Source organism: Gopherus evgoodei, chromosome 9 (genome assembly GCF_007399415.2).
Source record: "Gopherus evgoodei ecotype Sinaloan lineage chromosome 9, rGopEvg1_v1.p, whole genome shotgun sequence".
NCBI lineage: Eukaryota > Metazoa > Chordata > Testudines > Testudinidae > Gopherus > Gopherus evgoodei.
In genome coordinates, this window is record NC_044330.1 from 59,968,430 (window position 1) to 60,489,041 (window position 520,612).

General features: G+C 49.9%; 4 protein-coding genes, 2 long non-coding RNA genes and 1 other non-coding gene across 20 annotated transcripts; 5 read left to right on the plus strand and 2 right to left on the minus strand.

Moving 5' to 3' along the window:
* Positions 1-424: 424 nt before the first annotated feature.
* On the minus strand, positions 425-18,083 carry CLIC2 (chloride intracellular channel 2). Of its 2 annotated transcripts, XM_030575526.1 has the most exons (6): positions 17,765-18,083; positions 9,962-10,071; positions 8,629-8,754; positions 5,866-5,972; positions 4,673-4,854; positions 425-2,747 (listed from the first exon to the last, which is right to left on the minus strand). In XM_030575526.1, exons 1-6 carry the CDS (start codon positions 17,819-17,821, stop codon positions 2,586-2,588), a joined length of 744 nt encoding a protein of 247 aa, XP_030431386.1. In that variant the 5' UTR covers positions 17,822-18,083; the 3' UTR covers positions 425-2,585. The 2 variants fall into 2 exon arrangements, with proteins under 2 accessions (XP_030431386.1, XP_030431387.1); XM_030575527.1 differs by lacking the exon at positions 8,629-8,754.
* Positions 18,084-26,125: 8,042 nt separating this feature from the next.
* Positions 26,126-84,376, plus strand: LOC115657541 (protein eva-1 homolog C-like). The gene is made up of 8 exons (XM_030575525.1): positions 26,126-26,403; positions 45,788-45,987; positions 74,485-74,608; positions 75,272-75,424; positions 76,257-76,400; positions 78,505-78,576; positions 81,055-81,144; positions 83,389-84,376. The coding sequence occupies exons 1-8, from the start codon at positions 26,154-26,156 to the stop codon at positions 83,775-83,777; spliced, it is 1,422 nt and encodes a 473-aa protein (XP_030431385.1). The 5' UTR covers positions 26,126-26,153; the 3' UTR covers positions 83,778-84,376.
* A 52,555-nt stretch (positions 84,377-136,931) lies between these two features.
* Positions 136,932-141,765, plus strand: LOC115657393. The gene is made up of 4 exons (XR_004001966.1): positions 136,932-137,065; positions 137,163-137,211; positions 140,179-140,259; positions 141,678-141,765. It is a non-coding gene; the product is annotated as an uncharacterized LOC115657393 (long non-coding RNA).
* A 75,292-nt stretch (positions 141,766-217,057) lies between these two features.
* On the plus strand, positions 217,058-235,189 carry CCNB3 (cyclin B3). Of its 2 annotated transcripts, none has more exons than XM_030575379.1 (12): positions 217,058-217,338; positions 223,589-223,697; positions 224,282-224,365; positions 225,160-225,278; positions 226,611-226,704; positions 227,370-227,468; positions 228,588-228,680; positions 229,439-229,576; positions 231,364-231,519; positions 232,559-232,708; positions 233,665-233,795; positions 234,750-235,189. In XM_030575379.1, exons 1-12 carry the CDS (start codon positions 217,148-217,150, stop codon positions 234,817-234,819), a joined length of 1,434 nt encoding a protein of 477 aa, XP_030431239.1. In that variant the 5' UTR covers positions 217,058-217,147; the 3' UTR covers positions 234,820-235,189. The 2 variants fall into 2 exon arrangements, with proteins under 2 accessions (XP_030431239.1, XP_030431240.1); XM_030575380.1 differs by lacking the exon at positions 217,058-217,338 and adding an exon at positions 218,021-218,098.
* Positions 235,190-241,083: 5,894 nt separating this feature from the next.
* On the minus strand, positions 241,084-455,006 carry DGKK (diacylglycerol kinase kappa). 12 transcript variants are annotated; one of them, XM_030574330.1, is made up of 30 exons: positions 454,970-455,006; positions 453,036-453,311; positions 327,939-328,049; positions 324,223-324,303; positions 318,174-318,278; positions 313,765-313,915; positions 313,052-313,158; positions 311,061-311,186; positions 310,202-310,304; positions 286,357-286,519; positions 284,261-284,369; positions 283,589-283,728; positions 282,932-283,013; positions 281,499-281,590; positions 280,692-280,791; positions 280,086-280,332; positions 269,498-269,599; positions 268,192-268,291; positions 266,461-266,568; positions 264,317-264,413; positions 263,275-263,382; positions 262,009-262,122; positions 260,452-260,586; positions 259,660-259,826; positions 259,289-259,406; positions 256,164-256,250; positions 253,334-253,453; positions 251,388-251,499; positions 248,835-248,965; positions 241,084-245,172 (listed from the first exon to the last, which is right to left on the minus strand). In XM_030574330.1, the coding sequence occupies exons 2-30, from the start codon at positions 453,231-453,233 to the stop codon at positions 245,098-245,100; spliced, it is 3,489 nt and encodes a 1,162-aa protein (XP_030430190.1). In that variant the 5' UTR covers positions 453,234-453,311; positions 454,970-455,006; the 3' UTR covers positions 241,084-245,097. The 12 variants fall into 12 exon arrangements, with proteins under 12 accessions (XP_030430190.1, XP_030430191.1, XP_030430189.1 ...); XM_030574331.1 differs by lacking the exon at positions 454,970-455,006 and adding an exon at positions 454,132-454,268 and having other exon boundaries at positions 253,334-253,450; XM_030574329.1 differs by lacking the exon at positions 454,970-455,006 and adding an exon at positions 454,132-454,268.
* LOC115657076 lies at positions 251,090-274,534 on the plus strand. Its single transcript, XR_004001872.1, has 3 exons — positions 251,090-251,103; positions 251,202-251,205; positions 274,460-274,534. It is a non-coding gene; the product is annotated as an uncharacterized LOC115657076 (long non-coding RNA).
* Positions 391,046-391,230, plus strand: LOC115658131. The gene has a single exon (XR_004002167.1). It is a non-coding gene; the product is annotated as a U2 spliceosomal RNA (small nuclear RNA).
* Positions 455,007-520,612: the final 65,606 nt, after the last annotated feature.

Consider the following 520,612-nt stretch of genomic DNA (forward strand, 5'->3'; position numbering starts at 1 on the left):
AGTGCCCTATATACTCTGCACCCCTCACGGGTGGCATGGGCACTTCAGATGCCAATAGGGGACTAATATCAGCACAGCAAAGGGACAAGCCAAAACTGAGGGGCCTGGGAGCCTTATGGAGGGCCATGACCACAACCAACGTGTGGTCAGCAGCCCCGTCCTTTGCAGTGTTCCTACTGCCAGTGAGTGACGTCGTCAATAATGCCACAGCTGTTGCTATGCTGCTGTGGCTTCTCACTTTCTGAGGGGAGTACAGTGACCATGGAATTCCTGTTCATGTGAAGCTGCTCTAGAGAGCTCGGGATGCAGAGCAGATGCAGTGTGCCACCCCAGATCGGGCTGCCTTCCAGGTGGTGTCTATAGCTCTCTAGTCTGTACAGCATATTACGATCCTTCAGCACAAGGGACTGCACAGAAAATGGAGGTCATTATTACTGTTTATTTTAGAAATGCAATTAATATTCACTTCCTCATGTTCCCAGCACAACCACACACCTTTTCATGCTCTACTGCCTTCTCTAGCTCTCAGCATCTCCTGGACAGCAGTCTGGGGCTGCTTTGTGAAAGTTGTATATAAAATAAAGTTTATTATCACTTGAATGAATATGAAACTAACAAATATATCAAAAGCAGAATTGTGAGCACACACTTTTTAGTGCAAAAGTACAAGTAAGAGAGAAGCTTAGTGAGTTTTCTAGGGGGCTTTTACCATCTCAGAGCGCAGTGCAGATCTGTAATGCTCAGTACATTATCGGCAGAATATTTACGTTGCCACTGGTTTCTGTACTATTTTGGCAGAGGAGGCAGATTCCTGAGTATAGATTTTGGCAGAAGGCCCCAGCAGCACAAATCTAATGGAGGAGAGGAGACTGTGGCCATGCAAAATGTCCCCAACATCCCGTGGGCCCCCGTAGGTAGCCAGTTCACACCAAAGAGTGGATGATGCTGGGTGGGAAGGGGCAGGGCTGCCATGAGCCCTGGGCCAGCCCCTCCCAGCAAACCTCTGTCAGTTGCCTCCTGGACTATGCCAGAACGAGCAGCAATCCCCTGCAGCGGTAGAAAAGTGCCTCAAGGGTTGTACTTTTTGAGCCAGCATCAGTCACGCCGTGCTTATGTGGGCCAGATCCTTAGCTGGTCTTGCCCTTCAGTGGAACTGTGCTAGGCTCACCCAGCTATGGAAGTGGGCCTGGGTGCTCTGTGTACATGCACACACGGTTTGACCTTGATACACTGCACATCAGTTATAAAAACCCTTTTGTTTTAGAAAGCAAATGAATTTTTGTCCACCCTGGATGGCTGGGCAGGTGGGTACCAGGGGAAAGTTCACAGTCTGTAACCCAATCATGGAAAACTCCCGCACTGCCTGTATGTGAAAGGGCAACATCTCCTGATCAAGCTGCGTTGCTGCGTGGGGTCATGGAGATCTGGAGATGGAGCACCTGAATCTTTGCAGTGCACATTCCAGCAATAAGACTGGGGCAGATCTCTTGCAAGAGTTTCCAAGCTGATCACTGACACTTACCAAGTGAACTTTGTATAAGAAATGGCTCTTTGCTGCTGGTGCTCTGTATTGAGATTGTGATATGTGTGAGCCTGATACACCTCGAACCTACACCTACATGCCTCAGGAGGAGCTCCACTGAAGTCAGTGGAGACAGAGCAATGGAAACCTGGTATCAGAGGAGAGGAAGGCACTGTAGTTCAGTGTCTGTTGTTGGTATATTTGTTACTTGCAGAGCCTCCCATGCTGGAGCCTTCACACAGCTCTGCCAGGGCACCTCATTCCTCACCTAGAGCAGCCCCCGCTGCTGGAGCCCTGTGCACATCCTGAGAATACTATCTTTCCACAGCAATTAGATGGAGCGTCTCCAAATTCTAATTAGAAATCAGGCCCTGCCTTTTTACCAGTGAGGGTGATTAACCATGGGCACAAACTCTCCAGGGAAGTGGTGGATTCTCTATCTCTTGATGTCTTCAAATGCCTTTCCAGAAAATATACTTTAGCCAAACACAAGTGATTGGGCTCAAAGCAGGGGTAAGTGGGTGAAATGTAATGCCCTGTGTTATACTGGGTAGGTAAGTCTAGACGATCTGATGGTGTCTTCTTGCCTAAACTCTATGCACATGTGAAAACCCATTTTGCTGGGATCTAAGACATCATTTGTACCCCGTCCTCCAGATTCAAAACAGGGATACTTAAACCGCACTATGCCGCATGGTCACCAGTTCTGTGCAGTTTTGCACAATAAATGTTGGTGATCCCACAGAAAGGTTGGGAATCCTAGCCTCTAAGGAATGACAAAGCAGTTACCTCGGCAGCTGGGTGGTGCCATTTCACTACATGCAATGATTATAGCTGTAAAATCAGGGTTCAGTCAGCTGCATCAGCTGGAAGCACAGGGTTATTTTCTGAAAGGCTGTCACTAATTACATCATAATGATTCCTTCAGTTCCTAAATCCCCAAATGTTTGCAGGTAACAAGACTGGGCTGTTCTACTGGCATGGTCATTCAGAAGAAGGGAGCTTTCACAGCAGTGTTTCCAATGGAAAGAAGGGTTTCAAAAACCAGCTCCTTTGGCTTCCCCTAGGTCATCTTCTTGGCAACACTGGCATAGGTGCGTTCTATCTCCTCATTGGCTGGGCATGTGTGGCTGAACTCATCACGGGAGTAGGCATTGTGGAGGTAGCGCCAGACGCCTGTCATTTCCGCCGGGATCTCAAAGTTACGGTATTTCTTGGCAGCAATCTAGGGGGTGAAGGGTGAGAAAATGCAGGTGATTATTAGACTTCTGGGTATCCAGATAAGTTCTGGCCCCACTGACCTGGAGGCCCGCAGGCTTTGTTGTTAAGGCACTGGCCTGGTATGCAGAAACTCAGACTTCACTTCCCAGCTCCATCATTGGTTCTTTGGGCACCTCACCTAATCTCTCTGTGCCTCAATTCACATCTGTAAAATGGGGACAATAATCCCACCTTGGGCAGTGTCCAGCACAATGGGGCCCCAGTCTCAGATGGGGCCTCTAGGTGCTACAGTAGAACCTCAGAGTTACGAACTGATCAGTCAACCACACATCTCATTTGGAACTGGAATTATGCAATCAGGCAGCAGCAGACCAAAAAAAAAAAAAAAAAAAAAAAAAAAAAAAGACAGTACAGTGCTGTGTTAAATGTAAAAAAAAATAAAAATAAAGGGAAAGTTTAAAAATAATTTCTGACCAGGTAAAGAAACTGTTTCTGTGCTTGTTTCATTTAAATTAAGATGGTTAAAAGCAGAATTTTTTTTCTGCAGAGTAAAGTTTCAAAGCTGTTACGTCACTGTTCAGTTGCAAGCTTTGAAAGACCCAGAACATTTTGTTCAGAGTTACGAACAACCATTCCTGAGGCATTTGTAACTCTGAGCTTCCACTGTAGCATCTTGGACCAAACAGGACTCCATGTCCAAGGGCAACCAAGAGTGAATCTTGACTTGGAACTCCCAGGTTGCCCCCTAAAGGTTGGCCAAGGCAATCCATATAAGAGAAGGCATGAAAATCATGAAGTGGATGAAACAGTGAAGTCCACTGAGTTCCCACAAATCCCTCCCATCCCTTTTGGATCAATACCCTCATTCAGAGGAAGAAGATGGCCAGCTTTGCTGGAGAGAGATTGATAGACTTGTCAGCTCAGAATCTCAGCTTTCTTGGCTCATCCATCCAGCATGTCAGGGATGGCTATTACACACTGTGCTCTGTTCAAGCATCAGTGCTCTCCCTGATTTCACACTTATTCTTCATCATGGATGAGATGGATGGGTTCAAGGTTGTTAAGTCCAAAAGCAGAGGAGGGTTGCAGGTAGGAGGGGAGCTGTCCACCCAGTCTGGCTTTGAACCAGAGACATAAAGGTGTCCCAGTGCTTCCAAAAGTACTGGCTGTGAAAGCCATACCCCTGAAAATAACATCAGGGCTTCACACGGTGCAGAAGTGGTGATACTGTGAAGGCTTTACTTGGGACATCACCTTTGAGAGCTAGCCAGGAGCTTCCCAGACTTCGGTTACCAGCACTGTGGTTGGGTGTGGCTAGTGCTGTCGGTCCCTCACAGAAGAGCAAGGGCTGGAGTGGAGTTGCCCCTACAAGTTTCTCTCGGTGCTTTTCCTGTTGAGCTTTAGCTCCCTCAAGTGATGGAGCTTCCTTCACTATCCTTGGGATGAAATTCACCCATGTTTAATGATCAGACCTGGCTCACCTCGCCAGCCCACTGCTCAGTTAAATGCCCTACTGAAGGGACAAGCGAGACACAGAGCAGGGGATAGTGCCAAAGGAAATGAGTAGAGACAGGTTTGAGTCAAGATATTCTGAGCTGGAATTGGACAGCGCCTCAGCTCCCCAAAGCTTCACAAGATCAGATGTGGTGAGCTGGCGCTAATTGGGAGTGTAAAGGGACCTGTACTGCTTTGGGAGGTGATTCTTACAAGCGCCTAAGGCCCAGATCCTCAAAGGTACTCATATGCCTCACTGGCATTGATCTCAGTGAGGTGGTAGGCCTAAGTGACTTAGGAGCACAAGTCCTGCTAACTGTCACAGGACCTTGCACTCCCTGGGCATGAAGGTACTTTTGAAAATTCTGTACTTCATGTGCTGGCCTGCCCTTTGACTCAGAGATTGTGGCCTCTATAGCTAGTGGGTGGATTTACTTTGATGATGTGCAGCTTGGGCAGCAGATTGCAGTCAGCTAATGTTAGCCTGTTCCCATCCAGGAACTTTCTCTTGGAGACCAGGACTTCTTCAGTACTGTCCTGGTCGATTTCTTCAGGGAGCGGGTTGTTCAGGTACGTATCCAGGCGTTTGAACTCCCTCAGCAAAGCCTTCTCAAAATCTGCACCCAAGGAGAAACCACAGTGTTAGTGTGAAAGACCTTGAGCAGATTCTGCTCTCACACCCACCAGTTTCACTGTAACTCCACTGATTTCAGTAGAGTTACTCTTGATCTACACCAGCCCAACTGAGATCAGAGTCCGGGTCCCTGGTGTCAGATAATGAACCTGCCCCCATCAAAAAAAAAAAATAAACCCACCCTCACAGACAAATCCCTGACACTTGTACCGTTGAGCTGGGCCATACATGAAGAGGGGTTTCCACCTGGGACCACTGCTGCAATTTCGGTGGAGAAACCTCGGAATATATCCTTTTGGCATCTTCCAAAGAGCTCTAGGATCTGAACGTGCCCCTAATACGTATTGCCACCTTTCTCTGAGAGGGAGTGGTTAGAGGGGGTTGGCCAAACCAGTGGTAGACCACCTCCCCAAGCCCAGAACTACCAAACACAGTGCGATGTCCCACTGCCCCCAGTAGGCTGTGCCAGAACTGCTCAGAGTGTGTACAGAACAGAGCTCTGTGCAGGTGGAGTTACCAGAGCTGCTCCTTTAGCAGCCACCTATCCTGATGCTGTGCTGCTTCCAGGCATTTACAGCACAAGCTACGGATCATGATCCTCAAATGGTGCTGGGTGAAAGGCAGAGTTGCTTCTGTCCTTCCAATTCATTGCTTTACTTGGGCGGGTGGAGTGTGGGAGACAGCGGGGACTCCAGCCCAGCCATAGGATGCCATCTCAAACAGCAGGAATCTTGCACATAGGAATTATCACCAATATTCAGCACCTCTAGATCCCTGCCACTGCTGCTGAGAGGCATTCCCCCCACACCTCTCCTGGAGGTTCTGTAGCTCCCATTCTGTGCACCGACATCCCCACTGTCACGGATTGTGAACAGCTGAGACACCCTCTGGATCCCCCTGGCTGAGTGAGCTATTTTTCTAATAGGTTTTGCTTCAGGATCCAGGGAAATGAAGGACTCAGAATAATAAATAAAAATACCCCAGGGTTCCTTACTCTCATTCGCTTCCTTGTGGGGATTCTTGATGTATGCAGAGAACTTGGCAAAAATGTTGCTGCCCACATCAAAGGACTCCTTGTATTTGGGGCTTAGGTGTGGGTACCTTAAACAGATAATTGCATAGAGTCATATATGGAGAATTCATTGCCATTAGAAGGCTACTCAGCTGCGTTCTCCTCTGGTGACTATACAACCCACGAGCACTGAGATGGGTTCAAAAGCATAAAGCCCTGCAATGATCAGCCTCATCTAGCTTCTTGCCCAAGGGATAGAGGGAAGCTCTGAGCTCTGCTGCCACTTCCAGGATGCTGGCCTCAGACAGGAGTGCATGGATTGGCACAAGGGGGATATGAAACTCATGCAGCTCCCATGGGGAAATGCCTTTTGTTGTCGATTTATCCCATTATACCCCGCATGCCAACATCATCCCAGCTGTTGTGTTAGGCCCAGCTCTGCACTGGCCCTAAGGTGGGCTCTGCAGGACTCAGGGTCTGTCCACGCTGCAGTCAGAGCGGGGACTGCAGCCCGTGTAGACAGGCCCAAGCCAGCCCCCGCGCACAGGCTAGCAGCTCCAGTACCTACCCAGTGGCCTGGGGTGAGGAATGAGTGAAGAAGGCTGAAGGGTGCCCCAAAATAACACTGCTGCAGGTACCAAAACCTCTCCTGGCAGGGGGTGCTGTTCTGTAACTAAACCTGACCATCTGAGCAGGTAATATGCTTTTTCCCATTAGTCTGTTTGTCACAGGGTGGCTGGCCCCTTTAAGGAGAGCAGCCCCATCTCAGCTGACCTGTAGGTCATTAATGCCATGCTCAGGTGGCTGGTTGGCAGCTAACGAGTGCCTGGATGTGAGGAAAGGTAGCTCAGGTGGTGGCAGGTGCACCTAGAGGAGACTCCCCAGGAGATAAGCACTACTGCTGGTTGAGCTTTCCCAGGGCAGGGCAGGGCTGGAAGGACTGACCAGTGAGCCCCAGGAAGGGGTCTGGGGGACTCTCAAATGCAAGGGACGTAAGCCTGCCTGAATTATTACTCAGGCCATGGAGGAGGCTGTGGGACTCCTGAGCTTATAGGAAGAGGCCTGAATTAGTTCCCAGAAGAAGGGGAAGACTTGAGCGGCTAAAAAGCTTTGTACTCTGTACATGAGTTAATCCATAAGCCATTGGTCTAAGTGCCCTTGTCTGGGAGAGGAAAGGGCCGGACTGCACCATGCCATTGCACTGAGCTGAAACTCATTTCTGCCCCATCTCTGTGCTGTGCCTGCTGGGCTGAAAGCTGTTAAGTGAGCAAGGATGGAGAGCAAAGCCTCCGTGTTTCATGTGCTCAGCAGTCACCCGGTGAAAACTTGAGCCTTGAGTGTTGGTGTGTCCCATGGTCGCTAAGGGCGCACTCCTCCAGAGGCATTTCTGCCCCTAACTCACAGGAATCAGGCCTCTCAGACCCGGGCTCTCAGAGGAGCTCAGCCCCTGCCACTGCAGACAGATTTGCAAGAGATCCCAGCACCCAACTTGCGCCCAATTTGCTGAGCTGGTTTGCAGCTCTGGCCCTAGGACCTAGCGGGTACCTTGGATTCCTCTAGCATGAGCTCTTAGAGTGTCCCCTTGCCAGCTTGCTTGGGACGTGGCTGCAACCTGGAAAGGGTCATGCAGCAATGACCTCTAGCTAGGTATATCCCAAAGTTTGGCTGGGCACAGAGGGGAGTTTTCAGGGCAATACAGAGCTGAAGGAGGAAACCCAGGCTAGGATTCTGCTCCCTGCTATCCAAATAGTGTTGCTTTGGGTTCCATCCAAACAGCCATGCAGCCACCAACAGCTGGTAACTCATCAGGGAAGTGAGAGGGGGAGACTTGGGCGAGCCACACAGCTTTCTACAGCTCAGGATCTGGCCTAAAGCCCCAGCTGTGAACTGTTCCGGCCCTTTAAGGTGTCTCCTGTTTACCACTGCAGCGAACAGTCAGGAAGAGAGAGCCAAGAGTGAGTGCATAATAACCGCTGGGCTGGGAGCTGGCTGCATTCCTAACCCCTGGGCTGGAGTGTTCACCTTGACTTGGCTACATGCACCTGCCCCTTTCAAAAACAAGCAGTCAAAAGGTTTTCAGATCCCTTCCCCTCCCCTGCTGCAAAAATAACGGCATCTGCTTCTTGGGTCTCTACATCGATCCACCTGCATATTCTCACCACATCCCCTACCCCTGTGGCTCGCCTGTCCAGTCCCTTTCCCTCTTTGCCTGCATCCAGAGATCACACAGTGAATTTCCTCCCATTGTGTTATCTCACAGGCCAAACTGTTTCCTTGCTGCTTAGCTAGTCATAGAGGAAGGGGGAGGTGGGTCACAACCTTAAACCAACCGTTTCATACTAGGCAAAAGCCTATCTCTGCTTCTTCCCAGGGACACACAGCAGTACCTTGGCCTCAGCAATACCCTCATGGAGAAAGCAATATATTGCTCAGAGCAAGGGACTAGGGACAAGGGACATTCTACTCACTGCCACTGGCTCACTGTCCCGCTCTGTGCCTCTGTCCGCCCCCGCCCCCTGCTCCACAAGATGAGTACCATTGCTGAAATGATCAATGTTCGCAAAGTGCAAGGGGTGAGAGGGGGGGAAGCCCAGAATTGGGTAAATGCAATGGCCACTACTGCACTCAGGCCATTCGAGCTTTGCCATGGCCACAGATCTAGGCTCAGTGTTGTGATCTGGTGGCAGTTCACATCTTCTGACTGGAAGGTTGCAAAGAAGTGCATAAGACTATGATAATAAATACTTAGGAGGCGCCAGCGTCTGCTCCAGGAACTCCTCTATCTTAATGAAGTCTGTTTTCAGCTCCTTGTTGAACAATAAGAATGGAGGGTTAGTCCCTGGAGCCAGAGATTTCAGCTCTTCAGGTTTCCTGAAATGAAATTTTTTTTTAAAAAAAAGAAGGATTCACTGCTGACGTGAAGGCCTCACTGCACATGCAGTGTCACAATCTCATCTTACCACCATGCACAACCACCAAGAAGAACATGGAATGGTAGGACAGGAAGGGACCCTCAGAGGTCATCTAGTTCAGGCCCCTGCACTGAGGCAGGACCACGTAAACCTAGGACATCCCTGACCAGTGTTTGTCCAACCTGCTCTTAAAGACCACATGGTGAAGGCATCAAATAGTGAGAGACACAGATTAGTACATGGAGGAGACACAGTGATGAGAAGGAATCGTGGGCCCTGTGTTTTGAAGCCAGAGCCATGCTGTTCAGGAGAGGGAGCTCCCTGGATAAAGGCTGAAATTGTACCTTGAGTTCACAGCTCCCATTGACTTCACTGGCCATTGGGACATCCATCTTTGGCAGCCCATGGGATATGTGTAGTCATTTCAATTTGCCGAGAGGGCTCACTGCCATCTTTTCATGGCCCTGTCACTTCAGGATATCTTGTATGAATCTCCATGGACAAACTTTTGTTGTTCACATTGTGTCCCCAATTCCTTAAGATACAATGGCCTGAACTGTTGATTTTAGGACCAGATTTCCTGCTGGCTTATCCCCTGTGTAATTCCCGGGAGGCCAGTGGCAGGGGGCAAATAGAGCATAAGTGAGGTGAGAATTTGGTCACAGCTAGACTGCTAGCAGGGACACTGCCTTGTAATGATGCCAGTCAGCTCCATCTATGCCAGTGACATGGCAGATGTAAGGAAAGGGGACGTGATGCTGACAGCAGGAGAGATCTGAAGTGTAGAGTGAAGAGCAATTGAGCCATATGACACTAAGATTTTGTCGGTGCACACCAGGGGTAGGCAACCTGTGGCATGCGTGCCAAAGGTGGCACGCAAGCTGATTTTCAGTGGCGTTCACACTGCCCAGGTCCTGGCTGGTCTGGGGGGCTCTGTATTTTAATTTAATTTTAAATGAAGTATTTTAAAAACCTTATTTACTTTACATACAATAGTTTAGTTATATATGATAGACTTATACAAAGAGACCTTCTAAATGAAGACTCAGCACACCACTTCTGAAAGGTTGCTGACCCCTGGTGCACACAATCCAAGGGGCAGCCCTGAGCTTCCCTGCTGTGTACTCTGGATGTCTCACTGGCAAGAATTACCTCCATTCCCTTACCTTGTCATGTCCACTGTGGTCACATTGAATTTGACTCCTTTGAGCCACAGAACCATGAAGAGACGCTGGCAGAAGGGACAATTCCCAATGTTCTCGCCATCCAGGCCAGCCTGCAGAAGGAGCAAAATAGACCAATGCTGCTCACTGGGCATATGATATCTCCCACAGCCGGGCCTCTGCAAGTAGCTTTGAGCAAGGAGCTGCTAGCACAGCTCTGGGCTTGGTGAATAGGCAGTGGCAGCATAACAGGTGATTCACTGGTTTCATTGGGAGTTAGGCCAGATTGTCAAAGGCACCTTTCTCTCCATTTTTTTTTTTAAAAAAGGAGATTCAATGCAATGTTATGGTTGAGATAGGAGATCATAGATTATCAGGGTTGAAAGGGACCTCAGGAGGTCATCTAGCCCAAACCACCTGCTCAAAGCAGGGCCCATTGCCAACTTTTTTTTTTTTTAACCCTGTATCCTTAAATGGCCCCCTCAAGGACTGAGATTACAACCCTAGGATTAGCAGGCCAATACTCAAACCACTGAGCTATCCCTCCCCCCTAATGCTCAGCTAGTTCCTGTAGCAACTATAATCAAAGTCACATGGCACATTTATAAGCTGTCTAGATATAAGCCCAACCTGCAAAGTTTGCATCTGTGTTTAGGTTTTTTTAAGGGATATGTTAAGATTCAGGGGTCCAGTCCATCCCGTTACACAGAGAGACACCTAAGCATCAAATTCAGATCGAGGCTTGGGTCTGTATTTTGAAAATCCCTTCCCAGAAGTCTGGGGTTGGTTAGAGGTTGGGGGTCCATTACAGAGACAGGGCACCAGGCTGATTGAAATTACATGGGGAAGATGGAGGGGAGAGGCGGGGGAAGCTCAGTGCATAGCCAGCCCAGTACTGGAGAAGTGCAGTGGCCACTACTGCACCCATGCCATTCTAAGCTTTGCCACAGCCATGGATCTAGGCCTAGCGTTCTGATCTGGTGGCAGTTCACAGCTTCTTTGCACAGTTGTGAATGATCACACATGATGCAAAGCAGGGGGTAATTAGCCCCTACTACATTAACTTATACCCAGGCTTGGTGAGCTACATCAGAGGAGTCATGTAAGGGGAGGAGGTATATGTTACAGGTGGCAGGTGGATTCACTAGCCCAGATAGCCTGCATTGCACCCCTGCAGTGCATACAAAAGCAAACATAACATTATCAAGTCACACTCCAGCATCCAGGCATCCCAGCTGAGCTAGGGAAGCTTTAGAATCCCATCCAAACTGGCAGCCAAACTCTAGTGAACGTGGCAGCAACCCCCTGAATTTAATCTAGCTATTTATACCGTCCTTGTCACTATGGTATCTGAGTGCCTGAAATGTACCAAAACTGATCATCATCAGAGCAGGTGGGCCGTGCCCCTAATGGGGCTGCTGGGTTCATGAACCAGCACCACTCGCGGTGATTGTTTTATAAGCTAGTGTGGTATAGTTTCTGTTTCCTTGGGTGGGAGCTGGGTCAGAGGGGAGGACAATATGAAAGCTCTCTGTGGCCCTTGCTGCCATATTTTGGAAAGCCTGTCTCTAAAAGCTGGATTGTCAGGGGCTCTTCAGACAGGAAGCAAGAAAGGGAGGGGGAAGCCAGTACATTCAGCACTGGTGGTAGCGGTGGGGGAGAGAGGCACAAAAGGAGGATGGAGTTTGATAATGGATTCAACAGGAAGGGAGGCTCCTCGCTGGCAGGAGGAAAAACTCAAGAGGGAGGGTGTGGGAGAAAATGCACTAACGTTTTCCAGGAAAACAGTAGTTTGTTTTCTTTTCACTGTTCACTTGCTGATTTAAAGAGACAAGGCATATATTCCTAAAGGCTCAGAGTTTCCATGAACCAGACAAACAATTCCCTTTTTAAAAACGAAAGTCAGTCTTCAGTCAGTGCAACAGAAATGAAGAACGCTGCAAGCCTACTGGGCAAATCCTGAGACTACCTTGTCAGACACGGATAACAGCCCTCATTCTCTGTAGAAGTCCTAATCAACAAATACATCTCGATAGGCACTTCCAGGAGTCTTGCATGTGTTTGGAAGGCTCTGAGGTCAGTATAGGAGAGGTGGGATCATTCAATACAAGGCAATAATAACTCTGAAACTGTGGGCTCCGTCTCCAAGTGGGGTTCTACTACGAAAAGTGACTATAACAATACCACCTGGGGTGTTCCACATTTATAAACCCACAATCTGGGCTCCTGCCTTCTTGTGCATCAGTGCCAGCACAGCAGAGTCTGCAGGCTGTGCACTGTGCTCTTGAGGTGACATTTTCAGAAACACCTAAGAGTAGATTTTAAAAGGTCGTTAGGCCCCCTAACTTGCACAGAATTGGCAAGCCCCAATGTCTACACAGCAGTCTTGCAGCCCCACAGCCCAAGCCCCATGAATTAGGTGGCCCCAGGAGTGGCACCAGGGTTTTTGGCACCCTAGGCGGGGGTCCTTCCACGCTCCTGGTTGTTGGCGGCAATTCTGTGGTGGTGGGGTCCTTCCGCACTCCCGGTCTTTGGGGCACTTTGGCGACGGGTCCTGGAGCAAGTGAAGGACCCGCCGCAGAACTGCCGCCGCCAACCCAGAGCGTGGAAGTACCCCCCTCCGCCGAATTGCCACTGAGGGCAGCAAAATGCCGCCCTCCCAAATCCTAGTGCCCTAGGCGACTGCTTAGGTTGCCTAAATGGAAGCGCCGGCCCTGGGTGGCCCGGGCCAGCCACTGGGGTTTTATTTCAGTGTGGACATACCCTTAGGCACTGGGGGTCCTGTGGCGCCTTATAGACTAACAGACATATTGGAGCATGCTCCAATAATTCTGTTGGTCTATAAGGTGCCACAGGACTCTTTGCTGCTTTTACAGATCCAGACTAACGCGACTACCCCTCTGATATTAGGCACTGGGGGCGTCTCAGTCCCACTGAAAGTCAAGGGCCAGACTTTAGAGGTGCTCAGGTGCCTATAGATACAGATAGATGCCTAAGAGGTACTTTAACAAATCCCACACAAGTTAGGCACCCAGCCCCCAAAGGCTTTCAGTGTGAGTGAGGCATCCAGCCTGCTTAGGGCTTTCAGAAATGCCACTAGGTATCTGTTTGCAGCGTTAGGTTCCGCTCCTACATAACTTGGAAAATCAGGCCCCTGCTCACATAGGCATCTTTGGAAATTTTACCCTGATCCATCAGACTCTTGTAAAGACAACTAGAGCATCGGAATCAAACCAAGGAAAGCTGATGGTTTAAATAAACAAAATGACAATTTAAAAATGTTCTCCTCTTACCTTTACTATGCTAAAAAGAAACTATTCAAATGAATATTCTCCCAAGAGTATTTTCTGTTACCGTTTCTGATCAAACAGCTGTGTAATTGATAATTTCCATCTCAAGAGTCATACGAACAGGAATAAGCCACTAGTAACTATAAGGCCTCGGCACTGCAAATGCATACATGCCTAATTTTAAGCCCCAGAGTATTTCCACCCAAGTCAGTAGGACTATTCAGAGACTGAAAGCCAAGCCCACGTGTTTGTAGGACTGTGCCCTCTTGCTGCTGAAGCAAATACCATTTACAGAACAGGGGGTGATCAGAATAAAAGAATTAAGAGAAATGGAGCAACTTAGGTCCAGATCCTCAAAAGTATTTGGGTGCCTAACTCCCATGGGTTAGACAAATAACAAAATTATAGGAACAAAGGTAGGACAAATGGGATGAACTGATTTAATATGAACAAATGAATTAATATAACTTATAAAAATCAATTTGTATATCTACCAGCACTCAAACAATCTTCTGCCTCACCTCCACTTCATGCCCTTATCTGCTGTGTTTGTCACTCCCTCTTTTAATAGGTGTGTAAGAAAATAATTTGGACTGCCCACAAAATTCTACTTGTTGATTTTAAAAAAGGTAATAACTAAAATCTTTTCAAATAGTCATATTTACAAACGAGGAAAATCTTCTGAGTGCTGAAAGCTTAGAGGGCTTTATTACCTTTCTTGGAGACCTTTACTACTGCAGAGAATTGAAAAAATACCAAACCCATAAACCTAAGATAAAGATTGACTACCCTATAGCCACCGATAACGGGAAGCTGAGCTTTTTGGTGCTAGATGGCTGATTCGGATTTAGGATAGGCCACAGACAGCTGGAAGTCATTACCTGCTGATTTATGGAGACCTATTTGCAAGGAGCTAATGTTCTCCTAATTCCACAGCTACAATACAAGTGTTACTGAAGACTGGTGTGTGTGTTGACACTGTTATCACAGAAGTCAAGGGCTGAATGAACTATGGTGGCAGCCCTAAATGCGATCTCCCTAGATTAACGTTCAGATGCCCTGGGAGCATATCAACAGGGCAGGGAGATTCCTCTGCTATCTCTACTAAACTGGCCCATTAGACACAGAAGATTTTGCTCCCCAGGGTTGTCCTCCTCCCATGTTCGCATGCAATCACCTAGCAATCAGATTGTAGTAGGAGAGTGGCTAGTGGAATTTGACAAATGGCCCCTTACAATACACTCCTGAGCTGGAAGGAGCTTTCCCTGCCATTGCAATGGAGGCAGCCATATCATCCAGGCTTGAGAGTTCAGTGACAGCTAGTGATCAACCACTGGGGAAGGAGAGCGACAGACATAGAAAGACTGTTGGTTGTGTGACCTAAAGAGAGGGCCAATATTGCAGATCAAGGGGGAATGAAGGGATAGAAATTGAAAGGAGCAAAGTGCCAGAGTGAGGGCACAGGAAAGATCTATGGTATATTTTTTTTATTCTTTTAAAATTAATCCGAAGCTGGGTAATGTTAGACAGAGCTGAATTTTAAAAACAGAATGATGATTATAGAAAAAAGCGAGTCCAGTGCCAGACAGACAGCTCCGTAACTCATATAAATGGGTGTAGCTCCACCAACTTCAGTGGCGCTGCACTGATCCATAGCAGCTGAGGATTTGGCCCTTAGTTTAACAGTTAAGGTGGTGGCCAGTCCATCACCAGTTCTGACACAAACTTCCTGCGTGACCTTGGGCAAGTCACTTTGAGTCAGATTTTTAAAGGTATTCAGGCACAAACCCCCCTGGAAATCAAGGGAAATTAGGTGCCTTTAAAATACATCCCTTAATGTCTTTGTGCCTCTCTTCCCCATCTATAAAACGGAGATAATCATTTCTTTCTCTCACCCTTTGTCTGTTTTGTCTTCACCGCAAAGTTGATTCAAGTTATAACTCGAGTCCTGTCCAGACACAAAACCCCTTGACTCTAGTGCGGTGGTGCTTTTACTTCCTGTAGATGAGCCCAAGTGTGGGTATAGGGTAAAGTTTAAGTTAATACAGCTTGTCAGCTGCTGGTATGACCACTCTGCAGTGTGGGTGCAGGCTAGCGTCATTCGAGTGCTGATAGTTCTCTGATGCCTTCCCACAATTCCCCGTGTGCCCAGAAAGGAGAGGCAAGTTTCCCCACAACTCACTGATAAAGAGATCATAGAGTTGCTCAGCCTACAACAATGCAAGGAACCATGGGATGGCCCTCAGTAGCTGTAGTGCCACACATGAGTGAATGCAATGCATGCTGGTGTGGACACAGCAGCTCAAGTGTTAGTTCTCCGTGTGGCTGCTCTCACCCACGCAAGGCTAACTCCAGAGGGGTAAACTGAGTGTGGCTAACTCAAGTGAACTGCAATGAAGACATGCCCAGAGGCCATGCCAGGGACTGTCTCTTCCTATGTGATTGTACAGTACCTGTCACAACAGCGTATGCCTCAGGAATAGAAATAATGATCACAAATAATAGCTTTTACCATCTGAAGATGCATGATTTACAAGGAAGAAAAATCAAGACCAAGAAGTTCTCAATAGAGCTTCAGGAACTGCCACTCTGGGAACAAAAGCAGAGGCAGGTAAAAGGGCAGCGGCATCACACCCTCCATGTCCAGTGGGTCAATATCTCTGCCAGGAGACTACACCAGTCCTGTGAGGTGCTTGTTACTAGGTGTTCAGCACCTTGTGGGAAGCACTCAGCATCTCATGGGATTCTTTTCCCCCAAAAAACAGGGTTGGGGTTTAGGGCCAGATTCTCTCCCACCAACACTGGTGTGAATGGGGTGTAATTCTAAAGTTACTCCAGTGTTAACTGGGGAGCAGGATCTGGCTCCTGATCTTAAGAGGTGCTGAGTGCCTACAACTGCCATTGAGATCGGTGATTGCTCAGCACCCCTTTAGATCAGACCCTGTTTCATTAAAGACTGCCTGCCACAGATGGTTAAAACACAGAAACTGTTATGGTAGGGGACTGTTAGTTTACCACCATACTACTTGTTGCAACTGGTTTTTTTTGCTGCTAAATTAAGTAAGTTTTAGGGGAAGTACAGACTAAGTTTGTTTTCTGTTTCCCTTCTCTAATAAAAAGCCCCTTGATTCTGATGCAGTTTTGAAATAATCTTGTGTATCATTTTCCTGCCTCTCCCTAAGATAGTTAGGGACTATCCAGGTAACAGTGATAAAACAGGGAACCACAGAAGCGTTGAATTCACCAGCAAAATACCCAGGGCCAAGTTTGGTTTTAACAATTGAAGGACAGTGAACAGGAGATGATCTTAATGAAGTATCTATGTTCAGCAACTTAGCCTAGGCTTTGAGAGGTTAAGGACAGATAATATCTTTTATCTGACCCCAGAATAGTTTTACTTTGGACAGTCCTGTACATCAACAGCAAGAGTGGAGTCTGAGTCCCTAGATTTCTAACATAGACCGAGGTAGCCTTCTGTTATTTGCTGTGGGAAGGATTCGTTGTAATAGTTGGGGAATAAAACCTCCTATCTCATTTAAATGACACTTTTAGAACATTAAACATTGATTTTTAAAAGACTCAGAATCTCAACATTATTTGTAGCCTGAAATCTTGAGCATCTGCTGTTTGCATCAAAATGCCCTAGACAAAGTCACTTGCTGTTCTGTTACTGTGATGGTGTAATCAATGGCCAGCCAACTAACAAGCACAGGGCCAGGGAATTTAAAGTTATGGAAGTTGTTTGGGCTCATGTCTCACTCTCAGACACTCATTTGGAAATTCAGGCTCTCTAATTTATGTATTGCTCTCGCCACTTTTGCTAAGAATATTTTGAAGAGAGGAGTTGAAATGTTCCAAAGGAAATTGTCCCCAAAGCACTTAACTGAAGGGAAAACATTTCTACAGCAAAAAAGCCTTCAGCTGAATAATCGACACATACAGAGTAAAAGAGAGACAGAGCAGTTCAGAGAGTCTGTCTTGCAACCACAACTTGGTGAGAAGCTGAAATTGAGTGTATGTGTTTGTGTTATTATCTGTTATCTCTTCTGGACAGGCTCACGTCTTATCTGTCTCTGTAAGGCACATGCCATATTGACACAGCTGTATATATGATTTATATCAGCATAACAACAATTAATAAGACAACATCACACCAAATGAACTTGATCCCCTTGATAACTTTATAACCTTCCACTTCCTTTGGCACTATGTAGTAGAACGCATAGCTCCCTGCAGAGTCCAGACTGGGAATTACCCCTGTCTGGGCATGCTTGGCACCCTTTTCTGCCAGCCACTGTGCTCACATATGTGTAGTCATGGGTCTATCTGCCTATATGTACAGTTGACAATTGCAAATGGGACAATACCCCCCAGTCTGAAATGATAAAGCACTTGTAAAAAAATCTGCTGGTAACTTCATCAAAAGTAACTGGCGAGGTTAGTGAGTCATTGTCCTTCCTGCCTGGAGTAAATTCAGCATGCAGAATTCATAAGCGTACATGTCTCTGAAACTCACCTTCACGAAAAGCTCTATCTCAGGCTCCTTCCGAGGGCTGTGCCACTGGCTTGCCATCCTCTCTGCTTGTTCAAACTGCTAACCACTCTCCACTGCAGCAAGTTGCTCTGTTCTTTGCTACTATTGAACCTCCGAGTGGAAGCGGGTGGCGATCCAGTGGGAGAGCCGCTGGTGTATGCTGAAGGACCTCGCTAATGAAGATACACCAAGCCCTGTTGCCAGCTTCACTCACCAATGGGCAGTTCTATCGCGGTTCTTTTCCTTCCTCCTCCTGAATTCTGAACTGAGGGGGAGTGACAGTGTTTGCAGCAACTGCTGGAGGGGCAAGGGTATTTCCACAAGGGCCTCCCAGTTGTGACTCAGCATCCTAATCTATCAGAGAGCATGCATGAGGTCCCCCTGTCAGCTATCAAGCAGACCAGATGCTGCCCTGGGCTCTTTCTCAGCCGTGGGCTTATGTTCCAGAAAAGGTCCTTCCACTTCTATTACTGTAAACTCCCACCCATGAGAGCTTTTATGACAGGAAATGGGCTGGAAGTGTCTTGTGCTTCATCAGTTGGAGAGATCACTTATCTAATTATCCTGTCCAGGAGACAAAAAGTCCACAGCTCCAGAGCACATCTCTCCCCCCACAACACTCACTAAGAGAAAGCAAGCGTTGTTGAGAGAGACCCTAGATTCACCGATAAAAGAGGCAAACTTCCCTCTACTAGGCACAACTAGTATCTGCCTTAAACAACAACATCTGAGCAGGGCCCACACTGGTAGCTCAAATCTGAATCCCTCTCCACCCTTTGGGGAAAGCCCCTGCGATCCAGGGAAGGGTCTGAATTTCATACCTCTGGCCTCTCACTTTTGTGGGATGATTTAGAACCCCAGATGTGAACAGCCCCCAAATCGGCAGGAGTTTCAATTCCAATCCTGATCTGAACCCTGTGGCTCCTGCTCATCTCCTCTAGATCCAGTTCACTTTCCACATGTTATTCTCCCATTTCCCTGGAGAGTTTCATGGATTTGTCACAGATATTTGTGGGTATCATCAAGAGCTGTGTGACAGGGGAGAGGGGGGGAGCTGCTTGGTCCATAGTAAACAAGGGAATATCTCCAGATGTCCTCTGCCCTTGCACAGGTCGCCCAGGAGAGGGAATGCTTGGTGAGACAGAGTGGGAAGAATGGCTTGGGGCAGGTCAGCCCCCCCACCCAGGAATTTAAGAGAAACTGGAGAAGTTTACTGTCTGCCCTCCGCATTCTGTCCTTTGCTGATTGGGAGCTGCTGGGACAAAAAGTTTGGTTTGGCCCAATGAAAGTCCATCGCAAATAGATCAGCTCTTCAGACAAAAACACAGAGATTGAGGATGGGTCCTTCTCTTTGGCCCAGAGACTCCCAGGGGCCAATGGGAGGTGCTGCTGCTTTCCTGGCAGCAAGGGCGTGGGGGAAGTGACTGCCCTATCTATGCCTTAGCAGGGAATCTTTCAATCAGACTCAGCGTAAGAGCCTAGTACTGGAGATGAAGTCATTTCATTAGAAAACATGACCAACTTGCTTTTCCCTCAGAAGGGAAGGGTCATGAATGTGTTGTTACTAGCTGGCTGCCCTTCTCCCCCACCCACCACTCCCTTGCCCTGGGATTCCTGATTAGAGCTAGAGCACCCACTAGAAAAACAAACGCAAGGCCTCTCCATTACAGCAGGGGGCAGTTTATTGGATTAAACTTTTCTTCAATGAAGCCAGGGCGACCAAACCATGTCATGAATTCAGGTCAAATTAGGATGACCAGACAAGAAGAAAATAGGGGGAGAGCAAAAAAAAAAAAAAAAGCTGAATGCTGCCAGCAGAGCGAAATATTGGGACAAATTGCGTCCTGACCAAAGATCTGTCGGGACACGGGACAAAAACACCTAAATATCGGGACAGTCCTGAGTTTATCGGGACGTCTGGTCACCCTAGGTCAAATTCACTGAATTGTTTTGGTTAAAAAAAAAACTTGGAAAGAAGCCAAAAAAATTCCATTTGGGCTTTGAACTGACTTCTTTGTTTCAAATTTCACTTCACATTGACTTTAAAAAAAGTTAAAAAATACCCCTGCTCAAAACCAAGCCATTTCCTTCCATCTGAAACTAAACTTCATTGACTTTTCCCATATGGCCAGTGAACCAAAAACTCAGTTATTTTCACAGATTTCCTGCCAGCCCTCATAGTTCAGGACACAGGCTGAGCCCCAGTGAGGGTTGGAGAAAGATACCTCTTCCTGGGACAGCATTGCACACTTCAGTATTGTAGCAGCAGGACCCACTGTCGGCCACAGTGCAAAATGCTAGTTGATTCTGCTCTGGCTGCATGTATGGGCCAGTGGCACAAGCTCCAGCCTTGGAATCAGGGGAGTTGTCCTCTGTAATGATACCTGCTTGCAGTTCTGCTATTCAGCAACTAGGAGCTATACTGAAAATTTCAGAAAGAGTGTGGTCTGTGGGACTAAGCAAAAATGGAGGCTTCATAGATTTCAAGGCCAGAAGAGACCATGTAGGTTACATCTATGCTAGGAGCTTGGGGTGCAGGGCTGACTGCAGGCACCAGTGTAGGAAACAGATGCTTAGGGCAGCCAATTCAAAGGGTGGCACTCCATCCAGTACTGGGGGAGCACGTCTGGGTCTTTGACAGCAATTCGGCTGCGGGTCCCTTATTCCCTCTCTTCCTCTTTGAGCTGCCGCCAAATTGCAGCTGAAGAGGAAGAGAGGGAGGACCCGTCGCCTAACTGCTGCAGAAGAAGCGGCGCAAATGAGCTGCCACTTGGGGTGGCAGAAAAGCTGGAGCCAGCCTTGTTTGGGTGTGATTCCCCTGCTCGTGTACACAAAATCAAATGGTATAAATAGTAGCGTAGCTGCAGTAGTATAGGTAGCAGCAGTGGGGACACGATTAGTTGTGTACCCACCTGTTTCAAGTAGGTTTGTCCTAGGCATGGAAAATCAGTGCCTCTGCTGTTGCTACTATGGCTATGCTACTATTCATGCTCACTGAGAGCTAGCATGTGTGTGTATGAGGGGTGAATCACACCCCAAGTTCCATTACCCTGGTCTAACTGCCTGTACTACACAGACAATAAAACTTCCCCCAAATAATTCCCGTTTGAACTAGAGCACATCTTTTAGAAAAACATCCAATCTTGATTTAAGGATGAAGCTGGAAACTCCGATGGAAGGCAGCTTGTTTGTTTTGCTGCTGTTTCCCCCAATAAGTGCCTGTTGTTTACCCAGATGGTGAATTCATCCATTCTGACACTGACACTGAATGTGATCTTGGGCTAGTCCCTTCGCTTCTGCATGCCTCAGTTTCCCTATCTGTAAGATGGAGGCAAAAATCCCTTTCTAAAGAGTTCTGAGATAATAAGTGTCACAAAAGTGTTAAGTACACTGAGGATTAGCACACAGCCCCTGGTTCCTATCTTGAATGAGTCACCCCAGAGGCACAGAGAGAGTTCAGAGATTTCTGAAAACGAGCATGCCCCTGGTCAGAAAAAAGCTATTGCAAGGACATTTTGGTGACCAATGTTGTCTGCTGCAGCAGAGCACATGGGAAGCATTTCTGCTGGGAGCTCCTGCTTTTATAGCATGGAGCCATAAGACACAGTCACTGGTGAGGAGCATATCATCACCTGCCTGGTGATACCCTGCAGCTCTGAAGTTCTCCTCTGCTGTTCACCTCCTGCACAAGGACAGGAAGAAAGAGACACTCTTTGAGGTATCTCACCAACCCACCTCCTGGGGCTGGTCTTGCAAAAGTCTAGACACAGGAGATGCTCTTATTGTATAACAGGAGTATTACTTAAACCAACTGTATTCCTGCCCACTCCAAAAGGAAGCCTGTGCGTAGGGCACTGAGTTTGTTTCCTTTAGAGCTGACAGCGTAAAGGAAACAAACACAGCCTGCCTGCAGTGGAGCTGGGATAGCAATGAACTCAGGTAAAACAGATGCAGGACATCATCTGTATCCCGAGGTATGATGGCTATGGGAGACATGCGTTCGCTGGTGTGTAATTTTAACAAGTACACTGACAGGCCCCAAGCAACATTTCATTGGGCAAACTCCTAACACAGGCCCTAACTCCTAACACAGGCCCCCATCCCATCCCACACAGACACATTAGTTAATGAAAGAAAAATTACTCTTTGATTTCCGAAATGGCAGAGATAGGCCTCATCACTTTATAACTTGCCTTTTCTGGCCTTTTTTGTGGCAAAATCACGAACGACCTCACTGAGGTCAAGTTTTCTTGCAAGTTCACACTCAATAGACAAAACAGCAAGGTGATCTAAGCCTTCCTGAGTCCTAGTAGATTGGCTGCGGTTTCTGATGTGTGCTGGCTTGCTGAAACGTCTTTCAGCTTCTGCCACAGTCACTGGCAATGTGCAAAAAATTCATAGGGCTATGCACACCTCACTGAAAATTAGTTGTTGTTTTGTGCTGTCAATCTCATTAAGTAAGATATATGGTGACAGCTCAAGTTCTTTTCCAAAAGTAGACTTGAAACCAGTCTATTCTCTGTTGTAGGAAGTCCTGCATTTGAGAAGAAATTCAAAGAAAACTACGTCCATCAGTATCTTTTGGTATTGACTTTACTAGCTTCCACATTTCTCTGAAATGAGGTGCACGAGACAGAAAAGGCTTTTGATGAACAGAATCTTTAATGTATTTAGGCCACAATCCTGGAGCTTTTAAAAAACATGAAACAGTATGGACTGGGACCCTATTCTCTCCTGTTTCTTGAAAACTTTCCTCTGAGACTGGTGGTGCTGGTGGCAATATTACTTGACTATCTTTGGAAGTCATTAGATTGGAATCACATGATTCATCTGGCTGCTTGTCTTCATCACTTTCCACAGTCTCTATATTGAAATCCATCTCACCTTGCTGGTTCTTTCATCCTGTTCCCCGGTTTGTGCAATGCTCAAGCTAAACTGTTCACAGGTCTTGTTTGTCTGGAAAAACTGGAGGCTTGAGTGGAGACCTCTCGCTTCTCCCCCTACCCCACTCCCCTTTCTTTATGCTCCTGACATTCCTGGCTTTCTGATTTGTATTGATAGCCAGACATGGCAGTATGGTACATACATTAATGTATGTATGGCCAATGACAAATGCTCTTTAGGCACCCTGGAGGTACTGTTCCCTGTCCCTGGGATCTTGTCTCAGCCCTTCTAGGCACCCTGGAGGACCAGCTCCCTATCTGGAATATTACTTCTGTTAAGTAGCTCTGGTAAATCTCAGCAGATCTTGCTATATCTGGACACCGCATGGAAACAAACAGACTCACCGGGATATAAATAACATATAAATAACATTTAGTCATTTCATAACATATAAACATATTTACTAACATACAAATAACATTTAGTCAAATGCAATTTAGCCTGAATTTTTTTTCTCGTGGAGATAGGTTTTTGGCCCTCTAGCCAGGCCCCTTGTTGGACCAGGCCTTGGTAGAGTACTCATTTTCCTGCCTTTTCTTGGGCCTGCCCACAGAGGTATAACAAAGAGGGGAGCACAATACATTTGGGGTAAACTAGAAATCAGTACATTGAGAGACAGTCTGGACAGGAACTCTCATAAACTAACACAGAATAGCAGCAGGGTCTCACAATGTGATGGAGGAATGGGTGTGCTGTGGGCAACAGTACACAGCGGTCTGAAGTAGGAGTGGTGAGGACTGGCTGTCTAGTAGAAAAGGGAAGTGCACTAATCCTGGGCTGTTTATCTGGAACTTGAGTCATGGGAAGATGACCACCCATCCAGAATTGGGTGTGACAATCCTGAAATGCAGAGTTCAAGTCCCGGGCTGAATGACTCTGGGACAACATTTGTGGTGGATTCCCTGTGGCACTTCTGCGTGCCTGCCTGAGGCACAGGGGTGGCACCAGCCTCTTTCCATTATGGTGAGGGGCTGAAGTGGGCCTTAATCCCCCTTCACCATGAGGCCCTGCTCCTCCTCTTCCTCCTGATGTCCTGCTCCCTGGCCAGGCCAGAAGCCAGAGCTGGGCTATAGTAAGAGCTGCCCAGGGAACATGGGCTGCTGTGCGGAGCCACAGACTCTCCACATACTTGTAGGGTTCAGGGCTTCCCATGGAGGCCTAAGCTCCCAGGCAGTTCTTACCATGGCCTACTTCTGGCCTGGCCAAGGGGTGGGATGTCAGGGAAAGAGGAGGGGCAGATGGTAGGGGGGCAGAGCTCCAGCTTTTGCCCTTTTAAATAGCGGTCACTCTAGCCACAGGGGTGGAAATAGCCAATTAATATTTGTAAAGTGCTATAGCTTCCAAGGCGAAATGCATTAGAGAAGGCAAAGCATTATTATTCAATGACATTGATGTTCACAGGACAGGGCAAGATGGGAAAGAGCAGCCAGCGACCATTGATCTTAAGGCTGTTAAATTAATACTGGTGGATTTTCAAAGAGCAATATTAAAACATAAACCAACCTTTAATTAATGTGAGTTAGGAAGAAACTTTCCCTATGGACAGGCTATAAATAAATGCCTTTTGAAGGGATGTTTTCACCTTCCTCTGAAGCATCTGGGACAGAAACAGGATTCTGGGCTAGATGGACCAATGGTCTGAAGTAGTCTGGTAATTCTTTAAAAAAAGGCAAAGAACTGTCTCCTTCATCCAAGACCACTGGAGGAAGGGAAGGAGAAACATTTAGCATGAAGGGCAACTCCTTGTACAGCTGTTAAATAAATACCATAGCTAGAGATAGGGCAGTGCTGCAGATATTTGAATTTGGAAACAAATATTCACCTTGTGCTTGTGCCCCTTTTGTGGGTGCATTTTGAAAATATTCCAGCCAACAAATTCACTGACAGGAATATTCCCTGAAACAGATAATGCTACACAAACACTACAGAATGTTCCCATTTGGTATCTGTAATCAGGGTATCCACAGGGGGAAAACCCAATTTTAAGAGTTATACTCATCCAGTAGGGGAACAGAAACAAAACGATGTGACTAATCAAAAGAGCACAGCTATTGAATACTCCAACAAACTGCTCCAAAGGAGGTGCTGACCCAAATTATTTGACAAACAATTTAGAATCATAAACAAATCTAAGGACATTGCAGTCAGTTCTTGAGTAGTCCAAGAACAAGAAAAGGCAATTTTATGTAATGTATAGTGGGCATTAACATGAGAAGGCTCCTGATTTCTAAAACTAACCTGGCTCTTTCTTAAGAGACTTATTTACAGAGATGCTGCAGCTGCAGTTAGCATGCCAGCCATGTGCACACAAACTGACTTCCTTCTCCAAACTCTTCCCTCCTGCCCCCTATGCTCCCCTCTTCAGGTTCCTTCCAGGTTGCTGCAAGTGACATTTTCCAGGTAAATTGTTTGATACCATGGAGTCACAGAGTTTTAACAACCCTTTGAGAGCCCTTTAAAGAGTTGTGCCAGTGCCCTTGTCCTTGGCACTATTGTCTTGTCTTTCTGGTGCTGACCTCAGATTCTAAACAGCTGGGTCTCTGGACTTTGGAGGAGGGAATCATTTGCTTTCGGCTTATCAAAATTCTGAAGTAACTTTGATAAGTTATGTTGAACCCTCTCAGACTGCCAGGCACAACAACGTGTTGAAGATTTTCCCCAACTTGTGAAAGTGCTGTGTGTCCTGATTGCTCCAAAAAAGTCAGTTCAATGCCTCAGCCAAATTACTGATTTCTCAGCAGGGGAGGATGAGGAAAGCAACTGTGGATGGATAGAGGCAGCTAGAATTGCATATGGAGTGGTAGAAGCTATGGGGCTTTACCGCTGTCAGGGAGAACCAGCCCACTTGCTCTCCCTGATTGAATTTTCATGCAAGGGATCACTTCATTAGCCTTTGTGAGGCCGGTGCAGGGTGCACATTTCCTCTGGAAAATGCCTCTTTGTGTGGCAGGCAGCTGCCTGGCACCATTCCATTCAATGCAAAATCAAGACTAACCAAACATTTGCTGAGATGGAGATTATATATATTTAATATCTTTATTCATGGTTTAGACAGGGAAAATGGCTTTTCGTCTTTTTGAGAAACTAGAAGTGTAAGCCAGAAATCTGGCAAATACATGAAACCCTGATTTGTGGAGAGATGTTGTCTGTGTTTGGTTTGTTTTCGCCAGTTTCACTGGCAGTGAAAACTCTATGCACCCTGCTCCATGGTACAATTCCCCACCAGGTCTTGCTGCAGAATTCCAGTGAACCTTTGTTGTGGCTTATTCCTCCTTTTAAAGTGTGTGTGGTGGAGGGGAAAAGATATCCCAGCTCTGGGAATGAGACTTTACTGGTTAATTAATGAGTAATTTTCTCATTGAAGGGACACACACACACACACACACACACACACACACACACACACGAGTTCCTAGTAATTCTGGCAATGCAAAGAACCAACCCATTGTTAATGGACAATAGGAGCCTCAGAGCTACAGCACCAGCAGCAATGAAAGATGAGATCCCACCCAGACTGGAGTCACGGTGGCTCTGGGACCCAGGCAACGGGGAATCTGGGACAAGCTACATGATGACTGTGTATCAGCGGCTGCTTGGGGCTCGGGTCTCATGTTTGGGGGCAGTGTTGGGCTTCCTTTGCTTCTCAACGGTGCTGAAGGCAGCCCCTGAGTTCTCAGGTGAGTTTGTGAGATGGCATAGTGGAGAGTGAGGGTCAGTTGGAGGGAGGAGAATCTTCTTAAGTCTTAGCCCTGTTATCACTACCACTTCTTAGCAGACAGTGAATGAGGATGGGGTGGGGTGGAGATGGGAGGATAATTTCCTCTAACTGTACACCCAAGAGATCAGATTCTCAGACCTATCCAGGGAGAGGTTCCCACCAATGAAGATGCAGGGGTAGGGCAGGATTATATTTGTCAGAGGTGTCGGGGTGGCACAGTCTGTATTTAGTTCTGTGAGTCAGGGAATGAGTGACACAAACAAATACATCCTGCTTGAGTTCAAGCCAGCTGTGATTCACCAGCAAGACTATTCTCCATCTGACCCAGATCAGACCCCAAAGAAAACAATGCCTTCCTTGACCTGTGGCCATTCTGTGTTTGCTACGAATGGTCTAGGAGCAGGGTCTTGCCTGCCACTGATGCTGCAGGCCAAGTTAGAATGGTGAAGTCACAAAGCAGAAAATGAATTCTAGGAAGGTCCCTTATGTGAGATGAGAATCAATGAGGTTTTAACCCCGGTGATATTTCTTCCCTGCCCCGTGGAGGTTTGGGCATAGAACGAGTGAGCTGTGAGGCACAGAGACAAAGCCCAGCAACCTTTAGAACCCATGTGTCATAGTGTGACAGGGACCTTGAAAAGGGAGTTGAGTCCAATGCACCTGTGACTGGCCAGTTGCCTCCCATTTGGGCTTAAGGGAAGGCACCTAAGGCTGTGGGGGAGGAAGACAGGAAGAGGCAGGAGAGAGCTTCCTCAGAACACAGACAGAAGGAGCAGAGACTAGCCCCAGAGAGAGAGTTGTAGGAAGCCTAGATGAGGGCAGTAACTATGGCTACTGGGGTGAGTTCTGTGGAAAGCCATGGAGAGGACTTACTAGATCTGGAGAACCCTGCCAAGTTGTGGGAAAGTTACTGCAGAGGCCCCTGAGAATGAGGGGAAGAATCAGCTTGGTCAATGTGTGCTGGGCATAGGGGTTCTGGAGGGAGGTTCCCCTGAGCAAAGTGGGGCACACAGGTGAGGAGCCCTGGGGCCTTGGAACCCTGAGGAGGGCCCTCTCACAGGACATCTGACTAGGGGCTACAGGAGAAGTCTGAGTCCCAAGTCTTCAAAGGACAGAGCAAGGCTTCATGGCTTCAAGGCTCATGGGAGAGCAGCAAGTCTGGGAACTCTCAGGTGGAGAAGCGTGAGGCCCTGGGGCAAGGGAATGGAACTGGGACTGAGTGGTTAATGACTCGGGTGAGCGATCTGGGAACAGAGATCTTTGTATGGGATTGAAGAGCTGGTGCATGGTGAGTGGATTTTACTTTGGGGTTTTGTTTTACCATGAAGGATCCGCAGACTGTTGCCCTATCTATGACTAAAAGGGTTTGCATTTGCCGCAGAGGGACATAATATTCCTTTGTGTGGGTGACACTCTGGGGAAACTGAGGCAGGCACAGCCTGACCCTGGAGGGCACCCCAATGGGGGCAACCCAGTGATGCCATATGTATTTAGGACCCTCATCTGAGCAGTGTTTTGCTTCTGTGAAATGAACAGGATGAAATGAGTGGTCAGGTAGAGCATAGCCACAAATGGAATCTCTGGCTGGGATGAGAGAGCTGGAATTTTTCATTGTGCAGGGGTTCAGATGGGCAGTGATTTGAAGTCTACTGCCTGGATCTGAACCAGCACCCTTGCATTGCAGGTAGTCCTTGGGGGTTGTTTACACCTGCTTCAAGGTCCTTTCATGATGCTGGAGTAGCAGATAGGGGTTTCTTAGAGCAATTAAATGTCTGGCCCTAGAATTTATGAGCCCAGCTAAATGTACCACCTCTGGGCCCAATGGTGCTGAGCACCCAAACTCCTGTGACTTCAGTGGAGCCACATCTGTTTATGCAAGTAGAGAAACTGGCCCTACTATGTGACCATTACAGCATGTGACATTTCTCCAACTAAGCTCAATCAAACCCCAGCTCAGCCTCTAGAGATTTGTGCCTAGCCAGAAAGAGCAAAATGTTTCCCCCCACCTTTGTCTGAAGATTGCTGGACCAAAAAGGGTTTGAGTGAAACCCAGCCACTTCCCATTTTGTGGTAAAATGAAACCTGCTGTGTCTTTTTGGGTTTCACAATAAACAGCCCTGAGCTGATAGCATAATAAAGTGAACCCCCGCCTTTCATTAAACCTAAGCATCTTGTAGAAGCACTAATGCAAATCAGGATGTTACTTAGAATAACAGATGGGGCTGCAGTAAGATCAGAGGAAATGACTTCATGAGGCAGGGTTATGGTAAATTCATAACCACGAGAAGAGGGACTGAGTCACTGGAACCTTGAGGCAGGAACAATTCCCTGCAAGCCCTGTTCCTTAAAACAAATGTATGGACTGAAGTCTGTTTAATTCTAACACTCCTAAAACAATGTACCCCAATCCGCCCACATCTCTGGAAGCAAAGGCTGGATTCTGGTATTATGCAACATATCATGTACCCACGTTCCACCAGTGCCCTCACCAGCTTTGGTCTCATTTCAGATTTCATTTTAAAATAAAAGTTTTTAGTCATAATGGTTGTAAAGAAAATTGCTGAACTGTCAGGACAATCATTGCTGGGAGGTGCCAGCTACAAGAGAGAGTGAGAGCTGGGAGCACACTGCGGTATTGGATTATTTTTGAATGCTTGGGGTCTGGTACCTGAAACTCCTAAAATCAGCTTAAAAATCATGAGACTAAAGAAAATCCCAATACATTTTTATATATATGTGGATTATTAGATGCCTATTGAGTTTTCAGCATTTAGGGTACCCTCAGGTCATATTTTCAAGCTTTTCTCCATGACCATCAGGGCTAGAAACTTACTTAAAAAAAAAAAGCTGAGAGTTTCATATAGTTACTTGACTCCAGGAATTGGAGCTTTAAGAAAGCCGTCAAAATTCATGAAGCTCATGATAAAATCATGAGAGTTGGCAACAATTAAGTTGTCATTGTAAGCTCTGTTGGCCATTCAATATACATAGCAGTTTAAAGAACAGGTCAGGACCTTGTATAGCAGGCTATCAAGCAATGAAATCTCTTTTGTTTGGGCCACATTTGGAGGTGATGTGGGCTGCCAGAAGTATGACATGCCCCCCGCCCTGGATCTGTGAGACCATTTGAACTACAGTTCCCAGAATGCTCCTGTTCTAAGGAACCTAGGAATTCCAAACTGGATCAAATATGTAGTTCATCTAGTCCAGTGTCCTCTCCAACAATGGCTAGTGCCAAATGCTTCAGAGCAGAGTAGATAAAAATCAATGATTTAAAAAAAAATTTTAAAATGGATTTTTTTGATAAAATGCTTTTTGAGGGAAAAAACCTATCTAAAGATAGTTTTAATTAAGCTAGATGCAGGGGATGATAGCTCAGTGGCTTGAGCATTAGCCTGCTAAACCCAGGGTTGTGAGTTCAATCCTTGAGGGGGCCACCTAGGGATCTGGGGCAAAAATTGGTCCTGCTAGCAAAGGCAGGGGGCTGGACTCAATGACCTATTAAGGTCCCTTCCAGTTCTAGGAGATTGGTAATCTCCAATTATAAATCATGGAACAGGGATTATTAATTCTATAGTATGAGAGAATATGTTAATGTAATGTATAAGAGAAGTTTGTAAATGAGTTCCAATAGTTCATGGATTAGGGACCCAATTTTATGGGGTTCCAGGGGCTTCTGTGCAGATTATTTAGGTTTATCTTTCTGTCTAACCAATGGGACTCTGCTCAGTCTAGAAGATACCATCAGAGATGCTTAGTTTTGCAGTTCTCAAACTGTGGATTTGTGTCTCCAGAGATAACATGCTTGTTAACAGCAAAAAATGTTTTAAAATAAATAAATAATATATAGAGGTGAGAAATAACAGACCTCAACACTATTGTCCCTCTGCAAATTTGTGTACACAGAAACAATCTCTTACCTCTCTCTAAAAGTGAAAAGTTTCAAAAAGTTCAATGAATAGAAGATTGTTGAGGCAGAATAGATCTGGACAAGGAGAAGAAGTTTGGAGAGAAATGTGAGAAGGGAGGGACAGCCAGTAAAAACAAAAGTGAAACTGTTTGAGCAGCATATTCCAGAAGTCTTGAGGTCTTTGAGTGTAGCCTTCATTGATTTGAGATCTACCATACCATTCTCTCACTAGAAGGGAAAACCTATCATGGCTGCGGGCCGTAAAAGTTTGGGAATAAGAACCTGTGACGGAGTAGGGAGTGGGGCAGATTGACCTGGGAATGTTGTGTGGGAGTTTTATTGGGACTGTCTGCATTTGTGATGGGATACCAGGGTGTGACCTCACTTGAGGAATACCAGAGCATGTAACCTGAGCCCAGGAGGGGATTGGAGCCAGGTGACACCTTTTGCCAGGGAAACTGGACAAAAGCTGGAGGAGGAGCCAGAGGGAGGCAGGGTGAGACTGCTAGAGGGGGGTTTTCAGTCTGGAGCTGGCTGGGAAAATGGAAAGAGCCCCAAAGCTGGGGTCTAAGCTCCCTGCCCCCCACCCTTGGGACTTGATTGAAGGGTCCAGGTTGTACCTACAAGCTCTATTTGGGACTGTTCTTGTCGTCCAATAAACCTTCTGTTTAACTGGCTGACTGAGAGTCATGGTCAATCACAGGAATTGGGGGTGCAGGGCCCTGACTCCCCCCACACTCCATGACAGAACCATTCAAGAAATATGTTTGCTGATGATGTTTTAAAGAAAGTCACACCAGTGAACTGGTGGAAGTCACTTAAGCACTTGGATTTAGAGACTGTTGAAGTGCTAATCTCACTTTTAACAGCAGCAGCTTAGTCTGCCGGTGAAGAAAGAATATTTTCTTCCTTTGGACTAATTCATGCCAAACTGAGAAATCGTTTGGGACCTGGAAAAGCAGGAAAGCTTGTTTTTCTTTTCCAGGTTATAAACAAACAGGAAAATGAAGGTGAAGACAACTGAGTTAGCTGCAGAAGTCAATATTTTAAGTTTCTCATATTTCCTGGCTGACATAGTTGATTTAATTTTTGTTTTGTTTTTTTAAATATTTCATTTAAGTATTTTAGTTAAAAACAATTTTAACAAAAACAAACCTGATTTTAAAAAACTTGAATGTTTAACTAAATTCAAAAATTCATATGCTTGCTTTGTTAAAATATTATGTTTGCTGTTGAAGAAAAAAATCCAGAATACTTAACGTTGTTTTAGTTAAATAAAACAATTTAAATGTCTGTCTGGTGATGTTCTCCTCCTAATACAGCATAGCAAGAAAATTCTCCAAATATTAGTGATTAACCTGCTGAACTGGGGATAGTTCACCTCCCAGTTACTTCATAAATATCTGCTTCAATTACCTTTGGTAAATGAAATAACCAAACAATCATTCATTTTCTGATATAGCTGTAAAACTAATCTAAAAGTTTTCAAAATAAATCACTTAAAATGCATAGTGTACCTTCTAAAAATGAAACCTATATCTATTCTGAGTTGTGAAGAATATGTATTAAGGTTATAACAACCAACAAGAATGCACTTTTATGTAGAAATCCATGATTAAATCAAGTCTTCCTGACTAGTGATTTAAATCACAATTTAAATCAAATCCACCCTGCTTCAGAGGATGGTGCAAGAAACTCTGCAGTAGGGGGTTGGGTGATAATCTGTCCCCCACGGAGATCTCTTCCTGATCCCTAATAGTTAGTTAGAGATTGTCTTAAATCCTGAAGCAGAAAGTTTTATATTCCTTCCAATATTCTAGTTCTTATCATTAATTCTGATGTTTGCATAGTCTTGTTATATGTATAAATGTCCAATCCCTCTTTGAATCTTGCTGTTTAAGGGTTTTTTAAAAATAACTTATGGTTCTAGTTCCTGAATAACTTATTATAGCAAATATAATAATAATATGTGCTCACTGGGCCAAATCTTCCTAATGTAAGCCCTCCAACGGCTGGAGATGGGACACTAGATGGGGAGTTACTACAGATAATTTTTTCCCAGGTGTCTGATTGATGGGTCTTGTTGGCAGAAATCCACCTCCCTCCTCCCTCTCAGTTCCCAGACACAGTTTGCTGGAAAATAACAGTCCAGAGTCCAGTCTGCAGGCAATTCGATGGGTTTATTGGGACCAAGAAAGCAAGCATACTCTGAAGCCCTTCACACCAGTCGGGATATCTCTGTACACCAAGAGTTTTTTCCTCTTCCTCTCCCCCAACTACAGTTCTATATGCTGATAGAACCCCCTTCTTCTCCTAACCCCTAGCTTTGCACACCAACAGAGCTCCCTCTCCCCCTCTCCCCTCCACCTTCTTAGCAAAATTAATTACATTTGTAGTGCCCCTCCCTTGGTACCACTCCTTTCAATATATGGTTGTGTTCCGTTCTGGATGGTATTGAGTCAAGGGGCAATGAGACTATCTCTTTTGTACCTGATGGGAGGGTGTCATAAATAGAAAGGAAAGGGTAACAACCTTTATGTATGCAGTAATATAAAATACCTCTTGGCCAGAATCACTTACCTGTAAGGGGTTAATCAGTTCAATTAACCTAGTTGACACCTGATCAGAAGGACCAATGGGGAAAGAAGATACTTTCAAATGTGGGGGGAAGGCTTTGTTTTTTCTCTTGGGTGTGTATTAGCTCTGGAGACAGAGAGAGGGACCAGGGCAGAAAAAAACATCTCCTAAAAAGATCCTGAAATGATACATATAAAATCACAAAAATTGTAAGTAATAGCAAGAAAATGCATTAGATTACCTTTTATTTTAGCTTGTGAATTTTCCCTATACTAAAAGGTAATTTTATTCCTGTTTTATAACTGGGAAGCAGAATCAGAAGGGAATCCTCTGGGTTTTAAATCTTTTTATTTACTCTGTAAAGTTATCTTCCATACTGAGTTTGCAGGTGTGATTTTTTTCACTTTTTTTTTTAAAAAAAAATTCTTCTTTTAAAAACCTGATTGATTTTCAGTGTCCTAAAAACCAGGGATTTGGTATGTGCTCACTTTATTAATCTATTGGTTGGTATATTATTCTCAAGCCTCCCCAGGAAAGGCAGTGAAGGGGCTTGTGGGGATATTTAGGGGGATATGCGGCTCCAAATGGCCCCTCTCTGAATGTTTGTTTAAATCACTTGGTGATGGCAGCAATACCATCCAAGGACAAGGAAAGGTATTTGTGCCTTGGGAAAGTTTTTAACCTAAGCTGGTGGAATATAAGCTTAGGGTGTCTTTTATGCGGGTCCCCACATCTGTACCCCAGAGTTCAGAATGGGGAGAAAACCCTGACAGAGGAGTATGAAGCAGGGGTTTTTTTGGCCATGGTCATTTTCTTGCAGACTTTGTGTCTCCTCCTTATACCCTCCCGCTGCTCAATTAGCCTCTTATCATCTCTTGTTATTGAAAGTCAACGCTACCCGCTTGGGGTGGGAGTGGGGGTGCAGTCTTGTGCTTTCACTTACATTCTCTTGCTTGCTTATTCAGCCTGTTTAAACTAAAAGCAAAGCCAGAAGCAAGATTATTCTTGTTTAGTCTCTACCCTATTTATTTCACATTCTCCTAACAGGTCTCATCTACATGCCCAGGGTCTAACAGGTTGCTGTATTTGGGGTCAGGAAGGAATTTTCACCAGGGTCAAATTGGGAGAGATCATAGTGGGTTTTTGCTTCCTCTGCAGCATGCAGTCCAGGTCACTTGCTGGTTTGAACCAAAGTAAATGGTGGATTCTCTGTAAATTGAAGTTTTTAAACCAAGATTTGGTCACCACAAAGTTGCATTTTTTTTGGTGAATTTACTATTCGACCAAAAAATGTTGCCCAGTTCTAGTGCAGCCACACTGAAGTCAATGGTCCCAAAGGGCCAAATTCTGTGTTCATTTACACCAGTGTAAATCCCTAGTAACCTGTTGGCTTCAGGATTTGGCTCATAGGCCAAGTACATTGGTGCATTCTTACACCTGGGCTGAATTTGGCCTGGTATGTTTAAAGTGCCCCAAAATTATTGCGCTTGATAAGGTTAACTTACATAGTTGGGAAGAATAAGTCCATCCACTACAGGAATCAGTGGATGAATGTCTATGACCAGGATTATGCAGGAGGCCCTGGTTCATTGATTCCAAGGTCCAAAGGACCATTATGATCATCTAGTCTAACCTCCTGTATAACGCAGGTCAGAGACCTGAGCCAAAATAATTCCTAGAGCAGATCTGTCATAAACAGATGGTTAAGGGTTAATGCCTCTTTTACCTGTAAAGGGTTAAAAAGTTCACCGAGCCTAGCTAACACCTGACCAGAGGAACCAATGGGGGAACAAAAAGTTTCAAAAGGAAGGAGGGAAGTTTTTCCTTTGTTTTTGAGTTTCAGTTTCAGCCTGAGTCAAAAAGATCAAGGAACCAGCCTCTTATCAGAGTAGTAAGTTTTAGAAAGGAATAAATAGGTTTATGTTTATTTCTTTGTAACCTGTCTTATGCAATTAGAGGTAGAATCAAATTGAGTATTTGAGTATTTTTTTGTGTAACTAAATGTGTGCCCAGGGGAACATCCTCTGTGTTTTGAATCTATTGTCTGTGAGAGTAGCTGGTATGCTAATCTCTCCCAGAGGGTTTTCTTTTACCTTTCTTTTCTTTAATTAAAAGCCTTTTTCTTAATACCTGATTGATTTTTCCTTGTTTTTAGATCCAAGGGGATTGGATCTGGACTCACCAGGGATTGGTGGGGGAAAGGAGGGGGGATGGTTAATTTCTCCTTGTTTTAAGATCCAAGGTGTTTGGATCTGTGTTCACCAGGGAATTGATGAAGTCCCTCAAAACTACCCAGGAAAAAAAAGTAGTGGTTGGGGGATGGTGGCAGCAATACCCGATCTAAGCTAGTAATTAAGCTTAGAAGTGTCCATGCAGGTCTCCACATCTGTACCCTAAAGTTCAGAGTGGGGAAGGAACCTTGACAAGATCTCTTAGAAAAAAACATCCAACCTTGATTTGAAAAGGGTCAGTGATGCAGAATCCACAATGACATTTGATAAATTACTCCAAGGATTAATTACTCTCATTGTTAAAATTTACACCTTATTTCCAGTCTGAATTTGTCTAGCTTAAATTTCTAGCCATTGAATTGTGTTAGACCAGGGATCGGCAACCTTTGACATGTGGCTTACCAAGGTAAGCACCCTGGCAGACCAGGCTGGTTTGTTTACCTGCCATGTCCACAGGTCCAGACAATCGCAGATCCTACTGGCTGCGGTTCGCCACTCCAGACCAATCAGGGCTGCAGGAAGCGGTGCGGGCAGAGGGATGTGCTGGCTGCCGCTTCCCACCACCCCCATTGGCGCGGCCAGTGGGAGCTGCGATTGCCTGAACCTGTGGACATGGCAGGTAAACAAATCGTCCTGGCCCACCAGGGCGCTTACCCTGCCGGGCCACGTGCCAAAGGCTGACGATCCCTGTGTTAGACCTTTCTCTCTGAAGAGCCCATTATTAAATATCTGTATCCCAGGTAGGTACTTGTAGACTGTGATCCAGTCACCCCTTCACCTTTCCTTTGTCAAACTAAAAAGACTGAGCTCTTTGAGTCTATCACTATGAGGCAGGTTTTCTGATCCTTTAATTGTTCTCATGGCTCTTCTCTGAACCCTCTGCATTTTATCAACATCCTTCTTTAATTGTGGGCTCCAGAACTGGACACAGGACTCCAGCAGTGGTTGTACCAATGCCAAATAGAGAGGTAAAATAACCTCTCTAGTCCTACTCTAGATTCCCCTGTTTATGTGTTCCAGGATTACATTAGCTCTTTTGGCCACAGCATCACATTGAGTGCTCCTGTTCAGCTGATTATCCACCACAGTCCCCAAATCTTTTTCAGAGTCACTGATTCCCAGGATACAGTCCCAGAGCCTGTAAGTGTGGCCTGCATTCTTTGTTCCTAGATGTATACATCTACATTTAGCTGTGTTAAAATGCACATTGTTTGCTCGCATCTAGTTTACCTAGTGATCCCGCTCTTTCTGAATCAGTGACCTGTCCTTGTCGTTGTTTATTGCTCTCCCAATTTTTGTCTCATCTGCAAACTTTATCAGTGATGATTTTGTTTTCTTTCAAGGAGGGCTATCGAGTGATTTTAAAAAAATGAATTGCGCGTTAAAAACATTAATGGCGTGATTAATTGTGCTGTTAAACAATAACAGAATACTATTTCAATATTTTTGATGTTTTCTACATTTTCAAATATATTGATTTCCATTACAACACAGGATACAAAGGGTATAGTGCTCACTTTTTATTTATTTTTGATTACAAACTTTTGCAATGTAAAAATGATAAAATAAATAGTATTTTTTCAATTCTCGCATCACAAGTACTGTAGCGTAACCTCTATATCATGAAAGTTGAACTTACAAATGAAGAATTATGTATAAAAATAATGACTTTGTGTTTTAATGCAATGTAAAACTGTAGAGCCTACAAGTCCACTCAGTCCTATTTCTTGTTCAGTCAATCGCTCAGACAAAGAAGTTTGTTCACATTTGTGGGAGATAATGCTGCCCGCTTCTTGTTTACAATGTCATCTGAAAGTCAGAACAGGCATTCGCCTGGCACAGTTGTAGCCGGCATCTCAAGATATTTATGTGCCAGATATGCAACATTATCTCCCATAAATGTAAACAAACGTGTTTGTCTTAGCAATTGGCTGACCAAGAACTAGGACTGAGTGGGCTTGTATATGCTAAAGTTTTATATTGTTTTGTTTTTGAGTGCAGTTATGTAACAAAAAAAATCTACATTTGTAAGTTGTATTTTCATGATAAAGAGAACGCACTACAGTACTTGTACTTGTATGAGGTAAATTGAAAAATACTATTTCTTCTATCATTTTTACAATGCAAGTATTTTTAATAAAAATAATATAAAATGAGCACTGTACACTTTGTATTCTGTGTTGTAATTGAAATCAATATAATTGAATATGTAGAAGAATATCCAAAATATTTATTTAATAAATTTCAATTGGTATTCTATTGTTTAATAGTGTGATTAAAGCTGCGATTAATTCTTGTTAAATAGTGATTAAATTTTTGTAATTAATTGCGTTAGTTAACTGCGATTAATTGACAGCCCTACTTCCAAGTCATTGATAAAAATGTATCTTCTGATTTTAAAATCTATTAATGTAACGGTAGTTCTAATCCTAGTACTTTTTAGCATCAGCAATGCTGTTTGGACTATACTACCTAGAATCTGCAACAAGAAGTAATAATTATTAACATTATTTATAACCTATATAGAATCATAGATGTGCTTGGCACTTTACAATATAGATAAAGATTGAGTCTCTGTCCCGAAGACCTTACAATCTAAGCTGGTCATCCTGAAAAATCATACGCTCATATGTAGTCCTAATGGCTTCAATGGACTGCTCATGTGCATTAAGTGAAGCAGATTCATACATTTTTGTACAATTGGACCTTTGTGCAGATGAGACAACAGTGAGAAGGTGAATTAAGAGGAAGGAAGCGTGCGAGAGGAGACCGTGTGATTATGAGTATATGTGCTTATCTAGAAGGGAATATGACATGCTTACCACTGTGACTACACATCAAGATGATGAATTTTTCTAAAAATAAGTGATATTTTGGGTTTGTCTCTGTGCTCAGTGGAGTTTTAGCTGTGCAGCCACAGTTAGTGTGTTTCCTTACAAAAATTAAAGCCCATGGAGCGTGGTGTTTTGTACATATCTTTCTTGTTATAGAATTCCAAGCACCCTGCATGTTACAGAGAAATGCCAACGCTTCTTTGCATGCTGAATCCTGAGGTTTTGGCAGCTTTGGACTTTTAGATTCACTTATCACAGTGCATTTTCCCCCTTGGTGTATCAATGACACTCCTCTGCTAGGAATTATCACTGTTGCTGGTTAAGCACCTTAGCAGTAAGTTCTAACTTGGGTGGGCTATTGTTTTGTATCTCACATCAGAACCCTTCTCCACCAACTTGATCCCTTGGTTCTGTCATTTGCTTGCCACCTACACTTAAGGTGTATTTGCTGAAGTGCCTCAGAGGCACACTCTGACTTGTGATTCACTGGTGGATGGACACCTGTATTCTGCTGGCTATTAATGCATTGCTTGTGACATGAACTCGTGCACTGTGTCTAGCTTTTGATGGAGAGATGCCCACATTAATTTACAGTAATTGGGCTTTTGCAGGCAGTGGCATAGGGAGACCAACTGACTGAATGGGCTACAAAGAGTGGCCCCAATGGGGGAAATTGGCACTGCCATCGTCTGAGCCAGCCCTGTCCTTTGGCTCAGTGGAACACTTCGATCTTTGGGGCTGTCAGTCTGTCTTGTTTCACAGTACTAAATTAAATGTTAAAGCATAAGGCACCAGGCTGGGAATTAGGAACCCTGGGTTCATTTTCTGGCTTTGCCACCACCACCTTGCATGGCTTTCGGCAAGTCACTCTATCTCTCTTTGCCTCAATTTCCCTATCTGTACAATGGGAATAACTACACTTGGTTTCCCTCACCCTTTGTCTCATCTCTTCAGATCATAAGTTCTTTGGAGCAGGGGTTGTCTCTTAGAAGGTATGTGCAGTGCGTAGAACAAATCAGACCTGATCCTAACTGGGCCCTCTAGGCAACCATATTCTACACTTGAACCACTGTACTCTGTGGGGACTCTTGAAGAGCAGCACTTTTCCAGGGTATGAATGTTGCTCTGTGGCCGTGTTGATCCTGTCCACCTGTCTCTGTGAACACCAGTGCCCCAAGAGCTTCCCTCTTTTGCCCTTGTTGGGTCAGCGCTGTTCTTTCCTGGAAACAGCACCCATTCCAAGGAATGCCATTTCTTCCCCTCAGGGGGAGGTGGGTTTTGCAGGGATCCCACCAAAGCTGTTGATCTGCTGCCCTCTTGGCTGCATTTCTGTCCTCCTCCCTTCCTTTCTTGTTTTCTTCTTTGTAGTTACATTAAGATGAATGAACCAGTTGTGAAACCCGGAGGCCCTTCAGGGACAGATTTCAGATGTTTATTTTTCTCTCACCAATGAAAACAGAAGGAAAGAAAATGATCAAAATATCTGCTGCTGTGTCCAAGTGTATGATTAACCCTGTGGGGCCTGGAATGAGTCTGCATGCAGAAAACCCTGTACTATCAGGAGCTCTGACTCCAGATGTCAAAGGGTTAGTGTCAGCGCTGAGTACTGGGAAGGTAAAAGAGGCCATTGTACAGCAGAGCCTGGTACCAGGGTTTCTGGATGGATTTAGAGAGCATGTTTGGATACACTCAGTGTGGATGGCAGCTCCTTCCCCAGATAGCTGGATGTACACAGCCCTGCCACCTGGCTCTCCAGATTCTTCACCAGCTATGAATTCAGAGCTTCTCAGACCAGTGATTGAAAAATAATCTGGTCAATTGACTCCTTTACTCAGAGTCATAAACTAGGCCAAGTGTTTCTGAGATTTTAACTCTTTCTTGTAAATAGAGCTGGCTCCAGGCACCAGCTAAGGAAGCAGGTGCTTGGGGTGGCCAATACAAATGGGCGGCATGTCCAGGTTTTCGGTGGGAATTCGGCAGCGGGTCCCTCAGTCCCTCTCTTCCTCTTTGAGCTGCCGTCGAAGTGCTGCTGAAGAGGAAGAGAGGGAGTGACAGACCTGTCACCGAACTGCCACCAAAGAATGGAGTGGCCCGATTGAGCTGCCGCCTATTGACTTTTTTTTTTTCCTCTGCTTGGAGTGGCAGAAAACCTGGAGCCAGCCCTGCCTGTAAAACTGCAGTGCTGCCTGTTTGTGGCTCTCTAAGGCCTTGTCTACAAATGTCTAGTGTAGCCAGTCTGGTGAGATCTGAACTGGAGTAAATAGTGCAGACTCCTGTAGACACAGATGCAGCTACATCAGGGGTTGAAATTCCAGTGTAGACAAGGCCTAAAACCTAGAAGGGATGCTGGCATTAGATTGACCAATTCACTGCCCACCCTGGCTATTAAACCCCAAGCTCAGGCATGTGCTGTCAGTATGTAAAGGATCTCTCAGGGATGAAGCATAATCCTCCACCATCCTTCCCTGGGGCAGCACAGTACTGCCAGGGGAGGATTTCAGGGAGCTGGTGTGAGATCAATATTCAAAGAAGGAGATAAGGGTGTGGTGGGGTCTGATACGTCAGGAGTTTCATACAACCTCAGCAATTAATGGCCCGTGCTGGTATTGGAGGGCGTGGTTCCTTCCCTCAGCAAGCATCAGAGATGGGGAAGCTCCCTGCTAATCACAAGCAATGGGGGAAGGCAACTCACAGCCAGATTTCCTCCCCCTCAACCTGGCTATGAATTTTGATGGGGGCAATATGATCAAATCTAGTCAAAAGCCAAGTACGATGTACCTTGGGCGGGTAGAGGGCAAGTCACTCATGGTCAGAGCGCTATGTATTCCATGATTCTTCAGCTGCAGCACTGGTCAGAGCCTTGCCAGAGAAATGTACTAAAGATTGTAACTTTCATTATAAATAACCAAACCCACCCTAAAGGGTTTCAAAGAAAACCTGCCAGGATAAAATTGAGTGTAAGTGGATACAGTCTTGCCTTAGACAGTCTGACAGTCCTAAACAAGAGAGCTGAGCTGCAGTGTTAACTCTGAAACCCACTGAAGACCCCTTAAATAGGTTGCTATTTCACTGCTGACCCTTTTAAGCACAGACAGCCAACTAATGTGCTCATCTCACAATCCCACTCCGTCTCCATCATCTTCCATGCAGCCAAAAGCCCCAGTTGCCTCTTCCTCAGCTGCCACACCTCCATCTTCTCCACTGCTGAAGTCTACATGGCAGTATCTACCACACACTGAGAACTGATCTTCAGGGGCTGAGTGAAATTAATGGTACGAAATAACCTGGTGCCCAGACTGGATTATATTCATTGTCATGTTTAATGACATAAGGAGCTCCTGTTTTTGTAATTCACCTTCAGCTGTTGTGGAGTTTTCAGTCTGACTCCCCAGGTTGTCATAGAAACCAAGAGACTTTTATACTGGATGTAGGCCCAATGCCTACACAGTATACCAGGCCTTGCCCACGATGGCTACAAAAAGCATAGTGTCGAGGGGCATTGGAGCACCATTGAACGTGGGACAGTGCTGACTCTTGGAATGGAGCATATAGGTGTCTGTCTAAATACATAAAAGCAACAGAGAGTCCTGTGGCACCTTATGGACTAACAGACATATTGGAGCATGAACTTTCATGGGTGAATATCCACTTCGTCAGATGCATATAGTGGAAATTTCCAAGGGCAAGTATATATATGCAAGCAAGAAGCACGCTAGAGATAAAGAGGTAAGTTCAATCAGGGAGGATGAAGCCCTCTTCTAGCAGTTGAGGTGTGAAAACTAAGGGAAGAGAAACTGCTTTTGTAGTTGGCAACCATTCACAGTCTTTGTTTAATCCTGAGCTGATGGTGTCAAATTTGCAGATGAACTGAAGCTCAGCAGTTTCTCTTTGAAGTCTGGTCCTGAGGGGTTTTTTGCTGCAGGATGGCTACTTCTAAATCTGCTATTGTGTGACCAGGGAGATTGAACTGTTCTCCTACAGCTTTTTGTATATTGCCATTCCTAATATCTGATTTGTGTCCATTTATCCTTTTCTGTAGGGATTGTCCAGTTTGGCCGATGTACATAGCAGAGGGGCATTGTTGGCATAGGATGGCGTATATTACATTGGTGGATGTGCAGGTGAATGAAATGGTGATCGTGTGGCTGATCTGGTTAGGTCCTGTGATGGTGTCACTGGCGTAGATATGTGGGCAGAGTTGGCATCGAGGTTTGTTGCATGGATTGGTCCTGAGTTAGAATTACTATGGTGCAGTGTGCAGTTACTGGTGAGAATATGCTTCAGGTTGGCAGGTTGTCTGTGGGCAAGGACTGGCCACCCAAGGCCTGTGAAAGTGAGAGATCATTGTCCAGAATGGGTTGTAGATCCCTGATGATGCATTGGAGGGGTTTTAGCTGGGGACTGTATGTGATGGCCAGTGGAGTTCTGTTGGTTTCTTTCTTGGGTTTGTCTTGCAGTAGTAGGCTTCTGGGTACACGTCTGGCTCTGTTGCTCTGTTTCCTTATTTCCTCGTGCGGGTATTGTAGTTTTGAGAATGCTTGGTGAAGATTTTGCAGGTGTTGGTCTCTGTCTGAGGGGTTGGAGCAGATGTAGTTGTACCTCAGTGCTTGGCTGTAGACAATGGATCGTGTGGTGTGCCCGGGATGGAAGCTGGAGGCATGAAGGTAGGCATAGTGGTCGGTAGATTTTCTGTATAGGGTGGTGTTAACGTCACCATCACTTATTTGCACCGTGGTGTCTAGGAAGTGGACCTCCCATGTAGATTGGTCCAGGCTGCGGTTGATTGTGGGGTGGAAGCTGTTGAAATCGTGCTGGAATTTTTCCAGAGTCTCCTTCCCATAGGTCCAGATGTTGAAGAGGTCATCAGTGTAGTGTAGGTAGAGAAGGGGAGTGAGTGGACGAGAGCTGAGGAAGCGTTGTTCCAGGTCAGCCATAATAAAAATATTGTCATATTGTGGGGCCATGCGGGTGCCCATAGCGGTGCCACTGATCTGGAGGTATAAATTGTTATCAAATTTGAAATAGTTGTGTGTGAGGATAAAGGCACAGAGCTCAGCAACCAGTTGTGCTGTGGCATCATCACGGATACTGTTCCTGACAGCTTGCATTTCATCTGTGTGTGGGATGTTTGTATAGAAAGCCTCTACATCCATGGTGGCTAGGATGGTGTTTTCTGGGAGGTCACCAATGCATTGTAGTTTTCTCAGGAAATCAGTGGTGTCACGGAGATAGCTGGGAGTGCTGGTGGCATAGGGTCTGAGTAGAGAGTCCACATATCCAGACAGCCCTTCAGTGAGAGTGTCAATGCCTGAGATGATGGGGCGTCCAGGATTTCCGGGTTTGTGGATCTTGGGTAGTAGATAGAATAACCCTGGTCGAGGCTCTAAGGGTATGTTGATTTGTTCCAGTGTTAGTGTAGGGAGTATCCTGAGTAGATGGTACAGTTTCTTAGTGTATTCCTCAGTGGGATCTGAGGGAAGTGGCCTGTAGAATTTGGTATTGGAGAGTTGTCTAAATACAGGGTCATGAGACATGAAGTAGGGAGTTTCCCTAGGGGCCTTTTCTTCAGCCTGAATCTGGCCATACTTGTGAGTGCCAGGATATACTAAGGCTGAAGTATGCATGGTAAGGGGAATTGAAAGTGGCCCTCAATGCTGTGCTGCGGCCTTGGCTGGCTTTAAGTCCTGTAGCTCTTGCTACTTTGGTGCCCTCTGAAGGTCAGATCCTGTTCCTGTATAGCTCACTGCCAATGATCCCCTTGACTTCAGTGGCACAGGATCACATTAACGAGGTCAGGGATCTGCATGGGGAGATCTACATGGGGGAACCTCTCCACATGGTCCTTCACTTGGTAGATCTATGTCATTAAATTAATCATTGCAAATGGCACGGACAACTGGAAGGAAGGTAATTGTAACTTACTCTGGTTTTATTTCCCTGTGTAGCTGAGTGGGGCCCAATGAGGGAGATATAGTATGAGTAGTGGAACTGAAAGGAGAAGATCAGGGTGAGGAACGACCCGTGTGAGACCTGAAAATCTCAATAACTAGAACCAAGTTTTCATAGTTTCTGAACTTTGCCTCCTTGCTGCTTCTCTTGTTCCCAAAGAAACCACCGCCGCTCTGTTGGCTGGTAAGGAAAAGCTCCCTGACACAAGCCATGTACTTCAGACACAGGGCTGGAGCTTCAGTCATAGGGAAATTCTTCTGTAGAAGCTTTTGTGTCAGACTGAGTACATGTCATTCCCTGCTATAAAGAGCTGAATAACAGGATGAGGGGAAGGGGAAGAACCTAAAAATGAAGGGCTTAATTCTCCCCTTACACTACTGTATAATTCTGTGAACTTTGGTGGAGTTTTTCCTGATTTACTCCTGTGTAAATGAGGCCAGAACCAGGCCCAAAGTCTTCATGGACATAGCCATTTCCTGTGATAGTCTCCTCAGAATAAGGCCTGGCTTACATTTTTTTAATGTAGAAGTGACCTTGGAGAGGTCTTAATGCAGATCCTTCCAGAGCAAACTTGATGTCTCTACAGTGCCCCAAGCCCTCTGCTCAGCTGGGGAGCCTGAGAACAATGTGAGGAACTGGCTGTGGAAGAGCTGGTGATCTGAACTCTGATTCCCCGAGTGCCAGTGCATTGTGTCTCTAAAAGCAACTAAATATTGGTCTATAAGTACTTGCACATAATATATCTGATACTACAGGGCACTTTAATCTGGCAGGCAAAGGTATAACAAGATCCAATGGCTGGAAGTTCAAGTTAGAAAAATTGAAGTGGAAATAAGGTGTAACTTATGAACGGTGAAAATAATTAATCATCACAACAGCTCACCAAGGGATGTGGGGCATTTTCCTTCACTTGGCATCATTAAATCAAGACTGGATGTCTTTCTTAAAAATAAGCACTAGTTTAAGCACAAGTGATTGGGCTTGAGGCAGGTGCTGCTGGTGAATTTCTGTGGTCTGTTATGAAAAATATTAGATTATGGCCTTAGAAGCAATGAATCTATGAACCATCTTGGTCTGTTTCTACAGTAAGTTTGTTATGACACCAAAAACCTAGAAACCCCCCAATTGGTTCTTTTAGCTTAAAGATGGGTTAAAAAAATCCAAATTTGGTCTCCAACTCTTGCTTATTCTTTCCAAGTGGCTGAGCTGGTTTTTGTTACTTTTATCCCACTTTGGACAACCCTTAGTGTAGACTAGGGGCTCTCAAACTTCACTTCACTGCAACCCCCTTCTGACAACAAAAATTACTACACAATCCCAAGAGTGGGGACCGAAGCCTGAGCCTGCCCAAGGTGGGGAGGATCAAAGCCAAAGCCCAAGGGCTTCAGCCGCAGGCCCCTGCCACCCAGAGTGGAAACCCTCAGGCTTTGGCCCTGGGTGATGGGGCTCAGGCTTTGGCTATGGGCCCCAGCAAGTTTAATGCCAGCCCTGGCAACCCCACTATGGGGTCTTGACCCATAGTTTGAGAACTGCTGGTGTAGACCTTGGTACAATATTCCCCTTCCCCTGCCTGTCAGAAAAGTGCATTCTCCTCCCTGCCACAGCATCTCCCTCCCTCCTTGAGTTTGCATTTGCCTGGGATACTGCTCCAGTTCAGGGCCATCCCCTTCTTCCCCCTCCACCCTCCTCCCCCACATGCCAGGACTCTGGAGGCAGTGTTCTCATTCCCTGAGGCTCCAGCACTTCCCAGCTCTAATGACTCCCTGTTTTATAGAGACAAGGTGGGACTAGCATGGCTACAACAACACTGCATACAACATCTGTGTGTTTTACTCCCCTCAGGTTACCTTCAAAAGGTGCTGAAGAACCACACAGCCCACGCCTGTGATGGGGAGCAACTGGGAGTCATTTGTCCCCACAAGACCTCCATTAGCATCCTATCTGCATTTTATGGGCGTCGAGTGCCCAGCCAGAACCTCTGCCCGAGCACTGGCAATATCTCTGGTGAGAGCACCACGTGTGTGTCTGCCACAGCGCGCCAGGTAAAAGCAAAAACATCCTTGAAATTCACAAGTAACAACATTCTAAGGGACTGCAGGAAACCAGGGCAGTACCATGCATGGAGGTGTTCAGGATGACATGGGATGCTTTTGGGTTCAGGCAAGGGAGATTAGATTGTCTGATCGGGAGCCCCCAAAGTGCCCCCACATCTGCCAGCTGGCCCTCAAACATTGTAGCCTCAGGTCTTATCCAAAAAAATGGTGGGTGGTTTTGGACCTTGTAGTGAACTCCCACCCCTTACCTATACACTCACAAGGAATTTAGGATGCTATTTTACCAGTGGAGTGATGAAAGGTACAGACGCAATGGGACCTTCTGTGATGGATTGGGTGGGATTCACCTCCTAGAACTGCATTTGAGGATATAAACCTAGGAAGAGGCATTACTGATTAATTTTAACCAAGATGAATCTTGGAATAGGCATACAAAAAATTAATTGTGAGAAATTTGTCCATGTTAGGGCTTAACCCAGAGATGAAGGATGGTCCAGTTGCTGGATTGAGATCTTGGGATGCCACTATAATACTCTACCCCCATTAAACTGTCCTTCCTGAGATATAAGTTTCCAGGGTTGTTAAGGAAACGCTAAAGGACACAGATATAACCTTCAGACAAAGAAATTGGCAAAGGCAGTATTGTTTTCCAAAACAAAATAACTAAAATCCCTAATACACTGTATTCTAAAAATTCTAAACAAAACACAAAATCCCCAAGATACAAGTCCCTTGTTTCAAGTTTAAAGAGCATTTAAACCACAATAGTATATAGTTTATGATTCTAAGCAAAGTGCTTTGTTACAAGTGGCTAGTTTGTAACAAATCGCTGACAATAGTTCTTTAAATCAGTGATTCTCAACCTTTCTAGACTACTGTACCCTTTTTAGGTGTCTGATTTGTCTTCTGTACACCAAGTTTCATCTCACTTAAAAATTACTTGCTTACAAAATCAGACATAAAAATGCTGAAGTGTCACAGCACACTTACTGAAAAATTGCTGACTCTCATTTTTACCATATAATTATAAAATAAATCAATTGAATTATAAATATTGTACTTACATTTTAGTGTGACACTTGAGCCTGTTTTTCACTTGTGAGCCTTGTCTGAAGCCCAGCCTTTCTGTCCAGGGCTGAAGCCCTGCTTGCCACCTGCTGATTTTGGCTCTGCACTTGCAATCCCGTCCCATGACCCCCCTGGAGGTTTCAAAACCCAGGTTGAGAAACTTTGATCTAGATGAGTTGAGTAGCCCCTGGAAGACCTTTGAGTACCCCCAGGGGTACACGTGCCCCTGGTTGAGAACCACTGCTTTAAATTTCACATAAGTAAAATAGAATTAAAAGACACGCTTTAGCATACACGTTAAATACTACACTAAAAAATATATTAAAACTGGCAAGCTTACTTTATAAATCCATTGGTATCCCTTTATATTACTACTGCTGCTGTGATAAATCTTTTAGTAATCTTCTTTAATCGCTGTTCAGCTCCTGGTCAGTCAGCTCTGCTCTGCTCCAGTTTTCTTTTCTATGTCTCAGCTTTTCTTACTTCTTTCCTTTGGCATCTCTTGCTGGTTTCCAGTTCTTCCGTCTGCTCCCGACTGAATTCCCCTCTCTCTGACTCGGACTCCAAAACTACCTGCTGGCAGCTGGCCTTTTATGGTGCACTGTGGCTCTCTCCTAATATGTCTTTCTATTCTTAGAAGCAGTTACCTCACTTGCACATGCCCAATATCAACCATTAGTTTAGGAAATGTAAATTTCAGAGATTTAAATACAGAAAGATCATGATTTTTAATTTACTGGGGCTAATATAGAACCAAAGGAAATCATTGTTTTCCTTTGACTCTGGGTACTGAAGCCATGTATGGTGGGGGTGAATGCCAAAGTCATTATTCTTTTCACCCAAGAGATTCTTTAAAAGGTGCTTTTATTGTGTAGAGTCCAATGGCAAAATAATTTTTAAACCTGGTTAAATACTTCCTTAACATTGCACTTTGCTGGGAAGAGATCTGCCTTCATTTGGGCTTATGAAGGAAAGAGATTGTGTGCCAAAGAGTCAGAAAGCCAGATAGAGGCACAGGTTCTTTGACATTAGCAGCAGCTAACTTTTCGTTCTGGGTGTTGCCAATTTAAAGAGGGATGTCTGGATAAGAAACTAGGAGACATGTTGGGCTTTTAAAGCAACTGAACCTTCCCCGTCTCACTAGGTTCTGACAATTACTGTGAAAATTGTTTGAGGTGGGTAGCATCTCTGATCGTCTGGAACAGACAGTGACTTTTCTGACACCAGTTAGATCCTCATCACAATCACAGTGGAACATTATTATTTAGTGACAGGCCATTTATCACCATTTAGTGCAAACTGATCTTCATCCTCTTCTTTTAGTAGAAAGATTCTTGGCTGTCCCAGCTGACATATCAGGGAGTCAAAATGGGGCCATGAGCCTAGACTGATCCTGGGTCTCTGATCTCATGAGTCAGGGGACTTGTGAAATTTTATTGCCTCCTGTTGGCTTATCTTGGGGATAGAATGCAGCTGGATTTTCCTATTGAATTGAGAGCTATGACTTGTTTTGTAGCTGAGCCTACAGTAACACCACTAAACTCCTTTTTACTCACAAGCACCTCCTTGTTCTAGATTCACCAGGACAGTGGAAATCCTTGTCCGTGTGCCTTTGGCTGCCAAGGACAGCTGGACTTGAAGAGAATATTAGAGCAAGAGGTGTGCAGAGCAGCGCAGGAGAACTAAGAGCTGATCGGAACCTTCCTTATAACTTCAGACTGAACCTTTTATAGTACATGTCTCACTAATAAGAGCAACCCTCCATAGGCAGTTAGGAGTGCCCTGGATGTCATGTTCCCTGAGTCATGAATAGAATAAGGAATGAGGCAGACTGGAGATAGCAGTTTTACCATAGCTCAGAGTTATCATAGTTATCCATCCAGAGTTATTCATCACCACTCTTAACATGGGTGACCGTTGGAACAATCCCCTCACCCCTCAGAATCAACTAACTTTCCTGACTGTCTGGAAACCAACCTGATTTCAATGAAAATAATGGTGCTGATAATGAGCATAAATCACACAACTCTTTCAAAGATTCCCCAGCCCAGCAGCTCTAGTTCTTTCTCTGCCATTTCACTTTTGACTTAATAAACACACCAAAGGCTTTTCACCCACGGGTTGGGCTTTCCATTTGCAACTTTTGTTCCCCATCAAACGTCTCACATCAGCCTGAGCTGCCCTTGTGTTGTGCCTCTCTTTAGTTACAATACCCTGGCCCATCAACCCAGCTAGAGGAGAGTATGGGTAATTCCCTGGTTCGCCCCAGGGACTGGATCTCCCTGGCCAGTCCAAGTATGTAAACTAGGAAATATCATCTGGTCCAGCTGCTGATCATTTTAATCATGGATAAGCCTGTGATTCTGTCACAGAGGTCATGGAAGTCATGGATTCCATGACTTTCTGTGACCTCTGGGACTTCCAGAACAGCTGGTATGGCTGACTCCAGGGCCACTTGAACAGATGGTCCCAGGGCCAGCTGCTCCAGTGCCCCATGGCCAGCCACTGGAATGGCCCTGGAGCCAGCTGCTCAGGCTGTCCCCAGGGCCAACTGCATTGGCCATTGCTTGGGTGTCTCCAGGCAGCTGGCTCCAGGGAGCACCCATATACTGGGTGGTGTAGCAGGGAGCACCGAGCCCGAGCCCGAGCCCGAGCCCGAGCCCGAGCCCGAGCCCGAGCCCCCGCCAAATCAGAGAGTCAGTCATGAGTATTTATAGTAAAAGTCATGGACAGTTCACAGACTGTGAATTTTTATTTCTTGTCCGTGACCTGTCCATGACTTTTACCAAAAATACCTGTGACTAAATCTTAGCCTTAATCATGGATCGAAAGGCATAGTATTCACCAACTGACTCCTGCATGGGAACTGAAATGGCTCAGTTGTCTGTTCAGCAAAGTTTACTGGCTTATTTTAGTTGGTCTTTCTGAAACCCCACCCCCATGCTCTGCATAGCCTATGGGGACAGGTAAGGTGATCAGATGTCCTGACTTTATAGGGAGAGTCCCAATATTTGGGGCTTTGTCTTATGTAGGTGCCTATTACCCCCAACTCCCTGTCCCAATTTTTCACACTTGCTGTCTGGTCACCCTAGGAACAGGATCCCTGTGCTTATCCACTCCTGGGTATTTTTTTTCTATGAACACTGAGGATGAGCTGTGACACTAGCTGTGCATATTGCATTATATGTATTATGCTTATTGATTGCAGTGTCCATTGACTTAAGGTACTGAGACTTAAGAGTGAAATGGATCAAAGTTGTTTTCCATTTGTGTCATTACAGATACAGTGTAGAGGGAACCAGTCACCAGGTTTGGAGGCTTATTGAGTTATTTGTCTTTAAGTAGCTATCAGTCCCCTATTCCTGCCACTTGTGGGGCCCACTGACTTTCCCTTACTCACCACAACCAGCATGTAGGGCATTTCTTAGGGAGCTTTCTAAACCAAGTGCTCTGGGGTATGGGCCCTTTTTCTCCATCTCTCATGAGGTCAGAAGGCTGCTGGCCCTTTAAGGGAAGTTCCTATGCTAGACCCATGAAATCATTCAAGCTTCCAGTGATCTCATTGTACACAAAGATGCTAGGATTAGAACCAAAGAAATGGTATGTAAATAAGAGCTCTGGTGTGACACTCCTCCAAGGATCAGCCTAGGGCTAAGTACAATGAATAAGAGACACCTCATAATTTTAGAGAACATTTTCTCACCCGCCCACCTGGGCCCTCAGAGCTATCAGAGACACCACTCTGTGGATTTCATCTCAGCCTAGCACACATATACATTCCAGGTTCCTATCTGCCCCACCACTGGAATCAGTAATGCACTTATCCCAGCAGCCCTCTGTGAGGCAGGGCAGGACTATGGGTACGTCTACACTACAGGATTAGTCTGATTTTACATAAACCGGTTTTATAAAACAGATTGTATAAAGTCGAGTGCACGCGGCCACACTAAGCACATTAATTCGGCGGTGTGTGTCCATGGTCCGAGGCTAGCATTGATTTCCGGAGCGTTGCACTGTGGGTAGCTATTCCATAGCTATCCCATAGTTCCCGCAGTCTCCCCCGCCCCTTAGAATTCTGGGTTGAGAGACCAGTGGCTGATGGGGCAAAAATCATTGTTGCGGGTGGTTCTGGGTAAATGTTGTCAATCATTCCTTCCTCCGGGAAAGCAATGGCAGACAATCATTTCGTGCCCTTTTTCCCTGGATTGCCCTGGCAGGCGTCATAGCATGGCAACCATGGAGCCTGTTCAGCTTTTTTTTTTACAGTCACTGTATGTGTACTGGATGCCGTGGACAGAGGCGATACTCCAGTGCTACACAGCAGCATTCATTTGCTTTTGCATGATAGCAGAGATGATTACCAGTTGTTCTGTACTATTTGCTGATAGTGTAATTTGGCAATGAGATGACAGTTATCTGTTCTTCTGTGCTGTCTGCTGCTGTCATGGGTGCCCCTGTCTGAGATTGGCTGAGGGTGCAAAAGCTAAAACTGGAATGAGTCCCCAAGTCAATCCCTCCTTTAAAAAATAGAGTCAGTCCTGCCTAGAATATGGGGCAAATGTACTAGAGAAGCAGTGTATCAGAGAGTACAGCTGCTCTGTGTCAGATCCTGCAGAAATGATGAGCTACATGCTATTCACAGGGGGTGCCCCTGCAACAACCCCACCCATTACTTCTCTCCTCCCCCAACCTTCCTGGGCTACTGTGGCAATGTCCCCCCCATTTGTGTCATAAAATAATAAAGAATGCAGGAATAAGAAACACTGAGTTTTTAGTGAGATAAAATGAGGGAGAGGCAGCCTCCCGGTGCTATGATAGTCCAGGCAGGACATTAAGCAGTGTGGGGGAGAGGAGCCCAGCATCCCACTGCTATGATAGTCCAGGCAGTACAAAATCTTTTCTTTTCACATGAAAGGGAGAGGGCTGATTGAAGCTCAGCCCCCAGTTGCTATGATGAAGACAGTTACCAGCTGTTTTGTACCATCTACTAGGAATGACCAGGAGTCATTCCTATTTTCACCCAGGTGCCCCCAGCCAGCCTCACCTGAAGACAGCCAGGAGCACTCATAGGTTGATAAGAAGGACAGTTACCAATCCTACTGCACTGTTTGCCACCGGGGAGGGGAGAGGAGCAGATACTTCTCTTCACTGCTGCAGCATCGCATCTACCAGCAGCATTCAGTAAACATAGGGTGACATTGAAAGAAGTCAAGAAATGATTTATTTCCCTTTTCGTTCATGTGGGCGGGGGGGGGGGGGAGTAAATTGACGAGCTATTCCCTGAACCACGCCGGACAATGTGTTTGAACCTACAGGCATTGGGAGCTCATCCAAGAATGCAAATACTTTTCGGAGACTGCTGGGGACTGTGGCATAGCTGGAGTCCTCAGTACCCCCTCCCTCCCTCCCTCCATGAGCATCCATTTGAGTCTCTGGCTTCTCGTTACGCTTGTCAGGCAGCACTGTTTAGCCTGGAGATTTTTTTTTCAAATGCTTTGGCATTTTGTCTTCTGTAACGGAGCTTTGATAGAACAGATTTGTCTCCCCATACAGCAATCAGATTCAGTATCTCCCGTACAGTCCATGCTGGAGCTCTTTTTGGATTTGGGACTGCATTGCCACCCATGCTGATCAGAGCTCCACGCTGGGCAAACAGGAAATGAAAAGTAAAATTTCACAGGGCTTTTCCTGTTTACCTGGCCACTGCATCCGAGTTCAGATTGCTGTCCAGAGCGGTCACAGTGGCACACTGTGGGATACTGCGTGGAGGCCAATACTGTCGATTTGCGGCCACACTAAACCTAATCCGATATGGTAATACCGATTTTAGCGCTACTCCTCTTGTCGGGGAGGAGTACAGAAACAGATTTAAAGAGCCCTTTATATCAATATAAAGGGCCTTGTAGTGTGGACGGGTACAGCGTTAAATTGGTTTAAACACGTAGTGTAGACCAGGCCTATATATCTCAGTTTACAAGGTGAGGAATTAAGGCTCAGAGAGATTAAGGAGTTTGTCCACAGTAACAGATGAGGGAATCAAACCCAGGTCTCCCCCAGCCCAGACAAATGCTCTAATCACCAAACCATCCTTCTTCTCTGCTGCATGCCTGGCTTGTCTGCTGGGGTCTAGCCCTGAACTGATCCAAGATTGTCTCCAGGGCAGGGCCTGCTTTAGCCAGCGCGGCGCCCGATTCTTGGGGCATGTACTCTCCGGGGCAGCCGCACTTGCCACTCTCGGGTCGGGGGACCAGGGCTGCGGGGTTGCAGGGCTCCGGTCGAAGGAGTGGGGATGCGGGGTTGCAGGGCTCCAGCTGGGGTAGTGGGGTCGCGGGACTTGCAGCACTCCGGCAGGGGGAGCGGGACCGCAGGGTTGCGGGGCTCCAGCCGGGACACCGGGGCTGTGGGGTTGCGGGGCTCTGGCCGGGGTAGCGAGGCCGTGGGACTTACTGTGCTCAACCTGGGAAGCGGGACTGCAGGGTTGCGGGGCTCTGGCTGGGTAGCGGAGCCACAGGGTTGCAGATCTCTGACCGGGAGAGCGGGGCTGGGGGGTTGCGGGGCTCCAGCTGAGGTAGTGGGACAGCGGGACTTTCCGCACTCAGCCGGGGGAGCGGGACCTCGGGTTTGTGGGGTTCTGGCCTGGAGAGCTGGACTGCGGGGTTCCGGGGCTATGGCCAGCAGGGCCGGCTTTAGCCTATTCCACCAATTCCCCCGAATTGGGCCCCACGCCTAAGAGGACCCCGGCCCTAGTGAGAATCCCTTCCGGGCTAGAGGTGCCTTTTTAATTTTTACTCACCAGGCGGTGCTCTGGGTCTTCAGTGGCGGGTTCTTCACTCGCTATGGGTCTTCGACGGCACTTCGGCGGTGGGTCCTTCCTTTGCTCTGGGTCTTTGGTGGCAGGTCCTTCAGTGCTGTCAAGGACCTGGAGCGAGTGAAGAACCCATTGCCAAAGTGCCGCCAAAGACTCGGAGCACTATCCAGTGAGTACAAGCCCCACATGTTGTTTTACATGTGTTTTTTTTTTCAGTCATCCCTGTCGAGGCCCGTCAAAATTGTTCAAAATGGGCCCCGCGCTTCCTAAAGCAGGCCCCGGCTGCAGGGAATACATCACATCTCTCTATGTGAGACAGAGGCATGTATATCTATCATTCTCTATAGAGATAGAAAGATAGTCATGTACCTTTATTTGCTATTTTTCTCACTGTCTCTGATACTATGGGATAGTATTAAAATGGAAAAAAAGTCAATGATGGTTATGAAGGAGATTAGAGAGATACAAAGGCAGATAGTAAACAGTCAGGATGAAAGTTTTAGAGTTCACTTAAATAGCTGAAAGCTAAGAAATAAAAATGGTGACATAAGATGACCAACGCCAGGTTTAATTTTTAAAACAAATTTTACTTAACATTTTCTACTGATGCCCAGGCAAATTTCTGTCTATGCAGAGCCCTTCCCTTCTATGGTGACACTGAATACACAATGTCAAGTAACACACAGACTGAAACAATGTTAATGTCAGCTTTTGCCTTTTGGCCCGGCTCCCAAACCCCGCTCCCCAGGCAGGAGCCCCGTAGCCCCGCTCTCCAGGTTGGAGCCCCGCAACCCCGTATCCCCGCTCTTCCAGCCAGCACCCGGCAACCCCACTATCCCACTCCCCCAGCTGCAGCTCGGTAAGTCCCATGGCCCCGCTACCTCGGCCAGAGCCCCGTAACCCCGCAGCCCCCCTCTCCGGCCAGAGCACCACAACCCTGCAGCACCGCTACCCTGCCAGAGACCCCCAACCCCGCGGTCCCGCTACCCAGGCCGGAGGACAGCAAGTCCCGCTACATCGGCCAGAGCCCAGCAACTCCGTGGTCCCACTCCCCCAGCCACAGCATGGCAAGTCCCACGGCCCTGCTCTCCCGGCCGGAGCCCCGTGACCTCGCGGTCCGGCTCCCCTGGCAGAGCATGGCAAGTCCCATGGCCCCGCTACCATGGCCAGAGTCCCGAAACCCCGCGGTCCCGTTCCCCTGGCCGGAGCCTCGCAACCTTGCGGTGCAACCAGGTTTCTGCCAATCTCCCTGCTACAGTCTCTTATCTATTCAGAATTGTGAGAAAGAAAAAAGGCGGTTATAGTCTTTTAATTTGTTTTTCTTATTTGCATATGTGTACCTGCTGGAAGTAGCTTAAATTGTGTTTCTGCTGGAGAAAGCTTCTTTCTATTGTCTATAAGCTAGAAAAACCCTGTATATTTACCATCTTGATTACAGAGACAGTTTTTATGTTTTTCCTTCTTTGTTAAAGTTTTCCTCTTTTTTTTTTAGAATCTAATTGATTTATTTTGGTTATCTTTTGTAAGACTCCAGGGAAGGGAGTCTGTACTCACCAGGGAATTGGTGGGAGAAAGGAAAGGGAGGAGGGAAGAAAAACCTGCTCTCGGCGTTTATCTGTGTATCTCTCTCTGGGAAAGAAGGGAGTGGGGAGTGGTGATTCAAGGATTTGAATCACGGTGGTCTCCTAGTGTAACCAGGGAGGAAGAAAGGAGGGGGGAAGGGAAATGGCTTATTCCCCTTTGTTGTGAGACTCAAGGAATCTGGGTCTTGGGGTCCCCAGGGAAGGTTTTGGGGGGACCAGAGGGTATCAGGCCCTAGAAATTCCTGATTGGTAGCAGCGCTACAGAATCTAAGCTGATAATTAAGCTTAGAGGACTTTATGCTAGTACCCATATCCTGGACACTAAGGTCCAGATTTGGGAATTATACTATGACATGGTGGCAGCGTGTGGGAAAGATAAGAATCCAAAAGCCAGTAAGATTATAAAATTTCTTTTTCTCTGCCTGCTGCTTGTAGCAGAGAGAGGGTTTTCAAAACTACAGCCAGAGATTTTTTTTTCCTTGCTCCGTTCTGGCTGTGCATAGATATGGCCTCAGGCAAAGGCCATTAAGTTTAACAGGGGTCTTTTGTTAGACAATAGAACTCCAGCTGTGAGTCAACTACACCAGCAGAACACACATGCAAATGAAGGTTTTTCTTTTGTTTTAATTTTATTCGGAAGGCTTGTTAGAAAGACTCTGTTGCTAGCACCAGAGAAGGCAGCAGAGGAACAGCAGTTCAAGCAATAAACACCAGAGGGCACCCCAACTCAAGAAAGCAGGAACCATGACTACCAAGGATGCCCTGAAACAGGAGCAAGCGAGATTGGAGGCAGAGGAACAAATCAAAGACCCAGAGCACAAGCAAGATATGGAAAAAAAATACAAGAACTAGAAATAAAACAAAAGGAGATGGAGCTAAGAGAAAGAGAAAGAGAGGCGGCCCACAAAAGAGAAGAAGAAGACAGAGAGGCTGCCCACAGGAGGGAGCTGGAACTCCAAAGGGAAGCCCACCAGCAGGCCCTGGAATTAGGAAAGGCTAAGCAACAGAACCCAGCCAATTCTAACAACACTTCTCCAATTATGGTTCCACATCCCAAGAAATTTCCCACCTATAAGGCAGGTGACGACACTGAGGCCTTCTAGAAAATTTTGAAAGAGCCTGCCTTGGGTACAGCATCCCTGAAGACCAGTACATGATAGAGCTGAGACCACAGCTCGGTGGACCTTTAGCAGAGGTGGCGGCTGAAATGCCTAAGGAGAAAATGAACGACTATAAACTTTTTCAAACCAAGGCTAGATACCGAATGGGGATAACACCTGAACATGCCCGTCGGTGGTTCAGAGCCCTAAAATGGAAACCAGAGGTGTCATTCCCTCGACATGCCTACCCACATTGCAAAGAATTATGAAGCCTGGATATCAGGAACAAAGGTTAACAATCTGGATGAGCTGCACCTCCTGATACAAATGGAGTAGTTCTTAGATGGTGTTCCTGAGTACATCCTAGATCGGAAACCCAAAACGGTAATCGAGGCGGGGGAGATTGGAGCCAAATGGATGGAAGTGGAAGAAAAGAAACAAGCTACTGTCAAGGGGAGCGAATACCCCAGGGGGCACACCGACAATAAACCCTATAACCGAGGGCAGCACAAGACCCCACCGACAACCCAAGGAAAGCCACGAACGCCCTATTCTTCCACCTCACCAGTCTCCAGTAACCCACCTCGGCCCAGTGACCAGTCAGCTGGGCGATGCTTTAAATGTAATGAACTGGGACATATCAAGACCAACTGCCCAAAGAACCCCAACCGAGTGCAGTTCATTACACCACCATCACACCAAAGATCCCCAGGCCCAGATGCCTCTCAAATACCCTTGGAGCGAAGGGAAAATTTGAGAGTGGGCGGAAAGAAGGTTACTGCGTGGAGAGACATGGGGGCACAAGTGTCAGCTATCCACCAATCCTTCGTAGACTCCAAATTCATCAACCCAGAGGCCCAAATGACAATTTACCCCTTCATGTCACAAGCTGTAGACTTGCCTGCAGCTGAACTGCCTGTCCAGTACAAAGGCTGGTCAGGAATGTGGACTTTTGCAGTCTATGACAATTATTCCATCCCAATGCTACTGGGGGAAGATTTGGCCAACCAAGTAAAGCGGGCCAAGAGAGTGGGAATGGTTACACGTAGGCAAACCAGGCAAGCTTCCAGACCCATTCCTGTTCCTGAGCCGTCCACAAGGGCCCCGTCTGTGTTACAAGAGACCCAGTCAGAGGTAGTGGACCTAGATCCCATGCCAACTACGGAAACAGCCACAGTGCTTCCCATCCCAGACCAGGAACTGGAAAAGCAGCTAGCACCAGAACCGTTGTCAGCACTGACGACAGTGATTGCAAACCCATCTTCAACCACAAAGCCAGAAGGCGCCAGCAAGCTTGAACTGATCAAAGCAGCAGACAACCACACCCAAGAGGCTCAGCCAGAGCCTGAAATACCACCTGGTGCACCAGCGGAAAGCGGTTCACCAGCAACGGAAACAACCCCATCACCTACATCACTTCCAGAGGGACCAAGCCTAAGTCCACAGTCTAAGGAAGAACTGGTGTCTCCAGCTTCAAGGAAACAGTTCCAGACTGAGCAGGAAGCAGATGACAGCCTTCAGAAAGCTTGGACAGTGGCACGGAGCACCCCACCGCCTCTCAGCTCTTCTAATCAATCCCAGTTTGTTGTAGAACAAGGACTCTTATACAAGGAGACTCTTTCTGGTGGACACCAGGAAGACTGGTATCAGCAAAAACAGTTGGTGGTTCCAGCTAAGTACCGGGAAAAGCTCTTAAGCTTAGCCCATGATCATCCTAGTGGCCATGCTGGGGTGAACAGAACCAAAGACCGGTTGGGGAAGTCCTTCCACTGGGAGGGGATGGGCAAGGACGTTGCCAAGTATGTCCGGTCTTGTGAGGTGTGCCAAAGAGTGGGAAAACCCCAAGACCAGGTCAAGGCCCCTCTCCAGCAACTTCCCATAATTGAGGTCCCATTTCAGCGAGTAGCTGTGGATATTCTGGGTCCTTTCCCAAAATAGACACCCAGAGGAAAGCAGTACATACTGACTTTCATGGACTTTGCTACCCGATGGCCGGAAGCAGTAGCTCTAGGCAATACCAGGGCTAACGCTGTGTGCCAGGCCCTAACAGACATTTTTGCCAGGGTAGGTTGGCCCTCCGACTTCCTTACAGATTCAGGATCTAATTTCCTGGCAGGGACCATGAAAAAACTATGGGAAACTCATGGGGTGAACCACTTGGTTGCCACCCTGTACCACCATCAAACCAATGGCCTGGTGGAAAGGTTTAATGGAACTTTGGGGGCCATGATAAGTAAATTCGTCAATGAACACTCCAATGACTGGGATCTAGTGTTGCAGCAGTTACTTTTTGCCTACAGAGCTGTACCACATCCCAGTTCAGGGTTTTCACTGTTTGAACTTGTGTATGGTCACGAGGTTAAGGGGCCATTACAGTTGGTGAAGCAGCAATGGGAGGGGCTTACGCCTTCTCCAGGGACCAATATTCTGGACTTTGTAAGCAACCTACAAAACACCCTCCGACACTCTTTAGCCCTTGCTAAAGAAAACCTAAAGGATGCTCAGGAAGAGCAAAATGCCTGGTATGACAGACATACCAGAGAGCATTCCATCAAGGTAGGAGACCAGGTTATGGTCTTGAAGGCACAACAGACCCATAAGATGGAAGCATCATGGGAAGGGCCATGCACGGTCCAAGAGCTCCTGGGAGCTGTTAACTACCTCATAGCATTTCCCAATTCCTCCCTAAAGCCCAGAGTGTATCATGTTAATTCTCTCAAGCCCCTTTATTCCAGAGACTTACAGGTTTGCCAGTTTACAATCCAGGGAGGAGAGGACACTGAGTGGACTGACGGTGTCTACTATGAAGGGAAAAAAGACGGTGGCGTGGAAGAGGTGAACCTCTCAACCACCCTGGACCATCTACAGCGGCAACAAATCAAGGAGCTGTGCACTAGCTTCGCCCCATTGTTCTCAGCCACCCCAGGACAGACTGAACGGGCATACCACTCCATTGACACAGGTAATGCTCACCCAATTAGAACCCCACCCTACCGGGTGTCCCCTCATGCCCAAGCTGCTATAGAATGGGAGATCCAGAACATGCTACAGATGGGTATAATATGCTCATCTACCAGTGCATGGGCATCTCCAGTGGTTCTGGTACCCAAACCAGATGGGGAAATACATTTTTGCATGGACTACCGTAAGCTAAATGCGGTAACTTGTCCAGACAACTATCCAATGCCACGCACTGATGAGCTATTGGAGAAGTTGGGACGTGCCCAATTCATATCTACAATAGACTTAACCAAGGGGTACTGGCAAGTACCGCTAGATGAACCTGCCAAGGAAAGGTCAGCATTCATCACCCATGTGGGGGTGTATGAATTTAATGTACTTCCTTTCGGGCTGCAAAATGCACCTGCCACGTTCCAGAGGCTGGTTGATTTTCTACTAGCAGGACTGGGCAAATATGCAGTTGCCTACCTCGATGATGTGGCTATCTTTTCTGACTCCTGGCCCGAACACCTAGAACACCTGGAAAAGGTCTTTGAGCCCATCAGGCAGGCCGGACTAACTGTTAAGGCCAAAAAGTGTCAAATAGGCCAAAACAGAGTGACTTACCTGGGACACCAGGTGGGTCGAGGAACCATAAACCCCATACAGGCCAAGGTGGATGCTATCCAAAAGTGGCCTGTCGCAAAGTCAAAGAAACAGGTCCAATCCTTCTTAGGCTTGGCCGGGTATTACAGGCGATTTGTGCCACACTACAGCCAAATCGCTGCCCCACTGACCGACCTGACCAAAAAGACCCAGCCGAATGCAATCAAGTGGACCCATGAGTGTCAAAAGGCCTTTACCCAGATTAAGGCGATGCTCATGTCTGACCCTGTGCTAAGGGCCCCGGACTTTGACAAACCATTCCTAGTAACCACAGATGCATCTGAGCATGGTATAGGAGCAGTTCTCATGCAGGAAGGACCGGATCACAACTTCCATCCTGTCGTGTTTCTCAGCAAGAAACTGTCTGAGAGGGAAAGTCACTAGTCAGTCAGTGAAAAAGAATGCTACGCCATTGTGTACGCCCTGGAAAAGCTACACCCATATGTTTGGGGACGGCGGTTCCAGCTACAAACCGACCATGCTGCACTAAAGTGGCTTCATACTGCCAAGGGGAACAACAAAAAACTGCTTCGATGGAGTTTATAGATTCATAGATTCTAGGGTCAGAAGGGACCAATGTGATCATCTAGTCCGACCCCCTGCACAAAGCAGGCCACAGAACCCTACCCATCCACTTCTGTAACAAACCCCTAACCTATGCCTGAGTTACTGAAGTCTTCAAATTGTGGTCTGAAGACCTCAAGCTGCAGAGAATCCACCAGCAAGTGACCCATGCTGCAGGAGAAGGTGAAAAACCTCCAGGGCCTCTGCCAATCTGCCCCGGAGGAAAATTCCTTCCCGACCCCAAATATGGCGATCAGCTAAACCCTGAGCATGTGGGCAAGACTCACCAGCCAGCACTCAGGAAAGAATTCTCTGCAGTAACTCAGATCCCATCCCATCCAACATCCCATCACCAACCACTGGGCATACTTATCTGGCGATAATCAAAGATCAATTGCCAAAATTAGGTTCTCCCATCATACCATCCCTTCCATAAACTTATCAAGCTTAATCTTGAACCCAGATATGTCTTTTGCCCCAACTACTCCCCTTGGAAGGCTGTTCCAGAACTTCACTCCTCTAATGGTTAGAAACCTTCGTCTAATTTCAAGTCTAAACTTCCTAGTGTCCAGTTTATACCCATTCGTTATGTGTCTGCATTCGTACTAAGCTTAAATAATTCCTCTCCCTCCCTAATATTAATCCCTCTGATATATTTATAAAGAGCAAGCATATCCCCACTCAGCCTTCTTTTGGCTAGACTAAACAAGCCAAGCTCTTTGGGTCTCCTTTCATATGACAGGTTTTCCATTCCTCGGATCATCCTAGTAGCCCGTCTCTGAACCTGTTCCAGTTTGAATTCATCCTTCTTAAACATGGGAGACAAGAACTACACACAGTATTCCAGGTGGGATCTCACCAGCGCCTTATATAACGGTACTAACACCTCCTTATCTTTGCTGGAAATACCTCGCCTAGTGCATCCTAAAACCGCATTAGGTTTTTTAATGGCCATATCACATTGGCGGATCATAGTCATCCTGTGATCTACCAATACCCCAAGGTCCTTTTCCTCCTCTGTTGCTTCCAACTGATGTGTCCCCAATCTATATCTAAAGTTCTTATTATTAATCCCTAAGTGCATGACCTTGCACTTTTCACTATTAAATTTCATCCTATTACTATTACTCCAGTTTACAAGGTCGTCCAGATCTTCCTGTGTAATATCCCAGTCCTTCTCCATGTTAGCAATACCCCCCAGCTTTGTGTCATCCATGAATTTTATTAGCACATTCCCGCTTTTTGTGCCAAGATCGGTAATAAAAAGGTTAAAAGTTTAGCTTTCCAAGATTTTGATTTTGAAATTCAACACATTTCAGGAGCTTCTAACAAAGTAGCTGATGCACTCTCTCATGAAAGTTTCCCAGAATCCACTAGTTGAAATTTGTCCTTGTAGAATGTAGAAAGTCTTGTAGTTTACTTACTTAGTAGTATATGTAAAGGTGTATGTGTTGTATTAATCTGTTTATTCTAAAGTTATAGGAAGAAATCACCGCCAGTGAGGTTCCCCACTGTCTGCGATTTGGGGGGCGTGTCATAAACAGATAGCTAAGGGTTAATATCTCTTTCACCTGTAAAGGGTTAACAAACAGTGACCTGCAACACCTGACCAGAGGACCAATCAGGAGACAAGATATTTTCAAATCTCGTGTGGAGGAAAGCCTTTGTTTGTGGGTTTTGGGTTTGGCTTTGTTCTCTCTGGCTCCTGGACGGGACTAGAGGTGCAACCAGGTTTCTGCCAATCTCCCTGCTACAGTCTCTTATCTATTCGGAATTGTGAATAAGAAAAAAGGCGGTTATAGTCTTTTAATTTGTTTTTCTTATTTGCATATGTGTACTTGCTGGAAGTAGCTTAAATTGTGTTTCTGCTGGAGAAAGCTTCTTTCTATTGTCTATAAGCTAGAAAAACCCTGTATATTTACCATCTTGATTACAGAGACAGTTTTTATGTTTTTCCTTCTTTATTAAAATTTCTCTCTTTTTTTTAGAATCTAATTGATTTTTTTTGGTTATCTTTTGTAAGACTCCAGGGAAGGGAGTCTGTACTCACCAGGGAATTGGTGGGAGAAAGGAAAGGGAGGAGGGAAGAAAAACCTGCTCTCGGCGTTTATCTGTGTATCTCTCTCCGGGGAAGAAGGGAGGGGAAGTGGTGATTCAAGGATTTGAATCACGGTGGTCTCCTAGTGTAACCAGGGATGAAGAAAGGAGGGGGGAAGGGAAATGGCTTATTCCCCTTTGTTGTGAGACTCAAGAAATCTGGGTCTTGGGGTCCTCAGGGAAGGTTTTGGGGGGACCAGAGGGTATCAGGCCCTAGAAATTCCTGATTGGTAGCAGCGCTACAGAATCTAAGCTGGTAATTAAGCATAGAGGACTTTATGCTAGTACCCATATCCTGGACGCTAAGGTCCAGATTTGGGAATTATACTATGACAGGCCCCGCACTGGCTAAACTGGCCCTGGAAGAGCTGTTGTAGAAATTCTGTGGCTGCTTAACTGACATGCACCAAGCCCAAGCAGACTGTCTTTCCCACGGCAAAGAAGAAACCATGATGGTAATTGGGAGACCATTATAATGATCTTTCAGTTCTCTTTCTATGAGAAGGACAAGTACAGGAATTTAGAGACTGGCAGACTGGATCAGATATGAGGCCCTCGCAGGGCTGGCTTTAGCCAGGGTGGAGCCCGATTCGTGGAGCATGTACTCTCCGGGCGGTACTTCGGACTTCTGCGCTCCGGTGGTGGTAGCGGGGCCGCAGGAGCGGTGCAGCCGCACTTGCCACTCTCGGGCCGGAGTCTAGGGCCGCGGGGTTGTGGGGCTCCAGCCAAAGGAGGGAGGTGCGGGGCTCTGCCCGGGGTAGCGGGGCCACGGGACTTGCCACGCTCAACCTGGGGAGCGAGACCGCGGGATTGCAGGGATCCGATTGAGAGAGGGGGCCGCTGGGTTGTGGAGCTCTGGCCTGGGGAGCAGGACTGCGGAACTTGCCACACTCGGCCGGAGGAGCGCGACCGCGGGGTTGCGGGAATCCGTCCGGGAAAGCAAGGCTACAGGGTTGCGGGACTTGCCACCCTTGGCCTGGGGAGCGGGGCTGCGGGGCTCCGGCCGGGAGAGCGGAGCCAAAAGGCAAAAGCTGCCATTAACATTGTTTCAGTCTGTGTGTTACTTGACATCGTGTATTCAGTGTCACCATAGAAGGGAAGGGCTCTGCATAGACAGAAATTTGCCTGGGCATCAGTAGAAAATGTTAAGTAAAATTTGTTTTAAAAATTAAACCTGGCGCTTTGTCATCTTATGTCACCATTTTTATTTCTTAGCTTTCAGCTATTTAAGTGAACTCTAAAACTTTCATCCTGACTGTTTACTATCTGCCTTTGTATCTCTCTAATCTCCTTCATAACCATCATTGACTTTTTTCCATTTTAATACTATCCCATAGTATCAGAGACAGTGAGAAAAATAGCAAATAAAGGTACATGACTATCTTTCTATCTCTATAGAGAATGATAGATATACATGCCTCTGTCTCACATAAAGAGATGTGATGTATTCCCTGCAGGCAGGGCAGTAGCTAACCACTCTCATTTCCTAGTCTACCTTTGCGTCTCATCACCTCTACTAAGCATCCTGGATTTCACAGGCTGCCTGCTTTTTGGGCTAGTCATAAAGACCAGGCTTTGGCAAATGCCTTGTCTTGGTGTGTGGGGTCACACTGAAACAAGTGGAGTCTGCTTTGAAAGATGCAGGGCAAATATAACACCAGATCAGAATGACCTGATTGGAAACCCAGCCCTCAGACAGTGGAGTCCTGTCAGAGGCCTTGTATTTCATGTTGCACTTTTCTACTGTCATATATAGTGTAGACTCTTGCCAGCACTGGTTTTAGAAACAATGGACACTTGAAAGAGTCTGCATGGGCACTGCAGTAGAGGAGACACAGAGAGTCAGATATGGCCCAGAAGTGAAACAGCAACTCTTATAAATTTTGGAGTGTCTGGAACTCTAAGGCCTCTTTTCCTGCACATGTGCCTTTCGGCTGTGGTTTCATGACTAAGTTCAGTACTAACCCCTCATTGTACATGAGGATCTGTAAGTGTTAATACAGAATTCTTGAAGTGAACACTATGCTACCACCCATGCTGTGAGCCTTAAGCTGTAATTGATACAATGTAAACAAACGCTATAAGATGTTAAGTGACTTTCACTTCATTGTAACAGCAATGGCTCCTAGGAACAGACCCCAACCCTCTGTGATTAAAGGGCTGGGAGTCTCAAATGAATTAGCACACACTCCGAAAGTGGTGGAGACAGTAAATTAAAATATGGTTAAGATATGGAGTGTATGTTGTTGAATGCTTGATGTACATGAACGGTTGGGGAGGTGCCAGCCTAGAAAGGGAGTATCCATTGGCCGACGAAAGTGTCAAGTGGACCACCAGGCAACCTCCGGAGAGTAAACTGGGATCCACCCCAACACCTGGAAGGATGAGAAACACAAACTTTGGAGAGTGTGGAGCCACCAGGAATGTGCCATCTGCTGATTGAGTCAGCAACAGCAGGATGAAACAGCTCCCATAGGCTAACATAGGAATTAATTCCTATAAGAATGGACTCTAAAGACTGAGGACTTGAGTCTCTGGTTCTGCTGCCAACCTCCAGGAGCATCAGGTGCATCTGACACAGACTCGGCTCCATCCTCATGACCAAGATACCTGGCCAGTAACTTGGCATGAGCAACTTCTAGGCTGGTAACTATAACACTTATACAGAACTTGAATGAATGAATTGTGACAAAGTTCCTCCTTTATCTTGGTGGGTCCTGCACTTATTGGCGGATTTGTTCACCTCAGAGATCTTCCTCTCTGGTGGAACCCACAGTCTGGGTCAACTCCTCCTGTGTCTGATCAGGAGTTGGGAGGTTTGGGGGGAACCCGGGCCTGTCCTCTTCTCCGGGTTCCAGCCCAAGGCCCTGTGGATTGCAGTTGTCTATAGTGCCTCCTGTAACAGCTGCATAACAGCTACAACTCCCTAGGCTACTTCCCCATGGACTCCTCCAAACACCTTCTTTATCCTCACCACAGGAACTTCCTCTTGGTGTCTGATAATGCTTGATTGTCTGATAATTCCACAATCCTTCAGTAGCACAGCCTCTCAATCTCAGCTCCTTGCGCCTCTTGCTCCCAGCTCCTCACAAGCACTTGGTCTCCTCTGGCTGACTGGAGTGAGCTCCTTTTTAAACCCAGTTGCCATGATTAGCCTGCTTTGATTGGCTGCAGGTGTTCTAATCAATGTAGCTATCTCCATTGCCTTCTAGAAAGATCTTAATTGGCCCCAGGTGCCTTGATTAACCTGGAGCAACTGCCATTTGGTTACCATGGTCCTAGGGATTTCTTTAGCCTGGGGCTAACATACCTGTTCCTCAGTACTTTACTGTAGCCATCTGGCCTTGCCCCATCACATATACCCTCCCCTCTGCTCAACACTAGGGTTGGGCAACTTGGGACGCTAGGCAGTGTGCTCGTGAAAGACCATCAGCATTGCCTTGGTGGCATCCAGCCCTGTGCCGTATGCGGAACTGGAATGATTGGAGGGATAAGAGCCACCTGGTGACCCTTGCATTCTTTTCCTTATTTCTCTGCATCCACTGGAGGGGTGCATGGTCTGTCACAAGAGTAAAATGCCGGCCTAAGAGGTAATAACGTAGTGTCTCCATGGCCCATTTGACAGCAAGGCATTCTCTCTCGACTACTGCATTCTTCTCTTGGGAGCAGCTTTCTGCTTAGGTAGAGGATGGGGTGTTCTTCTTCTCCAATCATTTGTGACAGAACCGCCCCCAACCCCACCTCAGAAGCATCTATCTGTAAAATAAATTCCTTGGTGAAGTCCGGGGCTATGAGTATGGGGTCATTACAGAGGGCTGTCCGATGATCTAAAAATGTCCCCTTTGCTGCGTCGGTCCACTTCACCACATCTGGACCTCGGGCCTTCACCAAGTCCGTTAGAGGACTTGCCATACTGGAGAAGTGGGGAATAAAACGTCGGTAGTAGCCTACCATGCCTAGGAATGCATGGACCTGCTTCTTTCAGGTCGGCTGGGCCAGTTTTGAATCGCCTCTAGCTTATTAGTTTGGGGCTTCACTATACCCCTTCCTACAATATATCCCAGGTACCTAGCCTCTGCTAGTCCTATGGCACATTTAGCAGGATTAGCGGTGAGGCCAGCTCTCCTTAAGGTGCGTAGCACTGCCTCAATTTTCTCCAAGTGCGTTCCTCAGTCTGGAGTATGGATGATGACATCATCTAGGTATGCAGCTGCATAACTAGTATAGGGGCGCAGCAGCTTATCCTTGAGGCGTTGGAATGTGGCTGGGGCCCCATGTAACCCAAAAGGGAGGACAGTGTACTGGAATAGCCCGTCTGGTGTGGAGAACGCTGTCTTTTCTTTAGCTTCTTTGATCAGGGGAATCTGCCAATACCCTTTTCTCAGATCCAGTGTAGTCAAGAATCGGGCACTACCCAGTCGGTCAACCAGTTCGTTGATGCTTGGTATGGGGTATGCATCAATTTGGGATACTTCATTCAGTCGGCGAAAGTCATTACAGAATCTCGTGGTACCATCAGGTTTGGGCACTGGAATAATTGGACTGCACCACTGACTGTAGGATTCTTCAATAATGCCTAATTCTAACATTTTCTTTACTTCAGCCTTGATTTCTTCTCTTTTGGCTGCTGGGATTCGGTAGGGTCTCAGTGTTACCTTGGCACCAGGGATCGTGCGGATATGGTGATAGGTCTCAGTCGTCCTCCCCGGTTTTGTAGAGAACACATCTCGGTTGCGATTAATCATGTCGGCGGCCTCAATTTTTTGGATTGGCGTCAAGTCGGGTGATATCTTCACTTGCTCATGTAAGTTATCCTCCTGGAGAAGGGTCTCCTGGGTGACTAAGCATGCCTCTCGATCATGCCAAGGTTTTAGAAGACTGATGTGGTAAATTTGCTCTGGTTTCCTGCGGCCTGGCAGCCACACCTTATAGTTTACCTCTCCCATGACTTCAATCACTTCATAGGGTCCCTGCTACTGGGCCAACAGCTTGCTTTCTGCTGTGGGCACCAGGACCATTACTCGATCCCCTACTTGGAACTGTCGAAGCTTTGCTTGGTGGTTATAATGGGTCCGTTAAGTCTCCTGTGCTTTCTCCAAGTATTCCTGTACAATGGGTGTAACTTGGGCTATCCCATCCCTCATCTGTAGTACATGATTGACTATGTTTTTTCTGGGATTTGGCTCCTCTTCCCAGGCTTCTCTGGCTATATCCAATATGCCTCGGGGGTGGCGCCCATATAGTAGTTCGAATGGAGAGAAACCTGTGGAGGCTTGTGGAACTTCCCAAATGGCGAACATGAGGTAAGGCAATAGGGTATCCCAGTCTTTCCCATCCTGGCTCACCACTTTCCTGATCATGGCCTTGAGGGTCCTATTGAACCTTTCTACAAGACCATCTGTTTGTGGGTGGTATATAGAGGTCCGTAGGGCTTGTACATGGAGCAATGAACAGAGATTTTTCATCAACTTGGATACGAAAGGAGTCCCTTGATCAGTCAGTATCTCCTTGGGTAGCCCAACCCGGGAAAAGATCTGTACTAGCTCCTTAGCTATTGTCTTGGAAGCTGTGTTGCGTAGGGGGATGGCTTCTGGGTATCGGGTTGCATAGTCTAATACAACCAGCACATGTTGGTGGCCCTGAGCTGTCTTCTTTAGAGGCCCAATCAGATTCATGGCCATGCATTCAAATGGTACCTCTATTATTGGAAGAGGTATCAAAGGGGCCCGTAAGTGTAGGTGAGGGCTATGTAGCTGACACTCTGGACAAGAGGTGCAGTATCGCCTGACATCTTCATGTACTCCTAGCCAGAAGAACCTCCACAGGATCCTGGCCTGGGTTTTCTCTACCCCTAAGTGTCCTCCAAACAGGTGACTGTGGGCGAGGTTCAATATGGCTTTTTGATGTTTTCGTGGCACCAGAAGTTGATGTATCTCCTGGTCCTGCATTTGCACCACACGGTACAGGAGATCTTTCTTCATTATAAAGTAGGGTCCTGGACCCCGGACCTTCCCCTCCACTGGTATCCAATCTATCTCAGCCACCTCTTTCCTGACGTTATCATATCTAGGGTCCTCTGCCTGGTCCTGTCCGAAAGTCTCTCTCCCAGGACTAACCTGCCTAAGCTCCCACGGGCCGGCTTCTGCTTCTTCCAACGGCTCGTCGCCATCACGGCTGGGGCCAGCCTCCAGCTCACCTTCCATGTTGGTAGTTTCTCTGATGGCTGCTCATGTCCATCTGCCTACTAGCACGGTCTTCTGGCCTTGGGTCAGAATCCGGGTTCCCAAAGCCTTCGCAGCCTTCCTTTCTTTTTTTTGTCTTCCAGGCCTTTTGGGGAGCTGAGAATAGATCCTGAGAAAACTCAGAAAACTTTGGGGGTTGACATTCCCCCAGTGATGAGTCACTGCCAACAGGGTCTCCACCTCCCTCCAGCCTCTCCAGGGGGAGTAACTTATCAAACCCTGGATAGTCCCTCCCAATAACTACAGGATATGGGAGTTTAGGAACTACGCCCACTGTCACCTTAATGGGGTTCCCCTGAACCTCTGTCTCCATTGGGATGGTGGGGTAATGGCTCATGGCCCCATGCACACACGTCACTGCTACATGTTTGGCTTGCAGCAGCTAGCTACTTTTTACCAGCTTACCCAATATAAGGGTGATAGCACTCCCCGAGTCCACAAGTGCTGTAGTCTCTGCTCCATTTATCTTTGCCGGCCTGGTGTAGTTATGCAGGGCTAATGCGATGCCCGCAAGATGGATAAGGGTGCATGGGACCTCCCAGTCCCCCAAGTTGCATTGCATAGGCTCCTTGGTGCTGGGACACTGTGCTGCTATGTGTCCCCACTCCTCACATGCATAACATCTATAATTGTTTCTAATTATTCTCCTATCATGTGGGCTAGGGGGTTTAGTCCCAGGGTTCCCCCTGCTCAGGCCAATCCCTTCCTTCTGGAGTCTCTGCTGGTTTTCAGCCCGCCTCTTCCTCCACCTAGGACTCCCCAGGGGTTTGGCTGTCCCACCTTCCATGGCTGGGGTTGGGTGTTTGCTACAAAAGGGGCTTTCCTTGAGTAGTTGGGTCAATTCGCTGGCTGTCATGCGTCTTTCTACCAGTGTGATCATCTCATCATAGGTGGACGGATCGTTCTGGCCTACCCATTTGCGGAGATCTGGTGGCAGTGCCCTCATGTACCGGTCATGACCAGAACCTCTAGTATCTCTTCCGGATTCCGGGACTCTGTTTGCAACCACTTTTGTGCGAGATGGATGAGGTCATACAATTGGGACCGTGGGGTTTTGTCTTCCTGGTACCTCCACTCATGATACCGCTGGGCCCTCACTGCGGTCATTACTCCAGATCTGGCCAGGATCTCTGTCTTCAGCTGGGAGTAGTCTTCTGCAGCCTCATCAGGCAGATCATGGTAGGACTTCTGGGCCTCCCCACACAGGAATGGGGCAAGGATGCCAGATCACTGATCTCAAGGCCAGGCCTCTCGTAGGGCTGTCCTCTCAAAGGCCAGAAAGTATGCCTCTACATCATCCTCCCACGTCATTTTCTGCAGCCAATGGCTAGCCCGTATGAGCTGCGTCCCATCATGGCCACGGTTCAGTTCTGTAAGGGTCTTTACCTGGTTTACCAGTTCCTCCAACATAGCTCGATCTTGAGCAGCTTGGTCCATCAGCAGGTGATTAGTTTCTTGCTGCAGCCGCACTGCTTCTTGCTGGGAGGCTGCCTGGACACGGGTAGCCTCCTGCTGGGCCACCGTGGCTGGTATCAGTGCCCGAACTATGTCATCCATTGTGGTGACAAAAAAAAAAATTAAACCTCTTTTTTTTTTTAAATCACTCTCCTTCTTCCGCCGTGCTGTGCACACAAAAAATCCCACTGCTGACAGCAGTTGTGACAAAGTTTCTCCTTTACCTTGGTGGGTCCTGCGCTTATTAGCGGATTTGCTCACCTCAGTGATCTTCCCCTCTGGTGGAACCCACAGTCTGGGTCAACTCCTCCTGTGTCTGATCAGGAGTTGGGAGGTTTGGGGGGAACCCGGGCCTGCCCTCTACTCCGGGTTCCAGCCCAGGGCCCTGTGGATTGCAGCTGTCTATAGTGCCTCCTGTAACAGCTGCATGGCAGCTACAACTCCCTGGGCTACTTCCCCATGGCCTCCTCCAAACACCTTCTTTATCCTCACCACAGGACCTTCCTCCTGGTGTCTGATAATGCTTGATTGTCTGATAATCCCTCAATCCTTCAGTAGCACAGCCTCTCAGACTCAGCTCCTTGCGCCTCTTGCTCCCAGCTCCTCACATGCGCTTCCTCTCCTCTGGCTGACTGGAGTGAGCTCCTTTTTAAACCCAGGTGCCATGATTAGCCTGCTTTGATTGGCTGCAGGTGTTCTAATCAATGTAGCTATCTCCATTGCCTTCTAGAAAGATCTTAATTGGCCCCAGGTGCCTTGATTAACCTGGAGCAACTGCCATTTGGTTACCATGTTCCTAGGGATTTCTTTAGCCTGGGTCTAACATAACTGTTCCTCAGTACTTTACTGTAGCCATCTGGCCTTGCCCCATCACAGAATATATATGTGTGTGTATAAGGAATAAGTAGTAATAGGAATAAGTAGTCAAATAACATTGTTTACTTTTATCTTTTGCTTTATTATTATATTTACAATGAATGTGGCATCTTTGCCTTATCCCTCTTAATAAGATCCTGCTGGTTTTTATTCTATTGGTATAACATTTTGGTGGAGAATTGCAAAAGGGGGAATAAGGTAAAGAAGCCTCAGGTATTGTAAACATTGCTGTGCACACAGCTGGCTCTATAGAGAGCAGTTCTACTTTTGTTTAACCAAAGCCTAATGACCTCTGGAGGGTAGAGGCTATTGGTATAACACTGTGATTGTGAGGGCAGAGAAATAGTCCGAAAGGACTGGATCAATGAAGCAGGACTGGAAGGGAGCTCCTGGGTCCCTTGCTGTTGCTGGTAACTCCTACCATGTAATCCAGCCATAAATTTATCAAAAACCTTCTTAATCCCAGTTTGGTTGTTGCCCCCACTGCTTCTGTTGGGAGGCTCTTCCAGAACCTCCCTCCTGTGATGGTTAGAAGCCTTCTTCCAATTTCCAACCTAGATTTATTCATGGATAGTTTATTCCTGTCAAGGTTCCTCCCCTACTCTGAACTTTAGGGTACAGATGTGGGGACCTGCATAAACACTTCTTACTTAACTACCAGCTTCGATCTGGGTTCACTGCCACCATCCAGATTCCTCAGTGTCTGGAACACCCTCTTTCCCCCCAAAACTTTCCCCTCCCTGGGTAGCCTTGAGAGGATTTTTCACCAAGTTCCTGGTGAACACCAATCCAACCCTTGGATCTTAGCACAAGGAGAATTTAACCATCCCTCCTCCTTTCCCCGACCAATTCCTGGTGAGTCCAGATCCAATCCCCTTGGATCTTAAAACAAGGAAAAACCAATCAGGTTCTTAAAAATAAAGCTTTTAATTAAAGAAAGAAAGATAAAAAACATCTCTGTAAAATCAGGATGGAAAATACTTTACAGAGTAATCAGATTCATATAGCCCAGAGGAACCCCCTCTAGACTTAGGTTCAAAGTTACAGCAAACAGGTAAAATCCTCCCAGCAAAAAGGAACATTTACAAGTTGAGAAAACAAAATTAAGACTAACACACCTTGCCTGGCTGTTATGAGAGACTGGTTCAGAAAGATTTGGAGAGCCTGGATTGATGTCTGGTCCCTCTTAGTCCCAAGAGCGAACAACCCCCAAAACAAAGAGCACAAACAAAAGACTTCCCCCCACCAAGATTTGAAAGTATCTTGTCCCCTTATTGGTCCTTTGGGTCAGGTGTTAGACAGGTTTCCTGAGCTTCTTAACCCTTTACAGGTAAAAGGATTTTGGTGTCTCTGGCCATGAGGGATTTTATAGTATTATACACAGGAGAGCTGTTCCCTTCATAGTAATGACAATTCCCATTTGTCCTTGGCCCACCATTGTCCTTTTGCTTCTATAGCTTTCCTCCCTTGCTGGTGTTTTGCTTGTGATGGGTTTAACAGAGCACAGCTAGCTCCCCATGTTGGTTTAGTACAGCTCTTCCTGCCTCCTTGCATGAAATCAGCCCTTCCTTCCCCTGATCATCCTTGTAGTCCTTCTCAGCACTGGTTCTAGTTTGAAGGCATCTTTCCTGAATCATAGAGTATCAGAGTTAGAAGGGACTTTGGGCAGCCATCTAGTCCAACCCCCAATAGACTTTTACCCCCAATCCTTAAATGGCCCCCTCAAGGGCTGAGTTCACAACCCTGGGTTTAGCAGGCCAATACTCAAACCACTGAGCTATCCCTCTAGGGGTGACTAGAGGTGTATGCAGTATTCCAGGTGAGACCTTGTCCAGTGGTTTTACTATATGGGCAGAAAATAACCACATTAGATTAAATTTGGAATAATCCAGGCCCGTATCTCTGTGGAAAGATGATCTGAAGGGTAGATACTCAATGGGAGAGTGAAGTCAGTAATCCTAAAAGAGATCTAGGGGTGATAGTCTAGTCCACTTTACAGATAGGAGTTGCAGCTGTCTGCTCCTACCCCATGGCCAAAGCCATACTATCAGGTGGTGGTGTGAAGAGGAAGGGTATCCTTAGATAGGGATCACCGGGAGAATAGATGCACCGTGGAGGGAGAGGCCCAGCAAGAGAGCAGCCAAGGAGGTCACCTGGAGTTAAGTACATTAAAAATAGTTTCCTGTCTCTTTACATCTTCTTCCTGCTGTGAGAGTGGCTGGGCTGGCCCTTCCTGGATCAATGACAGGCTCAGAATTTAGCAGGGAGCAGCAGTGTGGGGGAGAGGAGCTCTGTGCTCAGTAGAGGGCCCTGAAACCAGACTGGGCCTGCAGGATTTCTTAGAAGTGACCTTGTCAGTCAGGACCACACCACTCTTTACCCCTGTGTGCATTGGGTGTCATGTGTGTCTCCCTTGGTTTAGCTTTATGCCAAGATCTGTGGTCACACTGCCCATCACAGGGCAGTATGGCCAACCCTGAGCATCACAAATCATAGTAATGCCGAAGAAGGGGCAGGGAGAGAAGTGAAAGGGGATTTGAGGAAAGGTTCAAAGAGCTAAACTAAGGAGGAGGGCTAATGATACAAATATGGGAAGGTTGTAAACACCATGATTTGTGTCATTCCCAGGAGATGTGGCTGTACATCCTGAGATGAAGTGAAGACAGAGAGAAGTCAGGCTGGCCTATTTCAAATGTGGCAGCCACCAGGACAATATATTAAACCGCCCCAAAATGGAGGGGAGTCAGTGGGAACATTTGAACTAGAATGATATTTCAGCGTAGGGTTTTCTCTTTAAGAGATTCAAGAGGAGATTGCTGGCTTGGCCGTTTTTAAAATGGTTTGAAAGGTTCTTATGGAGGAAATGGTCAGCTACTGAAGTCAGCACTTGCATGGTTGTTGCAGTCTGATGCTTTGCTAGCAACCTAGAGCTTGGGAGTAGCAGCAGCAGGTCACTGTTAACAGGGCTACCTGCAGTTTGCCTGGCTCTGTTATTATAGAGGTGTTTGAGGGGATGCCAATGTGACCTCAGGATTTCTAATGTTAAATTCATATCTGTTTCCCCTTCTGCCCCCACCCCTCCACAGAAACTTCTGGATGAGTGCCAGGACCAGCGCTGGTGCCAGTTCTCTGTGCATAGCCCAGTGTTCGGGCCGGACCCGTGTCCCGGGACACACAAGTACCTGATAGTTTCATACAAGTGCAGACCAGGTGAGCTCTGCGAATGGCTTTAAAGTGCAAAGGAGGGTGTTAAGCATCCTTTCTGTTTTTTCCATAGACTATTTGTGCAGTCAACACTATAAATGTACCAGAGGCAAAAAGGGGATTCATTCTCTTCGTCAATCCATTGTCAATTAACCCCACCTGTGTCCTGAACAGATCATCCTTCTCCTGGAGAGAGAGGGAGATCATAATTTTTTTGCTTGTTGTGCAGTAGCATTCCAAGGCCTCAGTCCAGATCAGGCCCTATTGGACAATGTGCTGTGCAATCACACAGGAAGACAATGGTCTCTATTAAGGAGCCTAAACTATGCCATGTGATTTAGGTGACACAGATAAATAGTCAAAGCAAACAGTTTCCAGAATCCCATAGGATGAAAAATATCTGCCAAATCGTTTAAACAAATGCTAACAAATAGCTAGTGCATTCACCAGCTGGTTGCAGAGAGAACTGTGAAGGGAATTGCTCAGTCTCTTGGTTTCTTCTTGTTAGGTGTTTTATGCACTGATTGGGAAGGGATGCTTTTAGGCCAAATGGGAGGAGCTCAGAGCTGCCACTTCAGAGAGGGCTGCATCAAATGTGCTTTCTGACTTTCGAAATGGTAAAGGCCTAGCTTATAATGATGCAACAGAATACTGTGTAATGTTTCCCAGCTAACCACCGCATTAAGACCGTGTGTGAGAATGACAACCTGAGGCTGCAGTGCAGGGCTAAATCTGTCCTAGCAATTTACTCCGCAAGCTACGGCAGATCCATGCGTGGCAAACCAGAGTGTGACTCTGCGACCAGGACTGGACTTAATGCAGGTATGTTGGCAAGCTGTGAACTAGAAATATGGCGGGGCCCCTTTCACATTGAAGAATCTGGAACTCATTGCCAGGGTATGTTGTGGAGGCCAAAAGTGTAATTGGGTAAAAAAAGAGCTAGATAAGTTCCTGGAGGATAGGTCCATCAATGGCTATTAGCCAAGATGGGCAGGGATGCAGCTCCATGTTTTGGGTATCCCTAGGCTTTGTTTGGAAGCTAGGCATGGACAGGGGATGGATCACTTGCTAACTGCCCTGTTCTGTTCATTCCCTATGAAGCACATGGCATTGTCCACTGTTGGAAGACAGGATACTGGGCTAGACTAACCATTGGTCTGACCTAGTATGGCCGTTCTTATGTTCTTAATAAGTCATTACGCTGTCAGAGACGTTACATTGGGCACAGCCATATCACTGCTGTGTGGGCATCAAGACATACACGCTCCCAGTCAAGACCCCATATTGCTGGGGATAGGTGACTGCCACCCAGGCACAGAACTGTACTCACACACAGCCAGCTGATTGCTGCATGGAGACTGGGGTATGCAGTCTCTCAGCCAGCTCGCTGCCATATGGGCTGAGGGAGTATGCACATGGACACAATACATACACCCTTCCTTCACAGCCAGCTCCCTGCGCAGTGGGCAGGGAGACATGCGATCCTGATTAGGTCACTGCTATGGGCTCATTCATATACACTCCTATGTGTGCATTTGAATGGGACATTACAAACCAAGTATGGCTTTGAGCTACATGGTTTCTAGAAGCTTTTCTCCCTGCTACTGAGAATGCAGGGGCCACAGCCTGATGACCACCTGGTCTATGTTTCCAGAGTGCTTAGCTCCTGATGCCTTGAGGAGAGTCTCTCGGAAGTGTCACAGGAAGGAGAACTGCACCGTCTTGGCTAACAAGGCCACCTTTGGTGACCCCTGCTTCCCTGGCGTGAAGAAACAGCTGAGGGTCTCCTATACATGTGGTAAGAGTCCCCAGTCACCCTGACACTGCACTGGGGAGGGGCTGGAAGGACTCCAGCAAGTGCTTTACCATGTACAACATGGATCCTGGAGAGCGGGGGCATTTTGAGGACTAAGAGCACCTGTCGGCCTAGCAAGCCAATAGCATAGCTGTTGAGGCTGCCAGGAAGGGTCAGTTTAGATGAGAGTGGTGCCATGTGTCTCCTTGAGAGATGCTTGTACATTCCGTCAGCAGCAGGCTGAGAATTATAGAAACAGCTACAAAGCTGAGGCCCTGAGAAACAGGACAGATGCTGAGCAGCTGTTGCTGTGTCCTCCTCTTGTGGCAAGGAGCTTTAACCACATGCATGTGGGTGGGGAGTGGGGAGATGAGAAGCTTCAGGATGCACAGATACTAGCAGAAGGTGAATCCTCAAAGCTCCCCATTAGATGAAATATTTTTGTCTTTCTCTGTAAGTAGCAAATCGTAAGGATCTTAGGGTACATGAGAGCAAGATTAACATCCATCCAGCCAGGGTATGGGTAGGTACTATGCAAGCTGCCTCTCCCCCCATGGCTCCAGGGCCAGTGCAACCACTAGGCAAACTAGGCAGTCGCCTAGGGTGCCAAGATTTGGGAGCTCCAAAAAGTGGTACCCCCCCAATTTTTTACAGCATTTCAGCCTTCTGCCCCCTCCCCTGCATTTCCCCTGAGTGTCCCCCGGCACCCAGAAGCATCCCTGCCTCTCTCCTGCAGCTCCACGCTGCCTCGGTTCTGCTCTGCTCCCAGCATCAACTGCTGACACAGGGTCCTAGTGCCCCTCAATTACTAGTGGCAGCGCAGGCTGCCCTTACCTTGCCCTTCCCCCTCAAACCCTTCCCTTTTCCGGTGGGACCCTCCACCAGCACAGCCTCCCCACTTCTCCTCCTGCAGTCACTGCTCCTGCCCCACACTGGGCAAGGGTCACCCTCAGTGAGGCTACAGTAAGGGGCAGCAGCACAGGAGGAGGCACACATGTGATGGCAGCCCCCCTGCAGCACCCACCACCAGGGAGGCAAGGGAGCTACTTGGAACTAAGAGGGGTGCTAGGAGCACGTGCAGTGACAGTGGTGAAGGTGAGTGTGCTACCGGGGTTGGGGGGGAAAGTGAGGGGCCCCTCCCCCAGAACTCACTGCTGCTAGCAAAGAGAGGGCTGGGGGGAAGTCTTCATCCCCCCGCACCCTAGTCCTCTGCCCAGCCCTGAGCCTCCTCCCACACCTGAAACCCCTCATCCCCACCCCACCCCACAGTCTCCCCAGGGACCCACCACTGACTCCTGGGAGTGGCATGGGATCCAAACTCACTATTGTGCAAATATGCATGTGTAGGTTGTTGAAATTTGTCATATTGATATTGTCAGTTGCTGTTGTATGACGGAGTATCCACCATTCTAATTTTATACATTTTATTAATAATAATTGGATATTCTAAAGGTAGAATAAAATGTAGTAGATTCTGATATAAAAGAATGAAGGAAGGAAATATATGTGACTAAAAAGGGTGTATTTTTGAAAGTATTTTGAATGTTTATAATACACGATGGTCCGGGGGGAGGGGAGGGAGAAGGGAAGAGCAAGGTGGAAGTTGGTGCTAAATATCCTTGCATGGCCCTGCATGACTCTACTACATACTGGCCTCCTGACTTGCAGCACCCTCTGGGACCTTTGTACAACTCTACCAATGAGCCTCCACCCTGCCAGTAGCCCCCCTCCCTGCTGTTCCAGCCCGGGGTTTGCTCTCTGCCCACTACAGACAAGGATGACACATGACTCACTGAACTCATGTCTTTAGTAATCAAGGCCAAGGACATTATTTACCCAGCCTGGCCCCTCCTTCCTTGACCCACAGAATTCCCCTGGACAGACTGAGGCTGGCACCTGTGCTGTCTCCTCACCCACTGCTTTGACATAGGGAAATATTTTGAATGTAAATTTCTGGCAGGGATGGGTTAGTCCTGCTCTGTCCATACACTCCTCACCTGAGGTACATGAGCAGCCTTCATGTCTCCTCACCATTCCTGGCTGCTACCTCCATCCCAGGGGTTCTTCATGAGCTGCCCTTTCAGTGCTGTCTCCTTTCTCATTTCAGTGCCAAGGCAGCTGTTTGAGGAGGTGGGCCAGGATTCCCCAGACCCCTTCTCGCTCTCCGACTACACACATGGTAAACACTTGCTGTTCCCTTGGGGTTGTGCTGTGCGGGCTAAGGAAGGCTCTTGTTTGAGTGTCAGGTTGGGGTTTCCTGGCTGGCTGGGGACCGCATGTGTGCGATGTGCCAGGCTGTCTCCTCTCACTCAGGCTGTGCGCTGGAAGGCTTGCCCAAAATCTGGCTCCTGCATCTCACTGAAGAGGGGAAGTCCCTGAGCCAGGCACTTCTACCCTCCATGAGGAATGCAGTCCAAGTCCAGAGAAAGGGAAGCAGAAATCTAAATCAGGGCCTTTTACCTCCATGGACCAGGCTGATGGTCATAGGGCTCACAGAGATCCAGTTCATGTGCTGGATGAAGGAGGGCACATTCTAGATGTGCTGACAGAAGGAGGGCTCTATTCCCTTATTTACACACACAGCCTCTGTGTCTCCTGTGTGTGGGAAATTACTTTGAGCTCCCGGCCTGGTTATGCAGGCAGTTCAGTGCAGTGCTGTTCACTAGTATGGCTCATTCAGTCTTTGATTTCTTAATGCTGCTCCATCAATGCTCTCACTAGACCCCAGCTTTGCCCTGTAGCGGCTCCTCTCCACTGGAAATTCATTCACCATGTTTGTTCTCTTCCGGGTGTCACACACTCTCCCAATGGACACCAGCTCTTCCTGGGGACTCCACCTTCTTGACTAAGGGCAGGTTTCAGTCCCCATAGTTATCTGGGTGTGGGCTAGGATCCCAGCCCAATGCTGCAGGATACATTTTGCCAGTGGCGAAAGGGAAGTGGAGTTGCTCTGCAGTCAGGGCCAGCTCTAAGTTTTTTGCCGCCCCAAGCAAAAAAATTTTGGCTGCCCCCAACCCAGCCCTGGGCTTTGCCCCGCACCCTGCTGCTGCCCCAGCCCTGGGATCTCCCCCCCACCTGCACCCCCTGCAACCCCAGCTCTGGGCCTCCCCCCAACCCACACACCCCTGCCGTCCCAGCCCTGGGCACTTCCCCCACACACACCCTATGCTGCCCCAGCTCTGGGCTCCCCCCTTCCCCCCACCAGTGACCCCCAACCCACACACCCTCTGCCTCCCCAGCCATGGGATCTGCCCCCTCCACCCACACCCCCTGCTGCCCCAGCCCTGGGCTTCCCCCCGCAACCTCTGCTGCCCCAGCCCTGGGCTCCCCCACCCACCTGCACCCCCTGCAACCCCAGCTCTGGACCTCCCACCAACCCGTCCTGGGCTCTCCTCCCACACACACCCCATGCTGCCCCAGCTCTGGGCTCCCCTCTTGCCCTGCACCAGTGACCCCCACCTCCTGCTGCCCCAGCCCTGGGGTCTTCCTCCCCCCGCCACCTGCACCCTCCTTCCGGCCCAGCCCTGGGTCACTGGTAACTTGCTCCCAGGGTGGGTCATTCAGCAGGAATTTTGGATGTGCACAGAACACAAACAGGATTGTTCCCATATGGTTACAGAACTGCAGTAAAGTGGAACAATTTTCAGCTTGTGTGATTGGAGGATATCTGGATGCATATTATAAGACTATCCTCCATAAATGAGGAAAAGTTGAAGTGCCTTTATTATTCTTTTATTCCACTCTTTGTGGACTACAGCTCCCAGGGCCCCCTGTTGGTTCTCAGCTGGACCCCTGCCAGCTGGATCCCTGCCGGCTGCCGACCCTGCAGATGGGCTGCCCCAAGCACCTGCTTACTTTGCTGGTGCCTAGAGCCACCCCTGTCTGTGAGGCCTGTCTCTTTGGTGGATTTATAGCACTCTGTGTGGTAGCAGTGGCAGTGAGGTTGCAGTTGGAGTTTGTGCCATGGCAGATGAATTAGAGAAAAGGTAGCAGATGGAAGGCTAGCAAGAACTGGGAAGAGATCTCCTCCCCACCACTGCCTCCACACACACTTAGCTTTGTAACATTTTTTTCATGAGGAAAACTAAGGTTGCAAAACCAGGATTGAGATCTAGAGAATGTGGCCAAATGGTCTGGCAATATGAGGTTCTCTAGAGGGGAGATGACAGATGGGCACAGACGAGCCAGGGAAGTGAGCAGAGTGACAGATAGGAGAAGCACTGAGGCCCGCAGAGGAGGGGTGCCTCAGAACATAGCAAAGGGGAGTGGAGTATGGAAGAGTTAAGGGAAGAACAGATTCGAGGGGGAGAGAAGTGGTCAGGAGCAACAGAAGACTAGGAGAAGCTAGAGGAGAAGGTTTGGAACATGGCATGGAGGAGAGAGAGATAGTAGGGAGAGAGCAAAGAGTGGGAGCGCAGACAATGGGAGGAGCTGAGAGTGGATGGGAAGAACTTAGGGATGGGATGGTGAGGATCACAGAAGAGAAACATGTCGAGTGCCTGGGAGGAGCAGAGCCCAGGAGGGAGGGATGGGAGTGAAAATTGGCAGATGTGTGGTAGTAGGTGAAGGTTCTAGTCCACAGAATGGATGAGGGCGTTGAGAAGCACCTCGTCCCTGTACCCTAGCCAGTAAGATCATGTCCCCTTGTTCACTGCAGGTGGCTGGTACCGTGGGCCAACACTGTCCAGGCTCCATGAAGATCTGATGATTTTTACTAGCTCTCTGAAAACGTTTGCCCACCTCTGGGGTACGTGAATTCTCTAAGCGCGTGCACAGTGCTCTCTGGAGAGGGTGCAGGCAGAGAGTCACATTCCACTATGTCTCTCTTGCTTTAGCATGCTGGGAGACACGGGCATGTTAGGGGGCACTTGGCGAAGAGCCCACAGCACCGTGCACTCCCTTTATGCCCATCAATCCCCCTCTGGTGCAGACTGGTCATTGAAGGGGTGGAGCAATGTCATGGAGACTCAAGGACTGAATGATCCCAGGACTGAATTCTCTCTCCCTCAGGCAAGAGACAGTACTAAGTCTAGCTGAGAGAGGACATTAATGAATGTGATGCCTGCTAAATTCCTCACTCACTCTAGGGAGAAGCAAAGATGCCAGTCTGGTTGGCCACTTGTTGGAACTCCAGGGCCATGCCTTTCCTGCCCCCCTTCTTTTAGCCTGTGTGAACACTGCAATCAGGGACGCAGCTGCAGCACATGTAGACAGACCCAAGCTGATTTTGTTCTAGCTCAGGGGTAGCCAAAGGCGGCACACAAGCTGTTTTCAGTGGCACTCACACTGCCCAGGTCCTAGCCATCAGTCTGGGAGGCTCTGCATTTTAATTTAATTTTAAATGAAGCTTCTTAAACATTTTAAAAACCTTATTTACTTTACATACAACAATAGTTGCCTTGCCCCCACCCTACTAGGAGTCAAACCCATCTTTGATTGTGCTAATCAGAGAAACACAGAATTTATCCTGCTGGAATAAAGCAATATCTCCCAGCCCAGCACCCTGTCTCCTACTGGGACCAGTGACAGATGCTTCTGAGGAAGGTGTAACACCCTATACTGTCTGTGATGGGATCCTTGGGGTGCAGCCTGAGACCATAGGACTGCTTAACTCTCTCCCAGCCTGGGCTGTTTCTCACAATGCCTTGCTAGGGACAAGCAGCAAATTCCTCTAGGTGTTATTATCACTTGGAATAACTGCATGTGGAGCCCCACACCCAGCTATATTACATGAATGCTCCTAGAGCTACTCATGAATCACACAGGGAAAGCACCAGCCCAATCCCCCCAGCTCCCAGACTCGCACTTCAGGAAATATATAATCTTGCTCTGCTCAAGATGAGCAATGCAGATTTAATAATTGATTCACCACCTCATCAATGGAAAGTGGATATACACCAGCCTTTGCAAAACCTGAGCAGATTTGCCATACACTTCATATAAACTAACTGGCAAAGATAAACAGTAAAACAAATTTGTTGATTACAAAAGATAGATTTTAAGTGATATTAAGTGATAGACAAAAAGTCAGAGTTAGTTACCAAAATAAAATAAAATAAAATAAAATAAAATATAACCATGCAATCTAAACTTTCAACTCTATTAGACTGGGCAACATCTAGATTAAGCAGTTTTTCTCACCCCACTGGATATTGCAGTCCTTAATATACAGATTTGTCCCTTAAATCTGGGCCAGTCTCCTCTATTGGACTAGTCAGTCTTCTTGTCAGTGTCTTTGTTGCTTGCAGCATAGGTTGGGGCAGAGAGAGGCCCAGCAGCATGGGCCTGCTATGTTTTGTTTTATGCCCTTAGTCTCATGTGCTTGAGGAACACACAAGTCCAGACATGTCTGGGGGCATTGCTGAGTCTCCAGGCAAGGTTGAGCAATTCCCCTGGTGTGGCCTCATGCAGGTAAGTCACTGAATTGTAGTTCCCTTGCTGGACAATGGCTGTTGATGGGTTGTTTTACATGCTGCCTGGGTGTTGTTTACTTTCCTTGCTGTTGCCTCTGGGGAGCTAATATCTGTCTGATTCCCCAACTTATAGCATAACTTAGTGACAACCATACCACACAATTCTCATAACTTCATATGTATTAATGATACACATATATGGATAGAGAAATGACTTTCAGCAAATCATACCCTTTCCCCTGATACCTTACAAGGCAGGCTTTATATGTAAGATTATGATTATATAAAAATGAGGAATATGGGTGTTACAAGACACTTCCCCAAGGTATAGAGTGTCACACTGTCCTAATTCCATGATATGCTATCATGGGAGACCAGGGCAGTTCCTTCCTGACCCTTATACTGTGAAGAATGAGGATTGAGGGTCCTTGTTCTTTTACATCCCTTCTTTCCACTTGCTCTCTTGCCTGTTCAGTAGCGCTATGATACTGGTAGCTCACTGCAAGGGGAAATGACTCCTGTTGCTCTTTAGGAGTAATTCATATTCTCTTCTGAAGTGTTTGCACTTCTCTCCTTAGGTGTCCCCGAGAAGGTAGGCCTCTATTTTCTGTGTGGGGTCTCCGGAGGCCTGGTGTTCCTGCTTTGTATCTTCAGCCCCAAAATGGCTTTCATACAGGACATGAAGGAGGTCTTAAAAGCCTCAAAACTGGGGCACAGCTCAGAGCTGAGCCGGGCCAAGTTACGGAATGACCATGATGAGGACAACCACAACGATGACAGCTCCTCAGACTCCTCATTCCGCCGCCTCACCCGCACCTACCGTGCATCCAACAACATCTTCAGCCCAGAGCTGACCGCAGCCCTGGAGGGTGCTGCTGAGCACAGGGCCCAAGATGGAGAGGAAATCTGGATGCTCAAAGATTCCAGCCCCTATGCTATTCACAAACTCAAATCTGCTACCAAATGAAGATGAGGAGCAGGGGTCACCGGCAGGGCAATGAGCCAACTCCACAGCTTCACATCAGCAAGCAGCTCTTCCTAGTTACAGATCCAAATAATGGAGTGGGGACATAGTGGGAAGGGAGACAATTTTAATCTCTGGGGACCCTAATTCATAACAGGCTTAGGTCACTTGCAACGAGTATGTTGATAACAGTCTGATCCCTGATAGACATTTGTCATGACTCAGACAAAGCTAGTCAAACTAATATATATTCTGTGAACACCATGTTATAACTTTCCTGCTATAGAAACCATAGATTCCATAATCAGTATTTATATCACACACAACAAAAGCACATTTGTTACAATTGGCAGTCTCCATTCAAGAGACGAGCTGATTGGAGAAATGTAGACATAACCATATTCCATCAGAATATACAGTTCTGTTGAAAGCAAAATGTTTAGCAAACTTGGGTTGAATTCTGCCTGAACTTTGTTTAGGAAGAAATGCATGGAGGAAAAGGGATTCCAACAATGTTGAAATGACCCATATCAACATTTTCAGAATGAAACTTTTTTGATTTTTTTTGTTTTGAAACAACTTTTAGTTTCAATTTTTTTTTCATTTTGTAGTAAAATATATTTATAATACAAAATGAAAAAAGTCAAAATTGAAACAATATGTTTTGGATGACCCCAAACAAAATATTTTTTGGAACATTCCTTTGCAGAAAACTTTGAGATCTTCAGTTTAGGAAAAACACAAATTTTGAAATCTCAAAATCCTTCTGTCTTCCCTGAGATCCTGGTCTAAAACAGCAGGGAGTGCTGCAGGGCAGGAGTGAATGGGATTGTCTGTCATTTCAACTGAAAGTTCTGACTGGGAGTTACACTGGTTTGGTTACCAAGGAGAATTCAGAAGTGGAAACCTTGCATTGTCATTACAGTTGAGTGTTTGTAGGGTCAGTGAACCAACCACTTATGAAACGTTATCTCAACAATATCAAGCAAGGAATCAGACTGGTACATTATGTAGTGTTTTGTCTGATTTCTTGGGGTACGTCTATACTGAGGGTAGTGTTTGATGTATCAGGGATCGATTTTTTGTGGCTCATCTAGACACAATAAATCAATCCCTGAATCGATTCCTGTACTCCACCTCGGCAGGAGGAGTAAGCGGAGTTGATGGGGGAACCATGGCCGTCGACTCACTGCCATGAGGATGGCCAGGTAAGCCATGAGGACGGCCAGCGAATAGCGTAGCTGAAGTCGAAGTATCTTAATCTGAACCCCCCTCCTCCCCAAGTGTAGCCCAGGCCTTAGTGTCATGGCTAATTTTAGCCAATTAATGATGCAGTTTATACTCAATGCTCTGCTTACACATGGTTGTGTTACACTCAATTGCTAATACTCAATTACTGTTAATTTCTTGTCTATAAGCCTATTTATAAGGCCCCATTATCCTCCTTTTCACTGATTCCTAACTGTCTTCTGTTTTTTATTACAGTTATGTCAATTTACATTACAATTCATGGTCAATGTTCCTTAATGATATGTGATAACATTGTGTGGATAGAAAGCCAAGGAGATCAGAGTCTGGTTTTTGGTGTGTATGGGAAAATCAATACAGATGCATATGCCAAGTAAAAACGAGGGGGGGAGGGCGGGAATGAATGAGTAAGACAGACCGAGTTGTGTGAGGCACTGGACTAGAACAGAGATGGGTGCAGGAGGTCAGAGCTGTGCAAGATCCAGTGCTTGAATTAGCAATGCTCCAGGCAAGGTTGAGCACATTAGGAACAAACCGGGGTCAGCACAACCATGTTGCGCGAAAGACACTTGACAAAATTACCGGACTTAGTGACTGACATTGGTGGGGGGGTTATGTCATTCAGTCATTCGGCCTGTAAAATAGCGCACATAATTTTCCACACTGAAAAAAATCAGTAATCTAGTATGGGAATGGGTTTTGAAGCAGCAGTGTAACGTTACTGGCCTTTGTTCTAATCTTCAGGGGCTTGATCCAGAACCGCCTACAAGGCCTGAGAGTGGGAACTAGGCAGTGCAATGGGGGCTTCCCTTGGTTTGGGGGATGTGAGTACCTAAAGGGACAATGCCTCCAGCTGATTGCCTTAATTCACAGCAATTCACATGCAGATAAACTAGAGCAGCCCAGTTCTCATTTCAAAGTGCTTCTTTAAAGGGGCAGCCAGCCCCTCGCTACTCCCTAGGGAAGTGGAGATTGACACAGTCTCAACACCTTTGAAAACTGCCTGAAATATTTAGCCAGGGCCTGCTCCAGACCACAGCGTGCCAAGCGCGTGCTTGGGGCGGCACGCCACAGGGGGTGCTCTGCTGGTTGCTGAGAGGGCTGCAGGCGGCTCAGGTGTGCCTGCGGAGGGTCCGCTGGCCCCGCGGCTCTGGACGTACCGCCATGCTTGGGGCGGCGAAATTGCTAGAGCCGGCCCTGTATTTAGCTGGTGCTATTTAAATGCAGAGGGGGATGTTAATGCAAATGGCCTGGCCCAGTATAAGGAGAGACCTCTCTGTGAGATCAGCTCCAGGCACTGCTGTGAGATCCCAGGCCAGCCCGCAGGAGTGTGGCCCCCAAGGGAGAGCATCGGAGAAGGCTATCTCTAGGCACAGCCAAGAGGCTCCCTCCCCTCCCCATGTTCCCAACATCCTGATGCGCCAGGAAAGGGCAGGGCTCTGCAGGGTGGTGCTAGGCACAGGCACTGCTGCTGCCCCCAGTTCTCGCTGACTCTGGGTAGCTACAGGGCATGCACCTAAAACCCCTGCAACTTGCCTGGGCAATTTAAAAGAGCCTGGGGCTCACAGCTGCCACCAGTGCAGCTACTGTCAGTAGGCTGGGAGCCAGGAGCGGTGCCAGGGGTTTTGGCGCCCTAGGTGGGGGTCCTTCCACGCTCCAGATTATTGGCGGCAATTCTGCAGCGGGGGGGACCTTCCATGGCTCCCGGTCTTCGGGGCACTTTCTTGGTGGTCCCGGAGCAAGTGAAAGACCCGCCGCAGAATTGCCGCCGAAGACCCGGAGTGCGGAAGGACCCCCCGTCGCCAAATTGCTGCCGAGGGTGGCAGAATGCCACCCCCTTAAATCCTAGCACCCTAGGCGACCGCCTAAGTTGCCTAAATGGAAGCGCCAGTCCTGCTGGCAGGGCCAGCTCCAGGCCACAGCACGCCAAGCGTGTGCTTGGGGCAGCATGCCACAGGGGGTGCTCTGCCAGTTGCTGGGAGGGTGGCAGGCAGCTCTGGTGGACCTCCAGAGCTGCGGACGGTCCGCTGGTCCCGCAGCTCCGGTGGACCTCCCACAGACACGCCTGCGGCAGCTCCACCAGACCCACAGCACCATCGGACCCTCCGCAGGAACCCCTGCGGAAGGTGCACTGGAGCCCCGGGACTGGCGAGCGGCAGAACACCCCCCATGGTGTGCCACCGTGCTTGGGACGGCGAAATTGCTAGAGCCAGCTCTGCCTGCTGGGGGCCACAGAGTCAGCACTCAGGGAGCGAGGACAGAGGCAGCCTGCAGACCCACCTGACCATGCCTCCACCAGCAACAGCATGGATGGGGAGCTACTTGTGAGGAGCCTCCCGAGGTGAGCGCCCCCAACGGATCTCAACATTTTTACCGTGGACACTTGTGTACAGCCATGTTAGGTAATAAAGCAAGTCCTCACTCACCTCTCCAACACCCAAGTTCGTGCGGAGTTGGAATTTGGGCACACAATTCTGTCAGAGACCAGACACCAATGCGTTGATCAACGGGCTCACACTACCCCAAAAGCTTTAGAATAAGTGTGGCGCCTTTATTAGGGGTGAGCATCAATATTTATACACAGAAGTAAACAAAGTGATTAATAAAAGATAATGGTCATGCATAATCAATCAAGATTTTACAGGAAAAGCAAGTTTAACAAGTAAATGCATAGAGATAAAGGCTAATGGCTACTTGAGAAAGGGGGTGTCATGAGTAGTTTGCAGGTCAGTGCTTTGTTCAAAAAGGGTTCAGAAAGGATTATGCAGAGACGGCCAGTCTGGGTGTGTTTTGGCTCCAAAGTTCACCAAAAGTTTAGACCCAACATTCCTCCATTTGTAGCTTTGAGATAACTATTAATCAAAAAGCTACACCCTATTTCAAGATCTCAAGGGCCGCTTGGCAATTTCAGCCTGGGCCAATTCGAAGAGAGTAAGGCTTTTAGCTGAAGTGGGAGAAGAATAAACTGACTTACATGAGTTTATGAGGGAGGGGACACACTGAATACAGCAACACAATATTATAAGGACTACCATGGCCCCAACAACACCCACCAAGAGGTTTTTAACCCACCCAAATCCGGGCAGCCAATTCCATAAGGCTCCCCACCAATCATAAGGTGGCTGGCCAGAGGAGTAGTTTTTAGCCATTTCCCTTAGGTGTTTGGTACGTTGAAAAGTGTCAGAGTAGGTGTCATTTACAAAAACACAGCATTCTTCATTTATGAGGGCGCAAGTTCCTCCCTGGGCTGCTAACATCATATCTAAAGCCATTCTGTTTTGCAAAGCCAACTGGCGCAGCTGGGACACTTCCCCGGCCTGATTCTCAAATAGGGTTGCAGTTTCATTGGTCAAAGATTCTAATAGTCCCTGTAGACGGATGATGGCACCCTTCAAGCTAGTGTGACCAGCCCACCGCTGCCAGGACAAACCATCACGGAGATTAATATCTCTGTCAGTTTCACGGATGTTACGAACGTGGGGAAAATGAGGGGGAGTGAGGGAGATCCGAGAAGGCGGTGCTAGCCATGCCAAATAACATGACCCTGCCCAATCAGGGGAGAGAAAATAATAAGCCTTGGGCCCGCACACCCAGTATGTTCCATATAATGCGTTTTGGGTATTCCATTTCTCAAAGTAGGAGGTAACCCACCACCCGTTGTACCACTGTTCCCCTGGTAACGCAGAGGGGTCGTTGTGTGAACTGCAGAGGCACAATTTGGTAGTGTTGTCCTCAAAGGGCAGTGTAGTACTGCTTGAGCAGTTGTAGAAGGCAATTGTGTATCCTTTAACAATTAGTTGGACACCCTCGAGATCTGAGCAGGGCTTTTTAAAAACTGACTCTGAAAACCTGCCCCTCCATGAAAAAGTTGAAAACGTTGGATCGGGGTGAGGGATCCACATATGGGATAAGTGGGATGCGCAAGGCTTGAAGCCAAGATTTTTACTAAAGGCAGTGCCATTAAAATATATGTTGCATTTACTTGTTCCCACAAAAGTTGACCCTTTTTCTTTAACAAAACACAGTGATCCTGTTTGATTGGTTACCCTGAGATATTTGTTAATTGGCACTTCTGTTTTGTCCCATGTAAGATTGGGTTGGACTGGATCTTTTATTCTAGTCGGTGGCATCCAAGTCATATTAGCAGTGGTTAGGGGAATGGGTGTGAAGGGGAGTCCCTGTGCTGCATTTACTGGAAATTGAGTACATACCCAGCAATCACTTCTATTTCCTAAAATACGAGTTTTAACCTCGTGGGAATATCTAATAAAAGCATTATCTTCATAAGCAGAAAATAAACTAAAAAAGCATAAAAAACATACAGTTGTCAGAATAAAGGGTCCTCTCATTTTTTTCGAGTTAATTTAAGTCTAATGTCTGAGAGAGGTAAGCTGGTCCACTGGTCGAAGGCAGTGTCCTCAGTGGTGACAAGAGCTGCTGGTCCGTCACTGTGGTCCACTATGGCTGGCTTGACGTGGGAGTGGTGGATCCAAGATTTGCGTCCTTCCAGGAACACTGCAGTCTGGGTTGTCAAAAGAACCTGGTGGGGTCCAGTAAACCTTGGCTGGAGGGTGTCGTCACGAACGAACTTTTTGGCCCAGACGAAGTCCCCTGGTTGGAACGGGTGGATTTGTTCCTCCAGTGGCACGGTCTGGGAAAACTGCGAGGCTTTCCAAAGGGTATGGAGGCGAGCCTCTAGGGAGAGAAACTGACACGCAGTCATATGATCCCCTCCCAATAGTGAAACATCAGCACGTGGTAGCGCCCCGCCTTTGAAAGGGGGGTGTCCAAAGAGCAGTTCAAAGGGGGATAATCCCAATACGCGGGTTGGGCGAGTACGAAGGTGAAACAGGACCAAGGGAAGTACCTGAGGCCACTTTAATCCTGTTTCCTGACAGTATTTAGCCAATGTAAACTTAAGTTCCCTATTCATACGCTCAACTTTCCCGCTAGACTGGGGGTGGTAGGGTGTATGAAAGGAGTGTGAAATGCCCAGTCCTTGTTCTAAATGGCCAAGGACATGACCAGTAAAGTGAGGTCCGCGATCTGAGTCGAGCACAAGAGGGATGCCAAAACGGGGTACAATATCTCTAAGGAGAATCTTCGCCACTGTGGCAGCAGTACAATTAGCAGTAGGAAAAGCTTCGACCCAGGAAGTCAGAGGGCAAACCAAAACAAGGAGGTGCTTTTTCCCAAAAGCCTTTGGCATATCTGCAAAATCAATTTGAAGATGTTGAAATGGAGCAGCAGGCGGAGGTCTTCCACCCTTAATTTTGTTAAGAGGCGGAGCAGGTCCATTACGCTGACATGTGCTGCATGCTTTCACTATTGATAGGCAATAGGGTTGAATGCCTGGAGCATACCAAAAGCGAGCGATAGTGTCCACGAGGGCGTGCGTGCCATAGTGACCCCCTTTATCATGGTGCCAGCGAACTGCCACGGGGTACGTGGAGCGAGGGAGGCAGGCTCGGCCATCTGGCATAAGCCAGGTCCCTTTGACCAGAGTGGCCCCGAGGCTTTCCCATGATTTTAGTTCAGCAGCGGGTACTGGTACGGGGTGCGGTGGAGTAAAGGAGGAGGTTGCAATAGCCAATGTGGGCATGGCTAAAGGTAAGGTGGCAGCCTTCTTGGCGGAGGCGTCAGCCAGGGCATTCCCACGGGTAACGGGGCTGCTATCTTTAGTATGGGCCCGGCAGTGAACTACAGCCAGGACAGAGGGTTTTTGGAGGGCGTCCAAAAGCTTGTGGATGAGGGGGAGGTGCTGAATGGGTTTACCGGCAGCTGTCTGGAAACCTCGAAACTTCCAGAGGTGGATATGACAATGCACAACTCCAAAAGCATATTTGCTATCAGTAAAAATGGTAACGGTCTTACCAGCGGCCAACTGGCAAGCTCGGGCCAGGGCATAGAGTTCAGCGGCTTGGGCTCCCCAGTTGCCTGGCAGTGAGGCGGCCTCTTGAATGTCCCATTCAGAGGTGACAGCATAACCAGTGAAATGCTTGCCATCAACATAGAAGGAGCTTCCGTCCGAGAAGAGGATGCAATCGGGGTTGTCCAGTGGCACGTCAAACAGGTTGTCTCTTATCTGTAAGATGCTGTAAACTACTTCCACACAGTCGTGCTGGTCCTGGGGGACTGGCAGGTCAGGAAGCAAGGTAGCTGGATTAAGGGGTCCACACCTTTCAAAAATTAGGTTAGTGTCTTCTAAGAGTTCGGCCTCTAGCTGTTGCTGACGATGGGCCGAAAAGACTTGGGTTGTGCCCCTACGCAGAAGGGCTGACAAGGCATGAGAGGTCCAAACCGTGGTAAAATGACCCAGGGTTAGGCTCTTTGCCTTTGTGATCAGCAGGGCAGCTGCTGCCAGAGTCCGGGTGCAGGATGGGGTTCCCTGAGCGACAGGGTCGATTTGCTGAGAGTAAAAAGCAAGCGGGAAATGGTGGGGCCCGCTCAGCTGGGTAAGGACACCACTAGCAATTCCGCCCCTCTCGTGGACAAAAAGGTGAAAGGGTTTGCTGTAATTGGGGGGGCGGAGAGACATGGAGGAGGCCACACTGTCCTTGAGTAATTGAAAGGCTTGAATAGTGTCCGGGGACCACTGCAAAGGGTCAGGAGCAAGGTTAGCAGTGAGTCGGTGGAGCGGTTTGCTTAACTCCCCGCAGGACGGCAACCAGGGGCGACAGAAGCCAATTAATCCTAAGAAACCTCGAAGTTGTTTCTTGGTGTTCGGTAGAGGGCAGTTTTGAATAGTCTTTATGCGGGCTGGGTCCATCTGTCTTCCCTCTGGGGTTAACAGGAAGCCCAGATATCGGACCTTCTGTGAGACCCACTGAATCTTTTTAGGGTCTACCTTGTGGCCTCTGGTGTGTAGGTATAATAAAAGTGCCTTACCATCGATGCGGAGGGCAGCTTCTTCGCGATTACCTAATAGGATGTCATCTACGTATAGGACCAATGTGGATCCCTGCGGACTGGTGAAACCTTCCAAGTCGTGGCGGAGGCACTGGCTGAAAATCGTGGGGCTGTCTCTGTAGCCTTGAGGAAGTCGTTGCCAGACATAACTTTGTCCCTCCCAGGTGAAACCAAAGAGATACTGAGAGTCTGGGTGCACAGGAATGCTGAAAAAAGCTGATTTTAAGTCAATAACAGTGAACCACTCAGCATCCCAGGGGATTTGGCTGATGATAGTAGCTGGGTCAGGAACTACTGCATGAAGAGAGACCACATACTGATTAACAACTCGTAGATCCTGTACAAAGCGCCAACGAACAGGGTCTCCGTCCTTTTTAGGAGGCTTTTTGACAGGCAGTATAGGGGTGTTACAGGGAGTGCGCTGAGGGCGGACTAGCTTTTGTGCAATGAATCCCTCGATAATGGGGCGGATGCCCTCCCGGGCTTCCAGCGACAGGGGGTATTGAGGGACTGACGGGGGGGTTAAGGAAGGCTTTACCTGAATCCTTACGGGCTCTGCCGAAAGGAGCAGGCCAACATCAGTGTCAGAAATTCCCCAGAGGGTTGAAGGCAAGTCAGTGAGGTCAGGGGAGAGAGAGGGGGGTGTTTCCCAATTACCCTGAGTAGGGGCCGAATCTCCTAACACTGTCATCAATAATCCTACCCCTTCAGGAGTGCAGGTTAAAGTAGCCTCAAGCTTACAGAGTAAATCCCGGCCCATCAAAGGGATCGGACAAGCTGGGGAAAAAAGAAAACGGTGAGAAAAACATTTATCAGCATAAATAACATTCAAAGGCAAAGTGAGTCCCAGAGACTGTGGGTTGCCCTCCACCCCAGTCGCAGTTTTAACCTCAGAGGATAGCCAGGGAGAGGGGGCATGATTTAAAAGAGAGAAAGTAGCCCCAGTATCAATGAGGAAAGAGACAGGCAGTCCCTGGACTGAAAGGGTTAAACGAGGCTCTTTGCTGGGAGGGGAGAAAGTGAGAAAGGAGCCGGCTAAAGACATTAAGGAAATAAGACCATCACATTGTTTGCCTTCGCCCCCAGGGTACCATCATTGAGGAGGCTGAGTTTGCTGCGGCTGCTGCTGTTTCCCGTAGTTGATCCAGGCCTGGGGAATTGGCTGAGCTGGTGGTGCAGGGGTGTATTCCTCACTTGTGTAAGCATCTGCGGATGCAACCAGACCCTCTGGGCGTCCCCAGGGGCATTCACGTTTAAAGTGACCAGGCTGTCCGCACTGAAAACAATTTCCTGATGGCTGGGGTCGCCAGGACCCTTTTCCCCGAGCACCCTGGAATCCCCTGCCACGGCCACGGCCTTTGCCTCGAACACCACCGTGAAAAGCTAAAGCCATCAGCTTATATTCTTCCTTTTTCTCTTTCTTTTTACTACTTTCCCTTTCTTTCTCCCAGGCAAAATCAGCTATGTCCAACACTGAAGTGACTGACTCACCTCCCCAACCAGGGCGAAACTTTAAGAAGTAATCCCTTACAGGGGGCACCGACTGATTCACAAAAAATGAAATAAGAGTAGGGTGGTCTGCTTCTCTCTCAGGATCCATCTGAGTGAACATTCGGGCCCCCTCCAATAGCCTCGACCAGAACTTTCTGGGCGGCTCATCAGATTCCTGCCGAATCTGCATGAACTTAGCCTGATTAGGCGAGCGGCGAGCCATTTCCTTGAGTCTCTCTAACAATCGCTCTCTATCTGTTCGCAGCTGAGTCAGCCTTAGCTGAGTCCAGTCTAGGGGATTCCAGCCAGCGGCCAGATCCCGCCTATCCATCCAAGTAAGATTAGCTGCATTGCTATCTCCCCATGTCCTTTCTGCCATCCACAATCTACTACGTTCTTCTCCGGTCAAAACTCTACTTAACAACTGATCCACATCCGTATAAGTAGGATTATAACTTAAAAACAATCTTTCTAGAAGTTCTATGATCTTTCGGGGATTTTCCCCAAAAGACCCTGACAACCGTCCCCACTCTTTCAAATCCCATTCTAGCCATCCTTTATATTCCACAATACTAGCATGTTGCAATCGTCCATCATTGCCCATATAAGGTTGATCGTGCACCTGTAAAGGCATCTCTCTAACTATACTTTTATTATTCGCAAGAGATTTGACGGAGACATCCTCTGGGCTATCCTCAGGGGGGGGGCATGCACCCTGCTGTACCTGCCTGGACCTAAGCCTAGTAACTACTCCTCCCGAGGTTTGCCCCTCCAATTCCTCCTCATCCTTCTGCACAAATTCCAATCTGGGATCCTGCAGATTCCCCTCTGCTACAAGGAGAGAGTCCTCCTGCGGAGGAATAGGGGCAGGTGCAGAGGGGACCAGCTGACGAGTCAAAACACGCCGTGGTCTACACCCTTCATCGAAATAACCTGGAGGGGGTTCACTCTCGGGAGAGTACCTGACTGCCATAATTTTTAAAGATTTCCACAGCTCTGCTGCTGTGTCCCAACAAAACCAGTAACATAACTGTCCCGGATGGTCTTTTTCGATCTGGCTCTTTACTCCTCTTAAGGCAGCCTGCTCGAAAGAGCCATACGAAGGCCACCTCATCTCCGAGTCGGCCAATACCGCGGTATACCCAGTCCAATTCCTTACACATAGTGTGTACAACTTCTTCCTAGACATTCCTGTCTGTACTGGGAGTTTCCCTTCGTTCCATAACTTATTTACAATCCCCAACGGACTCTCAAGAGGCACGCTAGTCCCTTGACCCATGGTGTCTGACAGGAGCCCTCCAACTGGCGTTTACCCTGCTGTCCAATACACGACCCCTCAATATTGAATTGGCTGGGAGAAATCTCCTGTGGCGCCTTGCCAATTCATATATGAGTGGTCTGACCACTGGACAGAGGTACCGCACCAGAAGGAATCCCGGACGAGCCCCCAAATTGTTAGGTAATAAAGCAAGTCCTCACTCACCTCTCCAACACCCAAGTTTGTGCGGAGTTGGAATTTGGGCACACAATTCTGTCAGAGACCAGACACCAATGCGTTGATCAACGGGCTCACACTACCCCAAAAGCTTTAGAATAAGTTTGGCGCCTTTATTAGGGGTGAGCATCAATATTTATACACAGAAGTAAACAAAGTGATTAATAAAAGATAATGGTCATGCATAATCAATCAAGATTTTACAGGAAAAGCAAGTTTAACAAGTAAATGCATAGAGATAAAGGCTAATGGCTACTTGAGAAAGGGGGTGTCATGAGTAGTTTGCAGGTCAGTGCTTTGTTCAAAAAGGGTTCAGAAAGGATTATGCAGAGACGGCCAGTCTGGGTGTGTTTTGGCTCCAAAGTTCACCAAAAGTTTAGACCCAACAGCCACATTACCAACCCCTAGGAACACACTAGCAGCTCAAGTTTTGCCTTCTTCAGTCTGCAGTTGTTCCTCAATTTCAGGAAGATCAGCTATTGCCCTGAAAGAAAAATCACTCCCCAAAATATCAATAATGTGCTATGCACTTGTAATGTGTCAAACAGGTTTTCTTTTCATAGCTCGAGGTAAATGAATTATCATGGTGCTTGCATAACTGCTCCAAAGGTAAGGAGTCACTTAACTCTCACTAAAAGCTTTGTGAAATTCTTTTGCCTACATTTCAGCTTTAACACCTCCCTAAGTCCTTTATCACTGTTAGCTATTCTAGCTTGGCTAGCACCACTCAGTTTCTAGGTAACAGGCTAACTGGTGTGGTCCTTTTTCAGCAAATAAACAAATACTAAACATTTCATTAAACTTGGGCTGCTGCCAATCACACGGGCATGTGGAGAGCCTTATTTCACTGAAAACTGCAGCTTCAGATTGTTTGAAACATCAGGCAAATTTAGGTCTAATTTGCTGAATTGTTTTGATGAGAAAAAATATTCTGAAAACATCTAAACTTTTCAATATTTCAGTTCAAAATGACTTTTTCCTTCAAATCTTATTTCAATTTTGTTTTTAAAAGGTTTAAAACTCTCAAAACCAAAACAAAATGCTTCATTTTGCATCAAACAGTATGTTTTGTTCTCCACAAACCAATTTTTTTAAAAAACTTTTTCAGTTTGAGAAAATTTTAAAAAAGGAATTTTGAGTCGACCCCAAATGATTTTTTCTACCTGATTTTTAGTTCACCCATCAAACCAACAAATCAGTTGTTGGCCTGGACATGTTCACATCATACATTGATGTTACTGTTGGAAACACACACTTGTGTCAAATGTGTGCTGTTCTTTCAGCAGTGGGCTGCCATATCACTGTGAGCTGGGAGAGCAGCCCTGTCCTTTGACGAGGGGAGGGCTGGAACTGGGGGTGCCAATGTGTTTCGTGTCCTGGTTACGTTCCGTGTGTGAAGGGTCACTTGTCTGTAGCGAATCACTTGTATCTAGAGCAAATATCCTATACTGATTTGCCTTCCTTAGCTCCGTAGAATCTGAGGAGACATAGATGTAGCACAGCCATCCTGGCTTGGTGGAGCACTCACTGGTGTCAGCTACAGCCTTCTCTGGGGGCAGGCTCAGCAGGGAGACAAGGAATGACTTGTTCCCTCTTAGCAATGCACCCTGAGGCCTGGCAGTGAGGCCCTTTGGCAGGGCAGCATGGGGCAAAGCTGCTGCTGCCTGCCTGGGGATAGACAGAGGGTTTCTGTTTCCTCTTAATGCATCTGATGCCAACACATGCCTCCTACCTGCAGACCATATGGTGTATTAGATAGGCATGCATGCCATTTGTGTCATAAACTGTTACATGTGTGTATGTAACACCAGAGCCACACACTTGGTTTTAGAATTTTCCGTGTCTCATGACCCCCTCTCTTGCTGCTCCCCCTCCTCCTGTCTTGTCTTTTGTGACCCCCTCAGGGGCAGGACCCTCCAGCTGAAGAACACTGAACTAAGGGATAAAAAATTTTTGGTTTACTGATAACAAGGGCTGTTGCCCTTATAGATTCATAGATTCATAGACTCTAGGACTGGAAGGGACCTCGAGAGGTCATCGAGTCCAGTCCCCTGCCCTCATGGCAGGACCAAATACTGTCTAGACCATCCCTGATAGATATTTATCTAACCTACTGTTAAATATCTCCAGAGATGGAGATTCCACAACCTCCCTAGGCAATTTATTCCAGTGTTTAACTACCCTGACAGTTAGGAACTTTTTCCTAATGTCCAACCTAAATCTCCCTTGCTGCAGTTTAAGCCCATTGCTTCACCAGGCTAAGGTGAACAAGTTTTCTCCCTCCTCCTGATGACACCCTTTTAGATACCTGAAAACTGCTATCATGACCCCTCTCAGTCTTCTTTTTTCCAAACTAAACAAACCCAGTTCTTTCAGCCTTCCTTCATAGGTCATGTTCTCAAGACCTTTAATCATTCTTGTTGCTCTTCTCTGGACCCTCTCCAATTTCTCCACATCTTTCTTGAAATGCGGTGCCCAGAACTGGAAACAATACTCCAGTTGAGGCCTAACAAGCGTAGAGCAGAGCAGAAGAATGACTTCTCGTGTCTTGTTTACAACACACCTGTTAATGCATCCCAGAATCACGTTTGCTTTTTTTGCAACAGTATCACACTGTTGACTCATATTTAGCTCGTGGTCCACTATGACCCCTTGATCTTTTTCTGCCATACTCCTTCCTAGACAGTCTCTTCCCATTCTGTATGTGTGAAACTGATTGTTCCTTCCTAAGTGGAGCACTTTGCATTTGTCTTTATTGAACTTCATCCTGTTTACCTCAGACCATTTCTCCAATTTGTTCAGATCATTTTGAATTTTGACCTAGTCCTCCAAAGCAGTTGCAATCCCTCCCAGTTTGGTATCGTCTGCAAACTTAATAAGCGTACTTTCTATGCCAGCATCTAAGTCGTTGATGAAGATATTGAACAGAGCTGGTCCCAGAACAGACCCCTGAACCCCACTTGTTATAACCTTCCCAGCAGGATTGGGAGCCATTAATAACTACTCTCTGAGTACGGTTATCCAGCCAGTTATGCACCCACCTTATAGTAGCCCCATCTAAATTGTATTTGTCTAGTTTATCAATAAGGATATCGTGCCAGACTGTATCAAATGCCTTACTAAAGTCTAGGTATACCACATCCACCGCTTCTCCCTTATCCACAAGACTCCTTATCCTATCAAAGAAAGCTATCAGATTGGTTTGACATGATTTGTTCTTTACAAATCCATGCTGGCTATTCCCTGTCACCTTACCACCTTCCAAGTGTTTGCAGATGATTTCTTTAATTACTTGCTCCATTATCTTCCCTGGCACACAAGTTAAACTAACTGGTCTGTAGTTTCCTGGGTTGTTTTTATTTCCCTTTTTATAGATGGGCACTATATTTGTCCTTTTCTAGTCTTCTGGAATCTCTCCCATCTCCCATGACTTTCCAAAGATAATAGCTAGAGGCTCAGATACCGCCTCTATTAACTCCTTGAGTATTCTAGGATGCATTTCATCAGGCCCTGGTGACTTGCAGGCATCTAACTTTTCTAAGTGATTTTTAACTTGCTCTTTTTTTATTTTATCTTCTAAACCTACCCCCTTCCCATAAGCATTCATTATGTTAGACATTCCTTCAGACTTCTCAGTGAAGACTGAATCAAAGACGTCATTAAGCATCTCTGCCATTTCCAAGTTTCCTGTTACTGTTTCTCCCTCCTCACTGAGCAGTGGGCCTACCCTGTCCTTGGTCTTCCTCTTGCTTCTAATGTATTGATAAAAAGTCTTCTTGTTTCCCTTTATTCTCATAGCTAGTTTGAGCTCATTTTGTGCCTTTGCCTTTCTAATCTTGCCCCTGCATTCCTGTGTTATTTGCCTATATTCATCCTTTGTAATGACCTAGTTTCCATTTTTTATATGACTCCTTTTTATTTTGTAAGTCATGCAAGATCTTGTGGTTAAGCCAAGGTGGTCTTTTGCCACATTTCCTATCTTTCCTACCCATCGGAATAGCTTGCTTTTGGGCCCTTAATAGTGTCCCTTTGAAAAACTGCCAACTCTCCTCAGTTGTTTTTCCCCTCAGTCTTGATTCCCATGGGACCTTACCTATCAGCTCTCTGAGCTTACCAAAATCCGCCTTCCTGAAATCCATTGTATCTATTTTGCTGTACTCCCTTCTACCCTTCCTTAGAATTGCAAACTCTATGATTTCATGATCATGATTATGATCACTTTATGATTTCATGATCACTTTCACCCAAGCTTCCTTCTACTTTAAATTCTCAATGAGTTCCTCCCTATTTGTTAAAATCAAGTCTAGAACTGCTAGGCGGCTGCAGAGGTGACCAGATAGTGCACTTGCATATCCAGAATGAAAACTAATAAACCAAGTCTGACAGCTTGCTGCTGCTGGGGTTCCATGACAGGGGATGCAGAGATTTTATCTACCTGCTGCTGAGGCCAGATGTTTGCATCTGCAACTGGGCAACAAGGGCAAGGGCTGGTCACATCCCAGTTACTGACCAAGGAGAAATTAAATGAGAACAATGAAGTTTCCTGGAACATGTCTCTGCCAGGCTGAGTTTCTGACACTGCGGAGCTGGGATCTGGTACTGACGAGAGAGCTCTGAAAGCAGGAATCTCCGCATTGGCTGTTGGCCTGAGCTCTGTTTGGGGAAGGGGATTGTACATTAGGATGGCCCCTGTCACCATAATAACTGAGCATCAGGATATTGACAAGCACGCTCTGTCTGGCCTTGCCACTCAACCTGGGCCTTGCAGAGGATGACTTAGAAGAGCTCTGGCTGAGCCTTCCATCCCCCAGAGCTCCCAGCTGACTCCACAGTTTTGGATGGCCTTTCATCACCCTTCTACTGCTCCACTCCCTGGGGGATGGGCGGGATAGGAATCTTTGACTGATTCAAAAAGTCTCTGGTGAACTTTCCTAGCCGCTTTGGCACTTTTGAAGACAATGTGGCCTAGTGAATACAGTCCGGGGACTTGGAAGACCTGGGATCTAGTCTTGGGCCCTGCCACTGGCCTGTTGGGTGCCTTTGTGCTGTGCAGGTCACTTGCCCACTTTGTGACTCAGTTGCCCCAGCTGTAAAGTGGAGCTAATGCTACTGACCTGCTTTGTAAAGCACTTGGAAATCCACTGATGACAGGTCTTTATAAGCGCTATGTGGGATTAGCCTCTTGAAAAATCCGTTATTTGCTCCTCTCTGCTACCCCATCTTGTGTGTCTGGCAGAGAACAGAGGTTCCCAGATTGCAGCCTGCAGACACTTGCCAGTTACTTGCAGAGAGCTGGCTGCTCATATGACCTGGCTTCTTCTCTGTCCTAGCTGCTATGCAGCGTTAAAAGGAGCTACAATTACACTTTGGGTATAAATGGTTTTTAGCATGTTTCGAGTGCTGTGCTTTTGAATTGATTCAGTGTAATTTCAGGGATAGAGGTAGAGGCCAGAAAAGCATTTCTGAAAAGGGAAAAAAACTATTTGTTTGGTCAGTGAAAATGTAGAAAGTAAGGCCTGCTTCTGTCTTGCATCGAGGCAGCACAAAGGGGTTGTAATGCTGCAGAAAATAATGCCCCTGGGGAATGCCCTCTGCATAAAGGAGTTCCTCAGCCAGTGCAGAGGTGCCAGGGTCACAGAGGTCCCTTCTAGATTTATAATCTATGAAGCGATTTGGTCTGCCTTCTCACTGCCATTTTTAAGAAGCCAGTGTCTCATCCCTCCTCCACTGCAGGAGGAGAATCTAATGGGCATCAGAGAGTATGCTTTTACATACCAGTTTTACAGTCAATTGACTATACACATTTGTAATACTAGATGCCAGTTTTTGTCCCCACTCTGCCCTGGGGTATTCTCATGGAAGTACTGTCATTTCATGCTCTGGGATGTGTGTACGTGGAGAAATGGTGGCTTCTCAATCCCTAATAACATCTGGATAACTGGCTGGCACATGGAGCCACAGTGCTCGAGCATAGGCAATGAAAATAGCTGGTACATGTGTAGAAGTGAGTGTGTCACAAACAGCTGGCGATCAGATGAAATAGCCACAATTCATTGTTGTTATCACCACAATATTTACCAAGGGATGAGGCGCCAGTTATTCTTTTAACAGTGCTGCTAGCAGATGCGATTGAGTGGTGCACTTGCATTCTGGGGGCCTTATCTTAACAGGAGACAAAGTCGCAGGATCAGATCCTAAGCCCTGATTCTCAACCATACAAAACAGGCTCAAAGAATAACCACTGGGCTCAAATCTCTGACACTTGCTCTCACATGGGGAATTATTAGTTAAATTAGAAAAGATGGGGATCAATATGAAAATTGAAAGGTGGATAAGGAACCAGTTAAAGGGGAGACTACAATGAGTCGTACTGAAGGGTGAACTGTCAGGCTGGAAGGAGGTTATTAGTGGAGTTCCTCAAGGATCAGTTTTGGGACCAATCTTATTTAACCTTTTTATTACTGACCTTGGCACAAAAAGTGGGAATGTGCTAATAAAATTTGCAAATGACACAAAGCTGGGAGGTATTGCTAACACAGAGAAGGACCGGGATATCATATAGGAAGATCTCGATGACCTTTTAAACTGGAGTAATAGTAATAGGATGAAATTTAATAGTGAAAAGTGCAAGGTCATGCATTTAGGGATTAATAATAAGAATTTTAGTTACAAATTGGGGACACATCAGTTGGAAGCAACAGAGGAGGAGAAGAACCTTGGAGTATTGGTTGATCACAGGATGACTATGAGCCGCCAATGTGATATGGCCATTCAAAAAGCTAATGCAGTTTTAGGATGCATCAGGCGAGGTATTTCCAGCAAAGATAAGGAGGTGTTAGTACCATTATATAAGGCACTGATGAGATCCCACCTGGAATACTGTGTGCAGTTCTGGTCTCCCATGTTTAAGAAGGATGAATTCAAACTGGAACAGGTTCAGAGACAGGCTACTAGGATGATCCAAGGAATGGAAAACCTGTCTTATGAAAGGAGACTCAAAGAGCTTGGCTTATTTAGCCTAACCAAAAGAAGGTTGAGGGGCGATATGCTTGCTCTTTATAAATATATCAGAGGGATTAATATTAGGGAGGGAGAGGAATTATTTAAGCTTAGTACTAATGTAGACACAAGAACGAATGGTTATAAACTGGACACTAGGAAATTTAGACTTGAAATTAGACGAAGGTTTCTAACCATTAGAGGAGTGAAGTTCTGGAACAGCCTTCCAAGGGGAGTAGTGGGGGAAAAAGACATATCTGGCTTTAAGACTAAGCTTGATAAGTTTATGGAAGGGATGGTACGATGGGATAGCTTAATTCTGGCAATTGATCTTTGATTATCAGCAGGTAAGTATGCCCAGTGGTCTGTGATGGGATGTTAGATGAGATGGGATCTGAGTTACTGCAGAGAATTCTTTCCTGAGTGCTGGCTGGTGAGTCTTGCCCACATGCTCAGGGTTTAGCTGATCGCCATATTTGGGGTCGGGAGGGAATTTTCCTCCAGGGCAGATTGGCAGAGGCCCTGGAGGTTTTTCATCTTCCTCTGCAGCATGGGGCATGGGTCACTTGCTGGTGGATTCTCTGCAGCCTGAGGTCTTCAAACCACAATTTGAAGACTTCAGTAACTCAGACATAGGTTAGGGGTTTGTTATAGAAGTGGATGGGTAGGATTCTGTGGCCTGCTTTGTGCAGGAGGTCAGACTAGATGATCATATTGGTCCCTTCTGACCCTAAAGTCTGTGAGTCTATGAGTCTATGAGCCCAAAAGCAGATTTTGTTAATGGGGAGAGGGAAAGGGATGTACAAACATGTGCTTTCCTTTTCGATCTATGGCACATATGTGCCCCCATCACCGAAGTATCTGAGCACCTTACAATCTTTAATGTATTGGCCCTCCTGCACCCTATGAGGTGAGGTGGTGCTGTCATTCCCATTATACAGATGGGAAATGAGACAGAGACTAAGGGTACATCCATTCTGCAAAAGAGACCCTGTAGCAGTAAGTCTCAGAACCCTGGTCAACTGGCTCTGGCTCTTGGGGCTTGCGCTCTAAGGCTAAAGATAGCAGGTAGGCATTCAGGCTCAGGCTGGAGCCCTAGCTCTGAAACCCAGCCAGGGGAGCGGGAGCCTGAGTGGGAACATCTACACTGCTAATTTTATCCCTGTAACGCAAGCCGAAGTCAGTTGATCCAGGCTCTGTGACTCACTGTTGTGAGGGCTGTAAAGATGCACCTAGAGTGACTTGCTCAAGGTCACATAGGAAGTCTGTGGCAGAATAGAGAACTGAACCTCAGTTTGCCAAGCCCTAACCACTGGATCAGCCTTCCTTCTGATGTAGCCAAGAGTGCAAATATGCTCTTGCCATGTCTCTGAATACATATCAATTTTAAACCCTGCAAATTCATTGATTGTCCTAGCAGCATGTGGAGTGACTAAGGGTGAGGAGAATTATATGGCTAGCACACTGGAAATTTATGTACTTAGGGCAGCATCTGGAAACTCTACTCAGTCACCCAGCCTGTTCAGCACTCTTTACCTTCAGTCTTCAACCTCTCACTTCCCTTTGTCTGTGGTTGTCCACAGGACCGCCCAGAGTGGAGGGCAAGTGGGGCAATTTGCCCCAGATCCTGGGCCCCGCAGGGGCCACCACGAGAATATAGTATTCTATAGTATTGCAACTTTTTTTATGGAAGGGGCCCCTGAAATAGTTTTGTCCCAGGCCCCTTGAATCATCTGGGTGGCCCTGGGTGTCCATGTTACTCAGCTGATGTGACGAAGGTGTTATATGCATTGCGCTGTCATCGCAGGATATAAAGCTTATAAACAGGAAATGTTATGCTGAAAATTAAGGGCCTGATTCAAAGTCAGTTGAAGTCAATGGAAAGACTCCCACTGAGGCAAATAGGCTTTAGATTGGTGCCTTTGTCCTTGCAATAGTAAAGATTTAGAAACCAATTTTCCTCTCGCACTGGGGTGGCTATATTAACTTTACTGGAGTTATGTCTGGTTTACACTGAAATAAGTGAGAGGATAATGAGGTGCTCTGATTTTAATTTCTCTCATGTCAGGTGATTTGGAATAATGGGACAGATCATAAATGAGTGCAAATGAGCATAGCTCCATCGATTGCACTCACTGGGGCTGTGCCATGTAGACCAGCTGAAAATCTGGTCCAATGAGCCCCCCTGGAACTTATGTATTACAATAGGGTCTGTCGTTTAAAAAATGACACAACATTCAACAATGTGACAAACCATTTGCCAATTACAATGACACAAAGGAGCTGTTCCTTTTTACATAGCTGTTACCTTTTCTGTTATCTCCACTGGGTTGTGCAAATCCTTGGTGATACATGTTCAGGGGGGAGGGGGAGGCAGACAAACACCCTGGATTCCATGGTTTTCCATGTTTTCACTTTGGTGCTTTTCAATGTAGCCAAAACCAAAACTCCCATTGATTACAATGGGAACATGACGAGGCTTCTAATAATGCTATAATAATAATAATTAATAATAATGCTGTGAATTCAGATGTACAAATTGCATTAATGTAGGTTTTTGCTATGCTTTTACTATGTTTCTTATCTAAGGTTCTAAACATGGTTCAGAAATGTTTTTCTTGTCTTGCACAAGAACTGAATGTGTGTATGAGACCTTGAACTTTGCTACTTGCTGAGATGCTAAAAGCCAACACTGCAGGCTAGTTTGGGACTGGTTTCACTTTCTTGTTGATAAAGAAGGAGGAATCTTTGATCTGTTTATTCAGGCTCAGCTGAGAGGAGGAATTTTTACACAACATATTTATAGCAGCCACTTAGATATGATTTCCATGTTAAGGAGAGGGAGTGGGCTAGAGAATGTTATGTCTTATTTACTTTTAAAAAGAACCTGATAAAACACATTATCATACAAGTGGCATTTCTGGGGCACATAGCAGGAAATGCCAAATCACATCATTCTTGGCCAATAAGTCCCCTCACACTGAGCACAATTCTACATGCCCAGGTGGTGGGTGAAGCTTCCCCTGCGGGAGACTTGCTCTCTGTCCCACCTCTTCTGCCAGTGGCCCCACTCACATTCCATCCAAGCCCCACTCTCTCCTCTCCTTGGCCCCCTCCCCACTCGGCCCCCTCAGTACCGCTCAACCACTCACCATGTCCCTCCTCTCCTCCCCCCACCCCTATGGGGCCCCCACCACCTGCTGCATCCCTCCTCTCCTCCACCCCCTCCCTCATGAGGCCCCCACTACTAGCACTTTCTGCATCCCTCCTCTCCTCCATTCCCCTCCCCACAGGGATGGGGCCATGAGGAGGGATGTAGTGGGATGGTGTGGGGTCTCACAGGGGATGGTGGTGGAGGAGAGGAGGAATACAAGGGTGTCTCGCAGGGAAGAGGTGTGGAATGGAGGAGAGGAGTGAGGAGGGATTCAACAGGCAGTGGCAGGTGGTGGGGCCTCAGGGAAGGGGTGAAGCAGAGAGGTGAAGAAGTGGAGCGCAGTCATGGCCACCACGGCCCAGGTGTCTGGTGGTGGGGCAGCAGTGATGTATGGAGAGACTTAGCCTCTCTTGGCCTATTATACCCGCTGCCCATGTCCACCTGTCTGAAGTAGTTTTGTGTTATTTATACCCCTTAACTACCATGTAAGCAGATTGGGTACACCTTCAGTGCTCAGCATAGCAAAGAACCCAGGCCGCATTGGATAGCTGCCCTGCATAGATTGCTCTTCCCTTGTGCTGCTACCTTCCTATACAGACAGTGAGTGCAGCAGAGCCGCCTGGGCGGGGGGGCAAGTGAGGCAATTGCCCCACAAGAGTTTTTCGGGGGCCCTGAAGCAGGGTCCTTCAGTCGCTCCAGGGGCCCTGGAAAACTGTCATCGGGCCTGGGCCCCCAGAGCTTCTTCCGCTCTGGGTCTTTGGCAGCAATTCGGCGGTGCGGGGTCCTTCCGCTCTGGGACCTGCTGCTGAAGTGCCAGGTCTTCGGCAGCAATTTAGCAGTGGGAGACCCCTGCTACTGAAGACCCCAGGCCCCCTGAATCCTCTGGGCGGTCCTGGAGTGCAGGGGAGGGAGAGCCCATCCTACACCTACACCTTGACTTCAGTGGGATGTGCAGCACAGGATTACCATTCTTGAATCAAGCCTGTGTGCTGGAGAGGTGTTAGGAGGAACAGCAGAAGAAACCTGGCTGCCATAGCTGACTGCGAGATATCTGCACGTGTTCTTGTAATGTCAGCTGTTTCAAACCTCAACTGGAAATGCAAAGCCCTTTAAATCAACAATAGACTTTGTTTCTTAAGTGAGTTAACCTTCGTCATTCTGAATTTATGGTTCTGAAGTTTCTATATAGCAGAGAGAATATTACTTTATTACATTAAATCCACAAAACAACGTACTCTGTCCTAGATGTGGCCTTCTTTACAATATCCTCAACTTCACTATGGCTTATCAAGGACCCAAGCAAATTACAGGTGTTGATGAAAGTCCAGAGTTCAATCTGATTGACTGCCATGAGTTATTTTTATGGTCCTATGCCCCAGCTGTGCTGAATGAGTTGGGATTGTTGGCCATGTGATTAATGTTGTCTGCACCAAGTCTATGTGAATGATTGCTTTTTGCCCTAAAATCTATGAACCTATAACACTGCTAGGCACTGACTTGCTATCTGCATCTGGGCCTCACATGCTAGGGCTGCTCTTTGGACCCCAGGAAGGTGGGGATCTGGCTATCTGGGGGACACTTCTTGCTTTGTACATCATGAAGGCAGCAGAGATCAGCTGAGCTGGTTTTGCTGATAGTTCCTAGGGTGAAATGCTCCAAGCCCAGCAGCAAGGGGCTTTGGTCTCACAATTTAGTTTGTCCAGCAGTTGGTGGATTATTTCTGTTTCATTTGGCTTTGGTCCCTGACTGTTCTATGTCTTGTTTTGGTAGCCCATGAATCCAGTAAGTTCCAATAGCCTGTTCTCAGGCCCTGCATTGGCAAAGGGATGGGTTGGGCAACCAGATGGCTAACCTGAAGCTTCTCAGACCTCGCCCACTTTCTCAGTCCCATCTGTCACTACATTCTCTGCCTGCAGAGCCCTTTCATGATGTCATCTCCCACTCAGGTTTTATGGATTTCTCATGGGAGAAAGGGCAGGATTCTCACACTTACTAGTTCCAGGAATGTTTTTGAAGTCCTTTCTTACCTACTAGGGCCCTTCCCCTACTGCACCTCCGTCACAGCTGATGCTTGTAAAAGCAGGGCTGTGTGCCAGAGTCCAAGGCTCTGCGCTGCACTCAGAGCTCTGGGTTTTGCATACAAACAGTTGTAAATCTCTTCTGGTTCTGGGGACAGGCGGCTCTTAGCCTCTTTTCACTGATGCTGTCTCAGGCGGGTTTCTCTTTCCCCGTGAAAGGGGAATGTCAGAAATGACTGTCACTGTAAGAAGAACAGGAGCACTTGTGGCACCTTAGAGACTAAAAAATTTATTTCAGCATGAGCTTTCATGAGCTACAGTTCACTTCTTTGGATGCATAGAATGGAACACACAGACAGGAGATATTTATACATACAGAGAACAAGTAAAGGGGGAAGTATGCATACCAACAGGAAGAGTCTAATCAATTGAGATGAGCTATCATCAACAGGAGAAAAAAAACTTTTGAAGTGATAATTCAGGCCTTGGCTACACTGGCGCTTTACAGCACTGCAACTTTCTCGCTCAGGGGTGTGAAAAAAACACCTTCCTGAGCGCTGCAAGATACAGCACTGTAAAGCGCCAGTGTAAACAGTGCCACAGCACTGGGATTGTGGCTTCCTATGCTGCAAGCTAATCCCCATGAGGAGGTGGAGTACGTGCAGCGCTGGGAGAGCTCTCTCCCAGCGCTGGCGCTGCGACCACACTCACACTTCAAAGCGCTGCCGCGGCAGCGCTCCTGCAGCAGCACTTTGAAGTTTCGAGTGTAGCCAAGCCCTAAGATGACCCATAGAAGGTGAGTATGCATCCTGTTGGTATGCATACTTACACCTTTTCATGTTCTCTGTATGTATAAATATCTCCTGTCTGTGTGTTCCATTCTATGCATCCGAAGAAGTGAGCTGTAGCTCATGAAATCTCATGCTGAAATAAATTTGTTAGTCTTTAAGGTGCCACAAGTACTGCTGTTCTTTTTGCGGATACAGACTAACACGGCTGCTGCTCTGAAACCTGTTACTGTAGGATTATTTTTAATCTGTAAATGATTTCATGGCCACATGGGAGGTTAAACCTCTGCAGAGATCAAAGCTCTGCTTTGCCCATTTGCTGCACGGATGTTCCAGTAGACCAGCAATACATTGTGGACTATTAGCCATGGCTGCAGGCCCCAAACCCAGCCCCTTTGGTTCTAAGGAGTGCTCAGACCATGACCATCACCCAGTATCTGAGTCGCTGGAGAAGGGGTCCAGTAATGCTCCAACTCACAAAGGGCCCTGCCCACACAGCTCCTGACTGGGGGAGACGTCCAGTCCCACTGATTGGCTGGGATGCACTACTTAAACTGCAAAAAGGCACAGGGCATTGTCTGAACAGTTAATCCCTTGATGGCTGCTACTATGTAAGGACTGTGCCCACTTGCCTGATGCTTGCCTATTCCTGTCCTCCTTATCCCAGGCTCCTGCCGGTTCCTGGTTCCTGCCTTGCTCCAGGTCCCTGCTCCTATGCCCTACCCCTGGTGCTGACACTGGTTCCAGCCTCCTGATGCCATCCATTAGGCCTGATTGCCCATGCCCTGCTCCCCATAAGGAGGTGTGATCAGTGATGAGCTGCCAGAATGTTCACAACCGGTTCCTTACCAGGTCTTCGGCAGCACTTTGGTGGCTTGTCCTCATTCGCTCTGAGTTTTTGGGGGAATTTCAGCAGCGGGTCCTTCAATGACGCCGAAGACCCGGAGCGAATGAACTTCAGAAGTGCCATCGCCACCCCAATAGGGAACTGGTTATTAAGCGCTGCCCAATGAGTACAAGCCCAAGACCTCCCCTCTAACTGCCTCCCAGAGCCCCACCCCCTACCCAACTCACCCTGCTCCCTGTCCCCTGACTACCCCGATCCCAGGGGTGAAAGTATAAATAGGGACTTACTGGTACGGGGCTGGTTTGGAGCCAGTCTGGCCCCCGGAAGGGGCAGAGCCTTGGGCAGAAGGGGTGGGGATGTGGGGGTCAGAGCCAGCCTTGGCCTGCCCTGTACTGGTAAGTGCCCTCCCCCTCCCTCTCTGGGGTAGGAGCAGCAGCAGGGGGCTCTGGCAGCGGTTTAAAGGGCCCCAGGCCCTTTAAACCGCTGCTGGAGCCCCCAGCTGCCACTGCTACTCCGGGGCTCCAGCGGCTATTTAAAGGGCCCGGGGCCATAGAGGCAAGGGGAGCCCTGGGCCCTTTAAATAGCCCTTGGAGCCCCACCGCTACTTCAGGGCTCCTGGAGCTATTTAAAGGGCCCGGGACTCCCCTGCTTCTACCACTCCAGCCCTTTAAATAGCCCCCGGAGCCCTACAGTAGCAGCTGCGGGGCTCCAGCAGCTATTTAAAGGGCCCAGGGCAGTAGAGGCAGTGGGAGCCCTGGCCCTTTAAATAGCCCCTGGAGCTCCGCTACTGCTACCTCTCCTCCCAGCCCTGGCCCGGCCCCCCTTACCATGCTGCTCAGGGCAGCGTGTATGGATCCCGTGCGGCCCACTGAAGCTCACACCCCCTTACCATGCCACTCAAAATGGCAGGAGCTGCAGAGCTGCCCAGGAGCAGTCCAGAGCGCTGGCGCCAGGCTCTGCAAGAGGGGGGAAGACAGGGGAGAGGCAGGGAACCTCCCCAACCAGGAGCTCAGACGGGCCGGACAGGGCAGTCCCATGGGCCAGAGTTTGTCCAGTCTTTAACAACCAGTTCTAAATCGGCTTCTAAATTTAACAACCAGTTCCCACGAACTGGTGCGAACCAGCTCAGCACTGGGTGTGATGGGAAGTATTCCCCATCTTAACTCTGAAAGAGTTAATCCAAGCTGGAGAGCTCAATTAGGGCACTTGGTTGCACCTTGCAGGTGGGCCAGGCCCAATTATAGAGGATTCCCAGATGTGCAGGGAGCTAGTATAAGGAGAGGAAGGGAAGAAGCTGTGCTGTCCCTCTCTTTGCAAGTGAGACCAGGAGGGGTGAAGAGGCAGCCTGCCGGGAGAGTTGGCCCAAAGAGCCTCTCCTCAGTAGAGAGGCTTGGGGAGACAGACACAGAGCTGAGCTGAGTTGCCTGTTGCTGCTGCACAATGTGGATTTGAAAACTGCAGACTGCGATTGACCAGTCAGCAGCTAATCAGCAAGCCAGGCTGATTACGGTTGCTAAAGGCGGCGCACAGCATTTTTAAAATCAGCTCCCTCAGCCAATGGGAGAAATGGCTTCCCAGCGGGTGGGCAGGCCAAGGAACGCAGGGGTCATGGTCTCCCTATCCACCATTTTCATTGGCTAGGAACTCACATGGGGCGTGGTGTCCCCATTCCTCATTTTCAGTGGCTGAGAAGTCACCGAGCCTCATATCTTGGTTAAAATTTACCTTAGGGCCAGACAACAGGGAAAGTGTTAGCAGCTGCCAGAGCAGGGACTAGGGAAGGGATTGCTTCAGCCAGGACTTGTTCCACTCCAGAGCCTGTCTCTATCCCCCCTCCCCCAAATCATGCCTCACCTATCTATTAGAATTCTTTGAGGGGATCAACAAATGTGGATAAGAGTGATATAATGGATATAGTGTACTGGGACTTTCAGAAAAATTTTGACATGGTCCCTCACCAAAGGCTCCTAAGCAGCCATGGGATAAGAGGGAAGGTTCTCTCATGGATCAGTAACTGGTTAAAAGACTGGAAACAAAGGGTAGGAATAAATGGTCAGTTTTCAGAATGGAGAGAGGTAAATAGTGGTGTCTCCCAGGGGTCTGTACTGAGACCGGTCCTATTCAACATATTCATGAATGATCTGGAAAAAGGAGTAAACGATGAGGTAGCAAAGTTTGCAGATGATACAAAATTACTCGAGATAGGTAAGTCCAAAGCAGACTGTGTTGAGTGACCATATTTTCCCAACGGGAAAATGGGACACCCCATGGGCTGGCCCGAGCTCCCCCACCACCACACACACACACACACACACACACACACCATGGGGCCTCTCTGAGGTCCTCCCACACCCAAGTGCAGGGCAGCCTGAGGTCTCCCTCCCACCCCAGCATGCTGAGCCAGCCTGAGCCCTGCCCACCCCCACCCCACTTCCTGCACATGCACAGGATCGCCCATGACAAACACCTCCTGCATGCAGGGCCAGCCCAAGCCCTCTCTGCCTCCCACCCATGTGGGGCCGCTCGAGGTCCCCCTCACCCTCCTGCACATAGGGCTGGCCCAAGCCCCCCTGCTGCCCACCCACAGGGGGGGCCAGCTGGCCCGAAATGATCTCCTTAGACCTCCCTCCAACTTGGGGTTGTTGTTGCTGTTTGTGCACACACACACCCCCCCACACATACGTTGCTCCATGCCATGCTAGGGGTTGCACCCAATTTTTTGGCAAAACTCTGCATTTGTCCAGTTTGTTCTTAAAAATGTTCAGTTTTGCCAAAAAAGTTAGGAAGGCTGGGACAGGGCCTAAAAAAGGGACTGCCTCAGCCAAAACGGGATGTATGGTCATCCTAAAACTGTGAAAAGTTACAAAGGGATCTCACGAAACTGGGAGACTGGCTGATGAAAACAAAATGGTAGATGAAATTAAGTGATGATAAATGCAAAGTAATGCACATTGGAAAACATAATCCCAACTATACAGACAAAATGATGGCGGCTAAATTAACTGTTACTACTCAAGAAAGATATCTTGGAGTCATTGTGGACAGTTTTCTGAAAACATCCACTCAATGTGCAACAGCAGTCAAAAAAGCGAACAGAACGCTGGGACTGTTAGGAAAGGAATAGATAATATAATATTGCCTCTATATAACTCCATGGTATGCCCACACCTTGAATGCTGCATGCAGTTCTGGTTGCCCCATCTCAAAAATAATTATTAGAAATGGAAAAGGTACAGAGAAGGGCAACAGAAATGAGTAAAATGTGGAACATCTTCCATATGAGGAGAGATTAAAAAGACTAGGATTGTTCAGATTGGAAAAGAGACGACTAAGGGGGGATATGATAGAGGTCTATAAAATCAGGACTGGTGTGGAGAAAGTGAAGAAAGAAGTGTTATTTACTCCTTCATATAACTCAAGAACCAGGGTTCACCCAATGAAATTAATAGGCAGCAGGTTTAAAACAAACAAAAGGAAGTATTTCTTCACACAATGCACAGTCAACCTTTGGAACTCATTGCCTGGGGATGTTGTGAAGACCAAAAGTATAACTAGATAAAAAAAACATAGATAAGTTCCTGGGTGATGCTAGTCTCTGACTGCCAGAAGCTGGGACTGGATGACAGGGGATGGATCACTTGATTTCCTGTTCTGTTCATTCCGTCTGAGGCACCTGGCACTGGCCATTGTCAGAAGACAGGATACTGGGTAGATGGGCCATTGGTCTGAGCAAGTATGGGCATTCTTATGTAAGACTGAGGGGAGATTTGATAACAGTCTTGGGACCAGATCCTCATCTGGTTCAAATCAGCATAAGTCATTGAAATCAATGCTGATTTACACCCGCTGTCCTATGATTTCTCATTTCCCAAGCCAGCAGGAACTGGAAGTGAAAAAAAAGGAGGCGCCATGCAGCCTGATAGGGAAGGAAGGGGAGTATTCCATGTCACTGAACAGTGACCATGCCAGCAGTTAATGGGAATTGTTGTTGGGCTCCGGGATGATATGCCTTCCTTGAGAAGAAGCCTCATGGCCAAAAGGTTGGTGTCTCTGAGGTGCAGCAGTGAGTGTGGATACAGAGAGAGGAATTTCCAGGAGAAAGGTGCAATGCTGTAGTTTGTTTAACTGGAGAACAGGAAATGACTGACTAGGTAAAGGCACACAGAGTACTTCCTGATACAGTCTGCCTTGAGGAAAAGGAAGCAATCACTTATCTGATTCTACAGTTTAAGAAACTTTAACTGCTTTGAGCAGGGGGTTGGACTAAATAACCTTCTGAGGTCTCTTCCAACCCTAATCTTCTATGATTCTATGAAACTCTCAGTAAGTCCTGGAGATGTGGCAGAATATGCATTTGACAGCACTCATGGTGGTGCACTGCACCTCTGGGTCAGCTGACAACTGTGCGCTGCTGACATATGCCACAGGCTAGATCTGTGAGAGCCGCCAAGGCAGTGCCTGTGTAGGATAGATTGTGTGGTGACACATTTAAATAATGTAGATGCAGTGTGAGGTAGGGTCAGGTTAAAGTGTGAGGTATCTCTAGGAACCCACCCTCCACCACAATACTGGAAATATTACTGTAGAGACACATTTCCTCACATTAACAGAAAAGATAAAAGACAGTTCGGCACAAAGCTATGTGGAAAACCTGGGAGAAGAAAGAGAGAGACAGCAGAGATGGCATTGCACAAGACGGCTCAGGAATGGCCAGAGTGCCACATGGACTCCAGGGTAAAACCCCACCACACTGTGAAGCCTGGCTTGATTGGATTTGTCGCTGACCCAGACTTGAGGGGGTGGTTGTGTATCTTTGATCTTTGGCAGCACTTGTGTAGCTTGACTAGGAAGTGAGCAGTGATTGAACTGAAATCCAAACAAAAACAGACTTCAACAGACTTTTTTGCCCTTTCATTCCATTGGAGTTTAGGCTTCTTAGAGGCTGCAGTTTGTGCAGGTAAACAGACCCCCGCTGTCTCAAAGTACTGGTGAGAGGGATTATTTATGATCTGTTAAGCACTGTTAAGGCTGTCAAGGTTAAGCATGTTGTCTCTATAGGTACGTCTATACTGCAAACTCCTTATGTGGGTGTGTAGAGTAGGTACATTGTGTACCTCCTAGCACAGGAATAAATAGTAGTGCAGATGGGGAGGCACAGCTTCTGTGAATAGAGTAAAGATGCACCTGAATCCTGTGGGTATGTACCCAGGTATATACCGTACAGGGCTCCCCTGATGCCCAAGCAGTGCCTCCCCCATCTACATTGATATTTTGAACAGTATAGGGTCCTGCTGCCTACCCACTGCCACAGCCTTTCCCCACAGCAGGGACCTGCTAGAGTCTTTTCCTGCAGAGGAAAGACTTGTGGTGATTGGGAGGAGGTCCCAGACAATTGGAAAAAGGCAAATATAGTGGCCATCTGTCAAGGCTGATTCTCCTCTCTAGCACTTCGAGTGCAGAAAGTGGAGGCCCACAAGGATTCTAAAAATTAATAGTGGCCACTCCAGGCTTGTAATAAACTCCCAAGTTTACAGCTTCTCTCTGGCCTTGGATGGGTAGATGCTGCCACCACCCAAATGCAAAACCCCTTGGAACTCAGGAAGGTGCACTGGGAAATTCCTTAATGTGGAGTACCCTCAAGTCCTTTAACCCTCCCTCCAGGGAAGAGCTGAGAAAGGAAATTAGCTGTTGCCCCCTGCTAATTAAAGAACATGCACAAACCTCTTAGGGTATATCTACACTACCCGCCAGATCAACAGGTAGTGATTGATCTATCGGGGATAGATTTATCGTGTCTAGTTTCCTAAAGCACTCTGCCATCGACTCCAGAACTCCACCACAGTGAGAGGCAGAAGTGGAGTCAATGGGGGAGCTGCAGAGGTTGACACGCTGCTCTCCTCATGACCAGGTAAATTGACCTAAGATATGCCAACTTCAGCTACACTATTCACATAGCTGAAGTTGTGTATCTTAGGTCAACCCCCCATGTAGACCTAGCCTAAGGATACCAGAATTATAGAATATCAGGGTTGGAAGGGACCTCAGGAGGCCATCTAGTCCAACCCCCTGTTCAAAGCAGGACTAAACCCTAGCTAAATCCCCAAATAGCCCCCTCAAGGATTGAACTCACAACCCTGGATTTAGCAGGCCAATGCTCAAACCACTGAGCTATCCATAGGTTGTAGGAGTCCAACCCTGTTCTTAAAAAAAGGTAAATTTATTAAAAACAAAAAGAGAAAATACATCTGGAACCTAGGCTTTTGTTAGATTTAAAAAACCCACTTACAAAAATTAAACGTCAAGAATAACCTTCTTGAGGTCCAGCTTAAAGGTTACAATCAAAACAAAAAGCATTTGGGGTTAGCACAGAGGAATCCACAAGCCAATAAGAAATAAATGAAATAAATCTAATCATGGCTTTCTAAACATTCCTGATCTACTTACATGTCTAGTTGTTAAATTAGTTCTAGATATGATCTGATGATTTTCATATCTGGTCTTCAGCTTCTCACAGCATAACTGCTCCCTGTTCCCCTCTTTCTTGGAGAACAACAGCAGCACACAAAGGGAAAGCTTTTTTCCCAATTTTAAAAAGTTCTAGCCTTCCCATTGGCTCTTTTGGTGCCCACTCCCTTACTTTTACCTGGACTTTTTTAACCCTTTACAGGTAAAGCAAGTAGAAAACAGCCAGTAAGAGGGATTGTGTAGGTAACTGGCTGGCTGGGTGTCCATAAAAGGGAGCTGCACCCCTCCCCTTCATTTATCACACCGTCTTTAAAAAAAGGAAGAAAGAGAACCTGGGGAACTACAGACCGATCTGTCTCACCTTGGTCCCTGGAAAAATCATGGAGCAGGTCCTCAAAGAAACCATTTTGAAGCACTTGGAGGAAAGGAAGTGATCAGGAACAGTCAACATAGATTCACCAAGGGCAAGTCATGCCTGAGCAACCTGATTGCCTTCTATGATGAGATAACGGGCTCTGTGGATGTGGGGAAAGTGGTGGACGTGATATATCTTGACTTTAGCGAAGTTTTTGATATGATCTCCCACATATTCTTGCCAGCAAGTTAAAAAAGTACGGATTAGTTAGATTGTTGGGCTCAACGGATAGTGATCAATGGCTTGATGTCTAGTTGGGTACAGATGTGGGGACCCACATGAAAGACTCCCTAAGTTTATATTCTATCAGTTTAGGTTAAAAATTCCCCAAGGCACAAATTCCTTTCCTTGTCCTTGGATGGTATTGCTACCACCACCAAGTGATTTATACAAAAATTCAGGGAAGGGTCACTTGGAATCACTTTATTTATAAAGAAAAAATAAAAGAATCACACCTGCAAAATCAGGATGGAAGGTAACTTTACAGGGTAATAAAAAGATTTAAAACACAGAGGATTCCCCCTTGGGCTCAGCTTCACAGTACAAAAATAGGAATAAAACTACCTCTGTAGCATAGAAAAATTCACAAGCCAAAACAAAAAATAACCTAAAGCATTTCCTTGCCCTACTTACAATTTCTGTGGTTTTAGATGGATTATTCCAGGTATATTTTTAGGAGATGTTGTACCTGCTTGGACTCTCCCTCCATCTGGAGAGGGAACAACAAAGTTAAAGCACGAACAAAACCTTCCCCCACCCAGATTTGAAAGTATCTTCTTTCCTCATTGGTCCTTCTGGTCAGGTGCCAACTAGGTTATTTGAACTACTTAACCCCTTACAGGTAAGGCCATTTAGTATATTTAGTACAGCTACCCTTCTCTCTATTTTTATGACACAGCCAGTATCAAGTGGAGTGCCCCAGGGGTTGGTCCTCGGGCTGGTTTTGTTCAACATGTTTATTAATGATCTGGATGATGGGATAGATTGCAGCCTCAGCAAGTTTGCGGATGACACTAACCTGGGGGAGAGGTAGTTATGCTGGAGGGTAGGGATAGGGTCCAGAGTGAGCTAGATAAATTGGAGGATTGGGCCAAAAGAAATCTGATGATGTTTAACAAGGACAAGTGCAGAGTCCTGAACTCAAGATGGAAGAATCCCATGCACTGCTACAGGCTGGGAACCAACTGGCTAAGCAGCAATTCTGCAGAAAAAGACCTGGGGATTACAGTGTATGAGAAGCTGCATATGCATCAGCAGTGTGCCCTTGTTGCCAAGAAGGCTAATGGCATATTGGGCTGCATTAGTAGGAGCATTGCCAGCAGATCTAGGGAAGTTTATTCAGCACTGGTGAGGCCACCTCTGGAGTATTGTGTCCAGTTTTGGGCCCCCCACAACAGAAAGGATGTGGACAAATTGGAGATAGTCCAGTGGAGGGCAATAAAAATGAAAATGACTGGGGCACATGACTTATGTGGAAAGGCTGAGGGAACTGAGCTTGTTTAGTCTGCAGAAGAGAAGAGTGAGGGGGGATTTGATAGCAGCCTTCAACTACCTGAAGGGGGGTTCCAAAGAGGATGGAGCTCAGCTATTCTAAGTGGTGGCAGATGACAGAACAAGAAGCAATGGTCTCAAGTTGCAGTGCAGGAGGTCTAGGCTGGATATTAGGACACACTATTTCACTAGGAGGGTGGTGAAGCACTGGAATGAGTTACCTAGGGATGTGGTGGAATCTCCATCCTTAGAGGTTTTTAACAAAGCCCTGGCTGGGATGATTTAGTTGGTGTTGGTCCTGCTTTGAGCAGGGGGTTGGACTAGATGACTTCCTGAGGTCTCTTCCAACTCTAATCTTCTATGATTCTATATTAAACAACACTGGACACAGAACAGATCCTTGTGGAACCCCACTTGAGACCTCTCTCCAGTCTGACATCATTCCATTGATAGTTACTCTTTAGGGTTGTTTAACCAATTATGTATCCACTTAATGGTAGTTCTGTCGAGCACACATTTCTCCAGCTTACTTAGGAGAATGTAAAGTGAGACTGTGTCAAAAGCCTTGCTGAAGTCCAGGTATATTATGTCCACCGCATTACCCATAGCCACCAAACCAGTTATCCTGTCAAAGAAGGAAATCAAGCTGGTTTGGCAGGATTTGTTTTTGATAAATCCATGCTAGTTGCTAGCGATCACCCCTTCATCCTCCACGTATTCTCATACTGAATGTTTATTGTTCTAGTAGCTTCCCAGGTATCAAAGTCAGGCTGACTGCTCTATAGTGCCTCAGCCCCTCCTTTTCCCCCTTTTTAAAGATGGGCCCTATGTTAGCTCTTCTCCAGTCTTCCGGGACATCTCCTGTGATCCATGAGTTTGCAAATACTACTGGTAGTGTCACCAAGATTTCATCCTTAATGCCTTCCCATCCTGCGTGGTGCGGACACCCCATTACAATCCCTCATTGGCTGATGAAAAAAATTGCCAACATTTACAACAAATATTCTCAAGCAATTATCTACCAAGATCTATCAGACACCCAAGTGTCCAAATCCTGAAAACCCATTCACACTTTTTTAACTTTAAACACATGAGTATAGCCACTGAAGTCATTGGGAGCATGCACTTGCTTAAAATTAAGCAGGTGTGAAAGTGTTTGCAGAATCTGGGACCAAAGCTAAGCTCTGCATAGGCATAACATAGTGGCAAAGTTTCTTCCCTTATTGAAATTTTTCCTTTTCTAGCATTTCAAGAAAAATACAAAAACGAACAAAGCCCATTGCAACAAATGAGACATTTAAGGCCATTTTTCAGCAATTCAAGAAGGTGCATAACTAATTAGTATAGGAGTAGTTCCGTTGACATCAACAAAAGTACTCATACACTTAAATAGTAACTCAAATGACCAACAAGCTCAGAAAATAGGAATACAAACGTACGCATCTCTTGATTTATGCTTTTGGTGCTTGTTTTTAGTTGAGCATATGGTTTTTTACACACAGGAAAGACCCAGCACAGGATCATAGGTAAAGCTGGACAGAATTCTTTAAAACTTTGATAAAAAAGACAGGAGGCAGCTGACAAACTGTTTCAATGGAAAAACAGAGTTGGGCTTTCATGATCTGCCAGCACCAAAATGAGCAATGCAAGTGCAGGAGGACATCACTACTCAAGATTAATGCTACTGTCCTGTCTGGTACAGGAGCTGAGTGTGCCAGGTGGTGAGGAACAGGACCAAGAGCAGGTGAGGTGACTTTTCAGCTATGGTTCCAGCCATGCTGCCAGTGAGTTGGAGGGGGCCAGGAAAAGCCTGGAAGGAGTACGGCGGAATAGGGCCTCCATGGGGGCATTTGAAGCATCTGGTGACCCCACTGAGGATTGAGTCTGGTATTAAATGGCAAAGACAGGCCATTGGGACTGGAACCCAAGTGAAAGCTCCTGAGGCACTTTAGTTAGATTGCTATTCCTCACTGAGGGCCTGAGTCTGCCAACTTCACCAGGAGGACCTCACTGCACAAGTAATTTAAGTGATTTCAACCATGAAAATAAAATTAAAGAAAGTCCAAGATAATGATAATCCCTAGTTGTTATCAGCAGATCTCCAAGTGTTTTACAAAGCAGGTCAGTAGCATTATCCCCATTTTACAGATGGTGAAACTGAGGCACAGAATAGCAATGTGACCTGCCAAAGGTCACTCAGTAGGTCAGAGGCAGAACCAGGAACAGATCCCAGGTCTCTCAAAGTCAGAGGGTTTTAAGATTATCCAGAGAAGAGGACTCTGTTGCTTACAAGGGGAAAACAAACCACCTTCTCCTGGGATGTCTGAGCCACTCCAAGAAGAATGATGCAGGTTATTACATAAGAAGGAGTTAGGCTATGTCTACACTACAAAGATAAGTTGACCTGCCAAATCCATGGTTATAATCAAGTCAAATCCTTCACTGCTCTAGAAACAGTGACTTTCCTGTATCTTTCGGAGCATCAAGATGGATCCCTGAGCCCAGCAGATTTCTGCTACAGAGAGATCCCAGGACAGACAAGCAGAGCTGGACTCTCAGACTGTGGTTGCATATTTTACTGTAATCAATGGGACTAACTGCATAGTATGGCACTTAGGGCAGCAAAGGTGGCAGAATCAGGCCCAAAATGAGCAAATGAAATGAGGGCAGAGGCAGCTATGGCGAGAGTTTAGGAAGGCATCCAGACTCGAGTCCCAAAAAACCTGCAGGTCCTTGCTCCTTCTCTGATTTCTAGTTGGAATTTTGAAGGAAGGGAGGGGAAGTTTGCTAGGAAGGTGTAGCGTATAAGAATTGGGTCGGATCCCTTTAAAAAGTTTGTGAGTCTTCTAGTGGCCCTCATGGGCTAGGTTTCAGAAGCCACTGGGACCCTGCCAGAGCAGCAAGGTATATAAGTAGCTAGGCCTGGCATGTTTTGTATGTTTAGTGCATGGGGTGATTTGCACTTCATTATGCCCAAGTGGCTCCTTCATACAATGTATGTTAAGCAAAGAGCAAAAGACAACAGGAGGAAAGCATAGACTCTCTGTCAGAAGGGGTTAAATCAGAGCAGAAACCTAAGGGCTTGGCTACATTGGAGAGTTGCAGCGCTGGTGATGGGGTTACAGTGCTGCAACTCACTCTGTGTCCACACTTGCAAAGCACAGCCAGTGCTGCAACTCCCTGGCTGCAGCGTTGGCTGTACACCTGGTCTGCTTGAGGTGTAGCGATTCCAGTGCTGGTGAGGCAGTGCTGGTCATCAAGTGTGGCCACCAAAAGCGCTTTTATTGGCCTCCTGAATATTAGGAGGTATCTCAGCATACCTTTTCAGCCACTCTGCTCATCATTTCACACTGCCCTGGGCTCAGGTGACCCGCCCTTTAAATGCCCCGAGAATTTTAAAAATCCCCTTCTTGTTTGTTCAGCCAGGTGTGGAGTGCAATCAATCAATCAATCAATCACTGACCATGCCTCCACGCCCCAAATGAGCCCCAGCATGGAACACTTCCGAGCTGCAGGACCTCATCAGTGTTTGGGGTGAGGAAGCTGTGCAGTCACAGCTGCGCTCCAGCCGTAGAAATTATGATACCTATGGGCAGATATCAAAGTCCTTGCTGCAAAGTGGCCATGAATGAGATGCGTTGCAGTGCAGGGTTAAAATAAAGGATGTCATAAACAGATAGCTAAGGGTTAATGTTCTTTTACCTGTAAAGGGTTAACACAGGGAACCAAACACCTGACCAGAGGACCAATCAGGAAACAAGACTTTTTCAAATCTGGGTGGAGGGAAGTTTTGGGTGTGAGTTCTTTGTTCTTTGTCTTGGGTCTGTGCCCTCTTGGCTCTGAGAGTGATTTTTCTATCTCCAGGTTTTCTAATCTTCTGTTTCCAAGTTGTAAGTACAAGGATAGTAAGACAATAGGTTTTTGGTTTTTTTTTTGTATTTACATGTGTGTAGTTGCTGGAATGTGTTAAATTGTATTCTTTTTGGATAAGGCTGTTTATTCATTTTTTTCCTTTAAGCAATTGACCCTGTATATTGTCACCTTAATACAGAGATCATTTTATGTCCTTTTTCTTTCTTCTTATATAAAGCTTTCTTTTTAAGACCTGTTGGAGTTTTTCTTTAGTGGGGACTCCAGGGAATTGAGTCTGCAGCTCACCAGGGAACTGGTGGGAGGAAAAAGTCAGGGGGAAAATCTCTTTGTGTTAGATTTACTAAGCCTGACTTTGCATACCCTCTGGGTGAGGGGGGAGAGAGGTTAGATCTCTCAGTGCTTGTGTTTCAAGGACTTGAAGCAGGGAGGGTGGAATCCCTTTGTTTAGATTCACGGAGCTTGCTTCTGTATATCTCTCCAGGAACGGAACACCTGGAGGGGAGGAGGAGGAAGGGAAATGGTTTATTCCCCTTTGTTGTGAGACTCAAGGAATCTGAGTCTTGGGGTCCCCCAGGGAAGGTTTTGGGGAGACCACAGTGAGCTAGGCACTGTATAATTCCTGGCTGGTAGCAGCAATTACCAGGTCCAAGCTGGTAACTAAGCTTGGAGGTTTTCATGCTAACACCCATATTTTGGACGCTAAGGTCCAGATCTGGGAAGAAATGTTATGACAGGAGTGGCTACTGCAAGCCCATGAGGGAAAGCGCTGCTCAGGAGCTGCCCCCACGACCTGCTGTTTTTACAAGGAGCTGGATGCCATATTTGGGTGTGACCCCACTGCCAATCCGAGGACCACGCTGGAGAGTTCAGAGCAGGGAGAAGTTGGAGAGGGTGTAGAGGAAGCCGAGAGTGAGGCTACTGGGGTGGAGGGAGACACCCTAGAGTCCCAGGAGGCATGCAGCCAGGAGCTCTTCTCAAGCCAGGAGGAGGCTAGCCAGTCACAGCACCTGGAACTTGTGGTGAAGAAGAAGCAGAGGAGCGGGTTCCTGGTAAGCAACTTTTATTTTAAGGATGGAAATGTTTTGGGAGAGGAGTGGGGGGGGGGTTATGGCTGCATGCATGCATGCATGCCTAGATGTGGAATAGCCCATTGATTTGGTTTATCACATCTCTGTAATTGGCCTCGGTAATCTCTTCAAAAGTTTCAGCCAGAGCGTGGGCAATGCGCTTGCGCAAGTTTATAGGGAGAGCCACCGTGGTCCTTGTCCCAGTCAGGCTAACGCATCCACACCACTGTGCCGTGAGGGGTGGGGGGACCGTTGCTGCACACAGGCAAGCTGCATAGGGGCCAGGGCGGAATCCACATTGCTGTAGAAGACCCTCCCTCTCTTCCCAGGTAACACGCAGCAGTGGAATATATATATATATATATATATATATATATATATATATATATATATATATATATATATATATATATATATATATATATATATATATATATATATAAAAAAAAATCTGGCAGTAGAAAATCCTGTTGAAAATGTAGGGATAGTGTTCAGTGCAGGTCCCCGCCAGCTGCTCTCTGCTTTCCCCAATGCACAGAAACCGCAGTGAGCCCTGACTCAAGCAGCTCCCCTTCCCAGAGGAGTAACTGCTGTGGCAATTATGGGGGTGGTGTTCAGTGCAAGTCCTGCCCCCAGCTGCTCTCTGCTTTCCCCAATGCACAGAAACCCCAGTGAGCCCTGACTCAAGCAGCTCCCCTTCCCAGGTGAGTTGCGGCAGAAACACTCACCCCATTACTCCACTATGTCTTCGCTGCTGTGGCCTCTCTGTGCTATGTTTGCTATGTGTAAATGATGCTACAAATAGTCTACAAACTCCTTCACTGTGATAATAAACAATGCAGCCTCTGTATTAAATGTTTCTATTTCTGTTTTTTTTAAGTGTCCTTGAATCCTCTGGCCCTATCACAGCCTGCTGAAAGACTACAGAACTTGAGGCATAAACCAAGGAAAATCAAGGAAGATTTGGTGAAAGCAGTTATGAATCAGTATGCCAGAGAGAATAAGAGGCTGCAGGACTGGAGAGAGAGAATGCATCAGTGGAGGGAAACACAAAGCAGGAGAAAAGAATTGGCTACCAAGAAAAGCACAAAGCAGCTGATAAGCCTCCTGGCATGCCAAACGGACTGTATGCAGTCTCATGTAGCCATGCAGGCAGATCAATACCGTGCTAAACCCCCCCCCCCCCCCGCATCCCCAAAGCTCTCTCCCTTGTGCCCCAGTGTTTGCTCAAAACCCCTTTCTCCAGCAGCCTGGTTCTTACCACCACCAGCTGCCCCCAACAGCTGTACATTCACCTACCAGCCCTGAGAACTACTACCCTTACCCTATGCACTCAACCCCCATCACCATGCAGCATATTAATCCTGAAGTGCAGCAGGCATTGCACAGCAATCCAGGCAGGACATATTCAGACCTCTGAATGTACAGTCCACCACCCTACTCCTCTGCCTTTTTATGTACTGTATTTTGAATAAATGATTTCAAACATTTTTTATTGCAGAAAGTGAAAAATACTGTACCCCAAGGGAAAAACAGGCACTGCAAATCATTGTAACCATTGCACTTCACACCCGTGCAAGGCACCAAACATTACTGTTGGCTTTCAGCCTCAAATTGCTCCCTTAAGGCATCTCTAATCCTGGAAGCCCTGTGCTGGGCCTCTCTAGTAGCCCTGCTCTCTGGCTATGCAAATTCAGCCTCTAGGCGTTGAACCTCAGAGGTCCATTCCTCACTGAATGTTTCACCCTTCCCTTCACAAATATTATGGAGGGTACAGCACGCAGATATAACAGCGGGGACGCTGCTTTCCCCCAAGTCTAGCTTCCCATAAAGACACCTTCAGTGTCCCTTTAAATGGCCGAAAGCACACTCCACAGTCATTCTGCACCAGCTCAGCCTGTAGTTGAACCGGTCCTTGCTCCTGTCAAGCTTCCCTGTATACGGTTTCATGAGCCATGGCATTAAGGAGTAAGCGGGGTCTCCAAGGATCACAATAGGCATTTCGACATCCCCTACTGTGATCTTGCAGTCTGGGAAAAAAGTCCCGGCCTGCAGCTTCCTGAACAGGGCACTGTTCTGAAAAATGTGTGCATCATGCACCTTTCCAGGCCATCCTGTGTAAATGTCAGTGAAACGCCCACGGTGATCCACAAGCACTTGGAGAACCACAGAGAAATACCCCTTCCAATTAATGTACTCGGATGCCAGGTGGGGTGGTGCCAGAATAGGAATATGCGTCCCATCTATTGCCCCTGCACAGTTAGGGAAACTCATTTGTGCAAAGCCATCCACAATGTCCTGCACGTTCCCCAGAGTCATGGTTCTTCTTAGCAGGATGCGATTAATGGCCCTGCAAACTTGCATCAACACTATTCCAGCGGTCGACTTTCCCACTCCAAACTGGTTTGCGACCGATCGGTAGCTGTCTGGAGTTGCCATCTTCCAGATTGCAATAGCCACCCGCTTCTCCACTGGCAGAGCAGCTCTCAATCTTGTGTCCTTGCGCTGCAGGATGGGAGCGAGCTCCTCACACAGTCCCATAAAAATGGCTTTTCTCATCCGAAAGTTTTGCAGCCACTGCTCGTCATCCCAGGCTTGCAGGACGATGTGATCCCACCATTCAGTGCTTGTTTCCCGAGCCCAAAGGCGGCATTCCACGGTGCTGAGCACGTCCGTTACTGCCACAAGCAATTTAGTGTCTTGCACGTCAGGCAAATCAATATCATTGTCTGACTCCTCACTGTCACTTTGGAGCTGAAGGAATAGCTCAACTGCCAAACGTGATGTGCTGGCAACATTCATCAGCAAGGTCCTCAGCAGCTCGGGCTCCATTTCTAACAGAAATCGCGCTGCAGACTCACAATGGCGCCAAACTGCTGGGATGTGTAGCGATGCACCACGGGGCGTTGGGACAGGAAGCGGAATGACCCGCACCCTTCCATCCCCTTCCCACAACGCCAAAATGGGACGAGGTGCTCTGTGGGATAGCTGCCCACAATGCACCACTCCCAACAGCGCTGCAAATGCTACAAATGTGGCCACCCTGCAGCGCTGGTAGCTGCCAGTGTGGCCACATTGCAGTGCTGTCCCTACACAGCTGTACGAACACAGCTGTAACTCCCAGCGCTGCACAAATGTAAGTGTAGCCATACCCTGAGTGTCTCTCTCCAGCTGCCCAGTGTCCTGCCTTTCTGCACACCCACTGCAAATACTCCTTGTGATTCAGGGCTTCAAGCAGCCTAATCTGGATATCAAGAGGTGGGGGAGAAAGGCTGAGAGAACCCCTGAGAACAATCACTCTGGTACTCTGCAGTAATTGCCCTTAATGCTGCATTATCACCTCTGTAAGCATCAGCAGTTTGGACTCAGACAGACCAGGTCTTATTTCTATAAGGGGTGTAAGGAAGGAACAAAACAAATAAAACAAGTAGCACAACACCTTCCCTGTGTAATGACTTTTCTTTCTTTCTTTCTTTCTTTGCAGGCTAACAATAAGGAGGAGGATTCGTAGGATGTCCCTGTAACTGTGACCTTGTAGGTACTGCCTGAGGAGAGAAAATATCAACAATTCTGGAGGACTAAACAATGGGAAACAAAACAAGCAGAAATTGTAAAGCAACGAAAAAAATGCTTCCCATAGGATGCTGGCAGGGCACAGACCTAACCTGCACTCCTCACCTGCCATGGCAGACAGAGGAACTAGCCAGCCAGTCCATATGCACCTCGGGAAGCTTGAGAGAGCCTTGGACCCAGGTTAACAAATTGGAGGGTCCCATGAACAACAGAAAGGATTGGGTGTTACAAAGAGACTCAGCTACAAGCCAGCTTTTGGGTTTGGTGCAGAGCCCTATCAGGTAACAGAGAGGAAGGCTGAGCTTGTGGCTAAGGCAAAAGAGCTGGATTAAGTTCTCAACTCTGAGACAGACTCTGTGTGACCTTGGACAAATCGCTTAATGTCTGTACCTCAGGTCCCCATCTATAACATGAGACCATTCCAGTACCAGCCTTTTGTCTTTCTGATTGTAAGCTGTTTGGGGCAAGGACTGCCCTTAATATGGGTATATGGACTGTAAGAACATAAGAACGGCCTTACCGGGTCAGACCAAAGGTCCATCTAGCCCAGTGTCTGTCTACTGACAGTGGCCAATGCCAGGTGCCCCAGAGGGAGTGAACCTAACAGGCAATGATCAAGTGATCTCTCTCCTGGCATCCATGTCCATCCTCTGACGAACAGAGGCTAGGGACACCATTCTTTACCTGGCTAATAGCCATTTATGGTTAGCCACCATGAATTTATCCAGTTCCCTTTTAAACATTGTTATAGTCCCAGCCTTCACAACCTCCTCAGGTAAGGAGTTCCACAAGTTGACTGTGCGCTGTGTGAAGAACTTCCTTTTATTTGTTTTAAACATGCTACCTATTAATTTCATTTGGTGACCCCTAGTTCTTGTATTATGGGAATAAGTAAATAACTTTTCTTTATTCACTTCCTTCACACCAGTTATGATTTTATATACCTCTATCATATCCTCCCTTAGTCTCCTCTTTTCCAAGCTCAAGAGGCCTAGCCTCTTTAATCTTTCCTCTTATGGGACCTTCTCCAAACCCCTAATCATTTTAGTTGCCCTTTTCTGAACCTTTTCTAGTGCTAGAATATCTTTTTTGAAGTGAGGAGACCACATCTGCACACAGTATTTGAGGTATGGGTGTACCATGGATTTATATAAGGGCAATAATATATTCTCAATCTTATTCTCTATCCCCTTTTTAATGATTCCTAACATCCTTTTTACTTTTTTGACCGCCTCTGCACACTGCGTGGACATCTTCAGAGAACTATCCACGATGACTCCAAGATCTTTTTCCTGACTTGTTGTAGCTAAATTAGCCTCCATCATAATGTATGTATAGTTGGGGTTATTTTTTCCAGTGCGCATTACTTTACATTTATCCACATTAAATTTCATTTGCCATTTTATTGCCCAATCACTTAGTTAGTTTTCTGAGATCTCTTTGAAGTTCTTCACAATCTGCTTTGGTCTTAACTATCTTGAGTAGTTTAGTATCATCTGCAAACTTTGCCACCTCACCGTTTCCCCTTTCTCCAGATCATTTATGAATAAATTGAATAGGATTGGTCCGAGGACTGACCCTTGGGGAACACCACTAGTTACCCCTTTCCATTCTGAGAATTTACCATTAGTTCCTACCCTTTGTTCCCTGTCTTTTAACAAGTTCTCAATCCATGAAAGGATCTTCCCTTTTATCCCATGACAGCTTAATTTACGTAAGAGCCTTTGGTGAGGGACCTTGTCAAAGGCTTTCTGGAAATCTAAGTACACTATGTCGACTGGATCCCTCTTGTCCACATTTTTGTTGACCCCTTCAAAGAATTGTAATAGATTAGTAAGACATGATTTCTCTTTACAGAAACCATGTTGACTATTGCTCAACAGTTTATGTTTTTCTATGTGTCTGACCATTTTATTTTTAACTATTGTTTGGACTAATTTGCCCAGTACCAATGTTAGACTTACCGGTCTGTAATTGCCGGGATCACCTCTAGAGCCCTTTTTAAATATTGGCGTTACATAAGCTAACTTCCAGTCATTGGGTACTGAAGCCAATTTAAAGGACAGGTTACAAACCTTAGTTAATAGTTCCACAACTTCACATTTGAGTTCTTTCAGAACTCTTGGGTGAATGCCATTGGGTCCTGGTGACTTGTTAATGTTGAGTTTATCAATTAATTCCAAAACCTCCTCTAGTGACACTTCAGTCTGTGACAGTTCCTCAGATTTGTCACCTACAAAAGCCAACTCAGGTTTGGGAATCTCCCTAACATCCTTAGCCATGAAGACTGAAGCAAAGAATCCATTTAGTTTCTCCACAATGACTTTATCATCTTTAAGCGCTCCTTTTGTATTTTGATTGTCAAGGGGCCCCACTGGTGGTTTAGCAGGCTTCCTGCTTCTGATGTACTTAAAAAACATTTTGTTATTACTTTTGGACTGTTAACCATGGTAGTACCCCAATCTCAGCTGGTGCCTGTAGGAGCTACCCAAATAAATATTCCTGTATTTTCATTAAGTTCCTTTTTAGTTGGATGTACTTAGAGAGCTGTGTTTGTTTTTCTGATTCTAACTTTAGTCCTCCCTGTCTATATCCATAGTTTCATTGCATGCTTAACACCCATGGTAAATACTATTTATAGAATGACAATGCAGTTTATTTGGTTACACTTTCCTAACCGCTGAGCAGTGACGTGGTATGAATAGTTCTCATGACCACATGTAAATTCCCTCACTGTATATATATACGCCCTGCTGCTTCCTTGCAGGGTGCACAAGCAAGCCATGACGTCTGCAGCACACCAGAAACATCTGAAGCCTGTTTAGCAACACTAACTGGTTCACTCTTCATAGCAGTTGCTGACGTTAGCTTGAGGCTGCAGTAGCTTTGGAGACAGTCGCTATGCTCTAGAAAAATCCAAACAAAACCTTCACCTTGAAAGCAACCCATTGCAGCTGTTCCTGGTGAAGGGGCCTTTCTGTTGATTCCTTTCCGCATACAGATTGTATCGGGTTAAACTGAGGGCTGGTCTACACTATGGAGGGAAATCGATCTTAGATACGCAACTTCAGCTACGTGAATAACGTAGCTGAAGTCGAATATCTAAGATCGGATTACTCACCCATCCTCACCGCCCGGGATCGATGTCCGCGGCTCCCCCTGTCAATTCCGCTACTCCGTTGGGGTTGGTGGAGTTCCGGAATCGATATAAGTGCACTCGGGGATCGATATATAGCGTCTAGATGAGACACGATATATCGATCCCCAAGCAATCGATTTTAACTCGCCAATACGGCAGGTAGTCTAGACGTAGCCTGAGCCTTCAGGCACAGCCCTGAGTATCGTGTGGAATGTGAATTGCACCAACCCAGGACAAGCTGCGACAGATGGCAGGTGAGGCATAATTTCCTCCCTGCCTCCTCCTTGTTCAAGGGTGTGGGCAGTAATTTGCTCTTTTCCTGTGCCCTCAGCTAATGATAGGTACATCTACACTTGGTACTGGAGAGTGTAATTTCCAGCTTAAGGAGCAGTACCCAGGCTAGCTCTGATCAAGCCAGCGCACTTAAAATGGAGTGCAGCTGCAATGGTGTAAGAGGGGCTATGCCCCAGGTATTATCCCCTGTTGGGGAAATCAAACCATGCTTCGTGTTTAGATCAGACAGTCTGAGGCTCCTTTATTGATTAATCAATAATCATGCATGTATGGGGGAGTCAGCCAAAGCAGCCGGACCCCCCTTGATAGATAAAATATGAGAGCTTATATAGGATAAAACTGCAAGAGTTTCATATACTTCCTTAAAATCTGACATCCATGTAAGGGATAAAACAAAGCAAACATTTCCTGTTTTTCTTAGTTTTACCCTTTGCAGTTTCTTGCTCTGCCACCAGACAGCTATTAATTGCAAGCTGTTACCAATTATTAGTTCTGTTTCTATAATTGTTTCTACCCTTCTCCTACCTTCCCACTCCCTCCTGCCTCCAAGCCATACATACACTTTACTTGACCAAAGTTTTAGGCCCTGGACCTTTTTCCCCCACACCCTTCAGAGACTCTAGACACCTATTTGGGGCAGCTACATAGCTGTTGTTGGCACACTAGCTCTATCAGAGCTGGGATGTCTCCTTGAGCTTGAATTAATACCTTCCAGCTCTAGAGCAGATGGGTGGGGGAGGGATAGCTCAGTGGTTTGAGCACTGACCTGCTTAAACTCAAGGTTGTGAGTTCACTCCTTGAGGAGGCTATTTAGGGATCTGGGGCAAAAATCTGTCTGGGGATTGGTCTTGCTTTAAGCAGGGGATTGGACTAGATGATCTTCTGAGGTCCCTTCCAGCCCTTGTATTCTATGATTCTGGTCTAGGCCTAGGACATCACTTACTGGAGGAATGAGTGAAGAATCCATGTAGCCCCTATCCACCTCAATTAAGTTTTAATCTAAGACAGTGAAGAGGGTTGGAAGGAGAGAGGGGGAAGAAATTCCTGCTATTAGTCAAACCATTTAAGTAAGAAAGAACCATGCATCAATGTAAAAAGAAAAGAGATACTCAATCCATAATGGGCAGCTGATAAACCTTCTTTGGGGAACAGAGCCCAAGTTGAGTGAATTGGCCCTCAAAGATAATGTTTCCATCTGATAAAAGCAAAAAACAAAAGCCAATCCCATTCTCTGGACAAACAATTGCACAGCTGAGAGCTGTAGGGAGATGTAACACAGGAGAATGCAGTATATTATGGTTTAATGTTCTGGACAAGATACTCTCCTATAAGTGATTTTAAATTTTGGGAGAAGGGGTTTGAATTTTTCATTCTCCATCCTAGAAACTCCTGACAGCAGCTAGCTGTCCCTCTGCAGCTGTTCAAATATTTGTTATGACATCCAGCAATAGACAAGCATTGATTTTTTGTTCAATAGTTAGCAATCCGTTGATCTTTATATCTTCATCATTCCTTTTCAGTGTTAACACCCCATGACAATGAACGGGAAGAGTTCACGCTTGCATGTCAACTATTTTGTCTGGCTGTATGTCTACAGATTCAGGCAGATGTCACTGAATTGGTTTACAACCAGTTTACATTTTGAAGGTGATGTTTGCAACCAAAATGGCAGGAGACTTTTAAAAAAAAATCAAAGGTTAAACTGTAGAGTATAATTATGTAACAACTTTTAAAACTACGTAATATGGTGATTTGCCCAATCATACAACTGCCTTACATGCTTGGCCTTGTCAATAGTAAATAATGGCAAAAACTCCTGAGCTGGCTATTTTTTAATTTCCAGTATTGTTATTACCAGTGGTGTATTCTGGGTCTCATTCTGCTGGTATAAACACATCTCTATAGAATACAAACATACCCTACATGCAAAGACTATGAGACACACAGCACATCTTCCTTACAACAACTAGGGCAGCAGCATCCGTATACACATCTCTTGAAAAATTAACTGCTCCTGTTGATGGACGTAAGAAACAGCAATTATTCCATGCCACAGCAATCTAAGCCACTTTGCTACCAGCCACCACGGACAGCTACAGTTTTTAAAATTCTTACAGTAAAATAAATTGAATGCTTTGTAAATGTTTTCTTTACGTTATAAATGAGCACTAAAGGATGATCAGGAAACAAAAACATTGCTGGACCCATGTTCTTGGTATTGCTGCTCTTGACACAAATCAGTCTCAATCTTCTTTTTGCAGTGAAAGTTAGTAAGAAGATTTTGGTAGCATGGGGCTGGCCCTACTTAACATCCTCAGCTGCTTATGATCTTATTTCAAGCCTGGCTGTGATGCAGACACATTGCTGGCCACACTGACTGGAGGATACCTTGGGGCAAACACTAAGTGCTTCATTCACACTGGCCATACAGCTGCAGAATTATTTCTGATTTACATGGAGGTGAAATTCACAAGTTACCTATTTTGTCCTCAAGACTGGATTACTGCAATGGTATCCAAATGTGGTCGCTCTAGGATCACACTTGGAAAGTTTGGTTAGTGAGGAATGTGCTTACTTGCTTACCTAGCAGTATTTCCTGCCTAGAACAGGCAGGGCCGGCCTTAGGATTTATGGTGCCCTAGGCGAGATTATTAAACTGGTGCCCCTGTGCCTGATCTGCTCTTAGCAACACAAACATAAGCTTACAGTATTGGAAAACTTGCCACATTCACGTTATTAAAATCAGTTTAACTTAATTAAGCACACTGTAATGCTGATGGACTAGCACTAAAGAAGCAGCACTATAGAAAAAATTCTGATATGACAGAATGATGCAAATTTTTTTTTAATTTATCAAAATTTTATTGGAAATTTATATGAAGAGGTATTGAACAAAGATTCGTTTTTAATTAAAAGCAATCTTTCTGGCTTTTTTGGCTGCAAAATCAGTAATAATGTCATCGTATGACAAAGACAAAGTCGTGTCTTGTTTGATTGCAAGAATAGCAAGACCAGTTAAGCGTTCCTGACTCATTGTAGAACGGAGATAGTTTTTAATGAGCTTTAGTTTTGAGAAACTCCGTTCTCCTGATGCTACTGTTAAAGGAATTGTCAGTAGAATACGAGTGGCAATGTACACGTTAGGATATATGTCAACAAGTTTGCAGGTATGAATAAACTGTACAATGTCCATCACCGATTTTGCATGTGGCAACATTGATGACAGTGTACTCAATTCTTCGTACAGTTCAAGTCCATTTAAATCAAAACTATCACCGTGCTTCAGGAGGCTCTCTAGGTTCTTGCACTTTGTAATTAGTTGCTCTTGTTTTCCTATTTCATTGAATTTAGTTATGTCATACAAAAATCCAAACTGTTCATGGTGTACTTGCAAGGTATTAAACCTTTCATCAACAGCAGATACTGCTTTATCCATCACAACATTAAAAAATTCAACCTCAAATTTCTTTTCTGGATCATCTATGGGCATGATCTCCTGTACAGATTCTTCATAAAGAAGTGTTCCTAGCCTTTTTAACTCATATTAACTATGTATTTACTTTATAAAAGTTGGAGAAAACATTGTGAAAACGTAAAACATTGGCTGCCCAACTTCTGGGCTGGCAAAAGTTATACTGACTCACAGGGAAAAAAAAAAAGCAGGAGAATCTTAATACAACATATGGTCACTCTATACCAGGGGTCGGGTCGGCAACCTTTCAGAAGTGGTGTGCCAAGTTCACTGTAATTTAAGGTTTCTCGTGCCAGTAATACATTTTAATGTTTGTAGAAGGTTTCTCTCTATGTCTATATTATATAAATAAACTATTGTTATTATCTGAGGTCTTGGCCACCGGTCCTGCTCAGGCCACTGCCAGCTGAGTAAATGAAACCACAAACCGGCAGCGGGCTGGTGGCTGGAACCCTAGACAAGGACCCCAGGCCCTGCTCAGCCCGCTGCTGGTCTGGGGTTCTGACCACCAACTCCTGCCAGCCAGGATCCCAGCCGCCAACCCCCACTCAGCCCACTACCAGCCTGGGATTCTGCTCACCCAGGCTGGCAGGAGGCAGAGTGGGGCTGGCGGCTGAGCTCCTGACTGGCAAGGGGCCGGCAGCCGTAACCCTGGAGTAGCAGTAGGCTGAGTGCTGCTGGCACCCCAGACTGGCAGCAGACTGAGCCACTCAACCCCCCATCGGCCCTGCTCAGCCCGCCACCAGCCCACTCAGCCCGCTGCCGGCTGAGTGAATGGAACCCCAGGCTGACAGCAGGTTGAGTGGTTCAGCTGGCCTGCTCAGCCCACTGCCAGCCTGGGGTTCCTTGGGGGTCCCCAGGCCAGCGGCAGGTGCTGAGTGGGGCCGATGGCTGGTATCCCAGCTGGCAATAGGGCAGCAGCCGGAACGCCAGAGCAGTGATGGGCTGAGCCACTCAGACTGCTGCTGCATACCATCAAAAATCAGCTCACCTGCCACCTTTGACACATGTGCCGTAGGTTGCCGACCCTTATACACTAGTAAGGAGATGAGCATATTACAGTTGTTGGAGGGCTCTTATCAGGAGTAACAGGCTATAGGAAAGTCAGTCAACATTTTTTGTTTCTCTGATGAAAACTGGCCCACTCCCTGCCTCAAACCAAACCTGTCACTAATAATTGTCAACAACTTAATTTTCTGTTTTTGGCTAAGATATTGATTTTTAAAAAAAAAAATATTGAAATTAGATTCAGGATTGTTAGCAAGAATTTTTGGCAAACAAAGTTGTTAAATGACAATCTAAATGGCAACACAGTACTGCTTTCATGCTTGGCTCACCCCCCAGCCCGCTGGTCCAACAGCTGCAGTAGAGGAGGAGATAGGTGGAAAACTGCAGGACCCCAAAATCCACCTCTTGGGGTGCAGAGTGGCAACAGCAGCAGCAAACCCTCAGGTCCAATCACACGCCAATGGGCACCACCACCAGCCTTATGGACCATGGTGAAGTTAGCACAGCATCTGATCTCAGGGACAGGGCACCCATGGAGCCACAGCAGCTCATCCTGCCCTGTGCAGCTCCCCCCGGATGAGATGGATCGCTGGCAGCTGCCAGCCTGGGGGAGAGGCAGTCCCCAGCTAGGGTGGCCAGATCCAGATGTCCTGATTTTATAGGGCCAGTCCCGATATTTGGGGCTTTGTCTTATATAGGCACCAATTACCCCCACCTAGAGTGACCAGACAGAAAGTGTGTAAAATCAGGACAGGGATGGGTGAGGGTAGGGGGGGTAAAAGGAGCCTATATAAGAAAAAGACCCCAAAATTGGGACTGTCTCCAAAATAGGGATATCTGCTCACCCTACCACAATCCTGACTTTTCACACATCTGGCTAACCCCAGCCAAACCCCGTGTGACATTCCAATTCTGGCTGCCTGCCCAGGAAGTGAGTTACTTTCACTTTCATTTCTCAGCAAGCAGCCAGCCAGCCTCTCTTCCCCTCCCAGCACCTCACCCAACCCAGCCCTGACGGAGGGGAGGGAGGAGAGAGAGAGGGGTGCTCCTGGGGAGGAGGGAGAAAGGAGGGGGTGCTCTGTGGGGCAGGGGGGAGAAGAATGGATGTTATGGGAGACAACAAAGGATACTGGTTCCAGAGCCACAGAGACTGCCTCACCTCACCTCAGCCGGGGGGAAAGAGTCACGCTCACACGTGAGCTCCTTTCCCAACCCCTACCCCCGCCCCTTCCCAGAGACCCCAGCAGCCAATCCCATTCCTCAGACTGTGCTGCATTCGGCTCTCTCTAGGACCCAGCAGCCCTGCTTCTACACTGTCTGGGCTGCCTGGAGAGTGGTGCCCCCAGGCAGTGTGAGGCCCTACGCGGCTGCCTATTCTGCCTACGCCTAAGGACGGCCCTGAGAACAGGCTACTCTGGCAAGCACTGTAGATCACACGCTCTCTCAGGTGGTTTTTGGTAGAGTTCAAGTAGTTGGTCTTTAGCTAGAAAGCCCTTTGTGTGTGATGCCCAGTGCAGCCTAGAAATAGCCTCTGCCTTCCACCCAGCAGGGATGCTGAGGCTGGCACTCCCTAAGTAGATCTTAAATGGAGGCAGGGCACTCTGCTGAGACCCAGCCTAGCTAACATACTTGTGTGATGCCAGGAACATCCAGGGCTGGTGCAAGGATGTTTTGCGCCCTAGGTGAAACTTCCACCTTGCACCCTCCTCCGTCCCCGAAGCCCTGCCCTGAGGCACCCCCCCACCACAGCAGCTTCCCCCCTCTGCCCTGAGGTGCCCCCCCATGGCAGCTCCCCACTCCCCACCCTCCACCTTGAGGCACTCCCCACACCCCAGCTCACCCCTGCTCCGCCTCCACCCCGAGCACACCATCGCTGCTTCACTTCTCCCGCCTCCCAGGCTTGCGGTGCCAATCAGCTTAGGCGCCGCAAGGCTGGGAGGCAGAAGAAGTGAAGCAGCCACAGCATGCTCGGGGAGGAGGCGGGGCAGGGGTGAGCTGGGGTGGGGAGTTCCCCTGTATGATGCTCCCCCCCCCCTTACTTGCTGCAGGTGGCCCTCCCCACGCTCCCCTGCCCCAGCTCCCTCCGCCTAAATGCCGGTCGCCACAGTCGCTACCGAAGAAAATGCCGCCCCTCCAGTCACCTAAATGGTTGCACCGGCCCTGGGAACATCATATCTGACCTTATGGCTGTCAACTCTTCACACATGCCTGAGAGGTGGGGACATGCTGTGTCTCACTTTCCAGGTGGGGCAGTGAGGTACAGTGGGAGGAAGGCCTAGATTCACAAAGGGACTCAGGTGGCCAATTTTGGTGCTTAAGTCCTGGTTTTAGGCTCCTCTATAGTTCACAAAACTCTCTCAGTGCCTCAATTTCTGCCTCTGAACACACCTGCTACTGCCTCCCTCTGGGCATCCTAATGCCTATCTCCTGTCTATGCCTGAGAGCAATGCACACATTGGGGGAAGATCAGTTTTGTTAGGGCTTGGGCCAGTGGGTGTGCCCCAAGGCTGCCTGCTGGATTGGGTCCCATTCAAAGTCTGGCTGGGCGGAGGTTGCTACTGCACCTACCCTTATAACTGTTAGTCTCATGGGTAGCGCACTCACCAGGGATGTGGGAGACTGGGATTCAAGTCCACTCCCTCTGCCAGAGGGGAAGAAAGGAGGGAGACACCTGTTCATATCCTCTCAGGAGAGTGCTCTAACCATTGGGTGATGGGAGACTCTGGTGTGGGACCCTATCAATCTCTCCTGCTGCGTCTAAATAATTAGTCAGTGGAGCAGAGGGTTGGACTCTGGGTCCCCCCACCTCCCAGTGGGTGCCCTAACCACTAGGCAACAGAGTCATTCTTTCTGTCTGGCCCAATGACTCATTATTTATATTGTTTATAAAGAACCCAAAAATCCAAGACTCTATGGAAGTCCAGGGGCCAGATTACTCCCCCAAGATGTGAGCACAGCGGCCCCAGAGTGTTTCTACAAAAGCCATGACAAGGGGTGGGGGACCCTGACCTGGAAGGGCTCCTCTCTCACCTTACTTCTTTACTCTGTGAAGTTCTTCTTCTCACGCCATACACATTCCCCACGTAAGCTGCTAGTTCAGTGTCATCTTAGACCAGCACCCAGGGGACAGCGCCCCGGGGCTAAGGGACTGAACCAGAAGCTGCTGTGGGAAGGCAGAATAGGAACTGGCTGTGGGAAGAGAGGGTTGGGTTACGGCATTTTGGAGGGATGGGATGCAGGAAGGCTAGTGGGTGTGGTGGGGGAAGGGCAGCACGATTGGTGGGGTATATGGGGGAAGAGAAAGAAGAAGTGAAAATCAGTGAATTTGCCTTCATTTCCCTAGTGCAGTTCACTGAGAAGGAGCACACCCGTCCAGTGCTGACAGCTCCTTTGCAACCTGAGGAAAGTTAGAGGAGGAACTATGAAACCCAAGGGGGAGGTGCTAGCAAGGCTGTCTTCAGCTTCTGAGCCATAAAACATTCCACTAGAGATTCAGAGTTCAGACTACAGCAAAGACACTTCCATAATGTCAAGTCATGTGACAGGTAACGCAGCTGTTCCTTGCTGTCTAATGAATCCAGCTCTGTTACATGGCAAGAAAATAAAATCTAACTTCTCAATGGTGATTGTTTTCACAAATAGATGGCCGTGGATCAGACTCCTGCAGCAAGCTAGACAGATTCACAGAATGGTATGTAATGCTGGGGACAGCCCCTTTTTATATGTGTGTGTGTGTGTGTGTGTGTGTGTGTTTTGAAGAGTTGGAATCAGGGCTGTCCTTATGATTTATGGGGCCCTACGCAGTATTATTAAACTGGTGCCCCTATGCCGGATGGCAGCCCAAGCTCACAGCCTGGTGGGGGAGGGGGAGGAGGGACTTGACAGCAAAGGATAATGAGATGCCCAACCTGCCTCATGGTGGCGGAGAGTCACAGTTCCCCGCAGAGACTTCCATGCACTCTCCCTCAGGCAGAATGGACATGAAGAAAGTACCTAATTAAAAGCACTAAAATTTGGGAATAAAAAATGTCAGTCACAGGTTTTTTGATATGCCCTGAAGTTTGTCAGAGATTTATTTGCAAAAACTTTATAGTAAGGGTGAGTCAGCTGTCCTGCTGAATACAACATTACATATAATGGAATACATGATGCAGCTCTTCTCTGTTTTACATTTTCTTCATCAGTATTTCTAAGTTGAATTTATATTTTAAATGTACTCAAATCTTAAGCCAGCATTCCAGATTACTACATATTTAACTCACTGAAGCAAAGACATTCTTTTAAATTAATCATACAGGTTTAGTGTGTTCATAACAATGTTCATTGCTTTTAGAAAAAGGGAACAGTAATTTACTTTGTGTGATCTCCATAACAAGAGACATGGTTATGAAATTTCACCAACTTTAAAAAATATGTTTCCAAAAATTTAGGTATAACAAGGATTTTGTCTTACTAAGGTACTGATTTTGCTGGAGGGTTCTTTTAAAACTAGTTTGTCGGATAGTCAGAAGTAAAGAAAGGGAACTCTTTGTCCAGCTATCTGGAAGAGAAGGACTGTTGTCCCTTTAAGGGCTCTCTTCAGTGGGGAGTGGGGGGAGAGATGGTGAAGGGATGGACAGAAAGGACAGGAAGACTTGGAAGCACTTTTTTTTTAACTATAGTAATTAAAATGTGTATTTTAGATAAAGGAGGTCTTTTGAAGGATTTATTTAAAAAGCTATGTCTGAAGATCCACACATTTAAGGCTAAAGATGATTGTGCATCTAAAACTCTATGCAAGCATTTTTTAGAATGTGATTTATAATCTTCACCAGCTCACTAATGAAATATTTTTAAAGCAAATTTTAAACTAAGGTCCTGTAGACTGACATGTTCTGTGTAAATATTACATTAATGCACAACTGTTTTTGTCAGTAAAGTCAGAAACTGACAGTATAAAAATTTATTTGGGCATAAGCTTTCATGGACATCTGATGAAAAGGGTTCTAGTCCACAAAAGCTTATGCCCAAATAATTTGTTAGTCTTTGAGGTGACACAAGGACTCATCCTTGTTTTTGCTGATACAGACTAACAGGACTACCGCTCTGAAACCTGTCAGTATATACCTTGGAGTTGGCAAATGCCTGTTAAATGGCTTTATTACCCCTTGAATGTCTCTTTAACAGTTTCAATGTTGTGCTAATAGGTCTGGGAGGCTGGAGGTTTTTTCACTTTTAACTTCTAGATTCCCTCCCAAGGAAGACTCACCAGGCTAGAGCAGCCATCTGTGGGAGCCTGCAGGAAGGGTCAGAACAGGGATAGGAAAACGAGGGTGGACACTAAGACCCAGTGGTGCCCCAAATTTTCAGGTGCCCTACGCAGCTGCCTATGTTGCCTATGCCTAAGGACTGCCCTGGTTGGAATTACTCTAATTTGTGGCTGTTTCATTTTATCTAGGTAGTTGCTATGGAAAAAATCATCATCCCAGACCTGTTGCATGTACCTTTCTTTCTTTTTTCCTTTCTGTGTGCATTCTGTAACTGTCAGTCACTCCTAACCTAGGTGTTCGCTGTTAGCAGACCAGATTTAAATTTCTCTTTACAAAGGATGCTAGGTTGCTCTGGGGAGCTTTGTTAATAATCAGTCAATAATTAATGATCACTAATAATATTTTCATAAATGTATATAGTGCTTTAAACCATAGAATAAAATACTTTCCCTGCTCTGTATTCGGCATTACTTTCTAGTGTCCAAGATATTATTGTGCAATAGTACCCAGATAAAATCACAAATTTTCATATTAACCATGTCAGTGCTGTTTAGCATGCCAGGTACACAGGGGAAATCCACTACATGGGCTGCTCCCTGTACCTGCTTGGTCCTTGCTTATGGCACTGCCAGCGTTGCACTGCCAATTACTGAAAGTTAGGGGCTGGCAAGGAAGGTACTATTCCGAGCTGGATTTGGTTTAGGCTACCACTCAGGTTCATGTTGTGGTGTATCCTCCGGGCTAGCCTTTGAGGTTTGATATGAGGCTGCACCAGTGCCAGGGTTCGGGGTCAAGCCTCCATCAGATGTAAAGTTCTTGTCTTGATTTTATGAACATCATCAGGCTGGCCTCCTCCCAGCTTCCCCCTCATGGCTGGAGGTTGCTATGTAGGTGGCTTGCCTTGCCTTAGTTTCCCCCTTCAAGGGATTTCCTCAATAATTCACAAACTCTTTGTCCCGCCCCATCCCTTCTAAGCTTCTGTGTTATTAAATTAACAAACCTTTAAAATAAAGTTTTCAAGTCCCTCTATTCTCTGCTGGAGCATACCCACTGCAAATTCCCTCACTCTGCAGCTCCCTGCTGCTTTTCTAAGGGAATTGAGTGACCCCTGCTTAAGTGTGCCTCCGCAGTAATCAGGGCTGCCTGGCCTCTCACCCTCCCTGTTAAAATAACACTGAAATCTCACAAGTGTTAGGGTGGAAATGTTTGTGAGATCAGCTTCTCTGCTAAGATTCTGGCCACATCTGAACCAGAAATCAAGCACCTTTTAACTGAAACCATCCAAGTGGATTTGGGATTCAGGGACTTGAATCTGACCTGTCCCGTTTGGCAGACATCAAAAGGGACAGGGACATGAATCATCAGACTGTATCGCTAACAGCCCATGTAACAACACCTGTTAATTGCAGGCTGATGCAGAAGCTCAGTTACATCAGCGTGACAACTGGCCATGACGAGTACATGAAGGAGATGGGAGAGAGGAAGCAGAGGTGAGAGCCAGGAGGTATTGAATCAGGGAATGACAAGGGTGGGCTATTTCCCCTCTAAATCAATAAATTAGTTAGGAAGGTGGGGGAGGGGCTTCCCACTGGCTAGAGCCAGGCACAGAGTGGTACAGGGCACTGACAGGGCTCAGCTTCTGCTGCAGGCCTTTGTGGCTTCTGGGTAGTGGCAGCATGCAGCAGCAGCCTGCTTTACCAGCCAGGTGTGCTAGGAACAACACCAAACTCAACTCATGTAGTACCTGCTCCTGCCAGGACCTCAGCACCTCAGTGCTCTGTGCTAGGGATGTGGAACAGAGCAGTAACAGACTCTGCAGAACCCAGCTTGTGTGACAATGGGACAGAGCAAGGGCGATTCTAGTTCCTTTCCAACAGAGAGTGTTGCTGTGATGTGTTCCGGAGCTGCCACCTAGCGTTCAGTGGTCTCCCCACACTGTACTGTACTAGGGTGACACAGAGCTGGTGCAAGGATATTTTGCGCCCTGGGTGAAACTTCCACCTTGCCCCCCCCCACCCCACATAGCATCGGTTCATTGAGGGGCAAATCTCAATGCACCTTTATAGACCCCAGGGGCCAACCTGCCCAGGGGCCAGCCTTGCCCAAGGCTGCTCCCCAGACCAGGTTCCCCGCATCCTGCCCCCTGAACTCCCTGGAGGGTGCACAGCCCCCCGTGAGCCCTCCCCACCCCACCCCACCCTGGCGGCCCCCACCCCAAGTCCTCTCACTGGCTTTGTCGGGCTTGGGCTGCTGCAGCAGATTGGCAGGGAGGACCTGCCTTCTGGGGGGCTCCTGGGGGCTCCTGCAGCAGATGCATGCAGGCAGAGGCCCCCATGCACCCCCCGACTCCCGCCTTGCTGCGCTGGGGCTCTGCAGCTCCCAGGAGCATTAGTTGTCCATGAAAACAGGACAAAGCCCTTTTCAGCCAATCAGCCCCACTGCAAAAAGCATTTGAGACTTCAGTGCCACAGCCCACTCCTTCCTGCCTACACTAGTAGTTAAACCTCTCAGCACCAGCTCAAGAGCATCCAGTTCTGATGAACATTTACAGTCTCCCAGTGGAGGCTGGGCTTTTGTTAGTCTGGACAAGGCCCAAGAGACAGAGATTTTTCTTCAAATACTTGACCTCTGAGCTACCACCAGTGCAGCTCCCTCTGTAGTAACAATGCGAGAGTGCAAGCATCCACCAGCATTTTAACCAGTGTGTTATCTGGACCTGGTCTGAACAGGTAGCTAAACTACCTATGCCTGGTCTTTGTGAGAATTTCTACCACCAGGGAAGCCGTACAGGTACTAGCAATGGGGAGACACTGGAGTTGTAGCAATGACCTCAGGCATTTGGACAGGGTATGGATGCTAAGACTGATGTAGAAGGTACACTGACTTCAATTTCTGTGTCTCATTGCAGAAACGGGGATTTGAACCGCAAGAGATTAGTACAACATGAACCAGCCATTGAAGCCACTTAAAATAATAATATTATTTCCTACAGCTTATACTGCAGTGTATGTAGCATATTTTTGCTACTCTATGTAGCGTTTCTCATGCTTGGCCTCCTATAGCAAAGGAAAATTAGAAAGTGGGGAGTGATTGGGGAGGATGGGGGTGGGCTGCGGAAGTAATTTAGAAAGTGATCAGAGCCCAACCGAAAACAAAACGTCTTAAAAATTTACTGAGGCCAAACCTGGAAAGCCAGACAAAACAGGAAGGGAAGGAAAGAACAGACAAAATAAATAAGAAACAAGGGAAAAAGAGAACAGCAGCATAGGAAAAGAAAATGAATGAGAGACAGAGAAAGGGATTTTTAAAGAGGCTGAGGGGAGAGGGGGGCCCAAAAGAGACATTCAGAGTCACTTGGGAGTATAGCACAGGGCGACAAGGAGCTGGATAAGCAGGTGTGTGGACAGAGGGCAGGAGATGAAGACAGTGGCAAAGGAAACACTAGGGCAGTAACCACAGGGGAAGGGATACAGGCTGTGGGGGATGGGGACAGTATACATGGAGCAGAACACATGGGCAGTCATTTTAAAGCAGAAAAGCTAATGGAGGCAATTCTCATTTTCCTTTGCCTTCCCAATTATAAATAGTCACTGAGAAGAAACAACTGCAGGATCCATTTTTCATAAGTGTTATGGCAAAAAAAGTAACTAGGCAGAGCAGGCAATGGTGGGTGTAGCTACAGTTACTTGACACTTCTCACTACGAGACCCAGTTAAAGACTGTACAGTGATGCACACACACAAGGGGCTGGCAATTAAAGCTGCGGAGGCAAGCTGAAGTCTGCCATTTCCTAGCGTCTGAGTGCTCAATATGAGCCAAATGGCTTGTGAATGTAATGTGGGACATATGCTAAATCAGGTCCAATGAGTCACGTAAATATTGTAAAGAACATTAAATGGGCATCATCTTTATTGCATCCTTATGGCTTCCCCAAACTACCCAGGCTGCAACCTGGAGGAAGCTCCAGCCCTTCTCCTCTGGAAGCAATTTAACACTGGTCTCAGGAGGGGCATCCCACTGGCTGCACTCCATGGCCATGGCGGGCACTAGTGGAACTGTGCATCTGCTTGGGGCCACTTACATCTTGGTCAGCCATGGTCTGATGTGAAGCTTTCCCTGGCCATTATTTGGCTATGCACCACTGGCCACTCATGGCTTAGTGAGACATAGCCCTGCGTGGAAGCCGAGTAACTAAGCAAATGTGGCCCAGAAGCAATATAGCAAATAAAGCACTCAAAGAACTCGGAGAGCTTTGGTAATGTGCACTCAGCGCTCCCATGAGCTTCTGAAGGGTTCATTTGCTGAGAATCCAGCCACTCCCTCACCACAGACAGTGGTCATCGGGGCATTCAATAACGTGGATTTACGAACCCAGGTATGTGCGTGTTCAGGGAGTGCATCGCGCTAACCTGTGTGGAGCTACCCATCAGGGTGAGCCCACAAGTGGTTGCACCATGTGTAGATGAAGGGAGGTGACTGTTACACTCAGGATACAACTCTTCAGGGTTCTGTCTCTGACCACGACCATAGGAGGTGTGGGGCACAGGATGTGGTTTCACTGCTGCATTATCAGCATGGGAGAGTTCCTATGCTTGGAGGTGGTTTTATTTGCCAATATGAAGGAGAACTGGATGTCATACAAGATGATTTGGGTGACCATAAAAGCTGGAGTAATAGAAATGGGATGAAATTTAATCGAGCCACCAATGTGATGTGGCCTGAAAAAGGCAAATGCAGTCCTAGGATGCATCGGTGAAATATTTCCAGTAGAGACAGAGAAGTCTTAGTACCATTATACAAGGCACTGATGAGGCCTCATCTGGAATACTGTGTGCAGTTCTGGTCCCCCATGTTTAGGAAAGATTAATTCAAACTGAAACAGGTACAGAGAAGAGTGACTAGGATGATCTGAGGAATGGAAAACCTGTCTTATGAGAGGAGACTCAAAGAGCTTGGCTTGTTTAGCCTAACCAAAAGAAGGCTGAGGGGGGGATAAGATTGCTCTCTATAAATACAACAGGAGGGATAAACACCTGGGAGGGAGAGGAGTTCCTAAGTTAAGAGCCAATGCGATTGCGCCACAAGAACCAATGGATATAAACTAGCCAAGAAGTTTTGACTCAAATTAGATGAAGGTTTCTAACCATCACAGGAGTGAAGTTCTGGAACAGAACCCCGAGGGGAGCAGTCAGGGTGGGGGTGGGGGCGAAAAACCTAACTGTCTTCAAGAATGAGCTCAATGCGTTTATGGAGGGGATGGTGTGATGGGACTGCCTACAATGGCATGTAGCCAATCTGTGACTGCTAGCAGCAAATATCTCCAGTGGCTGGTTATGGAACATTAGACGGGGAGAGCTCTGAGTTACCACAGAGAATTCTTTCCCAGGTGTCCAGCTGGTGGGCTTGCCCGCATGCTCAGGATCACCATATTTGGGGTCAGGAAGGAATTTTCCCCTGGGTCAGATTGGCAGAGACCCTGGCGGGGGGGTTCATATTCCTCTGTAGCACGGGGCATGGGTCACTTGCAGGTTTAAACTAGTGTCAGTAGTGGGGGTCTCTGTAACCTGAAGTCTTTAAACCATGTTTTGAGGACATCAATGACTCAGCCAGAGGTTAGGGTCTGTTACAGGCGTGGGCAGGCGAGGTTCTGTGGCCTGAAATGTGCAGGAGGTCAGACTAGATGATCAGGATGGTCCTGTGTAGTCCTAGAATCTATGATTTTATTTCCTGAAACTTCTCATGCTGCCCTAGTGTGGGCAGGAGCAGGGAATTGTCTCCTAGCAGCCCTATGTGCTAGGATGGTTATGCTGCATCCAGTGCAGGGCCACCCAGAGGATTCAGGGGGCCTGGGGCACAGCGGGGGAGATGTGGCGCTTGTACTCACCCAGCAGCAGTCTGGGTCTTCGGCGGCAGGGAGCCCTTCAGTCACTCTGTGTCTTTGGCAGCACTGAAGGGCCCCCAACCACCGAAAGCCACCGAGACCCAGAGTGACTGAAGGGCCCCACACTGCCGAAATGCCGCCAAAGACCCGGACCGCTGCCGGGACAGGCGCGTTGGGCATTTCAGTGGTGGGGGCCCTTCAGTCGCTCCGCATCTTTGGCAGCATTGAAGGGCCCCCCCACCACTGAAATGCCAGCCGAAGACCACTTCACATTTAGAACTCTCAAACGTCAGGCTATTTTTTTCCCCTGAGAGTTCTCTTGTGAGATCATCATTGAGGCTTAATTTTAATCAGAAATCATGACTCTTGCAGTCAATGCACAAGAGTTGGCAAGTCTGCAGTTTCTGTTGTGTGCTGACTCCCAGTGAGCCTCCCTCCATCTCTGTAAGACAACAGGCATTTCCTGTGTGGTTATATCGCAATAAAACCCTTCCTTTTGCTACCTAAACTAAGATCTGCTGTGTGTGTATTCCCTGCTGAGACAACACCGGGAACACCCTCTGCACACCCCCAGAATTGTAACGTGTCAAGTTGACAGAAGCAAACCACATTAGATTAGTTCAATATATGGACTGTATCTTCAGCCACAGCTAAGAAGCACATGGCACACCACCAGTGTTGCCAAGTCACACAGTTCTATCATGAGTCATGTGGTTTTCGTGTCTTTCTTAAAGCCCCCAGCTCCTGGAGTCCTGGGATCATGCAGGGTTGTGGAGGAAAGCTTGTAAACACAACACAAGTGTGGCCCTAAAAGGTCAGAAATTGAGAGTCACATTATTTAAAAATCATGATTTTTACATCAAGCTCATGTTTTGGGGGGGGGGGCTGTTTCGTGAGCACTGGGATTTAGCAATACCAAGACTCGGGAGCAGGGTCTGCAAAGACAGCTATAAGCTCCTGTAACAGCTTTGGGCCCTTTTCTCCAGGACACATTTCCTTTTGCATCCTAGAGCAGGATTTGCATCTAACTTAACTGCAACTTCCTGGCAGCCAGCAACCTGGACAGTCTCCCTACTGTCAGGCAAAACATTCCCATCCCCTGAGGGAACAGACACTGGACAGGAGCTGGTTTTACCCACCTCCACCTTGGTAGCAAATTGCTTTGCAGGGCAGTAGAGGAATTAAAGAGACACTCTCTCATTTCCTCAGCAGTTTCTGTAGCTTTGCTCCTTCCCACTGGGGCTTCAGCAAGATTTCTCCTTGCTGCTCATAGACCCCTGGATAGCCCTAGCCACACTGAAAAACTCATTCCGCAAAAGAATTTATTTAGGATTTGGAGGGACCGCAGTGACGGTTAAGTTCAGCTTGCAAATCCCCAGTTTCCATGTGCACTTTAGCCAAAGGCACAAATATTTTGTGACCACCCACTAACAGAAGCTCTGCCATCTGTTCTGTCAATATGTCTTTCTCCTGAATCAGGTCTCTCCTGACCAGAGAAATTTCTGCACCAGTTTCTCTCTATTCAGGGAGCTCCTTGCCATTTACTAACATGTGTGATGCTTCCAATTATGGTAAATTTAAGGATTTGGTTTTGAAACAGTTTCAGATTACACCTGAAGTATATAGAGTAAATTTAGAAGCCTTAAGAGAGGGGCTGGATTAAGTAATGTGGCTTATGTGAACCAAATGAGAGATCTACTGGATAAGTGGGTGAGAGGAAAAGATATTACAAGCTTGGAAGGAATGCGTGATTTGATTCCTCAGGAACAGTTCCTGAATATGTCTAGTGATGATTTAAAACAGTGTTTATGGGATAAAAAGTTGGAAATGGTCAATGAACTTGCAGTTTTTGCAGATAAATTTGAGCATTCCCAAGAACCTAGTAGGAATAAATCACAGGCAGAGGGGTTAAATTTTGGTGGGACGCAAAGCCCTCATTTTATCACTGAGAAGAAGGAGGATGGATGGGAGGCTGGGCACTCACCCCACCAAGTTCACTCCTCCAGTCCTTGTCCCAAATCTCCTGGGAAAACAGAAGATGCTATCATTGTAATTCCACTGAACACCTGAGGAATAAATGCCCTGTGCTGAATGGGAATGGGCAGCAGATAACTCATGGAAATGAGCATGAAGGCACCTCAGGCAGTTTCCACTCATCACACAGGATTGTAAAGGTTGCCACTGCAACTACAAAACTAGAGGTGGCCAGACTGGAAGCAGCAGAGAAGGCAAAGGACTGTGAGTTTCAAATGTGGCAGGCAGAAATGAGGCTCAAAGAAGCAGCTGCAGCCAGACTCAGAGAAAACTATGGAGACAAAGGCACCAGGGAGGAAGCTGTGCACAGAAGAGCTATGGAAGAAAAAGAGTCAGCCAGGGAGGAGGCTGCACACAGAAGGGCCATTGAATAAAAAGACTCAGTCAGAGAGGAGAGCCATGGAAGAAAAAGAGAGAGAGAGAGAAGAAAGACAAAGAGTGTGAAGAAAGAGAAAGAGCAAAAACACCAGCTGGACCTGCTAGAGAAGTAGAAGCAGAACCCCTGACCACAATAACTCCCAACACTCCAAAAATCCAGAAATGGGAACACTTATGTCCTGCATACAGTGAAGAGGGTGATATTGCTGATATCTGACTACCTTTGAAAGATTGTGTGTAATACATGAAATCCCTGATACTAAGAGAGTTCCTACCCTGATTGCAAAATTAACTGGTAAAGCTCAAAATGTATTCAATGGAATGCCTATTGAAGATGTTTTAGACTATTGGAAATTTAAAGATACTATGTCGTGAAGTATTCAGATGACCCCTGAAACATATAGAGTTAAATTTAGGAATCTTAAGAGGGATATTGTTATGAGTAATGGGGAATGTGTAAACAAAATGAAAGATTTATTGGGAAAATGGGTTGAGGGGGTAAGGAAGTGTCCAGTTTTGGGGGAATTGTGACATTGCACTCCATATGTTTTATGAAAAGATGTTTTAGGTGTGAATATAATGTAACTGGACTATGCTTCATGCAAAAGGTCTCTAGTAAGGTATCATTACAAAGCTTATAATCTACTGAGTGTGTTCATCCTATTTGTATGAATGTATCATTCTTGTATATGAAGCTAGAAATATGAAGTATAACTCTGAAGTCCTATTGTAATTATGCAAAGTATGGGACATTAATGGTGCTTTAGAATCTTGATGGCTTCCATTGACTAGGACATTTGGTTGTAAATGGCTTTAGTTACTGGTAAGCCTTTCTGTGTTCATGTGAGTCAGACCAGAAAGAATAGAGGCCTGGGGTCTCACAAGACATGCGACCATGTCACCTGGTACTGGAATCCATTATAAACCTAGTGCTTTTTCCATTTAGAAGGAGGAATGGGGACCAGAGAGACAAAAGATTCCCGCCTTGTGCAAAAGCCATAAAACAGAGTGGAACAGAATAGGGGGATGCAGTCATGAGAAATCCCCTAGCTACCCTCTGAGCTGGAACGAACAAGAATTGTACCAGGGAAAGGACTGGGCCCAGACTAGGAAGGAGTCCAGTCTGTGAAAGAAGCTTATTGGAACATCTCTGAGGGTGAGATTTTATCTGTATTCAGTTTCTTAATATATTAGGCTTAGTCTTGTGTGTTTGTTTTATTTTACTGGTAACTTACTTTGTTCGGTCTGTTATTACTTGAAATCACTTAAATCCTACTTTTGTACTTAATAAAATCACTTTTGTTTATTAATTAACTGGATTTTGTTACTCAAGAGGCATTTCCTAAGCATACATAAGGCTGATGTAAAGCTGTGTCTATGGGACAAAGATGTAAAGACTGTGGATGAGATGGATTTTTTAGCTGATGCCTTCAAACAGACTCAGGCAATATTGAGAGCAGGCCACAGAAAGAGGGGTTAAAACTTGGGGGAAGGGAGGATGCCATTTTGCTCCTGGGAAGCGAGAAGAGGGTTGGGAGCCTAAAACATTCTCCTACCCAAAACCATCCCTCTACTGGTAACTCCTATCCCAAATCTCCTGTAAAAGCAGAAGAGCCCAAAAGGTATCAGTGTAATTCCACTTATCACCTGAGGAATAAATGCCCTGTGCTAGGAGGAAGCAGGCAACTGATAACTCATGTTAGTTCTGTTGTCCTCAACACAGAACCCCCCAAGTTATTGAAACCCATCATATTGGTTTTGTGAGGTTAGCCTCTGCAGAACCAGATATGGAGCATGTTATGGCTGTCCAATTAATGGTAGTGAGTACTTGGGGCAAAGGGATACAGGGGCCAGATCTCTCTGGTTAAGCAGAGTGCGGGTCAAAGGCCAGTATGCTAAATGGCTAAATGGCAGAGATTGTGGGGGTGGTGTTGAAAGCAAATTCCTCGAGGCCACTAGTTAAAATCCATGTGGTTTGGGAAGATTTGGAGAGTGTTTGACTGTGGGGGTAACGGAACACTTCCTAGTTGACCTGCTTCTTGGTAATGATTTTTTCCATGTAGCTCGGGTTTTAAAGTATTTGCCTGCAGCAGGAGGGAGTTAATGCGGGACCCCCGAGGGACAGGGTAAGGTCTCAGGAACTGCTGAGAGAAAGGGAGAGAGTCTCCTTGATTCTTCTGCAGCAGGGGGAAGCCACATGTTTCCAGGTGGGAGGGTGGTTTGAGACCAACTCCTACACTGCAGCTGGAGGCAACACCGCATCAGGAAGGGATGGGAGTGTAATGCTGACAAGGAAAGAACTGTTCATGTTGTGAGCTGCCAGCAGGTCGCAGGCTGAACTAGAGACAAACCTGGCTCTAAGGAGCAGGAAGAAATCTATCCCAGAGGAGAGCCCAGAGAAGGGGCAGGGGATCTCAGAAACCACTGAGGTGGGTGAGGATTCCTGTCACTCTATAACACAGGGAAGCCAGGTGCTTCCAAGTATGGGAGGGGCTGAGACTAGCTCCTTTCCAGCAAAAGGCAACATGCCCTCAAGGTGCAGGGGCAGGAGAGGTGTTGTCAGGGATTAAGGAAACTGTCTCAGTTGTTAGCTGGCAGAATTTTGCAGATGAATAAGAGAAAGAATCCTTCCTAGGGAGACAGATAAATGTGTCTTAGGAGTGGGCCAGAGGAGGAAACGAGAAGGAATAATGGGGTACAGGAATGTCTCCTCACTAGTCACTTGGGGCAGGATGCCCAGTATAACTAGGAGAGTGGCTGGGTCAGCATCTGTGCACTCAGCACCAAACTGTGACCCGGTTTTGAGAAGGAACTGTGTAACTGAGCTCCTGGATGGGAGCAGTCACACAGCCGACTTCTCAGGGGCAGAGAAGGGGGTGGTAGAGGATTAATGTCCCAATTTTTCAAGATGCTATTTCTGATAAGTTTTTGGAAAGTAATTGTGTCTCTTTAAATCAAGATATAGCTCCAATTGCCTGTGGTAACAGAGGAGTGGGGACCAGGAAACTCCCAGGTGTGGTAATTTGCCAGAATACGAATAGACCCAACTGACAGAGAGTGGGGTGTTTTTCCCCCAGGCTGGTGAGACACAGAGAACACTTATGGGAAAGATAATAGGAAAAGGTGAATCTGATCAAAGGGTAAACACACCTAGCCCAGAGAGCACAGATCACAGCCTTCCAGGGGACAAGGAACGACCTCTGAGCTGGGAGTGGGAAAACACAGGTAACTCCAAAAAGGGAGCTGGATTTTCTGCATATATACAGTCCTGGGGTTGGGGAGACTGCTCCTTAAAGGACCAGCCAATGTGCAGGATCCCCCTGAACACATATCTTGCCAGACCCTAAGGCACCAAAATTCAGAAACATGATTAAATTAAGAGCCCACACAGAGGCGAACACTGGAGGGAAAGAAAAGCCAGTGACTGATTACATGGGAGACAGTCAAAGGACACGTGTGTAATGAATAAACTAACCTCAAATGACACTATCTGAACAGAGGGTGTGGTATCATAAAGATACTTGTAAACACCCTTCTGAGATACAAATTTTGGTATTAATGTTAAGTTTTGGATAGAATTTTGTTACTGATGTTAAATCTAATGGTAACACTAGTTCTTAGTTAATACCTGTAAACAGATTTAAAGCTGATCATAGCACAGAAACCACAAGAAACCTGGTTTGCTGTGTGTGAATGAGGAAACTGAGGCATACCTCCTCATGGCCTTGATGTCGAGCTAGTCAGTGACTAACCCTCTTGCAGTAAACTAAGGGGGGAGGTGTGACATTGTATACCCTGGGGGAGCATACTATAACTCATTTTCATATAATCGTGGTCTTACATATAAAGCATGCCTTGTAAGGTATCAGGGGAAAGGGTATGACCTGCTGAAAGTCATTTCTCTATCCATATATGTGTATCATTAGTGCATATGAAGTTATGAGAATTGTGTTGTATGGTGGTCACTAAAACATGCTGTAAGTTGGGGAATCGGCCAGATATTAGCTCCACAAGGAAAGTAACCAATTCCTGGGCAGGGTGTCAAACAACCCATCAACAGCCATTGTCCAGCAAAGGAGCTACAATGCAATGACTCACCTGAATGAGGCCACACCAGGGGAATTACTCAACCTTGCCTGGAGACTCAGCAATGCCCCCCAGGCATGCCTGGACCTGTGCTCTCCAAGCACATGGACTGAGGGTATAAAGCACAGAGTGGACATATACTGGGCCCTTCTGCCCCCACCTTTGCTGCAAGCAACTAAGACACTGAGAAGAAGACAAGACTCCAACAGAGGAGATTGGCCCAGGTTTAAGGAACAAACCTGTATATTAAGGACTGAAATACCCAGTAGGGTGAGAAAAACTGCTTAGTCTAGATCAGAGGTTCTCAAACTGTGGTCTGCGTGCTCCATTCAGGTGGTTCGCAGATAGTTCCTTCTAAGGTGTGCACCTGGGCAGCTGCACACGAGAGAATGAAGGGCCACACACCTAATCAGTGGAACCGTGCAGGCGTGGCTCCACTAATTAGGTGCCTGGACCCTGGAGAAGATGCACATGTAAGGTGAGGTGGTGGCCTTGGGGGCAATAGGGGGTAGGTGGGAGGGGGCAGTGGGGTGAGAAGAGAGAGTGGAGGGAATTTGGGACATGCAGGGCTGCAGTGGCCAGAGAAAGAGGCAACTTTCTCCAGCTCCAGGGCTGTAGCTGCTGGGGAGAGATGGCCCTTCTTCCCAGCCTCAGCTCTGTGGTTGCTGTGACAGGGGAGAGAGGGAGAGATCCCCCTTCTCCTTCCCAGCCCCAGTTTGGGGGCTACCATTATGGGGCGGAGAGGGCACATCCATCTCATTAGAAAGATAAGACTACTGATATTAAAATCTGAGTTGTGTGCTTTTATTTGGAGAACCAAAAAAAATTAAGTTTTTTTTATATAGCGATTTTATCTAAAGCGCTTTACAATAGTTAGCTAATGGTACAAACAACATTTGCAAAGATCACTAAGTGGTCCGCTGAGACTCTCAGCAATTTTCAAGTGGTCCATGAAAAAAGAGTCTAATAGAGTTGAGAGTGCTTATATTTTATTTTATTTTTGTAACCACTCTGACTTTTTGCCTGTCACTTAATATCACTTAAAATCTCTTTATAGTTAATAAATTTGTTTGTTTATTCTACTGGATGCAGTGCGTTTTGTTTGAAGTGTGTCATAGACTCCCCTTGGGATAACAAGCCTGGTACATATCAATTTTTTTGTTAAATTGATGAATTCATATAAGCTTGCCATGTTCAGCAGACGTAACTGGACACTGCAAGACAGAGGTTCCTAGTGTCATTCGGTTGCACAATCCAAGGAGCAGCTTACATGCCAGAGGCTGTGCGTGAACAGCCCAGGAGTGGGGGTACTCACAGCAGAGCAGGGTAAGGCTGGCTCCAGAGTCAAGGACTGGAGTGACCTAGCAGATCACTGTCCAATTACCACACAGAGGGGAACGTCACAGTCCCACCCCTGGGCAGGCCAGCATGCAGTCTAGGGAGTTGTGGGGAGCCGCGGCAGACTCTCCACCTGGTGTGCAGGGGGAGGGCTGAGAGCAGCCCCCAGCCCATGTCCCCATCCCCTAGGCTCCCCAGAGAAGGAGGAGGGTCCATGACTCCATGCTGCCTCCCCACAGCTGCCCGCGTGGCTCTCCCAGCCTGGCTCAGGCTGGAGTTACCTCGACGATGCAGCCAAGCCATGGTAAGAGCCGTGGAGTCATGGACCCTCTACCCGTCTGGGATGGGCAGGGAGCCCAGGAGGCAGAGACAGGGGCTGCTCACTCCCCCCACACTGATTGGTGGAAGGTCTACCGCGGCTCCCACGGCTGTCCGCCGGCTCTTATCATGGCCCAGCTGCAGTTCTGAGGCCTTCCACTGCTGGAGCCGGGTTGAGGAGAATTGCGTGGGCAGCTGTAGGGAGCCCAGGTCCCTCCATGTGCCCTGAGCGGGGGGCGTGGGAGAGGGCCAGGGAACTGTTTTTGCCTCCACCTTGGGCGGGGGCCCCCAGCCCCTTCCACTTCTCTGATGCCAGCCCCCCGCCCCACTTCTCCAGCACCTTTGCCCTGGGCTGAGACTACTGGGAGCCGGCCTGCAGCGAGGGACTCTGGTTGGCTGTAGCTGGTGCTCGCACTACTCGCCCACATGGCTCTCTGGGGCTGAGGGCCGTGCTGGCCGTCCACAGCGCTGAAGGCTACACTCAGCTGCCTGCCCACCTGCCACTCCAGAGCTCAGACTGGGGGCCACGTTGCCTGCCCGCCCGCCAGGCACTCCGGGGCTGGGGAGGAGCTCTAGGCTCTGGCGGGGAGCTGGGCCCCATGCAAAAGTGGAGGGCCAGCCAGGGGCTAACCTCCCCAAGCCCGCGGTTCACCTGCCACTCATGGCTGCAGGCAATAGGATGACCAGACAGTAAATGTCAAAAATCAGGACAGAGGGTGGAAGGCAATAGGAGCCTATATAAGTAAAAAACCCCAAAATCAGGACTCTCTCTATAAAATTGGGACATCTGATCACCCTAGCAGGCAAGGTTGAGCGCATTAGGAACAAGCTGGCAGATGAAGGTTTGCCTTCTTCTGTCTGCAGCTGCTATTTTCTGTCCCTCAATTTCAGGAAGACCAGTTATTGTCCTGAAAGAAAAAACATGCCCCAAAATACCAATAAAGTGCTGTGTACTTATAACTTATCAAATGGGTTTACTTTCCATAGCTCTAGGTAAATGAATTATCCCTTCATGGTGCTTGCATAACTGCTCCAAAGGTCACTTAACTCTCACTGAAAGCTTTGTGAAATTCTTTTGCTACATTTCAGCTTTAATGCCTCAGTGAGTCCTTTATCACTGCTTTTATTATTCTATCTTGACCAGCGAGACTCAGTTTCTAGGTAACAAGCTAAACTGGCATGGTCCTTGTGAAAGTAGAATGAATTATATTGTAAAAATAAGAATGGATTAAAGAAATGTTGTATGTTCCTTTAAGCAGAAGTAAGGAATGTTGAAATACAGGTGTCAGGAAAAGAAATATAAAGGCATAAACAATGATTCCACTTAAGCTAATGGCGGAACATTAACCGGAGATTGGTAAAAGTTAGTAAGGAAATTAACTATGTATGTCTAGCCTCCGGTAAACTTATCAGATTTTGCTTCCTTTGTTATCTTGTTGTGTTCGCACCCTTTTATCTGTATAAATAAGATAGTTTGTGTCTTGCATGGTGCTCACGTTATCTGGGTGTATTAGCAGAGCGCTGTGCTAATAAACAGAGTGGTCTAACAAATTGTGAATCCTGAATCTAACTTTGACAATTTGGAGGTCCCACTGAGATGGCAACCGTCTTCACTGGGGCCGTGTGATTCCTGACCATTTTTGTAGGATGACCATGGCAGCCGGCACCTGGGCATTTGGCCCGAGCGGTCCTCTACCTGAACGGAAAGGCGCACGACCACAGTGAAGTCTACGCCATCAAACCTGTTGGTTCCCATTCTGTTCTGGTAGGGATCTCGGGATCTGACATCAGGAATCTGGTCAGGTAATTATTTCTGTGTTTTGTCCAGACTGAGGACTGTCCTGTCTCTGTGTCTATCCGTCCTCCCAGTGGAGTGTTTGAGTCTGGGTGCCATCTCTGTCTGGGGATCGGCCGTTCAAGGGGTTCCTGTCCCCACAGTCTGAGTAAGTGAAATCTGCACAATCGCAGCTGCACCGCACCTTGGATAAAACCTTTGGTGTGAAAGCAGGGGTGATTGAAACAGTAGCCTGTGGGCTCCTTCTGTGTGTTGCACCGGGCATCGCTCTGACGAACCCGAATTTCCTTCTTGTGTGATTGGTGTGTGTAAAGTCTTCCTGTATGGGTAACCAGACATCTAAGTCGTGACAGTTCCCTAAACGAACGCCGGCTCATTTTATGTATTTTAGGAAGGGTCCGGACTCCTGTAAATTTCTGGAAAAATGGTCTAGATTAACTCAGGGGCATCCCAAAACTCAGTGGCCACTGTTAGATTTTGGGACAAAAACCCGAGTGGACATCTTAAAAGACAAACGCGGCCAGTCTAAAACTAAATTGGCCAGAGGAGAGGTTCATTGTTTCATGCAGTGGTGCGAAGAGGCAAATCATAGGTGGACAGAATCGAAACTCGCCTCTCTCCAAGATTCAAATGATAAGTTAAAAGCTTTATTGGAAGCCTCCTCTCCCACCACCAAACCGAGCGCTCCCCTTTACCCTGTTCTCCGAGCAGACCCAGATCTATCCCAACCCCCTTCATACTCCCGTCTCATTGTGGAAGAGAATGAAGAAAACCCCATTGTTAAATTCTGAGGATAACGATAAGGAAGACGCATTAATTGGCTTGGCACCCTTCCATCGGATCAATAGACGATCACCAGCCTCCTCAGTTCAGGAACAACAAGTCTCAGAGGTCACTAGTTCAGATCAGTCTGGACCGTCCTGTGCTGCCCAGGCCCATTCCTCTGGTAACACTCAGGCATGTAAAGAAAAATCCCTTGTTCCCCCGAAACCCTCCACTCTGCCTGACTCCTCTGCTTTTTCTTATACATAAAAAGATAGCCTGAATAAGGATTGGGCCCATTGCTTGTGCTCTAGCTCTAAAAATGCCCAGGCTCCCCTCCCAATCCTGCAGACTGGGGCCCAAGAAGGGGGTCCCACTTGGAGCTATAAACCCTGGACTCGCACAGAGATCCATTCAATTGTAAAAGGCTTTCCAAAGCCCCTGGAAAATCCTACCAAATTCGCAGAGGAATTTTTGTTAGTATGCAACACCTATGAACCCTCTGAGGCAGAGCTCCCTCAGCTGTGTAAGCTACTTGTAACCCCTAGCGAGCATGAAAAATGGCTCACAGCAGCAAATTGGCCCATCAGTGGGAGCCACTCTAATTTGCCAGACACCGATCGTCACGCTGAATACCGGAAAAAGTACAAGGACCAAGCTAAAAATCTACTTGAAACCATCCCTTGAGTATAGACTCCTAAAACCAATTGGATGGCCATACACTGCTGTAAACAGTACAGGGAGAAAACCCAAGCAACTATCGCACCCGGCTGACTGATGTTTTTCTGCAACATTCTGGTATACAGCAACCAGGTGAAAATGGACAGGGCGCCCTGGCTCATGTGTTTGTTAGTGGCCTCCTACCTGCTACTGGCAGTATGCTAAAGCGAATAAGTGTTGGGTGGGAGACCGAAACCATGGACAAATTGCAAACAGTGGCAGAGCACTGCCACCGCACTCTGAAAAGAAAGGAGGTACAGTCCTCTCAAAAATTAATGGCCATGCTAATACAACATTATTCAGGGCAGGGCAAACAGTACCAGGGATGGGGAAGGTTCCAGGGATGGGGACGTGGTCACGGAAGGGGTCATGGAACTGGATTTTTGGGTTTTGGGGATGTTTGTAGTTACTGTGAGCAGCCTGGACATTGGAAGAACGAGTGTTCAAGCCGGCCTAATAGCTCTGTAAATAACCAGCTAGACCCCATGTCGGCACAGCCCGACAATCCCCAGCCTTATTTTGTCCCACAGCAATGACAGGACGCCGGGGAACCTCAGGAAATTTTAGCTCCTTTACTACCTCTCAAACTCCACCAGAGAGGTCCTTTGGGGCCATCTGCCTGTCCCAAGTCAGGATAAAGGAGGAGGGTTGGGCGTGGGGCTAGCAACTCCACCCCATAAAAATTCAACCTGCTACAGAAACGCCAACAATAGAGACAACAGAGACTTTTACCCTGGAAAAAGAAGGGTCTTCAATTCGAAGATGCATGATGCTGGGTGGTAAAAGCCGTGAGGAAGCCACTAAGCCGATTACCCTTCTTGCAACCAGGAGGATTACCATAGGCACATGGAACGTGAGGACCATGTACGAGTCAGGAAAGACGGCGCAGGTTGCAGCAGAGATGTGGAGCAACAACCTGACCCTATTAGGCATTAGCGAGACAAGATAGACGCAAGCGAGGCAGAGACGACTGTTGACAGGAGAGTTGTTGCTGTATTCAGGACATGAAGAGAGCAATGCACCCCACATACAGGGAGTAGGCCTCATGTTGTCCAAGCAGGCACAGAGAGCACTGATTGGTTGGGAGGCACATGGTCCCAGGATCATCACAGCATCCTTCAGAACTAAAATGAAGAGGATTAAGATGAATGTTGTTCAGTGCTATGCTCCAATTAATGACAGTGAAGAGGAGGACAAAGATTATTTTTACAACAGTCTCCAGAAAATATTAGAGATTCTCCCAGACAAAGACATCATCATCATCCTTATGGGAGACTTTAATGCCAACATTGGACCTGACAACACAGGATACGAAAAAGTCATGGGGACCCACGCTCTGGGAGAGATGAGTGAGAATGGAGAGAGATTTGTGGATTTGTGTGCACTTAACAATCTGGTCATAGGAGGTAGCATCTTTCCTCACAAGCGGATCCACAAGAGTACCTGGGTATCACCAGTGGCACGACAGAAAATCAGATCGATCATGTCTGCATTAGCAAGAAGTTTAGAAGATCCTTGCAGGACATTAGAGTTAGAAGAGGAGCAGACGCAGCATCCGACCATCACTTAGTGGTGGCCAGATTGAAGCTGAAGCTGAAAAAGAACTGGATAGACACGTCAGACGGAAGAGTGAAGTACAACGTCAGCCTTCTGAAGGACCATAGGAAGATTTTGGACTGAGGCTGAAGAATAAGTTTTCAGTATTACAGGATCGGTCTGAGGAAGAGGAAGACAGTGTACTAAACAGATGGCAGAAAGTGAAAGATACACTTAGGTCAGTATGCCAGGAAGTGCTTGGAATTAAGAAACACCAGCAGAAAGAGTGGATCACAGCAGAGACCTTGATCAAGATAGAAGACAGAAAGAAGAAGAAAGCAGCAGTCAACAACAGCAGGACTAGAGCAGCAAAGGCCAAAGCTCAAAAAGAGTATGCTGAAGCCCACAGAGCAGTGAAGAGGAATATCAGGAAGGACAAGAGAGAGTATGTGGATGAACTGGAAGCAGAAGCGGAGCAGGCAGCATACAGCAGTAATATGAAACAGCTGTATGATACTACTAAGCAACTGTCTGGAAAGTTCAGCAAGCCAGAACGTCCCGTTAAAGACAAGCAGGGAACGTCTATAACAGGAATAGAACAACAGATGAACAGATGGGTGGAGCACTTTGAGGAACTCCTGAACAGACCAGCACCACCAAATCCACCAGATATCAACTCAGCTAACGAGGACCTTCCATTTAATTGCGATAAACCAACCAGAGATGAGATCAGAAAAGCCATCACCATGATGAAGAATAGGAAGGCGGCTGGACCTGATGACATCCCAGCAGAGGCCCTGAAAGCAGACCTGGATGCTTCAGTGGAAATGCTGTACCCTCTCTTGAGAAGATATGGGACAGAAGAAGTGATTCCGGTAGACTGGAAGAGGGATATCTCATCAAAATCCCAAGCCCTTAGCAACTGTGCCAATTATAGAGGAATCACGCTCCTGTCAGTGCCAGGGAAGGTCTTCAACAGAGTCCTCTTAGAGAATGAAGGATGCCATCGATCACAGCTACGAGGATGAACAGGCAGGTTTCTGGCAGAACAGATCATGCACGGACCAGATTAGCAATGCTTCGCATCATAGTCGAGCAGTCTATAGAGTGGAAACTCCTCATTGTACATCAATTTTGTTGACTATGAGAAAGCGTTCGATAGCGTGGATCGAGACACCCTTTGGAAGCTCCTTCGACACTACGGCATCCCAGCAAAGGTGGTCAACCTGATCATGAACTCATATGATGGTATACACTGTAGAGTGATCCATGGAGGGCAGCTTACTAACAGCTTCCAGGTGTAAACTGGAGTCAGGCAAGGATGCTTGTTGTCACCACTTCTCTTTCTTCTTGTCATCGATTGGATTATGAAGACATCCACCTACAAGCATAGGAACGGAATCCAGTGGACGTTGTGGACCCAGCTTGATGACCTGGGCTTTGCTAACAACCTTTCACTCCTTTCGCACAGTAAACAGAAGATGCAAGAGAAGATCAACGTAGTGGCAGCCACCTCATCACAGGTTGGCCTCAACATTCACAAGGACAAGACCAAGATCCTTAGGATTAACTCCACTAGCAATGACCCAATCACACTGAATGGAAGCCCCCTGGAAGAAGTGCAGTCCTTCAGCTACCTAGGTAGCATCATCGACCAGCAGGGTGGCACAGACGCAGACATCAAAGTAAGGATTGGTAAGGCAAGAGCAGCCTTCTTATAGCTCAAGAACATCTGGAGCTCTAGAGAGCTGTCTTTGGCAATAAAAATTCGACTGTTCAACTCCAATGTGAAATCAGTCCTACTGTATGGAGCTGAAACCTGGAGGACAACCAAAACAACCATCAGGAAGATCCAGACCTTCATAAATAGCTGTCTCAGAAGGATTCTCCAGATCCACTGGCCAGACACCATCAGTAACATCCACCTCTTGGAGATGACCGGTCAACTCCCAGCAGAGGAAGAAATCAGAAGGAGAAGGTGGGGCTGGATAGGACATACACTACGCAAGCAGCCAACTAACATCACCAGACAGGCACTGCGGTGGAACCCTCAAGGCAAGCGGAAAAGAGGCCGTCCAAGAAACACCTGGCGACGTGACCTTCAGTCTGATAGCAAAAAATGGACCATACCTGGAACCAGTTAGAACGAATGGCCCAGGATAGAGGACTCTGGAGATCTGTTGTTGGCGGCCCATACCCCGATACCATGAGTGAGAGTGAGTGACTACCTAGTGTGTTTTGACTATTAATGATCTTTGTTTCCCTTTCCTTGTTGATACGGGAGCTTCGCTCTCTGCAGTTCGTACTACCGATCTGCCTGCGGTTCCCTGCTCTGGAAAAACCATGTCCGCTGTGGGTATTACGGGAATCCCAACCCTTTATCCCCTTTCAAAACCTCTGCTGGTCCAGGTTGGTCCCCTTTCCGCAGATCATGCATTCCTTCTCTCTGATTCCACTCCAGTAAACCTTTTGGGTCGGGATCTGTTATGTAAACTCGGCTGTACCATCTATTGTTTCCCGGACGGTGTCTACTTACAAATTCCCCAGTCCTCTCTGAGTGATTCTGTGGCCTCTCTGCTGTCTGAAACTCCCCTTACCACTCCAGTCCCCTGTTACCCATTGATCCCATCTCTTGAACACCTAATTTCGCAGATCCCATCCTCTCTGTGGTCAACCCACCCATTTGAAGTAGCCACTTAAATATTGACCCCATTCTGCATTTCTGTTGACTCCTCCATACCCCTGCCTTGCCTTTCTCAATACCCTGTAAACCCTGAAGCAGAAGATTGCCCTGCAGGAACAAGGCATTATTGTCCCCTGCACCAGCCCCTGTAACACCGCTATCCTCCCAGTTTGAAAAGCTGATGGTAAAACATGGCGGTTTGTTCAGGTTCTTCGAGCCATTAACCACATTATTATACCCGCCTTTCCTGTTGTCCCTAACCCAGCAACGATTCTGGTTTCTATCCCACCAAGTTCAATTCATTTTACTGTTGTTGATTTGTGCTCTGCTTTCTTTTCTGTCCCAGTTCACCCTGACTCCCAGTATCTTTTTGCCTTTTCTTACAAGGGCCAGCAGTACACATGAACCACGCTCCCTCAGGGGTATACTGAAAGCCCATCTTACTCTTCCCAAGCATTAACCCGAGACCTTGCTGACCTTGTTTTTCCGTCCGTGTCCACACTAGTCCAATATGTAGATGATCTACTCCTCTGTTCCCCTTCGTTGTCTGTCTCAGAAATTGATTCTTCAGTGCACCTTACTGCCCTAGCAAAAAAGGGTCACAAGGCTTCTCGCTCTAAGCTACAGCTCTGTCAAGACTCTGTCACATACCTTGGCCTTCTCCTCTTCCAGGTTCCCGTACACTTTCTCCCACCCACGTCCAAGCTATCCTTGGCTTTCCCTGACCCAGCTCCCCACACCAGGTCCAAAAGTTTTGGGGCATGGCTGGATTTTGCAGGCAGTAGATTCCCCAAATTGCCTCCTTTGCAAAACCTCTCCAGGAACTCATTCAATTCTCTGTACCTGACCCCACGCCATGGCCCCCTGAGGCCGAATCTGCCTTTGTTTCCCTCAAACAGGGTTGGCTTCTGCCACTCTCTGAAACCCTAGAAGCTGTGCCTTTATCTTATGTAACCTCAGTGCAAGTCGCCAAATTAGTTGCCCTCACTTGTGCCTGCTCTTTGGCGGAGGGATGCTCTGCCACCATTTACACTGACTCCCACTACGCTTTTGGGGTTGTGCATGATTTTGGCACCCTCTGGCAAGCTTGGGGTTTCCTTACCTCCACCGGTACCCCCTATCAAAAATGGCCACTTGACGGCGGATACTGATGTTGCTAAGGCATTTGCTGATGCCTCTGCTAAACATGCTGCTGCCACAGAACCTTCCCCAGATGCATTTCTAGGTTCCCTTTCTTTTTCTATACCACCACCATCCCTCACTAACCTCACCCTGTTCCAGGACTCTGCCTCAGAAGCTGAAAAAGACCCCTGGGTTGCCCAGGGTTGCTTTCTACATCCTGATTCCCTTTGGCATTCGCCTACTGGCTCCTTTGTGGCCCCCTTTTCACTCTACCCGTCACTGGCTGCCCTGCTACACGGTGTTTCGCATGTCGGAAAGGAGGGGATGGCCTCTGCTGTAACTAAGGCAGGATGGTGGGCCCCTCATTTCAGCTCTTTTGTGGCCTGCCACTGTGCCGCCTGTGCCACTAGCCAAAGCCACAATATTGGTAAACCTGTAAAAGTGGCTCAGGGGTCCGGGGCCTGCCCCAACCATCATTCTTGCATTGGCAACTTGATTTTGTACAAATGCCTAAGTGTCAACAATATGAATTTATCTTGATTATGGTATGTTTATTTTCTGGTTAGATCGAAGCCGTTCGTTGTCACAAGGCTGACTCACTGTCTGTTGCCAAATGTTTGTTAAATCATATTATGCCTGCCAAGGGAATCCCTGACACTCTGGCCAGTGATCGGGGTATACATTTTACCGGACAACTTGTTCAACACCTGGATCGTGTATTACATATCACACATCTGTTGCACTGTCCCTACCACCCACAGAGCACAGGTGCAGTTGAAAGATGAAATGGTGTACTTAAGAATAAGCTTGCTAAAATTTGTGACTCTACAAGGTGCACACATTATCTGGGTGTATTAGCAGAGCGCTGTGCTAATAAACAGAGTGGTCTAACAAATTGTGAGTCCTGAATCTAACTTTGACATGCTTTTTCAGCTATAAACAAACATTAAACATGTAATTAAACTGGTGCTGTGGCCAATCACACAGGCATGGGGAGAGCCGTTTTTCACTGAAAAATGCAGATTCAGATTGTTTGAAAACATCAGGTGAATTTGGGTCTAATTTGCTGAATTGTTTTGATCAGAAAAAAAATTCTGAAAACATCTAAACTTTTCAATGTTTCGACTCAAAATTACTTTTTGCTTCAAATCTTATTTCAATTTTGTTTTTAAAAGGTTAAAAAACTCTCAAAACCAAAACAAAATGTTTCATTTTGCATCGAACAGTATATTTTGTTCTACACAAACCAATTTTTTTTTTAAACTTTTTCGGTTTGAGAACAATTCAAAAAAATTTCATTTTGAGCCAACCCCAAATGATTTTTTCTCCCTGATTTTAGGTTCACCCATCAAAGCAAAAAATCAGTTGTTGGCCTGGACATGTTCACATCAGACATTGATGTTACTGTTGGAAACACACACTTGTGTCAAATGTGTGCTGTTCTTTCAGCAGTGGGCTGCCATATCACTGTGAGCTGGGAGAGCAGCCCTGTCCTTTGACGAGGGGAGGGCTGGAACTGGGGGTGCCAATGTGTTTCGTGTCCTGGTTACGTTCCGTGTGTGAAGGGTCACTTGTCTATAGTGAATCACCTGTATCTAGAGCAAATATCCTACACTGATTTGCCTCCCTTAGCTCCGTAGAATCTGAGGAGACATAGATGTAGCACAGTCATCCTGGCTTGGTGGAGCACCCGCTGGTGTCAGCTACAGCCTTCTCTGGGGGCAGGCTCAGCAGGGAGACAAGGAATGACTTGTTCCCTCTTAGCAATGCACCCTGAGGCCTGGCAGTGAGGCCCTTTGGCAGGGCAGCATGGGGCAAAGTTGCTGCTGCCTGCCTGGGGATAGACAGAGGGTTTCTGTCTCCTCTTAATGCATCTGATGCCAACACATGCCTCCGACCTGCAGACCTTATGGTGTATTAGACATGCATGCATGCCATTTGTGTCATAGACTGTTACATGTGTGTATGCAACACCAGAGCTACACACTTGGTTTTAGAATAGTAGTAATATTTTCAGTGTCTCAAGACCCCCTCTCTCGCCCCCCACCTTGTCTTTTGTGATTCCCTCAGGGGCAGGACCCTCCAGCTGAAGAACACTGAACTAAGGGATAAAAGATTTTTGGTTTACTGATAACAAGGGCTGTTGTTTCTGCTAGGGGGCTGCAGAGGTGATCAGATAATGCACTTGCATACCCAGAATGAAAACCAATAAATCAAGTGTAAACAGGGGAATGGTTCCGCTATTGTGGGAAACTTTCCTGGCTTCTGCACTACCCCGGTGAAGTGGGCTAGCAAAAGGATCTGAGTCCTCGCTCCCACTTCCTTTACCCAGAGGCCTCCCTGCCCTTGAGGACTTCCCTTCCAATCTCCTGTCTGGCAGAGTCCTCGGAACCCCAACAAGGCTGGGCCCAGGATTCCTGGGGGGCTCAACCCCCACCCTGCTGTGGTCACCCAGGACAGGGGCTAGGGTGTCCCCACTCCGGGGTACTCTCTCTGCACTGCGCACCTCCCTGACCCACTGATCACATCATACAATTTAAAGCAAATACAGGTTATTTAATTAACACTTAATTTTAAAAAAGAATAAGGAGAAATGGAAAAGGTTAAAGGAAAACACATCACGCTGCTCTGTGGCAGGGAACATCACAAACAGTGTCTCTGGAATGTCAGGGCAGTTCACAGTCTGTTCCTTGTAGGTCCCAGGCCTCCTTCTCAGGCCCTGGCTGTGCTGCAGGGATGCTGCGAGTTAGACACTTGCTCTGGCGGTGGTCACACACTCTCAGGCTCTGGGTGGCAGGACCCTTCTCCCCAGCGTCACCCCCACCCTGTCAGGGTTATGATCCCCCTCCAAGTCTGGCCTGCAGATCCTCTTGGCTGAAGCGTCTCCCTGTGCTGGGCCCACTGCCCGGGGTCCCCCTCGCTCTCCCCAACTGCTCACCGCACCCAGCTCCAGACTGCTCCAGCTCCACACTGCCTCCGCACGGCTGCTGCTGCTGCTCTGACTTCAGCTCCCTGGGCTGCTTCTCTGGCCTCTCTGGCTCCAGTTGCTACCACTCTGCTCCCAGGGCAGGGCTGCTCTGCAGGCTGCTTCTGTGACTCTGCTCCCAGAATCTCACCTGCTTCCTGGGCTGCTTTCCTGGCCCCTCTGGCTCTGGTTGCTGCAGCTCTCCTCCCAGGGCAGGTCTGCTCTCTCTGGGCTGTGCTCTGGCTTTCTGGGCTGCAGCTCTGCTCCTAGCAGCTTAGCTTGGGCCCCTCTCCATCTGACTCAGACAATTCCAGCTCACACGGAGGACGGGACCCCGCCGGCCTCCTGACTCCTTGATTAGCCTGTCCGCCCTGTCAATCAGGCTGACCTGGAGCATTGGCCTCTCCACATTGTCCCTGGAGACTGTCAATCTCAGGCTCCTGATTTCCCATCGACACCTCCATTTTTAGTGCTGGGAGCTAGCAACCAAACACCTCCAATGAATGTTAGTAAGGGGGCAACAGTCCCCTTACATAAGTCTGACAGCTTGCTGCTGCTGGGGTTCTATGACAGGGGATGCAGAGATTTCATCTACCTGCTGCTGAGGCCAGATGTTTGCATCTGCAACTGGGCAACAAGGGTAAGGGCTGGTCACATCCCAGTTACTGACCAAGCAGAAATGAGAACGATGAAGTTTCCTGGAACACGTCTCTGCCAGGCTGAGTTTCCGACTCTGCAGAGCTGGGGTCTGGTACTGTCGAGAGAGCTCTGAAAGCAAGAATCTCCGCATTGGCTGCTGGCCTGAGCTCTGTTTGGGGAAGGGGATGGTACATTAGGAATGGGAATGATGGGAGAGTTTAGAATGTGAAAAGGGAAGAATCCAGTTTTGTGGTAGGTCCATTTTGCCACGGGTTAGCACTCCTCCTCCATCCAACTTGGCTTCTTCGTCCTATCTCTTAATTTGTCTTCCTGGCCCCCGTCACCATAATAACTGAGCATCAGGATATTGGCAAGCAGGCTCTGTCTGGCCTTGCCACTCAACCTGGGCCTTGCAGAAGATGACTTAGAAGAGCTCTGGCTGAGCCTTCCATCCCCCAGAGCTCCTAGCTGATTCCACAGTTTTGGATGGCCTCTCATCACCCTTCTACTGCTCCACTCCCTGGGAGATGGGCAGGATGGGAGTCTTTGGTTCTGATTTGTTCAAAAAGTCTGGTGAACTTTCCTAGCCCCTTTGGCACTTTTGGAGACAATACGGCCTACTGAATAGAGCCCGGGGAATTGGAAGACCTGGCTTCTAGTCTTGGGCCCTGCCACTGGCCTGTTGGGTGCCTTTGTGCTGTGCAAGTCATTTCCTCACTCTGTGCCTCAGTTGCTCCAGCTGTAAAATGGAGCTAATGCTACTGACCTGCTTTGTAAACTCTAGGTGGGATTAGCTCTGGAAGAGTGGGCTCTGGTGGCTAGGGCAATTGGACCCAAAACTGGAGTGCCATTAAGAAGACTTTGGAAGCTGTTTTTTTTCCCTTCGGACGGGAGCTGTAAATGTGACTGTATATGTACAAGTCTCTCCTCCTGCCCAGGCTGTGGAGGGAAGGACAGGCCAGCCACCAGGCTGATCTCTGGGGAACCGATCATTAGTGAGGGCAGTGAAGCAGCACTCCAAAGCAAGTAATCAAATCTGGCACAAGCCTTTCAATAGGGAGAGAGGTGAATGTGCTGCACCGGAGAGATGGGCAGAAGCGTCTCAGCAGACAGTAAATGCTCCAGGGTGCCAAAATGATCTGCAAATTTGGTCAAATTTGGCAAATAGTTTCAGCTGAAAAAAAATCAGAAAAGTCAAAATAGTTCATTTAAGTTATTTCAGAACAAAATATTTTGACATTTCATTCCAATTCTTCCATTCAAAACAGAATTTTGTTCCAAATTTGAGTGAGAAAGAAAGAAAGAAAGAAAGAAAGAAAGAAAGAAAGAAAGAAAGAAAGAAAGAAAGAAAGAAAGAAAAAGAAATGGTGTAAAACACCCCAAACCAACCAACCAAAAACTCTCAAAATTCATTTAGGGTTGACTGAGCCATGTCAGTTGATTTGAAACAATGTTTCTTTCTTTCTTTCTTTTTTCCAATTTGGCAAAACAAACAAACAAACAAAATCTAAAAAAAAAAATCAGTTTGGGTTCAAATCCAGCAGATTTGTTTTTCCAGCTTTTTGGTTTGGCTTCCTGAAAAATCCATTATTTGCTCTTATCTGCTACCCCATCCTGTTTGTTTGGCAGAGAACAGAGGTTCCCAAACTGTGGCCTGCAGACACTTGCTAGTGACTCACAGGAAGCTGGCTGTTCATATGCACCTGGCTTCTGCTGTCCAAGCAGCTATGCGGCGTTAAAAGGAGCTACAATTATGCTTTGGGTATAAATGGTTTTTCGCATGTTTCAGGTGCTGTGCTTTTGATTCGATCCAGTGTAATTTCATGCATAGACATAGAGGCCAGGGAAAAGTTTCTGAAAAGGGGCAAAAACTATTTGATCAGTGAAAATGTAGAAAGTAGAGCTGTCAAACAATTAAAAAAATTGATTGCGATTAATCACACTGTTAAACAATAATAGAATGCCACTTATTTAAATATTTGTGGATGCTTTCTACATTTTCAAATATATTGATTTCAATTATATCACAGAATACAAGGTGTACAGTGCTCGCTTTGTAGTTATTTTTTATTACAAATATTTACACTATAAAAAACAAAAGAAATAGTATTTTTCAATTCACCTAATACAAGTACTCTCTTTATTGTGAAAGTTGAATTATGTACAAAAAATGACTGCACTCATAAACTAAAGCAATGTAAAACATTAGAGCCCACAAGTCCATTCAATCCTTTTTCTTGTTCAGCCAATCACTGAGACAGACAAGTTTGTTTACATTGCAGGAGATAATGCTGCCTGCTTCTTGTTCACAGTGTCACTTGAAAGAGAGAACAGGTGATCTCGTGACACTGTTGTAGCTGGCATCACAAGATATTCAGATGCCAGATGGGCTAAAGATTCATATGTCCCTTCATGCTTCAACCACTATTCCAGAGGACATGCCGATGATGGGCTTTGCTTGACAACAATCCAAAGCAGTGTGGACCAATGCGCGTGCATTTTCATCATCTGAATCAGATTCCACTAGCAGAAGGTTGATTTTTTCTTTTGGTGGTTTGGGTTCTGTAGTTTCCACATTGGAGTGTTGCTCTTTTAAGACTTCTGAAAGCATGCTCCCCACCTAGTCCCTCTCAGATTTTGGAAGGCACTTCAGATTATTAAACTCTGGGTCAAATGCTGTAGCTATCTTTAGAAATCTCACATTGGTACCTTCTTTGGTTTTGTCAAATCTGCAGCAAAAGTGTTCTTAAAATTAACATGTGCAGTGTCATCATTTGAGACTGCTATAACATGAAATATATGGCAGAATATGGGTAAAACATGGCAGGAGACATACAATTCTCCCCCAAGGAGTTCAGTCACAAATTTAATTAATGTATTATTTTTTTAATGAGCATCATTGGCATGTGTCATAAACAGATAGTTAAGGGTTAATGTCTCTTTTACCTGTAAAGGGTTAACAAGCTCAGTAAACCTGGCTGACGCCTGACCAGAGGACCAATCGGGGGACAAGATACTTTCAAATCTTGGTGGAAGGAAGTCTTTGTTTGTGCTTTTTGGGTTGTTCTTTGTTCTCTCTTGGGATTAAGAAGAGCCAGTCATGCAACCAGTTTTCTCCAAGCTTTCTGAAACAGTCTCTCAGGTTCAAAATAGTAAGTAATAGCTAGAAGGCAGAATAGTCTTTTTGTTTATTTTCTTTAGTAGCAAATGTGTATTTTTGCTGGAACGATATTTTACCTCTGTTTGCTGTAACTTATACTTAGGCTAGGAGGGAGGGAGTCCCTCTGGTCTATGTAATGCTAAGACCCTATAAACATTTTCCATCTTGATTTTACAAAGATAATTTTTACTTTTTCTTTCTTTAATTAAAAACTTTTCTTTTTAAGAACCTGACTGATTTTTTTTTCTTGTGTAAGACCCAAGGGGATTGGGTCTGAACTCACCAGGGATTGGTGGGGGAAAAGGAAGGGGGCGGGAAAGGTTAATTCCTCTCTGTTTTAAGATTCAAGGAGTTGAATCACAGTGATCTCTCAGGGTAACCCAGGGAGGGGAAAAGCTGGGAGGGGGAATGAGGGGGAATGGTTTATTCCTCTTTGTTTTAAGACCCAAGGGATTTGGGTCTTGGGTTCCCCAGGGAAGGTTTTTGGGGGACAGAAGTGTACCAAACACTTTTTGGTTGGTGGCAGCGTTATCAGATCTAAGCTAGGAATTAAGTTTAGAGGGGTACATGCAGGTCCCCACTTTCTGGACGCTAAAGTTCAAAGTGGGAATCAGACCTTGACAGCATGGAAGCATGTCCGCTTGAATGGTGGCCAAAGCATGAAAGGGCACATGGATGTTTAGCATATCTGGGACAAAATACCTTGCAATACCAGCTACAAAAGTGCCATGAGAATACCTGTTCTCACTTTGTGGTAACATTGCAAATAAGAAATGGGCAGCATTATCTCCCATAAATGTAAACAACTTGTTTGTCTTAGTGATTGACTGAATGAGAAGTAGGACTGAGTGGACTTGTAGGCTCTAAAGTTTTGCATTGGTTTGTTTTTGAATGCAGTTATGTAACAAAAAAAATCTACATTTGTAAATGGCACTTTCACGATAAAGAGATTGCACTACAATACTTGTATAAGGTGAATTGAAAAATATTGTTTCTTTTGTTTATCATTTTTACAGTGCAAATATTTGTAGTAAAAATAAAAATATAAAGTGAGCTGTGTACACTTCATATTCTGTGTTGTAATTGAAATCAATATAGTTGAAAATGTAGATAAACATCCAAAAATATGTAATGAATTTCAATTGGTATTCTATTGTTTAACAATGTGATTAAAACTGCAATTAATTGTGATTAATACTTTTAATAAAGATTAATTTTTTGAGTTAATCACATGAGTTAACTGCAGTTAATCAACAGCCCTATAGAAGGTATGGCCCACTTCTGTCTTGCAACAAGGCAGCACAAAGGGGTCATAATGCTGCAGAAATGCCTCTGGGGAATACCCTCTGCATAAAGGAGTTCCCAAGCCAATACAGAGTTGCCAGGGTCACAGAAGTCCCTTCTGGCTTTATAAGCTATTAAGCATTTTGGTTTGCCTCCCCACTGCCCTTTTCGAGAAGCCAGTCTCCCATCCCTCCATCACTGCAGGAGAAGAATCTCAACAGGCACCAAGGAGTATGATTTTACATACCAATTTTACTGTCAGTTAACTACACATGTCTGTAATACTAGATGCTATTTGTAAGCAGGGTCTGAATGAGTTCTCTCTGACAGCTAGCTGGGAGGAGGAAAGACTTCATGAGCTAACTATATTTACACGAACACACCTACTCTGCCAAGATGGCCAGCAGATGAGCTCTGTTGCTCAAAGTAATCAACTTTGGCTGGTGTTGATATGACATTCTATACCTTGGGGGAGCACCCTGCAACCCCCCATATTCCTCATCTGTATATAATTGGGATCTTGCACATAAAGCATGCCGTGTGAGGTATCAAGGGAAAGGTTATGAGTTGGTGAAAGTCACTTTTCTATCTAAATATGTATATCTTTAGTGCGTATGAAGTTATGAGATTGTGTGGTATGGTTGTCTGTAAGACATGTTGTAAGTTGGGAAATTGGACAGATATTAGCTCCTCAGAGAAAACAGCAAGGAAAGTAACCAGTGCCTGGGCAAGTGTTGAACATCCATCAATATACATTGTCCAGTAAGGGAGCTACAATGCAATGACTCACTTGCGCAAGGCCACACCAGGGGAATTGCTCAACTGTGTCTGGTGACTCAGCAATGCTCCCAGCATACCTGGACTTGTGTCCTCCAAGCACATAAATTAAGGGTATAAAAAACACAGTGGCCACATGCTTGGCATTTCTCCTTCCCCCACCTACGCTGCAAGCAACAAGGATGCTCAGAAGACTGAAGACTCTAATAGAGGAGACTGTCCCAGGTTTCAAGGATGAAACCTGTGTATTATGAACCGTGAGAAAAACGGCTAAATCTAGATGTTGCCCAGTCTAATAGGTTGAGAGTTTAGACTGTGTGCTTATATTTTCTTTTCTTTTGGTAACTAACTCTGATTTTTTGCCTGTCATTTATAATTTATCTTTTGTAGTCAATACATTTGTTTTACTGTTTATCTTTAACAGTGAGTTTACCTGAAGTGTGTGGTAAACCTGCTCAGGATTACAAGGGCTGTGGTATATCCACTTTCCATTGGTGAAGCAGTTAATAAATTTGCACTGCTCATCCTTAGCAGTGCAAGATGGTATATTCCTGAAGTAGAAGGCTGGGAGCATTTGGCTGGTGCTTTACTCTGTGTGATTCATGAATGGATCTGGGAGCATTCATGCAATCTAGCTAGGTATGGGGCTCCACATGGGGTTGTGCTGAGTGATAACAGTGCCTGGAGGGGTTTTCTGCTTGTCACTAGCAAAGCATTGTGAGAGACAGCCCAGGCTGCAGAGTTAAGGGGGCACAGTGGTCCCACGGGCCCAGGCTGCACCCCAGAGATCTCATCACAGCTGGGTTACAAATCACTTTAATACTGACTGCAAGGGTCATGAAATGTTATCAATGTTGTAATCTTTATTGTATGAATAAATGGGAGCAGAACTGTGCTTAACCTGTCCCAAATGAGGGGGTCAACATCAGCTGAATGGACCTCGCTAAACCAGGGGCTCAAATGCCAGACCCCTGTGAAAGTAAGAGAAGTGGGGACAGGTGTTCTAGCTAGGCGATGTCAATACTTCCTAAGGGATTCTGGTTTGGTTTAACTTGTTTCTCCCCACTATTCAAAGATAAAGCTAAATAGACTCCCTTAGGAACCTTTGTTATTTTAAGTGCTTAATGAGAGCTGAAATCACTTGCGGTGGGGCAGAGTTTCTGCCCATCCTGTTAAAAGCTAACAATCACTAAGAGACTTGGGCCTGGTCTACACTACAGGTTTATACTGAATTTAACAGCGTTAAACTGAATTAACCCTGCACCTGTCCACACAATGAAGCCCTTTATATTGATATAAAGGGCTCTTAATATTGATATCTGTACTTCTCCCCGATGAGGAGAGTAGCACTCAAATCAGTATTGCCATTTCAGAATAGGGTTAGTGTGGCTGTAATTCGATGATATTGGCCTCCGGGAGCTATCCCACAGTGCACCATTGTGACCGCTCTGGACAGCAATCTGGAGTCGGATGCACTGGTCAGGTAGACAGGAAAAGACCTGCCAACTTTTGAATTTCATTTCCTGTTTGCCCAGCGTGGAGAGCTGATCAGCACAGGTGACCACGCAGAGCTCATCAGCACAGGTAACTATGCAGTCTGAGGATCGAAAAAGAGCTCCAGCATGGACCACATGGGAGGTACTGGATCTGATCGCTATATGGGGAGAGGATTCCATGCTAACAGAACTCCATTCCAAAAAACGAAATGAAAACACATTTGAAAAAATTTCCAAGGCCATGATGGAGAGAGGCCACACCAGGGACTCAGTGCAGTGCTGTGTGAAAGTTAAGGAGCTCAGACAAGCCTACCAGAAAACCAAAGAAGCAAAAGGAAGGTCCGGGGCAGGGCCGCAAACATGTCGCTTCTATGCTGAGCTGCATGCAATTCTAGCAGGGGGGGGTCCGCCACTACTACCCCACCACTGTCTATGGATTTTGAGGTGGAGGTAATCTTAACCTTGCCTGAAGATTCTGCGGATGGGGAAGATGAGGAGGAAGAAGAGGAGGAAGAGCCTGCAGAGAGCACACAGCACTCCGTTCTCCCCAACAGCCAGGAGCTTTTTCTCAGCCTGACAGAAGTACCCTCCCAGCCTTCCCAAGCCACTATCCCAGACAATGAAGCCATGGAAGGGACCTCTGCTGAGTGTACCTTTGTAAATATAAAACATGAAAACATAAAAGCAAGCATTTTTTAATGATTAATTTGCCCTGAGGACTTGGGATGCATTCATGGCCAGTACAGTTACTGGAAAAGTCTGTTAACATGTCTGAGGATGGAGCAGAAATCCTCCAGGGACATCTCCCTGAAGCTTTCCTGGAGGTACTCCAAAAGCCTTTGCAGGTTTCTGGGCAGGGCAGCCTTATTCTGTCCTCCATGGTAGGACACTTGACCACGCCATGCATGTAGCAAGTAATCTGGTATCATTGCATGACAAAGCCTAGCTGCGTATGGTCACGGTGTTTGCTGGCATTCAAGCAACATCCGTTCTTTATCTTGCTGTGTTATCCTCAGGAGAGTGATATCGTTCATGGTAACCTGGTTGAAATACAGGAATTTAATTAAGGGGACAGAGATGGTTGGGCTGTTTTCCTGTGGCTTAAAAGAAATTCTTCCCTGCATTTAGCCAAGCAGAGGGAAGTGGGGGAGAGATTGGCGCTGAGCTTTTTCACGTTTGGCTAGCAGGGATCTGCCCTGCTATCAGCCACGCGGTGGCAGGGGAGGGGGATGTTTAGCAGTTATCTTCCATGATACCAGCCATGCAGTGGGGGGAGGGGTAAAGTGATCATCCCAGAGAATTGGATGGGGGTGGTTCTGGTGCTGCACGTTAACAGGAAAGAAGCAGCACTGAACAGGCTTTGCTTGCTATTTGGGAAAGGAGGGCGCTGGATATATGAAGGCTGCATAAGCTGAAAGACAATGCCTTACCATGGCCGCATGCAAGCCGAATTCTGATGCCCGGACCTGCGTCTATGATCTCTAACACTGAAGCCGCAGGCACTCAATATTAAGATGCAAAACGTGACCTTGTAGTGAGTTCATATGTGCTATGTAAGGTGAATAGTGTTGTTCACCGTGAAAGAGTATAACCATTGTTCTGTAAAATGTATCTTTTTAAATACTTCTCTCCCTTTTTTCCCTCCCTCCTGCAGCTGCAAATTTTTTTAAGTCCCCCTCCTCCGTCCCAAAGGCTATCTCAGATAAGGCGGCAGAAAAAAAAGACGCGAGAAGAAATGTTCTCGGAAATCATAGAAGTGACCCACAATGAAAGAGTTCATCTGAATGAGTGGAAGAACGTTGTATCAAAGTACAGGAAGATGCCAGTGACCATGAGCACAGAAGGGACCAACGTGAGGATAGGAGGGACGAACGTGAGGAGAGGAGAGACGCTCGAGATGAGAGGCCGCAGCAGGAAGATCTGAGGTGTCAGGATGCAACTCTGGGGCTGCTGCGTGATCAAACAGACATGCTCTGGCATCTGGTGGAGCTTCAGGAATGGCAGCAGGATCACAGAGTGCTGCTGCAGCCCCTGTATAACCATCCTCCCACCTCACCATGTTCCTTAGCCTCCTCACCCACCAGAAGAGTAAGAATGCATGGGGGGAGGCTCTGTACACTGGCCCATTCCACCCCAGTGGACAGCCCAACCAAAAGGCTGTCATTATTTTGAATTTTTTTTAGTGGCCTTTTCCTTCCCTCCTATCCTCCTCCCAAACCCCACCCAGGCTACCTTGTAAGTTCTCTCCCTCTTTTTATAATTAATTAATAAAGAATACATGATTTTTAAATGAGCATGACTTTATTTCCTTAGGAAGCAAGCTGTAATCGAAGATGGAGGGTGGGTGGCTTACAGGGAATGAGTCAATCGGGGTGGGGGGGTTCATCAAGGAGAAACAAACACAAAAGTCACACTGTACCCTGGCCAGTGATGAAACTGGTTTTCAAAGCCTCTCTGATGCGCACTGCTTTCTGGTGTACTCTTCTAATCGCCATGGTGTCTGGCTGTGTGTAATCAGCGGCCAGGTGATTTGCCTCAGCCTCCCATCCCACCGTAAAGGTCTCCCCCTTACTCTCACAGAGATTATGGAGCACACAGCAAGCAGCAATAACAAAGGGGACATTGGTTTGGCTGAGGTCTGAGCGAGTCAGTAATGTGCGCCAGCGCGCCTTTAAACGTCTAAATGCACATTCTACTACCATTCTGTACTTGCTCAGTCTGTAGTTGAACAGCTCCTGACTACTGTCCAGGCTCCCTGTGTATGGCTTAATGAGCCATGGCATCAAGGGGTAGGCTGGGTCCCCCAGGATAACTACAGGCATTTCAACACCCCCAGCTATTAATTTCTGGTCTGGGAAGTAATTCTCTTGCTGCAGCCGTTTAAACAGAGTAGTGTTCCTGAAGATGCGAGCTTCATGAACCCTTCCTGGCCATCCCACATGGATGTTATAGAAATGTCCCTTGTGATCCACCAGTGCTTGCAGCGCCATTGAAAAGTACCCCTTGCGGTTTACATACTGGGTCCCCTAGTGCTCCGGTGCAAGATAGGGATATGGGTTCCATCTATTGCCCCACCACAGTGAGGGAATCCCATTGCAGCAAAGCCATCCACTATGACCTGCACATTTCCTAGAGTTATCATAACCTTATTCCCAGATTTGGACCTTAGCGTCCAAAATATGGGGGTTAGCATGAAAACCTCCAAGCTTAGTTACCAGCTTGGACCTGGTACCTGCTGCCACCACCCAAAAAATTAGAGTGTTTTGGGGCACTCTGGTCCCCCTGAAAAACCTTCCCTGGGGACCCCAAGACCCAAATCCCTTGAGTCTCACAACAAAGGGAAATAATCCTATTTCCCTTCCCCCCTCCAGGTGCTCCTGGAGAGATGCACAGACACAAGCTCTGTGAAACTACACAGAGTGATTCCCCCTCTCCGTTCCCCAGTCCTGGGAACACAAAGGACTTTTCTATTCACCCAGTCCTGGGAACACAAAGGACTTTCCTATTCACCCAGAGGAAATGCAAAATCAGGCTAGCCAATTCAACACACACAGACCTCCCCTGATTTCTTCCTCCCACCAATTCCCTGGTGAGTACAGACTCAATTTTCCTGAAGTAAAGAAAAACTCCAACAGGTCTTAAAAGAAAGCTTTATATAAAAAGAAAGGAAAAATACAAATGTTCTCTCTGTATTAAGATGATACAACACAGGGTCAATTGCTTAAAAGAATATTGAATAAACAGCCTTATTCAAAAAGAATACAAATCAAAGCACTCCAGCACTTATTTTCATGCAAATACCAAAGAAAAGAAACCATAGAACTTACTATCTGATCTCTTTGTCCTTACACTTAGAAACAGAAGACTAGAAAATAGAACTACTTCTCCAAAGCTCAGAGGAAACAGGCAGACAGAGAAAAGACCTCTTACACAAACTTCCCTCCACCCAAAGTTGAAAAAATCCGGTTTCCTGATTGGTTCTCTGGTCAGGTGTTTCAGGTGAAAGAGACATTAACCCTTAGCTATCTGTTTATGACACGCCCCCCAAATTGCAGACAGTGGGGAAGCTCACTGGCGGCAATTTCCTTCTAGAACTTGAAAATAAACAGATTAATACAACACATGCACCTTTACATATACCACTAAGTATATAACTAACAGACTTCTACATTTTAAGAACACTTTTTAACTACTAGATTCTGGGAAACTCTCATGGGAGAGTGCATCAGCTACTTTGTTAGAAGCTCCTGAGATGTGCTGAATTTCAAAATCAAAATCTTGGAGAGCTAAACTCCAACGAAGAAGTTTCTTGTTGTTCCCCTTGGCAGTATGAAGCCACTTTAGTGCAGCATGGTCAGTTTGTAGCTGGAACCGCCGTCCCCAAACATATGGGCGTAGCTTTTCCAGGGCGTACACAATGGCGTAGCATTCCTTTTCACTGACTGACCAGTGACTTTCCCTCTCAGACAGTTTCTTGCTGAGAAACACGACAGGATGGAAGTTGTGATCTGTTGCTTCCTGCATGAGCACTGCTCCTATACCACGCTCAGATGCATCCGTGCTTACTAGGAATGGCTTGTCAAAGTCCGGGGCCCTGAGCACAGGGTCAGACATGAGCATTGCCTTAAGTTGGGTAAAGGCCTTTTGACACTCATCAGTCCACTTAACTGCATTTGGCTGGGTCTTTTTGGTCAGGTTGGTCAGTGGGGCAGCGATTTGGCTGTAGTGTGATACAAATCGCCTGTAGTACCCAGCCAAGCCTAAGAAGGATTGGACCTGTTTCTTTGACCTTGGGACAGGCCACTTTTGGATAGCATCCACCTTGGCCTGTAGGGGGTTTATGGTTCCTCGACCCACCTGGTGCCCCAGGTAAGTCACTCTGTTTTGGCCTATTTGACACTTTTTGGCCTTAACAGTTAGTCCGGCCTGCCTGATGCGCTCAAAGACCTTTTCCAGGTGTAGGAGGTGTTCGGGCCAGGAGTCTGTAAAGATGGCCACATCATCGAAGTAGGCAACTGCAAATTCTCCCAGTCCTGCTAGTAGACCATCTACCAGCCTCTGGAAGGTGGCGGGTGCATTTCGAAGGCCGAAAGGAAGGACATTGAATTCATACACCCCCGCATGGGTGATGAATGCTGACCTCTCCTTGGCAGGTTCATCTAGCGGTACTTGCCTGTACCCCTTGGTTAAGTCTATTGTAGAGATGAACTGAGCACATCCCAACTTCTCCAATAGCTCATCGGTGCGGGGCATTGGATAGTTGTCCGGATGAGTTACCACATTTAGCTTACGGTAGTCCACACAAAAGCGTATTTCCCCATCTGGTTTGGGTACCAGAACCACTGGAGGTGCCCATGCACTGGTAGATGAGCGGATTATACCCATCTGTAGCATGTTCTGGATCTCCCGTTCTATAGCAGCTTGGGCATGAGGAGACACCCGGTAGGGTGGGGTTCTAATGGGGTGAGCATTACCTGTGTTAATGGAGTGGTATGCCCGTTCAGTCCGTCCTGGGGTGGCTGAGAACAATGGGGCGAAGCTAGTGCACAGCTCCTTGATTTGTTGCCGCTGCAGACGTTCCAGGGTGGTTGAGAGGTTCACCTCTTCCACGCCACCGTCTTTTTTCCCTTCGTAGTAGACACCGTCAGGCCACTCAGCATCAGCTCCCTGGACTGTAAACTGACAAACCTGTAAGTCTCTGGAATAGAAAGGCTTGAGAGAATAAACATGGTACACTCTGGGCTTTAGTGTGAGGAATTGGGAAATGCTATGAGGTAGTTCACAGTTCCCAGGCGCTCTTGGACCGTGAATGGCCCGTCCCATGATGCTTCCATCTTATGGGCCTGTTGCGCCTTCAAGACCATAACCTGGTCTCCTACCTTGAAGGAACGTTCTCTGGTATGTTTGTCATACCAGGCCTTTTGCTCTTCCTGAGCATCCTTTAGGTTTTCTCTGGCAAAGGCTAAGGAGTGTCGGAGGGTGCTTTGTAGGTTGCTTACAAAGTCCAGAATGTTAGTTCCTGGAGAAGGCGTAAACCCCTCCCATTGCTGCTTCACCAACTGTAATGGCCCCTTAACCTCGTGGCCATACACAAGCTCAAATGGTGAAAACCCTAAACTTGGATGTGGCACAGCCGTGTAGGCAAACAGCAACTGCTGCAACACTAGGTCCCAATTATTGGAGTATTCGTTGACGAATCTACGTATCATGGCCCCCAAAGTTCCATTAAACCTTTCCACCAGGCCATTGGTTTGATGGTGGTACGGGGTGGCAACCAAGTGATTCACCCCATGAGTTTCCCACAGTTTTTCCATGGTCCCTGCCAGGAAATTAGATCCTGCATCTGTAAGGATGTCGGAGGGCCAACCTACCCTGGCAAAGATGTCTGTTAGGGCCAGGCACACAGTGTTAGCCTTGGTGTTGCCTAGAGCTACTGCTTCCAGCCATCGGGTAGCAAAGTCCACAAAAGTCAGTACATACTGCTTTCCTCTGGGTGTCTTTTTTGGGAAAGGACCCAGAATATCCACAGCTACTCTCTGAAATGGGACCTCAATTATGGGGAGTGGCTGGAGAGGGGCCTTGACCTAGTCTTGGGGTTTTCCCACTCTTTGGCATACCTCACAAGACCGGACATACTTGGCAACGTTCTTGCCCATCTCCTCCCAGTGGAAGGACTTCCCCAACCGGTCCTTGGTTCTCTTCACCCCAGCATGGCCACTCGGATGATCATGGGCTAAGCTTAAGAGCTTCCCCCGGTACTTAGTTGGAACCACCAACTGTTTTTGCGGCTGCCATTCTTCCCGGTGTCCACCAGAAAGAATCTCCTTGTATAAAAGTCCTTGTTCTATTACAAACCGGGATCGATTAGAAGAGCTGAGAGGCAGTGGGGTGCTCCGTGCCACCGCTCAAGCTTTCTGAAGGCTGTCATCTGCTTCCTGCTCAGTTCGGAACTGTTCCCTTGAGGCTGGGGTCACCAGTTCTTCCTCAGACTGTGGACTTGGGCTTGGTCCCTTTGGAAGCGATGTAGGTGATGGGGTTGTTTCCGTTGCTGGTGATCCGCTCTCCGCTGGTGCACCTGAGGGTATTTCAGGCTCTGGCTGAGCCTTTTGGGTATGGCTGACCGTTGCTTCTGCCAGTTCTGGCTCGCTGGCGCCCTCTGGTGTTGAGTTTGAAGATGAGGTTGCAATTGCTGGTGCTGGTTGCTGTTCCAGTTCCGGGCCTGGGACTGGAGGTGCTGTGGCTGTTTCCGTGGTAGGTATGGAATCCGGGTCCACTACCTCTGTCTGGGTCTCTGGTAACACCGACGGGGCGTCTGTGGACGGCTCAGGAACAGGAATGGGTCTGGAAGCTTGCCTGGTTTGGCTACGTGTAACCATTCCCACTCTCTTGGCCCGCCTCACCTGGTTGGCCAAGTCTTCCCCCAGTAGCATGGGGATAGGATAATTGTCATAGACTGCAAAAGTCCACATTCCTGACCAGCCTTTGTACTGGACAGGCAGTTCAGCTGTAGGCAAGTCTACAGCTTGTGACATGAAGGGGTAAATTGTCACTTTGGCCTTTGGGTTGATGAATCTGGGGTCTACGAAGGATTGGTGGATAGCTGACACTTGTGCCCCTGTGTCTCTCCACGCAGTAACCTTCTTTCCGCCCAATCTCAAATTTTCCCTTCGCTCCAAGGGTATTTGAGAGGCATCTGGGCCTGGGGATCTTGTTGGTGATGGTGGTGTAATGAACTGCACTCGGATGGCGTTCTTTGGACAGTTGGCCTTGATATGTCCCAGTTCATTACACTTAAAGCATCTTCCATCTGATGGGTCACTGGGCCGAGGTGAGTTACTGGAGACTGGTGAGGTGGAAGAATAGGGCGTCTGTGGCTTTCCTTGGGTTGTATTTGGGGTCTTTGGCTGTCCTCGGTTGTAGGGTTTATGGTCGGTGTGCCCCCTGGGGTATTCGTTCCCCTTGACAGTAGCTTTCTTGCTTTCTGCTACTTCCATCCATCTGGCTCCAATCTCCCCCGCCTCAGCGAGATTTTGGGGTTTTCCATCTTGTATGTATCGGGTGATGTCCTCAGGAACACCATCCAAGAACTGCTCCATTTGTATGAGGAGGTGCAGTTCTTCGAAGGTTTTAACATTGTGTCCTGATATCCAGGCCTCATAATTTTTCCCAACGTAGTAGGCGTGTTTGGGAAATGACTCATCTGGTTTCCACTTTTGGGTTCTGAAACGCCGACGGGCATGATGTGGGGTTATCCCCATTCTGTATCTGGCCTTGGTTTGAAAAAATTTATAGTCATTCATTTGCTGCTTAGGCATTTCAGCTGCCACCTCTGCTAAAGGTCCACTGAGCTGTGGCCTCAATTCTACCATGTACTGGTCTTCAGGGATGCTGTACCCAAGACAGGCTCTTTCAAAATTTTCCAAGAAGGCCTTGGTGTCATCACCTGCCTTGTAGGTGGGAAATTTTCTGTGATGTGGAACCATAATTGGCGAAGGGTTGTTAGGATTGGCTGGCGCATTCAGCCCAGCTTGCGCTAAGTCCAGTTCATGTTTTCTCTGTTTTTCCTTCTCTTCACTTTCTTTTTGTTGTTTCTCCATTTCTTTTTGTTGTTTTTCCATTTCTCGGCGGTAGGCTACCTCTTCCTCTGCTTGTTTCATTTTGTGGGCCACTTCTTCTTGTAGTTTTCTGTGGTGGGCTGCATTTTTGGCTTCTTCTTGTTTTTGTAGCCTTTCCATCTCTTGTTTGTGAGTTGCCTCATCTCTGGCCATCTGTGTTCTGAGCAGTTCTATCTGTTTTTCCATGGCCTCGAGCTGTACTGCCTCTGGTTTTCGTGAAATCTTGTTTCCTTGTGTTGGGCTGCCCTCCGGTGTTTATTGTCTGAACTGCAGGTTCTCGGTTGCCTCCTGGGATCTGCCTAGCAACAGTGCCTTTTTCCCTTTCTTCCTTTAGCTAATCTTTTCAATGTTAAGTAAACCAGAAAAACCACTTTATTTGCATGTATATAGTGCTGGTATTTGCCTCCTAATGGGAGTTCTATTGTCTGACAAAAGACCCGAAATAGTCTCTTAATGGTTTCTTGCTTAATATGCAAGCCACAACTGCCAGAGAGAGCAGAAAAAAAAATTCTCTCTGGTTCCCTTTAAAACCAAACCCTCTCTGCTAAAAAGCCCCTAGCAGAGAAAAGAAAAATATAATATTCCTACTGGCTTCTGGATTCTATCTTTCCCAACGCTGCAAACCATGTCAATAACCTAGTCCCAGATTTGGACCTTAGCGTCCAAAATATGGGGGTTAGCATGAAAACCTCCAAGCTTAGTTACCAGCTTGGACCTGGTACTGCTGCCACCACCCAAAAAATTAGAGTGTTTTGGGGCACTCTGGTCCCCCCAAAAACCTTCCCTGGGGACCCCAAGACCCAAATCCCTTGAGTCTCACAACAAAGGGAAATAAACCTTTTCCCTTCCCCCCCCTCCAGGTGTCCCTGGAGAGATACACAGAAGCAACCTCTGTGAATCTAAACAGAGGGATTCCACCCTCCCCGTTCCCAGCCTGGAGAACAGAATTACCGAGAGTTAATCTCTCTTCCCCGCTCACCCAGAGTGAATGCAAAGTCAGGCTAGTACATCTAACACACACAGGTTTTCCCCTGACTTCTTCCTCCCACCAATTCCCTGGTGAGCTGCAGACCCAATTCCCTGGAGTTCCTCACTAAAGAAAAACTTCAACAGGTCTTAAAAGAAAGCTTTATATAAAAAAGAAAGAAAAATACATACAAATGGTCTCTCTGTATTAAGGTGACAAATACAGGGTCAATTGCTTAAAAGAAATATGAATAAACAGCCTTATTCAAAAGAATACAATTCAAAGCACTCCAGCAACTATAGACATGTAAATACAAAAAAAACATATAAATCCTATCTGATCTTTTGTACACACAACTGGAAAACAGAAGATTAGAAGGCAGGAAATAGAAATCACTCCTCATCCGAGAGAGCATACAGGCAGAAGACAAAGAACTCAGACACAAACTCCCCTCCACCCAGAGTTGAAAAAATCCTGTTTCCTGATTGGTCCTCTGGTCAGGTGCTTCAGGTTACTTTTTTTTCAGGTGAAAGAGACATTAACCTTTAGCTATCTGTTTATGACAGGGCTATAGTAATCAAAATCTATCTTTCTGTAGTTAACAAACTTATTTTATCTAAACCAGTGTGTGCTTGGATTGAAGTGCTTGGGAACCTCCACGTGAGATAACAGAGTTTGTACATATCATTTTCTATTAATGAAATGATGGACTTTCGATGAACTTATATTGTCTAGAAGGAAAGAGCTAGGCAACACAAGACATTTCTGGGGACGAGTCTGGGACTGGGAGTTTGATGGTATCACTCTGCAATATAATTCAGGAGTGGCTGGCTTAGAGCACTCTCATAATTCAGTTGGGAGTAATTTTCAAGCTGGAGGCTGTATGTGAATGGACCAGGAGCAGAGGTGGCTCCAGGCCCCAGCACGCCAAGCGCGTGCTTGGGGCGGCAAGCAGCGAGGGGCACTCTGCTGGCGCCATGAGAGCAGCAGGCAGGCTGCCCTTGGCAGCTTGCCTGTGGAGGGTCCGCTGGTCCTGCGGCTTTGGAGGACCTCCCGCAGGCATGCCTGCAGAATGTCTGCTGGTCCCGCGGCTTCGAAGGACCTTCCGCAGGCGTGCCTGCGGGAGGTCCACTGAAGTCGCGGGACCAGCGGACCCTCTGCAGGCAAGCCGCCGAAGGCTGCCTGCCTGCTGTGCTTGGGGCAGCAAAATGCCTAGAGCCGCCCCTGACCAGGAGTGGTGATTCACCCAGCAAAGCAGCGTAAAAGGTACTCCAGACTGAGATCTGAGGGGACACAGCTGTTCAACAGTCCAACTTGTACCCTGGGGAATGTCACACACATACTATGGTGATGTGTACTTTAGTGGGATGTGGGAAAGCCCTGGAAGGCCATTCATTGCTGTTTCAGAAGAAATATAGGAAATTTTCTCCAGATCTGTTGTTTTGCTTGACTGTACTGGTGTGTTTAGTTCATATGGTTTTCTTAAACCTGTAGATAGAGAACTCCAGTACTTTATTTGACAGCAAGAAAGGAAAGGGATAAATACAGGGTGTCTCAGATCCACATGGCATGATTCCACTGTCTAACTGCCATGGTAGAGAGGTCAATTATCCCATTATATGAAAGCTATCTAATCTTCCCAGACCCAGAGCTGCTGTGTGCCTTTGATGTGGCACCCCAAATTCTTCACAGTAATATTATGATATGATTATTACATAATTATGATGTATTTTGTACAAGATAAGTCATGTGAGATGTCATTGGACAAGTTATGATTTTCTGAATATGATTATCCTATTTATAAACATGTTTCCTTTTTGTATCTGAAGTTATAAATACTATGTATCGGTACTTCAAATTAGTTACACCTGGGTAACACTCACTAGACAAGATGCTTTTCAGTCTAGGTGGCTGGTTGGGAAGGGCCTATTCAGGGCAATGAGCCATTAGGGAAAACAATAGGCATGAGGAGAAGCTTATCCCCACCTGGTGAGCCTTCCTGAGAACATTCCAGACAGCCTATAAGTAATGGCTGCTATGACTCTACAAGAACATGTGATCAGACCACATGATTCTGGACTCCATCTTGGGATGTCAGTATTTTTCCACAGACCTGTCTGCGAACCAAGTTTTGAAACAAAGGGTTCCTGCCATAGGCTAAAGCTATATAAGGCAGGGGAGTGACATTATCTGGGGTTCTTCACCCCCCACACAAGAAGACTCCTGGAAACACCTGAGGAACAAAGACTGAACTGGGGGAAGTGCTGGACCCAAGCTAAAGGGATTTCTAGCCTGTGTATGAAGACCTGGTGTTAAACCAGGATTGGTGTTAAACCCATATACTAGCCAGATTTGACGAGGGCAAGACGGTACTGTTCTGGGGTCCTAGGCTGGCAGGCCAGTGGTCAGGGAGCCTGCATGTAACTGCAGCTGGGTGTGTCTCTAGCTGTGTGAATGCTGGTTAAAGTGCAGGCTGGAGGGCTTTGCAACTTGTCACAGCAGGACAGCATGAGGGGGAGCCCAGACTGGTGGGTCAGGGGGGTCAGTGGTACCCCAGTTCCAGGTGACATCCCAGGGGGAACACATCACAGTCTCTCCCAAGATATTGACTTATCCAACCAGTGCGTGATTCCCTCTGAAGAAGGGGAATCTGAGGGTGGGACAGAGCTGCTGCAGCGGCCCCATGTCACCCTCCATCCTGGTTATCAAGGAAAATGAGGAGTGACTGGGACAGCCTGACTTTCCTGGCAATCCCTAACTGCCACAACTGCGAGAGTTGGCCATGGTGGTGGTGTGCCATATGCTCTTTAGCTGTGGCTGAAGATACAGCCCATAATATTGAAAGAGAAAGTTACTCACCTTGCAGTAACTGGGGTTCTTCGAGATGTGTGTCGCTGTGGGTGCTCCACTCTAGGCTCTTTGTTACTCTAGGTGACGGTGCGTCCCGGCGCTGTCGATCGGAGATTTTCAGTAGCAGTGCCTGGTTGGGCCGCACTCACCCAGATGGTATCTCCAGTCTAGTTGGAATCTTCCTGAGTGCGTGCGCCCCACACCCTCCTCAGTTAATCTCTACAGTGGAGAGTCATCTCTGTACTCCAAAGTAGAGGGGAGGACGGCGGGGAGTGGAGCACCCACAGGGACACACATCTTGAAGAACCCCAGTTACTGCAAGGTGAGTAACTTTCTCTTCTTCTTCAAGTGCTGTCCCTGTGGGTGCTCCACTCTAGATGAATGTGTAGCAGTACCCACTATGGTTGGTGGGACTTTGGAGATGCGGTAGGGAGTACTGAAGATAGTACTATATGGCCTACTATTGCGTCTGCCGTAGTGTCTTTCGTGAGAGCATTGTGTTTTGCAAACGTGTGTTCAGATGACCATGTAGCCGCCTTGCAGATATCAGGAATGGGAACGTTGTGTAAGAAGGCAATGGATGCCGACATGGCTCTAGTGGAATGAGTTCTAATGTTGCCGGCGGTTGAAGATTCTTCGCACAGTAACAGGATCTGATGCAGTCAGAGATCCACTTGGATAGACGTTGTTTAGAGATAGCCATGCCCTTTGATCTTTCGGCAATGGCAACGAAGAGTCGTGGAGACTTGCGAAATGGTTTAGTCCGTTCTAAATAAAAGGCGATTGCTCTCCTCACGTCGAGAGTATGCAGGGTTGCATCCTGCAGAGTTTTGTGAGGTTTGGGATAGAAAGTGGGTAAGTATATAGGTTGGTTGAGGTGGAAGGCCGACACCACCTTAGGAAGAAATTTAGGATGTGGTCTCAAAGTGACTTTATCTCTGGAGAAGATTGTGTAGGGAGGGTGGGCCATGAGGGCGCTCATTTCACCAACTCTCCTCGCTGATGTTATGGCAACTAGGAAAGCCACCTTCATGGACATATGGAGGTGAGAGGAGGTAGCCAACAGCTCAAATGGAGGTTTCATGAGGGCATGAAGAATGAGGTTACGATTCCATGTAGCCACTGTTGGATGAATTTTAGGGTAAAGATTTTTCAGGCCAGAGAGAAAGCGTTTAATGGTGGTGTGTGTAAAGAGTGAGTACCCATCCAATAGCTCATGGAAGATGGTAAGCACCGCCAGGTGCACTTTGATGGAGCTGAGCGAGAGTCCGTCCTGTTTTAGTTTCAGGAGGTAGTCTAGAATGTTACGGAGTGTCACATTATTGGGGGCTAAATGTTTATGTGAGCACCAAAGAGAGAAACATCTCCACTTCTGCAGGTAGGTTTTACGAGTGGAGTCTCTCTTACTGTGCAAGAGGACATATTGGACCTGCTCAGAACAGGCTAGTTCATGGGTTTCGAACCATGAAGGAATCAGGCTGTGAGGTGGAGCTTTTGGAGCTGGGGGTGAAGGACTCGTCCTTTGTCCTGGTAAAGAAGGTCTGGTCTGTTGGGGAGAGCTCATGGGTGACGGGAGGACATGCGGAGAAGGTAGGGGTACCACATCTGTCTTGGCCAAGCCAGGGCAATAAGGATGACCTGGGCCTTGTTGTCCGCGATCTTCCGAAGAACCCTGTGTAGTAGAGGGATAGGTGGGAAGGCGTACAGGAGGTAGTTGTTCCATGGGATGAGGAATGCATCCCCTAAGGATGCAGTCCCGAGTCCTGCATCCCCTAAGGATGCAGTCCCGAGTCCTGCCCTGGAGCAAAACAGGGGGCATTTTCGGTTTTGGGTCGTGGTGAAGAGATCTATTGACGGCATGCCCCAGTGGGAGAAAAGCTGTTGGAGTACTGCGGGGTGCAGTTCCCATTCGTGTTCTGTCGAGAAGTGTCTGCTGAGTGTGTCCGCAGTAGTGTTGTGACAGCCTGGTAGGTAGGAAGTGATGATCTGTATTTGAAGTCGTATGCACCAATTCCATAGTCGAATGACTTCCATGCAGAGGGAATGTGATCGGGTTCCCCCTTGTCTGTTTATGTAATACATACATGCTATGTTGTCTGTTAAGACTCGCAGGTATTTGTTCTTTATGAGGGGAAGAAAGTGAAGGCATGCTCTCCTCACTGCTCTGAGCACTAAGAGATTTATGTGTAGATGTGTCTCTGATGCAGACCACCGGCCTTGTGCCCTGTGTTCCTCTAGATGTGCTCCCCAACCAATCAGGGAGGTGTCCATGGTGAGCATGAGCTTTGGGGATCGTTGCTGGAAGGAAACCCCTGTGCAGAGGTTTTCTGGACTTGTCCACCATTGTAGGGAAGTTACAATATGGGGTGGAGGAGTTAGCAGCATCGCTAAGGGATGTCTGCTGGGTTTGAAACTGGAGTTGAGCCAGCCCTGGAGGCATCTCATATGTAGCCTGGCGTGTTGAACCACGAAGATGGTAGCTGCCATGTGACCAAGGAGCTGTAGTCAGATTCTTGCTTGTGTCCTGGGACGAATAGAGAGCATACGTATGAGCTGCGTGACAGCAAGGAATCTGTTGTATGGGAGCAAGGCCCTGCTCTGGGTTGAGTCGAGATGAGCTCCAATGAATTCGATCTGTTGCGTGGGTATGAGGGTAGATTTTTGGATGTTTATTTGGAGGCCTAGGCTGTGAAAAAGGGAGATGGCGAAGTGCATGGCTGGAAGTGTCTCGCCATAGGAGTCGCCCCTAATGAGGCAATCGTCCAGGTAGGGGAAAAATGTGATCCCGTGTTTGCGGAGGTGAGCCACAACCACGGCTAGGGTCTTGGAAAAAACTCTTGGAGCTGTGGAGAGTCCGAAAGGAAGAACTCTGTATTGGAAATGATCCTGACTGATTGTGAATCAGAGGAAGCGTCTGTGAGCTGGATGTATTGTGAACCAATCCCCTTGATCCAATGCAGGTATTATTGTGCCCAGTGTGACCATCTTGAATCTTTGTGTCCTCACAAATTTGTTCAGTCGGCATAGGTCTAGTATAGGCCTCCATCCCCCGGTTTTCTTCTGCGTTTGAAAGTAATGGGAGTAGAACCCTGTCCCTTAATGTTGCGTCGGCACAGGTTCCATTGCGCCTAGTTGCAGAAGGTTTGCCACTTCTGTGCGAAGTAACTGCTCGTGAGAGGGGTCCCTGAAGAGGGATGGGGAAGGGGAAAGGGTAGGAGGGTAGGATATGAACGGGATGGAGTAACCAGTCTGAACTATTTTGAGGACCCAGCGGTCCTGTGTAATCTGCTGCCAAGCATGTTGGAAATACTGGAGGCGGTGGCCAAATGGACAAGTAAGTGGTGGAATCAAGGGGTGGTCGTGCAGACCCTAGACCAAAGCCTCAAAACTGTTGTTTATTGCCCGGTGGACGGAAGGTGGTGGCTTGATTTTGATTTTGTCTGCATTTGGGAGGTCTAGTACGATTCCTAGTTGTGTCGTATGGTCTGGATTGAGGGCAATAGTACTGATGTGTGTGTGGTCTCTGGTAGGGTTGGTATCGTTGTCTCCTGGGAAGAGATGGGTGAATGCCCAGGGTGCGCAGTGTCGCTCTCGAATCTTTCATGGTGTGGAGGAGTTCATCAGTTTTTTTCGAAAAGAGTTTGTCCTTATCAAAGGGGAGATCCTCCACTTTGGTCTGGAGCTCTTTAGGAATGCCTGACGCAGAGAGCCATGAGGATCTGTGCATAACCACAGTAGTTGCAGTGGCACGGGCTGCTGTGTCAGCCGTATCTAAGGACGCCTGTAGGGCCATTCTGGAGATCAGTTTTCCCTCAGACAGTATTGATTTGAAGTCTGCTCTTCTGTCCTCTGGGAGGTATGAGGCAAATTCGAAAAGCTTATTGTAATTATCGAAATTGTAGCTGGCGAGGAGAGCAGAATAGTTTGCAATCCTGAATTGTAGTGTCGAGGATGTATAAACCTTGCGGCCCAGGACATCAAGGCGTCTAAGGTCCTTGTCTTGCAGGGTAGGTCTATATTGTGACTGTTTGGTCCGCTGTGCAACTGCATCGATGACAAGAGAGTTCGGTGGTGGATGAGAAAATAGGAAGTCTGCGTCCTTTGCAGGAACGTAGTATTTACGTTCGATCTTCTTACAAGTTGGTACTAGAGAAGCTGGGGTTTGCCAGAGGGTGTCAGCTGGCTCCATGAGTGCTTCGTTTATAGGGAGCGCGATTTTCGAGGGCGCAGACAGTTGAAGGATTTAGAGGAGTTTGTGCTGAGTCTCCTGAACCTCTTCTAAGGGGATATACTGACTGAGTGCAACCCTCCTAAAAAGTTCTTGAAATTGTTTGCAGTCGTCCACGGTCTGTGGAGGTGGAGGGAGGATGGCTTCATCTGAAACTAATGGAGAGTTAGGGTTAGGCGAGTCAGGATATGGTGCATAGCTCCCAGGCTGAGAAGGGGGCTCAGGCACCCTGGAAGTGGATGGAGCAGGAGATTGAGGCACCGAAGGAAGATGATTGGTAGGAGGATTCTGCCACGGGTACCACTGAGGTCAAGGCATGGGGTAGGAGAACCCAGGCGTCGCCCACGAGGGGGCATCGTAGGGAAACTGAGGCTGCTGAGCTTGAGCCGTAACCTGAGGCAGTAAAGGTGCCTGTGGAGGAGAAGCAGGAGGGGAGAACTCCGCTTGCTGCTGTAGCTCAAGGTCACCGTCGGTGAAAGCCAGTTCAGGTGGAGAAAGTGGCAGGTCAAGAAAGGAGTCCTCTGTATCTAGGAGCGGAGAGTGAGGCTCAGGTGGCACTAAAAGGTCACTTTGAGTGAGAAGCTGTTGCTCCTGCTCCCTAGGTTGAGCTAAGCCTGCTCTCTGCTCTAGCTCTTTAGTAGGAGAGAGTGACAGAGAGTGTCCTGCTGTATTGAGCCTAGAGGTGCCCTGCAGGGGGTCTGCTGCTGGTGCGCGGGCAGAAGAGTGGCTGGGTGCCGATGCTCTTCCCGGTGCCGAGGCTGATCGCGCTGTCGGCACCGCAGCTATTTTTGTTGCTGAGGCAGAGTGCACTGGCAGGACCACGGCCGCTTTTGGCACTGAAAAAGACGGTTACTCACCTTTGTAACTGTTGTTCTTCGAGATGTGTTGCTCATATCCATTCCAGTTAGGTGTGTGCGCGCGCTGTGTGCACGTTCGTCAGAAGATTTTTACCCTAGCAACATTCGGTGGGTCGGCTGGGCGCCCCCTGGAGTGGCGCCGCCTTGGCGCTGGATATATACCCCTGCCACCCCAGCCACCCTTCAGTTCCTTCTTTCCGGCTACTCCGACAGAAGGGAAGGAGGGTGGGTTTGGAATGGATATGAGCAACACATCTCGAAGAACAACAGTTACAAAGGTGAGTAACGGTCTTTTCTTCTTCGAGTGCTTGCCCATATCCATTCCATTTAGGTGATTCCCAAGCCTTACGTAGGCGGTGGGGTCGGAGTGAAATGTGGCAGAATGTAAAACTGCTGAGCCAGAGACTGCAGCATCTCTTGACTGTTGAACCAGAGCATATGTGAAGCAAAGGTATGGACCAAGGACCATGGAGCTGCGCGACAGACCTCGTGGGTACGTAAATGAGCCAGCAAGGCGGCAGATGAAGCCTGAGCCCTGGTAGAATGCACGGTGATGTGGCTTGGGGAAATATGAGACAAATCATAACAAGTGCGGATGCACGCCATCACCCAAGATGAGATCCTCTGAGAGGAAACAGGTAGGCCTTTCCTTCTGTCTGCTACCACGACAGAGAGTTGGGGCGTTTTATGAAATGGTTTTGTCTGCTCAATATAAATGCAAGTGCTCTACAGACGTCCAGGGAGTGCAATTGTTGCTCCCATTGCGCTGAGTGTGGGTACCATGAAAGGCAGAAACCACCTTAGGGAGGAAAGCCGGGTGTGATCGTAACTGCACCTTGTCTTTGTGAAAGATAGTGTACGGCAGAACCACCGTAAGAGCCCTGAGCTCGGAGACTCATCTGGCCATAAGTCTGGTTAAAACCAGGTTGAGGTCCCAGGTTGGGGCTGGGCAGCATACTTGAGGGTGTAAGCGCTCCAAGCCATTGAGGAATCTCGAAACCATAGAGTGTGAGAACACGGAACGAACACCTTAGCCTGGGTGGAAGGTAGAGATGGCTGCCAAGTGTACCCTCAGCGATGACACCACTAGGACCTGCTGTTGTAGGCCAGAGGTAGTCCAAAATAGAAGGGATCGAGACCTCAGTAGGAGTAAGATCAAGCATTTCGCACCTGTAGGAGAAACGCTTCCACTCAGCCAGGTACGTTGACCAGGTGGAAGGCTTCCTGCTACCCCGGTTTAGTCACGCAGCAGCCACACCGTGAGGGGAAGAGACTGCAGGTCCGGGTGGCGATGCCTGCTGTGGTCTTGAGTTATGAGATCTGGGTGGAGTGGCAGGGTAATTGGGTTGGCTATTGACAGGTCGAGCAACGTGGTGTATCAGTGCTGCCTGGACCACGCTGGAGTGATCATGATGATGCGTGCTCTGCCCCTGTGGAGTTTGAGCAGGAGCCAATGAACCAGCGGAAACGGTGGGAAGGCATAAAGGAGTTGGCCCTTCCACGGCATCAGGAAAGCATCTGAGATTGATCCCGGGGAGAGACCTTGGAAGGAGCAGAACATCTGGCATTTCCTGTTCTCGCGGTAAGCGAACAGGTCTATGTGGGGAAAAGTCCCCACTTCTGGAAAACAGAATGCATCACATCGGGGCAGAGCAACCACTCATGAGACAGGAAAGACCAGCTGAGTCGAAGCGCCAAGGCGTTCCGAACACCTGGGAGAAAGGACGCTACCAGATTTATCGAGTAGGCTATGCAAAAGTCCCAGAGATAGATGGCCTCCTGACAAAAGGGGGAGGACCATGTCCCTCCCTGGTTGTTTATGTAGCACATGGCCGTTGTGTTGGCTGTAAAGACTGAGACACCACGGCCTCGCAGCTGCTGCTGGAACCCCTGGTATGCCAAGCGGATTGCTCTCATTTTTGGACATTGATGTGGAAAGCCAGTTCCTGAGAAGACCGAAGGCCTTAAGCTCGAAGGTGACCGAGGTGAGCACCCGAGCCGAGAGATGACGCGTCCGTCGTCAGGGACAGTGAGGGCTGGGGTGGATGGAATGGCATCCCTGCCCACACCAGGGGGGGAGTTAGCCACCATTCTAGGGAGCAGGACCGGCGCTAGGGTTTTGAGCGCCCTAGGTGGATGGCAATTTCGCTGCCCTGCGCGCTGGTCCCGTGTCTCCGGTAGAGCTGCCGCAGTGGTGTCTGCGGGAGGTCCACCGGAGCCGCGCGAGCAGCCGACTGTCCGCAGACACAACTCTCCCTGCCGCCCCCTCCGGACACCCCGGGCTGCCGGCTGCGGTGGAGGCGCCCTGACCCGGGGGACCCCCTGGACTGCGGGCTGCCAGGGCAGTGCCCTGATCCGGGGGACCCCCTGGGCTGCGGGCTGCCGCGGCGGCGCCCTGACCTGGGGGACACCCTGGGCTGCCGGCTGTCGCGGCGGCGCCCTGACCCAGGGGACACCCTGGGCTGCCGGCTGCCGCGGAGGCGCCCTGACCCGGGGGACACCCTGGGCTGCCAGCTGCTGCAGAGGCACCCTGACCCGGGGGACACCCTGGACTGCGGGCTGCCACGAAGGCGCCCTGACCCGGGGGACACCCTGGGCTGCCGGCTGCCGCGGAGGCGCCCTGACCCGGGGGACACCCTGGACTGCGGGCTGCCACAAAGGCGCCCTGACCCGGGAGACACCCTGGGCTGCCAGCTGCGGTGGAGGTGCCCTGACCCGGGGGACACCCTGGGCTGCCGGCTGCCGCTGGCAGCTCAGACTCCCTCTCTGTCCCAGCAGCAGTGGCTGCTCAACCATTTAAAAAAAATTGGGCGGCTCTTTTTGGCACCCTCAAATCTCGGCGCCCTAGGCAACCGCCTAGTCCGCCTAAATGGTTGCACTGGCCCTGCTAGGGAGCCTAGGGTGCTTGAGGGAATGGTGACTATCGTGACCATTGGGTCCCTGTCCGGGCGGTAGGCCGAGTTGAGCCAAACTTGGAGAGGACGGAGGCAGAGCTTGGCGTGTTTGGTTACAAACTTGCAGGCAGCCATGGGACCCAGGAGACCGAGACAAGTGTGAGCCGAGGTCGTTGGGAAAGTCTGCAGACCTCGGACGATTGTTGCCATCGCCTGAAACTGCGGCTGTGTTAAGCAGGCTCTGGCTAGGTCAGAGTCCAGGATAGCTCCTAGGAAGTCTAACCTCTGCGTGGGAACCAGAGTGGATTTTTCTATATTGATCATCAGACCTAGACGTGTGAATAGGTCCTTGACGATGCCCACATGCTTAGTGATTTGTGTCTCTGAGTCTCCACGGATAAGCCAATCGTCCAGATACGGAAAAATGCATATCCGACATCGGCAGATTTAGGCAGCGACTACGGCCATACACTTTGTCAATACCCATGGGGGTGTAAAAAGGCCAAACAGCAGGACCATAAACTGGAAGTACTGACGGTTGGCTAGAAAGCAGAGTTATCTCCTGTGCGGAGGGAAGATGGTGATGTGAAAGTACGCGTCCTTCATATCGAGGGCGGCATACCAGTCTCCAGGATCCAAGGATGGGATAATGGTTCCCAGGGATACCATGCGGAACTTCAACCTTATCATAAGCTGGTTGAATCCTTGCAGGTCTAGGATAGGTCTGAGACTGCCGTTCGAGTTGGGGATTAGGGAATAACTGGAGTAAAATCCCTTGCCCCTTTCGTCCATCGGCGTCTGCACCTCTTGTAAGAGGAATTGCTCGTGAGAGGGGTCCCTGAAGAGGGACAAGATTGGAACAAATTGGAGGTGGTACCCATACTCCACCGTGCGTAGGACCCAGCGATCTGAAGTTAACTGGGACCATGCCAGGAGGAAGTAGGAGTGGGATCCCAGCCTGTAACTGGTACGCCGCCCTCGGGCGCCCTTCGAAAGTTTGTCTTTGGTCCTGGTGGTGATTGCGAGGGACCTTGATCTTGGCCCTCTAGGGGTCCTGATGGTCATCTGCGACCACCTCGGCCACGCCGTCTGCCAAAGTCCTGTCTCTGGCTAGGCACACAGTACGACGGTGTGGCTGGGGACGGAAAGGCCTGCGTTTGGTCGCCGGCATATGCACGCTGAGAGAGCGCATCAGGACCCTGTTGTCCTTCAGGCTTTGCAGCCTGGGGCTGCCTTTGCCGCGAAGAGGCCTTTACCATCAAATGATAAGTCCTGAATGGTATACTGCAGCTCCAGCCGGAGGTTTGAAACCTGAAGCCATGAGATGCACCTCATGGCAACACCGGAGGCCAGAGTCCTGGCTGCTGAGTCTGCTGCATCCAACGAGGCCTGGAGGGAAGCTCTGGCCACCTTTTTCCCTTCCTCCAAGAGGGCAGTGAACTCTTGGCGGGAGTCTTGAGGGAGAAGCTCCATAAACTTAACCACCGCCGCCCAGGTGTTATAATTATAGCAGCTAAGCAAGGCTTGTTGATTTGCCACCCAGAGCTGTAAGGCCCCTGCAGAGTACACCTTGTGGCCGAGTAGGTTCATTCGCCTAGCCTCCTTCTATTTCGGGGCTGGTGCCTGCTGGCCATGCCGTTCCCTGTCCTTAACGGACTTGAACAACTAGTGAGTAGGGAGGAGGATGGACATACAAGTAGTCGTACCCCTTAGAGGGCACCATATATTTACGCTCGACTCCTCTGGCCGCAGGAGGGATAGAGGCTAGAGACTGCCATATAGTATTGGCATTCGCCTGGATGGTCCAAATAAACGGGTAGGGCCCTTCTAGTGGGGCAACCGCTAATAGAATGCCCACTACCGAGTCATCTACCTCCGGGACCTCCTCCACCTGGAGGTCCATATTGAGTGCTACCCTCCTTAGGAGGTCCTGATGGGCTCTCAGGTTGTTGGTGGGCACATCAGAATCGCGGTCCTGAGCATAAGAGCTCTCCACTTGGGATGACACTGATGCGTATCTGGATGGCCATGGAGGTGCTGAAAAACCATGGGCAGAGTCTCTGACTCTATCAGACCTTGCCCAACTCGGCACCGGGGACCGGGACCGGGAGGCATACCGGTACCTGGAACGAGATCCGGACCTGCAACCAGAGTGGTGCCAGGAGGTAGACCGAGATCTCGAGGCTTCACGTCGGGAGCGGCTACGGGAGTCACGGTGCCTGCAGCAGTGCCGGGAGCTGGAACTGTGCCGAGAGTAGTGGGTCGGTGAACGGGATACCGACCAGTGCGGTGAGTGCGACCGGTACCGAGGAGGAGAACAGCACCGGAACTGCAAGTCGTGTCAGGAGCGGGAGTGCTGACGGGACCTGGAGTGTCTGCGGGACCGTGATCATGAATGGTGCCGCTCTGCTGTGCCAACAGAGGATGGTCGTAACAAGGGAGGCTTGCCAAGAGACTGTATTACCCGCACCGGCGGTGCTGGGGGTTCAGGCAGCATCGACTCTGTCATGGAAATGAGATCCCTCGTCGTAGGGAATGTCTCTGGCGTAGAGGGAGCAGTAAGCTCAACCACAGCGTGTACCGGGGAGCTGTCAGGCACCGGATTCGACGGCCCTCATGGGACCGGTATCGACGGTGCTGACGTCGTCGGTGCCTCAGCAGGTGTCGGCGCTGGGCGATCCAACTTAGACAGGCTCTCTGGCTGCGGTGCAGTTGGCACGGAAGCAGCAGGAGCAGGGAACTCAACCACGGCGCGCGCCGGGGAGCTGTCAGGCACTGGATTCGACGGCCCTCGTGGGACCGGGATCGACGGTGCCGACGTCATCGGTGCCTCGGCAGGTGTCGGTGCCAGGCGATCCGACTTAGACAAGCTCTCTGGCTGCGGTGCAGTTGACACGGAAGCAGCAGGAGCAGTGAGCTCAACCACGGCGCGTGCCAGGGAGCTGGCAGGCACTGGCAGGAGGAGTCGTAGGCTTTCTCGACCTCGGAGAGAGGGAGCGGTGCCGAGTCGACTTCGGTGCCAGCGACGGCCGGTGCCGAGAGGCCTTGGCAGTACCAGAGGGGTCCAGTGCCGAGGAGGCTCTTCTGCCCGCCGATTGACCAGCGCTTGGTGCCGAAGGCGGAGGAATAAGTGAAAGTCCCGCTCCTTTTTGTTCTCGGCTTAAAAGCCTTGCAAATGGGGCACGTAGCTGTCAAGTGCAATTCCCCGAGGCACTTCAAACAGGAGTCGTGCGGATCTCCTGTTGGCATCGGCATGTGGCAGGCCGAGCACGGTTTAAAACCCGGTGAGCTGGGCATGGGCTCCGGCACTGGGTGCGGGATAGGGGCTACTCCCCGAACCCCGCTAACTATTATCAACTAACTATGCTAGTAAGAAAAAACGTATAACTATATAAATATATATATAAAAGGATTATAACTATATAACTATACAGGAGAACTACGAGTAGCTAGGGAAGTGGAGGTCAGCTAAGCCGAGCTCCATTGTTCCAACGACCGACACAGGCGGTAAGAAGGAACTGAAGGGTGGCTGGGTCGGCAGGGGTATATATCTGGTGCCATAGCAGCACCACTCCAGGGGGCGCCCAGCCAATCCACTGAGTGTTGCTAGGGTAAAAATCTTCCAACGAACGTGCACGCGGTGCACACACACCTAACTGGAATGGATATGAGCAAGCACTGGAAGAAGAACTGACCAGGCTGTGCGTACCGCGGCCGTTTTGGGTGTCGGTGCCGAACGCGCTGCCGGCACCACAGCCGTTGCCGGTGCCAAGGAGGAACGTGGTGCCAGTGTTGAAGCCCCACTCGGTGCCGAAGACGAGTGAGTTGTCCGTGCCACAGTCATTTGCAGCGCTGAGGGGACCGAGTCAACAGGTGCCTTCCCCGCGTGGGAGGTCTGGTCCCTGCCTCTAAGCTCTGTCAGAGCGGTTGCTGAGGTGTTAGAAGAGGCTGACACCGCTGTCTTTTGTGCTGTCAGCACAGGAGGTAGGGATCTCGCCGGAGACCCCTTACCTCTGTTAGAGTCTCATTTGTGAAACTGCTGAGATTCTTGCCTCCGCTCCAGGGAGGGTGAAGCAACGCTCCCCATTGGTTCCAATCTGTCTGGGGAGCCTGTGGGAGCGGGTTCTACCTTTCCCTCTCCGACAGCGGCTGCAGGGATTTTTCCATCATAATGATCTTGAGGCGCAGATCCCTGTCACGACGAGCTCTTGACTTGAGGCTCGCACAATGGAGGCACTTCACGGGGATATGGGTGTCCCCGAGGCACTTGACACAATGAGAGTGGCCATCTGACCGTGGCATGGAATCCTGACAGGAGATGCATCTTTTGAAACCTGAAGCTCCTGGCACTATGAGTTAGAGATGGCTGAGGAGAGTGTCTCAATGGGAGACAAGCCTGAGGGTTGGGTTTTTTTGTTTTTTTTTTGTAAACTAAGTAACTAACTATGTAACTATACTAAAGGAAGGGAAACAACTGGGAAGTAATTAATAATTATTTCTATGTTCTTTGTTACTGTTTCCTATAGAGATCAGGGAAGAGAAGGTAGCACTGCCCTGAGTCCCGTCTTCAGCCGAGGATGGTTGAGAAGGAACTGAGGAGGGTGTGGGGCGCATGCACTCAGGAAGATTCCAAGTAGACGGGAGATACCACCTAGGTGCGTGCACCCCAACCAGGCACTGCTACCGAAAATCTCTGATCGACAGCGCCGGGACGCACCGTCACCTAGAGTAACAAAGAACTTAGAGTGGAGCACCCACAGGGACAGCTCTCGAAGAAGAATAATCTAATGTCGTTGCTTCTGTCAAGTTGACTTGTGTTACAATTCCTGAGGGTGGAGGTTGTTCCTGGTGTTGTCCTAGCAGGGAAATACACACACAGCAGATCTGGGTTTCAGCAGCAAAAGGAAGGGTTTTATTGAGATATAACGCAATAGGAACTGCTTGTGTCCCACAGAGCTGGACGGAGTCCCACTGGGATGTCAGCACACGACAGAGACTGCAGACATACCTGCTCTCACTCATTGATTGCAAGAGTCATGATTTCTAAGTAAAATTAAGCTTCACTAATGATCTTGCAAGAGAACTCTCAGGGGAAAAAAATATCCTGATGTTTGAGAGTTCTAAATGTGAGGCTGAATTTTACTTGGAAATCCTGTTAGATGCCCCAGGCATGGTGAGGGCTCCCGCTGTCAAGTCTTGTGGTGGCTGCTTCCCTGCCAGCCTGGTAAGTGGGAGAGGAGACCCTCCTGCAGGATGGTGAAGAACTCTCAGGAGCAGAGATGAGGTTGCGAGGGCTGCTATGGCCTGGAGCTATAGGGGACTGTATTGATGGTGGGTTCTGAGCAGATGGGTTGGTGCTGGGAGGGTAAACTGAAGGCAGTGGAGTCTCTGGGGCAGGGGGGCGGAACTGATGAGGTGATGATGATGAGGGCTGAGGGACTGAACTGAGGGGGCCTGAATTAAGGGGGGTTGGCTGTGGACAGAACTGATGGGTGGGACTGAGGGACAGGATTAATTGCTGGGCAGCAGATGGGCAGATGTGAGGGTGAAAGCTCCTGGGGAGGGGCCAAAATCCCCTGATCCAGTATGTGTGGGAGAGTGGGCGACACCAATTGGCCCATGCACACCCCTGTGGATGGGCAGGGGAAGTTCAGAAATCAAGAGACTCACCTAAAAACAGATATTTTTCTAAATCTCCTGATTTTTGGGGTCTGATTTATGAGGTTTGCTCTCTTGAAGTTGGCATTCCTGAGACTGTCACGGCATTGTGCGCTGTTAGAGAAAGGGCAGGCTCCATTCATCTCTCAAGGCAGCAGTATACCAAACAATAGCAGTGTGTTATGTGCTGGTATCATCAGTGATGATAGTTTCTTAAGAAACCATTTGTGCCAGTAGCAGCTGAAATGATGAGCAGCAGGTTCTAGTCTTCGGTAGCACATGGTCATGGCAAAGCCTGTCTTTGGGTGCTAGTTATGGTTGTGATGGGGTGAGCTGGGACACAGAGCCCACCTGGGACCAGGCCTGACTGGTATGCACAGAGGTGTAATTTTTTCCTGCACATCTCCATTCAGAATGCTGCTGTAGAGCTCGCTTTCCTAGCCTGTGGCCTTGCCTTTGTCACCTCTCTCTTTGCAGCCCTCCACCAGCTTTCCCCTTCTCTATTGCATCAAATAGAAGCTACTTGCCTTCTCTTTCAAGGCCCTTCCTGGCCTCGACACCTCCCTCCCCTAGTCCTATCATGTCTCCTCCACTATCACAATGTCTCCTCCCACCAGCCCAGGCTGCCCTCCTCCACAATCCACCCTGTGTTTGCTTGAAGCCGTGACTTTGTGCTTTCCACCAGGCTGCCCCTGCATTTGGGAGAAGCTTCCTGCAGTCCCTTCCTAGCCCAACCCCACAGCTCCCTCCAAGTCCTCCTGTGACAGGTTTGGTCACAGAGACCCCCTTAGGACTGTCATCAGATGTGCTGAGACTACCTCTGAGCCCATTCTCTCTGCCAGTTTGGGCCTCCAGAACCCTGCCTTGTTAAGCCAGACATGTTAACCTGTTGCAACACAGACTCAGGGTCTGAATCCCACCCCCAAAGCTGCAGACTTAACTAAAAACAGTTTAAGAACTGCTCCTGTCTCCAGCACCCAGACACTCAGCTCCCAATGGGATCCAAACCCCAAATGAATCAGTTTTACTCTGTGTAAAGCTTATACAGGTGTAAGCAGAGTCAGGATCAACTCTACCCTGACATCTGGTGGTAAACTATGGTGAGTTGTGGAAAAGAACTTCAGGGGCTGATCTTGTTTGCATAGGCACACCCACCCTGCCTAGCATGAGCCCACAGCAGCCCCAAATGGTCACGTTGGCTGCTGTGGGATCCCCATTTTCTCTGTTATTGGGGCAGAAAGAATAAAGTGTTGTTACCCTGATTATGTGAATCAAGGACAATTAAACTGTTTTAAGACAGAGGGACCCACCATCAACTAAGTAGCACTCACTAGATAAGGGACATGGGTTCCAAAACCTAGTGAACTAAGAGAGATTGGGGACAGATATTTCTAGTGGGTAGCATGCTATTCTCTCTTTTGAGGTACTAATTACACTGCCTTTTCTCTCTACTGTAGGATATCAGAGCTAATTTTAATTTCCTTAAGAGTGTAGTTATAGATTGCTGAGCTGAATTCACTTTGGGCTAATAGGGTACCAGAACTGAGGCTCTCCTACTACAAGCTAAAATCACTGAGTGCTGTGAAGGGGCCTGATGCTATGTTGCTGAATAGCTAGCCAAGCAGTTTGCAGATGACTAGAACAACTTATGGAAAAACTGGTGGAGTGGAGTGGCTCATAGGATGGCTGGTAGAGCAGAGCAGCTGGTGGAGTGGTTTGTGGTCCTTGGATCATGTAAGATACCCCTTAACACTTCTGTGCCCCCCGAGCTGGGAGGTAAAACTCTGCAGATAAACTTTTTAACTCTGGGGCTGCACTGACCAGGGACAGAGGTTTTTGGACTTTTGGGTGATGTTTTGGGTTGCTGGACTTAAGACCCTGAGGGGAAAAGTATACTGCCAAACTTACTTGAGGGGTGTGTCTCTTGCTCATGGTTTGTGTTATGAATCCTGGTTGTGGTGTTTCCCCAACATAATGCCTCATTGTTTCCCTTGTTTATTAAAAGGATTTTGCCACACTCAGACTCCTTGCCTGTGAGAGGGGAAGTATTGCCTCTAAGAGGCATCCAGGGCTGGTATGTAATTGTCCCAAGTTACTGGGTGGGGGCTTGAGCTGGTTTTGCATTGCATTATTGAAACAGAACCCCTAGATATTGAACCCAGCCCTTGTTGCTGCCAACTCAGACAGGTAGAAGGGTTACACAGGGTAAACTCATAAGTTGTCCACCCCCTAGAACACTCTGTTTGCTTCCCCAGGTATTAATAACTTACTGTGGGTTAATTAATAAACAAAAGTGATTTTATGAAGTATAAAAAGTAGGATTTAAGTGATTTCAAGTAATAACAGACAGAACAAAGTAAGTTACTACATAAAATAAATCAAAATACACAAGGCTAACTTAATACACTAAGGCTCTAATTACAAATACTAACTTCTCACCCTAGATGTTATCTCAAGTACAATCCTTTTCAGACCAACATTGTAGTTTATGGCGTGGGTCCAGAAATCATTTACACCCCCGTAGTTACAGTTCTTTGTTTCAGTTTCTTTCAGGCATCTCTTTGGGGTGGAGAGGCCATCTCTTAAGCCAGCTGAAGACAAAATGGAGGGCTTCCAGGGCCTTTCATATTCTATCTGTTGTGGGTGGAAACCCCTTTGTTCTTCTGTGCAAAATCACAGCAGCAAGATTGAGTTTGCAGCCACCTGGGCAAGTCACATGTCCATGAATTTTTCAGCTTTTTGCAGGCCAAAGCCATTGTTTATGTTGCTTAGTTTGAACGTTCCCAGGAAAGCTCAGATGTGGACTGGTGTCTCTCAAAGTCCATTGTTAGTTAAGTACTCTCCATTACTTGACTAGACCCTTCACAGTATGTTGGCCAAACCTCCCTTATGTGTTTCCTACAGCAAACACTTCAAATACAAGCATAGAGCCAATACTCATAACTTCACATATAAAAATGATACATGCCTACAAATAGGATGGATATATTCAGTAGATCATAATCTTTGCAAAGATATGTTACATGGCATATCTAGCACAAAGCATATTCCAGTTATGTCATATTTACTCTCATAAGCATATTTCCATAAATATATAGGGTGCAACATCACATCTCCTTCAAAGTGTTCTGTTCATAGAATCATAGACTTTAAGGTCAGAAGGGACCATTATGATTGTCTAGTCCCGTTGTTTCCCAAACTTTAACAACCTACTAACCCCTTTCACTAAAATGTCAAGTCTCGCAAACCTCCTCTCTTAAAAATGAATATTTCCTGGGATTTTCTCCTTTACCTGAGTATAAATTATAAAAGCAGTGATCTTGGAAATACAAAATTTGTTTTTATGACATGCTTATTACACATTATTATTTATCATTACAGTATTTTTAATTACATTATGAAAACGGCAACACTATTCCAAGATCTCACTTTCGTAGCATGTATCATTTTGAATAAGCCTGTTATAAGACAAGGCTCCTGTGTTTCATCAAGGAGTATCAGATAAGAAGCCAACTCAAAGAGTTCCTCCTACACAAGCATTCAGGTCTTGAGCAGTCTAGGCAAACAACGCACGTTACAATAAAGCTTAAATGTGTTCTTCATAATAATTTTAAAAACAATGCTAGCTGCCTATTTAATTTTAAAAACAGCACAAAAATATCCACCTCCCTTTCCATTTATTATAAGGAGTCTTGATGTTTAAATCTCAGTGTGATAGATATGTTTGCTTTGATCTGCTTAGCTCTTGGAAATCTAGGGGCTCCAGGCTGCTGGCCCCATGCTGCCCAGGGTCCCTAGAAACAGCTCTGTCCACCATTAGGTAATTTTTTCCCGAGAACCCCCTGTAACATTGTGGGAACCCCCAGGGATTCACAAACCCCAGTTTGGGAACCACTGGTCTAGTCTGACATCCTGCACAACACAGACCACAGAATCTCACCCACCCACTCCTGAATTAAACACCTAACCTATGTCTGAGCTATTGAAGTCTTCAAATTGTGGTTTAAAGACTTTGAGGTATAGAGTATCCTCCAACAAGTGACCCATGCCCCACACTGCAGAGGAAGCCGAAAAACCCCCAGGGCCTCTGCCAATCTGCCCTGGAGGAAAATTCTTTCCCGACCTCAATATGGCAGTCAGCTAAACTCTGAGCATGTGGGCAAGACTCACCAACCAGACACCTAGGAAAGAATTATCTGTAGTAACTCAGATCCCACCCCATCTAACATCCCATCACAGGCCATTGGGCATATTTACCACTAACAGTCAAAGATCAATTAATTACCAAAATTAGGCTATCCCATCCCCTCCATAAACTTCTCAAGCTTAGTCTTGAAACCAGATATGTCTTTTGCCCCCACTGCTCCCCTTGGAAGGCTGTTCCAGAATTTCACTCTTCTGATGGTTAGAAACCTTCATCTAATTTCCAGTCTAAACTTCCTGATGGTCAGTTTATATCCATTTGTTCTTATGTCCACATTGGTACTGACCTCAAATAATTCCTCTCCCTCCCTGGTATTTATTCCTCGGATATATTTATAGAGAGCAATCATATCTCCCCTCAGCCTTCTTTTGGTTAGGCTAAACAAGCCAAGCTCTTTGAGTCTTCTTTCATAAGACAGGTTTTCCATTCCTTGGATCATCCTAGTAGCCCTTCTCTGTACCTGTTCCAGTTTGAATTCATCCTTCATGAACATGGGACACCAGAACTGCACACAATATTCCAGATGAGGTCTTACCAGTGCCTTGTATAACAGTACTAATACCTCCTTATCTCTACTGGAAATACCTCACCTGTTGTGTCCCAAGACCTCATTAGCTTTCAAGGCCATATCACACTGGCAGCTCATAGTCATCCTGTGATCAGCCAATACTCTGAGGTCCTTCTCCTCCTCTGTTACTTCCAACTGATGCATCCCCAGCATATAACAAAAATTCTTGCTATTAGTGCTTAAATGCATGACCTTGCACTTTTCACTATTAAATTTCATCCTATTACAATTACTCCAGTTTACGAGGTCATCCAGATCTTCCTGTATGATATCTCGGTCCTTCTCTGTATTGGCAATACCTCCCAGCTTTATGTCATCCACAAACTTTATTAGCACATTCCCACATTTTGTGCCAAGGACAGTAATAAAAAGATTAAATAAGATTGGTCCCAAAACCGATCCCTGCGGAACTACACGAGTAACCTCCCTCCAGGCCTGACAGTTCACCTTTCAGAATGACCTTTCGTCTCCCCTTTAACCAGATCCTTATCCACCTTTCAATTTTCATATTGATCCCCATCTTTTCCAATTTAGCTAATAATTCCCCATGTGGCACCGTATCAAATGCCTTACTGAAATCAAGGTAAATTAGATCCACTGCATTTCCTTTGTCTAAAAAGTCTGTTAGAAATCTCAAAGAAAGAGATCAGGTTGATTTGGCACGATCTATCTTTTGTAAAACCATGTTGTATTTTGTCCCAATTACCATTGACCTCAATGTCCTTACTACTTTCTCCTTCAAAATTTTTTCCAAGACCTTACATACTACAGATGTCAAACTAACAAGCCTGTAGTTACCTGGATCACATTTTTTCCCTTTTCTTAAAAATAGGATCTTTGTTAGCAATTCTCCAGTCATACGGTACAACCCCTGAGTATACAGATTTATTAAAAATTCTTACTAATGGGCTTGCAATTTCATGTGCCAGGTCCTTTAATATTCTTGGAGGAAGATTATCTGGGCCCCCGGATTTAGTCCCCAGAGTGATACATAGGACCCTACCAAATTCACAGCCATGAAAAATGCATCACAGACCATGAAATCTTATCTCCTCCTGTGAAAACTGGTCTTTTGTGTGCTTTTACCCTATATTTCACAGGCAGAGCCATCCTTAGGCATACACAGAATACTCAGCTGCATAGGGCACCACATAATTTAGGGCACCAAATTTGATGGTGCCCTGGGCAGCTGCATGCTGCGTATGCAGTGCTGGATCCAGTGGCCAGCCCCATCCCCCGGCCAGCCCCCCTGCTCTGCCCTGAAATTTCAGATTTAAATAGCTGAAATCATGAAACTTATGATTTTTAAAATCCTATGACTGAAATTGACCAAAATGGACAGTGATTTTGGTAGGGCCTCCATGTTACACCATCAGAGCATGACAGTGGAGTGCCATGGCAAAGGCTTTATGTATGCCCAACCTGCCATGATTTCACAAAGAATTCTGACAAGTATCTGCATCTAAACAGAGTGGTGAGCGTGCCAGTATGAAGGCTCTCTCTGAGACGCAGCCCTTCTAAATACACATGCAAGAGTGAGCCAGCTTAGAGAGTGAGTGACCAGGGGATGAGACAGAGGAGACAAATAAAAATTAAGAGGAAGACAAGAGAAGGCAATATTTCCAAGATCTTGCTGCTCTAGCACTGGGGCCCTTTTGCAGGCTGTGTGTATTGCCAATGACAGATAAAACAGGTTCTTTCCAATAAGTTCAGGGAAGATGGTGGTGAGCAGACTAGCGACACTGGAAAAATCTGGAGACAGATGTTAAAAGCTAGTGGGAAATCATGCTTCTACTGCTGCAGAGTGTGGCAGAAAGAAGGCTGAGACTATTTGGAAAACCGGTAAATCAGATAAACTTGGCATAAGGTCTAATCTGGGGCTTGCTGAAAGGAATCCTCACAAATGATAACACTGAATGATGAATTGTTCTTTCCCTCTGTGGTTCAGGGGCAGTGCTAAAGTCTAGAATTGCTGCTAATTGCATACCTAGCAGTAATACAAGGTCTAGGACCAAATTCTAGGCTGACCTAAGTGGTACCTAGAGATGGGTGTGACCTGACACTTGGACACTTCCAAAGTTTGGGGTGTCCAAGATACAGATTCAGTGTCCATGAAGCTTTACTGAGTTAGCCAGTCCCTGATTACACCCAGTGCAGCTGCACTGAATTCAGAGTTATTGCAGAACATGTGTTTTTCTGTATTCTTCTGCAGACTGGGGGCAAGAAACACCACAATGCCCTGGTCAAGACCCAGCATTCAGGAATCCTGAGCCAACTCCAAATCCAGTACTTCCCTCTGGGCTCCATCTCAGTCGCACCCTCCATCCCGCCCTTGGCTCCAGCTGAGTTTTCTCAGACCCCCTTAATAAGAATCTGATGCACTTTGCCTCAGTCTGTCCAGAAATACACCCCAGAATGGTGTCTTTGCCTCACACTCCTCCAGCCCCTGCCTCACCCATTTGTGCTGATATACAGCAAGTAGTCCTTCTAGCTTCAGCTATGACCCTATCATGCTAGATGCTGTACATTGACAGTGAGAGATGGTTCTCAATTGCTCGGAGGAGCTTTCACTCTCCTATCACATTAGATTGTAAGGGAAACAGGTGAAGTATCTTGCTCAAGGTCACAGAGCAGTCAACGGTAGAGCTGCAAACAGAACCCAGCTTGCCTGAGCCCCAGGCTGTTACTCTAGCCACTAGGCAACATTGCCTTCATGCAGTGACAGTTGTTAAAAGCCTATTAAATCAGTTGTTTAACTTCACTGAAAGCTTCCCCATCTAGGCAGCACATGTGTGCTCCACACAGCCAGCCTTCTCCAGGCTCCTAAAAACGTGTTTCCCAGTGGGAAGCTGCTGAAGACCTTTAACTCCTCTAATACCATTGTATAAATGAAAGAGGCACCCATTACCCCAGCACCTAACCACTTTGCTGTTCTGCTCCAGTCTGTAGCCTCATTTCTATATGCCACTGAAATCTCTGCAGGAAGTTGTGATATCTCAGAGCGAGTGTTGCACAGCCAGTGACACCAGAGTCCTCTGATATACCTGATGTACCTAGCATACCCAGTAGCAATAGTTTAAACAAGACAAACAGAAAGGAAGATGGACAGAAAGGCAGCACCTAGAAATGGATGAAAAATGAAAAAAAAAATTGCACAATCTTTGAAAATGTTTCCCCATTTTTCCTATCAAAATGCATAATTTTGAAATTTGAAAAATTGTGCCTAGATGTAGGGCTGCTCAAACAAATGGGGAGGAAATGGTGAACATTTCATAAAGAGTTTTCCTGGGTGGATTTTTTCATCAAAATTTCTATCATCAGCAAACTGAATTTCAGGAAAACTTCAGCCAGCTCTAGTAGCAACCCCTCCTCTCATAAGCCCATGAAAGCTTATGCCCAAATAAATTTGTTAGTCTCTAAGGCCTGGTGTACACTACGGGGTTAGGTTATATTTAGCTGCATTAGGTCGATTTAAAAATGAATGCATCCACACAACCAACCCCGTTTCGTCGATCTAAAGGGCTCTTAAAATCAACTTCTGTACTCCTCCCTGGCAAGGGGATTAATGCTAAAATTGACCTTGCTGGGTTGAATTTAGTGTATCGTGGATGCAAATCAACATTATTGGCCTCTGGGAGCTATCCAAGAGTGCTCCATTGTGACCGCTCTGGACAGCACTTTGAACTCCAATGCACTTGCCAGGTACACAGGAAAAGCCCCAGTAACTTTTGAATTTCATTTCCTGTTTGGTCAGCATGGCGAACTCAGCAGCACAGGTGACCATGCAGTCCCCCCAGAATCATAAGAGCATAGAATGTTTCTACACTCCCCCATTATCTCCACCCCTGAGGTTATTGCAGATTAGAAGGCGAAAAAAATCGCACTTGCAATGACATGTTTTCTGAGCTCATGCAGTCCTCTTGCACAGATAGAGCACAGCTTAATTCAGTGGCAGAGGCCAGAAAAGAATTAAGTGAGCGCGAAGAGCAGAGGCAGGATGCGATGCTGAGGCTAATGAGGGAGCAAACAGACATGATGAAGCATCTCTTGGAGCTGCAGGAAAGCCAACAAACATAGACCCCCGCTGCATCCACTGTATAACCACCTGCAATCCTCCCCATGTTCCATAGCCTCCTCACCCAGATGCCCAACAACGTGGGGGGCGGGGAGACTCCAGTCACCCAGCCACTCCACTCCAGAGGATGGCCTCAGCAACAGAAGGCTGTCATTCAAACAGTTTGATTTTTAGTGTGGCTACAATAAGCAATGTGGCCTTCTTCTTCCCTTCTCTCCCACCCTACCCGGGCTACCTTGTCCATTATATCATTTTTTTTAATTAATGAAGAAAGAATGCATGATTTCAAAACAATAGTTGCTTTATTTTGAAGGGGTGAGGGTGGTTGGCACACAGGGAATTAAAATCAACAAAGGGGGTGGGTTTGCATCAAGGAGAAACACACACAACTGCCACACTGAGGCCTGGCCCGTCATGAAACTGGTTTTCAAAGATTCTCTGATGCAACAGCAGCGGTGATGGTGAGCTGAGTGGGCTCCATGCTTGCCGTGGTATGGCATCTGCACGGGTAACCCAGGAAAAATGGCGCAAAAATGATTGTCTTCTCTTGCCTTCACGGAGGAAGGGAGGGAGGGGCAACTGACAACATGTACCCAAAACCACCTGTGACAATGTTTTTGCCCTAACAGGCATTGAGAGCTTAACCCAGAATTCCAATGGGCGGTGGAGACTGGGAACTGTGGGATAGCTACCCACTGTGCACCACTCCGTAAGTCGATACTAGCCACAGTAGTGAGGACGCACTCTGTCAACTTAATGCGCTGAGTGGGGACATACGCAACTGACTGTATAAAATCGATGTCTAAAAATTGAATTCTATAAAATAAACCTAATTTCATAGTGTGGACATATCCTAAGGTGCCACAAAGACTCCTCTTTTTATGATGGTACTTTCAGAATCAATTACAGTGCAGGAGTTCAAACTAGCTGTTAAACTGCAGCCTGGAGAGTAAATTACTTCCTGGGGCAGCCTCTGTACAGTAACTAGGAAATGATTGACTCTGCTGTCCTTTCTGCTGCAGTTGCAGAACACTGGACAGTACCTGAGCTATAAGACAGAGCCAGACACCACAGAGTGAGTTGCACAGTGTCTACTCTAACAATTGCCAGTTAACCTTTTTAAAGGAGGCTGAAGAAGATAAAAACTGCCAGGAACAGTTCCCCTCTTTCCCATGTCGACTCCTCGAAGAACACAATCAGCATCGCTCTGATCTTTGAGCCTTCTGCTCTTGCACTTATTCCATATCACATTGGTGCTGGAAGTAGGCATGCAGCAGCAGCCCCTGGCTTCAAGTGGCTTCCGTTTACATGCAGGGTTTACAGATTTGTTTAATGACTTTCAGCACCCCCACAAAATGAATTGTTCCAGCACCACTGCCACATCAGGATTCACGGAATCAAGTCTCACCCTTACACAATGTCTGTTGCCACCTGCCTGTCACAAGTATTGCAATCAAGCTCTGCTAAAGGAATCACATACTCACTCAAGCTATGTCTACACTGCACACCTCTTGTGGTGGCATGTAGCTATAGCCACAGTAAAAAGCAGGCTGCATCAACACTGCCTGTGTATCTAACATGTGTCAGGGAAAAGATCTGGGAGGCAGGAGGCAGTAGGGAAAGGGTGCAGCAGCTCCCCACTTCCAGAGTCTCTCCTCACTGCTTTCCCACAGCTGGAGCTTTTCCCTGCTGCAGGGAAAGACTCTGGCAGGTTCCTGCAGTGGGGAAAGGCTGCAGCAGCGGGGAGGCAGCAGGACCCTACACTGTTCAAAATATCAATGTACATGAGGGAGACAATGCGTGGGCATCTGGAGAGCCCTGTATGATATATACCTGAGTACATACCCACAGGATTCAGGTGCATCTTTACTCTATTCACAGAAGCTGTGCCTCCACATCTGCACTACTATTTATTCTTGTGCTAGGAGGTACACAGTGTAACTACTCTACACACCCGCATAAGGAGTTTGCAGTATAGACGTACCTATAGAGACAACATGCTTAACCTTGACAACCTTAACAGATCATAAATAATCCCTCTTACTAGTGCTCTGAGGCGGGGGGGGGGGGGGAGGAGGTCTGCTTACCTGCACAAACTGCAACCTCTAAGAAGCCTAAACTCCAATGGAATCAAAGGGTAAAAAAAGTCTGTTGAAGTCTGTTTTTGTTTGGATTTCAGTTCAATCACTGCTCACTTCCTAGGCACGCTATACAAGTGCTGCCAAAGATCAAAGATACAGAACTACCCCCTCAAGTCTGGGTCAGCGACAAATCCAATCAAGCCAGGCTTCACAGTGTGGTGGGGTTTTATCCTGGAGTCCACGTGGCACTCTGGTCATTCCTGAGCTGTCTAGTGTGGTGCTATCTCTGCCATCTCTCTTCCTTTTCCCAGGGTCGGGAACAGGTTTTCCTCATCACTTTTTGCTGAACTGTCTTATCTTTTCTGTTAACGTGAGGAAATGTCTCTCTCATGCCACGTCCAGACTACCTGCCATATCGGCGGGTTAAAATCGATTGCTCGGGGATTGATATATCGCGTCTAATCTAGATGCGATATATCGATCCCCAAGCACGCTTATATCGATTCCGGAACTCCATCAACCCCAACGGAGTTCCGGAATCGACACGGAGAGCCACGAACATCGATCCTGCGCCGTCTGGACGGGTGAGTAATCCGATCTTAGATATTCGACTTCAGCTATGTTATTCACGTAGCTGAAGTTGCGTATCTAAGATCGATTTCCCCCCCTAGTCTGGACCAGCCCTCACAGTGATATTTCTAGTATTGTGGTGGAGAGTGGGTTCCTCAGAGACATCTCAACCTGAGCTTACCTCACACTGAAGCTACACTATTTAAATGTGTCACTTAGCATGTTAACTAACATGTGCTAACCACATACCACCTATTCTACACAGGCACTGCCTTGCAACTAGCAGATCTAGCCTGTGGCATATGTCAGCAGTGCACAGTGGTCAGCTGATCCAGAGGTGCAGTGGATTACTGTGGGCATTGTCAAATGCATCATCTGCCACATCTCCAGGACTTATGGAGAGTTTCTTTAACTCTAGGGTCAGACAAGTGATGGCTTCCTTTTCCACAAGGCAGACTATATCAGGAAGTACTCTATGTGCCTCTACTGAGGAGACAGTCATTTCCTATTCTCCAGTTAAACAAACTACAACAATGTGCCTCCCTCCTGGGGTATGTCTACACTATGAAATTAGGTCAATTTTATAGAAGTCGATTTTTTTTAGAAATTGATTTTATACAGTTGTCATAGCATTCTCTCTCAAATCTGAACCTTAGAGTCCAGGAATGAGATACTAGCATGAATTTCCCTAAGCTTAATTACCAGCTTAGATCTGATAGGCTGCCACCACCCAAAAATACAGTGTTTTGGGGCACTCTGATCTCCCCAACCTTCCCTGGGGACCCCAAGAACCCAGATCCCTTGGGTTCTTAAAACAAGGAGAAATAAACCATTCCCCCCACCTTCCCCCTCTCAGAACTTCCCTCCCTGGGCTATCCTGAGATACTGATCTAACCTCTTAAATCACCATACAAAGAAGCATCTCCCTTCCCTTCCACAAAGAGGCAAACAGATTCAAGGAAAAGAGAGAGAGATTTTATCTCTCCGTCTCCCCACCCATCCTGGTGAGTTATCCCAATCCCCTGGGATAAAACAAGGGAAATTGATTGTTTTTCTCTATCAGGTTCTCTAAAAAGAAATCTTTTAATAAAAGAAAGGAAAAAGTAAAGAATTATGTCTGTAACTTCAAGATGTAGCTATTACAGGGTTCTATAGCTTACAGACACCAGAAAGAGACCTTCCCCCCAGTACCAATACAAATCAAAATATTCCCAGCAACTACACATATAAAAGTTAACCAGCCAGATCCACAAATGCAAATAGTGTAAAACAATTAAAAAGCCTAAACTGCCTGTTTTACTTACTATATGAAAAGAAACTTAGAGAGTCTGTAGTAATGTCTGGTCTCTCTCAGACCCTCCGAGAGAAGAAGAACAAAGAACTCACACCCAAACTTCCCTCCACCTGAATTTAAAATTATCTTGTCTTCTGATTAGTCTTCTGGTCAGGTGTCCGGTTTCCTGCTTGTAACCCTTTACAGGTATAAGAGACATTAACCCTTAACACTCTGTTTATGACAACAGTTGATTGTGTGTGTCCCCACTAAGCACATTAAGTCGGCGGAGTGCATCCACAGTACTGAGGCTAGCACTGACTTTAGGAGTGTTGCACTGTGGGTAGCTATTCCACATTTGCCGCAGTCTCCATTGCCCATTGGAATTCTGAGTTGAGCTGCCAATGCCTGATGGGTCAAAAACATCATCGCGGGTGGTTCTGGGTACATGTCATCAGGCCCCCCGGCTCCAGGGTGATAAACAGTTCCTAGTTGGGGAAAACGGTTTCACCGCTTGCTTGCTGTGCACTATCATCTTCCTCATCCCCAAAATCCGCATTCCTGCTGCATGAGAATCCATCAAAGAAGTCCAAGCACAGGGGTGGGGTAGTTGTACAGGCACCCCCTAGAATGGCATGCAGCTTATCATAGAAGCGGCATGTCTGGGGCTCTGACTCGGAGCAGCCATTTGCCTCTCTGGTTTTTTGGTAGGCTTGCCTCATCTCCGTAAGTTTCATGTGGTACTGCTGCAGGCTCCTGTTATAGCCTCTGTCCTTCATGCCCTTGGAGATTTTTTCAAATATTTGGAACGTCTTTTGGAACGGAGTTCGGATAGCACAGATTTCTCTCCCTATACAGTGATCAGATCCAGTACTTCCCGTCCGATTCATGCTGGAGCTCTTTTGCGATTCTGAGACTACATGGTCACCTATGCTGACGAGGGGATTAGTGCTAAAATTGACCTTGCTGGGTCGAATTTGGGATAGCTCCGACGTCAATAATGTTGATTTGTATCCATGCTACACCAGAGTGCTCCAATGTGACAGCTCTGGACAGCACTTTCGACTCCAAGGCGCTAGCCAGGTAGACAGGAAAAGCCCTGGGAACTTTTGAATTTCATTTCTTGTTTGGTTAGTGTGGCAACTGTTAGGGGGCTTATTCCTTCACCCTCTTACTTCCCTGGTCCTTCTCGCATGAACAGAGATAAACAATACCCGAAGTCCAAAGGCGCAAACAATTCAATGTTTATTGAGGTGAACTTCCAGAAAGCATGATTCCAGTTTCCTTCCTTAGTGTCCCTCTTCCCAGTTCTGACACCACAGAGCCTTGCCTGTGTCCCTGTTTCTGTTTCCATCCCCTGTTCCCATTTCCCCCTTAGCAAAACATTATCCCAATTCCCCCTGTCCCTGTTCCCAGTCCCCCCCCCTTCCTGATTGACTGCAGACTATATAGTAAAACTTGAATTCCACTTAGCTATACCTTAACCAATCATTTTACTGAAATTTAACTAACCAATCCTAACATATTGTAACATGGTTATTTAACCAATTATATTCCACCATCTTCATTGGTTTACACCCAATAAAATTAATTATACAGCAGACAGAAACAATTACAGAACCAGACAGAGACCATGCAAATAAACATACAAAACAATACAGAAGTGAGGATTTCACAACTACATCTATACAGACATAAAAGAGTTTTCCAGCTGTGTCTATTGATAAGTGAGTTCTTGCCAGACAGGATGCTATCAAACTAAGTTTCCTTTTACATCTTCTAGGCTCTACCCTTCCTCTGGAGGTGATAGGACTATCAGGACAGGATTGTATTCCTAATAGCTCAATAGCACCTTATTTCAACGTGACTAGTTTGGAATGTGAGGATGGATGTGCAGCCCTCCCCAGCTTATGGCTGCCTAACTACATCTCAGCTGACGGCCTCAGCCTGTCACAATAAGAGAAGGCCGTTCCACAGACAGTGATTTTGATTCTCTCTTTTATACTTCTGTAACTAGCTAAGTGATAAGAATACACCTAAATTCTTAAAGTACAGGCCTTTGCAGACAGGCCTGAATATCTGTATTCTAACAGCGAGCTCAGCAACAGAGGTGACCATACAGTCCCCCCCGAATCGCAAACGAGCTCCAACATGGAGTGAACAGGAGACACTGGATCTGATTGCTGTATTGAGAGAAGAATCTGTGCAGGCAGAACTCCCATAAAAAAGAAGGAATGCTAATATATATGCCAAAATTGCACTGGGCATGATGGAAAGTGGCTACAACAGGGACACACAGCAATGCTGCATGAAAGTCAAGGAGCTCAGGTAAGCCTACCAAAAAACCAAGGAGGCAAACGGTCACTCTGGATCAGAGCCCCATACATGCCACTTCTATGATCAGCTGCATGACATTCTAGGGGGGAAATCTACAATTACCCCATCAGTGTCCGTGGACACCTGCAAGGGGGAATCTTACGCAACATGGAGGAGGATTTTGTGGATGAGGAAGAGGAGGCGGAGGAGAATGTGCAGCAGGTAAGCGGTGAATCCGTTCTCCCCGGCACCCAGGACCTTTTCATCACCCTAGAGCCAATACCCTCCCAAGGCGGGATCCCTGACCCTGAAGGTGGAGAAGGCCCCTCTGGTGAGTGCACATTTATAACTACAGTACAGGATTTAAAAGCAATAGTGTTTAATGTTTGAGTTGCCCTGAAGACTTGAGATGCATTCGCAGCCAGTACAGCCACTGGAAAAGTCTGTTAACACGCCTGGGGATGGAACAGGAATCCTCCAGGGCCATCTCCATGAAGCTCTCCTGGAGGTACTCTGAAAGTCTTTGCAGAAGGTTTCTGGGGAGGGCTGCCTTATTTCGTCCTCCACGGTAGGACATGTTACCACGCCAGGCCAGTAGCAAGTAGTCTGGAATCATTGCAGCACAAAGCATAGTAGCAAATGGTCCTGGGTTTTGGTCAGATTCAAGCAACATTCGGTCTATATTTTGTAAGGTAACAGTAAAAGGACCCCGTTCATGCTGGGCTGTTTGTACTTGGCTAAAAGGGATCATCCCTAAGAATAGCCACGCGGTGGGGGGAGAGGGGGTGAAGGGATCATCTCAAATAGCCACACAGAGGGGTGGGGGGAAGCGTGTGCTGCACATCCACCCGAAAACTGCAGCCCCTCCTTTTAAATGACAAACCCAACCAACATTGCTTGCTATGGGAAAGGGGGGCGCTGCAGTCTGAAAACATTCCCACATGTTATGAAGGCATTAGAAGCCAAACCTGTGTATCCTTTGGCTTACCATGGCTGCCTGGAAACTGGATTCTGTTGCCCAGCCATGTGTGATGTGTCACCATACCAGCAGGCGCTCAATATAAAAGGCGACCTTGTACCTAAAGCACATGTGCTGTCTGCTGTGAATTGCTTGATTCACTCTGAAAGAGTCTCCTTTTTGTTCTCAGAAATGTACCATCTTAAATTTTACTCTCCCTTTATATTCACCTGCAGATGCAAATGTTTCTATGCTCCCCCTATCATCTCCCTCCAAGGTTATTGCAGATTAGAAGGCAAAAAAACACCACACTCGCCATGACATGTTTTCTGAGCTCATGCTGTCCTCCTGCACTGATAGGGCACAGCTGAATGCATGGAGGCATTCAGTGGCAAAGTCCAGGAAAGCATTAAGTGAGCACAATGAGCAGAGGCAGGATGCAATGCTGAGGCTAATGAGGGAGCAAACGGACATGCTCAGGCATCTGGCGGACCTGCAGGAAAGCCAACAAGAGCACAGATTGCCACTGCATCCACTGTACAACCGCATGTCCTCCTCCCCAAGTTCCATGTCCTCCTCACCCAGATGCTCAAGAGTGTGGGATAGCAGGAGGCTCCGGGCACCCAGCCACTGCACTCCAGAGGATGGCCCAAGCAACAGAAGTCTGTCATTCAAACAGTTTTGATTTGTAGTGTGGCGACAATAAACAATTTGGCCTTGTCCTTCCCTTCCCCCCCATCACCCCATCCAGGATACCTTATCAGTTATCTCTCTTTTTAAAAAATTAATAAAGAAAGAATGCATGGTTTATTTCCTTTGCCAGCTGTCATTGAAGGGGGGGAAGGTGGTTGGCTTACAGGGAGTTAAAATCAACAAAGGGGGTGGGTTTGCATCAAGGAGAAACACACAAAATTGTCACACCGTAGCCTGGCCAGTCATGAAACTGGTTTTCAAAGCCTCTCTGGTGCGTAGTGCAGCAACCTGTGCTCTTGAAATTGCCTGGTGTCTGGCTGTTCAAAACTGGCAGCCAGGCAATTTGCTTCAACCTCCCACCCCACCTTAAACGTCTCGCCTTTACTCTCACAGATATTATGGAGCACACAGCAAGCAGTAATAACAATGGGAATATTGGTAGTGCTGAGGTCTAACCTAGTCAGCAAACAGCACCAGCGAGCTTTTAAATGTCCAAATGCACATTCTACCACCATTCTGCACTTGCTCAGCCTATAGTTGAAGTGCTCCTTACTACAGTCCAGGCTGCCTGTGTATGACTTCCTGAGCCATAGGAGCAAGGGGTAGGCTGGGTCTCCAAGGATAACTATTGGCATTTCAACATCCCCGACAGTAATTTTCTGGTCTGGGAAGTAAGTCCCTTCTTGCAGCTGCTCAAACAGCCAGGCACAGAGCAAGCAAGCCTGGGTGAGTAAAGAGCTGAGGCAGAGACAGTATAGCCAGCCCTGGGGGTGCTCTAACCAGGGCCACTGGCTGTAATTGGTTGCTGGGTCTCAGCTTCTCCTCCTTTTCCTATTGCCACAGCCCTAGATTCAGGCAGAGCCAGACCAGCTCCTGTCCTGGTCTTTCTTAGGTTCACACAACCAAGCACTGATGCAGGCACTTGCTTCCTCCTCTGTGGCACAGCAGCAGGGCTGGCGCTACCATTTAGGTGACCTAGGCAATAGCCTAGGGCGCCAGAATTTTTGGGGGGTGCTATTTTGTCGGGGGGAGGGAGGCGGCACGCAGGTCCGATGTACCTACCGCAGTCGTGCTGGCGGACGGTCCGCTGCTGGAAAGGCTCCAGTGGAGCTACCGCAGTCATTTCGGTGGACAGTGCGCTGGTCTAAAGGCTCCGGCGGACCTACCACAGCCATGCCTGCGGCAGGTCCACCGGAGCCTTTAGACCAGTGGACCACCCGTCGGCATCACTGCGGCAGCTCCACTGGAGCCTTTCCAGCAGCGGACCATCTGCCGGCATGACTGCGGTAGGTCCACTGGACTCGCAGGGGGCAGCGAAATGGCCTTCCACCTAGGGCATCAGAAACCCTGGCGCCGCTCCTGCACAGCAGACAGCCGGTTGGGGCAAGAGGATAGCTGTAGGGGTCTACCCCTCTCCCCATGGTGCTGGGCTTATTCAGATCCTTCAGGCCTTGTTGGCTACTCTTGAAAGGCTGCAGTGGCACAGCTGCACCAGTACAGTGCATGAGCACAGACACTATGCTGACAGGAGGGGTTCTCCCATCCACTTCCCCGAGAAGCAGTAGCGAAGTTAACAGAAGAATTCATCCAGCGACCTAGCGCCGGCCACACAGGGACTTAAGTAGGCTTAACTAGGAGCTCAGGGAGCTCCTTTGCCCTGCCTGAGCAATGTAGCTGGTTTGATGTAATTTTCTAGTGTAGACCAGACTCAGTTTAAAACTCACAGGGTGTGGCTCCGGGAGCTGCTTCACCTTTCATTTCACATGCACATTTCCTTCTTAAAGCAGTTGCCCTCCAGGGCCACAATTTAGAACTCAAGAGCCACAAGGGCTGGCGACTTGCTGTTTTCCAGCAGCTCTGCTGTATTGTACTGGCCTGTTGCTGTGTCATGAGATGTTTCTCACTACGGTGCCAGGGATAATCATCACAGCACATGATGGTGATATTTGGGCAGACAGATGGAAACGTCAAACTCCCAGACAAGGAGCCTTCAGAGGGACATGACATTCGGGTAGGGACAGTCTTTTTGTTCTGTGTTGGTACAGCACCTGGCCCAGTGCGGTCCTAGTCCATCGGGGGACTCCTAGAAACCCATTATTACCACTAAATAATAATCATGTATAGGGCTTCCCTCATGATAGCTAAGCAGGCAGCATATACAAGACAGCAGCATTTAGTGCAAACAGTGCCAGAGAGACAAGACAGGAAAAACCAAGAGGTGGCCTCGCTGCGGACAGGGGATTCAGCTTTTGGGCTGGCTGGATATTTGAAGAGGTGAAAACACAAATGCACTTTCTGCAACTTCAGTGCCTGTAACTAGCAGTGTAAAAACCCAGCATAAGGAGAGGAAGCCCCTATTAGCAGCGCAATCAGTAGGTTGCCAGGTGTCTGGTTTTCAAACGAACACCCGGGCAGTAGCGTAGCTGGGGGGGAGCAGTGGATTAGCTGCTCCCCTGACCACTCACTCAGTGCTCCCCAGCACGTCCGGGTCTTCGGTGGCACTCACTTTGGGCTCCGCTGCATGCAGCTTGCGGTTGCGGCTCCTGCAGCTGGTGCTTCTCACGCTCCCCCTGCCATCTCTTTGTGGCGGCCGGGTGATGGTCCTCCCTGTGCCCGCTGGGGAGAGCCTGCAACCTTTCGGCTCCAGCTGCGCTTGGCTGAGGACTAATCCAGCACGGGTTTCCCACAGCAGGCAGCTCCGGGTCTTCGGTGGCAATTCGGCGGCTGATGCTTCAGTCGCTCCGAGCCTTTGGCAGCAATTCAGCAGTGGGTATTTGAGTCTTCGGCGGTAAGACTTGGGTTTTATATTTTTTCTTTGCTGCTTTGCAGTGGTGGCACCTTTTTTATGTGTTTGCTACCCCTGCTCTTAGAACCTGGCTATGCCACTGCTCCCCAGGCAATGAGTGAGGGTGGAGGAGAGCGAGTGATGGAAGGAGGGGGGATGGAGTGAGCAGGGTGGGGCCCTGGAGACGGGGTGGGGCCTGGGAGTTTGGTTTTGTTGGGTCAGAAAGTTGGCAACCCCTAAGGGGTGTGACTCTGGCCCCTCATCCACATTTTGGAGTCCCTGTACCACAGTGCCTGTGTAGGAGCAGAAGGTGGAGCAAGGGCGGGTGACCTCCCTGGTGAGGGGGGGGGCAGGCCCAGGGTGGGGGACAACAGGCCCTGGCTGGGGCAATCCCCGCCCTAATCCCTCCCTGCTCCGGCAGCTGCTAACACTGTCCCCGCTGTCTGGCTCTTTAAGGTCAATTTAAAACAAGACGCGCCACCTGGCGAGTTCCCAGCCAATGAAAATGGCGGATAGAGAGCTCTCGCCCCCTGTGTGCCCGCCCGGCGGGAAACCATTTCTCCCATTGGCCGAGGGAGCCGATTTTAAAAACGCTATGCACCGCCCTTAGCAACCGCATTCAGCCTGGCTCGCTGATTGGCTGCTGATTGGCCAGTCGCAGGCTGCCTCCTGCCAGGGCCGCAGTTTTCAAATCCACATTGTGCAGCAGTAGCCGCAGCTCTTGGGTGGAGGCCGGGATCGGGCCCGGGCGCTGAGAAGCCAGGTGAGCTCGGGCCGGGCGGCTTCCCATATCTGCCTATTCTCCCTCCCCCCGGGCTGCACTTCCCCGGCCCCTGCCCGCTGTGTCCGGCCCACTCTGCAGCCCCCTCCCTCCCCATTGCCCGGGGTGCCAGCGTCCCCCCCACATGCAGCCCGCGGTGCGCCTTCCCTTCGGCATGTGGCCCGGGGATGACCTGCCCCTTGTCCTTCCTACGGCCTGCGCTTCCCCACGGCTCGCTGCTGCCCTTTCCCTGAGCATCGCCTGCGAAATCGCTGTGGGGTTGGCCGGGAGCTTCGGCAGCTGCTGATTCCTCCCTCCCGTAGCCTGCAGTCCGCGGCGGGCTTACACCGAGCAGTGTTGGGGGGGGGGGGGGAAAGAGCTGTTTATAAGGTTTCAGAGTTGATTAGAGAAGGGGAGGAGGGTGTTCCAGATTCCTTTACCTTGAGCCAAAGTTCAGTGATTCTGGGAGACAGTGCAAATTCAACTCTCTTGTGGCTGGGGGTAGCTGCATGGTGATGAGATTTGTACTGGCCTCATCTCCTTTGCTGTATGCTGCACTGACCCTGGTTGGCTCTTCTCTGATTGGATGGTTTTATCCATAATGTGACTCCAAACAGCAGCTCAGTCATCTCTGTCTGTGTGGATGAGCTAACTCAGTTGTGTCTTTTGAATCTCTATTGTGTGGATATTGTAAACCAAGGGTCGGTAACCTTTCAGAAGTGCTGTGCTGAGTCTTCATTTATTCACTCTAATTTAAGGTTTTGTGTGCCAGTCATACATTTTAACATTTTTAGAAGGTCTCTTTCTATAAGTCTATAATATATAACTAAACTATTGTTGTATGTAAAGTAAATAAGGTTTCAGAATGTTTAAGAAGCATCATTTAAAATTAAATTAAAATGCAGAGCCCCCTGGATTGGTGGCCAGAACCTGGGTAGTGTGAGTGCCACTGAAAATCAGCTCGGGTGCTGCCTTCAGCACCTGTGCCATAGGTTGTCTACCCCTGTTGTAAACCAAGCCAGTTGTAATGTGTATCCATTGTTCCTGTCTTACTGCAGAGCTATGGGGAAATCCAGGTTTCTGAGCCAGGTTGGAAGGTCCTGAAAAACCTAATCCCAGTTTCTAAAATGGTGGCTTGTTTTCCACCAGGTGCCCTATTATTAAAGCACCTGAGACCTGTCCATGGTGTATTGTGCTCTGGCTGCAGGCTATAATTAACCTTGTTGATTTAAAGCATGGATTCCAGGGCTGTCTTTGGGAAGGGGGTGGGAATGAAGGGTGCTAGTGGAATGACTGCTTGATGGCACTGTAAGAAAGTGTTCTCTTTGTCTGACCCCCTCCCTCAACTTAACCAGAGGACAAAAGTCCATATTACCTTCCCACACTCTCATGACTCCAGTACAGTCACACAAAGCATGGCTTTGGTCCCAAGCATACTTAGTTTAAAGGGGAGGAGGGTGATGTTGACAGTCCCAAAATGTCACAGCATGGGCTGCTGCCCTTAGGTGGCTCAGACCTGTCGCTTAATGCAAGAACAAACATGCAAACAGTGACAGGCCTGGACCATAGAGCCCTTCACATCCAGCCTAGCAGGCAAGTGTTCAGCTGTTTTGGTGATGGGCTCATTACAGCTGCTTGGGATCTAGTTGCAGTATCAAAATTGCTCTTATCTAGTGCCTGGCTGGGGGGAGCTTGTCTGTCCAGCTCCTAGTGAGGTAGAAGGCTCACTCACAATCCATAACAGCTGACACTAATGAGGCCTATTCTAGGTCAAGGTTGAAGTGCATTGGCTGGGGCATTGTGAGTGGGTAGCTTGCTGTGCTGTTCCCCTCTGTACCTGTTCTGTGAGTAAATGGAGATCAATCAGTCTCCAAAGCCAATAATCCAGCTTCAAAGCCATACAGACAGTTCCTTTGCCCTCCTGTCTCCCCCCTCTCTTAAGGCGCTGAGGCATAGTGGATAGAGCACACACGAGACAGGTTCTAGTCCCAGCTCTTCCATGGGATTGCTGGGTGACCTCAGCTAAGTCAGTTCATCGCCCTGTGCCTCAGTTTCTCCATCTGTAAAATGGTGGTAATGATGCTTCCCTCATGGCTCTGTGATCTATGGATGAAAATTAAGAGCTGGGTGTTGGCTGATATATAGATGCCGGGAAACACTTTGTAACATGCTCTCTGAAAATGGCTGCTGAGCAGGAAGGGGGACCCACATATCAGGGTTCATTTGTGAAGGGATGATGTCATAGTCGCCACTGGAGTCAATGGAAACTATTACAGCCTAGTGCTCTCTGTAATTACAGGCTGTGGTCTGGGCTGTACATGGGAGAACAACAGTGCTGGAGGGAGCTTGTCTGGAAAGTCACTCTAGGCTGCATTCTGCCCATGGGCTGGCAGCATGATGTAGGTCTCCAGATTTGAACAAGAGGCTTTTCAACTCCTGTGGGTGTGAGCTATCCCTGCCCTGGTCTGTTGGTTTGTGTTCCTTGGAGCTACACCAGGTGTTGGGATTGGCACTGCCAAAGGCACTGAACACACTGGACCCTCAATATGCTGGGGTAATTTTGTTTGGCTTTCTAGCAAGAGCAGATCTCTGCATCAGACTGACTGGAAGACAGGTGAAGATGGGCTGCTCTAGCTTCTCAGAGTGCAAGCCAATGGGGCCTCTGTTTCCCAGAGGAAGGGCAGGAGAGAGTGCAAACTACAGAGAGGAACCAGACAGATACTCCAGCTGATAGGAGCAACTGCAGAAACAGTTAAGGCAGGGACCTTCAGGCCTTGTCTACACCACAAAGTTGCAGCGCTGGTGAGGGAGTTATAGCGCTGCAACTTATGAGGTGTACACATCTGCAGGGCATCACCAGCGCTGCAACTCCCTGTTTGCAGCGCTGGCCGTACACCCGTTGAAACTCGGGTGTAGAGGATCCAGCGCTGGTGATCCAGCCCTGGTCATCAGGTGTAAACACTCACCAGCGTTTTTCTTGACCTCCGTGGAATAAACAGGTATCCCAGCATACCAGAGGAAGCCTCTCTGGTAATCAAGCAGGTCTCCTTCCCCACGGTTTGCAGGGGGGTTTGGGGAACGCGAGAGCAAACCGTGGGGAAGCAGGTCTCCTTCCCAGCGGTTTGCTCTCGCGTTCCCCTAACCCCCGTGCAAGCAGATCTTCTTCCCCGCGGTTTGCAGGGGGGTTCGGGGAACGCGACAGCACACCACGGGGAAGGAGATCTGCTTGCACGGGGGTTCAAAAAACACCGGAGCAAACCGCTGGGAAGGAGACCTGCTTGGGGGGGGGTGTTCGGGGAACACTGGAGCAAACCGCGGGGAAGGAGACCTGCTTCCCTGTGGTTTGCTCTCGCGTTCCCCTAACCCCCCTTGAAGCCGCCCAACAGCGCTGCAGTGTGGCCACATCTAACACCACTTGCAGCGCTGGTTGCTGTAAGTGTGATCACTCTGCAGCACTGGCCCTATACAGCTGTACTAATACAGCTGTAACAACCAGCGCTGCAGAATTGTAGATGTAGACATACCCTCAGACATCCAGAGACCTTTCTGCAGTTTTGATTGGATTATTGCTCCAACCCCCTTCCTCAGTCTCTTCACCTCCGCTTCTCTCCATACTACCACTCTTACCATCTTCTCTCCTGCCCTGTCCCCTGCACCCTCCTCACCTTCCCTTTTCTTTCCATTTAATCATGGGACTAACATGCTATTAAGGCCTGGCTTGACAAAGCCCTGACTGGGATGATTTAGTTGAGGATTGGTCCTGCTTTGAGCAGAGGGTTGGACTAGATGACCTCCTGAGGTCCCTTCCAACCCTGATATTCTATGATTTGCGGCGATCACATGGTTCACTCAGCTGGTGTGTTCTATCCCTTCCCCCCTGTATAGATTACAAGCTCTTTGGAGCGTGGACCTTCTGCTGTTCTGTTTATATGGCACCTAGCACAATGGAGCCCTGATCTTGGATGGTCTCTAAGTACATTAATAACATCTGCTTTCTCTCAGCCCTCCCTCACACACCACTACTTCGGTTCGACCTTGTTTCCAGCTGGGTCCTAACTGCCAGCCACCTGGCAGAGTGATGGGAGGGAGGAAGAAGCAGAGCAGGATAGATTGAATTCTCTATGAATTGTAACTAAATATTCTATTTTGGGGGCCAGGGAGCGAAGGTCCTATAGTGGGTCTTATATCTGGATCTGCTGGACAGCTTGCTGTCGCCAGGTTGGCACTGGCCTGCTGGTGTCCCATTCATCATGTCCCTCAGCAGCCAGCCAGCCCTGAGGGAGAAATGGCTGGTTCTTTGCAGTCCTGCAGGTGAGGGTCTGTAGGGGCACATGGGTGTGTGCAGGGATTTTTTTGGCATGCTCCCCTCCTCTGTTACCTCCCTAATGCCTGCATCTTCTTCAGCACCTCCAATGCTCCGGATGGGTAGACTTGCCTGCAAACTGCTGCTGAAAGCCCCAGCCTTCCCCACCTGCCACTCCCGACAACCAAACCCACCTGCCAGCCTCCTTCCTGTTGCCTCAGCCCCCCTGCTACCCCACGGACAAAGGTCCAGGCTTGCTTCCCGGCCTTCGGAATGCTCCCAGTCTTATTTCCATGGGACCCCAGTGGCATTCAAAGAGTTAAATAGGGAGTATGCTCATCCTGGCTTGCATGCTCCTAAGCCCTAGCAGTGGTTCTTCCCCATCTCGCATGAGAAGGCCTCCAGACTACCTCTGCTTCTGTGCCACTCGCCTTCCTCAAAGCAGCTTCGCACCAGTGCAGGGGCCCTGGGGAAATGGTGCTATGGAGCCATGGCAGGGCAACAGTTGCCCTAACGGGATCCTGCAGAAGCTGTCTCGTCTGGTTGCCTTTTCCTCATGACAACAGAGTGATTCTTGTGCATTCTCCTGGGGCTTGTTGCATTGCTTCCCGATCAGAAGGTAATGGAATGGGGGTGGCCTTGACCCAAGGTCCCTTGGACCGAAAGCTGTGGAGATAGGGGCCATTGGCCTAGAGAAGCAACGGTGGCTCCAGTAGCACTTGAAAAACCAGACCACGAGGGATGAGGCTGGTGACGGGAGGGACAGAGGGGTCATTGCTCCCCAGGCTGTGAGGTCAGTCACTGAGAGCTATGGGAGGTGGTGGTTGCTGTTTGATCCCAAAGGGCTAGTCTCTGCCTGTGAGGTAGGTGCATGTATTAAAGGTTGTGTCTGAGCTGCAGCTGAGCTGCTGCTAAAGTCCCTGGGGTAGGGGCAGAGGTTTGCAGTCGCTGCTCTGTGGTCTGGATGATAACGGAGGAGTATGGATAGAAAATAAACCCATGTCTCCTAACGCTGCTCACTGGGTGCCATTGGGCAAATCCTTTCCCCTCCTCATGCCTTGGTTTCCCCATCTGTAAGATATGGATAAAGGCTGTTTGCCCACCGCATGGGGGAAGCTGAGGCCTTGAGTCTGTGAAGTGCATTGAATTCATTAGTCAGCATTTTGGGGGCATCTCTTGTCTCTGTGCAGGTGTGCTTGGGCAGAGAAGATGCCAGTGCCACGCAACTCCAAGACCACAGGCAGTAAACCGCTCCGGCCTGGTAAAGCAGGAGCAGTGGAAAATGCCAGGCCCGAGAAGGTGAGTCTGTGGGGCTAGTAATTTTCTCCTGCCCCTGCTGGGAGCTGGGGCTATGGATACATATGGATTGCTCATTCCAGTGGTAGCAATGGGGCCTTCGCTGGTAAAGATGCAGGCTGGTCCCTGGAGTTGGGAGGCCATAGGAAAAGGCGGCTTCTCCCTCTTCCAAGAGTTGGGCCAAGATTGGTCCCAGCACTTCAGTCGTGTTAATGCTTTAAAGCTCTGGGCTGGCCCCTACAGAGCTGCAGTCTGGCCTGTTGCCCTTGGGCAGGTCATGCAGCCTCAAATCCTATCTGTAAGCTGGGGTCTAGCCTGCTCCCACTTTCCCCCTCAACAAGGTTTGGAGAGGCTGATGCATCAGACTCAGCCACTGTGGCATTAGGGGGCAGACATCTATCACAGCTGGAGCTGTGAGAATACGTGATGCTTCCAGCCCCACCTTGACTGCTTTGTTCTCCTGATAGCTGGTATCTTCGGTGCCACGCCCCCTGCTCTGGGCATGGCTGCCAAGAAAGGGTGGCGGAGCTCATGATTGGTGAGTTTGGGTCCAGCATGCCATCTCAATCATCTGCTCCTTACTTTAGGAGGAGAGTTTTCAAGCAAAGAGGTCCCCGTCCTCACCCCAGGGGGCACCCAAGAAGAGGTCAGCCTTCGGAGACATCACTAATGTAAGGACACAGCACTGCGGTGGGGAGTGGAGGAAGAAGCTTGTGGGGGAGCTGGATGGGCAAGGTTCCTCTCTGAGCTGAATATTTCATTTCTACCTCATCTCCCCGTCTTGTTTCCTAGTCTTGTATGGTGCCTCTCCGGAGAGGCACTATACATCTTTGCTGGGTCATGCATGGGCTAGGGGTAGGGGATCAGAGGTCCTGAAGCTTGATCCGCTGCTCTGATATAAAGACCACACTCCCATATATTAGTCCTTACATTCTGATCTGGGAACAAACTCTTCTCCCACATCCCAGCCCTGTGCTCTAACCACTAGATCATGCTGATGTTCACCTTAAAATATTTTCCCTGCTAAGACTGGCGGAATCAACATCCAGTGAAACTTCACAACTATCAATAGTCTGCAGGCAAGCCAAGTACTGAACCTATTTGCTTAGGAGGCACTAGCTCTCTTCATTGGCTGTATTGGACGTGCCCCTATACCTCCCCGGGGTCCCTCTAGACCAGTGATCAGCAACCTTCGGCATGCAGCCCACTAGGGTAAGCCCCCTGGCGGGCCAGACCAGTTTGTTTACCTGCTGTGTCTGCAGTTTCGGCTGATCGCTGCTCCCACTGGCCGCAGTTCGCCGCTCCAGGCCAGTGGGGGCTGTTGGAAACGGCGCGGGCCGAGGGATGTGTTGGCTGCCACTTCCTGCCACCCCTATTGGCCTGGAGTGTTGATGCTGGGGAGCCTGGCCAGGCTGCCCCTCTGTTTGTTGTGCTGTGCTCCCAGCATTGCCCTCTCACCTGCCAGGCTCACAAGAACCAGGCTGGCCTGAGGAAGAAGGATGCTGTGAAGGCAGATCTCAGGAAGGTGCAGAAGGGCACAGCTGCTCTGGGGGTCTTGAAGAACAATGAGATCAACTTGAAAAAGTGAGTAACTCTCTGTGGGTCAGCCCTGATGCAGCCCCAGCCCCACCCACCCCTTGCAGCTGCACTGTTCCTCACTCTGATGGATGCGCATTTACCCTGGTATCTGAGCTGCTGTCCCTGTGGCTAGCACCAGTACTGGCCTGCACAGTGCTGTCACTTTCCAGGCTGCAGCCCAAGGGGACCCTCTGGCAGAGAGTCAGTCTCCAAATGCTTAATATCTCTCTGTGCCAATGCTTCTTGGCTCTCAGGGTCTCTTGGTGGTAGAGCTGGGGGCTCTAACAGTAGGACCCTTTGCCAGCTGGGAGGGTGGGGTGTCCTCGGAGAGGCTTTTGCCATTGGGAATGTGCTCAGGTTGCCTGCTAGTGAGATTCGCTGCCATGGCGAGCGAACTCCCCTCCAGTGGGGAACTAGGAGGATAATTGAGAAAATGGAGTGGGAGAAGCTGCAGGCCAGGCCCCCAGTGTAAAATGAGGAGGGGGAGGTAGAGGGACATCCCTTCATCCTGGCTGATTGATGCACAGGGAAGAAGGGAAATCCCAAGGGATGTGGCTGCACCTAAAGACAAATGGGAGGCTGGGATGTGGAAGGAAGGGGTGTCGTTATGTGGAAAATAGTTGAATGCTGATGGGGGCATGCTGCCTGCTGTGCAGTTATAATCACCCTGTCTGAAAGGAGATGGCAGGCGTGTGTGTGTGTCCTTGGTGAGAAGATTCAGGGTCCTGGAAAAACTCCTCGGAAGAGAGATGGGGATTGCATGCCTTGGAGAGGAGACTCGTACACCTGCCTCATATCCCCTAGTATTAAAGGAGTGGTATGGAGGGGGCAGATCAGGAGATCCCTTGTCCTTGTGTAGGATGACAAGGGACTTCAATGGAATTGAAAGCCATTCCATATAAAACTGCTAAAGGAAAATGCCTTTTCCATACAATGCATGGTTGGCCTGTGGAACTCAGGATCTCATGGAGGCCAAGAGCTTAGTGGAATTCAAGGAAAGTTTGGGTGGATAACAGGAACCTTCGTGGTGATGTTAGTCAAGATAAAAATATTGGCAAGGCTGTAAAGCCTCCTGCTTCAGGGTATCAGCCAGTCATGGACAGGGAAGACATTTCTCTAATGCGCAGGTGTCTTTGTTCACTCAGTGGGGAGAGGTGTTCTTGCCCCTGCCTTTGAAGCAGCTATTACAGGGCACTATTGGAGAGGTGGCCCTGGGCTATAGCTATACCCTGGTCTGATGGGATCTGGCGATTTCTGGGGCACTGGATGACCAACACCCCCCTGCCCCTGAGCCCGGCCTCTTGCAGTGTCTGATCTGCTCTTGGCTGCTTCTGTTAGGTCAACAAGGAAAACGCCCCCAGCTGAGGCAACTGTTGATCCCAAACTGGTTCCCAAAAATGACCTGGTGCCGGAGGAGCCAGCACCCACGCAGGTCAGTGGAATCGGATGCTCACTGTCAACCTAGTGGACCCTCGGAGGGCGAGAGGCGTGATCAGCATGTGGGACTCAGCTGGAATGCTTGCATTGCACTCCTTGCAGGAGGGAAGTGCCCTGGTCTAACATTGTCTCTAGAGGGCGCTCGTTCACCTCTTCCTGGGGATACCGAAGCACGGCCTGCAAGTGCTGCCTGGACTGCTCACCTGTAGGGGGTCCGAGCCTCTGGCCCTGTCCGTCTGCATGCATGAAGCCAAGCCGCACCTTGCCCGCTCCCCAGCTGCTGGGCTACACAGATTGGATCTGGCAGCTAATTTCCCGAGTGCTGGGTTGGGGCAGGTCTGCCCCCTGCAGGCCACATAGGCAAACTGCTACAGAAAAGTCCTGCTGGGTGAGCCGAGAGAACAGCACGACAGGTGTTGCAGAACAGGATGAAGCGCAGTGACGGGGCATGCAGTGCCTGCTGTGTTCCAGGCTGGGGTTTGCCACATAGCTGTGGACACTCCTCTGCTAGCTGAGAGAGGTGCGTTGGCAAAGCAGTCTGGGGCTGGAAGCCCAGTGCCTGACCAGCCATCGCTCTCAGTGCCTCATTGTCATGATTGCTTGGGACTTGTCTCTCTGGTGTCCCAGAGGTATCCTCCAACCCTCTTGCCTTTCACGCAGGTGCCTGCCATTGAGGACATTGACAAGGAGCAGCTGGGAGACCCTTATGCCAGCGCCGAGTATGCCAAGGAGATCTTCAATTACATGAAGGAGAGAGAGGTGTGTGGCACTTGGGAAAGGCTCAAGCACAAGGATCTCAGCTTTGCCTGTCTCTCCTTCCTCCTCTGCTGGACTGGCCCAGCCTCTCCGAGCTCACTGGCTTGATGCCCTGGAGACACCAGGCTGACTCCAGGGGCACCAGGCACAGGAAGGAGCTAGAATGCCAGGCCAAGGCCCCTAGGGTCTGAAGGTCCCATTGTCTTCAGAGAAGAGAGTGCAGCCCCCTCCAGTGCATTTGTCTGCTGCATTTCATGGCATTGCAGATGTGGGGCTGGTACATTGGGAGGGCAGGCAGGTTGCGCCTTAGCACTTGATGCATAAAGCTTGATTTCCAAAAGCCCCGGCTCATGTCCTGGGCTGGCTTGGCTCAGTCTTTCGCTCTTTCCAAGCAGGCAAACTAGCTCCAGTCATCCTGTTATGTACAGGTCTCTGTTCCCGCTGCCTGCTCCATGCAGCCTCTCTGGAGCCCAGGGCTCTCCAGGCAGGAGGCTGGCTACTCCTGGGCAGGGTGATTGGTTCCACTTGGCTGATGGCTGTTCTGTCCATGGCAGTGAGTCTCCCTGAGAAACCCTGGGTAGGCCCTGGTAGCCATTTCCCCTCCAGCCATGCTGCTCACTGGCCAGCAGGGGAAGCAGTCTGGGCTCCTAGCTCACCTCTGGATGGTGAAGCCCAGTTACAGCCACTCTCCTTGTAGTGCTGTCTGTGCGGATGGCACCTTCTGGCAGGAACTGTCCTCCCAGCCACTAATCCCTGCTGGGCGCCGTGGGTGGCCCCTTCCCTTGACATAGCAGGGCTGGCTGACCACAGAAAGGATGAGCAGCTTGGGGTAGGATCAGCTGGGCTCTAGTGTCCAGCCCGTCACAAGAGTTGGTGCCATTACAGAGACACAACTGGGCTTGGGTGGAGGGTGGGATCCTCCTACAACAGTGGGGCTGAGGGCCTCTCCCAGGGAGGCCCTGTTGTGACAGCGGAAGCTCCTGGCCATGGTGCCATGGAGAAAGCTTAGCAGCCTGCCTGCAGGAGGGCAGGGCCATGGACTCAGCCTCTCCAGGTCCTTACCCGCATGCTGCAGTGTGCGAGCTTCATTCACTAACAGCCTCTCTGTGGCTCCCTTGGCAGGAGAAGTTCTTGCTTCCAAACTACATGGAGAAGCAGTACGACATCAGCAGGGACATGAGAGCCATTCTGGTGGACTGGATGGTGGAGGTCCAGGTGCGCACCCGGGTTCCCTTGAGGGGGGTAGGGGGGACAATGCCAGCGTGTGCACCGTAGCAGTTTGTTTTTTTAAAAAAAAACAAGGGGGGGAGCCCCTTCCAGCTGGAGGTGGGGCAGACCATTCTCCCTCCCCAGCACGCTTGAGCAGAAGCCATATGGAGGAGAGGAACCCCTTAGCCGCTGCGACGCGGCTCAGCTGCATGCAGCTGTGAGCCTAGCTTGTGGCAGGGGTGAAAGGGCTGGGAGTGGAGAAGGGGGCTGAGGAAAGGGGGCTGCAGGCCAGGGGGAGGAAGCCGCTTACCGTTTTTCCACACAGTCATTGGCAGGGGCCAGTTACCTCGTGGAGACGCTGGCCCTGACTCTCCTCTGGGCGTGTGTCTGGAGCCAGCCCTGGAGTCTGGAGAGGAGCAGCAGCCTGGCGAGTCAGACAAGTGGAGCACCAGGGACCCTTCCCTGTGCCAAATGACACTGATCTGTGCCTGGGCACTCGGGGTGGGCAGCCTGGGGCAAAACAGCAGACATGACCTTCACCCCTGGACTGGGAATGGGAAGCATTTTCCCCTGGCTACTAAAACAAGTCCCAGCCTGCATGAGGGCAAGTCTTGGGAGCAGAGCTGGTGAGGGGTTTTGTTACCCCTTGCCCTGAGCCTGCTGCCTGGGGAGGGCAGCTTGGGAACATAGCAAACCCTGAGTGACTGCACCCAAGGTGGGTCACACTGGCTGACGTGTGCCATTCCATCTGTCTCTCCACCCAGGAGAACTTTGAGCTGAACCATGAGACGCTGTACCTGGCGGTGAAGCTGGTGGATCACTACCTGGTGGAGGTGGTGAGCATGAGGGACAAGCTGCAGCTCATTGGCTCCACAGCCATCCTCATCGCTTCCAAGTTTGAGGTGACCCAGTTCTGGCCTGGGCAGAGCCTGTGGGGTGTTGGGGGCAGCCTGGCTTGTAGGCAGAGGGTAACACAGGCCCAGAGGGGGACACGTGGGGCTTGCTGTGCAGTCACATTATGGCCCCCCACGTAGCTCACGTGACTAAGGCTACAGCACAGGGATTGACTATTGCTGCTTGAAAGGCCCCAATGCTGGAATAGCAGTGAGGGGGTGAGCAGGCTGGGGTCGAGGGAGTGGTGGGCTGGAATTCATCCCTTGGGTCCTAATTAGCCCTTAGGTGTCCTGTTGGTTAGCGTCCCATCTTTAATGCAAATCTCTGGGAGTGTGCGCTGGTGTGAACTGGGCTGTACCAGCAAAGGGGGAAAGATCAGGCAGTTGGGACATTCCAAATGCTAAAGCTGGCCCATGCACTTGGACCTTGGTGCACGTCCTATGGACCAAGTGTGCTGCAGTGCTGCCGCTGAGCAACTAACCTTAACAAGAGAGGAAGAGCTGCATGGATCACTCTGCAGCACGATGGTGTTAATGTTACTCCTGACTTAGGAGTGTTGGAGCCACAATGCAGGATTAACTTAAGCTTTTGCATTTAATTTCCTAGTTGAAGGAGGAAACAGGAAGTGGGGAAAGGGAGTCCCAGGGAGAGAATGCTGCCTTTGGTGACAGGGCTGATATGCTTTTTGATCCCACAAGTGCTGGTTAAAGCATTCCAATGCACTGTGCTTGGGAATGGAGCCCAATTGTTCCAGGTGCTGGCAGTTTGTTGGGACACTGCCCAGGAAGGAAGAAGAATTCCACACACCCCTCTGTAGCCAAAAATCAAACCAAGCTGGAGAGATGTCCCCTGCTTCCCACCACCACCTTCTGAGTATTGTGGTGGAAATCCCCAGCCTGAAAGGTGAAAGTTTGGGCAGGTTACCCAGGTGGGGAGACTGGGATAGGGCTGGTCAAATTTTCCAGTCAAAATCTTGATTTATCTATCAATCAATCAAATGCCCCAAACTGATATTTCAATCCAGATATAATGTTGCAGTGCCTTATGGAAATTGTTGGTGGGTTGTCTCCTGCTGGATTTTCTGCTATGGTCTAGGCTCCCTGGTTGGATTAAATCTCCTATGATGCACTGCCTCCCCTTTCTAAGAGTGGAAACTTTGGGGCATCCTGCAAGATGTCAAGCCCATCCTATAGAGAAGAGCGGGAATGTGAGGCACCTGAACTACAACTCCCATGAGACATTACGATGGCATTTCCCAAATAAAATCTTTCCATCTTGAATTTTTGCTGAAAATAAGTTTCCCATGGAAAACTCTGATGAAAGTGAAGTGCTCTGCATCGGCCTGCCCCATCTTCAGTGAACATTTGGCACACCACTGAAATGCAGCTATCTCTGGAACAGAATGTGGCAGCTGTTCAACAGCAGCAATACAGAGCAGTTCCAGAGAGGTGTTATCTCATTTGCGACTGCAGGGCTGTCCGTGGGGGGCAGCATGGCCTCATCCAGGTTGAACTCCAGCCAGGACAATAGGGTTCACATCTCTCAGAAGGTGCCAGTGGGTTTTTAAAGAGCCAGAAGGGAAATTAAAAAAAGATGCATAAGGGGATTGTGAGCCAACCACTGAAAGTGAATGGGATTCATGCTCCAATTTCACCTAGATGCTTCTGAAAATCTCACCCCGAGGGTTTTAGTTTAGCCCTTGCCAGGCAGCTCAGCACAGCGCCCCCTAGGGACTGGGGCAGCACTGGCCTGAGTGTAGGTGGGGCTGACCATTCCTGTGGCTGTTTCCCTTTAGGAGCGCTGTCCCCCGTGTGTGGATGACTTCCTCTACATCTGTGACGATGCCTACAAGCGGGAGGAGTTGATTGCCATGGAAATGAGTATCCTCCGCACGCTGAAGTTCGACATCAACATTCCCATCCCGTATCGCTTCCTGCGGAGGTTTGCCAAGGTGGGGCCCCATTTCTGCCACTAGAAGGGGATGTGGGTGGCCACAGCTAGAGGCCAGCAGGTGGACCTCGATGACACCCTCCCCCACCAGCCAACTGGCACAATCACATTGGGCTGCTGGTGGGGAAATGAGCACAACGTGGGCATAAAGTGCTCTATGAGGGAGTGATGCTGCAGGGAGAGCAAAGGCTGCTCCTTCACCAGAAGGAAAATACTTGTCAGAGGGGCTGTAACCAGCAAACAAGCTCTCCCTTCTCCCCCTCCACCAAGTCCTATCACTCCTGCCAAAACCTGCCATTCTTTTCCGCACCTCAGTGCCCTGGAGGCAAGTTCTGATTCAGAGCACCAAGGGGAGCAGAGCAGGATGTTCAGTGCCAGGAACACTAATGTCTCTCTCTCTCCTCCATCCGCTTGCTCTTTGGTCCATGCAGGCCTGACTATCTCGGTCATGTGGAAGCGCTGGCTGGCTCCTCTGCCCCTGCCTAGTGGTGCCCCCTGCTCTGCCCAACACACCCACAGCAGAGAGCTCTCTCCCAGCCATGGAGGGGAATCAAGTGCTGAATTGGCTGTGGGCTCCAGAAGGGACAGGAGCATCTGGCACTCAGGGTGGGAGATGAGCAGGCGTCTGGGTCTGGATGCCAGAGGCTCCTCCATGGAGAGGTCTGGATCTGACTTGTCCTGGCAGGGGAGAGAAACAGTTGGGCCAGTCCCAGCTGCTGGGCTTGAGTGACCTGGACAGGCAGCCAGGTTGGCTGGCTCAGTGATTCTGTGTTCTGGGGTACCCTGGACCCATCCCCCTTCCTCACCCCTGTGCTGAGCACCAGCGGGACCCTTAGCTGCCAGCTCTCTGCAGTATCTGCTCTGTGGGACCACCTGCCTCTCCCACGGAGTCAGCGCTGAGCAGGGCTCTCCATTGCAGACAGGGTGCTCCCCCATGACCATGCCCTGGCTCTGGAGGCAGCTAGGGGAGGCATCTCCTCTTCATCAGGTGCTCAGCAGGGAGGTCTCACCACAGTTCCTTTTTCCTCCCACGGTCCCAGTGCGCTCACGCCAGCATGGAGACACTGACCCTGGCCCGCTTCATCTGTGAGATGACCTTGCCGGAGTATGACTACGTCCAGGAGAGCGCCTCCAAGCTGGCCGCCAGCTGCCTGCTCCTGGCACTCAAGATGAAGAGCCTTGGGGGATGGGTGAGTGCCCTGCTCTCCTGGCCCTTCCTCATGCCTGGCTGTCCAGGTTAGCTCCACTGGCCCCGCGGAGCAGGAGGCTGCCTGGAATGGCTGCCCCTTTGGCCGCTGTCGCTGGCTCTCCAGCAGTGTTGTCTGGCTGGTTTCCCCCAGGGTCAAGTCACCAGTCTCTGTTCCTAGGGATGGACACTGTCCTGGAGCCACTGGAAACGTGGCTGCGGGTGGGTTGGTCCCAGATCCTGCAGTCTGTGCAGGGAACCCCCGGCCTTGAGCTACTGATGCACTTTCAATCCCGGATGGACAGGGAAGCCCCACCCCTTCCACTTCTCCTTTGCCCTACCTCTAATAGCTAGCTCCACATGAGCCTGTGAGGCCCGAGTTCCGAACCCTGTTGAGTCCCGTGCCTGCTCTCCAGCTCCCCACTTCCAGAGACTGCAGGCCCTGGTACCTTCAGGGGGAGTTAGAGAAGGGGGCAGCTCACCACACACTCCAAGCCAGGCCCTCAGCAGCCTCAGGAGTGGGGTTTGCTCTGCCTTCTCATCGTCCATAGCTGGCCCTGCAGACTAGGGGAGAAGTATGCGACATTCTTGTCTTATGCTCCCTGTCGGGCAGCTGACTCTGGTGCTTGGCTGCTCTCTCCCCATCCCTGAGATCTTTGGCCATAGCGTCCCTGTTTGCAGATGGCCACGTGCACAGAGGCCATTCCTTTGGCTCTGTGTGGGGACCTGACTGAGCCTGTCTCTGCTCCTTACTCATCACGATGAGAAGGCAAACTCAGCTGTTATCTAAATTGGGCAAGTGATTTGTGTCCTATCTGCACTGGAGTCTGGCCAAGAAGCCATTATGGGGTCAGGACATCCCAGGGGTCAGATCTATCTCCAGTGTCCTGGAAGAAGCAGCATGGAGTGTATGTGCAATGGTGCTGGTCCAGGCTCTTGAGTCCCTCTAATGTGCTGCAGAGCCCCATGCTGGAGTATTATAGCGGGTACAGCTCTCAGGAGCTCCATCCACTGGTGAAGAGGCTAAACTTCCTGCTGACCTACCAGCACGATGACAAGTTAAAGGCGGTGCGCACAAAGTACTCCCACCGGTGAGTGGACTCTCCTTGCAGTGGTGTGTCTGTGGTGTGTCTGATGGGCTGGGGCCGGGAGATGTCTTCCACTCGCCAGCAGGGGGTGCTGCACTGGACATGTCACCTGCCTAGGCAGTCTGGGGCGGGAGCTGTGAAACTGTTGCTCGATATGAATGCCCTGCTGCCTTGGCCCCAGTGCAGTGTCAGCTTCCAAGGGACCATTGTGATCACTTCATTCTGGCCTGCGCTCTGCAGAACGTTGATCTGCAGCATGGCAAGGACTGGCTGCCCCCAGTCACTCTGATCTTCGTCTCTTTAAAGCTAGCTGTGGCTTCAGACACCCTGGCCCTGTTGCATCGAGAACAGGGGGAGAAACTGAGCCACCTGGGCTGGCTAGCTGCAGTCTGGCAGAGGCTGGCCCAGCAGGAGCTCGCCGTACTACGGCTAAGGGCCTGCCTGCATTCCACAATCTAAGTCAGTGCTGTAAGGGGTCCTTGCTGGGCTGTGGCTGCTGCAGGGGCAGTGCCAGCAAAACCACCGTGCATGCTGGAGTCATGGGTCGCCCTGGTCTGGAACTTATGCCTTCTCTCTGAAAGGGAGAGAACCCGTAAAGGGAGAAAAAATTGCCCTTTGCTCTGCATAAAGGGGGGGCCTGGAAGACTTGTACGCTAGGAGCTCAGGTCCCATGTGCCCAGAAGGACTCCGTGGTGACTGGAGAACGTGCCAGCAGGGACAGGGCATGTGGGCATGGTTGCTAGACTGAGCACCAAAAGCTGATTTAACGCCAATGCCTAATGAACTCTTTGGAGAAAGGAGTCCTTTGCTAATGACTGCAGGCATCTGACTGGGGCCCAGTGCCCTAGCAGACTTCCCTCAGGCTGGCTGGAGCTCCCACCCCACCCCGTACCCTGTCCCTATGCTATGTGCCTCTGCTGGGTGTGCTGCACTAACAGGCCTGTGTCACCTTTTCAGAGTCTTCTTTGAAGTAGCCAAGAGTGCTCCCATGGACATGCTGAAGTTGGAGGTGGCTCTGAAGAGCTAGCCCAGGGGATGGGGTGAGCAGCCCTCTTGGGGGCTGGCAGCCCTGCCTCTGGCTCGGAGGGATGCACGGCCCATGTGTAAATAGCTTGTATATAGAGATTAGCTTCCTTGGCCCAGAGGGGTCTGTACATAGATTTTTAATGTTAAAGGGGGAAAAAATGTAGCAAGTGTTATTGGGGGACTAAACATGAAAATAAGTCAATAAAATAGTGTGTATCTGTCCCGCCTGGCAGTCTGTGTAGTATTCCCAGCCCAGCAGTGGCGTGAAGTCAGGGCCCCTTGCTATACGGATACCCAGCGAGATGCTCCCTGCCCCCGAGGAACTTGCAGTGGAAATAGAGGCCAAAGGGTGAGGAGGGATGATGTGTAGCCCATGGTCACACAGCTGGGTGGGGGTAGTGTGCTGGGGGGAGGAGTATCAGGCTTGTTTTTTTGAGGTTTGCTGGGGGTAACACCTGGCCTCCTCTAGTCTATTTGTGCTAGTCTCTGCTGCCCAACCCCAGGGGGCTCACAGCGGGGTTCTTCCTGACTCTGCTTCCTGCATCTGAAGTGCCGATAAATGGATTCTTTCTGGCTGGATCTTGTATCCCAACCCCTGGTTCTGAGCTATCTGGATGTGCCTGTGATTGCCACATGGCATCAGTGGGCGCTGGATGGTAGTGCTTTGCAAGCTGCGTGCTGAATGGTGACCCTGCAAAATAGGAGATGAGTCTTAAATGACTCTTCCTCTTTTTGCCTGTATCAGTGAGGTGAATGGACGCTGAGATACTCCTGAAAACCCCAAGAGATTCCACAGGCGCGCACAGACCTGAATGTAGCCTCCTGAATCATTATTGATGAAGAAGCCAGCTTGATGCTCAAATCACAGGGGAAGTAAGGAAAAAAACCATGACATTAAATCATTGTCGAGTTACTATGGCACATGAGAAATGGAGCCATTTGATTTTAGGCAAAAACACACTTAAGCATAAAGCCATATTGGGTGAGATGAATGGTCCATTTAGCCCAGTATCCTGTCTTCCAACAGTGGCCAATGCCAGGTGCTTCAAAGGGAATGAACAGGGCAATTCTCCAGTGATCTATCCCGTCATCCAGTCCCAGCTTCTAGCAGTCAGAGGCTTAGGGACAGCAGAGCATGGGGTTGTATCCATGACCATTTTGCCTAATAGCCATTGATGGACGTATCCAGGGGTGAAAGTAACTTACAGGACTTACCGGTACTGCCGGAGTCCTGGTGGGGGGTGGCCTCAAGCAGAAGAGGCAGGGAGTTGCAGAGGTGGCTGGGAGCCCTCAGGGGCAAATTAAACGGTCCGGGGCTTTGGCTGCCAGGGGGAACCCCAAGCTTTGTGGGGCTGGGGCAGGGATTTAAAGGGCCCAGAGATCCTGCTGCTGAGGGAAGCCCAGAGCCCTTTCAGTCCCCATTGTGGAAGTTGATGCGGTCCAGCATGGTGTACTGGCTCTTGGCAGGTACACCGGACCGGCTTACTTTCACCTCTGACTATATGTATTTGTATGAATGTGTCTCAAACAATGCAGCTGCAGCCTGCCACTAACCAGCAGCGACCCCAGCAACTGGCTGGCCCCTGTGGGCTGCTGCGTGCAGACAGCCAGCAGGTGCCGCTGGGCTGGGTCTGCCAAGGAGTAAGTAACCAAGGCAAAAACCACAGACAGCCCGCCAGGGAGGGAGCCGGGGTGGGGGAGGAGTCAGGGGTGAATGAAGGACAACTGGAATAGCCTTCATGAAATATACAAGATATTCAGAGAAAGCTTTGTCAATTTCAGCCTCTGCACTCTGCAGGCAGGACAAAACAAAGAGATCCGAGATTGCACCTGACGTCCTAAGAACATTTCAGGTGTTTAAATCTATATATATAGAGGGTGGATTGGAATGAGAACTACTATTTCTTTCAAAGGAGGCACAAAAATTTCCCTGAATATTCAGTTTTCCCCTCCAATCCCTTTGTGGTTTTGTCTATGGGGGCTATTTGCTTTCCCTGTGAATCTTCAGTTGCTGTAGCAAAATTAGTTCGCCCAAAATAAACCCTAATCATCATGACACATCTTTCCACCATGTTCTCCATGTTTTTGTGGAGTTTTTTTAAACAGTAACATTTCAAAGCTGTTTGGACATCACAACCTTGATCCTTTGCTGGGAAGGAAAAGGGATAGATTTGAACTTGGAAATGGTTCCTGATTTTGATTGTGTTTAGGAGATCCCCTCATCCTGGGGGCAGAAAAGAACAGCTCCTGCCATGGTCTCTCACACCCAACAACAACTGGGAGTGAAATTAACAAGGATGCCAGAAATGATTCCTAACTCTGGGCACTGAACTGCACAGGGAAAAGCTGAGTTTAAACTGTTCTTTTGCAGACAGCAGCAGCAGGCATCTCAGCCAGTGTCCGTACTGCAAGCTAGAGCCTAGAGGAGAACCCCTGCTGGGGGTCGGGGGGGAGAGGAATGCAGAGCCTTGTCTGTAGCCTGGCTGGAGGAGGGGGAGGGAGGAGGCGAGAAACCAATGTGGCAGTGAGTTTTCCCCTTCCACTTGCTTTTATTAGCTCTGGATTTAAGCTGTGCAGCCAAATGCTTGTATTTGTTGTGTATGTTAGTATTGGAGAGATCCCCTCATCCCGGGGACAGACAAGGACTGCCCCTGCCATGGCCAAACACACCCTCCCCTTGACCCCCTTCCAGCAGCTACTGTGAGTGAAATTAACAAGGATGCCAGAAACCTAGGCCTGGGGCCTGAACCATCAGGGAACAGCTGAGTTTAAACTATTCTTATGCAGGGAGCAGGCTTCTCTCTCTCCCTCAGTCAGGCCTTGGCTACACTGGCGCTTTACAGCACTGCAACTTTCTCGCTCAGGGGTGTGGAAAAAAAACACCCCCCTGAGCGCTGCAAGATACAGCGCTGTAAAGCACCAGTGTAAACAGTGCCGCAGCGCTGGGAGCGCGGCTTCCAGCGCTGCAAGCTAATCCCCATGAGGAGGTGGAGTACGTGCCGTGACCACACTCGCACTTCAAAGCACTGCCGTGGCAGTGTTTCCGCAGCAGCTCTTTGAAGTGCGAGTGTAGCCAAGCCCTTAGTCTCCTTTTCTTACCCGGCCTCCATACTGGCCCGTACCAGCTTACTTTCACCCCTGGATGTATCCTCCATGAACTTATCTAGTTCTTTTTTTGAACCCACCTATACTTCTGGCCTTCACAACATCTTCTGGCGGCAAGTTCCACAGGTTGACTGTGTGTTGTGTGAAGAAATACTTCCTTTTCATTTGTTTTTAAACCTGGTGCCTAGTCATTTAATCAGGTGACCCCTAGCACTTCTTTATTCACTTTCTCCACACCAGTCATGATTTTATAGACCTCTATCATATCCTCCCCACTATTCATCTCTTTTCCAAGCTGAACAGCCCCAGTTGTCTTGATCTCTCCTCATATGGAAGCTGTTCCATACCCCTAATCCTTTTTTGTTGCCCCTCTCTGCACTTTTTCCCAATTCTAAAATAATCTTGGGGTTTTTTGAGTTGGGGTGACCAGAACTGCACCCAGTATGCAAGGTGTGAGCATACCATGGATTTATGTAGTGGCATATTTTCTGTATCTAACCTTTTTGCTAATAGTGCCTAAGATTGTTTAGCTGCTTTTAGTTGCTGCTGCTGCTGCACATTGAACACAAGATTTCAGAGAACTACCCGTGATGACTCCAAGATCTTTCTTGAATGGTAACAGAATTTAGACCCCATCATTTTGTATGGATAGTTGGGATTATGTTTTCCAATGTGCATTACTTTGCATTTATCAACACTGAATTTCAGGTGCCATTTTTGTTGCCCAGTCACCCAGTTTTGTGAGATCCCTTTCTAATACTTTGCAGTCAGCTTTGGATATCTTGAGTAATCTTATATCATCTGCAAGCTTTGCCACCTTAACTATTTGCCTCCTTTTCCAAATCATTTATGAATATCTTGAACAGCAGAAGTCCTGGTACAGATCCGTAGGGGACCCTGCTATTTACCTCTTGTCATTCTGAAAATTGACAATTTATTCCTACCCTTTTTCTTGTCTCTTAACCAGTTTCTGATCCATGAGAGGACCTTCCCTCTTATCCCATGACAGCTTACTCAGCTCAAGAGCCTTTGGTGAGGGACCTTGTCAAAGACTTTTTGAAAGTCCAAGTACACTGTAGCCAGTAGATCACCCTTGTCCATGTTTGCTGACACACTCAAAGAATTCTAATAGCTGCATGAGGCTTGAGTTTCCTTGACCCTTCCCCATGATATTGTATTTGCCCACATGCCTCATAATTCAGTTCTTTACTATTTCAGCCAATCTGCCTGGTCCTGAAGTTAGACTTACCAGCCTGTACTTGCCAGGATTACCTGTGGGCCCTTTTCTAAAATGTGGCATCATGTTAGCTATCCTTATCATGTGTTACAGAGGCTGATACAGGGAGAGGTTGCAAACCACAGTTAGTAGTTCTGCAGTTTCACATTTGAGTGTGTGCAGAACTCTTGGGTGATACCATCTGGTCCTGGTGACTCCTTATTGCTAAATTTATCTATTTGTTCCAAAACCACCTCTAATGCCATCTTAATCTGGGCCAATTCCTCAGATTTGTCACATAAAATGAATGTCCCAGGGGTGGTGATCACCTTCCTATCCTCTGCCTGTCCCTTTAGAGCACCAGGGCCAGTGCTGACTGCTGGGCTATTCAATTATTTTTTTGTCAAGGTCCAAAGTTCTTGATCAAGGTCTAGTCATGGTCCAGACTCCAGAGAAAATGATTAAAAAAAAAAAATTGGGGGGTCTCTTCAAAAGCATGTGGTGGTATGGATTTGGCCCACAGTTAACCTATTGACTCCACCCTTCCTGAGTGCCAGCTCATCACTACTCTTCAGAAGGTGTGCAGTGGGGATCAACTCCTCACAGAAACCATTGGAGGGATGCTGTTGCTCTGCAACCACACCTGGGGAGATATGTAACCTGCCCAATCACTCTCACTGACAATGGGGTACAGCTGGGCCAGGCCCTGGATAGGGTTTTCAAAAAAGCTCAGCACAGGGCCGAGTGGGGCCTGAGCACATGACCACACCTTGCAGCACCACGTGAGCTGTTGCTGGGTGCAGGCTGAATGCTGTTCCCACCCAGCTCCATCCTTGCTGCCCCATAGCACCCAAAACAACTGCCTGCTTTACAGCCTGGTGCTGCATGCGAGTAACTCCCAGAGAGCTTGCTAAGGCTGCAGGTTTGTCACTGCACGGGGCTTGTGGCACTGGAAACCCAGCTCCCTCCCACGGGAGCTAGCTGCAGCCAGCCTGGCTCTGCATGTGGAGGAGGGGGAGGCAGAGTTATGGAGTAAGAGGGGGTCTGACTCACTTGTGGCTGGAATTCTTTCTAAACTAGACCACGGCTGGAAGCATTAGGAGGGGCCAAACTAGGGTCCTCAACTAGCCTCTCCCATTGCAGTGCTGGGGGGAGCAAACATCCCAATGCTTCCTAACATAAAGGCTGTGGTAACTTTAGTCACCCTGATTGTGTGCAATGCTGGGCAGTCCCCCCACCCCCCAAGGCTGGACTCAGGCTGTTCCTCCAAGGCCTGAGCAGCACATCAGCAGGTGGCTTCCCAGCACAGTGCTGGGGGAGGGGGAAGCTGTTCTCTTTAGCTGATGTGTATGAAATGGAGCAATGCTGTGGGTCAGGCCCTGGGCCTGTTGTGTGTGCTGGGCAGGGAGTTATTCAGGTTGAGGTAAACTGGTCTCTACATTACCAGTTGTTTCCCCTCCCCACTTCTCTCTCCAGAGGGACAATAGCACCCTTCCTCATCTGGCCCATGGTAGCCCTGTTATATCTTTCTGTTGCGTATGTGTATACAGCAGCTAACCCCACATTGCCCTCTTCTGTGACTAGGTGGCCTAGCTTGCTCCTACCATAATCATTAATAGCCACAACTGCTGTGATTTTTTTCTTAAAGCCCCAGCTCCTGGAGTCAGGGCATCAAGGGAATCTCACTATTCATTTTCATGGGAGTCATCAAGGCTGGGGAGAAGCTTGAACCTGTGACTTCTGAAAGACCAGGCAGCAAATGGACTCCATGTATTATACCAAGATTTTGTGAGTTTTAGGCAGAGCTCATGCTTTGGGGGCCTGGCTTGAGTTTTGAGGGCTGGGGTTGGCTCATTTGAAAGCTGAAATGAAATTTCTCTGCTCCCCCTGGAATCCAGCCTGTCCCCTCAACTAGCCCAAGCTGCACCAGTAAAACCACATGCAAATGTTTCCATCATTTTAATCTTTTACATTTACCAAACCCTGCAGGCCACTGCCTCCTTCCATTCCTGCCTTCAGCCAGCTCCTAACAAACAGGCTAAGACATAGTCAAGCAAAACTCGAGGGCAGGGGTGTTCTTATTTTTTTGGGGGAGGGGGATCTTTAATCCTCTCACCTACTGCTGCCTCCGCTCTTGCTTCCTAGCACTCTGCTCCTCATTGGCCAGTACCTGCCTCACCCCACCCCTGACCACTGGACAGCAGCATAAGGCCACAGATGATTTCACAAACACCCCCTAACAGTGCATGTGGCTGGCTGCTTTTGGCCGAGGTCCTGGCTCTCACTGCAATGCAGCCTCTCCCTGGCATGACTTAATTCACAGCAGGGCAGGAGCTGCTGCTGCTGCCAGCACCTGGCCAGTTCAGTTACCCCAGATGCTGGTACACATAAATGGCCTGTTAATATAAACAGGCTGCTGCTGGCTCCAGCCTTCCACAGTAGGGCCCACATCAGCTCTAATGCCCCACTGGCTGAGGCGAGAGAGCAGAGGGGAGGCCACTTTCCTGTCTGTCTAAATTTGGTGCAGTGAGGAGGCTAGAACAAGTTCTGCTTGCTCCTGGCCTTGGGGCTAAACCCTGTTACTGGGCAGTGATGCCATTAGGTGCCCCCTGCTTAGCAGTCTTGAAGGTGTGGACGGCACCTGCTGACCTGAGCTCTGCAGGGACTGATTGCTGCAGGAACAGCAGCATGTGGGGCGGTCTTCCCACTACAGCCCTGCCTCTTGGGGCATTGCAGGAAGGAGATGAATGGTGCCAGGTTGGCCTGATCGTGATTTATGCTGTTTGCACCAAGCCGAGGCAGACACCCTGTCCCTGGGAGTACATGAAGGGCAGCATCGGACCCCCCCCCCGCCCCCAATTGTATGGTGAACAGAGGGAGCACTGCAGCAGCCTCACTGTTCTGGCCTTTCCCCTCTAAGCTCTTATCCCCCCCCCCCCCCCGGCCAAGCCTAGGCCAGCTCCTGCTATCGAGACTAGAGGGCAGTGGCTACCTTTGGGAAAGTGGTCATTTAAACACCACACACACACACACACACCCATCCCTACATTCACAGTCACTATACACACCACTCACTGGATCACAGGCTAACACACGAGTTCAGCACCACCCCAGAGAGAGCACAGGCAGGCTGTTTCCCTAGACACCTGCCCTAGCCTCCTGGCTCTAGTTGGGGCACACACAGCAGGACAAAGATGGGTGATGAGGCGCAACTCCAACCCCCACAAGACAACCCCCAAAGCCAGGCCCTATAACTTGCTCTGCAGGGACCAGGGCTGGTCCAGGCAGTGATATTACAATACATTCATAAGTGATTGATTGCACTGCTGTGCACTGCCATAGCTCCCCCTCCCCACATGGGGCCATTGCACAAGAGTCCATGGCTGCTGTTTAATGCTTTGTCCTAACAGCAGCTTTGCTGGAGAGTGGCTGGCTCCTCCATGGAGTGATATGCAAAGATCATGGCAGTGGTGGGTATTCCCGGTCAGTCCATGCCGCGTTGGCCTTCTCTTGTTGCTTCACCAGTGCTTGGCCTGCAGCCACAGTAGCACTTTTAAGCAGAACATGGCACCAGTGGGTGAAATGCAGCCCCATGTGGGCCCAGCTCCTAGTCGGAAGGAAACGCCTTTTTGCACTGAGGCTGCGCTGCTAGTGCTGTCCGTGGGCCAGTGTCAACACCACTGTAGAGCAAAACACAGCCGTTAAGGACCAGGTTTCATCCCCCGAGGCTGAAGGAACTTTAGGACAAAGCTTAAAGCATGAGATTTCCTCCCAGCCCCATTACTGCAGGGCCAGTGCCATGTGCATGTCTCAGGGTAATCGGAAGGCTCATCTCTTCAAAATGGGCCATTCCTTTTAGGTATCCAACAGGAAGCACCCTGAGTTTGATTCTCACAAATGCTGGGCCCTGCCACACCACCAGGTGTCAGCAGAAGGTGTGAGTGGTTAACTCCTCTGGAATAATCACTTTCACATTGGACACCCACAATGGGTGATTGCTTGAAATTTTGGACTTAAGTTGAAGTGATTTTTCGCCTTTGAGTGGGAGGGTTTAACGCTGGCTCCTCAGAAAGGCCAGGAGGTGGGTCAGTTATAGAGCTGAGGCAGAAGACATCACAGTAGGTGGGAAATTTTTTTACCAGTTTTTCAATATTTCAAGATTTTCTGAAAATCAGATTATTTCCTCCCACCTTCATGATTGGCTGTTCCTTTTGTATCACGGTTCTGGGGCAATGAAGCTGGCAGGTAGCTCTTCATTACATTGAGCAGGGCAGTTTTTCCAATTTAACATCAAAACATGAGCAAGAGGTCAGAGGCCCCCGGCTACTGGAGGAGCGTTGGTGGTCGGTCATTGTCAGAGGCTGGAGTACCTGCTGCACCAATCCTGTCCTGAATTGAACTGGACTGAATAAATTACAGGTTTACATCTCACTGCAATAAATATGTTTTCTTGGAAACTATTTACAGAATTTAAATACATTTTATGGCTGAACAACAGTAGTAGAGCAGGGGTGGGAGGTTGGGTGGTTGTTTTTTTGTGTGGTATAGTTCATTATATCAACTTCCAAAGCTGCCATGGTGAAATGTCAGAAGGTTCTCGAGCCTGCGTGAGCTGGTCCCCCCCCGATGCCCGGAAGGAGCCCCCCTCCTCTGAGTCTAGCAGGAGCCTCAAGTTCCCTATTTTTACTTCACAGAAGCCTTTTGAATGGCACTGAATGGTGGCAGGGGAGGTGAGTTGCCTTTGGGTGGGACGGATGGTGGGAGACCAGGTGGGACTCACAAGGCTCATGTGCCCCTGGGATCAATAGGAGTCAGGGACACTCAGCACGGCCTGAAATGGGTTTCTGGTTCTGGAACCCAAGAGATTTGGTGTTCAGAGGAGGGAACCAACATGCTACCCATGTAGTGCCATGAGGATAAAGGGAGCTCCGTCACCTCTGGCTCAAAATAACTAAGACAAGAGGAATGAGGGCCGGTGGTTCAGGACATCGTGTCCAGTCATCTCAGCAGACAACCCAATAAGCCCCTGGGCTGCTGGAGGAACCAACTACATTCCATAGGCAGGTAACTGGCAAACTAAAGCAATATATACACTCGCTGCTCTGAGCGGCCTTTGGATGAGACCCGGGCGGGAACGGTGGCCCAGCATGCACTATACTCTTCCGGGATGGGCTATATTGCCACGAGCCCAAACGTATCACAGCTTTGAAATGAAGACTAGAAAAGCCATGGTGATGGCGAGGTATGCCCTAGTGCCTGTTCCCCCACAGCCCTGTGAAAGAGGCACTGTCCCTCCCTGAAGGTGGGACATGAGAATGTGTAACCTTTGACTGTGTCAAGTTTTCTGCCTCGGATGGGTCACAGCTGGCACTGTAGTCTCACAGATCTGGCCATTTCATAGAGTTTGCTCCCACCTCACCACTTGCTGCTGGCTGCCTGATCTCACGTAACTCCATCTCTTTCACACTGAAGCCTGGAAGTAGCCAACTAAATGTGACAGCTGCTATGGAACCCCCTGGCAACCCCAGCTGCACACATACAGCTTGGTCCTTCCTTCTAGCTCACAGGTACGTATGGAAATGAACTGCTGAACTGAAACCATCAAGCACAGAAACCAAAACCACAAGGGTAATCAAGGGCAAAGACGCGCAGACCAACAATCTTTGGCTAACATGGAACTGTAAACTCTTCAGGGGCATGCTTGAGAGCGATGATGAGAAATATTCTAGTGTAAGGATTCCACAGCATCCCATTCTGGGCCGTTTGCTGATGGGCTGCATCTGCATCACGATCAAACGCTCAAGAACAGATGCCTAGGTGTTTACAGTTCTAGAATGACTGTGAAGTTGCTAGCATTCTAGGGTGCCTGTTCTAGATGTCAGGTTCTAGAGGGCCCATCCAGAGTTAAGATTCCCCATCACCGACACTAGCCTTGTTCTTTTTCCTTTATATGCTTTGCTAGGGATGGCTGCTGATGTCTTTAATTCCCTGGAGAATCCTCTTCATATGGCCCACCTTTGTTATCCCCAGATCCTGAATAAAAGAAGAGCAGACAAAGTTGAATAAACGCGCACCTGACAAATACACAAAGCGTCTCTGAACCACAGGGGAGCATCAGACATTTTTATTACTGATGAACATGGGCTCCAGTCCTGCAATCCTTGCACCCCAGCCTCCCTCAGCAGTCTAGGTGGAGTGCGCAGGATCGAGTTCTAGGGCTCAGCGGCATGTGAAGCACAGCAGCATATTAGCAAATGCAGCTAGGAAAACATTGGCTTAAAAGTCCTGCTAGATTTCTAGCCAACTATCTGCCTGCCCCTTGGTCAGAATCCAGCCCCCACTCCATGGGAAGCAACTCTCACCCCAAGCAAAACTGCAAGTCCAATCCAGCCAGGATGCTGGCATTTAGGAAACTGCTGGGGCAGGTGGCTGGCTAAGAATGGGCCCCGTGCCCAGAGATGACATATCCCGCTTACCAGGCTGGCAGCAGCAGCAGGATGGTGCCCCATGCTGGGACCCATTGCCTTCCATTCACCGGTTGGGGTCTGGGGTTGCCCACAGGGAAGGAGAGCCCCAGGACTTGAGGGGCACCGAAGAGGGCTTTGAGGCCTGCTCCATAGCCCACCCTGGCTGCAGGTGTGGGAGGAGACACTGAAATAGAGAATCCAAAGGCATGCCGTAGCCACCTCCCCCAGGCTAGGGGGTAGGGCAGGCTAGAGGAGAGGAGCAGGGCAGGGTGTGTGAACTGCACAGGCCACGGGGGCAGCAGGTTGAGGGAGCTGAACAGGGTATGTGTCCTGGGCTGGCAGGATGGGGTAGCGGGTAAGGGCCTGTGTACTGGGGAAGCAATGGCAGGCTGGTCAGGGGAGTGGGGCAGGGCATGGGTACCAGGGAGGCAGACAGCTGGCAGGATGTGGGAGTGGGGCAGAGTGTTTGAACTGGGCAGGAGGATACTAGTGGGGAAGTGGGACAAGACATGTGAACCAAGCAGGCCGAGGGGACAGCAGGCCAGGGGAGGGGGCTGGCCGTGTGAACTGGGCAGGCAGGGGGATGGCAGGATGGGGTAAGGCATTTGAACCAGGCAGGCCGAGGGAACAGCAGTTCAGGGGAGCGGGGCAGGGCGTGTGTACTGGGCAGGCAGGTGGTAGGCTGGTTGGGGGAGTGGGACAGGGAGTGTGAACTGGGCAGCCAGAAGGCTGGTAGGATGGCAGGGTGATTGTGCCCCCCTAAGGTGCTGTGGAAATATGCTTATGAATGTATATATGACATAAGTGGACATATCTGAACATATCTCCCTAAAGGTTATGATCTACTGAATCTATTCATCCTATTTGTATGCATTGGTGTATTTGAAATTATGAATCTTGGCTGTGTACTTGCTTGATTTCTAAGATGCCTTAGTAAGCATTTGCTCAGCTTCTTGAGAAAGGAATGTGCAAATTAAGTGCCCAATCAAGAAACACTTAAAGGACAATGAATCTTGGAAGGCTCCAATCCACCTAAGAAGTCTACCTGAGGATGTTCAGGGTAGGGTGTAGACAATGGCTGCTGCCTGTAAAAACTGGGTCATGCATGGACATCTGACTTGCCCATGTGACTCCAAAACGTTATCTTGGAGCTGGAGTGGGGTGTCTCCATCTACAAGAGAGAGTCTATTTAAACCCCTGGGAGATCCCTCTATTTTGTCTTCAGCTTCTCAAGAGATAGCCTCTCCACCACCAAGGATACCTGAAAGAGACTGGAACAAAGGACAGTAACTATAGGGGGTGTGAGTAATTGCTAGACCCAGACTAGAAGGAGACTAGTCTGTAAAAGAAAGCTTACTGGAACACCACGGAGGGTGAGATTTTGTCTGTATTCGGTTTTCTTACTGTACTAAACTCAGACTTGCCTGTTTTATTTTATTTTACTTGGTAATTCACTTTGTTCTGTCTGCTGGCACTTGGAACCACTTAAATCTTACTTTCTATATTTAATAAAATCCCTTTTTACTTATTAATTAACCCAGAGTATGCACTAATACCTGGGGGTGGGGGGGAAACAGCTGTGCATCTCTCTCTATCAGTGTTATAGAGGGGGAACAATTTATGAGTAAAACGGATTTATTGGGGGTTTGGACCCCATTGGGAGTTGAGCATCTGAGTGTTAAAGACAGGAATACTTCTTAAGTTGCTTTCAGTTAAGTCTGCAGCTTTGGGGCATGTGGTTCAGACCCTGAATCTGTGCTGGAGCAGACTGGCATGTCTGGCTCAACAAGACAGGGTGCTGGAGTCCCAAGTTGGCAGGGAAAGCAGGGGCAGAAGCAGTCTTGGTACATCAGTTGGCAGCCCCAAGGGGGTTTCTGTGATCCAACCTGTCACAGGGGGAATGGGGCAGGGTGTGTGTATCGAGCTAGCAGGATGGGGGAGTGGGGCAGGGTGTGTGTACTGGGCAGGCAGGAGACTGGCAGGATGGAGAGGTGGGGTAAGGCATTTGAACCAAGCAGGCCAAGGGGGCTGCAGTTCGGGAGGGCAGGGCGTGTGTACTGGGCAGGCAGCAGGCTGGTTGGGGGAGTGGGATGCGGCGTGTGAACTAGGCAAGCAGGGGGCTGGACGGATGTGGTAGTTGGGCAGGGTGTGTGTACGGGGTAGGCAAGGGGCTGGCAGGATGTGGTAGTGGGTCAGGGCGTGTGTACTGGACAGACGGAGCAGGCTGGTTGGGGGAGCGGGGCAAGGCTGGTTGAAAAATTGTAGTTGGATGTTTTCTGTCAGAAAATGCTGTTTGGGCTAAACTTAACTTTTTATGAAAGATGGATTTTGACAACATTTTCCACAAAAGATGTGATATTTAAACAATTTTTAAAAAGAGCCCTTTAAGTTATTCAGGCTCTAATGTCCATGTGAATCAATGGCAGGCAGGCGCCAAGCACCGGTGAGGATTTGGCCCTCAGTGTACTAACTGGAGGAGCAGCTGGAGAAATGATTCCAGGTTAATAGCACAGCTGCTCCTTCAAAGCAGGGTGCGGTCTCCACAGCCCAATTCAGCTCTGGACCGGTCTGCCAGGAAGAGACCTACTGGTACCAGATGTGATAGGGACACCTGCTCAGTAGAGAATTCCCCGACTCCCCACCCTAAACCTCCCAGCTCATTTCACCTGGCTGTCCAGGAATGAGTGTGACCATGCCCTGGGGGTGGTAGGCTCTGGATCTCATTCCCAAGCCCCACGTCCACTCAGGTGCTTCATTAATCACCCAGGCCAGGTAGCTGGAGGAGAGGAATGGAGGTTGTGGCTTGTGCTATGGAATCCCTGGCTGGGAGTCACCATCTCACCTCCCAGCTGCGGGAAGCCAGTGCTGTGCAGCGACACCATGACTCCTCTGGTTCTCGAGGAGCCCGTCTATTCTGACAGCGCAGCATCACCCGCAGTGAAATGCAAATATACTGACTCATAGGGCAGGTGCAGTATGCAAGTGCAGCCCTGCCGATGCCATTCAAGTGCCATGCCAATGACTGGGTCCCAGGTGAGGGGCTAACATGCCAACTCAACCCTGCCAAGGCAATTCCATGCTGGCTTACAATCGTTCATGGGGTTCTGCCAGGAGCAAGGCTGCACCAATCAGGTGGCATTCTGCCCATAACTGTGCCCAGGCAGTTCAATGGGGCACTGATGGAGAGAGTCATGCTGCTGCGGTCAGAAAAGCAAGTCATGCAAGTACCTTCAAGTCTCTTCTCTCCAGCAGGATCAGCTCTGAGCCCTGGATGTCATGGCGGAAAAAAATGTCTTTGTATTCCCCTAAGCCAAGCGCGTCCAGCCAGGCCGCCACCTCCTCAGCGCCCCATTTCTCCACTAGCAAAAAGGGAAAGCAAAGACGATCGACTCAGCAGCGAAAAGTGGACAGAGGCGCAGCCGAAAGCAACACGCACACACAGAGAAGCACAAAGCCAGGCAGGGCGAGAGTGCAGGCAGCAGGCAGCAGCATTCCAGCAGGGCAGTATCCCATGCGTGGGGCTCAGGTGCTATCCGCACCCCCAGATGGAAATGCTTCCTTGCTACAGCCAAGATCTGTTCCAGGCAGCTCTGCTCAGAAGAGGGGCCCTGCCAGAGTCCCACTGATTTCTGCTCCCTCGCCTCCCTAGCATGGAAAGCTTCATGAGAACTGGGATCAGGGTGGTAGGTGACCTGGAGGGTGCAGATTTGGTCCTAGAGGTCACGTGACCCGCAATGGCTGTCTCTGTATAGCTCACCCGTCTTTCTGAGAGCATCAATCGAACACGTTGCACAGGCACAGAACCACTGCAGTGAGTCTATTATGTGCCGTGCCCAGTGATAGGAAAAAAGCAAGTGGGCTGCAAAAGGTTCCACTCATGCCCAGAAAAGGAGTTTCCCCCTCCTGTTTTCCCTGAAGAACATTAGGAATGCCAGAGCTGGCCTTCCCCCTCTCAGTGGAGGGCTTAGAAATGTGCTCTATGGCCTGGGGAGAGCTAAGGCCTAACACAGGCGTCCTTTCTCCCATGTGTTTTTCAGTCATTGGAGTTCACTGGGGCCATGTGTGGATGGCCAGTTCTCATGTCCATTGTGAGCAGTGTGCGGCTCACACAACGGGTGGGACAAGCGCTAACCAGAACAATGCACGTGGCCCGACAGGATCCCGACAGTCAAACCGATCCCCTGGGCCCGCAGAAATGAAAAGCAAAACCGACTCTGCCAGCTGAGATTTAGGAGTGCCCTGCCCACGGGCCCCTGATAGGGAAGAAGGCGCAGTACCAGAGCCATGCAGCACAGAGCTGTTGTGCCCCCAGGGCCCCACGTCAGTGCATGGCTCGGGATTCTGATCTCTTTAAGAGACTAAGCTGTTTGGTGAGAACAGAGCCCAAGCACTGGTCTCAGGAGGCTGAGCTGCTCACCCCTTCACGTCCCTCTGAGGCCCTGGGGCAGAACCCCGCCCCACACACTCCCCTCCAAGGGGCTGGGAGGCAGAGCCCTGCCCTGTATGGTCCCCTCCAAGAGGCAGGGAGGCAGAGCCCTGCACTGTACATTCCCCTCCATGGCCCCAGCACTTCAGAGACGTTTCCACACAAAACACTGGCATAAGAAAATAAGAATGGCCATACTGGGTCACACCAAAGATCCATCAAGCCTAGTATCCTGTCTACCGACAGAGGCCAATGCCAGGTGCTTCAGAGGGAATGAACAGAAAAGGACAGGTATCAAGTGATCCATCCCCTGTTGCCCATTCCCAGCTTTTGGCAAACAAAGGCTAGGGACACTTGTAGCTTGTTTCAAAAGCCCTGAGGCTAGGGGTTCCCATTCCCTTTCCAGCCGCTGCAGCCCTGCAAACTCCCTGGGAGAGAAGGATGGGGCATGGCCTAAGAGCCAGCCTGCACGCGGATGGCTAGGGGGCACAGGAAGGCCCCCTGTGCAGGCATGGGAGTAACAGACTAGGGCTAGATCTGAGAACGCCGCAGCATCAACCTCCAGCCCATGCTCCCCGGGAAGCCCATTTACTGATAGGCTCAGGGTCACAGAGCAAATGTGACAGAGCTGAGGTGAAAAGAAACTCCTCAGCCTGTGCACCAATCACCAGCCCTCCCTCCTGATAAGGCACCAAGGCATCAGGAGGAAGCCCTGAAATCTCCATGCCTGGGACTTGCAGAGGGGATTCTCCTGCCAGCACCAAGAGGCCAGGACATGGAGCAGGGCTCATGGCCAGACTTGGGCAAGTGAGGCAGCCGGGGCTGGGAGACTCAGCAGTGGGTCTGTTTGCAAAGCTGGTGCCGATGCGGGAGGAGTCAAACAAGTCTGAAAGGGTTTGGACCACAAGTCCTACTGCAAGTCAATGGGACACGCTCATAAACCCCCTAGACACGTAGGAAAATCCTTCCAGGAGGCCCATGTCTTTCTAAACCCCTTTTTTATAACTTCCTCCTCCTCTGAGAGAGGAGCTTTGAGCTGATGGCCCAGCAAGCTGTGCCCCCTCCTGCCCTGTACCAGTCACTCCATCCTCGGCACGGTTCAGTGCCTGGCTGCAGTCAGAGTCAGCTTGGTGGGCAGATGGGCAGGCAGTCCTGAGGCGCTGCTCTAGACAGGTTTGCAGCCTGCCCTGCTCATCTTGTCTAAGTGCCCTCCAGCAGCACACCACCATGGTATGGATTTACTCTGGCTGTGGTGCTGTGCCTGGTTGGTAGCATGGCAGGTCCAAGATGCTCCCCAGTGCTTGGGGGGTGAAGGCTGCTCTGCCTGTCTAGCCCACTGCTCCGGGGAGGTGTACCTGGGACCATGCTGTTGGATTTCGGCTTCTGAAACTTATCCTTGTCCTTCTTGGGCTTGGGAATGTTGATCCGTAGCTTCAGGCTGGCCTTGCTGCTGCTCTCGGAGCTCTCCTGGTGCCCGAGGCCGGCAGAGAGGATAATGGGTTAGGTTCACAAGCCATGCATTTCATCTGTGCCACTCCGAGCCCTGGTCAGATGCCCACCACACCCTGCCAGTGCTTAACCACATCTCGGTTCTATCCCAGCTTTGCCCTGGCATCCCTAGCACAGGCTGATGCGATTCACACCAGCCAGATTCACCAGTCCTAGTGTCTGTGGAGGGTGTAGTCCAGTCAGGACACAGATATTTTTACCACTGAATGGGGTGAGAACAGCAGTTCTCAAACTGTGGGTTGGGACCCCAAAGTGGGTCACGACCCTGTTTTAATGGAGGTCAGCAGGGCTGGTGTTAGACTTGCTGGAGTCTGGGGTTGACGCTCAAGCCCCATCACCCTAGGTGCCGGAGCTCAGGCTTCAGGTTCAGCCCTGCACAGCAGGGCTGAAGCCTGTGGGCTTCGGTTTTGGCCCCCCTGCCTGGGGTGGCGAGGCTTCAGCTTTACACTCCCCCCCCAACCTGGGCCAACAGGGCTTGGGCAGGCTCAGGCTTTGACCCGCTTGGGGTCATGGGAGTCGCAGTGCAATGAACTTTGAGAACCCCTGGTTTAGAAGACAGAAAGGTAAAATGTCTGAGCCCTGGCTACATTATGTGGCCCCTCATTGCTGTCAGCCACGGTGCGTACCAGACCCACCTTTGTGCTCTCCTGGGCAATCCCCCAGCCCCCGTTTCCCCATCTGTAAGACAAAGCTAGTGATAGCACCCCCCCAGCTCTATAAAGTGCTGGGGGTTCTGCAGCTGAGAAGTGCCACTTAAACCGGCTTACCACTGCTCCCTTGAATGATAAACCCTCCTCTTGGGCAGCCTGTGCCCCCAAGACCACAGCCAAAAGAAGAGCACCAGGAGAGTCACCAGGAGAGAGCAGAACAGGCCCAAGAAAGGCAGGTTCTGCACATGAGCCAGTGCCACTGAAGTCAGTGGGAGTCACTTGTACATTAGCTGCATGACCGGATCAAGAAATCCAGTGCTGGTTCATCACCTGCTCACAGGATGTGCAGCGCTCCTCCCTGCCAGCCCTGGTTCTCCACTCTGGGTCTCCCAGAGACATGGAGTGCTCCAAGTATTCCAGATTCCCCAATAAGCCCTGCCCCCTCCGAGTAGGCTCGGGCCCTATTGTCACAGCAATATCTGACACATGCACAACTGAGACTCCAGGCGCACCGTACAGTGGGGGATCTTATTTAGATCAGGCCCCTGCCATGAAGAGATCATAATCTAAGGCCCTGATGCTGCAATCAGGCCCATAAGAAGGCTCAGGACTCTAGTAGGGTCCACGCAAAGTCTGCCGGGGCAGATCCAACTGCAGGGTCGGGGCCAGAGTGAGGACAGCAGAGGAGGGAGGGGGAGCAGGAGGCGGGTAGAAGGAGGAGGCAGACACAGATCTTGCAATTCTTGGGAGACTCATGCAAGAGTCTGGAGGCCCAAGTCCCATTTTATTTGCAATGGTTTATTGATTCTCAGGGCTGTGGGTGCTAAGCCCCCTGCAGAAGCACAGGTCTCAGGATGGATGTATATGAAGGGATGGAGGAGGGGATGGCTCAGTCTAATGCAAAGCCAGTTCGGTGGAATGGGAGGGGCTGGGCTGCGAAGGGCACAGCGGCACACTTGTTGACAGGGTACTTGTCCAAGGTCACCCAAAGAGAACCCAGCTCCCCTGCTCCAGTCACTAGGCCAGACTGCCTCGCTGACTCTCCCTCACTCGCTGCAATGGCAACAGGCAGCCTCCTGCCAGCATGGGGAGGAGGAGGAATAACCCAACCAAACTGCCTCTGAGCGGCCTCGTGCACCCACCTCCTCAGCAGAGTTGATGATGGGTGCCAGCCAGTGGATGTCGGGCAGCCTCTGGAGCTCCTGGCTGACGGTGTTCAGGGCTCTCTGCAGCCCCTCCTCTTGCTGTGGGGAGTCCAGCTGCTGCAGGGATTGGGGGAGAAAGTCATGAGCGCCCTGTGCAGAGCTCATCATGCGAGCGCGCGCCATGGGTACTGTTGGAGAGGACAGGCAGGGATGATGCACTGACCTGCCTTATGGCTCCATCCGCCTGGGACTGGAGTTCAGCTAACCACAAGGACGAGCCCCAGGGAGGAAGTCTGCCCATTCCTCTTTGGGTTTCACTGTGAGATTGATACCAGCCTCTGCAAGTTACTGATTGCTTGGCTGTCCGTTCCCGTCATTCCCCTATCTCTCAAGCAGCCCCTGTTGCTGGGACAGGAGGGCACCTGGGCTAAGGCACAGGGTCAAGGCCCAGCATTCAGGTTTTGCAAAACCTGCGGCAAACTCCTGGCTCTTTTGAAGTCAATGTCAGAACTTCCTCTGACATCAGCGAGGCCAGAACTTCACCTTTACCGAACCTAAGCTCCCTGGGAGCGCTCTCTTTAGAAACAAAATCTCCAGTAACAGATTGGCTACTCCTGCCGTTACAATTGGGTACAGGAGAGCCCCGCAGTGACACTGACTAAACCAAAATGACACTGACCAACTAACTTGTCTAAGATCAGAGATGCAAAAAGCAGAGCAAAACTGGGTGTTAAAATTGTCTCCATTCTCATCCCACTCAGAGTTCATAAAGGGCGGCGGGGGGGGGGGGGCATTAAAAACATGACCTGAATGTGTCTACTAAGACTTGGTGCTGAAGTACGAGTAAAGAACGAGCATGATCCACCCTAGAACAGTGGCTGTCATGTTCCCTTCTAATGGCTTGAGCTCACAGAGAAAGCCAGCCTGCTATTGCTACCAGCTAGTAGAGTGACTCTCTTAGCTCCAGTCTGTGCTTGTGGAGCTGAACTTCCCAGGTCCAAATCCCGCTGCCATTCCCCACTCAGCTTTATGAAAGCTGACTGGGAATGAGCATCCTGTTCACAGAATGAGTCTGTGCATAAAACCTGGCATAGATCTTTCAGGATCCATCTCTGCTTTGGCTGTTCCAAATTCATGGTCCAGGGCACAGCTGGGGTCCTTCCAGCAGTGTCCTAGAACCCTGGGCATTCAAGCAGAATTCACTTCTCAGTCAAGTATCAGGATCTGACAATGAACTGAACAGACTGCCATGGGGCTAATTGCCTCAGGGCCAGCGTTGGGAGTGCGGTGTCACAGTACCAGGTGGCATGGAGAGGCCTGTTGAATGCACTGGGAAGGATGCTTAGCTCAGGGATAACCGAACTCCTCACCCATGCCAAGAACTGGAGACACCAAGGACAAGGCGCAGTGAGCTCATCGCCACTTTAAACAGAACTGGGAGAGGAGGGAGTGCATGGTTGGAAGTTCCATCTTCTGGTTAGTTTGTACAGAAATGGAGCAGGGGAAGGAGCTGCACCCCCAGTGGAGCTTCTTGCGGGGGGGAAAGAATTTTACTGTCCTGTTAAAACCATTCTCCCCTCTTCACACACTCCCTGCCCAGGCAGGGAGAGCTGAAGGAAACAGCTCTGGCTGTACCTCCGATGCCATATCCTGCTGGGTTCCTGCGTGGTGCAGGGCGCCTGGGAGCAGCGTGGCACACAGAGCTGGCATGCAGGGGAACAGGCAGCATGCAACACAGCCTGGTTCCAAGAGGAACAGGAAGGAACAGTGGGCCCATCCACTTGCTTGGGAAATAATTGCCTCATCCAGTCAGCTCCAGGCATGGAGAGTGGCACAGCATTTGAGTCACCCAGGAGCTCCAAGCCACTCCCTATAGACCACCAAGCTGGCAGCTCACGTTAGAGTTGTAGTGGTGCTGGCTGACATCAGCATGATGTCCTCCTTTACTCTGCCATTAACACTGGGACGGTCAGCACCCAGCTCTAGGACACGGTGGTGGGACTGGTCCCCTCCCTGCTTCACACAACCATCTTGCTCATGGCATGTCAGGAACAGGGTGCTTTGCAGTAGGGGCTGCTGCCCACTGCTTCAAAAGCTGAGATAGCTTTAAAAAAATAAATTCAATCTCTACAATAATTACCAAAAGAAAACCTTCAAATCATGCACCAAGAGTAACTGATCCAGTGAGGTCTGCCTGAGGCTGCAGACAGTCTGAAACAAGAGCTCTAATAGCTAATAGCTCTGTTTGTCTTGGTAATCTGTTAACTCTTGGCCCTAATGATGACAACCCACCCATGAACAATATCCATTTTGCTGCTTATCAAAGCACGGAAGCAAGGAGAGGGATGATGATCATGTTATGAAGTTCAGCAGTTTACTGAGGCATTTCATTTTGGCATCAGGAGGGCAGAACTTGGTTTGAGGGAGGAACCAGGCAAAGTACTGCTAGTTTTGTGATCTAATGTGAACTTGGGTAGTCTTGTCACTTCCAGGGCCTCAGCTCAACACCTCACATTACATTCTCCTCTCTCCTGGGCTTCCCCATGCCTTCCCCCATGCCCTGCACCCCAACAGCTTCCCCCTGTCCTTGCACCTAACCACATCCTCCAGTCCCTGCCAGAGCTTCCACAGGAAGTAGCCTCCTTCCCTGTCCTGCAGCATGAAGCTTGGAGCATGTTCTGCCATTTGCTACAGCTCTGATTTCCATGTTGAATGCAAGGGGGGTTCATGCAAGGGAATCTCACAAACCAGCCCCCCCTCTTTGCAGTCTGGGGCAGAGTAGACTAAGCACCCTGGGGCGCTGGCTCCTTCCCAGCCACGCACTCACCAATTTTCCTTCCAGAAAAGCTCTGGTTTCAGTGTAAAGGGCTTTCACGCTAATTGACACATCCACGGCCGCATTTCTGCTCAGAAACTGAGAGGAGATGGGTGCAAAGAAAGAGGAGAGAGAGAAGCAATGTTAGTAAGCAGGCACATGGGGATGAGCTGTGCTAAGGGACCAGGGCCTGATGGGACAATGAAGTCAGTATGCTGCCCCTTCCTGGTTGGCCGAGATGCTTTGGGATGCTGCTGGGTTCTGCAAGTCTGGTTACACTGTGTCACAGTCCTTTCCGCTACCCTAGCGCTCTCAGCAGAGCAGGCCAACTGGCAACTTGGAAGGAGCACTATCAGGAAGCAGCAACAAACCGCAGACCTTGCTGCCCCCTCACACCCTCCTGGCTGAGGCCCAAGTTCTCATCAATTCAGGCCTGTACTTCCATACCTCCCCTTGCCTTAGATCAGCCTAGGCAAGCCAGAGATGCCAGCTTGTTCTCCACACAGCAGCCTGCCTCCTGAGCCTGCTCCAAGCTTCACATCCACTCTGGGCTCTGGCCTAGCATTCAATGCCTTTGGGGGGCTGGGACCAATGTTCCCTCTAATTTTTTACATCCATGTGCAGAATGAATTCTGTTATGGGCACCAGTATGGAGGTGATGTGTCGTGGGGGTGAGACCGAGAGGTTCAGAGTGTGGAAGGAGGCTCAGGGTTGGGGCAGGGGGTTGCAGTGTATGGGGGGGGTGAGAGTTCAAGCTGGGGGTGTGGGCTCTGGGATGGGGCCGGGGATGAGGGGTTTGGGGTGCAGACTGCCCTGGGAGCTGTGGCAGGGAGAGAGGACTCTCCCAGCTCTCTCTCACTGCATCTGCGCAGCTTTGAGGGAATTTAGGCTGGGACCATGTCATCTTCCATGGCCTCAGATCTACACCATCTTCAGGAACAAAGAAACTACATCTGCCCAGAGCAAGGCAGTTGGGTGGCAGAGGCAAAGCAGTTTATTGTCAGGCCCAAAGCCTTAGTGGCCGAGATCAGCATGCACTGTGGTCTGAACACATTCAGAGCCAGCACCAACTCCTGGTGAAAATCCATACACCATCACAGATGCTGCTGGACAGACACTGCTAGCCCAGGAAGGGGAAAGCAGACCCTGCTCTGGCACTGGAGCATGCCTCTATCATCATACTGCATCACTCAGTACTGCAGGGACTGGCAGCATGTACATAACATTGATCGCTGTGCCAGGTGCTGTATAGAGCCTTGCCAGGCATGGCTGGTATCTACAGGAGGTGGTGCAAACACTCAAACAGGCCTCAGTACATCCAACAGGGGGCAGTGGTGAGACAGGACCATTACCCAGTATATAGGGTAGGAGCACCCCACACACACATTGTGCAGGTGCCTTCCAGGGTCAGAACTGTCCAGAAACTTTCCTCGGGGCCCTGACAGATAATGACTTTCTGATTAAATTGTCAGGGTGGTAATCTCTTCTATTGGCCCAACTTCTGGCGAGAGAGACAAGCCTTTGAGCTCCACAGAGCTCTTTGGGTCTGGGAAAGGTTCTCCAAGCATCACAGCTAAATGCATGGTGGGACAGATCGTTTTTAGCATATATTATAAGGGACCATTCAAGGTAAAGCGGCTCGTTAACACATCTGTCATCATAGTACAAAAAAAAGGGGTCAGTGGATTACAGATTGTTGTGATAAGACAAAAATCCAGGGTCTCTGGTCAGTCCATGATTTTTGGTGTCTAACAGAGTAATGAATTTAAGATCCCAGGCTCATCTGTTGAAAGTGTTGTGCAGGTTTCCTTTGAGGATGGGGCCTGATAGGTCAGACAGCGAGTGATCGCCTTGTGAGAATTGTGCTCACTCACAATAAATAGGATATTTTTCTCTTTTATCATTTTCCTACGTGAGTTCATTTGAGAGTGTCGCGATTGTCTGATTTCACCCTCACAGTTGTTGTTGGGGCAGTTAGTGCACTGGATGAGAAAAACTATATGATAGCCACATGCAGGACCCATGGATCTTGAAAGGGGTGTTGTGAGGGTGTTGATCATTGTAGCAGTGGAGATATGTTTGCAGGTTTTGCATCTGTTGTTCTGGGGGGTCTGGTGCTGCTTTGTGTTGGTGTGTCCTGGCCTGTGGGGAGGTTGCATTTAGCAGTGACAATCACAGTAACTCTCCCACTAAGAGCTTGGTGTGGCTAGAAAACGTGTCTCTCACCAACAGAAGTTGGACCAATAAAAGATATTACCTCACTCATCTTGTCTCACTAATATCCTGAGACCAACACTGCTACTACACCACTGCAAACATAATTCAACTGTCAGTTTTTCAAAAATTTCAAATTTCAAAAATTTCAGGTTTTGGAAACAAATGTCAGGTTTGTCACCATGAGCAGCCAAGGCTTACACAGGTCTAACAAGATCCAGTGGGTGGAAGTTGAAGCTAGACACATTCGAACAAGAAATAAGGTGTAAATTTCTAACAGTAAGGGAAATTAACCCATGGAAACAACTTACCAGGGTCGTGGTGGATTCTCCAGCACTGGCAATTTTTAAATCCCAACTGGACATTTTTCTAAACTATCTACTCTAGTTCAAATGGGATTAATTCCGGGCAGTGCTAGGGCCAGTGCCATGCAGGAGGTCAGACTAGATGATCACAATGGTCCCTTTTGGCCTTATAAACTACGAATCTCTGATCAACACAGACCTGCAGAGCTCAGTAACAAAAACCCACATGACCCCATCACCAAGGGCTTGGAGCAGGGCTTCCTCCTCCCACTCCAGCATGTTTGGATAGGTGGAGACAGAGAGAAGTGGATTTCATGTGGGATGCGAGGAGGGGTGCTGACATTTCATGCAGCCAGGCAGCCTCCTGCATTTGTATTCTGCCCGTAGCTCTGTCTCTGGCTCGCTGGTCTATTTATAGTTGGCTTAGCTCCTTGTTCTATTTATTTACTGGCTCTCTCTATAATATCCACTTAACCTTTGGCTTCCTCCATAATCAATCTTCTCTCTCTCTCTCCACCGCGCTCCCTGCTGCCACCTCTTCTTTGGATTGCACTCACGTGCTCATCCCCTGCCTCTCACTCCCCCTGGATGTGACACCAGCTGGGCTGTGCCCCTCACCTCGGGCCCACTGATGCTCTTGTTGGGAAGGGCCTCGTTCAGGGACAGGGAACAGGCGTTCACAGCATGGGCCAGCTCCTGTTCCATGGCTTTGTGGGTTGCGGCTGCCTCGCGGATCCTGCAGAGAAACAAAGGAAGGGAGCTGATGGGAATTTACAGCTTCCCTTGACTTCTAACTTGGGGAACGGGAAGTCTGGCCCATGGAGCAGGATCCGCATGCAGAGAGGGGATCCCTGGGAAGGAGTCCCTGTCCGTCCCACTGCTCCTTCACCATCCATAGGGGGCACCACTGAGCAGGTGCTTCCTCCTAACCCCAGCCAGCTCCAGACTGGCCTGCTACCCTGCTTTATCCCACGGGCACCCCAGCTCACCTGCTGATAAGGGTTTCTGCAGCTTGAGCCATTTGCTGCATCTGGCCATACTCCTCGTCGGTCAGGTACTCCATGGACTGCTGGGAGTTGAGGCGGGGCCGCGCCGGGGCTCGGTAGCCCTCGCCCTTCTGCTTGTCCTCCCACGACTTCAGGGTGCTTTCAAAGGCCTGCAGAGAGAAAAGGCAGTGCTGCTGCTAACATGGGGGTTGGGGGTGTCTGACCCTGCACAGGCACTGCCAGGCAGCTGGCATTCACCCCTGAACGGCCCCTGCCGCCCCACACTGACACTCTAAGGCGTCCCTTGGCTCAGAGCTTAGTGCAGCAGCTTTGGGACAGGACAATGGCAGCTGCCACGTCATCCCCAAGAACCCCCAATACCAGCATGCACCAATCACTGCTCTGACTGCTGAAATGCAGCCACCTCTGAGGTGGAACAGGACAGATCTTTAACAGCAACTCTACGTAGTTATCTGCATTGGAATCTCATTAATCACCCAGTTCTTTCGAGGAAGGGCTATGGGATCTTTAACTAGCCCAGCCAGTCAAGGCTTGTCTGAAAGATGGCATCTCCACCAGCAAAGCACCCAGCTAGCACCGCACAGGGCACTGGCTCAGTGCTAGTTCGGATGAGAGGGCTCTCCTGACTGACTCAGCAGCACCCCATCCAGCTACTGGACAGGCTCAGCCCGGTTAGCTCATGAGAGCTGATGAGGTCCTAGCACCAGGCAGAATGGCAGCATGCTAGCAGCAGCTACCCTGAGCACCTCTCCCTGAGTCCAAGGGCAGTCTTACCCTGTCTCTCGTTAGCATCTGGGCTCGGTTCTTGTGTTGGATTTTGATGATCCCTGGAGGCTGGATCCAGGCTTCTCCATCCACCTGCACTGGGACGCCCTCGTCTCCCCAGATCGTGATCTTCACCATCCGACACTGCCAGGCAAGCACAGGAGAAGAGGCTGGTACCAAGCAGCAAGGAAAGGCACACGGCCCAACCAAGGGCTTCACATAGCCCGAGTTAAAGAAATTCTCCTAGCAATTGCGGCTCTGCCATGGCTTGATGCCAGGGAAGTGCTGTCTGTGATGCCAGGGCATGCTGGCAAAGCTATGTCTCCTGCCAGCTGGCACTCTGCTCTCCTGGCAGGGCCACGTTTCCTGGCCCACTGGCTGGGTTCTGCCAGGGGCACCAGTGCATCCAGATTGTAGACCCTGCTGGGAGGCCTGATTCCTAGCTTGGGTCACTGGCTACAAATTAGCTCACTTGAGCTAGCCGTGTGGCCAGCATGGCTCAGGCTAGCCACTGGAGTCCAATCCCTCCAAAGCCCTGGGTATGGGCTTGGGCTGCGAGCCTGAGCGCCTGCCCATGCTGCCACAGCCACAATGCTATCGTGAGGCCTCAGCTCAAGCAGAGCTGACATTTGTCCCTCTGCTGGAGCTGGGAATCCCACCTCCAGCTGCTGCAGAGCTGTACCATAGGCAGACCCACTCTGTGCTTCTTCGTCAGCACGCGGCCTACCCAGACACACCACTCACAGAGCATCAGTTCTGGCCTGCCTAACACCCTGTGCCATGCTCCCGGAGCAGAGCTCATCACTCCGCACTGGCAGGGGCACTGCACGCTCATGGGGCATGGGACAGCTCCAGTGAGATACAGAGGACAATATCCTTGTCCCAAGCATCGCAGACCCAGGGCCTCCCAGGGGGCAAGGGACGAAAGGGGCAGTTTGTCCCCAGCCCCCTCAACCTATGGAATCTGAGTTAGCAGCGCTGCAGCCTGACACACAGTGTCACAGCTCCTGCGGATGGGTGGCTGGGCCAAACTTGAGTGGCACTGCAACCCCATGCACTAGGTCATGATGGCCAGTGTGGGCAGCCGAGCCCAGCCCTGCAGGACAGGTACCGCCATGGAGGGGTCAGCGTGGGGAGAGCTTGCATACAACCCCCATCCCCCCAAGGGGGGGCCTCAGGGGCAGATTTTTCCCCAGGCTCCCCAAAATCCCTGTGTAACCCTGCTCAGGCCCCCCAGCAAAAGAGCTGCCCCACTCCAATTTAGAGCCTTCCCTGCCCATATCAGCAGGAGGCCCTTCCCGCCCACCAGCCCTACTGGAGACCCCCCTTCCCCTCCTCACAGGTCAGCAGCCTTACTTCCACACCTGCCCTTGCCTGACCTCCTGCAGCCTCTTCCGCCCCAGGTGCTCCCTCCCCAACCTCTGTGGGCCCCATGGGAGGGAGGCAGCAATGGTAGGGGGGTCAGCCCCTGCAGACAGGTCCCATCTGGGTCTCCAGCCACCTGGGACCTAGCCAGGTGGGGCCCAGCCAAGGGTTAGCTGATCTCCTACGGTGGCACTGCTTTACCTGGGCGATGCGGTGATGCTGCAGGTTGATGACTCGCGACATGGCCATCTGGATACTGCCAAAGACAGCAACCACCTCCAGCTTCTTATCGTCGAAGGAGGGCGCCCCGAAGTTCTGCAGGGAACAGCACAGCCCTGTGACAGCCACTGCCCTGGACCTCTCTTCACCACCGTCTGGGGCTCTCTATACAGCTGCGTGTCTGTCTGTCCGCCTGGGGCTCTCTGTGTCTGTCTGTCTATACAGCTGTGTGCATATCTGTCCATCCATGAGTCTCTGTGCCTGTCTGTTTATATATCTGTGTGTGTGTCTGCCCATCCGTGGGTGTCTATGTCTGTGTCTATACAACTGCATGTCTGTCTGTCTGGGAGTCACTGTGTGTGTGTGTCTGGCTACACATCTGTGTGTCTGTCAGTCCATCTGTGGGTCTCTGTGTCTGTCTATATCTAAGCTAAGTTCCATTTCTAGGGACTTTCCAGCTGACCCAAGAGGTTGGAGCTGCAGGGTAATGACAGCGGAGCCAGGGTGGGAACTGGGTCCAGTTGCTGAGATCAGAAGGTGGGGAGTGGAGGGATGCAGAAGAGGCCCTGGCAGGGAACCACAGGGGAAGCTGCCACTGACCTGAGCTATCCACACAGCCACCCACAGGCGGAGGGGGAGCGGGGCACTCAGACAGGGCCTGGGGCTCCCCTAAGGACTCAGCCTCTTCACAAAGGGTTCTTGCAACCTCAGGCTTTTGGCCATAAACGAACCCTGGAGGTCAGGGCTGTGCACTGTAGCACAATGAGCTCGGGGTGTGCATGTGAAAACACAGCTCTACACTGCTCTGGCCCTTCGCAAACGGAGTAGCCCCACTTCACAGACATAGAAACTGAGGCACAGTGACGGGACGTGAACCAATAAGGCCACAAGGAGTCAGTAGCGGAGTCAGGCCTAGATTGAAGACCTACTGACCCTCAGCCCTCCTGCTCTAGCTACTAGACAACAGTTTCTCCCAGTGAGACTGACTGCCACCCTTCCAACCCTTTCCTCAAAAGCACCCAGGTACAGACTGCTGTCAGAATCAGGGCCTGAGCTAGATGGGCCCTGGGCTGATCCATCTGGTGGGAGTTTGGAGACCAGACCAAGTGGACCCAGGGCAGATCCATCTGGCAATTCCTCTGTCCCTAAATGGATACTAGGTCTCTTGTTACAGCTGCACTGAGGCATTTCACCTTCAGATTTACCATTAGCCAAGAAGCCCAACCCCACCCTGCAGCCGGCACTCACGTTATCCTCCTTTGTGCCGCCCCAGAAGTTGATGCCACCAGCATAGCTGGGGATGTTGAGCACGGCAATCCCCTGCAAACTAGGTAAGGAGATGGTCACCCCGTCACACTGAAAGAGAAGATAAGGCAGGCTGAGATCTTCAGCATGTGCCAGAGACCACCTGCCAGCCCAGCCACACCCTCAGTTCTGCCCGCAAAGCAGGCATGAGGCAGGAACACCAGCAAGCTCCCATGTTTTGCTGTGAAACACAGCCCAGGCCTAAGAGAATTCAAGGGAGTCAGGGATTCTGGGCAGCCCCGGGTGATGTTACGGGGCTGGCTTGCAGAAGTCGCTGTCCACTGGAGCATCACCATTGTTTCAAAGCACTGATTACCCTTCAACATTCAGTCCCTGTCCTCCAAGAGAAAACAGGAAACACCTAGAGAATCGCCAGCCTGAACTCACTCACCCCTGTGCTGATCTCCCCATTGTGCCTCATTCCCAAGACAAACCCATGCTCCGATCCAATCCAAGCGGGGTCAGGACACTTGGTTTTAAAATAAAATGCAGAAGCCTTGTCTACACTAGGGCTCTCTTGTTCGCACCACCAAGTGACGCTGTGCCAGGGTGGGCAATGGTGGGAAATCTATGCACACACACCCCCAGCACAGGCACAACTGGAGAGTCCCTTGGCTTTCTTACAAATGCCTGCTTGGGATTTCAGTAACCTGCTCTGCACTGGGACTCAGTGCCTCTCCTTGGGCTCCGTGTTGCAAAGGAACAGGTTTCCATGACACAAGCAAACACAAAGCAGGAGAATAGACCAGCACTAAGGCAGGGAGCCTGAGAAATGAGCATTGCTGTGGCCTGACAGCCTAGCTTCTAGCTCTGTTTGTGGCCCCCATTCCTCCAGTCTCTCAGCACCTAAACCCCAACGCCTGGCAAAGGACAGGGATCTAGTCAGGATCCTGCACATGTTCACTTAGCTGAGCACACCTGCTGCTGCTCTTATGCTCCCTGCAGTGATTTCTGGCCCCTAGACCAGGCCAGCACCTCTGATTACCTCTAGCTGGACTCGTTGCTCCAGGTTCTTGTAGGTCCTTTGCAGAAGTTCCTTGGTCCCCAGCACTCCGTACCACATCATGTTCTTGGTGCGACTGCTGCAGCGGGGCAAGGGGAGAGAAACACACAACTCTGAGCGGGCGCTTTTAAATCCAGCCTGGGTGCCTGTCTAACACAGATGCTCTAGTTGAGCCAGAAGTCCTGTGCGGGATGTGGAAGTCACTGGCTGAGGGTCTCTGGGCAGAGTTACAGAGGACATGATCACAATGGTCCTGAAACTCATGGATCTACATTAAATCAGTCCTGCAGACAACTCCAAGCTCGCGTCACCACTAGCACAGTGGCTAACAGCCTTATTAAGGTGGTGTAAAGAGAATGACTTAAATATGCAAATTAGACAACAGAGATAGAGATTAACATAATAACATGCACAGTAATTAACAGGCAACACAGACTTTGCAGGACCGGATCTGACAATCCAGTCCCATATCCTGTTTCTCACCAGATGCTTCAGAGAAAGGTGCAAGAACCTGTAAGTGGCCAGGAATAACCTGCCCATGGGGGAAGCTGCCTCCCCCCTTGGCCAATGACTGGTTGATGTCCTGAAACAGGAGGGTTTGTAGCCCTTGGTGTAAAATCCCATCCAATGTAACTGTCTATGTTCTCATTCTCCACAGCAACGTCTGATCCTTTTACTGAATCCTGCTACATGCTTTGCATTCATGATATCCAGTGGCAGCAAGTTACACAGGTTAATTATGTCTTATGTAAAAATATTTCCTTTTATTAGTTTTTAATATGGCACCTTTTAGTTTCACTGAATGTCTCACTGAATAGGAGAAAAAGTAAACAGGGACGCCTGATTTGCTGCATCACTCAGCATTTTATAGAACTGCTACTGGCCTCCTCTCCAAATGAAATAGTGTCACTCTTCTGAATCTCTCTCCATAGGCAATGCTCTACAGCCCTCTTTATCCAGAAAGGCAGTATTGCCTAGTGGATAGGACACTGGACTGGGACTCAGAAGACATGCGCTCTATTCCTACCATTGGCCTGTTAGGTGACCTACTTTCCCGCTCTGTGCCTCAGTTTCCCCATGTGTAGAATAGGGATAATGGTACTGCCTCCTTTGTAAAGAGATCTCTAGCTGAAAAGCACTGTATAACTCTCTTAGGTAGTATTGTTATTCAGCCATCCCTTCTTTTTCTTCTAGACCCTTCTTGGAGACATGCCATTCAAGGTAACTGAGTAGCAGGATTCAATTCCATCTCAGGGCATCCGGTGAGCTGAGCTCCTCTCCAGGTGTTTACATGATCTTGCCAAGACCCTCTGAGATGCTAGTAATACCTGATTGCTGTATGTTTACTCTAGATATATAGGATCTGATTTTGCGGAGACTTCCGCTGGTTCCCACTGGCCTTTGTAAAATGGGATAATTATAATTACCCACCTCACAAAGGTTAACGTCCTGGGGCCTAATTAACAAATGTTTGCAGAGTGTTAGAAGATGTTGGGATGAAGGGCATTGGCGCAGTGCACTGCATGGCTCTTGTTAAACAATCTGTTGTTATTGCCATGTGGCTGCATTTCATTCAAGTCAGGCACCATAGGCACCTTCAGCTACACGGGGATTCACATCAGAGCAGACAGATAAGGAGCAGCGTGAAACTCAGCTCAACAGCAGATCACTTAGGCTTTGTCTACACTACAGACTTCTGCTGGCATGGCTGTCAGCCAGGCGTGAAGCGTTGTGGTCTGACTGACGTAAGCTGCGGGCACAAGCCCCTAGTGTAGACACAGCTAGATTGGCCACAGGTGCTTGTGTGTCACTGGTTTCACTTGGGGCGGCTGGAATAAGCTATGCTGGTGCAAGCACAGCTTGTCTGGTATAAGCTGTGTCCACACTAGAAGTGCTTTGCACTGGTATCACTATACCAGTAAAGCCCTCCTTGTGTAGGCCTGGCCAAAGACAGCTCCCCACAGCTCCCTGTACAGGTTGCCCCTGGAGTGCATGCCCTGGGGCAGAGGGTGTCTTTATAGATGACTCCTTCATGAAATGGGAACTCAGCAATCAAGAAGTTCTGACCTCTGCTCCTAGCCTGAAGCATGTTCCATTTGAGGGAGGTGGGGGGCTCTTTTGCCTACCTGCACTTTTTGGGGTGCTCGTCCCTTTTGTTGTTGAACTCCAGAGAGATTTTGGCATCCAGGCCTATGCCGAAGTAGTTATTCATGACGCATCTTTCGGAGAATTGTCTGAAAGCAACAGATGGGGAAGGTGAGGTTTGGACACAGAACAATGCAGCAATGATCACAGGGGTGGAACCGGGAAATGGCAGCAGAATGAAAATATCAGTCCCATTATTGAAACATTCGTATGAGAGTCCTTGAGATTTATTACAGGTTTTGAAGGGGCTTTAGAATGCCAGCGACAATTGGAGCTTTGTGACTGGCTATCAGTGATTTCACAGCCGTGTCTGATTGGCTGTCAGTGATGTCATAGCCAAGTTTCTAGTTAAACACACAGGGTTGACAGTTGTGTGTGTAATGACCCCATTGCAAAATAATAATAGCGTGCCCCAGGGCAGGTCATTATTACACTTCTCAAGTGGGGAAAGCCAGACAAATCTTCAGCTAGTCACGCCACAGTCTACCACCAACTCTGCAAAAGATACTGTCTGCTCGCCTGGCATTGCTTAATGATACCAACCGGACATGCTTCGGCCAGGCAGATTGTTGGCTGACGACTCACAGATAATTTGCTAATCTTAAACAGCCACGGGCCAATTCTGCTCTCATTTATGCCAATTTTCCATGGATGTAATTCCACAAGTGTCAGTGGAGGGACTCCAGATTTACACCAGTGCCAGAGAAGAATCAGACCCTGGCTTTTTAATTCAGTCATTGATTTAACAAGGACAGGTAAAGGAGAAGATTCCAGTTGCTGAACTAGCTGGTACATCTTTGCTTCCTGGAGATCAATAATATCTTGTGAGGTTAAAGCAAGGAGAGTTAGGCAGGCTGTATTAAGGACTGTGCTTTCACCAATCTGTACTGCAGGGACGGCACTTAGACACTGCAGTAATAGTCAGACAAACAGACAGAGATAGACACTTTTAAATGTTTTGGTTTTAATTAAATCCAGAATCTCTAAAATTGATCAATTCCAGCTAATAGATGATCAATTCCCCCCCCCCCCCCCCAGGAGAGCTCACTGCATAACACTGAGATGCTTTTGCAGATCCCAGCCTGAAGGTATTACACATCTATAGTTCCAGCAACGGCCACAGTGCCTGAAGCCCAGATGATGCACTCCACCAAGCTGGCTGGTCGCTGCATTCTACACTAGTTGGCTTTCACAGGTAGAGCAAATGGCTGTCACCCAGCCCTGGTGATGATAAAGTCAAGGGTCACGCTGAGGAGGACGGTGGCCAAGTGTCAATTAGCAGTACTGGGGGAAACACACATGGACCTTCAAGGAACAGGATGCTCCCAAACCAGAGGCTGTGAGCAGCCCCCCTCCCTTCCTTTTGGCAGTGTGAAGAGAACCCCCTCACCTGCGAGAACGGAAAGTTCCACTTTAACAAAAACCCCACTCGTTAGCCAGTCAGAATTAAGGGAGTCATATATGAGACTCTCAGGGAAAGAGGAGGAAAACTGTCTGGTGAAAGGCTGATAATGATTGAGACTGAGGTTAAGGTCAAGTGTTGATAAAGGAGAGGCTCTGTGTCCTTTGTGGTTTTCGGCAAGTTATTTTCTAACCTGGGCCTCAGTTCTCCTGTGTCAAATGGGGATAAGAGCCTTACCCTATGTCCCAGAGGCAGCATCGGAGGCCTGGACATGCGCTGAGGATTAACATTGCCCAGAGCACATACTCACATGATGTTGGGATCCTCGGTGAAATGGACAGTGCTGACGCTGTCAGGTCTATCCAGGAAGATAGACGACGTTGTGGAGGTCACCGTATCCCGACGGGAACCTGGCCAAAGGGGAGATGCTCTTTAGCAGCCAGCAGCACCCCTGCCCTTAACAAGTGCATACTCTGCATTCTACCCTAGCCTGCCTTCCTTAGCCCCCAACACCGCACTAAGACACCTCTTCACTGCTGAGTGCAGAGGGGACCCCAGTGTGGCACTCTGCTAACCACTTTGATGCTGGCACTTTAAATGGGACATGCCCTTAGGGGTGAGTGCTGGGTGTGGCCCTACAGACATGGATTATGGAGAGGTCTGGTGACATGGTTTGTAAATACTTTGCAAAGAGCCTAGACAGTCTGTCTCCTGATTGTCTGCACTCAATTCTCCCTTCTCACTCTGCTTTGATAATGGAGGGTGCAACATGCACTGCATTCCTTCCTTACCACCAGCAGGGGTCAGGGCATGGGGGTTTGTTAGCCCATTAAGTGGGCATTGGATCAGGCCCTCAGTCAGCAGAAGCCCTTCCATTGACCTCAATCAGCTTTGGATCAGGCTCCTGCTGCTCTTCTGCCAGCAGGGGGAACCCTAGGTATTATTAATTTCCAACACACACACTGATGAGTCAAGGTGGGGACCCCCATCCCTGCCCCACTCCAGAGAGTTGCACTCCTCTGCTGTGGTATCTGGACTCTGTAGGACACAGCCTGCCAGTCTGTCAGAGCCTCCACAGCCCCCTGCACACGGCTGGCCAGTTTCTCTTGGAATGTCCAGGCCTCCAGCCAGCGCCTACACTGCCAAGGCCTGACTGTCCAAACATCACCAGCTCTGAGCCACCCAACGGTGGGCATGGGCGTAGCTTTGGCAGACAGCGTGTGCAATCCCACGGCACGCTCACGTTGCACAGGGCCCTAGCATTCTGACGGCTGGAAATCTCCAGGCTTATCCTGGTTTGGCCTGTCTGCTGTGCTCTGAGCCTGGTGTTTAGATTGCTCCAGGCACTATGCGGGCAGCAAAGGTGAGCCCAAGACCAATACCCCCCCCGTAGGTTACACAACAGCAACCAGGAGTCCTGTCACAGTCACAGATGCACTGTAGTACGTAGCTGGGGGGCCTCCACTTTGGAAAGCGGGCCCCCTTTAATCTGTGTATTTGCCATCCCCAGTCCTGCCTTGGTTACAGTTTCTCCGATCATTTTAAGTAACAACTGATGTGGAAGAGCCCATGATCCTGAACAGGGAGTGGGCTACATGAAGCAGCCGGAGTCTTACCAAGGATTTCGGTCTCTTTGCTGAACTCTTCCAAGCTGTCCTTCTTGCTGGAAGCCGTGATGCTCCGATAGGCTTGAGTCTGCTTGTTCTGCTCATCCACAGCTACACGGGAACAGGCAAGGCATGCAACGTAAAGCCAACACTAGGGGTATGGCTACACAGCAGTGTCAGCTCAGGGTTCATGGGACTCGAGTCAGCCCATTCATGTCAGGGAACCCTGGGCTGGAGCATCTACACTGCATTTTAACCCTAGATTAAGGATTTGCCGACCCATGCTGAAACCTAGGGCTCTGGCACCCATACTCCAGTGCGCAGACCCAAGTCAAAGTAACCATACCCCACAGTGCCTTGTGCCCCCTACCCCATCAACACTCTAGCCCTAGGAATGTGGTGCACTGTGAGAAAACTCTACTGCCCTGCCTGTTTCCAAACCTGTGACATTCTATTGATGGGACTCAGAAACAGGGGCGGCTCCAGGCACCAGCACGCCAAGCGCGTGCTTGGGGTGGCAAGTCACTGGGGGCGGTCCGCTGGTCACCGCGAGGGTGGCAGGCAGGCTGCCTTCTGCAGCTTGCCTGCGGAAGGTCCGCTGGTCCCGCGGCTTCGGTGGACCCCCCCGCAGCCTGCGGGAGGTCCACCGAAGCGCGGGACCAGCGGACCCTCTGCAGGCAAGCCACTGAAGGCAGCCTGCCTGCCGCGCTTGGGGTGGCAAAATGCCTAGAGCCGCCCCTGCTCAGAAACACATAATGACTCCTGTGGTAGCTGTCCTGGGAGCACATGGCAGTGTGAAAAGGATTTACTCTGAACTGCCCCTAACCTGAGAACTAGGTTCCCCACTAGGCTGAGGCACATGGGCAGGGCAGGCCCCTGTTCTGAGGGTAACTAGGGCACCCAGCTCCAGGGCTGCCAGACTGCATCATGGGCTGCTCAGGGATGGGGTTTTTGTTTGGCTGGTTTTTATTTATTGTTGTCTGTTTGTTTTGAATGGAGGTGTCTGAGGAAGAACACACGCCCCCAGCCTGACTGCTGCCAGATGCTGAGCAGCGAAGGGCATCCCCAGGACTTGGGGTGCAAGGTGTTCCAGCACCCCCAGGATCCATTAGCTCTGCTCCCGCTGCACACGGGAGGCAGGGATAAGGGATCCCTGGGAGGCTGTGGGGTAGATTGGGGGGCTGGCTCCCACTCTCCCACCTGACAATGCATGCAGCCTGGGCATTCCTGCACACACAGCCCCAGGGAGGACGGGGAATCCTGGGGGGACAGGGACAGAGAGCGGAGCAGGACTAAGCCGCTGCCCAGGGATGAGGCAGGGATGACCCTCAGTACCCTGGCAGCCAGGAGCCACTTCCCGCTAGTCAGCTTTGCTCCGTTCCAGGCAAGCTCTGCACAGCAGTGAGGAGGAGCTGGAGCAGACAAGGGGAGCAGGCTTGGCCAGTCAGTAATGGCGCTTCCAGCCTCTGCGCTGGCTTCCTGCACCGCTGCTCCTCTGCTGCCAGGAATTCTGGGATAGATCTGGAGGTCTTCCAGGACCTGAGTCAAGCCAGAGCCATGTGCACAGGAAAGTAATAGGGCTCAGATCCTAGATCCCAGCTTAACACGGGCTTGGACCCTCCAGCCCCGCAGTACAGTAACTAGGTTAGCGTGGCTGCAAAGGGGGGTTAGACTTGAGCCCAGGCTTACATTGCTGTATAGACATACCCTAGGGATGCCCAACCAGCACCTGGATGTACCCGATGCCTTCTCAGCTCATTCCTGATGGGTCTGACCATTGCAGGTGTTTCCACTCCACCTCATAGGGCTGGCTGAGCTCCCAAGGCCTGGGAGGCAGAGGGGTCTCCTGTCCCAGCACAGATACCCAGTCAGGAGGCCTCTGCAGGCTGTCATGGCACCTGCTCCTTGGTGAACCAGGCCCGTGCAGGAGCTGCTACCTGGCCCTGACATTCTAGAGAGTATACAGAGCCTAAAGCCTACAGACGGGGATGCCAGAGATATTGTCTGGGCTGGATGCTCAGGACTCCAGCCCTATCTGGACCTGCCAGCAGCCCATGCAGTGCCAACGAAGAATGGGCACAGTGCTCCTGGAAGCTGCAGTTAGAACCGATATTAGATGAGGCAGCTGGAGTCTGGCTCACAGGAGGAAAGGCAGCAGGATTGGGCTTTTCATTAGTGCCAGGCATAAAGTGAAGGGGCTGGTTCCATGCCCAAAGACCCAGGCGGTCCGGCGTACGCTCTGGAATGATGAGAAGTTTACTGGGCAGACAGAACCATCCAGGAGATGGGGACCCCTGCTCTTTGGGCTCCTTCCTACACCACACTCCATGCTGCCAGGACCTGTGACCCCTGGCATCCAGGGATGCTGCTCCTGGATTAGTCACCCAGAATGCGCTCTCTGGCTTTTATTAGGGTCACCTCTGAGTGATTCACACTGGTGACTCAGTGTCCCAACGTCACAGAGGGGGAAACTGAGGCACAGAAGAGTCCAGGCCAAAATGATCAGCAGGGACCCATGCTGTGGGGTGCCTCTGTTTTGGGCATCCTGCCTGGCCACATCTGGCTTGATTTTTAGAAGCGATGAGCATTAAAAAAACCCAAAACAGTTACCTACTTTTCTTAACTGTTGTTCTTTGAGATGTGTTGCTCATGTCCATTCCATACTTGGTGTGTGTGTGCCCACATGTGCGGTCATCAGAGATTCTTGCCTTAGCAATATCCATTGGGCCAACTTTGGTGCCCCCTGGAGTGTCATGCTCATGCGTCAATATAACAGGCGCTGCCAGCCCTACGCCCTCATAGACTCATAGACTTTAAGGTCAGAAGGGACCATTATGATCATCTAGTCTGACCTCCTGCAAAGCACAGGCCACAGAATTTCACCCACCCACCACTGTAACAAACCCCTAACCTATGTCTGAGTTATTGAAGTCCTCAGATTGTGGTTTGAAGACCTCTAGCTGCAGAGAATCCTCCAGCAAGTGACCCGTGCCCCATGCTGCAGAGGAAGGAAAAAAACCTCTGCAGTTATCTTGCTGATAACTCTGAGAGAGGGGCAGGTGGGCGGGTAATGGAATGGACATGAGCAACATCTCGAAGAACAATAGTTACGAAAGGAAAGTAACTGTTTTTTCTCCTTTGAGTGCTTGCTCATGTCTATTCCATTCCAGGTGACTCACAAGCAGAATCAATGGAGGTGGGCTTTGAGCTCACAGTCTTGAAACTTGTAGCACAGCTCTCCCAAACCTAGCATCATCTCAGGCCTGCTGGGTCAGCACGTAGTGCAACGCGAATGTGTGGACGAATGACCAGGTGGCAGCCCGACAGATCTCTTGGATTGGCACCTGTGCCAGAAAGGCTGCTGATGACACCTGCACCCTAGTCAAATGAGCTGTCATGATTGCCGGCAGGGGCACATTTGCCAGCTTGTAGCAGTAGCAGATGCAGGCTGTGATTCAAGATGAGATTCTCTGGGCAGACACTGGGCGACCTTTCATTCTGGCAGCAATAGCAACAAACAACCGCATTGACTTATGGAATGGCCTTGTTCTATCAATGCAGAAGGCCAGCGCCCGTCTGACGTCCAGGGTATGCAGCCTTCGCTCGTCATCTGTCACATGAGGCTTTGGACAAAGGACTGGTAAATAAATGTCTTGACCAGTGTGGAATTGGGAGGTAGCCTTGGGCAGAAAGGCCAGGTGCGGATACAGCTGGCCTTTGTCCTTATAGAAGACCGTATACGGCAGCTCTGATGTGAGCGCCCTGACTTGTACACTCTACGGGCTGAAGTTATAGAGACCAAGAAGACCTTCTAGGAGAGAAGGAGAAGACAGCAGGAAGCCAGAGGTTCGAGGGGGTGACCCATGAGCCTCGACAGAACAAGCTTCAGGTCCCAAGGGGGAACCAGGTCACAGGTGCCAACTCCATGGGTGCTCCAGGGCTGGAGCACCCACAGGAAAACAAATAGTAGGTGCTGAGCACCCACCAGCAGGCCCCTCCTCCCCCCCCCCCAGCACCAGGCCCTGCCGATCAGCTTGTCCCTGTCCCCCGCAGTGCCTCCCTCTGGCCGCCATCAGCTGTTTGGCAGTGTGCTGGGGGAGGAACAGGGGGCGGGCCTGGGCGACGCATGGCCCAGATGCGGGGAATGGAAGGGGCAGGAGCAGCCCTTTCCAGAACTGAGATGCTGTTCTGCAGCCCTGTGCGGCAGTTGCCTGTGACAGCCTGACTGGGGAGGTGACTCCCACTGCCTGCCTGGGCTTGGGTCCCCTGAAGCTGAGCCAGGCAGGGAGCAGAAGCCACCTTCTCCCCAGCCAGGCTCTCTCAGGCAGCTGCCGGGCAGGGCTTGTTATAAACAGATAGCTAAGGGTTAACGTCTCTTTCACCTGGAAAGAAGTAATCTGAAACACCTGACCAGAGGACCAATCAGGAAACAAGACTTTTCAGGTCTGGGTGGAGGGAAGGTTGTGTCTGAGTTCTTTGTCTTCTGTCTGTCTCTCTCTCGGCTATGAGAGGATTTTTGTTTCCTGCTTTCTAATCTTCTGTTTCCAAGTTGTAAGTACAAATATAGTAAGGCAGTAAGGTTTCTATTGTTTTCTTTTGTATTTACCTGGGTATAGTTGCTGGAATGTTTTGAATTGTATTCTTTTTGAATAAGGCTGTTTATTCATATTTCTTTTAAGCAAATGACCCTGTATTTGTCACCTTGATACAGAGAGACCATTTTTATGTATTTTTTTTTATATAAAGCTTTCTTTTTAAGACCTGTTGGAGTTTTTTTTTATTGGGGAACTCCAGGGAATTGAGTCTGTGCTCACCAGGGAATTGGTGGGGGCTGCAGAGCAGCGACCGGGAGGGGCTGGCGTTAAAAGCGGCTCCCTTCTGCTTCCCACCTGAGCTCCTGGGAAGCAGAGAGAGCATCAGAGCATGCTGGGAGGGCAGGCGCAGCAGGAGGATAAAGTGCCCCCCCCGCAGGTAACATGGGGCTGGGAGAGTGTGGTGGCCCCAGGGCTAGGTGTGGAGGACACACATGTGACCTGCCCTTTTACTCATGCCCCTCCCCTCGACTATGGGGAGGCATCAGTTGAATATGGGGCACCCTCAGGGGAAAGGGAGGGGGCGGACCAGGAACGGGAAGAAGTGGGATGGGGGTTGGGCATTGGGGGAGGGGGTGGAGTGGGGGCAGGGCCTAGGATGGAGCAGGGGGTCGAGCATCCCCAGGAAATCTGGAAGTCTGCGCCTATGGACCGAGTCCCAGACACGCAGGTAAGGGCACTCCAGACATTTCAGGAACCGCACCGTCATGGGATGGGCGAAGACTGACTGTCCTTGAAACAGAGGAAAGCCGAAACAGCCGCTAGGTGGATGGAAGATAGCAACAGGCCCTGGAGCTTAAGGTAAAGTAAATAGTCCAGGATGTCCTGCAGCGGGTACTGCAGCAGGAATATGTCGGTCAGAGGACCAACACGTGAACCACTTCCACTTTGCCACATAGGTAGCCCTGGTGCATGACTTCCTGCTGCCCAGCAGGACCGGTTGGACACTAGCAGAGCACTCCTGCTTATCCACACTCAGCCAAGCAGCAGCCAAGCTGTAAAGTGCCGCAACAGCAGGTTCGTGTGTAGCAAGTTGCCATCGTTCTGGGACAGCAGACCTGGCCAAAGAGGTACCTGCAACAGGGTGGCTGTCGAAAGACTCAGCAGCATGCCAAACCAGTGCTGAGAAGGCCATGCTGGGGCTATGACGATAACAGACGACCTGTCTTGTTCCATCTTTAGCAGGATCTTGTGGATCAACGGTACCAGTGGGAAGGTGTACATCAGCACTCCCAACCACGGGATCAGGAAGGTGTCTGACAGGGACACCTTGTCCCTGCCCTGCAGAGAACAGAACATGTGGCACTTACTGTTCTGTCTGGACACAAACAGGTCCACCCGGGGAGTCCCCCACCTGCGGAAGATTAGGCTGATCACCTCTGGATGGAGCAACCATTTGTGGCAAGACAAGATCCTGCTGAAGCAATCCGCCAAGACGTTCTTTGCCTTGAGCAGGTTGCTGGCCACCAAATGAATGTCACGCCGCACACAGAGGCTGAGTGCCTCCTGACAAAGGGCTGAAGACCTGGTATCCCCTGCCTATTGATGTAATACATCATGGCTGTATTGTCCATCAGGACCTGCACCACCCTGCCCTTCAGGGTGGGGTAAGAACACCTGACAGGCCAGGAGAACAGCTCTGAGCTCTCTGATGTTGATATGAAGGGCTAGATAGTTTTGTAGCCAGCAGCCCTGGGTGTTGCGCTCACACAGGTGGGCTCCCCAGCCCAGATCCGATGCGTCCAAGACAAGGTGAGCGATGGAGACAGGGTCATGAAGGGAACCCCCTGCAGCACCAACTCAGGATTCAGCCACCAATTCAGGGACGAGAGGACATGACTCAGCACTGTGACCACTCGGTCCTCCTGAACAAGGAGTTGCTCGTGAGAAGGGTCCCTGAAGAGGGGTGGAAAAGTCGGGGGGTGGGGGGAGGAGGAGCAGCCAAGAACTGCAAGGTATAGCCCCAAGGCACTATGTCCTGGACCCAGCAGTCTGACATAACCTGCGACCAGGCCGAGCAGTAGGGGAAAAGGCGGTCACAGAATCATAGAATATCAGGGCTGGAAGGGACCTCAGGAGGTCATCTAATCCAACCCCCTGCTCATAGCAGGACCAATTCCCAACTAAATCATCCCAGCCAGGGCTTTGTCAAGCCTAACCTTAAAAACCTCTGAGGAAGGAGATTCCACCACCTCCCTAGGTAACCCATTCCAGTGCTTCACCACCTTCCTAGTGAAAAAGTTTTTCCTAATATCCAACCTAAACCTCCCCCACTGCAACTTGAGACCAATACTCCTTGTTCTGTCATCAGGTACCACAGAGAATAGTCTAGATCCATCCCCTTTGGAACCCCCTTTCAGGTAGTTGAAATCAGCTATCAAATCCCTCCTCATTCTTCTCTTCTGCAGACTAAACAATCCCAGTTCCCTCAGCCTCTCCTCATAAGTCATATGCTCCAGCCCCATAATCCTTTTTGCTGCCCTCTGCTGGACTCTTTCCAATTTTTCCACATCCTTCTTGTAGTGTGGGGCCCAAAACTGGACACAGTACTCCAGATGAGGCCTCACCAATGTCGAATAGAGGGGAATGATCACGTCCCTCGATCTGCTGGCAATGCCCCTACTTATACAGCCCAAAATACCGTTAGCCTTCTTGGCAACAAAGGCACACTGTTGACTCATATCCAGCTTCTGGTCCACTGTAATCCCTAGGTACTTTTCTGCAGAACTGCTGCCTAGCCATTCGGTCCCTAGTCTGTAGCAGTGCATAGGATTCTTCCGTCCTAAGTGCAGGTCGAGGAAAGACGGGTAGGATTCGGTTGGCTGACTGGGATATCACTCTCGGATGCACCCTCAAAATGATTGCTTCTGGCCCCCTGGGTGTTTGGCAGCCCAGGCTGGTCTAGTGAATGGGAGGAAGAAAGGTGACAATGACTAAAACCAGTGTCCCTTCTCCTCATAGGTCCCTGACAAGACTGCCTGGCGGCAGCGATGGCCAAAAGAGCTTCCTGGCTGATTGAGGCATATGCATGCTCAACAAGCGAAGGGTAGCCCTGGTATTGTTCATGCAGCCTGGTGTCCATTTGATCTGAGAAGAGACCAGCTCAGTCAAAAGGGAGGTCCTGGATGGAGGCATGCAGTCTGGAGCCAGGAACTACATCACATGACCACTGCCGATGTGACCACCCTTGCCGCTGAATCCACTGCATCCTATGCCTTCTGCAGCGAACATCTGGCCACCACCGTGCCCTCCTCCACCAACATGCCCAACTCCTCAGCCAGACCCTGAGGGAGGGATTCCTGGAACTTCTTAAGACTATCCCAGAACTGTACCAGCCCAGCAGGACCTGATGGTTTACCACCGAGAATTGCAGGCTGGGGGCTGAATAAATTTTTCTCCCCCAAAAAATCGAGATTTTTGGCCTCTTTGTTTTTGGGGGTCGAGGAGGTGGGGACCTCTTTGTCCTTCTCACTGGCCACAGACACAACTAGCAAGCCGAGGTGGGTGGATATAAAGGTATTTGAACCGTTTGGCCAGCACAAAGTACTATTTCTCTGCCCATTTCAAGGTGGCAGGGATGGAGGAGGGGATGTGCCACAGGGTCTTGGCAATCTTGAGGACGCTGTCATGTAAGGGCAGAGCGACGCGGGTGAGCGCAGAGGCCAAGAGGACATTGAAGAAGGTGTCCCCTCCTATTCCGCCCTCTCCTGCACCCCAAGCCCCAAGTTCTTGGCCACACGCCAGAGTAGGGCTTGACGCTCCCTGAAGTCATCTGGTGGGCTAGCTCTGGAAGGTCCCACAACCCCCTCATCCAGGGATAAGGAGGGAGACTAGACCACTGATGGAGGTTCTGGGGTCTTGACCACAGTTGGAGAAGGAGGCTTAGGGGTGGGCACAGGTTCCTCCACCCCGACCTCAGAATGGGCTTCCAGTACCTGGTGTGGTGCTGGTGGGGCTGCCGACCGATGCTCCGACACGGCCACCAAGGAGTGTTGCGAAGGGGGCATCATCACAACCGGTATGCCCCACACACTCCAATACAGCCATTACGTTGGCCACTGGCCATGCTGCTTCTGCGGTGCCGCAGACAAGGGAGCGAATTCCAATGCCCAATCATGCCAGTGGGACCTGGGTGATGGGCTGAACTGGCCTTCTGTCAGGGAGGAGCCATTAACGCCTGCATTTGTTTACTGGTCGTGACTACTGGTGACCACTGACCTGGTGTAACTGACCAGTGACTGTACTGGGGAGAGCGGTACTGGTGCCAGGGAGACCAATGCCAAGACAGGGAATGTTCCCACCGTGATGGTGATCAGAATCAACACCTGAAGGATGACCAGCGAGAGAGTGAGTGGTGCCGGGAAAAGTAGGGGGAGTGTCGACCCCATGCCACTGAGTAGCACTGAGGGGATCTGGATGCCAGCCTGGGTGGCCGACAATGCAACTGGGACCTGCCCATGGATTCTCTGACATAGCAGAGAAGATCAACGTCTTCTGTCTGGCAACTGGCGGTGTTTCCTTGTCCCCTGAGGGGTCTTAACGGTGAGCTTGCCCTCTTGGGGAGCCTTAGCCGGGTCTTGCAGCACCAGGGTCATCATCAGAGCAGGTGGAGATCTGTGCTCTCTCTGCGCCTGGGGAGCCTGGGATGACGACGGTGCAGGCAGGGGTATGGGTTCCATACCACTCCCAGGATACGGTGGCAGACCTTTAAGGGGGCTGGGAGCCACAACCGGGGAGGCACGATCGCATGGCTCCAGAGTAGCCTGGCAGGCAAGTCTGGGTCCTTTGGTAGGTGACCCCTGGGCCTTCTTGCTTGGTGTCAGGGAGCGCTTTTTAGCCTTCTTCTTCGGCACCGGTGATGGCGAACGGTGCTGGGAGAAGTGGGTGTTGGTGGTGTGCTCTGCACAGAGGCTGAGGCGCTCTGTGAGACCTGCCTGAACAGCCCAGAAGCCAGGCGGAGGGTAGACTCCATCTGGAGAGTCCTGAGGCGGATATCCCGCTGTTTCTGGGTGCGGGGCAGAAAGCTTTTGCAGATCCAGCACCACTTCTTAACATGTGACTCCCCCAAGCACTTAAGGCAGCTGCTATGGGGGTCACTCACAGACATAGACCTGCTGCAGTCCAAGCAGGGCTTAAACCTAGGAGACCAGGGCATGCCCCACCTGGCGCAAAGTCCCCACTGGGATCCTAATTACTAACTAACACTTAATAAATACTTAACACTACTATATGCAAACTATGTACACAGGCACTAAGGCCCAAAGTTCAAAAGGAGAAACCAATAACTCTTGCTAAGCAAGAAAGGCGCTTGACTGACCACCACGGGCGGTAAAAAGGAACGGAGTAGGCGTAAGGTTGGCGGTACCTGATATACTGCAGCATGAGCATGGCACTAATGGGGTGACACAGCTGGCCCTACGGGTTCCGCTAAGGCAAAATCTCCAACAACCGCGCATGTGGGCGCGCACACCTAGAATGGAATCAACATGAGCTAGCACTTGAAGAACTTCCTTCAGGTGAACCTAGCATCATGGTGAGGCAGGTCCTGGGTCTCTCCAGCTGGGCTCCTCAGAATGAAAGGACTCAGAATCAGTGACAAATGGGGGCCTTGCCTTGCCTTGCCCAGGTTACCAGCAGGATCAGGACTGGCACATGGCTCCCAGCCCCTGGATCTACGCACTGGGCCATGCTGCTAGTCAATGTACCTCTTAGGGGTCAGCAGGTGCCTGGAGGGAGGTCTCTGTACCCTGCCTGGACACTGGGTCCGTGGCCGCTGGCATTCCCGCTGCCCTGGAGGCCAGCAAGGAGCTGATAAAGTACTGAGCCTTGCAGCTGGTAGTGTCTTTATGACAGCAGAGGACTGATCCTCCCAGCACAGCCTGTCACAGAAGAGAGCCAGCCATGGAATGTGAAATGGATCGGCAAGGCCAGTGACCTTGCAGAGGCCTTGGGTCTGGCTGACCCCCAACACTGTGGTCCCTTCCTGTCTTGCCCAGGCTCCTTACCTTTCTCTGCCTGCTCAATGATCTGCCGCAGGGCCTTCTTGAGGCTGTTGGCCCTCAGCATTAGCTGCTCCTTGGATTTGAAGATCCTGGGCACAGGGCTCGGGTTGAAGCTGCCCCCTCTACTACTATCCTTGGCCTCGGGGCCAGGTGGGGCAGTGTGCGTGCTCCCTTCAGGGACAACAATTGCCTGTGATTCATCATTCAGCTCCCGCACCAGGGAGTCCAGCTTCTCATTCAGCATTGCACACTGCAAGAGAGAAGCTAGTCATACTGGGGGCATGAACCACGGTGAGGCTGGGGCGTTCGCTGGCATGCAGCCGTGGGCTGGTCCCGGGGCGGTTGTTGGGGGGTCACACAGCCTGCATGGCACAGCACACGGCTGCTGCTCCATGGCATGGCTGATGGGAACATCCTCTCTGTGGCAGTGCATTCTGAGGTGGTCCCAGGCAATGGGTTAATCCATGCTGCGAACCTTATGGAGAATCCAAAGGCTTAAATCCAGCAATTGCCAAGACTGCAGCTGCCTGCAAAACTGACTGTCTGCCACAGGGGGGCACTAGTGGCACAATACGCATCTCCGTCAGGCAGTGCCCTGCCAGGACTTACCTTCCTAGCCATGGTGTCAGCCTCCTGCTTGTTCTCGATGGCCCTCTCATAGGCCTTGCCAACCTCAGTCACAAAGCTGTTCACCGTTCCGCATAGGAACCTGTCAGAGAGAGCAGCATCCGGGGGCAGAGCCCGGGTGAGACAGGGGCTCCTTCCCACACCCCTCCCTACAGAGCCTGGCACAATGCCCCTGGAATGCTGCTCCTCCATTAGCCAGCAAAGGACGCTCTCCAGTCCCACGAGGAAGGCCCCCACCTCCAGGCCAAGCTGTACCACCTGCAGCGAGCACAGCAGCATTTGGTGCTGGTGAGAGCCCAGCGCCCTGACATCACCCACGGCCAGGCAGCCGATGGCACTCTGGCAGGGCCTCCGGAACGTGCCTCTTGCTGATGCAAACTGCAGCTGTCTGGGATTACATGGCTCAGAGGGATGGGCTGTGATGCCCTTCACCATTTGGGCCCAGCATGGAGCCAAAGGCACTAGTGGCTGAAGGCTACTTGGAGCCCTGTGTGCAGTGATCTGGGGGCCTCAATCCAAGTTCCCTGGCCCAGATCCTCAGAGGTACTCGGAACCTCACTCACACTGATTTCAAGACCTATGAAGATCTGGGCCCCACCAACCACGTCACAGAATCACCCCCTCATTGGCACGGTTCTGCCCCATTGGCACTGCCAGCAGAGGCCAAGGATGGGATGGGCCAGAGACCCCCAGCTCCCTCATAACCCTCGGAGGAAGCCCACCAGACTGAGCTCCGGCAGGTCAGCAGGGTGGGAGAAGCTTGGCCTGCTGCTGTCTGTGCCCCCTTACTTTGCAGAAGAAATCACAACCGAGTGCTTGTCAGATTCCAGGATCTTGGCCAGGTGGAAGGCCACAGAGTCAGCGTAGTGAGAGATCTGGGCCTGTGGGACATGGAGGGAATAAGGGCCCTTCCTGAGCAACAGCAGCAGTACTCCCGGTGCCCTCTCTGGATCCTCCTGGGCCAGCTACGCTAGAAGACTGCAGGGATGAGCAAGCCCCTGCAGCAGTGGGGGAGCAGTGCTCAGTGCCTAAAGCCCCAGACTGGGAGTCAGGCTGTACCCCCGGCTCGCTGTGTGACCCTGAGCAAGTCATGGCCCCACCCTGTGCCTCAGTTTCCCTATCCTGCTCCACTCTGATTCTCTGCATGCCTGGGGACACCTGGAACCTGCCGATCCATCATTTCCTCTTGTGTGTTCTGTTCAGAAGTGCACCAAAGGCCAGCTCCCCTGCAACGGGGCTAAGTGGGGTGTGGATAGCCTGGATTTCCGATGACTCCTTTTTGGGGTGCAGCTTCATGCATGGTGGGATGGTGAAGCTTCATTGCTTTGAAGATTGTGAAATGCTTAGAGCTCCTCAGGTGGGGCAGGTAGAGGATCAGGGTGCATGCTCTAGTGTGTGATTACAAACCCTGGGTTTGTTCCCACACACCCTTGGGGCAGTGGCAGCACTGAATGCCCACAGCCTACTGCAAACAAAAGGCAAGGAAGTGCTTGGAAATCAGACCCTGTGCTCATGCTACATGCATGGTGCTGCACAGATTCCAGCACCGGATTGTCTGAAGAACTGACAGGCTACAGAGACCAGATGGGTAGAAGGGAAATCAAGGCGCAGAGAGGGGAAGCAGCCAGAGACAGGAATTGAACTCAGGTCTGCTGACTCCCAGTGCAGTGCTCTATCCACTAGGAAACATTGTCTCTCTTGCCACCACCCCCTGCATAGACTGTGCCACAGAGGCAGCCTGGCCACTCAGCAGCAGTAGCAGGCCTCTGTAAGCCCCACCAGGCCCTTTTAGCTTCCATCCTAGGTAGACAATCCCCATGCAACCGGAGCTTACACCCTGCCCAGCAACTTTTTCCTGGCTTGTTTCAGTTAATTGTTTCCCCTTCACCGAGGGCAGGCTGCATGCTGGGCTGAGCAGGAAAACATTGACACTCTGGCTTCAGGCTGAGAACTGCTGAACTCATTTCACCCAGGTCAGAAATCCTGGTTTCCCTGAAGCTTTCAGTGCGGCAGCCTCTCCCCTCCAGTTACCGGAGGCCCTAGGTGCTGGCCAGGTGCAAGCAGTTTCCCCCTCCATTCCCATGCTCAGGTAGCAAATATGCATAGGTAGGGGTCTGAACTCAGGAGCTGATGTCCCATGTCCCATGCCCCCAGCCCATCTGGACCATGCTGCCACTTCAGGCCCCACCCGCCACGCTGGATAGGCAACAGAGAAGCTGTACCTGGATGCAGGAATCCCCATTCTCCTCCTCTTTGATGGCAGGGGGCGACTGCTTGGGCGCCTCATAGGTCAGGACGCTCCACCTCGGGGGAAGGCAAAGACAAGATGCTTGTTGCCGGGGCCAAGCCTTTGCCAAGCTATGGCCTGGCATCCAGCCCTGCCCGGAAACCCAGGGTGGCCCCTTTGAGATGAAGGCAGGCACTGGGCCATAGTGAGGCAGGAACCTGCAGGGAGATGGGCCTTCCCCATAGGGCACAGAGAGGGGCTTGAAAAAGCGAGGACAACAGGATATGGCAACAGCAAGTCAGGGGCAAGGGAGGTGGCTCTCGTCTCAGTCCTGGTCAGGCCCTGGTGTCCGGAAGGAATGGGGAAGGGACTGGCAGCCCGGACAAACCAGTCTCCGAGAGCGGCCAGGCACAGAGGAAGACACCCTGCAGTAGGTGGCTATGGGACAACCTGCTGCCTGGGAGATGTGGCTGGAAATGCAGGCGCATGATGGCAGACTTGAGCTGATGCCCAGCCTCAGAGTCCTTCCCAGGGAGCGCTCATCTGGACTGAGCTGGTTCTCTTCCCCATTCGGGATCCCGAGAGGGAAGCCCCCTTCCTGGCCCAGGGGAGGAGTGAAGTCTGCTCAGCTCACAGTCATGTCCCTGCTCACCTGTCCAGCATCTTGGTGCTGGCCCGCTCCAGCTTCTCCAGGACCTGCAGCAGCTGGGTATCGTCGTCACAGAGACTGCCCCAGCCCAGCACCCGCGCCAGGTCATTGCCTGTCCCCAGCGGCAGGACACCAAGCTGACACTGCCACGGTAAGGAAAGAATTGTGAGCAAGGGGCAGCCCTCGATCTGGGAGCCCAGCCAAAACCAATAGGCGTGGGGTGCTGCATCCAATGGACCCATCCTTTGGTACATGCAGGATCCCCTCCACACCCTGGGGATCTCTCTGATGGGTGTGGGCAGGATCTCAGGTCAGACTCTGATTAGTATCAGCGACACTCAGAAGGGGAGGTCACTGGGGGTGTCCTAGCAATGGGCACAGCTGGCATTTTAGGACGTTGCTGGCATGCACTGCAGGCAGCTATCGAAACAAGCCGAGAGCACATTCAGCACCTGCACATGTCTGGCCCTGGTGACACACACCTAGCCCATGCCAGACCCACCAGTGCTGCCACTGTGTGATGGTTCTGGAAATGTGGCTCCTGGCTATCAAGGCTTAACACACGCCCTGAGCCAGCTTTTCACTACTGCCAAGGCCCAAGGGGCAGTGGGGGCGGGGGCATCCCTCAAAGACAGGGAGACGGGAGAGGCAGCAGACAGACAGACTCCTCCTCACTTGCTTGTGCAATCCCAGCGCATCGATTTCGGAGAGGACCCAGCCCACGCTGCCATCTCCCCCACAGACCAGGATCCGGAAGGTGGAGAACTTCTGGAAGAGCCGCAGGCTGGCATGAGACACACGGAGAGGAGAGGAGTCAGGGCTAAAAGGGGTCCCAGACACTGCCTTAGCTCAGCTTCCTCCAAAGAAGGCCCTGGCCTTTTCCCTCCCCCTGAGGGACAGCAGAGCTCACTCAAGCAGGAGTAACAGTCAGTGGTACGTCTAGATACATGGCTGGCCCAGGTCAGTTGACTCAGGCTTACAGAGTGTGACAAAGTGGGAATGTTCTTAATGTTTTCTCTGAATATTGTGTGAGTGCCTCAGTTTCCCCTATGCATTTCTTAAGTATCTAGGTGGTGGGATAAGGGTGTGTGCTTGTTGCAGAGCCCTAGAGGGCCAGTGTGATGCTGTCTGCACAGATAATGGCTGACACCCTGTCTCCTGGCAACTGATGGCCTGGGCCCCTCCCCTTAAGGCACCAACTGAAGGTGTTGGAGAACAAGGAGATCAGGTCGCCTTCTTGCCCAGGAAAGAGACAAAGGTCAGAGGAGGGGCTGGAGGAGGTTTCAGTTTGGAGCTGGCTGGGAAAAAGGAGGGAGGCCCAGCACCGGGGTCTGGGCTCCCTGTGCCCCAAGATGGACGTGACTGAGCCGGGGGTCCTGTTGTCTGTACCTACAAGCTCTGTTTTGGACTGTGTTCCTGTCGTCTAATAAACCTTCTGTTTTACTGACTGGCTGAGAGTCACAGTGAATCGCAGGAAGTGGGGGGGGATACAGGGCCCTGGCTCCCCTACACTCTGTGACACAGGGCTAGACGTGAGGGGATATAAAATTGCAGGATAGGTGCTTGGGCTCAGGCTGGAGCTGGGCTGAGAGCAACATAGTATACCCAATCCAAACAGCCCATGCTCATCTAGTTCAGAGCATTAAGGGCTGGAGTCCCAGTTCAGCCCCTTACAGAGTAGGTGGAAACTGCTGAGATTTCTATTTGGCTCATCTTTACGAGGCCCTCCCAGCTACGGGGACATATGGGGTGTGCCTGGCTGGGTGGATGGAGTCATGTGTCTCTAGGATCTGAGCAACTTCCTTGTTTTCCCTGGCCCCCAGATAGCTCAAAGAAGGAAGGAAGGGAAGGGACGCACCGTCTCATGGGGTGTGAGGCCTGGCACTGCTGGTGTGAGTGCGTGGAGGGGGTCAGGCTGCAGGAGACACTGCAGGTGCAAGCACAGGGAGGGGGCTGGACTTCAGGGTGCCGTGTGGGCATGAGTGCAGGGAGGGGGCTGGGCTGCAGGGGGTGCTGTGGGTGCAAGTGCGTGGAGGGGGCCAGGCTCCAGGGGGCTGCGCCGATGCATGCGCACAGAGGGGACCGGGCTGCAGGGGGTGCTGTGGCATGAGCAAACAGAAGGTGCAGAGCTGCAGGGGGCCCTGTGGGTATGAGCGCAGGGAGGGGGGTCAGGCAGCCGGGGACGCCCTGGGCATAAGCGCAGGGAGGGGGTCAGGAGGTGGGGGGGCTTTGGGTGTGAGTGCAGGAAATTGACTGGGTGGCAGGGGACATTGTTGGGAAGCATGGGGCATGTGGAGTGGGCTGGGCGGCAGCGGACACTGTGGGCATGAGTGCAGGGAGTGGGCCAGGCAACTGGGGCCGCCATGGGCATGAGCACGGAGTGGGCTGGGCAGCAGGGGGCGCTGTGGGCACAAGCACAGGGAGGGGGTTGGGAGGCGGGGGAGCTGTGGGCGTGAGTGCAGGAAATTGGCTGGGTGGCAGGGGACATCGCTGGGAAGCAGAGGGCATGTGGAGTGGGCTGGATGGCAGCGGGCACCATGGGCATGAGCACAGGGAGTGGGCTGGGCGGCAGGGGGTCCCATGGGCGCAAGCGCAGGGAGGGGGCCAGGTAGCAGGGGGCGCCGTGGGCGCGAGTGCAGGGAGTGGGCCGGGCGGCAGAGGGCGCCATGGGTGCAAGCACAGGGAAGGGGTCGTATGGCAGCAGGTGGCAGGGGGAGCCATTGGCATGAGTACAAGGAGGGGGCCGGGCGACAGAGAGCTCTGTCACTTACCCAAGGTGAGGGCCCCCGTTCATCAGGTCGAAGACTTGCGCCGGGTTGAGGAACTGCTTGAACTTGCGCAGGAACTTCACACCCTGGTTGTCACCACTCTTGGAGTTGACGAAGGCCAGCAGAGGACTGGAGCAGGACGAGGGGCAGGTGGCCTTCCAGAAGCCTGGGGAAAAGCCGAGTGCCCCAGTGAGCAGTGCAATAGCCTGGGGCTTGGGTCCAAATCCCTGCTCCACTACCAACTACCTATGTAACCCTGTCCCACCTGTGCAATGGGGACAACAGCACTACCCTGCCCCAGAGGGTATGAGGATAGAGACTGTGAGGGGCTCAGAGCCTGGCAATGGGGGCCAGGGAAGTACTACAGAGAGCTGCTTTGCAATAGGCCAAGAGGAAGGGAGTGTAGAGGAGTGCCTTCACTTGGCCTTTCAGGCCATCGGCTCGGGGAGATTTTGGCTGAAGTACCTGGCAGATTCCCAGCCTCAGCCCCACATGACATGCAGGAATGTACACAATGAATACTACTAATAATCCCACAACGAATGCTACTAATAATGGGCTTGGGGAGAGTCACAACCAAAGTCTCCGGCCCCAGACTCAATAGAGAAAAGCAGCTCCCATGTGCAGCATGGCCCCACCCACTCTTTACAGCTGTGCAGGGTCTGCGTGAATGCAGTGCCCAACACAACAGAGCTCGGATCTCATTTGGAGGGGAGCCACTGGCTGCTGCCCCAGTGTACTAACGACAATGGACGGGAAGGGAGATTGACGCCATAGCAGCAGTGCCTGGGACGGAGCTGGAGATGAACCATATGGGGAAACCTATGTTAACCCTCGACATATGTGACATCCGGATACTATGGGAAGAAGTGCCACAGAAATGGAGACACACAGACCACTGCTGTTAAATTCTCTCCTAGTGCATTCTGGGGCTGATCTTGTTGCCACTGACTCTAATGGAAGTAGGATCTGCACCCCTTCTGAACAGACACTTATTCCACGCTTGGGTGTACTCCATGTTCTTCCCCAGATACACTGCCACCTTATTGAGGTCTGGCCCTGGCAATACATGCATGCTTGGCCCTTAGGTCTGATTCAGGAAGCATCCCTGTTCAGGAAGGGCATTGTGATAAACGAAGGGAGGGGTAGTTCCCTTTTATGGACATCCAGACAGCCAGTTAGCTACAAAATTCCTCTTAGTAGCTGTTCTCTACTTGTTTTACCTGTAAAGGATTAAGAAGCCCACAGGTAAAAGAAAAGGAGTGGGCACCTGAGCGGAAGAACCTGATTGGTGACTTGCCTGCCTAGTGTAAAGGTTGCGGATCTCTCGAGGACTTGCAGCCAGAGGGAATAGGGGATAGACCGGAGAATCACACTGTCACCAGGAAAAGGCAGGTCTACGTGATTGGGGACTCCTTACTGAGAAGAATAGACAGCCCTATATAGGGCTGATCCAGAGAACAGAAGGGTGTGCTGTCTGCTGGGTGCTAAGATACGGGATGTGGACCTGAGGCTGAAGAGGATCCTAACGGGAGCAGGAAAGAATCCGCTGATTGTCCTTCATGTGGGAACAAATGATACAGCTAGAGTCTCACTGTAATGTATCAAGGGAGACTATGCCAGACTGAGGAAGACGCTTAAGGAAATCAAGGCTCAAGTGACCTTCAGTGGGATTCTGCCTGTGCCCAGAGAAGGGCAACAAAGGTGTGACAAGATTATGGCGATCAACAGATGGCTCAGGCAGTGGTGCTATAAGGAGGGCTTTGGGATGTACGGCCACTGGGAAGCATGCATGGACAAAGGACTGTTCTCTCGGGATGGACTTCACCTGAGTAAGGAGGGAAATAGATGTCTAGGATGGAGGCTAGCACAACTGATTAAGAGAGCTTTAAACTAGGAATCTGGGGGAGATGGTTGGGAGTTGTCCAGGTAATCTCCATGCCAGATTTTAACATTGAGAGGGAAGAAGAAAAAGTAAGAGAGGATACAGCCGTGGGCAGAAGAATGGACATAAGGAGGAAGGGTAGTGTAGATATCAGTCTAATAGGTGATACTGGTTGTAGAATGTCTGTGCCTAACCGGGTAAAGAATGTCAGTGAAGCCAAATGGCAAAAATTAAGATGTTTGTACACTAATGCGAGGAGCCTAGGTAACAAAATGGAGAAACTAGAGCTACTGGTACAGGAAGTGAAACCAGATATTATAGGGATAACAGAAACATAGTGGAATAGTAGTCATGACTGGAGTACAAGTATTGAAGGCTATGTGCTGTTTAGGAAAGACAGAAATAAAGGCAAAGGTGGTGGAGTAGCATTGTATATCAATGATGAGGTTAACTGTAAATAAATAAGAAGTGATGGAATGGATAAGACAGAGTCTGTCTAGGCAAAAATCACATTGGGAAAGAAAGCTACTAGAGCCTCCCCTCAGACAGTGCTTGGGGTGTGATACAGACCGCTGGGATCCAATTTGGATATGGATAGAGACCTCTTTAATGTTTTTAATGAAGTAAACACTAATGGGAATTGTATGATCATGGGAGACTTTAACTTCCCAGATATAGTCTGGAGAACAAGTGCTAGTAATAATAATAGGGCTCAGATTTTTCTGGAAGTGATAGCTGATGGATTTCTTCACCAGGTAGTCGAAGAAGCAACAAGAGGGGATGACATTTTAGATTTGGTTTTGGTGAGTAGTAAGGACCTCCTAGAAGAAATGGTTGTAGGGGACAACCTTGGTTCGAGTGATCATGAGCTAATTCAGTTCAAACTAGATGGAAGGATAAAACAAAAATAGATCTGGGACTAGGGTTTTTGACTTCTAGAGGGCTAACTTTAAAGAATTAAGGAAATTAGTTAGGGAAGTGGATTGGACTGAAGAACTTGTGGATCTAAAGGTGGGGGAGGCCTGGAATTACTTCAAGTCAAAGTTGCAGAAACTATCAGAAGCCTGCATCCCAAGAAAGCAGAAAAAATTCATAGGCAGGAGTTGTAGACCAAGCTGGATGAGCAAACATCTCAGAGAGGTGATTAAGAAAAAGCAGAAAGCCTACAAGGAGTGGAAGATGGGAGGGATTAGCAAGGAAAGCTACTTTATTGAGGTCAGAACATGTAGGGATAAAGTGAGAAAGGCCAAAAGCCATGTAGAGTTGGACCTTGCAAATGGAATTAAAACCAATAGTAAAAGGTTCTATAGCTATATAAATAAGAAGAAAACAAAGAAAGAAGAAGGGGACCGCTAAACACTGAGGATGGAATAGAGGTTAAGGATAATCTTGGCATAGCCCAATATCTAAACAAATACTTTGCCTCAGTCTTTAATGAGGCTAAAGAGGAGCTTAGGGATAATGGTAGGATGACAAATGGGAATGAGGATATGGAGGTAGATATTACAACATCCGAGGTAGAAGCCAAATTCGAACAGCTAAATGGGACAAAATTGGAGGGCCCAGATAATCTTCATCCAAGAATATTAAAGGAACTGGCACATGAAATTGCAAGCCCATTAGCAAGAATTTTTAATGAATCAGTAAATTCAGGGGTTGTACTGTACGACTGGAGAATTGCTAACATAGTTCCTATTTTTAAGAAAGGGAAAAAAGGTGATTTGAGTAACTATAGGCCTGTTAGTTTGACATCTGTAATATGTAAGGTCTTGGAAAAAATTTTGAAGGAGAAAGTAGTTAAGGACATTGAGGTCAATGGTAATTGGGACAAAATACAACAACATGGTTTTACAAAAGGTAGATCGTGCCAAACCAACCTGATCACCTTCTTTGAGAAGGTAACAGATTTTTTAGACAAAGGAAATGCGGTGGATCTAATTTATCTCGATTTCAGTAAGGCATTAGATACGGTACCACATGGGGAATTATTAGCTAAATTGGAAAAGATGGGGATCAATCTGAAAATTGAAAGGTGGATAAGGAACTGGTTAAAGGGGAGACTACAACAGGTTGTACTGAAAGGTGAACTGTCAGGATGGAAGCAGGTTACTAGTGGAGTTTCTCCGGGATCGGTTGTGGGACCAATCTTATTTAACCATTTTATTACTGACCTTGGCAAAAAAAGTGGGAATGTGCTAATAAAGTTTGCGGATGACACAAAGCTGGGAGGTATTGCTAACACAGAGAAGGACCGGGATATCATACAGGAAGATCTGGATGACCTTGTAAACTGGAGTAATAGTAACAAGATGAAATTTAATAGTGAAAAATGCATTTAGGGATTAATAACAAGAATTTTAGTTATAAATTGGGGACACATCAGTTGGAAGTAACAGAGGAGGAGAAGGACCTCGGAGTATTGGTTGATCACAGGATGACTATGAGCCGCCAATGTGATATGGCCGTTAAAAAATCTAATGCGGTTTTAGGATGCATTAGGCGAGGTATTTCCAGCAAAGATAAGGAGGTGTTAGTACCGTTATACAAGGCACTGGTGAGACCTCATCTGGAATACTGTGTGCAGTTCTGGTCTCTGATGTTTAAGAAGGATGAACTCAAACTGCAACAGGTATAGAGAAGGGCTACAAGGATGATCCTAGGAATGGAAAACCTGCCTTATGAAAGAAGACTCAAAGAGCTTGGCTTGTTTAGCCTAACCAAAAGAAGGCTGAGGGAAGGTATGATTGCTTTTTATAAATATATCAGAGGGATAAATATTACAGAGGGAGAGTGTGATGCAGTAGGGACTGTCTGTGTGGGGAGTGGGAGAGCAGGGGAGGACTTTAGGGGATGGACGATGCCAGAGCCTGTAACCTGAGCTAGGTAAGGGAGGGGAAAGGTCAACACCTTTGCCCGGGAAGGGGACAAAGGAAGGGAGTGGCAGGAGGGAGGCAGTTTGAGTTTGGGCTTGGGGCTGTGTGGGCGGAATTCAGGGTATCCTAGCTAGGATCCAAGCACCCTGAAAGCCCAGAAGGACTCGGTGGAGGGGTCCTGACTGTGCCTGCAAGCCCTGCTGTAACCTGTGTTCCTGTTGTCCAATAAACCTTCTGTTTTACTGGCTGGCTGAGAGTCACTGTGGGTCCCAGGAAGAGGGGTGCAGGGCCAGAATCCCCACACTCCGTGACAACTGGTGGCAGCGGCGGGAGATACTGCACCCCGTGGACGGCGCTTCCTGCAGTAAGTGACTGGGGAGCAGTAAAACGAAGGGGTGATTAACCCCTGGGAGTGTGTGCCCAGTGAGAAGGACTTTGCAGTAACAGGGTCCCCCGGGGGATTGCAGCGAGCAGTCCCAGGGGCGGAGGAGTCTGCAGCTTGACCCTGGCAGAGAGGTGGTGACCTCAAGAAGGGCTGGTGCACTAGGGGTCCCCCTGGAAACCGTGGGGAGCGGCGAGCACCCCGGCCTGCGAGTGGCCAGCAGGAAGATGTATGCCAAGCGGCGCTTGTGCGACCTGCTAGAGCTGTGCAAGCAGAGGGGGTTGCGCCCGGGGAGGCTCACCAAGGACCAGCTGATTGCCCAGCTGGAGCAGGGAGACCGTATGAATGAACGGAGCCCTGTCTCTGAGGGAAGCAGCCGAGCAGATGCAGCGCAGGCACCAGTGTCTGTCCCCACTGGGAGTGGTCAGCCGGCGGATGAGGGCTTCCCGAGACCCCCCCTTCCTAGGCGTAGGGGAACGGCGGGGAGGAGCCTAGTGTATACCGAGGGCACCGTGACACCCCCGGCCAGCAGGGGAGCCTCACGGCGAGGCTCACCCCCCAGCAGGGGATCCTCCCGGCAACGCTCGGCATCCGTGGAGCGGAGGCGGCTGGAATATGAAAGGGAGCTGAGACGGGAAGAGCTCGAGTTAAAGAGGCGAGAGCTGGAGGAGAAGGCAAAACAGCGTGAACATGAGGAGAACCAGCGTAAACATGAGGAGAACCAGCGCCAGCGTGAGTGGGAGGAGAAGGAGAACCAGCGTAAACATGAGCGGGAGGAGAAGGAGAAACAGCGTAAACATGAGCTGGACCTGGCCCAGCTGAGGAGCAGTGGGGCCCCGGCTGCGGTGAGTGAGGGGGGACCCAAGCCTACAAAGAGCTTTGATAAGCACTTGCTGCCCCGGCGTAAGGAGGGGGAGGACATAGATACCTTCCTGACGGCCTTTGAGAATGCCTGCGAGCTGCACAGGGTTGACCCTGCAGACAGGATCGCAGTTCTCACCCCCTTACTGGACTCCACAGCCGTGGAGGTGTACAGCCGACTGAAAGGGGCGGAGGCAGGGGACTACGAACTGTTCAAACAGGCCCTGCTCCGCGAGTTTGGGCTGACTCCTGAGATGTACCGGAAAAAGTTCCGGAGCCAGCGTAAAACCCGTGAGGTCACATACCTATAACTGGTCAACCGGGCGCAGGGGTATGCCCGCAAGTGGACAGCTGGGGCCCAAACTAAAGAGGACCTGCTTGACCTATTCATACTGGAGCACCTGTACGAGCAGTGCCCGTCCGACCTGAGGCTGTGGTTGATGGACCAGAAGCCGGAGAACCCGCAGCATGCAGGCCAGCTGGCCGACCAATTTGTGGACAGTCGGGCAGGGGATGGCAAGGAGGAGTCTCGAAGGAGCAGGCCTGCCTCAACGCAGAGAGAGAGTCATCATGGGACTTCCCAGCGGGGTCCTATGGAGAACCCCCCCAAAAGGGGAACATCCAGCGGCAGGTCCCTCCGACCCACTCAAGGGGACCCACGAGATATGGGCTGCTATCGCTGTGGCCAACGAGGTCACATACGGGCCCAGTACCCCAAGCTCAGGGACAGACCAAGCAGACCCAACCCGCAGAGGGTGGACTGGGTAAAAACCCAATCGGAGGAGGGGCTACATTCCCAGGAAAGGGGGGTTGGCAACATACCACCTGTGGATGCTCCAGGTTCCGGGTTTTTGGTTTACCGGGTGGGCGCGGGGCTGCCCCTCCGGAAAGAGTGCATTGTTTCCCTGGAAGTGGATGGGAGGAAGGTCACTGGGTACTGGGACACGGGCGCAGAGGTGACGCTGGCCCGGCCCGAGGTGGTGGCCTCAGATCGGATGGTGCCCGACACCTACCTGACCCTGATGGGCGTGGGCGGGACCCCATTCAAGGTACCTGTGGCAAGGGTACACCTGAAATGGGGGGCCAAGGAGGGCCCCAAGGATGTGGGGGTACACCAATATTTGCCCACTGACGTGTTAATGGGAGGGGACCTTGAGGACTGGCCTAGTAACACCCAGAGTGCCCTGGTCGTGACTCGTAGTCAGAGTCGGCAAATGGCACTGCTCCCCGACAACGGGAAGGTACTCGACCTGAGGTGCAGGACCCTAACTCAGGGAGCGGGGAACGCCCAGGGGCACGGGTCAGAGAGGCTGCGGCCTCAGACCCAGCCAGCAAGAAAGAGCCGGTCCCCATTCCTGTCCCAGCTGCTGAGTTCCAGGCCGAGTTGCAGAAAGATCCCTCCTTGCGGAAGCACAGGGACCGGGCTGACCTTAGTGCGGTACAGACCATGAGGAGAGGTTGCAAGGAGAGGTTCCTGTGGGAGAAGGGGTTCCTGTACCGAGAATGGGCTCCCCCAGGGGAAGTAGAGTCATGGGGGATCAGGAGGCAGCTGGTGGTTCCCCAGAAGTTCCGTCACAAGCTGTTGTACCTGGCCCATGACATCCCTCTCGCGGGGCACCAGGGAATCCGACGCACCAGGCAGAGGCTGCTACAGAACTTTTACTGGCCTGGGGTCTTTACCCATGTCCGACAGTACTGCCAATCCTGTGACCCCTGCCAGAGAGTGGGGAAGGCCCGGGACAAGGGGAAAGCGGCTTTGAGGCCTTTACCCATCATAGAAGAACCTTTCCAGAAGGTGGCCATGGACATAGTGGGACCCCTCAGCAAGACGACCCGGTCAGGGAAGAAATACATCCTGGTGGTGGTGGATTTTGCCACTCGCTACCCCGAGGCGGTGGCCTTGTCCTCTATCGAAGCAGACACAGTGGCAGATGCGCTGCTGACAATTTTCAGCCGGGTGGGGTTCCCCAAGGAGGTCTTAACGGACCAGGGGTCCAACTTCATGTCGGCCCTGCTCCGGTCCTTATGGCAGAAATGTGGGGTCCAGCACAACTGGGCCTCAGCGTATCACCCCCAGTCCAATGGGCTGGTAGAAAGGTTCAACGGGACGCTGAAGAGGATGCTAAAAACATTTATGAACCAGCATCCGCAAGATTGGGACAAGTACTTACCTCACCTGCTGTTTGCGTACAGGGAGGTACCCCAGGAATCTACCGGGTTTTCACCTTTCGAACTGTTGTATGGAAGGCGGGTGAGGGGGCCCCTAGACCTGATGAGGGACAAATGGGAGGGGAAGGCCGCTCCCGAGGGAGAGTCAGTGGTGGAGTATGTCCTGACCTTCCGGGAAAGACTGGCCGAGCTCATGGGCCTGGCCAGGGAGAATCTGGCCCGAGCCCAGAGGAGGCAGAAGGTCTGGTATGACCGCACGGCACGGGCCCGTGCCTTCGCCACCGGAGATCAGGTGATGGTTCTCATCCCCGTGAGGAGAAACAAACTCCAGGCCGCCTGGGAAGGGCCCTTCAAGGTTATCAAGCAACTGAATGAGGTAAACTATGTGGTGGAGCTGTCAAACCGGGCACATCACCGTCGGGTGTACCATGTGAACATGATGAAACCATACTATGACAGGGGGAATGTGGTGTTGGCCGTGTGTGGACATTGGGAGGGGCAGGGAGATGACCCCTTAGTAGATCTATTCCCTGGGACCAAAGCGGGTTCCCCGGTGGAGGCGATTCCCCTCTCTGATCAGCTGACCCCGGGCCAGCATGCTGAGATCAGAGGGGTGCTGCATCTATACCGACAGCTGTTTTCCAACCAGCCTGGACGCACTAAATTGACTGTCCACCGGGTGGAGACCGGGTCACATCCCCCTATAAGATGCTCCCCTTTTCGGGTCACTGGTAAAACTGCCCAGGATCTTGAAAGAGAGGTCAGGGACATGCTGGCTTTGGGGGTGATCCAGCCGTCTTCCAGCCCTTGGGCCTCGCCAGTGGTGCTGGTTCCCAAGAAGGATGGGTCAATCCGGTTCTGTGTGGACTATCGAAAGCTCAATGCCATCACCGTATCTGATGCCTACCCTATGCCCAGGCCTGACGTGCTCCTAGACAAGCTGGGAGGTGCTCGGTACCTCACCACTATGGATCTTACCAAAGGCTACTGGCAAGTGCCGCTGGACGCAGATGCCAGGCTGAAATCGGCCTTTATCACCCCTCTGGGGCTCTATGAGTTTCTGACCCTGCCCTTCGGCCTCAAGGGAGCGCCGGCCACCTTCCAGCGCCTGGTGGATCAGCTACTGAGGGGGATGGAGAGTTTTGCCGTGGCGTATATTGACGACATCTGCGTCTTCAGCCAGACCTGGGAGGACCACATGTCCCAGGTTAAACAAGTCCTGGACCGACTCCGAAAGGCTGGGTTAACAGTAAAGGCTGAGAAGTGCAAGGTGGGGATGGCTGAAATATCTTACCTGGGCCATCGGGTGGGGAGCGGCTGCCTGAAGCCGGAACCAGCCAAGGTGGAGGTAATCAGAGACTGGCCTGCCCCCCAAACCAAAAAGCAGGTCCAGGCCTTTATTGGGATGGCGGGGTACTATCGAAGGTTTGTGCCCCACTTTAGTGCCATAGCCGGCCCCATCACTGAACTGTGCAAAAAGGGGAAGCCAGACAAGGTGATCTGGACTGAGCAGTACCAGGAGGCTTTCCGGGCGCTGAAGGAGGCTCTGGTTAGTGGCCCAGTTCTGGCAAACCCAGATTTTGACAAACCCTTTATGGTGTTCACCGATGCCTCAGACACGGGACTGGGGGCGGTGTTAATGCAAGAGGATGAAAAGGGGGAGAGACACCCCATCGTGTACCTGAGTAAGAAGCTGCTACCCCGGGAACAAAGCTACGCTGCCATCGAGAAGGAATGCCTGGCCATGGTATGGGCCCTTAAGAAGCTAGAGCCATATCTCTTTGGGCGACACTTCACCGTGTACACCGACCACTCTCCCCTGACCTGGCTGCACCAGATGAAAGGAGCCAACGCCAAGCTCCTGAGGTGGAGCCTGCTCCTGCAGGACTATGACATGGACGTGGTCCATGTGAAGGGAAGTGCCAACCTGACAGCGGATGCGTTGTCCCGGAGAGGGGACCCTGAACTTCCCCAGGTCACTGGGCAGAGTGACCCCGCTCAGTTCAGTCTCGAAGGGGGGAGAGATGTGATGCAGTAGGGACTGTCTGTGTGGGGAGTGGGAGAGCAGGGGAGGACTTTAGGGGATGGACGATGCCAGAGCCTGTAACCTGAGCTAGGTAAGGGAGGGGAAAGGTCAACACCTTTGCCCGGGAAGGGGACAAAGGAAGGGAGTGGCAGGAGGGAGGCAGTTTGAGTTTGGGCTTGTGGCTGTGTGGGCGGAATTCAGGGTATCCTAACTAGGATCCAAGCACCCTGAAAGCCCAGAAGGACTCGGTGGAGGGGTCCTGACTGTGCCTGCAAGCCCTGCTGTAACCTGTGTTCCTGTTGTCCAATAAACCTTCTGTTTTACTGGCTGGCTGAGAGTCACTGTGGGTCCCAGGAAGAGGGGTGCAGGGCCGGAATCCCCACACTCCGTGACAGAGAGGAATTATTTAAGCTTAGTACCAATGTGGACACAAGAACAAATGGATATAAACTTACTAGGAAGTTTAGACTTGAAATGAGATGAAGGTTTCTAACCATTAGAGGAGTGAAGTTCTAGAACAGCCTTCCAAGGGGAGTTTGATAAGTTTATGGAGGGAATGGTATGATGGGATAGCCTAATTTTGGCAATTAATTTGGCAATTGATCTTTGATTATTAGCAGTAAATATGCCCAGTGGTCTGTGATGGGATGTTAGATGGGGTGGAATCTGAGTTACTACAGAGAATTCTTTCCTGGGTGCTGGCTGGTGAGTCTTGCCCACATGCTCAGAGTTTAACTGATCGCCATATTTGGGGTCGGGAAGGAATTTTCTTCCAGGGCAGATTGGCAAAGGCCCTGGAGGTATTTCGCCTTCCTCTGCAGCGTGGGGCGCGGGTCACTTGCTGGAGGATTCTCTGCAGCTTGAGATCTTCAAACCACGATTTGAGGACTTCAATAACTCAGACATAGGTTCCATAAAATCTCTATGGATAGTAATTTCATGCTCTAATAAGAATATAACATTAGGGATCTATTATCAAACACCTGACCAGGACAATGATAGTGAGGATGAAATGTTAAGGAAAATTAGAGAGGCTATCAAAATTAAGAACTCAATAATAGTGGGGGATATCAATTATCCCCATATTGACTCGGAACATGTCACCTCAGGATGAAATGCAGACACAAAATTTCTTGATACTTTAAATGACTGCGTCTTGGAGTAGCTAGTATGGGAACCCACAAGGGGAGAGGAAACTCTAAATTTAGTCCTGATTGGAGCGCAGGAGCTGGTACAAGAGATAACTATAACAGGACCGCCTGGAAATAGTGACCATAATATAATAACATTTAACATCCCTGTGGTGGGAAGAACATCTCAACAGCCTAACACTGTGGCATTTAATTTCAAAAAGGGGAACTATGCAAAAATGAGGGGATTAGTTAAACAGAAATTAAAAGGTACAGTGACTAAAGTGAAATCACTGTAAGCTGCATGGACGCTTTTCAAAGACACCATAATAGAGGCCCAACTTCAATGTATACCCCAAATTAAAGAACACAGTAAAAGAACTAGAAAAGAGCCACCGTGGCTTAACAACTACGTAAAAGAAGCAGTAAGAGATAAAAAGGCATCTTTTAAAAAGTGGAAGTCAAATCCTAGTGAGGTAAATAGAAAGGTACATAAATACTACCTAATTAAGTGTAAAAATGTAATAAGAAAAGCCAAAGAGGAGTTTGAAGAAAGGCTAACAAAAACTCAAAAAGTAATAACAAAATGATTTTTAAGTACATCAGAAGCAGGAAGGCTGCTGAACAACTAGTGGGGCCCTTGGACGATCGAGATACAAAAGGAGCGCTTAAAGACAACGAAGTCATTACGGAGAAACTAAATGGATTCTTTGCTTCAGTCTTCCCAGGGAGATTCCCAAACTTGAGCTGGCTTTTGTTGGTGACAAATCTAAGGAATTGTCACAGATTGAGCTGTCACTAGAGGAGATTTTGGAATTAACTGGTAAATTTAACAGTAACAAGTCACCAGGACCATATGACATTCACCCAAGAGTCCTGAAAGAACTCAAATGTGAAGTTGCGGAACTATTAACTAGGGTTTGTCACCTGTCCTTGAAATCGGCCTCTGTACCCAACGACTAAAATATAAGTAATGTAACACCAATATTTTAAAAGGGCTCTAGAGGTGATCCCGGCAATTACAGACCAGTAAGTCTAACGTCGGTACCGGGCAAATTAGGCGAAACAATAATAAAGAATAAAATTGTTAGACACATAGAACAATATAAATTGTTGGGCAAAAGTCAACACGGTTTCTATAAAGGGAAATTGTGTTTAATCTATTAGAGTTCTTTGAAGGGGTCAACAAACATGTGGACAAGGGGGATCCAGTGGACATAGTGTACTTAGATTTCCAGAAAGCCTTTGACAAGGTCCCTCACTAAAGACTCTTACGTAAATTAAGTTGTCATGGGATAAGAGGGAAGGTCCTTTCATGGACTGAGAACTGGTTAAAAGACAGGGAACAAAGGGTAGGAATAAATGGTAAATTCTCAGAATGGAGAGGGGTAACAAGTGGTGTCCCCCAAGGGTCAGTCCTAGGACCAATCCTATTCAACTTATTCATAAATGATCTGGAGAAAGGGGTAAAAAGTGAAGTGGCAAATTTCGCAGATGATACTAAACTGTTCAAAATCGTTAAGACCAAAGCAAACTGTGAAGAACTTCAAAAAGATCTCACAAAACTCAGTGATTGGGCAACAAAATTGCAAATGAAATTTAATGTGTATAAATGTAAAGTAATGCACATTGGAAAAAATAACCCCAACTATACATACAATATGATCGGGGCTAATTTAGCTACAATGAGTCAGGAAAAAGATCTTGGAATCTTTGTGGACAGTTCTCTGAAGACGTCCATGCAGTGCGCAGGGGCAGTCAAAAAAGCAAACAGCATGTTAGGAATAATTTAAAATGGGACAGAGAATAAGACGGAGAAAATATCTTATTGCCCTTATATAAATCCATGGTACGCCCACATGTTGAATACTGTATACAGATGTGGTCTCCTCATCTCAAAAAAGATATACTGGCATTAGAAAAGGTTCAGGAAAGGGCAACTAAAACGATTAGGGGTTTGGAGAGGGTCCCATATGAGGAGAGATTAAAGAGGCTAGGACTTTTCAGCTTGGAAAAGAGGAGTCTAAGGGGGGATATGATAGAGGTATATAAAATCATGAGTGATGTAGTAAATGAAAGTAAATAAGGAAAAGTTATTTACTTATTCCCATAATACAAGAATTAGGGGTCACCAAATGAAATAATAGGCAGCAGGTTTAAAACAAATAAAAGGAAGTTCTTCTTCACGCAGTGCACAGTTAACTTGTGGAACTCCTTGCCTAAGGAGGTTGTGAAAGCTAGAACTATAACAGCATTTAAAAGAGAACTGGATACATTCATGGAGGTTAAGGCCATTAATGGATATTAACCAGGATGGGTAAGGAAGGGTGTCCCTAGCCTCGGTTTGTCAGAGGATGGAGATGGATGGCAGGAGAGAGATCACTTGATCTCTGTTAGGTTCACTTCCTCTGGGGCACCTGACATTGGCCCCTGTCAGTAGACAGGATATTAGGCTAGATGGACCTTTGATCTGACCCAGTACAGCCATTCTTATGTTCTTATGTAAAAAAGAGCCAATGGGAGGGCTAGAACTTTTTAAAATTTGGAAAAAAAAATTCCCTTTGTCTGTTTGTTGTTCTCCGGAGAGCGGAGATACAGAGCAGCAATGCTGTAAGCAGCTTTAAGCCAAGTATGATCATAAATCATCAGATCATACCAAGAACTCCTTATCTGGAACTCCCAAATGTGTAAGTAGATCAGGAATGTTGAGAAAGATGTGATTAGGATTATTTGTGTTTATTTCTTATGGCTAATGGACTCCTCTGTGTTAACGCCAGATGCTTTTGTTTGCTTGTAACCTTCAAACTGAACCCCCAAGAAAGCTATTTTGGGTGCTTAATTTTTGGAATTGCTCTTTTAAAATCTAGCAAAAGCCTAAGTTTCAGAGGTATTTTCTTTCTTTTTTATTTTTGAAAAAATGTACCTTTTTTAAAAACAGGATTGAATTTTTGGTGTCCTAAGATGTTTGTGCATGTTGTTTGATTAGCTGGTAGCAACAGCTAATTTCCTTTGTTTTCTTTCTCAGCTCTTCCCCGGGGGGGGGGGATGGGAGGGGGAATGAAAGGGCTTGAGGGTACCCCACAGGGAGGAATTCCCAAGGGCACCTTCCTGGGTTCAAAGGGTTTTTTTGCATTTGGGTGGTGGCAGCATCTACTCATCCAAGGCCAGAGAAAGGCTGTAACCTTGGGAGTTTAATACAAGCCTGGAGCGACCAGTATTAATTTTCAAAATCCTTGCGGGTCTCCACCTTCTCCACTCCAAGTGTATAAGTGCTGCCCTGAATTGGAGCCATGCTGCAGAAGGCATAAGCAGAGGCTGTCTGACCCAGGTTGGGATCTGAAGATGGAGTGTAGAAATCAGGAAAGGCTGCTGGGTGTGTGGTTGGAAAACAGCCCTTGTTTTCTGCAGGCAGGAGCAAATCCCTGGCGGGGTTTTTGCTGCGAGGCAGTCAGGGCTCGGTGTTAGCTGAGCAAAGCACTGACTGTTAAGTAAACACCAGATGAACAATCTGGGAGCCCACAAAGGATTTACAGTCAGTGCAGCACTTTTAAAGAAATTAAATTGGAAATGAAATCTGCTAATGGATCAGGGCTGGCACCGCTACAGACAGGGATCAATAGCTGGCTCGGAGCCAGCAGTCGCCTCCACTGCACTTGGCTGTGGAATCGCTTTCTTTTGCTACTCTTCTCGTGAAAGGCCCAGTTCTGCATTCTGCACAGGGTATGCTGAGTGCTGCCCAGTGCCCAGTGCCGGGAAGGGCTGTCAGTTTCGCTCTCTGCTCTGCCCAGCGCTGCTTCCAGAAAGGGAGGGGTCTTCCTTCGCCAGCTCTGGAGCGCAGCTTTGTGACTACACAGACTCACATCCAGTAAGTGTGCATGTCTTCTGGGAGAGAGAGATATGGGTGTGACACCAACGACTTGACAGCCCTAGCTAGTGGGAGGGATTCAGCCGTGGAGGTTCTCTCATCATTCTACCAATGCACATCAATCCCAACCTACAGTCCTCCAGCCTACTCCAGCCCTGGGTTCCCCACACAACTCTGCTGCTGCTGCTGCTGTAACCTACACCTTCGCACTACTCCCATCCTGGGACCACGCAGCTCCGGGTTCTACATCACCAGGAGATAAGAACACCTCGATAATGAGCTATGGTGACTTTCCAAAAAGCATTGTTTCCACCAGTTATGATGACTGGATCTAAAGCACCACAAGATGGCATGGTCCAAACCATTCAATCACTTGGTAAGTTGGGCACAAGCAAACAACATTCATTTCAATACATCCAAACGTAAAGTCATACATCTAGGAACAAAGAATGCACCATACTTACAGGATGGGAGCTCTATCCTGGGAAACAGCAACTTTGAAAAAGACTTGGGGGTCATACTGGATAATCAGCTGGACATGAGTGCCAAGTGTGATGCTGTAGCCAAAAGGGCTGTATGATCTTTTACTCTTGAGGGCATTCTATGCCAAAAAATTAAAAAATCTGAGCACAATATTTTAAAATTTTATTTGTGAACTAAATGTGGAGGTTCCAGCATGGCACTGGGGAGCACAAGCCACTGGCTGTACAGAGGTGGGAGATCATTGTGCAGCCCCACCACCTCCCAGAACACAGACTCAACAGTGGGGCTGCACCCAACCCTGACACAGTGCAAGGACCAGGCCTGCCCCAGAAACACCCCAGGGTCCGGCTCCTCCGTGCGTGCACCAGGTGTGGGCAGACAGGCTCAGCAAGGCAGGATCTGTGTGTGGAGGGGCTTAGCGGGAGGGGATCCAGTAGTGTGTTGAGAGGGTTCTGTGTGGGGCAATCTGGATGTAAGTGGCTCAGGGGGATCCGGGTGCAAGGAGGGATATGGATGCAACGGTAATGGGATTCTGCTGGAAGGTTCAGGTGAAGGTGGATGGGACTCGGGGTGGGAGGTCTGCATGTGGGGGGGGGGACAGAACTCTGCAGAGGGGACTGGGTGTGAGGGGCTCAGTGTGGGGGGTCCAGATGCTGGGGGAGTGGGGCTCAGTGGAGTGGGCATCCAGGTGCAGCTGGCTGGGTCTTGGTAGGGTGGGGATCCAAGTTCTGGTTACTCATTGGACTGGTCCAGGTGAAGGGAGCATGCGGCTTGTCAGGTAGGGTTCTGGGTGTGGGGGTCTGAGTATGAGGGGGTCTGGATGCACAGAAGTTGGGTGGATGGGGGACCAGCTGCCTGTACAGTGCCCCCTCGCCCTGCAGCTGAGGAGCAATCGGTGCAGGAAGCACGGCTGGGGGGGACGGGGCAATTTGCAAAGCTTCTTACAGCCGGGGTGACTGACACGACCTTGGATGCCGTGCAGGGGAAGAGGAAGTCCCATTCCCCCAGCCCAGCCGGGATTAACAGCTAAGCCCAGCGCAGGATAGGAGCCACCAGCAGTATCTTCCCCAGTCCCGCCCCCTGCCCCACAGTAATTTACCTCTCTGCCAGCTGCACTGGGCACCCGAAACATACTGCTGGGGAGGGTCATATGACCGCTCTTGTGGGTTCCCTTTGCTTCCCCGTCAGAAAGTCATTTTTCTGCAAGGAAACAAAGAAATCTGTGGGGGACATAAATTCTGCACATGCACAGTGGCACAGAATTCTCCCAGGAGTAATCTTTGGATATATAAACAGGGGGGTCATGAGTAGGAGAAGAGAGGTGCTTTTACCTCTGTATTAGGCACCACTTCTGGAATATTATGTCCTGTTCTAGTGTCCGCAATTCAAGAATGATGGTGATAAACTGGACTGAGTTCAGAGAAGAGCCATGAGAATGACTAAAGGATTGGAAAATATGCTCAATCTATTTAGCTTAACAAAGAGAAGGCTAAGGGCTGACTTGATCATGATTTATTAGTACTTACATGGAGAACAAAAAATAGATAATAGATTCTTTAGTCTAGCAGACGAAGGTATAACAAGATCCAATGGCTGGAAGTTCAAGCTAGACAAATTCAGAATGGAACTAGGCATACATTTTTAACAGTCAGGGAGATTAACCATTGGAACAAATTGCCAAGGTCATGGCGGATTCTAGCAGCTTTTATATCAAGGTTGGAAGTTTTTTGAAAAGATCTGCTTTCGTTCAAACAAGAGCAGAAAGTTCTCTGGCCTATGCTATCCAGGAGCTCTGACTTGATGGTCACAGTACTCCCTTCTGGCCTTGGAATAAACGAAATAATGCAAGGGTTGCCAGGTGCCCAGTTTTCAACCGAAAAGTCTGGTAAAAAAAGGGACCTGACAGTGTTCCGTTGGGTGTACTGACTGGACATAGAACACATCCGGTTACTGTGGGCAAGGGAGGCACCAGGTCATCACCCACGCCAGCCCCTACTAAGCTGGGACCACCTCCTACCTCCGTTGGGCGGCTGCAGCTCCCAGTCCCAGCTGTATATGAAAGTCCCTCCCGAACTGGGCAATGGGGGGTGGGGGAGAGAGGGAGAAAGCAGCAAGCAACTGGGGGTGCGGGGGAGAGGGGAGAAGCGAATGGGGGACAGGGCCTTGAGGGGAGAGAAGGGGCAGGGGTGGTGCCTCAGGGGGAAGAGGCAGGGCAAGAGAGGTTCCAGAACTCCTGTTGGTGTGTCCAGCTTTTAAATATTACCAAGTTGGCATCCCTAAATAATGCATGAAAATGAGTGACAGCTCAGCACAGACAAGCACACGTCCCTCACCAATAACTGGTGGAGGCCCTCAGAGAGCCAGAGACGCAGGTAAGTATTACCATGAGGTTTCACCCAAGTATCTTTGTATAATAGCCGCAATAAAGAAAGCATCTGCAGCTTGCCAAGAACGCGCTCGTGAAAAATTAAGCCTCTGTAGTTCTCCTGTCACATTTTTGAGCTTGTCAGCTCTACCCACCTGGTCCCTCCTGCCTTCCCTGGGCATTGCTAAGCATCTGCTACAGCCAGAGAACAAATTAATCGGATGTGAGAACCAAACAACCAGGAGATGCTGAGTCAGTGCGTAGGTTGCAAGCGGAAGAGCCAGCTTATCTGAACCATCCAGAAAATCTTAGGATGTGAGGAAGCAGGAAGAGAAATCTCGCTGTGATATTTGAAATCTAATTGGATCCAACATAGGGTCTGGTAAGGGGTTGGAGAGAAAGTCCTGACCTCACAGAAACCTCCATAAGCTGGTAGCTAGGTGGCACAGTGCCAAGCAGAGCTGGTGGATGAGGAAGAAGAAGGAAGGTTTAGTCTTTGTGGAATGCCAGTTTGGTGCCCTGTTAGGTGAGAGGGCTCGGTTTAGAGGCAGCCCCAGGCAGACACTCAGAGGGCACAGGACAAATGAAACCACCTACGAGACCCTGAAAGGAGACACAGGCACCTGCAGTCGGGACGAGTAAGGGCTGAGGAGGAGGGAGAAACCTGCAGTCCCCAGAGGGGAAGGAAAGGCATGTGGAGGTGATAGAGGGAAAGAAAGACTCCATGGTCCATCACAAATTTGAGCAAGGAGAGGGATAGCTCAGTGGTTTGAGCATTGGCCTGCTAAACCCAGGGTTGTGAGCTCAATCCTTGAGGGGGCCATTTAGGGAACTGGGGTAAAAAATTGTCTGGGGATTGGTTCCCCTTTTGAGCAGGGGGCTGGACTAGATGACCTCCTGAGGTCCCTTCCAATCCTGATATTCTATGATCCTATGAAGGAAGAATCCAGGAGGGCCCCTAGGGAAAGCACTGAGTGCAACAAGGACTAAGCAAGGTGGCAATGGGTGTTTGATGCTCGAGGAGAAAGGAAGAAACCCAGGGTTTTGAAATCCAAAACACCGCAGCTGCCTGTGCCTTGGCCCATGAGAACCAGACAGTGAAACTGAGTGGGCTGGTACACTGTCCAAGCTGTGAGTGAGTTAAACCCAACCCCCATAGAGGTGCTGAAAAAGACTTCAGCTCCAGCAGGCAAGAGATAGGTGTTTGCACAATACTTTTCCCCTCCCCCCAGGAGGGATGCTAAGGAGCGCTCTGCCACCATTTCTCAAGGACAGGAGACAGCATGGGGGAGAGAGACCAGGGAGAGGTAGATTATTAGTAGCACAGCCATGTTTTTTTTAATGCCTGACTGTTACTCTGACAGTGTCCCAGTGAGTAATGAGAGAGGCAGATGAGCCACTGGATGACAGAAGCAGCAAAATCATTAAAAACCAAGCAAGCAAATATCTGGAGGAGGAGAACATATTTAGCTCAGCTCGAGCCAGAAGGAAGCCTCCCGAGAGCATTAGAGAATTTGGCTAAAAACTCTCTGAGCTGTTATCACTCCCATCCCACTTCTTTTGGAAGACTGGCACCAAAGCAGACCTAGGAAACGGGACAGCCTTGGCTCCAGGGATGGATAAGCAGACACATTTGTCAGGGCACAGTTGGGGAAATGGATGCTATATAGAAAAGGCAGCAGAGTTTTCTAAATCAAAGCCCAGCCCATCATATCAAACTAATCTAATCTCATTCTCAAACAAGGTAACTGTTGTGCAGAAATAGGTAAGGCAAATACAGCGTAGATTCTATAAGCAGGATTTGGGAAAGGCATTTGATCCCAGGCCCCTCAATGAAGCAAGGTGAGTTAGGGTGACACTGAAATGCTAAAGAACAGACGACAGTAGGGCCAGGAGCCAGTTCTGACTGGAAGCTGTGTCCACGGGCTGCCCTCAGGGTTCGTTATCAGCTTCAACTCTGTCCAAAGACTTCCCAGCAACCTGGACAAAGGCGTGGAAAACACATTGGTCAGATGGCCAGATGACAGAGAACTAGAGGGCACATGATTAATATTTCAGAAATCACTGTCTGCACGGACTCAACCTGCCATGAGTAAGTGACAGGAATAAAAATGAGCACAAGTCCAGGGTGCTACACAGAAAAGAAAAGCCACAAACACAGGGGCAGAGGGAGCAATCAGGGCCAGCCTGAGAGAAAGAAAAAGACCTGGGGTAGTGGCTGATGAACAATCACTAGGCAATGTCCAATGCAAGGATGTTATTTCAAAGACAAGTGCAATCTTAGGATGCTTAAAAGGAGAAATGAGATGAAACACAGGAGTGGAGCAAGGCCCAGTTCTCCTCCCACACCAGTGTAAATCAGGAGTAACTCCATTACAGCCACATTTACACAGAGCTGGCTGGATCCCGGGATTAGAGTCAGCACTGTTAGGTGCTTCTCAGCTAGCCCCAGCAGCATTTGCGGAATCCGAACCTTCACTCTGAGAGGGTTCTGTCTGCAGCGAGGGACCCAAGCCTGACGCAATGCACTGCTGTCTGCTTGCATCTGCAATCAGACAGACTGAAACAATCACCAGAGAAGCCGTAGCAACTGTAAACCAGAATCGCCCTGTTGACTTCAGTGCACAGCAGGAGATGTGGCTCAGTGTTGTGCCAAGAACAGAGCAGCAGGTGTGCTGATCCAGAAGCCCAGTGACGGGAATTCCACTGAAACTCTTTCACCGCTGATCAATCTGGCAGAAACACCCCCGTTACTCTGGGATAGTGGCACAGTGGTGTGAGCAGCACTCTGTCACATCCCATCCTCAGGCTGACTCCAATAGACAATGGCTGAAGCAAAGCCTCTAGCTGTGGGGGGAGGGTTGTACATGGGGGTTGTCCACTATACATGGCTGCCAGGGAATCGGAGCAGGCCCCAAAAAAAGCATCTGGGATGGTAAAAGGATCAAGAGTTGGAGGGAACAGAGGACAGAGTCAGTGCTCACAGCCAAGCGAAGGCTCTGGAGGGAAGATTCTGGGCAGCAAGTGCATGAAGGGATGCTACAGAGGGGAGCGGGAGTGGCTTGTCTCAGCTACAAGGAGACTGGGCAACCTGGATTTAAACAGCCGCTGAAGCTCCTCGGCTGATTTGGGGATGGCAGTGAGGCCCAGACAGGGATAACGTTTCCTCAGTTCAAGACCTGGGGAATGTCATCAAAATGCTGCCAGTGACATAGGAGCCTGAATCCCAGAAATGCTGGAGGCCCCTAAATCCCATTGGCATTTGACGGCTCCCTTCTGAAAATGGACCTCGGCTCCTTTTGAAAACTTTGCCCCAGAAGGTCAGCTCTCAGACCGAGGGGCTGTTAGCAGACCCTGGCATAGGGTTTTTCACCTCTCCCAGCCTGGCACCCCAGTTACGGCAGAAACCACTTGGTAGGGCAATCTTCCCACCCAGCCACCTAGAAACTGCTGCTCTAACCTCCCTCCCACCTCACCCCAGGATCCTCTCCACGCTCACTAACATTGCTACAAGAGCCTTCTCCTTTGCAGCTGCTGCCTGGAATGCCCTCCCCAATCCTCCTCTCCATCTCAATTCAAACCCGGTGCTAGCCTCTCTTCCCCACTACCACCATGGCCCCTTTCCTTTCCCGCTGATGCTCTGGGCCTGCATTGTGTGCCAGGCGCAACACTTGGTCAAAGTTATTTCTGTTCATGTGAGGGACTAATCTTGGATTACAACTTAGGCAACACATGGATCTGTGAAATTTGTAACACTGTGTTGCTCTCGAATTGAGCTTGTCAGCCATACACAGATTCATCTGTCTATGGCGCCTTCCATCCAAGGATCTCAAAGCACTAGTAATATGGTGCCTATTATTACACCCACAAAGCGTTCTCTCACCCTGACAGGGGCTTTCGAATCCAGAGTCTCGGTCACAACACCACCATGCCTGCTGTGCTGTGCTATGCCATATGCACAATGAGGAAACTCCCTCCCAAAGCTGCAGCACAAAGGTTAATTGTCCCTCCCTTTGAAGCTAGGAAAATAATCACAGAAGTAGCCCACTGGGGCAATGCTGCTTATTGCACTGAAATGTATTCCTCCCTCTTCCCAGCAGTGCTGAGAAACGGCCCCGGAGCTGCCAACAGGGGTGGGGAGAGCTGCAGACCATGGCATTGGGTCCCCTCCCTCCCTGCCATTGGCATGAAATCAGAAAATGACACCGTATGTGATCGGAGGAGAGACAGGAATGTGCCATGGGGCACAGGAGTGGCTGAGCATTGGGCCAGGAGAGAGACATCCCTCATTTTGCACCCTTAGACGGTGTTTCTGCCAGAGCAGCTGGAAGAGGAGAGGAGTGGTGCCTGGATCCTGCAGAGGACAGATCCTACCTTCCCTTGCCTCTGTGACCACAATGGGAGATTCTCTCAGTAGCTACTTGGAGCAGCTGGTCCCCTAGCAGGACAGAGGCAGAGGAGGAAATGAGGACTCCATCTGCCAGACAGCAAAAGACATAGATGATGCACTGCTCAGGGACCAGAGCAGGACTGTAACCAGGGCAGGGTGAGCACAGCAGCCGCCCAGGGTACAAAGCCATGGGGGCAGAAAAATAAGGCAGCATGGGGTGCATGCAGGGTCATGTGTCCCCCTGAATTCTGCCTTCCATTTAGCATAGAGATTTTCAAACTGTGGGGCATTGCAATGAGACGCTCCCTGAGGCACTCACTCGCTGCTGGCAACTGGGCTCTACGGGCAGAGGCCGGCTCCACGGGGTGTCGTCAGCTGGCGCCAGGCTCCTTCAGGGGAGAGCCAAGAACATGTCAGGGGTACAGCCTGAAGCTGTGCCACCGCTCTGCCTGGGAAGCACCTGACTGTGTAGAGGTGGCCTGGCTTGGGGAGCAAGGCAGGGAGGGTTGCCAGGCAGCCAGCCAGCACCCTGGTTCCCACAGCGTGGAGAGCCAGGGGCCTAAGGGGCTCCCACCAACTTCCAGTCCATCAGCTCCTCGGAGGAGGTGCCCCCCTAGTTTGAAAACCTCTGTGTTAAATGAAAGGCAGAAATCTGGGTAGGACATGACCCCACATGCCCTGCCTCAGAATCGCTTCTAGGGGGCGCCAATCTTCTTGCTTAACCGGTTAACTAAAATACCTAGTTACAGCTCTGGACTGGGGTCTGGCAGGCTGTGCTATAGATAACACAGCAAGGGATGCAGGTAAGAGATGGTGCTGGGAATGATGGAGAGGCAGCTCCCAGCATGAACCATGCAGCGAGTTGCCTGCATTGATCTTTTCCACTTCTTAGCCATTCAAAGGCACTTTCCCTGCTCAGGAAGTGATCGTGGCTCCATCTGCAGGGAAGCAGGAGCTGCAAGTGCCTAGCTAAGTGGATTGAGAGGTCAGCCTCAGCATAGCTCCCCATGGGGCCTCCACGGTTCCTACATGGCAGCCAGTACATCCTGGAGAGTGCCAGCTCCTTCTCTGTGTGCCCTGCAGCAGCAGGGCAGCGTGAGGTGGATTTCTGCCAGCAATGTCGGCGCCTCAACAAGCTGCAACAGGGTCCAGTCTGTAGTCCTCTGGATCAGCTGTACTGGACACCCCAGAAAGATGAACAAGCTCAGTGGGCCTGATCTATGGGTCTCTCCGCCGATGCCCCGATGGCTGGGGTAGCGCAGGAGAGCTGGAATCCCTAAGAGCCACAAGATCTCAGAGACTCAGTTCCAGCCATTCAGGACTCTCTAATCAAGCTCAAAGGAAGTGCCTTCCCACGTCCCCCCGCCGGCTCTGCCCCAGCCTGACTGGCAGCCAGCAGTCCTTGGCTCCCGTACTCACCATCAGAGTCGATGCTGTTCAGGGCAGTTGGTGGGATTATGGAGACCTTGTACTGTCCTAGGGGACACTTCTTCCCAAAGAGCTCTTTGCAGGCGCTGTGAACCTAGGGTGGACAAAGCAGCAGGAGAGAGCATGAGCCAAAAGGGTGGGAGCTTAGTCTAGTGGTGAAAGCAGGAGGCTGGGAGCCAGAAGACATTGGTCTCTTCCCAGCTCTGTTACTACCCTGTTGTGTGATCTTGGGCAAATCACATCCCTGCTCTGTGCCTCAGTTTCCCCACTGGTAGCGGTGGGGACAATAATGCTCATCTACTGCACGGGAAGGTGTGAGACTCCATCAGTTAGCGTCTGTGGAGAGCATGAGAAAATAGGCTGAAGCCAGCCTCTAGAGCCCAACACCCCCATTCCTGGGAGGTTGGAATCTGGATCCAGATGTAGATCATGTGGCTAGAGACCCTTTCATGTCCATCACTATTCTGGGTGGAAGTGGTGGCTGCCCAGCTCCATTGCCTGTTTCTCTGAGCAACGTAGGTAGGGGTTTTTTTCAGTGGATAACGCCCATCGGCAGCCATGGGCATGGTTTTGTAACACGCCTGTAGCCATGCTGGGTGTGGAAGCTACAGCGGTGCTGTCATGTAGCTGTGTTTGAGAAAGACTTCAAACACGCTATGACCACCGAGCCCCCAGCACAGGCAGAGCTATGTGTCTGCATCCACAGTCGCAGCTATGGCATGGAAGGTGTACAATACCCATATCTGATCCAAAGAAATAATAGAGGAGGCCAAGGCACTCAGATACCATGGTGAGGGGCATGGTCTGAGAGAACAGAATAGAGAAGGGGGTGGCAGGGAGAGGGTCTTACAATGGCCTTGCACCAGAGGCACCTCCAGTCCTGCAACCGCCGGACACTGCCACAGGTCCTGTCGCACACGGCACACCGCGCACTCACGGGCAGGTTTCCCTCCAGCCACTGATGGGGCATGGCTACCTGAAGAGAGGAGGGAAAAGGAACAGGTCAATTATCTGGCTTGCAGCCTGGCCACAGACACATTCTATTCTCACCTCTACCACTGGCCTGCTGGGGCATCTTGGGCAAGTCACACCAAAGCTCCGTGCCTCAGTTTTCTCACTAGGGATGATCAGACCTGCCTCCTTTTGAAAGTGCTTTGAGATCTGCAGATTGAAGTGCTGCATAAATGCTAGGAGCTAGTGCGTGAAAATGCCCCTTTGGTATGCAGCAGGGCCTGTGAAACCAGTTGTGTTGGGCATTGTGGAAGGGGCACCATTCGTCCACTTCAGCTTGGCTTTCATTGTCCACCCTTCTTCCATCAGCCTCTGTTTCTGAGGGTAATTTCAATGACTGAGATGCCAAAGCACCTAACCACACCAGAATATCAGCTTTCTATGTGATGGCGTCTAACCAGCGTACCTTGTCTAGCCCAGCTGGCTACACTGCCATGATCGAGGGTGGGAGGAGAGGAGGGTAGCTGGGTTTTCAAAGCCTCTCAGAGTCCCATCCCTCTGCCCAGCAAGCCTCTGGAAAAGACTTCACACCACCCACTCTGAAGAGCACCAGCACCCCCCTGTGGCCAGTCACAGAGGAGTGCCAGCTCCAGCATAGTGGAGAGGGCTGGGACCTCTCTAGATTTCCCCCACCCCTGCTCCATGTTCTACAGTGAGTTATAATCAGCAGCAGCAGCATCTGAGTCAGCCCCTCCTCTGGGCATCGCAGTGCACCATCTCCAATCCGTGCCTGCCTTACCCCTGGCAGCCGCAAGAGCTGCGGAGTCAGCGGGGCTTGTGGCAAAGTGGGTGAATCACTGAGCAGAGTTTGGATCTGGCAGCATTTTACATCAACTCTGCTCATGGTTAAAAAGCAGGGACAGTGGGGCAGAGGATGACAAGACTCTGCAGCCATGCCATGCACTTGGGCCATCTCCCGGGCCCTGGCCACTGGCTCACTGAAAGATGTCCGGCCTGGCTCACAATGCAGACTCCTCTCCGAGAGCCTTCAGCACATGCTGATGCTTTTAAAATGCTGCTCTCCTGTATTGGCTGTCGCCTTGAGACACCAAGGTCAGGACACCAAAGAGTCGCCCATTCAATGTAATGACTCAGAGATAGACTCTTCTTGCTGAATAGCTCCCTGGCACTGACTAAGGGAAAGCAGCATCCAGGGGCTCTGCAAGGGCCTCCACCACCACAGGAGAAAGTCACTGGTGCCTCTTCTACTCTAGGCCAGCATGGGAGCATGGCTTCATCCTGACAGCCTCCCCATCCGCCTCCAGAGCCTGACTCGGACCAGGTCTCAACATAGGCCCAGAAGGAGGGACGCCCTCACAGCAGGGGCAGCTGGAGGGATTCATGCCCCTAGCACAAAGACGAGAGAGAGGATCCCTGGGCCACATCCTTGCTCAGGCAAAGTAGGCAGTGGGGATGTTGCTTGGAGACAGGCTATGGGATTTGGCAATAGAATTGGAGATGAAGGGGCACCAGAACATCTCATCCGCCTACTGATGGGGCCCATGCAGGACTGTTCCAGGGTCGTTCTAAGTGCAGTTGTTCTAACTCCTCTGGAGGAATTAGCTCCCGATCCTGGATCAGACTGGGCTCTCACATATGTGGTTGTAAGTCTGGACAAAGTGCACTGACTCCATGATGCTACTCTTGATTCACACCCATATAACAAAATCAGGCCCACTTAGCCTACTGCTTCCTTTACACAGGTAGGTCCAGAGCTAAAGCCATTGGCACCCTTGCTCAAGAGGGGTTGGCTGGTTTGGTGGCTGGCCCGGGGGTATATGAGGGCAGTGCCCTTCTTGGCAGGGGAGGGGGAGGGAAGGAAGTGCTTACCCCATCTTCATCCTCGAGGATGTCATTTCCTATGGAGGCCAGCGTGGTCCACTTGCAGTTGTTGGTGGCTCTCACAGCACAGCGCTTGTGGGCTTTGAACTTGCAAACTAGTAGCAAGAGAGATGGAAAAGCCTAGAGGAGTGGGAAGGCGGCAGGGACAGCTTCCCCTTACCACACAGTCCTCCCTGCTCCAGAATCCCCCAGACGGACACCAACGCTTGGTCCACGGGCTTGACCCTTCTCTCACGGGGAACACCGCTTGGTTGCAGCAGTGCTGAATGAAGCCCATAGCAACCAACACATGGGCACCAGCATCCATCCCATCAGAGTCCTATGGACCAGAGCTCCTTGCACCATGTCCCACTGGCTGCATTCTGCAGGAGTCATGCACCTGGTACTAGTGCATCAGAGACAGGACACTGGGCTAGAGGGACCCCAGTCTGATCCTGACATTCTCCCCACCTATGTCCCTTCTAACCCCAATCGTTCTTCCCAAGCGCCTACCTTCTGCCCTCCATTTCCCCTCCTCTCTGTCCTATTTAGCATCCTGGCTTGGCTTAAGCAGTTCCTGTGCCCACCAGATGAGCAGCCAGAAGATGTATCCTGTGGCCAGCTCAGCTAGGCTTTGGCAAGCATTCCCTACCAATCCCCCCCTAAGGTCCGCCCCGTTCCATCTGTTCATGATTGCAGAGCAGGGGTTGACGAGCTGGTACCTTCACAAGAAAGGCCATGGGAAGTGACCCCTGACAGGGCCTCGCGGCACACGTTGCAGAAGGTGGGTCGGGCGTGGGAGCAGGCGTACCAGTTATGCATCCCAGAGAAATGCTCCATGTTGAACTGCGTGGCCTGCAATGACAAAGAGAACTGAGGTGTGTTTAGTGTGAGTTGGAAAGGCAGCAGGAGCAGGCAACAAATCCCAGAGAGCAACTGGGGACTTTCTTAAATGTAGCAAGGCTCCAGGACTCCCAGCTCTCGATGGCCCATGCATCTCTTTGTGCCCTGTGCCCGCCCTGCCAGCCTCCAAAATAGGAGGGAGGAACCAACATGGGAGCAAAGAGGATGGCATAAGGCCAGGTTTGCCCAGCTGGGGAAAATCCTACCTGGTTGCCTTCAGGGATGGGGAGTCTTCCACTTCTAGGTTACTGCATCAATGCCAGCCAGCCTGCTGAAAGGCCTGACCAGGTTTACCATCAGACAACTGCTTGGAGGCCTACATGAAATGAGTTAGGGGTTCTTGGCTCAATTCGAGTGAGCAGGTGCCCCAGCCCTGGAGTCCACTCCCCACAATGGACACTCTCCTTGCCAATATCAGCAGACACACCATGCACCAGCCATAAAGATGGAGTTGGTTCACCACTGCTCCATTCGCTAGCACATGCAGCGGTTATGAAAGCCTCAATCTCTTGTGCATTCAGATGGGACCGTGTCCTAGTCAGCATGAACTCGCCAACCAGCAGTTCCCAACAGGATTCCTGATATTCTTTTGAACAGACACTTAAGGCATATTTCAGCCAACGTCTCTTCTTCATGATGAGAAGCAACAATAAGAGTAGCTGGAAGATCACACCACAGCTCCCCTTTTAAAGCAATTCTCCACTAGTTTCTAAACATATGGAGATATACCTATCCCATAGAACTGGAAGGAACCTTGAAAGATCATTGAGTCTAGTCCCCTGCCTTCACTAGCAGGACCAAGTACTGTCCCTAACAGTTTTTTTTTGTCCCAGCTCCCTAAATGGCACCCTCAAGGATTGGGCTCACAACCCTGGGTTTACTAGGCCAATGCTCAAACCACTGAGCTACCCTCCCTCATCTACGGGCCAGGCTCTGCCTGTTCCAGGTGGATACAACTGAGCCCTGGGCTCAGTGCAGGTACCTCAGGGACGAGTTTAGTCTTGGTCTTTAGCCCTCTTATACCTCCCTTTGTAACTGAGATTCCTCTCCCCCTCTCCTCCCTGCATCTTTTCTCCTCCCCCTGGTCCCTTTCCCCTCTGCCCCAAGGCATTTGCCTTCCTCTCATTCGAAATGGGATTGAAGGGTTCTGTTCTGTACATTTCTACTGCCACTTTCTCCAGCACTTGATTAGCAAAGGAGAGATAGACCCCCACCTTCCTTAACCCAATGCAGCTCCCATGGGTCCTAGGTGCTGCCTGAGGTGGGACCCACCCTGTGGTGTGCCCAAGATTGCTCACTATATTGTCACTGATCGGCTGCGCTCTCACTACCTAGAGATGAGCCTGGTGTGTTCGGTGGCTAAAGCACGGGACTTGGGACTCCTGGCCTCTAGTCTCAGCTCTGGGAGGCAGCACGGTCAGCTCTGCTGCCCCCCATCAACCCCACCCCAGTCTTCACCCACCTCTGCAGTGGGAGGAGCAAGTATCGGATGCCTGCAGGTGGGGAGTGAATGTGGAGTATTACTGTCCCTCATCCCAGGGCATCGCCATAAGGCCTAGGCACAGTCTAGCCCAGAGGAGGGCAAACTACAGTCCATGGGTCACATCCAGCCTGCGGGACCCTCCTGCCCAGCCCCTGAGCTCCTGGCCCAGGAGGCTTGTCCCCTCCCCCGCAGCCCTGGCTCACTGCGCCACTGACGCAATGCTCTGGGTGGCCAGGCAGCGCAGCTGCAGAGCTGCAGCCTGAGCTGGTGCTCTGGGCAGTGCGGCTGTAATGCCACCAGCGCTCCAGGCAACGTGGTAAGAGGGCAGGGGAGTTCGGGGTGGTGGTCGGGAGCGGGGGTGTGGATAGGGGTCAGGGTGGTCAGAGGGTGGGGAACACGGGTGGTTGAGTGGGGGCAGGGGTCTCGGGGGGGCAGTCAGGAAGGAGGGGGGGTTGGATGGGGTGGCGGGGGCAGTCAGGTGCAGGGGTTCTGGGGGCGATCAGGGGACAGGGAGCAGCGGGTGGTGGATGGGGCAGGAGTCCTGGGGGGTTGGTGTCAGGAGACAGGGAACAGGGGGGGTTGGATGGCATAGGAGTCCCATGGGGGCCATCAGGGGACAAGGAACAGGGGGGGTTGGATGGCATAGGAGTCCCGGGGCGAGGCCATCAGACAGCGAGAAGTGGGAGGGGTCGGATAGGAGTTGGGGGCCGGGCCACGCTTGGCTGTTTGGGGAGGCACAGCCTCCCCTAACTGGCCCTCCATTCGATTTTGGAAACCCGATGTGGCCCTGAGGCCAAAAAGTTTGCCCACCCCTGGTCTAGTCCCTATGCACAGGCTGAACGGCACTCAGTAAATGAGGCAGGGCTAGCAATGAGTGTGTCGTGGGACCTCGGCGGGCAGGCTGGACAGTGAGCAGCGCATAAGGCAGGGAATAGTGCATCCCTCCCTCACTCTGCGCCACTTGGGCAGGCACAAGGCGGGGTCCGCCCATGGCTCAGTGAGGCTGAAGAACACTCTTCCAGTGGCCTCGCTCTCTGGTCACTTTCCATTTGGCTCAACATGTGAGGCCAGGAATCTTGTGGAAACCCACGCGTGTGCACATTGCTAAAGGCTGCAGCGCAATACATACACACATGGGGGAAGCAGTCAAGTTACACGAGCAAACTTAATATTGGCATTTCCTGACCCCTAGCAGCTTTAGCTTTCTCTCCAAGTACTTTCTCGTCTGGCATCACTGGCTGCTCAGCTGGTTCTGTGCTACATGCTGCACTCATTGGCCCAGATCCTCAAAGGTCAGTGGGAGTTAGACAACAGAATACCTTTGAGGAGTCAGGCCATTATGACTGGGGGTATTGAAGCTATAATAAGAATATAATTTTTTAAGAGAGAAATCAATGGCATTTGGGAGCCTAATTGTTTCTGGCTCCTCTGAAGCTCCCAGTCTTCTCGTCCTAATTTGAAAACCTCACATCACAGGGATAATGAATGAGTAGCTTGCAGAAGTCGGGGGAGCAATTGGCGAGGGGTCATGCCATAGCTGTACTAATGGTAACCAGGCGGGGTGAGAGGACATGCACGTGACTGTTTAAGCTCCAAGAAAGACAAATACGATATTATGAGGCTGGCGGGTGAGACTCACATTCAAGGAGCCTGAAAACCGAAACCTGCCATATGAGCACTTCCACTGGGACGTTTATGCCTGGAAAACTGGTTCCTTAGAGGTGCCACCACTATTCAGGCAGCACCTGGGCTCTTATGGCTTTGTTCAAGTCAGATCTCATGTTCTCTGGCCCTGTTAGCCCAGTGCTCACTCTACACACAGTTCTGCTAGGAAAACAAATCCTGCGCTACCGTTCCCCTTCCACCTAGCGTCTGCTCCCTCACTGACCAATCCTGCCGAGCCATTTCCTATCCTCTGTACCGGCAAATGTCAGGAGCTTCCTGTAATGAAATGAATGAGCTCTACTCAACCTGCTAAACAGTTACACCAGATCTGATGTCAGCCCGGTGGGTTTATCCTTGTAAATTAGCAAAACACCAGCAAGTCTCCAAAGAAAAGGGAGACAAATTGGTTTGGCCAGTCATTAATCAATATCTAAGGGGCCAGTTCCTCAGCTGGCGTAAACAGACAGCTCCACTGCTTTTAACAGAGCTGCACCAGTTGGTACCAGATGAGGGTCTGGTCCACTGTGACGACAAAGAGAGAAAATCTGTTTCTGGACTGTCAGTCCAGGGAAAATGACCATTCCAAAAAGACACACGATGCAACTGACAGCACTTCACCAGAGAGGTCAGAGAGGATTTAAGCATTTTGGGACAGAGGTTGACTTTTTCTCCTCTGTTTGTACAACACCTAGTGCTTTGGGGTCCCGATCCGTGACTCCTTGGTACTACTGTATTACACCTAGTAAATAATAATAGAGGCAGAGTTCACATTCAACAGTTCTCTCTCTCTCTCACTCACACACACACACACACACACACACACACACACACACACACACACACACACACACACACACACACACAGTGTTCACGAGGTCACAGCCAATTGAGGCACAGCATGACTAGCACTGTAAAACCTGTGTCTCATGACATTCTCCCTATGAATAGGGAGAATTTCATCCCTTAGACGAATACTGCTATGATCTCACTGTTTCCCTGTGCCCAGGACAGTTTTACTAACACTCTCTGTCCTAGGCCTACCATCTGGGGACTCTCAACCAGTGTACGGGCCTCTCTTACCTCATTGATTTCCCACTTCTGGACGGATTTCAAGGCACCGATCCAGTCTTCCATCTCCTTCCGGTTCTCAGCACACAGTATGAGTTTTCGGAACGGTGTGATCACCTAGAGAAGAAAACTGCCCTGCTAAGACAGCTGCAAAGAAAATGGAGACTGCTGGGAGGCCCACAGCTAGTGCAGAGGAGGAAACCCAGACCGCTCATAGATTGCACTGTCGGAATGGTTACAACATGCAGAGGAAAGCATGCTGCCACCACTCACACCATGCAGGGCTCCGAAAAGCGCTGGGGAGATCAGAGTTTCTCTACTCACTCCAGGCAGCAAAGAGCAGAGTGCCCACACACTATTCCAGGGGGCACTCAAGCCAAGCTCCACTTCCCCACCACCCCAGTTCCTAGGGAATCAGAAGGTAGCAGCCCCCCACAAGTGGCTGGTACAGCCCTCCTCAGCTAACATAGTCCCAGTCCCAGCCTGGAGTTCTGTGCCCAACTGGAGACAATTACACATATGTTACTGGCCAGCTAGAGGGGGCTCTGGGGCCCAGTCCTGTTCCCACTGAAGTTAGCAACAAAGCTCCCATTGATTTCAGTGGGTGCAGGACTGGGCCCTTGGTGTGCACCGGGGGGGAAGTGAGGCAATTTGCATCAGGCCCCACAGGGGCCCCACGAGAGTTTTTCGGGGGCCCTGGAGCAGGGTCCTTCACTCGCTCCGGAGGCCCCAGAAAACTCTCGCAGGGCTCGGGCTCCTGGAGCATCTTCCACAGCAATTCAGTGGCGGGGACCCCCTACCACCGAAGACCCCAGGGCCCCTGAATCCTCTGGGCGGCCCTGGTGTGCACACTAATGCAGACGCAATGGGTAAATTCCCCTTTGATGACTCCTGCGGAGTTACAGCAAGGGTGAGTGTGGCCAGTGGTCCAGCGCGGGCCTGCAACAGCCTCCGTTGGAGCTGTGTGTACTGGGGAATGGTCCAGGAGCGCATGCTGCAGATACACGCAAAGTGTGTCCTATTCTAGCAGGAGCTACTAAAGAGAAAAGGGTGGGAGGGCAGACCTTGGAGCCCAGCAGCAGTCCCTGTATGTGAAATTCACCCTTGCGCACAGGAGCAGACCACAGCTTTAGCACCACACACATCCTACCAAAGTCCATAGGGCTGGATTTCAGGGCCGCCCAGAGGATTCAGGGGGCCTGGGGCAAAGCAATTTTGGGGGCCCCTTCCATAAAAAAAATTGCAATATTATACAAAACTATATTCTCTTGGGGGTCCCCGCAGGGCCTGGAGCAAATTGCCCCACTTGCTCACCCCCCACGGGCGCCCTGGGAAAAATAAACCTTCTGCATCTTGGCACAAACCCAGTTTTGAGAAAACTTCTTTACAATGTATCACTGGTTCTCAGCATCAGCTAGTGCTAAAAGGCACTAAAGCTCATTAAAAGGGTTGGACAAATATTTTCCGTCAAAACTTTTTCTGGATCGGAAACTAGGGGGGTTTAAAAAGCAGAACAAAATCATGGACAATGTCTGCTTTCTTTCAAATTTTTTTGTGTGTTTTTTTTAATAGAAAAGCTGAAATTAGTCTGCCAAAACCTAAATAAGGTTTGGGATTTCAGAAGTGTGTGGCCAAATATTTGCTGCTTGCTGTGTTTGATTGTTTAAAGAAACAATAAAAAAATTCTGCTTAAAAAAAATCGAAAACTTTTGAACCACCTCAGCTTGTGACCAAACGCCTGAGCCCATCCAGTCAGAGATTTTTCCAGGTTTCTGATACTCTGCTGGCTTCCTTGACTGACATCTGTCTCCATAACTTTGGGTTCATTTAACTTAGAACATAAGAACAGCCATACTGGGTCAAACCAAAGGTCCATTCAGTCCAGTGTCCTGTCTACTGACAATGGCCAATGCCAAGTGCCCCAGAGGAAGTAAACCTAACAGGTAATGATCAAGTGACCTCTCTCCTGCCATCCATCTCCACCCTCTGACAAAGAGAGACTAGGGACACCATTCCTTACCTGTCCTGGCTAATAGCCATGAACGGACTTAAGCTCCATGCATTTATCCATTTCCTAGAGACTGGCATCATGGGGTCCCTCACAAACTGGAGACGGTTACTGTGGGTTTGTCTTTAGTATAGCTTATGTACATACTCAACGGACTGGGCATTTGAGCTTGTTCCAGAATCTGGGATGAGCCTATGTTGTGAAAACTGAAATGCTCAAAATAGCACATGCATGTGAATGGACAAAGGGTGCTAAAATTAAATTAACCCAGGGGTTCTCAAACTGGGGGTCGGGACCCCTCAGGGGGTCACAAGGTTATTACTGGGGGTCCCGAGCTGTCAGCCTCTACCTCAAACCCCGCTTTGCCTCCAGCATTTATAATTGTGTTAAATATATTAAAAAGTGTTTTTAATTTATAAAGGGGAGGAAGGTCACACTCAGAGGTTTGCTATGTGAAAGGGGTCACCAGTACAAAAGTTTGAGAACCACTGAATTAACCCCTCTGGAACCTCAGGGAATGCAGGGGAGGGGGGTCTCCCTTGGTAGGGTTGGGAAGGATATTGCTCTCCTCATGTGATCCCTCCTCCAGTGGCTAATTTTAAATGAAGCTACTCTCCCCTGACATGAATCTCCCTATGGCATTGAAATTAAATATAGACTATAATTTGGCATTTGAGAATTGAAAGGGATGGTAGCCCTAATGGAAAAGCTACCAGCTTGGCTCTTCTGCAAGCCTCAAACTGCTGAATGAGCTTTAGGGTAGGGAAGGCTGTGCCTCCCAAACAGCCTGGCCCTGCCCCCTATCCGACCCCCACCCACTTCCTGCCCCCCGACTGCCCGTCCCCCCTCAGAATCCCTGACCCATCCTGCTTCTTGTCCCCTCACCGTCCCCCAGAGACAGCCCCCCAACCACCACCTAGGGACCCCACCCGTTCCCTGTCCCCTGACTGCCCTGACCCCTATCCACCCCACCCCCCACTGAGTCCTGACAGACCCCCGGAATGCCCACGATCCAACCTCTCCAGGCCCCTGACCGCCCCCCCCCAACCTCTGCCTCCTCCCTGTCCCTTGACTTTCCCTGGGACTCCCTGCCCCTTATCCAACTGCTCTGGCACCTTACCCCCGGCTCCCCCCTCACCAGGAGACTCAGCACATCCAGGAGCATCCCTGGACAGCTGCAGCGTGGCTTCAGCGGGGCCTTAGCCCCGCCCCGCTCAGAGCTGCATCATAAGGGGGTGGGGCTGCGAGCTACATCAGGGCCTGAGGCCTGGTCTACACTACGCGTTTATACTGAAGTTAGCAGCATTAAACCAATTTAACCCTGCACCCATCCACACAACGAAGACCTTTATATCAATATAAAGGGCTCTTAAAACCGATTTCTGTACTCCTCCCCGACGAGAGGAATAGCGCTGAAATTGGTATTGCCATGTTGGATTAGGGTTAGCATGGCCGCAAATCGACGGTATTGGCCTCCGGGCGGTATCCCACAGTGCACCATTGTGACCGCTCTGGAAAGCAATCTGAACTCAGATGCACTGGCCCGGTAGACAGGAAAAGCCCCGCGAACTTTTGAATTACATTTCCTGTTTGCCCAGTGTGGAGCTCTGATCAGCACGGGTGGCCATGCAGTCCCAAATCCAAAAAGAGCTCCAGCATGGACCGTACGGGAGATACTGGATCTGATCACTGTATGGGGAGACAAATCTGTTCTATCAGAGCTCCATTCCAGAAGACGAAACGACAAAGCATTTAAAAAAATCTCCAGGCTATGACAGACAGAGGCCACAGCAGAGACTCAACACAGTGCTGTGTGACAAGCGTAATGGAAAGCCAAAGAATCAAATGGACGCTCATGGAGGGAGGGAGGGGGGACTGAGGACTCGAGCTATCCCACAGTTCCTGCAGTCTCCAAAAAGCATTTGCATTCTTGGCCGAGCTCCCAATGCCTGAAGGGTCAAAAACATTGTCACCAGTGGTTCAGGGAATATGTCGTCAATTTACACCCCCCCCAAAGAAAAGGGAAAAAAATAATTTCTCGCCTCTTGTCAATGTCACCGTATGTCTACTGGATGCTGCTGGTAGACGGGATGCTGTAGCAATAAACAGCAGCATCCTCTCCCCTCCCCTCCCCAGTGGCAGATGCTACAGTGCAATATGACTGATAGCCGTCCTTGTCATCATCCTGTGAGTGCTTCTGGCTGGCCTTGGTGAGGTCCGCCGGCGGCGTTTGGACAAAAATGGGAATGACTCCCGGTCATTCCCTTCTTTAAGCTGTGCGTCCTGGAGATTCAGTTCTGGCAGATGGTGCAATAGGGCTGGTAACTGTCCTCCTCATAGCAACTGGAGGCTGTGCTCCTCTCCCCCCACACCCTTTAATGAGTAATGGAGATGTCCTGCCTGGAATATCATAGCAGCTGGAGGCTGCCTCCCCTTCATTTTATCTCACTAAAAAGTCAGTGTTTCTTATTCCTGCATTCTCTATTACTTCATCACACAAATGGGAGGATAACTGCCACGGTAGCCCAGGAGGGGTGTGGGAGGAGGGAAGCAACGGGTGAGGTTGTTGCAGGGGCACCCCCTAGAATGGCATGCAGCTCATCATTTCTGCAGGATATCTGAGGCTCTGACCCAGAGCAGCTGTGCTCTCTGGTTCTCTAGTAGACTTGCCCCATATTCTAGGCAGGATTGACTCTATTTTTAGACAAAACATAAAGAGAGGAATGACCTGGGAAGTCATTCCTATTTTTGCCCATGCACCCCAGGCCGACCTCAGTGAGGCCAGCCAGGAGCACCCATGACAGCAGCAGATGGTACAATATGACTGGTAACCATCATCACCAATTTCCAAAGCAGCAGACAGTGCAATAGGGCTGGTAACCATCTCTGCTACCTTGCAAAGGCAAATGAATGCGTGTCTGTCAGCAGCATCCAGTACACTTACGGTGACAGTGAAAAAAGGCTAAACGGGCTCCATGGTTGCCATGCTATGGCGTCTGCCAGAGCAATCCAGAGAAAAAGGGCACGAAATGATTGTCTGCCATTGCTTTCACGGAGGAAGGACTGAATGACGACATTTACCCAGAATCATCTGCAACACTGTTTTTGCTCCATCATGCATTGTGATCTCAACCCAGAATTCCAACGGGCGGGGGAGACTGCAGGAACTATGGGATAGCTACCCACAGTGCAACGCTCCGGAAATTGACGCTAGCCTCAGTACATGGATGCACACCACCGAATTAATGTGCTTAATGTGGCGGCGTGCACTCGACTTTATAAAATCTGTTTTAAAAAACCAGTTTCTGTAACATCAGAATAATCCCGTAGTGTAGACATACCCTGAGCTCCCTCTGCTCAGCCTGGAACTTGCAGCCCTGCCCCCTTACCACACGGCTCTGAGTGGGGAGAGGCTCAGGCTCCGCCGGAGCCATGCTGCAGCTGTCCAGGGACGCTCCTGGATGCGCTGAGGCTCCGGGAGAGGGGTGGAGGCAGGGTCAGGTCAGGCTGGGGATGGGGAGGGAGCCTCAGCCATTCTCATGGGGGCCCCTGCGGAGCCCGGGGCCTGGGCCAAACTGCCCCACTTGCTCCCCACCCCCGGGCACCCCTGCTGGATTTTCCCCACAACGCAGCACTAATGGAGCACTAGCTGCCTGGAGGCTCACAACTACTTTGGTTCCTGCCTCTCCCAGCAAAAGGTACTGTTAGGCATCTACTATAGAAGAGTAATTAATCTCTTGCATCAGGAAACAAATGACCACATGCTGCAGGATGACTTTGCCCATCCTCCACTACAGGGAGATAATCCCTCCTCTGGAACCCCTACCTTCGGGAGTACCCAGAGCATACCCCTTAAGTTCAGTCTGACACTTGGTTTTGAGCAGGAAAGGCCTACTGTGGGAGGGCAGAAGCCCTTCTCAGCTCCTCGACATACAAGGATATCAGCAGGCAGATCGTGATGCAAAGATCGTGAAGCCAAGGCGAGTATTTCCATTGACTTCAGTGGGCACTGGACCAGGACTCCAGTGCAGTGTGTGAGGTACTATCCCTTACCGTGAAGCTGTTGTTAATGTTCTTGGTGCTGGTCTCTGCCACGCTGGCGTCGGATAGGTCCACCTCATCGAAGATCAGTGACTGGGGAGGCATGAGGGAAAGAGTGACATAGCAGAGACACCAGCAAAGAGACAGCCTCAGCCTTCAGCCGAGTAACTGAACCCATGGAGTCTAGCTCTGCCCAGGGAGTGGAGGGAGATCCTGGGACCCATAGGCTGGGGAGACTTGCTTTGCCTTAGCACCTTGGGCACTGACGGAGGGAGAAGGGCTTGCCTGATGATCCATAGGATCCCCAAGCAGCCAGAAGAGCAGTCTCAGGCTACAAAGCTGTCCCTGCCTGCTCCCACTGCCAGAGGGGGAAATCTGGCTAGGCAGCAATCTGTCCTGCTGCCCCGAAGTGGGTAGGGTTGGATCATGAGGGGATAGTCTGCACAGGCTGCAGGACGCTCCAAGCAGCCATTTGTTCTGCTTCTGCTCAAGCTGCAGGAGGGCCAGACCCAGGCCTGGTGAAAGTGGGATCACACTGGCCTACACCTCGCCTGCATTTGGGCTGTGGAGTCTATGTAAGGAAAAGTTCTGCTCAGGCAGGCTAGTACGGTGGACCACATTTCCAAGACTGGCCGGCCAGTGACAATGCCTTGATACACAGCCACCCTGCTTGGGGCACCTGGGTATCTACAGAACCCATTTTGAATCATATAGCCTGCTGGGACTCAGCCAGCACAACTCCACAAAGAGAGCCACTCTGTGTATGAGCAGAACTCAGGGAAAATTAATTAATTATTAGGTTATGGTAGCCTGTTGGACACAATTTCCTTTAACTTCCATGCAGCTTTGGATGAGGATCCACATGAGAGTCTGTGAAGGAACATAAGTAGCCCATGGGAAGGGCTTACAATGGATTCAAACCTGGTCAAAGTAACTGGGACCAGGGAGTCTAGTGAATGGATGTTCCTCAAGAGGGCAGAGAGTCCTGGAGTGATCTACAGGGGATGGGATGGGGATAGATTCCCTAAGCACTTATTCGCCATCTGGAAAAGCAGGTTGGCATGAGGGGATGCCATTTGTCAATGACACTAAACCGGTCTGATCAGTAATATCCAGACAATGATAAAGCTCATCCTTCCTTGGGACTGTTGGTCTCTAGATTGCAGAGTGAGGGGCAGCAGAATAAGGATGATAGACTTCACAAAAGCAGACTACAACTCAGAGAAGTGATAGGTGAGGTCAAATGGGAAGAAAATTTAAGGGAAAAGGGAGTTCAAGAGAGCTCAGAGAGACATTATTAAAGGCACAACAACAAACTATCCTGGTGCAAAGGAAAGATGGGAAGAATAATAAGAGGCCAATATGGTCAGAGGCCATCAGGAGCTCTTTAGTGACATGAACATAAAAAAGGAATCCTACAAAAAGCATAAGCATGGACCAGTTGCTAAAGATGAGTACAAGCAAATAGGGCAAGTTTGTAGGGACAAAATCAGAAAGGCTAAGGCACAAAATGAGTTACACCCAGCAAGGGACATAAAAGGCAATAAGAAGAGGTTCTTTAAAATATATTAGGAGCAAGAGAAAGACAGAGAAAAGTGCAGGTCCTCTACTTAGCAGGGAAAGGGAACTTAATAACTCATGACATCAAGAAAGCCGAGGTGTTTAATGCTTATTTTGCTTCAGTGATCACTAAAAAGGTTGATTGTGACCAGATACTTAACACAATTAATATTAGCAAGGGAGAAGAAACACAAGCCAAATTAGATTCTAGAAAATTTAGCTAAGTTAGATGTATTCAGATCAGCAGGGCCTGATTAAATTCATCCTAGGGCGCTTGAGGAATTAGCTGAGGCAATTTCAGAACCATTAGCAATTATCTTTGAAAACTCCTGGAGGACAGGTGAGGTCTCAAAGGATTGAAGAAGAGCAAACATAGAACCTGTCTTTAAAAATAGGAACAAAGAGGACTCAGGGAATTATAGACCAGTCAGCCTAACTTTGATAGCAGGAAAAATACTGGAGCAAATGATTCAACAATCAGTTTGTAAGCACCAGGAGGATAATAGGGTTATAAGGAATAGCCACCATGGATTTGTCAAGAACAAAATCATGCCAAACCAATTTTTTTGTTTTCAGTGAGGCTTTTGACACAGTCACATGACATTCTCATTAGCAAACGAGGGAAATGTGATTTAGCTGAAATTACAAAAAGGTGGGAGCAAGACTGGCTGAAAGACCATACTCGAATGGCAGTTATCAGTGGTTCGCTATCACACTGGGAGGGTGTATCTACTGGGGTCCCATAAGAGTCTGTACTGGGTTTGGTACTATTCAATATTTTCACTAATAAGTTGAATAATGGAGCAGAGGGCATGCTTATAAGATTTGCAGATGACACCAAAATGGGAGGGCTTGCAAGTACTTTGGAGAACAGGATTAGAATTCAGAACTATCTTGCAAATTGGAGAATTGGTCTGAAATCAGCAGGATGAAATTCAGTGAAGACAAGTGCACATATGAAGGAATAAAAATAAAATGCACAACTACAAAATGGGAAACACTGGCCAGGTGGCAGTACTGGTGAAAAGGATCTGGGGGTTAGAATGGATCACCAATTGACTATGAGTCAACAATGCGGTGCAGTTGCAAAAAAAGGCTAATATCATTCTGGGGTGTATTAACAGGAGAGTCGTATGAAGGACATGGGAGGGAACTGACCCGCTCTACTCGGCACTGGAGAGGCCTCAGCTGGAGAACTGCGTCCAGTTCTGGGCGCTGCACTTTAAGAAAGATGTGGATAAACTGGAAAGGGGAGGGAAAAAAAAAGATAAAAGTTTTCAAAACGTGCCCTCTGAGGAAAACCTGGGCATGTTCAGTCTTGAGAACAGAAGACTGAAGTGGGGACTGATCACAGTGTTCAAATACATTCAGGGCTGTTCTAAAGATGACAGAGATCCATTATTCTCCACATTCACTGAAGGTAGGACAAGAAGTAATCAGTTTAATCTGCAGCAAGAGAGATTTAGATTAGATATTAGGAAAAGCTTTCTAACTCCAAGGACATTTAAGATCTGGAACAGGTGTTCAAGGGAAATTGTGGTCCCCGTCATTGCAGGAGTTTAAGACCAGGTTGGACAAACACCTTTCAGGGCTGGTCTAGGTTACTGGGTCCTGCCTCAGTGCAGGATGCTGCACCTGATGCTCTCTGAAGGTCCCTCCCAGAGCTATGATTTACAGCAGGCCCATCTGGGCATCAATAACATTCCCTAGCAGAGAAAAAGGGCCAAGTCGGTCACCATCCAGGCTTGCAGAGGACATGCTGGGAGGCCTCATGCTGAAGATATTTAGGATGGGCTTCTAATCATTGAAGTGCCTAAGTCCTATGGAAATCCATGAGGAACTGGGCCTTCCCATCAGTCTAACTCTGCTTTCATTGACTCAACTGGGATCAGAGTTAGGGCCTGTGAAACTCCCCCTCCTTACAAACTAGGCTGTGCAAAGTCCTGGAGGACACACTGCAGGGAACGCTCCATCCTCTCTGTGCCCCATCCGTTGGGGGCGAGTCTCCTGTATCTTTACCAATGGCCCATGCTTAGAGCTCCACAAGTCCCCCGCTGAATTCCCAGGGCATGAGCCATGGCAGCCCTCACACTGGTGTTGCCCTTGGGCCTGCAGGAGCCTCCTCCCAGAGCTTCCCCAACACCCTGGAGCTGATGGATTTATCCTACCTTGGAGTCCTTGGCATAATACAGCGTCCGGCCCCGCAGCTTAAAGTATCGCCTCTTCCACCTCTGGAAGGAGCTTGTCTGCTTCAGTAACAGCCCCTCCTTCACACTCTTCTGCAAAAAGAGTCACAGGAACCCAGTGAGTCTTCACACCGTAACCCGCAGCTGGCCAAAGGAACCCAAGGCCCTAATCCCTTGCATGCCAGGGCGTGGGCCATGTACAGACTGTTCTATGGCAGAGCCTGGCATGATCCAGCAAACCCATGAGATGCAGCCATGGAGGCACAAGGCATAGCAGGGAGAAGGGGTAACATACTACAGGGGGCAGTGATCTCTCAGTTCATGCCCACATACAGAGCATGGCGTAACTCAGTGTAGCACAATCAAGGTCACTTGGTTTACACCCATTTCCACCAGCTAAGGATCTGGCCCATTTAATGGCCTGGGATCTTAAAGAGATAGCGCATTTCAGAAACCTTCAAATCCAACATGAGCCAAGTGCATGGGCTCAGGAAGGGGGCACCTTCCCAAGATAGAGAATATATCTGTGTGGCCCCCTGGTTTTGGCATGGAGGAGGCCAGCGCAGGGACTATGGGCTTGGCAAAGTGGAATACTAAGGACCACACAGGAAGATTTCATCCCTCCATCTTTGATGCAACTCGCTTTCAGTAACAGAAAATGGACTTTGGACAGAGCAGGGAGAGGCTGAGTGGGACAGCAGGTGGTTCCACATACAGAGGATGCTTGAATTACATGTATTTTTAAATGCACTGGGACATTAAGGATTCAGTTAGTTAACTGTGCCATTCGTGCCAGGATAAACAACCATACAGACAAAAGCAGAGACGCCCCAGGCGCTCTGTGGCTGAGACCCACTTGCCAATGACTGATTTACAGATTTCAAGGCCAGAAAGGCCCACTGTGATTGTTCAGTCTGACACCGCCCACCTCCCACCACACACACACACAGGCCAGAGAACTGCCCCACAATGATTCCTCCAGCACAGCATTTAGACAGACATCCAGTCTGGATTGAAAACTTGTCAGTGACAGCGAATCCCCCACGACGCTCAGTAAATTGTTCCAATGGTTAATCATTCTCAGCATTAACGATCACGCTCCCCTGAGAATAAGACCAATGTTGAGGTTTTCCCATTTCCCCAGAGAGGGGCTCGTTTCTTTCACACATACTCCCTGAGCTTTCAGTTTGTCTGTTAGATTTGAACGACTAAACCCATTGGGCCCAGTTCCCATTTTCCTGCCTCCAGGGTAAAGCAGGAATAACACTGGGAAGACAATGGGATGACACGGGTGCCAAAGAAGAGACAATCAGGACCCTCTTTTTTCTGCTCCATGCTTGGCCTGGCAGCATGCAAAGCCCAGAGGCAAACTGGGCCAACATGCTACATACTCTGTTAGCCCTCATAGCCGATATGGTGCTGGCTCTGGTCCTGAGTCAGGAAAGCCCGTGCTAGGGCCAAGCTTAAATGTTTTCCTGGATGTGAACAGATTCAAGCATGCGCTTAAAGGCTTCCCTGAACTGGGACCTCTGTACTTACACAAGGCTATGGAGTCCAACACACATCTGTATTGGAACGGGTAGAATCCAACCCCCATAATGACACAAGACTAGTGTGGAGCAGTGCAGAGCATGATACAGATAGGGTTGCAAGAAGTCTGATTTTCAACCAGAATGCCCCATTGAAAAGGGACCTTGGGTACTCCGGTCGGCACTGCCAACTGGGCCATTAAAAGTCCAGTTGGCGGCGCAGTGGGGGCCCAAGGCTAAGGCATGCTCCCTGCCAGCCCTAGCACCACATGGGTCCTAGGCACATGGGCAGCCAGGGAGACCACACGCGCTGCCCCCGCCCTGAGTGCTGGCTCTGCAGTTCCCATTAGCTGGGAACTGCAACCAATGGGAGCTTTGGGGGCGGAGCCTGAGGGCGCTGGGCAGCACCACAGAGCCTTCCTGGCCGCCCATGTGCGTATGGGCTGCAGGGACCTGGCAGTTGCTTCTTGGAAGCTGCTGTAAGTGCCACTGGGACCCCACACCCCTCCCATCCCAGCCCCATGTCCTGGTCCTGAGCCCCCTCCTACACACCAACCTCCTGCCCCAGCCCGGAGTCCCCTCCTGCACCCAAACTCTCTCCCAGGCCCTGAACCCCAATCCCCTGCCCCACCCCAGAGCCCACATCCCTCTAGTAGTAGGATTTTATGTTTGTATTAATATAATTTAAAATAAAAAATAATAATGTAGCATGTATTAAATGTATTGGTGTATGATTTGATCATATTCTTCCAGCCACCCTTTTTGAATAATGGGCCACTGGTAAAGAATCTGTGTCTGGACTGATTTCAAGGCAGTAACATACCTCTGAGGGTCACCAATTTGTTGTAGGTTTAGCATTTTAAAATAAGTAAAAGAATTCAATAATTGTCTGTCTTTTGCATTGCAATTTAATGTTCCTGTTCAAAATGTTCTGTGTTTAAATTAATTCTGTTTTGTGTATAAATAAAAAATGTATGTGTTAAAAAATAAGTATAAAGGCCATCACTAAACCAAATATATATATATATATATATAAAAAACCAGATGCAAAAGCGCCAGAAAGCTGCAACACTCTCTTATTGAAATGTCAAAAATGAGCAAATTAACAACTCAAAAAATAAAACAGGCACCTATCAATGGGAACAAAATAGCTGTAATAAAAAATAAAAAAAAAATTTAAAAAAGCAAGCACTCATCAAACAACAATTAATTACAACATAACAAAGGAAAACTCACTGGTCCCAATAAAAAAAAAATCACTATATTACCAGGGTGCCTTGCCATGAAACTTTGGGTTCGTCCTGCCAAGACTTCCCCAAAGCATCGTGTCGCAACCGACGGAACCTGGCACCTTCCTACCGGTGATCAACCTAGCTGGCCACGAGGTTGATCCAAACTGGTAACTATAACATTGACTGGCGGGACAGTGTGTATAGTGTGTGTATGTGTAACTAAAAAGCATATACTAATTGTTGCATCTTCAATAAATGCAGTGTGTTGCCTTCTCCCCTATAAAAGATCTCGTGTGCTTTGTAAAGCATAACATCCCCAGCTAGAGTCCTCACTCCCCGCCCCCACCCCAAGCTCCTGCCCAAGCCTGGTGAAAGTGAGGGAGAGCGAGTGATGGAGGGAGGGGAATGGAGCAAGCAGGGGCGGGGCAGAGGTGTTCGATTTTGTGCTATTAGAAAGTTGGTAACCCAACCCTACATATAGAACAGACATCACGGAGCCCCTTAGAGAGGCAGGATGGCCCAGTGCTTAGGGCACTAGCCTGGGACCCAGAAGACCTGTATTAAATTCCTTGCTCTTCCACAGCCTCCGTGTGGGACTGTGGACAGGTCTCTCTGGGCCTAGTTCCAGCTGTGCAATGAGGATAACATATTGGAGACAGAGAGTCCCTGGTACCGGGGGGGCAGATAATACCAGAGCTAGAAACCTGATGTGGGACAATACTAGGCTTGCTGCCATTTTCTGCAGCCCAAGAAAACCACCTTTTTCCCTCTGAAAGCACAAAGGTTTTGTGAACTGAAGGCCTAGGCACCTACTTGCTGCAAGCCACGTCATAAGCCCATTTACTCCTCAGAGACAAAAAGACAACCAATGTCCACGATGCAGGGGGGCGTGGTAAAACACAGGAGCACAAGAATCAAGCCTCCAGTCTATTAACTAGTCAGACCTACCCACTTTGTATTTGCCCTAGCTATCGAGATCTTCCATTGTTGTTTGTAGTGCTGTTGGATCTGTGCTGGTCCCAGGCTATCAGAGGGATAATGTGGGCAAGTAATAGCTTTTATTGCACCAACCTAGAAGAGAATGGGGGAGGGATAGCTCGGTGTTTTGAGCATTGGCCTGCTAAACCCAGTGTTGTGCGTTCAATCCTTGAGGGGGCCATTTGGGGATTGGTCCTGCTTTGAGCAGGGGGTTGGACTAGATGAGCTCTTGAGGTCCCTTCCAACCCTAATAATCTATGATTACATCACATCTGACTCTTCTTGTCTGGAGCTCAGCCCATGACTTCTGTATTTCAGATCAGTCATGTTGGCTCAGTAATGGAAAAGTTCCATTCCTTCAGTGAATCATTTTTTTTTTAATTTGCTGTTGCACAGTTCCAGTTCTTTGTTGTTAATTACATCAAATCAGACTTCCATTGAGACTGTAGCTTTACTAGCAGCCTGTAATCAGCCAAGCCCTGGGCAAACTCCTGAAATTGCTTTTGGAAAAGTTTAGAATCTTTGTACAGTCCCTTGTGTGAAATGTCTGTTGTGTTTCCAGCAAAGGCCTCCTGCTCAGCGCAACATCCTTATGACACTTGGATGAAAACGCAGAGACACAATCCACTGAGTGCTTTTGGGAAGCCAAGCTAGCAATCCTATGGTATCAGTCAATCAACCAGGAGGCTCATGGCAGGGTGGAAAAAATGTTGAACTTCCCCCATGTGCTGCGTAAGGTGCTACTTCTTCCTTCAAGAAGGTTTCACCAGTGTGCTCACTGCGCAGAAAGCAAATGCTAGAGTTGATTGCTCCTGTGAAGGTCTCTCATCTCTTTCATTTTATTTTCTCTGAGCAAAATGGCAGAAATCCCCTCATACTATGCTCTGCGTTTTGAGATGCTCTCTTCAGTAGCCTAGACACAATATAGCGCAGGTTTATTTTCAGCTGTACAATCAGCATTTAGCAGCAATGCACTTTTCTCTGAATGGATACTATTATCGGGTCATTTCTCATGTCAGATCAGTCTTCTTGCATGAACATGCTGATTCTCTTAGCGCTTCTTTCAGTCCCCCCCACCACCCCAATTTTTTTTTTCTCATTTGCAGCATCTGAGTCTGGAAGTATTAATCTGTCTGGTCCGGAGGAGTATATTTAGAGCAAAGTGCTTCAATCACTTCATTACATTGCTCATTTTGTGAGACACTGAAGGGGGCATTAATGCAAAGGAAGGTCACAACTTTAGGCTCAGGTTTTTGTCTTGATCTTTTTAGTGGCATAATCACCACTCAGCAAGGGCTCAGTGGTGCACCATGCCATATCAAGGAGCAAGAGGAACATAAGGAGACGTTCATTCCCTTGTATGGGCTATCCACAGCACTGGACCCTGCTTCCACTAGGCTGCTGCTATTCTTCCTTCTGTGCAGACAGGCTTAGAAGTGGGTGGAGCATGGGGGCCAAGCAAAGATTGCTTCCTGTCACCAGGGCTGTCTCCAAGCACCAGCACAGCAAGCAGGTGCCTGGGGCGGCCAACAGAAAGGGGCAGCACCTCCAGCTCTTTGGCGGCTCTTCGGCAGCGGGTCCCTCATTCCCTCTCGGAGGGAAGGACCCGCTGTCGAATTGCCGCCAAAGAATGAAGCGGCAGGGTGGAGCTGTCGCTGATCACAGCTTTTTTTTTTTCCCTGCCGCTTGGGGTGGCAAAAACGCTGGAGACGGCCCAGCCTGTCACCATGGAGCAGTGACCAGAGCGTTATTGCCTAGAGACCCCTTCCTCTGGCTGCATGGCACAGCTACTGCCCCACCCAAGTGATCTGGGCCCTGGTTTGGGTATCAAAGCCTATGGGCTGGCCTGCGTACAGACTTACACAGGTTTCACTGAAGGTGGGAGGTTGAACTGATTTAGCTAAATTGATGTGACTATGTGTGGATGCTCTTAACCTGGCTTACATGAGTTTAGGTTGAACCTGTTACATAACGAGGGCAGGAGAGCCAGCTCCTGAATGAAGATGCTGTTGAAGGCCAAGCACAGGGATTCCAGTTTAACATCATGGCTACATTGGATGAGGACAACAGCAACGAAAATGTGTCACTTACAGGATCATCAGCTTTCTTATCCTGTGCCTCAATAGGCAATTTCATTCCGTAACACAATTGATCTCCAAGAAGCTGAAGGAACCAATTTTCTGTACTCTTTACCATGCACACGAACCCCTTTCTATCTCACTGCTTAACAATTCTTGACATGATGGTCACATTAACACCACCCTATATCGAAAACCCACCGACCGCTATGCCTACCTTCATGCCTCCAGCTTCCATCCCGGGCACATCACACGATCCATTGTCTACAGCCAAGCACTGAGGTACAACCGCATCTGCTCTAACCCCTCAGACAGAGACCAACACCTACAAAATCTCCACCAAGCATTCTCAAAACTACAATACCCGCATGAGGAAATAAGGAAACAGTTCAACAGAGCCAGACGTGTACCCAGAAGCCTCCTACTGCAAGACAAACCCAAGAGAGAAACCAACAGGACTCCACTGGCCATCACATACAGCCCCCAGCTAAAACCCCTCCAACGCATCATCAAGGATCTACAACCCATCCTGGATAATGATCCCACACTTTCACAGGCCTTGGGTGGCAGGCCAATCCTTGCCCACAGACAACCTGCCAACCTGAAACATATTCTCACCAGTAACTGCACACCACACCATAATAACTCTAGCTCAGGAACCAATCCATGCAACAAACCTCGATGCCAACTCTGCCCACATATCTACACCAGCGACACCATCACAGGACCTAACCAGATCAGCCACACCATCACTGGTTCATTCACCTGCACATCCACCAATGTAATATACGCCATCATATGCCAGCAATGCCCCTCTGCTATGTACATCGGCCAAACTGGACAGTCTCTACGGAAAAGGATAAATGGACACAAATCAGACATTAGGAATGGCAATATACAAAAACCTGTAGGAGAGCACTTCAACCTCCCTGGCCACACTATAGCAGACCTTAAGGTGGCCATCCTGCAGCAAAAAAACTTCAGGACCAGACTTCAAAGAGAAACTGCTGAGCTTCAGTTCATCTGCAAATTTGACACCATCAGCTCAGGATTGAACAAAGACTGTGAATGGCTTGCCAATTACAGAACCAGTTTCTCCTCTCTTGGTTTTCACACCTCAACTGCTAGAACAGGGCCTCATCCTCCCTGATTGAACTGACCTCGTTATCTCTAGCTTGCTTGCTAGCACACATATATATACCTGCCCCTGGATATTTCCATTACATGCATCTGAGGAAGTGGGTATTCACCCACGAAAGCTCATGCTCCAAAACGTCTGTTAGTCTATAAGGTGCCACAGGATTCTTTGCTGCTTTTACAGATCCAGACTAACACGGCTACCCTCTAATTCTTGACAGTGTTTGTATTTGATCTAGATTGAAGAATGATCGATTTTTTACTCCTTCAGTACATTCACGGACTTGTTTCCACTCCCCAGTCACCAATAACTCTGGACAATTGGATAGCTTCCTAACAGGCAGAGCTCAGACCTTTACCCTCTCTTCGCTCCTTGTGTAGCTTTTTAGAATGCTACATTTCCATTCACACATTGCAGTGAGAGCCAGATGTCCAGAGTACCAAATATCTTCATGTTATGGTCAGGTGAATAACTCAGAATGACACGCAAATTCAACAAAGTGGGAAAAAATGATCCTCTCCCCATCCCACTCCTCACCACCACCAAACAAAACCAAAAATACCAGTACAGCCTTTGTTTTTTCTGGATAGGATCAAATTAGTTTCATGCAGATTTCATACACAGGATCAACAGGGCACAGTACATCCCCATAACTACACCAGGCTGACATTGCACAACACAGATTCTTTAGCTGCACCCAATGGATGTTGCACCAGCACCACACAACCGACATGGCAACATGGGCTTTAGTCCCAGCCCCAGACACACCAATGGCATCCAGCCCCCCAGGCAGAGCACCATTCCTGACAGCGTCCAGGATCCTGTCTGACTCCAGTGCTAATGGCCCACAGCAAAAATGGACTAGCTGCTCTAACCCTGCAAAGTCCACTTGGAACGCCAAACTTCAGCTGCACCTCCTTGCCTAGGTCCACATAGGGGGTATAACGGAGAGAAAAGAACCCCCCAGACAGGTGGGAAGAGGATCACAGGAGGGGTTGAGTGCACCGCACATGGGAGGCCTCCATCATAGACAGAGCAAGCGCTATCTGAGGCCAGGCACACATCCTTTATGTAGGATCACAGCCTGTGGTGCTGTGGTTTGGTTTGGAGGTCACTTAATCTTCCTATTCCATAAAACCATTTGCAATTCGCCCCCCACCATGACTTTGGGGTGAGGACAAAACCCATCAACTGCCAGTTTTCATTATTGCAGAACAAAGCGAACAAACAATCGCTACCCGCCTGCCAAGAAATAGTCGAATCCCAGCATTCATTAGGCTTGAGTACATTTTTATTTTTAGTGAAACATTTATGTAAACTTTTATCCAAATAAAAGACAGCCCACAGGCTCCCAGGAAGTTGGCAAATGCTGGGTGCTCCTAAATTAAAGTTTTCCACATGACAAGCATAGGATCATAATTTGACTGCAAGGAGCTGCTTCTGAGTAATAAAAGATTCACCCTCTGGTGCCTAGATTTCACAGCACTGCCTCAAGGAGACCGGGAACCCCTTCTTCAGTTCTAGGCACAGTAGATGCCTAGGTTGGGGCTGTGGACTTAGGCTATGTCTTCACTACCTGCCGTATCAGCAGGTAGCAATTGATTTCTCGGGGATCGATATATCGTGTCTCATCTAGACGCGATATACTGATCCCCGAACAAGCTCCTATCGATCCCGGAACTCCACCAACCCAAATGGCGGTAGCGAAGTAGACATGGGGAGCCGTGGACATCGATCCCGCGCCATGAGGACAGCAGGTAATTCGATCTAAGATACTTCCACTTCAGCTACGTTATTCACGTAGCTGAAGTTGCATATCTTAGATGGATTTCCCCCCATAGGGTAGACCAGCCCTTAGCCTGACACAGCAGGTTTGCAAAGAGATGGAGTGAGGATCAGGTTTTTCCAGATAACATTGCAGTCATGCTTTGCCTCTCAGCTGTCCCCGAGTTCGCTATAACACCTCACCTTTGTCCTTTCTCGGGCAGGTGCCAGCCCTGCTACCCTTTCCAAAACAAGGAAACTTGGAGTTTAAATCTGTCTTAAGAGGACCCTGTGTGAAGGGGTAGTACTAAAATGTGCTGCCAGGTGGGGAAAGGGGGGCAAACCTTTCAAAACACTGCAGAAAATTCACACTGCTGGTTCGCTAAGGAATAAATACCCAAGTTACTCCTGTTTCAAGGAGACTCTAGTTGCCATTTGGCCAGCAGGGGGGCACAAGATAACACTGAAAAATATCCCCAGAGCTGTGCTGTCCATATGTACCATGCATATGACAACAGGGATATAAAATAAGCAAACAATTTGTATCATGTTCTCCTACATGGAAGCTGCAAAGCTTCTCAGTGAAGCCCTGGTTTAGACGCTGAATGCTCCAATTAATCAGGTTACACACGAAGCTATTCACCACATAAATAAGTTTTAACGTGGTTTTATTAACATTGTTTTCTGCTCTGTGCAATCCTTCAGGTTAAAGACATCTCTGGATATAGCATTGTGTGAGAACACAGGTACGAGGAGAGCCATGAAGCTTCACGTATTGCCAACAGGCTCAGCAAAGGCTCCAAAACAATGAGTCAGGCTCCAAAATCAGGAGACTGCCATAAAAATCATGAAGTTTGTAAAATAATATACATTGCGTTCTTTTTATTTGCTTTTTGAGACTTTAAGGAGCACTTGGTTCATGTTTTCAAGCTTTTCTCTGTAACCAGGAGGGCGATACACTTTCAACTGGGAAAAAAAAAATCCACACAAGATTCCAGGACTGAGGACTTTAGGAAAAAGCATCAAACATTTAAAGAGTGGGAAACACTGCCCCTGGGATGTTTTCATCAAACTGGAAAGTATCTGAGATTTTTTTGAAGCGGGGGAGGGAAGAGAAAACACACACATACTTTGCATTTCTTTCTGTTATGAGCGTTTATTAGCCAGGGGTCATCAGCCATTCAGAATTGGCTTGATTCTGTTTTCATTTTATCCCTGCAGCTTGCTTTTAAGGAATAGAAGGCGGGAATTATCTCTGAAAACAGGTAAGAGCAAAAGTGGAGGGATGGGAAATGTCACTTTTGAGCATCTAGGAGGCTGCAAGATGACAAACAACAAAACTAACTACTGCAAGTGACTGGGCATACTGCCCCTTTAAACAAAGAGCCCTCACAATGAGAGCTTTCCAAAGACTCTTGGTTTCTTTGCTCCTTATTTCCTGGTGTGCCAGGCAGTGATTCATGTTGTACTTCTGTTTTTGGCCTCCTGATATAAACAGGTTCCTTCTTTCTAGTGAAGCAGCTGCACTAATCAGAGCAATGCTAACATCTCCCCTTTGCTGAAGCATCTAGATTGGCTGGCATTGCTTGTTCCTTCATTTGCACCTTGAAAGGAACGAGCAATAGAGAGCTACTCAATAGTGAGCTAATCAATAGCTCATGGCTCTCTGGGCTTATCAGCCTTCCAATGATCTGCTCCAGTCTGATGACCTATTAAAATAATGGCCAGTACTCCTGCCTTGCCCTCCCAGCTCCTTGCAGAGGAATATGATTCACTCAGACAGAAGCGCTAGAAGAGAATTAAATCTGGTTTTCAGTACCAGGAGGTGGGGGGTCAATGGGGTAGAAAGAAGCAGCAATCTTGTCTCATCTTAACAGCAACATCTGCCTCCCTTTTCGCTGGTGCAATCACCTGCTCTGTGGGGTGCAGTGATGAGTGAGGGAGACATTCAGATAGTTCAATTCCACATTGCCAGTTCTGGTGACGTCACTGTGAATCTCACGCTACTCAGTGTTTTCCTTCAGGCCCTTATGAACTGGGTTCTTCCTGGAGAATCTCAGCTTCCATTTACAAAGAAAAGTCAAGTTGCGTGTTCTCTTGGGCATGTAATCCCCAAATCTTCCAATACCAGAGGGCAAGTGAAGAGAACCCAAAACCTCACTGTTGTAAATCTCCTGATTTTTATGCCGAACTCATGAGAGGTTGCAGAGGAAGTGGGGAGGGGAGGCTGCGGGCAGGGCAGGCCTGAGAGTCACAGGGGCAGGAGAGGCTGGCTCCACACTGAAAAGCCTTCCAATGCTAAACACCACATTGAGCCAGTTGGAATCAGGAGCTGACTGGCTCAGTGCCCACAGAGGCATCTGAATGACATGGCTAGATATTCGAAAGGGCTCAGCATCCAGCACCAGCTCACCTCAAGAACCTGCCTGGGGTAATTCTGGCCATGTCACGAAGGCCAGGTCCCTATTACACACCCACTTCATATAACTAAAAAGTTATACCCCCCGTCTCCTGACAACATAGCTACAGCCTCTCGCAGAGATGGAATTATTTCCCATTGGCTTAGAGCATCTTCACCAGAAGCGCTACAGTAGCGCAGCTGCATCCATGCAAGTTCATAGTGTAGACCTGCCCTTAGGCTCCTGCATGAGGGCTGAGGGCTTTGGAAACCTGACCCTTGCTGAACAGACCAGGGAATGCTGAGCAACACCGTCCTGCTGGAGAAGAAACCGACCCCTGGCAGCAGCTCTGAGGCAAGCATGGCGAGGGTGTTGAGCTCCAGGTGCAGAACTCCAAAAGGCCGCTGTCTGTGCTCTCAGCAGAGACGCAGCCCCAAGGATCCTTGAGCTGTTTGAATGAAAGGAAACTCTCCTCCAGTGCGAGGTTCTTAGAACACTTGATACTGTGGGAGCCAGGGCATAGCTGGGGCAGCTTCTCCTGGCTGCCCTTTGAATGCTGCTGTTTGCCTGGCGTCTGGCGATGTTGCCTCTCCTCATTCTCTATGGCCAGGCTGAGTGGAGGGACCTGGCAAGAGAGGCCAATGCTACCCCTTCCTAGCGAGGTCTTGACCAGAAGCCAAGGCACTCTTTCTCTTCAGGAGCTAGCACAGGGGTGGGCAAACTATGGCCTGCAAGCCATTTTAAACTGGCCCACAAGCTCCCCCTGGGGAGCGGGGTCACAGGCCGCACCATATGGCTTGGCCCCACTCCGGTGCTCCAGCCGGGGTGCACGGTCAGGGACACGGGGTCCAGGCAACACGACACAGCTCCCGGAAACTGCAGCATGGCCCCACTCTGTCTCCTACGCGCTCCAATGGCCCCCTCCGGTGCTCAAATGGGAGCTGCAGGGGGGTGCCTGCGGATGGGGCAGTGTGCAGAACCACCTGGTCGCACCTCCGTGTAGGAGCCGGCACCCCTGAGCCTCTTCCCACACCCCAACCCCCTGTCCCAGCCCAGGTCCCCCTCCCGCTCTCCAAACCCCTCGATCTCAGCCTGGAGCACCCTCCTGCACCCCAAACCTCTCATCCCTGGCCCCACCCCAGAGCCCACACCCCCAGCTGGAACCTGCACCCCTTCCCGCACACCTGCCCCAGCCCTGATCCCCCTCCCGCCCTCCAAACCCCTCAGTCCCAGCCCAGAGCACCCTGCCACACCCCAAGTTCCTCATCCTCAGCCCCACCTCAGAGCCCGCACCCCCAGCCAGAGTCCTTAATCCCTCCCGCACCCCAACCCCAATTTTGTGAGCATTCATGGCCTGCTACACAATTTCTATTCCCTGATGTGGCCCTCGAACCAAAAAGTTTCCACACCCCTGAGCTAGCAGAACAAATGTCCCCTGCTGGGCAGTTTCCTGCAAAGGACTTCACTCCTCTGGGGACTGTTAATCATCTTGGTCATGAGAGGCTCAGACAGGCCCAGAAGACAGATGTACAGAAAGCTGCTTTGGTCCGGTCATTCTGGAGTGCATGGCAGCACACCTCTTTTCCCCAACTGATTTCTCTTTGGGATTCCCAGCACCTCCGCTGCAGGGGAACATGCCACAGCACCTCAGGATTCCCTCCCCTCAGAGGGCCCCACATGCAGGAGCCTCAAGCAAACTACAAAAGGGATATTCTGAGGTAACACTTCTCATCAGAAGCTTCAAGCTTCTCCAAGAGCCCTTTATAGATAAGAACTCCTGGCTCCATTGTCAGTTAGGAGGCTCCAACAACCTTTGAAATTAATTTGCTGAGGTACGTTTAGTTCAGAAAAGGAATTCACCAATGTGGAGCAGCTGGGTGGGGGTAGAGAACGACACTGGAGGGCTCTGACTCAAAGGACAAATATGTCTCAGGCAAGCATGCCAGGGAAGAACGCATTGCTAGGATCTGTGGAACTGCCTGCGACAAAGTTCTGGATCTCAGAAAAACCAAGACTGAACTTAGCAATAAGGCTTAAATCAAAACAAGGAATCCATGCAGTGGGAACAAGTAGATGCAGATCTGGATCTAAACTTTCCACTTGGGCCCGTCTCTAGTGGTATAGTGTCCGCAAATATTACCATGGTTGCCGCCACCCTGCCATGTGGGTATCTTTCAGACAGAGGCAATGTTCTGTGGAAGTAGAGAAAGAACTGACAGGGATTTGAAGGGGATTTCAAATCCACACAGTCTCTTTATGTGAGCAAGAGTCAGGCTAGCTGTAACCCTAATAACGCGAGATTTGTAGAAGCGAGGATTGTGAGAGGCGAGTGGGAAAGAACTGTGTGAAAAGTTGTTGCGACCTTGTGTTAGCTAAGTATGGAATGCAGACTATTGTCTAAATAGAGATGAGAAAAAAATAAGATATTAGGATGACCTATGTATAAACAAAATGCAGCTGTTTCTCATTACTGTATGTAACAAAGGTATAAATGCTTGCTGTAATTGTTTACCTGGGAGAGACATGTTTAGCTCTCTCCCTCCACACAATTGCTAGAGATAATAAAGTATCTGACTTGCGGCACCCAACCTGAGAGTAAGAACTGTGTTTTTCTCTGACAATTCTCATCTCCTTAGATACAGGGCCAGGTATCCAATACAGAAGATGAGGTAGAGTGGCTGGTGAATTAGAATGTTAGAGACTTTCCCTCCTCTCAGAGGGCCCCACGTTCAGAAGCCTCAAGCAGGCTAAGAAAGGGTTTTTCTGAGGTAACACTTTTCATCGGAAGCGTCAACCTTTTCCAAGGGCCCTTTACAAATAAGAACTCCTGGCTCCACTGTCAGTTAGGAGGCCCCAACAGCCTTTAAAATGAATTTGCTGAGATATGTTTAGTTCAGAAAAGGAATTCACTGTGGAACATGATTTGTCTTGTCCCAGCAGCTGGAGGACCAAGGCAGTTAGTTCAGCATGATTTATCTCTGATTAGAAACAAATCTTCAATTAGACATGTAATTAATCCATGGAACTTACTGCTGCAGGATATTTTTGAGGCAATCATCTGATCAAAAGTCTATAGACTCCTTTTTATCATTTTATATAAATTGGAACAGCAGCTGCAATTACAATTTCCTGGGGACAATTACCAAGGCTTTCGATCCTGATGCTAATAGGGTCAGAAATGCTTTTTTATCTACAGCACAGTAAAGCACTAGGAGGTAAATTATGACGGTTTCTCTGAAGCATCTACGTTGGCCATTGTCAAAGACAAGAAACTGACTAGATGAACCGGTCTGTTCAGTATGGCCATTCGAGTTCCTATTAGTTGAGTCTTGGGAAAACAACTAAACGGAATTTTCTCATGCTCCCTTCCTGGATATCTATGGACATTATTCCACCCACTAGCTCTTTCACTGACTGGAACAGCTGAGTGTGCGGCATATGACTCCCATGCTCCTGGGTTGTTTTGGAAAAGGTAGATGCAAAGAGTCTGCATCTAGCTCTGACAAAACTCCATGGGACCCCGAGAAGGATGAGGGTCTCAGGGCTTGGGCTGCAGCCCAGGCTCAAACATCTCCATCGCAATTAACCCATGCCCCGTGAGCCTGATTCAGGGGCCAGGGGCCAGCCATGGGTGTTTAATTGCAGCGTAGACATGCCCATGTGCCCTCTCCCAAGACAGGGAGCTTGCTCTCTACCGGAGACATCACCCTCTTCCAGAGTAAGCCATTCACTCCTACTCAGTGCCGATGCATCCTGGATACTGGGTGGGCATTCAGCCCTTTAAAATAGGGAGAATATTATTTATGTTGGTATCCCAGTCATGCCTATGACTCCACTGCACTAGCTGCTGGACAAACACACAAAATAACGCAAAGAAATAGTCACTGCCCCAGAGAGCCTATGTATAAGACAAGCGACAAGCACTGGATGCAACAGATCAAGGTAGAGGGGTGGAGAGGGTGCCATAAGGAAACATCAAGCAAATACTGGCCCAGGATCCCAGCTTCTAAATGCTGGGATTATCATCTCCATTTCCAGATCAGAAAATGGAGGCATGGCATGATGAAATGTATTCAGCCCACAGAGAGGAGTAAAAGCCTGAACCAGGGATGGAAATCAGGAGTTCCTGGCCCCCACACTTGTTCCCAGGCCACTATGTAGAACTGATAAATGAAATTGTTTTCAATTGTTCACTTTATTAATGTAACTTCTGTTCACCATTCACTACACTTGCCTATACTGTAACTTCTGTTCCATATTGTAATTCAACCCCCATTTTAAAACACTCACTCCATTTTGTAAAAGCTTCCTCCAACCTTCATTTTTGCAAACCCTGCTGTAATCTTATTAGTTTACTTTAGATGTGTAAATGAGGTATGTATGAATGATGGAATCAACCTCCAGCCCCAGCCTGTCCTGATGAGATAAAGTTCAAATACCAACGGCTGAAGACCTCTAGACAACAGCCCTAAACAAAGTAAGAAGCATCCACCCTAAAATGAAAAGAACAACAGAAGGAAGATCAAAGCCAGGTCCAAGGCTGAAAGTCACGCCTGCAATTGATGAGTGATCAATCTAAACCCAGAGGCAGCGTGACACAGCAAGACCTATAGACTTTGAATCCAAACTAAAAGCCTATAAAAAAGAAGGGTGAGATGAGAGACTCTGGGTAACATTCTGCTGCCAACATGGAAGAACATCGGTGCCTGCCCAACAGAGATCCAGCTAAGCCTTGTGCCCAGCTTTCCTGGCCAGTTAGCTGCCACAAGCTACGAACCCAAGCTGCAAAATCAAGCCATGAACTTAAGCTATCTTCAGGACTGGTAACTATGCAGCAGCTGCAGAACACCTGATGAATTTGTGTGTGTGTGTGTGTGTGTGTGTGTGTGTGTGTGTGTGTGTGTGTGAAGTATAATGTGAATGTGTGTGTGTGTGTATAGGTAATAGGTATGTGTGTGTATAAGAATTAAGATATTAGTTATTAGTTATAATGTGAATGTGTGTGTGTGTGTGTGTGTGTGTATAGGTAATAGGTATGTGTGTGTATAAGAATTAAGATATTAGTTATTAGTTATAATGTGAATGTGTGTGTGTGTGTATAGGTAATAGGTATAATGTGTGTGTATAAGAATTAAGATATTAGTTATTAGTCATAAATTGTTATCATAATAAATGTGGCATCTTTGTCTTGTCCCCTTTAAAAAGATCCTGCTGGTTTTTTGCTGGTCTAATATAATTGGTACAACAACTAGACCTCCAAGAACAACGTAGTCCAGGGGTTCTCAAACTTCATTGCATCACAACTCCCTTCTAACAACAAAAATTAGTAGACGACCCCAGGAAGGGGGACTGAAGCTTAGCCCAGGGGCTTCAGCCCCAGGCAGTGGGCTTTGGCCCAGGCAGTGGGCTTTGGGCTTCAGCTTGGCCCTGGACTTTGGCTTCAGCCATGGATGCCAGGAAGCCTAAGCCAGCCCTAGCAACTCCATTAAAATGGGACCGAGACCCACTTTGGGGTCCTGACCCACAGTCTGAGAACTGCTGAGTCATGGTCTAACAATATTTACCTACTGCACAGCAGTGTTTGTGAAGCTTCATTAATCAGTGTTTGCAAAGCACTCGGCGGATTAAAGGGGTTGCCGAAGTGTGCAGAATGGCTATTGTCACCCACTGATATTTGATTGGTATTTAATCAGATGCAATAACAACCCTATGCAATTCCTTGCCTTCAATTAACCAGGACAGTAATTGTGTCAGACAGCAGTAAATCATTAAATAGATATTTAATGAGGATTAATTACTATTGCATAAATGACAGGTGTACGAGAAGTAGTGCACAGTGGCTTTAACAGGAGCAGCAGGGTGATGGCATTTTGCTGGCCTGGTTGCAGCTCATGCTGATATTTGACAGAAGATCTTAATTGATGAGAATGTCAGCACTCGAGGGAGCACTTTAAAGGGCCCTACACCGCTATTTTCACAGCTATGGCAAACGGAAACCTCACAATAGGCTCTTTCTTGAGAACTCCTGCTGCAGGTATGTCATAATATAATTCCCAATTCTGGACCTTAGCGTCCAAAATATGGGTATTAGCATGAATTCCCCTAAGCTTAATTACCAGCTTAGATCTGATAGGCTGCCACCAATTAAGACTTAGAGTAGAGCACCTGATCGACTCTAGTCTCCCCCAAAAACCTTCCCTGGGGGTCCCAAGACCCAAATTCCCTGAGTCTCACAACAAAGGGGAATAAACCATTTCCTTCCCCCTCCCTCCTTCCTTCCCAGCTCCTTCCCGCCCTGGGAGCACTAGGAGATTACCTGATTCAACTCCGTGAATCTGACACAAAAAGGAACTTTACCATTCCCTCCCTCAGGCAATACAGACTCAAGCTTCTTTGAGCCTTAACTAGGAGAAAACACTCAAACAGGTCTTAAAGCAAAGCTTTTAATAAAAAAAGAAAGAAAAAAATAACAGGTTTATCTCTGCACTTTAGATAGTAAAAAGTTACAGGGTCTTTTAACTTATAAACAATAGAAAGAAACTTTCTCCAGCAGAAACACAATTTAAGCTACGTCCAGCAAGTACACATATGCAAATGAAAAAGAAAACAAATTAAAAGACTATGACCGCCTTTTCTACTTACAATTCTGAACAGATAAGAGACTATAGCAGGGAGATTGGCAGAAAACCTCATTACACCTCTAGCCCCGTCCAGGACTCAGAGAGAACAAAGCCAAACCCAAAACCCACAAACAAAGGCTTCCCTCCCATGAGATTTTAAACTATCTTGTCTCCTGATTGGTCCTCTGGTCAGGTGTTTGGGGTCCCTGTTTGTTAACCCTTTACAGGTGAGAGAGACATTAACCCTTAACTATCTGTTTATGACAAGGTACTTCACTGAAGAGCAACACACTAACATGACATAGGACATCTCTTGCAACATTTTGTCTTCTAGGACAAAGTCACTGCAATCCGACATGATGACATTTGCATGATGACATCAGCAGGTTCTCTGGTCCATGCTCTGCAAGAGGTCAGCCAAGAACAGACGGTCCCACTCGGCCTGAAATCTAGTCATGTAAGTAGTGATGCAAAGATTACCGTGTCCCAATATCTTGATCACTAGGGAACCCTTTCCAGGCTCCAGGACTGAGCCACGAGTGCCCCTTTACATGTCAGGCTATGGAATGCTCTCCCAGTGCTGCATACAGCAGTTTAATGTTCTGTTTCAAACTGACAATCAGAGTGTAAGAAAGACTTAGAACTTTCAAGATGAAAGTGAGTCTGATCTCAGAATCCCCAGCTTGCAGAACTGTACCCAGGTTTCATTTTTTCTTGAACTAGGAATGCCTAAATTTTTCCCAGTCCAGTCAAGGGCCGCAATGGCAGGTTGCCTAGACCATAATGGCTGACCCTAATCTGCAAAACACAGAGTGCCTGTCATAACGGATCTCCAACTCTAAACCAAGGCTTCGAGGTGCTACCGCAACACAAACAATGGAGCTGACTGCATTGCAAGTGCCCTTTGATACCACAGTGGAGCCTGCAGGTCTCACTGTGCAATACCGTGCAGATCAAGATGAAGCACTGCATGCTGGGACACAGTCTTCATGGACAACACCTCATTATTAAGGATGAGGGCTATTACAGACTGCATTTGTGCTGCCATTAATGCCACTCCCCTTAGTCTGAGGGTCAGATTCATCTTACAAAGCCAGTGATTCAGCTGAGGGACACATTTCCCAGCCTTACTTGATTTAGTTCTAAGTCAGGGGTAGGCAACCTATGGCACATGTGCCGAAGGAGGCACGTGAGCTGATTTTCAGTGGCATTCACACTGCCTGGGTCCTGGCCACCAGTCCGGGGGGCTCTGCATTTTAATTTAATTTTAAATGAAGCTTCTTAAAACCTTTTTAAAACCTTATTTATTTTACATACAACAATAGTTTAGTTATATATTATAGACTCATAGAAAGAGACCTTCTAAAAACGTTAAAATGTATTACTGACACGTGAAACCTTAAATTAGAGGGAATAAATGAAGACTTGGCACACCACTTCTGAAAGGTTGCCGACCCCTGTTCTAAGTACTCAGGGGGACTGAACCTCCTCCACTCTCCCCACACTCCTCGCACCCTCACTCTCCATCTGCAATGGGGATGAAAGAACAACCTAGCCAAGCCTGACCTCCTTCTTGAAACTTCCCAGGATGCAGTGGGGGGATGTGGAGGAGGGGGAGAGGTGCTGGAGGACTCCCCTGTCTGTGATGTGTCAGAATATCCTGCATGCAGCAGTTTAAAACCTCAGCTAACATGGAGAACACTGTCAGGAAGAATGTGGAGCGCCCAGAGAGAGCAGTGGACAGTTATTTTAGAACCAGGAAGCAGAAGTTCCCTTTCTAAAACAGATGCTGCTAAATCAAGAGCTGGCCGGGGTTTGCCTCAGTGACAGGGCGAGGAGAGGGGAGGGGCTCTGGAAGCTGCACTGGAAGCCAGGTTGTTAGCAGAGGAGTAATGCACAGCCAATGTCTCTTAGGGGAATGACATCCCCAGCACAATATCCCTGCACGAACTAGCCCAAACTCCCCATCGCACTGATTCCCACATAACAGAGGGATTTGTTAGCACAACGATTCACCTCCTCTTCGCCAAATTATTCATGGTGGGGCCTCAGTCACAAACCCGGTTCTGTCAAGTTCACCCCAACGGAAGCCCCTGCAAGGCCAATGACCTCAGCAGGGTTTCGCTGGCTTCTGCCCTGTAGCAAGTCTGGCCTAATGTCCCTAACAGCAACATGTGTCAGCACAGGGCAGTGAGGACAACACAGTAGAAAGGTTGTTACCTTACCAGAACAAAGGCCTTGTCACAGGGCAGGGCAACCGTACCCATATTCCCCCTATGATCCAGCAAGCACCTCCGCTTCAGGCTCCCGGGCTATCCCCTCTCTTGGGTAGAGACCCTCGTCTCACTCCCTTCTGACCAACATATTTCTGTTCTCCACAGCAGAGATAGCCTTGCTTTCTTCTCAGAGGCAGTTACCAGCCTGAATGCCCACAGTCATAGACACCACACAGCTCTTCCTATGTAAGTCTGTTTTATTCTTAAGGTAAAAGCACTACAGAGAAAACAAATTAAAAACCATGGAAGAACCTACATGCCTACTACCAAGCTTGCCAAAAGTCACCCCATCCTAATATGGGCTCTGGGAGGAGCAGTCCAGCACCGCACCCAAAGGGCTTCCTTATGGTTTCAACATCAGCACAACTTCAGCTCAGAACCAACACCCGTTTTATGGGGCCCCTAAGTCCTTCTAACCCTCCTCTAAGGATTCGGCCCATCCATGGAGCAAGGATCCTGCCCATTTGCTCGACCAGGAAGAAGACCCAGAGCCAGTTTTAAACTAGGGTATTTATCCAAAAATCCTCTGTCTGTTGGTCTCTGGAGAAACCAGTTCGAACCAGCAGATGCAAACCTCTCCAGGGAGTTGATGACCAGAGGAATGATATTAGCAGCCCCGTCCTCCTAGAGAAGTTCCACACAATTCCACAACAACATACATAGTTTTCTGTCTATTTTTAACATAATGGGCCCCAAAGGTATTAAACCTAATTCAATAAGGTTTAACTTAATTCCATAAAGTTTGTCCAAGATATTGCAAGTCTGTCACAGGCCTGATCTATACTTAAAATGTAGATTGTACGTCTTTGTGAACAGGGGCTGCTAACAGGGAGTTTCACAAGGCAGTTCTCCAGGTGAACGAGGAGCAAATACAGCACCCTTGGGGTAAGTGACTGTCTGTAGTGTGTGTGTGTTTGTGTTTGTTTGGCGGTTATTCCCTGTGTGCTGAGCTTGTATTTGTCGTCTGTTTGTTTGTTTGTTTGTTTGTTTGAAGGACCATATGCTGTGGCTGGCAGGAAAGCTGAGAGCTTCAAAGGAAGGTTTGAAAGCTAGAAGCCTCTGTTAATTGGCTGGGCCTTAGTCAGTGGACAGGGCTATCAAGCAGGCCAGGGCTTTATAAAGCCGTGCGCAAGCGACCAGGGATCTTTCCAAACAGGGGCTGCTAACAGAGAGTTTCGCAAGGGAGTTTGGAAGGGAGGAGGCAAGGGGGCAAGGGCCCCTAGCTGTTCTTTAAAACTGTAAAATAAACTACATTCAAAACTCCTTGATTTAAACAAAACCCTTCATTAACTAGGAGATAATGCAGGCAGAAGCCCAGCAGAAGAGTGGGGGTGTCATATCTTTCCTACTCAGATCTGGACCTTAGAGTTCAGAACGTGAGAAGCTAGCATGAAACCTCCAAACTTAATTACCAGCTTGGATCTGATATCGCTGCCACCAGCCAGAAAATTCCAGTGTCTGGCTCACTCTGGTCTCCCCAACACCTTCCCTGGGGGACCCCAGATGCCCTGAGTCTCACCACAAAGGGAAATAACCCACTTCCCTTCCCCCTCTTTACCTCCTCCCAGATTTCTCCGCCCTGTGTACTCTAGGATATTCCCTGCTTCAAGTCCTTGAAACACAAGTACTGAGAGATCAAATCCCTCCCTCCCCTCACCCAGAGAGTATGCAAAGTCAGGCTTAGTAAATCTAACACAAAGAGATTTTCCCCCTCCTTAACCAATGAAAAAAAACTCAAACAGGTCTTAAAAAGAAAGCTTTATATAAAAAGAAAGAAACAGACATAAAAATGGTCTCTGTATCAAGGTGACAATATACAGGGTCAATTGCTTAAAAGAAAAAATGAATAAACAGCCTTATCCAAAAAGAATACAATTTAAAACATTCCAGCAACTACACACATGTAAATACAAAAAAATATATAAACCTATTGTCGTACTATCCTTGTACTTACAACTTGGAAACAGAAGATTAGAAAGCCTGAAGATAGAGAGATCACTCTCAGAGCCGAGAGGGCCACCGAACCAAGACAAAGAACAAAGGACTCACACCCAAAACTTCCCTCCACCCAGATTTGAAAAAAAGTCTTGTTTCCTGATTGGTCCTCTGGTCAGGTGTTTGCAGGTCACTGTTTGTTAACCCTTTATAGGTGAAAGAGACATTAACCATTAGCTATCTGTTTATGACAGGGGGCTATCCAGTTTATTGCGCTGAGTGTAGCGTATATGATTACCTGCCCTGTGGGCGGGTGGCGTATGTGTGCAGTCGGTGCAAGGAGCTGCTGGCCCTCAGAGACCACGTATGGACTTTGGAGGCCAGGGTGGCGGAAGTGGAGGAGCTAAGGGAGGCAGAGAGGTATGTTGATGAGGCTTTCTGGGACACTGTAGAATTGTCCTACCTCCAGTCAGACAGCCCCTGCACTGTTGAGGAGGATGAAAGGCCCAGGGAAGCAGAGCAGCTACAGGAGCAGAGGGAAACCTTCCCATAGTTGGGATCCTCCTTCCAGATGGCGTTGGGGTATCTTCTTGCACTGAGGTTACCTCTCCAGTGGAGGGAACACCAGTTACTAGGAAAACGCAGGTGTTAGTAATGGGAGATTCGATCATTAGAAACATAGATAGTTGGGTTTGTGATGACCAGGAGAACCACAAGGTGACTTGCCTGCCTGGTGCGAAGGTTGCAGATCTGTCAAGGCATCTGGCTAGACTTATGTGTAGTGCTGGGGAGGAGCCGGTGGTCGTGGTACATGTAGGTACCAATGACATAGGGAAGGGTAGGAGAGACGTCCTGGAGGCCAAATTTAGGCTGCTAGGGAAGAAACTGAAATCCAAGACCTCTGTGGTGGCATTCTCAGAAATGCTCCCAGTTCTACCTGCAGGGCCAGGTAGGCAGGCAGAACTTCAGAGTCTCAATGCGTGGATGACACGATGGTGTAGAGAGGAGGGGTTTAGATTCATTAGGAATTGGGGAAACTTTTGGGATAGGAGGAGCCTATACAGGAAGGATGGGCTCTACCTAAACCAAAGTGGAACCAGACTGCTGGCACTTAACATTAAAAAAGTTGCAGAACAGTTTTTAAACTAGGAGATGGGGGAAAGCCGACTGCTGCAGAGGAGCACATGGATCGGACACAGATTTCTCTTAGAGGAGAGTCTATTGATAGAGATTCTCTAGGTTATAGTCAGGAGCAGAGGATGGAAGAGGATAATGTAAGGGCCAGATCAGATGAGAAACATTCACATAAAGAATCGGAAACATCAGAAAAGGGCAGACAAATAAACAGTGACACGTTTTTAAACTGCTTGTACACAAATGCTAGAAGCCTAAATAATAAGATGGGTGAACTAGAGTGCCGTGTGATAAAGGAGGATATTGATATAATAGACATCACAGAAACCTGGTGGACTGAGAACAAATCAATGGGACACAATCATTCCGGGGTACAAAATATATCGGAAGGACAGAACCGGTCATGTGGGGGAGGAGTGGCACTATATGTGAAAGAAAATGTAGAATCAAATTAAGTAAAAATCGTAAGTGAAGCCACATGTTCCATAGAATCTCTATGGATAGTAATTTCATGCTCTAATAAGAATATAACATTAGGGATCTATTATCGACCACCTGACCACGACAGTGATAGTGAGGATGAAATGCTAAGGGAAATTAGAGAGGCTATCAAAATTAAGAACTCAATAAAAGTGGGGGATTTCAATTATCCCCATATTGACTGGGAACATGTCATCTCAGGATGAAATGCAGACACAAAATTTCTTGATACTTTAAATGACTGCATCTTGGAGCAGCTGGTATGGAAACCCACAAGGGGAGAGCATCAGAGAGGTAGCCGTGTTAGTCTGGACCTGTAAAAGCAGCGAAGAGTCCTGTGGCACCTTATAGACTAACAGACGTTTTGGAGCATGAGCTTTCGTGGGTAAATACCCACTTCGTCAGATGCATGACCCTATGCCACCAGCACTCCCAGCTATCTCCGTGACACCACTGATTTCCTGAGGAAACTACAATGCATTGGTGACCTTCCAGAAAACACCATCCTAGCCACCATGGATGTAGAGGCTCTCTACACGAACATCCCCCATGCATCTGACGAAGTCGGTATTCACACACAAAAGCTCATGCTCCAAAACGTCTGTTAGTCTATAAGGTGCCACAGGACTCTTTGCTGCTTTCACAAGGGGAGAGAAAACTCTAGATTTAGTCCTGAGTGGAGCACAAGAGCTTGTCCAAGAGGTAACTATAACAGGACCGCTTGGAAATAGTAACCATAATATAACATTTAACATCCCTGTAGTGGGAGGAACATCTCAACAGCCCAACACTGTGGCATTTAATTTCAGAAAAGGGAACTATGCAAAAATGAGGGGATTAGTTAAACAGAAATTAAAAGGTACAGTGATTAAAGTGAAACCCCTGCAAGTTGCATGGATGCTTTTCAAAGACACCATAATAGAAGTCCAACATAAACGTGTACCCCAAATTAAGAAATACAGTAAAAGAACGAAAAAAGAGTCACCGTGGTTTAACAAGCATGTAAAAGAAGCAGTGAAGAAAAAATGACTTCCTTTAAAAAGTGGAAGTCAAATTCTAGTGAGGTAAATAGAAAGGAGCGTAAACACTGCCAAATTAAGTGTAAAAATGTAATAAGAAAAGCCAAAGAGGAGTCTGAAGAATGGCTAGCCAAAACTCAAAAGTTAATAACAAAATGTTTTTTAAGTACATCGGAAGCTGGAAGCCTGCTAAACAACCAGTGGGGCCCTGTCATAAACAGATAGCTAAGGGTTAACGTCTCTTTCACCTGGAAAGAAGTATCTGAAGCACCTGACCAGAGGACCAATCAGGAAACAGGATTTTTTCAACTCTGGGTGGAGGGAAGTTTGTGTGTGAGTCCTTTGTTCTTGGTCTTCGGTCTAACTCTCCCTCGGCTATGAGGGGATTTCTATTTCCTGCTTTCTAATCTTCTGTTTCCAAGTTGTGAGTACAAAAGATCAGATAGTGATTTATATGTTTTTTTTGTATTTACATGTCTATAGTTGCTGGAGTGCTTTGAATTGTATTCTTTTTTGAATAAGGCTGTTTATTCATATTTCTTTTAAGCAATTGACCCTGTATGTGTCACCTTAATACAGAGAGACCATTTTTATGTATTTTTCTTTCTTTTTATATAAAGCTTTCTTTTTAAGACCTGTTGGAGTTTTTCTTTAGTGGGGAACTCCAGGGAATTGAGTCTGTACTCACCAGGGAATTGGTGGGAGGAAGAAGTCAGGGGGAAATCTGTGTGTGTTAGATTTACTAGCCTGACTTTGCATTCCCTCTGGGTGAGGGGGAAAGAGAGATTAACTCTCGGTACTTCCGTTTTCCAAGGCTGGGAACGGGGAGGGTGGAATCCCTCTGTTTAGATTCACGGAGTTTGCTTCTGTGTATCTCTCCAGGAACACCTGGAGGGGGGAAGGGAAAAGGTTTATTTCCCTTTGTTGTGAGACTCAAGGGATTTGGGTCTTGGGGTCCCCAGGGAAGGTTTTTGTGGGGACCAGAGTGCCCCAAAACACTAATTTTTTGGGTGGTGGCAGCTTTACCAGGACCAAGCTGGTAACTAAGCTTGGAGGTTTTCATGCTAACCCCCATATTTTGGACGCTAAGGTCCAAATCTGGGACTAGGTTATGATATGGTGGTAGCGGTGGGATAAATAGAATCCAGAAGCCAGTAGGAATATTATATTTTTCTTTTCTCTGCTAGGGGCTTTTAAGCAGGGGGGAACAGTTTGGTTTTAAAAGGAACCAGAGAGAATTTTTTTTCTGCTCTCTCTGGCAGCTGTGGCTTGCATATTAAGCAAGCAACCATTAAGAGACTATTAAGGGTCTTTTGTCACACAATAGCACTCCCATTAGGAGGCAAATACCAGCATTATATACATGCAAATAAAGTGGTTTTTCTGGTTTACGTTACATTGAAAAAATTATCTAGAGAAAGAAAGGAAAAAAGGCACTGTTGCTAGGCAGACCCCAGGAGACAACAGAGACTGCAGTTCAGACAATAAACACCGGAGGGCACCCCAACACAAGAAAACAGGAACCATGACTTCTAAGGCAAAAATGGAGGCCGAAGAAGAAATCAAAGACGCCGAGCACAGGCGAGAGATGGAAAAAGACAAACAGGAACTGGAAAAAAGACAAAAAGAAGTGGAGCTGAAAGAAAAGGAAGAAAGCATCAAACTGGCAGCCTACAAAAGAGAACAAGCAGCCAAAGAGGCAGCCCACAGAAGGAAACATGAAGAAGAAGAGGTGGCCCAAAGAAGGAAACATGAAGAAGAAGAAGAAGACGACGACATCGCCCACAGCCGAGAAATGGAAAAACAACAAAAAGAAAGTGAAGAGAAGGAAAAACAGAGAAAACATGAACTGGACTTAGCGCAAGCTGGGCTGCATGCGCCAGCCAATCCTAACAACCCTTCGCCAATTATGGTTCCACAGCACAGGAAATTTCCCACCTACAAGGCAGGTGATGACACCGAGGCCTTCTTGGAAAATTTTGAAAGAGCCTGTCTTGGGTACCACATCTCTGAAGACCAGTACATGGTAGAATTGAGGCCACAGCTCAGTGGACCTTTAGCAGAGGTGGCAGCTGAAATGCCTAAGAAGAACATGAACGACAATAAGCTTTTTCAAACCAAGGCCAGATACAGAATGGGGATAACCCCGGATCATGCCCGTCGCCGTTTCAGAACCCAAAAGTGGAAACCAGATGTGTCATTTCCCAAACACACCTACTACATTGGGAAAAATTATGAGGCCTGGATATCAGGACACAATGTTAAATCCTTGGAAGAACTGCACCTCCTCATACAAATGGAGCAGTTCTTGGATGGTGTTCCTGAGGACATAACACGGTACATACAAGATGGAAAACCCAAAAATCTCGCTGAGGCGGGGGAGATTGGAGCCAGATGGATGGAAGTGGCAGAAAGCAAGGAAGCTACGGTCAAGGGGAACGAATACCCCAGGGGGCACACCGACCACAAACCCTACAACCGAGGACAGCCAAAGACCCCACATACAACCCAAGTAAAGCCACAGACACCCTATTCTTCCACCTCACCAGTCTCCAGTAACTCACCTCGGCCCAGTGACCCATCAGATGGAAGATGCTTTAAGTGTAATGAACTGGGACATATCAAGGCCAACGGTCCAAAGAACGCCATCCGAATGCAGTTCATTACACCACCATCACACAAAAGATCCCCAGGCCCAGATGCCTCTCAAATACCCTTGGAGCGAAGGGAAAATTTGAGAGTGGGCGGAAAGAAGGTTACTGCGTGGAGAGACACGGGGGCACAAGTGTCAGCTATCCACCAATCCTTCGTAGACCCCAAATTCATCAACCCAAAGGCCCAAGTGACAATTTACCCATTCATGTCACAAGCTGTAGACTTGCCTACAGCTGAACTGCCTGTCCAGTACAAAGGCTGGTCAGGAATGTGGACTTTTGCAGTCTATGACGATTATCCTATCCCCATGCTACTGGGGGAAGACTTGGCCAACCAGGTAAAGCGGGCCAAGCGAGTGGGAATGGTTACACGTAGCCAAACCAGGCAAGCTTCCAGACCCATTCCTGTTCCTGAGCCGTCCACAGACGCCCCGTCTGTGTTACCAGAGACCCAGACAGAGGTAGTGGACCCGGATTCCATGCCTACCACTGAAACAGCCACAGCACCTCCAGTCCCAGGCCCGGAACTGGAACAGCAACCAGCACCAGCAAGTGCATCCACATCTTCAAACTCAACGCCAGAGGGCTCCAGCGAGCCAGAACTGGCATAAGCAACGGACAGCCATACCCAAAAGGCTCAGCCAGAGCCTGAAATACCCTCCAGTGCACCAGCGGAGAGCGGTTCCCCAGTAATGGAAACCACCCCATCACCTACATCGCTTCCAGAGGGACCAAGCCCAAGTCCACAGTCTGAGGAAGAACTGGTGACCCCAGCCTCAAGGGAACAGTTCCAGACTGAGCAGGAAGCAGATGACAGCCTTCAGAAAGCTTGGGCAGCGGCACGGAGCACCCCACCGTTTCTCAGCTCTTCTAATCGATCCCGGTTTGTTATAGACCAAGGACTTTTATACAAGGAAATTCTTTCTGGTGGACACCGGGAAGAATGGCAGCCGCAAAAACAGTTGGTGGTTCCAACTAAGTACCGGGGGAAGCTCTTAAGCTTAGCCCATGATCATCCCAGTGGCCATGCTGGGATGAACAGAACCAAGGACTGGTTGGGGAAGTCCTTCCACTGGGAGAGGATGGGCAAGGACGTTGCCAAGTATGTCCGGTCTTGTGAGGTGTGCCAAAGAGTGGGAAAACCCCAAGACCAGGTCAAGGCCCCTCTCCAGCCACTCCCCATAATTGAGGTCCCATTTCAGCGAGTAGCTGTGGATATTCTGGGTCCTTTCCCAAAAAAGACACCCAGAGGAAAGCAGTATGTACTGACTTTAGTGGACTTTGCTACCCGATGGCCCGAAGCAGTAGCTCTAGGCAACTCCAAGGCTAACACTGTGTGCCTGGCCCGAACAGACATCTTTGCCAGGGTAGGTTGGCCCTCCGACATCCTTACAGATTCAGGATCTAATTTCCTGGCAGGGAACATGCAAAAACTGTGGGAAACACATGGGGTGAACCACTTGGTTGCCACCCCGTACCACCATCAAACCAATGGCCTGGTTGAAAGGTTTAATGGAACTTTGGGGGCCATGATACGTAAATTCGTCAACGAATACTCCAATAATTGGGACCTAGTGTTGCAGCAGTTGCTGTTTGCCTACAGGGCTGTACCACATCCCAGTTTAGGGTTTTCACCGTTTGAACTTGTGTATGGTCACGAGGATAAGGGGCCATTACAGTTGGTGAAGCAACTGGGAGGGGTTTACGCCTTCTCCAGGAACTAACATTCTGGACTTTGTAAGCAACCTACAAAACACCTTCCGACACTCCTTAGCCGTTGCTAAAGAGAAGCTAAAGGATGCTCAGGAAGAGCAAAAGGCCTGGTATGACAGACATGCCAGAGAACGTTCCTTCAAGGTAGGAGACCAGGTTATGGTCTTGAAGGCGCAACAGGCCCATAAGATGGAAGCCTCATGGGAAGAGCCATTCACGGTCCAAGAGCGCCTGGGAACTGTGAACTACCTCATAGCATTTCCCAATTCCTCACTAAAGCCCAGAGTGTACCATGTTAATTCTCTCAAGCCTTTTTATTCCAGAGACTTACAGGTTTGTCAGTTTACAGTCCAGGGAGATGATGCTAAGTGGCCTAACGGTGTCTACTACGACGGGAAAAAAGACAGTGGCGTGGAAGAGGTGAACCTCTCAACCACCCTGGAACGTCTGCAGCGGCGACAAATCAAGGAGCTGTGCACTAGCTTCGCCCCATTGTTCTCAGCCACCCCAGGACGGACTGAACAGGCATACCACTCCATTGACACAGGTAATGCTCACCCAATCAGAACCCTACCCTACCGGGTGTCTCCTCATGCCCAAGCTGCTATAGAACGGGAGATCCAGAACATGCTACAGATGGGTATAATCCGCTCATCTACCAGTGCATGGGCATCTCCAGTGGTTCTGGTACCCAAACCAGATGGGGAAATACGCTTCTGCATGGACTACCGTAAGCTAAATGCGGTAACTCGTCCGGACAACTATCCAATGCCACGCACCGATGAGCTATTGGAGAAGTTGGGACGTGCCCAGTTCATCTCTACAATAGACTTAACTAAGGGGTACTGGCAAGTACCGCTAGATGAACCTGCCAAGGAGAGGTCAGCATTCGTCACCCATGCGGGGGTATATGAATTTAATGTCCTTCCTTTCGGCCTTCAAAATGCACCCGCCACCTTCCACAGGCTGGTAGATGGTCTACTAGCAGGACTGGGAGAATATGTAGTTGCCTACCTCGATGATGTGGCCATTTTTTCAGACTCCTAGCCCGAACACCTACTACACCTGGAAAAGGTCTTTGAGCGCATCAGGCAGGCCGGACTAACTGTTAAGGCCAAAAAGTGTCAAATAGGCCAAAACAGAGTGACTTACCTGGGGCACCAGGTGGGTCGAGGAACCATAAACCCCCTACAGGCCAAGATGGATGCTATCCAAAAGTGGCCTGCCCCAAGGTCCAAGAAGCAGGTCCAATCCTTCTTAGGCTTGGCCGGGTACTACAGGCGATTTGTACCACACTACAGCCAAATCGCTGCCCCACTGACCGACCTGACCAAAAATACCCAGCCAAATGCAGTTAAGTGGACTAATGAGTGTCAAAAGGCCTTTACCCAGCTTAAGGCGATGCTCATGTCTGACCCTGTGCTCAGGGCCCCGGACTTTTTACAAGCCATTCCTAGTAACCACGGATGCATCTGAGCATGGTATAGCAGCAGTTCTCATGCAGGAAGCAACAGATCACAACTTCCGTCTGTCGTGTTTCTCAGCAAGAACCTGTCTGAGAGGGAAAGTCACTGGTCAGTCAGTGACAAGGAATGCTACGCCATTGTGTACGCCCTGGAAAAGCTACGCCCATATGTTTGGGGACGGCGGTTCCAGCTACAAACTGACCATGCTGCACTAAAGTGGCTTCATACTGCCAAGGGTAACAACAAGAAACTTCTTCGTTGGAGTGTAGCTCTCCAAGATTTTGATTTTGATATTCAGCATATCTCAGGAGCTTCTAAAAAAGTAGCTGATGCACTCTCCCGTGAGAGTTTCCCAGAATCCAGTAGTTAAAAAGTGTTCTTACAATGTAGAAGTCTGTTAGTTATACACTTAGTGGTATATGTAAAGGTGCATGTGTTGTATTAATCTGTTTATTTTAAAGTTCTATAAGAAAATCGCCGCCAGTGAGCTTCCCCACTGTCTGCAATTTGGGGGGCGTGTCATAAACAGATAGCTAAGGGTTAACGTCTCTTTCACCTGGAAAGAAGTATCTGAAGCACCTGACCAGAGGACCAATCAGGAAACAGGATTTTTTCAACTCTGGGTGGAGGGAAGTTTGTGTGTGAGTCCTTTGTTCTTGGTCTTCGGTCTAACTCTCCCTCGGCTATGAGGGGATTTCTATTTCCTGCTTTCTAATCTTCTGTTTCCAAGTTGTGAGTACAAAAGATCAGATAGTGATATATATGTTTTTTTTGTATTTACATGTCTATAGTTGCTGGAGTGCTTTGAAATGTATTCTTTTTTGAATAAGGCTGTTTATTCATATTTCTTTTAAGCAATTGACCCTGTATGTGTCACCTTAATACAGAGAGACCATTTTTATGTATTTTTCTTTCTTTTTATATAAAGCTTTCTTTTTAAGACCTGTTGGAGTTTTTCTTTAGTGGGGAACTCCAGGGAATTGAGTCTGTACTCACCAGGGAATTGGTGGGAGGAAGAAGTCAGGGGGAAATCTGTGTGTGTTAGATTTACTAGCCTGACTTTGCATTCCCTCTGGGTGAGGGGGAAAGAGAGATTAACTCTCGGTACTTCTGTTTTCCAAGGCTGGGAACGGGGAGGGTGGAATCCCTCTGTTTAGATTCACGGAGTTTGCTTCTGTGTATCTCTCCAGGAACACCTGGAGGGGGGAAAGGGAAAAGGTTTATTTCCCTTTGTTGTGAGACTCAATGGATTTGGGTCTTGGGGTCCCCAGGGAGGGTTTTTGTGGGGACCAGAGCGCCCCAAAACACTCTAATTTTTTGGGTAGTGGCAGCTTTACCAGGACCAAGCTGGTAACTAAGCTTGGAGGTTTTCATGCTAACCCCCATATTTTGGACGCTAAGGTCCAAATCTGGGACTAGGTTATGATAGGCCCCTTGATGATCGAGATACAAAAGGATTCTTTGCTTCAGTCTTCACAGCTGAGGATGTTAGGAAGATTCCCAAACCTGAGCCAGCTTTTGTAGGTGACAAATCTGAGGAACTGTCACAGACTGAAGTGTCACTAGAGGAGGTTTTGGAATTAATTGATAAACTTAACAGTAACAAGTCACCGGGACCAGATGGCATTCACCCAAGAGTTCTGAAAGAACTCAAATGTAAAGTTGTGGAACTATTAACTAGGGTTTGTCACCTGTCCTTTAAATCGGCCTCTGTACCCAACGACTAGAAGACAGCTAATGTAACACCAGTATTTAAAAAGGGTTCTAGAGGTGATCCCGGCAATTACAGACCAGTAAGTCTAACATCGGTACCGGGCAAATTAGGCGAAACAATAGCAAAGAATAAAATTGTCAGACACCTAGAAGAACATAAATTGTTGGGCAAAAGTCAACATGGTTTCTGTAAAGGGAAATCGTGTCTTACTAATCTATTAGAGTTCTTTGAAGGGGCCAACAAACATGTGGACAAGGGGGATCCAGTGGACATAGTGTACTTAGATTTCCAGAAAGCCTTTGACAAGGTCCCTCACCAAAGGCTCTTGCATAAATTAAGTTGTCATGGGATAAGAGGGAAGGTCCTTTCATGGATTGAGAACTGGTTAAAAGACAGGGAACAAAGGATAGGAATAAATGGTAAATTCTCAGAATGGAGAGGGGTAACAAGTGGTGTTCTCCAAGGGTCAGTCCTAGGACCAATCCTAGTCAACTTATTCATAAATGATCTGGAGAAAGGGGTAAAAAGTGAGGTGGCAAAGTTTGCAGATGATACTAAACTGCTCAAGACAGTTAAGACCAAAGCAGACTGTGAAGAAGTTCAAACAGCTCTCACAAAACTAAGTGATTGGGCAACAAAATGGCAAATAAAATTTAATGTGGATAAATGTAAAGTAATGCACATTGGAAAAAATACCGCCAACTACACATACAATATGATGGGGGCTAATTTAGCTACAACGAATCAGGAAAAAGAACTTGGAGTCATCGTGGATAGTTCTCTGAAGATGTCCACACAGTGTGCAGAGGCGGTCAAAAAAGCAAACAGGATGTTAGGAATCATTAAAAAGGGGATAGAGAATAAGAAGGAGAATATATTTCTAACCCTTCTGCCCCTCTGAGTTGGCAGCAACAAGGGCCAGGTTCAGTATCCAGGAGTTCCGTTTCAATAACACCATGCATAACCGGCTCGAGCCCCGACCCAGTGACCTGGGACACTTACATACCACACCCCCTTGGGCGCCTCTAGGAGGCAATACTTCCCCTCTCGCAAGCACGGAGTCTGGGTGTAGCAAAATCCTTTTAATAAAGGAAGGAAACAATGCGGCATCCCATTGGAGAAACACCACAAACAGGATTATAACACAAACCATAAGCAAAAAACTCACCTCCAAGTACGTTTGGCAATGTCCTTTCCCCCTTAGGGTCTTAAGCCCAATCACCCCAAAGTCCGACAACCCAAAAGTTTCTGGTCAGTGCCACCCCAGAATTCAAAAGTTTATCTGCAGAGTTCTACCCCCCCAGCCTGGGTGGAAAGGGGGGGGGAAGTCCACACAAGGTGTTAAGGGGCACCTTACGTGGGCCAGGACCAACTGCTCCGCCTCTCCGTGGAGTTCTGCTGCAGCCTTCACCACGACCAGCTCCACTACACCAGCTGTGCCGCTCCTCCAGCCGTCCCTGCAAACTGCTTCACTCCGCTCACTGCTTCATGGGCTGCTCCAATATGCTGCAAACTGCTCCGCTCTGCCAGGCGCTTAGTGATAGATCTTCAGGCTCCCGCACTAGTTAACACAGCACTCAGTGATTTCAGCTCAGCTCTTTCAGTGATTTCAGCTCTTAGCAGGGGAGCCCTGGTGCTGGTGCACCATTGGCCCAACATGAACTCAACTCAGCAGTCTCTAGATGGACTCCTAATGGAATCAAAATTAGCTCTACTCTTTTACAGTGGAGAAAGGAGGCTGTGCAATTGGTGTTCCAGGCCCTCAAAAGGGGCCCATACCATCAGATACACACACCAGTCCCCAACCCCTTTCTCAATTCACTGGGTATTGGAACCCATGCCCTGATTTAGCAAGTGTCACTTAAGTTATATTGAGATATCTCTGTCATAAAGCAGTCTCGTAGTTGCTCATTCACATAATCAGGTGGCAACACTTTATTTATCCTGCCCCAATAACAAAGAAATTGGGGATCCCAGAGCTGTCAAAATAACCATCCCAGGCTGCATTGGGCTATGCTGGGCGTGCCCATATAAATATGTGAGACTTCACACTTTCTGAAAATCTTTCAACACTTCCCATAATTCGCCACCAGATGTCAGGGTAGAGCTCATCCTGACTCTGCTTGCATATTATTGCCCTTATATAAATCGATGGTACACTCACATCTTAAATACTCCATACAGATGTGGTCACCTCATCTCAAAAAAGATATTCTAGCACTAGAAAAGGTTCAGAGAAGGGCAGCTAATATTAGGAGTTTGGAGAGGGTCCCATATGAGGAGAGATTAAAAAGAGGCTAGCACTTTTCAGCTTGGAAAAGAGGAGACTAAGGGGGGATATGATAGAGGTATATAAAATCATAAGTGATGTGGAGAAAGTAGATAAGGAAAAGTTATTTACTTATTCCCATAATACAAGAACAAAGGGTCACCAAATGAAATTAATAGGCAGTAGGTTTAAAACAAATAAAAGGAAGTTCTTCTTCCACAAGTTGACTGTGCGCTGTGTGAACTCCTGACCTGAGGAGGTTGTGAAGGGTAGGACTATAACAGCATTTAAAAGAGAACTGGATAAATTCATGGAGGTTAGGTCCATTCATGGCTATTAGCCATAGTGTCCCTAGCCTCTGTTTGTCAGAGGGTGGAGATGGATGGCAGGAGAGAGATCACTTGATCATTACCTGTTAGGTTCACTCCCTCTGGGGCACCTGCCATTGGCCACTGTCGACAGACAGGATACTGGGCTAGATGGACCTTTGGTCTGACCCAGTATGGTCATTCTTATATTCTTATGTAAGGGCAACCCAGGATCTACCCTGCCCCTTCCCCAAAGCCCTACCCTGCTCACTCCATCCTCCCCTCTCTCAGATGTGGTGAGGAGACCACATCTGTACTCACTATTCAAGGTGTGGGTGTACCATGAATTTATATAAGGGCAATAAGATATTCTTCATCTTATTCTCTATCCCTTTTTAAATTATTCCTAACATGCTGTTGCCGTGTTGACTACCACTGTACACTGCGTGGACATCTTCAGAGAACTTTCCACGATGACTTCAAGATCTCTTTCCTGATCAGCTGCAGCTAAATTAGCCAGCATCATATTGTATGTATAGTTGAGGTTATTAAACCCCTTAAATTCAAAAAGTGATCTTGGGTGTTAAAAGATTGGAGACCTCTGATCTACACCATGGCACTATAGTGATATAACTGCTAAAGACCCTTCCATTAGACAGCTCATGTGAGAATGGGATCGGAAGCCCTTTGCCTCTACTGGCTGCTGGGTGTATCCTGCCCAGTCAACAAGCATGGGCGGCAGGTATCAAAGACCAGAGCAGGCTTAAGCCTTCCCTAACCCAGGCCGTGGCCCTGCCTATGCTCCACTCCAAGGCCCTTCTCCCTCCCCCTTTTCTCTGAAGCTGGCAGAGGTTCAGCTCCAGCCAGTGGCCTGGAGCTCGGGCCCGTCAGAGGCCAAGGACTGGCAGTCCTGGGTGGCCAGGCCAGCAGTCCAACTCAGCATGGGATCGGCCATTGTAGCTGAGGCCAGCCGGCCAGTGGCTCAGGGCAGATGGGGTGGGTGGGCCAGGACTTCTCCAGTGGGAAGGAGGGGCTTGGGGTTCCTCCGGCCACGTGGGGCCATAAGCGGAAGGGGCGGGGTCCGTGAGTTAGTCTCCTCGGTGGGGGAGGGTCACCCTCCAGCCCATGTTATCAAGGGCAGAGTTTGCAGCATCCGCACGCACAATTGGGACCATATTTTCAGAACTACTCAGCACCCAACATGCACTCAATGTGCTCATCATCATCAAAGCTAATCCCCAAGGGACACAACCTCCTCACAGATGGAGGGCCTCTTGGATTGAGCCCTTCTAAAAATCTGGCAATGAGTGTCACCTTGAGAACAGAGCTCAGATTTTGAAAATCTGTCCCTGGAATGATCAAATGTCATAGCCGACTATTGGCTTGTTAGTGGCCAATGTGAAATGAGGTGGGGATGGAATCTTGGTCCATTTCCTCAGTGAAGCAGTGTCACTGGCACAGCTAGTTGGGACTTTTCCGTTGAAATGACCTTTTCTGATAAAAAATGCAATTTCCACAAAGATCAAGATCTTCCTTAGGAAAATGCCAATTTTGCCAAAAAAATCTGATTTTCCCTCAGGAAAATCTAAACAGAAGTTTTTATGTGGGGTTGGGTCAATCAAAAGTGAAACATTTCTGTTTGGGGAACCAAATCAAACCGTTTTCTTTGGCATCAGATCAACTTTAATCTGCATCCACCTCATTCTCCGATATGGGCTGGTCTTTTTGGCAGGACTACATCTCCCATGATGCACCACCATCTCCTCTGGGATGAACCAAACTGGTGCATCATGGGAGTTGCTATGGCAATAATGTGTTGACAGCCTCAGCAGAGAGGCAAAGAGTCAGTAGGGCACTGAGTCTCAGAGGTTCTGAGTACTCATGGCTCTAACCCATGCCTATGCAGCAGCAGGTGCTCAGCAACTCAGGACATCAGGTACAAATCTCCCCTCTGGGTCAGAGTTTTGGCATTTTGCCATTTTGGCAAGGTACTGGTCCTGATGATGCCCCTGCTCTTTCTACTTTGTGGCCTTCTGTCTCCAGAGCTGTCTGTCTGGCACTAAATCCAATCTCAAAGAGCCTCAAACACAAGGAAGCAAACACTGAATTTCTAGCTGTTTTCTTCCTTGTTGATTCTTTAAGTGTCGTATAAAACAGGCAGTGCCTTTTGAAGGGCAGCTACAGCCATATGACTGCAATTCTCTCGCTGGAGAGTGGCAGTGAAACTACGTGATCCACCCTGATTTCTGGCACCTTGCCCAGTGCTCCATGGTGACATTACACAGACATGTGACAAGGTGTGACACAGACATCTTGCTGTGACCCATCACAGTCCCAAAGGCGAAAGCGTGGCAGACACCACTAACAAACTAGACCATTCATCCCCACACCTGGTACACTGCCATTAACTGCAGTGGAGTCACACCAGAGATCAAATTCAAAACAGCAGGATTCCAGACTAGGAAGCAAATATATGGAGATATACCTATCTCATAGAACTGGAAGGGACCCTGAAAAGCCATTGAGTCCAGCCCCCTGCCTTCACTAGCAGGACCACGTACTTATTTTGCCCCAGATCCCTAAGTGGCTCCCTCAACGATTGAACTCACAACCCTGGGCTTAGCAGGCCAATGCTCAAAACACAGAGCTATCCCTCCCCACTTAAGCAACCTGAGGCAGCAGCAGGGAGGGAGAAATTAAAAGCCCAACCTGGCAATTCAGACGCCTATTGATGGATCAGCTGCAATACCTAAGGAATCGGGTTTCCTAGAGCCTGCTAGAGAGCATTGATTTCACTAGAGGAGATTCTCACCTAGGGAAACAAGCTCAGTCAGCATAAATGCTTCACTTCAGTGGTTGCTCAGGGCTACTCTTGGGATGAAACCAACCAAAGAAAATATATGCTGAACAGCAGGAAAAACTTCCAAATGGCGAGCAAGATCCAGAGGGTGAAATTCTCCCTCCATGTCAATACCCATGCACAACTGCGGCAGCACACAGGGGCTCTGAACAGCTAGCTGATAGCTGGGGGAGAATTTTTCCAGTGCTATAAGCACAGCATGAGTGACACTACGCTAACCTCCAGCACTGGGGCATGCCTGGGTGTATACTGGGAGTCTCTGCAGCTAGGGGGAATGTTGGCAGCTCTAGGCTGCGGAAACCCCATTGCTTGGAGTTTAAAACACCTGGCTGGATAAATACTCTAGCAACTGTCCCACATGGGCCTTCCTGGAGATGGGCTGGGAGGCCTGACAGGTCTTTCCCTTTGCTAACTCCTAAGGTTTGTCTTTGGGAATCATAGAAGTCCCCCTGGCCCATCTGTATATCACTTGCCCAGGGATATTACTGGCTCAGCAGGTTGAGTTAACAGGTCAAATCCAGACCCTAGCTACAAAGCTGGAGAAAATTATCTTTTGGGGGATGCATGGCACAACCTTCAGCCCCCAAATATCTGGGAGGAGTTGGGTATGGCCATTCCATGTAATCTACCCAGGCCCTTCTGCATTAGCACTCAGAAGGGAGGGGAACCTCCACCTCAACAGGTCAGGGGGAGAGGGAATTCCAGCTCCATACTGTGCTCCTTTCTCCCCTTGCAAGCAGGGCTCTAGCTCCATGGAGTCTGAAGCGCTGTTAACTTCTAGTGACTCACCGTGCTGTGGAAAGCACCAGTCAGCTGCAGCCTAGCAGTGCCAGTCCTATGCAGATGCACAGCCCGGGGCCAGAGGAGGGTCCCAGAACCAGCCTGTAGAGGATTTCTGTTTATGATCCTTACTTCCAATGCACCCTTCTGCATGGGTCTCTGAGGATTTGTGGGTGCGGAACCCCCACCTCCCAAGGGAAGCATCCTAGGAACCAAGATGGGAGGGAACTTGGAATTTCCAGTGTCATTGGAAATTTTGCAATTTTGAAATTTGTTTCAGCTCGAAGTCAGAACAAATCCAAAGATTTCAACACTTCTCATGAAATGCCATTTTCAAAAAGATTTAGTTTGGGGTCAGTTAGAATGTTTCATTTTGATTTTGATTTTTTGCTATTTTATAATGTATAATGGAATATAAAATTTAAAAATTGAAAAGTAATTTCAAAACAAACAAAATCAACAGCATTCTGTTCTGGATTTTTTTTTTTCTAAAAAAAAAAATTCATCTAAATCAACCTTCCCTGTGGAAAGTTTCAAGGTGAACAAAAGCATTTTTCCATCGAAAAAATGTTCAGTTGGAAAGTCTGCAACCAGCTCAACCAAGGAAACTCTGGAGTTACCTCTGCATTCCTGCTTAGGAAGAAATTTGGCCCCATGATTGTTTTAATGGGGGCAGAATGGAAACAGTATTTTATTTCTGGAATAAATCAAAACCCATTGGAGGTGCGTTTGGAAGTTACTGCACAGCCATTTGTACTAATTGTCATCCAAACAGTACCACTGATAGAGTCTCACCTCGCCAATCTCAAAACACTTTACAAAGCTAGGCCAGTACCATAGATGGGGAAACTGAGGCACAGAGAAGGCAAATGACTTACCCAAAGTGCCAGGACAAGCTATCGGCAGAAATAAGATGAGGTTTCCTAGGCCTGGTCTACATTATGGGGTTAGGTCAAATTTAGCCATGTTAGGTCGATTTAAAAATGAGTGTGTCCACACAATCAACCCTGTGCCGTTGACCTAAAGGGCTCTTAAAATAGACGTCTGTACTCCTCCCCAATGAGGGTAGTATCGCTAAAATCAACCTTGCTGCAATTTGGGGTAGTGCACATGCAAATTGACATTATTGGCTGCCGGAAGCTATCTCAGGGTGCTCCATTGTGACCACTCTGGACAGCACTTTGAACACTTTGCACTAGCCCGTTAAACAGGAAAAGCCCTGGGAACGTTTTAATTTCATTTCCTGTTTGGTCAGCATGGTGAACTCTGCAGCACTGGTGACCATGCAGTCCCCCCAGAATCGTAGAGCATAGAATGTTTCTATAGTCCCCTTATCACCTCTGTCCCTGAGGTTATCACAGATTATAAGGCAAAAAAAATGCATTTGCGATTACATGTTTTCCAAGCTCATGCAGTCCTCCCGCACTGATAGGACACAGCTTAATGCATAGAAGCATTCAGTGGCAGAGGCCAGGAAAGAATTAAGTGAGCACGAAGAGCTGAGGCAGGATACGATACTGAGGCTAATGGGGGAACAAACAGGTATGATGAAGCGTCTGCTGAGGGAGCAAATGGACATGATGAAGTGTCTGTTGGGGCTCCAGGAACGCCAAGAAGAGCACAGACCCCTGCTGCGTCCACTGTATAACTGCCTATCCTCCTCCTCATGTTCCATAGCCTTCTCACCCAGATGCCCATGAACGAGGGGAGGGGAGGGGAGGCTCCAGGCACCCAGCCACTCCACTCCAGAGGATGGCCCAAGCAACAGAAGGCTGTCATTCAAACAGTTTGATTTTTAGTGTGACTACAATAAGCAATGTGGCCTTGTCCTTCCTTCCTCCCCCACCCCACCTGGGCTACCTTGTCCGTTATCTAATTTTTTTTTGTAATTAATAAAGAATGCATGGTTTCAAAACAATAGTTACTTTATTTTGAAGGGGGTAGGGTGGTTGGCTTGCAAGGAATTAAAATCAACAAAGGAGAAACACACACAACTGTCACACTGAAGCCTGGCCCATCATGAAACTGGTTTTCAAAGCCTCTCTGATGCACAGCACACCTTGCTATGCTCTTCAAATCACCTTGGTGTCTGGCTGCTCAAAATCGGATGCCAGGAGATTTGCCTCAACCTGCCACCCCTCATAAACATCTCCCTCTTACTCTCCCAGAGATATTATGGAGCACACAGCAAGCAGAAATAACAATGGAATGTTGGTTGCACCGAGGTCTGACGAACAGCACCAGCGAGCTTTTAAACATCCAAATGCACATTCTACCACCATTCTGCACTTGCTCAGCCTATAGTTGAACTGCTCCTTACTACTGTCCAGGCTTCATGAGCCTTGGGATCAAGGGATAGGATAGGTAGGTGTGACCACATGGTGATGCCCTCTGGGAGAGCAGCCTGAGGCAGAAGTCTCCAGCTCACATAATATTCCAGGCAGGACTGAATCTCCATGAGATGAAACTTAAAGAAGAGAATGACCTGGAGTCTCTGGCTCCCATTCAATTCTCTAAGAGGAGGATGGCCATGTCTGTCCAGGAGCCCCTGAACAACCTCACTGAGGAGGATTCCAAGGAGTCCTCCCAGAGCAGCAGTACCACGTCTGCCAGAAGCACCCAGGAGGACCAGAACGGATCCACAAAATGGTCTGCCATTGCTTTCATGGAGGGAGGGGTGACTGATGACATGTACCCAAAACCACCCGCGACAATGTTTTTGCTCCATCAGGCATTGGGAGCTTAACCCAGAATTCCAATGGGTGGCAAAGACTGCGGGAACTGTGGGACAGCTACCAACAGTGCACCGCTCCGTAAGTTGATGCTAGCCACTGTAGTGAGGACACACTCCGCCAACTTCATGCGCTTAGTGGGGACATACGCAATCAACTGTATAAAATCGCTTTCTAAAAATTGACTTCTATAAAATAGACCTAATTTCATAGTGTAGACATACCCCTAGACACTCAGCCTCTTTGTACTGGCCACTAGCTAATGCGGCCTACTTCTGCCTTTATTCCATAGGTGATTTGCCGAGATTTCAGCTTCAAGGCATATCCCCACTGTGATAACACCAGGATCTTACGTAGCATTTGTCATCAGTCAATCTCCAAGTGCTTTACAAAGCAGGTCAGCATCATTATCCTGATCTTACAGATGAGGAAACTGAGGCAGAGAGAGGGGAAGTGACTCACCTGAGGTCATCCAGCAAGAGAACTAGAACCCATATCTCTGAGTTCCCATTCAGCGCTTTAGCTACTAGACCACACTGACGGAGCAATCCTCCTGCTTAAAACTGGCTTTGCCTACCTGCACAGTCGGTTGCAGCTCCGCAGTTATGCCAGCAGCTGTAACCAGGGCAAATCCCCTAGCACACAGAAGGGCTGAGGCTGCCTTCCTGGGGAAACATTTAGTTTCTTTAGAAGTGCCTGCACAGCTCCTGTGTCCTCCTGCCAAGTAAAGTCTGTGAGTGTGCGATGGAACTTGGCTGGCCCTAAGCCAAGCTCTCCTGCATTCTGAGCTGGGGCATCAGCAGCCCTTCCTAGAAAAGCACAAAGTATGTGTGTAGCAGGGGGAGGCTATAAAAATCAGGAGCTCCCTGACAACTGTTGTCCCACTTGCAGAGTCAACACCAAGAGGTTCAGGCTCTCTCTCCAAGCACAGAGGACAGGTGCCTTGCTGCGAGACTCACAGCATGGATCAAGAGGCTATTTACTGTAACTCTTGTGCCACATCTAAGCAGTGAGACAATGGAGCTCTGTTCATAGAGGCCACAGAGAAGACTGCTGTCAAAGGGTGGGTGGGGCCATTCTGAGGCTCACCCGCTTTTATACTGGCGGATTTCACATGCAGATACCTACTGACGCAGCAGGGCCCTAACGCAGCACCCTTTCACACACACACAATCAACTCCAAGACCGGGCCATTAAAAGTCCAGTTGGTGGCCCACCGGGGATAAGGCAGGCTCCTTGCCTGTCCTGGCTCCGAGCAGCTCCCAGAAGCGGCCGGCACATCCTTAGTTGCAGGAGGCCCCTAGGCACAGGGACGGCCAGGGAATCTCTGCCATCCAGCCCCGCCTCAAGCACTGGCTCTGCAGCTCCCAATGGCTGGGAACTGTGGCCAGTGGGAGCTGTGGGGGTGGTGATTGTGGACGCAGGTGGCGTGCACTGTGCAGAGCCACCTTGCCACACCTCCACTTAGGGGCTAGACATTCCGGTCACTTCTGGGAGCAGTGCAGAGCCAGGGCAGGCAGGGAGCCTGCCTTAGCCCCACTGCGCCGGTGACTGGGATCCGCCTGAGGTAAGTGCCACCCAGCTAGAGCCCACACCCCGAAACCCCTTTCCCAGGTCAGAACCCCTTTCCCACACCCAAACTTCCTCCCAGAGCCCGCACTCAGTCCTGCCCCCAACCCCCTGCCCAAGCCCTGAGTCCCCTCCCACAATCCAAACCCCTCAGTCCCAGCCCAGGGCTCCCTCCTGCACCCCAAACCCCTCATCCCCAGCTGGAGCCCGCACCCTCTCCTGCAACCCAACCCCCTGCCCCAGCCCAGAGCCCCCTCCCACACCTTGCGCCCCTAATTTTTCACCCCACCCCGGAGCTTGCACCCCCAGCTGGAGTCCTCACCCCTTTGGGAAGTGCTTTGAACCCATGAATGGGAGACACTAGAAGTGCAAAGCCTTAGCTATTATTTATATTTTTATCTTGTTCAGCATCCTACAGACTCACCACCTCCCCGGTCTCCCTTTGCTTTGACATGCAACCTACAAATCAAGCAGCTAATCATCTTAGCAACAGAGCCTTGCAAATACCACATAGTCCTTCAGATTTGCTAGTCATTCAGTTACCCATGCTTGTAGGTGTATTTCCAACTCTCCTGCAGTGAGTCAGCTGCACTCCTTGAGTCATATCAGCACTAATGAAGCAATGACAGACTCAGATCCTTACTTTGGTTGGCAGGTCTCCATGGAGAGATGGCTCAAGATGCCTTCAATTTGCGGCACAGGTGGTGCAGCCTCAGTCCCATCCAAACAGCTTCCAAGTCAGAAAAATTCCCTTTGGCTAAAAAGTCCCTTCCAGGAAGTGACTGCAGCTCAATTTGCCTCCTCGCACAAACGGGCAATGAGAGCATGGCACTGACTTTTGACCCCTTAATTGGCACTGTTATGGCTTGGAGAATGGAAGCTGATTCAGCCAGGGAACCCTGAGAATTCTGCTGGCTGGAGTACCCACCCCCTGTCCCTTCAGGCCTCCCTCAAGGTGAAAAACCTGGTATTTTTAAAAATTCAAACCCAAACCTGGTGTTTGAAATAGCTCCTGCCCTGCAGTCACCTCCCTTTGTGGCAAGAGGATGGGGCCAGTGACCGTAACACTGCCCTAAATGCAGAGTCAGTTCTATATCAGTACTCCTCGGCCAGTTCCTCCTCCATGGTATGTGCTGTGCTCCACTGCAGTCCTACCCACTGGGGGAACACTACAGACTGCACTGGTTCAGCCCCTGGCCAGGGCCCGTGTCAGAGAGGCGGCTTGCAGCAATTGTTACCGCCTGCTGCCGTGCTCAGCTGTGGGGAGCTCTGCAAAGCCGCAGCTGAGGACTGAGCCAACAATGGGAAGTCGCTCTGCCAAACGCAGGGGGAACAAACAAATCCCCCCATTTTTTCCCTTTCATGAAGGGGGGGCGGGGAAGGTTAGTGGCCCAGTGGGCAATGAGAATGGAAGAAATAGGTACTCCAGGGCATGGCTTGAACTTCCTCTAACACCCTCACAAGAGCAGCTGGGCATCTGTTACTGACAGCTCCCAGCTCAGCTCGTCAGCCCTGCAGAGGGACCTGGGCAAGAAAGCAGCAGGTGTTATTGTTAGCACACATGCCCATAAGCCTGGCTCTGAGTATACACCCATCATCTCCCACCCAGACCCCTGTGCCACATACATGCATTCTCATACACATACCACTTCCCTGCCCAGACACGCATGCCACATACATGCATTCACAGCCATTGCCTCCCTGCCAAGACACACATGCAACATATGTGCATTCACACACCCACTATCTCCTGCACAAACACACATACCCACACACCCATCACCTCCCCATCTGGACATGCATGCTCACATATGTGCATTCACACACACACCACCTCTCCACCCAGACACACATGAGCACATATGTGCATTCATACAGCCACCACCTCCCCACCCAGACACACATACCCACCTATGTGCATTTACACACCCACTGCCTCCTGCACAAACATACATGGCCACATGTGTACACTAAGCAGGCTTATTTGGCTATGTATCTGTCAACATTTTCATGGGAATTTGACTTTTTTTTGCCAACCCATTCCCCTACCCTTAAATGCTAGCAGCGAGGGGCGGGGGCAGGCGGGGAGAGATGTGGATCACCATATCAGACTGGCAACTGCTCCATTTACTGTCCCAGCATCACAAATGTTAGAGATAGAAGCAGCCTCATGGGGCACCCAGTTATCTAGTCAAAGATACTTCACTTGCCCACAGAACTTCTGTGAGGATTACACCATTGAAAATTAAAAGCACAATGTAAATGCTATTATCATCATCTGATTCACTCAAGGACCAGGCCTGGACTGTCCCTACAAGCTACTCTCTGGTTTTAAATGACTCAAGAGACTGAGGCTTCCATGACTTTCCTTAGGAGGCAATCCCCCAGCTCACAGATCTCACGCTGGCAGGAAGAAAGGCCTTTTCTCAACACCCTCCTAGCCTATGCAAGGCAGGTCAGTGGGGTCAGGCTCTAGCTATAAGCTACACAACATTTCAAGGGCTAGCACTTCTATCTGAAATGGTGAACTGATTGCCAGCAGGAGGCAGAGAGCAATGCATAATGATGTGCAATACAGGGTTTTACACCTGGCTTCTGCATTGGTCATGGCTGGAGACATATGGCCCATTGGTCAGCTCCACTATGGCCATTCCAAAGGTCTGTGCTAATGCTTGAGAAACTAATGGCCACTCATTGGCCCCCGAAGGCACATGTCCTGGATTGGCTCCCCCAGGGAAGTCTGAGGCACAGGCAGAAGGCACAGACTTCCCCTTCCCCCATCCCGGTCTGGCTGGCAGTGGAAGAGATTTCTCTCAGCCTTTCTGCAGAGATACCCTCCGGAGGAACACACATTTTCAGCCCCAAGAAGGAGCTAAATATAGTCTCTGCCTGTGGACATGTAGGTGAGAAACAGAAAGAAGAGACCTCCATGCTCCTGTACAGCCCTAGGAGTGTATTTGTGAGTACTTGCCTCTATGTGTGGTAAGTCTCTATGTCTGGAGTCCAGCGTACATCGGGGTGCCTATGTTAGTGTGGATCTGTAGGAAAGGAAGATGGGGTATATGGGAGACGTGTGTATGTGTGAGAAAGAGAGTGTGTGAACCTAGGAGCTGTGTGTGTGTATGTGTGTGCGCACACACATGCACACTAGTGAGGTAGGGGTGTGTGTGTGTGTGCGCGCACGTACATACCCGGAGAGGGCTGTGTGTGTGTGTGTTTTACCTGGAATGGGGAACTGTGAGTGTGAAAATGAATGAGAAAGAGTGAGTGTGAATGTGTACCTGGGAGCTGTGTGTGCGTGTGTATAAGAGAGACAGAAATAAATATTCACCTCCCTAATCTGTCCATGTCAGATGGTGACATTATACCAGTATCCAAACCTTGCTCTCTGGCGCTGTCAGCCAACGCTGCTCTCGTCCTGCACCGCAGCTACGCTCCCGGGACTGGGTCTGCCTCGCAATTCATGGTTTCTGAGCAAGTGAGTCAAAGGCAGGACGAGTTCCAAGCTGGAGCCCCGGGAAGCTGCACTTGCTATCCCAGCCCAGGGAAGCCGCCAGCTCAAACCAAAGTATCAATAGACCAACGGTATGGCTGCATGCAAATAAGCAGCTCCTGCCTTTCCTGTCATGCAGGTGAACGAGGAAATGAGTCAGGGAAGCTGCAGGTGGACTTGGTTTGTGTGCTTAGCAGAGATAAAAATAGATCATGGGAGGAAAGGAAACACAAGCTGGGGGGTGAGACAGCCCAGGCAGCCGCTGCTCCAATAAGAGTAGGCAGAGAATCCAAGCCAACTACTCCTTACACCATGCAGATTCACTGGCCTGATGCATCTTAGTCTAGGTGTGAAACCCTCCCTTCACCTCAGCAGTGCCAGAAAAACACAGCCAGCAACCAACTAAAGACTCATCTGTATCAACGAACAATACTTGGCACTTTGAAACCATTTTGATCCGAGGATGAGCAAGTCCTGTTTCAACTGCAGCAAATTAAAGGGTAGTTTTACTCGAAATCTAAAAAATTCAGATTGGGGGCAGGGCCCTCTGTATTAATGCAATTTCGCAACCACACACTCACAATTCATTTTCCAATTGTCGCAGAATCTCAGCGCTTTGTCTAAAAATCTTCTGCTCTCCATTACACCTGTATAAATCAGGAGTAATCCACTGCAATCCATGGGTTGCACTGCTGTCACTCAAAGCAAAAAAGCGCTAGATCTCCAGCCCCTATGGTTGCAAAGATAATCTTCAGATGTAGTGCTACCTGGCTGAGTCTGCAGACAGTCAGAAACAACAGCTCCGAAAGATCTGCTGCTATTCATCTCCTGAGCTGGCCTAGCGACTGGAATTTAGTAACCAATTCTCAGGGTGACCTCAGCTCCCTCTCCTACAGCTGACTGGTCTCTGTGGGGCTCAGAAGAGTAAAAAGCCTGACACACGCACAGAACTCTGCTGTGTGCCTGTTCTACACAGTCCTTCCTTCCTTCCTTCGGAGCAGAACTACATCAAAAGACTCACAAGCCCGCCTGTGAGAAAGGTCAGAGACCTGCCAGGGTCACTTCCTTTGTAACTGGACACAACTACCTCTGGGGTACAGCACAGCAACCGTTTAACAACAAAGCTACATCACAGTTTTGCAGTGAAAGTGAAGGCAGATAATGTACCTAATTGAAACTTCAGAGAAAACATGGTAAGGTGAGTTGGAAGGTGGCCAGAATATATCATCTACAATCTCTGTGCTAACAGGCCCCATGGATCTTTCCTTACAGGAGTGGCCAGGCGTGCTTTGTTTTATGGTTCATTTCAAAGTAGGCACCCCGAGCAGCCCAGCACCCCAGGTGGAGGCATCCATCATTACTGACACCGAGGAAGGAGCACCCTCCCATGACTTCTAAACAGAGTTACTCAGAACTTCCCCAAGGGAACAGTTTTAACACCAGCAAATTCCAATTTGGTTAAACTGAAACGTTCCATCAAAGTGTTTGAGGGAAACCTGCCTGGTTTCCTGCAAACACACCCACTCATCTTGCTCCCCAAGTCCTCAGCTCCCCAGGGTGCAAGATAGCCAGCTGGCTGGTTCCCCTGCTCCCCACTCCCCAGCTCCCCTAGCTATATGGTGCCAAGCAGCTGGCCATCAAGCGCTCAATGTCCTCAATCTCCTGTTGTCCAGCTCCCCGGGCTGCTCGACCACCAAACCAGCTGGCTCCTCAGGGTCCAGGCACTCCAGGCAGCTTGACCGCCAGACTGCCTGACAACCTGGGCAGCTGCTTGCTCATATAGCCAACTGCCCCAGGAGCAAGCCAAGACACTGCATTTGGGGGTTTTTGAAATAGAGTTTGTTGAGATTTAGTTCCTGCCAAAAGAAATCAGGGGTTTTGGCTTTTCAGCACAATTCAGGATAGTATTCCAGAGAACATGCATCCATGCTGATGACAGGTTCTGCTCGATAACGATCCAAAGCTGTACGGACCGATGCATGATCACTTGCATCATCTCAGTCAGATGCCACCAGCAGAAGGTTGATTTTCTTTTTTGGTGCTTCAGATTCTGTAGTTTCCGCATTGGAGTGTTGCTCTTTTAAGACCTCTGAAAGTATGCTCCATGCCTCATCCCTCTTAGATTTTGGAAGGCAATTCAGAGTCTTAAATCTTGGGACAAGTGCTGTAGCTATCTTTACAAATCTCACATTGGTACATTCTTTGTGTTTTGTCACATCTGCTGTGAAAGGGATCTTAAAATGAACAACAACATGTGTTGGGTCATCGTCCAAGACTGCCGTAACATGAAATATATGGCAGAATGAGGGTAAAACAGACCAGGAGACATATAACTTTCCCCCCAAGGAGTTCAGTCACTAATTTAATTAACGCATTATTTTTTTAACAAGCATCATCAGCATGGAAGCATCTCTCTGGAACGATGGCCAAAGCATGAAGAGGCATATGAATCTTTAGCGCATCTGGCATATAAATATCTTCCAATGCCAGCTACAACATTGCCATGCAAAAGCCTGTTCTCACTTTCAGGTGACATTGTAATTAAGAAGTGGGCAGCATTATCTTCCGTAAATGTAAAAAAACTTGTTTCTCTTAGCGATTAGCTGAACAAGAGGTAGGACTGAGTGGACTTGTAAACTCTGAAGTTTTACATTGTTTTGAGTGCAGTTATGTAACAAAAAAATGTACATTTGTAAGTTGCACTTTCATGATAAAGAGATTGCACTACAGTACTTGTATGAGTTGAACTGAAAAATACCATTTCTTTTATCATTTTTACAGCGCAAATATTTGTAATAAAAAATATAAAGTGAGCACTGTACACTTTGTTTTCTGTGTTGTAACAGAAATTGATATATTTGAAAATGAAGAAAAACATCCAAAATATTTAATAAATTTCAATTGGTATTCTATTGTTTAACAGTGTGATTGTGATTAATTTTTTAAATCGTGATTAATTTTTTTTAGTTAATCGCATGAATTAACTGCAATTAATCAAAAGCCTTAGTTAAAACCCCTTCCCAAGTGATACAAGCTAAGCCGAAAACAGGCCACGCCGATACCGGAACAAGTGTCCCTAGAGGTGATAGACTGGTAGAACTACATTGGTTTAAATTCATACCATGGTTTATACCAAAAAGACATTCTTATGCAGACAAGGCTGGAATAGTTCTAAACCAGGGATTCTCAAACTGGGGGTCAGGCCACCTCAGGGGGTCGCGAGGTTATTATGTGGGGGGTCACAAACGGTCAGCCTCCACCCCAAACCCCACATTGCCTCCACCATTTATAATGGCGTTAAATATATTAAAAAGTGTTCTTAATTTATAAGGGGGGTCGCACACAGAGACTTGCTATGTGAAAGGGGTCACCAGTACAAAAGTTTGAGAACCACAGTTCTAAACCCTAGATCACTAGCAGTAAACAGAGGTTGTTTAACTCTAGCAACAGGGGGCCTGAGGTTTTGGTGTGGAAGGCCTTGAGAACTCTCCTCATTGCTGCATGTGCAGAGCATTACTGGTGACTCTGCTGTCTGAGCCTACAGGTTCATTCCAATTTTCTTTGGTCCCTGATACCCAGGGTGTGTCTACACTGCAATCTGAGATGTGACTGTAGCATGGCTAAAAATAGCAGTGCGGTTGCAGAGACATAGCTGTGCAAGGACATACTCGAATTGCTAGCCCAGCCAAGCCAAGAAGGGCACATTGGCACCATCAGGTGGCTACCTAACAGTGCTGCCTGTTTGCAACCATCATGCAGTGCCTTGCAGACAGCTGAGGAATCGCTAAACCCCACTAGGCTGGATGCAGCTTCCGCAGTCACCATGCCCTACTGCAGCAGCCCTGGTGTGGGCTTTGCCATCACTGTCTATGGGAGGTCTGCACACTTGTTCGATTCTCCAGCTGGCTTAATTTCCACACTGCGTCAAAGACTTGGCAGGGATGCCGCTGCACTGCCCTGGAGGGATCTCCTGCCGCATCCACAGGCCAGGTCTTTGGAGCAAGCCCCCAAAGAATCAGTCCTGGTCTGACACCAGACTCAGCATTTGCTGGGATGGGAGATTTGGGAGTGGCTGGTCCATTCTGTGCAGACAGACCAATGGGACGATGAGTTTGATAACACCCCCATTCCCTGGGTGAATGGGATCCAATCCACTAACTGCCTAGGTGACCAGCCATCTCCCATTCCCAGAGGCAGCCCTGTCTGAGTTCACTGCCAGTGTAAGGCTGCTCCCACCCTGAGGGACAGTCTGTGGACATGCACATCAGTGCCATTATCCCTCTTAGGTAGCAGCAGCCTGCTCCTTGCCCCATACTGGCACTCAGATCTCAGAGGACTCTGAAAGACGATTGTGATGAACTGGGAAAGTTCTTAATGTTTTCTCTGAATACTGTATTGGTGCCTCAGTGTCCCCATGGCAGTTCTTAAGTATCTGGCAGAGCCAAGGGCCAGTGCACCTAAATGCCTGACACTCTGTCTCCTAGCAACTGATGGCCTGGGCCCCTCCTCTGCAAAGGTGCCAGCTGAAGGTGTTGGAGACAAAGGGATCAGGTGACCTCCTGGCCCGGGAAAGGAGCTGAGGAGAGAGGAGGGGCTGGGAGGGGTTGTTAGTCTGGAGCTGGCTGGGGTCAAGGGTGGAGGGCAGACCTGGGGGTCTGGCTCACTGCCCCCCAGAATGGACCCAGCCGAGGGGTCCGGTTCGCTGTACCTACAAGCTCTGTTTTAGACCCTGTTCCTGTCATCGAATAAACCTCTGTTTTACTGGCTGGCTGAGAGTCACGTCTGACTGCAAAGTGGGGGTGCAGAACCCAGTGGCTTCCCCAGAACCCCGCTGGGGTGGACTCGCTGTGGGAAGCGCACGGAGGGGCAGAGGATGCTGAATGCTCCAAGGAGAGACCCAGGAGGTGAAGCTGTGTGAGCTTCTTGCCCTGAACAAGTCTGCTCCAAGGGAGAGGAGGCTCCCCAAAGTCCTGACTGGCTTGGTGGGGAGCAGTTCCAGAGCATCGCCCGGTGACTCCGTGACAACTGGTGTCAGAAGTGGGATATACTGCACCCAGTGAATGGCGCTGCTTGCAGTAAGTAACTGGGGAGCAGTAAAACAAAGGAGGGATAATGAGGACCAGGCGTGCTGAAGGCTCAGAGTGGGACGGTTTCAGGGGGCGGTTAACCTCTGGGAGTGTGTGACCAGCGAGAAGGACTGTTGGAGTAACGGGGTCCCCCTGAGGACTGCAGCGAGCAGTCTCAGGGGCGGAGGAGCTTGCCACTCGACCCTGGGAGAGAGAAGGATTTTGCAGTAGCAGGGTTCCCCTGGGGATTGCAGGAGCAGTCCCAGGGGCGGAGGAGTCTGCAGCTCGACCCTGGCAAAGAGGTGGTGATCACGAGAAGGGCTGGCACACCCGGGGTTCTTCCTGGAAACCATGGGGGAGCCAAGAGCACACAGGCCTGTGAGTCCAGAGCCACTTGGGAACGGTGAAGTGATGGCCTATCACCATCTCCTTGAGAAGGACATTGTGATCCTGTGCACAAAGAGAGGGTTACGCATGGGGAAATTCACCAAGGCACAGTTAATCGTGCAGTTGAAGGAGAAGCATCGCTCTGAGGAGCAGATTCCTGGCCCAGATGGGGCTACAAGAGGATCTGAGAGCAGCTGGAACATCAGCCAGGCATCCCCGGGAGTCTGGTCCCCAATCAGACGAGGGTCTTCATGATTGGGTTCCCCATCAGGAGATTAGAGACGGATGGGATGGGAGCAGAGCCCGAGAGAGCGAGAGGACCATGAGAGAAAGGAAGAGCCCGAGGAAAAGCTGCAGAAGAAGCAGCAGCAGCGTGGATTGGTGATGGTGGAGCAGAGAAACATAGGGGGCTGCCCAGGGGTCAGTGGGGAAACACGCCTGCAGGGGCGAGACCCTGGGACAGAGAGAACTGTGGTGGTGCAGCCCCAGATGCTGAGGGGCTGTGGGACCTGGGTGAACTTCCCTGGGGTGAAGCCCCTCGCCCTGCCTATGGCCCAGATCCCTGTGCAGACCCAGAAGGGGTCGGGCTGGCTGGTAGTTGGGGTTCTCCAGGATATCGGCTGGGAGGCCCTGTTGGGGGGTGACTGTCTCCCCATGGGACAGGATCCAGGCCCCACTCCTGTAACGGCCGAGGGTTTGAATTCAAATCCAGGGAACCAATTGGCTAGGATGGAAATGGTCAGTGAAAATGCAAATAACCTGGCTGGCAGGGGGGAGGGGCTGCTGGGCTCAGGATACCTGCCTACCTATAACCAGCCCCCTGGGGCTGATTGGGAGGGAGAGATGCTCCCCGCTCCCCTGCACACTGGAGAGGGGGCTCACGCTGGTTCTGATGCTGTGACCAGAGCAGAGAGCTCGCTGCCTGCCCCCACTGGGACAGCAAGGGCAGGGCTGAGCACAGGGGGAGCTGAGACCCCAACTGAGTGGGGGGATACCCAGGCAGGGCAGAGCAGCTGCCAAACAGGTTTGCCTGGTCCAGACGTGCTGCTGGGAAGTGATTCCACAGCAGGGAGGGAGCTACCAGGGACAGGGCTCGGGGGGCTGTGATCCCAGGCCCAGCCAGCGAGAGGGAGCAGGTCCCACTCCCTGCCCCAGCAGCTGAATCCCAGACTGAGCTGCAGAGGGATCCCTCCTTGGAGAAGCTGAGGGAACTTGCTGGCCACAGGGCTGCAAACCCCCTTGGGGAAGGCTGCAGGGACAGAGTCCTGCAGGAGAAGGGATTCCTGTACCAGGAATGGGCTCCCCAAGGGGAAGCAGAACTGGGGGGAATCGGGAGACAGCTGGTGGTGCCCCAGGAATCCACAGGGTTCTTCCCTTTTGAGCTGCTGGATGGGAGGAGAGTGAGGGGACCCCTGAACCTGAAGAGGGAGGATTGGATGAAGAAGGGGGAAGACCCCCGGGGGGATCTCTTCCCTGAGGTGACAGCCAATCTCCCCATCAGGTGTTCCCCATTCAGAGTCACTGGGAAAGCAGCCCAGAACCTGGAGAGAGAGGTCAGGGACATGCTGGCTTTAGATGGGATCCAGCCATTTTACAGCCCATGGGCCTCACCCGTGGGGCTGATCCCCAGGCGAAACAGAATAATCTGGTTTTATGGGGGCTATCAGAAGCTTAAAGCCATCACAGTGTCTGATGCCGACCCCATGCCTAGGCCTGGGGAGATTCTAGACAAGCTGAGAGGGATGGAGAACTTGGCCCTGGCAGACACTGATAACATGTGCATCTTTAGCCAAACTTGGAAGAAACAGGTGTCCCAGGTGAAGAGGGGGCTGGGCTGCCTCAAGGAGGTGGGACTGACGGTAAAAGCTGGAAAGTGCAAGGGGGGACGGCAGAGGTGTTGTGTCTCGGCCACAAAGTGGGAAGTGGCTGCCCAAGCCCAAAGCTGGCAAAGGCCAAGATGGGGGCTCTTAACCAAGGGAGCCCGAATCACAGACCAGAGTGCTGAGAAAAGACCCAATCCCAGCTTGAAGCCCAGGGGTACTGGGGTGGCAAAGGGTGTGGGCTGCATAAACCTTCCCACATGCGGCCTGCAAGTGCCATCAAGCACACCCGACCTAAGGGAGGGCGTAAGACTGGACTGTCCTGGTGTAACTCACACCAAGGGATGGGAGAGATGCTGGGGCATCCATGGGAACCTTGGTGGGTTCGAACTTCCCCAGGTCACTGGCTGAAGTGACCTCGCTCAGTTCGGTCTCGAAGGGGGGAGAGATGTGACGAACTAGGAAAGTTCTTAACGTTTTCTCTGAATATTGTATTGGTGCCTCAGTGTCCCCATGGCAGTTCTTAAGTATCTGGCAGAGCCAAGGGCCAGTGCACCTAAATGCCTGACACTCTGTCTCCTAGCAACTGATGGCCTGGGCCCCTCCTCTGCAAAGGTGCCAGCTGAAGGTGTTGGAGACAAAGGGATCAGGTGACCTCCTGGCCCGGGAAAGGAGCTGAGGAGAGAGGAGGGGCTGGGAGGGGTTGTTAGTCTGGAGCTGGCTGGGGTCAAGGGTGGAGGGCAGACCTGGGGGTCTGGCTCACTGCCCCCCAGAATGGACCCAGCCGAGGGGTCCGGTTCGCTGTACCTACAAGCTCTGTTTTAGACCCTGTTCCTGTCATCGAATAAACCTCTGTTTTACTGGCTAGCTGAGAGTCACGTCTGACTGCAAAGTGGGGGTGCAGAACCCGGTGGCTTCCCCAGAACCCCGCTGGGGTGGACTCGCTGTGGGAAGCACACGGAGGGGCAGAGGATGCTGAATGCTCCAAGGAGAGACCCAGGAGGTGAAGCTGTGTGAGCTTCTTGCCCTGAACAAGTCTGCTCCAAGGGAGAGGAGGCTCCCCAAAGTCCTGACTGGCTTGGTGGGGAGCAGTTCCAGAGCATCGCCCGGTGACTCCATGACAACGATCCAATTCCATGTCCCATAATTGGGAGCCACGCAAAGCATGCCTAGAAAACAAGTACAAGAACAAGGTTCCTAGAAGGAGAGGAACTGCTCCAGGGCATCACGACTGGTTATCAGCGCCTCCTCCTGGCTGCATTCAGACTTGCCTAGGTGCTTGGGGCCATGTTCCCATGCACCCACACAGCAGGTAGAGCCCATGCAGCGGCAGTACTATCTCCCATGGCACATTGCTCCATCCATGCCCCCCAGACCCGCCCTGGAGATTCGAAGGGACTGATCCGAAAATCAACATTCATCGTGACAAAGCAAGTCGCCTCCTTCACTTTCTGTTCGAACCCAATAGAAATTAAACTTCCTTCTGCACACTGAATGCTCCCTAGCCACTTCTGCTTTCCTCGAGGTTCCAGGGGCCCGCGATCCAGCACCACAGAGAATTCACAGCCAGCTGCCCTGACCACGCATGCGTTCAGAGAGAACTATTTCTGTTACAGAGTATTTTGGGGGTGGGAAAGGGGAAGTCCTGCCTGAACCGTCCAATTCACCAAGTTCAAAGGTTACATGAGGAGCATTAGCACCCTCTAGCCACTCAGAGCAGCAGGTGCGGACTGGTTTTCATTTGCAAGCCCTAAAAGGGAGTTACAAGCAATGAACCTGGAGGCAATCATTCAAAACTCCCCCAGGCTCACTGAGGATGGTCTTGTGGTTACAGCAGGCGGCTGGTGGCCAGGACTCCTAGATTCAATGCCCAGCCCTGACCAACTACTTGTGTGACCTTAAACAAGCCTCCTGTGCCCAGTTTGTTCAAAGTTTGCAATGTAGGCGGAGCTCCTCAGAGGGAGGATGCTAGAGAAGCACAAAGGACTGTGGCTATGATAAACACTTGTTCATTTCAGACCAGCTGGCTCAAGGGACTGCAGGAGGAGGCCAAATCTAGGTCTGTCCTCCTGGATGCCTCTTGCAGCACAGATTATGTACCCCACGGTGACAAGGTTCTATTTTCTGGGCTCAGGCCCTGTGGAGATTTGCAAGGCTAAAGGATTCTTCAGCTGATTTCTCTGTCTCAGCCGTTGTGTTCACTGATCTCCATGTGTAATGGGATGTCTACACTTTGTGCGTGGCAGGGGGCAATATGATGACCATTTGGATGGGAGAGAAAGAAGTGTGTGCACAAATCTCACACCGAGAGCTAAAGCCCAGGCGGATCATAATGGACTTTTTTAAAGGCGTTAAAACGCTGTAAGAGCTCCTTCTCCCACCCAGAGGGCCCTGTAGCTACAGCAGTGAGCTAGACTCTTAAAGATTTCTGTTATGCTTAACACAGGAGCATGGGCAGCTGATGGTATCAGCAGAAGCAGACAGACAGGCAGTGCACAAGTGTGTGTGGCTAATGAGAAAGTAATCTAGAAACCAGGGAGAGATCATAAGTCACCAGCATTTTAGTAAGTCACGGTTGCATGCAGGGCTGGTGCAACCTATTAGGCAACCGGGCGCTAGCATTTGGGGGACTGCATTTTCTTCGACGGGGACCGGATCTTTGGCCATCCCCGTCGTTGGCATTTAGGCGGAGGGAACTGGGGCAGGGGGGCGCGGGGAGGGCCACCTGCAGCAAGTAAGGGGGGGGCGGCATGCAGGGGAGCTCCCCCCCAGCTCACCTCTGCTCCGCCTCCTCCCCTGAGCACCCCGCCCAGCTCTGCTTCTCTCTCTCCCAGGCTTGCAGTGCCAAACAGCTGATTGGTGCCGCAAGCCTGGGAGGCAGGAGAAGTGAAGCAGTGACAGTGTGCTCGGGGAGGAGGAGGAGCAGAGGTGAGCTGGGGTGGGGAGCTGCCGCACAGTTCCCCGGGCGGTGGGGGAGCTGCCATGGGGGAGGCACCTCAGGGCGGAGGGGGGGGGTGGGGAGCTGCCGCCAGGGAGGTTCCTCAGGGCGGGGAGGGGGAGCTGCCGCAGGGCTTGGGGAGGAGGCGGAGCAGAGGTGAGCTGGGGTGGGGAGCTGCCGCGCGGCTCCCCGGGCGCTGAGGGAGCTGCCATGGGGAAGGCGCCTCAGGGCGGAGGGGGCATGGGGAGCTACCACCGGGGAGGTGCCTCAGGGCGGAGGGGGAGCTGCCGCAGGGCTTGGGGAGGGGCGGAGCAGAGGTGAGCTAGGGTGGGGAGCTGCCACGCGGCTCCCCAGGCCAGGGGGAGGTGGGGAGCTGCCATGGGGGGGCGCCTCAGGGCGGCGGGGGGTGGTGGGGAGCTGCCACGGGGGGGGGGCCTCAGGGCTGGGAGGGGGAGCTGCTGCAGGGCTCAGGGAGGGGGGATGGTGCAAGGTGGAAGTTTCGCCTAGGGCACGAAACCTCCTTGCACCGGCCCTGGTTGCATGAGGCAAAGTATTCCTGAAACGTGGGTGTGGATGGGTGCTGACCATAGGGCTGTGCGTGCAGTGTCATTGCTGTTGCAGACATGTGTGCCTGCAAACTCTGGGGTGAGTTTCTTACCAATGCACGTGCCTTTGGAGACGCAGTGTAGGGATACTGCACAATCAGTCAGACAGGCCAGCCACAGAGGAACATACACAAGCGGCAGCTCCAAAACCAATATCTGTGCATCAGACACAAGGCAGCCCAATAAAATGAAGACATCAGTACAGGACAGAGTCCTCTGCTCAGCTCCCTACCCCCAAGCACCAGACAAAACTCCACCCAGAACCTCCAGTACTACAGGGGTAGCTCCCACGGGCACTCTCAGTTTTGCAGCAGCATCCACATCTGTTCTGCTCCCCTGTGTGCTCAATAGGCAATGGGCACCTTACAGCTGCTTTGGGCAGCTTCCAACTTGCTCCTTCTCAGTTGACTGTTTTACCCACCCTGCGGCTGTTGGAAGGCAACCTATAGAGGGTGGGATTTGGTCCTGACCACACACTCTCCTTTCACTGAAAGCCATGCCCACTTTTTCTCAAGTGCAGGTGAAAAGCAAGCAAGTTCCATGCGCCCCTGACAGGAATACAAGACAACATCTTTCTGGATGTAAGGGACACTGCTTTCAAAAGGTCTGGGTGTAAGACCTGCCTAGTACCCTTGGCAGCAGATTGGGGAGTCAGGACTCCCTGCTCTTCTGTAAATCTCCTGGAGGGATCAGTCCCTGGGAGATGGAGATATCATCCCTCCCTAGCTTCTGCGATTCCTCCTTAGGAAAAGCAAGTGGGGTCCCAGCGGTCCTGTTAACTTCCTTAAAACACCTGGAGTTTTTAAGATCCTTTTCCCCCCCAAGTAGTTTATTTGTGAGAGAACAAAACCAAACCCACACACTGGAAGGAGCTGATCATATTTGCTGAACAGCTTCCCTGGGCAGCCAGCAAGACAGAACAAAGGGGTGTCTCCTACTTGGACGCATGGCAGGCCTAGTCCAAGGGCAGCCTGGTGGCTGGGAGAAGGTGCTGAGAGTGTATGCAGTTGGTACAGAAGGGACACACTGAGTGGTAATGAGCATGTGGCTAATACTCATGCAAGGAGAGCTCACGTTAAGCAAATCTTAATAATCTCTAGCTGTCATGTGGCACTTCCATCAGTAGAGCTCAGAGCACTTTGCAAAGAAGGTGAGGATCAGTAGCCCCATTTACCATTGGGAAAATGGAGGCACAGCCAGGGGAAATGACTTGCCCATGGTTACCCAGCAGACCAGTGGCAGAACCCAGGTCACCTGAGTCCAGTGCTCTACCCATTAGACCACACTGTCTCCAACACAAGTCCCTTTGTGCACAGTAAATGTACATGCACCTAACAGCACCGCAGGCACAGCCTGCTCCACATTCAGTGCCCTGCTCTTGCTGTAACCCTTTGGATTCTCCAGCCAGATCCAACAGCACACACACACACACCCCATTAGCGCTGGCACCCACAGCTGGGCCTAGGACTCAGCCTGGGCTGCCAGCACAACATTACCAAAATGATGCTATTGTTCCAACCCCAGCAGCCTGGCTATGCTTGACAGTCTGGACAAAGGTGCACAGACAGAAGCGGGGAGCTCCAGGCCAAATGCCAGCAGGGCTTCTAGCCAGGAGCATGATGAGAGAACTTGCCACAGGGATTGGAAATCATCTTTCCCTGTGAAGTCTGTGTGGGGCCAATGCAACATGAGTAAAGAGGATCTCAGTCCAGTTCTTCGTCTCCTAACCACCACCTGGTTTGTGGTCAGCGCCAGAGAGGCCCAGGGTGGGACAGATCGCAGAGAGTCCTGTCTTCTTCTCGCCCCACAGAGGGTCCCCCCAGGTTGAGGGGAAGCATGTCAGAAAGGCAGTGAGAGGAGACTGGCCCTGCTCACACCTTGGGCTGGACCTGCGCTGTGAATGCACTAGGGCTGCACATCTCCTGGGCTAGTAAAATAGACGCTGCAGGCTGAGGGAGAGACCCCAGGAAGATACTGCAAGAGAAGAGGGATGCAGATCAGGACTCTTGGGTTTATTCCCAGTTCTGCTGTGATTCACCAGATAACTTTCAGCAATTTACTTGGATCTCTTTGGGTCTTGATCTATCCCTCTGGAAACCAGGGCTACTAATACCAAGCTACTTCCCAAGGGAGAGCAGGTTAAATCAATGTTAGCAGAGCAAGGTGCTGCACAGCATACTTGCAGACTGCTGTTAGACTATCCTGAGCTCACAGCCTGTAACCAAACACCCGCAGGCCACGCAATGTGATGAGCCCAGAGTGCCCGCTGCAACATCAGAGTCTGCACCCAGATCCGCTGCTGAATTCCACAGCCAGCCAAACCAAACCCCCAGATCCAGACCCCACAACCCTGGGAGAGCAGCTGGTCATGCAGTGTGAGCTGGGCCTGGTCTCCCTACACCACGCTGGTTAGGGGGTGATTATTCACCGAACTACACACACCAGTACAATCCCTAGTGTGGGCCCAGTGCCTTACCCAGTAGAGCTAACTCCTCTTCCCTTAGGGGAACAGCAATACCAGTATAAGCACCTTTATACTAGTCTTACTGCATCCATGCCAGGGGTCAGACACGTTAGCTATACCGGTAGGGTTAAGGCAGTACAGTTGGTGTAGACAAGGCCTCATTGTTATTCTCAGAGAAATGCCTGTTTGACGTCCTTGCTGTCATCTCCAGCTGGGTATTGTGTTGCCCAGATGCCACACCTACCACTGGCGTGCTAGCACACAGGAGTTCAATGGTCTTCAAAACCCAGGCAGGATCCTTGCCCCAGCTTCAGACCTGTAGTGAGTCTGAGCTCCCGTTTACTGGCAGAGCTCTTTGGGGGAAATTGAAAGAGAGCCCCAGTGCCAGCCCGAGGGCCTGATCCTTGGGAGGATTAGAGAGAGCTGCAGGTACCGACTGTAAGTGACATGGGCGTGCAGCACTTCTGGGACTCTGCTTGAAAACCTCTGACCTGTGCTACTTTCAGGGCATGGCCCCTGCACGACCCTGGTGGGGACCTGCAGTGGGCACAGGAGGCGGCCCGATTCTCAGTCAGCAGCTGGCACATGCCAGCAGAGGTTTCGCTGAAAGCACAAGGCATCACCAGCCACTGAACTGGCACTGGCTCAGGGCTCTGCTTGTTTGCCTGCCCTTGTTTCTATAAATACTTCTCTCTTCCGGATCGTGTCTTCGATCTGCTGTCTGAACGCGGGGGCGGTGAGTACACACCGCCTCACCACATCCCTCAGGGAGGGAGTGTTTACCTGCCTGCGCCTGCACAGCAGCTTTCACTCCTCACACACATCTCCCCCTCCTCTTGGCAGCGCAGACGCCAGGCCGGCAGGGACAGGGCACGATGCTTGCAGGATGCATGCTGCTCTTGCTCCGGCACTCTGAGGTGTGCGCTCCACGGGGAGACCAGCACAACCCCCCAGGGTTCAGGATGTCTCCCCTTTCACCCCGCTGGGCCTCCTCAAAAACCCCTCCCATTTGGCTTAGAGAGGAGCCCTACAACCATTCCCGCTTCCTTCTCTTCCCCCACACACCAGCACTGCATAACAGGGCAGGGGGAGGCTGTGTACTGAGGTCAGGGCAGAGGCCCAAATCAAAGGGCATTCCAGGGGGTACATCTGATTGACTCGCTCCTGCCTATGGTATGTCTACACGACAGCACCTATGCTGGCACAGCTACCTCAGCGCAGCCCCTGAGTGCAGATGCAGGCCATCCAACAGAAGGAGCTTTTCGGTCGGTGTAGGAAACCACCCCCACAAGCAGCATTAGACCTCCCTGACCCCGTTTATGTATCTGCATCTACACTGAGGTTTAGGTCAGCACAACTAGGTCAGGCGGGGGCTGAGTTTTCATACCCCAACCAACATAGCGATGCTAGTACAATTTGCAAGTGTAGATCCAGGCTAAGGATCTGATCCTGCCATTGTCTCCAGTGGCAGCAGAGCCAGGCACTAAGAATGACCTTCCTTACCAGCATCCTTATTCCTGCACTAACCCACAGACTGCCTGCCTTCCTGCCATCGCTATGGGTAACAAAAGAATAACAAGCACTTCATTTCCAGCTTTTATCCTACCAGATCCCAAAGCACTACATGCCATCACCCTTTGGAATGCAGCCACCTCTAGGGTGGGAGGCAGCAGCTGTGGAGCAGCACATAGCAGCGCTGCATAGCAGCCAGCATAAGGAGGTGAAGAGGAACACTGTACCCAATTCAAACTGCAGGGAGGACTCTAGGGACTCAGAATGCCATTGTCAAACCAGGTGTGATGTTATTGACATATACTATGACTGTATAGATCATTGTTGCAGCCACTGTTATATATTTGCAGCAAACATTGTACAAAGGTTGTTGTGTGAGGTGTCTATGAAAAGGTTATGATTTGCTGGTTATGATTATGCTATCTGCATGTGTGTACCATTTTTGTAGTTGAAGTTATGAATATTGGCTATGTACTTGTATCTCAATGTGTTTGATTCTAAATAGCATTAATGAAGCATTTGGTCAGCTTCTTGAGAAAGGAAGTTGAAAATTAAGTGCCCAATCAAGAAACATTTAACTAACAATGGACCTTGGGAGACTCCAATTCACATAAGAAGTCTTCCTGGGAACGTTCAAGATAGCATGTGTGCAATGGCTGCCGCCTGCAAACTGGGTCATGTATGGACATGAGACTTGCCCATGTAACTCCAGACTCCATCTTGCTGCCGTGATTTTCCACAGTAAGAACAAAAAGGGTCCTTCCATGGGCAGAGAATATAAAAAGGCCCTGAAAACCCCTCCATTTTGTCTTCGATCCTGCTTCTGACCTCTGGAGGAATTTTGCTACAAACTGAAGTTCTGAACAAAGGACTGAATGACCCAGCCCAGCTGTGGATGTACTCCAGAGCCTTAATTTGAACCTGCAGTTTATTCTATCACTGCTACAAGCCTGAACCAAGAACTTTGCCATTACTGTATGTAATTGATTCTATTTAACCAATTCTAACTCTCATCTGTATCTTTTTCCCTTTATGAATAAACCTTTTGATTTTAGATTCTAAAGGATTGGCAACAGCATGATTTGTGGGAAAAATCTGATTTGTATATTGACCTGGGTCTGGGGCTTGGTCCTTTGGGATCAGGACAATCTTTTTTATTTTATTGTGGTATTGGTTTTCATAACCATTCATCCCCAGGACGCGTGGCACTGGTGGTGATACTGGGAAACTGGAGTGTCTAAGGAAATTGATTGTATGGCTTATGGTTAGCCAGTGGGATAAAACCAAAGTCCTCTCTGTTTGGCTGATTTGGCATGCCTTAGAAGTAGAGAAACTCCAGCCTTGGGCTGTTACTGCCCTGCTCTAAGCAGTTTGTCCTGAACTGATACTCTCAGACATATCCCACCAAGGGCAGCATCGTTACACCAGATTGGCCAGTCCCACACCCCTCGACTAGAGAAAGGGCACTGTGGATCTCTAGGGATCACAAGCAGTCAGAGCATGAGGTTTAGTTCTGATCTGAAACCCAACACCTCAGTCAGTACATGCCAGGCAAGAGCTCACTGAGGAAAGAGCCAGCAGCTGACACCACCCCCCCACCCCCGCATCCCTCTCCTACCACACGGTGCCTCTCCTGGGATCCCTGGATAAACATGTCCCCTGATGGGATAAGGAGACCTGCTGGGTAGCCTCTCTGGGTTTCCCCACCCATGCTTTGTCTGTGTCTGTGACAGGGTGACCAGACAGCAAGTGTGAAAAATCGGGAGAGGGGGTGGGGGGTAATAGGTGCCTATATAAGAAAAAGCCACCAAAATCGGGACTGTCCCTATAAAATCACCCTAAACTGTGAGCTCTTTGGGAAAGGACTGTCTTCCTAAGTGGAGAGGGCCTGTGTTCTGCTGAGACCTCTAGGCGCTGCCGAAAGCATAGCAACAGGAACTTGGTTTTAATCAAACCTTGCCACTTTAATCATTCCTCTGGCCCAGCCAAGTGAGTGGATGATTTAGGCCTGATTAGCAGATCTGAAAACACTGGCCCTTGCTCTGTTCATCTGCTGCTAATAGCACTGGAACACAGAACCCATTGATTTGAAAAAAGGCGACTTATTATTTATTGTTCAGTACTCACTGTCCCCGCAAGAGACACCTGCAAAGCACAACACCCCCTGGAGCTAAGATCAAAGTGTAGTGTTTGTTCTTATTAGTTTAATATCTGATATGTCCTTTATTTGAGGACTGTATATTAACTTGATTTTTGAAACAGGGAGATGGAATAGGAGCTTGCTCTGTCCACCCCATACATTGACCTGGTATTGCAGTGTCTCTAGGAACGGTAAAATCTTGCCATGGGCACTCTGCACCACAGATCTGGGATCACCCAGTGCATCAGGCTGGGACGACAGCGAGGAGACGCAAAAGGTAAGAGCCATGCTGGGAGAAAATCGAAGACACAGGCAGAGACTCGCCTGCATTACCCTGGGAGAAGCAGAGGGGGTGAACAGAGACCCAGACTCAGTGGGAAGCAAAGGCCCCACTGGTGGGAATCTGGAAATCTATGCTGACTTCAGTGGGATGGCCCTGATTTACCCCAGCTGAGAATCAGGCTCCATGTATGAAGGGACAATAATGGAGCCCCAAAATAGACCCTAAAATGTTCACACAGCAGCTACGGGTTTGGAGGGTTGTGACTATTAGGGCTGTTTATTATATTACGGCAGAGCCTACGGGTCAGTCAAGACTGGGGCCCCAGCATGCTAGGCATTGCAGATCCAAACAGCCCAGGCAGAGCCTGGCTGAGGGAGGGGAGAACACCCCAGCCAAGTGACCCATGCCAGAGGGTTTGAGTTGTTTAGTCAGGAGGGGAGCATCTCCATGGGAAGGGAAGGAGAGAGGGGCACAGGATCAGGCAGGTGTGGAGTGAAGCTGAGGCGAAGAGACTGAGGGAGAAGGAGGGGGAAATTGAACATCAGATTTGCTACTGTAGCCTTGCTGCTCCTGAAGCCCAGCCAGACCTCTGCCCCTCCCCCCTCAGCACCCTGTAGACCAGGTCTGGCTCTCCTTTCACTCCCAGGACTTTCCCCTGAGCCGACCCCACACTTTTCCAGAGTGACCCAGTTCACCCCCAGAGGAGGAGCAGGCTCAATAGCCATGAGGGGGCACCTTTCCAAGCTTCTCTTTTGTGCTCCACAGTGTGCACGTGGGAGCCCTCCAGCTCTCAGCTAGCAATAAAGTAGGACAGCGCGTGAACCTCAGAACGAAACTATCTGGTGGCCGATCACAAGCCACCACCTTCGAGTCATTCATAACAGTCAGTCAACAACACAGAGGTGTGATATGATCAGAGGGGAATAGCTAAAAATAGCCTCAGGCGCTCAGCCTTTCAGCACGGCCCTGCCTAGCCTCGTGTGGCTGTGCTCTATGGGGCATGGGCTGGGTTAGCCAAGCCCAGGGCTCTGCAGGATGGGCTCCCAGCCAAACCATGGGGTTAGCACTGGGTGTTCGCCACAGAGCCCATTCCTAGGGCTGCTATCCCCTGCCCAGGCTGCAATGGGGACAGATTTCATGAGCCAAATAGGACCTTGCTGGTTCAGAACTCTCCTAGTTCCCAGGAGTGGGCACAGGTGTTTGCAGGCCGTGTGGTGGACGATTCCCATGTGCCCTAGCACGGTGCTGGCTCCTGGAGCTGCCGTCTCTGGGATGAGATGTCAAAGCAAGGTCCTGGCTAACACAAATGCCAGCATTCTAGAGGGGTGGGGGTGTCAAATCTGCCGATTCATTGACAGAAACATTTCACAGAGCCCTGTCTGGCTTCCAGCCACACCCACCCAGCTCCTTGGCAGCCCGCTGGCAGGCAGCCCTTGCTGCGAGTTCACAGCTCCTTGGGGCCCAGGATCACAGGATCTGCAGCCCCAGGGCAGCACACCAGCTGGACGGCCCTGGGCCAGGGCTTCGTTCCACATCTGAACAAAACCACAGGTCAATCAGTATTACATCCCAAATGCAGGCAGTTATCAGTGTGGACTCCTAGCACAATCTGTGACAGCCACCACAGAGCCAGGAAGAAAAACTGCCAATTGTCATTTGTGGGAGCACCCAGCAGCCCCTTTGCACTGGGCACTGCACATTCACATCAGGACAGACAGCCCCCGCTCGGAAGAGCTTACAGTTTAAACAGACGGAGCGGGTAGAAAGGAAGAATTACCATCTCCATTTTATAGACAGGAACTGCTCAGAGAAGGAAGGGTGAGTCCTTTAGAGAGGGAGGTAGTTCAGTGATCAGAAAACTAGCATGAGACTTGGAAGACTGGCATTCAATTCCCTGCTCCGCCCCCAGACTCCCTGGATGACAGGTACAAATCATGTGGGCTCTCTGTGCCTCAATTTCCCCTCTGTGAAATCATGATAATAGCACTGCCCTCCCTCAGAGGGGTGGGTGGAGGATACAAACACTCAAGATTATGAGGCACACAGCTACCATGGTAAAGTAGGGTCATATAAGTGGTACAGAGAGATTAAATGACTTGCCCAAGGTCATGAAGGAAGTATGTGGTAGGGCTGATTACTGAAACTGCTGAGTATCAGCCAGGGCCTTCACTGCAAACCCATCCTCCTCTGCACACCAAATCGAGTTTTTCCACAGAAGCATGCTTTTTCTTGTTGATCCTTCAAGGGGATTTTGCCTTTCTTAGCCACACACTTATTTTGTTGACAGCACTAATCTCAGTGTGACTCACCTTTTGAATTGTGATATTAGTTAATCAATATAACTTCAGAAAGATCTGTGTCCCTCTTCCAGTCACGAGATCTCTGTATTTTCTAATTCCTTACTGGCAACTGACAGTCAAAATATTAGTTGTATTTAAGTTATATTTCAGTTCTACTCTTCCCTTATTAATTGTGCATATAAAGATATATCAATACAACCCTATCCCTCTCTCCTTCCTCCACCCCCCAAAAAATCCCAGGGAATCAGTCAACAAAAAACATCATTAGAAAGTGGTTCAGGCTGCAAATGTCAATCATTGGAGTCTGCAATCACCCAGGAAATTGATTACAATCAAGGGATGCAGCCATACGATCTTGCTTTACTTTTTCTATGTGACTTACACCTCTCCTCGCAGCTGTGCTTAGCTCCCCCTTTGTAAAATCTGACCCAAAACTCATCACAATCAAGAGAGACTCCCAGCGACTTCAGTGACCTCTGGATCAGGCCCATGATTGGCATAAATACATGTAAATAGAAGTACAACAGATTACCAGCAGATTGCAGTATGAGCTATGGAGTATCCTGTCATCAGCTCAGCTCTCACCTTCAGTTCATCAGCAATGCCAGCCTCAGACACCCACTTCTCTACAAGCCCTTTGCACTCTCCCCTCACTGTCCCTGACACATGGTGGGAGCTTCCCTCTAGACTCGTAATGCCTTCACCTTGGCCTCCTCCAGGTCACCCTCAGAACTCACCTCTGCACACAGATGTCTACCTCCAGATGGCTGCAAGGCAGGCACCAGATCTGAGCACTGCTCCTGACTGGGTAAGAAGCGAGCCCTGGCCAGCTCCCCAGCTCAATCCTCTTGCGTGCCTCAGCCACGTGGTCTGTCCCATCTGCTAGACAGCAAGCTCTTTGGGGCAGAGGTAGCCATTTACTTTCTATTTACACAGCACCACGGGCCACCTAGGCACTGCTGCAACATACTTGTAAACATACATGTGAGGTCTGCTTCCAGTGGACTCCAGCCTGAACCCAGAGCATATGACTGTTAATTGAACAGTACAGCTCAGTGCATCCACCAGCAAGGTCTGCTTTGCATAAATGTAACACACCCGTCACAACTTCCACTCAGTTACACTGATTAAATCCAGAGTCATCCTGTTGAAACCACTGGAGTTACTGCAGCTTTACATCAAGGTTATGAAGGTGAGAATCCACCTCCTTTATTCAACACATTATAGAAGGGCCAAAAGACAAGATTTTCCCTTTTTACCATAAAAGAAACATCTTACTACTCAATCAACATAACAGAAGACACACAAGGCTGTAGCATGTGCCAGCAGAGCCCAGGAGTAAACTCAGCAAAGAGTCCTGTGGCACCTTATAGACTAACAGACGTTTTGGAGCATGAGCTTTCGTGGGTGAAAACATGCATCTGAGGAAGTGGGTATTCACCCACGAAAACTCATGCTCCAAAACGTCTGTTAGTCTATAAGGTGCCACAGGACTCTGCTGCTTTTACAGATCCAGACTAACACGGCTACCCCTCTGATACGGGAGTAAACTGGTTTTGAAATCTTTAGTTTTAATTAAACAAATGGAGGGTTATTTCTAGCGTATGTCTCCAGTACTACCCTACTCTTTCAGGAGATAGGAAGGGGAAGAGTTTAGAGTGGATGGAGGTCATTAATTGCATAGGGAGTGAGTAAGTAAAGCAGTGATATATGGTGTGTGAATGACGCAGCTGCATCCTCTTACTGATCATTTTCACACTCTCAGATTTCGGAGGTTTTTTGAGGGAGGAATTATGGCAAAAGCATAGAGAATCCACTATCTGGGCTTCAAGGGGACCCAGGCATTTACAATCAGAGCTATTTCCAGACAATGTTTTTTAAACTGGTCCAAGGAAATAAGTTTTCCTACAATGCAGAATTAGCTTGTGGAACTCACATCCACAAGATATAATTGAGCTCAAGAGCTTAAAATGGGTTCAAAAGAGTCTTGGATAATTATAGGGATACCCAAAGAATCCAGAGTTAGAGTAATAAGGATTTAAAAACTAGTGCTTTGGAAGGACATAATCCCTCATGTCTCGGAGCACAAGCTCCAGTCTCTAGTGGAAGTTCTCCCATAATTGCCTCCTGCAAGGCATTTTGCATCTTCCTCTGCAACAGCTGAACCTGGCCACTAGCCACCAAAGACAAGACACTAGACGAGCTGGCTCATTGTTCTGATCTAGCCTGGCAGTTCTTCACATGTGTTTTATACACCCAGCAACACAGGTCTACATGGACGCACGCATGCAGTGCTGGTGAACTGCCCAGCTATTTACAGCCAGAGAGAGCTGTGCTTGCATAATGGAAAATGTGAGTGGAGAGAGGGCAGCGCGTTTGCAAACCTCACACACATCCGGCTGGTAGAAACGGGGCTATCTTTATCCCCAACACACAAGCCTGCAAACCCTGAGTAACCAGAGAGCTAGACTGGAAGGAGCATGACGGACTGACTTCCCTGCCAACAGCCACAGGGATGAGAGCTTTCTCTGGAGACAGCACCCAAAGGTGGATGGATGGGTGACCCCCACAGACCAACTGTGATAAATAAAGTGGGGGGGGTAGCTCCCTTTGATGGACACCCAGCCAGCCAATTAGCTGTAAAATCCCTCTTGGTAGCTGTTCTTTACTTGCTTTACCTGTAAAGGATTAAAAAGTCCTCCAGGTATAGAAAAAAACATGGGCACCTGACCAAAAGAGACCATCAGAAGGTAGAACTTTTTAAAATTGGGAAAGAAACTGCCTTTGTTTGTTGTTCTCTGGGCTGGAGTGACAGAGCAGCCATGCTATAAGCAACTAAGCCAAGTATGATTATAAATAATCAGATTGTGCCTAGAAATACTTATCTGAACTCCAAATATGTAAGTAGATCAGAATGTTTAGCTACATGCGATTAGGATTATTTCTTATTGGCTTGTGGACTCCTCTGTGCTAACCCCACATGCTTTTGTTTGCTTGTAACCTTTAAGTCAGGGGTGGGCAAACATTTTGGCTTGCGGGCCACATTGGGGTTCCAAAACTGTATGGAGGGCAAGGTAAGGAAGGCTATGCCTCCCCAAACAGCCTGGCCCCCGCCCCCTCCCACTTCCCCTCCCTAGACTGCCCCGCCTCAGAACTCCCGTCCCATCCAACCCCTCCCCTTGCTCCTTGTCCCCTCACCGCTCCTTTGGGACCCCCCCCATCAATCCCCCCCCCGCTCTCTGTCTCCTGACTTCCCTGACCCCCATCCACACCCCTGCCCCCTGACAGGCCCCCTGGGACTCCCATGCCTATTAACCACCTCCTGCTCTCTGTCCCTTGACTGCCCTCCGGGACTCCCTGCCCTTATCCAACTCCCTTGCTCCCTTAGAATGCCACTCAGAGCACCAGGACTGGCAGCCACGCCACCCGGCCAGAGCCAGCCATGCAGGCAGGCGGCTCTCGCAACCCTGCTGCCCAGAGTGCTGGAGGCACAGCGAGCTGAGGCTGCAGGGAAGGGCGGGACAACCAGGGAGTGGCTGGGGGTTAGCCTCCCTGGCTGGGAACTCAAGGGCTGGATGTGGCCCCTGGGCTACAGTTTGCCCACCTCTGCTTTAAGCTGAATGCCCAAGGAAGTTATTTGGGGTGCTTGATTTTTGGAATTGCTCTTTTAAAATCTAGCAAACGTCTAAATTCCAGATGCATTTTCTTTCTTTTAAACATGCCAGAGAGTGTTCCATCAGAGTAGGTGACCAAGTTAGGGTCCTAAAAGAGCTCCAGGCCAATAAGATGGAAGCGTTGTGGGAGGGTCCGAGAGCACCTGGAAGCTGTTAATTACCTCATAGTATTCCCAAACCCTACCCTAAAACTTAAAGTATACCATGTCAATTCTCTAAAGCCCTTTTATTCCCGAGAAATCAAGGTTCTCCAGTTTATAGCCCAGGAGAGAGATGATGATGAATGGTCTGAAGGAGTCTACTATGACAGAAAAAGCAACAGTGGCGTGGAAGAGGTGAGACTTTCCAAGACCCTTAGGCATAAGCAGCAACAGCAAATCCAGGAGCTCTGCACCAGCTTCGCATCATTGTTTTCAGCCATCCCAGGACGGACAGAATAGGCGTACCACTCCATTGACACAGGTGATGCTCGCCCAATTAGAATGGCTCCTCAAGCCAAAACTACAATAGAAAGGGAGATCATGAACATGTTACAGATGGGTGTAATCCGCCCCTCTGAGAGTACATGGGCCTCTCCAGTGGTTCTGGTTCCCAAACCAGAAGGGGAAATCTGCTTTTGTGTGGACTCTCATAAGCTAAATGCTGTAACTCACCCACAAAACTATCCAATGCCACACACAGGTGAGCTATTGGAGAAACTGGGACGTGCCCAGTTCATCTCCACCTTAGACTTAACTAAGGGGTACTGGCAAGTGCCACTAGATGACCCAGCCAAGAAAAGGTCAGCCTTCATCACCAGGTAGAGCTGTATTAATTTAATGTGCTCCCTTTTGAACTGTGAAATGCATCTGCCACCTTCCAGAGACTGGTAGACAAGCTTTTGGCTGGATTTGGGGAATTTGCAGTTGCCTGTCTCAATGATGTGGCCATATTCTCAGATTCATGGGCAGAACACCTCCAAGCTTCTTCCAGCGCATAAGGAAGGCAGGATTAACCGTTAAAGCCAAAAAGTGTCAAATATGTTACCCTGTTTAGGCCTACCTTGGACACCAGGTAGGTCAAGGTACTATCAACCCCCTACAGGCTAAGGTAAATGCTATCAAAAATTGGCCTGTCTCTAAGGTCCAGGAAGCAGGTCCGATCCTTCTTGGGCTTGGCCAGGTATTACCAGTGATTTGTACCAAAGTACAGCCAAATTGCCACCCCAGTGACAAACCTAACCAGGAAAAAATAACCAAATGCAGTTCAGTGGACTGATAAATGTGAAAAAGCCTTTAACCAGCTTAAGGCAGCCCTTACGTCTGACCCTGTACTGAGGGCCCCAAACTTCAACCAGCCATTTGTCGTAACCACTGATGCATCCGCGTGGCGTGGGAGCAGTTTTAATGCAGCAAGGACCAAATAAACAATTCCGTCCTGTTGTGTTTCTCAGCAAAAAACTTTCTGAGAGGGAAAGCCACTGGTCTGTCTCAGAAAAACAATGTTACACTATTGTGTATTGTGACAGATCCAGACCAGTGAGATACAGGAGTCTGGTAGAGGGCAAATATACTGGTCACTGGATGAGTAGTTTTCTGTTCCCTGAGTGACCAGAGCAGGGGCTGCACTAGAGTAATCAGGAACCTGCTAGAACCAATTAAGGCAGACAGGCTGATCACCTGCAGCCAATCAAGGCAGGCTAATCAGGGCACTTGGGTTTAAAAAGGAGCTCACTCCAGTCAGGCGGGGAGGAGCCGGAGGAGAGGAGGTGCATGTGAGGAGCTGGGAGCAAGAGGAACAAGGAGCTGAGAGTGAGAGTGTACTACTGGAGGACTAAGGAGTACAAGCGTTATCAGACACCAGGAGGAAGGTCCTGTGGGGAGGATAAAGAAGGTGTTTGGAGGAGGTCATGGGGAATTAGCCCAGCGAGTTGTAGCTATCATGCAGCTGTTACAGGAGGCACTATAGACAGCTGCAATCCACAGGGCCCTGGGCTGGAACCCGGAATAGAGGGTCGGCCCGGGTTCCCCCCAAACCTCCCAACTACTGATCAAACACAGGAGGAGTTGACCCAGACAGTGGGGAAGATCACTGAGGTGAGCAAATCTGCCAATAAGCGCAGGACCTATCAAGGCAGAGGAGGAACTTTGTCACAACTGGTGCCAGAGGTGGGATTTGGTGTGCACAGAGTGGCAGAAGGAGGGTGATTTAAAAAAAAAAAAGTAGAGGGTTTATTATTTTTCCACCAAAATGGATGACTTAGTACGGGCATTGATACAAGCTACGGTGGCCCAGCAGGAGGCTACCCAAGTCCAGGCAGCTGCCCAACAGGAGGCAGTGCGGCTGCAGCAAGAGACTAATCGCCTGCTGACAGACCAGGCTTCTCAAGACTGGGCTATGTTGCGGGGACTGGTAAAGCAGGAAAAGACCCTTACAGAGCTGAACCGCTGCCATGATGGGACGCAGATCATACGGGCCAGCCTTTGGCTGCAGAAAATGACGTGGGAGGATGATGTAGAGGCATACCTTCTGGCCTTTGAGAGGACAGCCCCACGGGAGGCCTGGCCTCGAGATCAGTGGTCTGGCATCCTTGCCCCATTCCTGTGTGCGGAGGCCCAGAAGGCCTACCATGATCTGCCTGAAGAGGCTGCAGCAGACTACCCCCAGCTGAAAGCAGAGATCCTGGCCAGATCTGGGGTAACGACCGCAGTGCGGGCCCAATGGTATCACGAGTGGAGGTAACAGGAAAACAAAAAGCCATGGTCCCGATTGTATGACCTCATCCATCTCGCACGAAAGTGGTCGCTAACGGAGTCCCGGAGTCCTGAAGAGATACTAGAGGTTCTGGTCATCGACCGATACATGAGGGGACTACCGCCAGACCTTCGTGCCTGGGTAAGCCAGAACGAACCCTCCACCTGTGATGAGGTTGTTGCACTGGTAGAGAGGCAAAGGACAGCGAGGGAGCTGACCCAACCAGTTAAGGAAGAGGCACCCCGGGTTAAATTAGCAGCACCAAGCCCTAGAGCTCGGGTGACTGGGCCACCAGGAGGGCCCAGGTGGAAGAAGAGAGGGGCTGAAGGCCCACCAGAGGTCACAAAGAGTCGGAGCACGGAGGGAGAAGAGGATCATGATGTTAGATTGCCCAAACCAAGAGACTGGGGAATGCCCAGGTCTCCATACAAATGTTATGCCTGCGGAGAGTGGGGACATATAACTGCCCAGTGTCCCAATGCTGAGGAGCCGATGCAGTGTAACCTGGGGAACTGGGCAGACACATGCTCCCTAATCCACCTTGTGGGGGTCTCACTAACCCCACATATGTACACCAGACCAGTGAAACTAAATGGGGTAGAGACCATGGCACTGGTTGATTTGGGTAGTGCTATCACGCTTGTCTCGGGGAAGATCGTCAAGTGTAGTCAGCTGCTGCGGGCTAAGCGTACAGGGATAACATGTGTCCATGGGACAGTTGGTTATTACCCCACCATCCCAGTAAAACTCAAGATTCAGGGGAACACTACTGAGGTAGCAGCAGGTGTAGTCCCTAAACTCCCATACCTGGTGCTCATAGGGAGGGACTTCCCAGGGTTTGGAAACTTACTCCCAGAAGGAGGATTGGAGGTTAGTGAGGCATCCACAGTAGGCTGTCAACCCCCAGTCTTCTCTGAAATATCCCCAGATTTATTTTCCATTCCCAGACAGGGTAGAAAGTCCAAAAGGGAAAGGAAGGCAGCTAAGGCCTTGGGAACCCGAATACTGACTCAAAGCCAGAGGGTCACTCTTGTAGGTAGGCGGATCTGAACAGTTGAAAAGGAGGCCACCCAGGAGGGAGAAGCACCCCAGTCGGACCCCCACCTTAACGCTTCTGAACCAGTAGAGGCAACAGAGACTGGGCCCCTAGATCTTGGGCAGATTAGCCCCAGGAGAGGAAATTTTGGACGGGACCAGGCTAAAGACCCAAGGTACGACAACATTAGGAAGGAGGTGACTGAAATAGACGAGGTCCCCGTGGAAGGGAAAACCCAGGGACCAGGACCCTACTTCATAATGAAGAAGAATCTCTTATACCGGGTTGCACCAGTACAGGGGTAGAAGGTACAGCAGATCCTAGTACCTCAAAAACACCAGAACGCTGTATTAAGTCTTGCTCATAGTCATCTTTTGGGGGGCATTTAGGGGTAGAGAAGACCCTGGCACGAGTCCTACGACGGTTCTTCTGGCCCGGAGTACATGAAGAAGTGCAGAGGTACTGTGCGTCCTGCTCGGAGTGTCAGCTGCACAGTCCCCGTCCCCACCTGAGGGCACCTTTAGTACCCCTTCCCATCATAGAAGTCCTCTTTGAGCGAATAGCCATGGACCTAGTGGGACCCCTGGAGAAGACAGCTCGGGGCCACCAATATATACTTGTTGTTTTGGACTATGCTACTCGCTACCCAGAAGCCATCCCCCTGCGGAACACAGCCTCTAAAATGATAGCCAAAGAGCTGGTGGGGATCTTTGCCCGAGTGGGGCTACCAAAGGAGATATTAACATACCAAGGAACCCCATTTATGTCAAAGCTAATGAAGCACCTCTGTATGCTGCTCCATATACATACCCTGAGAACTTCAGTCTACCATCCGCAGACTGATGGGTTGGTAGAAAGGTTTAATCGAATCCTCAAGGCTATGATACGGAAGGTGGTAAGTTGAGACGGGAAGGATTGGGAAACCCTACTACCCTATCTTATGTTCGCTATCCGGGAGGTACCTCAGGCCTCAACTGGGTTTTCCCCCTTTGAGTTATTATACAGGCGTCACCCCCGTGGCATGCTAGATATTGCCAAAGAGATCTGGGAAGAGGAACTCAATGAGGGGAGAAATATAACAGAAAGCCTGGGTCACCCCTATTGTACGGGAACATTTGGAAAAGGCACAGGAGGCCCAGAGAACCCATTACAATCACCAAGCAAAAGTCCGACAGTTACAACCAGGGGATCGAGCGATGGTGTTGGTACCCACGGCAGAAAGCAAGCTTCTGGGCCAATGGTAGGGACTCTATGAGGTGGTTGAACTCATGGGGAAGCAACCTACAAGGTGCGGCAGCCAGGACACCAAAAACAAGAACAGATTTATCACATCAACCTTCTGAAATCCTGGCATGCACAAGAGGCATGCATAACTGTCCAAAAAGACCTAACCCAGGAAAACAAGCCTTCCCAACAGGTGAGAGTGTCTCTCGATTTAACACCAGATCAGAAGAAAGAGGTGTCTGAGACGATCTTCCAGAACCAAGATGTGTTCTCGACAAAACCGGGTCGAACAACCAAGACATATCGTCACGAACCCTGGGGCCAGAATAATAATGAGGCCCTATCGGGTGCCAGCAGCCAAAAGGGAGGAAATAAAAGCAGAAGTAAAAAAAAATGCTGGAGCTGGGGATCATCGAAGAATCCCACAGTCAGTGGTCCAGCCCAATTGTGCTGGTGCCTAAACCTGATGGCACCACAAGGTTTTGCAACGACTTATAGCGACTAAACAAAGCATCTCAGTTTGACGCATACCCCATATCTCGCATAGAGGAGCTAGTGGACTGTCTGGGTAATGCCCGGTATTTGACTAGTCTAGACTTGACAAAGGGGTACTGGCAGATTCCTCTTGCGGAAGACGCAAAGGAAAAGACTGCGTTCTCTACACCAGAGAGTCTTTTTCAATATACTGTCCTCCCTTTTGGACTACATGGGGCCCCAGGTACTTTCCAGTGCCTCATGGACAAGCTATTACGCCCACATAAGAGTTACGCTGCTGCCTACTTGGACGATGTGGTCATTCATACCCTAGACTGGGAAACCCACCTAGAAAAGGTGGAGGCAGTCCTTGATACCTTCAGGTGAGCTGGCCTTACAGCAAACCCTGCCAAGTGCGCTGTAGGGTTTACAGAGGCCAAATATCTTGGCTACATTGTGGGAAAAGGTCTGGTAAAACCCCAAGTGAACAAGTTGGAGGCTATTCAAAATTGGCTCCGACCACGTCGCAAGAAACAAGTCCAGGCATTCCTAGGTGTAGTGGGGTATTACTGACGATTTATCCCCCACTTTGCCACAAGGGCAAGCCCCCTGACAGACCTAGTGAAAGGCCGTGGACCCGATCTGATGAGATGGTCTGATGCAGCAGAGGAAGCATTCACAGACCTACAGATTGCCCTCTGCAGTAACCCTGTACTGATAGCCCCTGATTTCACCAAGGAATTTATCCTGCAGACAGATGCATCGGAAGTAGGCTTGGGGGTCGTTCTATCACAGATGGTCGAGGAGGAGGAACACCCAATTCTCTACCTCAGTAGGAAACTCCTTTCGAGGGAACAAAAATATGCAGTGGTGGAGAGAGAGTGCCTCGCCATAAAATGGGCCATGGAAGCATTGCGCTACTACTTGCTCAGGTGCAAATTTGTCCTTGTGACCGACCATGCCCCTCTTCAATGGATGCAGCAGAACAAGGAGAAGAACACAAGGGTGACCAGGTGGTTTTTATCCCTCTAACCTTTCCAGTTCCATGTGCAACACAGAGCAGGGAACCGTCACGGCAATACCAATGGCTTGTCACGTGTGCACTGTCTGGCTTCCCAAGCTGCCCAACCCCTTGGTGTTGAGCAGGGAGGAGGGATATGTGACAGACCCAGGCCAGTGGGGTACAGGAGTCTGGTAGAGGGTAAACATACTGGTCCTATTGGCATCCAGCGGGGGTGGGCGGGCTTTGCCCGCCCACTTCTAAAGGGCCTCCCCCCAGCCTAAGGGGAGGACCCACAGGTCTGGGACACCAAATAATTACGGGGGACAACTAATGAAAAAAACAGGATCGGGAGTGAGGTCATAGGGCTAAACGAAGGGAACCCGATGGGGACACCGAGCAGAGAACCCCGGATAACGCCCACTGCTCCTCGAAGGCGTCAAGGGAGCCAGTGGACGCCGCCCAGAGGAACTCTGCCCGGATGCGTGAGCAGACGGAGGAACGGAAATAGGCCCTACAGTCGCAGGAAATCCCGTCGGCCAACCTCCTCTCCCTAGTGTTGTAGATGGCCAGTTTGGCCAGGGCCAAGAGGATGTTGAGAAGGAGATCCCGCGACTTCGTGGGGCCACGGATGGGGAGCGTGTAGATAAAAAGGTGAGGGGAAAAGTGCAACCAAAAACGCAAGAAAATATTCAGGAGGAGCCGGAACAGGGGCTGCAACCTGGCGCACTCCAAATAAACGTGCGCCAAGGTCTCCTTCTCCCCACAGAAAGGGCAGGTGCTAGGGACAGATGTGAACCGCGCCAAGTACACGCCCGTGCTCACGGCTCCGTGAAGGAGCCTCCAACTGATATCCCCGGCGGGCCTCGGGACCAGGGCAGAGTACAAGCTGGCCCACCGGGGCTCCTCACCCTCGAGAGGCGGCAGGAGGTCCCGCCATTTGGTATCGGGGCGGGATGCGAGGGTGAGGTAGTGAAGGGTATGGAGCACGAGCGAGTACAGATGTTTCCGTGGCGCGGTCTGGAACAAAACCGGCTGCAGATCATGCAGCCGGCTGGCAGTGAAAGGGTGAGGGGGCCGATTGGGTCCACGGGGCAGGGGCCCGATAAAAATGTCCACGGGGCCTGGGGTGGAGGGTGGGCGTGCCCTCTCGCAGGACCCGGTCGAGGTAAGCCCGAGCAGCGGGCAGTAAAGCGGCCTTCACCTCCTGAAGTACGCGCTGGGGAGTACGAGGTCTGGAGAGCCCCATGCGCTGAGCAAGCATCAGGGGATCCAGCCAGTCTCCCCGGTCGTAGTCCAGGAGGTCTCCGACCCTGGTGACTCCTGCCGAGACCAACCTCTGGCACACTGTGGGGGACTCCGCCACCTGCACACGAAGCTGGGGATTGTGTAGCAGGGGCTCCGCGAGGAGGTCAACCCCCACGGTGGCCGCCACGGACCTGGTCGTTGAAAAGAGCTTCCAGGTCCGGAGGAGGTCTTGGTAGAAGACCGGCAGCCCGGAGAGGTCTCGCGGAAGACCTCTCGGATGGAGGTAAAAGAGCTGCCGGTCGTATCGGAGCCCTCGAAAGCGGCGGAGGAAGGCGCGCGCCAATACGCTCCACGCCGGACTACCTGCACCAAACAGGAGCCTCTGCAGGGCCTGGAGGCGGAAGACATGGACCTGAGCGCGTAAGCACTTCAGGCCCTGCCCCCCCTCCTCCAGGGGCAGGTGGAGGACCCCTGCAGAGACCCAGTGCGTCCCTGGCCAAAAGAACTCCAGAATCACAGTCCGGAGGTTGGCCAGGAAACCCGGGGCCGGGACCAGGGTGTTGAGTCGGTACCAGAGCATGGACAGGACCAGTTGATTAAGCACCAGTGCCCTCCCCCGAAGGGAGAGGCACCGGAGTAGTCCTGTCCATTTCCGGAGCCGCTCCGTCACCCTGCCCTGCAAATCCTGCCAGTTCTCCGGCGGAGACGGATGCGTGGCAGAAAGGTAAACGCCGAGATAGAGCAGCGGACCCGCGCTCCACCTGATGGCCTGAAGCGCAGGTGGGAGGGAGCTCGCCTGCCACCCGTCCCCGACCACCAGACCAGAGCTCTTGACCCAGTTGACCCGGGCGGAGGAGGCCGCCGAGTACACAGCCTGGCAAGCCTCCACCCGCGCCAAGTCGCCCGGGTCCTGGACCACGAGGAGCACATCGTCGGCGTATGCCGACAGGACCAGCCGCAGCCCCAGCTCCCGAAGCACCAACCCCGTCAACCTCTTGCGGAGGAGACAGAGGAAGGGCTCGATCGCCAGAGTGTACAGCTGGCCCGAGAGGGGGCACCCCTGCCGCACTCCCCGCCCGAAGCTGACCGGCTTGGTCAGGGTCCAGTTGAGCCTGACCAGACACTCCGCAGAAGCGTACAGCACCTGGAGAAAACCCACAAACAGGGGTCCGAAGCCGAACGCTCGCAGAGTGCCCAGGAGATACCCGTGATCCATCCGGTCGAACGCCTTCTCCTGATCCAGGGACAAGAGGGCGAACGACAGACCATCCCTACACCCCAATTCCAGAAGGTCCCGGACCAGAGACAAGTTATCAAAGATGGTGCGGCCCGGGACGGTGTAGGTCTGGTCTGGATGGACCACGTCCACCAGCACGGACCCTAGCCGCATCGAGATGGCCTTCGCAACAATTTTGTAGTCCGTGCTGAGGAGCGAGACGGGACGCCAATTCCGTAAGTCGCGGAGGTCCCCCCTCTTCGGCAATAAGGCCAGCACGGCTCGCCTGCACGAGAGAGGGAGGACCCCGCTCTGCAAAGCCTCGGCCCAGACGGTGACCAAGTCTGGGCCGAGGACGTCCCAGAACACGCGGTAGAACTCCACGGTCAGCCCGTCCAAGCCCGGAGATTTATTGGTGGGCATGTGACGGAGGGCCTCCGAGAACTCGGCCAGAGTGAGAGGCAGCTTTAGCCGGTCCCGGTCGCCCGTGCTGACCGTCGGGAGCCCGTCCCAGAGCACTCTGCAAGCGTTAGGATCGGTCGGATCCGGGGAGAAAAGAGTGGCGTAGAAGGCCCTGGCCCTCTGGCACATCTCCGCCGGATCCGTGAGGGGGGTGCCGTCCTCCGCCAGGAGGCAGGTGACGTGCTTCTTGGCCCCCCTCCTTTTCTCCAGGGCGTAGAAGAAGCGGGAGCCGCGATCCATCTCCCGAAGGAGGTGGATGCGGGATCGAACAAAAGCACCCCGGGCCCGATGGTCTTCGAGGGCTCGGAGCTCCTCCCGCTTCTCCCGGCACGCTTCGCAGAGGGATGGATCCTCGGGGTTGACGGCCAGACGCCTCTCCAGCTCCAAGACCTCCCGCTCCAACTGCCCTATCGCCGCATCCCTCCGTCGGCTGGCACCCCGAGTGTAGTCACGGCAGAAGAGCCGGGCGCGCACCTTCCCCAGATCCCACCACCGCCGCGCCGAGGAAAAGGCGCGCCTCTGCCCTCGCCAGGCCAGCCAGAACTCCCGGAAGGACGCCACAAAGCCCGCATCCTCCAGCAAACTATTATTAAAGTGCCAATAGGCCGGCCCCGGCCTCTCCGCGCAGAGAGAGGCCGTCACGGTGGCAAGGTGGTGATCCGAAAAGGGGGCCGGCCGAACGCTGGAGGAGTGGGCCCGTGAAAGGTGGAAACGTGACAGGTAAATACGGTCCAGCCGGGAGTGGCACGACCGATGGGCCTCCACCCGGACGAAGGTGAACGTCGAGACGTCGTCTGGGTGGTGGTCGCGCCAGACGTCCACCAGGGAGTGGCGGTCGACAATCTCCCGGAGGACGTCCGCAGCTGCCGGGCACTGCTCGGTCCCCGAGCGGTCCCGTTCCTCGAGGGTGGTGTTAAAATCCCCTCCCAGGACCAGGCACTCACGAGGATCCAGGGAGCCAAGGAAGGCGGACGCCTGCTGATAAAAATGTAGCCTCTCCGGGGCCGATGTCGGGGCGTAAACGTTGACGAGATTAACCACAAGCCCCTCCACACGGATCCGGAGGTGCAGCAGGCGACCCGGCACAGCCTCGGCGACCCCTAGCACCTCGGGCCGTATGTCGGGGGAGAACAGGGTCGCCACTCCAGCCGCGCAGACAGAGAAGTGGCTAAAGTAGGCCCCGTCCCCCCACTCCAGCCGCCAGCTAGCTTCAGCGGCAGGATCCGTATGGGTCTCCTGCAGGAAAACCACAGAGTACCCCCCCTCCCGGAGGAAGGAGAGCACCTGGCTCCTGCGGAGACCCATCCTACAGCCTCGGGTGTTTAAGGTGGCAAGGATGATCGGCGCCATGAGGAGGGCTGGGGGTGATCCTCGCTGGCAGACACGCCCACGGCCTCCGGCAGGCCGCGCAGCAATCCGTGACCAACCCCGAAGGTGAGTAAGGAGTCACGGAAGAGACGGACCCGCCGGTAGGCCGCGGCGGTCTGCTTCCCGGTCCTCCTACCCTCCCCCATGAGGGCCCTCGCGGCCCGGAGGACCTGATGGAAATCCCCCCACCGCTGGAGCGCAAGATGGACTTTGTTCCGGGAGCCACGGACGTCCTCGAGGAACTCCCGCAGCTCCTCTCTCAGCGCATGGGGGGGTGGGGTCACTGATCGATGACTGGCCCCCAGTGGGGCCCCTGTCACAGCCCCGTGGCCCACTGAGGCGGGTAGGCAGGGGGCAGATCCCCAACGTGGCAGCAGATGGACCGACGCCACACGACCCGACCCGCTCCCAGAATCAAGAAGGGGCGGTGGAAGGGGAACAGCAGCCCCTGGGGGGTCGGGACAGGAAAGAACTAGTGAACCCGCTCCCTGGGAGGGATTGCCAGGGGCGGCACTGACATCACAGGAAGTGGGGGGGATAAGGACAGGGCCAACAGGAGTAGGGCGTGGATCAGGGAGAGAATCCGGGAAGGAGGTAGAAGCAGGATCCGGAGCCTCCATAGGTGAGACGCCGGAAGGTGGCTCCTCCTGGCCAGGCTCAAGGATCTGGGAAGTGGGCAGGGGACCCCTAACGATGCCGGGCTCAGCCACTGTGGCACGTGCGGCAGCCTCGGCACCCAGAAAGAGATGGTGGTCAATGGGGTCCCCGCTGAGGAAGGAGGGCGGGTCCTCCACACCCAAGAGGGACACCCCCTGGGAAGCGGGTCTCGGCAGCGGGGCACTGGCCGTCGCCCCAAGGGGCTCGGCAGCTGCCAACAGAGTGCCACTCACAGCCGAGTCGAGGAAAGATTCCAGGGGACCCTCAGAGGTGGGAGCAGAAACAGCGGGTAGGGGAAGGGAACCCAGGGACAGGGGGGATGTAGTGAGGTCGCCCAGATCGAGGCCCGCCGGCAGAGGGTCGTCCTCCCCCTGCGTGACCGGGGTCAAACCCAGGGCCTCGATTTCTGCGTAGATGGGAGGGAGATCACAGTCCACCACCCCAGGGCCCTCCCCGCCAGCACCCGAGGCGATACCCACCGCGGCACTCTCAGAGGCGCCAAGTGGGAAGGGGGCGAGAGAGGCTCCCTCGGGGGCATCCACGGGAAGGGACCCCGGAGGAGGGGCGGTGTCACCTTCCGTTGCTGCCACGGCATCCCCAGCCGGCACCACAAACTGGGAGTCATCAGGGGACAAGGCAGAAGACTCGACATCGGCGCCCCCCTTCCTGCTCTTCCGAGGGGCCTCCGAATCCGAAGTATGTAAAGAAACTCGAGCCTTCCGCTTGCCCCGCTTCCCCTGCACTAAGGACCAGCCCTCCATGGCATCATCCGGGGGCTGGCTAACAGGGGTCGGCTCGGGGGGCAAGGGCAATGGCTCAGGGACTCGAGGAGGCAGTGGTGGGACAGAAGAAACCGGGGAGGACTCCCCCTGGGACGAGCCCTCTCCCACGGCTGGCGGTAGCCCCGCCACACCCTCCTCCACAGAGGTGGACCGAGAAGGAGGAGGAGGGGCAGCTTCGGGTGCCGGGCAGCTAGGGGGACCGGCGATGACAGGGCCGGCGCCTTGCCGGGGCTCGGGGGTCCCGAATGCTCCTCCGTGCTGGGCCAAGGGACAGTCCCTCCGGACGTGCCCCATCGCCCGGCAGAGGTAGCACCGGGCCTCCCCCGTTGAATAATGCACCCGGTAGTGGGCTCCCTGGTAAGGGACCAGAAAGGACCCCTCGAGCGCCTCTCCGCCACGTGCCGCCGGCGGCAGTTGAAGCTGCACTTGCCGGCGGAACGGGAGAACATGACGGAGGGCGGGGTCCTTGCAGCCCAAGGGGAGAGGGCTGATGACAGAGACGGGGCGTCCCAGGGCAGAAAGGGTGGGCAGCAGGACGGCATTGGGCAGGAAGGGAGGGACGGAGGTCAAGATCAAGCGGACCCCCAGGTCTTCTAACGGCTCCAGGGGGACGAACACGCCCCCCACCGCCAGGCCCGTCTCTACTGCCTCCTGGGCGGCAGCCTCCGATGCCAGGAAGAAGACCACCTTCCCGTACATTTTGGAGGCCGCCACGATGGCCGTGGGCCCCACTACCCTGGCCAACGCCCGCACGTAGGTCTCCACGTGGGGCGAGGCGGGCACCAGGGGGCAACGGACACCGTGCTTCCTGGTCAAAGTGGGAAAGGGGCCCCGGCCGCTGTAGATGTTGGCGGAAGCAGCGGTCGGAGGAGCAGCAGCAGGCGGGGGGGCCGCCGCCACCTTCGCGTACGCCCTGGGGGCTGGGGGAGGGACACCTGCAGAGCTGGTGGAGGGAATAGCGGGGAAGGATGCCGCAGCCGCTAGCGGGGCTGTGGCAGCCGGGGCAGTCTCCGCCATGGAGGGCCTGGCCTTTCTAGCGGGGCCCTTACCCTTCTTCCCACCCCGACCCTTCCCACCGGCTGGGGGGGCTCCCCCCGAATCAGAAGGGGCGAGAGAAGTGGCAGCAACGGAGGTCTCCCCAGTACTCGCCGCCGCCGGTGCCCCAGCAGGGGCGGTGGTAGGTGGATCGGCAGCGGCGGTCGAGGTAGAGGCTTGGGCAGTGGACACGGGGGCAGGTGGAGGAGGGGTAGTGGGAGCATCGCGAGGGGTCTCCCCCGCCGCATCCCCCGCCATAACGAGAGCGGGGAGGGGGACAAACAGCGAGGGGAGGGGAAGGAGAGGAGGCGGCCACCCTTCCCCGCTAGGCTGCAGGCAGGAGAGGAGGGCGCCAGAAGGGGAAGGCTAAAGGGGCGTAGGGAGCAACCAAGGACTAAGGGTGGGATTGTTGCAGGGCACCAACGCAGAGGGGGGTTCCGGCTCCTCCAGTTGCACTAGGGGAGCGGGGGGGCAACGGCAGAGGGGGGAGTGCAGTGAACAAGGGGAAACCAAATTGGGAAGGGCACAAGCGCCTGAGAGGGGGCGTGGGCGCATGGGGGGGAACCGATCAGGGCTGGGGGAGCACAGGGTGGGGGGAAAAGGCGAGCTGAGATTGGGGTAGAGGGACCACGGGGACAGCTACAGGGCCGGGGCAGAACTATCAGGCAGCAGAGGGAAATAGGTGGGGTGGACAAATGTGGCAAAGGGGAGGGGGTCAGTCCAGTATGAGGGGGGAGGTGGGGCACCCACAGGCACTTGTGCCAAAAAGTCAATGGTTGGCTGCTGCTGCTGCAGGCCCAAATGGTGGAAGTGGGCGTGGTGAGCCAGGCGAGCAGCTCAGTCCCAGAGGCAGGAGTCCAAAGCAGAAGGAAAACAGCCAGCGGGGGTTGTGGAGGGGGCAACGATGGTGGTGGGGGCGAAGGGGGACACGGATGGACTGGGGACAGGCTCCACGCCACACCCCCGGTGCCCCAGCGGACACAGTCCAAACCCCCACCACAAGAGCACAGTTCGAAAAAGACTCAGTCCAGAAAAGTCCCCTCCACAGTGGTCTGCCTACTGTCTCCAGCAGCAGGTGGTCCTCTCCTCCTTCCTCTCCTCCTCCGGGCACCAACAGCTCCCCAGCAACAGCCACAGTAGGCCCAGCAGCTCCAGGTGGTGGTGGTCTGGCATCCAGGCAGGAGGGACCCCGCTCAGAGGGTGGTGGTCTCAGCAACAAGAGCTGGGGTCCCTTACTCCCCTCTTCTCTGGGAAGCAGGCCAGCAGCCCCCCCCCCAGGGGCTGTAGGTGGAATAACAGCAGTAACTGAGGTGGGGGGGGGGACCACCAGCCAGCCAGCAAACAGACAGCAGAGAGAGGGGTAGGTGGTGGTGTCTAGCCCAGCCAGGGAAGCAGCAGGAGCAGGAACAGCAGCAGCGAGGGCCCAGCGCCCAGCAGCAACAGCAGCAGCAGCAGCAGCAGCCCTCTCTCTCCTTCCTCTACAGCAGAGCAATGGAAGGAAGAGCCTTTACTGGCCCCAGGAGAAGCAGGCTTCTGTTCTCTGAGGGACCAGAGCAGGGGCTGCACTAGAGTAATCAGGAACTTGCTAGAACCAATTAAGGCAGACAGGCTGATCACCTGCAGCCAATCAAGACAGGCTAATCAGGGCACTTGGGTTTAAAAAGGAGCTCGCTCCAGTCAGGTGAGGAGGAGCTAGAGGAGAGGAAGTGCGCGTGAGGAGCTGGGAGCAAGAGGCACAAGGAGCTGAGAGCGAGAGGGTGTGCTGCTGGAGGACTAAGCAGTACAAGCCTTATCCGATACCAGGAGGAAGGTCCTGTGGGGAGGATAAAGAACGTGTTTGGAGGAGGTCATGGGGAATTAGCCCAGGGAGTTGTAGCTGTCATGCAGCTGTTACAGGAGGCACTATAGACAGCTGCAATCCACAGGGCCCTGGGCTGGAACCCGGAGTAGAGTGCGACCCTGGGTTCCTCCCAACTCCTGATCAAACACAAGAAGAGTTGATCCAGACTGTGGGGAAGATCACTGAGGTGAGCAAATCTGCCAATAAGCGCAGGACCTACCAAGGTAGAGGAGGAACTTTGTCACAGTATGCTCCGGAGAAGCTACACCCATACATTTGGGGACGGCGGTTCCACCTGCAGACTGACCATGCTGCACTGAAGTGGCTTCACACAGTCAAAGAGACTAACAAAAAACTTCTTCATGGAGTTTAGCTTTACAAGACTTTGATTTTAAAATACAACACATTTCAGGAGCCTCTAACAAAGTGGCAGATGCACTCTTCCAGGAAGGTTTGCCAGAATCGGCCAGGTAAAAATGTCCGTGTATTCTACATCATTGTAAAAGCAGCAAAGAGTCCTGTGGCACCTTATAGACTAACAGATGTTTTGGAGCATGAGCTTTCGTGGGTGAATTCATCCGATGAAGTGGGTATTCACCCACGAAAGCTCAGGCTCCAAAACGTCTGTTAGTCTATAAGGTGCCTGTGATGCAGTAGGGACTGTCTGTGTGGGGAGTGGGAGAGCAGGGGAGGACTTTAGGGGATGGACGATGCCAAGGCCTGTAACCTGAGCTAGGTAAGGGAGGGGAAAGGTCAACACCTTTGCCCGGGAAGGGGACAAAGAAGGGAGTGGCAAGAGGGAAGCAGTTTGAGTTTGGGGCTTGGGGCTGTGTGGGCGGAATTCAGGGTATCCTAGCTAGAATCCAAGCACCCTGAAAGCCCAGAAGGACTCGGTGGAGGGGTCCTGACTGTGCCTGCAAGCTCTGCTGTAACCGGTGTTCCTGTTGTCCAATAAACCTTCTGTTTTACTGGCTGGCTAAGAGTCACTGTGGGTCCCAGGAAGAGGGGTGCAGGGCCGGATTCCCCCACACTCCGTGACAACTGGTGGCAGCAGCGGGAGATACTGCACCCCATGAACGGTGCTTCCTGCAGTAAGTGACTGGGGAGCAGTAAAACGAAGGGGTGATTAACCCCTGGGAGTGTGTGCCCAATGAGAAGGACTTTGCAGTAACAGGGTCCCCCGGGGGATTGCAGCGAGCGGTCCCAGGGGCGAAGGAGTCTGCAGCTCGACCCTGGCAGAGAGGTGGTGACCTCACGAAGGGCTGGTGCACTAGGGGTCCCCCTGGAAACCGTGGGGAGCGGCGAGCACCCCGACCTGTGAGTGGCCAGCAGGAAGATGTATGCCAAGCGGCGCAAGTGTGACCTGGTGGAGCTGTGCAAGCAGAGGGGGTTGCGCCCGGGGAGACGCACCAAGGACCAGCTGATTACCCAGCTGGAGCAGGGAGACCGCATGAATGAACGGAGCCCTGTCTCTGAGGGAAGCAGCCGAGCAGATGCAGCGCAGGCACCAGTGTCTGTCCCCGCTGGGAGTGGTCAGCCGGCAGACGAGGGCTTCCCGAGACCCCCCCTTCCTAGGTGTAGGGGAAGGGCGAGGAGGAGCCCAGTGTATACCGAGGGCACCGTGACACCCCCCAGCAGGGGATCCTCCCGGCAACGCTCGGCATCCGTGGAGCGGAGGCGGCTGGAATATGAAAGGGAGCTGAGACGGGAAGAGCTCGAGTTAAAGAGGCGAGAGCTGGAGGAGAAGGCGAACCAGCGTGAACATGAGGAGAACCAGCGTGAACATGAGGAGAACCAGCGTAAACATGAGGAGAACCAGCGTAAACATGAGGAGAACCAGCGCCAGCGTGAGTGGGAGGAGAAGGAGAAACAGCGTAAACATGAGCTGGAGCTGGCCCGGCTGAGGAGCAGTGAGGCTCCGGCTGCAGTGAGTGAGGGGGGACCCACGCCTACAAAGAGCTTTGATAAGCACTTGCTGCCCCGGCGTAAGGAGGGGGAGGACATAGATACCTTCCTGACGGCCTCTGAGAATGCCTGCGAGCTGCACAGGGTTGACCCTGCAGACAGGATCGCAGTTCTCACCCCCTTACTGGACTCCACAGCCGTGGAGGTGTACAGCCGACTGAAAGGGGCGGAGGCAGGGGACTACGAACTGTTCAAACAGGCCCTGCTCCGCGAGTTTGGGCTGACTCCTGAGATGTATCGGAAAAAGTTCAGGAGCCAGCGTAAAACCCGTGAGGTCACATACCTACAACTGGTCAACCGGGCGCAGGGGTATGCCTGCAAGTGGACAGCTGGGGCCCAAACTAAAGAGGACCTGCTTGACCTATTCATACTGGAGCACATGTACAAGCAGTGCCCGTCCGACCTGAGGCTGTGGTTGATGGACCAGAAGCCGGAGAACCCGCAGCATGCAGGCCAGCTGGCCGACCAATTTGTGGACAGTCGGGCAGGGGATGGCAGGGAGGAGTCTCGAAGGAGCAGGCCTGCCTCAACGCAGAGAGAGAGTCATCATGGGACCTCCCAAAGGGGGCCTATGGAAAACCCCCCCAAAAGGGGAACATCCAGCGTCAGGTCCCTCCGACCCACTCAAGGGGACCCACGAGATATGGGCTGCTATCGCTGTGGCCAACGAGGTCACATACGGGCCCAGTGCCCCAAGCTCAGGGACAGACCAAGCAGATCCAACCCGCAGAGGGTGGACTGGGTAAAAACCCAATCGGAGGAGGGGCTACATTCCCAGGAAAGGGGGGTTGGCAACATACCACCTGTGGATGCTCCAGGTTCCAGGTTTTTGGTTTACCGGGTGGGCGCGGGGCTGCCCCTCCAGAAAGAGTGCATTGTTTCCCTGGAAGTGGATGGGAGGAAGGTCACTGGGTACTGGGACACGGGCGCAGAGGTGACGCTGGCCCGGCCCGAGGTGGTGGCCTCAGATCGGATGGTGCCCGACACCTACCTGACCCTGATGGGCGTGGGCGGGACCCCATTCAAGGTGCCCGTGGCAAGGGTACACCTGAAATGGGGGGCCAAGGAGGGCCCCAAGGATGTGGGGGTACACCAATATTTGCCCACTGACGTGTTAATGGGAGGGGACCTTGAGGACTGGCCTAGTAACACCCAGAGTGCCCTGTTCGTGACTCGTAGTCAGAGTTGGCAAAGGGCACTGCTCCCCGACAACGGGGAAGGTACTCGTCCCGAGGTGCAGGACCCTAACCCAGGGAGCGGGGAACGCCCAGGGGCACGGTGCAGAGAGGCTGCGGCCTCAGACACAGCCCGCAAGAGAGAGCCGGTCCCCATTCCTGTCCCAGCTGCTGAGTTCCAGGCCGAGTTGCAGAAAGATCCCTCCTTGCGGAAGCACAGGGACCGGGCTGACCTTAGTGCGGTACAGACCATGAGGAGAGGTTGCAAGGAGAGGTTCCTGTGGGAGAAGGGGTTCCTGTACCGAGAATGGGCTCCCCCAGGGGAAGTAGAGTCATGGGGGATCAGGAGGCAGCTGGTGGTTCCCCAGAAGTTCCGTCACAAGCTGTTGTACCTGGCCCATGACATCCCTCTCGCAGGGCACCAGGGAATCCGGCGCACCAGGCAGAGGCTGCTACAGAACTTTTACTGGCCTGGGGTCTTTACCCATGTCCGACAGTACTGCCAATCCTGTGACCCCTGCCAGAGGGTGGGGAAGGCCCGGGACAAGGGGAAAGCGGCTTTGAGGCCTTTACCCATCATAGAAGAACCTTTCCAGAAGGTGGCCATGGACATAGTGGGACCCCTCAGCAAGACGACCCGGTCAGGGAAGAAATACATCCTGGTGGTGGTGGATTTTGCCACTCGCTACCCCAAGGCGGTAGCCTTGTCCTCTATCGAAGCAGACACAGTGGCAGATGCGCTGCTGACAATTTTCAGCCGGGTGGGGTTCCCCAAGGAGGTCTTAACGGACCAGGGGTCCAACTTCATGTCGGCCCTGCTCCGGTCCTTATGGCAGAAATGTGGGGTCCAGCACAACTGGGCCTCAGCGTACCACCCCCAGTCCAACGGGCTGGTAGAAAGGTTCAACGGGACGCTGAAGATGATGCTAAAAACATTTATGAACCAGCATCCGCAAGATTGGGACAAGTACTTACCTCACCTGCTGTTTGCGTACAGGGAGGTACCCCAGGAATCTACCGGGTTTTCACCTTTCGAACTGTTGTATGGAAGGCGGGTGAGGGGGCCCCTAGACCTGATGAGGGACGAATGGGAGGGGAAGGCCGCTCCCGAGGGAGAGTCAGTGGTGGAGTATGTCCTGACCTTCCGGGAAAGACTGGCCGAGCTCATGGGCCTGGCCAGGGAGAATCTGGCCCGAGCCCAGAGGAGGCAGAAGGTCTGGTATGACCGCACAGCACGAGCCCGTGCCTTCACCACTGGGGATCAGGTGATGGTTCTTATCCCCGTGAGGAGAAACAAACTCCAGGCCACCTGGGAAGGGCCCTTCAAGGTTATCAAGCAACTGAATGACGTAAACTATGTGGTGGAGCTGTCAAACCGGGCACATCACCGTCGGGTATACCATGTGAACGTGATGAAACCATACTATGACAGGGGGAATGTGGTGTTGGCCGTGTGTGGACATTGGGAGGGGCAGGGAGATGACCCCTTAGTGGATCTATTCCCTGAGACAAAAGCTGGTTCCCCCCTGGAGGCGATTCCCCTCTCTGAGCAACTGACCCCGGGCCAGCACGCTGAGATCAGAGGGGTGCTGCATCTGTACCGACAGCTGTTTTCCAACCAGCCTGGACGCACTAATTTGACTGTCCACCGGGTGGAGACCGGGTCACATCCCCCTATAAGATGCTCCCCTTTTCGGGTCACTGGTAAAACTGCCCAGGATCTTGAAAGAGAGGTCAGGGACATGCTGGCTTTGGGGGTGATCCAGCCGTCTTCCAGCCCTTGGGCCTCGCCAGTGGTGCTAGTCCCCAAGAAGGATGGGTCAATCCGGTTCTGTGTGGACTATCGAAAGCTCAATGCCATCACCGTATCTGATGCCTACCCTATGCCCAGGCCTGACGTGCTCCTAGACAAGCTGGGAGGTGCTCGGTACCTCACCACTATGGATCTTACCAAAGGCTACTGGCAAGTGCTGCTGGACGCAGATGCCAGGCTGAAATCAGCCTTTATCACCCCTCTGGGGCTCTATGAGTTTCTGACCCTGCCCTTCGGCCTCAAGGGAGCGCCGGCCACCTTCCAGCGCCTGGTGGATCAGCTACTGAGGGGGATGGAGAGTTTTGCCGTGGCGTATATTGACGACACCTGCGTCTTCAGCCAGACCTGGGAGGACCACATGTCCCAGGTTAAACAAGTCCTAGACCGACTCCGAAAGGCTGGGTTAACAGTAAAGGCTGAGAAGTGCAAGGTGGGGATGGCTGAAGTATCTTACCTGGGCCATCGGGTGGGGAGCGGCTGCCTGAAGCCGGAACCAGCCAAGGCGGAGGTGATCAGAGACTGGCCTGCTCCCCAAACCAAAAAGCAGGTCCAGGCCTTTATTGGGATGGCGGGGTACTATCGAAGGTTCTTGCCCCACTTTAGTGCCATAGCCGGCCCCATCACTGAACTGTGCAAAAAGGGGAAGCCAGACAAGGTGATCTGGACTGAGCAGTGCCAGGAGGCTTTCCGGGCGCTGAAGGAGGCTCTGGTTAGTGGCCCAGTTCTGGCAAACCCAGATTTTGACAAACCCTTTATGGTGTTCACTGATGCCTCAGACACGGGACTGGGGGCAGTGTTAATGCAGGAGGATGAAAAGGGGGAGAGACACCCCATCGTATACCTGAGTAAGAAGCTGCTACCCCGGGAACAAAGCTACGCGGCCATCGAGAAGGAATGCCTGGCCATGGTGTGGGTCCTTAAGAAACTAGAGCCATATCTCTTTGGGCGACACTTCACCGTGTACACCGACCACTCTCCCCTGACCTGGCTGCACCAGATGAAAGGAGCCAACGCCAAGCTCCTGAGGTGGAGCCTGCTCCTGCAGGACTATGACATGGACGTGGTCCATGTGAAGGGAAGTGCCAACCTGACAGCAGATGCGTTGTCCCGGAGAGGGGGCCCTGAACTTCCCCAGGTCACTGGGCAGAGTGACCCCGCTCAGTTCAGTCTCGAAGGGGGGAGAGATGTGATGCAGTAGGGACTGTCTGTGTGGGGAGTGGGAGAGCAGGGGAGGACTTTAGGGGATGGACGATGCCAGGGCCTGTAACCTGAGCTAGGTAAGGGAGGGGAAAGGTCAACACCTTTGCCCGGGAAGGGGAACAAAGGAAGGGAGTGGCAGGAGGGAAGCAGGGTGAGTTTGGGGCTTGGGGCTGTGTGGGCGGAATTCAGGGTATCCTAGCTAGGATCCAAGCACCCTGAAAGCCCAGAAGGACTTGGTGGAGGGGTCCTGACTGTGCCTGCAAGCTCTGCTGTAACCGGTGTTCCTGTTGTCCAATAAACCTTCTGTTTTACTGGCTGGCTAAGAGTCACTGTGGGTCCCAGGAAGAGGGGTGCAGGGCCGGACTCCCCCACACTCCGTGACAGTGCCACAGGACTCTCTGCTGCTTTTACAGATCCAGACTAACACAGCTACCCCTCTGATACTTTACATCACAGTAGTCCTTGAAATGTAAAAAGTACGCTTTAGTTCTTCATGTAATTATTAATAAAATTAGAGGTGCATGTTATCTTATTAACTCTGTTTCTTAAACCTCCAGGAAGAAACCCCAGCCAGTGTGGACATGATCTAAACCAGGCTGGCCAGCACTGTCTATGATTTGGAGGGCATGTGATAAATAAATAGGAGAGATAGCTCCCTTTGATGGACACCCGGCCAGCCAGTTAGCTGTAAAATCCCTCTTGGTAGCTATTCTTTACTTGCTTACCTGTAAAGGGTTAAAAAGTTCCCCAGGTAAAGGAGAAAAAAAAAAAAGTGGGCATCTGACCAAAAGAGCTAATGGGAAGGTAGAACTTTTTAAAATTGGGAAAGAAACTTTTCTTATTGCCTTGTGGACTCCTCTTTGCTAACTTCAGATGCTATTGTTTGCCTGTAACCTTTAAGCTGACGCCCCAAGAAAGCTATTTTGGGTGCTTGATTTTTGGAACTGCTCTTTTAAAATCTAGCAAAAAGCCTAAGTTCCAGAGGTATTTTCTTTCTTTCTGCTTTTAATAAAATTTACCTTTTTAAAGAACAGGATCAGATTTTTGGTGCCCTGAGAGGTCTGTGCATGTTGTTTCACCAGCTGGTAGCCACAGCTAATTTTCTTTGTTTTCTTTCTCAGCTCTTGCCCGGAGGGGGGTAGTGAAAGGGCTTGCGGGTAACCCACATGAGGAATTCCCAAGTGCTCCTTCCTGGGTTCAAAGGGAGGGTTTTTTTGCATTTGGGTGGTGGCAGTGTTTACCAAGCCAAGGTCAGAGAGAAGCTGTAACCTTGGGAGTTTAATACAAGCCTGGAGTGGCCAGTATTAATTTTTAAAATCCTTGCGGGCCCCACTTCTGCACTCAAAGACACAGAGTTGGGATTCAGCCTTGACACCAACTGACCCCAACGGCCCAGCTGGGTTTTATTTCCAGTTGGGAGGTGATGAAGGGAACAGAACGGCCCTGACATCCAAGTCTGAGTTGGTCTGACTGGTCTTCTTCTGGGCGAGCTGACGAGGAGCCGTGAGGGTACAGGACAGCGTGCCCCGTTGCCAAGCTGCTAGCTCAGCCACCAGGTTGCAATGACTCCCACTACTGAGTCATAGTGGGCATGGAAATCTGGTGCCTGTCTACCCTCTCCACAGCTCGCCAGGCACTGGCTAGTGCAGACCCTCGCTGCCTGGGGCAGTCAGACACCACCAACCCCAGGCTGGATTTTATGCCCATCTGAAAAGCATTCAGAATACACTACTGTGCCATGCTACTGTCATGCTGCAACCCCTCCCATCCCACCTGTGGGGATAAAATGCTGTAGGAGTTTACACATATCTCCCATGACATGTCTCTCAATTAGGGGTGTCTGCACTAGAAATGTGTGCAGCTGCACTGTCACTGTGTAAACAATGACTGCAGCCAGTGCAGGGGTTCTCCCAGCAGTGTCGCTAAGGCAATAGCGAGGTTGACAGAATAATTCTTGTGCTGACCTAAAATATGGAGATATAGCTATCTCATAGAACTGGAAGGGACCCCAAAAGGTCATCAAGTCCACCCCCCCGCCTTCACTAGCAGGACCAAGTACTGATTTTGCCTGAGATCCTTGGCCCCCCAAAGACTGAACTCACAACCCTGGGTTTAGAAGGTCAATGCTCAACCCACTGAGCTCTCCCTCCCTGCTGGCAATGTCTCCACCATGGCTTCAGTCAGCTTAACTACATCACACAGGGTGTGCTATTTTTCACAGCCCCAAACACTGTAGATACCCTGTCCTGGCTTTGTAATGTACATCAGGCCTCAGTGTCCTCTTCCATACAACCTGCGCTGCATGGAACCCCTCCCCCATCCCAGCCTTATCCCACACCCCAAATCTCTGCTTAAAATTCAACTCTTTCCTGTTACCACTCCTAATGAAAATCCACAGCTGTGCTCTATGGGCAGCTCGGGAGTGTTGTGGCCGAAGCACATGACTCTCATGCCCCAACCCCCAAAGCACCTCTGAAGATGCACAGCAGCTCATTTCTCCTCAATCAAGTCATGTTTCACCCTAGGATCAGACCATAATCACTTAAGCAGGGAGCAGAAGTGGTTCCATTGTTATGTGCAAATAACACACCCAATGAGCACAGCCCTGTCTCCTTTGGTAAAGTATTACACACAGGTCAGGATTTTTACTCATTTGCTATTATTTCCACCGCAGTAGCATCTCGAGGCTGCAGCCAAGAGCAGGGCACCATCGTACAGACACAGTAAGAGACCACCCCTGCCTAGAAGAGCTGTTGATTTAAATCAATAAGACAGATGAAGGGCTGGGATTTCCCCAAAGACCCAGTGCAGAGAACGTAATCCAGGCCTCCTGACTCCCAGTCTAATACTCTAACCACTAGACAATGCTGCCTTCACTGAAGCAGGATGTTACTGCAATTTTTTAGCACCTTATTTCAGCAAACAAATTTTGGCCTGTGGTTTGCTGGGAGCATCCACTGTCTGCTGTGGACTCTTGATCACACCTTGCTTCTATTCCCTACCTGGGCACCTTGGAAGCTTTACTCCTGGGGGAGACACGTTTCCTGTTTGCAAACGACCCACGACCATCTGCAATTGTCCAACAAATCGGCTGTGCAAACAATAAAGGGAGTTTTAACCAATGGCCAGGACTGAGAGCCGATGTGAGAGCAGTGTCTGCAATACTTCTGCTTTCATCAAACGCTGATTAGCACAGACCTCCCAGGGACTTTCACTTGGAGGGCACATCCACGCTTCAAGCTGGAGGTAGAAGTTCCAGCAGAAGGAGATATGCCTACACTGGCACTGATTCAGCTAGTGCACTACAGATAGCAGTGTAGCTGTGCTGGCACAAGCAGCCCGGAGTCTATGCCTATGGTCTTGACGGGATCCTATTCAGAGTAGCTAGCCCTATTTTTAGCTCAATCAGAGCAAGAGTGATAGACAGTTAACTCGAGGTATTAACTCCATCAACTCGCTACCATCTCCTGGAGGTGCATTAACTACATCCCTGGAAAACATATACAGTGTTGAAGCCGAGCCACTGGAGCATAGACATCCCCTTAGGATCAGCTTAGGGCAAAATAACAAACACTTGTACCTTGGAATATTGTGCGGGGACTGTCCACACTAGCCTTTAAAAACATGTGAACCACCTCAAGTTCACTGATTGCTCTAGTGTAGACAAGTCCCCAGCGCACAGGAGCCTGCTCCCCCAGATGTCTGGGATAAAAGTGATCCTAGCAAGGTGAATGCTCCCTGCTGTCTCCCTGCAGCCTGTGAGACGTGGCAGGCAGGGCTCTGCTGCCAGGTGGAGAAACCAGAATAAGAGTGTTTATTCCTTTCCTTTCAGGCAATGACTCTTCCGTTTTCAGGTCACCAAAACCTCAGCCCCTTCCCTCACCTCCTGGGTTGGTGCGCGGAGAGCAGGCTCCCTGCATTGTTGAGGCTACCAGGCACTGTGCAGCAGGAAGTCTCTGCTTGTGGGTAGCAGCACCTCAGCTGTGCTGTGGGGCTGAGGAACTGAAGCAACAAGGCTCCACCCTCCCAGCCTGGCTCTGCGAGATGTTCTCCCCTCTCCATTTCTCACTATTGCATCAGTGGAAGCACAGTGTAACCCTGCAGGTTAATCTCTGTGAACAGGGGTCTAGTCGGTACGATGGTCAGAACTCCAGAACTCAGTGCACTAGCGCCCTCCACCCACCATTGGATTCGGCTCTGACACTAAGCTACTGGTGTGCCAAGGCCACTGCTTGTTACCTGTTCAGAATCATCCGCTCTGCCTCTTTCCACACCAGTTCTTCTCTGTGCAGACTGTGAGCTCCTTGCATGGACTCTGTCTTCTTGCTGTGTTTTGTATAGTCACCCAGCATGCCGGGGCTTTGGTCCCTGCCTGGGACCCTGAATCAGGGCCCCATCACACTAGGCTCTGTACACACAGACAGCAAGAAGACAGCCCCTCCCCTATGGCAAATACTAACAAACACTCTGGGTAAGCTACAGTGGTCTCAGAGGCAGGCAGCCGTGGAAAAGAGGGGAGCAGCAACCCCGTAGCCCACCCCTGCAGCCCACCAGGGAAGCAAGCAGAACTGCAGAAATGGGGGGTGAAGGCTGGGCAGCAACCCCCTGTGGAGGAAGCACCAGCTGTGGTGAAAGCCCTGCCGGAAATGGCTGTGGGGTTAGCTAGGCAGGAATGGAGGCAGCTGATAAGAGCTGGGGAAGACCTGATGCTGTTTGCAAACCAGTCCAGAGCTAAAGAAAGGAGAAGAGAAATTCCCCACACACCAGCTAGTGAGGGGTGTAGACAACAGCATGTCCAGGACCCCCCTGCATTTCACAGGTCAAAGAACTCAGAGGTGGGGATGGGCCACGTTCTCCTAGTGAATGCGTGACAGTGCAGCATGGGCTAGGCTGGTTCAGAAGGGCAAGAGAGGAAACATTCCCCAGCAGTTAGGGCACCACCCCAGACTGCCTGCATGACCTTAGGAAAGTCCTTTAGTCTCTTGGAGTGTCAGCTGCCCCAGCTGTCAGTTAAGATAATTGCTCTGCCCCACCCCCAGGGTGTGGGGGATGAACTCGCAACGGGGCCACAGAAGTGCCCCACAGCAGCCCACGAGCACTGGATCTGGCAAGATGCCTGCGCATGGAGCAGGCTGGCAGCCAGAGCCTGCTATGCTGTTCCCAGCTTGGATACCAATTGGCCTCTGCGACTGGGGCCAATAGCTCCACAGGCACAGGTCAGAGTTTTTTTATTTAAAACTGGGGAGAATTCTTCCGGGCCAGGTCCTGGGGCCAGGACTGACTTTTTACTCAGGTGAAGCAGAAGCTGGGCAAGGCCTGCAGGATTCAGCCCTCTCTCCTCCCCTACCTCTCTGGGGCATTGCTGGAATGGCTGGCAGCGCACTGACCACAGCAAGCACTAGGACTGCGGAGCAGCCTCCCGAGCCAAGGAAACGAACAGAACTGAGCAAACCCTGCTCAGATCACCCTGTGGCTGTCACTGCTGATGAGAACAAGCCCAGCATCGCCCTACGGTGCTCTCCCTGCCCCGCTGTGGCAAAGCATTCTCTTCCTTAGGTGCAGGCTGCAGTTAGCTGCCCTGGTGCTAGGGGCTGTGGACAGCTGCCACTGGAGAGGCAGTCGCTGAATACTTGGAGACTGGATTGGTACAAATGTACCCGAATGAGCCCTCCCAGGGAAAGGAGGGGAAAGGGGCATGCAGAATCTCCCAGCCCACATAGATCAGCCTCGTTCCACTAACGCCAACAAGCCCCAGCTCTTACCCTGCACTTGTCCTCAGCAGATCTCAGAGCACATCACAGTCTTCAGTGTGTTTCTCCTCGTAACAGCCTTGGGAGTTAAGGCAGTGCTGCCACTCCTCATCAGTGTGCCACCCTGACCATGGCACCCCCTGCTGTCAGTGCACAGCATAGCAGGTTCAGCTTGCCCCTGCTGCAATCTGCTTCTTCTTGCACCCTCGGGTGCCAGCTAGGTCACATGTAGTGCCATCACTCCCAGAGTGACCCAACAGTCCAATGAATAACAATCCATCCCCATCCCACTGGGCCTTCGCCCAACTCCAGGCTCACTCATCCTTACCCCTTACCACCTGGGCTTACACGCCACCTTCCCCAGTGGGCTGGCAGGGGAAACCAGGCTCACTCTCTCCCACACTGGTTCCTGTCCAGGGCCTGCCTATAGAGATTCCTGGATGCCTCCCTGGACCATATCCTACCTTGTTCTGTCTTGGGCCTTTTCCACCCTCCTTTTTCCAGGCTCAGGGCATCAGCTCCTCTCTCTGCCTGTTCTCCAAGCTCACTGCAGAGCTTTGCAGCACTTCCTGCCCCTTGCTGGTCCTGCTGCAGAAGGAGAGCGCTCTGCTCCCCTGGCAGGGTAGACCTTGAGCCAGTAGCAGCCTCCTGCTCCATGCAGCTGGCCACCCTTCTCCAGCTTTCCTACCCACCTTCCTTGGGCTCTCTGCCTTCTTTCAGGGAGGCTCTGCCTGCCAGCAGTCCAGCTCCACTCCTGGCAATAGCCAGGCTTCTCCTGCTGAGTGAGAGCCAGAGATCTGCTCTCCGTCCTGACCAGCCACCATCTGAGCCCCACTCTTCTTCCCACTTAACAACTACTGCAGGTGCAGTGGGGTGGGGCTCTCATTAACCCTTTTGGCCCATGTGGGCCTGGCATGCCCTATCACAGCTGGGAAACTGAGGCCCAGGGAGGCTATGTGACTTGCCCAGGGTCACACAGGAAGTCTGTGGCAGAGCAGGGAATATGGGATGTGGCTGATTGAGAAGAGAGTGATATAGATTTTGCACCAGCTGTGGATCTGGTCCATTGACTTCAACAGTGCACCGCCGACTGGCCAGCTGAGGAGCTGCACTATTTTCTATAACACAGGGACACTGTATCTGCTGGGGACCAGGGTCTCCCTTTAAAGGGTTCCAGCAACACTCCCATTGAAGCCAGCTCCCCTTTAGCATGGCTGATTGCCATATTGCTGCTGAATGCAGAGACTTCTGATGCAATTTCTTACTGGAATGAGATAATCCTTCATTTGAGGTTTGCGCAGTGGGACCCCTGCCCACACTATGCTTCCAGATGCTCAGGCATTCTTGCCATTATGCACTTATTCATTGGCCACTCTTATTACACTTGTTCTTGAAATGGCGCTTTCACTGCAAGCCCTTCATTTGCAGAGCCTCTCAACTTTCTTATACAATTACCCTCCAGGCTGGAGGCTCGCGGATGTGGGAATGTTCTTTGTTTGACTGATTTTAGTTATTTTTCACAGTAGACTTTCATTGTGCAGTTATTGTTCAGTGGTTAGATGGTGACATCAGAAGCACTTTGGCCAATCCGTATGCAGCTGCCTTTAGCTTAGTTGCAATATACAGTCCTACTGGTGAAGTGACATTCAAGCTTTACGTACCACTCACTGGGATGACCTCCCATGTGTGAGGTCTAGCCCCTTGGTGATACCATATATTCCATTAAGGAAATAGATCTCAAAAACAATTTTTTTTTCCACCTGAAATTCCAAAACCACCCACTTTTCCCCATAAAATCAGAGGAGTAAGAGGGGCACAGACCTCCTCTCACCGTCCTGGCAGGGTTGTTCCGTATAGGTCGCTGTTTAGTCCCTCCCATGACCCATAACTATCCCCTCTTCCACCCAGGACCCCTAATACCGCCTTTTGTTTTCTGCCAAGACTCCATATCCAGGATTCTAGGATAGGGCTCGGTTCCCCGTCAGGGAGGGCTGGGATCTGGATTTGACAGCAGGTGGGCAGCCCATGGCTCACTAAGATCTAGCTTTGTTCAGGTTCAGAGGTGAGAGCATGGAGAGACTTGTGTTAACTCAATAAGCTATTAATAATGCATGGAGCTTTTAAGATTTGCCACCAAAGTCAGGATTTACATCTAGGCAATAGAAATGTGATCGTTTTGCAGGTAAAAATACATCCAGTCTTTGCCCAGGGACTGGAAGTGGCCCAATTGCCTGGGTGGGACTGATAACTCAATCGCGGCAGCTGTTCACGTTATTACTAATTACTAACAATTACTAATTGATGCTCTGTATTGCTGTAGCCCTTGGGAGCCCCAGGCACAGTCTAGGCCCCATTGTGCTGGGTGCTGTACATACGGAACAGAACCAGTTCCTGCCCCAAAGAGCTGACAGTTGTTAGTAGGCTCTCTTTTCTGCCAGGAGGCCAAGAAACACTTTAGTTTTGGTCTCCTCCAGAGTTACCCCCCCGAAAGCAGCTTTCTGTCCCCTGGAGTCAGGGCTGCATTCAACCCACTGGAACATCTGTCACTGTGATGGCCGAGCGTCACTCCCAATCCTCCCAGAATTACCTACATTCCACAGATAGCTGTGGTCCTCTCACTTTGACTGTCAAAATGATTCCTGGCCAGAACAGCAGCTCCTGAGTCCCAGAAAGACCCTTACATTACGTTTGCTACATAAAAGGTTATTGTGTGTCCTTTATTCCGGGGCTTTGTCATGTACTGCATCCCAGAGGCGGGTCGAGAGGTTTGACCGTATTAGGCTACAGGCCAGGCATGAGCATCATCCTTCCCTTTGTCTCTTGGGACTGCCTCACTATGGGTTTGCACAGCACCCAGCCCAACGCGGCCTGGATATCAGCTGGGACCTCTAGGCATTGCAGGAATACAGAAAAAACGAAGGGCTTGTCAGAATGGGGAAAATTGACCATATCTATCCTGCTCTGGCTATGCCAGGATAACTCACCATTAGGACACGCTATACTGGAATAAAAGTGATTTTATTCTGGAATGGTTACTCTGCTTCCAAAGTCACTGCTAGTCCAGAACAGGGTGCCTACCTGAGAAGCTATGCTGACATATCTATAGCTAAATAGTTCTTCCTCTATAAGTATGCAGGTCAATTTCCACCTGCAGAAAAACCCTAAGCTCCAAGAAGCAAGATTACCACTCCCACACAAATCAGTCAAGCTCCTACTGCCTAATAAACCTTATTTATTACCAGCCTTGTTCCTTCAGTCTTCACCTTCCCACTGCGTAATAAACTGCAGCCCAGCAAACCTTCCAGCAATACAATAAGCCCCATTACCTTAGGATGTGGCTACCTGCTAATTGCAATGTCCTGAGGTTATAACAAACCTTTGGACCACCAGACCCACCTCTTAGACCTCATTACTGCAAACCAGTCTGCGCCGCTGCGAGCTGTGTGCCCACATGCCAGGCCCATCCTGCTGCTGCTGAGCTCCATGAGAGCTGTGCCTCAGACTTCGATGGCAGCAGGATCAGGCCTCACAGCATTTCCTGACAGTTGCCCACTAGCATGAGATGGAGGCACTCCAGCCAAAGGTTCTTGGGTCCCTGTGCCCTAGTGGCTCAGCTCCTCAGCATGCAGGGACAGGGTGTGATCCAGACCCAGCAGTGGGTGGGCAGCCTGTGGCTTGCTAAGATCTAGCTTTGTTCAGGTTCAGAGATGAGAACAGGTAGAAGACTCGTGTCACATGCTGAGGAACCTGATGACAGCCCAGGCCCCTCCCCCAACACTGTGACTCAAGGCAGCCCAAAGTTGCCAGCGCTCTGGAGGAGCAGAATGGCACCAAATCCCCTCACCCACCATGCCCCACCCACACCCACTCACTTGTAACACCACATGCACCCTGGGGAATTGTCAATAGAGGCGTTCAAACCTGGGGATCTAAAGCCACACTCTTCCATTGCCAGAGCTAGAAAACCAGCTCCGACAGCCCAGGCTGCAAGAGGCTCCTCAACCTGGTACATGGCCCAGGCACTGACGGAGCACCACACGGCGTGGAGTGGTGACACAGACACCTGGCCTTACCCTGTCCTGCACTACATGGGGGCACTTTGCCTACCAGGGCTCGACGTAGACCTGCCTGAATACAGGCTGAGGGGGGGTCTTCTCTGCCCACTCTGCTCACCCTAGATATCTACAGGCATTTGCTGGCATTTGAGTAGCTGGCCAGGCCTCATTGGGTTGGGCCTGGAGGAGACAGCCTCCACCCCATGGAGCTCACCGTCTATACAAGCAAAAGACCGACACAGGCTGGGAGAAAGGAAGGGTCACTGTCCCCCGTTAACAGGTGTGGAACAGAGACCCAGAGAGGTTAAAGGTTTGTCTACACTGGGCAGATGAGCCCTGGTTTTTAACCACCCCATAGCACCCAGCAGTGTTTAAAATCCTGTGAGCCAGTTAACCCCAGGCACTGAACACGACTGTCTCCGGCAACTCTAGATGCTCAGTGGCATTTAAAACCACGTTCATTGAAAGCCCACGTCCTAGCCCAGTGCAGACATGCCCCAAGGGCACAAGGGCAGCCAGCAGCACAGTCAGAAGTCGCACCCAGATCCCAGTCTCCATCCACTACCTCAGACCATCTGCCCTCGCTGGGGGCATGAACACCTGGGCATGGTGCTGGCTACCAAGGGGGGTGAATGGGGAAGGATGTTCTGTCCAGGCAGGCCATGAGGTCAGTTCTGGAGCCCCACTGTCATGAGCATGGATCACAGCAGGGATCTAAAGCTGCCTCACGGCTCCTGATTTACAAGGCGGCACTGCTCTGAAAAGGGACAGATAAGGTTCTGTGGGACCCTGTGTTCATTAGGTTGCACTGACTCCATGGGCTCAGGTTACAAGCTAGTTCTTCAGAGCATTTGGAAGCTGTTTTCTCGCTCTGTGTCTGTCTAGGTTCTCATACTGCACTCCTGCCAGGCTCTCACGGCATCTGAACTATGGGCCTGCAAACTCACTCTGCAACACAAGACCCAAGCTGGCTTCTTTCCATCTCACGAATTATCACCAGTAACAAAACTAGGCAGCCCATATCCTGACCTCAGTGACAGCTGTGCTGCCCCCCTGATGCCTGCTGGACTGTACAGGTGTCCTTGACTGGACTGATTCCCAAGAATGCATCAAACTCAGCACCCTCCCTGTAGCAGGGCTGGCTGTGTAGGGGTCAGGAGCACTGTCTGATTTTCGTCATACACATTAGCAGACCTGAGTCTGATCACATGCAGGCAGCAAAGCTGTGGTCTAAGGAAGAGGTAGTGTCTCCTTTGGGAATGAAAATGCGGCTTCGATTTTTGAAAAATAAGTGACTGCTGAGTTCAGGTGCCCAACTGGAGCCCACTAAAGTGGCCAGATTTTCAGAGGGCAAGTGCTCAGCAGGGTCTGAAAATCAGGTGTCTTGAGCTGGGTTCCCAGAGACAGGGGAGTCCAAGCTCACAAGTCACAATGGCACTGAGAAGCAAGTAGGAGTCGGCCTACGGAAATCTCAGGCTTGTCCGTTTCCCATGCAGGCAGGTGCTGCCTGTGGGATCAGACTAACTGACCAATATTTCCCATCAGGTATTCAGCTCCCCGTGAATAGAGCGACTACACAAGGCACCCTGGGTTGTAACATCCCTGCTAATGCAATGCCAACTCTTTGTACAACTCCTTTTGCCAAGCACTACAATATGCACAAAATTGGGCAAACTGAGGCTTTGCAGGGGAAAAACAGCACAACCCAGAGGCATGTCAATATGAAACTGACCCAGTAGGAGGGGAGTATCGTCTAACTGGCCAGGCTACATAAGAAATCAATGAATGAAATCTTCCAAACCCTGGCTGGTAGACAAGAGACTTCACAAACATTTGGTCAGTGCAGCAACAAAAGCAAAACATCCCAGCAAGTCATGTGGGGACTTAAAAGCTGGATTAACTGGCTCATGAGGGCTCCAAATAACAAGGAGCTTTTAATTGAGATTTTTCTACTTTAAGTTTAAAAAGCGCTAAAGTACCATTTTATCTTTTTTTTCCTGAAGCTAATTTGGGAGTGATTGTTAAGAAGAGACTCACAAACAATGGGCCTCCTGGAGCAGGGAAATTGCAGGGCCCTGGAGTGCATGAGCATTTGGTAAATAATATGAAAGGCAGCAATAAGTAGGTGGAGTTGGGACGCAGTTTTCAAGCCATCAGTGATCCATTCATTCCAGCCAGAGGCACCTGAACATGGCAGCTGGCATTGTCACTTAGCACAATGCCATTTCATTTTCTAAAGCACCACCCAGACAAAAGCAGCGCAGCATGATGTTCACGACCTGTTACAGGCCATAGAGGCAAAGAAAAAGAAATTATGTAGGTTACAAGCAGCATCTGTAGATGTAGCATGGCAGCGAGAGGGGGGCGATGTAGGGGGCGAGTACGCACTAGTCAGAGAGAATGATTAGCTGCAGGGATTGACGGAGACTCGGGAAAGGAGATTTGATGGTTCTGCAGCTGGAGGAAGAGTAGGAGTCAAGCTACCAGGGAGCAGAGCTAAGTCTTGTACAGGAGGTCACAAAAGAAGTGGGTCACATCAAAGAAGCAGGGAGGCTATTCTGGAAGGTAGAAGCAATCTGAAGGTGTGGGGGATGGGGGGCAGAAAGAAGTCTGATGTTTACAGAGCACAGGGTGCAGGACCTGGAGGCTTCTGGAGAGAGCCAGGAATGGCTAAGAAGCCAGGAAAGGTCTAGTCTATTCCCCTCACAATCACCACAGGATCTGAGCACCTTCTAGTTTGCAGTAAGTGACAGGACCAATGTCTGTGGCTCAGTCGCTCTCTCACCCTTCCCCCACCAGGGAGATTGGGCCGGGGGTGGGGGGGTGTTTTGGTGGGGATGAGAGGAGGGGCAAAGTCACCAAAGTTTGGACAAACTGAAGTTGGGAGGGTTGAGGATGAGCAAAGTCCCTGGAGGATGGAAGTGCCAGCAGAACTGTTGGCAGGGAACTACCCCAGTGACCAGCCAGGCCTGCCTCCAGGGGAAATTAAATCTGCGTAATCAAGAGCAGAGCCTCACTTCCCTAGGCCAGCCTGGTCACATTCAGTCAGTGAGCACTGTCCATCTAGGCCCACTCACCTAGGACTTGTCACCTGAGACACCCCCACCAATCTGGGACCATCTCTCAGGTGCTGAGTTGCAGGCTGGAGTTGCTGACCCGTTCCTTGTCTACACAACAGAACCTCCCTCTTTTGCACTAACGCCCAGCAGACCCCTTGAACTTCACAAGTGTGTCACAGACCCAACAATAAATTAAAGAGGGCTGGGCCAGAGCTGCTAAGTTCAGATCTGAATCAGAACCTCCCCAAGGGCTGTGCTAATTGGATCCAGGCTTTTAGCTCAAAAATAATGCCAGGTTAATGTGACCTGGGATGAGCCTTGTTCCCTTGTTTTAGCTACTGCAGTTGAGTTAAATTATTCACAATATTGTTTAGTGCTGTCCTAGCAAACATACTGAAGAGCTGTGGAGGGCTGACCCATTGGGAAAGGAGTGGGGGCAAAATGTCTCAGTCACTAGAGCTCTGAGACCACTGACATCACCACAAGATGAGCACCACACGGAGCTGTGAAAGGCACAGTCTAGCAGACGGCTCTGCCTCAATGGGAAGGGCTGTCAGCCAATCACAGGCAAAAGAAATGACAGAGCGACTGAACTCCACCCTCACCCATGAGGCTCCCAGCTCCCCCATCCCTTTGTTGTGATCACATGAATCCTGAATGGAAGAACAGGTAGAGTGCCAGCACTGTCCCGTCAGAGCCCACGGCAGCCCCATCATTCCGGGAATCACAAAAATTCTGCCTGAAAAGGCAAAGAATGCAGAAAGTCATAGGCAAGCACCACAGGCTTCACAGCCTGAGTCAAGAGCCTGCTCAGCCCCATGGGCCATGTTCTCCGCTGGTCTAACCCCCAGCATTCAGGTAGCTCACAGATATGAACTGGCCTGTGCCCTGCAGCAGGCATACCACCTGTGCCCAGCAATCACCATCTCCTGCAGCGCCCACCTGGGCCCAGAACAGCCCTGCCATCAGACACAATGGCTCTCAAAGCCAGGGCATTGGGTGGCTCTCTGCCATGAGGGCAGACACACTAAGTGATAAATGGGGGCTGGGAAATAGGCCACTCTGGGCTCTGCTCCTCCCCTCCTGTTAAGCCAATTAACCTCCCAGCACATGAGCAGGGAGGCTCTGGCTTGCAAAGCAGCTCACTGCCTGGAGCACGGTCAACTAGAGAAAGGCAGATGTGCAGCTTCCTTTTCTGGCTTCTCCTATTAAATGTCTGTTAATTGGCTATCTGCTCCAGCCTTGGGGGAGCTGATTGGAGAGAACTTAATTGGGCCCCCCACCTCACTCTGAGGATTTCTGATTAAAGGACAGCTAATTGGGTCACTTCTTCTCCTGCAAGACACAGGGGGGCAGGCAGCAGCCACCCCAGGGCCAGGCCACAATTGGTCAGAAATGGGCTCATTAAGCAGAGGAAATCTCTAGTCACCACAGCACTATTAGCTATTATTACCCAGCCTCCCATTCTGCCCCAGTTCAGGAGGATGATGCCCAGTTTCTCCGCAGCTTCAGAGCCTGCTTTGTCCTTTCTTCCCCCCAAATCCTGCCCCATGCTGCATCATGCAGGGATTGCAGCTCATGCCCTTTGATGCTCCTTTATGGTGGAGAAAAATAGGCCAAAAGGGGGTTTGCTTTGCTTGTTTTTTAAAAAAGGATCTTCTTGGGTTTTTAGGTTAAAAATTCCAGTCTTGTCTTTCCTGGAAGGCTCTATGGCAGGGGTAGGCAACCTATGGCACACGTGCCAAAGGCGGCACACAAGCTTATTTTCAATGGAACTCACACTGCTCAGGTCCTGGCCATCAGTCTGGGGGGGCTTTGCATTTTAATTTAATTTTAAATGAAGCTTCTTAAACATCTTAAAAACCTTATTTACTTTACATACAACAGTAGTTTAGTTATATAATATAGACTTACAGAGCGAGACCTTCTAAAAAGGTTAAAATGGCACGCGAAACCTTAAGTTAGAGTGAATAAATGAAGACTCGGCACAGCACTTCTGAAAGGTTGCCGACCCCTGCTCTATGGTCTCAGCCACACTAACACCAGTCAAAAAGTCTCCCATTGCCCTAGTGCAGCAGCTCCCACAGCAGGGACTGGAGACCAGCTGCCAGTGGTATCATCCCAATGTCAGCTAACCCTGGGTAGGAGCACACTGTGGTTATCACCTGGGCCCAAGCTGGAGGTGATTACAGAGGTCACAGATAAAGGTAATATGAGTAATATGGTAGCTGAGCTGGGAAGCTAGTGCAAAACTGTTCAGTTTGTCTATCTCAGCAACTATTGAACACTTTGGAGAAAGAAAGCTTCTGTTAAAGAGTCAAGACCCTTCATTTCAGCCATGAAGGCTCAGATCCAGAGGTCTGACAGCAAAACAAGGAAAGGCCAGACCACTCTTGATATTTTTAAAATATTAAGGGAAGGATAGTTCAGTGGTTTGAGCATTAGCCTGCTAAACCCAGGGTTGTGAGTTCAATCCTTGAGGGGGCCATTTAGGGATCTGGGGGGAAAAATCTGTCTGGGGATTGGTTCTGCATTGAGCAGGGAACGCAGGTCCCAAATTAAACAGTTATAGTCTAGCCTGGGAATGTTCTCTAGGGAAGACAGACAGATTCAATTCAAAGCCAATCGTCCATTATACAGCATCACCGACTCTCATGATGTTATCCTGCATCTCACGATAGTTGTTATTTTTCTTAAAGGCCCAGCTCCTGGAGTTATGGGATGACATTGGACTCTCAGCTGTCATTAAAAAAGTAAGTGCCCAGCCTCCCCAGCACAGAAAAGCTTAAAAACACCACCTGAGTGCAGCCTAAAGGCTGACATGCCAGCCAGCGAAGAATCAGAACCTGAAGTTGTTAGTTTATTAAGAATCTCCAGAGTTTTGAAGTTGGCCATGCTGCCTTGAGAACTTTAACAAAGGTTCTTGTCATAGAGCATGCTCCGGGGTGGGAGGCAGCTCCCACAGTGTTCTGCCTGCTGTCCTTCCTTGTTGGGACAGGACTTGGCATCCCACTGCTAGCGTCACAAAGCCCCATCACCAGCACCTGCATGAGGTCTGCCTCAGCAGCACAGCCATTGGCCTCCTGACCAAGCTGTCTCTGCTCCTCTAGGGACCTTTGCACCAGCTTTCCTGTAACTTGAGAGGTTCCACATGTAATTCTCACCTGTCCTTTCCTGCCTCCCCATCTGTTCTCAGTCAGCCCATTTATATGGCCCAGGTGCCCTCTTAACCCAAATTGGGAGGCAGCTGGCCACTCACAGTTGCACTGGGGCCAGTTACTCAGTTTTGGTGGGATCTACATAAAAACTCTCTCCTGGCCCCTTGCGCCCCCTCTGTTCTAAGCTGCAGTAGGGAGCTAAAATCCACCCTTCTCCAGAGCACGACAGCTGCCCTCACCAACAATGTCATGCAAAAGGAAGCAAACAATGGACCTGCTCTGGCAGTCTCTCCAGGCCCCAAATTTTTGGGCACTCAGTGGAAGCTCCCGGACACGGCACCTGCAGGGCCAGATCCCAAAGAAGCAATAATGAGCAGCATTTCAGCCACTGCCCAGGCCTCACACTAGTGGCTGGAACACATTAGCGCTGCCCCTTGGCTCTGGCCCTCCAGTGATGCCAACAGCCGTGCCCCTGGAAAGCCCAGGGGAGCAGACAGCAGAAACAGCTAGCTCCCTGCGAAGGAAATGACAGCCTTTCCCAGGATCCGTTCCTCTCACCACTGTGTGCAGTGGAGGGAGCAAATGTCAGAGCACTGCCTTTTAAGTGTTATGAGTTTGTGTGTGCATAGTATTGCCCTGGACTGGACTGAATCAGAACTGCCCAACTGTATGTCATAGACCCTCTGCTCCTGCTAAGAGCTAATAATCTCTAGCTCTTGTGCAGCACTGCCCATCAGGAGGTCTCAATGCACTTTACAACGAAGGGCAGCATCACGATATCCATCATATAGATAGGGAAAGTGAGGCACAGGAAAGTGATCTGACTTGCCCAAGGTCATCTAGTAGGCCAGTAGCAGAGCTGGGAACTGCTGGGAACTCCTAAATCCCAGTCCAGTGCTCCATCCACTAGCCCCCATTGCCTCCCCTTTAGCAGAGGTCCCCCCTCTGTGCCCAACTGTGCAATGGTTTACGGGGAGGCAGGGAGAGGGGATACTTCCTTGCTGACCCTGTGGCTGATCAGCCCCTGACACAGGAGCTCTGATCACCTCATCTTAGCCAGAGAGGAAACTGGAGCAGTCTCAGGCAGGAGCCCAGGCCCACCTGACAGGCAAAGCCCCGCTGGGGTCCTAGCCCTGACAGGCTCCTGGGGTGGAGCCGGGTAATGTATGCTCTGAGGAGCTCTATCCGGGGTGGCAGCAGCGCTAAGCTGTCCTGGCTGCTCCAGATCAGCCCTGGCAGCAGAAGAGCAAAGGGAATGTGCTAAACCAGTACAGCAGCCACGACCTGCCCCATGACGGACCCCACTCACGAGCCTGGCATGCCGCTGGGCTGAATGCAGGAGGCTTGCAAATGAATGCATTCAGGGGGTGGGAAGGCAGGCGATTCTCCCTGGAGGGAGAGTACGGAATCAGAGGCATAGAACAGAGTGGCTGAGATGCAGCATTCAGAAGAATTCCACAGGAGAGAACACAGAGTCCTTATGGCCAAGGAAAGGAATAAAACAAACCTCCCGTTGCACGTTTCCCCCAAGCTAATATAACCAACCCCACCTGGCCCAACTCCAGGGTTTGAACTGGGAACTTAGGCCTTGTCTACACTAGGGGGCAGGGGGTCGATGTAAGATACGCATCTTCAGCTACGGGAATACCGTAGCGGACGTCAATATATCTTATTCCGACTTACCTTCCGTCCTCACGGCACAGGATCGACGGCCGTGGCTCCCCCATCGACTCCGCTACCACCACTCGCTCTGGTGGAGTTCCAGAGTCGACAGGAAGCACATTAGGGGATCGATATATTGTCTCTAGACGAGACACGATATAGCGATCCCCGATAAATCCATTGCTACCCGCTAATACAGCGGGTAGTCTGGACATACCCTTAGGCATTAAGAGCACAATCTGCTGCTGCTTGAGCAAAAGGCCCAAGCCACCTACTTAGCCCCTGCAGCTGACTCATTAACCTCTTAGGTGACCAGTCACTAGAGGGCGACAAAGGCTCCTGTGCTAATGCAGATGACATGAACATCAATGACATGGCTGACATGCTAGCCAGAGCAATTTGCCTTGATAAGCGTCTCTAGGAGGGCAGGAGCTGCCACAGCAGAACAGTTCAATGAGCTGATGCAGCGTACTCAGTCTGGCACAGCCAGCGCCAAGCACTAGAAGTTGTCAAACTCCCTTGATACACCATATTGTTTATTCGTATTTCATGGGAGGAAATTTCTTCCTGCTCATGCCCTGTAGCAAGGAAAGTCCTTGTGTTCTAGAGGTGTCCTGCAGGCACTGAGCAGTTCTCCCCATATCTGTGCCTATTCCTTCTCTAGAGATACAGTGGGCGAGAGAATATCTAGGAGAGGACCAACTTATCTTGGTGAAATAGACAAGCTTTCGAGCTATTCTCTCTCACCAACAGAGGCTGGTCCCATAACAAATATTACCTCACCCTCCTTGTCTCTCTACTATCTGGGACCAACCAGGCTACAACAGCACTGCAAACAACAATGGAAGATAATCCTTTTATGATACATCAGCAGTTTGACTTGGTATCACCTTGTAGCAAGGAGTTCCACAGGCTAACAAGGCTGAAGGTATTAAATGGACATTTCCAAAGAACCCTTCCAAGGCAGTGACTAAGGGTCAAACAAAACATTCAAAGCCAAAATTAAGCACAAACAACTTTCTCAATGCCCCATGTTTGGGGAGCCCACACGAAGGGGCAACACAGACTAGCACGATCTGCCATCCTAGCAGACGCCTAAGGTGAGCCTGGAAGGCAGCTCCTGCCTGACGTACCCTTCCAGCAGGTGCGTGGTTAGCAAATCCGTTCTCCCAGCACGGACACATACAACTTCCTGTGCAAGATTCCAAGCATTGTAGTCCAACAGGTACTTCCTGTACTAAGAAGTATTATTCCTAGAAGTACCACTAGAGGCCCCTCTTCCCCCCTCCAGACATTCTGAGGTTTATGTCTACACTATGAAATTAGGTCAATGTAATAGAAGTCGATTTTTTAAAAATCAATTTGATATAGTCGATTGCATATGTCCCCACTAAGCACATTAAGCTGGCAATGTGCATCCACAGTACTGAGGCTAGCATCAACTTTCGGAACGTTGCACTGTGGGTAGCTATCCCAGTTTGCACAGTCTCCTCCACCCATTGGAATTCTGGGTTGAGCTCCCAATGCCTGATGGGGCAAAAACTTGTTGCGGGTGGTTCTGGGTACATGTCATCAGCCCCCCACCCATGAAAGCAACAGCAAAAAATTGTTTCTCGCCTTTATTCCTGGGTTACCCGTGCAGACAACATACCACGGCAAGCATGGAGCCCGCTCAGCTCACTGTCAACATATGTCTCCTGGGTGCTACTGGCAGACACGATACTGCAGTGCTACACAGCAGCATCCTCTTGCCTTGCCTTGCAGACGGCAGATGGTGCAATACAACTGCTAACCATTGTCGTTGTCGTCCCATGGGTGCTCCTGGCCGACTTCAGTTAGGTTGGTTGAGGGTGCCTGGGCAGATATGGGTGCTCCTGGCCGGCCTCGGTGAGGTCGGTCGGGGGCATCTGAACAAAAATGGGAATGACTCCAGCTCATTCTCTTCTTTAAGTTTCGCCTAATGGAAATTCAGTCCTGCCTGGAATATCATGCCAGCTGGAGGCTTCTGCCTCAGGCTGCTCTCCCAGTCGGCAGCACCACACAGGTACCCCACCTACCCCAGCCTACCCCTTGCTCCCATGGCTCATGAAGCCTGTACAGTAGTAAGGAGCAGTTCAACTATAGGCTGAGCAAGTGCAGAATAGTGGTAGAATGTGCATTTGGACATTTAAAAGCATGCTGGTGCCGTTTACTGACTCGGTTAGACCTCAGTGAAACCAATATTCCCATCGTTATTACTGCTTGCTGTGTACTCCACAATATCTGTGAGAGTAAGAGGGAGACGTTTATGGCAGAGGTTGAGGCAAATCGCCTGGCCACTGATTACGCGCAGCCAGACACCAGAGTGATTAGAAGAGCACAGCGGGGCACACTGTGCATCAGAGAAGCTTTGAAAACCAGTTTCATGACAGGCCAGGCTATGGTGTGAAAGTTCTGTTTGTTTCTCCGTGATGAAAACCCGGCCCCTTGGTTCACTCTACTTTCCTGTAAGCCAATCACCCTTCCCTCCCCACTTTGATCTCTGCTTGCAGAGGCAATAAAGTCATTGCTGTTTCAAATTCATGCATTCTCTATTAATCCATCACACAAATGGAGGGATAGCTGCCAAGGTAGCCCAGGAGGGGTGGGGGAGGAGGGAAGCACAGGGGTGGGATAGTTGTAGGGGCACCCCCTAGAATGGCATGCAGCTCTTCATAGAAGCAGCATGTCTGGGGCTCTGACCCAGAGCGACCATTTGCCTCTCTGGTTCTTTGATAAGCTTGCCTGAGCTCCTTAAGTTTCACGCGGCACTGCTACGGGTCTCTGTTATAACCTCTGTCCTTCATGCCCTCGGAGATTTTTTCAAATATTCTGGAATTTCATCTTTCGGATAGCACAGATTCATCTCCCCATACAGTGATCAGATCCCGTACCTCCCGTTCGGTCCTGCTGGAGCTCTTTTGCGAATCTGAGCTCTACACGGTCACCTGTGCTGATCAGCTCACCACACTGGCCAAACAGGAAATGAAATTCAAAAGTTTGCAGGGCTTTTCCTGTCTACCTGGCCAGTGCATCTGAGTTGAGAGTGCTGTCCAGAGCCATCACAATGGAGCACTCTGGGATAGCTCCCGGAGGCCAATACCGTTGAATTGCACCCACAGCCCAAACTTGATCCAGCAGAGTCGATTTCAACGCTAATCCCCTCATCAGGGAGGAGTACAGAAATTGATTTTAAGAGCCCTTTAAGTAGACAAAAATGGCTTCGTCGTGTGGACGGGTGCAGGGTTAAGTCGATATAACACTGCTAAATTCAACCTAAACTTGTAGTGTAGACCAGGGCTGAGCTACATTACAGACCAACAGCATGCCCAGAGCCCTCCCGATATACCTCCCTGCCAGCACTCTGGCTGAGATCTCCCTTTGCACAAGCAGCAACCACTGCTTGAGATCAGATGACCCAGTAACAACCCAGCCCCCTGCCTTCTCAGCCTCATATACAACTCCAGCCCACCACTCAGTTCCAGGCGCTATTCCAAGCCCTCTTGCTGCCTTACTGACTGGGAGATGACAACTATTCTCCTCCCTCGCCCACCTCTTCCCCTTTCTGTGAGCTCCCAAGTCCTTTCCGCTCTCCCGTCGGTGATCCTACCAGCTGCCTTTTCCGATGCAACCCTCATCCTTGGGCTGCCTCAGGAAAGCATAGCACCGTCTGCAGCACTGATCACCAGGAACTTGGTGGGCTACGGAGGGAAGCCCCTGCAGGAGCGGAGTGGGGAGCAGTGACCTAAGGCAGTGGGGAGGGAAGCTGGTAGCTGGAGGACTTCATCAGGCCTGGCAGCTGGTGAGCATCATCTTGTAGAGTGTGACAGATTAGCTTTCAAGCAGCAACATGCTGGATGGCTCCACCTGGGCTAATGCTTATTAAGGCCGGGCAGGCAGCCAGGGATGCTGCCAGCCAGGCAGGCAGTATCCATTCCACGCCACTTCAGACACATGTGGCTTTTACTGATGCTGCTGGCTCCCACTCCCCCTGATCATGGGGAGTCAGGCCCCTGCTAGCAAAGGGAAGCCAAAGGAAGTCCTTGCTTCCCCCAAGCCTCTGCTTCAGCAGCCATGGCAGGACGGTGAACAGATTTAAAGGACCCCACTGACCAGGCCAATGCAGCCCTTTGACATTGTCTAGGTTCTGGTCCTTCATGCTCATCTATGTCAGTTTCATCTCTCCACTCTCCTAGAAGGGGCTTCAGTCCACCGCCTGCCGCAGGATAGCAGTGAGGCTGCTCAAATTGGTGACTAAGGAAGGGGTTAAGGAAACATCTCTGCTTTCTATTAGAGCCTTTAACTTATGGGCAAGCAGATTAGAGCAGGTTTCTCTCAGCGGCTTGCTCTATGTTTGCTGACTTGGGCTGCCAAGCACCAGATGGGAGCAGATAGAAAGACATTAGCAGTGAAAGAAAGCAAATGTGTGCTGCTCATACACCGGGACCTGAATTCTCAGCAAGCACTTTCAGCTCCGTGGATCATTTTCCATCCTACTTGGATCTTGCCAGAGCTGGAGCTATTGATTTCACGATTCACAAATACCCCACAAAGGAGGCAGGTATTCACTCTGCACCACCCCTGCTGACCTGGGACTTCTGGGAGGTTCAGAAATAGGCCAGGTCTACGCTATAGAGCTTAGCAGTGTCAGGCAGTGATGTGAAGAGGTGTGATCTGACTGACAGGTGTGTGCCACACCACCCCTAGTGCAGACACCATTACAAGGGCAAAGCTGTACTTTCACCAGTGAAGCTTGTTTCACTCAGGGGACCGGAATAAGCTATGTCGGTATAAGCTGCATCCACACTAGAAATGCTGTGCTGGCGTAGCACACTGGTACAGCTACTCTGATAAAGCCCAGCTAGTACAGACCTGGGCACAGACATGACACAAGCTTGGTTACAACTAGCAGGGCAGTGGTGACACTACAAGCCACAGGAGCATGTGAGAATCTGGCCGGAGGATGAGCCCAGTTTAGAGGCAGTTGGGCATTCAGAAGAGCTGGGAACTGACACGGTGCTGATGCTAAATGGCACTTCTTTACAAACATGCATACATACACGAACACATGTACAGTCACACCCACACCCACACCTTCACGCTCTTGCTGTGCACACACTTGCACATGCACAGTCACACCTGGGCATACTCACATACGCACATGTTCACAAGCTCACACCCACCCGCACACACACACTTCTTGTCTTGACTGACAGCCCTGGAGGCTGGTGTCCTCTCCATGGCCAAAGAACCAGGGATAGCTCAGACCACAGCAGTGCAAGCTTCCCCCAGGCTGCCCCAATGGGCTCATGCTGTGATCCGTGAAATTTAATGGGCATGTGCCAGGGGACAATATGCTGGCAGCATACCACCCCCAGGAGCATAGAGACTGCACACACCACCCCCTGGGACACAGAGTCTGAGGGAGAAAGGGAGTGTATTTAAGGAGTCTGGGTAGCACCATAGCCTGGAGTCATAGCAAAGTCCTAGCCCTTCTGGTGAGTGGGCTGAAGACCTGAGCACTCAGCCTCCAGGCTTGTCTGCACACAGAGCTGCACTGGTTCTCCTCAACGGGTGAGGTTAAGTCAATTAGGAACAGGTTTAAGCTAAACCAGAGCAAGAGCACTCAACACAGGGACTGGCACTGGTTTAAGTAAACTGGTTTAATACACCAGGTCAAATGTGTGTGTAGACGAGGCCTCTAATTCCCCGCAGTGGAACAGCATCTCTAGTCCTCAAGACAGAGACTGGGGGAAGAGAAAGCTGCTTGAGGATTTGAATTAAAGGCCTGGCTGGTTCCCATCTCCTACCTAACCTGCGATTAGACTGACACTCCCCGTATCACCTCAGTGCTGGATCTTGGAGCAACTGCCTTTCATTGCTTTGTGGGGAGTTGTTCATAGTGCTAGATGCTGTGACTAAAGGTGAGATCTGGACTGGTTTCCTGCTTACCGGATACAATTTAATGCAAATTACAGTAGGGTGCTTCTCTGCTTGTTTTCTCCTTAGAAATTCAGGTCTTGTCCGGCTTATTTTTGCTGGAGAACTCAAGTGACAAAGCTGATTAGTTGACAGGGGAAGTCATTTTTTATGTTTTATTCACCCTGTTTATTTTTACGCAAACAAATTTAACTCAAACACCCTACAACAGTTGAGACAAAAGCTCTCTTTGTGAAAGGTTTAACAGCTCTCCCCTTTCCAGAGGGGCAGAGAGAGATCCCACTCTCTGCACTGGGTGCTCCCATGAGACTGCCACAAAGACAGGATATGATTAAACAAACCAGATCAAAGGAACCTTTCCTTTTAAACACCTTTCCCTCTCCTTCCCCATTTCAAGCTCTGTGCATGCACTAGAGAGGCAGCAAAGGGCACAGCTAGCCACAGACAGGTGTGATTTCTTCCATAGCCTCCTTTCCCGATTAAGAACCTGCCATGCTGCATTGTGCTTTGGGCTGGTTGGGGAGTGATTGGATCTGTCACACTGACACCTGTCTGCTTGAAAATGGACTGACCCTTAATGACATTGTAACCCACTTACCGCCCTGTTCGTCCAGGTACTATGGCATTTCTTCCCTCTCATGCACAATCCCACACCCCTGAGCCCCTTCCTCTCACTGGCTCTTAGTTCCTCCTTCCTGATAATCCTACTCTCCCCAAGAGAGTGCTGGCACACCTCAGACACTGAATCAGAGTCTTTAAATCAAACCGTGGTATCTTTCTAAAGGCTCTGCTCCAGCTCAAACCCCTCCCAGGGCAGCTGTTTGGCCGGTCAGGCTAGGTGTCAAATGGCCCATAACATTTCTGATCCTATTAGAGCTGCTCCACACGCAGGATTTCCTTTGCCCAGGAAATCCCGGAATTTCCAAATTTGCCTCCAGCCCAAATCCCAGCAAAAAGTCAAAATCGCAAAATTTCCCAGGAAAGGAATTCCAGAAATGACCTGATGGCTCCATTTCACTTCAGTGCGGTTGATGCGCTTCATCTCCATGTTATCGTCTGGGCTGTAACTCTCTCACATGCAGTGCTTCGACCTTATCCAAACCAAACAGGGCAACAGTTTTGCTACAGAAATGTAGCTGAAATAGACCCAGTCCCACAAAAATGGTTCCATTTTGTGCAATCACCATTTTCTGCCATAAACTCTTCCATTAGGAAATTCCCACCAGCTGTGGCATCGAGGCAGTGATTGGAGTCCACGTGGCCAGAGCCCTGGCCAGGGACCCCAACACCTGCCAGGGATGGCCAAGGGCTACTTGATCCTGCCCCAGCGCTGGGGGATGGGCTAGGTCTAGATGACCTCTAAATGAGAACATACCTCAATTCCTGGTCAGGGATGAGTGAGACCAGGTTAACTGCCAGGGCAGGGGCAGTGAGGGCACAAGTGAGATCGGGTTAATTCCTCCCTGCAGTGCTGGTTTACAGTGGTGCCAGTGGCTCCATGAAGTCAGGCCCATGCTCAGAGGAGGTCCTGAGAGCCTACCAGCCTGCTGGCTCCCTGACACCCATCACTTGCTCCTCATACCGGGGGCTCCTATCTGCCCCCTAGCCCCATCCCCCCTGTTCCTCTCTGCCCCCTGGCTGAACCCCAGTGCACCTCCAGCTCCAGGCAGTTTCTCCTTCCCACTGCCTGCCTCCCCGGAGCTGAGCTGCCTGGGACTGGTGCAGAAGCCTGGCCAGTCTCAGCCAGGTGGGGTGGGGGAGAGTGACAGTGTGGGAGGCTTGCCTGGGCCCCTCCAGGCAAGTGCATCTTGAGAGAGCCCAGCCAGGGCAGGCGCTGACCTGGCTGATCCCGCCACTCCCGAGGGGCTGGAGTGATTCCTGGTCCTGGGACCAGCTCTGGCTGCGCTGCTGGCTCAGCCCTGCAGACACAGTCCCCTCCCAGCAGGACCAGTGAGTGTGGCCAGGAGGCAGGGGGTGGGGAGTGTGTCTCTGGAGGGCTGCTGGGCTGTGAGGTTGCAGGGAAGTTGTGTGTGTTGCGGCACTAGGCAGTGTGTGTGGTGCTGGGCAGTTGTGGTGGGGCTGTGGAGGGGAGTACTGGGCAAGAGTGGTACTGTGCAGGGCACTGGGCATTTGTGAGGGGGGGCACTGGGCATAGTGGGTCCAGGGGGGGTCTGGGCATAGGGACTCAGGGGGGTGTTCCAGTGTTGGGGGGGGGACTGTGAGGCATGGCAGGGGTCCTCCCCCAAAGGGAAGGGGCAGGCTGGTAGCACAGGGCCGGGCAGGCCACTGTGCATCTGGCAACTGCCAATACGTAAATAGTGCCCTGGCATTGGACAAAGCAGGGCCACTCCTGCCATGCCATATCCCATTGCCCCTGGCTGGCCCCTCACTCTGGGGACTAACGTCCCCATGCCATGCTCCATTGGGGTCCACAAATATGTTTGACGTCGGGCACAAAAAAGGTTAATCCGGCCCTGCCCCCAGTGCCTCCCTCCCACTCTCCTGGGCCCTCCTGAGCTGCAAGCGCTCCACCACAGGGGCTGTGAATCTGCCCTGGATGCACCAGCCCAGTAAAGCCAGCAGGGCTCCATGAGGAATCGGATTCTCTGATGTCCCAGGTAAGGGGCGGGTGAGTTGAGTTCTGGCAGTCTCCCTCCACCCTGTCAGCAGAGCTTAAACACTTGCTGATCACCCATGGGAAACCCCCTACCTGGCCCAGGCAGGGCCTGTGGGGTGGCCCCCCTCAGCCATCCCTAGGACAGCATGACTCCCTGGCCTCAGAACAAGGAGTGTGGCATTTGCAGTGGCATGGCCACCCCACCAGCAGGGGCTGCTGCCACCAGCATTACTTCCCCCCCAAGCTCCACCAGCCCGGTGAGGAGCAGGGCAGGGGCAAGACTGCCAGTCCTGATGCTACTGCAAATGCCAGATACCCTCTGCTTGGGGGTGACAATGCCACCTACTCCAGCTGCCCAATTAGCAGGGCTGGCCTGAAGGAAAGAGCTGACTCCCCCTGCGGATGTGGCACTGAAGGCAAGGGCGGGTCGAGACCACAGGATGGGGGTTCAGTGGCACATCTGCTTTACAAGAGGGACGTGAGCAGGCACCAGATAAATAAGGCAGCTCATCAAGGGAGCAAATGCAGAGAGAGTGCCGTGAACAGCTCCACAGGGCCGCCTGCCAGAGACAGACACATCGAATGGGCATCTCCTTGCCCGCCCACGTGTGCCAGCAGCAGAACATTCTGTCTTCAGACCCTGGCATGGCTGGTGCCCACGTTCCCTGAGGGGCAGGGGGTGGTGGTCAGTTTTCTCCTGTCCTCCCCCACTCAGCCATGCTGAAGACAGAACCAATCCATGTGGCCTGCAGGACACTATTGGGAACTGAGTCCTCTGCTCACATGGTCCAGACCCAGACTTCCCTAGGATGGGCTTTTAGGGGTGTCACCTGGGAGATCCTGGTCTGGGCTCATTTCTGCCTCTGAACAAGACTGCTCCTCCGCTCCCACCCCACCTGGCCTTCTTTTCTACTCTCCAGAAAGACAAATGGCTGGAAAGGTCCCATGCAGGCTCCATGGGGCATCCGCTGCCCCAAGCCTCTCCCAGCTCCTTTGGGACAGGAAGGCGTTTAGCTTCCCAGTTTGTTATCCTCAATTTACAATGGGGAATGGAGAACGGAAGTGACTTGTCCAAAGCCAAGCACAATGAGTCATTATCAGAGCCTGGGAGTTCTGCTTCCTAGAAGCCTGCTCTAACCACTAGAACACACTCCCTCCCTCAGCTGAGCTGTTTCTTGTCAGAGGAGTCTTTACAGCTTGGAATTGACACAAGGGTCAGCACAGGTTATTAACAAGCAGCTTCCTTTCCTGGGTCTCAGCTGGAGAGCTCCCCCCCCCCCACTGCCAGACGCCAACCCCTAGCCTCACAGCAAGGAACACATCACTCTAGTCAGGGTGCCTCATGCACAGCCAGCCATCCAGCTCCGATACACCAGCCCATTTCTGCTCAATAAGTGCCAGGGGAGGACTAGAAACTTTCCATGCACTCAGCCTGGCTTGAGGTGTCCCATTCAGTGTTACATGGTGTTGCTTTCATTCACTTCTCATACTCCTCCAGCTTGGCAAGAGCTGGACCAGGAACTGAGGCTCCGAAACTCCCCGATCTCACAGTGCTCACTGCAGGATGGACTGGAAGTCTCAGGAGAGCCAGTTTTCAGATCCCAGCTCAGCAAACCCAAGAGCCTTTAGATTAAGTATCCAAGCTTTTAGCTGCTCCTCTGAATTGAACCTCAAACTCTTTGAGGTTCATCCTTCACTGCTAATAAGCAATAGTATCTGCCTTTGCAACAGAACCATGGAATTTATAGAGGAAAGAGGTAGATAATGATCATTTTATAGATAGGGAAACTGAGGCATGATTTACACAACTTCACACAGCAAGTCAGTGACAGGGGTAGAACCCAGGAATCCTGAATCCCTGTCACCTGCTCCAAGCACTAGACAACATTTCCATCCAGAGCTGGGACTAAAACCCAGCTTGCCTTGACTCTCTTGGCCCATGCTCTAACCACAAGACAATGCCTCCTTGATCTACTTCCTACTTCCTCTTGCTGATGCAGGATTGCTCCCTGCAGCCACTAGCCCGACGGCCTTCTGGTCCATTCCTCCAACTCAGACACATGCTGTGATGGCACTGTCATTCCAGCTGCAACAAAGGGGTTATACAGGAATGCCCCGGGCATAGCAGGAGTCCTGAGATGGGAAGAGCCATCGCCACCTCCCACAGGAGCCCATGGTGCAGGGAGCACGTCACAGGAGGGAGGGGATGGTTGGGGCTTTCCTGGATCTCCGGCTGCTGGGGCTGTCAGCAGCCAACATACAGCACTGACCCACGCCAGGGCTCAAACCAGCCCCCAGGAGCGGCACAAAGGCAAGGTGCAAAGGCCCTCACACCCTGCACTGAGCCCAGCTTAGGGATAGTGGATTCAGGACCAAGACTTCACAGCAGGCTCAGGGAGCAGGAGAAAGCAGCTGCCAGAGGGAAAAGCGCTGCCACCTACTGAAAATAGGTACGTTCAATCCCAAGAAGAGCTACAGGGGGGCCTGGGAGCAGGCTGCTCTCCATGCTGGGACCCTTCCAGCTCCCAGCCACAGCTTGACTTGGGCAAAGGCCAAGCCATCCCTGCTCTGCATCACTGCGGGATGCCATCTGCAGCTCCCACAGCGCAGCAGTGCCCTCCCATTAATACATCTGAAGCCACTGGGCCCAGCATGCAATGCTTCGCCTGCTGGCATGCAGCAATGCATGCTGGGATCTGCAGTCACCCCAGTCCATAGCTGCAATCAGCAAGTGGCCAACGTGGCCCTGGAGCAGCCTGGGCCGCATGCCCCTGAGTTACCCCCACACTCCGCTGATTCTCTAGGGCTTCTGGCAGGTGACTGTGTCTCTCCCTGCATAAGGATGCCACCCAGATTAGCAGAGGTTCCCAGCCTGTCCTGGCAGCATCAGAGCTAGCTACATGGCACCATGCCAGGGAGATCCATCAAGTACTTCCTTCATGAGGCATTAGCAAATATCAGATGATCAGACAAGCCGTCAGGCAAAGTTAGGGCCAGTGTGCCTGCCCTGCATGGGAATTCCAAGTGAACATCAGTCACTGCCAGCTCCAGTCCCCTGCCCTTCCCTTCCCAGCCAGGGCATTGGGAGTCATGGGTTCACCACCACATTGACGCTTGCTCATTCCCATCCCATTCATGGCTGCCCAACTGGAACTTTCCCTCTGCACCTCTGTCTCACTAGGATGCCCTGTAGGGAGTTTGTCCTGCTTGTCAGCAAATGAAACCCCTTTTTTCCCCAGCCTGATTGATGTTATTTAGCTTTTTCATCATGGAACATTTCCAGAATTAATGCCAGCACAGCTCTACGCACTGAGGTAAATGACTGAACCAGGAGGAGGATAGCGGGGGCCCCAGCGGGTGGGGCAGCAGGGAATCGGGGGATTTCCAAGGGGTGGGCCAGTGGGGAATCGGGGGGTCTCAAGGGGCAAGGCAGTGGGGAATCAGAACAGTAGTGTTCAGTCCTGAGCCTCACATCACCAGGAGGATACTGAGAAACTATAGGGAGCCAGGGGCGAGGGAGGAGCAACCAAAACAGCTCGAGAGCAGGACTGACAGAGTTAGAAGGAAAGATTTGAAGACCTAAAAAGGTGCAGCGTGGTGCAGCAGGTGACACACACAGCCTGCACCGTGGGGAGGACAGCTCAACGGAGATGCAGTTCTCAAACACAGCATTTAGACTAAGCATCAGGAAAAGCCCCTAGGAGAGAGAGCTACTGGGCTGAGGAACAGCATCCCAGTTATAACTAGACTGGACAGAGCCCTGGAGGAGAGTCTGGAGGAGCACACCTATACTGTTCCGATGGGCTCAGGGCAGATGAATACAGTTTTCCATCACCAGCTAGTGTTATTCTAACTAGTGTCAGCACCGTCCCATTACCTGGAGGGAAGGAGCCAGGAGATGCTTGTGTCTCCAGAGAGCCTGCTCTTGTCTCTACTTACTGGGACAGGGAAAAGCCCTGGGACAGATTCCCACTCAACCAGTTGTGCAATGTCATTTATCCCCAAGCCATGGAGAGTGGGGAGGGGGCAAAATGCCCCTGTATCAGAGCTCTCCACCTCCTTTGCACAGGAACAAACGGCCATTTCCAGCGCAAGGCTGGGGGCGGAAGCAGCCCCCACACAGCTCAAGGTTCGCTTAGTTCAGCGGTGCCCTCCACATATTACTCGGTATCGCTGTACCAAGTGCATCAGTGACATGTGTGAATCCCAGCCAGGCCAAGCGACACCGTCATGCAATGAGCTTGTTTCATTGTGGGTGACTGCAGCAGTGACTCATCCTGGGAAATCGTGCATGGTAACACAATAGGCCTTGCTGCTGCTGTCACTGATTCCACAGCCCAGAGAGGCTCACTCAGAGCTTGAGAGACTCAGGCTGATCAGGGCTCAGCTCCTTAATGGAGGGCCTAGGAAGACCCCCCCCAACACACATGCCCCAGCCAAAGACACAGGCAAATACACCCATTGCATATGGCTTCCCTGCTCCGGGGGCAATGCACAAACCCTGTACAAACCCTCTCTTCTCAATCGCTTGCTGAACATTTTAACATTTGATCTGCTGTATTTTAGCTCCCCTGGTCCCAGCTATAGTCTCCTCACAGCCATAACCTGGCCCTTGTAGCCCATGCACATCTATCTCCCAGCTATCCTCCACCACTCTTCCCACAGCATGTTCCCTCCCCAGCAGCAGTCATCTGGTACTTAGAGCAGCCACTGGCCTCTCCAGGGCCTGGTGCCCCCCCAGGGAGTCTGGCCAGAGAGCTGTAAAGCTGTGCCAACAGGTCTTATTTTCTTCTTTGTGATTAAATGCATTACTGGAGCTGCCATACCTCAGTATCGAGATGTCCCCCTCACCCCCATGGACCTGGGCCTGTCCTCTAGCCCAAAGCACGGGACTGAGCTACCCTCAAAGCTCAGCTGATGCCACTCCAGGTGAGCAGGCAGGTGGCAGAGATGAGCAACACTCGGGCAGAGAGCACTGCTACTAGAACCCAGCTCCTGACACAGTAGCCCAGAACATCTGCCTGTTAGAGCACAGACGAGCCTGCTTTGATCTTATCCAGTACATTAGATAGCCCTGTTTCCTCACACACACAGGCAACAGAATCCCATTGAATGGCACAATCCTGCCTCACGGTTTAGTGCCCACACTGCCCACCTCACAGCGCAGAGGAGAGGGGCAACCTCACTTACTCATGTGATGCCATGAGTTGGGAGGAAAGATTGAGGGGGGGCATTTTGCTCGTCCTCAATACATTTGCAGGTGGCAACACTGCAGGATGTGGGTAGCATGGAGACAGTGCTGCCAGCTTCAGGATGAATGGCAGCCCTCAGGAACATTATTAACAACTCATTCTAAGATACACATTTAGATTCTGCTTTTTTTAAAATGTACCAAGACCAGATATGACAAGATATTTCCCTGTGCAGCTCATGTTAACATCCCAAAAACAGGGGGACCTGTCATCTTTTTCACACAGGCATTATTGAAACCTTTCCCCGCAATGCTGGAATTGCAAACTCAAGGGCTCTGTGTTAGGGACAGGGAACCAGAGAGTGAAACTGACTAGAAACAAATGGGAAACTGACCCAGCTAGTTTCAGGACTTCTCCACAGGAGGGATTTTTGCAAAGATGTAGTTATGCCAGGGGTTGGCAACCTTTCAGAAGTGGTGTGCTAAGTCTTCATTTATTCACTGTAATTTAAGGTTTTGCATGCCAGTAATACATACTAACATTTTTAGAAGGTCTCTTTCTATGTCTACAACATATAACTAAACTATTGTTGTATGTAAAGTAAATAAGGTTTTTAAAATGTTTAAGAAGCTTCATTTAAAATTAAATTAAAATGCAGAGTCCCCTGGACCGGTGGCCAGGACCCGAGCAGTATGAGTGCCACTGAAAATCAGCTCGAGTGCTGCCTTCAGCACGCACGCCATAGATTGCCTACCCGAGCTATACCAATGCAAATCTCCAGTGTAGATGAACCACATTAGCATGAAGAACCTTCCTTTTTTTTTAATTTTTCTTCTGACAGATTCTGTGGCTTTCACATTATGATTTTAGTTAATTTGGTGTAAAATGAGTTTCTCTATTTACTTAAATGGAGTCACTCCAGATTTACACTGATGTATCAGAGCAGAATCTGACCTTCTATGCATATGCAAGAAAAGAAGATAAATCTTAAATGCTGTTAGACATAAACAAGACAATATGTGCTGTTTCCCTGAGCACTTTTCCAGTCCCACCTTCTTGACATCCGCCATGTTTGTTTTCCCCTTTGCGGCACTTCTGGGCATGGCTTGGCTTTCATTTCTCATCTGCCAATTTGCAGTGAGCGGTCCTGCCAATAACACATTTTAATAAGAATGAGGAGCTACCATTCCAGAGCAAACCAAAGTCCAAGGAGCCCAGGCTCCTGTCTCCACTGCCGAGTGCTTTGGAGGACAGAGTACAATCTAGTACACCGCATTGAGCAGTGCTATTCCTTAGGGACAATTCCTTCCTGACCCCCTAGCTGGTAATCTGTTTATGCCCTGCAGCATGAAGTTTGGTAGTTCTTGTCATTTTTACCCTTCCCCAGTTTAATTGCAGATGCTGGTTTGACTCATATAAACATCTAAATCTTTTTCAGTAACAATCATTGTCTCTGGGTGCTGCCTGGAGATGGATTTCAAAAAACATTTATCAGCTAATTTTTAAATGGCTGATAATTGATTTTTTCTCTATTGTTTCTAAGATCTTCTTTAAAAAAATAAAATAAAACGTCTTTCACTAATTGGTTTATTTTTGCCATTTGTCCAACATGGACTCTTTCAGTCTGACCTGCGTTCCAAACAGAGCTAACTACTTTTCTTGTTACCCTCTCTATTTATACTGCAGCATTACCAGACCATCGGCTGTGCTGCAAAGGCGGCAGGGGGATTCACAACACTGTTTGTTGTAGGTCCTACCAAAAAGGCATTAATTGCTATTCTGTTCCCCAAGCTCTCATTGAATCCTAGGCAACAACCACCAAAGGCCAGTATGTAAAATCTGGAAGGCTTTTCTCATCAGATGAGATCAGGACAAGTTTATGGGGAATTTAATTGAGGGGCTAAAGTATCTGAGAGGCTGCCCACAGGGGATCCAATATGGCCTATGTACTATGAGCCCCCAGAGCCACAAGAGGTTAGATTATGTATGTATGGTTGGGATCTCTAGGCATCACAACACCACAAATAAATAATAAGAATACAGAACACGTTTACACATCCTTGTTTACAATTTCTGCCACCAGATATGTGTATTTATCCGTTCCCACATACGCACCCCGCTATCCATCCCCATATGTACACCCCTCTATCTCTCTGTCTAGTTGAGGAACCTAATTCTCCTTTTGGGACTCAAAGTTTTAGCTAGGAGGAGCAATGACCTGATTGAATCACAGACCTCTGCTCTTTGGGGAGACAATCAAACTCCCAGATTCTCACGCCCCCAGATGATGTGGGTGTTGAAATCCAAACCCAGATCTCATTTTTCCAAATGTCCGTATCTTTGCACTGAGCTGAAACGAAACCTGGGAGACAAATACTCACAGACAATTTAATACCCAATACCAGATTCTTCAGGGGACCTCACACCTTCCTCTGAAGGGAACAGCTTTTGGATCTCTAAAGCTAGGGTGGGATCTGGGTTCCATTTCACTGTTTCTCAACACATGGATGTAGAGGGGCTGATCCTGAATACCCTGACACCAGTTTTACACCTGCCTAAGCCCACTGGCCTCCTGATTCACACAGCTGTGAGAAGGGAATCATGCCCCATCTCTAGCCTGGCTTCCTGGGGGCAATGTCCCACCCCACTCCAGCTCCACAGCAGCAGGATTCCCTTGTGTTGTTCTGGCATTACTCTGCTCCTGTATCCACAGGGAGGCACTTGTCGCTATCTGGACTCTGGGTGCAGACTGGGCCCAGCTGCAGCTCCCTTCGCTGCTTCCCCAGGGTCCGGCTCCAGCAGAGCATTCCTGCCCTGTGTTACACAAGAGCTGTTGTTTACACAAACACATGATGGGCCACATCCTCGGCTGATGTTCATCAGGGAGCTGTGCTGACTGTAGGAGAGTTGCCCTGACTCCCCCCAGCCGAGGAGCTGATAAACCTGGCCGTCACCTCAAGCCCTGGCCACTGCAGTTCCCCCAACTCTGAGGTCTCACCACATACATCCTGGTCATTACCCCACCACAGCACAGACAAGCAAGCCCCACCAATGGGTCCCTGCTCCCTTACCTTGCTCCTCATCTGCCCCGATGTAGACACCTTCCTGATGAGCTTGTGAGAGCTGCCCTCCTGCTCGCCCTCACTGTCAGAGGACTCCTCGCCAGCTCCTTCAGGGGAGGCCGGGGCCAGCTTGTCTGAGTCCAGGGAAGACACTGACTCTCTGGCCTTCCTGAAAAATAAGTCCCGGGGGGCCAGCTTCTCCGCCATCTCTGGAGAGTCTCACTGAGGTGTGCAACTGAGGTACAGATCCCAGATGGGCTCAGGGTTCTTCCACTTCCTACGACCCTTCAAAAAAGGACAATGCGACATGCTCTGTGAGAGACCCAGAACATTTGCCCCAGTTCACAGAGCTCCCCTGCCCACCGCAAGATCCCCCTTCCATGTCCCCATTCAGATCACAGGGGGAGGGAGGGGCACACAGAGGTTTGTAACTGGATGCTTTGGCGAGGTTCTAGTTTTAAATGTGGGCACTTCCTCACCTCTGAAATTCACCCTCAGATGTCAAAATACAAACCAGCTGCTTCGCTGTCAAACTTTTTTCCCCCTCCAAACTCTTCCTCTTTTTTCACCCTCTGATCACAACGATTGTGCAAAGCCCAGCTTCCTTCTCAGGCTGCTTTTTATTTCATGCTGCTGCCTGCAGGGCTCACTGGGTGCAGTCCCAGACAGAGCATCTCACCCGTTGGCAGTAAACAAGAACACTCTGTCCTGCCCTCGGGGGACCCCCAGCAAATCCCCCAACCCGTCATCCCCAAATGCACCGCTCCACTCACCTGCCCCGGCTACTGTGTCTGCTGGGGCGGGAGGGGGGAAAAATCTCACTGAAAAGCCTCTCTTCCCCAGCAGCCAAGGAGGCAGGTGATGAAGCCCAAGAAGAGGAGGCTGGGACTGTCTCTGCCACGGACAGGGGCCCACAGCTGGAGGAGGCACCCGTGCCCCAAACAGGTGGTTGGGTTTATGGACTGGTCCCTGCCCGCTGGGGTGGGAATGTACCAATGCAAAGAGCCGCGCCACGGCCAGGACAGGTGCAGCTCCGAGCGCCCCCCAGGGCGGAGAGGTCCCTCCCATGCCAGGCAGCCCCATCCCGGCTGGGGCAGGCACCTACCTGCAGCCCCCCGCGTCTGTGCGCCGCCGCTCGCCGGCTCCTGCAGTGAGCGCGTGCGACAAGCGCAGGCTCCGCGAACAGGAGAGAGGGTCACGGCGGGCTCTGCCCAGCCGCCACTAGCTAGCCCCGCGGGGGGCGGGCTTGGCTGCGGGGCTGCCCCGCCGCATAGCTCCGCGGCCGGGCTCCCGAGGCTGGCGCCGCGCTCGGCTCACTGGCAGCCCAGCGATCTGCTGCACATGTTGCTTCTCTGCCTCCGCCCCGCGCGCTGCGCGCCTGTCAGCTCGGGCGCTCCGGCACTGCAGTCCAGGCCCCCCCTGCAGCTCCGCGCCCTGCCCTGTCCTGCCCGCTGCAGCCGCGGGGCCGCTTCCCTCTGGGGCCTGATCCTCCCGCCCCTGGCACCAGCTGCGCAATGGGGCTCGTCCTTCTCCGGCCTGCTGCAGGCTTCACCCTTCCCTCCTCCCACAGCCCTGCGGAGCTGTGTGCTTGTGCAAACCGGCCCGGTCTCTGCCCTCAGCACCGCAAGCCCGAGCCTGCTGTCTGCGGCTCGCAAAGCTACTCATGATCAGACATCCCGGCTGGCTGGGAGGCTGCTGGGGCCCAGGGGAACTACAGGCCCCAGCCCTGGGGGGTCCTTAGGGAGAGGTGGGGGAGTATTTGGGGCACAGTCTGCTCTAGTGCTTGTAACATGAGCCTCCTGGACTGAACCTTTCCCTGGCCAGGTGCATTAGGGTTGACCAGGCCTCCCAATTTCATTCCTGGCTGTCACCCATTCACTGCGCCCAATCTCCCCTGACCCTAATGTCAATCCAGAGCCTGGGACCTTGGGCATGTCACTTACCCATCCCATCCTGGCTCCCCACCTTATACACTTGGAGATCTTGGTCCTGTGCCAACAGCAGGGCCTTGATTAGAAGGAACCAAATTCCCCCAGCAGCCTCAAAGAAGGAAGGGGGGATGTTAGTTACCAAATGAGATACATCTCTCAAAGGAAGCCTTGACATTTCCTAATGTTCCAAAGATGTAGATTTGTTTCCTACAGGGGGCGCTAGTAATACCACCTATTGCTAAGGTTGCCTGAAACCTCCTATTGTAAGCCTCTGTTTTCAATTGCTGATACTTATGCCAAACTTTAAGCCTTCCAGCTGAAATTGTCCATGCTGCACATGTCTGAGGCTGAATATTTTTGGAAAGTTTCAACAAAACTGATTGAGATGTGTCTACCCAGCAGATTAGGGACAAAGACTCTTTTTTTTTTTTGGGAGGCTGTCAAGGCTGATTCCCCACTCTAGCACTTCAAGTGCAGAAGGTGGGGGCCCGCAAGGATTCCAAAAATTAAAACTGGCCACTCCAGGCTTGTAATAAACTGCCAAGTTTACAGCTTCTCTCTGACCTTGGATGGGTAGATGCTGCCACCACCCAAATGCAAAAAAACCCTTTGAACTCAGGAAGGTGCACTTGGGAATTCCTCCCTGTGGGGTACCCTCAAGCCCTCTCTCTCTCTCTCTCTCTCTCTCTCTCTCTCTCTCTCTCACACACACACACACACACACCCTGAAAGAGCTGAGAAAGAAAACAAAGGAAATCAGCAGGGCCGCCCAGAGGGGGGGGGGCAAGTGGGGCAATTTGCTCCAGGCTCTGGGCCCCACAGGGGCCCCCACGAGAGTTTTTTGAGGCCCCTGGAGTGGGGTCCTTCACTCACTCCGGGGGCCCCGGAAAACTCTCACAGGGCCCGGGCCCCCGGAGTTTCTTCCTCTCCAGGTCTTCGGCGGCGGTGGACTCCAAATTACCAGCGAAGCGGGACCCGCTGCCAAAGTGCCGGAACTTCAGTGGTAATTCAGCAGCGGGTGGCCCCCGCCGTGGGTCTTCGGGGCACTTCGGCGGCAGGTCCCAGAGCGGAAGGACCCCCCGCCGCCGAATTACCGCCGAAGCAGGGGCCCCCCACCACCGAAAACCCCAGGCCCCCTGAATCCTCTGGGCAGCACTGGAAATCAGCTGTTGCTACCAGCTAATCAAACAACATGCACAAACCTCCTAGGACACCAAAAATCCAATCCTGTGCTTAAAAAAGGTAAACGTTATTAAAAACAAAAAGAAACAAAATACATCTGGAAGTTAGGCCTTATCATTAGATTTAAAAAGATTAAATATAATAATTAAGCATCAAGAATGGTTTTCTTGAGAGCCAGCTTAATGGTTACAAGCAAAACAAAAGCATTTGGGGATTAGCACAGAGAAGTCCACAAGCCATAAAGAAATAAAAGAGATAAACCTAATCGTGTTTTCCTAGACATTTCCTGATCTACTTACATATCTGGGGGTTTAAATAAGTAGTTTCTAGGTATGATTTGATGGTTTTTCTAACCTGGCTTAAAGCTTCTTACAGCGTAGTCCCAGCCCTGTCTCCTCTGTCCCCTTTCTTTGGAGAACAATGACAGACAAAGGGAAGGTTTTTTCCCAATTTTAAAAAGTTCTAGCTCTCCCATTGGCTTTTATGGTCAGGTCCCGTTTATAGCCCACTCCCTTCCTTTAACCTGTGGGCTTTTTTGACCCTTTACAGGTAAAGCAAGGAGAGAACAGCTACTAACAGGGATTTTGTAGCTACTGGCTGGCTGGGTGTCCATAAAAGGGAGCTACTCCCCCACACCCCTTTATTTATCACAGAGACATTCCAGTGCTCATATGCTTTGGAGCAGGGACAGGAAATTGGCAGGGGGTTGCCCTGGTATTAAGGATCTGCCTTTTGCAATTTCTTTAAAAATCTGTCCAAGTTTGGCCAAGTTACAAGCCTTTGGACAAATTGGAGTTTGCGCAACCTTTTAGAGTTGAACAGCTAAATTCTCCAAAGATGCCATCTGCACTGAATACTGCCCCTTGCAGCTCCTCCATATGCACATGCACCATCCTCTGCAGGGACTGAGCACGGTGCTGCAGCCTCCAGGGGCTGAGGTGGACTCACCCTGAAATTGCTGCTCTCCCCAGCTGTGGTGCCAAATCTGTGAGCAGAGTGGCTGTGCCTGCTTGCACCTAGGCAGCATGGAGGAGGGCATAGCCTGAATGCAGAGGGCTCAGGAATTTGAGAGGAGAATGGAGACCAGGGGGACACAGGTGCTGTTACTAGTGGTGCTACTGCATCCCCTGGCTTGAAGTGGTTTCCATCATATATAGGATTTACAGTTTGGTTCAGCACCTGAGAATGGGGAGGGGGATTACAGGAGCCTGGGTTGGGAGAAGCATAGGAAGTGGGGGAAACAGTAGCCAGAAAGCAGGGCGTGGTGAGAGACAGGAGGCACCAGGGAAGCTGGATAGGAGTAGAGGCAGGGGAGGCATCTGGGGTACAGAAGTATGGATGGGAGGGAGGACAGGAGCAGAAGGGTGCAAGAGAGAGAGTCACAGCCAGGCTTGGTGCAGGGACTGGGGCAGAAGTTGGTCATCACTAGAGCACACTCCCTCCAGAACCTGGAATTGAACCCAGGAGACCTGAATCTCTCCAGTCCTCCGCTGTCAGCAGATGTCTGTAAAACCCACTGGCAGAGTGTGTCTCATCCCCCTCTGATGCCTGGTCCACATACTCGGCCTGCTATTACTGTCAGTTACTCTACTAGCTCAAGTAGCAGAGGTCTGTGCCAAGGAGCTAAAGGGCTGAACCCTGCGGGTGACCCAAGCTGGGGGTCAATAGGCTTTCACATGCTGCAAATTACATTATTAAAATTGCAAAGTGAAGCCTTGGAAAGTTGGGAGCTGCCAAAATTAAGGTTTCCCAGACATCTTTAATCTGGAACCTTTATGGATAGACATTCTGCTCCAGTCACTAATTACACAATCACAGTATTTTTTCCCACAGGACCCCCGTTTCAGTCAGCATGGCTGGGTAGGAAAGAAGGCTGTTGTCTGTAGGATCCCTGCTTCATTTGGTGTAGAAGCTGGAAGCTGTGCAGTGACTAAGGGAGGGGATTGCAGGCAGAGACAGGAGGGTCACATGGTTAAAGCACTGCCCTGGGAACTGGATTCTAGCCCGACCTCTGGCACAGAGTTCCCAGGTGATGCTGGGCAAGTCACTTAACCCAGACTTTGTACTGGTGATCACTGACTGTGTGTTCCTCATTTCCTTGGTGGCCAGTATGAGACACCAGCCGTGCAGCACACCCTGATGGCTGCTGTGTCAATGGGAGCTGTGTTTTGAGCATCTAACATGCTAAATTCTCTGGGGGGAAAACTCAGGCTGTACGTGTCTCAAGTTAGGCACCCAAAATTCATACACACACACACCTGCTCTGTGGCTCGGTTCTCCCTGTGCAAACTGGGGCTAACCCCATCTCAGCTCACAGGGGCGATGTGAAAATAAGTTCATTCATGTTTGTGAAGCATTCCAGCACTGTGATGAGAGCACCACAGAAACACCCAGGATGCAATGAAGATTTTTAGGCAGTAAAGGTTTTGAATAATGGGCGGTAAGTAAGGGCTGAGGCCACACACTGAATGAGGAGGATAAAAAGGAAGAGCTACCCCTGCTGAATGAGGCAGGAGGTGTGTGGAAAAAGCACTATGTGATCATGGAATTAAAACCTATATTGTGATGCATATGTACAAGGGAGCTGAATTTTGCAACTGTAATGTAGGGGGCTTTTTGACACATGCATGCACACACACACACGTACAGCTTGAGCTCATGGCCCATGATGCCCTATGCCACCACAGACTGTACTGCATTTGTGAATGAATCTGCTCCTTCTGTCTAGTCAGAGTCATGCCTGGTCACTTCAGTGTCCAAAAAGAGCTATTCCTACCTGTCCCATATACTCCTGTCAGCCCCACTGAATCAGCACTGCTCTGTGAGAGCCAGCTGGATTATCTCCAGGTTTATGCATCAACAGGTCTGTTATCCAGGGCCTCAATCAAATTGTTCCCCTTAGCAGACCACTGCACCCAAAGGCCTAAATTCTTGATTGCCTGGCTCCCATACAGATCCCAGGTCATTCAGATTCCACCCTCATTTACCAGTATGGAACCCACTGTTGCACAGAGGGAGCTAAGAACTTAATTCAGCTCACAGACTTATTGCTACTGGTGGTAGTGAACCAGACAGACAAAATCCAGCTCTGGAGAGCTGGTAGTTCTGCAGCTGGTAGCTCTGCAGAGCTGGTAGTTCACAAAACCATCCTTTTACTTGTATGCTGAGCGCATTTGATCAGCAGCCACAGAGCCTGATAGAGGCATTTCTAGAGTCACTTTACAAAGTACTTTAGAGCTAGGATGACCCACCTTCCAATCAGTCTCCCCTCTGCCCCAAGCTGTAGTGAGGTGGGGATGGCACCTCCAGAACCAGCAATTCCCCAGGGTTTGTTTTTCAGAGCCTGGCCAGTTATTTCTTCCCCTGACAGGTGCCAGGACAGCAGGAACTAAAGCAGTACCAAGCTGTGCCTAACTCTCAGTGAATAAGAACAGAGTGGGAAGGGGGATTTGCTGGGGTGATGGCCTAGGGGTCACGTATGCATGGCAGATGAGAGGGGGGGGAAGCCAGTACAAATTACCAGGGCTTGGCAGTCCGGAAAGGGGCCCAGGGCTTGGCTTCCCCAGCCCTGTTTAGCCAGTCCACCCGTGCTGGAGGGGGCCTGAAAAATTTTTTCACCGGGGCCCGAACCCGCCCTCAGCAGCCCTGCATATATTGGGGGAAGATGGGAAATGAGAATCCCATCTTCTTTCCAACAGGGCTCCAAAAAGACAGCACTGATTGCTCTAGCTCCGACACCAGCAGCTCCATCTAACTTAGCAGGTGGAATTAAGCCTTGCGAACTTCAGCAAATTGTACCCCAGAAAGGCTTCTGAAGAGACAGTTTGTTAAAAGCAGATCCGGGGGGGGGGGGTGCAATAAGGCAGTTGATTCTGGCTATGTGGAGCTGCCAACCCCGGTGTTTACCAGGAGCTCGGTCCTGCTGTATCCATCAACTGCTAGCCAGGCTGTGGGCTGCTGAGTCAGAAAGGAAATTGAAGAAAATTTGTTTTTGATGTAAGACACCAGATCAGTAACAGAATAAGGCCCTGGGTCTTGAAAGCTGTTCTGAGTGGGTGGATCCAGCCCACAAGGAGCAGCTTGTGGGATCACATCCTAAATGCGTGCAAGAGAAACTGTTAATTAAATAGACTCGGATACTACTATGATGGTTATAGAAGAAGGATCTAGATAGATACTGTCTCCAAATGTAGATTGAAATTAGTGAAACCTTTAAGAGCCACAACTTCAGTATTTCTCAGGTTCTTGGGGGGGGTTGTTTTAAAGTTGGAATTACAGAAAGAACAGAGAGAAACTGCCATCCCCTCTCCTCCCCTCTCCCACGTTGTTAGCCGCCAACTCTGCAGCACTGAGAAGTTAGGAGTGAAACTGACCCTAAACAAAAGTGAATCTGACGCCAATGGGTTCCATTGTTCAGGCAGAGAAAAATGCAAATAGGAAACAAGTAGAAGAAATAGTAAAAATGCAACAGGATTGTTAAAAGTCATTCACTTTTACATATCCCATTTCTGCTGTCAGTGAGGCAGCTGTGCTGACAGCATGTGATTTTTAAATGGAAAAGAACCCTGTCAAACAGGGCCAGCTCCAGCTTCTCTGCCGTCCCAAGCAACAACAACAACAACAAAAAAGAAGAGCGGCGACACTTCGGTGGCAGCTCAATTGCGTCACTCTGCAGCAGTTCGGCGGTGGGCCCTCCCTCTCTTCCTCTTCGGCAGCAGTTCGGCGGCGGGCCCTCCCTCTCTTCCTCTTCGATGGCAGTTCGGCGGCGGGCCCTCCCTCTCTTCCTCTTCGGCAGCAGTTCGGCGGCGGGTCCTCCCTCTCTTCCTCTTCGATGGCAGTTCGGCGGCGGGCCCTCCCTCTCTTCCTCTTCGGCGGCAGTTCAGCAGCAGCTCAAAGAGAAAGAGAGAGAATGAGGGACCCACCGCTGAATTACTGCCGAGGACCTGGATGTGCCGTCCAGATACCAGACGCAGTGCCACCCCTTTGAATTGGCCACCTCAAGCACCTGCTTCCTATGCTGGTGCCTGGAGCCAGCCCTGCTTTCAAAGTTACAAATCTACTCATAGCATCACAAACCTGAGGCCACTCAGAAACTCAGTCCCTGACTGGGGCTGCTGAGGACTTCACAGTACCAAAACCCCCAGCCTCCTGCCTTGAGTGCTGAGAATCCTGCTGCTTCGGTAAAGGTAGAATCCCCTTTAGATGTTAGCAGTGCACTTCTGGTACATAACTGAGCAGTTCTGATCCCAGCCAGTAGGAGGCAGCAGTGCACACACAAGCTAGCCAGTTCATTGAGGCTACGTCTACACTACAGCATAAAATTGAAATAACTAAAACCAGTTTTATAAAACCGATATTATAAAATCGATTTTATGCGTCCACACTAGGGCACATTAATTCGGTGGTGTGTGTCCATGGTCCGAGGCTAGCGTCGATTTCTGGAGCGGTGCACTATGGGTAGCTACTGTAAAATGATGAGGCCAATAACTTCGATTTCCGTCCACACTAACCCTGAATCGATATAGTAATATCAATTTTAGCGTTACTCCTCTCATTGGGGAGGAGTACAGAAATTGATTTTAAGAGCCTTTAAAATTGATTTAAAGTGTGTTATAGTGTGGACGGGGACAGCGTTAAATTGATTTAAAGCTGTTTAAATCGATTTAACTGCGTAGTGTGGACCAGGCCTAAGACCAGTGTTTCTTAATGACCCATCTGTGGACCAGCGCCAGTCCCTGAGATCTCCCTGATGCAGTCTAGGAAGGCAACAAGCTGGTCCCGGGTAACAAAAAGGTTGAGAAACACTGCACTAGACCATGGACTAGTCTCCCAGGGCCGTGGTGGGAGCCACATCCCATGTGACATTTACAACCAGACTAAATAAAGCCCCAAGGAATAGGCTATGGGAAACAACCTGCTCTGGCAGGCAGGAGAGGGACTAGAGAGATCCTGTCGGTCTCTAACTGCCATGGTTTGCTAGATGGTTTGGTGCAAGAGAGCAGCACCCTTCTTGAGAGCGCAGAAGAACAAGATTTATTGCAGGGAGGGAAACTGGGCTGTTTCTTAGGAGCTCTTTGTCCAAGTGGAACAGACAAGTGTTATAAGGGTGAGCCCCAGAGCGAGCCCCATGAGCACTAGAACAACTCACTAGTTGGCACTCAGCTGTTGCTGGGCCTTCCCTTTGGTCATTATAACATGAGAGGGAAAGGAGTCCAGGAGAGCTGGATATATTTTAAAGAATCCTTATTGAGGTTTCAGGAAAAAAACATCCCAATGTGTAGAAAGAATAGTATATACGGCAGGAGACCAGCTTGGCTTAACAGTGAAATCCTTGCTGATCTTAAATACAAAAAAGGAGCTTACAAGAAGTAGAAGATTGGACAAATGACTAGGGAGAGGTATAAAAATATTGCTCAGGCATGCAGGAGTGAACTCAGGAAGGCCAAATCACACTTGGAGTTGCAGCTAGCAAGAGATGTTAAGAGTAACAAGAAGGGTTTCTACAGGTATGTTAGCAACAAGAAGAAAGTAAAGGAAAGTGTGGGCCCCTTACTGAATGAGGGAGGCAACCTAGTGACAGAGGATGTGGAAAAAGCTAATATTCTCAATGCTTTTTTTGCCTCGGTCTTCGCGAACAAGGTCAGCTCCCAGACTGCTGCACTGGGCAGCACCGTATGGGGAGGAGGTGACCAGCCCTCTGTGGAGAAAGAAGTGGTTCAGGACTATTTAGAAAAACTGGATGAGCACAAGTCCATGGGGCTGGATGCGCTGCATCCGAGGGTGCTGAGGGATTGGTGGATGTGATTGCAGAGCCATTGGCCATTATCTCTGGAAGATCATGGTGCTCAGAGGAGGTCCCGGATGACTGGAGAAAGGCTAATGTAGTTCCCATCTTTAAAAAAGAGAAGGAGGACGATCCGGGGAACTATGGGCCAGTCAGCCTTACTTCAGACCCTGGAAAAATCATGGAGCAGGTCCTCAAGGAATCAATTCTGAAGCAATTAGAGGATAGGAAAGTGATCAGGAACAGTCAGCATGGATTCACCAAGGACAAGTCATGCCTGACTAACCTAATTGCCTTCTGTGAGGAGATAACTGCGGATGAGGGGAAAGCAGTGGATTTTCCTTGACTTTAGCAAAGCTTTTGATATGGTTTCCCACGATATTCTTGCCAACAAGTTAAAGAAGTATGGGGTGGATGAATGGACTATAAGGTGGATAGAAAGCTGGCTAGATCGTCAGGCTCAACAGGTAGTGATCAATGACTCCATGTCTAATTGGCAGCCAGTATCAAGAGGAGTGCCCCAAGGGTGGGTCCTGGGGCCGGTTTTGTTCAATATCTTCATTAACGATCTGGAAGATGGCGTGGACTGCACTCTCAGCAAGTTTGCAGATGACACTAAACTGGGAGGATTGGTAGATACACTGGAGGGTAGGGATAGGATACAGAGGGACCTAGACAAATTAGAGGATTGGACCAAAAGAAACCTGATGAGGTTCAACAAGGACAAGTGCAAAGTCCTGCACTTAGGACCGAAGAAGTGAAGGACCCCGCTCCAGGGACTGCAAAAAAGTCTTGTGGCGGCCCCCTGCGGCGCCTGGGGCAAATTGCTCCACTTGCCCCTCCCCCCCGGGTGGCCTTGCACAGCAATGGTGGAGTGCCATGCTGAAGGAGGGCACAAGAGACATAACAGGCAGGCAGGAGAAACGATGATCGGGAATAACAGAAAGCAGCAGGTGCTGCAGGGAGAGAGAGGAGGAGGAGCCTCTTATGTACCTCTCTAGCACCCCCAGGAGCCTGGACTGATTAATACCAGCTTCTCAGGGAGCTTTCTGTTTCCTGCTGCTTCCCTGAACCCACTTGAGGAGAACAGGCAGTCAGCTGAAGTAGTAGGAGCCAGTTAGGCCCTTAAGACGCTGATATCTTCCCTCACTCAGGCGCTAGTACCAGTCTGCTTATTTGTCCCTTCAACTGAGTGTTGAGAGCCACTATAGCTGGCAGAGACCAGCAGTCAGGAGTGAAAGAAGAAAATGCCCCTCTGGGGCAGCATTCAGAAAAAGAAAGAAAGCAAAGGAAGCTTTTCTATCTAAGCAGGAAGGAGCTCTCCTGAGATACATAGACACAAATGTTCATGGTGAGCCTTCCGGCCCCAGTGAGGATGTGAGTGGTGAGGAGGTGCCTGATCTTCCAGTTAGTCAGAGTGCAGGTAACCTGGCAGCTACTGCAGCATCCATATCTCCATCTCAAATGGATGTAACCAGGCACATTCCTGAAGAAAAGTGCAAATCTGAGAAGAGTGTGGTGGAGGCGCAAGAAACAGCTGCTACTGAGTTTAGTTCCTTAAATTTAGATGATCCAGGACTGTGGACCCACTTGAGCAGTAGCATGAGGGACTTCCTTGTACTGCATGGGCCACAGCAAGTGAAAAACATCATGTCCCCAAAGACAATGAAAATAGAAGTTTCCATCCAATACATCACTGGCGGGAAATCCCCAGTGATGACAAAGCGGAGAGGCCATGGCTTATGTACTCAAAAACCCAGAATGCTGCGTACTGTTTTTGTTGTAAACTCTTCCAGCCACATTGGGTTCTACAGGAACAAAGGAATGGAAAAATCTGGCTAGAAATCTGGCATGCCATGAGAAGACAGCAATCAACAGAGAGCATTCCAAAGGTGGAAAGAGCTTGAGTTGAAAGTAAGGTTAAAGGCCACCATAGATGATCAGCATCAAGAGAAGATTGCATCAGAGTCTCTTTTCTGGCAAAATGTTCTGAAAAGGCTTATTGCCATTGTGCGAATGCTTGCTACCCAAAACCTAGCACTGCATGGCACTTCAGATCACTGTATGTGCCAAACAATGGAAACTTCCATAAAATTGTGGAGCTGATGGCTGAGTTTGATGCTGTACTCCAGGAGCATCTAAGAAGAGTTACCACCCAAGAAATGTACACACACCACTACCTTGGAAAAACAATTCAAAATGAGAGCATACAGTTACTGGCAACAAAAGTCAAAGAGAAGATTGTGGCAGATCTGAAGTCAGCAAGCTACTACTCTGTTATTCTGGACTGCACACCTGACATCAGCCATACGGAATAAATGACTTCAATGGCGTGTTTTGTAACAACAACAGAACCTAGTGAAAATGTCCCTGCAATGGCGACTGTCAGAGATCATTTTCTAGAATTTGTTGACATTGATGATACCACAGGAGCTAGTATGACAAATGTGCTTCTTAGCCCACGTCCAGACTAACCCGCGGCATCGGCGGGTTAAAATCGATTGCTCGGGGATCGATATATCGCGTCTAGTCTGGACGCGATGTATCGATCCCCGAGCGCGCTTACATCGATTCCGGAACTCCATCAACCCGAACGGAGTTCTGGAATCGACACGGAGAGCCGTGGACATCGATGCCACGCCGTCCAGATGGGTGAGTACCTTGATTTTAGAAATTCGACTTCAGCTACGTTATTCCCGTAGCTGAAGTTGCGTATCTAAAATCGATTTTAATACCTAGTCTGGACGTGGCCTTAGAAAGCTGGAAGATACAGGAATTGTGATAGCTGACATGAGAGGTCAGGCCTACGATAATGGTGCCAACATGAGAGGAAAGAACAGAGAACACAGATCCGAGAATTAAACCCTCAAGCTTTTTTTGTCCCATGCAGTTCTCATTAATTGAACTTGGTGGTCAGTGATGCAGAATCAGCTTCTAGTGAGGCTGCTGAATTTTTTAACGTAATTCAAAGGATCTATATATTTTTCTCTGCATCAGCTCATCGATGGCAAATTTTGAAGCAACATCTGGGAACATCCTCTCTGACACTGAAACCACTGAGTGCCACATGATGGGAAAGTCGAGTAGAGGCGATAAAGCCTATCAAACACCAAATTGGGAAGATAGGTGATGCCATAGTTGCCATTATGGAGGATAATGCTATGACAGGAACTGTTCATGGGAGAACAGTGGCAGAGGGAAATGGAATCACCAGAAACATACATAACTTCAAATTTCTATGTGGCTTAATGTTGTGGCATGACATACTGTTTGAAATAAATGTTGTAAGCAAGAGACTCCAAGATGTTGATCTTGATATATCTGTAGCAATGGAACAACTGGACAAAGCAAAGTCATACCTACAGTCTTATCGGTCAGATAAGGGATTTCAAAATGTTCTAAAGAGTGCACAGAAGTTGGCAAAGAAACTTCACACTGAAGCTATTTTCCTACCCATTCAAGAATACAAGAGTCACTGAAGAAGAAGACATTTTGATTACAAGGCACGGGATAGTCCCATAAGAGACCCCAAACAACAATTCAAAGTTGAATTCTTTAACCAGGTGCTAGATTGTGCAATACAATCAGTTGAAGAAAGTTTCATGCAGCTCAAGGAACATAGCAGTATATTTGGGATGTTGTATAATATTCCAAAACTCCTCACTATACCTGAAGAAGAGCTACACCAGCAATGCAGAGCACTAGAGACAGTGTTGACACATGGTGACATGCACGATTTTGATGTGAGTGATTTAGGTGATGAACTGAAAGACCTTTCAAGATAAATTTCAGCAGGATCAACTCCAAAGGCTGTTCTGAAATATATGTGCACAAATAATATGACCACCCTCTTTCCAAATGCTTTTGTTGCTCTGCACATACTTCTAACACTTCCTGTAACAGTTGCCAGTGAAGAACGCAGCTTCTCCAAGCTGAAGTTAATAAAAACACATCTACGCTCCACAATGACACAGGAGAGGCTGGTCAGCCTTGCAAGCATCTCAATTAGAGCATGAGCTGGCCCAGACTGTGGACCTTCAGGAAGCAGTTCAGATCTTTGCAGCCAAGAAGGCATGGAAAGCACCACTTTGATTATTCAAACAGATAAAAATGCAAGTGTTTACTATGCAGACAAGAAAAGTTACATGTGCTGTTCAGGCATTTGAAAGTTAACTGTTACTTAAAATTTTGGAACACGGCATTTTAAGTAGTTAGTTCTCCTTTATTGGGGTAAGTAGAAGAGCAGTATCATGAGAGGAGTAGAACAGGAAGAAGGCAGAATTGAGACCTTTCAAAATTTTGGTGCAAGCGAGGGGGCATAGGGTCGTCATTTGAGCTCCCCACCTCAGGTGCCAAAATGTTGTGGGCCAGCCCTGGCCCACCACCAGAGTTAGTACCAGTGCCCAGGCTCAGCTTAACCCTGCTCAAGAGTTCTCCGTAGCCAGCTCCTAACTGCTGGCTTCTACCCTACACCTCACAGGGGTGTGGCAGGGCAAGGCTAATTCACCAGGACTAGGCTACCCTGTTCTACAGGCTTGGGGGTTGCCTGAGCTCCAATTTCAAAGCGCCCCTGGCTGGGTGGTTCTAGTCACAGTGGATGTTGAGTGAGAGGACTTTGGGCCCCAAGAGACTAGCAGCTCTGAGCATGTTTAGTGTGAGTTTAGCACCCACAGAAGATCCAGAGAGGAGCCCCAGGAATGGACTGAGGCCACGACAGATGCCGCTCTGAGCAATCTCTGCCTGAGTAAATGTTCTTCTGTGAGGAGATGTCCCCAGGCATCGCCGGGGGCTCTACTCATCACTGGTGCACATCCTCCTGGCTGTGGATTAGCTCTGCTCATCTGACGCTCCTTCCTGCCACTGCTCACTCTCCCTCTCTCTCGGGACTCAGAGACCAGAGAACCATAGGGTTAGAAGAGACCACAAGGATCAGCTAGTCCAACCCCCTGCCAAGATGCAGGATTTGTTGTATCTAAACCAGGGGTAGTCAATTGTTTTTTCTCTAGGTCCAAATTTCTTGGTCAAGGTCTAATGAAGGGCCAGACTCCAGAGAAAAAAAATTAAAAACACCCAACAATAATGATAGTAAGTAAATAAAAAGATTTCATGGACAATTCAAAAGCTGAATTTTGGTGGTCCAGGTCTGGCCCACAGTCCGCCTATTAAACCATCCAAGACAGGTTGCTATCCAGAATCCTTTTGAAAATCTCCAGTGAAGGAGTTTCCACAACCTCCCTAGGCATCTGTTCTACTGTCCTGCTGTTCTTACAGGTAGGAAATGTCTCCTGAGAGTTAATCTAAATCTGTTTTGCTGTAGTTTGCCTCTTGTCCTGCCCTCTGTGGCAAGAGAGAACAACTTTTCTCCATCTTTTTTATGTCAGCCTTTCATATATTTGAAGACCACTATTATGTCTCCCCTTAATGTCCTCTATTCCAAGCCAAACATACCCACTTCCGTCAGCCTTTGCTCACATTTTTCCATCCCTATGATCATCTTAATTGCTTGCCTCTGGATCCTTTCCAGTTTTGCTACATCCTTTCTATACATTGGTGACCACAATTGGACACAGTCCTCCAGCTACTCAACTGCTTCCTCTCCATTGCTTGGCCCTTCGGCCAAGTCACTGTAGTTTTCCCCTTCCAGGGAGGTTTGTGTACCAAAGTCTCGCTGCCATCCCAGGCAGCCTTCCAGTTCATTGCCCCTCAGTAAAGCTATGCCAGTGGCTGGTATGGAAACCCACGCCCAGCCTCTATGCTAGGTTCCAGCCCAGGGACCCTACAATAAGCAGTCCAGGTCTTCACAGTCCTAATCCTTACTGCTGTATCCCTGAGCTACTTCCTGCATTGCTTTCTCCTACCCTGCAAGTGTCTGCAGCTCTCTTCTGCTCTCAGCTACCTGGCTTTCTACAGGCTACTCTTGTTCCTCTCCAGCTGAGCTTCATGACTAATTAATCTTTGCTCCCTGGCTCCTCCTCCAGGTGCAGCCTCAATGGTTGATTGGTGGCTGCAAGACTGTCTGATTCTGGGCTGCTGCCCCCAATATCAAGCACTGCTTCCCCTTTGGGCTGTCTATGGACTGCTCCACAACCTGCACCAACCACACAGGCACCCTTCCAATCCCCATCTCTGTTCTCGGCACTGGAGACAGCAGACAAGTTCCCAAAGGGGCATTTGCAAGCCAGCCTAAGGCTATTCTACCTGGTGCCTGCCCCTGGGGAGTTCTCCCCTGGCCTGCGAAGGGGCTCAGTAGTGTACAAGGACCATAGCGGAGGAGAAGAATCCCTGCCCTCAACTTCGAGGCCCAGAGCTTCAACAGAACTCAGCACCCAATGCTGTTGTGAAAGCCAGGCCCTCAGTGCCTGTCTCTGTCATGTTTGCTTGGGCACACTCAAGCTAGTTGCCGCAGTGCTGAGCATGGCTTTGTGGTCAGACAGCTAAGGACAAATTGTGTCAGTTGATTGCAGCTGAGCCCTGGCCCAGTGCACATAGAAGATGGAGGGCGGATGCTCACAGTCCTAGGATACAGCACAGCACGGACTCCCATTTGGAAGGTATTTTTGCAGCCATGCAAGCTCAATTAGCAAAAACAATGAGGAGTCCTTCTGGCACCTTAGAGCCTGACAAATTTATTTGGGCATAAGCTTTCGTGGGCTAGAACTCACTTCATCAGATGCAACAAGCTTGATTGTTTTCAAGGACAGCTTGGCCCCTGCTGCCTAATTCTGGGGTGTATGAGGTAGGGAAGGGTCCTGCACCAAACCCTCGGCACCTTTAGTGGGGCTTTTCTAGCTGTAATGTATACGACCGAAACCCAGCTGCTGCTGGAAGTGGCCGAGGCATTTCTGCGCAGGAGGTGTTCTGCTCTCAGAGTTAGTCTGAGCCATGGCTGCCGCCAGGTGTCCAAGGACATGGAGCTGCTGTCTCTCCTTAAGGCACAGAGCCAAGGTGCTGGCTAGCTCTGGTCAGTGATGATCAGATGATACTTTTCCCAAGAGCATGTGAGTTTGCCCTTTGGAGGCTAGTGCACAAGGGGGGAGGGTGCTGGGCTGGCAATCAGGAGACTTTGGGTCAATTACTTCCCCTCTCTCTGCTTTGTCTCCCTCCCACCATTCATCAGGCCCCACTGTTCAGAGTGGAAGCTCTCTGAGGCCGGGACTGTCTCTCACTGCCTATGGACAGAGCCTAGCACAATGAGGCCCTCACTGCACGGTGCTCATGAAGATCTCTTGGCCCTTTCCACATGACCATGTCTGTTAGCTCTAGCAGCCAGGCTGAATTCTCCCTTGGGGGATGCTCTTCTGCCTCCCTCAGCTCCCCTGGGAGCTTCCCAGACGTTATTCTTTGCTTTCCCTCCCCAGAGCTGGGTGCAGAGCTGCTGTGTGTTGCTCTCTGGAATGGAAATTCTCCCTGAGCTTCTGTGAGCCACTGGAGTAAGAGGCAGCAGCAGTGGGTTCTGCCTGTCCCTCCAAGTTTGTATTCAGAAAAGAGACATTCACTCAGCTCTGAAGTCCCGTCCCTTGCTGGGGAAGGTTTCAGCCACGGCCAGCTTCCCGCATGGCGCTAGTCCAGGGCGGAGAATCTCCTGGTCCCACAGGCTGGGGCCGGGCTCATGCGTAGCCAGGATGCTACTTGCCATCATCAGCACTGCAGAGCCGGCCGCCTCTGATCCCTTCCTGCCACTGGGGCTGGGAGGATCTTCAAGCCTGTGCAGCAAATCATTTTCCTCTGAGCTATATTAAGCTTCATCAAGAGACAGCGGTGGCATGACGGGGTGAGGGGGCAGCTCCAGTATCTGTGACTTTCCACCCAGGAGAGGAGTCAGCTTGTGCTATTGGCTGGAGGGAGGGAGGGGAAGAGAGAGAACACAAGAAAAGAAGGGGGGTGGGTGGCAACAGGTAGCTAGGGAAGAGGGAGAGATGAATGAAGAAAAGGAAAGAAAAGAAAGGGCAAAGGAGAGCGAGCCTGGCAAAGGAGAGAGGAGAGACAATGAGAGGCGTTGAATGGAGAGCCGCATCAAAGGTGTGACTTGCTGGGGAGATTATCCACTCTGCACACGTCACGCCACGGCCCTCCACGTCATGTGCCGACAGCCAGAGTCTTTGCTCCGGTCCATACCTGGCTTATCACTCGCAGCCCACCCCCAGGCCCACTTTGCAAACACTCCTCTCATGTCCCCATGGCTGCGTGTGACGGACATGCACGCGCCAGCCCAGCCGGCAAGACAGGCACAAAGTGGTTGAAGGCTGAACACTGCTCTCGGGCAGGCGATGACGCACGTGGACAGGTTTGCAGCTTATCAGGAGGGGGCGGCTGAGGCGGTCTGTTTCAGGGGATTTCTGGGCCCAGATCAATGATTGTCCAGGGCACGGGGGAAGGAGGGAATGGCTCTGATGGCACGACCGAGCACGGGGCTGGGGATAGTTAATTCTCCTGTGCTCCAATCCCAGAGAGAGAACAGCCCTAGTTTAAGTGATCCTGCTAGCTAGCCTCTCCTTCTATCCCTTCTATTGCTCTGATTTATACATCTACTCCGCACGCGTATTCAGCTAGAGCTACCCTGCCCCTCACTCTGCTTTGTGTAATCTAGCCACTATCTGCTCACTCTCGTGCAGCCTTACAATCACACCTGTCCCCACACAGCTGTGGGAGACCAAGATCACAGCAATGTTGCCCCCAGCCTCTCTTCTCCTCCCACCAGTGGGCACCATTCCTGGGACTGGCTACCAACTGGGCGTGGTGGGTCTCTCTGGCAGAGTCTCTGCTGATCAGTTGAGGAAGAGTAGCTCAGTGCCTGCACTGACTGCGTTGGTGCTCAGAGATGGGACATAGTGCTGGTAGGAACCATGCAAGTGCTCACCAGGGTGTCCTCCCTGGCAGGGGACAGGCTGCGACACAGGACAGGGGTTGTAGCTTCTCTGTAGCTTGGTAGCCAGCCCCAGAGTGAGCACTCAGCAGTAGGAGCCAGGCAGAAAGCTGGGTCCTCATAGCCAGGTCTGTGTCCGACATCCTGCCACCAGGAATCAGGACAGAACTGTCTGAGTTCCCTCCGGTGCTGCGCCCTGGGCAGGATTAGCAGAGGAGGAAGCCAGGCCTCCTGCCAGGTCAAGGTGCTTCCCCTCCTGCAGGTCACACACAGCCTGAGCCAGGGGTACCCTGGGGCCTCCAAGCTGTGGGTTAAGTGCCAGGCAGGACAGTCTGTGGGGACAGGGTTGATGTAGGATTCCAGAGACCAGGTAAAAGTCAGCTCTGCCAGAGGCTCCCAATGCAAGCAGCATTGTCAATGGGAGTTAGACACCAAAATACCTTGGGGGATCTGGGGAAGTGGGGACAGTTGTTCTGCCAGGGCCTCCATACTCTGGTGTTGTGCCTGGATGGGTGACGATGGTCTCCAGCACTCCAGAGGTCATGGCTCTTTCCAAGCTGCACAGAACTTTCCTTCTTCCCCATCCCAATGACTGGCACTGGCTGTAGGATCCTGCCAGGAGGGAGGGTCCCAAACAGCTGCACTGAAGTGAAATAGCCCCGCAGCCAAAGCCCCTCAAGCCCGAGTCAGTGGCCCAGGCCAGCCATGAGTATCTATGTAGATGTACCACCGAGCCCTGGGTGATGTTGCAGGCGGCAGGGCAGTGCTGATTGGGGCCGGGGTGTCCAAAGGAGTTAGACACTCAAATCCCACTGGAGTTGCTAGCTCCCACAGCCCAAGTAGGTGGAGGTCCTGGCGTGCTGTGTGGAGGGCGTTGCCTGGCGAAAGGGAGGGGAAGCAGATATTGGAAGGAGATCTGGGGATGGCAGGCTGAGCCAGGCAGAGGTTGGACGAAAGGAGACCAGAGACATGGGGGGAGTGAGCAGAGTCCTCAGGCTTGAACTTGTGGGGCTGAGAGGCTGGTGCCTGGCTCTGGGGCGGGGATGGGTGGGAGCAGCATGATCGCAGCAGTGGGGCAGGCAGAGGCTTTACGGAAGCCTCAGTTCACATGGTCTGGAGCGAGGTTCTCGCCCCTTCTATACTGCAACCCTCCTCCTCCATACTGAGCCCTCCCACCACTGTGCAGCCAGGATCCACCTCCCAGTTAGCAACACAGCAAGGGCTGGGGGGTCATGACCCCAGTGCCTGCTGGATCATGACCTCTGGTCTGAGACCCCCAAATGAGAGGCTAGAAAGCTGGGCTGTAGGAGGTAGTGGCAGCCATCAGCCAGGGTGCAGCCCAGGGAGTTCTCACTGTGGGCAGGAACGGGAGAGTGGTGTCAGAGTGCAACAACCTTGTGGGCAGGATGGGCAGCCAGGCACAACCCCACACTGCAGGGATGGTGGCATTGCAGTCAGGGCAGGAAGTGGGAGGGAGAAGCAGGGAGGGCTTGGGCAGAGGAGCAGAGGTCCTATTTGCCAAGGTGGATAAAAATCAATTATTTTAAAAAAATAAAATAAATTGGATTTTATTATTTAAATCGGATTTTTTTGATAAAATGCTTTTTGAGTAAAAAACCTATCTAAAGCTAGTTTTAATTAAGATACATTATAGCTCAAAGATATCTCATCATGGAATAGGGATTATAAATTCTAATTCAATAGTATGAGACAATATAGTCATGTAATGTTTATGAACATTTATAAATGAGTTCCGCTAGTTCATGGATTAGGGACTCAATTTTATGGGGTTCCAGGGGCTTCTGTATAGATTATTCAGGTTAAACTTTCTATCTACCTACTGGGGCTCAGTGCTCAGTCTAGAGGATACCATCAGAGATGCTTAGTTTTGCAGTTTACAAACTGTGGATTTGCATCTCCAGAGATAACATACTTGTTAACAGCTAAAATGTTTTTTAAATAAATAAATAAATAAATAAATAATATATAGAGGTGAGAAATAACAGACCTCAACTCTCTTGTTCCTCCTCAAATTTGTATACACAGAATCAATCCCTTATCTCTCTCTAAAAGTGCAGTTTCAAAAATGAATAGAAAATTGTTAATTATGAAATTAATAGGCAGCAGGTTTAAAACAAATAAAATAAATCAACCTGTGGGACTCCTTGCCATAGGATGTTGTGAAGGCCAAGACCATAACAGGGTTCAAAAAAGAACTAGATACATTAATGGAGGATAGGTCCATCAATGGCAGAAATGGTATCCCTAGCCTCTGTTTGCCAGAAGCTGGGAATGAGCAACAGAGGATGGGTCACCTGATGATGACCTGTTCTGTTCATTCCCTCTGGGCACCTGGCACTGGCCACTGTCAGAAGACGGGATACTGGGCTAGATGGACCTTTAGTTTGACCCAGTAGGGCCATTCTTATGTTCTTATTCTTATTGTTGGGGACGGAATAGATCTGGACAAGGAGAAGAAGTATGGAGATAAATGTGAGAAGGAAGGGACAGGCTGTAGAACCAAAAGTGAAACAGTTTGAGCAGTATATTCCAGAAATCTTGAGGTCTTTCTGAGTGTAGCCATCATTGATTTGAGATCTACCATACCATTCTCTCACTAGAAGGGAAAACCTATCATGGCAGCAGGCTATAAAAGAGATCCAGTTTGGGAATATTTTAATGAAGTTCCGCTACCTCTGGGTAAGAAAGACATGCGTGCAAAATGCAAACAGAGCAACAAAGAAATGCAAGGCCTGGTTGCCTGAATGAAACAACATCATGAGAAGTGCTCCTTCTCAGGAGGAAGCTGCACTGAAGATGATGAAAGGAACATGTCTGAACATGCAGGATCTTCAGGTTGGTAAACTTTATTTCATACTTCTTTCTTAAGGATCACCTGTCTTCCTCCTGGACTATTCTTGAATTCTCATGATTGAGCAAAAAATGTAGTCGTTACTCTATGGTACTATCATTTTAGATGCAGTTGTGATAAAAAATAAATAGTGGAAATAGGCAGATCTTCCTTTTATAATTTCACCTTTAAGGTAGTACTGAGTGTCATGGAATGCAATGAGTAATACTAAATGAGCAGTATGGTAATAATAATTAAATAACTGCATTGACTTATTTTGTTTAGGAGAATCCCTCCTCAACATACAGGATTCTGAAGACTATCCACCTTCAAGATCACCGTCATTTTCTATAGTTTCAGAGTTATCTGCCAATGACAGTGTTTCAGTCACATCATGTATGTCACATAGCCTCAGTATAGCAAAAAGAAAAAATCTCCATCATCCAGAAACAGCCATAGATAAGTTTGTGATAAGAACCAGTAGATTGCAAAAAGGTAATTGATGAAAAAATTGCCTGGTTTGTTTATGCAACAAATTCTCTATTCTGTGTGATTGAGAACCCACACTTCATTAACATGGTTCAATTGTTAAGAATCATAGATTATTAGGGTTGGAAGGGACCTCAGGAGATCATCTAGTCCAATCCCCTGCTCAGAGCAGGACCAATCCCCAAATGGCTCCCTCAAGGATTGAACTCACAATCCTGGGTTTAGTAGGCCAATGCTCAAACCACTGAGCTATCCCTCCTCCCAGTTCACCCAACAGAGCAGATGTCACAGGCAAATTGCCAGATAAAGTGTATGAAAGAGAAATTGAGCAGTGTGCAGAAGATCTAGAGGGTGAAATTGTTAACCTGACTCTTGATGGGTGGTGCAATGTCCACAATGATCCTGTTGTATGTGCTTGTGTGACAACAGAAGAAGGGAATGTCTTTCTTACAGAAACAATTGATACATCAGGAACTGCACAGACAGCAGAATACTTACAAAAAGTAGCAGTAAAAGCTATAACAAACTGTGAAAATCAATTCAAATGTCTCCTACGCAGCTTGGTCACAGACAATGCTGCAAATATATCCAAGATGAGAAGAAATTAGAAGAGAGTCCCAAACAAATAACATACAGTTGCAGTGCTCATTTGATGCATCTCCTAGCTAAAGACTTCAATGTTCCAGAAATAAAGGCTAATGTTGTTGAAATTGCAAAATACTTCTGTAACAAACACTTCGCAGCAGCTGCTTTGAAAAATGTGGGAGGAACCAAGCGAACTCTCCCACAAGATGTGTGATAGAACTTAGTAGTGGACTGTTTTGAGCACTGTATCAAGAACTGGCCCAATCTGATGACAGTTTGTGAACAAAATCGTGAAAAAATAGATGGCACTGTCACAGCTAAAGTTCTCAACATTGGGCTTAAGAGAAACATTGAAAGCCCTGGCTGGGATGATTTAATTGGTGATTGGTCCTGCTCTGAGCAGGGGATTGGACTAGATGACCTCCTGAGGTCTCTTCCTTTGATTCTATGACATGCTGAGTACCCTGAAGCCTATTTATGTAGCCTGGAACAAAATGCAGGGAAACAGCTGTTTTTTTGCTGATGCTGTTGACATTTGGAAGGAACTGAGTGAGATCTTAAAAAAAGAAATATGCAATGACAGAGTTAAATTACAAGCATTAAAAAAAATGAATGGGACAAGCACTATCTCTAGCTCATTTTCTTGCAAATATTCTCAATACTTGGCACCAGGGTCAAACTTTAACTGCTGAAGAAGAAGAGTTGGCTATGACATGGACATCCAGCAATCATCCCTCTAGAATGCCAACTCTAATAAACTTCAGAGCTAAGGGTGAACCAGTCAAGAAATATATGTTTGCTGATGATGTTTTAAAAAGTCACACCAGCGAACTGATGGAAGTCACTTAAGCACTTGGATTCAGAGACTGTTGAAGTGATAATCTCGCTTTTAACAGCAGTAGTTTCTTCTACTGGTGTAGAAAGAATATTTTCTTCCTTTGGACTAATTCATCCCAAATTGAGAAATCGTTTGGGACCTGAAAAAGCAGGAAAGCTTGTTTTTCTTTTCCAGATTATGAGCAAACAGGAAAATTAAGGTGAAAATGACTGAGTTAGCTGCAGAAGCCAATATTTCAAGTTTCTCATGTTGACCTGGCTGACATAGTCAATTTAATTGTTGTTTTTTAAAAAATTCATTGAATTATTTTAATTAAAAACAATTTTAACAAAAACAAACCTGATTTAAAAAAAAACTTGAATGTTTAACTAAATTCAAAAATTCATATGCTTGTTTTGTTAAAATATTATATGTTTGCTATTGAAGAAAAAAATCCAGAATAGATAGCATTGTTGTTTTAGTTAAATAAAACAATTTAAATGTCTGTCTGGTGATGTTCTCCTCCTAATACAGAATGGCAAGAAAATCCTCCAAATATTAATGATTAACCTGTTGAACTGGAGATAGCTCACCTCCCAATGACTTCATAAATATCTGCTTCAATTACCTTTGGTAAATGAAACAACCAAACAATCATTCCTTTTCTGATATAACTGTAAAACTAATCTGAAAAGTTTTCAAAATAAATCACCTTAAAAATGTATAGTGTGTACCTTCTAAAAATGAAACCTACATCTATCTCTGAGTTGTGAAGAATATGTATTAAGATTATAACAACTAACAAGAATGCACTTTTATGAAGAAATCCATGATTGAATCAAGTCTTCCTGACTAATGATTCAAATCAATCATGATGTAAATCAACTTGATTTAAATCAAATCCACCCTGCTGTTTGCACTCCGCTGGTGTGGGTGACTGAGCTGGGACGTTGTGATCCATATTACTGACCCGGGTAACTAAGCCGGCAGCTTGGAGGCAATGTCAGGCCGCAAGGCCATGTCACAGAGGAGAAGGGTGTGGTGACAGGCAACATCCAAGAGAGGGGAGCTCAGCTGCCCCCCTGAAAGGGAGATGAGGAGGGGCTGAGCCCTCAGGACAGTGTCAGGGGAGGGAGCTGCCTGTGGAGATGCCGGAGAGGTGCCCTCACCAAACGGGGTTCATCAATGCCCAGGCATCCTGCCAGTCCTGCCCCGGTAAGGCCCGATTGTGGTGGCAGATGGTCCTGGGGCCCCTACAGGCTCTTGGGTTCACACAAGAGCTGTGGCTGGGGCCTGCCAGCCAATGCAGGGGGCAGACAGCCCTGGCTGGAAGCCAGGGATCCCAAAGTGCTGAGTGCAGGAAGCGGAGGCTCGCCCCAGCGTGCTGGCTTGTCCCAGGCTCCAGAGCATCTATTGCTGAGCTGTGCTGCAGCCACTGCACCCTCAGCCTTGGGACAGCACAGCACAAAGGCCCCGGACTCTCTGCTCTGCTCCCCTACCTTTGGTGCGGGCCAGTCAGCAGCGCTGGCAGAGGGACTGGGGGCTGGGACTCACTGCTAGATCTCAGCGCAGTGGGTTGGGCTGTATTCTTTTTAATGGCAGGATTTGAGAGGAGAAGGCTGATGGGGAACAGCTGCCCCCAAGCATGCCGGCTCGCTGCTTTGCTCAGCGAGGCCCATGGGGCAGCGCCAGGCCAGCGGGGTGAGCATCACCAGGGCATTACTTCAGTAGCACCAGCCCCTCCTGTTGTCAGGGTGCTACATGCTCCTTCAGGAGGGAGGCAGGCCAGTGCACTCTCCCCGCAGCTCAGCTAGAGGGCAGAGGTGCAGAGGGTAGTGACTCTCCAGCTAAAGAGACGGGGATCTGCCCCCTCTCAAAAACAGCTGTGGAGCCCCAACCTCACAGCCTCCGCCAGGCACAGCTTGGAGGTGCCCTGACCGGGGCGGAGGGGTTGGGAACATCTGTCTCTACACCAAGCACCTCATCCCCCCGCCAGGGGCTCAGAGGCAGATGAAGGCAGGAGAGAAGGGGGCGCTTGGCCCCATGCTGCGGAAAGGTTCCCTGTTGTTCCAGAGACAGCCCTTCCCTGAAACATACAGGCAGCTTGAGGGGGTCCCAGCGCAGCCCTGGGGTGGTGACTGCCTGTAAAGACAAGAGTAGTGCTGGACTTCGTCAGCTGAGGCCAGGCTGAGTTTGGATGGGCTGATCGCCCAGCTCATGCCCACCTCCTCAGCCACCTGCACAGCTCACAGCTCCTCACGAGCCGCGGCCCAGCTCATGGCAAGCAGCTGACAGGCACTGGCTGCTGCTCCATTACTAGCTGGAGAAACAATTCCGCTGAGAATGGAGCCAGGCTGGTGAGCAGCATGAGCTGTAGCACATCTTGCCATGCCTTGCCCGATGTGCCCCAGCCAGCCACACCAGCCCCTCCACTGCTTCCTAGTGGACAGTTCTTAGCCAATGGCTGGGGAAAAGGAGTCTGGCTCATTGGCTCTCAGCCCAGCACCATCCCAAGTGCAGATGAGCCCGAGCAACCCTCCCTTGGACAGGGCAGGACAGGACAGGGCTTGTGTCTTTGTTACCAGCAGCAAAAGAGGAGCAGGCTCACAGTCCATCAAAGCCGCACTGATGAGCTGGGATCTGGCCCAGGCCCTGGCTGCAAGGCAGGGGTTCCGGCCAAAGAGACAGTGCTGGATTGGAGGAGCTACAGAGCACAGTTGGGGAAGTCGGGGGAGGCACAGAGGAATGGGGAGCCCCAGCCAGAGCACAGGTCCAGTCCAGAGTTGTGGGGGAGGGTGGATCCAGGCCCAGGGCCGGCTTTAGGAAGTGCAGGGCCCAATTTGAACAGTTTCAGCAGGGCCCCGGCAGGATTGTAGAAATTTTGGTGATGCCCAGAGCTCAGCCCCCCCCAGCTCTGCCCCCTCCAAACTCCACCCCCCACCTGCCTAAGGTTCTGAGAGGGGAGGTCTGGGGTGCAGGTCTTGGGCTGGGGATTAGGATGCAGGAGGGGTGCAGGCTTTGGGATGGAGTTTGGGTGCTGGGTGCAGGCTCCAGGCTGGGGCAGGGGGGTGGGTGTGTAGGAGGGGGTGAGGGGTGCAGGCTTTGGGATGGAGTTTGGGTGCAGGCTCTGGGCTGGGTTGGGGGGCATAGGGAGGGGTGCAGGCTCTGGGAGGGAATTTGGGGGTGGGAAGGGGTGTGTGGGAAGGGGGAGGGGGTTTGGGGATAGGAGGGAGTGCAGGGGTGAGGACTGTGAGGCTGAGGATGAGGGATTCATGATGCAGGAGGGGGCTCAGGGCTGGGGCAGAGGATTAGGGTGCTGGGGGATGAGGGCTCTGGCTGGTGCTGTGGGGTTCATGATGCCGGAGGGGGCTCAGGGCTGGGGCAGAGGATTAGGGTGCAGAGGGATGAGGGCTCTGGCTGGGGATGAGGGGTTTGGGGCGTTGGAGAGGCTCAGGGCTAGGGCGGAAGGGCAGGGTAAGGACAGCCTGCCTTGCCATTAGTGAATAGCAGGCACTAGGACAGTAGACAGCAGTTCTGCCGGGAGCCGCTCCACATAGGAATGTGCTACACCGGCAGCACAAGCAGGCAGGGGAGAGGCACGCACCACTTTCTTTCAGGCAGGGACGCAGCAGGAGGGAATGACGACACGCAGGGGGAGGGGTGGCAGGTGGAGGCCAGGACCCGCTCCAGGCAGGGACGTGGCGGGGGGGAATATTCCTGGTGCCTGAGCACCACAAACATATATAACCTGCTGGCAGGGATAACTTTAAAAAAAAAAAGGTAAAAAAACATGTGGGGCTTGTACTCACTGGGCAGTGCTCCGAGTTTTCAGCAGCACTTCGGCGGTGGGTCCTTCACTCGCTCCAGGTTTTCGGCGGCACTGAAGGACCTGCCACTGAAGTGCCGCTGAAGACCCAGAGCAAGCAAAGGTCCCGCCGCCAAAGTGCCGCTGAAGACCCAGAGCGCCGCCAGGTGAGTAAAAATTAAAAAGGCGCCTCTAGCCAGGGAAGAGATTCTCACTGGGTGTGGGGCCCTCTTAGGTGCAGGGTCCAATTCGGGGGATTTGGTGGAATCGGCCTAAGCCAGCCCTGCGCATCCTAAACAATAACCCAGAGATCAAGCAGTTTTACTCTGGCATCAGCACCCCTTAAATTCCTGGGGATGTGAGCTGAGCAGCTCATCCCAGCCACCCCCTCTACCCTCCCCACACTGGCCTGGGCCACCCTACTGCAGCTCTTTGGAGCCACAGTGAAATTCAGAGTGATGGTGTCCAGAAAAGAACAGACATGAAGCCCTGCTGACCACTGGGTTCCTCAGCCACAGATCTCACAGCACTTATTGGGGGGAAGATAGCTCCCTCCCACAAGTGGGGAAACTGAGGTATGGATGTACCCCAGGTCATCTCATGAGTCAGAGCCAGGACTGGACCCCAGGAGTCCTGCTGGCTAATCACACTCTAGCACTAGCCACAGGCAAAGCACCATGCAGCTCACCGGCAGCCAGCACAGGGTGGGGTCAGGGCAGAGGCGGCCAGCATGGCACTGTCGCGGCTCAGCCAGTCACTGCAACATCAGCCAGCACCTGTCGCTTGGGCAGGCTGGACTTCTGGCCCTCAAAGGCCTGGGAAGCTGGCTTGCCCAGCTGCACAGTCCCAGGTGTTTCTGTAGCTGGAATTACTGGACAGACTGTGTTTCACTGCCCTCAAGTGGCGAGTGTTGGGATTGCAGTGATCTCACTTGCAAAGGCTTCGCTGAAGTCCTGTGGTGGGGGTGGGGCAGCAGTTTGTGGGCAGGCCTGGGGCTGCTCTGTGCCCGGCGTGGCACCAAGCAGGCTGTCAGCGCTCACCATGCAATCATCAGTGACATTAACAAGGGGCAACCAGCGCTCCCTGAATCCACCCTCCTCCCAGGGGAGAACACTGAGAAAGCCTCTTTCTTCAGGGATGGACTTTCCTAGGGCTGGGAGTAGCTGTGTGGTCTGCTCAGGGGCCAGGCATCGAGGTCTCCAGTGGGTTCGTCCTGCCAGCTTCCTTGAGACAGTTGCGTCAAGTGTATCGGGTTAACCACTAACCTGCCTTCCCTGGGATTTGTGCAGCAGCTTAGCTAGGGTTAGTGAAGCCCTCTGAACACATGAATGCTGCACCGAGCCTTCCCAAACTGTGTGCTTGCTGCTTATCAGTGCCTCGGGAAATGTGCGTGTTAAAATTCACTGTTTCTCTGGAGACTCCCAATTACAATCTTTGTTCACTTCCAACAGCATGTCCTGAATATGCTCCTGCCCGCCTGAGACGGCTTAGGGCTGGGTACGGCCCTCAGCCCTCACTGCTGGCTGGGGTCTGGCACTAGGGAGCAGGAAGCCTTTCATACCCAGGACACTGGCTACATCAGCAGCTGTCGTAGGGCTGGATTCTTACTAGGACTGAGGCATTGCTTGGCTAGGCACAGCACGGCCTAACCTCCCCAGCCCCGAGTCAGGCAGCACTATAAAGGGTGGGGTAAGCACCTAAGGCCTGGTCCACACTACACTGTTAAACCGATTTTAACAGCGTTAAATCGATTTAACACTGCACCCGTCCACACAACACTGCTCTTTATATCGATTTAAAGGGCTCTTTAAATCGATTTCTGTACTCCTACAAAACGAGAGGAGTAACGCTAAAATCGATATTACTATATCGATTTACAGTTAGTGTGGACGCAAATCGACGTTATTGGCCTCATTTTTTTTACAGTAGCTACCCGCAATGCACCGCTCCAGAAATCGACGCTAGCCTCAGACCACGGATGCTCACCACCGAATTAATATGCCTAGTGTGGATGCGCACAATCGACTTTATAATATCTGTTTTATAAAATTGGTTTTAGCTAATTCGAATTTATCCTGTAGTGTAGACGTACCCTAAGAAAGGGCTTTGCAGGAGCCAGCCAGCTCAGCAGGGAGCCGGCTCAGCTAGCTAAGAATGAAATGCCAGAGGTGTGGAGAAGAGAGCAGCTGACCTGGGGCCCCTGACAGGCCAGAGACTGGTGCCCCCCACTCCGGATCCTCAGATGCTAACCCTCTCCTGGAGTCAGGTACCTTAGCAAGGTCAGCCACTTCTGTAGCCCAGGTGTTGGCAGCTGAAACCCTCTGTCTTGGCCAGTCTCAGTACCTCAGAGTCTCACGCTGTGACCCTGGCCATCTTCTGCAGACACTGACCTGCCACAACCCCCATTGGCAGCCTGAAGCCCCTGCTTGGGTTAGAAATCCAACAGTGAAACCTCTGGGGTTTTGGCATGAGCTAGGGCTCTGAGCAGCAGCAGCACCACTTGACTTTGAAAATGCCCATCAGAAGCAACCCAGGGGGGTTAGGCACCATGGGGAAGGGAGTTAGAAGCCTAGGGGTTAGGTGGCACCTGAGCTGCAGCTATGAAAATATCAGTAGCACTAGCATCTACATAGTGAACTCAGAGCCCATCTGCCTGGTTAGGTGCCTAAATCACTTTTAAAAGGCCCTGCTGTCACACAGGTTTCCGGTGGCCTGCGTGAAGCAGGAGAGTTGCTCTGAGTCTGGTTCGGGGTTGATGGTTCTCTGGATCAGGGAGGTCATGTGACCCAATGGATACAGCACAGGACTGAGAGTCAGCAACCATGGTTCTGACCCCAGCTGTGCTGCAAGGTCACCCTGGGACAGTCGGTGCTGCCTGTTTCCCTTTATCAGTTGCATCTATTGTGACTGTAGCTCTTGCGGGCAAGGCCTGGCTCTGTGTGTGCAGCATTCAGAACAATGGGCACTGAGCATGGCTGGGCCCCAACAAGCTACTGGAATACAAAGAATTGTCATCAGTCAGGCCAGAGAACGGCCCTGGATTGGTTCCAGTTTGAATTAGAGCAGATCTTTTAGAAATTCTTCCAATCTTGATTGAACCACCACAACCTCTAGTAAATTGCTTCAATGGCTAATTACTCTCACTGTTAAAAATATGCCTTATATCCAGTCTGAAATTGTCTAGCTGCAACATCCAGCCATTGCATCACTGTCCGGCCCGCAGTGGGTGAGTAGGTAGGCTCACTGTGCAGCCCGTGGGGGGTGAGTAGGCAAGCGGCGGGTGAGGGAGAGGGGCTGAAGAGGTGGGTGGACAGTGGTGGGGGGTGAAGAGGCAAGCCAGGGGGGGTGGGGGGCTGAGGAGATGAGCTGGTGGGCAGTGGAGGGGGGGCAGGTGAGCTGTCGGCAGGGGAGGCGAGCGGGCGGGCAGCGGTAGGGGCTGAGTAGATGAGCAGAGGGCGGGGTGGGGGCTGAGGAGAAGAGCTATGAGTTGGTGGCTGACCTGTTCTACTGATCTGGTCTGGCTCCCATCCCCTCTCCAAGGGTTGCAGCTGTTTGGAGGTGCTGCCTTCCATGCCTTCCTCATTCACACCTCATTCATTCAACAGGGCAATTGATTACAAAGTGGGGGAAAGATCTTATTCTACTTCTAGCAAAAAAACATTTTTCTTTTACCTTAACTATACAACCTTAGGGACTTGCTATAACATATTACCAAGGTTCAATACTGCTGTTTCAGTAGGGCGGCACTGGGGAAGGAGGGTTTGTTTCCATGGGGCGGGCGGTGCTGGGGCGGGGGGTATTTCAGGGGGGCTGGGCGGCGCTGGGCAGGGGGGTCAGCGGGGTTCGGCCCTCAGTGTTTTCTTTGGAGTAATATGGCCCTTGTTGCTTTACAAGTTGTGCAGGCCTGTGTTAGACCTTCCTCTGCTAGACTGAAGAGGCCTCTATTATCAAATTTCTGTTCCCCATTGTGACCTGGGGTGCCCAGGGCAGCCCTCACTGGAAATGTCAAGGTCAGGGCAGGCTGCAAAAGGAAGAGCAGGTACTCCCAAGACTGGTGAGAAACACTGAAGTTAAACTCCCCAACCAGTCATAGACTGTGCTTCCGATCCCCCCTACTCGTTATCAAGAAGCAAAAAGAGATCACACAATGCCCTCATTGCATTCCAGTTCTCTGGCTTCCAATCAGCACTTAGGTCTAGCACAGTGAGAAGTTATTTTAAAACTCTGCTCATATACACAAAATGTTCTGACACCAAAGGGTCAGCCACATTACCAGGTCAATATAGGTTTGGATCTTACCCAAAATATCACGCTGCCAGCCAATCATTTAGCATCTAAAACTAAAGGTTTATTATAAAGAAAGAAAGAACGAGAAGGGAGTTGTTAAATGATACATACAAAGATTCAAAGTCCATGAGGTTCCTAGCAGTATTGGTGAGTTTGCTGGCTTGAAAGTCCATCTGGAACACATCCACAGTTGGATGGGTCGTTCAGTCGTTTGTTCAGAGCTTCGTTTGTAGACAGATTACTCCAGAGGAAAGAAGCAGGAATGAACACAAAAGGGAGAAGATGCAGCAGCCTTTTACAGTCTTCTGCCACGCAGCTTGTACTTCTTTTGTTCCAAACACAAGCTGCCCAGCATATGGCCTGGAAGCCTGAGAGTTCTGTCCATAGGCACGTCCCTGCATGCCTTGCTGAGTCATAAGGTGTATCTGCCTTCTCTCAATAGGTCAATTGTATACTGATATCCCTTGATGGCCTGTCAAGCAGGCCAGGCAGTGTTAATACCAATCTGTCTGGAAGCATCACCCAGATGCACAGCACAAGTTTGGGACTACTGACATACCATATTATATATATATATATATATATATATATATATATATATATATATATATATATATATATATAAAAAACTTATAATACAAAGATAATATAAAAATATTAACAAGATGATCACACCTGGCAAATTATAACATTTTTGCAGATACAGTAACTCCTTGCTTAACATTGTAGTTATGTTCCTGAAAAATGCAACTTTAAGCAAAACAATGTGTGACAAAGTTCCTCCTCTACCTTGGTGGGTCCTGCGCTTATTGGTGGATTTGCTCACCTCAGAGATCTTCCCCTCTGGTGGAACCCACAGTCTGGGTCAACTCCTCCTGTGTCTGATCAGGAGTTGGGAGGTTTGGGGGGAACCCAGGCCCACCCGCTACTCCAGGTTCCAGCCCAGGGCCCTGTGGATTGCAACTGTCTATAGGGCCTCCAATAACAGCTGCATGACAGCTACAACTCCCTGGGCTACTTCCCCATGGCCTCCTCCAAACACCTTCTTTATCCTCACCACAGGACCTTCCTCCTGGTGTCTGATAATGCTTGTACTCCTCAGTTCTCCAGCAACACACCCTCTCAGCTCCTTACACCTCTTGCACCCAGCTCCTTTTTAAACCCAGGTGCCCTGATTAGCCTACCTTAATTGATTCTAGCAGCTTCTTGATTGGCTGCAGGTGTTCTAATCAGCCTGTCTGCCTTAATTGTTTCCAGAAAGCTCCTGATTGTTCTGGAACCTTCCCTGTTACCTTACCTAGGGAACAAGGGACCTGTTTGTTCTGAGGGCTGAGATACCTGCCTTCCACTCTTTTGAGGCCATTCTGCTGGACGGTTGTCCACCTGGCTGCTGTGGGGAGGACCCTGCTGGTAAGACCCTCAGAAGGGAGTGCAAGGCCCCACTTTTTCTATCATTTTTGGGGCCTCCCCGGCTGGGTTGTTGCTGCCCTTGCCGCGGCTGGGGAGCTGTTACTGCTGCTGGTACTAAGGAGGGAGTAGAGGAGGCCTTGTTTTGTGATGGGGCATTGTAACATCTCTGCTTTTGTGGTGCTAGGTACCTTTTCTGTGGGGAGCTGGGGGAGTGGCCTGGAGCCCTCCCCTTGGTCCACCACTCCCCTGCTACCACCACCACTGCCCCCTCCACCTTTCCACCTGTCTTCTGGCTCTGTTCTCTGCTGCCCGGCCCAGCAGTTTGCTCTGCCCTTCTAACCATTCAGAGGCCGTAGCGGCAGCAAACAGGTATTTGTTTTTCAGACGCCTGTGGGTGCTCATTTCCTTTCCCTTCCCTTCGTCCTCCCTCCCCTGCTGCATTTGGCTGGTGGGTCCCCTTTTCCTCTGCCTCATCCACTGCCCTGTTTTTGCAGCTGCTTTTCCCTTTGCTGCCTGCCCCACCTGTCCCCCTTTTAGCTGCCCTGTTTTCTCTGGTTTGCCCTGTTGTGTTTTTTGGTCCTGATCAGTTTGTTTGCCCCGCCCTTGCCCTGTGGTGTAGGCCTGGTTGCCAGACCCATTTCCCCCTTTTTTTTGGTCTGGTTGTTTTTGAACCCACCTGTTCTTTGTTCCATGCCTGAGGCACACCTGCTTTAGCCCTCCCCTGCATTTTGCCCCCTTGCTTCTTGCCCTCCCTCCCGGTCAGCCCTCATTGCCTGCATGCCCACGTTTTGCTGTTGGTGTTTGAGATTCTCCCCCCTCTTTTTCTTTCATTGACTCCTTCACTGATGCACACTCCCCCATGAGGTCTTAGTTTTCTCTTCTTTTCCTTAGTGCAGCCGGGGGAGCCAGTTTCTTCCTTGTCTTGTGCTGGCATTGTGTTCCTTGTTTCCCTTTGTTCCTTTCTGTTAGTGCCCCTCCACCCTGCTTTCAGCCTAGTGGGTGGGGTGTGGTAGACGTTCTCCCCCCCTCCCCTTCCACTCTTCCCTCCTCTTCCTTTCATTTCCCTGACCTAGTGGCTATCCCCTTCCCTTCCTCTCTGTGGTGGGTGATTCAGGGGGTGGGACTTCCCTGGATGCCCCTGCGGTTCCCTTTCAGTCCCCCTCCCTTGCGATTGCTGCCTCGATGCCACTGTGGGGCTGTCTGCCATCGCTACCATTGAGGCACCGGCAGGCAAGGATAGTGGCTCCCGAGAATCTGACCTCAGCCACATCCACTTCTGAGACTGCTCCCTTGGCCGGTGGGAAGGGCCAGGGGATGAAGAAGGGCAAGGGCCCTGCCTGAAAGGTGAACTCCCCCTGCCATGACAGTGGTTCCTTCTCCTGCTGCGGCCCCGTCAATGTCCACAGCTCCCCTTTCTCCCTTGCCCGTTCCCTCAACCAGCTCTGGAGGTGCCGCTCCCTCGGCCCCCAGGGCGTACTCCCAGGTAGCTGCGACCCCTCGGCCCGCTGCCTCGCCATCTGCTCCAGCTGCCTCCTGGAATACCAATCCTGGTGGCCAGGGCCCCTTTCCCACCCTCACCAGGGAGCATGGGGTGCGTTGCCTCCTGGTGCCAGCCTCGCCCCATGTGGAAACCTATGTGCGGGCGTTGGCACAGGTAGTAGGGCCCACAGCCATGGTGGTGGCCTCTAAGATGTTTGGGAAGGTGGTGTTCTTCCTGATGTCAGAGGCCACTGCCCAGGAGGCAGTGGAGAGGGGCTTGGCAGTGGGGGGCATTCACATCCCCCTCGAGCCTTTGGAAGACCTGGGCGTACGGGTGGTTTTCTCCTCTGTTCCTCTCTTTCTCCCCAGTGCCACCCTTTTGCTGATCCTCTCCACCCTGGGGAGGCCTCTGTCCATCCTCAGCCCCCTTCCGTTGGGCTGTAAGGACCCCGCCCTCTGCCACATTTTGTCATTCCGCCAGCAGGTCCAAGGTCCGCCGGCGGCATGTGATGGGGAAGCTCTGGAAGGGTCCTTTCTGGTGCCCCACCGAGGGGCCCAGTACCGGGTTTATTCTTCTTCAGGGGTGGCCCGGTGCTTTCTCTGCCGGGCGGTGGGGACACGTCGGGAGGGACTGCCCCCTGGCCTGGCTCAGAGGGACATCTGGGACCCCTGATACCTGGAAGGGCGTAGGGTCTATCATCGCCAGTGGCCCTGCTTGTCGAGTCCCTGGGGTCAACCCTCCTCCATCCGTGACCGTTGTCAACTCCGCTTGGGTCCCGGGGAAGGCCCCCCCTGACATGCCCAGATGAGCATGCGGGCCCCGCCACTGAGGTGGGTAGTAGACGGGGGCCCATGGAGTGGAGGGTGACGGGGCCAGTAGCAGGACTCGAGCGGGGCGTGCCTCAGGGGGAGTATGTCTCTTTCCCTGTTGTCTTGCCCTTGTCTTCCCTTACCTTTCTGTCATTGCCCTCACTCCCAGGCCCTGACCCAGCTGACCAGCCCTCATCTTCAGGGAGCTGGAAGCTTGTGCGGAGGAGACGCTGCAAGCGGGGAGCACGGGCCCAGCACTCCCCCCCCTTGTTGGCAAAGGGGAAGGGACCCCCAGTAAAACTATGAAGGGGGTTGCTGGTGCTGGGCCTTCCGTTGGCTCCCCTGCTGACATTCATCGTTTGGAGTCAGCCGAGGTCGCTTCAGCTGCAGGGGCAGGTAGTGCCACCTCTCCTATGGAGTCCCTCCCTGAGGGGGTTACGGATGGTACCCCCACTGCCCCGTTGCCATCTATGCCCCTTGTAGGCACTGCAATGGCTACTGTCCCGGCTGCTGTCGAGGAGGAACCTGTAGAGGCAGGTGGGGACTTTGATTCCATTTTTGCTGAGATCGAGACCCTGGACTTGACCCCAACCGGAGAAAGAGTGACTGCCCCCTGTTGGAGGGCCTCAGTAAGGGTGATTGCTATCTGGCGCCCCCCCCACACACCTTCCCTCCGCCTCAGGTGGTTGACCCTGTTTCGGCCTCTGCAATGCCCTGGGCCCTGACCACCTGCCCAGCCACGAATGGTAATCTGGCTGACGCTGCTGTGCCCATTGTGGCGGTGGTCGATGCCGAGCAGCCAGGCTCTGAACCCATGGGTGCCCTACCCAATGAGTTGGGGCCGCAGCTTTCACCTCCCCCCAACGCTGTAATCGTGGGTGCCTTGTTTAGTGGGGCACCTGAGCCTAGCACTGTGGAGGCACCCCACTCCCTTGCTGCTCCTTTGATTACCATGTTGGGTCAAGAGGCACTTTGCCCCGGTGGCTCTGCCACTCGGGCCCTAGATTTTGTCCCCGCTCCCTGCCCTGACCCTGCTCCCATCCTAGATCTGTGTCCTGTCCCTGTCCTTGACCCTGTTCCAGCCCTGGTTCCTGTCCTTAACCTCTTTTCCATCCCCTTTCCTGTTGCTGCCACCCCCAGGATTGCCTCATTTTCTTTTTACGGAGGCCCCCAGGAGGTGGTTTTGTTTTTCCCTCTTCTGGCCCATTTGGGGCTGCAGTTCTCCCTCCGCCGTTGTCCCTGGGGCTGAGTGTTGCATCAGGTGGCTTGGTGCCAGAGGGACAGGTGCTGCAGCAGGGCTCTGATCCCTGCGCACCCATCTCGATAGGCCATGGGGCTGGCAGAGGGGTCCAATTGGGGGACGCCCTGGGGTCTGTGACCCTGATCCCTGCCGTGCAGAGGAGCAAGATGCGCTCTTCCTTGGAGGACACTTGTGACTCCACAAACAGAGTGAATCTCTCTCTTCAGCGCTGGGGCGATTTCCATCATGTTCTCCAGACCGTGAGAGCCATTATGGGAGAGGGCAATGGGACCGGGAAGCGGGATGCTGCAACTTTCCAGCAGGCTCGCGGCTTCTGTGATGCCCTGCTGGCTTTCGGGGTTGGTCACAGATTGCTGCGGGGTCCAATGGGTGCCGCTAGCACCCTGGACTGTGAGGATCATCCCCAGCCCTCCTTATATTGCCGTCCATCTTTGCCACTTTGAACACCCGCGGCTGTAGGTCAGGTCTTCGCAGGTACCAGGTGCTCCCTTTCCTTCAGGAGTGGGGGCACTCAGTTATTTTCCTGCAGGAGACCCACATGGACCCAGCCGCCAAAGCAAGCTGGCAGCTGGAGTGGGGGAACAGGGTCTACTTTCGCCACCTTTCAGCCCGTCAGGTCGGGGTGGCGAACCTGTTCTCCCCGCACCTACAGCCTGAGGTGCTGGGGATTACCGAGGTCATGTTGGATTGCTTGCTGCACCTCCGGGTTCGGCTGGAGGGGCTGATGTTGCATCTTGTCAATGTCTATGCCCCAGCATCTGTCCCGGTGAGAGCGTACTTCTTTCAGCAGGCATCTGCCTTCCTCGGTACTTTGGATCCTCGTGAGTGCCTGGTCCTGGGTGGAGACTTCAACTGCACCCTCGAGGAGTGGGACCGCACGGGGATCGAGCTGAGCCCAGCTACTGCAGACGTCCTCAGGGAGATCAGTGTCCATCACTTCCTGGTGGACGTCTGGTGCGACCACCACCCGGACGATGACTCTATGTTCACTTTTGTCCGGGTGGAGGAACAACGGTCGAGCCATTCCCAGTTGGATCGCATCTATTTCTCTTGATGTCAACTTTCGCAGGCCCACTCCTCCAGCATTCAGCCGGCCCCCCTTCTTAGACCACCACTTGGTGGCCGTGACAGCATCTCTTTCTTTGGGGAGACCAGGGCCGGCCTATTGGCATTTTAATAACAGACTACTGGAGGATGCGAGATTTGTGGCATCCTTCTGGGAGTTTTGGCTGGTCTGGCAGGGACAGAGGCATGCCTTTCCCTCAGCGCAGTGGTGGTGGGATGTGTGGAAGGTGCGCGCCCGTCTCTTCTGCCGTAGCCACACCCGGGCGCCAGCCGGCGGAGGGATGTGGTAATAGAGCAGCTGGAGTGGGAGGTATTGGAGCTGGAGAGGCATCTGGCCGCCAGCCCCGGAGATCCACGCCTCTGTGGAGCGTACCGAGAGAATTGGGAAGAGCTCTGGGCCCTTGACAATCTTTGGGCCCAGGGTGCTTTCGTACAATCCTGCATCCATCTCTTTCGGGAGATGTATCGCCGCTCCCGCTTCTTCTATGTCCTGGAGAAGAAGAGGGGGGTGAAAAAGCACATCCTCCTTGGTGTGCCGGAGGTTGGTCCTGGCGGGAGTCACCAAGATCGGAGACCTCCTGAACTACGACCTGGGGGGCTGGGTGAATCCTCAGGCGCTTGGTTGGCGCATGGGGCTCTCCACCCTTATGAACCCCTGGCGCGTACTCCAGGAGGTGGAGGCAACCTTGCCTCCTGTGTCTCAGTTTTTCCTCGAGTGGGTCCTGTGCGAGGGTACGCTCTGCCCACCCCTCACTCCAGGCCTTCCGATCTTTCCATCGGCTCCCTGTCCCGTGAGCCTTTCCAGCCCTCCTCCCTGCCATGCCTCCAACCGGCTGCATGTCATGCAGCCAGTTCATTTCCAAACCATGCCAAGGGACCATCTGTACGTGCTCGTGCTGCACACGCTTCATTACCCCACCCTCGTGTCCCGCCCAGACACCAAGTGGTGGAACTTTTTACCAGCAGTAGAGGGTGAGGAACCCCGGTGGGCCAGTTTCTATTCCACTTTAGTCCCACGGCCTGCCGGGGATATTAGCTGGTGGCTCCTGCATGGAGCTGTGAGCACGGGCATGTACTTGGTGCGATTTACCACTGTCCCTGAAACCTGTCCCTTTTGTGGTGTGAAGGAGACCCTGGCGCACACGTACCTTCAGTGTGCCAGGCTGCAGCCCCTCTTCTGGCTCCTCCAGAACCTCTTATTGAGGTCTGGCTGCACTTTAACCTGCACTTATATCTTTATGCACACCCAATCCGAGGCCTCACGAAGTCACGGGACCACCTAGTCAACCTCCTCCTAGCCATGGCCAAGGTGGCCGTCCATAACACCAGGGAGAGGAGGCTGGCGGAGGGGGACGGCCTGCGACTGTGGGGCCATTTTTCATTATTTCATCCATTCACGTATCCGGGCAGAGTTCCTCTGGGCAGCATCCGCCAGCTCTCTCAATGTTTTCGAGGAGCAGTGGGCGCTGTCCGGGGCTCTCTGCTTGGTGTCCCCTTCTGGTTCTTTAGTTTTTGCCCTTTGACCTCCATGCCTGTTCCTGTTGTTGCCTTTGTTGTGCGCCAGACTCAGTTCGGTTCTGGGTTTAGTAGCCCCTCCCTAGGCTGGAGGAGGGGCCTTCAGCAGTGCTAGTGCTCGCCCACTTCCCAGTACTCAAAAGGATCATTCTCCTGTAGCTATCTGGCCTGACCTTGTCACAGATGTTAAGCAAATCCAATTTCCCCATAAAAATTAATGTAAATGTGGTGGGGGAGGGTTAGGTTCCAGTGAAATTTTTTTCACCAGACAAAAGACTATATTGTGTATAAATTTTAAACAATTTAATACCGTACACAGAATGATGATTGCAAAGCTGGGTTGAGGTGGTGAAGTCAGAAGGTGGGATATTTCCCAGGGAATGCCTTGCTGCTAAATGATGAATTAACACTCTGCTGAGCCCTCAAGAGTTAACATGTTGTTAATTTAGCCTCACACTCTACAAGGCAGCACAAATGGAGGGAGGGAAGACAGCATGGCAGATAGAGACACACACCCTGTGAGAGAGATGTGCATTGCCCCTTTAAGTACACTGACCCCACTCTAAGTACATTGCCTTTTAAAGTAGATTAGCAAGTTGAGACAGCAGCTGCTGCCAGCAAACTCCCTCCATCTGGAGCCCTGTCTTGTCCCCCTGCTCTATGGAGATGGGGTAAGTGGGGGGCAGGAGCAGGGGGAGGGGGACACCCTGACATTAGCCCCCCTCTCCCACCTGCTCTCTGCACAGCAAACAAGCGGCTCCTGGGAGCAGCTCCAAGGCAGAGGGCAGGAGCAGCACATGGCAGTGGAGAGAGGGACTGCTGAACTACTGGCAATTGATAGCCTGCTGGGCGGCTGCTGCACAGGGAACTTAGGGGAGTGGGGAGCTGATAGGGATGCTGCCAGTCCACCCTGATTCCAAGCCCCCACCAGCTAGCTGCAACGGGCTGCTCTTTCTGCAAGCAGTGGACAAAGCAGGCAGCTGCCAAAAAATGTTATAAGGGAGCATTGCACAACTTTAAATGAGCATGTTCTCTAATTGATCAGCAACGTAACAACGAAACAACATTAACCAGGATGACTTTAAGTGAGGAGTTACTGTATCTTACGCGGCATATCTGGCACAACTCATTGCCATTTTACAATATTGGTATCCATAATATCCTAAAGTGTCCCCCAGATTCCATACATCATCACACCCATATAGGTATTTACACACTGTAATCAAGCCTTCTCTTCTCTACACAGACTGAGCTCCTTGAGTCTATCACTGTAAGGCAGGTTTTCTAACCCTTTAATCATTCTTGTGGCTCTTCTCTGACCCCTCTGTCATGGAGTGTGGTGGGGGACAAGGCCCTGCACCTCCCGGTTTCCTGCGATTCACCATAATTCTCAGCCAGCCAGTAAAACAGAAGGTTTATTTAGACAACAGGAACACAGTCCAAAACAGGTCTTGCCGGTACAGGCAACAGGAGCCCCTTCAGTTAGGCCCATCTGGGGGCCCCATGGAGGCCACAGCCCCGCTGGGAAGCCCAAGCCTCGTCGAGGCGCCACTCTCCATTTCCCAGCCCGCTCCAAACTGAAACTCCCTCCAGCCTCTCACTCAGCCTCCCTGCCGGCTCCTCCCCCAGCCTTTGTCCTTTTTCCAGTTTCCTGGGCAGAGGTGTTACCTGACCTCCAACTCCCCTCCTGGGTTCTCAGGTTACATGCTCAGGTATCCTTCCTTCCCCAAGGGCAGTCCCAGCAAAACTCCCCAGCAATCTTCCCAGGTTAATACTCCCCACTCAGTATTCAAATAACACATCAAGAACATTCCAACTTTGTCACATTTCTTCCCCCTTCGAGACCGACCTGAACAGGGTCACTTCAGCCAGTTACCTGGGGAAGTTCAAACCTATTCACGTTCCCATGGACACCCCAGCATCCCCCCTGTTCCTTGGTGAGAATTGCACCAGGCCCTGCCAGTTTCCTGCCCCCCCCTTTAGGTCAGGTGTGCTTGATGGCACTCATAGTCCACATGTGGGAAGGCTTATGTGTCCCGTGCCCTTTTTCCACCCCAATACCCCTAGGATTCAAACTGGGAGGGGGCTGTCTTCCAGCGTTCCAGTCTGGAGGGCTGTGATTCAGGCTTTCTTGGTTAAGAACCCCCTTTTGACCTTGGCCACCCTCTGGAAAGACTTCTCTGTGATGGGCAAGGGTTCTAAAGCTGTTTTCCCCTTGTCCTGGGCCTTCCTCACCCTCTGGTAGGGGTCACAGGATAAGACAATACTGTCAGACATTAATAAAGGCCCCAGACCAGTAAAAGTTTTGTAGCAGACTCTGTTGGGAATGCCAGATTCCCTGGTGCCCTGAGAGGGGGGTGTCATGGGCCTGGTACAGCAGCTGGCAGCAATACTTCCAGGGTACCACCAGTTGCCTCTTGATTCCCCCTGACTTCATTTCTCCTGGGGAAGCCCATTCTCGGTACAGGAATCCCTTCTCCCACAGGAACCTTTTCCAGCAACCTCTCCCTATGGTCTGTACCACACTGAGGTCAGCCAGGTCCCTTATCTTTTGCAAGGAGGGATCTTTCTGCAACTCAGCCTGGAACTCAGCAGCTGGGACAGGGATGGAGACATGCTCTCTATCGCTGGCTGGGTCTGAAGCCGCAGCCTCCTTGAGCTGTGCCTCTGGGTGTTCCCTCCCTACCAGGTTAAGGTCCTGCACCTCAGGCAAGGTACCGTCCCTGTGGTCAAGGCGCAGTGTCCCTTGCAGGCTTGGGCTACAGGTCACGACCAGGGCACCCTGGAGGTTGCTTGGCCAGTTCTCCATGTCCCCCTCTCCACCCCCTGTTAACACCTCAGTGGGCAACTGGTGGTGCACCCCCACTTCCTTGGGGCCCTCCTTGGCCCCTCATGTTAAGTGTACCCTCACCACGGGCACCTTGAATGGGGTCCCGCCCACCCCTGTCAGGGTCAGATAGGTGTTGGGCATCACCTGATCTGGAGCTACCACCTCAGGCTGGGCCAGTGTCACCTCAGTGCCCGTGTCCCAGTATCCATAGACTTTCCTCCCATCCACCTCCAGGTGAACAAGGCACTCACTCCGCAGGGACAGCCCTGCGTCCACCCTGTAAATGGAGAACCTGGTGGCCGGAGCATCCAGCCTTGCAGAGGAGTTGGCCTGGGGCCCTCCTCTCTCCTGAGCAGTTGATAAGCTGTCAGCCCCCCTTGCCTGGGAAGCCTGCCCCTCGTCCGGTTGGGTCTCTACCCAGTTAATCCTCTGTGTGTTCGGTCTGCTCAGTCTGTCCCTGAGCCTGGGGCACTGGGTCTGTATGTGGCCTCTCTGGCCATAGTAATAGCAGCTCATGTCCTGTTGGTCCCCTCGAGCTGGTCGGCTGGCCCTGACGACGGATGTTCCCCTTGGGAGGGGGTTCTCCATGTTTCCCCTATGGGAGGTCCCAGGATGACTCTCTTTCTACATCATGACGGGCCTGTTCCTTTGGGACTCCTCCCTGCCACCCCCTGACTGACTCTTCACAAACTCATCGGCCAGCCATCCTGCATGTCACAGGTTCTCCGGGTTTTTGTCCATCAACCACAGCCTCAGGTCAGATGGTCACCGCTCATACAGTTGCTCTATGATGATCAGTTTAACCAGGCCCTCCTTCGTCTGGGCCCCATCTACTCACTCGCTGGCGTATCCCTCTATGCGGACAGCTAGTTGCAGATATGAGACCTCAGGGGTTTTATACTGACCCTGGAACCTTTCCTGGTACATCTCAGGTGTCAGCCCAAATTTGTGTAGCAGAGCCTTTTTGAATAGTTCGTAGTCCCCTTTCTCTGCCCCTTCCAGATGGCAGTACAATGCTGTAACAATGTAGTTCTGGCGGGACCCAACTGAGAGTGCCGATTCAGGACAAATCGCTTAAAACAGGACAGTTACAGCCCAAGGCTGGGGTTTTCCACCCCTAAGGCAAACCAAACCAGCCAGACAAAGAGGACTTTGGTCTCATCCCACTGGCTAACCACAAGTCACACAAGCAATTCCCTTAGACACTTCAGTTTCCCAGTATCACCACCAGTGCCACTCGTCCTAGGGATGAATGGTTATGAAAACCAGCACCCCAATAAAAGAAAAAAGGGTTCTCTCGATCCCAAAGAATCAAACTCCAGACCCAGGTCAATATACAAATCAGATCTTACTCACAAATCACGCTGTTGCCAATTCTTTAGAATCTAAAATCTAAAGGTTTATTCATAAAAGAAAAAAGATATAGATGAGAGCCAGAATTGGTTAAATGGAATCAATTACATACAGTAATGGCAAAGTTCTTGGTTTAGGCTTGTAGCAGTGACAAAATAAACTATAGGTTCAAATCAAGTCTCTGGAGTACATCCCCCGCGTGGATGGGTCTTTCAGTCCTTTGTGTAGAGCTTCCATTTGTAGCAAAGTCCCTCCAGAGATAAGAAGCAGGATTGAAGACCAGATGGAGATGAGGCATCAGCCTTTTATAGTCTTTTCCAGGTGTAAGAACACCTCTTTGTTCTTACTGTGGAAAATTACAGCAAAATGGAGTCTGGAGTCACATGGGCAAGTTCCTGCATACTTTGCTGAGTTACAAGGTGTATCTGCCTTCTCTCAATAGGTCAATTGTATAGCTGATGGTCCTTAATGGGCCATCAAGCAGGCTAGGCAGATCTAACACCAGCTTGTCTGGGATGTCACCCAGAAGCATAGCATAGGATTGAAGTACAGATAGTATAGAGCCAATATTAATAACTTCAACTAAAAAATGACACATGCATATAGACAGCATAATCATAACCAGCAACCCATGACCTGGTCTTAGACACCTTATATGACCCCCTTTACATAAGATTTGGTGCCACTACAGGACCTTGGTTGAAACTATGTTCTATATGGTCCCAGATTATATCAATAATGTCACAAATGCCATGACTTCGGGGTCCAGTGAGGCGGTGAGAACCCGGAGCCTGTCCGCAGGATCAACCTGGTGCAGCTTGCAGGCCAACTCAAAGGCATCCAGGAAATCATCCATGTCCTTCCTCTCCTTACGCTGGGCCAGGATGCACTTATCAAAGCTCTGTGCAGTCCTGGGTTCCCCTTCACTCACTGCAGCCGGAGGCCCACTGCTCCTCAGCCTCGCCAGTTCCAGTTCATGCTGCCTCTGTCTCTCTTTCTCCTCCAGTTCACGCTGCCTATGTCTCTCTTCATGCTGCCTCTGTCTCTTTCTCCTCCAGTTCATGCTGTCTCTGTTTTTTGTGATCCTCCAGCTCTCTCATTTTTAGCTCTCTTCCCCATTTCAGCCGTTTCCACTCCACGGATGTTGAATGTTGCCGGAAGAATCTCCTGCTGGCCAGCGAGCTTCGCCAGGAGGATCCCCTGCTGGCCGGGGGTGTCACGGTGCCCTCGGTATTCACTGGGCTCCTCCTGGCCCTTCCCCTAAGCATAGGAAGGAGGGGTCTTGGGAAGCCCTCAGCAGCCAGCTGACCACTCCCAGCTGGGACAGACACGGGTGCCTGCGCTGCATCTGCCAGGCTGCTTCCCTCAGAGACAGGGATCAGTTCATTCGAGCGATCTCCCTCCTCCAGCTGGGCAATCGGCTGTTCTTTGGTGAGCCCCCCACTGCGAAGCCCCCTCTGCTTGCACAGCTCAACCAGGTTGCTATTAAGGCACTTGGCATACATCTTCCTGCTGGCCACTCACAGGCCTGGGTGTTCGCCGCTCCCCACAGTTTCCAGGGAGCACCCCTAGTGTGCCAGCCCTTCTTGAGCTCACCACCTCTCTGGCTACACACTCCCAAGGTTAATAGCCCCATGAAACTGTCTCTCTCGGACTCTTCAGCACACCTGGTCCCTGTCAATCCCTCTTCATTTTACTGCTCCCCAGTCACTTACTGCAGGAAGCGCCATCCACAGGGTGCAATAGATCCCACCGCTATCACCAGTTGTTATGGAGTGTGGGGGAGTCAAGGCCTCGCACCCCTGGCTTCCTGCGATTCACCATGATTCTCAGCCAGCCAGGAAAACAGAAAGTTTATTTAATCAACAGGAACACAGTCCAAAACAAGTCTTGCTGGTACGGACAACAGGACCCCCTTTAGTTAGGTCCATCTGGGGGCCCCAGGGAGGCCACAGCCCCTTTGGGAAGCCCAAGCCCTGTAGGGGCATCACTCTCCATTTCCCAGCCAGCTCCAAACTGAAACTCCTGCCAGCGTCTCACTCAGCCTCCCCCACCCTGGCTCCTCCCCCAGCCCTTGTGTCCTTTTTCCAGTTTTCCGGGCAGAGGTGTTACCTGGCCTCCTACCCCCCTTCTGGGTTCTCAGGTTACATGCTCAGGTATCTTCCCTTCCCCAAAGGCAGCCCCAGCAAAACTCCCCTGCAACCTTCCCCCAGGTCAATACTCCCCACTCAGTATTAAAATAACACATCAAGAACATTCCCACTTCGTCACATCCTCTCCAACTGATCAACATCCTTCTTGAATTGTGGACACCAAAACTGGACACAGGATTCCAAAAGCGGTCGCACCAGAGCCAAATACAGAGGTAAAATAACCTCTCTGCTCCTCTACTTGAGATTCCCCTGTTTATACGTCCAAGGCTGGCATTAGCCTTTTTAGCCACTGCATCACACTGGGATTGTGCTCAGCTGATTATCCACCATGATCCCAAGTCTTTGTCAGAGTCCCTGCTTCCCAGGACAAAGTCCCCCATCCCCATCCTGTAAGCGTGGCCACATTCTTTGTTCTTCCTAGCTGTACATTTGGCCTTATTGAAATGCAGGTTGTTTGTCTGGGCCAGGGTTACCAAGCCATCCAGATCACTCTGTACCAATGGTCTGCCCTCTTCATTATTTACCACTCCTCCAATTTTTGTGGGATAGCTCAGTGGTTTGAGCATTGGCCCGCTAAACCCAGGGTTGTGAGTTCAATCCTTGAAGGGGCCACTTAGGGATCTGGAGCAAAATCAGTACTTGGTCCTGCTAGTGAAGGTAGGGGGCTGGACTCAATGACCTTTCAAGGTCCCTTCCAGTTCTAGGAGATAGGATATCTCCATTAATTTATTTTATTTAATTTATTTTTTTTATTTATCTGCAAGCTTTACCAGTAAGGGTTTTATGTTTTCTACCAAGACACTGATACAAATATTAAATAGCATATGGCCAAGAAACGATTCCTGTGGGACACACTAGAAACACGCTCAAGCAGTGATGAGTCTCCATTTACAGTTACATCTTGCAACCTGTCAGCAAGTCAAATTTTAATCCATCCAATGTGGGCCATGTTGTCTGTAAAATTCCAGTTTCTTAAACAAAATATCATGCAGTACCATGTCAAATGCCTTATAGAAGCCCAAGTATATTACATCAGCACTATTGCCTTTATCAATGAAACATGAAATCTCATAAAAAAACAGATATTGTTAGTTTGACAGGATGAGAGGGTTACTTACTATAACTGGAAGTTCTTTGAGATGTGTGGTCCCTATCTGGATTATCTGGATTCCAAACGTGTGCGCATGCACACCATGTGCCGGAGCCAGAACTATTCATAGTAGTGTCTGTTGACTCACGCGTGCATCGACCACGTGGCACGTCTGAGGCTTTAAGACACTGTGCGGGTCAACGTTTCTCCAGTTCCCTCTTACCTGGCAACAGAGGAGCCTGAACAGAGGGGAACATAAGAACATAAGAGTGGCCATACTGGATCAGACCAAAGGTCCATCTAGCCCAGTATCCTGTCTTCCAAGAATGGCCAATGCCAGGTGCCCCAGAGGGAATGAACAGAACAGGTAATCATCAACTGATCCATTCCCTATCACCCATTCCCAACTTCTGGCAAACAGAGCCTAGGGACACCATCCCTGCCCATCCTGGCTAATAGCCACTGATGGACCTATCCTCTATGAACTTATCTAGTTCTATTTTTAACTCTGTTATATTCTTGGCCTTCACAACATCTTCTGGCAAAGAGTTCCACAAGTTGACTGTGTGTTATGTCAAGAAGTACATCCTTTTGTTTTAAATATGCTGCTTAGCAATTTCATTTGGTGAAATGAAATTGTGTTATGTGTGTTATGAGAAGACGTAAATAACAGGGAAGGAGGGCGGGACTGGAATCCAGATGGGGACCATACATCTCAAAGAACCTCCAGTTGCAGTAAGTAACCTCCTCTTCTTCTTCGACGGCTGGTCCCACCCTATGTGGATTCCAAATGCAAGGGAGTAGCGAGCAGTGACCAGGAAGGAGGTGGGCACAAGGGCTCTCGAAAAGACCAAGTCTGTAAGACACTGTGACTGACTGCTGCATCCATTGCTGTGGAGGAAGAAATGGTGTAATGAGTGGAGAAGGTGTGGACGAAGGACCACGTATCCATTCAACATATGTCCGGCCACGGAACATCTGTGAGGAAGGCTGATGTGGCAGCATATGCCTGTGTGGAGTGGGCCATGATTCCCAGTGGGAGTGAGTGCTCAATAGAATCATAGAATATCAGGGTTGGAAGGGACTGTAGGAGGTCACCTAGTCCAACCCCCTGTTCAAAACAGGACCAATCCCCAACTAAATCATCCCAACCAGGGCTTTGTCAAGCCTAACATTAAAAACCTCTAAGGAAGGAGATTCCACCACCTCCGTAGATAACCCATTCCAGTGCTTCACCACCCTCCTAGTGAAAAAGTTTTTTTCCTAATATCCAACCTAAACCTCCCCCACTTCAACTTGAGACCATTACTCCTTGTTCTGTCATCTGCTACCACTGAGAACAGTTTCGATCCATCCTCTTCGGAATCCCATTTCAGGTAGTTGGAAAGCAGCTATCCATTCCCACCTCATTCTTCTCTTCTGCAGACTAAATAATCCTAGTCATATGATCATTTTTGTTGCCCTCCGATGAACTCTTTCCAGTTTTTCCACATTCTTCTTGTAGTGTGGGGCCCCAAACTGGACACAGTACTCCAGTTGAGGCCTCACTAATGTTGAATAGAGGGAAATGATCACATCCCTCGATCTGCTAGCAATGCCCCTACTTATACAGCCCAAAATGCCTTTAGCTTTCTTGGCAACAAGGGCACACTGTTGACTCATATCCAGCTTCTCATCCACTGTATCTCCTAGGTTCTTTTCTGCAGAACTGCTGCCTAGCCATTCGGTCCCTAGTCTGTAGCAGTGCATGGGATTCTTCCATCCTAAGTGCAGGACTCTGCACTTGTCTTTATTGAATCTCATCAGATTTCTTTTGGCCCAATCCTCGAATGCGTCTAGGTCCCTTTGTATGCTATCCCTATCTTCCAGCATATCTACCACTCCTCCCAGTTGAGCATCATAGCAGGTCTCAATGCAGCAGGAGATCCACTTGGAGAGACGTTGTGAGGAAAGGGCTGAGCCATGGCAGTGCTCTGCGATAGCTACAAATCCAGGGGGACGTGCAGAGGGCACTGGTGCAACAGAGATAAAAGGCGAGCGCCTGACAGACATCGAGGGAGTGGAAGGCGCGTCCATGGGAAAGGCATGAGGCTTGGGGTAGAAGAACGGGACGTGTATACTTTGGTTGAGATGGAAAGAGGAAGCCACCTTGGGCAGAAACTTGGGATGTAGATGTAAGGAGACTTTGTCCTTATGCATGATGGCCGCCAGTTCACTGACACAGTGTGCGAAGGTGATGCATCGAAAGGGTGCTTGGTGAGGGCAGAGAGGACCAAGGTGAGATCCAAAGGCAGGGTGGGCCTTTGTATGGGGAGAAAAACATTGAGGAGGCCTTGGACGAATTGAGAGGTGGTTGGGTGAGTAAAGACGGAGAAACCGTCCATGGGAGGGAGGAAGGCACTGAGCACATCTAGATGAATGCGGACAGAGGAGTACACTAGGCCCGATTGGCAGAGATGGAGGAGGTAATCCAGGAGAGTAGGAATGGAGACACGACAGTGAAGCAGCGCCACTTAGTAAAAGACGTGTGAGTGGCTTGGCGCCTGCTGTTAATGAGGCTGCTGTGGATGAGCGCAGAGGAGGCCTGATCTACACATGATCCCCAACCAAATAGCAGGCCGTGAGGTGAAGAGGACATGGATTGGGGTGTTGCAGTCAGCCACGGTCTTGTGTCAGGACATCCAGGATGGTGAGGAGGAGGATTTGGGGGTGAGCAGAGAGGAGGAGAAGATCAGTGTACCAGTATTGGTGAGGCCAGGAGGGAGCTATGGGGACTACTGTTGTCTGATCCCCGCATAACTTGCATAGGACCTGTGGGAGAAGTGGTGTGAAGGCATAGAGAAGATCTGAAGTCCAGGGAATGAGAAATGCATTGCCCTGAAAGCCCAGGTCCAGGCCCCCTTAAGAGTAGAATAGTGGAAGCTTGCGGTTTATTGGTGTTGTGGAGAGATCCCAGCGTGGTGTGCCACACCCACGAAAGAGGGACTGGGGACTGGGGTGGTGGAGCTCACACGCAGGGTTTGTGGCAAAGGATCATCTCAGTCTGTCTGCCCAGGAGGTGCACCACATGTACGGTGATCTTGTGTCAGAGGCGCCAATTCCAAAGGCTTCCATACAAAGAACAGGGTACCTGGCATCACCTCGCTTGTTGATGTCTATGGCCGTTGTCATGTTGTCTGGCAGTATTTGAACACGGGGGGAGTGGTGGGAAGCTTGACAGGCAAGGTGGCCTGCCCGGAGCTCTAGGATGTTGATGTGCATCCACATGTCTCATGGTGACAAAAGGACTTGTGCCATGTGGTCATGAAGCTGGTGCCCCAGCCCACCAAGGAAGCATCTGTGGTAAAGGTGGGAGTGTAAACAGCATGCCTGCTAGGAGTGCAGAGGGGTTGCACCACCAGGTGAGAGAAGCTAACACACAGGATGAGTGGTTTGTTTAGTCGGTCCGACTGAGGATCATATACAGTGCGGAGCCAGTGTTGAAGGCAGCACATATGGAGGTGGGCATATGGTGTAACAGCAGTGCAGGCCACCATGTGGCCCAGGAGGGAAAGGCACTGAGGGATGCAGGTGCTGGAAGGTGTTGAAGCGTCCCGAGGGTGGCAAAGTGGCCCTTGGGGAGAAAGGCCCGGGCCGTAAGAGAGTCCAGGTGTACCCCTATAACAGTAAGTGAGTGGGTGGGGACAAGGATCAACTTTGCCTCATTGATGCAAATACTCAAACTGTGGAAAAGGGAGTGTAGAATCTGTATGGTGGCAAAGAGGTGGGAGCGAGAGTGCCATGAGAAGCCAGACATCCAGGTAAGGGAAAAGTGTATGGCCCAGTCGGCACATGTGGGCGGCCATGACCACGAAGACCTTCATGAAGACGTTGGGGGGGCGGTAGCAATCCTGAAGGGAAGGACACAGAATTGATAATGGGCACTGCCCACTAAGAAGTGAAGGAATTTGCGATGAACGGAGTGGATGTCTATATGAAAGTATGCATCTTTCATCTTGACAGCTGTGAACCAAGCTCCACAAGGATGGGTGGGGATGATGAAGGAGAGGGTGACCATCTGGAAACTTGTTCAGGGAGCGGAGCGGAATTCCAGGATGGGGTGAAGACCACCCCCTTTCTTTGAAAGAGGAAGTAGGGAGAATAGGGGCCACAGCCATGGTAACATCATGCAACAGGTTCTATGGCACCATTGTGAAGGATTGCGGTGGAGAAGATGGTCTTGGGAAGGGTTCGGAGGGTAGCCCCTGTGTGCGTGGCAAGGAAGGAAGGAAAGAAATTTGATAAGGTACCTTGAGGGATGATGTCCAGCAACCAATGGTTGGAGGTGATCCTGCCTCAGTTGTGGGCAAGATGACCCCCGAAGACGACTTGTGGTGTGACTGGAAGGGTCAGGGAGAGTTTGTGGGTCTCAAGGGAAGAGTCAAAATGGTTGTTTGGAGGGTCAGTGAGAGGGAGAGGCAGCAGAGGTGGCAGAAAAGGAATGTCAGGGTTGCTGGGAGTGAGGGTGGTGGTGAGATGGGTCAAGTGGTTGCTGGGGATACAGTTGGTTAGTGGTCCGAGGGCAGAAGGAAGGCCATTGCTATCAATGGAGGGGGGGCTGCAGTATAGATTCCCAGAGAATGGAGGGTAGCTCGGGAGTCCTTGAGGGAGTGAAGGGACTAGTCCATTTTGTCACTGAATAATTTCTTATTATCGAAAGGGAGGTCCTCAAGGGCCATCTGGACCTCTTTGGGGAAGCTGCTAGACTGGAGCCAAGAGTCATGGTGGAGGGCTACAACAGATGCCAAGGAGTGAGATGCAATATCTGCTGCATCAACCGCATCCTGGAGTGTGACCTTGGCTACTAATTTGCGCCCATCTAGCAGGTGTTGGAACTTCTGCTTTCAGTCTGGTGGAATTGAGTCTTGGGAGTCTGTCAGCTTGGAGTAGGATAGGAAGTCGTATTTGGCAAGAATAGCCTGGTAGCTGGTGATGCGGAACTGTAGCCGGCGATGCGGAACTGTAGCCTGCTGATGAAGAAACCTTGTGACCCATCAAATCTAGTTTCTTGACAGCACGGTCAGGGGGTAGATTTCAAAAGTTGCTGAGGGGCACACTCGGTGGTGGCATTGACCACCAGGGAGTTAGGTCGTGGGTGAGTAAAAAGAAAGTTGGTGTCCTTTGAGAGAATGAAATATTGGCATTCTCTCCTTTTTGGTGTAAGGGGCGCAGAATGCTGACGTGTGCCACATCATCTGGGCCAGTTGTAATATGGCAGCATGGGTGGATAAGGCCGTATGAGAGGGTCCAGGAGGTTGAAGGATGCCCAGGAACTGGTCCTGGGGGTCCTGAACATCTTCCACCGGACCACTGAGACCAGTAGCCATGCGATGGAGCGGGGACTTGTACTGTGTGAGGTCATCTGGTGGTGAGAGGGAAAGTGGAGTAAGGGCATCGTCTGGTGACAACGAAGTGCCTGTTGGGGTGGTTCCAACAGTGTGGTCGGGGCCAGCTGGCTGATGGAGATGGAGCATCCAGAGGTTCTTCCTGGAGCATGGCAGTATGGGCAGGAGATGTGTGTTGCAGGTGATGTATACTGCAATGATGGTAGGTGTCCCACAATGGCCATTAAGGCTTGGAGTTGGGGTTACCATGTGGGTACTGGAACCATGGGTCAGCTGCAGGACCATAGTCCAGAGGGTAAGACTGATGTTGAGGGTCCGGCTGTAGGAGTGGACCAGGCGGGAAGACCAGTCAGACTCTGAAGGGTCCAGGAAAGGAGGAGCTGTTGGTGCTGGTGTAACCGACGGTGCCAGGTGTGGAGTGGAAAGGCAGTCGATGAGCAAGAGGGGCTCATCCATCACCAGAGCCAGTGGAGAAGGATGGAAGACAAGTGATTTGTCTGCTGGAGAATGGAGTCTGGAGCCGGGTGGCAGTCCAGAGCACCGTGGAATGCTCACAAAAGACAACATAAGCTCTGCCGATGATGTGAGAGGCCATAAACAGCTCGGAGTGCACAGACCCGGCTGTGTCAAGCCCAAGGGTCCCGGTGGAGTCAACAGTGCTAGGAGTGAAGTAGAAGGTCCCGGTGTCGAGCTAGAAGGTGGGGCCAGTGGTAAGCGTTTGGAGCAGTGCTCTGGGTGCGCTCTCTTCGGGGCCAGACCCAAAGTCAAAGCTGAACCTTCTGTTGTGATGCATAATTTCTCATCCGACTATCACAGCTCGGGGAGGGAAGACTGTGTTTAGAGGCAGTCCCCATTGGGGAGTTGCCTTTGTGCCCATGCTTCTTGTGCACATGGTGGGGCTTAGGTGGATGTCATGGTGCCGCTGGTGTCACATTTGAGGGACCCAGTGAGGCACTCACCACCTGTGACTGGCGCCGCTCCGGTGGTTCCAGCGGAGCCGGGTCCAGTTGTACACATGGGTGCATCGCCTCCTCTATTAAAAAATTACAGAGGTGAAGTTCACGATCTGCTAGGGTCTGTGATGGAAATGAGCGGCAGATGGAGCAGCTGGAAACTATATGGGCTTCACCCAGGCAATACAGGCAATTGGTGTACTCATCACTCACTGTGAAGGAGTGAGGACACGAGGCATAGTTTTTGAAGGCAGCTTGACAGAGCATAGTTCCTGGGCCGGAAGGGAGGAGATGTCCCCGAGAGAGAGAGTCCAAGGCGAGAACCTAACTACAATGAATAATGGACAACTAATTAACTAGATAAGAAAACTATATACAATGAAAGGTTTGATCACAGTACTCTTAGATGGTTAAGAATACTAAGGAACAGGGGTTCTGACTCTGGCCATGTGGCTGTAAGAGGGAACTGGAGTGGCATTGGCCCATGCAACTTCTTAAAGCCACAGACATGCCACGTCACTGACGCACGATGCACACATGGGTCAACTATGAACAGTTCCATCTCCAGCACATGGCATGCATGCGCACCTGCATTTGGAATCCACGTAGGGACCAGCACTCAGACAAGAACTATTTTTCATGGTGATTGTCATTAATTATACTATTTGCAATTAATTATTGACTCCCATATCAGCCATTCTATCATTTCACCTGGGATCAATGTCAGGTTGACAGGCCTATTCTTACTTATTCATCCTGTTTATTCTTTTTAAATAATGGCACAACATTAACTTTTTTCTAGTCCTTGGGAATGTCCCTGGTGTTCAAAGACGCATTGAAAATAAACATTAATGGGTCTAAGAGTTCCTTGGCCAGCTTTTCTAAAACTCTTGGAGGCGAGTTATCTAGAGCTCCTGATTTAAAAATGTCTAACTTAGCTGCTAGTTAACATCCAGCTGAGTTACCCTCTATATGGAAAGTATTTAAACACCATTATATGATATGATAATACTACATCCTGCTTTTTTTCCTTCAAAAAGAAATATTTATTGAACACTTTTGCCTTTTCTGCATTATAATTGACAATTCTACCATTTCCATCTAGCAATGGACCAGTACCATTTCTAGGACTTCCTTTGTTTCTAATATACTTTTAAAACTCCTTCTTATTGTCCTTAAGTCTGTTGGCCATAGAGTTTTCCTTGTGTCCTTTTGCTTCTCTTATCAATTTTCTACAACACTGAACTTCCAATTTATATTCATTTTCATCAACTTCCCCTTTTCTATTTGTTACATATTGGGGAGAAGGATAAAGGGGGGAGAGGTAGATACAGCTCCCTACATTTCCTTTCTAAACCAGGTTGATTGTTTTTAGCCTTTCTTCTTGATTCTGAGATTGTGGCTTTTGGGTCACTTAATTAAAATATTCTTAAACAGTCTCTCATTATCATTTGCATTTTTCTGTATAAATACGTCCTCCCAGCTGATCGTTTTCAGCTTTGTAAAATTGGCCTTTTGAAGCACTGAAGACACCATCACAATTGACCCCTTTTTTTTCCTGTCTCAGCAGGGAGACTGAGGAGGACTGAAAGGGTCATTGAATTAGCTCCCCTCCCATGAGTAAGGCGGGGCTCCCTCCAGGGCAGGGATGAGGCATTGGTGGGAGCTGTGCTAGGATGTTTGCTCCGCCACTGCTAGTGTTCTTGTGGCACCAGCTAGCTCCCATTGTGGAAGCTGGTTTCAATAGGGCAGGCTCAAATCCTAACAGATCTGTGGCTACACTGAGGCTGCCCTTCAGAAAGGGGACAGGGGAGACCTGAGCTGGTTGTTAAAAGTCTCTTGATTGAGATTTATGACAACATGCCCTAGTTCAGGGGTAGGCAACCTATGGAACATGTGCCAAAGGCGGCACGCAAGCTGATTGTCAGTGGCACTCACACTGCTCGGGTCCTGGCCACCAGTCCAGGGGGCTCTGCATTTTAATTTAATTTTAAATGAAGCTTCTTAAACATTTTAAAAACCTTATTTACTTTACATACAACAATAGTTTAGTTATATATTATAGACTTACAGAAAGAGACCTTCTAAAAATGTTAAAATGTATTATTGGCACACAAAACCTTAAATTAGAGTGAATAAATGAAGACTCAGTGTACCACTTCTCAAAGGTTGTCGACCCCTGCCCTAGTTAAACCTCCACAAATGTATTTTTAACCACCAAATAGCATTTAACACACTCAGAATCTTAATGTATTGGCGTTCCCACAGCCTGTAATGCAGGCCTGGCAGCGTGAGTGAGATCAGTTACTATTCGCAGAGGTGGCAAGGCTGTGAATGTTGCTGGCAAATTCATAACCTGCAAACCCTCCCCCGTGATGGCAGGGACCTAGCGGTCTGTGTGACAGCGCCTGAGGGGGAGTTCGGCGGACATAGTTGCCCTGACATGGAAAAGCTGGGAACTTTGCTGAGATGGAAGTGTAATGCTGCAACCCTTGAACCACCAGATCTGCCACCATTAACCTCTGAGCTAAAGCCTGCTGTGCAGGCCAGGAATGCTCAGCAACCTGTGTGTGACCCAGCCACCACTAGAGGGGGGACAGAGCACCACACAGAGCCTGTGCCAGGTACAACCGCAGCACCCCATGCTCACCCCCATGTGGTGGGAGTGGAAAGCAGCATGTTGAATCCTACCCCACTGGCTGCAGCAGTGCCCAGCTAGGAGACCTGCCAAGAGAGACAGAGCCAGCTCCTCCCCCAGCCCCACTGCAGGGCAAAGACTCCTTGTGATGGGTTAGATCACAGAAAACCCCTTGGGAACTGCCAATTGATGTGCTGAGACTACCCCTGAGCCTGCTTCCCCTGGCAGCTTGGGACTTCAGTGTCCTCTCTGGTTTGAGCCAGACACGCTAGCCTGCTGCAAACCCAGACCCAGTCTAAACCACATCCCCCAGCAGCTGCAGGCTCAACTGAAAACAGCTTAAGAAGTGTTCCTGTCTTTAACACTGAGATGCCCAACTCCAAATGGGGTCCAAACCCCAAATAAATCCATTTTACCCTGTATAACGCTTATACAGGGTAAACTCATAAATTGTTCACCCCCTATAACACTGATAGAGATGCACAGCTGTTCCCCCCACCGCCAGGTATTAATATATACTCTAGGTTAATTAATAAGTAAAAAGTGATTTTATTAAATACAGAAGGAAAGATTTAAGTGGTTCCAAGTAGTAACAGACAGAACAAAGTAAATTGCCAAACAAAAGTAAAATAAAACACACAAGCCTATGCCTAATACAGTAAGAAAGTGATTACAGATGAAATTTCATCCCCAGAGATGTTTCAGTAGTTTTGCAAACTAGCCTCCTTCTAGTCTGGGTCTAGCAATGACTCACACCCCAGTGGTTAGGTTACTGTCCTTTGTTCCTGTTTCTTTTAGTATCCTTTGGGGGTGGAGAGGCCATCTCTTGAGCCAGCTGAAGACAAAATGGAGGGGTCTCCCAGGGGCTTAAATAGACTTTCTCTTGTGGGTAGAGCCCCCCTCCTCTCTCCTATGCAAAGTCCAGCTCCAAGATGGAGTTTTGGAGTCACATGGGCAAGTCACATGTCCATGCATGACTCAGTTTTTACAGGCAGCAGCCATTGCACACATGCTATCTTGAATATTTCCAGGAATACTTCTTATGTGGACTGGAGTCTTCCAAGAGCCATTGTCAGTTAAGTGTTTCTTGACTGGGCACTTAATTTGCACATTCCTTTCTCAAGAAACTGAGCAAATGCCTTACTAAAGCTACTTAAACTCAAGCAAGTACACAGCCAATATTCATAACTTTGAATACAAAAATGATACATGCATACAAATAGGATGAATATATTCAGTAGATCATAACCTTTGCAAAAATATGTTACATGGCATATCTAGCTGTGATGCAGTAGAGACTGTCTGTGTGGTGAGTGGGAGAGCAGGGGAGGACTTTAGGGGATGGACGATGCCAGGGCCTGTAACCTAAGCTAGGTAAGGGAGGGGAAAGGTCAACACCTTTGCCCGGAAAGGATACAAAGGAAGGGAGTGGCAAAAGGAAAGCAGTTTGAGTTTGGGCTTGGGGCTGTGTGGGCGGAATTCAGGGTATCCTAGCTAGAATCCAAGCACCCTGAAAGCCCAGAAGGACTCGGTAGAGGGGTCCTAACTGTGCCTGCAAGCTCTGCTGTAACCTGTGTTCCTGTTGTCCAATAAACCTTCTGTTTTACTGGCTGGCTAAAAGTCACTGTGGGTCCCAGGAAGAGGAGTGCAGGGCTGGACTCCCCCACACTTCGTGACACTAGCATAAAACATATTCCAGTTATGTCATATTTGCACTCATAAGCATATTTCTATAAAGCATTATGGGGGTCCAACGTCGCGCCCCTCCAGTACTGAGTCATGTCAGCCCCACAGCCACATCTGAAGCCCCATCAGGGCTGCCCCTGCCTGCAACAGCAATCACATCCGGCTCCACCAAGAGGTGATGGCTCCTCCACATCAGCCCTGCTAGCCCACTTGCGCTGTGACTCCTCCACCTGGGTCAGTGGCTCTAAGCCCCACTGGGTGCTGGGTCTGCCTCCCCCTCCCCCTCCCCCTGATCCATGGTGCCTAGCTCGCTGGGCCGCTCAGCCAAGGGTGCTCAGTCCATTTGGCACCTTACTGGTACTGCAGCCAACATGGGCGGGGCCAGAGATGCTGCTCCTCCCACCCCCAGGCAGCCTTGAGTGCCAGAAGCAGGGGCTAGCAGTAGCCAGAGGCCAGTGCCAACTGCTTCTCCACGGCAACCCAAGCTGGTCTTAGATGGCCATGGGGCAGCGTCCCAGACCAACGCACTAGCTACTAGATTACACTGTATGTATCTCTCATTCCACCATGTGTCTGTACAGCACCTAGCACAATGATGCCCTGAGCTCAGTGGGGACCTCTAGGCACAACCAACATACTGAGCAACAGCATGCTGAGCTATTTATAGCCCCACCCACAAACTCCACCCCCACAGGGTGTACAGTCCTGCATGGAGCTGTGCTGGGAGCAGGGCGTGGGTAGGCTCCATACAGCCCCTGCCAGACTGTCAGGCAGCTCTTCGGGTCCCATTTTCCCTCCCAGCACTGGCAGGGAGATGCTGGATACCTCCATGATAAGCTGTTGGCTCACGGGCCTCCTTCATTGAGATTGGTGCCTTGTCTCAGCTCGGCTGTATGGCACACTCATGGCCCAGCAGGGTGCTGCTGTGAATCCAGCCTCTGACCTCAGCCTTTCGACGGCAGCTTATTGTGGAGCAGAGCCAGGAGCAATTCGTTCAGCATGGCATGGGCCTCTGGCCCAGCCCTATGGCCTCACAGCTAGGGCAGAGCTGTGTCTCACTGATCTCACTTGGGCTCGCATTGAATGAGACAGCCAGTCTTGTGTTCTACATGACAAAGGCCCACCATTGTGGAGTGGGCATCTACTCAGGAGGCATGGGGCTGGAGTCTGCTCCTAGTTGTGATGCCCAGGCCACCTGGGGTCTATTCCTAGCTGTGCCACTGGCCTGCTGAGTGACTTTGGGCAAGTCACCTTGTTGCTTTGTGCCTCAGTTTCCCCATCTGTGAAATGGAGGTTATGCTACTTAACCTCCTTTGCAAAGCACTTTGAGCTGGTGGGAGGGAAGGGATGGACATGTTATGGCAGAGCATGGGGCTAGTGTTAATAAGGACTGTATTTTCACTGCTTCCCCCACCTCTGTCTACCAGGTGTTCCTATCTTTTGCCTTCCCCTGTCAGTTCACTGCCCTGCTGATGGTTTGTGCAGCTCCCTTGTGTGGCCCTGGCCCTGTCTCACACCCTCCTCACATCTGTGATGAACTGGGAATGTTCTTAATATTTTCTCTGAATACGGTGTTGGTGCCGCAGTGTCCCCTATATGCCTGACACTCTGTCTCCTAGCAACTGATGGCCTTGGCCTCTCCTCTGCAAAGGTCCCAACTGAAGGTGTTGGAGACAAAGAGATCAGGTGGCCTACTGGCCTGGAAAAGAGACAAAGGCCAGAAAGGAGGGGCTGGAGGAGTTTTCAGTCTGGAGCTGGCTGGGGACGAGGAGTGAAGTGCAGACTTGGGGTTCTGGCTCACTGTCCCCCAAATGGACCCAGCCGAGGGGTCCCATTCTCTGTACTTACAAGCTCTGTTTTAGATCGTGTTCCTGTCATCTAAGAAACCTCTGTGATACTGGCTGGCTGAGTCAGTAAAGTGGGGGTGCAGGACCTTCTGGCTTCCCCAGGACCCTGCCTGGGTGGACTCGCTGTGGGAAGTGCACGGAGGGGCAGAGGATGCTGAATGCTCCAAGGAGAGACCCAGGAGGTGAAGACGTGTGAGCTTCTTGCCCTGAAGACCGTCTGCTCCAAGGGAGAGAAGGCTCCCCAGAGTCCGGACTGGCTTTGTGGGGAGCAGTTCCAGAGCATCGCCTGGGGACTCCGTGACAACATCACATTTGCTTTCAGTAAAAACTCAGTCAAACTCACAATGGCCTGGAAATGCCAGGCAGGGCCCTTCCCTTTCCTGTGGCAGCTGCCTATATGTGGCTCAGCGCTGCCACTCAGTGCCTGGGAAAGCTCATGTGGTGCAAAGCATCTGGCCTGTGTGTGAAATTCACCCCATGCAGAGGGTCAGTATGAACCCTCAGGGCATAAATGGGACCTGCCTAGGGGTGAAATTCATGCTTTGGATCTACCTACACTACAGCCACACAGTGATCAAGCTGACTCTGTGCGTCAGGCCGATGAGGGAACAATCACACACAGACTGTGGCTGCCTTACATACCTGGGCAGAGGAAGCCATCCCAACCATCCAACCCCTACAGCAATTTGAATCCCAGCAGCATGTGTCACATAAGTGGGGCCAACACTGGAGACTGAAATGAGGGGCTCACATGACACCTGCTGCAAATGGCCGTGCTCAGGAGGGAATTCTGGGAGAACGCATCCATGCTCCAGTGCATTCTGGGAGGAAAGGAACCCACCCTCAGGAATGCCCACAAATAGCCCCTTTAGCCAGGTTCAAGAGCCCCTGGGAATTTGTGTTGCTGCCAGAAGCCCCGTTCCAATTTGTGCCTGCATCGCTGCTGGCACCTGCCCACCTGCACCAAGGCATGCCATGCTGCACTGAATGGCAGCTGGCAGATTCTCAGGGCACCTGGGTGAGGCAGCGGCACATGATCATTTCTAGGGCACCTGGTTTCAAAGAGTCCAATTTCTCTCCCTTTGAAAGTGCCATGAGCCTGTCCCTGGGAGCTGGGCCAGGAGCATACCATGGGAGCATACCACTTGGCCTCCAGCGCACTGACTTCCCTCCTGAGCCACAGCCTGCAGGGAGCCTGGGGTGCCCTGGCTGTAAAGAGAAGTCATTGGGCAGGACTACGGGCCAGCACAGTGCCAACGAGGGTTGGGGGAAAGCCAGTACAAATTACCGGGGCCTGGCGGTCCGGAAGGGGGCCCAGGGCCCAGCTTCCCCAGCTTCGTCAGCCCTGTTTAGCCGGTCCACCCTTGCTGGGGGGCTCGAAAAATGTTTTTCACTGGGGCCCGAACCCACTCTCGGCGGCCCTGGGCCAGCACCCGTGCTACTATAAATCAACAGCGCTCCAATGGATCACTGGGACAAGCTCCCCAGCTGCTATCATTCAGTATTGCTCCATTGGCCTCAGTCTGTACCATGTAACCTTATGTAGAGCAAGGCATGATCCCTGCCCCCCTCTCCTGGGTGTAATGTAGACATGGAGGTCATGCATCTTTATTGCTTGGCCCTTTGGAGACAGGAAAGTAGGGGTGGAGAGCAGACTGCTACCTGGAGAGCTGCTAGGCATCAGAGAGGGACAACCAGGGCCTGATTAACCTTTTGTGGGCCCGGCATCAAACATATTTGTGAGCCCCCATGGAGGCAATGGAGCATGGCAGGGGGTGGGGGTGGGGATCAGCCATGGCAGGGGTGGCCCCGCTCTGCCCAGCCCAGCCCAGTGCAAGGGCTCTATTTACAAACTGGCAGTTGATAAATGCACAGTGGCCCACGCATCCCTGTGCTGGGTGGGACCTGATCACTGTTCTCTGCATCTGCTGCAAACGCCAAGCCAACCACGGCACAAGGGACATTTCAAGTGGGACTTTCCCCTGCATTAGAGGGAGCTGCAACAGGCAAAATGCAGCACGCCTGGTGTCATTAGCTCTGCCCCCCGTGCATGCAAAACTATAGTGTTGCTGATGATGTGTGACAGAGCTGGGAACTGCCTGCAATAGCTGGCCAAATATCACTGAAAGTTTCTGTACCATTGTGGCCAGGGCCTGTCTGCCATGAGGGAGAGGGTCCACAGCCCTGCAGGGATTAGGAACAGTGAGAGGGGATTAGGCACATTCATTTAGGCTGTAATGCCTCCACAGAGGTACTGGAACCTGGCCAGGATCACACCTGCTGGGTCACATGGGATTTTCCAGAGCCCGACAGCCAAAGAAAGGACTTCTGAGTAACTAGTTTGAGTTCAAACTGCCTTGGTGCCTTCATTCAGACCCAGCAACCAGACAGGCCCCTCTGGCCAGCGGGTCCCCAATCCTTACGGAAAGGTTTCAAGGCCTGACAGCCCCAGTGGAGCTGGGGGGATGAGCTCCGGTAAGGCTCTTAGCATGTGTGGAGAGTTCTCTGGGATGCTTTGTACCTTACCAATAACTGTGCTTGCTTAGCAAGCATATGGTGGTAGCTTACCTGAGGCAAAGCACTGTTTACTGTCTTGGAGGAGAGACATAACACAGGTGGCATAGGCAGCCTGCCTTTGCTGGGGAATTTATTGGCTTGGCAGGGAGCTGTGCAGCCTGGAAAACCCCAACTCAGGAGGGAGAGTCGCTGCCAAGTGGGGTTGCCAGATGTCCAGTTTTTGACCAGAAAGTCCAGTCAAAAGGGGACCTGTACACCAAAAGTCCAGTTACTACCTGTGGGGCACCAGAATGGGGGTGCCAAGGCAGTGCCCTCCACAGCATATGTGACTGCATCGGGGCACTTGCAGAGAGTTGGGGGCAGCATGGGTGTGAGCCAAGTGGGTGCCAATCCATATTGTGGGATTGTGTTTGGGTCCTGTCCTATTTTCCATGCTCCTCTCTGCTCCCCAGCTCTGCCCTTCCCTCTGCTCGCCTGCTGCAGAAACACCCCATCTTCGTGGGAAGCCGCACCCGGGGCTCTGAGACACACATGACTGGCACCAAGCAGAGCTGAGGATCCCATGCGGGGCAGCTGCTTTTCCCTGGGGCAGAGGAAACTTTGCAACACCAGCTCCCACTTCTCCCTCCCTGTGCCACTTGGATGGGAGCTCAGCCTGTCCCGGGAGAGTAGGGGAGCAGCGCTCTTATGGCTCAGGGCATGTGGCTCATTGTGACCAGGCCTCCAGCTCACACACATAGCGCAGGGAGGGAAGGGCATTTCCCCCAGCACTGCTCATCCAGACAGACAGACTGACAATATCCCCGCCCCCCACAATTGCTGCCTGCAAATGCCGTTGCCAGCCTGGCCCAGGGCGTGGGGACCGGGGGCACTGCTGGGTCATCAACCTGTGCCAGTCCCTTCTCAGCCAGGGCTGAATCCTACCTTCATCTCATGGGCAGGCTACACTTCACCTCCCTCCCCCAGCTCTGCAGGTGGCAGGTGAAGAAGGGGGAGCAAGCGAACAGGGGAGGTGGGCTGTCATCTCCAGTTTTAAGAAATTGGAAAGTTCATAGACTCATAGACTTTAAGGTCAGAAGGGACCATTCTGGTCATCTAGTCTGACCTCCTCCACAACACTGGACACAGAATCTCACCAGCCCACTCCTGTAACAAACCCCTAACCTATGTCTGAGCTAATGAAGTTCTCAAATCATGGTTTAAAGACTTCAAGGTGCAGAGAATCCTCCAGCAAGTGACCCATGCCCCAAGCTGCAGAGGAAGGCAAAACCCCCCCAGGGTCTCTGCCAATCTGCCCTGGAGGAAAATTCTTTCCCGACCTCAAATATGGTGATCAGCTAAACCCTGAGCATGTGGGCAAGACACCAGCCAGACATCCAGGAAAGAATTCTCTGTAGTAACTCAGATCCACACCATCTAACATCCCATTACAGGCCATTGGGCATATTTACCACTAATAGTCAGAGATCAATTAATTGCCAAAATTAGACTATCCCACCATACCATCCCCTCCATAAACTTATCAAGCTTAGTCTTGAAGACAGATATGTTTTTTGCCCCCACTACTCCCCCTGGCAGACTGTTCCAGAACTTAGAAACCTTCATCTAATTTCAAGTCTAAACTTCCTGATGGCCAACTTATATCCATTTGTTCTTGTGTCCACATTGGTACTGAGCTTAAATAATTCCTCTCCCTCCCTGATATTTATCCCTCTGATATATTTATAGAGAGCAAGCATATCTCCCCTCAGTCTTCTTTTGGTTAGGCTAAACAAGCCAAGTTCTTTGAGTCTTCTTTCATAAGACAGGTTTTCCATTCCTAGGATCATCCTCGTAGCCCTTCTCTGTACCTGTTCCAGTTTGAATTCATCCTTCTTAAACATGGGAGACCAGAACTGCACACCGTATTCCAGATAAGGTCTCACTAGTGCCTTGTATAATGGTACTAATACCTCACCTGATACATCCCAAGATCGCATTAGCTATTTTCACAGCCATATCACATTGGTGGCTCATAGTCATCCTGTGATCAACCAACACTCCGAGGTCCTTCTCCTCCTCTGTTACTTCCAACTGATGTGTCCCCAATTTATAACCAAAATCCTTGTTATTAATCCCTAAATGCATGACCTTGCACTTTTCACTATTAAACTGCATCCTATTACTATTACTCCAGTTTACAAGGTCATCCAGATCTGCCTGTATGATATCCCAGTCCTTCTCTGTATTGGCAATAACTCCCAGCTTTGTATCATTCGCAAACTTTATTAGCACATTCCCATTTTTTGTGCCAAGGTCAGTAATAAAGAGATTAAATAAGATTGGTCCCAAAACCGATCCCAGAGGAACTCCACTAGTAATCTCCCTCCAGCCTGACCGTTCACCTTTCAGAACGACCCATTGTTGTCTCCCCTTTAACCAGTTCCTTATCTACCTTTTAATTTTCAAAATAATCCCCATCTTTTCCTATTTAACTAATAATTCCCCATGTGGAACCATATCAAATGCCTTACTGAAATCGAGGTAAATTAGATCCACCGTATTTCCTTTGTCTAAGAAATCTGTTACCTTCTCAAAGAAGGAGATCAGGTTGGTTTGGCACAATCTACCTTTTGTAAAACCATGTTGTATTTTGTCCCAATTACCATTGACCTCAATGTCCTTAACTACTTTCTCCTTCAAAATTTTTTCCAAGACCTTGCATACTACAGATTTCAAACTAACAGGCCTGTAGTTACCCGGATCACGTTTTCCCCCTTTTTTAAAAACAGGAACTATGTTAGCAATTCTCCAGCCATACGATACAACCCCTGAGTTTACAGATTCATTAAAAATTCTTGCTAATGGGCTTGCAATTTCATGTGCCAGGTACTTTAATATTCTTGGATGAAGTTTATCTGGGCCACTCGATTTAGTCCCATTAAGCTGTTCGAGTTTGGCTTCTACCTTGGATGTGGTAATATCTACCTCCATAGCCTCATTCCCATTTGTCATCCTACCATTATCCTTAAGCTCCTCATTAGCCTCATTAAAGACTGAGGCAAAGTATTTGTTTAGATATTGGGCCATGCCAAGATTATCCTTAACCTCCATTCCATCCTCAGTGTTTAGTGGTCCCACTTCTTTCTTTGTTTTCTTCTTATTTATACGGCTATAGAACCTTTTACTATTGGTTTTCATTCCCTTTGCAAAGTCCATCTCTACATGGCTTTTGGCCTTTCTCACTTTATCCCTACATGTTCTGACCTCAATAAGATAGCTTTCCTTGCTAATCCTTCCCATCTTCCACTCCTTGTAGGCTTTCTACTTTTTCTTAATCACCTCTTTGAGATGCTTGCTCATCCAGCTTGGTCTACAATTCCTGCCTATGCATTTTTCCCCCTTTCTTGAGATGCAGGCTTCTGATAGTTTCTGCAACTTTGACTTGAAGTAATTCCAGGCCTCCCCCATCTTTAAATCCACAAGTTCTTCAGTCCAATCCACTTCCCTACCTAATTTTCTTAATGTTTTAAAGTTACCTCTTACCTCGCATTGGTGTACAAATATCTTAATTTTTGCTGTTTGGCTTCACTCACATTCTTTACCCGATTAGGCCCAGACAGTCTACTGCCAGTATCACCTGACTGGTATCTACACTACCCTTCCTCCTTATGTCCATTCTCCTACCCGGGCTGTATCCTTTCCAGGGCAAGGATGTTTCGTGCCCTAGGCGAAACTTCCACCTTGCGCCCCCCCACTCCTGCCCTGAGGTGCCCCCACCTTGTGGCAGCTCCCCACCCTCCTCCCTGAGGCACCTCCCGCCCCAGCTCACCGCTGCTCCGCGCACGAGCACCCGAGCATACCGTGGCCGCTTCACTTCTCCCGCCTCCCAGGCTTGCAGTGCCTAAGCTGATTGGCACCGCAAGCCTGGGAGGCGGGAGAAGTGGAGTGGCCACGACATGCTCAGGGAGGAGGCGGGACAGGGGTGAGCTGAGGCGGGGAGTTCCCCTGCGTGCCGCCCCCACCATACTTGCTGCAGGCGGCCCTCCCTGTGCTCCTATGCCCCAGCTCCCTCCACCTAAATGCCAGTGGCGACTGGGGCGGCCAAAGATCCGGCCACCGCAGTCGCTGCCGAAGAAAATGGCGCCTCCCAAATGCCAGCACCCTAGGCAACTGCCTAGGTTGCCTAAATGGTTGCACCAGCCCTGATCCTTTCTTACTTCATTTTCTTCCCTGTCAATGTTAAAATCTGGTGTGGAGATTACCTGGATATCTCCCATCTCCCCCAGATTTCTAGTTTAAAGCTCTCTTACTCAGTTGTGCCAGCCTCCATCCTAGACGTCTATTTCATAGATTCATAGATTCATAGACTCTAGGACTGGAAGGGACCTCGAGAGGTCATCGAGTCCAGTCCCCTGCCCTCATGGCAGGACCAAATATTGTCTAGACCATCCCTAATAGACATTTATCTAACCTACTCTTAAATATCTCCAGAGACGGAGATTCCACAACTTCCCTAGGCAATCTATTCCAGTGTTTAACTACCCTGACAGTTAGAAACTTTTTCCTAATGTCCAACCTAAATCTCCCTTGCTGCAGTTTAAGCCCATTGCTTCTTGTTCTATCATTGGAGGCTAAGGTGAACAAGTTTTCTCCCTCCTCCTGATGACACCCTTTTAGATACCTGAAAACTGCTATCATGTCCCCTCTCAGTCTTCTCTTTTCCAAACTAAACAAACCCAATTCCTTCAGCCTTCCTTCATAGGTCATGTTCTCAAGACCTTTAATCATTCTTGTTGCTCTTCTCTGGACCCTCTCCAGTTTCTCCACATCTTTCTTGAAATGCGGTGCCCAGAACTGGACACAATACTCCAGCTGAGGCCTGACCAGCGCAGGGTAAAGCGGAAGAATGACTTCTCGTGTCTTGTTTACAACACACCTGTTAATGCATCCCAGAATCACGTTTGCTTTTTTTGCAACAGTATCACACTGTTGACTCATATTAAGCTTGTGGTCTATTATGACCCCTAGATCTCTTTCTGCCATACTCCTTCCTAGACAGTCTCTTCCCATTCTGTATGTGTGAAACTGATTGTTCCTTTCTAAGTGGAGCACTTTGCATTTATCTTTATTGAATTTCATCCTGTTTACCTCAGACCATTTCTCCAATTTGTCCAGATCATTTTGAATTTTGACCCTGTCCTCCAAAGCAGTTGCAATCCCTCCCAGTTTGGTATCGTCCGCAAACTTAATAAGCGTACTTTCTATGCCAACATCTAAATCGTTGATGAAGATATTGAACAGAACCGGTCCCAAAACAGACCCCTGCGGAACCCCACTTGTTATACCTTTCCAGCAGGATTCCCTCCCTAGTCAGGTGAAGTCCATCCTCAGAGAACAGTCCTCTGTCCATGAATGCCTCCCAGTGGCCATACATCCCAAAGCCCACCTTACAGCACCACTGCCTGAGCCATATGTTGACTGTCATAATCTTGTCACACCTTTGTTCCCCTTCTCTATGAACAGGCAGAATCCCACTGAAGATCACCTGAGCCTCGATTTCCTTAAGCGTCTTCCCCAGCCTGGCATAGTCTCCCTTGATACATTCCAGCGAGAATCTAGCCGTATCATTTGTTCCCACATGAAGGACAATCAGTGGATTCTTTCCTGCTCCCATTGGGATCCTCTTCAGCCTCAGGTCCACATCCCGTATTTTAGCACCCGGCAGACAGCACACCCTTCTGTTCTCTGGACCAGCTCTGGTTACAGGTCTGTCTATTCTTTTCAGTAGGGAGTCCCCAACCACATAGACCTGTCTTTTCCTGGTGATGGTGCGATTCTCCGGTCTATCCCCTGTTCCCTCAGGCTACAAGTCCTCTTGATTCCTATTCTCCCTTGCAATCCTCTGCAACCCATCCTGTATCCTCCTGGGGCAACCCTATGCCTGAGATAGGCAACTGCAGGGAAGTTGCAAGCCCAGTGTGGGTGCTCTCGCAGGCCTAGCGAGGAGGAATACAGGTGC

Bases quoted from the DNA above. Each gene is read 5' to 3' on its own strand.
- CLIC2 (XM_030575526.1), bottom strand. From the start codon at position 17,821: ATGGCAAGCCAGTGGCACAGCCCTCGGAAGGAGCCTGAGATAGAGCTT. The intron at 8,755-9,961 runs GTAAGGGAATGG...ATTTCATTTCAG, and splicing joins ACCACAGTGGACATGACAAG to GAAACCTGAAGAGCTGAAAT. The intron at 2,748-4,672 runs GTAAATCCACCC...TTCACCCCCTAG, and splicing joins CCAAGCTGCACATCATCAAA to ATTGCTGCCAAGAAATACCG.
- LOC115657541 (XM_030575525.1), top strand. From the start codon at position 26,154: ATGCAAAGAACCAACCCATTGTTAATGGACAATAGGAGCCTCAGAGCT. The intron at 74,609-75,271 runs GTGAGCTCTGCG...AATGTTTCCCAG, and splicing joins TTCATACAAGTGCAGACCAG to CTAACCACCGCATTAAGACC. The intron at 78,577-81,054 runs GTAAACACTTGC...TGTTCACTGCAG, and splicing joins GCTCTCCGACTACACACATG to GTGGCTGGTACCGTGGGCCA.
- CCNB3 (XM_030575379.1), top strand. From the start codon at position 217,148: ATGGTCCTCCCTGTGCCCGCTGGGGAGAGCCTGCAACCTTTCGGCTCC. The intron at 227,469-228,587 runs GTGTGTGGCACT...CTCCCTTGGCAG, and splicing joins ATTACATGAAGGAGAGAGAG to GAGAAGTTCTTGCTTCCAAA. The intron at 229,577-231,363 runs GTGACCCAGTTC...GTTTCCCTTTAG, and splicing joins TCATCGCTTCCAAGTTTGAG to GAGCGCTGTCCCCCGTGTGT.
- DGKK (XM_030574330.1), bottom strand. From the start codon at position 453,233: ATGGCGGAGAAGCTGGCCCCCCGGGACTTATTTTTCAGGAAGGCCAGA. The intron at 311,187-313,051 runs GTAAGCACTTCC...TCCTCTCTTCAG, and splicing joins TCCTCGAGGATGAAGATGGG to GTAGCCATGCCCCATCAGTG. The intron at 266,569-268,191 runs GTGAGTATGTGC...TGTTGCTTTCAG, and splicing joins ACCGAGGATCCCAACATCAT to ACAATTCTCCGAAAGATGCG.